The following is a 437,906-nucleotide window of genomic DNA, read 5'->3' on the forward strand; positions in this document are numbered from 1 at the left end:
CTACCTCACAGAGTCAGGGTGAGAAAATAACTTGAGATACTAAAAGCACTATATATGTGTGAGCTATTATTTCTCTAATACGACCTTTCACTCTTTTCTCTAGTGGTAAGAATTTCCTTTATTTCATATTATAGAAAAGATTTGGATTTGCCGGGGAGACTGTAACTTTCTTATATTTTCAGAGCCATTATGTATTGGAAGTAGGGTTTGAACCCAGACCTTCATGATTGACTCTCTCTGCTATGCCAGGCCACTAGTGAGCATGGTAAATGGGATTTCTTCACCAGAAGTTCCTCATACAAAAAAAATGACAGGTACATATCTCCCTTCTATCCCCACCCCTAAAGTAGGAAAGATGACAGCAAGTGATAGGGTCACTAGATTTTTAAGTTTGAAAACCACAGTATTAAAACTACAGACCAGCATCTTACACCATGTACCAAGATAGGCTCCAAATAGAGACATCACTGAAATATAGAGGATAATATAGTAAACATATTAGAGGAACAAGGAAGCAATTACCTTTCAGATCTATGGATAAGGGGAGAGTTCATGAGCAAACAAGAGATAAATAGGAATACAGGAGGCTAAATGGACAATTCTGATTAGACAAAATTTTAAAAGATTTTCCCCAAACAAACCCAACGAAGCTGAAATTAGACGTGGTTAAGTGGAAAGAAAAATTGTTGCAGCAAGTTTCTCTGAAAATGGTCTATTTCTAAGATACATAGGGAATTGATGCTAATTTATAAGATTAAATTCTCCAGTAGAAAAATGGTAAAGAGATACAAACAAGCAGTTTTCAGAGGGAGAAATCCATGCTATCAACAACCATATGAATGTTCTAAGTCACTAATCATTAGAGAAATGCAAAATAAAACAACTCTCAGGTTCTACCTTAACAACTGTCTGATTGGCAAAACTGACAAAATGAAAGTGACAAATGTTGGAGGGACTGTGGAAAAACTGGTATATTACTACACTGCTAGTAGGACTGTAAACTAATCTGGTCATTCTAGGAAGCAACTTAAAATTATGCCCGCAAGGTTACTAAAATGCACATAAGCTTTGAGCCAGCAACGTTGCTACTAGTTGCCAATGAAAATAGTGGTTAAAATTTTTAGGAAAAAAGAGTACCTGAGGCGGTTAGGTAGTCAGGAAGATCTGAGTTCAAATCTAACCTCAGACACTTGACGTTACTAGTTGTATGACCCTGGGTAAGACACTTAATCCCAATTACCTCACAAAAAAAGAAAAAGAAAAAATTACCTGAAAAATGAAAATGGAACAAAAAACAATGCAAACTGTAATGAGAGATATCCTCAAACATGTAGTAACAACACTTTTAAAGAAATTAAGCAAGAACTATCACTAGTAAGAAAATTATAAGATCAAACAGAAAAATGGAGGGGGAAATGTGCTATAAGAATTGAAGCTAGAATTTTAAAACATTTTCATTTTCTATATTAAATTGCACATTGTCCTGGGAAGGGAGGAAGGGAGGGATGGGGGAAAACTTAAAACTCAAAATCTTATGGAAGTGAATGTTGAAAACTAAAAATAAATAAATTTAAATTTTTTCTTTTTATATTTAATTTATGGAATAAAACAAGCATTTCCATAACATTGTATAATTTTTTAAAAACCTGATTGCTCATGAAACTTCAAATCTATTGTGTACAACTTCCTGTTCCTTTTAAATATATGAAAAAGTTATCATGTAAATTTCTTTTTTTCTCTTCTCCCCTTCATTCTAAAGATGGTTACCATTAGATACAAATGTATGTGTGTATGTGTATACATGTATATTTGGATGCAGATAATGTCTTCATTCATATGTCCTTTGTAGTTAATTTGGGTATTTATAACAGTCAAAATGACATTCACTCCAAGTTCCTTGAAAAAAATTATATGGCAGTTACTGTACACAATGTTCTCTTGGTTCTGCTCATGTCACTCTCTGTTATTTCTTGCAAGTCTATCCATATTTTTCTAAGATCATAAAGCTCATCATTTCTTATGGCACAAGAGTATTCCATCACAATCATATACCAACTTGTTTAGCTATTCCCAAATCAATGGGCATCCCCACAATTTCCAGTTCTTTGCCACCACAAAGAGAGCTCCTATAAATACTTTAGAACACGTAGATTCTTTTCCTTTATTCCCTAATCATCTTGGGAAATGGACCTGGTAGTGCTAAGAACATTTTTTATCAGTCAGTCAATAAGCATTTATTAAGCACTTAATGTATGTCAGTCACTGCACTAAAATCTGAGGATACAAAGAAAGGCAAAAAACAGTCCTTATTCTTAAGGAGCTCACAGTCTAACTGGGGAGACAACATATGAACAACTATGTATAATATACCTATATAGAATATACAAGATAAACTGAAGAAAATCAATATAAGGGAAGCACTAACATTAAAGAGGAATCAAAAAGGGTTCTCATCAAAAATGGAATTTATCTGAGACTTGAAGAAAGGTGGAAAGGTCATGGAAATCAGGAAGAAATAATGAAGAAATTGAGCAATTATACATGACTTTATCCTATAATCCTGAAGTATCACACACTACCTTGTATAGTGTCTTTACATAAATTTCATGTTAACATTTTAGACCAAAAATATTGTTAACATTTAAGTTGATCACAGTGTAAAGCTATGTTTAATATTTATACAGCCAAAGTCCTAGAAATCTGCTCTAACCCCCTCATTCTATTTCCTAAAACACCTTTTGGTGGTCTGTTATTTGGATAAAGGTATCAGTATTTTACTTTGTCACTGTAAATATTGCTTTGTACAACCAAAATCTTCTTATAATTCCTTAGACAGCAGTTCTTTATACATAGTAGGCACCAAAAAAAAAAAAAAAAGCAAACTTTGATGGATTTAATTGATATTGAAAAGAAAGAGATGATTCAGTTTTCCAGGGAGAATCAGAGAAAAGTTTTTTTAAAAATCTACTTTTTCTGATCAACAGTATTGCCTTTCTAAAAACAAAGTCCAATAGACAGAACAGCCTACCTCTCTGAAAACCCTTGATCAATCACTTATAGAAGGTTGGTATTTGAATTGATTGTTGCTTTGGGGGTGTGGTGGGAATTGTATTTATTTTGCTGGGGACTCTAACCTATTAAACCATTGCCATATAATTAACCAGCTAAATGCTCCAGTGGATACAGCACTGGGCTTGCTCAGTCAGGAAGACTCTTGTTCATGAGTTCAAATCAGGCTTCAGACACTTACTATGTGTGCGACCCTGGTTGCCTCCATTCCTTATCTATAAAATAAACTGGAGAATGAAATGGCAAACCACTCCCCTATCTTTGCCAAGAAAACCCTAAAATGGGTTCATGAAGAGTCAGACATGACTGAACTAACAATATAGTTAACTAGTCTGCACATTAGTAAGAGAGAAAACCCCTAAACCCCTTTTCCCTGACCCTCTGATCACTTCCACAATAAGAATTTTAATGTTTCAGTTGATCACCAAAAAATAAGCAGTGGAAACCTGATTTCATTTTCAAACCTGACCCAAGTTGGAATTAAATGGTATAAGTTGATGAAAAAAAACAACCAAACTTCTCAAAGTTGGCCAAATGATATATCAGTAAGTACCAACTATTGATAATTATCAGAAATTGTTTTCCACTAAAACACAAGTTCCTTGAGGGTGAGGGTTTTTTTTTTCATTTTTTGGTTTCATATCTCTAGGACCAAGGACAATACCTCCCACATATCAGATGCTTAATAAATGTTTGTCAAATTGAATTGCATTCTCTGCCACACACCAATTTGTCCTCAGGATCAGATTACATTTATTTTTATCTCCAGTGTGTGGTGGCATACGATATCTTTCACAATATAACACCAAAAACTTGTGGTTTGTATTTTGTCTTTGTCTCCAGTACAAGTGTTATGACAGGAGCTCAGAAATGGATTTTGTTTCTTGCACATTTGGTCATGAGACCCATTGTATGCTATAGGTCAGCTACTCAGTCTTTGATCAGAGAGACAATATGAATAAATCATATATAATTCTTCAGAGAGGAAAACTCAGTCAGTGAGTAAATATTTATTCAGCTTCTACTATGTGCCAGACGCTATGTTAGATACTCAGGATGCAAACACACACATGCATGCATAAACACACACACACACACACACACACAAATAGTCCTTCATGCATCAGAGAAATAACCCATGCATATGTAAGTAAAATATATACAAAGGATATACAAGGTAATTGGGGAAGGAACATACTGCTATCTAGAGTGGAGGGAGGTATCAAAGAAGGCCTCTGGTAGCGAGTGGCACTTGGGCTGAGCTTTGTAGAAATGTCACAATTCTGTGAGGACTTGGCAATCAGGAGGCACTCCAGTCGCATATAGACAGAGAGGGCAGATGGTGCAAAAGCAAGGACAGTTTGTGATGCCTTATCTGTTTTGGCCTATGGTCAGAACTTTTATCATTAGATACTTTCAAGCTTTGATGAATATTTAATCATTCTCATTGGAAAGGCATTTCTACTTCAGCCCTGAGAGTAAGCTCAAAAAATAGAAAAATATGCAATAACAAAACCCTAAAAACAAAATATGTATGTAATGCAATGCTGTGGCTGTTGCAAATTGACCAAAAATTCCTCTCTCAAGTCTTTGAAAGACCACTTTAACCAATTCTTTTATCATCTATATGTGTTTTTATTTATAGTTTCCTCCATATGACATCATCAAGACATTAATACTCTGGAATACTCTGTTTGTACATCCTAGACAGAGTTAGTGGTACAGACTCAGCCCTGAGTCCATTACAACTTCACCAGTGATGGGCTCCTAGGGATCACATTCAAGAGAAGCAGGATTAAATGCTTGAGAACTGACAACTGGCCTATCTATCTGCCACTATCTACCAAAGTCTGTCCAAGCTTACGTTTATTGCTTCCATGACACTATCTATCCATCTCATCCTCTGCCATCCCCTTCTTAATCTTTCCCAACATCATGGTCTTTTCCAATGAATCACATTTTCTCATTATGTGGCCAAAGTATTTAAGCTTGAGCTTCAGTATTTATCCCTCCAAGGAGTAGTCTGAATTAATTTATTTAAATATTGACTGATTGCTGACTCATGAGCTTGCATGAAATGTCTAGTGGTCTTTAGTATTATTTTCATTCACTCCCTCACCTGCTTCAGGAGGAAGCAGTGGAAAGAGGGCCAGATTCAGAGTCAAAGGATTTGGGATGGAGCCCCAGCCACTTGCTACCTGTGTGACCCTGCTTATGTCTCCTGATTTCCCTGGTTCTCATCTCCTTACTTATAGAATTAGGGGGTTGGATGAGATGACCTCTGAAGTCTCTTCCAACTCTAAATCTCTGATTCTATGAATATAGATTACTTGTACTGGGCTATAACAACTATGGTGCAAGGATGGAACATGGACAAAGCCCAGATTTTAACTACTTTTCACAAAGCCTATTGAGCTTATTACTAACAGAATTAGAATCAATTTTGGTTTCCTACTGTGATTGGTAAAGGAAATAGAGTGTTAGACTTAGGATCAGGAAGACCTGGATTCGAATTCCACCTTTGGTACCTTCTAGTTGTAAGACTCTTGGTAAGTCACTTAACCTCTTCTGTACCATTTCTTTGTCAGTAAAGTAGTGCATACGTAACAAACGAAATCATGCCTGCAAAGTACTTTGAAATATTAATGAACTATATAAATACCAGTTATTATTATCATTATTATTCATCTTCAGAATTCACAGAGCAGATAGCAACTAGGTGGCACAGTAGATAGAGCACTGGACCTGGAGTCTAGAAGACCTTTGTTTGAGTCCTGACTAGCTCTGTGACCTGTCGGTATGTCATTTAACTTCTCTTGACCTCAGTGTCCTCCTCATCTTTAAAATGAAGATAAAATTCACTTACCTCACAGGACTGTTATGAGAATCAAATCAGATAAGACTTTATGTGAAACACGTTGCAAATCTGAAAGTGCTATTTAGATGTTTGCTGTTATTGCTATTGGGCAGCTAGGTGGAGCAGTGGATAGAGTGCTTGGCCTGGAGTCAGGAAGGCTCTTCTTCCTAAGTTCGAATCTACCCTCAGGTACTAGCTGTGCGACCCTGGGCAAGTTACTTCACCGTGTTTGCTTTAGTTTCCTTATCTGTCAAATGAGCTAGAGAAGGAAATGGCAAATCACTCCAGTATCTTTGCCAAGAAAACTCCAAATGGGGTCATGAAGAGTAGAAAACAAGTGGACAACAACATTATTATATATCTAATGCACTTGTACATTACTGGGTCTAATAGTCTCTGTATTTATTTTCTCTCTCTGACAGATCTGTTAAGTTCAAGGAGGGCAGGAGTTGTATCTGGTTTTAATACGTCTTCTTTGATGGCCAGCACAGAGTAGGAATTTAGTAAAGGTTTCTTGAATTGACTTGGCTTCATGTGTAGCCTCCAACACATATAGGCTTAGGTAACTCTGGGCAATTTACTGGACTTCTCCAAGCTCTAAGCAAGACTGTAAACAGCCAAGGAGGGGCTGACCTACATTGGCAGACTCTCCTCAGCCTAGAATTCTCTATGCCTATGAAATCCCATAATCTCTATCCCCTCCTTAAATTGATAAGAACTGTAAAGAAAATTAATTTAATTAAAAATATGACTACAAAGACCACATGTTCAGATGTAATTTAAGCCTATAAACATAAATAGCGTTGAAACTAATCTACTAAATAGAAAGCAAAAGACAGACACTATTTTTTAGAACTATAAAAATCTCATTGGACTTTACATGGAGTTAGTTAGCATTGGCTGATTTGGTGATTTATGGAAATAGAACTTTTAAAAAAAAATCCAGAACTGACGAATTACTTAGTTTGGAGGGAAAGGTATTTAGACACTCTTGAGTTCAAAGACCAGTTAAGTAGGCTTCCTCAAGAAGCTATATAGGCTTGTAACACTGTACTAACCACTCTTGCTAATATACCAAATTAAGAAGACAGCAACTGTATGTTGGGATTATTTGTAATGAAAGCAAATGGTTAAACTACATGAAATAATTTCATCTAATGACAACCAATTCTCCATTTCCTACTCAGAGGGTCGTTGACACAATGACAGTGGGTAAATGCTGGTTGGGAGGGAAGGGTAAAGAATATAATATAAGTATTACTTCCATATCTGCAGTTTGCTCTACTACCCTTCTGCGGCATACAATAATAAAAATAATAATAGCTAACATTTATATAACACTTCAAAGTTTGTGAAGCACTTTACCTATATCATCTCATTTAGTCCTTGCAGGAACCCTGTGAAGTAGTTGCTATAATCTATAATTTCAGATGAAAAAGATGAGGTTGAAAGAGAACATGACTTGCCAAGGATGGCACAACTAGTAAATTTCTAAGGCAGGTTTTGAAACATTTCTTGTTTCAAAGTCCAACATATTATTTACTGAGATGTCTAGGTGTCCATGTACAAACTGTGTACCACTTCTACTTATTTATGCATACCTGAGTACCCACCTTTGACTTTTAAAGCCACTGTGTGAGGTGTAGGTAAAACCATTTTATAGATGATGCTGTCCATGTCTCACAATCAAGGCTGCTGGGCACACTACAAATTCAGTCTCTAATCTCAATTGGGCTCTCACTGCTGTACTATAATTCTTTTATTTTTCCCTAAGTGGCTTTCATGCTCCCCAGTGTAGTCATTGCATACCTTCACATCTCTCCTTAGAAGCCACATTCTCTCTATCTCAGCAGAGAATCTTCCCTCCACAGACATCAGTGATGAGTTCTGTCATCTTTCCCCACATGTCCACATTACTCCCCATCTGCAACTGGACCTGATTTCAACTCCACAGAACAACATAGCCCTCTCAGAATTCCTTCTAATCCTATCATCATACTGCTAACTCAAGTCTTGGAGACCATCACCTTCAGACTATGCTCCTCTCTGACTGGAAGGCTGGAGAGTGGAGGACCAAACTACCACCAAAGCTTTCCTTCATAGAAGACAAAAATTGGACTTCCAACTCACTGCATTCTCCATCTGCAGCTCTATCTCGCTTCAACACCACGGATACCCTATCCTTGAAAATTTTACCTTTTGTGTGTTGTCTTCCCCCACTACATTGTAAGTTCTTTCATGGCAAAGACTGACTTTCCTTGTATCCCCAGAGTTTATCATAGTGCTGGAACATAGTAGATGCCTAATAAATGGTTGTTTACTGATTGCTTCAAGTATCCTATTTCTTCACTTTCATCTCTTCAGATCTCTAGCTTCCTTCAAGACTCAGGTCAGGAGGGACTTCCTATAAGAGGCCTTTCCTGATTCCCCATTTCCTTCCAAATTATTTTGAATCTATTATCAATATTTCTATGTACATATTATTTCCACTTGCTTAATTGTAAGCTCCTTGAGAGTAGCAGCTGTTTCACTTATCTGTATCACGAGCATCTAGTCTATATCTGGTACAGAAATTCTTGTTGATTTATGTTAATTTTTTTCATATTGAGACTAGCAAAAACCAGTAATATGAGCCTTTTCAAATATAGGGGTAAACACATACATATACAAAGTAGAACAGAAAAAGCTTGAAACCATAAACCTATTATATACTATTGGCTTTACTACATATGTTTATGTGTATATGTATATATATATGTGTGTGTATATATGTATGTACATATATACATATATGTGTGTATACATATATATAATAGATTCAACATGCAACTTTCAAAGCTAGCCTCTTTGACAGTGACCTTTTCTGGCCTTCCATCTGTCTTCTTCTATGAATTTTTTAAACAAATTTTCCAAAAACCCACATTTATTTCTTAGACTATAAGTTTCTTGTGATTAAGGGTAGCTTAATAAGTATAACTTGTATCCCTAGATCTTATCACATAATAGGTCTTTAATAAATACTTATTGATTTCTTTTCTTTTTATGAATTTCCATCCCTACTTTCTACAAACATTTTTTCAAATTTTTATTTTTTATATTCTAGCAAATGCCAAATAAAACAAAAACTTCCATATGTGTGTGTGTGTGTGTGTGTGTGTGTGTGTGTGTGTGTGTGTGTGTGTGTGTGTGTATATATATATATATATATATATATATATATATATATATATATATATATATATATACATATATATATGTTGGGATTATACAGGAAACAGCAAATCATTTATAAAGAGCTTACTTTCTTAAAAAATTTATGATAAATTAAACATTTAACATTCAAAGTTTTTCTCTTATCTGTTTCTTTCTGAACTTCCTTTTTCTGTTCTCTTCTGTGGATTTAAAAAAAATGTTTCAATGATCCTCTTTTCCTTCTTTTTGACAAAGCTGTCTTTCTCAGTCCTCTATTTAAAAACAAAAAACAAAATCCTTTTAACAAATACATGCCAGGAGAAAGAGGAGAGGGACTGGCCACTCCCCACAGTAACTGTATCCTAAATGTATGTCTCATTCTTCATCTTGAGTGACCATCACTTCCCTCCCTCAAAGTGGGCTTCAGTATGATGGGGCTATGCTTGGTCATTGCATTGATGATGGTTCTCAAGTCTTTCAAAGTTGCTTTTACTTAAAATATTGCTGTTATTCTATAACTTGTCCTTTTTCCTGATCACCTGCATCAGGTCATACAAAAGTTTCTCTTTTGTCATTTCTTATGGTGCAATAATATTTCATTATGTTCATATACCATAATTTCTTCAACTATTCCCAAATTTATGGAAAACCTTTGTTTACAGTTCTTTGACACAACAAGAACAACTGCTACAAATACTTTTGTACATATGGGTCTTCTCCCTTATGTGATACCTTTGGGATATAGTTCTACTAGTGGTATTCCTGGGTTGATGTTCTTCAGTAATTTTTTCGGTGGTATCTGACTCTTCATGATCTCATTTGGGATTTTCTTGTCAAAGATACTAGAGTGATTTGCCATTTACTTCTCTAGCTCATTTTACAGATAAGGAATTGAGACAAACAGGGTTAGGTAACTTGCCCAGGGTCACACAGCTAGTAAGTGTCTGAGTCTAGATTTGAACTCATGCAGTCCTCCTAATTCCAAATCTGGTGCTCTATCCTCTGCACCATCTAGCTGCCCACTACTAGGTTACATAATAACAAATGGAGGACATAGTTCCCAAATTTCCCAGAATCGGTGTTCTATTTCACACCACTAAAAGTACATTAGAACACCTGTTTTCACTCAGCCTCTCCAATAATTGTAATTTTCCTTTTTTTCATCTTTGCTAATCTGATATGTGAGATAGGACCTCCCATATGCTTTGATCTGCATTTGTGTAGTTTTAGTGATTTGGAGTATTTTTATATGGTTGTTGATAGTTTGGATTTCTTCCTTTTAAAACCAACTGTTTTAATTTACTATTTAAATGGACTGATATATTGCCTGATCTCTTACTCTCTGGGGGAGCTGCTTTTCCTGGTGTCTCTCCCATATGACTATTTCTCAGCTTCCTTTCATTATGCTTCTCCCATTTTCATCCCACCCTACCCTTGCCAGATATAGATAGAATTGAAAGATCCCCAAGAGGTCCTTTTTTCTTACTCTACAAACTCAGTTATTTCACCCGCTCTCATGATTTCAAGTAATGTCACCATAGAAATGCCTCCAAATAAATGTTTTTCGTTGTTGTTCTTTCATTCAGTCATGTTCAACTCTTTGTGACCCCATGGACCATAGCACGTCAGGCCCTTCTATCCTCTACTATCTCCCGAAGTCTGTCCAAACTCTTGTTCATTGCTTTTATGACATTATCTATTCATTGCATCCTTTGCCATTCCACTTTCCTTTTGCCTTCAATCTTTCCCAACAGCAGGACTTTTCCACTAAGTTCCATCTTCTCATTATGTGGCTGAAGTATTTTAGTTTCAGCTTCAGTATTTGTCCTTCCAATGAATAGTCTGAATTAATGTCTTTAAGCATTAACTGGCTGGCTCTCCTTGCTGTCCAGGGGACTCTCAAAAGTCTTCTCCAACACTGCGATTTGAAAGTGTTGAAGCTTTCCTTATATTCCAACTATCACAGCCATACATTGCTATTGGAAAAAACCATAGCTTTGACTATACCAGGCATGGGGAACCTGTGGCCTCAAGGTCACCTTTAGGTCCTCAACTGTGGCCCTTTGATTGACTTCAAGTTTTACAAAACAATTCCTTTTATTCAGTGAAGCTTGGATTCATGCATATGACCTGGAGGCCACAGGTTACCCGCCCTGGACTATACAGACCTTCATCAGCAAGGTGATATTTCTGCTTCTCTAATATCTCTCTTGAACTCTTCTCCCTTATCTCCAATTACTTGCTAGACATGTCCACCCAGGTATCCTGCAAGTACCTCAAATTTAATATGTCCAAATTGAACTCATCAAGTGACTAAGTATCAATACATATGCTGATTTGGTTTGGAAAGAAACAGTCAAGTTCATCATAAAATTTTTCTCTCTCTTCAGCCTTCCTAATAGATGTGGACCCATACATTGCAATTGCTTACCTGATCTTTTTGTTTACGGTCATAAGCACTGCAAAGTCTTGATGGTCAAGTGTCCCATCAAATGGTATTCCTTGATCCCTTCAGCAAACCCCTGTCAGTCCCTTTACCTGCCTCTTAAGGAATGACAATCTGTGAACCATCCTTTCATTTCACTGTAACTTCTTTAAATTTTCTGGTTTCATTAATAGCAGGAATATCAATATTGGTATGGATCAGTTTCTCCAGTGATACGTTAATTTTTTGGCCATTGGACAAGGATCTCACATTCAGAGAACCAATCAATAAAGTAACAGATGATCTAAAAACTGCACTTCTTGTCACTTTGACTTGTCACTGCAAAAGAGAGAGGAAGTCACAGAGGATTATCTTTTTAAAAGTTAAAAATAGGGCTATTTTGTATCATTTTAATGGGTTGCATTGGCCAAAGATTTTATCATCTCACAGTCTTTTTACTTCCATATTTAGCTATACATGTGCTCAGAAAACAGATAAAGTCTTTCACTGAGACTTCACTTGGTAGAACTTGCCAGAACTTGGGCTCTGCTATCACAGTTTTCAAGCTGCCAGAGTTATCTTCACACTTTAATGAGTATAGAACTTCTAAGAAGGATGGAGTTTTATATTGCTTTTTTCTCTCTCTTGGGTCCAGAAATAAGAAAGCACAAGATTTGTAAATAGCTAGCAGAAGGATGTCTTACAACAGGCCAAGTCAGAAGTGATGTTTCTTAATTAGGATGGTGGCCATATGGTTATAGAGAAGGGGATGGGTATTTTCCTGAGAAATATCATTTGAATTTTCATAAAGATTAAAATGTTTATGCAATGCAATACATTTGCTTTGAATATGTTGGCCATGTAAATGGGAGAATTGGCTGACAGTCCCCATTTACTATGTAACTGGAGACAGTGATATAGTGGGAAGCCATATTTGAAGTCAGATCTGTTTTTTAATCCCACTTGTGTTCCTCACTACCTGTCTAATTTGGGGATAGTCATACAGCCACTGCGAGATACAGTTTTCTCATATGTAAAATAAGACATTCTAAATCTTCCAATCCTATGTTCTTTCTCCCTAGGCCCATCCTGCCCCCAAACTTCCTTATTTCTATTGATTCAATTTATCATCCTTCTCATCATGTATGTTGGAAGTCTGAGAGTTATCTCTGATTCTTCTTTCTCCTTCCCTCCATGATCAATCATCAATTCACATTAATTCTACCAGCCCAGCATTTTTCATATCCATCCCCTTCTTCACAGCCATATGGCTGCTATTCTAATTAAGAAACCTCTCTTCTGACTTGGTCTGTTGTAAAAGTCAACAGTACAAGATGTAGTGGATAGAGTACTGAACATGGAGTGAGCAAGACCTGGTTTCATATTCTGCCTCTGATGCTTGCAGTGTGCCAGTGGGCAAATTACTTAATATCTCAATTGTTCATCTGTAAAATAGGGATAATCCATTAGTATTTCAGGTTGGTTGGCCACTGGATAGCATAATGTCACAGAAATCAGCGCTCAAGTCTCTGGACCACCACTTACCAGCTGTGGGACATCAGAGAAGTCATTTTATCTCACTGAGTCTGTTTTCCCATGTATAAAATTGAGTTAATACTTGTGTCCCCTGATTCACAAGATTGGCATGAAACTCAAAGGAAATAAGATATGTGAATGCACTTTGTGACCACAAAGTGTTATATAAATATGAACGACTCTAATTACCGAGCTGCCTAAAAATTCAGCTGTCGATCTGAATACACTTGAGATGAATAAGTCAAAAGGAAGATTATGGGTAGAGGGAGTGAAACTAACTTAAGATTCCAATAGCATTACCAGATTGTAAATTCCATGAGGTCATGGACTATATCTGATCTAAACTCTGTCCCTATCCCAGTGCCTTGCAGACTGCTTTGCAAACAACAGGTGTTTAATAAATAAATTCTTTTCATGGTCTGAGCAGCTTTGAGGCCCAGCAGAGCAGAACCTTTCTCCTTCCTGAATGTGTTCTATTTTATTTTATAAAACAATAAATAATTAAGTGATTTGTGCAATGTTATGGCCCACTGATACACAAAAGATTAAGGACAAATAGTTTTATGAATTCAACCATGAAAATAAGAAGTATAAATTAAAGCTGGGCATTCTGGGATATTGAAGCAAACTTGGAAGAGAAATTTTTTCATCATGATTTCTTGATTCCACCAAACTTAGAAAAGATAACCCCAGTAATGTATATAAAATGACCACAACCAAGGCAATTTTATGCAAATTGATAAAATCCTTAAACAGTACTATTTTATTATAAAAGACTCACGTTATTTGTTGAATTTTGCACAACATTTGTTAATGTTGCCTTCCCTAGGTGGCTCTCTTCTTTCAACCATCACTAACCTGGCAACAGAAGGGGAAAAAAATCATGTTTGTAGCCTTAGATTATAGTAACATCAAAAATTACTTGAAATTCTTTTTGCTTTTTTTGCAACTCTAATAGCTATATTATAAAGGTAGTGTGACTTAATGGATAGAACTGGAAATCTCATGCTTAAGCATCACCTGAGCAGTTAAGAGGGCAAAGCTAGGATTTGGTGACAGTGGAAACTTGCTTAAATTCCTTTCCTTCTCTGGATCTCATATAGGATAATGTACAACATATATTTACTCTTGGGTGGGACAGAGGGAGAATAACAAATCTGAATTCATCAGAATTGCTCCAACTTTGTAAACAGCATCAGCTTCAATGCTTTTGAGATCCAGCACTGTGTAGCAGATATAGAGCTGGCCTTGGGTCCAAGAAGACTTGAGATCAAGTTCTACCTAGGAACCAGACTAATTATAAGAGTCAGTCACCCTCTCGGTGTTCCCAGGTAACTCCATGAGATTTTAAATGTCAGTCTGCACCAATAGAGTTTCATCAGGAATTCTCTCTGCAATAAAATCACAGGTCCATCTAATTTTTTAAAGTAGAACTTTAAGGTTGGAGATACTTTGAACCTAAAATAGGAAACTGAATATCATAATTCCAGTATTTTGTAAGGAACAATGCAGACAATAAAGGCACAGCCAAAGGTGATGTTACAGATCTGGTGCTGCAGAATTAAATCACCAGAGTCCTCAGAGCGCATCAAAGAAGAACCTTCTAAATAATGCACATTTCAATTCAAAATCTTTCATCTGGATATATTTCACCCTGAGCATAGCATTAGTACCTTAGCCCTACCTATTTAAAAAGCAGTACCCAAGGGAGTATATACACAAATATGTCTTGAAAATCTTTCTCCCAGCAACATTCACCATCTATTGGGAAACAAATAAATAATACACCACACATAGCATGAACTCCAAAGGAAAGCTTCTTTGTGCCCCTAAGTCAACTCCAATGACATCAGACCCTCCATCTGAGGATTTAACATTCATTTATAATGACCAAGCTTGTCCACAAAGAAGAGATGAAAAAAGTCACCTCCTTCTCTTCTTTTAACGATGAAAGACTATGGATGTGGAACACGGCTTATCCTGTCAGACTTGGTTTATGTTTTGCTATATGGGGTTAGTTTTGCTGAACATCTTCTCCACCTTTTTAAATTTTTGTTATACAGAATAGTTTTCTGGATAGGAGGAGAGAGAATGTATCGAGAAATAAAGTGGTAGAAGAACAAAAGATATTTTAAAAGTTGAAAGGGAGAAAAGATTTAACATTCACTTTTTGAACAAACACAAAGCTGTAAATTTCTCAAGATGCTCACTCTTTGGAAACGTCTTTTGGCAAGACCTCTCATTCGCCAGGGAACAAATGTAAGTTCTCTTCACTGGATCATTGAGAGGCTAAAATGAACACAAAAAGCAAGCTACACGCACGAGGCAGTTTAGGGTTTACAAAATGCTTTGTGTCCGTTACCTGTAGGCTAAGTTGTACAAACATTATTACCTCTGTTGAACAGAAGAGTCACTGGGATTCAGTGAGGTTGAAGGACTTGCCTACTGGGCTCAAACTATGAATAACTTAGACCCAGTACTCAAACCCAGGTCTTATAATTCCAAGTCCAGTACTCTTTCTTTTAAAAATGTTTTGTTTCATCATAAACTTAGCCATTATCAATAAACACATTTAAGTACACATAGAAAAGGGGACTAATTATATATAAAGCTGTGAATTTCTATAAGTTGTTTTTAAGTGTACATTAAATTTAACTAAGTGGAAACAAACCTGCCCCTCTGTGTCCCCTTCTGAACTTTTTGGCTTCCTTCCGGGCATACTGTAGTGTTTTATTGATGGTCTTGATTTTTCTTTCTTGAGGTTCGCATTTTTACCTATAGTCTACCATCTCTCTGCTAAGAGAGATTCTAGCACTTATCACAGAGCCAGGCACACAATAGGTGCTTAATAAATGTGTACTGATTGATTGAAGCATCAGGAAGCATGCTTCACCATTAGGATCTCCAGGGCTCTTTCCATTACATCTCAATTGCCTCCCTTTAGGAAGTTCTAAGAAAACCAACAAATTGTGTTTGTTGTAGGGCTATCTATTCTTTCCTCATTTTTTCCATTCTGTGCTTTCAAGTAAACTACTAGGGTAAGGAAGGAGGCAGGCGGAGGGTAGGAGCTGGTTTTTAGGCTGTTTAGAAGCTGATCAGCAAGCTGTGAATTCTCCATGGCCTTTGCTTCTCTTCCATTTACTTTAGACTAGCATTGTTAACACTTCCATTAAAAAGTGGTCAGAACACAGAAGTTTATTTATTTCGTTATTAATGAGCTGCTTTGCTACAAGTAGGTTTGGTCAGTAGTCTGAAGCTATCAGATAACACTGTTACAATATCATGAATCATCCCAGGCTGTGACTGCACTTAGTATCTGCTCCACAGCTAGAGGGTTAAATTAGGTGGACTGGATAAGGACCAAATGAAGCCAAAGACATCACCAGCGGCAACCAGATATTAAGTCCAGTAATAGGAACTCTCTTTGCTACTGAGATCTGCTTTCTGTTCTTACTCTGCTCCAATCTGTTTTTTGTTGTTCATGTTCAGTTGTGTTCAACTCTTAGTGTTTTGGGTTTTCTTAGCAAAGATACTGGAGCGGTTCATCATTTCCTTCTCCAGCTCATTTTATAGATGAGGAAACTCTGGGAAACACGGTTAAATGACTTAACCAGTGCCACGCAACTAGTAAGGGTCTGAGGCCAGATTTGAACTCAAGTACTCCTAACTCCAGACTGGGCACTCTTTCCACAGAGCCACCTAGCTATAACCCATATTTTACATTCACAGGATGGCAGATTAAGAGTTAGAAGGGACTTAGAGGTCATCTAGTCCAGTCTCTCTTTTTTATAGATGAAGAAACCGAGATCCAAAGAAGTTGTCATTCAAGATCACACAGTAAGTGGAAGATTGGGCATGCAAACCCAGCTTGCTTTGACTCAAAACCCAGCACTTTTCCTACTACAAAAACAGACTCCCAATTATGCTTTCTGGGTACTCTACTTTCTCCAGTTCAATCCATGGTCACACTACTTACTAGCTATGTGAACTTAAACAGATAATACCTTTTCTGAGCCTGAAGATATTTATCTGTAAAATAGGCAACACTCAATCTGCCTTCCTCACAGAGTTTTGAGAAATCAACAATCAAATCAACAGAATTTATTAAGCATCTAATCTATGCCAAGCATTGAGGACATAAATACAAAGAATGAAATAATTCCTTATCTCAAGTAGTTTACAAAGCATTTCATACGTATAAATGGCAATTATCCAGATCTCTATGATGTTCTGATGCCAGGCTGGAATACTGACCCTTATCCCTGCTTGTGGCCTTTGCCTTGATTTGATTTCAGTGTTATTGACCCCAAATATCGTCTGTTTAACCTATGATACTCAACATGTGATGGGAAGTATTGGGACAGCACTCCAAAAAACCACTTCTATGTTCTGTTATGCTAATTCAAATTTTTTTTTTAACAAAGCTATACATTTGCCAAGATATTCATTCCTGGGAATGGGGCAGCTAGGTGGTACAGTGGACAGAGCACCAGTGTAGGAGTCAGGAGGACCTGAATTCAAATCTCACCTCAGACACTTGACACTCACTAGCTTGTGACCTTGGGCAAGTCACTTAACCCCAATTGCCTCATCCTGGGTCATCTCCAGTCATCCTGATGAATATCTGGTCACTGGATTCAGATGGCTCTGGAGGAGAAGTGAGGCTGGTGACCTGCACAGCCCTCCCTCAAAACAAAGTCAAGTGGTGCAAGTCATGTCATAATTTCTCTGATGGCATGGTCTTCTTTGGCAATGAAGGACAAACACACACACATTTCTGGGAAATGTGATACTTTGAGGTGGACAGTCCAAGGTTTACTAACCCCATCATGGAGATGATGAACCTGAATTCAGAGAATTTTGTGGTTGGTCCATAGTCTGTCCCAGAGCTAATTATTGTCAGACTCTAGATTTGAGCCTAACTCTAGAATTGTTTCCACTAGGTTAAAAAAAATTTCCATAAAACTATGCCATACCATAGCGAATTAATATATAGTATGTTTTGAAACACATAAAGATTCTATGATGTAATCCCCTAAAGTACTGACTTGTATATAACGGATACATACATGACCTATCCTTTGTAGACCTGTATCTGCTCTGACTAATTCACTAAGCCTACTATTTTTGAATTCCTATTATTGACTATTTTATGCTTATGTTGGTTAGAATCAAAATTAACCATTTATTAGTCCAAGAATGTATTTTCCTCTTGTTTCAGAAGTTTTCTTTTTAACTCATAAAATTTTAATTTTAAATAAAGTCATAATGTCCTTTAATGCTGTCTCCTCAGAAATCCAGGGATTATTGTTTCTTCCTCAAAAGGTTCATTTCCTACATGTGCTTTTGATAATATGTAACAAAATAACCGAAAAACCATTTTGAAAAAGGGCTAGGCTTTCTCTAGAGTTGTACAGCATATTGAAAACTTCATAGAATCATAAACTTAGGGCTAAAAAGGCCTTAGAAGCCCCCCCATACTCCCCTTTACAGATGAGAAAGCTGAGATCTGGAAAGGTTAAGTAAACAGCCCAAGATTACAACAACAAGATATGAACCCACGTCTTCTGTCTCCAAATCCAGTACTTTTGCCATTACAACAGGATGTATCTCAGGGTGTTAGTGATGCAGGTACTGTCTTCACACTTTAAGTCATCTTCATGAGTCCTTGCAGAAGTTCTCCACTCAAATGTTTAAATTGTTCCTTAGTATATTTTGGATAACATCTAAATCTACATGCCTTAGCTCCGAACCCACAACCCATAGAACAACTACAAAGAAGTAACTCACGGCGAATTCTGCACCCAGAGGCCACAGAACATTGGAGCGAGGGAGATTTCTGTTCCGGAGAGACCTGCAAACCTCTCGTAAAAGGTCCTTCGTGCTGCGGACTGGGCGCCGGGACTGGGAGCTGAGTACAGCCCTGCCGTGGCCGCGGCACCGAGAGGAACAGATCCGAGGGGGCTTCAGGGACGGGATCTCCAGCGGCCGCACAAGTACCTCCACCCACAGGTGACGGGGGTCGGTGAGAGAGTCCCTTTGGCGGGTCGAGGGGGGAGTGGGGTGCCCCCATGGCTCGGGCCCCCTCGGGAGACAGAAGCTGAGGGGCAGCGGCAGACCAGGGCTCCCCAAGCAGGCAGGAGCCTGGATCCATTGTTGAAGGTCTGTGCATAAACTCCCTGAGGGAACTGAGCCTGAGAGGCAGCCCTGCCCTCACCTGAGCATCTGAATTTAATCTCACACTGAATAGCAGCCCTGCCCCCGCCCAAAGCCCTGAGGCTGGGAAGCAGCATTTGAATCTCAGACCCCAAACACTGGCTGGGAGGATCAGGAGGTGAGGTGGGTGTGAGGAAAATATTCAGAGGTCAAGTCACTGGCTGGGAAAATGCCCAGAAAAGGGAAAAGAAATAAGACTATAGAAGGTTACTTTCTTGGTGAACAGGCATTTCCTCCCTTCCTTTCTGATGAGGAAGAGCAATGCTTACCATCAGGCAAAGACACAGAAATCAAGGCTTCTGTATCTCAGCCCACTCAATGGGCTCAGGCCATGGAAGAGCTCAAAAAGAATTTTGAAAATCAAGTTAGAGAGGTGGAGGAAAAGCTGGGAAGAGAAATGAGAGACATGAAGTCAAAGCATGAACAGCAAATCAGCTCCCTGCTAAAGGAGACCCAAAAAAATGTTGAAGAAAATAACACCTTGAAAACTAGCCTAACTCAATTGGCAAAAGAGGTTCAAAAAGCCAATGAGGAGAAGAATGCTTTCAAAAGCAGAATTAGCCAAGTGGAAAAGGAGATTCAAAAGCTCACTGAAGAAAATAGTTCTTTCAAAATTAGAATGGCACAGATGGAGGCTAAGGACTTTATGAGAAAGCAAGAAATCACAGAACAAAGCCAGAGGAATGGAAAAATGGAAGATAATGTGAAATATCTCATTGGAAAAACAACTGACCTTGAAAATAGATCCAGGAGAGACAATTTAAAAATTATGGGACTACCTGAAAGCCATGATCAAAAGAAGAGCCTAGACATCATCTTTCATGAAATTATCAATGAAAACTGCCCTGAGATTCTAGAAGCAGAGGGCAAAATAAATATTCAAGGAATCCGCAGAACACCGCCTGAAAGAGATCCAAAAAGAGAAACTCCTAGGAACATTGTGGCCAAATTCCAGAACTCCCAGGTGAAAGAGAAAATATTGCAAGCAGCTAGAAAGAAACAATTCAAGTATTGTGGAAATACAATCAGGATAACACAAGATCTAGCAGCTTCTACATTAAGGGATCGAAGGGCATGGAATAGGATATTCCAGAAGTCAAAGGAACTAGGACTAAAACCAAGAATCACCTACCCAGCAAAACTGAGTATAATACTTCAGGGGAAAAATTGGTCTTTCAATGAAATAGAGGATTTTCAAGCATTCTTGATGAAAAGACCAGAGCTGAAAAGAAAATTTGACTGCCAAACACAAGAATGAAGAGAACCATGAAAAGGTGAACAGCAAAGAGAAGTCATAAGGGACTTACTAAAGTTGAACTGTTTACATTCCTACATGGAAAGACAATATTTGTAACTCTTGAAACATTTCAGTATCTGGGTACTGGGTGGGATTACACACACACACATGCACACACACACACACACATAGAGACAGAGTGCACAGAGTGAATTGAAGAGGATGGGATCATATCTTAAAAAAAATGAAATCAAGCATTGAGAGAGAAAGATATTGGGAGGAGAAAGGGAGAATTGAATGGGGCAAATTATCTCTCATAAAAGAGGCAAGCAAAAGACTCATTAGTGGAGGGATAAAGAGGGGAGGTGAGAGAAAAACATGAAGTCTACTCTCATCACATTCCACTAAAGGAAAGAATAAAATGCCTACTCATTTTGGTATGAAAACCTATCTTACAATACAGGAAAGTGGAGGATAAGGGGATAAGCAGAGTGGGGGGGGATGATAGAAGGGTGGGCATGGGGAGGAGAGTGCAATTTGAGGTCAACACTCATGGGGAGGGATAGGATCAAAAGAGAATAGAAGTAATGGGGGACAGGATAGGATGGAGGGAAATATAGTTAGTCCTATACAACACAACTATTATGGAAGTCATTTGCAAAACTACACAGATTTGGCCTATATTGAATTGCTTGCCTTCCAAAGGGAAGGGGTGGAGAGGGAGGGAGCTAAAGAAGTTGGAACTCAAAGTGTTAGGATCAACTGTAATGTTCTTACCACTAGGAAATAAGAAATACAGGTAAAGGGGTATAGAAAGCTATCTGGCCCTACAGGACAAAAGAGAAGACAGAGACAAGGGCAGAGAGGGATGATAGAAGAGAGAGCAGATTGGTCATAGGGGCAATTAGAATGCTTGGCGTTTGGGGGGGGAGGGGATAAAAGGGGAGAAAATTTGTAACCCAAAATTTTGTGAAAATGAATGTTAAAAGCTAAATAAAAAAAAAAAATGTCAAAAAAAAAAATGTAAATCTACATGCCTAAGAGTGCTGTATTTTGTTTTTGATTTCAATGTAGGTAATTTCATTTAGTGAAGGTTGACTTTTGTGATGTGGCCAAAGGGGCCATTTACCCCATGCAGTGTGTGGAAGGGGCCACCATTTCTCCTTTGTTCTTCATCAAAGTTCTTGAAAGAAGTTGGTCCTCAGGCCAAGAGAATTCCAAGAATGCTGTGTGGTAAAGGAGGCCTCTAGGCCCAAGTAACATGTGGCCACCACCCTCTCCACCACAGCTACAATGAAAAATGAGCCTGTGGCCAAAGCTGGCTCAACAGTGCTGGTAGTGCTTCCACTCTCCTCAGTGGCACCTGGGAATTGTAAAGAACGAGGGTGAGTGGGTCCAAATTCTACAGATGGTAATGGTGGATAGTAGGCACTGATTGATGGAGGGCAGAATGTCCATGTTATTGAGGATATCCATGCAGAAACTAAACAGAAATGAAGAGAAACATTTCAATATGAAAAACCAATAGGTACATGAGGGTTGCAATCCTGGTTTCTGTGAGAGTGTGAAACTACAAATGTCTCTTCTAAAGAAGGATCAAGAACATCTCTCAGCTCCAGAACTCTCACATCAACTCTTCCTAGACACATGATTTCTCACCTAGGCACGTGATTTCAGCCTTCCTTCCCCCAATTAGAAGAATCTCATGAAAAATGCTTCAGGATTGTGAGAAATCCAGATCACACATTTACCATGTGTTATATGTAGTATCTGGGTTTTGACCTCATAACAATGATAATTATGATGATGATAATGATGATATATTATTTTATAACATATATTATATAATATTAATAAATAATATATATAATAATAAATAGCTGGCATTCATATAGCATTATGAGGTTTAGAAAACACTTGATGTGGGCAGCTAAGTGATGCAATAGATAGAGCACCAATTCTGCAGTCAGACCCGAGTTTATATATGGCCTCAGACACTTACTGGCTATGTGACCCTGAACAAGTCACTTAACCCTGATTGCCTTCTAAAAAATAAAAAATAAAACACTTGATTAACGTATCTCAAATTCTATGAAAGCAGGTAACATTCGTTATCAAAACTTTTTATTGGTCCTGGCACCTAGCACAAAGTTCTGTACATACTAGGTAGGTAAGAAATGATGATTGAATTCAATAAATCGACATTGATTGGACTCTGACTGCTTGGGCTAGGGTATAATGCTCCCACTGATACAACTTCATACAATATGATACAATGGAAGGAGCTCTGACTCTGGAATCACAGAACTTAGTTCAAATTCCATCTGTGACATAATTCCATACCTGCATGACACTAGCAAGTCACTTAATCTTTTAGTCTTCTATTTCCAAAAATGTAAAATAAAAGGGTTGATCTAGGTGAAAAAATTATTTATTTTCAATTTATGGAATAAAACAAGCATTTCCACAACATAATATAATAACAAAGATGGCTGCCCAGGAAACTAAAAATCTATTCCTTTTAAATATATAATAAAGTTTTCATGTAAATTTCTTTTTTTTCCATTTTTTCTTCCCTTCCTCCTCCTACTCCCTCCCTTCACCCTAGCAACAGCTACCATTAGACACAAATAGGTATGTGTGTGTATATATATATATATATACATATATATACATATAAAATTATTCTATACATACTTCTATTTATCAGTTCTTTCTTTGGATATAGATAGTATCTTTCTTAATATATCCTTTATAGTTAATTTGAATGTTAATAATAATCAAAATGACTTATTTGTTCAAAGTCTAGGTGATTTCTGGGATTCTTTCTAGCTCTAGATATCTGGTCCTCTTGTAAACCCCACTGATTGCAACTTGACTATGTCACCAGTTTACAACTAACTTGATTTTAGCTTTCTGCACCCTAGTTTTTCTCAGCGTTACAGTTTTGTGAAAGCTTCTTTGAGATCTCTTTGCTTTCCTAAATGCTTGTATTTTTCCACAGTCAGTTTTCTGTCAGTCTCCACTCTGTTCTAGTTTCTAGTTGGTTAATTTTTTTTCTGGCCTGAGTGCCTTCAACTGTTCCCTCAGTCTATACTGACCATGAATTTAGTTAGAATGTTTTTTTTAATTCCTCTTCCAGTCACTAGGAGAAGGTTTCACAAAAACAAAGACTCACTGCTGACCCTTATGTGAACCCTCTGGATACTTCACATAAATCTGGTACAGCCCAGATCATTTGTAATAATGCTGTCTCCAGTCCACCACTTAGTTGTCAGTCATTTTAATTGTATCGTTGTCTAAGCCCACTTAACTTAATTTTTGTAATAGAATCTTGTGAGACATTGCATTGAACAGCTTACTAAAATTCTAACATGCACTACTTTAACTCCATCTTCCAGTTTACATAAATATGTTACTGTGTTTACCTAGCACATTTTATTTGTAAGCATTAGCTCCATCCCTTAATAGTCATTGGTTCATCTTCTATTTTTACTCCTATTAATGCTAAAAAAGTGAAAAGTTTTTGTCATGATATAATTGTATTATGATGAGTCCAACACTTGCCCCATCCTATACAACCCTGCCAATAGAAAGGAACTTTGAAGAATCTTGAAAAAGAAAAAATAAATAATTGAACAATTCAAATTTAAAAGAATTAAGGAAAAAAGAGAAGCAAAACAGATCACACTTTCAAATGATTTTCAGAAAGAGGTATTAAAAGAATCATGTTGGTGGCCTATAGGATCCTTTTAGCATTCTCATATAAATATAAGCTCTGGGATACTGTGGATTTGAGCAGCAGGGTCAGGTATATCCTGGGCACAAACCTGTCTGTCTGTGTGACTGCAGGCAAGTCATTTAGACTTTCTCAATTTCATTTTCCTCATCTTTAAAATGAGGGAACATCAAAGGTCCCCTCCAGCTCTTCACCTATAATCCTACTAAGGGATATTTTAAAGTAAGACTGATGAACTCCTATGCTAATATTAAAAAAGAGAATGCTTGCACCTCTCAAATTGAGCTATAAAAAAACTGTTAGAAAATAAGATATGTTTAGATGATCAAAATATGTGTTGTTTTGGCAGAAAAACAACATAAATATTATTTGGAAGCGAAAGAATGTTTTCATGCATTGTATATCTTTAAGGACAAGAAGTTATATAGGAATAAAAACAAAACAATAGGTTGTCTCAAGGTGGTAGGAAGTTCACTTTACACAATAAGTAAATTCTTAAAACATTTAAAATATTTTAAATTTGAAACTTAAACCCATTGCCAAACTATAGTTGAAAAGCTTGCTGTGTAATTGTCATATTATCTTTGATCTAAAGGGGAGAAACTTGAGAGGTACCCTCATTTAACAGATAAGGAAACTGAGACTCAGGAAGGTAAAGGTCATACAGGAATCATGTCCGAGGCAACATTGGGATACATGTCTTCATCCCAGAACTAATTATCTTTCTACCATATCAATTATATACCATATACCTTCAATGAATCATTTTGTAATGAAAATAGCTTAATTCATCTTTTCATAATGGTTTTTATTCAATAGGAGAATGCCTGGGCAACACAAGTAATATTTTAAATGAGGAGAAAGCATGAAGCAAGAAGAAATAAACTGACTGGCTAAAAACCAAGTTCCTTGAGGAGGATAGTTACTATCCAGGCTATTGAATATTATTACAAAGTTAAATATTATACTGCCAGACACAGGTAAATCAAGTGGACAATGCTCATCACAAATTTTAGAAATTATTAGTTTTAAGATTTAATAATAGTGCGAAGATTACTCCATTTAGACTCAGGAAAGCTTGAATTTGAACCTCCTTTCATCAATTATTCTAAGTAACTGAACCTCTCTGATACTCCATTTCTCATCTGTAAAATGGGTATAGCACTTACCTTACAAGGTTATTGTGAGGATCAAGTGACTTCATGTAAAAGCAGTATAAAAATGTAACTTAAAACACCATGTAAAACATCATATAGTATTACTTTAGTCTTTTTTATGTCCGTTATTGTATAGGAATCATAACACAATGTATTCTCAAATGTTTACTAGTCATTCAAATGACAGTAGAATTTAGAGAATCTCCAAATTCCCAACCAAGAAATCATATTACAACTCTTCATGAGCAAACTTTTCTTTTCTTTTTTTTTTTTTATTAAATTTTTAATTTTGGGTTACAAATTTTCTCCCCTTTTTTCCCCCTCCCCCCCCCCCCAGACCCAAGTTTTCTAATTGCCCCTGTGACCTATCTGCTCTCTCCTCTATCCTCCCTCCCTGCCCTTGTCTCCGTCTTCTCTTTTGTCCTGCAGGGCCAGATAGCTTTCTTGACCCCTTAACCTGTGTTTCTGGTTACCCAGTGGTAAGAACATTACATTTGGTCCTAACACTTTGAGTTCCAACTTCTTTAGCTCCCTCCCTCTCTACCCCTTCCCCTTGGAAGACAGGCAGTTCAATATAGGCCATATCTATTTAGTTTTGCAAATGATTTCCATACTAGTTGTGTTGTATAAGACTAACTATATTTCCCTCCATCCTGTCCTGTCCCCCATTACTTCTATTTTCTTATGGTCCTTTCCCTCCCCGTGAGTGTCGACCTCGTATTGCATTCTCCTCCCCATGCCCTCCCCTCTATCCTCCCCCCCTTCCTGCTTGTGCCCCTGGCCCCCACTCTCCTGTATTATGAGATAGGTTTTCCTATCAGAATGAGTGTGCATTATATTCTTTCCTTTAGTGGAATGTGATGAGAGTAGATCTCATGTTTTTCTCTTGCCTCCCCTCTTTATCCCACCACTAATAAGTCTTTTGCTTGCCTCTTTTATGAGAGATAATTTGCCCCATATAACTTCTCCCTTTCTCCTCCCAATATTTCTCTCTCACTGCTTGATTTCATTTTTTTTTTTTTAGTATATGATCCCATCCTCTTCAATTCACTCTGTGCACTCTGTCTCTATGTATGTGTACGTGTGTGCGTGTGTGTGTGTGTGTACTCCCACCCAGTGCTCAGATACTGAAATGTTTCAAGAGTTATAAATATTGTCTTTCCATGTAGGAATGTAAACAGTTCAACTTTAGTAAGTCCCTTATGATTTCTCTCCGCTGTTCGCCTTCCTATGGTTCTCTTCATTCTTGTGTTAGAAAGTCAAATTTTCTTTCCAGCTCTGGTCTTTTCATCAGGAAAATTTGAAAGTCTTCTATTTCATTGAAGGACCATTTTTTCTCCTGAAGTATTATACTCAGTTTTGCTGGGTAGGTGATTCTTGGGTTCAGTCCTAGTTCCTTTGACCTCCAGAATATCCTATTCCATTCCCTTCTATCCCTCAATGTAGAAGGTGCCAGATCCTGTACTATCATGATTGTATTTCCACAATACTTGAATTGTTTCTTTCTAGCTGCTTGCAATATCTTCTCCTTCACCTGGGAACTCTGGAATTTGGCCACAATGCTCCTAGGAGTTTCTCTTTTTGGATCTCTTTCATGCGGTGTTCTGCGGATTCCTTGAATATTTATTTTGCCTTCTGGTTCTAGAATCTCAGGGCAGTTTTCCTTGATAATTTCGTGAAGGATGATGTCTAGGCTCTTCTTTTGATCATGGTTTTCAGGTAGACCCAGAATTTTTACATTGTCTCTCCTGATTCTATTTTCCAGGTCAGTTGCTTTTCCAATAAGATATTTCACATTATCTTCCATTTTTCGAATCTGCGCGGTATGTTCTGAGATATCTGTCTTTCTCAAAAAGTCCAAAGCTTCCATCTGTACCATTCCAGATTTGAGAGATCTATTTTCTTCAGTAAGCTTTTGAATCTCCTTTTCCATTTGGTTAATTCTGCTTTTGAAAGCATTCTTCTCCTCATTGGCCCCTTGCACCTCCCTTGCCAGCTGAGTTAGGCTAGTTCTCAAGGTGCCAATTTCTTCAAGATTTTTTTGGTTCTCCTTTAGCAGGGAGCTGATCTGTTTTTCATGCTTCTCCTTTATCCCTCTCATTTCCCTTCCCAGTCTTTCCTCCACCTCTCTAACTTGATTTTCAAAATTCCTCTTGAGCTCTTCCATGGCCCGAGCCCATTGGGTGGGCTGGGGCACAGAGTCCTCGATTTCTGTGTCTTTGCCTGATGGCAAGCCTTGTTCCTCCCCATCAGAAAGGAAGGGAGGAAGTGATTTTTCTCCCATAAAGTACCCTTCAATAGTTTTATTTCTTTTCCCTTTTCTTGGCATTGTCTCCCCCTAGTGGCCTGACCTCTGAATGTTCTCCTCACATCCACCTCGCCTCCTGGTCCTCCCAGCCAGCGTTTGGGGACTGAGATTCAAATGCTGCTTCCCGCCTTAGGATTTTTGGCGGGGGCAGGGCTGTTATTCAGTGTCAAATTAGGCTCAGGTGCTGAGGTCAGGGGCAGGGTCGCCTCTCTGGCTCAATTCCCTCAGGGGGTTTATACACAGACCTTCCACAATGGATCCAGGCTCCCGCTCGTTTGGGGAGCCCCTGTCTGCAACTGCCTCTCAGCCCCCACCTCCCGGGGGGGCCTGAGCTATGAGGGCACCACGCTCCCCTCTCAACCCACCAAAGAGACTCTCTCACCTACCCCCGTCAGTCACCTGTTGGTGGGGGGCCCGTGCAGCTGCTGAAGATCCCGCCTCCAGATCCCTCTCAGAACTTTGTCTCTCGGAGCCGCGCCGCTGCAGGTCCGGGCTGGGCACCGTGTCTGCAGCGCAACGGACCTTTTGAGAGAGGTTTGCAGGTCCCTCTGTGGGTGGGGGGACCAGCGTGGCCGCTGGATCTCTTTCCCACGGTGTCGCTGCCACGGCAAGGCTGCTCTCCTCTTCCCACCCCGGCGCCCAGTCCCCGGCGCCCAGTCCCCGGCGCGAAGGTCCCCCCGCGAGAGGTTTGCAGGTCTCTCCGGAACAGAAATCTCCCTCGCTCCAATATTCCGTGGTCTCTGGGTGCAGAATTCGCCCTGGGTTAGTCCCCTCTGCCGTTCTGTGGTTTGTGTGTTCGGAGCTATGTGTATGTGCGTCTTTCTACTTCGCCATCTTGGCTCCGCCCTACCATGAGCAAACTTTTCAAGTGTAAAAAGATTTTGCCCAAAAAGGATGAGGCAGGATGATTCCAGTTCCACACAAGAACTAATACCCCAAAGGAAAGAGGAAAGAAATCCCAATATTTTGGTGAAGAAAAATCTTACACTAAAGTGAGTTTTTCACTTCAAAATTTCAAGAGGATGCATTTATAAAGTTCACAAATGAGCTGTTATATGCAAAATTGTATAGGTGTTGAAAAAACAATTTAATTTAAAATTTTCATGTATCTGTAGATAAATATTATTCTTATCCACTAAACTAGCAAAGGCTCAGTCCTAACAACCTAAGCTGTTATCTGGCTTCTGTTCAAGTTTATCATTAGCATCTATAATCTAAATAATTCAGTAAGACATTATTCATATCTCCTTGCCTCTTCCCAAAGTACCCATTCTCTGTGTGCTGTCTAATCCAGTAGCAATTAAGGGGAATTTAGTCTGTTTTCTTCCTTCCTGTTCTCAGATAAAGATCTCAGTCTCTGGTCAAGGGTGCAGTGAGGGAATAGGGAAGGGTATGAGAAGGAGGGGGGAAAATCATGTTTATTGGATACCTAAATTTAGAAACCTATTTATCTAATGAATTAAGGACCATGTGGTCTTGGATTCAGATGCAAATTCTGCTCTAATAATCCTAATGCAGAAAGCCCTCCCATCATCCCTGATACCTGATGCCTGTTTTCTCAATAACATAGACCACTGAGATGAACCCAGAGAAATTGAGTTAAAATAGCTAGTTCAGCCTAGAAGGTGCCTTTAATACTTTGCTGCTGCTAATCACAGGGGAAGAGTTTGCCAATGGTCTTCAGCTGAGACTATCCCAGCGGGGAGAGGGCCAAGGGTAAGGGGCGTTGTTTAAATCTGGAAGACAAGGTGGAAGATCCGTAACGGGAGACGGCATCAGCTTGATGAAAGCATGAGGTGGCTGTTAGGAAGCAGCTGGAGGAAGTTTGGACCTGCTGGCAGGGGGGCCTATGAATGGTTAACTAGTGAACCAAGTCTGCCACTTCTGGACACCCAGCTACAGGTTTGTACTTAATGCCTTCCCTCTCTGATGGGTTTGTGATTGTTTTTTACCAATACTGCCTCCTCCTAGTCTAGGGATTGCAGAGGCTGAATTCAAACACATAAGCATTATGATAATAATGACAGGAATGTTAATTTGCTAATGTTTGGCTTGGTAAAAATGGACATTTTTATCAGTTTGCCTCAGAGTGTACAGAGGTGTTCTAAAGTGTAAAAGAAATTTGATAAAGCTTTACTTCTTTTTGTTAAAAACTACTTTCCTACAATTTTTTCCCTTAAGGCCCTTGTTGGCCTGTGATCCAATCTGAGATTTCTAAGACTAAAAGTGAAAAGCAGCTTCTTATTTACCTGTGTAATAGACAAAAAAACTCTTTTGCTTTCTACTTTCCTAAAAACTAGGTAGAAGGTTTCCTTTCCTTCTGAAACCAAAAAGGGGCACATTGTGTACCTTAGAATGGAAAAGTTCATTTCTGAAGAATCTCTTATCTTCAGATGAAGAATTCTTGTATTAGAATAAGCATTCTAAACCTGGGGTCCAGAGACTATCAGTGTGTCCATGGATCCATCCATAAACTTGGAACTTCTAATATTTTGATAACTATATTTCAACATAATTGGTTTCCTTTGTAATCCTATGTAAAAAAAAATTTAAAAACATTATTCTGAGAAAGGTTGTATAGTTTTTACCAGATTGCCAAAAGGGATCATGACATGCAAAAAAGATTACGAATACCAGAATTAGAGAGAGACAAAAGAATATAAAGTAAATAGAAAAAAAAGACAAGCCATTTTTCTTTGCTTTTTAATGTCAATTTGAGAGATCTGGAATTAGCTAATAGTAAAAAGACCAGCCCAGTAGAGTTTAACTTACACATCGTTGGGTCATCTAATTTAATTTATTAAGATTTAATTAGGAATATGTGTGTGAAATATCCATTAATCCAAAAGTCTGAACCAAAACAGAGATCATGATGATTACAGGATATCCAAGCAAGTCTAAGAGAGAATGAACAAATTTCCCATTATCCAACATAAAAATTAAAGTAGAAAGTCATTATATATATTTTCAAAAAATAAAGCTAATTACTTTGCATGAATTTCTTAAATTAACAAAATAAGGACAAACCTTCCCCTAGCTATTTGCCTCCTAGCACTACTTGGAGAAACTAGAAGAATTATTTATATTTAATTTTTATATTTTATATTATATTATTTTATATTTATGCATTTATAAATATATGTTTATATATTTATTATATTATATTATATATTATATTTTAATGTATCTTTTTAGGTCATAACTTTTTTAAAAGCCCATCACCATTTGGATAGTTACAAGTATGTGTGCATTATAAAATTCTAACAGTTCAGTTTACCATGTGGAAATATTAAAAAGAACTATACCATTTCTTTTTTAAAAAAAAAACTTATCTTCCTGAGATTAGAGAAACATCCAACTTTCTGTGAGTGTCTGTTTTTTACATATAACAGAATACTTGAATGTTAAGCATTTGGTACCTTTTATATTGTTACTGGATATATAAAGGCCACTATAAAGTGCTTTTTTTTTTATTTTGCACATTAACAGATAGTTTAAATTTAATTATTCTTCACTACTAAGAATAAGGAATGAAATAATAAAGAGTTGTAAAATATGACTTTAAAATCATAAACATTAAATCTAAAGTATTATAATGTCTTCTATATACTTTTGTAACAGATGTCAGATATAGAGTGACATGATGCACTTTTAATATTTTGGAGTATCGAGTTAGGTGAGGGTAGGACACTGACCACAGTAGTATTTCCTGGATTCCCCATTTTGACTTCTAATTTAAACATAATTGCAGATAATTTGTTCCAGCAATTTACCTTTTCTCACAGCTTCTCTACTCAGTTAAAGCCATGGTCCATGATATCATAACATCCTCAGTCTAGAATTGATCATTTAACATAAGAATTAACTGAATTTGTAATATAAATAATCAGAAGAGAGTCAGAATCCATTTTTTAAAAGTTTTAATTGTACCAAAGGTACAACTCATAAGATGGATTTAAAAATGAAATGTTATTCTAATTTTATGAATAACTCACTTATTGATAGGATATGATTTTAGCAGTTCTGAATAGTTCAGCAGATTTTTATTCTCTTTTGGTGCTATAAATGAATTCTATACATCTGATTTAGTTTTAGCTTTGTTCTGGTCAGCATGACTTTCTGAGACTCTAAGATGATAAACAAGCTATCAATATTTATATGCTTTTATAAGGATCATTTTCTAACTCAATTTGCGTCTTAGCCAAATACCCATATATTGCTATTTGCCTAGAAGGTGAAAAACATTTGGAAGAAATAAAAGAAAATAATTCCTCTAATCTGGCTCAGAATGTCATTTATAAACTAGTGAATTAAAAAAATGGCTAAACAAAAGACTTTCAATCCAGAATCTTGGTCACAATAAAAGTATATCTTCCTATCTTGCAAAAAATAAGGAAAGAACAGAGTGACTGCAATTTTACTTGTCATATTAAACTGTATAGGACCTTAGCTCTTTCTTTTCTGACTTAGTCATGCTTACTTAAAAAAAAAATTTAGTAATTATTTGTACATATGGTTCCATTTGCTTCATTTAATGCAGAAAACAACAGTTCATTATTGTGTAATGATGTTAAAGATCTCTTTTTTTTTTTTTTTTTTACTATTAGGAAGACAATTCATTTTTCTCTAAGTACTGACTTGGTTTATTACAGTTTTATCATAACACTGGGTATAGAATATGATTCCTTCCAATAACACTTCCTAACTTTTTGTGACCACATACCATGGAACCAAAGTTACCTATGAATTTAGTTGTAGCCTTTCCTTAAAACAACAACAGAATCCAGGTAATTACAACACAAATCATATAATGAAATGAAAGCAATAAAGGTTTTTTTTCCCATTTATTAGACTCTGAATTAGTTTCTAAAATTATTTTTCAATAATAGACCTGTATGAACTGATACACAGTGAAGTAACCAGAATCAGGAAAACAACATGCACAGACTACAATAATGAATGTTGTTATAACAACATAATGATTATAAGAACAAAAGGAAGCTAAATGTTGTATATTTCTAAAGACAAATCTTGACCCTTGAGAAGAGACGAGAAAATGCACCACCCTCCATTCATTGGAGAGATCAGGGACTCTGTGTGCGTGTGTGTGTGTGTGCATACTGTCTGATGTCTATGTCTACTGGAGCCACATAACTGTTTTTCTTTGCCAAAAAGGAAAACTCCCTCGCAAGGATAGGGATATATCCAGTAATGACTGTGATGTAAAACAAAAGGCATCAATAAAAACTTTAAGACAAAAAAAGGGAAGGTATGATTGAATCTAAATATGGAAATCTCAAACAATTTCAGATATTCAGTCTCTGGGGATGATAATGGCACCTACTTCACAAGGCTGCTGTGAGGAATACATGAGATAACCTATGTAAAGCACTTGGCAAGAATGAAAGCACCGGATAGAGCACTGGCCCTGGAGTCAGGAGGACCTAAGTTCATATGTGACCTCAGACACTTACTAGCTGTGTGACCCTGGGCAAGTCACTTAACCCTGATTGCCCTCCTCCTACCTCAAAAAAATAAAAGCTCTTAATAATAATGATTATTATTTCACAATATCTCTTTTCAGGAAGTAAACAGTGAGCTACGTCTGGAGAAAAGTAATCCAAAGCAAATAATATATGCTGTAATACAAGAGTCATAACTTCATTTTGTATTGAGTATAATGGGTGGGGAGTATGGAGAGGCCTTCAGACATTCTAAAGTTATCTCAGTACTACATGCCTGCACCCTGAGTTTCTTTTATGAATTCATCCCTGCAAAGCTTATGAAATACTGAAGTCATTCATGCTTTACCAAAAGCCTTTGTTTTGTGAGTCCTAATGTCCTTGGTATATATGGAATAGTCATGCTATTCATAAAGTAAAAAAACAAGTTACATAAGAAATAATGGCAAAGGTGGGGCAGAGGAAACAGACACTTGAATGTCTTTGGTTTTGCTTTCCTCCTCTTATCCCCTCCCGTTTTTGTTCCCTAAATCTAGAGCACACATAAGATAAGCTCTACCAAAGAAGACATTGAGCCATTCCTGTGCATCATTCTTCCAGCCACCATCCTGCTTTTCTTGGCATTTTTGCTACTTTTCCTGTATCATCGCTGTAAGCACTCAAGGCCCCAGGGACAGATCTTCAGCATTGATCTTCCAGAGCACCTACCTGAGAGAGAAGTGACCGATTTCCTTTCAGTCTTACCTTGGACCACGGAGCAGACCTTCCATTATTCGACCTTGCACCCTGACGCTACCTTCCTCACAGTGTGCCTGCCACCCTCTTATGAGGAGGCCACTATGAAAACCCCTGAGGAGGAGGTCCAAAATAGGATTACCCAGGGTCTAGTACCTCTTTATGAAGAAGAGAGCACATGTAGGTTGGATGATAATAAATGATCTTCCCTTGCAAATCCCTTGCATCAATAGCTATTACCCTTTTAACTAGGAAGACCAAAAAAAAAAAATGGATTGGAGAAGGAAGTATGCTAACCCATGAAATGGGATATTCATAGACTGAACCCAAGCACTAGAGATAAAGTACAACCCTAAGAGTATAAGGGGAAAAATGCAAATTCTTCTATTTAATCCATGTATACTAGTGAATATTTTTTCTCATTCTCTAGATAATTAAGATAAAATAAATAATACTTCCAATTCTTTGTCCCAAGTGAGAAGAAAAGTTCCATGAATGTTGAAAGAATTTAGCTGAAGTTGTCAAAGCTCACTAGCTAATGAACACACCAAAGTTTCCCCAACCCCACCCCCACTCAAACAGACTTTTCTTTCCATTTTCCCTACCTCATGGACTCAGCTGAGTCTTCTATATGACTTTATTTCATCTCCTTTAAGTGTTTCAAGACTCACAGACAATCCCAGAAGTTAACAAGAGAAAGTCTTGAGAATTAACAGAGAACAAATATAACGTTTGGCAGAATGTGTCAAGAATTTTTCTATGCCTTTCAATGAGTTTGGAATCAGTTGGACAAAGGAAAAGGAAGGCTGCAGATAAGACTCTTTGAGAATAACTAGTTAAATACATCTTCACTTTTACTCGTTCTTGAAACAGATGTGCATATATACATATATGTGTGTACACATATATAGATACCGTTCAGTTTTGTTGATGTTTTGTTTTTACGCTACATACATTTATAATTTCCATGAGAGGTCTCATAGCAAAGAAAAACAGTTAATTAAAGTTAATAACATAGTGACTTCATCCAGAAGCATGTGCAACATTTCACAGCTGTAGCACATGTCCCCACCTCTCTACTGAAAAAAAATGAACAGAAATCTATTTTCTTTCCTTCCCATCTCCACTGCACTGAAGAAAAAACAAATTTCTTGTGAAAATACATGCTCAAAAAATTTTTTTACCAACATATATATACACACATATATGTACATATATATACAGATATACACTTATGTATGTATGCATATACATATACACACATATATAAACCCATATACATGTTATATATGTGTGTATACACACATATCACATATACACACACACAGAGATATGTCTTTTCCCCTGTATTCCAGTGAACATTTTAAAAGATCTTGGGAGTGAAGAATTGTGGATTTGAAGTATGAGGGATATCTAACAATTTTACCAATGAAATACTAAAAGTTTCTTTCCTTGAAATGACTTTGGATGTTACGGTATCTATATGTACATATTTCAAACATATATAATACACTGTATGTGATAAAAACTACATTCTATGGGCTAAAAGTTCTTTTAATGGGTTTTAAAATTTTTTCTTTTTTTTTCTCAAGAGAGATATCTGCCCACCATACTTTGTTCCACATATGGACCCTTTCCTTACATTTTAGCTCCTGCTCTCTTAGCTCTTTCTGCTCCCTGTTACTTTGTAATCTGACAACCCCAAACCAGTAATGATGGTAGGCATAGTTAAATGGTTCATCAACTAAGCAGTGTTGATTGTCAGAGGCCAAAGAGTTAGCTAGCAAAGAATTATGGAGATGTTATATAAGCACACTTTCTTATTACAAAACTTCTTTCATAAAAATACAATTTAAGTACTTATCTTAATATATTTCAAGGAAGCAAATAAATAGTGAATGTTTGTTTAGTGTTTACTGTATATCAGGCACCATGCTAAGTGCTTTACAATTAGCTCATTTGATTCTCATAATGACCCTAGGGTGCAGGCACTATTATTATCTCAATTTTACAGAGGAGGAAACAGAGATAGGAAACAGTTAAGTGACTTACCCAGGGTCACACATATATTAAGTGTCTGAGGTCAGATTTGAACTCAGGTATTACAGACTCCAGGTCTGACTTGCTGTGCACTACGGTCCCAACTAGCTGCCTTAGGCTCAGGATACAGAAAGAACTTAGATGATCAGCAAATAAGAAAGTTAACAGGAGAGTTCAGGCCATGGAGTCAGAAGACCTAGATTTGAGTCTAATACATAATGAGATGTTTGCTTAGGAATCAAGTCACTTAACATTTTTTTAGTTCCAGATTCCATATCTCTAAAATGGGAATAATAATCTATACAAGGTTATTGTGAGGGAAATGTTTTATGAACTACATAGCATTTTGTAAATATGAATTATTATTTAAAAGTTTCAAATACAATGCACAGCATTAGTCCTTTGCTTCATATTACAGATGCTCATGACTATAAGATCAATATTTACATGATGCTGAAAATAAGTGGAAAGGACTGATTAAAAAAAACATTTTCAATCAGTAAAATATTAGTTTTGATTTCCATTTGTGAAGTGCTTATTTTATAAAAATCTCTCTTCTCTAAAATCATATTCTATTTTTCCATGCTTTGTATGGAGTGGTGCGTGTGTGTGTATGTGTGTTCCTGTTCCACAGGCAGAAGATGCGCAACATTGGGTCTTAATTCCCTCTATATTGCATCTTAGAGACATGCATCCAGACTTGATTGTAATACCCATTACAATACACATACGTAGAGTGGAATCTTAGATGAAGAATCAAAGGATCCATTAGCATATCCAACTCTTCACCCCTTGATATGTACATATTAGCATACCTGAAGTTGATGATAAACAGACCCCTTCTCCCCTTGTTGTCTGCCAGTCTCATCATTCTCTTACCTAACTCAAGCCCCCAATAATGCTTAGATTTACAAATGGCTCTAAAATTTTACACTAGAAATACTGGAAGAGAAAAGATCAGAGTTGGTCATCTCAGCCCACCATTTTAGTTGCCATGGCAAAAATCTCTGTTCCCCCTTTTATGCCACACACACAAACATATATATGAACCAATACATATATGTGTATGTGTATATAGACACACAGATACATGGAGGAAGATATCTGTCTCCATATAAGTTATTCTCCATATTTCTACATATATGCTGGTTCTGGACATCTAGAAAAGTGATTTCTTTTTAATGATACCAAGAGTGAAGCCTATGTCTCAGTTTAAAACCTTCCTTCAAAAATGAAAATAAAAATAATTCAGTGCATGATGTCCCTACAAACAGTGACTTCTTTGGGATAATTTTTTATCTTCATCCTCCTCTCTACCATACCCTCTGCCATAAATAAGAACACTAGAAAAGTATTCAAATAATGTACATTATTCCCTTTTGCAGCTAAAATACTACTGATGTTAGATTGCAGTACTATATCTTCAAATTCCAGAGAAGTTGAAGAAGAAGGCCATTTGTAAGAAGCTTCTAAGAGGGAGACTTCCTCTCCTATCCCACAAAGGCTTCAGAACAACAGAATGTAATGATAAATACAAATATACATATATACATAATTCTAGAAATCAGCATCTCATATTTGAATTCCAATACTCCAGGGAGCTTGTTAGGATTGATAATGGCATCCAGGAGTAATTATCAATCAATTAACAAGTGCAGTATTTATAAAATGCCTACTCTGTGCCAGGAAGTATGAAGAATAAAACTGTCTCTCCTCAAAAGGAATTGACATTATCCCAGAACTATAGCCCATGATTTGCTCCAAGGAATCTGTTCCTAATTTGGGAGCTCCTACTTTGATGCTCTCAGTGCCTGAATCCCACACCTTTTCCACATACATTGTTATCACGAGAGTCATGGGATCCCTACTCCTAATGTCAGACACATGATCATGGGTACCCCAAGTCTGAATGTAAGGCTATACATGGTGACTGGGCATAGTTGAAGTATTATTTAATACCACTATGCCACACAAACCCATTATTTGTCACTCTATGGAAAACATGTTCCAAATTCAAATAATCGATTAAGTAACTTCTATAAATCCAAACTTTCCGAATTTGAACTTGCATGATATACTCCAGGTTGGCAAATGTTTTTTTTTTTCTATCAAGGGCTCACAGAAAAAAAATCAAGTGAAAAAAAGCAATTTACGTTGGTAATTTTTAAAACACAAAAGTATAAAATATAAAGTATAAAACATACATAAAAAGTGTATAAAATGCACATAAAGATAGACAGATGACAAAGAGAACATTTCACCTCTCCCTCCCTCTCTCATGCACATGCCATTGAGACAGCTAGTCACTGAGATGTAGTATGACATAGTGGAAATAATGATGGGCAAAGAGTTAGAAGAAACCTGAGTTCCAATCCCAGCTTAGAGCCTTTCTAACTCTGTCACAATGAGCAAACTGGTCAACCTCTCTAGTGTCAGTTTCTACTTCTGTAAAAAGAGATAATAATACTCACCTCATAGGATTGCTGTGAGGATCAAATGAGATAATGTATGTAAAACTTGAAGCACTAAATAAATGTCAGTTATTATTATCTGCTCAACACACAGTCTTTCAAGGTACCAACAATAAATATGTTGAAAAACATGCTACATTTTTGCAACTCCAGGATTGGTATAAGTACAGACTTCACCTTGTGCTCTAGGAGTAGGATGCTAAGCTGAAGGTCATATATGTATACTATTTGAGCCAGGTGCTCAATTAATTAATTAATTAATTGGCTATATATTGCTGGTAGGAATATAGAGCACTATAATAGCACAGAATAAATTTGAACTGACCTTTGCAGGAAGGTAAGGATTCTTAGGGGCATACATGGGAAGCAAGGGCATTCCAGGCCCAAGGAACTTGTTAAATTGTGTGTGCGTGTGTGTGTGTGTGTGCATGTGCGCATGTGTGTGTGTGTGTGTGTGTGTGTGTGTGTGTGTATTTTATATAGAATGTATCTAACCGGAACTCTCCCAGCTTCTCTGGCTACACTGCTCCCTCAGAGTTCTAGGGGTATCCCTGAAGGGGTTAGAAACATTTCTTCTCTAATGCTACTGTATTATTTCCCCTCTGCCATGTAGTCCCTTCACAGTTAACTTCTTAGTGATTAACACCCCAGTTTAATTTAACCAATTAACATCAATTAGTCTCTACCGAAGGATATTTGCCCAGAAGATAAAACAAGAACATGAATGCAAAAAATTTCCCTTTTGCAACACTCCTCTATACCACTTCAGTCTCTGAGGAGAGTGGACTCAGACATAATACAGTTTCTAGAGAGCACTCATCCCAAGTTCACAAGGGAATGAAACCCTGCTTAGGAATGAGCGCTTGTCTGAGCTACCGCTGGCCTGGGTCCTGAAGGCACTGATCTGGGTTCTAAACGCTGCTTCTCAGGGTATTAATAACCAGACTCTGCAAAACCTGAACTGGGTTACACTCTCAAACTCTTATTCCTCAGATAACTCTCTTTCCTGACCTCTCAAAGCCCACCAGTAGTCATCTCCAATCTATTTCAGGTAAAACAAAGGAACAAACACCAAGGGAAAGAAAGGATCTTGGCCCATATTCACAGGCTGAAATCACTCTGCTCAAAGCATTGTCTCTCTCCTCTCACCTGACACTGTCAGGTAGGAAAAAACCACCTCAAAGAGAGATGACGAGGCTCTGTTGGTTAATCCTTTTGAATGAGCCCCAGTTCATTACATAATTAGCAGGCTCCAAGGCATTTCCACTCTATAATATCAAGACTTCCCAGAAGCAGGCTCCTGGGTCTTTACATGTTGGATAATTACACACCTGGCACACTGCTCTTGCTTATAATGACTGTGCTCTGTGACCAGTCCCCCACTACATTGATATACTATAAATAAATAACATTTTATGTATTGTAAATACAATTTCCATGAATTGTAAATGTGACCACAAATATTGAATATATTAATCCATATAAATATTATATTTGTATATGTTAAGATAGATATATTTCCTTATCAAGAAAATCAGAGTTCAAATTCTATCTATTCTAAATTCTAGATGGATACTAACTGTGTCACCTTGGGCAAGTCACTTAAACTCCCAGTGCCCCAGGCAAATTTCTAAAACTATAAATTGTAGATGAGTTAGAATTTCTATCAGTGGAAGGAGTTTCTACACTGAGAGTTCCCTGTACTTGAAAATATATATATATATGTATACATATATACATATACATATATATATGCATATATATTTTAAATATGGTATTAGAATTCATCATGGGTTTGCTCATTGTATTTTATAAATCAATTTTAATTTTTTAATTTCTAACAATTATTTTGGCTGTTTTTATTGTTGCTAATAATGAGTATCATAAGAAGCCAGACTCCCTTGTCATACCCTATCATTTTGTCATCTTCCCAGAAGTTAAGAAAAACATAAATTTTAAATTACATTAGATTTAATAAAGAATTAACACAGCAGCCTCTATGGCTCTTGGAAATGCCCAGAAGTTCCTCCTTTAACTCTATTTTCCTCTAACTAAACCTGATTTAACTCAGATATCAGTATTCAGGATAATTTAAAAACTTGTTTTCATTCAATGTTAGTTTTCTCTCATTACTAAAATTGTAAAAGTACTGTTTTGTGGTTTTTATTGCAAGTGCATATTATTTCAGTTATATTACAAGTTAAATATAATTTTATTGGTTATACTCCAAATGAAATTGCAATGGTACAGCAGTGTTTCCAAGGTAAATGTATCTTGATTTAAAGAAAAAAACAAACAAACAAGCTTTAGAGAAACATTTGAAAGAAACTTGATTGCAAGTTGGAAGTTATTTGTGTATTAAAATGAAAGCTAAAGGCATTCCTACTAAAGTAGCACAACTACTAATATCTCTAAGAATAAGCAACCTAGGAATGATAGATTTGGAAAAGGTCTTAGAGACGATTTAGTAAAACCTCTTATAATACAGGCAAGTCTAATGGGGGTTTGGTACATGCCTAAGCTGCCTAAAATAGGGTCAGCTACATGGAAGGAGAGTCAATTAGGTGGTACAGTGAATAGAATACAGAGCCTGAAGTTGGAAAGACTCATCTCCCTGAGTTCAAATTTGACCTAAGACACTTACTAGCCATGTGACCCTGGATAAGTCACTTAACTCAGTTGTTCATCTGTAAAATGAGCTGGAGAAGGAAATGGAAAACCACTTCTGTATCTTTGCCAAGAGATCCCTAAATGGAATCACAAAGAGTCAGGTATGACTGAAATGACTGAATAACAACACATAGAAGGAGATGTTCTGTTAAACCCATGTTAAACCCATGAAACTAAACCCAACAGAAGTTAATTAATTGGCTATATGTTGTACATCTAGTTAGAAACAGAATCAAGACTAGGTTCCATGACAGCCCTACCTCTCCCCACTCTTTAATCCAAAGTCTTTTCCACACCCCTACACTGTTGTTCCCAGGAAAGAAGGAAAAATATATAGGATATTAAGACTTTTATTATACTGCTTTGAGTTTAGAAGGGTGAAACGGAGAATGGACTGGAGAAGATGATTGATTTAAGTTAATAAGACAGAGACCAAAATTATAAAAGGGGGTTTCTTTGGATTTGTAAAGAAAGCCAGAGTCTAGATTTATAAAGAGAAATTTGGAGAAGTTAGGGGAAATTAAAGAAAAATGAAACCTCAGTTGAGCTGATGAAGAAGAAGGAAGTCTTCAATTTCATGAAGAAAAAGATTAAAGAAAAGAATCTGAGTAAAGACAACCCCAAGCTAAGGTCATCCATCGGTAAGGCAAAGTGAGAAAGAAAAGGAAGGCAAAACAAATGGGTCGGATAAGCTACTAATCTAGAGACAGAAGGGAAAGAAAGTTAGATGTGGCTTTCAACTCACTGTGGGGAATGAGAGAAGTAAAGGTATAGCGGTGATAAACGGGTATGATATTTTATTGGTGGAACTGGGAATTAATCTAATCTTTCTGAGACACAATTCAGAATTCTTTGGGGGAAAAAAGAGACCCTTCATACATGCCCTTTGAATCAGATATCCCATTTATGGACATATACTACATGCATAATGATCGAAAGAAAGGTACGGGGTGTGTGTGTGTGTGTGTGTGTGTGTGTGTGTGTACACATTTTTATGTGAAATGTGTATTTTACATATATAAAACACACATATACACACCTTTATATACACATACATATGTAAAATATGTGTGTTTACACATATATGTAATATATATACCTTTATTACCCATACATATATAATATATGCGTATATATGTATACATATACAGCTCTTCTTTTAGTAGCAAAGATCGTGAAACAAAGTGGTTGTTCATTGGTTAAACAATATGCATAATGTCTAAAACAAAGTAAATGAAAAATAACAATAGAACGAAGCTAAACATTATATACTTATGTCTCCTTTCACTGGAATGGCAGAATGTTACGTAAACTGTGAGATATATTTTTGTTTTAGCCTAACCTTTTTTAAAAAATTACCAGTAGGTGGCAATACCTAGCAAGATATGGAGGTTTAAGGTAGAAGTGAAAGAAGAGGTGCTTTCTCCTGTGGCCACTACTTTTGGAATTTGGGGCATGGCTCCTCCTTCCAGATCACAGGATCCTTCTCCTAGTGGGTGGTGCTAGTGCTCATTTACCATCCTTGCTCCACTTGGCATGCTCAAGGAGAAGATAAATGGGAGAAGATAATGGTGACACACATATTTATCCCTCCCCCTACACTATCTTAGTTACTTAGCATTTAATTTTAAATTGAGAAACAGAAGAGGAACCTCAGCTCTGGTTTAAATTCTGCTTTTAGGAGACATCAAAAGTTACCGTATTTAACATCACAGAATTCTCATAGCTCAGAGCTCCCAAACTAGGATTTAAACATATAAATGAAAAACCTCTAGATATTTTCAACAGATGAGGTTCAAACCTCTACCCTACTTAGTTCTGTGAACCACAAGCCATTCACTGGCCTCCTCCATTTCTGTTCCCCTATTAACAATTAATAATAAACCTATATCATGTAGCTATATGACCAGTGGTGATTTTATGTTACAAATCATAAATTAAGGACATCTTAATGATATAGAATAATTTGGAAGCAAATCTCTGCCATCTTCAAGAGGGAGATGGAGTTAAAGCACTTCCCTGGACTTTTGAAAACCTCAGTGCGAACTGCCAGCATCTTTAGTCTGTTTCAGCCACATTCTCTGCTCCTGCATTTGAATAGGCAGAGCAGGGGAGCAGAATTTGTATTCCTGCCATGACCACAAATGCCTACTATTTATATACAAAGTTCAATGTTGAAGTGCTCAAAGACTGTCTCCCCACACTTTAGATTTTCAGAGACAATGCAGTATCCCTTCTAAAAAATGGAAATTCTTCAGTGTAAAAACTAGAAGAAAAAGAATCTAAGGAGGGGAATCCTGATTTGAATTAAGAGTTTGGAGGTAGAAGACTGTCATACAGAGGAGAGAAGGAAGAAGAAAAAATAAATACGTGGAGCTTAGAAAGAAATTTGAGGTATTTTTATGAAGAGGGGGAAGCTGGATGCTTGAGGAGGAAGCTGCTGCTGAATCTCCAAGGAATGGTGACGTGAATTGACAGGTGCTATTAAGTGGGAGAATACATATCAAAGGTCAGAGGAAAACGTGAAGAATGTTGATGGCTGGTGACTTTCTGTGAAAACTGAAGCAGCTGTCTGTCAAACTGTCAAACTGATAACAAAAATAAAGAGTTGTATTATGTGCCTGGGTCATATATCTACCACATAATAGACAAACTTCTAAGTAGTCAAACTACTGCCCTACCTAATGCCTATTACCTATTTCTGGAGAGTCATCTGGGCAGAAATGATATTGCTCTAAGGTACTGCTGAAAATTTAAAAATCTTGGGAAATTAAACTGATGTCCATGGGGACGATGGTGATGTTTTTGTCATGGCTACCCATTGAAAGCAAAAAGAAAAATATAGAAGAGAAAATCTGATTTTGGAGATGAATAACTGATTAAGATAATGTGAGAATAGGAAGTGAATATCTAGATAGGAAGATGGTATCTGAGAATTGGATCTGGATTTCTGAATAATGTAGGAATGACAGGTTCCTGGCTAGAGGTGGAGTACACCTAATACAACTTACTAGTAAGAGTGTACTTGACTGGCATTTCGAAAATCTAATGAAATGAACCCTAAACTATAAGGGATGGGAAAAGGGAGAAAATTGCCTAAGAATAAGCACTAAAATCAATGCTGGGACTACAAAGACAAAAATGGAAGCTTCTGCCTTATGGAGCTTGTATTCTATAAGAGAAATACACATTTAGACCTCTGAGTACATATAAAATTGAATGGTTGTTGTCCTTCATTCTCCACGAGGACCAAAACAACATCACAATGATAAAAGTCAAGTTTCAATGTATCCAACTGTGGTTGATCAGACCAATGTGAGCTCAGAATGCTCTACCACAGATTGGGCACAGGTAGTCCTTGTGAACATTTAGAGTAGATGCTCTAAATTTGCGCATCCTACATTTCCTTTGTGCTGTTTCTTTTTTTATTATTACTTTATTATTTTATTTTATTTATTTTCAGCGTTCCTACAATCACTACCATATAACTTAGAGCTTTCCTTTTCCTCCCCCTCTTTATCTGCTCCCTCCCACCTCCCTCCCCAAGACTGCACACAATTTTATATAGGTTCTACACATACATTCATATTAAATACATTTTCACCATAGTCATGTTGCATAGAAGAATTAAAACAACTGGAAGAAATCATAAAACAAACCAAAATGTAATACAAAAGAAAATGATCTGCTTCATTCTGCAATCGAATTCCATAGTTGTTTCTCTGGTTGTGGAAGGCATTTTGCCTTCAGAGACCATTGGGAATTATTTAAGTCTTTACATTGCAATGAAGTACTAAGTCTACCAGAAAAATTCCTCGCACTCTGTGATTGTTGCTGTATAGAAAGTTCTCCTGGTTCTGCTCCTTTCACTCAGCATTAGTTCATATAAGTCTTTCCAGTCCTCTCTGAAGTCTTCCTGTTCATCATTTCTTATAGCACAAGAGGATTCCATTACATTCATATACCACAGTTTATTTAGCCATACCCCAATTGATGGGCATCCCCTTGATTTCTAGTTTTTGGCCACCACAAACAGAGCTGCTATAAACATTTTTGTACATGTGGGACCCTTTCCCATTTTTATGATCTGTTGAGGATACAGTCCTAGAAGTGATATTGCTGAGTCAAAAGGTATGCACATTTTTGTAGCCCTTTGGGCATAGTTCCAAATTGCTCTCCTGAATGGTAGAATCAGCTTGCAGGTCCACCAACAATGAATTAGTGTTCCAACTCTCCCACATCTTCTCCAGCATTTACCATCTTCCTGTTTTGTCATGTTAGCCAATCTGATAGGTGTGATGTGGTATCTCAGAGTTGTTTTGATTTGCATCTCTCTAATCAAATTTAGAGCATTTTTTCATGTGACTGTCGATATCTTTAATTTCTTCCTCTGAAAACTGCCTGTTCATACTCTTTGACAATTTATCAACTGGGGCTTTCTACTGTTTCAATTCTGCTTTGTTCATAGAGCACAGCACCTTCTCAATGTGGGCACGCCATGCTGAGCGGTCTTGTGCCAGTATCTCCCAATCAGTTTCAAAGTTCTTGAGAGAGATCTTGAGAATGTCCTTGTATTGCTTCTTCTGACCACCATGTGATCACTTGTCCCATGACAGTTCTCCATCAAATGGTCTTTTTGGCAAGGTTATGTTTTGCATTAAAACAACGTGGTCAGCCCAGGAGAGTTGCGCTCTCTGAAGTATAGTTTGAATGCTTGGCAGTTTAGTTTGAGTAAGGACCTCAGTGTCTGGTACCTTATCCTGCCAGGTGATCTTCAAAATCTTCCTGAGATAGTTCCAATGGAAGCAATTCTATTTCCTGGCATGGCTGGTAGACTATCCTTGTTTCAGAGGCATACAACAATGAACAGCACAATGGCTCTGTAGACCTTCAGTGTGGTAGTCAGTCTAATACCTCTTCCCTCCCATACTTTTCCTTCAGAGCCTACCAAACACTAAGCTAGCTCTGGCAATGCATGTGTCAACCTCATTGTCAACGTGTACATCCCTGGAGAGTACACTACCAAGGTAAGTGAACTTATTTACAGCATTCAAAACTTCTCCATTTGTTGTAATCAGTGGTTCCACTTATGGATGGTGTGGTTGTGGCTGATAGAGCACCTAATTGAGTAGGGTACTTCTGATTCACATGAGCAGCAAGATGGTAGACTAGACATTTTCTCTGATGCCCACAACTCTCAGATATCTCTAAAACAGAAATTACGCGCCAAAGATAAAACAACTTCAGCTGTCTCCTTGGTCTAGGATATCCAGAATCCAAAAGATTTAAAAAAAGAATCCTGAGGACTGATGTTTACTGATCCTGAGCTCATTCAGCATCTCTCCCCCACCTACCATACTACTGGCAGTAAGGCTGCACTAACAGACCCAAGGATATGACACAGGCTTATATTAATAACCATCCCTGCACCCCAGTTCCTCTTTCTCTTTCTAGTGCTGTAGAGCCACAACTCCAGACTATGGAGGTTTGCTTGGAGCTTGACCACAGCCTGTGAGGAGCAAAAGCTGACTAGGGGTTACAATCCAGTGGTACCAGCACTGCAAAGTTCTGAATTATTGGTACCAGGCCAAAGAACTGAGGAACAGAGGGATTGAGACAGGTCATCAGGATAGTACACCATGTGGGGGAGGGCAGATAATGCAACACTGTACTAATCCTGAGGGAAAAAGCAGAGGCCAGTCCTGGCCACCCAAAAGTCAGTTGGGGCAGAGACCTAGGTTGGTGAATCATGGAATATCCAGAGTGGGAGGAGGCTGATGCACTTTTGAGTTCCATTCTCCAAGAAAACCATGATCAAAGGGGAGTCAGGAACTGAGTTATAAGGAAAATAAGAGGAAGGATCTGAAAGAATTGAATATTTATTAAAAAATAAATGCAAGGCAATTTTGAAGGGGAGACATTAGCTATTAGGGTGATGAGAAAAGGTTATATGTAGACATTAGCATTTGAACCGAGTGGAGGCATCTAGGAATTTCTAAAAGGCAAAAATGAAAAGGTAGTACACTGGATTTCAAAAATGTGAAAATAAAAGATGGGAGAGAGGGAAATTGGAAAGAGGAAAAGAGGGAGAGGGAAAAGGAGAGGGAGAGAGAAATTGACAGAGATCTGCCAATTAGGAAGAGGGTAAGAGATACTGAGCTCTGTTCCAGATAAATTGAGTTTAAGATATATATGGGATAGTTCCTCTAAAATGTCCAAAAGGCCATTGGTGATGAGGAACTAGAGGCAAGGAGAAGTTAAGACTATATGAATAGATGTAGGAAATTACTGAGTTTGAGTGGGTAGGGAGAGAACACAGAAGTGGAAATGGGAGCAAGGAGTATTCTGGTTCCTCTGCCTCAACCAGTAAGCTGAGGGGAGTAGGTGAAGGTGCAGCCAACATTAGCATGGGTAGTTAGGGAGTCTGTGCAATCAAGAGAGAGTCAGGTTTTAGCAACAGCTAGAAGATGGAAGCACTGGGAGAAGAAAATATTTAGGCTGAAGAAAATGAGGATGTTTAGGCTGAATAAAATAAGGTAGGGAGGTAAACTAGAGGAAGGAGAATTGACAGCTATCTTGAAATGATGCTGTGTACAAGAGGGACTATATATGGTCAGTTTGACCTTTAGGGTATAACTAGGGGCAGCAGACATGTACAAGTTTCAAAGAGACAACTTTAGGAATGCCATCAGTAAAACCTAGGCCATCAAGTGGAAGCTGGATGACAACTTTTGAAGAATATTACAAGTTAGGATTCTTTGGAAGGTATGAGTTGCACTAGATGGCTTCTGACTGCTTCTGAATCTGAAATTCTGAGTGGGAATAATAAGGAAAAATAACTTAAAAGACAATGTTATATTTTGAGGCTCTGGTATAAATCTCAAAGCATTCTTTTAAATTAAAATGTCATTGATTTAAAATTTTAAAATATACATACCAATAGTTCTACAATTGAAATGTATTTAATAATTTACAAACATATTCCAAATGTTCCCACAAAGCTAATTCCTATAGTTTTATCCTTTCAAATTTATTTTTAAAAACTATTTCAGGATCTTAGTGCTGCTCAGTCAAGTGGCCTCAGCACACTCCTCCATTAGATCAAAGGAAGAGATTCTTGAAATCAAACTACATCATTTATAATTTGAGATACCTAAAATAGATTTATCAAAATGATTAAATATTCAATCAACTACAATTATTTATAATAAAAATAAATGATATAGACAAATATCATTTGTAGATCTTTTCTAATGCAATCACCATCAATATTTACTAACTAGTCATTGTTATGATTTTGTGTTTAATGTAATGCATTTGTGATCAGTTCCATTCATTCCACCCTATATATCTTTGCTAACTATAGCCAAAGCCCCAGCCCAGTTCCTCTGGTTTTATCATCCTTTTCCTTCTTCCAGTCCCCTTAATGTTCTCATTCCTTTCCGTTTTCCAATTCCCACTCCAGAACCTAGGAGATCCACTTAAGTATGAAAATACTTTGATGGACTCCAAAAAAGTCAAGATCTCACTGATGCATTAGCATATATAAGAAGAGGGTGCTGTAGGACCCAAACACAAAGGAATGGGACACTGAAATACTAGAAATTTCTCTTTCTGAATGGAAGGTGGGAGTTGAGTTCAGATTCTTCTAATTCTATAGCTCAAAGGAGGTTTTTAAAAAATCAGAAATAAACATGACAATAACTCCATGATGCTGGTAGTAAAAACAAAGACTCTTTGAAAATATTATTGTTACCACTAAATATTAAGGAAATGATCTTCAATTAAGTAATTAAAAACTTTTCTTCAAGATACATTAAGGGTTGAGCTCAATTCCAGTATGTACTTCAGAGGTTACGTTACCTAGCTATGACACCATTTCCACTTTAAAAGCATCTAGCCTTTTAACTCTATATTATGTATATTAACATTTATACCATCTATGGTTTTCTAAACCTGACTTTTGAATGAGGGTCATATTTGTCTTCATTTATAATGGTAGCTGCTAACTGTTCTGAAAGCTAGTTTTTTTGGCTACTTCTAAAAGTAGGTCCCCAAACAATATACATGGAGGTTCTGATCTAACTTTCATTGGTATCCCTTTTGTAGGTGGTTTTATAGGATATTTCATATCTAGGTCATTGGCTGTACTTCAGGTTCAGACAGTTACAATTAAAAGCAAAGAAATAACTTACATTAATGACTAAGTACAAAGAAATAAAAACAAGCCAGTCAGCCCTTCTCCTACTTATACACAAAGCAAAATAGTTTTTGGAAGGTCTCAAATACATGCAGCTAGGTAGAGCACTGGGGCGCTAGGTGGTAGAGTAGAGAGAGTGCTGGGCCTGGAGCCCGAAAGACTCATCTTCCTGAGTTCAAATGCAGTCTCAGAAACTTACTAGCTGTGTGACCCTGGGCAAGTCATTTAACCCTTTTTGTCTCAATTTCCTCATCTGTAAAATAATCTGGAGAGGAAAATCCAGTACTTTTGCCACAAAAAAACCAAACGGGGCCATGAAGAGTCCAACACAACTGAAAAACCACTGGAAGGTAGACATAGAATCAGGAAGACCTAGATTCAATCTAACCTCAGATACTTGACTTCTGTCTACCACAATTTTCTCATCTGTAAAATGGGGATAATAATAGCTAGCACATATAATGCTTTAAGGTTTTCAAAATGCTTTACAAATATTATCTCATCAATCCTGGGAAGCACATGCTATTGTTATTCTCATTTTACAGATGAGAAAACTGAGGCAGATGGAGATTAAATGACCTGCATAGGTTCAAACAGCAAGTAAGTATCTGAAGTTGAATTTGAACTAAGTCTTCTAGATTCCAGGTCCAGTACTCAATTGTGTTCAATAAACATTTATTAAGCACCTACCCTGTGCCAGGAACTGTGCTAAATTACTGTATCCACTGCGCTACCTCCCAGTGTTGATATATAGACAAAATGAGATATTATAAATCACTTTGCAAACCTTAAAGCATCAAACACTATTATTACATACAGTTCCACTAAATAGCTATATTGAGAAGTTATAACGAAGACATTATATTTAAGTGAAGACACAAAATATCCTGAAAAGGTGACCCTCCCATGACAACGTGGGAAGGAAGCGGAGAAGAAACATCTTCTATAGGTTCTTTTTCTATGTTGTACAAGTCCCAGAGATTACAAAAAACAGAAATAAGTTTCTACAGCAAGCAAAGAAATTTACAAATCTATTAAATTAAATTCATCAGTTTGTGAACTTCCTTGTAATTTGCAAAAAAGTGGAAAGTTTTGACAAATATTTAATAATGTATGTACAATCAAGTAAAAAAGGAAGACAAATGGTAGAAAAGAGAAAGAAGAAAACAAAGGTTTCCCAATCTATTGTAGCAGAAATGACCTTGGCCTGATAAGAAGCCAGCAGAACTGATCTAGTCCTGGAACCACAATTGGGCAAGATTTTTAACCAAAACTCGTCATGTAGTACGCTGAGGACTAGAATCCAGATCTTCTGACTCCTCATCTGAGGCTCCTTCTCCTGTTTGTCTGCTGCTGCTTCTCAGAGCTACATAATCATTATTTGTAGTCCCTAAGTTGATTTCATCATCATCACCATCACCATCATCATCATCATAATGGTGAGACTCCCACCCAAGGTCTGGATGGGCTGAATGAGTGCTGTGCCCAGTATAAGGATGGAGCTGACTTTGCCAAGTGGTGTTGTGTACTGAAGACTGGGGATAGCACACCTTCTTCACTTGCCATCATGGAGAATGCCAATGTGCTGGCCCGATATGCTAGCACTTGCCAGCAGAATGGCATTGTCCCCATCATGGAGCCAAAGATCTTCCCTGATGGAGATCATCATCTGAAGTGTTGTCAGTATGTCACTGAGAAGGTCCTGGCTGCTGGGTGACCACTATATCTATCTGGAAGGGACCTTGCTGAAGCCTAACATGGTCACCCCTGGCCATGCTAGTACCCAGAAATATTCACATGAGGAGACTGCAAAGGCAACTATAACTGTCTTTTGCCAGACCGTGACTCCTGCAGTCACTGATATGTGACCCCCAGTCCTCTCTGGGAGTCAGAGTGAAGAGGATGCCTCCATCAACCTCAATGGCATCAATACCTACCCCTTGCACAAGCCATGGGCCCTGACCTTCTTTTATGGCCGAGCCCTGCAGGCATCTGCCCTCAAGACCTGGGGTGGAAAGAAGGAAAATGGCTGCCCAAAAGGAATATATTAAGCAGGCCACAGCCAACAGCCAAGCTGCTCAAGGCAAGTATACTCCAGGTGGAAAGTCAGGAGCTGCAGCCAGCTAGTCTCTCTTTATCTCTAACCATGCCTACTAACTTAAGTCAAGGCCTTCCACCTGGGTATGCCCTAACACTCCAGGCCATCCCTCACAGTCCAGGAAGAGGCTGAGATCCCAGAGCTTTGTGCTGACCTCTCCCATCACTCCTAATTTGTGTGGTATCGTTGCTCTCTGGTGAATCTAGTGACCACTCCTCAGCCCACTTTTTCCAATAAACAACTATTTAACAACAACAACAAAAAAGCTAAGGAATAGTGCAGCATAGCAACAACATGGTATAGTAAACAAAGTGCTATACTATGAGTCAGAAAAACCTAGATTTAAAAATTCTGCTTCAGACACTTTTTAGTTGTGTGACCCTTGGCTAGTCATTTGACCCCCTCTGAGCCTTTGTTTTCCTTTCTGTGAAGTGGAAATAATAGGAATTCCCTCACAGGGGTACTATGAGGACCAAACCAGACAAAATTTATAAGTTTAGCAAACTTTCAAATTCTACACTAATGTGAAGTATCATTATGCTCAATCATAAAGATCTTAGAGAGAGGGCTAAAGAACCTCAAAGGACCAACCCACTCCAATCCAACCCACTCATTTTTTACAAATGAGGCAAATGAAGCACAGGAAAGCTAAGTAATTTGCCTAAGGTAACAGAGCAGCAAAAATCAGAGATGGCACTAGATGGCAGGTCTCTAACTCCACAGACAATACTCTTTCCACTGTCCCAAACTGCTTTGCTGAAAGTCAATTTTATCTCTGCATAGTAATAGCATTGAAATTGCTTCTAAGAAACTCTTTATCTATTTAGCACACGCAAACAGATTATTTGGGAGTGGGGAAATGGAAAAACAAGGTGAAAGTACGTAGACTAGTTCTTAATTATAACTCAATAATTTTCATTCATTTGGTACTTTAAGACTTTTTTAGAGAACTTTCTTTACAATAATCCTTTGAGGCAGGTGGTTCAGGGATTATCTTCATTTTACAGATAAAGTAACTGAGGTATGGAGAAGTTAAATGACTCTCTGAGTTACATAGTTCATAAGTATCTGACGCAGGGCTCAGCCTAAAGACCTTCTCACTACCATCCCAATGTTCTTTTCATCACTAATAGGTAAACAGCAAGTCCCTATTTCTGCTCCTCAGGTGGCCATTTTAGTTTGGGGGACAAACTGGAGATTTAAGGTGAAGATGAGGATACAAATTTCATCAAGTATTCCTGAGTACACCCTAGGACAACTCCAAACCACTACGATGGTACCCAAACCAGAGGATTCCTAGAGAATATGGTTTGGTAAACAAGCATAGCTCCTGACAATATTGTCTCTTCCCTAAACCCCAAGGCCTGTCCTTCCTCTTTCAAATCTCTACTGGTGGCTATGACCTAGAGAAGACACAGGATTTATATCTACATTCACTTGGCTGCTTTGACTTTGTGCAAGTACCCAAAAATATTGTCTGAGAGCGCCATTACCCTCATAGTTTCCTGCCTGCTCGTTTCTCTTCTCCACCCCAATCCTTAAAGAAACTGCTTTCCTTTCCTCTTAAGGCATAAAGCCACATTTTTTAAAATTTCAAGATATGTAGAAAACAAATAGCAGGGGCCAGTTATTCTGCATTGTGGAAGTCTTAAGGCTATAAACTAGGTTCATATGAAATCTAGCTCCACAAACCTGTTCATCCTGCTGACCAATGAGGTAAGTCACATTTGATCAGGTCTTAGAGAAAAAAATTAATTGTTTGCATTTAGTTTTGCCATTTTGATCACCACCCCACCCCACCCCTTGCTTAAGCTAAGTACAATCTCCAGAGAAGGAAAAAAGAAAGAGAAAAAAAAATGAAGAAATCAGCACTCCAACTGATTCAAAAGAAGAGGTGATGCAGAAAAAAACCCCAATATATTCAACAGAGAACGATCTTATATATTGTCTGTGGAGTCAGCCTTGGAGTCAGGAAGGTGGGCTGGGTATCACTATGGACCTACTGACAGTGTGAAATTGGGCAAGTTGGCTAACCTTTCCTTGCCAAACAACTTTCTGATATTATAAATCATAGCCACTGAGGTGAATTGGTGTAGTAAAATTCCACCCAGGGAGTTTCCCACATGGATAAAGATAAGAATATAGTTCTAGACAAAGGTATGCACTGTACAATTCATTAGGGTGTGTACATAGGAGTTTTAAAGTGAACATTTATTTTTTCAGTCTTATCTGACTTTTCGTGACCCCATTTGGTGTTTTCTTGGCAAAAACACTGAAGTGGTTTGCCATTTCCTTCTCCAGCTCATTTTACAGATGAGGAAACTGAGGCAAGCAGAGTTAAGTGACTGGCCCAGGGTCATATAGCTAGTGTCAGAGGCCAGATTTGAATTCAGGAAGATGAGTCTTATCCACTGTACCATATAGCTGCCCTATTTAGTGAATTCCTAATTGTAAAGAATATTATTTTTATTCTTCACAGCAATTAAAATTTAATTCATAAAAATAACAAGTAAATACTTAAAATACAAACAAAAATGAGATGTGATACCATTTTTTGACATTAGGCATACTAGGTCCCATAGCTATGGCTAAACCTAGGGCTGGAAGTCATCTAGCCCAACTGCGTCATTTCACAGAACAAAAAACTGAATGGTAGAGAGGTTGTAACTTGGCCAAAGTCACACAGATAGCAAATGCCGGAAGTGGGGCTTTTAACTCAGATCCCATGACTCCATGTGTACCATGTGCATTTTCCAGGGCACCATGATGTAGGTCAAAGGCAAGAATAAAAATGAAAAGCATGTTTACTAGAATAGGGACTGAACCTCTTATTTCACTGGTACAGGGAAAGCCACTCTCCCAATACTGTTACTTCTGTTATTTCTCTGCAACTGAAAGTCCTGTTCTTAAGCTGGGGTCCAGGAACTTTAAATACATAAATACACGCGCACACGCACACACACACACACACACACACACACACACACATATATATAACTTTAACAATTGTTTTCAATTTTGACATACTTTCCTATTATTTTTCTGTCATGTTCAATAGAAGATGGTTGCCTAAACAAATAATTCCTTTCATATATTAAAATTGAAGGCCACGTTGGATCTATTACTGAGTCACCATTTCATAAGAATGTTCCATGAACCATCTTACCTTTCTCATTCTCGCCTTAAATGCAATTATGAAGTTTTGTGAAGCCGACTTGCACTGCTATGCTTAGCCCATTCATACTCCTGGATCTCATAACTACCAGGCTTAAAGGAAAGAGGGGAAAAAATATATATTCAAAAATACATAAAAATGTATTTCATTTTATGAATTAAAAAGAATTACTTTGAAAAGAGGTTTTAAACTTAACTAGTCTGCCAAAGGGGGATCCATAACACAAAAAAGGTTGAAAACTCCTTTCTTAAAGTTAAGTGCTCACTGAGACATTAAGTAACTCGTACAGGGTGACACAGCTACTAAGTGTCAGAAGTACATACTAAATCTAAATTTTAAAACTCAGATCTCCCCGGATCTGAGATGAGCTTACCCCCTACTACTCCACGCTGCTTCTTCTAACTCACATTTTCATATTCTTTTAATGTAAATGAATAAAAGTTCTGCTTAGACAGAAGGTTTGTTCCAGGTTGCATTCTAGATGTCAAATGGAAACTCACATTACTACTGGTTTTATTTTTTTATTATTTATTTTTAACACAGTTTATAACAGATAAAGCAATTCCAACTTTTGGTCAGGTGATACTTCCTTTTAAAGCATTTACAGTATGGACCACAAAAGAATTATTTTTTAAACATTACCCAGCTGAGACACAAATAATATTTATGTTGCTAACTTAACAAGCTCTTGACCTAATTGTCTCCACAGTATTACTAAGAATTAAAGGACCCTAAGTTATTGTTGTTGGCCTAAAGTCCTATGCCTAATAGCTTAATTTTAGATAACCTCAGATGTTCCCCTACCCATAATCTATAATTGAATAGATCTGGTATTAAGCTCACAAACCTTTTGACTATAAGAAATTGCCACTAATGGTAAGGACATTGCAGGGATACAGTATCCCCCCAACTTCATGTCAATTCCAGGCAGGATTAGATTATCCACTTGCATTCAGTCAGGCTTAAAGTCTGCCAGGTGGCAGTGGGTTACTACTGGTTTTAAAGTTGCAAGGTGTTTCTCTCAATAACCCTTTGATACTGGTAGAAAGCTAAACCTGCCAAACCGGCCAGCAGCCTTTCCCGATAGGCTACACCCTCGCCTCTCTTTAGTGGCCAGGCCTTGCTCCAGCTGCAGTGCGGGAAGAGATCGCAGGGATCCTCTGACTGGCAGGGCACCCAGCAGCCACCCTGCACTAGGTGAGTGCCAGCGTGGGCGGTAGCAGAGGGGTGTGAGGTCTCCGGCCTTCTAGAAGAAGCTTGGGGCTACCTGGGCGTCACCCACAGGTGAGAAGGAGGGTTTCCAAGAGGCTCAGCGTGGGGTGCGCTTAGAAGGCGCCGGATTGGCCTGATTCGTGGCGTTAGCTCGTCGGCCAGGTCCCAGCCGGGTCAGACGCTAGGGCTGGCACTGCTCCCGGGTGCGCTCTGGGCGGGCCCGCACCCCTGGGCGCACCCCCGGACCCCTACGCACTCCGCAGGACCCGCCTGGGCGGAGTCTCTGGCCGAGGTGCGTCCCCCTGGGCGCAGGGGCGGAGAAGTGGGTCAAGTTACGTGGGCCTCCCCTTCAGCCCGGCCTGGTCCCAGTTCCCTTGCATCTTTTCCTGCAAGTTACCTCCACCGCCCATGTCCGAGATGCCCGACCCAGACCCACAGGAGGAAGTTGCTGAAGACGCCTCCGCCCCCGAGACACCCAACTGGAAGGGCTTGGAGGAGGCAGCCCGGGAGGTAGTGACTTCTTCAACTTGGCAGGAAGGAGGGAGCGGCAGGGCAGAGGAAAGCAGTGACTCAGGATGCCCAGGCTCCGAGGAGGCCTGGGATGGGGAACCAGTTTCCCTCGGGGAAGTAGGTGGGATGGGGTGAAATTGAAACCCATCCTAGCTTCCTAGCTCTTGGAACACCCTGCCCAGGGGAAGGGAGGCTTATATTTCAAACCCGAGTGATGGACAGAGGAGCAAACGTTAGCATCTTGAGACTTTGGCAAGGCCTCTGGGACCAGTACTGAGAAGCAGTCACATTTTGGGGTAATTTGCAATGTAAAAACAAAAGTTCCCAGGTCTCATATAATTTTAGCCAAAAGTCACTGTAATTTTAGCAAAGAATTTATTATATAAATATAGGAGTCGTCGTTCTTCTAGGCAATAAATAATAATAACTTTATCCTGGAAATCTTGGAAATAAGTATTTCCTGCTGTAAAAATAAAATATTGCCTGTGACATAGAGGTACTTGAGGTTGCAGGCAATTGTTATATGCCTTTCAATTTATAAGGCACATGCAGAACAAGCTAGTCTCAATTTCTGCACACAAAGTGTGAATCCTAATCGGATTCAGAAGTAGGCCACCATTATTGTTAAAAATGAGTTTTTAGGGCTTCTTTCTTCTGTATTTTTTCCCTTCTTTCCTTTAAGGCTGGTAGTTACGAGATCCGGGAGTATGAACCGGCTAAATGGGTTAGTACCTCGGTTGAGTCAATGGACTGGGATGCAGCAGTGCAAGCTGGCTTCACGAAACTTCATAATTACATTCAAGGGAAGAATGAGAAAGGTAAGATGGTTCATGGAACATTCTTATGAAATGATGACTCAGTAATAGATCCAACTCGGCCTTCAATTTTACTATATGGAAGGAATTATTTGTTTAGGCAATCAACTTCTGTTGAATATGACAGAAAAATAATAAGAAAATAAGTCAGGCAAAATTGAAGGACAGACAGGAAAGACCTGGCTTCACATCTTATCTCAGACATTTATTAGCTGTGCCACCCTGGAGAAGATGTTCAACTCCCTCCCGCTTTTTTTATTGTCTCAGTTTTAACCTCTAAGATCTCTTCCAACTCTAAACATATGACCTCACAGACCATAGATGGTTGGTTCAACAAAATAAAGAATAGCTAGTATGACAGTCTTATCTTTTTCAGATTAAGAATCTAAAAAATCTGCAAATCCTCATCTGCAAATGAGAGGATTGGACCTTTCACATTTTATCCCAGCTCTAGCTCTGTGATCTTAAGCAATTTAGTACATTTTTTAAAAAATCTCCTTGTTCACTTCTTTTATTTGGTAGTGGAGGAAAGCCAGGAGTTGAAAGGAACCTTACACCAGGTGTCTCAAGAACATGGGGGGTTGGGGGAAAGGGATGGTGGTTGAGTAAAACTCTTTTAGGTGAGGTTGAGAAACATAGATGAGAACAAAGCTGGGATAATATCTTATTCCTATCACGACTATGACCATAAAATGTTTCTTCAGAGGTTTTTCTTGATGTTTTCTCTTTCTCTATTTCTGTTTAATGAATTCATTATAAACACTTCAAAATAGCCATCCGATCCGCCCTTTCCTAGTGTTTCGAGGTTATCTGATGGATTTGATAACTCCACCTGGCAATACCATTTAATATAGGAAATAGAGCAAATTAGAGCATATATGTGTGTGTCTGTGTGTCTACATACACATATTTAAGGATGGAGGTTTCTTTAAATTCAGTATATACTGAGAAATATGTAAGGTCATTCTGTAAGAAAATTATAGGCAGGTACGAAGAGAAATAACTACACAGAAGAGTAGACTATAGTTTCAGCTCATTCTTCTTTGTCCTTTCCTCCCCATTTGTAATCATGTCAGAAGTAAAGATCAAGATGACCACCCCAGTGACAAGCTACGTGGAACCAGGTTCGGGGCCATTTTGCCAGTCTACAATTACCATTTCCTTATACATCCCTGCCGAACAGCAATCTGATCCACCGAAGCCTTCGGAGTCAGACGTCTTTATTGAAGACAGAGCTGCGATGACAGTGTTTGTGCGGTAAGTGGGGGGTAGTTTAGCTCTTCAGACTGATCATTTTACTTGTGTGCTCCTACAGTTCCTACGCAACTTGAGTCTTAGGGGAAAAAAGAGGACTAATATACTTAAACAGACATTTCTTTCATGTTTAGATTCAGTTCAATTAAATATTTATTAAGCACCTACTATGAGCAAGGCACTGTGCTAGAAGTTGGAAAGAGAATAAAAAGGAATTTATATTCTGTGAAGAAATGGGAGGGTGTAACAATATGTGCACACGTCCACAATCAAAGGCAAAAAATATATGAACTAATGTCAGGAGGGAAGAGTGTGTTATAATGGGTATCAGGAAAGGTGACGTGTAGGAGTGAGCACATGAAGGATATTTCGAAGATGGGGATTCCATGAGGTAGAAGGGGAGGAAGTACATTCCACAGAGGACCACTTGTGCAAAAGAATAACTAGAGTGTGGAAGAGAGCTTGTGTGAACAGGTATACTCAGGACTGAAAAGGTACATAGACACCAGTAAGGTAAATCATGATGAATTTGTATTGTGAGAAATGAAAAGGTATGTATCAGTCACTGGTTTTCAGGGGCCACCAGTGTAGTTAGATAACCTGAGTTCAAAAATAACCGCAATACAAGGCAGTATGGGTAGAGATGAGTGCAACAGCAATTGAGAAAAGCAAAGAATCACTTCTCTCTGGCTGATGGATCAGGAAAGGCTTTATGGAAGTGAGATTTGAACAGGAAGTTTTTTTCCAAGTGCAGTTATATATCAGAATATTCTAAAAGATTCTCATTCTCTTGATTTTATATTTCAAATTTAACAATACCTAACTTTTAGTAGTTAAAGTGTGACTCTCCAACTCTCAAATGAATTCACAGGAATGAAATAGGTTAGTTGAAAACACTTTTGTTTTATCAATCCATGCTGTGTGTGTATATATATATATATGAAGTATATATAATAAAGTAACATTTTATTATATTTACCATATATGTCACCATATTATATTTTATTGTTATAAAATAATAAATATCTAATATTATACTTATGGCAGCATGTATATATTTGAAAACTTCAAACAGTTATAAAGCCATGTCCTGGTTTTTTTAGTCAAACATTTCTACATTGTATCTAAGGAGAGCTGGAAGCGGTGGGGGGGGAGGGGGGTTGAAGGGAGGGGGAAGAAAAAGCAGATCGGGCAACTGTCTCTCTCCGTACAGCTTTGGTCCTATGCATGTTGCTCCAGGATAAGATATAACTAATCATATCTCCTTTTTACTCCTAATTGGTGCTTATCTTGGCAGAGATTTTAGGCATTTCTAAGTATTCCTCTTTAACCTCAAAATCTACTACTTTCCCTGTTATGCTACAACTAGTAATTGATACAAACATATAAGGTAATAAACACTTGAGAAAATGAACTTTATTTACCCACACTTTCCCTGGTTCTTATTCCTCTTCCCCTATACATAGCATCTAAAGTATATTTACATTTTAGCAGAGGTATAGGGAGTATTAAGGGAGAACTAACACCTCTGGTGTCCAAATAGTCACCCAACTCTCATCTTTGACTCATGAGGAGTGACCACACCCCAGTGAAACCGACAGAAGAGCTAAACCAGGTTGAGGGCAGCCTGTCTGTGAATTAGGAGGATGCCTACTCCAAGCATGTGAAGACTTTGTCTGTTGGAATGGGTCACTGAGAATAATTTGTTCCATTGACCATGAAGGCAGCTGAAACAAGTACTATGGAGTGCTTAGAGCTTGGTCAGACATTGAAGACACCAAGGTCATCTACTGCATCCCCAAGTCATTGCCAGCTATCCTGACTTTTGTCTTGCCACTGGACTTCTATGACTCTGGAAGAGTGAGGTGGACGACTTTGTGCAATTCTGCCTCACTTAAATCCAGTTCATATGCAAGGCAAGACATCAGCCGGTGATATCACTGGTCCTCTTTGAAAACCAAGTACAAACGATAACATTTTCGGTGCCATTTGAGTGTAGGGAAATGATTGTGCTAGCTCAATGTGAAGATGTCTATTTCTCATGTTTCCATGTATTTTAAAACTCAAAATGTATGTTTTTCTTAAAACTTTCCTTTTATTATTTAAAACTGGAAAAGAACCACCCCCAAAAGTACTTAAACTCATTAGTGTTGGGTAAATGTGTTTCGTGGGCATATTTCTTCTCACTAGCTGTCTTCAACACATCTCTTTTGCAGAAAAGGAAAAAAAAAACTATCAAATCTCATTCCATTTTCCTACTCATTTACCCCATATCTCCTTAAGGGAAAGGCTTGAGGTAGATGACAAAAACATTTTTAAAAAAACCCGAATTGGTATTTGAAAAACATACATTCCCTTGGAGAGAGAATTATTGTCATCATATCCCTAGCACAGTGCCTGGCATATAATAGATGCTTAATAGATATTCATTTGATTTCATAGTTTCATAGTTTGAAGATATAGACATGTTAGGGGGATGGAATTATACCTACCAAAATCATTAGTACAATGCTTTTCCTGGAATCTGCCTCCATTACTAGTTTTCCTATGGCCCCTTCCTTCAGGAGGAAACAAGAGTGAATGGATAATTAACCTGGAAAAAATTACTAATTTTGAACTTTATTTTTAAATGCTTATGTTAACCCCCAAACCCAAGAGTTACTAAACTATGACTGTTGTTACTAAATAGTAGTAGTCAAATTTTATTGATATTTATTACTTTTCTTCACAGGTCTTTTGATGGATTTTCTAGTGCCCAAAAGAACCAGGAACAACTCTTGACATTAGCAAGCATTTTGAGGGAAGATGGAAAAGTCTTTGATGAAAAGGTTTACTACACTGCAGGCTATAACAGTCCCTCTCAGTTGCTTAATAGACATAATGAGGTGTGGTTGATCAAGAAAAATGAAGCTCCCAAAGAAAATGAATAAAAAAATTCTAAGGGCAAAAGTTCTACTTAACGTAGACCTCAACACTACTGTTAAGCAAATTGCTAATCTAGTCTTCTATATAAAAACACCATCAACTGAGCTTTATGTGCCTTTTCCAATGCCTTCCCTTTGCTTCAAGGATAGGGTGGCAGTTCACAATTCCAGCTGAAAATACCAAACATTTAATCTGATAAATGGTGATAGTCTTTCTCCTTTTTCACCAGAGGGTCAGAGGAAATATCCATGGATGTATCTTTCTTCTTTTCTGATATATTTTTTTTTCTATTCTTGCTTCCATGGGTAGAATATTATCCTCTCTTCCTCCAATTCTTATCTGTGGATAGAGTGCCAAGCTATCAAGCCCTGGGGATCCCAAGACACCAAACCCAAGTAGTGAATCAAGATCCTAAACTTCCCATCACTTTGGACAACAGTTCTCTATTCTATTGTTAGCTAATTTCTGTCTACCTTCTTAAAGGACCACTGGTTCATAAAAGATGCAAGAATAGGGTATCTAAGTTAGTGATTTCTAACCCTGCTTTTTGACTCAGAGGATTCTACTTCAAAGGATGCCTCAGTTATTTTTTTTAAGAATAAATCTTAATTAAATTTCAAAAAGAAATTATTAATCACTTTTAGGAGGGAATAGTATGGAATTCAAACAAATGCTACAACACTCTCCCCATGCCTGCAAGAAATTTTACTTTTTTCTAGTTTACTGTTATAAACTTCAACGTCTTCTCTATCATCCGACAAAATGAAGTGTTAATGTTTAATAGACTTAAAATCTATGTGCATTTTTACCCCATTTAACCATATAGCCTTATAGTTTTTGATCATATAGCTGCCCTTTGTTAATAAAATGGTAATTTTAAGTGTGACTTGTAGTTTTTGAGATTGATAATTTGCAGTCTGAAAACCCAGATCCTTATTTTCCAGAGGTATTCTATTTAGTTTGTAATATTTAATACTTCCTTAAAAATTTTCAATGTAAGAGAGAACTAATAAGATTCCTTTTACAATTAGCTGACACAGTGGATACCATGGTGGGCCTGGAGTCAGAAAGACTTTAGTTCAAATCCAGATTCAGAAACTTACTGGCTTATGACCCTGGGCAGCCACTTAAACTGTGTTTGCCTCAGTTTACTTCCTCATCTACAAAATGGATATCATAATAGCACTTACTTCCCAGGGTTGTTGTGAGGATCAAATGAGATAACTGTAAAAAACTCCTAGCACAGTGTTTGGCACGTAATAAGCATCACATGTTAAATGTCCAATATAATTAGTTTTATTTACTGGGAGTAGTCTGAAAGTTCCCTCCATGGTGAATAATTCCTTCTGTTGCTACCAGTGCATATATACAGGTATTACTGGGATGTGGCTAATTCTGAGAGGCAATTTGTAATACGTATGCATATACACAAGCATCTCCATATTCACACTATCCTTATTTAAAATAGTATTTATTCTCATAAACAGCAAGATCCTGTAAATTTGACATACAAGGGACCAGGGAAATATTGATTTTCTATTAACTACTTGGATTATCCAATTTAATATTGAATAGTAATGCCATCTGCTGTTTCTCAGCCTCCTCCAAATAGCATCCTGAGGAGCAAGGTTGTAAGATATACTAAAGATTTTTGGTTCCATGTCAATTGCTCCATGTTACCCAAACCTGTCACCTTTTCCCTTTTCTTATAAGACAGAGACCTACTTCTTCAGCCTATCCTGTCTGCCTCCACACCAGATAAGGAATAGATTTTTTTTCTCACTTATTTTCTCATAATTCTTTTTCCTCAAATGGGAATAAGACATGAAGAGAGAGATTATTTAGGAGTAGGTAAGCTGCCTGCAGCATAAGGTATAAGCTGAAATACCATAATTAGGAACTGCTAAAATGAGAAAAAACAAAGAGATGGGTTATGTTAGTTGCATCTTTTTGTTGACCATACTTGGTCTTCACTCCCTTTGTATAGTCTTGCTTATGAGGCAAATTATGGTATGTAGCTTGTAGCTACATTGTAGAATTGCAGAACAATTTTTTACCAGGTCGAATTCTAGATGTTAGATATGGAATCCATACTTGAACACAAATGTTGTACTTCTGTTTGGCTGTTAAGGCATTTCTAAGTATTTATCTTTAATCTCAAAATCTACTACTTTCCCTATAATCCACAACCAGTAATTGATACAAACATATAAGGTAATAAACACTTGAGAAAGTGAACTTCATTTACCCACACTTCTCCTGGTTCTTATTCCTCTTTCCCTGTACATAGCATCTAAAGTATATTTCCATATTAGCAGAGGTATTAAGGGAGGACTAGCACCTCTAGTGGGAGGGCTTGCTGAGCCCTTTTCAGGGACTGCTTATCCACTTTTGGTGTCCAATAGTCACCCAACTCTTACAATCCTTTCCTACCTCTTAAAACAGGGAAGTATTTCTGTATCTTCTGTGAAACATCTTATGAAGCCCTTGCATTTCTCATCTCTGGAGCCCCTCACCTAGGCTGGGATTATCCTTCTATCATCCAAACCATTTTCCCCTTCTGTTTAATAATGACTTCATCTTAGACTGTCTATGGATCAGAATAGGCATTTGTGTTTGCACACGTGTATGTGTGAGGTAGCTGAGAGTGAGAGAAAAAAGCACCCCCTTTGTTGCCTTTTTTCCTGCCACTGTAATTTGCTATATATCTGCTAATGCTTTTAGTCCAAATGGTTAACACAAACCCACCAAAACATTCCTGATCTAATTGAAAGATTTCAAATACTATGCTAAACCCCAAATGGCACAAGGGTAGAAGGCTGAGCTTGGATCTAGTGAAGATGTGGGAAAGAATATGACTTCTATCCCTTGCCAGAGGGTGACCACCAACAAGGCGCTGGAAGTCTTTGAACCTGTTTCCTTTGTAAAAATGAGATCAGTAGTCCCTTAAAAGGTCATCTTAAGGAGCAAAAGAGGTAACATGTTAAATGTTTGGTAAACCTTGATCTGCTATGTAAATTATTCTTTGAAAGCAGTGGTTAGGTTAGAGATCAAAGGATGTGCTACTAGGTTAGTTATTCAAATAATCATTCCTTCTCAGCTCTTCTTGGAAAATTTTCTGCTTTCTGTAGTTCAATGGCAAGGTTTCATGGCCATAGGATCAATCTGTGACTATCTAGCATTTAAAGGTCTTAATACTGGAGGAAGGGGATGTCAGATTTGTCTTCGTCCCATTTTACAGTGTCATTCGCTAAATCTAGCAAAAAAAAGTTTGGTATTCTCAAGGTATTCAAGAACGCAGGAAGCTAACAACTCAATGCTGGAGAGATGGTCTTAGAATATCTAGGACAGGGTTAAGGACCACACCTATGATTTTACAGGTATAGAGAATTCCCAGGTTAGGAAAGTATACCAAAACAGGTCAGCAGCTTCTTTGTAACTACAGTCAAAAGCTACTAAGCATGTTGAGAGGTGGGAGCCCAGGCCTTCCCAGCCCTGAAGCTAGTTCTCTTATTCATCACACCATAATGCCTTCTCATTATTACTAGAACTTTGATTAAATGCAGGTCCTTGTCCTCCTAAATTCTCTGCATACATGTAAGAAAGTTCCTCCTTCTCAGCCAAGCAGCCAGGAAGGGTTGAATGCTCCCATGTTATTTGCATTTGTTATTCAGACTACATAGAATTGTATTTGTTGTTCTTTCCCATGTGTATGGCACCTACGGGCCTAGTGTTTATGGCCATTTCTGACTTCTCACTCCTGGGCTGCCTCCTCCCACTGGAACCTTCTGGTCCCAGTTGATGTCCTCTTCTCTTTTTTTTCATTCAAGCAAAACACTTGATGAGTGTGTAAAACATAACTTGCCCCATTACCACACCATCATTGTGATCAACACACAGTAGGAAGAAAATTTTAAAATATTACTTTACTTTGTTTTTATTAAAGCAGGTTTAAATAGTGTATTTGTACAATTTTAGAAAAAATCTGATAATCTCTCAATGAGGTTTGTTATCAACTTTACCTTCAAGGTAGGTAACTTATTTATACTGAGTAGTGGGTTCCAATATTCAAACATTTTTGATCTTACAGAAGATTGCTTAAATTTTATCATACACAGGAATTGCTACTAACTTCTAAAAATTCAAATTGTAGGACCCTTATGCCTTATGAAGAAACTTCACATAGCACTTCTATTGTTGAATAATATCAGGTCCTGATGGCTTCCCAGCTTGAAAAAAAACAATTCTACAGCAGATAGAAGGATCCTTGACATATCCTCCAGGCTATTCTCAAAAATACATTGTGTTTCCTGGTATGACTATGAAGTGCCTAGGGTACAGATGTTGGATGGAGAGATGAAAAAACATTAGTGCAGATCTTAGGAAGATATTTTCATGTGAGAGACAAGATAACAACTGGCTGCCTCACTTTATTTGAGCTAAGTATCACAGCATGGTCTTCTTGGATCCCTCTGCTAAAGAAGGCATTAGTGAAGGTCCTGAATTTACATGACTAACCAAGGAGTTCAAAGGACAGGGAGGATGGAAGAGGTAGGGGTCACAAACATATTTCCCTAAAATAAATAAATCTACATGCTTTTCCCCCTACATACTAAAAATGGGTAAGTTCTAAGTTGGGGAAGATTAAAAATGTAATTAACAACCTCAGTTATTTACAGACAATATAAAAGACTGCAGAAGCCAATTAATGTAAAGTTTTTTGTTTTTCAATTTTAAAACTTCCTAGTATGACTCAAGAGTTAAGTTCAACATGCCGAATTTAGCCACTTTTTCTTTACTAAGAAGAATTATTCGGTGTTTTCTTCCAAATATCATTTTTAATATACAAGACAACTAAGATAGACTTTTCTATATTATGAAAATTTTTAAAAGAATACTGTAGGCAATTTGGAAAGAAACAGCCATAACTTATTCTTTGGTATGACCAAAAGTTACCAAATATTGACATTTCAAGTGATGAGAAACTGCCAAACAAATTAAATTCTGGCAAATAAAAGTTTTAAAAGGAAAATCTTCACCCACAGTTTTGTAGTGCAAGCTTTCAAATTTAATTTTGGAAATAATTTTATTTATAAACAGAAAATTCCAACTCTAGTAGTATGTCACTCTGATTCCTCTCTTTTATTATCACTAAAGTCTTTTTGCATATCTACAATAAGTCATTTTAGTTTTATCCAAAGTTGTTTAAATTTCTGTTCAGGGAGGAAATTCATTCAAAAATACACATACCTTCTAAAAATCAGGGTGAAGGCTGCATAAGCAGGTGTCTGTGTAGCAGTAGACACCAAGTTTTAGTGGTGCCTTTTCATACACTTTTGTCATTTTTACAAAAAAAGAAAAAAATCTTTTTTTTTCCCCAGAAAAAAGTACCTGAACCAATGACTCCAGCCCTCTCCCAGCTTCTCTGGACTAACCATGACATGCTTGAACTCAAAAGCACACATGCATATGTATTCATATGGTTCCAGAATTCACAATGCCACCACCTCTCACCAGCTATGGACCTTTTTGTGCTTAAGGAACTCACTAAACTTTATATATATATACTTCAAAAGCAACAACCATCTTGTGTCCCAGAAGCTTCTAGGTTACCTACATTGACCTCTTTGCTCCTATACTTTCTTACCAAGGAAAAACACAGGCTCCCCAAATGCACATACACCCTTATGTCCCCAACATCTAGGAAAAGCTCTCACCAGAAAGGACTTTCAGAAGTTAAGCTTCTAATTGCTTTTAAAGCCAGAGGATACAGATACCATGTTAAGTCCTATATGACCTTCCTCTACCATGTAGAGCCAGCAATGATCTGGCATGCAGCACAAACACAGAGTGTGATCAACACTCAGCAAAGTGAATGGTACCAATCTGGGATTACTCCTAGTACCCATACCTTATCCCCGGTGCATATCATCTGGAATACTAAGCTGGAAAATACATTCATCCTTGATGCCTAACTCTCTTCCCTTAAAGAACTTCTACATTGTCCTGATAGAGCCTTACTAACTGCCTTATCCATTGCATCTAAATGGTTAGGAGCCTGGGCTCCCTTGGAGCTATGCTCTTCAGAATAGTGAAGATCACCAGTGTCCATTTCAGTCCCAGTAAATCCATCTATTTCTTTCTCCCTCCCAACTCCTGAAGTCCGATGGATTCTGTTCTCTGTGGGTTCCATTGCTTCACCTTCTCCTTCAGAAATGACAGTCATGGGGCTACTTTGAATCCGGTTTCTCATGCTGTACCTGCTGCTTGCTGCAGAAGGTGGTGTCCGGCTCCGGCCATACCTAGTGCCAGAGAAAGACAGGCTCCTTGGCATCAGGCCTTCATTCTTGGCCCACTCCTCCTGGGCCCTCCTGTTCTTGTTCGGAGAACAGCTTGAGGGGCTTTCAGGTGTGTCCGGTGAGGGTTCTGATCTGGATCTTTGAAACCTTGGGTCTGTATTCTTCAGCATCTCAGCTGCTGACATTCGAGAGCTGGCATCTGTCCGGCTCCCCTTTTTCAGCAGCAGAGCTTTGAAGTTATCACTGCTAGTACTACTCTTACGAATGCTTCTCTGTATTGATCCCACTTGTTTAAGGGAAGCCAGGGTAGGGGCAGCACCAGTGGGTGTCACTGGTGGTGATGGAGAATGGTTTCGGGAATGATCATCATCGGAATCCTTCCGGCCAAGGACTTTCCGTTTAGATCTGAAATGTAAGAACAAATGTTTAAAATAAGTTATCTTACATGAGTCCATAAGGTAGCAATCAAAAACAACATACTCTCTTGCACTAAAGACTCAAGCTGTTAAATGAGTTCTTTTTTTTATAACAATAATAATAGCAGACATATATATGTAATAATGTCATGGTTCACAGTTTTCTGGTTTACAAAGTGTTTTATATATACAGGTTGTCCTAGTTTAAAAAAAAAAACTGCAATGAAACCTTTAGGATGCCCTGTATCATCTCAATTGATCCTTATCACAATCCTGTAAGGTAGGTTTTATGTATTATTATCTTTTTCTTACAGATGAGAACATTGAGACTGATTTGCCCATTTTAACAAATAAGTCGCTGTGTTGGAGTTCAAACACCGACTTCAATTCCATGTTTTTTGCACCAAAAAATTTCCTTGTAGAATTTATATGTAATTGAACCTGATGGTAATACACTACAAATCACCTCATGTAATATCAATTCTTTTCCTCTACCAGTTTTTTTCCAGTTGGTTTCCAGTCTGGACCAGGATAGACCCAGTCTGTAACCTAGTCCTGAATTACCTACCTACCAAGGACTCCTGGTAAGGCAGCTCTGCATATGAAGGTTCTCTATTAGTCACACTGCCTACTGGTAGACCTGCCTGCCACAAGTTACTCCACATTCCAGTCCATCCTCCACTCAGCTATGAAAGTGATCTTCCTAAAGTGCAGGTTTGACTTCCAATGAACCCCACCTCCAGGATCAAATAGAAAATCCTGTTTGGCATTCAAAACTTTTCATGACGTAGTCACTACACACACACACACACACACACACACACACACACACACACACACCTCACCTTTCTAGTATTTGTACAACTTATACCTCTTTCTCATATACTCTGTGATCCAGTGGCAGAGGCCCCTTGCCATTCCTTGAATAAGATTCTCCCCATCTCTAAACTCCAGTCATTTCCACTAGCTGTCCACCACACTAGGAATGCCCTTTATCTCTGCCTTTTGGCTTCTCTGGCTTCCTTCAACTCTATAAGAAGTCTTTCTTGATTCACCCTTACTTCTAGCACTTTCCCTTTGATGATTATTTTCCATTTATCCCCTGTATAGGTTCTTTGCACATGGTTGTTTGTGTGTTGTCTTTCTTAATGGACTGAGAGCTCCTTTAGAATAGGGACTGTCTTTTACCTTTTTTTGTATCCCCAGTGCCTAGCTCATAGCAAGCACTTAATGAATGTTTATTGACTAACAAAAATTGGATTAGACTTCCTGAATTATTACAACCAAACCTAAATCTCTAGGAAGACAGTTCTTAAGACTAGAGATGTGGAATTACAGGACCATACCAGAATTTAACACCTAACCTCAGAGATCTTAACTATCCTGGAGTACAGATTTGAGACATTCATTTCAAAGCTAGTTTATGGAAACTTTTTGATTTGTGCATAATCTTGTTTGGGCTTTCTCTATTACCTTGATTATTTATAAGGACATAATTTCTACTACAATTGGTAGAGAGAGACTATTAGCTGACTAAACAGAATACTGCCTTTTTGCTGTTCTTCCTTAAATGTCATTTTAACAATCCAATGCATAATTAAGTCAAGTATATTTGTGTCTCAGTTTAAGCAAACATAAGATTGTTAAATCCCTTATAAAGCTGTTCCATCCAATCTTGTTCCACACTTCCATTGTTACAGTACATTATCATCAAACTTAACTACATAAAATTTTAAAAATAACTGAAATATGTCATATTATATCGCTTAAGGTTGTGTTTTCACCAAGAAGCAATTAATAATTTTGGGTACTGACTGAATTTTTTTTTAAATACAGATTTATAAAACAGATAAATTGAGGGGGGTAGGAAATGTAATAGGATTTACTATGACATTCCTTTAAATTACATGCTCCTCTATGTTTCCAATGCCTTCAAATAAGATCCATTTTTTAAAAAGTTGTAATGTGTTTTAGTAATATATTTACTGTGTAAATTAAGGACAGCTGTAATGTAATCTTCAAATGCAAGTTTGAAAGACAGTATCAGGCAGGGAACTTAACCAGATGATCAGGAATGTCCTTTGCACCCTAAGATTCCAGAACTAGGGAATATGGACACCAATGTTATTTTGCTGCTGCATGCTCCATGGAACAGAAGGGAAGTATGTAGAATTCATTGCTAGCTACCAGGGATCTGGTGCTTACATAATATTCTCTCTAACACTGTTACCAACCAAAGAGCTGGAAAATGGGGAGAGGAAAAGTAGGTCAGTAATAATCTAAAGTTAAACAACATTGAAATGCTTCAGAACCCTGATTGATGCTACCGGTCTATTATGATTTAAGGAGACTGATGATGAAATATGTTTCCTATCTCTTAGTAGACTGGTGGTATACTACATGTATGCAATGAGGTTTATTTTCTGACAATTCTCTTTTCCAGTGTGGTTCAATGTTCAAAACCAATGTTCAATGGTTATTTGTCACAAGGTAAGGTTTTAATAGAGGAAAGAGATTTAGTCACTGGGAAGTGATAGTGATGGAAAAAAAGAGTTTTGATATAACATTTTATAAAGTGGTTTGATCAGTGGAGTAGCAATGACTTGTTAATGTAGTAGCAAGACTGGATGAAGAGTGGTCAGGGAGTGTCACCAAGAATGGACTGACGTGTCACCATTTGGAACTGCAGAAACTGATGCTAAGGTTCATTTAATTGTACTGAATAAAGCTTTGGTCTGAGGGAGTGGTAAGCTTGATCCAGGGTTCACTAACGATCTACAAGGTGATCCAAAGACCATTAGTGAACCCTGCACCAAGATTGAGGACTGCCCTCCCACCAATTCCCCCATATCAATACCTTATTTAGGACGTAAGTCCCTGGGTATGTGCATTTGTATTTAATAAATATTTTATAACTGTATTTCAGTACAAGGAGTTTATTCTGTAATCTTATGTGCTTTACTTCATGCACATTATTCTAAGAAAAGGTCTCAGGTTTTATCAGACTGCCAAAGTCACTAATGACACAAAACAATGTTAAGAACGCCTGTCTTAGGTCATTAAGGTTATAGGGCAACATCCTTCCATAAATTAATAACTCAACTACCTACTGACATACTCCTTCTTCACTGTCTCATGGAAGTGGCATTGCCCTTTGCTTTATTTCTGGTGTGCATTTGCTGTTTTCTATAAATATTAAGTGGGTATGCAGACAAAATTAGCTTGAAAATCATGGATCTCACTTTCTAGAGGCTTTTCCGTCCTGCCTCATGTACCTACCTTGTATCAAATAAGTATTCAGCAAAATCCCATCTGTCAATCAACAAATGTTTACTTAGGGCATGCCACTGATTGTTATTCTTATGCACAATTAATATGTGTATTTCAAATGATACTTTGCTATTTTTGTTGTAGATAACTTTTAAAGAAGAACACATTTCAATTTTTTTTATTCAGTTTTTAAAATACAAACTATTTCGATGTGATCTCTCTAGTTACAGCATTTCACAGTTGGCAGGAATGATTCTTATATTCTTTCCTTAAAACTGTTCTGCCAGTTAATAGTCAGCAGGACTGGACTAAATTCTCTGCTCAGATTATATAATGCCATAAAATAGAGCACAGTTATATCATATTACTTTGGGTTTTTGCTTTTAATCACTGGTTTTGATTAATGGTATAGTTGGAAACACTGGAACTGAGATACGAGATTCAGGTTTGAGTCTTGACCTTGGCATAAGATCACAACTCTGAATCTCAGTTTTCTTATCCATAGAATGGATATAATGTATGCTCAAGCTACTTCACATAGTTCTGAAGAATCCATTTTGTAAATTTTAAAGCCTTACACAAATGTGGGCTAAAAAGAACTAGGTTTTCCTAATAAAATACTTTACTTTAATAGTAGAGATTGCTTACTTCCTAGACATTAATATTGTATCAATTTTTAAAAATATAATGCAATAATAACCAATGTCTAACCATTCAAACTCAACAAAAAGATTAATACTGTATATGTGGTTTTTAAAAAACAAAATGGCTTTAAAAGCCTACTTAAACAGCTAATGCTGGCTTAGAAATTATTGGCTTCAATAAATGTGAAGAATTCACACCTCCTTGGGTGCTCTCTTTTCCATCTGGCTTTAAGTCTAAACTTGGTTGATATGCATTATGAAACTGCTGTGAAAAAGTCCGTGAACTCAGAGAATCACTCTTTCTTCTCTTTCTTCTTTCCTTTTAATATGGAGTCTGGGTCACATCATTTAGATGAATTCTTATTGTTCCTACTGATAAATCACAGCATGGATATGCTGCTCATTAAGCTGACAATATACACATATTTGATTTTTAAATCACAAACTGTATTAAGGATATATTTGTCCTTTTATTTAAGCATCTACAACATTTATACAGGATATCAAATGCATAAGGCTATTTTCACATCTTCACATGTGAATGAATCATTAAGGAGAGAAACATTCTATTTTGGTGTTTACTTAAGGACAAAGAAAAACAAATGGTAAGATCATAGATTTAGAAGCAGAACAGACTTTTTAGGTCATGTAGTTCAATTTCTTCACTTCAGAGATGAGCAAACTGAGACCCAGGATGATGAAGTGATTTGTCTGAGGTCGTATTGGTAGCAGGTGGTAGAGTTGGAACATTAACTTGGGTCCACAACAGGAAAACATGCCAGAGACTTATGCCAGCTTTGTAACATGACATTAAAGGTCAGATTTCCCCACTGAGCCCAAGCAATTTGTACTGGGTGGGGGGGGGGGGATCCAAATTAGCAGGTCAAATTGTAGTCTCTTCACTCTGCATCTAATGCTCTTTGCAAGCTTGTGGGCTGACTATTAGTGCCATTGGTTTTAGACTCAGAGCATACTTTTTTCTAGTGTCCCTGGGGTTGGGGTTTGGTAATTAAAAAGAAGAGGAATGCAATATAGATGAGACAATTTTAGCACCTATTAGAATTTGTTGCCAATGGCTGAACCTACAGGTGAGAAGCATTACTTTGAAACTGAGAAAGTCTAGGTTTGGGTTGGAATCTCTTACATGATTTTTTAAAACTATTTTATTCATTAGGTTTAATGTGTACAGAATATTATTTTGGTGTTCTCAAAAATGGCATGTGTTTATATTAAGTAAGTCATCTTGGATGTAGGCAGAACAGTACCTTTTATCCCATGCAACAGTATTCTGGGCAAGAGGCAGTTCGTGTAATGTCATTTTTCAAACAGAAAACTGAATACATGTATTTGATAAAAGTTCCTTGTTCTCAGGCATAATAAGGCAATTCATGTGGGGTTACTAAAATACTACAACTTACAAGGTCATCAGGAGGCAAGGAAAATGATATATTGAGTAAAATTTCAAGTTTAATTTGTATTTACTTCAAAAAGTATATGCAAAATGCATGCACTTAAAAAAATACCATATTATTATTAAAAAAAAAATCTCTGCAGCCAGTAGGTGGCACTAGAGTACACCTCAAAATCCACTTTTAACAAACTATGCTTTCTTTCTGCTTAAAAGGCATCTGCTTTTGTTGATACCTGCAAGTTACCAGGAAAAAAATGATTTGGCACAAAACTAAAAATACAGAACTGTAACTTGTAGATGGGAAACAAATAATATGCCAGAATACTAAGTTCATTCAAACCACAGGGCACCAAGACACTCATTCGACATCTCATCCTCGACTGGATTATGAGAATCTATAATCCAGCTCTTGTCATATATTTTGTCATATGACTGACAGTTGGTGTTACTTGCCAGTGTATGTCATGCTTGCCAGGAGGCATGTGTTGAATCTCTGTCCCAAACTGCACCATAAAAGCAGCAGAGTAAAGGAGTTGGAGGGAAAGAAGGAAATGGAAATAGAGACACAGACAAAATCAACAGTGAAGTTAGTCAGGCAAGGAATCACAAAATATACTGAAGAGAAAACCTCAAAATGTAATTTTAAAACACAGAATTTGTAGATAAATTATATTACCAAAGCAAATTTTGTTTCTTGGATCACAAGAAATAAAACATAAATTTATTATCTTGATTACCAGTAATAGAGAGATCCATCAGTCAGAAATCTCAGCAGGATTCGTGGATTTTAATTTTTTTTCCTAACAATATGCTGGGACATTTTGGGGAGCTGTCATAAGCACTTAAAAGGAAAACAGTTTTTAGATACCTGTGAATAGCTGCAAAAAGATCCTCTGTAGTCCTGGGTCTACTTGGAGTTGTCACCTCATCACCCCCATCTTCCTTAAGGCTACTGCATGGTCCAGGGGAGGTACATACCATGTCAGCTTCAAATACCCCAACTGTAGAGGAGAAGGAATGTACATATTTAACATAGGGATGATTTAGAATTTCAGTTTTTAAGCTATTAAAATAATTTTCATTGCTACTAGAAAAATGCAAAAGCTATAGGAGTACAGGCACTGTAGTTTACTACACTGTAGTATGATTTTCACTAAGAACAAAGGGAAAACAGTGAGAGTGTGCCAGTTGAGGCAATGGCGTAACAGACATTAATTCTCATGCTTTTTTTCTGTTGAATGATATAAAACTCCATGAAACTCTAATGTTTCAACTGAACCTTTTTTTTTTAAAATTCTTATAACTTTCATAGATAACCAGCACAAAAATGCTTTACCGTAGCCTCTCATTTCCTAATTGCTTTAATTGAGGTTGTTTTTAATCTACTTTTTAAAATTAGATGCCTCTGCAAGGCACTGTAGGAACTCTAAGCAAAACTACATTGAATTTGTCAATCTAATCTCACATTCCTCAGTCCTAGGTCTAAAAGTCCCAAACTCGACTAAGTTCAACTACACATTAGCAAAGAGAAGGACAAAGAAGCAAGACTTACTGTTTGTGTGCTCTCGAGAAGGGGGACTGCCCACATTACCACCACTATTTTCACAGCTCTCTATCCTGCTGCCTTCATCTGAAGTGCTTGGCTCCTCCTGCTTGGGAGCTCCTTGAGCTGGTGATGCATCAGGCTGTACCATATAGACATCCGCTTCCACTCCTGCAAGGAAGGTGGATCCTGCAGCTCCTCCCTCTGGCACCAAGCTTTCAAAGTCTGTCTCAGCAGAACCAGGTCCTGCTGCAAAACCCTCTTTTGCCTCTTTGCCATTCACATCAACTACCTGTCCCCTGGCTGGGCTGCTGATACTTTCATTCATGTCGGTTGTTTTCTCTGCTGTGAAATCTACGTGCGGAGGTGGCACGACAAGGAACAGTTTGGGTTTCTTTGAAATAGGAGGTGGTTTCCTACTGGGTGAGGAGCCATGTGTCTCTTTTGGAGAGCTGGGCTGCTTCTGGAGCAGTGCAGTCCTGAGGCCAGGAGATTCCTCATCCTGCCCAGAAGTCTGCACTCTTTCCTCAGCATTTGTTCCTGCAAAGGATGCTTCGGAGCATGGGATGGGATGAGCGGCATCTCCTTGCCTTTGAAAGGTGTCAAGCTCAGCTGCCCTGCTGCGCTGATCCCAACACGAGCCCTTAGCAGGAGTGGGAAGCGTGTTTTTAACAGGGATGTCCTGGGCTTTGCCGCTGTCCACTCCATTGATGCTCTCTCTGTGTTTCAAGGCAGAGGATGGTTTGAAAGGACCCTGTGGAACCACAGAACTATTTTCCTGAGATTCTGTTTCAGAAGCTGGCTTGCCTGGCTGTGCTCCTGATGTTCCTGGGGGCTTTTTCACAGGCCTCAATCGTACCATCTGTAATGCTTTCGTGGTTATCAGGGGCATTGGCGGTTTAGTGGTTTCTTCCTTGGTGAGAGGCTGTTTAAAGACAGCACAAGAAGAATCCTGCTGGCCACACTTTTTTAAAGAAGGCCAAGCTTCTTTCATCAACTTGGGGTCAAGAGGTGGAGCAGGTGGGGGAACTGAAGAGGGAAAGAGAGATGGAGGAGGTGGTGGTAAAGAAGCAGCTGAACCTGGCATACTGAAGGATGTGGGGGGAAGAGGAAAGCATGTATCAGTTGAAAGGAAGGAAGAAGCAAGGGCTTCTGGTGGTGGAGGAGGGAAGGTGGGGGAATGTTGTACAGTAGATGGCTCCAAGGCATGTGCTAAAGGAGGGGGAGGAGGAGGGAAAGGGGAGTGATCAAGAGTATGGACAGATGCTGGGGAAAGAGCAGGAATGGGAGGGGCACCTATGGCTGAATCTGACTTCTTCATGTTCACACTGCCTTCCGTCGAAGTACTGGAAGAAAGAGACGTCGAAGATGAAGAGATGGACACTGAAGATATCAGAGAGGATTTTCTTTCAGGCACTTTGGGCTTCAACTTTGATTTTCCATTTCCTGATGAGATGGACTTTAAAAACACAGGCACTGGGGTAAGCGCTGTAGGGGTATTTGACTGACTGGAATAGCCGCTAGAAGGGGAAGTAACCCTGTGAGACTTCTCTGGCGATGTGTTCTTTGGTTTGTCCAGTCCACTAGACACTTGTGGAAGGGGTTCCCTGGACCCATCCTGGAGATGACTGGTAGCAAAGTCACCCAAAGGGGCCACAGCACTAGATGGACATGTTCCACCGGATTTCCCTGGATCTTCCTGCATGCCAGTGTAGTCAATGTAATAACCCCAAGGATCGCCATACTCTGACTTGACACTGCTCGTGTCACTCTGAGATGGTGTGACTGTGCAGAGGGAGTATACATTTGGTGCTGTGGCTGATACCATGCTGCTGCTTGTGCTGACTGTGCTCTGGCTACGGGAACGGAGGAGCCATGGTTCCTCGTAATCACTACAGGGGCTTTGGGAAGGGGAACTACTATCTTTATGCTGCAGATTTAATTGCAGGGAATGCTGGAGGGTAGCAATCAAAGTCTCATTGAGCACCTGCCCATTGGGCTGGGTTTTTTTCTTGGGGGACCTTCGAAGGGAGTCTGTTCTGAAAGGGGGAATGGGAGGTTTCTTCGCTTTTTTTAAGGAAATGTTTCGTGGCAGAGATTTATCACAGTGTTGTGACCGGTCACCTTGATTTTTCTGGGCTTTACCATCAAAAACATTAATCACACTGTGCCTGGGGTTCCCAATGCCATCACTGCTATTGCACTGATTTCCTGATTGGAGTCCAGAGTCCATATGCATGGAAGTGTAAAAGCCATTGTGCTCCACTGAGTAGACAGAACTGGCATCCTCTTTGACTGAGGCCTGCTCTAAACTACTGCTGCTCATGTTACTTGCAGGAGTAGAGTAGCCAGGAGTAATACAAAGTGGTTTGGGTGGGGATGCCCTCTCATTACCTGAGGCTTTATACTCCCAGGGCTCTGTGCTACCATGTGCTCTATCGCCTGAGTAACTGGACTCACTCTTGCCATCACTATCCTGGGAATGGCTCAGAAAATCCAGGTTGCTTCTGCAGTTATAGGCAACATTTCGGGACCCATTCTCCATGCTTCCTGGAGTGTTCAGAGAGACATCTGAATCACAGAGGGAGGTCATCATGACCACATTGCTGGTCTGTGAATGTCGCATAGACCTATTCTCACTCCAGTTACCACTGGAAGACAGATGATCATCTTTTATGGCACTGATGGTGGCAAGATTGTCTCTGGACTTCAATATCTTTGCATAAGATGATGAGCTGGTGATTTTGCTGTCCAATTGTCCAGTGTTCTGGACTGTGTGAATAGCAATAACCTCTGATGATGAAGAAATTGTGGCATTTGCTATGAGGCTGGTAGAATAGGTTGCATGAGGAGAAACAACACAAGCTGGGCTTGTTTTTTCACTTTCATGATGCCTCAACTCCTCAGATTTGGGCCTTGACAACGTCCCAGGCCTTGAGATACATCTCACACGTTCAAGGCTCTCATCAACTTGCAGCTTACCTACCTGGTAGGAGAGAATACTAGCCAAGTTCTCCGCAGGGTCAACAACACCCTGTGATGTCTCTAGTGGCTGAAGGGGTACCCTCGTTCCAGGACGAGGAAGGCTATGGAAGCCTCCATCATTGTGGAGACGTGGAGGAAAAACAACACCTGCGGAATCACTCATCACTGACATGTTCCCTGATGAGACGGAGAGCTGGCTCATCTGGGCAGCAATTCCTTGCCCCTTTTGGGCCCTGATTCTTCTCATTGAAGGGGGCACAACTTTTACATCATCAGTCTGACAACTGGAGTCTCTGGTTTCAGAACGCTGAACAGCAGCAGATCGATAGTTGTCAAGCCTTCCTAGTGTGGAGTAGTGGTCTGGGACATACATCGAGTGACCACGGAAGTCATTCTGGCTAGTGCCAGTAGCTGGAGATAAAACAGAAAAACAGTTATTACCTGAAAACAAAATGATAATTGGATTCATCACCTGTCCCCTAGTACACATATAATACGAAAGTCATTTGCCCTGATTCTTGAGTAATTTAACAAAATACCCTCTTTTTTAATTTGATTTTTTTCTCCCCTTCCATTGACATTCAAAGCAGTTCAAATATTTGTTGGCAATTGTTGAAAGAAAAACAGCTCGTCGTGCAGTTATGTAGCTCTCTTCCTTTATTTTCACATTCTCTTGATAGACTAAGTACTATGTTCAGATCTCAGAAAGTAAAGCCCCTTAAATTCTATGAAGACAGTAAATATCTCACACATGATTTAAAAAACCTAAACCAAAAAAAAAAAAAATGAAGCCTGTTTCTAGACCTCCAGGATGGAGAACTACTCTTTGCTCCATTGCTATAAGACAGGGTGGCTACTGGTCTGTGACCTTCATTCCCAGAAGTGATTATATGTCAATGGTTGAGCCATAACTGATTACTTAGATGCCATTTTTGAAGCATATTGGCATGAATAGTGTTAATACCACTAATATTTTATGTAAGAAAAGCATTCCTGAGGAAGAGAAATGTGATTTACAGACCCATCTGTGTTTTAAACATTTTCTTCTCCATCTTAAAGCATAATCATCTGTTGGTGACATTCAAAATTTCAATAGCAATCTGTTGTGCTATGGACCGAAAGAAGTGACTTCTGGTAGGGCAGAAGGAATAGGAATTGATGAAATTTTGCCAAGCAAAGTTCTGATCCAGTGAAGAATTCTTCAAATCATCATTATTTCTTGGAGCTATACATCAAACAGAACATAAATGTATTCTACAACTAAAAACAAGGAAGGAAGCATAGAGGGTGTGAGGAAGGAGTAAGAATAAGTAGAGCTAAACATAAAGCTTTCCAGTTTCCCAGGAAAGACTAGCAGCTCAAAAAAAAGCAATTTGGGGAGTCAGGAACTTTGCCAAAGTGAAATGAAGAAGTTAAATAATGCATAGCAATCAGTAAGATAAAATAAATGGGAAGAAACTCACCACAGTAAGAAATAAACATCCCTTTCCATTTTATCTTACTGTCTGAGCAAGAATCTGGTAGAGCTGGTACCAACAGTAACCACTCTCTTGTAAGAGGTCAGTTTAAATGATGAACTATGATGAATAATCATTCACTCATTTTTCATCTCTTATTTGGAAAAGCTCAAAGTGCTCTTCTGTCATTCACATCTGTTTTTCTCCATTACCACTAGCATTGGGTGTACCCATCTTAGGTTCAGAATCCTAAAAATCTTCCCAGCTACAGAATGTATCAATACATTAATAGGAAATTTGTATCAATAGTATGCTAGACGTTGCAAGGAAAAAACTGCTTCTCACAGTACCAAGCCAGTGAGCTAAAATTCTTTTCTCCTACCGTGATACTGTGGAAAACTTCTACCTTTGGTTCTCTCCAGAGGAAGAAAAAGAACATTCATATATCCCATTGGAACTGAGATATGGTCAGAAAACATGTTATTTTCTTTACTAGGAAATGGTCAGCAGTATCCAAACAAAAGAAAAATGGCATCCATTCTTGAGAAGAGGAAATGAATGAGTGATAAGGGATCATCCATTTAAATGAAAAAATGACGGTGACAGTGATTGTATGGACTTTAAAGCTGCCTATGTTTTAACTTTCAGTCATTAAAGCAAAGTAGTACCCCATTTCCACCAAAAATTAACATTTGGAGTAGATGTTTTTCTGCTGGCATTCTGGATATCTTTGAATTGTCAACAGTAAAGTGTATACGGTATTTACCTTCAAAAACATTTAGAAATAGGGTAATAACTATTTACAAGGAGAAATAAAAGGTATTCTGTATTGTTTTAGGTCGTAATTCTAGAGCCAAACTGAACCTTAGTTTTTCAAATGGTAGTAAAATCATATAAATTTATGTAACCAAAGCTACACTTGTGATATGATGGTGTCTGGGTTAATTATTTTGTTATACCATGAATATATTCTACTCATCTGAGTATCAGGAAATAGACAAGTAAATATTTTTGGAAAATCTATGTAGGTCTTTAGAAAAGTTCTCTTACGCCAATTATAACAAATGACTCAAAATGTTCTTGAACTTTGATCTGGAGCTGCTTCTACATTATGGAGATGTATAGAGAAGGCAGAAGAAAAATGGCTCTAATTTTTGACTTGGAATAAAGACTGGACCTGTGATTTCACTGGTGAAGAAAACTTTCTCCACCCGTGCAGGTGGGCATTGACTCTGCCTAGAGTAGAGGTGTCAAGTGTTGCAGCCCACAATACTGCTGAGTGTGGCCTAAACCAGATTAAAATGTACCTAGGAAATACTTAACAAAATAAATTTAAAAAATAAAATGGAGATAACATTAATATGTGCCTTTCTAAGATAATATGAGGCTCACAGGGATCTTTATGTATTTTTTAGTGGCTCCTGTTTTACCACTGAAATGGAGCACTGAGAGGTTAAGTGATTTGTCTGGGGTCACAAGGCCAGTATATGTCAGAAGTGGGACTGGAACCCAGGTCTTCCTGGCTTTGAGGGCAACTTTTTCTCCTCCATATTACACTGCATTTTCTAATTTTAAAAAGAAAAATTAAAATATAACTTAATTTTTTAAATTCCTTAATCACCTTGTACTTGGCAGATAGCTGATATTGCATTAAAGAGGTAAAATCTTAAATGAAATAACCAAGGTTCAACTGAAATTTAATACGGTTTTAAAGATGTTAAATGGAAATAAGTCATCTTTACCCCCCTTTTTTTGTTTAGCCTTTTTTTTTAACACAAGGTAATTTGATTCACAGATGAAATAACATCAGTTCCAGATATGTTTTATGGAAAAAATTAGTAGTTATGACCTAGTTTTAAAAAGTGTGATGCCTCTTCCAAAGCTTATTTACATGATTTACAACATATTCTGACATAAAATATACTTCTTATTCCATTATGTGAGAAATTAAGGCTTTGACTCAGATTCAAAAACTTCATATCTGTCACCTTCTCGAGAAGTATTAACAAGGCACATCATTCAGATCATCAGTTTAGAGGCACTAAAATAAAGTATTTTTTTCTTAGTGACCGGCTGAAAAGTCTTTATTTACCTCAACTATTTTACTATACACCTCTTTTTCCTGTATCATATCTAGAGATCATTCTTGACTATTCAATGTGAACAAAGATATTTTATAATAATTAAATATTAATAATTTAATAATAAAATTTTGATAATAAAATTCAGAGTTTCAAAACCTAGGTGCCTATAGTCTAAACCAAAGAGAGAGAAATAAATAGCCAAAGTCAACAGGAATGGGAAACCTTTTGGTTATCTTAGGCATTGCTAAATTTTGATCTGCTAGAGAAAGAAAATTATCTAGATATATATTCCCACACTCCCAGTGTCAAACTCTCCAGTTAGCCTATTTACCCGAGGAAAGAAACTAACAGAGCAGATGTCTCTTCTATGAGAAAAGATTTTATAGTCCTAGTTGACTTGTGGCTGTTATAATGCTTCTTCTTCAGTCAGTTTCACAGTAAAGCTCAATGTTCTTGGGCATGACAATCCTCACTCCTCCTAGCAGCTGTTCACAGAATCTCAGAGTTGGAAGGAACATTAGATGCTATCTAATCCAACTCATACATGACAAGAATCTTCTCTGTAATTTATTCAATAAGTGGCTCCCCAACTTGGGCCTGAAGACATCCAGTGAAGGGGAACATACAACTTGCTGAGACAGCCCATTCCATTTTAGATGGTTCTAATTATTACAAAGGTTTTTTTCCCCTCTTATAGCAAGTCTAAATTTGCTTCTTTTCAACTTTCATCCATAACCCTTAGTACATTAAACTTGGTACTTGTCATTTAGTCCTACAAGGCTTGGTTTCAAAGAGAAATGAGCCTAGACACCTAGACACCATTACTTCATTGAAAGGACACAATGTAATTACTGGAACATAGGATACACTGTGAACTAACAATATTGTTCCATCACAGTAGCCTCACAGGACAGAAAAAAGAACTGAGCAATGATTTATGGTATTACTTGGTTAAATGCTATGTACTCAGATATTAATGTTCAACTCCATACCTCTAGAATCTGTATATATATATATATATAATGTGTGTACACACACACACACACACACACACTTAACAAAATTCTGTCTATATCTCAACCTTAATGTTTTTATGTATAATACACAGGCCACTTGGTCTCAATTGAGAAGAGCACTATATCTGGAGTCAAAAGACCTGGGCTAGATTCTCAATTTGAGATTCACTTCCTCAATGTCCCTGGAGGCAAGTGATTTAGATACTGAGCTCCAGTTTGTTCATAAGTTTCCAAAATAAACAATACTGCCCCCCTGGGGGACACTGGAATAATGGGGGGATCCAGTACCTAGTAGCCTCAGGTACAATTGGGGGGGGGGCACCGAATAAAAATAAAGTGGTGGGAGCATAAGGAAAGAAGAGACGAAAATTTTGAAAAACCATTCATACATGTTTCATATGTTGTGTAACAGAGTTAAAGTTATACTGATTATATTATTTTCCAAATAAACACACAGAATACAAGTTATAATCAATCAGTGGCCAAGTTCACTAACAGGTCCTAACAAGCAAGTATTGGCAGTAAAGTGTGCTGTGAATTGTTGACAAGTCCGGCATGTGTTGGGAGGAGTGCGTTCATGCAATGACTTGTTTCAATATGATACTGTATGCTTACATGACGTAATATTGTATCATCAAAATTTCCTGCATCAATGCAGGAAAACCCCCGCAATTTTACAATAAACTATTAAATTTAAGATGTCATTTAAAAAATTATTATATTTTTGAAATTATGCAATTAAAAAACCATTAAAGGGTTAAAGAAAGTAGATTTCCAGGGAGGCACCAAGTAATTTTTTTTAAAGGGGAAATAAGCCAAATAAGTTTGGGAACTTCTGAGCTTTATTCATCCATAAAATGGAGGGGGGGGTTGTACTGTGTGAGCTCTGAAGCTCCAGGTTTTGATTTACAATCCTATGATTTTGCATTTGGAATAAAATAGGCAGTTACATATATGGTATGACTTGATGACAAATGAAAAACCAGCTCATCCAAGAAATTCTCCCATTACTTTCCCAAAGTACCTGAATTTTCCATTGTTTACTGATTCCTACTCTGATGTTTCATCAGAGTGTAAAGGTACCATTGGGCACTTAAGGGTAAGAATACAAGCTCTGGCAGGTCCTAAACCAAGCTAGAAAAGCTTAAAGCAATAGTCCCACAAGAGATTATTTGCTGCTCACTAAACTCATAAAATAAAGCAATTGAAACCAACAAGAGCACCATTACCACCACCACCATAGGATCATCATCCTACATTATTGACTCATTCTGCATGTGATCTCCAAGGACTAAATGGTTGCTTTTTTATTAATGATTTTCTCCGCCTCCTAAGAATGTTCTTTTAAGTGTTGTCAAATGTCTTCTTGTGATGATCCAATAAATATCATTGAATATGAGTTCTCTGATGACTATCTCCTAAGGCATGGAATACCAGAAATCTGAATCAAGTGGAGGCAATGTTAGATTTGGGATAGTAGATTATAAGATCTTCTCCAGAAATCATCTGATAAAATTTAAATGCTTCTTGGAGAGTAATAAATTATCCCATTTGCATCCAGATTAGTTTGCCATTGTCTAGTAGAGAGTGAGTTCCTTAAAGAATGGGTAGATAAAATTTTGATGGGAAAGGTTACAAGTGTCTTCAAGAGGGCAAGCCTGGCAAGGGTGTTACAATAGCTACTCTAATCAGACTAAAGTCTCTAAGAGAAAAGGTAGAAAGCAATTAAGTAGACTGTGGCACACTAAAGTAGAAAGTATGATAGGAAGAAAATAGAGAAGTTAAAAATGAATATTATTCATTTCACACATTTGTAGGTAGTTGGTCCTTCTTACATATCTGAGAATTCCTTTACCTCTGTGGTGATTTTTCACCAAATAATGTGGATTTGAGTTAGTATAGCTAGGTTTTCTTGCTGTCTAGAAGAGGAAGCAGCAAAATGTATCTTTGAATGTTGCTGGGAGGTATGGGAAGGCAGAGCTTGTACATCTCAGGAATTGAAGAAAGGGTCAAATAAGAGGGCTGGAAAAGGGGCAATATCACACTGGATGTATTATTGCATTATGGTTATTTTACTTAAAATAAGACAAACTAGGGGCCAAGGCCAATTTTTTCAGACCCTCATTTTTTACTGGTGGAAACCAGTTTCATGATATAGAGAAGACATACAATGCAGTAGAACTGTTTGTTCCCAAGATATGATAAAATTGGGGATAACAGAGTACTAAGCAAATGTAGAGCAATTCTTATGAGTAATTCTTTGAATTTGAGTAGTACTTATGAATGACTAATTTTTAAGAATTTACATTTGCCTTAAAACGAAAGAAAATGATTTCCAAAGTATGAAACTCATAGAAAAAATATCCACAGGGAAAAGATTTAAGAATTAGGAAAAGTAGAACTATTCTGATATTGTTAGAGTCCCAAATAAATCACTTTCCCAGAGAGTATTACAAAAAATAAGCTCAGAGTTGTTCTAAACATGAAAGAGAAAATAAAATTCATACCCAAAACATTTTGGAAAAAATGTAGAAATAAAAAAAAGTCAAAAGCCCTCACAAAGTTTTAGTATAGGATAAAGGAGATAATGTTAGTAAAACAACAACAAAAAAAAACGACTTGTAACTATTCTAAAGGCAAACTATTAAATGTTGATAACTGTTTTCATAGATGCTGCTGCCAGCAAAGAAGTCCACTGAGGTAGTTAGTATATGAAATATAATCAATGTTCTCTAAATTATTCTCAAACTAAGTTTTGGGTATGCATTATTGGAAACAAAATTTCAACATCATGGCCAAGTTATCCAATTACCATCCTTTCTCATCTGAGGATTTGAAATTTAAATAAGAGCTTAAATCCTGAATAAGTACACCTGTGAGAATATTCAAAATCCCAGGAATACTGAGGTGATAACATACCTCATAGAATTGCCATGAGGAAAATGATTTATTACTCTTTAAAGCACCACCTGCTTTCTATATAAATTACTACAATCCTAGTTCAAATTCGAAATACTCTCCCCTCTGTCTACCACCTCCCCCAAATTCACCATCCTAGTCAGTACTCATGGATTAAGTTTGCTTCAAAGGACCTCATATAGGAAGAACCCCAGCCCACTACAATCACAACAGGCCATCAGACTGTATTGGTTTTATGAGCATGAGTAAATGGGATTAGTTTAGTAATAAGAGGCACTGTGGATGAAGAGCAATGAAATACAGTTCTGATGAGCCATACCTAGCTCCTTCTGTATGCTGTCAGGGATTCCTGTAATAGTCTTTCTCCTTCTGACTTTCTTCGGCCGTCTTACAACAGTGTCTGTGTAAATGAGAGACCGCCGAAGGCTGGCTTGGCGGTCGAAATTCTCCCCTAATGTAGAGCAGTGGAACAAGCAAAGCAAAGTTAATGTGAAGCACGCTGACACCATGCACTTTCTTCCAGCAGCTTGTTGTAGAAATGAAAAAAGGCATTAATAATGATGTTAGCTTAGTCACATGATGAGAATGGTGACTTAAGGGGAAAAGAGAAACAAAGCACACATCACACAGAGGTTGGCTCTCTCAATACCCGTGTGCTCCCCAAAGTAGCAAAACCGCAAAAGAATCTCCCAGCCCCTTTCCCAACACAGGGCAAAACAGCAGCAAATGGTTTTCTATCACATTTAAAGTTAGAAAAGGGTTACCATATTCTCTAGAAAGGGATCCCTTGTTATTGAATTGTCACTGAATTGCCTTATGTGGTTCCAATAGTCTTTATAATTATCCATTCCTTTTGTAATCTTCCAAAATTGTAATCTCCATGAAGACAGAAAGACCTTTACATCCTCCCACCATGACTAGCACACTGCCTCACACATAGTAAGTATGTCATAAATGAGTCAATGAATGTCCTAATGGATAACTGGTGTAAATAGGGCAATTTTATGATATCCAGAAACAACCGTTGAAAACAATAAAATGTTTCATAATGATAGAGTGGTTTTTCCCCATTGACACCCAGTAACACTGCTGTATGTAGGTGGATCTGAAAAAAATGAAAATAGTACAGCTATTTAGGTTCATGTCATATTCAAACTTGAAATGCTGATGGTAAACCCATGTGATTTTCTAGGGTTTAAGTTTATGCAACTGCCATACATGCCACAAAGTAAATTTAAGGAGGGAGAGGGATATATTACTATCTTATACATTTTTTGAGCTGCCAAAAATCACTCCCATTTTTTAAAAAGGACAGTTCTTTCAGAACAAATCTTTTCTATTGGTCAAATTATTTTCTTCAGAAAACTGAGCACTAGGTATAAATACATAAATATTGATATAAATATATATCCATCTACTATCATCATTATAAAGCAGAAAAATTGTGAAAATGTTCAGAACATTCAAAGCAAGTATGTTTTTTAAAAAATAGTAATAATATATAATACATATTATATAATAATGAGAAGAATAACAATAGCAAATATTTATATAGTACTTACCACATGCTAGGCACTGTGCTGAGTAAGTACCGTACAACTCTGACCTCACTGGATCCTTACAACAGCCCTGGGATGTAGGTGCTATTACTTTTTGTATTTATAGTTGAGGAACTTGAGGCAAACAGAGGTTAAGAGACTGGTCCAGGGACACACAGCTAGCAAGTATATAAGGCTGGACTTGAACTTATATCTTCCTGACTCCAGGCACTACTGTGTCACCTAACAGCAACTATAAAATCTGTAAATTTCTTATATAAAGAGATTTATGACAAATGTAAATTCAAATGATCTCATAGCTACTGAAGACCTTTTTCCCCCAGTAATTTTGTCACTAAATTTGGTCCTGGTAGAGAAAGGAAAGATGTGTTAAGAAGAGAAGGCCATGTTATATTGGAATATACCAGGACTTAAATTCATCTAAAGAAGTCACTACGATGTTACAACAGCATCAAGAAATGAGAGATGAACCATGGTTCATCAATTCACTTCAGTAAGTTAAATTGTACACATATAATAGCTAATATTTACATGTAATATATTGAGAATGACTCTAGTAGAGTAGATAGAGAACCAGACTTAGGTTGAGAAGACCTTGGTTTCAATCCTATTCATAACACACCAGTGGCTGTATGACCCTGGGCAAGTCATTTAACCTTTTAGTGTTCTAGGCATCTCTCTAAAACTATATGTGGCAGAGAACCAACCTGCATTGGAAGAGGGAGTTGCCACTTGAGAATTCCCATAACAAAGAAATCAAAGTTCCTATCGCCATGTATATGAGTGTAAATGTGTGCATGGGGCAGCTAGGTGGTGCAGTGGACAGAGCACCAGTGCAGGAGTCAGGAGGACCTGAGTTCAAATCTCACCTCAGACACTTGACACTCACTAGCTGTGTGACCTTGGGCAAGTCACTTAACTCCAACTGCCTCATCCTGAGTCATCTCCAGTCATCCTGATGAATATCAGGTCACTGGATTCAGATGACTCTGGAGGAGAAGTGAGGCTGGTGACCTGCACAGCCCTCCCTCACTCAAAACAAAGCCAAGTGCAAGTCATGTCATCATTTCTCTGATGGCATGGTCATCTTTGGCAACAAAGGATGAACGCACAAATGTGTGCATATGTGCATTTCTCCCAAAAATTCTTTGTGCACTTTTAAACTATTAAAGTTAATTTAAACTATTAAAGCTATTTAGGCTACTACAGTTTGAAACTGCATGAAGACTTTTGGGATACCCAGGATGTATAGCTTTCATCACACCATTAAAACTTAGAAAATTTGACAGAATGGCAATAGAAAGTTGCATTTCTTTTTCCTCCAACTCTTTTCCCCTTAAAAAAAAAAGATAAACCCAAAAGCTTCAAGGATATTATTAGAAGCAAAAACAATCAGAATATGAGGATCATCTTCTTTTACATTTTTACTCTAGTTAACTTTCCTTGCTCTGCCTGCCATCTGGTAGTATGAGAGCTAATAGCTCCTACTAGATCTTGGCCCATAAAGGTCAGTGTTAACGAAACAATATATATTTCTCATCCAGAAATAGCTCAAAATTCAGAACTCTGTAACATTTTACCTTTTATCATTTGCAATTTTTTATTTAATACTAATTTCTTATTTTTAAGTCATTTTGTTTGATTGCAAGTTTGATTATCCATTATCACCAGATACTTTCCTTCTAGCTAAACAAGCCACAAACCTACCCATCATGTGAATGCTATGTTCGATAAAAATAAAATATTCATTTTCACATATTCTCTCTCTCTTTCTCATTCTAGAATATGTTGAGTCCCATCTGGTTCAAGACCCAAGGGATTCAATCCATTTTTAACCCTTGGTATCTAGCTTGCTATGTTAATGCCTCATTTCTATGCCTGAAGGCTTTACTTCAGATTTAAAGTGATCAATTTTGCTGTATTCAGTCCCACTGAACAAACTACAGGGTGATTAGTCCACCCAAGTAAATGAGCACATAAAGTAATGCCTTACTAGAAGGCTGCATTGGTTAGTTCCCAAGCCCTTTCATGGTTTAATTTTTTTAATAATTTCTACCAAAACTATATGAAAACTACCTATGTAGAAAGAAAAAAATTGCTCCTTCTGTAATACAAATTAAAATTATTAAGCTAGTAAGTCATTTTTCGTAGGTAAACAGAATGTCTAAGGTGTACGGAAACTCATAGTTAAATAGAATCAAAACATAATTTTTTCTTTCAATTTTAGTAAAATAGTGAAGATCAGAAAGTTATAACTGATCAATTTGGACAACTAAATTTATTTTTAAAAATATTTTATATCCTTTAAAAAGTAGAGTATTTGTACGATCTCTCCTCTTAACCCTACACTTTATTTACACCTTATATGCTTGTACCTAATCCTTATAATTGGTTAGCATTTTAATTGCCAAAGAGAAGAGAACTCATTCTTTAAGAAGTAGTGCCGAGCTTCTTCTCTGTCAATGTTTGCGTCACCAAGTTGAAATCACATAATAAATAATCCTTCATTCTAAAAGGTCTCCTATCTTTGCTGTTTCCCATTCTCATCATAATGTAGTCTCCTAATAACACCTAATAAAATCCTGAGATTTATAGTAACATTCATCTCAGCTTGTGATTTTACATTTTCTCTGGATTTTAATTGCATGATTATATATTGATTTTATTGTGTGGTTTAGAATTATGAGATTTAATTTCCAAGACAAAAAAAGGGACAATGTATGCTATAAGACAGCTACTTACATTTATAAAAAGATAGTTATATGATAACTACAAGATATAGGAGCATCAATGGTAAAAGTTATGAATAGAACAGATGTATACAATATGATGTGCAAGTCTAAAATGAAATAAAACATATGTGGAATGAAGACTACATGCAATTTTAAATAACCAGTTTTTTGTTAGGATTTTCAAGAATTCAAATAGGGAGTGCTAAATATAATATTACCATTTCTGCTAAGTAAAAAAACAAAAAACAAAACCAACCCTTCAGCAACAAGCAAGAAAAAAAATCATTACAATTAGTCATTTCCACAGTAACCAGTGTCACTGTGCAGATGTCTCTGCTGGCAGGGAGCAGCAGCAGCTTCTTTCAAACACAGTACTGGTATTAGGGGAATTCTTTTCAATTTTATGGAAAATCTATCCCTGCTTACCATCATATTTCCTTCCAGGCTCTAAAACTACAGGACATATTTTAGATATTCTGATCTATAACGAGTATAGATGGTCTATTATGCCTGGTCTAAAATGATTGAAACTGTCGGCTCTGCATTGTTCAGGGGTGAATTATCTAGTCTATGCATTGTCCAAGTCTTTTGCCATCTCCATTTTCTGCTGGCTGCAATTAGATATTAAGAAGGAAAAGTCTCACAAGAAAGAAAATAATACACATATAAGAACCATTTCTGGACTTGGTTTATGTTTTTATTTCTATCCTAATTATGGCAGATAATTGAGAGTTGATTACTCAGAAAGAATATGGATATAAAGCTTGAAAATTAACTATCACATTCTAAATTTTCTAACTTTAAAACTAAGAGATATACATATGTGTATATGCATGGCTACATGATACGTTCATGTATGTATACACATATGTATAGATTATGCCTACATAATCATATATGCATCCATTTGTTTGTGTCAGTGTCAGAATTTGAACCAAGGCTTTTCCCCATTAAACTAGTAATTGAAACAAACAAACAAAAAAAAAAACAAGACTAGATCACAGTTCAAACTCTGACACTAACAAAAAATGTGTGACTATGGACAAGTCACGTAAACTGTTCGATACTTAGGTTCCTCGTCTGTAAAATGGACATAAATAACACCTGTACTGCCAGCTTTGCAGTGCTGGGAAAAAAGCACATCATTATCCTTAAAGTGCAAGAGAATGTGCATGTGAGTTGTTGTTTGCTATTATGATAACCACTATTAGAGAAACCACCGTACTTTTCTTGATGTGCTGAGGCCTTGATGCTTCTGTAGATATTTCTTCCTGAGACCATTAACAAAGAGTTTTCCAAAACTCAATATTGTTTCTCCCACTTAAAAAAGTTCAAGATAAGCATCAAATCTCTACTATCAAGGACTACACTTCAAAGACTCCAAGTCACATTGGGAAGAGCGAGATTCTAGCCCTAGTCCCATTCCTACCATGTGATTCTGAGCAAGTCCACATTCCTTCTCTGTTTCTCACTTTCTCTAACTGTAAAATTCAGATTTGGGGGTACAGAATCTCTAAAGGTATGCTTTACCTAAAATAATAAACTATGAATCCATGAGAATCTCTTTCACGACTGAAATCTTAAAAGATAGCAGGTATGTATGTCCATGAAAAAGATCTTTCTCAAGCTGAATGGCTGGAACATCAAGTATTACCATTACCCTTTAGAAAAATAGGCAGAAAACTTTAATTTTTAAATTAACATTTTTTTTGTTGAATTAAGTGCTGACTTGCAGATTAAAGTATTATTTATGCTCTATAGTTAAATGCAAAAGTGGTAAAATTCTTTAAGAGAAAAATAAGAATTTTAAAAGGCTCTAGCCTGTGTATGCATATGTTCCCCAGAAGCATAACTAATTTGACTGAACTATAAACGCGTACCAGTTACATTAATAGGAACCACATCTGTCTGGACTGTTTGTGCTTGCTGTCGCATCTTCTCCTCTGGTGTTGGCAGTGGAAGTGACTTGGTCCAGTTTGTCTGGGTGTTAATATCAGATAAATCATTTGAAGTTGGAGTTCTGGCTCTCCTGGTACCAATAAGTTTTTCTTCCTCTGAGGAAGAGATGGAACACTGAAAGAAAAAGAGAAGGGTATATGGCATGTAAATAGCTGAGGAATACAACTTTTAAAATTTTATTTTACTATTTTTTAACAAGGGTCTAACAAATCTAATCCAGTCAAAATAACTGGCAAGATTATACACTGAAGGTTACAAGGAAAACGTACATCTTGAACATTTACCAGTGGGTTTTGTAGTCAACACGTGGTAAACCTCAAAAGTCAGCACAGTTTCATCAAAAAATAGATCATGCCTTAATTCAACATACCTCCAACTTTTTTTTTTTAATTTTGTGCCAGAGATGTGGATAAAGGCATACTTGATTTGCTTATCAGACCTATAAGTGACACAAGACTGGGAAGGATAACTAATGCACTTGGTGACACAGTCTGGATTCAGAAAATAAAAATTAAAAGCCAGAAAACTGGACCTAATCTAAATTGTAATTTCACAGGATTAAATGTAAAGTCAGGGATTTGTAGGGTCATAGACTTAAGAGTTAGAAGGAATGTTAGAGAGCATCTGGTACAATCCCTTCATTTTACAGATAAAGAAACTGAGACCCAGAGAGGCTGCGTAGGAAATAGTAGGTTCCCCCTCACTGGGGAGTCTTTAAGCAAAGGCTTGAAGGATTTGGCCATTTGACAAATATGTCATACAAATGCTTGTTCAGACACAAGTTTGACCACGTTGGCCTCTGATATTCTTTACAGCTCAAAAATTTTGTATGATTCCTCCATGGACCTAGAGAGACAAGCTGAAGAAACAGTATTGCTTAGGGGTTATATTTTTCCATTTTAATAAATTATTCTTAAATCCAGACCAAAAAAAAAAATCTGTCCATACCAAAATTTTTAAGCCTATCTTAATTTGTTCCAGAATTTGAATCTGCAGGACAGTTCTTATAAGAAACAGTTATTGCAGACTAACCATTCCTGCTCTTCTCAAAACATAAATAAATGTATAGAAACATCAGTGTGAAATTGTTAAAGTATATCAAGCTTTAATAAAGCTTTGCTCTGAAGCTTATCAGAGCTCTGTGGGAAACATTGCTTGCTGCATCAGTTTTGATAAAGATTCACATACTAACAAAATAACCTTCAATGCCCTTCCTACAGCACCTTAAAAGGTATTTATTTAAAGGAGAGGCTTCTTTTGGCAATCCATTGATGATGAACTTAAATAAAGCCGAAGCTTAGCTTTATCCAATGACAAGAAGATGCTGCAGACTCATCAAAAATAGAAGTTACAGGGGTCAAGTTACTTTGCTTTTGTAAGAAACTATACAGTAACTGAATAGAAACTCCTCTAACAAGGAGTTTCTGCATTCTCTTTTAAAAGTCTGTCTTGATCCATTTCTAATTTCATTGTAACATTTTGTGAGGAAATATGAAATGAAAGTTGTAGAAAATTGTTATGCTATTATTATTTAAAATAGGTAGTGGTAACTGCTTGCCAACTACTAAGGTTATCTTACCATTTAAATTACTTACTCAGACAACCATAATAAAGATAAGCCCTGACATTCATAGATGAGAAAACAAGGTCAAAAAAATAAAGTGACTTGATCAAAGTCATGCAACCAGCTGAGGAATGACAGAGCAGGCTCAGATTGAGGTTATTATGGTTCCAATCCAGTATTCCACTACACCAAGACAAATCAGCTCAATACAAACAGTATGAGAAGACAGTAAGTCAGAAGATCTATGTCTCGGCTTTGTCTCTGCCAGTTGCTCTTCCTGGGGCCCTTGAGCAAGTCACTTAACTTTGCTGAGCCTCAGTTTCATTGTCTGCAAAATGGGAGTAGGAATGTTTGCCCTATTGAGCGCACTGAATTATACAACATGGGTATGTCACAATACAAACAATGTATTGCCACTATAACAGAAAACAAATTTCTGAAAAAATAGAACAGGTACAAAGGTACATAATTATGTGTATGTTCCACATATGTGTACATATTTAGTAGCTGATAGTAGCAAAGGTTTTGGGAGGAAAGGCATACTAAAATCTGAATATTCATTAGTAAATCCCAGCATAGTTGGCTCAAGTTATCCCTGTTATAAAAACTATGTTTAATAGAGTTCCAGTTTCTTTTATTTTTAAGTGGCAACAAAGTGGCATGTGATTTTTTTTAATGATATGGACAAGTGTAAAGAATAAGAACGTCAGTTTGGAAATAGGTCTCATAAATAGAATTACATTTGTTCTTTTTAAATTTGTCTGTCATTACAATTAAGCTGATTCAAATCTGATGTCATTCTAATCAAACTGTTAGAGCTGGCAATGATGACTGAAAAGCAGATGGAAACTGAAGCATAAAGATGTATGAGAGATGCCCAGCCTTTTTTTGGAGAGGACAGCCTATTGTCTGAATGTGCAAAACATTTCCACCCCTATCCACACCCTAACACTATTTAGCCCAAATAGAGAGATGTAGAGATATATGCATATAGACATATACGTGTATTCACACACTTTTATGTCCATATAAACCTTCATATATGCATATGTTTAAAAGACCCTGGGCAAGACATTCAATCCCTCGAGCTCAGATTCCATCTCTGTAAAATGAGTATATGATCTCTAAGATCCTTCCCAGTTCTACATCTGTGATTCAGTAGAGATAACTGGACTCATGTCTGTTTGTGTACCAAAACCAGGAATGGGAATGATATTTATCTGTCTCTCAAATGAATTATTTTTCAAGGTAGAGTGGGAACTTTCTAACTGTAGCTGGAAATAAGGTTAGATACTTTTATTCAACTTATCCTAAACAGTGAAGTTAAGATAACTTTACTATAGGGTCTAGTATGATGGTTTAAAAAAAAATCCAAAATACTAACAAAATAAGGTTTATTTTGTTGTTTCATTTTAAATGGAAAGAAAGCAAAGTATTCAGGTGATGAACAATCCTATTCTGTACCACACAACAGTTTCTCTTTTTTGTCCATTTTTGGTGAAACACTGTTCTGCTCATTGTATCTGTGTCAATGTTGGTGATAAGCCCCAGTAAACATTAGATTACTTTTTCCTTGATAGTGTCAAAATTAATAACTGTCACAATGAAACAATACTGTATACTTTTCTTAACTTCCATAATGTTGTTTTCTTTTGTTTCCTTCTGATTTTTCTTTGTTGAGTCATTATCTTTCTTCTACCTATTAATTGTAGGAGTCCTTTAGGGCTCTCCTAACTCTTCATTTCTCCTATGATCTTGCTAGATCCCATGCTTTCCATTATTATCTCCAGTTAGGTAACTCTGAAGTCTGAATGTCTATCTAACATTAATCTCTTGGTTCCAGTCCAGTTTAACCAATTTGCCTCCTATATATTTTAACTGATATTCCTTATTTCAAATTCACCATGCAGAAAAGGGAACTCATATTTTCCCCAAAAATCAACCTTCCTCAAAACTTCCTTATTTCTGTTGAAGGTACTACCTAGTTTTTACCTAGAATCATCCTTGACTCTCCCATCTCCCTCATCCTATATCCTAGAAGTTGCCAAGTTTTGTCAATGCTACCTCCACAATACCTCTAGTGTATCCTTTTCTCCACTCACACAGTTACTATCACATTTGAAAACCCCATAACTACTTACTTGGATTTATGCCTCCTAATTCCCTGTTTCCAATCTCTGCCCTCTACCCTCTACAGCTGCTGAACTGACATTACTAAAATATAAATTATCTTATGACCCTCTATTCAAAAATCTTTAGTGGCTCCCTCTAAGATAAAATATATCAGTGCCCCAGCTTTGCACTTAAAAGCCTTCACTATCTGGCCCCCCAAAAACCTATCCAGTCTTATTTCATATTACTCCTCCCTTTATGCACTCTGTTCTAACCAAACTGGCTTGCTACCTATTCCCCATACATTATACTACATCATTTACCTTTACACTACTGGCTCTCTACATTTTGAGTATTGTATACCTTCCCTCCACACCTCAGCCTTACAGGATCTGTAGTCAATCTCAAAACACAGAGGTCACTGCCTACACAATCCTCCAAGTTTTTAAGTGCTCTCTCTCTCTCTCTCTCTCTCTCTCTCTTTCTCTTTTTCTCCTCCTCCTCCTCCTCCTCCTCCTCCTCCTCCTCCTCCTCCTCCTCCTCCTCCTACTACTACTGCTACTACTACTACTACTGCTACTACTACTGCTACTACTTCTGGAACACTGGATTTGGTTCTAAGAACTTGAAGGACAAGGATAAATAAGCTGCTGAGTGTCCATGAGATAGCAACTAGGATTGTGAAGGGTCTCAGGATCATATCATATGCTAATTAGCTGAAGGAATAGAAAATGTTTTACTTAGAGAGGAGAAAAGATTAAGAAGGACATAAACTTTCCCTTCAAGTACATCTTGGAAAAAGTGGATTTGACATCTTCTGCTTGATCTAAGAAGGCAGAACAAGAGTAGAAGTTGAAAAAGCAATTTTAGATTAGATGTAAGGAAGATTTTCCTAACAACTAGAGCTATCTATCTTGTACATACATGTACATAGACATACATACAAAATTACTGTGAAAACTGTACTCCCTCTTTTTACCAATTCAAATACAGATATTTCATTCATTTATGTTATTGCTCTCTTCACTTTTATCATGTGTTGTAATTTTCTTACTAAGAATGTTATTATGAAAATGTACTTTTTTTTACCAGCCATTTGTTTGCTTTTTCTTTATGACAGTATTCTCAAAGCAAGTATAAGGAGGGAATCTGTGATGGATAGTGTACTACATAAAGGCAGGAGAAACCTAGGTTCATAATTTTCTCTGAAACTAACCAAGTGTGTAAGGATAGTCAAGTCACTTAACATCTGTAAATCTCAGTTTCTTCATCTGTAAAATGGGGAAAATAATATCCACATTAAAGTACAATGTGATTATGATAATCAAATTAAATATTGATATAAAGTCTTTTGCAAGCTTTTAAAGTGCTGTGTAAATATCAGTTATTAATAGTTAATATTATGTATCTTGCCTAGGGAAGAAGATGAGCAGGTACATGCTTGTTTACAATTGGATGAAGTAGGAGAAGGAAAAACAAATCAATCAAGCATCCAGAATTTATTAGGTGCCTAGTATGTGCCAGGAACTGTGCTAGGAATTAGGCATACACAGAAACCAAACAGTCCTTGCCCCCTTAAATGATGGGAGACAAAACATATACATGTTAGTAAATAAAAAGTATATGCAAGATAACTGGGGTGGGGAGGCACTAACAACTGGAGGAGAACAGGGAATCAGGGTAATTTACCACTTGGGGAGAGGTATATTAGCTCAACTTTGAAAGAAACTAAGAATTCTATGAGGAATAGGTGATGAGGAAACATATGCCAGGCATGGGGGACACCTTGTACAAAGAAAGGAAAGAGAGATGAAATGCTGTGCATGAGAAATAGAAAAAAAATCAATTTGACTGGATCATAGTATATGTGAAGAGGAGTAATGTATAATAATCCTGGAAAGATAGGCTGATGCCAGATTATGAAGGCCTTTGGATGCTAAACAGGGAAGTGTCCATACTCAAAGTAACTTAGAAGCCATTGGATTTATGGAGCAGTCAGGTGATACCGCAGAAATATCACTAACTTTCCCCATTCCTATTTGGTTACCTCCTTCCTACCTTCCTAGATCAGTACTGCAGGACTATCTGTGAAATGTGTTCTTCTCCAACACATTTTCTCCAGGAGATCAGAAAATATCGTTTGATATCTTAGTGCACCAAGGAGGAGCCACTGGAGGGTAAATCTGGTTGTTTTGGAGTTAGAGGACCTACATTTAAACCCTGGCAGAGCTTATCCTGTTTTCCCTGGGGTCAGAATAGTTAAATTCCAAATTAGAAATCTTAAAGGAAAAGAAATATGAAAAAACTATGATCAGTTTGCAAGTTTTCAAAATGCCCTCCTTTCTTGCTAAAATTTGACACATTCATGCAAACACTGTCATAAAAAAATTTCCATTGCTATTTCTTTCTTAAAGCTTCCTTACTCTTTATGATGAGCCTTTTCAGAAGTGCTACATGGGGCACAGGAAGGAATAATTGTTATATAAAATTTCCAAATAACACTTTCTCATAGAGTTAGAGTATTATGTAATTCTGACTAACAGTTATTTAACAAATGTGCCTGAGAATTTCAGAAACTAATGAAAATTCCTGGAAGTGGAATGGACCATAACCCAGATGTTTAAATAATTATGTATTTCTCTTCTCTCCATTCTCCCCCCCATTTTAGACTGAAAAATAATAGAGAAATTTTGCAAACATGATATAGTATTTTGTTGGGCTTTTTTACAACATTGACAAGTCACACTTCACATTCCTCTAAAAGCTGATTTGGGCAGTGTTTCATGTTTACCAAGAACTCTATAAGTTCTTTGAGATCAGGTAGCATAATTCCTATTTCTTAACTATGTTGTCATGTAGCATATAGTACAGTGTAACTTATGTTAAAGGCTTCTAATAAATGTTTATTAACTAGCAAAATTCTTAGTAATAAATATGACGATGGTAACTATAACTAGTATTTTTTTGATACTAGAATTTATATAGAACTTTCAGGTTTGCAAAGTTATATATTTGCTATCTCATTTGATCCTTACCCTGTGATCATTTAATCACAACCCTGTGAGGCTGGTATTATTATTACCTTCATTTTACAGACGAGGAAACTGAGGCTCAGAGAGTTTAAGTAACTTCACCAGTATCACTCAGGCAAGTGTGATATGAACTCAGGTTTTCCTAACTTCAAGTTCAGCTCTCTGTCCATTGTACTACCTAATTGCCTCAGCAAAATTTAGCCTTTACGATAACACTCTGCAATCACTGATTAGATTTTATTCTATAGCAGAGGCCAGCAAACTACAATCTGCCAATCTGGCCCAAAGCCTATTTCTGTATGATTCTCAGACCTAAAAAAAAGTAGACTTTACATTTTTTATAAAATACCATAAAAGTTTATTTAAAAACATAAAAGTCATTCTTAGCTGGGTGAGGAATGTAATTGTACAAAAATAGGGAGCAAACTGAAATATGCCGGTTGTAGTTTCCTGATCACAATTTAGAAATAAGGGGTATCAATTGTAAATGGGTTAAGGAACTTGCCCCCAGTGACAGTGCCAGTAAGTGGCATACTGGAGTGGCATACAAAACCAGGGTTTGTGATCCTACCTACTACATCTTGTTTCTTCTGCATTTTGTTACTGAAAGCAGTGAATATTGACCTCTAATTGTGTAACCTTACAAGGCAGATTCCATAGTGGAGAACATTATAACATAACATTAGTTATGAGCGAAAAAAAGGTGGAAGATGTAATAAAATGGTATCAAGCTATATGTATGGCAGCTGGTGGACAGATGGACAGGTACCTTGAAGTTCCATGGGACCAAGTCACTGCAGACGTTAACACAACACTCAAAGAGGCAGCCTAAACAACTAGACTGCTGAGTGAGAAAGGAGAGAAAAGAAAGAATAAGGAGAAATTGATTCAACAAGAACATACAATATACACTTGTATGTACAACAATCATTGTAAAGGACGAATTATGGAGAAAGCCAGGGGCATGGTTCCTGAAATTGTATATAGTCTTTGCAACTTAAAATAGAAGTCAATAATAAGGTGAGAAAATCCTTTTTTGTTGTTATTGCCTCAATTTTCATTCCCACCAGGAAAATAGGAAGCTTACACAGTAGCACATGTAAACTTGCCTCAAATCCAATAACTCTTATGAAGATGCCATCTGATATGTTTTAGTTAAGATCATGAAACTTGTTGGACCGAGGAAAAAATGTTCTAATCCTTTCTTTCTGGGGTTATCTACTATGGATTATCACTGCTTTTTAGCTTAGTTTCTTTATAATCTCATTAACTATAAAGCCCAAATAGCACTAGCTTGATCTCTGTGAGCCCAACAAATCTTCAATGGAATTATTTATTCACTGAGCTAGATTCCTTCTCCTGGATCTTTTAAGTGACATACTTTTTAGTGATATACTTTCCCACATTTTAAATGTAATCAAACAGAATTTGCACCAGATCAGGAAAGAAAATTAAAAGGGAGACCAATGAAACATCAGTTCCTGGTATAAGCAACACATTTTCTCTTCTTCATTTTTTATAACAATATTTAAGCAATACTTAATTTCAAAACTGGAGAAGGGGTACTACTTACATTGAAACAGATGACACTTTTTTTATATAATTGAGTAAGTGGTCTCTGAGAGGTGCTGGGGATGAAAAATTAATGACCTCACAACCAATCTAATCATGAGGCAGAAGAAATTAAAGTGGTATTCGGAAAAAATCAAACACTGGTTTTTCCCATTCCCCTCCTCCACAAGCTCATACTTCAGTGAAAAACATTCAAAGTCTGTAGCACGTTAAAAGGCTTATGAGGCAATTTTGCTAATGGGTAAAATCCTACTATGCCTTAAGACAGGAGTGACAGATAACAGTGGTCCATTATCAGTATTATTCAAAGCTGTCGATTTCCCATCTGCCCATCTATCTGCTTTGTACTAAACTATAGTTTGAGTAAAAAGGTATTTCAGTTTTTAAAGTATTTATTTTGCAGTAAATTGTTTTAAACTTATACTGAAAAGCTCTGAAAGTTAAGTTTACTATTATAAAATCTTTTTAAATCACAACAATTTTATTTTGTCAATATACCAATGGAAAAAAATCTGAAAATCCAAATAATATTCTTGGGCTTTTAACAGCATTAATTAAAATGATTAGTGTTTAGTTAATTGAGTTCTAAGCAGCAGTTTATCTTAAGTAACATATGGATAGTTTAAGAAATAAAATAAAGTACAGATTAATGCATAAAAGGATAGTTTTTCTACTTTTTCTTTTTACTAAAAATTGGCTTGATGAAATCATTTATGTAATAATTTCAAAGATATTTTTAATATGATTATGTTTCACAAAACGTTCTTATCACATTACCTATCACAATATTGCCACCTTGAATTTCAATAGTTTTCAAGCTTATAAAAATATTCTAATATGCTAAACATTACTCAAAAAAAAGAAGGAAGATGGAAAACATCATTAGTCAGCTTGACGGTTAAAGACACATAAAGGTGATGAAACATAGTATAGGAGGGAACTTAGAAACCCTTAAAGATTTCAGTGGGGTGACTAGGTGGCTGAGTACCAGACTCTGAAATGAAAGAGGCAGTTTGACTTCAGAACTCTCTTTCCAGGAGGACTTTCTAATCATCTAATAGATCAGATTATAGGAGCTAGAACCAGAATGAAATTCAGATGCAACAGAAAGAGCACTGCCTTTAGAACCAGAAGATACAAAACTATGTTTACTCTTACTACAGTGAGACTGTGGATAAACATTTCTGGGTCTCAGTTTACTCATCTGTAAAGAGAGGTAGTTGGACTAAATAGGCTCTAAAGTCCCTTCCAACTCTAAATCTGATATCAGAAATTATCCATTTCCAATCTCTTTACATGAAAGCTTATTAAACTAAAGTTCAGAGAGCAGTATGGCTTGTCCAAAGTCACTTACCTAGTAAGAGTCAAAGCTAGAATTAGAACCTAGGACTTTTTGTTCTAAATCTAGTGATGTTTCTACTACACATCACAAAACCCTCATTATTTAACAGATGAAACCAAAACCCTGCAGAGACTAAACAATGTATTCAAAGTCACTGAACTTGTTGGAGGGAAAAGTTGTGCTTCCCAGTGCAAGTGTTCTCTATACTATTCCATGAAGCCCTATGCTCCTATGGAACAATCATTAATGTAGAAACATCTAGGATCAACAATGACATGAGCATATGATATATAGCGGTTTTGATACACAAAGATAATAGTAGCATCTCTGATTACAGAAGCACATGGACACTGTTGTTCCTCTAGTGGTGATGGATTTGTATATCTCCATCTACCAGTTTTTCTTAAAATAGCTCACAATTAAAAGTGAGCAGTTTGGGGTTAAGGGATCTGCTCTGTGCTCGTAAAATAGAGAAAAGCTAACGGACTCAGGAAGAGACCTTCCTCTCCCATTGGTGAAGTGGCCCTCTCCTCCCACTGTTGCATTCCCCACAGAACTTTCATTTTGAGGAAGGATTGAAACCAGCCATCCCTTAGCCTTCTCCTGGTTCCACTTCTGACTATCTCAACTTTGCCACCAAGTGCCCTTCATCGTCCTCCATCTTTCAGCTCCTTTTCCTGCATTGTCTTCTTTCAATAGAATATAAGTTTGCTGAGGGATGGGACTTCTATTTGCTTGCATTTGTATCCCAGAACATAGCTTACTGTCTTGCACACAGCAAACAATAAATACTTGTTTACTTCTTGGGAAACAACTGAATCCACTAGCATCATCCTATCAGTGCAAGCACAATTATCTAAAACTTTTGAAATCATGTTCCTCTTTACCATGAGACTGCGTTTATTTGTAATATATAGGCAGTTTCTCTACACAGATGCCATCCATGTACAGTGCACCATTGATGTGGGGTGGAAATCAATCAATCCCAGTTTTCCAATTTTGGTAGAGGTGAACACAGTTCTTGGCTACAATCTACAAATTAAATCACTATGTTTTCCTTGATATCTGTACTAGATTGCAGTGTATGAAGTCTTAATATATTCTACAACCCAACAAAAGCTATTGGTTATTAGTATACCCAAGCCATGGATAAAATATCAAGATCAAAGAAAATCCTTCAAGGAAAATGAAGCATCAGAAACATAAAACTCTTATGAAAACTGACCATTTAAACAATGGTATTGAAAAACAAACAAAAACAGGTTACTAGTAAGCATATTTAACTCTGATTTTAATTATTTGGTTGTAAAAATATGACATTTCTGACATTAATGGACTCTTAGCCCAAACATCTTTATATTTATGTCTATAGCAAAATCACTTTGGCCATAGTCTCCTTAAAGCCTAAAGTTGATTTTAAACCCTGACTAAAACCACAAAAAACTAATCAAACTTTTGTTTGGGTAATTAGTGGGTTATTTAATACTACTTTAATATAAAACATTTTGAATAAGACAACATCCCCACAAACTTTCATACCTTTATCCTCATTCCAGACTTAAAAATAAACTTATGTTTACTAATAAGTAAAAATTACAGCAAGGATATTATCAGATAACAGAAATTACAAAGAAACCAAACCCCAAGCATAAAAGAGCATTAGACTACACTGTTACTCTATGCTATAGACCAGTCTAATCTTTATTCTTAGTCAATATAAAGTACATGGCCTATTTAAGATTTAAATGTGGAAAGGATATTAGAGAACCATTATTTTGCAGGTGGGAAAAATGAAGGCACTAAGATTTCCAATAATTTGCTTATATTAGACTTAGTAAATTGCAGAGCAAGGATCTGAACCCATGTTGTCTAACTTGAAAATCTAGACTTTTTTTTTTTACTATTTTACATTGTTTGGAAATAGTTCCAAGTACATAGTCAAATTTAAGATCAGGTAATGTCATTGAGATATTCACTTGGTTTATGACTTTACCTTGAGATCACTTTCTTCATCTTCGTCTTTATAGGTGTCACAGGCCAAGCTAGATTTAGAGAAAGTTGGTCCCTGAGAGTAGTACTGAGAGCTTCGATAACCATCTCTCCTCAATTTATCACATTCTGTATCAGGTAGAGAAAATGGGAAAAAAGGGAAAATATTATCATTAAAAAGAGTCTTTTTGTTTATTCACATTCTACTTGCACTCTTCTAATCATACTTTCAAAAGCAGAATAGATATAATGTTAACATCACTTTCAACTTTTATTTGAAAGCACAGAACATTTAAATCCAAAATTCCATATAAAACCTTATGCAATTCTCAAGTTCCTGCTATTTCCAATTACATTGATTTCATGTAAGTTCCAAAGTTAATTTTAATACTATAAGCATATCCAATCTGCATAGAGAGCAAAATGTAAAAGCACTTCTGTTGGTTCCACAAGAGAAAGAGATGGAGGATTGGTTGGGTTGCAACAGGAATTCACTTACTGCTTACGATTTCCATCCAACTGGGAACAGTGGAAGAAGTACGAAGTTAGAAGGATCAGGTTGGAGGAATAATATAATTTGAGTCCTCAGGAATTTTTAAATCCTTTCCAAGTATTCATGTTGACACACATTTTAAGAATATAAATGGGAGGGGTGATTTGGCTATAATTGTGGTCATATGTTATGAACTAGTCTCCTGAATGAGAGTCCCATGTTGTGAAAACTCAAGAAGTTTAGGGTTTTTTTAATTTAAAATGTTTTTTAAAATACAAAAAGACCCTAACAAATCAAGTTCTTTTCAAACTGTGGGTTAATCATGTAAAACGTCCCATTCCATCCAGAAACTACAAACCTCAAAATAGGGATAAGCTCCAAAACAGTGAGTCCTTTATGCAGCATAAGTTTAAGTTTCTATGTCATAATGCCTGTTTTAAATCATAGTGTTTCAAATGAAATAAAATGCTTGAGTTCAAGATTAAATAGCAGTATAGGTTTATGGCATCTGATCAAATTTTTGACTTCTCATATTTTTGAAATCTTGTAAACTCATCACATTACACAGCCACATATCTTGTTCCAACTCTGGAGTAAATCCAGGAAAATTTCCTTCTGTCACATTTCAACAGCTCTCTGTTTGTAAAAACATGTCTTCGTTCATTAGAAACTAAGTGTATTGTCTGCTAGATCTGACATAAGTAAATAATCCAAAATCATTGTGAATTAACAAAGCCACTTTTTCAAACATTAAACCAATAGAATCACTACTACACGGGAAAAAAAGTCAGCAGGGTGTCTATGCTGAAAGGATCCAAACATAATAATTAGCATATTAAAAAGAAATATATTTATATCTCTACACCTTTAACTCATACTCTTTGATGAGAGGCAATATGGTAAAGTAGAGGAAACACTGGACTTTCAGTCTTTATGTTCAAGTTCAAAGTTCTGGTTCTGACAACTGCAAGTAAATCTGTGAGACCAAGTTCACTTTTTTCCATCATTCCATGACGGTATAATATCTAATAATAAAATTAATATCAGTAAATTTCTCCAAAAGTCCTGCTCTCTATTTTCTTTCATATTGACATATGGCCTAACTTGAACCCTTTATGGGTGACAGAGAGGGTGTTTTGATCATGAATGTGCAAATGAGATTCAAAAAAAAAAAAACAGTTCTGAAACTGTTATGAAAAATTTATAATTACAATTCACTACTTAAATTCGAACTATTCTTAACCTTTCCCTAACTTTACTTTTCCTGTAAACTAATACAACACAAGATATTTTGCTTTCCTCTTCCAATCTTCATTTTTCAAAAGATCTATGTAACGCATCTTGGTCTATAACCACATTTGGGGTTAATTTTTGTGTTAATGCCTAAGAGGGACCTTAATGGGTCCAACGAGCACAGGAATCTGTTTCTGATAATGGTAAAAAAAATTTACTTAAAGAGCACGTCTCCTTGACCTCTGCCAGAATAGAAATTGTGCTCTAACAACAATTTAATAATATAGTAATGGAATTATCAATATTAAATTTCTCTAATCTTTTTTTTTTTAATTCATTCCTGATCTTTTTAGCTACCATAAGGTTTCAAAATTAGGAATCTCTAGGGTCAGATTACAATGGTTAGAGACAATTAAGACCTGCTGACCAATCATAACATACTTCCGATAAAAACCAAGATAAAACAGGAAAGAAGAGGCGAGTGAAGCTTGGGAATCCATTAAGTATGGGGATTCAGGGCTCCCAATGAATGCAAAAAATGTATATGGATCTAGATAACAGGGTGATCATAACTAAGATTTTTGCAGGTGGGGAAAAGAAGGCAAGGGATGTTCACCTTGTATGTATCACTGAGAAAAGACAATGTAGAATTCTGAAAGGTTTCTGTATTTCTGAAGACTTGCCTGATGTGGGTGATGATGAATTTGATAAGAATTTTGTCAGAATGTCTTCCATACTATACAAAGCAAAGAATCTCTATATTTAACTCCCATGAAATGAACTTTTTAACCCTCTCTGGAGAGGAGAAAATTCTCCATCTAAAATCCAAAAGAACCCATCTCTGATTACTACCTTTGGATTTGGGAGTCTCAGTTTCTTCTATAAAATGAAGAAGCTGGACAAGATGGCTCCGAGGTCCCTTTCAGTTCTACAGCTGTGACTCTATGATAAACACCAGCATAAGTAATCTCTTTATTTCAAAGGAAGTAAATATTATGAAAGGAGAAAGTTCTTTTCCTTTGAAGTCTTAATTATTGTGGAAGGTCTTGGTTGAATTTAAGCATATACCACTTTTTCCATTCTTATTCTTATCCTTCCTAACCTATTTTCAATCTTATATTGTGAAAAAATATTTCTTTTTGCTAAGTAGTATAGCTAAGGGGCAGCTAGGTGGTACAGTGGATAGAGGACCAGTGCAGGAGTCAGGAGGACCTGAGTTCAAATCTCACCTCAGACACTTGACACTCACTAGCTGTGTGACCTTGGGCAAGTCGCTTAACCCCAACTGCCTCATCCTGGGTCATCTGTAGTCATGCTGATGAATATCTTGTCACTGGATTCAGATGTCTCTGGAGGAGAAGTGAGGTTGGTGACCTGCACAGCCCTCCCTTACTCAAAACAAAGTCAAATGCAAGTCATGTCATTATTTCTCTGATGGTAGGGTCTTCTTCGGCAACGAAAGACAAACACAGATAGCTAAGTTTTCAGTCTTCAAGGTCTAGCTCAAATAAATGTTACATTCACTAGAAAGTATTTCCTGATTACATACTGTTTGTACAACTGATAATAAGTCCCTTAATTTCCCTGAGCCTCAGTTTACTACAACAAACATTCGGATGATAATCCAAGGTTATTGTAATGAAAATGTTTTGCCAGCCTTAAAGAAACATGAGTTGTTGTTACTTCAGGCAAAAATAATCTTTCCCTTCTCACTTCCTACAGTATTTTGTATCAATTACATAGTCTTCACCTTATATTGTGCCCTGTATCATACTTATTTATAATATATTCATTTTCTCACCTACAAGTGCCTGCCTTCAGGCAGGGAAGCCAATTTACATATGTTGGTATAACCTGAAATGCCCTGGACATACAAATCCAATAAATTTTTGCTTGATAGATGAGAGGGTAGGAGAGAAAAGAAGAAAACAAAGCAGAAGTGACCACAACCAGGTAGGTAAAATCACTAGCTATGAAATGGTACTGTAATCCTCCCCAATTCAACATAATACATTCACTTTCCATGCTTGGTTAGTATGAGCTTTTTATTTCTTAGGAAATTATTCTTATCTACTTTCTCACACACAGGATCTCTAACTAGTGTTTGGGCATCAAGACTTTGCTTTTTAATGAGGTAGCACTTAGAACAATGCTCAAATACCCGTTTCCTAAATAATCTAAGAATGGGTAGGTGTACTGTTCAGATTAAGGTGTTTTTTTAAAATGTTCACAGCATATCAATTTTATATTCTCATGAGAATGCAATCAGTAAAAATGCCCATACATTGCTATCAATTTTGGAATCATCTCTTAACACTTCTTTGGTGTGTTTTTTTAACTTATATTCTCTCTAAGGAAAATATACTATGTTCGTTAAAAGGTTTGGGTGTATTTTATATAGGTATATGTATTTTACAAAGTTTGTGGCAGTATTTCAATGAGGGGAAAATATTCAAGTTAAATTTATGGTGAGGCAGTTTCTGCCTCCTCCCCACTTTGTTTTTATTAGAAACTGGGTCATCCTATTCCACCTATGCTGGAAATATAATGGTCTTTTGTGGGCCTGATCCCATTACTGCTCCATTTTTGACCTGGGCTGGTTTACCCCCCTTTAGGTAGCTTGGTAGTTCTCCATTCCTGGGGGCTCACAGTACTGGTGCCAGATTTAATGTGGACATTCAGTGGTCTTTAACCCTACTGTATCTCAGAACGTCTGAGCTCAGGCAATTCACAAGCCTCAGCCTTCCCCAGAAGAGTAGGGATGCCAGCTGTGCCCATACTTACATGCATCTCAAAAAAGAAAACTAAATGAGCTATTATGGAAAAATTAGTAGTCAAATGCTTCTACCACAGCAAAAAAAAAAAAAAAAACTGTGAGAAGACAAGCAGCAGCCAACCAAAAACTGGCACAGGCTTACTGATTTCTGAATTAGTCTGAGAAAGGGAAGAATTAAAGACAAAAATATTTGGAAAAACTACTTATTATGTTAAAAACTGAAAGGACCAGTTATGGAGGCGCTTGTCACTTTTTTGTTTGTACTTTTTAGCATCTTGAGCAAATAGGATAGCTATAATGCCTTCAGTTCCAAAAGCACAGGTTGGATAAACCTAAAAGTGTAGGATTCTAAGGGGGGAAAATGGTTGTCTTTGGATGTGCCAGTCGTTGACCACACTTAGTTTCTCAGAATTTTTTATTCCTACTTAAGAGCATTAAAGATGCAGGAAGGGAGGGGAGAAACTACAGTGATAAAATCATTTATATGTCAAGAGTATGCCTAATGTTAGATTGGATAAAGGAAGATTCCCTAAACTGAACAAAAGACTAAGAAACTTCCCCACCATCAGCGTCATCTTTAGGTCCCTTATCTCACCATTTCTCCAAATTCAAGGGGTTCTCAACTTGGGTTCTACAAACTTGTTTCTTTAATATATTGATTACCGAACTTTAGCATAATTGGTCCTATGTATTTTATTTTATGCATTTATAAATATTATTCTGAGAAAGGGTTCATAGGCTTCACCACATTGCCAATGGGTCCCTGACATAGTGAAGATCAAAACACTTTATCTTGGTATGTACTACAACCTCACCTTCCATTTCACTGTCTCTCCTAAAAAGATTTGTTTTTCACTTCTAAAATTTCATGTGTTCTAATTAACACCTTGTGAAATGGGTAATGAGAGGTATTATTATAACCATTTTAAAGATGAAAAAACAAGCACAGGGAGGTTAAACAACTACTAACTTATTTTGATTAGGGCAGCTAGGTGGCACAGTGGACAGAGGCCTGGAGTCAGAAGATTCATCTTCCTGAGTTCATATTTGGACTCAGACACTTAGTGGCTGTGTGAACTTGGGCAAGTCACTTTAACCCACTTTGCCTCAGTTTCCTCATCTGCAAAATGAACTGGAGAAGGAAATGTCAAATCCGTCCAGTATCTTTGCCAAGAAAACCTCAAATGGGGCCACAGAGTCAGACACGACTAAAAATGATTGAACAACAACAACTTTACACAAGAATTTGTGGCATTCTTATTCCTAGGTCACAGACTATTAGAATATGAAAAACAGCTGCATCACAGACTTTCTCTTTTCTTTAAGTTTTATTGATGTGTTTTCTTTTTATATTTCGGACGTTTACAAATTATCCCTACTAGGTAAGAAGACTCTTGTAACAAAGTAAAACAATTAGATAAAAGTAATAATATAAAGACCTCATCTTAAAGTGCATGGAACATACCACATCTGTAGCACTCTTTTCCACTTCTCAGTTTTTATAAAATTAACAGAAATCCATTTTCTCCATCCTACTCTCCATTGGAAAAAAAAAGACAAATTCCTTATTAAAAAGATGCAGTCAATTATATGATCTGATGCTGAGCAAAAGGAGCAGAACTAGGAGAATTTTGTACACAGCAACAATCACAGTGTGTGAGGACTTTTTCTAGTAGACTTAGAACTTCATCGCAATGCTAGGACTTAAAAAATTCCCAATAGTCTTTTAAGGCAAAATGCCTTCCACATCCTGAGAAAGAACTATGGAATTCAATCGCAAATTGTAGCAGATCATTTTCTTTTGTATTATGTTTTGGTTTGTTATATGATTTCTCCCATTCATTTTAATTCTTCTATACAACATGACTATGGTGAAAATGTATTTAACAGGAATGTATTGTAGAACCTATATAAAATTGTATGCTGTCTTGGGGAGGAAGCAGGGAAGTAGGGGGGAAGAAAGGGAAAGTGGGGGGAAAGGAGGGGGAGGGAGAGAAAGAAAAAATCTAGGTTGTATGGTAGTGATTGCAGGACACTGAAAATAAATTAAAAATATAGTCAAGCAAACAAATTCCTTCACTGGCTGTGTGTATGTGTGCATATGTATTTACATTCTGTACCCTAAATCAGATACCATGTTTCATCATTAGTCCTCTGGAATCATGAATAGTCATTGTACTGATCATTTCTACAGTTTTCAAAGCTGCAATAAGCTTTCACTGTATATTGTTTTGTCCTAGAAAGACCGCAATCACTAAATCAAAGACAAATACTCAAAAAAGAGAAAAATTTCTTATAGTCCTCCAGATAGACCAAGTATTTCACAGGTGAGGTTCTAGTTGAATTTACAAGGTAAAATTTATGAAGTTATTACAAATTATAAATGCTATATTTTGTCAGAAATACAAGACCTATTTTCCAGTAAATTTAGGCCACAATTTTATTAAATGAACAAAAGGCAGAGAATTCCTACATCATTAGCTTATTAGATTTGCCATTATTTTTTTGGAGGGAAGAAAGGGTAGTTGGAGAAATGAGGGAAAATGACAGATTTTGTCTTGCCAAGGAATGCACAATGCATATGAATAGAAATTTAATTACTCATAAAAATCCTTCAGTACAATAAAATGAATAAATTTTAATTGTTGATATGACCTTCAAGAACTAGAAAGAACTAAAATTTAACACAGTGCAGTAAAGGTATTGATGTTCAAGTATTGTAACTTAGATACATGTATGTAATTCCTAAAAGAAAAACAGCCCAGAAGTCAGTAGGGTAGAGAAACCGTAACAATTATCAAGTCTTCCAACAATATGAGTTAAATTGTTTTTGACTGATGATTTCATTAGATCACTACAAGGAGGAATATTGATAGATTCTCTTACTAATGGTTCATTCCTATGACTCTTTTCTATTTTCATTTCCCTTTATCTTTAATGTAGTACATATAAAAGTGTATATGTACATATTTACACATATACTCTCATACAAAACTATAAAAGCTGAAGACTTGTTTAAGCTCATAATTGTTTCCCAATAAATTCAGATGTTGAGATGATTAAGACCTAATCATCACCTTAATAAGTGGATTTAAATTATCCCACTAACCTACCACTACAGGTTTAGCTTCACTATTTTGTATTAGGAGATGACTTAAGTTTACATGCCTATGTTAGAGGAGAAATAGCTCTGAAAGATTCTTTGAAGCTGGCAAAGCTGTCATCTGAGTATGACAGAGAGGCTCATCACCAGAAGACTGATTGCTGAGGATTTCTGACCCACACTAATGGCATCACTGCTTCTTTGAAGCATATCAACAGAAAAGGGTAAAGACAAAAATTATGAAGGATTAATGTTTAAATTAAAGTTTAATTTAAAATTAAAATGGCTTTTATAAGAAATCTGAACATTACCATGACCTTGGTGGTATAAGTTGGTATTTGAAAAATAAAAAAAAGTGACTGAATAAGGCAATATCAAGAACAAAATCCTCTTATTGCTGACACTATTACATAAGGCAAGAAAAGACACAAAGAAAGGTGATAATTTGAAAGATGCTAACCTCTGTTTCCCCCAAGTGAAAAAGGGAAATTTTGAAAAAGTCAAAGGGAAAATGAGAATGAATATGCCAAAGATTCTGATGAAAACTTAGAAGGAGGGGTTAAAATAGTGGTATGATCCTTTAAGTACTCACATTTATTAATTTGGAGAGAAATAAGAGCCAATTTGACTTGAATTGATGTTCAAAGTCAAGCCTTCTAATTACCAGGGCTAATGAGAAATGAGAGGATGAAGGGAGGTATAGAGGAAATCAAAAAAGTCAAGGACCTAGATTCAAATAACTTTGATGCTTACTGCTTCTAAGATCTTGGGAAAGTCATCTAATTCTTAGGACCTCAGTTACCTCAGCTATTAGACCAGGTGACCTGTTCCAATTGTAAACCTATGATTTTATAATTCATGTAATATAAATTACTAAGAACTAGGAGTAATCAAAACATAATTTAAATTTGGCACTAAAGTGTATGATGTGATTTTTTCCAGTGGATTACATTGACTTTTAAATTATTAAATTTAATTTGTATTACCTGAGCAATAACTAACTGAGAAAAGAGTAAGAAGAAGCCAAGAAGCAAATGAGGTAGGGACAAGAGAGACCAGAGTACAGTTCCCAATTCCATCAACTCTATTAAATTATTTATGTAGATCATATTTCTCTTGATTCTTGTATTTGATAATCAAATTTTCTTTTCAGCTCTGATCTTTTCATCAAGAATGCTTCAAAGTCCTCTTATTTCCAAACAAACCCAATGCAACCAAAATTAGGAGGGAAGCAGAAAACTGGGAAAGAATTTTTGCAACTAATGTCTACGATAAAGACTTCATTTCTAAAATATATAGAGAACCGAGTCAAACTTACAAAAATACAAGTCATTCCCCAATTGATACATGGTCAAAGGATATGAACAGGCAGTTTTCAGAGGAAGAAATTAAAGCTACTTATAGACATATGAAAAAATGCTCTAAATCACTACTGATTAGAGATGCAAATCAAAACAACTCTGAGGTACCACATCACACCTACCATATTGGCTAACATGACAAAACAGGAAAATGATAAATGTTGGAGAAGATGTGGGAGAGTTGGAATACTAATTCATTGTTGGTGGAGCTGTGAGCTGATCCAAACATTCTGGGGAGCAATTTCGAACTATATCCAGAGGGCTGCAAAAATGTGCACACTCTTTGACCCAGCAATATCGCTTATAGGACTGTATCCCCAAGAGATCATAAAAATGGGCAAGGGTCCCACATGTACAAAAATATTTATAGCAGCTCTCTTTGTGGTGACCCAAAACTGGAAATCAAGGAGATGCCCATCAGTTGGGGAATAGCTGAAAATTTATTCATGGTATATGAATGTAATGGAATACTATTGTGCTATAAGAAATGATGAACAAGAAGACTCCAGAGAGGCCTGGAAAGACTTATATGATCTGATGCTAAGTGAAAGGAGCAGAACCAGGAGAACTTTGTACGCAGCAACAACCACAGTGTGCAAGGAATTTTTGTGGTAAACTTAGTCCTTCACAGCAATGCAAGGACCTAAAAAATTCCCAATGCACTCTAGAGGCAAAATGCCTTCCACATCCAGAGAAAGAACTATGGAATTGGATCGCAGAAGGAAGCAGACCATTTTCTCTTGTGCTATGTTTTGTTTTGCTTTATGGTTTCTCCCATGCATTTTAATCCTTCTATGCAACATGACTAAGGTGAAAATGTATTTAACAGAAGTAGAACTTATGTAAGATTGAATGCCCTCTCAGAGAGGGAGTAGGGAGGTAGGGAGGAAAGAGAGGGAGAGAGGAAAAAATCTAAGATATGTGAAAGTGATTGTAGAAAACTGAAAACAAATAAAATAATTTAAAATAAAAAAAGAAAGTCCTCTATTTCACCGAATGTCAATTTTTTCCCCTGAAAGATTATACTCAGTTTTGTTGGGTAACTGATTCTTGGTTTTAATGTTAGCTCCTCTGACCTCTGGAATATCATATTCTAAGCCCTTTGATTCCTTAACATAGAAGCTGCTAGACCTTGTGTTATCCTGATTGTATTTCCACAACATTTGAATTGTTTCTTTCTAGATGCTTGCAATATTTTCTCCTTGACCAAGGAACTCTGGAATTTGGCTACAATATTCCTAGGAGCTTTCCTTTTAGGATCTCTTTCTGGAGGTAACTGATGGATTCTTTCAATCTCTATTTTACCCTCTGGTTCTAGAATATCAGGGCAGTTTTCTTGATAATTTCTTGAAAGATGATGTCCAGGCTCTTTTTTTTAATCATGGATTTCAGGTAGTCCAATAATTTTTAAATTACCTCTCCAGGATCTATTTTCCAGGTCAGTGGTTTTTCCAATGAGATATTTCTATTCTTTTCATTCTTCTGGTTCTGTTTTATAATTTCTTGATTTCTCATAAAGTCATCAAAATAAATAACTAATTATCCTAGTTTAATAATTAATTCAATGATTTTCTTTGTTTTAAATTTTGTAAAACTTTTCAATAACTTTCAGAATTTCTATTTGGACATTTAGATGGATTTTTTGGTGTTTATTCTAGCTATTTTGATTGCATGCCCAATTCACTGACCCTTTTTTGTTGATCAAAGCACTTAGAGACAAAAATTTTCTCTTTGGAACTGCTTTGGCTGTATCCTAAAAGTCTGGTTATATTTTCTCATTTTCTATATTTTATCTGATAAAATTATCTGTTGTTTCTATAATTTGTTATTTGACCACCAGTTCTTTAGGAGCATTTAGGCTTCATTTAAATTTAAACTCTTTCTTCAAAGGTCTTTTTACATTGAGTATAATATTATTGCCTTGTGGAAAGTAAATAAGTCACCTCTTTCTGCTTTTCTATGTTTATGAGATGTTTATGAACTAACATAGTTAATTTGTGTAAAAGTGCCAGTAAAAGAAAAAAGGTATATGTACTCCTTTCTGTTCCCATTGAATAACTGCCAGAGATCTATCACAAGTAACTTTTCTAAAGTTCTATTCAGTTGATTAACTTCTTTCTTATTAAACTTTTTGTTAATCTACATCCAAAAAGGAGATACTGAAGTTGGTAGCCATTATTATTCTGCTATCTACTTTTCCTTATAATTCAATTAACTTTTCCTCCTTGGAATGTAAAGATAGCTGTTAAAATAAAACAATATATAAAGCACTTTAAAAACATATTAGTTATCATTTATAATTATTGGTATTATTTCAATGGTTTTTTTTGCCTCTAAACATAATGTAATTTCTCTGTGTATCTCTTTTAAACTCATCTATTTTTATAGTTGTCTTATCTTAGATCATGAATAATACATTCCCTTTTCTGAGTTAACCTTAAGCATAATATGTTTTAGGGCAGCACCTTAATTTATCTCTCTTTGAAGCATATGTTTCAAAATATGTTTCTTCTAAATAACATATTGCTGACATCTGATTTTTAATTCATTCTGCTGTCCTCTCTTCTTCGTGAGTTCATCCCATTCACATTCACAGTTACAACTGCTAAATGTGAACTCCCCACTATCTTATATTTTTTCCTTTCTTTGTTCCCTGCTCCATCTTTGCAGAGAAGATGTTGGTGAAAGAAAAGGAATATGATCAAAATCAGTAATCTGTAGTTGAAGTAAGGCAGATTGGTGACATTAAATAGAATGCTAGACTTGGAAAATAGGAAGATCTAAGTTAAAATACCACCTCAAACACTCACTTAGCTGTGTGATCCTGCGAGAGTTGTTCAAACTCTCACAGCCTAAGTTTCCTCATCTATAAAATGGGGATAATAACAACACATACCTTCCAGGATTGCTGTGAGGATGAACAGAGATGATATATGTAAACACAATACGTACACATTCATATAATACGTGTATTGTTCAAAAGTAAGCAATGCCTGTATGGTGCATTGCTTACTTTTGTGAATCTTAAAGAACTACATAAGTTCTAACTATTGAGTCTCCTCCATTGGCCATCCTCTCTTCCCCCTAGCCTGACTCCAGACACTTGTTCTTACACTTTCTTTTTAATCCTTCCTTCAAGGTCTAACCTTGCGAAGTTCATTTGTGCTTGAGATTTACTTTCTCTGACATTCCCCTCCCTCTTAAACCCCTCTTTTTCTCTTCCCCTATATAATTAATTTGTTTTCCTGTTGAGTTTAATGCATTATTACAACCAACTCTGAGTATGTATATGTATGTTCAACTTTCCTTGGTCTGGATCAAATGAAAATGAGATTCATGTGATTCCTGCTCCCTATATTTCTTCTATTTTGCTATGCTCCTGTACCCCCACTTATATGACATAGTAAATCCTTTTACCTTCCTTTCTTTCATAAGGAAGTCTTAAGATCATCAAAACAGAACACAGTCACTCTCAATTACTTTGTCTAAATTCCCTATGTGACTCTTTATTTTAGTATTTTGAAGGAACATTTGTTTCTTTTCCCCTTTTTATAATATAAGCACTTTATCACCATTTAGTCAATTCTAGTTGCTCAAATAAAATAAATCTTCCTAGGTTTCTTTCACTTTCTGTGTTTATATTTCAGTTTCTATTCAGCTCTGGTATTGTCTTCAGGTATGCTTAAATGTTTACTTTTCTATGGAAGACCCATTTCCACAACCTTACACCCACAGGATTATATACAGCATTGTGTTATTCTTGGTTGTAAGCTTTTATCTTTTGCCTTCTGAAATATTATGTTCCAAGATTTTCTCTCCTTGATAGTAGTCACTACCAGACCTTGGTGATTCTGACTGATTTCTGTCTTTAAAAAAAAAATTAAAGATTGGGTCCCCTATCTCACCCAGGCTGTAAATGTAGGGGTAATTCATAGGTCTTACAGGCACAGGAGTTTTGTTTTCTTACATTTCTCATCTGGGCTGGTTTGCTCATCCTTGGGCAACCTGGTTCCTCCCCTTTCCCCTGTCCCAAAAAGTCACCATAATGGTGCAGAACTTAGTGTAGATACCCTATCTACATAATCCATTGTGGCTCAGAACTCTCAAATTCAAGAAATTCACCAGCCTCAGACTCTCTAGTAGCTGGGAATAAAGATATGTACTTTATTGTGGCTGCTTACAGCATTAAAAAAACAACAACATTTCTGGGAGCTTTTGCTTTGGGATTTTTTTCAGGAGGTAACTAATTTATTTTTATATTTTTACTTTTCCCTCTAGGTATAATAGATACTGGGCAATCTTTCTTAATTTTTCTGAAATATGATACCCAGCTTTGGAGGAGGGAGTGGCATGAATTTGGCTAGAGTATCTGATGATTTCTTAATATTTCTCCTTGACTTGTTTTCCAGGTCAGTTGATCTTTGATATCAATATTTTCTTCTATTTTTTCAATCTTTTGGTGTTTGTTATAAGATTTCTCATTATCTCAAGCAGTCTGTTTAGGGCATTCTAAACCTAGATAAAGTCTTGTATCTTCTGTTCTAAGCTTTTTTTTTTTCCTCCCATTTCTTTCTTTCATCTCTTATTTCATTCACAATTTTACTTTTTAAACTTTTGCTTAACTTCTTTTACCCTTGTATTCCTTGTAGACAAGTCATTTTTTTTTTCACCAGGGCTATTTTATAGTTGTATTGCAGTTATTCCCTTCCTCTGAGTTTTTCTCTTGAGCAATGCTGGCCTTATTTTATTTCTTTAGTGCTTGGTATCCACTTCTATTTACTCATAACTCCAGACTCAGTTCCTTTCTGGGAATTTGCTCTGTCAGACTCTTCATTCTTTGACGTGGTGGTCAGGTACTGTGTGGTTCTAACAACACTTTCTTGAGTTCCTGTCACTGACTTGGTCACTTTTCTTGATGTATCTGCATTCAAAAGGCAGAATTGCTTCACAGGCCTGGATTAGGGTTCTGAAGTTGTGTCTTTATTATTATCTCCAATTTATCTTACATATGTTTTGTTTGCATGTGGTCTCTGCCATCAAACAGTGAATTCCTTGAAAGCAGGGACTGTTTTTTGCCTTTATTATCATTATTCCCAGTGGGCATAGTAACTAGAAAACAGTAAATGCTTAATAAATACTTGCTGACTTGACTAGTCTTGGACTATTGTACTGCTATGATCTTCTCTTTTGCCTTGAGATAGTTCAGTCAGGGTGCTGGATGGTTTTCTGTTTCCCCTGGTGTTTCTCCAGTTAGGGCACTGGCATTGGTTTCCCGGTTTGGCATTGCCAGGCTTTTTGCCAATGTTCATGCTAGCTTCTCTTCCTCTCAACACGTAACCCCTTCCTCTTATCCAGAAGTCAAGTTCCATAAGTGACTCTAAAACCATGCCTTTATGATTTGTATTAAAAGTCTCTTTTTAAAAAATAATAAACATAAAATATTATATATAAAAAAATAAATTTTTTAAAATTATATTTTTAATTTAAAAAATTAAATAAAATAATACTTATTTAAAAATAAATATGAAATAATAAAATACTTCTTTAAAATAAAATAATATCTACCTAATTATATTACCACATATGCCCTACTGGCATTATTTACTCAATACTTATTGACTATGCCATTATCTACAAGTCTAGAAGAACAATATTAAATGTTACTTTGCTAAACAGTCTGCATCTACAGATACAAGATTATGGTGTGGCACCTCTCCTTCTTCAAAAAAAATTGAATTAGCTAATGATTTATTTTAATATTTTTGCAAATAGCTTCTAGTTTTGTTGACTAAATGATTGCATGTTTTCAATTTTGTTATTCTCTTCTTTGATTTTTAAATTCTCTGTCTTAATTCCCTATTCTGATACTTAATTTTTTTATTTGCTGGCTTTCTAATTATTTTACTTAGATACTTAAGTCACTGATTTCTTTTTCCTCTCGTTCATGAAAGTGTTTAAAGATATAAACTGTCCTCTTAAGACTGCTTTGGCTTCATCCCAAAAGTTTTAATTTGCTGTCATAATAATATCAATAATGATAATAATAGTAGTAGTAATAGCTAGCAATTAGTTCTTTAAGGTTTTCAAAGTGCTTTACAAATGTTATCTCATTTCATCCTCAAAATAATCCTGAGAGATTTGCTATTGCCTTCCCTATTTTACAGATGAGAAATCTGAGGTAGATAAAGGTTAAGTGATTTAACCTTTGAGTTGAACTCAGTTCTGACTGACTCCAAGTCCACTGAGCCACCTGACTGCTTCATTATCTTTAATGGAATTACTTATTTTTATTTATTTTATTTTTATTTTTGTAATCTGCTCTTTGACTCACCAATTCAATGAAATTAAATTATTAGTTTCTGATTAATATTTTGTGCAACATCTCCAAAATGGAAATTTTTATATTCAGCAACTTTTGTAGCCCAATTTTTCTCTCTGACCAAAGCGTAACATTAACCTTGGTTCATAGCTTGAACTAGACGTGGAAGGGATGGCTAATGAGGAAAGCAAAATCATAAAGAACGACTTTTATGAGGAAATCAGAGTTATTCCAAAAGCCGAATCTCAGGTTAACCTTGGCCACACTATATGCATCACAATATGAATCATCCAACAAAATAATTACTGGCTAAAAGCTAGGTATAGGGAACTAAAACGTAGTCTGATACTAGACAGGAAAAGTGTGTAATGACTACCAGCCTATTTAGTACAACCCAATAGAGGCAGCTAATTTTCCTTCATAAGCCTCTGCTGAAGCAATCATAGCTTGTGAAATTATTTTTAACACAGGATTTGCCAACTAATATTTTTCTGATAACAGATTTAAATTAATCACAGATGGGCTTAAGAAATTTGTAGGCAAGAAGATTAAACTATCATTATTAGAACTCACTTCTCTCAAGCAAATGGCTAGGCTGAAAAAATGTTACAGATGACTAAAGACATCTTGAAACCCATTGTTGGAAGAATTTGGCCAACAAAACTTGTAGGTTTTTTATTGTTTAACATATCATTATGTGTTCTCTATTGGTAAAGTTAATATCTCAAGACATCCATCAAGACTTATCGCAGGACATATAAGACAAATAAGAATGAATCTGGATGCTGTTATGTCTATATTTATTTACCACATTATAAAGGTTAATATTTTGCTATGACCAAAGGAGCCAGAAATGAGCCAATGGTAGCTAAGTTGGGAAGAAAGATATTACGTATTCTACCAAGCACCTCTGTTCAATATTAGTGGTAGTAAAGAGGAGACAATCTTTGCTCTTTGGGTCACAGTCTGCCGCAATAAAGAACTATTGTTCTACAACTATTTACCATGACAGTACCAGAGAGGGTGAGTTGTTTATAATACTCTACCAGGGATTTTTGTTTTATATCCAAAAGAATATTAATTCAAAGAGAAACTCAGAGAAACTAATAAAATCTAAAATTAAAAGCTTATTGTATCATGGTTAATTTCCAACAGTTCTGTGCTCAAACAGAACAGATGCCTGAGTGAAAATGTATCAACAGATAAAACTCCATTAGTTAGTAAAGACTGGGTAGAGAGTGTGAGTGAGAGCAATGAAAAAGTATGACAAGGAAAAGATAGGGAGGGGATGGAGACATATGACCTTTATACTAGAGATTTTTTTTTTTGCCATAGGGGAAACAAGGACAAACAACAAGCGGAAAACTGAATTCACATATCTAAAAATTATCTCAGCAAAAATTTAGGTCATAATATTTCCCAGTGTGATCAGAGTAAGAAGTTAAGCAGAGTATGAGCAAGGTGCAGAGTTCCTTGAGGGTGAGAAATATACTAATTGAAATAGTCAGTTGGATTGTCAACTTAGAACTAAATCTGCTGATCCAAGTGTTAATTCTAGCTGAGACAGGCCAGTGGGAGAAATGTGGGTCAGCTCTTATACATAGCTAGCTCTGTAACTATGTACAAGTTTTTAAACCCTCTCCGCCTGTTTCCTCATCTGTAAAATGGGGATAATACTTATGTTACCTAACTCAGGATCCTAGTTGAAGAACATCTGTAAAGCTGAAAATGTTATATGAGTAAGAGCTGTTGATGTTAGTGATTCTTCATTGTACCTATAATCATAAAGCATCATCTTTTTCTTACCTCCAAGGGTCAATACCTTTCTCCCTGATTCTAAATAATAAAATGAAATATCAACAAAAAGGGTGTGAAAATTGTGATTTTAATAAGCTTATTCCCCCAATTGTTAGTTATGAGAAAGGCTCTTTAAAATTAGTGTCAAAACAATCACCTCCCCCAAAATCTAAAACATATACAGAATGGCATGTTGACTAGAAGTCCTCTTTTTTCACAGTATGCCTGCCAGACACCAGATAGCATAGGAAGACCTAAACTCATTCAGTTACACAGAAAACCATCCTTTAAACAAACAAACTTAAGAGCATGTAAAGAATGAAATCAAGTTTAAATTCTGGCACAGAGGTTTCTGGTATCTTTTATTAACCTGAGGGAAGCTAACAGGTTGTAAGTTGCCATTGAGACACTCCAGTAGAGTGCAGTCAAATTGGAAAATATCACATTACACCTCTATATTAAAAAGCCCCTATCCTCTGCAGTAATGGAGTATCACCAAGGTTACTCAATACCAAACAGCTTGAAAAGATTCTAAAATAACAGCAGAGACTTCACTTGCATAAAGTTTGATAACGAATCTTATCCACAGTATAGGAAATAAAATATAGGGGGTCCTCTCAAGTTACTATATCAAGAATTCCCACTGATTTGTTGAAATGGCAGACTGGCTAAAACCACAAAAAAAAAAAAACCCACAAAACCAAACAAAACCCTTTTTGTTCCAAACAATCCAGAGGGCTTTGTTGCTACTGTGTCCATTTAAATGACTACCTTCAGTTTTCTATCTTTTGTCTGTCTTTAGCCACTCAAAAAAGGGGGGCATTATTTCACTTCACTTGACCAAAAATGTAAATTGTTTGCTTTTTCTTTACCATGACACCAATTTCTCTCTTGATTTTAAACTGTCCACTATTATAATGAAAGCACTTTTAATCAGAGACTTTATTCATTTACCAGACATTTTCTGAGCTTCAAAATGAGATGCAAATTTACATCCTGACTATTAATTTATATAAAAGTAGACTAAAATCCTCCTAGTCTTTTTAACATTTCTCACTCAAATTCCAGGTCTGTGGTTAGTTTGAGTTACTACTGCCAAGAAAAAGTTTTAAGTTGATCTCTACCTTCATTTTAGTCTTTTCACTATTCTATCATCAGTTATTACCCCATGCATACAACTTTCAAAAGTACCAAAACTAAAACATTAGTGTTCTCTAATGACTTAACTGGAATTTATTCAGAAGCATTTATTAAACCCAAAGTTACATCATAATAATGGGGGGGGGGGGGAATATATCCAGTACCAGTACCAGTCTTTTCAGTAATTTCAATAAAATAAAAACAAACCTCTGAGAAAGAGCAATACCTTCCTCACCACCTAGTACATCCAACCATGTATCACAGCACTTTGGCTTATCATTTCAACTTTGTCCTAAAATAAATATTCCTACCTAAACTTTCCAAAGGGTACCATTCTAAACAACCTGGATTTTTCTGAAATATGATTTTTTTCTGGATCCTAGGATGTCAGACTTAAATTTGAAAAGTAAGGTATATCTTACGCGTGATAAATTCCACTCACACTACTTACCCATCTCAATAGCATACATCTTAGGCTGCAAACATGAATGCAAGCAACTATCATTTTAGAGCTGAAAAGAAACCCCAACATCATCCAATTTATACTCTATTTACTATATATTGATGAGGAATCTGAAGATAAATGACTAAAACTCTGTTTGGCTTTTAAAGCCCTCTCACAATCTGGTTCCAACCTATCCTTCCTGGAATATAATCCATTGCCCCTTTCACACACTATCATCCAACCCCAGTGGTCCATGCGTACAACATTTCAGCTATGGTCTTTGTTTTTGCACAAGCTGTCCCCCTTTGCCTAGAATGCCTTTTTTTCTTCATCTCTGTCTTCTGGAATCTCAACTTCTTTCAGCTGACAGTTTGAGTGCTACTTTTTCTATATTAGGCCTTTCCCGAACTCCCTCAGCTGTTATCACCCATCCTATTTCCTAATTACCTTGTATATATTAGATATAAATTCATTATAGAGAGTTTTATTCTTTGTATTTCCATCCTCAGCACCTAGAATTGTGCCTGGCACATAGGAGGCACTTAATAAATACTTGTTTGCAAAATAAAATAAAATAAACAAAAAAAAGAAATACTTGCTTATTGACTGACTGATACACATTTTGCATTTACTTAGATATGTATATACTTCTTCCTATAGACTGTAGGCTCCTTGAGGGTATTAACTACTTTGCTTTTTCTTGTTTATCTACCATGCTTGGAAACGTGCTTAACAAATACTTGTTTCTTAACTGACTTAGAGTCTTACAGACAGAGTGGCAGAGTTAGGACTAGAACCTACATCGACAAGGATTAGATTGATTAATTTTATGATATGTCTAGCAATGTGCCACACCAAATAATGGTAATTCTGACACTTGAGAAACTGAGAGATTTTCTCTTGTAGCTGCTTCCTTAGAATTAACCATCACCGAGTTAGAAGGTGAGAAAGGGGTCATAGGCTGTTGGATACAAATGATCATTTTTATAACCTTTTAAAAATTATAGTACATTTTTTTCCATTACTTGTCTTTATGTGAGGATCTCTGACAATGTCATCAATCTTAAGAGCTCCCAATGGAGAAATACCATTCACCCATGTAGATCACAACTTCTCTGTGAGGTATTAAGTCCTAAGGAGCTACTTGAGATACTAACAACATGTCTGACTGAGGCTCACACAGCTGACAAGAGTGGGTCTGGGGTTTGAACCCCAGTTTTTCTGACTCTAACTCCAGCACTCAATGCCCTTTACCACACTGCCTAGCTTTTATTTGCACCTAAATACAATTTTTTAAACAACTATATTAGCAATTACAAATGTTCATTCTTCTAAAGGAATTATTTCTATAATTCCTCTTCATCTTCTGGCAACTGTGCACAGGGTCTGAATCCTACCTATAAGTGTTAAAGCATTCACATATTTAAATATTTCTATAACTTCATCTTTCACTTGCCCCTTTTAGAATCTCCTTCAAGCCTGCTCAGGCACTAACAACCTGAGTGGTTCCTCAGACAAGAAATGCACTTGGTGGCATAAAAATGAAGCAATGATTATAGATAATAATCAAATTTATGGCACATGGGAAATGTCAAATGATTCTATCTTCATTTGTCTCGAGCTTTTTTGAATTTTAATGGAGAGGAGGATGGGTGGTGATAAAATATTACAAGACATTGGTGAGTTATCAACTTTTTTTCTTCTCTTCAAATGGAGTAATGACTATTTCAGAAGTTTTGCTGCCTGAAGAATAAATGCTATTAAAGGAAACAACTGTTTTCCCTGTGTCTTTAGGCGCCCCAAACACATGGATCTCTCAAAATTTTGAAAGAAAAGGGCATCCTGAAACTCCACCACAGGGATATGTTTACCCTAGTCATTGGCTCACAAATCCTAGTCTCTATAACCTCTAAGCTAACTGATTAATTCATGAAAGAAATTGTGTATTTAAAAAAACTTATGAGGAAATATCATTGACATTGTCAGTCAACGGGTATTTATTAAGTGCTTATTATGTGCCAGAAATGGTGCTAAGTGCTTAAATACAAAGAAAGGCAAAAAACACATCTCTGCCTTTCAAGTAGTGTATATTCTAATAGGGAGAGGAAAACAATACAGAGATATAGTAGATGAAAGGTAACCTTAAAGAGAAGACACTAGCAACAAGGTAGTTATGGGAAGACCTACTCCCAAAAGATGGGATTTGAGCTAACTCTTAAAAGTATACCAGGAAAGTTAAAAGGCAAAGGTGAAGGCAAGTACTCAGGCATGGAGGAAACCAGTATGATGTCACAGAGATGACTAATAGATTGTTGTGTATGAAGAACAATAAATTCGTATAGCTTCATTGTAGAGTGAGTGAAGAGGAGTAAAGTATAAGATTAGAAAGGTAGGCAAGGACCAGGTTATCTAGGGTTTTAAATGTCAAACAGAGGATTTAAATTCAATCACAGAGGTAATCAAATGAAACTTACTGAGTAGGGAGTGGCATGGTCAGATCTGAGCTTTGTGAAATTTGTTTGATAGATGAATGAAGGACATAATAGAATGAAGAGAGAAGTCACAAGACCGATTAGAAAGCTACTGAAATAGCTCAAGTGAGAGGTGATGAGGACCTATACTAAGCAGTGGCTATAGGAATGAAGAGGAGGGGATGTACATGAAAGATGCCGTGAATTCAGAAAAGACAAGATTTTAATGTAGACTGAATATGTGGGGTGAGTAGGAGTGAGGAGTTGACTATGAAACTGAGGTTGCAAGCCTGTGTGATTGGGAGGACACTGTTGTCCTCAACAGTAATAGGAAAGTTCTGAAGAGAGGAAGACAGGGTGAAAAAGATAATGAGTTCTGTACTGGATATGTTGAATGTGAGATGCCTGTGGAACATCCAATTTGAGATGCTGAAAAGGCAGCTGGTAAGAGGAGGCTAGCACTTTGGATAAAGACTAGCTCTGTATCTGGAGACCTTGAAATGAGAATGAACCCAAAGGAGCTGAGGGGACCGCTAAATGAGTGAGCATAGAGGGAGAAAAAAGATGAGCCAGGACAGAGCTTTGAGAGATAACCATGGTCAGGGAACACGTTCTGAATAAAGATCCAGAAAAGGGGATGAGGAGTAATCAGACAGGTAGGAAAATCAAGAAAGAAAAAGTAGAGGAGAGAATGTACAAAAAGAGACAGTGATCAATAGCACCAAAGGCTGCAGAGGTCAGTAAGGGGAGGTGAGCAAAAGTTATTAGATTTGTTTAGGAAATTAAGAGATCATTAGTAAGGGCACCATTTAGAGAGGGCAGTTTTAGGTGAATGATCAAGTTGGAAGAGGGTTTACAATAAGTGAGAGGAGAGAAATGGAGGCATCACATAAAATAGCTTTCTCAAACAGCTCAGGCCAAAAGCAGAAAAGAAATACTGAAAAATAACTAGTGAGGATGGTCAGGTCAAGTGAGACTTTTAAGAACAGGGGAGACACGTGCATCTTATAGTCCTGGAAGAGAATGATCAGAATAAGTCAAATAAAAGGCTGTAGGGGATTAGGGTGGGGGAGAAGGTTTGGTGTATCTATTAACTAGACACCACACAGGTGGGGACCCCACCATCTAGGCAACAATTGCTTTATAACTATCAGCCTTGTAATGTTAAGAAAAAAGTTCAATAATACAACTAAATAACAAATAAAGAACATGTCACTATTCCCTAATGGATACATACAGTTAGATTTAGGAAACCAAACTCACAAATTAGGTTTATATATAGCCCCCAGTTTTTAATAACTCCCAGCTGTGCACAGGGATTTGGTGATAAAAGCCACTTTCTACCTAAAAGGTAAGACCAAATGACATAATATTTGTAAACTCCTTAACACAATGCCTAGCACATAGTAAGTGCTTAATAAATGCTTATTTCCTCCTTCCCCTCCTTAAAGGGTAAAGCTCATTTTTTTTTCCATTCCAGACTAGTACTATTCTACAGCAATGGTTCAATGTTAGAATGGGGGGTGGGGTGGGGGTGGGGGTAAATCACACACTATTGATATATCAATATTATTTCAATAGTCAAAAAACAGTTATTAAATGGCTACTATGTGGTAGGCACTGAGTTAAGCACTGGGGATACAAATTTGTTATTAAATCATTCAAACAACTCTTCATCACCCCATATGGAGTAAAGACACCAGAGTGGTTTGCTATTTTCTTCTCCAATGGATTAGGCAAACAGAAGTTAAGTGACTTGCCCAGGGTCACACAGGTAGTGGATATTTGAGGTCAAATTTGAATTCAGGTCTTCCTGACTCCAGGCCTAATGCTCTAGCCACTGAATCACCTTGCTGCTTCTACAATGTACAAATCTCCCTCCCCATCCAAAAATATCCACAATCCCTGTCCTCAATGAGCTTATATAAAACCAAAGGAGGAAGTCAACACACAAAAGAAAACTGAAGGAGGTAGAGGTAGGGGTGGAGGTACCTATAAAGGAGGCATGGTGGAGAAGGCAAAGAAGTTCAAAGACGCTCAAAGTGAGTGCATCCAGGTAAGAAATTAGATGTCTGATTTTGAAGCCATCAAAATGAATTACTGCCTTTATCTTTCCAATTTAGCTCATATGAGTTTAGGGAGTTCTAGATTAATATAGCAAAAATGCAAATAAAATATATAAACTTTAAAATGATGACCAGTTGGATTTTATGTGACGATCTAAAGGGAATATTCTCAGTTTTCCTAAAAACATGAATATTGGGCTAATGCAATAAAACCATTAGGAAAAGAAAATAGGAGCGATTCTCAGGCATAGTGGATAGAGTCATGAAGACCTGGGTTCAGTTCCTATCTGTGGAATACACTAGCTGTGTGACTCTCAGCAGGTCACTTAAAATATTACTGTTCCCAGTCAACTCACTAAGCCTATACTTTTTTCCCTTTGTGGAGTGAGTTTTCCTCAAAGGAAATTCCCTACACCAATGAAATCAGAGGCCCACTCTTAAAAAAAGAGCTAATAATAAAGAAGAAAATATATTTGTATTTTATTTAAAAGAGGGGAAATTAAAAATCCACTGACACAAGTAAAATTTATATTAGATTTTCATTTTACTAAGTTTCAAATCCTTTTAATGACTCATGCTTTTCCCTGAAACAAAGTTTCAATGAGAAGGTGAGGGCAGTGTACATCTGGAAACTCCTCCCAGACCCGCCCCCTTTGAGGAGGGTACCCTCAAAACTGACTTTATCGTTTCCCTTCCAGTTGCTGCTCTCCTGGATTTCATGACCTCCAGAAACTCATCATTCTACAAGATGAATTCAACTCTGTTCCCACCATAACTCTCCCAGGACTTCATCATGTTGCTGTGCTAGGTCACCATTCCCATTTTCAGGTTCTTTTTATGCATTACCTTTCTCCATCAGACTGTGATGATCTTGAGGATAGGGATTCATGCCTTTCTTTTTATTTCCAGTGCTAAGCACAATGTCTGCCGCATAGTAAACATTCAATAAATATTCTTTGACTCGACTTGACAATATTCTTCTGATGGAGTTGTATGGCCAAGAATTAAGGAACACCACACATTGCAAAGATTTCAAGTGGAGGTTCACTTTCAACTTAATGCAATGGAAAAGCATATGGTGGGTGGAGCAGTCTAACATACATGGTGTTCCAAAAGGCTTAATTCATTTATTTAAGTTGTTACAGCTGCAAAGGGCACTAAGCCTTTTGGGGGCACACTGTTTTACATATGAAGAATTGTACAGAAGAGAAGTAGGGTAAAGGATGTCATCAGAGAATCTCTAGGATCAGAAAAAAGAGGTAAGTTAGCCATATAGCAGGAGGAAGGAATGATGCTGGAAGGATAGGCTATCTGTTCCACTGTCCTCCAGGCAAAGTCATGTTATAGAACATTTTATGAAAAGACATGGGCAAGTCACTCAGGATGAGCAGGCATGGGGGTTTACAATCTATACCGTTTAAAAAAATAGAATACATTGATGAGACTGCAGCTCTGTACAAGTAAATTTAAATCCTAAAGCTTCATAGTTTCATATGATCAAAATAAACAATAATAAATACATTATTAGTATGTACATTTATTACAAAGTTCTATTTTAATGATTCCATTGCAGCATGAAGGTCATCCTGAGTCAGGTCAGGAGTGCATAAGCTCTGGAGGTCCCACAAGCTGAAAAGCTTTGAGTTAGTTTAGGTTTCACCTGGGCTTTGTTGGGAGAGATTCATCACCAAGGAGTTAACTACAAGGTGAAGATTTATTTTTTGGCGGAAGCCCGTACACAAAGGTATGGAAAAATTTGAGATCTCCATCAAGGAAGAAAGAATTAAAGATATTAAAGATATAAGATATAATATAATATAAGATATTACCTGAACTGTTGGTAACAACAGATACTTAAATTATATTAATAAGCACTAATATAGCAGCACCTTTTCATGTTACCTATTTCTAGTTTCTTAAAATACGTTGAGTTACTAGTTTTGCAAAAACTCATCTAAGATTTTACTATAGTATTGCCAGTATTGACAACAGATGCACTAAACGCTAATTTCAAAGGGTAAAATATTCTTATAACATCCTTATGAGCTTTATAGGCTGTAGAAAACTCACTTCTTGACATCCCTATAAAAACTTGGATTTCACCCTTTTGCTTTGAATCTTTTTAATAAAACTGAAAATGACTGTCAAGAGACTAAGCTTCTCAAAGAAGAATTATTCAATATTATAGCTAACCCCAACTTAGTTCACATCCATAATAATCAAGGCATAGTTATAAAAAAAGACAGAGTACTGCAGACTACTTATCTGTAAGTTCTCTCATTAGGCCAATTAAATGCTTTATAGCTAATGGTATCTGTCTTCACTGAGTATCATATTACAGCATTTACCAGATGTCTTCAACAAGATGAATCAAGTATCTAAATATCACATTTCTCAAATCATCTCAAGAGTTTGCACTGAACAGTATGAGTAGCAGTTTTGTATTCTTTACATTGTTAACAGGTATCATCACCGACTTCCCATTCATTCTCTAGTAACTACAGCCAGCAATACATATAAACCTACCGTATAAAAGTAGCAAAAATTTAAACTGATGCCTACTGAAATAAAAACACAAGAATAATACTACACAGGTAAATTAACCTGACAACATCATCAGCATAAAATACACAAATAGCTCTATACTTGGCCACAACGACAGTAATTCCTATCTGCTGGGAAGAAGGGTCCACCTACGCAGTATAGCCAAGTGAAGCATTCATCTGAAGGCAGACACTACAAAGACCCACAAGCGAAGCCCACCCACTGTTAGTGACCATTTTAATACAAAAAGTCAACTCAGCTTGCAGAGTTTATTCCATGAACTGGCAATGAATCTAGGTTGCCCTTGCACTCTGATTACCTGCCGGAACCACAGTACCTAAACACTGAAGTGGAAAGAGTGCTGGATCTAAAGTCAGAGGAACTAGATTCAAATCCTACCTCTGTCACTCAGCCATGCACTTGGGTGTAGGCAAATCATTTAATATCTCTGGGCCTCAGTTTTCACATCTGTGAAATGAGGGAGTTGGACTTGACAAGACTTTTCAAGATCTAAAGGTATGCCTCTAAACTCTGTCCCTGCAGTATGGACTGCCATGCTTTTTTCATTTGCTGGGTAAGTTTCATGTGCCTGGTTCCTAGACATAGGCTTTTGCTACTGACTCAATGTGGCACTATAGCATTTATATCCTTAGGTGGGCAGAATGCTATTTTGTGGCTCATTTGTCTAAGTGTGATTTCAGGAATTGGGGTTCCCTAAGGAGAAGTTTTCTCCTTGCAGAGCCAAGAGGAAGTCTGTGAAGAAATTTCACTTAGATTCTGGATTCATGTAGACTGAGATAACTATTTTAATTGAGACTACATAGGAATTAAATTAGCCACCACTGAAATAACTCCATAGCCCATTTCCCATATCTAGGATGTCTTCTTCCTCAAGCCTTTATAACAAAGCATACCCATTATCACCTTTAAACTATACTCAAAATAATCTTCTCTGTGAAAGCTTTGCAGAAAAAGATGGACAGTTTCCAAGTGCTGTAGACAACCCTGAAGCATTTATGCATATCACCATGTACTTGTAGTTGGTTATGGGCCTGTTGTTTCAATATGTAGTTTTATTACTGCTTGTCTTTGCCCTTGAGGAGCCATATATCTCCTTGTTCCTAGCAAATTCCCATGGTACCAAATTCACTGAGTGGACACAATAAATGATTATCATCAAACCATACCTGCAATTTATCATAAACAACAGGATTTCTTCCTATAAAAATAAATGACTGTAAGGTCACAGAGCAGAAGAGACAATAAACTGCTTGGCTAGTTCGTATTTTCCTGCCTATCTTTTTAAAAGGATGAATTTAAAGGGATAAAATTTAACCATAGTTAACGTAGGAGGATTCAGCAACTTGGTTTTTATTAGGTAATCCTTCATTATGAGGTAGTAAAAAGAGTATACTTATACTCTGCTCTTAATTTCAGGGTACAAAAATACTTTCTGAGTTAACTATAATGAGATTCATAGACATAGATCTAGAATAGATGACAGCTCTTATAATCCAATCTCTATATTTCAGGTATGAGGAAGCTTGAGGCACAAGATTACATGTCCTGTCCCAGGTCATACAAGGAGGAGGTGGCAAGGCTCAATCCTAAGGTCCTCTAACTCCAAATCCAGCCCTTTTATCACTCTACCATGCTGCTGTCCCTAAGAACTTCTACCACCTGGCACCATTCACTCTTTCTAGCCTTACTACATGGTATCTCACCAGGTACTCTTGATTTTTAGGCAAATAAGCTGCATCCAGCTTTTCTACCTGCATCTCCTTACAAACCAAGAAGTGAGAAAAAACATAGTAGTATAGCTACTACTATAGTAGTAGTAGTATAGCTACTATTCAGTTGCTATAATAAACAAGGCAAAATTTCCTAAGTTCCATAAGAAAGTGATACTTCAACAATCAAATAAAGCAAACATCAAGTGTCTACAAAAAAACTCATCTCTTCAATGAAACCTTCCCAGATGATAGCACATGCTATTCCCCAAACTTCAAATATCCTTCCTTGCTCTATCTCGCTGCGTTAAAATCTTCCTTACATCCTTGGAGATATAACTCAAATACCATCTCCATCGTGAAATCTGTCTGAGCCTTCCTCCCATTCCATTAGCAATTATCTTTTCTTCCTTAGACCTTAAATATCACGTTGTTTGTACCTCTCTTATTCTTGCATACTTTATTCTGAAAATTCTGCATTAGAGTTGCTAGTTATTATAGCAAACTCCATGAGGCTTTTATCATATTTCATACTTATATTTCAAACCTCCATACCCAGCACAGTGTCCTACATAGTGGATGATTAATAACTGACCATTGAATTGAAGTATTAAACCAAGTTTTGTAGAGGAGGAAATAAGTGAACAAACAGGGAGGAAATGGGAAGAGAAGGAAAGAGGGGAGAGAAAGAAAGACAGAGAGGGAAAAAGAAAGAATACACGCAGACACACACACTACATATATATCTATAGATAGATAGATAGATAGACAGACAGACAGACAGACAGACAGACAGACAGACAGACAGATAGATAGATAGATAGATCGATCGATCGATCTTTGGAGTCCTCCCCTAGTTTAATAACTAGTTCAATCAGTTATTTGCTGTAAAATCACAAAGCAATTTTATTTAAAACCTCTTAAGTAGTTTTAAAGTCAAATTTTTAAATGGATCTTGAGCAAGTTTTCCCCAAAACTTCTGACAAAAATATTTTCCCTTGATGTATATTTGCTTTTAGGGTTCTCTTTGAGTGAATGGCTTAAGGCATTAAAGCAATTATTGAAGCATTTGCCTTTTCAAAATAAAAATGCATGTCTAGGCAAAACCAGCAACAGAACTGTTTGGCATTGGTATACTGAAATGGCAATTTGAAAATGAAATCATGAGATTTGAATAAAAGTACTCAATATGGTTAAAAGAGCAGAAAAAACCTGCAGACTACGGACTTTGGAAAATCTATTCAATATACAGGGTGTTCTAAAAGTCTGAGGGCAGTTTTAAGCAATTGAAAACTACTAAAGCACCATGTATGTACAGATTTTCCTGAATTTTCATCAGAAAACTGATTATGGAAATTGAATTTGAATTCAATTTCACTTATCCAAATTGTTGCATTTAGAAACTCACCTTGAAAAGATGTCACTAAGGTAATTCCTTCTATCAAGTAAAACTGTGAGATGCTTTATCGTTCAAATCCCACAGAATATGAACAATTGCCAAGGCCTCAGACTTTTGTCCTGGTAATAAACTCATTTCTTATTGTTAAAGGGTAGATGGAAAAAGTGGAATTTGGGAGTATCTGTTAATGACATTTACTGAGTTACTAAGAACTCAAGGTGGTTTTAACAAATGGATTTAAGTAAACAACAGGAGAGGGGAAGCTAGACAGTGCAATGGATAGAGTGCTGGGCCTAAAGTCAAGAAGACTCATTTCCTGAGTTCAAATCTGGCCTCAGACACTTGCTAGCTGTGTGATCCTAGGCAAGTCATTTAACCCTGTGTCTCAGTTTTCTCTACTGTAAAATGAGCTGCAGAAGGAAATGGAGAAACATTCCAATATGTTTGCCAAGAAAACCCCAAATGGATCACAAAAAGTTGAACAAGACTGAAAAACAACAGCATGCAGAAGTTGGAATCAACTTTTACATAAACTTGTAGCCTATTAATTTACAAGATACTCAGAAAAATTTTAAAAAAGGGGTTAGCAACAGAGTATTTCTTTCCCAACAGTTATATGTTTAAGTCTACAGCAAAGTCTGATTAAGGTAATTTGACATTTTAAACTTTACACAAAATTGAAGGTAAGAAAGCAAAGAATAATTTCTGAAAGTATGCCAAACAATAAAATAAAGGCTGATCAATCAAATCAGGGCAACTGTTTGGCATATTTCTGCTGCAAGTACTGAATCCTCTTTTAATTCCATCAGAAGAAACATTTGTGACAAGATAAACCTTCCCTTCTGGCACAAAGTACATTCTCCTCCCCTCTGAATTCACTTTTTAACCTAGTGCCTTAGGGCATTTAGTGCTTGCTGAATTGAATTGTTTAGATGTGCCTTTCAAAGCACGCACATTTTATCTTATAAAATATCCTTATTTGTGTACATGATTTATTTTCCCACTACACTGGAAGTTCTTGGATGGGATCAATATATCTTTTTATTCTTTTTGTAGATCTGCAACTATATAACATAAATACATACATACACAGAGATAGAGCTATATAGACATTTAGATATATGTGCATTAACTTTACTTTAACAGTTAAAAACTTCATTTTTAACAAAAACAAAATAAAATTTTAAAAGACATTTAATAAATCTTTGTTAAACCTGAGAAAATGCTGCAAAAATGGTATGTACACAGAGCTTTCCAAGGGCTGTTTACTCTGTAAAACTACACAGAGGTCTTTCACGAAGGTAGCTTCTTCTAAAGCAAGATATTAGAAATTTTCTCAGGGTTACAAAAGTCTGAAGAGAACAAATTGAGAAAGAAATCCAATGTTGGAAGTCGGTGGAGAAATTCACGTGTTACTAAACAATCCCCAAACCAAAGGGTCCCTCTCTGTCCACCACAGCCCCACCCAATGGGTTTTGCTTCCCCTATTAGAATATAAGGTCATTTAGTTCAGGTATTGTCCCTGCTTTTGTATTTGTAAACTGTGTTTACCCCAGTGTTTGGCATATATTTAAAAAGTTATTTTCATTCATCCATTCATCTACTCATCCATTTATTCATTCACTGCAAGGAAAATGAAAAATCTCACTAGTGAAGAAGCCCTGTGAGAAACTGATTAATCTGTTTGGAAAGGAAAATCTGGGTCTGAAGATATTAAAAGAGGAAGAATTCAGGGTAACTATACATGAAATACTGAGGATCTTTGAATTTTCAAGTATGTCAATGACAGAACAATCTATTATATATGTGTGAACATTTTTCTGGCAAATGATAACAAAAGAAAGTATTAAGTAGCCTGTTGACTACAACTATTTGTACAGATCAGATGATCAAGTAGATAGGAAAGAAAGAAGGAAGAATAGAAGGAAGGGGGAAAGAGAGAAAGGAAGGAAGGAAGGAAGGAAGGAAGGAAGGAAGGAAGGAAGGAAGGAAGGAAGGAAGAGAGCAGGAAGGAATGCAAGAAAGAAGGAAAGAAAAAGAAAGAGAGAAACAAAGAAACAAAAAGGAAGGAAGAAAAAGAAAAAGGAAGAAAAAGAGAGTTCTGATATACTAGGAACAGCTTCTAATCTCATAAGCCTAAACTCTCATACACATCCTTTTCATGTCAATTATTAAAGTTCTTTAAAAAATTTAAAATTAAGAGTAAGAGTAATAAGCAACTCTGGGTATGTAATAACTATAAATCATATATGGATATTTTCTCATTTGCAAAAAGTTTTACTTGCTTATTTGTGAAAGATCAGCTTAGTACCTGTCCAATTTTTGGTACATCACTGACAATGACTCAGTACTAACCAAAGTGTACAGACCTTTTGAATGAGGGCTTAGAAACAGGTACAAATATCCAAGTTCCCACCAAAAGTTGGGTTAAACAGAATAAAACATTAGACAGTATTATTCAGGTTTTTAAGAACTTAAGATTCTGAAAATCATACAAGGTTTTTTTAAAAGGCACTGAAACTAGCATCCCTTGAGTTATAATTTGTTTAATCAAGTTAGAGCTAATGAACTTAACAGGTTTAAAGGGCTCTAAATGGTTCTCCCAACTCAGCAAGGCTCTTCTCTCATGACAGAACTAAGTATACATCAGTTTTTAAATATGTCTTATCATACGATGTGGATCTTTTATAGATCTTTTATATGAAATACCTTTAAGTGAAAAAATCTGTAAATAGGGGCTCTTGACCCGGGATCCACAGAACCTCAAGGAATCCACAGGGAGATTTCAAAGGGTCAGAAAAAAATTACATCTTTATTCCAATAACTAATTTTCTCAATAATCATAAATGTTTTATTTTATGTATTCAAAGAACTTATTTTGAAAAGTGGTCCATGGGCTTCACCAGACTGTTAAAGGGTTCCATCATACAAAAGAGGTTAGGAATCCCTCTTTGAAGATCTGGATGGTCCTATATGTATTTAGAGTACTTAACTCTTAACAAATCTTCTCCTACAAAATTAAAATTACTGTATGGGAAATAACCAGGACTATTATCATCATATCACTCAATAAGCAAGCAAAAAGAAAAAAAAGACTGATTTCAATTATCTTACCTCTCAGTACAGATTTCAGGTTCAACTTGGCTTGTCGATGCAAGTCTTCCACACACGGTGGCCTTGTGGTGGGTAGGAAGACGTTTTCCTGCTGGTGCCATGGTGCTGTGTAATGAACCGTCCATCTACTCTCCTCATCTAAATTGGAGACAGCTATAAAGGGAAAAAATACAACAATGAGTAAAACGATGCTTGTTCCATGATAGCTAGAATAAGATAGGGAAAGGTAGCTAGAAATTAGAAAAATAACAAGGTACTATGGAGGAGCAAATTTTGACATTTAATCTTATAAAAACTGCAATATTATTAATTTATTAATAGCTTGCAAGGAAAAACTTAAATTTTATCCCTCATTCACTACACTAATGACACTTTTCACCTGACTTTTCTCCCAGAATTTCTCCCAGAATTCAATATTCCTTTTCCATTAAAAATTATAAAATGACTGATCAAACAGGTAAAAGGTGCTTGTACCTATCCCCTAGTATAATAACTATATTGTAGCATTATATGACCATTTTATCATGAAGCTTTTGAGACCTCGTAGGAAAATAAATACCAACTAATGTTGAAAAAGAGGTAAAGTGTTTCTTTCCAAAACAATGCTTAAAAGTACTGTAATTATAAAAACTGTCACATTTTGCTTGAAAAAAGTAAGAAAAAGGCATTTAATAGCCTTAAAGAGCACTCCTAAGATTTTTTTTAGAAATTATTAATGGAATTCTTTATTTTCATGTGTTTTAGTCATTTTCCAAAATCACAAGTGAACACTAGGTAATTTGTCATGCAAAATTTCAGTAATTACCTACTCTGCCATATACTTGACTTATGAAGCTCCTTAGAACATTCTGACATGGTTCTGGGCTTCAATAGGGAAGCACTTTAACCCTCTTACTCTTTACTGCCAAGGATTGCTCCAGTCAGTCCTTCTAGTCTTTCCCCATATATCCTAAGTTGAGATGGGAGGCAACATGAAGCGGAGTACAACAAATAGCCAACTTGCAAGTACTTATTACTTGCCCTCCACTGACCTGATAGGGATGAGAGGGGGAGAAGCTGAGGGGGTGGTAAGGAAGGGATACTAATATAAAATGAAATCTGTTTTAGAGAAGGAGGAATGCTATAATAGAGATGAAAGAACAGCAGACACCAAAACTGAAGGCAAAGAAGCTGAGTCCAACCACTCAGAGTGTGTACCACTAAATACAGTTTTTACAGGTCTAACTTTTGCAATGTTAGGAGATCATAAAGCAGACCGAACAAGTGCAAATCATTGGTAGAAAACGAAAATGAAGAGGCCACATAAGTCAAGAAGTGAACTACAGGTGTTGACCTCAATACTGCATGATTTCATCCATGTAGGTACTCCCTCCACTGATTCACACAGGAACTTCTTCTGAATCCCTTGAATGAAAAATTCATCACCCTGGTGGTGAGCCACTTGGCATTTAGCTCACAATTCTATACCTCCTCAAGGTTTAAAAATTGCTCAAGGTCTTAATAGAGGCAGAATTTGAACCCCCCTTCTCTGATAATTCAATTCAGTAAACATTTATTAAGCACCTCTCACAGGCAAGGTACAGTGCTGGGTGCCAGAGAATACAAAGGCAAAAAAACAAAAAAAAGACCAAAAACAAAAAACAAATAGCCGATTTCCCCAAGAGATTTGCATCATTAAATAGAAAGTAATTTGAGGAGGCAAGGAGCACATACAAAGAGAAGGAGGAACAAGATCAGGAAGTGGCACAAAATTGAGGCCCAAAGGATTCTAAGAGGGAAAAGTGAGGAAATAATTCCAGGCATGGCAATGACCTGTGGCTCTGACACTGGGGATGGAGTGACCAGTTGAGAGCAGTTAGTACTGGAGAATCCAGAACCAAGGCTCTTTATATACCACAGCTGCCTCTATCTATTGAACTCCCACTCAGCAATCTGGACCCCCTTTTCCTCCTCTATCATACTGTGCATAACCCTTCAGACCTAATCTTAATCAATTAATCAAACTACAAGCATTTTTTAAACACCATTACATGCCAGGGGCTAGGGATACAAAGACAGAAGTAATCAGTACTTGCCCTTGAGGAGTTAGTGTTCTAAAGGGATGATGAGGGAAGAAAACATAAATGAATGAATGAACGAATGAGTAAGTAAGTAAATGAATGAGCAAACAAATATACACATATATGTATATATACATCTGTCTATGTATGCATGCATGCATGTATGTATCTATAGCTATATGTATGTAGATAGATAGATAGATAGATAGATAGATAGATAGAGGTAAAGGTCTGGGTATCTTACCTTCACTATAAACCTATCTAAAGAAAAACTAAACCTTTGTGTTAAAGTAAACATTTATACAGGATCACACAGCTGGAAGGAACTTTGAAATATGTGGTTCAAATACCTCATTTACAGATTAGGCAACTGAACATTTTTACGTCAAGCTCTGGGCAGAGGAGAGGGAGGGAAAAGGAAGGAGAGAGGGAGAGAGGGAGAGAGGGAGGGAGGGAGTGGGAGAGAGAGAGAGACAGAGACAGAGACAGAGACAGAGACAGAGACAGAGAGACAGAGAGAGAGAGAGAGAGAGAGAGAGAGAGAGAGAGAGAGAAGGCAAGAGAGGTGTAGAAAGGTTAAGTGATCTGACCAGTTACTTGATAACAGAGTTAGACTTGAACTCAGCTAGCAGTAATCTGCCTCCAAATTCAGCTCAAACTTAAAGATAGCCTTAGCTACCTTCTTTTTTCTGATCCTAATTTCCTTGCTGATTAGGTTATGTATTCATATCAATAAAATGTGTCTAAGACTAATCAGGATCCTTTTTTTTTTTTGTATTGAAATACTTAATTTAGTGTCATAGATTCCACCTCCAAATTACAGGATAATATATGCAAAGCACTTCGTAAATCTTAAATTTAAAATCGTGACTCTGCTAATTATTGTTACCACCACCAATGGCCGCTCATTGGTGATGGTATTACTAAATACCAGTGAGTTTATTATAACACTGAGTTTATAATTACAAATTACGTCCTCACTAAGAAAATGTTGAATGATTCAGGATATTTATTACAGCTGATTAAATTCAAGTAATAATCTTCAATTCTCTACCTCTTTATAATCTATATTGCTACAAAAGGAAAAAGGAAAACATCAGTTAGCTCACTATAAAGATGCAGGTGTCTCCCCACCTTGAACATGACTACCCACCCCTCCCCTTTCAGTGTAGATTCTAATCATGAAGAACAGTTGAATAAACATTCTACATAAAAAAAAAAACCTCCTCAGATGCTGCTCTTTTTTGCTACCACAAACGGTACATAGAAATTTATTATTAAGGAACATAAATAACTGACACCATGAAAGAAGAAAGAGGATGAAAGAAGCAAAGAAAGTATAAGAAAACCATCTACATATTTAGTTGTCTTTCCATATAAACAAAAATGTACCTGGATGAAATGTTTTCAACCTTCAACAAACCTCCTTTAGTGACATTTCAACAAAACTGTACTGCTCTGGTTCATGAATTTAAAATGATTCCTCTTCAATTTACATAAAATTTGGTAGGTAGTAAAGTCCTTCTGTGTTTAAACAAGTACACAGCTGGAAGCTCCTGAGGAAACTTTATAGGATTATCCCCACCTTAAATATGGAACAAATCGTACAAGAACTTCCTTACCATAATACCACTTAAAACACATACACACACACATATCCTCCAACTACATATGAAGGATAATACAAAGCAAATAAATACATTTCTTTTCCTCTTTTCAATGGTTCTACAGAGGAACAAAGAAACTTGTACAATTTGACTCCTATTTTAAAAAGGGAGGTTAAAAACAAAATGCTCTCCTTGTATTAAATTATAAGAGTTTGAACTATAACAAAAACTTGCTTGCAAACAACATATAACAAATAACATATAAATAGTGCTCCTACAAACATTATTTCATGGATTCTTTCAATACCTCTGTGTGAAATAAAAACCAGTTTATACAGACAGCCATTTGACCTCATGGCAATTATGCATTTCCACCATTTCTTTCCATTCCATCACTCAAAGGGTGAGAAAGAGACTAAGACACACACAGTAGGGGGGTGTGTGAGTGGGGAGGGGACGTCTATAGAGAGGAGTGAGAGGAAAGAAGGACAAAAGAACTACTTACTTTTCTTCTTAAACAGTTTGATTAAAGACTTGATCTTTGTATTAAAGAATATGACCATTTCCAAGGTGCCTACATGAAGTTCTGTAGTACTTTATATCCCACAACAAGTCAGAGGCAACAGCGAACACCAAGTCAAGATTCAGTCTGGACTGGCCTCAACTTCTCCTCTAACTTTCCTCCACCAATGTAGGCATCTGCCAGGGCGATGTCACTCGGAGGCTGGGCTGCCCATCCCGGTGGTTACAAACCATTAACAATCCTTGAACCTGAAAAGCTTATTCTGAAACCTAATCCTCAAGGCTGAGAGCAGCCAGTTACAACATGTGGGGGGAAGAGCGAGAAGCCAATCACTGTTCTTATTTGCATGAATCCCACATCAGACTTTCTGCCTCAGGGCTCATTCATTCAGTTCTCTCACCAACAAATCAATAGAGGCTTCTCCTCTTTCTACTCCACCACAACATGCAGATTTCACTCTATAAAATAAGGGCAAAACCCAAGGTATTTTCCATTTTCCCCTGGGCCCTTGGTAGCTTCCGGGTCCTTAGTAGCACAGTCCATAGGTCTGTGAGCAGTTCCGTGTTGATTCTTTGTCCCTCTCCTGCTAAGTCAGACTACAGGGAACTGACTTTCAACCTCAACTTGCAACTATTATTTCCCCAACACTGCTCTCCTCTGCCCCACCCCCACCTCTGACATAGGAACCATTTACAGGCAGTAAAGATTTTACAATAGAATCTCCATGGAGCTGCAAATGATGACTCTACTGCATTTTCCTGCAAATTAGAATGCCCTCATTTTCTCATTCGCTTTTTGCTCAGTCTCTGCCAAAGATCCGATAGCTGCATCTTTACAGCTCCGCCAGTGTGATTCTCATTTGCATGTGCCTTCTACCACCTTAGAGCGTCCCTCCTCCTCCCTTAAACTAGGAAAAGCAATCACCAGCCAGTCAACTAATTTAATCTTTAGGCTTAATTACCTAAATTAATATTTTTCCAAAGTAATGTGCAATTCTATCTGTTTTGTTTTTTCAGGGGTGGAGGTTTCTGGCAATCAAAGGACCAGAGAGATTTTACAACTGGAAGGGCCCTTAGACATCACCTTGTCTGACTCTCTTATTTTACAGATGAGGAAATGGAGCTTCTAACTGTAGAAATAACTTGCCTAAGATCACATAAGTAGTGAAGAACAAATCCATCATCTAAATTCCATTTCTCTGATTCAAATCAAATGTTCTTTTGATGGTCAAGCTTCCTCTCCATTAACAAACACTGAGAATCTTCTAGTGTGCAACTATTACATATTATAGTTGGCTGTTGTCTTTAATGCCAAAGAGGCCCAAAAATGATCTCACTATGTTGGGGTTAAAGTACAATGTATCTGCCTGTGGCTGATCAGACTAATAAAAGCTCAGAAGGCTCCATCATAGATGGGGAACAAATAAGTGCATGTAACTATGTGAAGCAGAGATGTCTCTAAATTTGCGTATCTCATCTGTCTTTTGAGTTACTATAATTCTGATTCCAAAGTTCTTTAGAGAAACCTTGAGCGTTTCCTTAAATTGCTGCTTCTGACCTCCATGTGAGTGCTTGCCTTGTGTGAGTTCTCTGTAAAATATTCTTCTAGGCAAACATATGTACGATGCTTGCTATGGCATACATACATATATATACATACATGTTATGTATATACACACATACATACATACACATACCCCATCCTTCACAGAGAGAGATGGGGAGCGGAATTCATAAAAACTGAGGCACTATGAGAACAGGAGAACAATGAGTAAATAAGTATAAATCAGAGAATTATATTCTAAGGGAAAGTGAATAGAAAGCGAGGTGAGGAAAGGAAAAGTAAATCAATCTGGGTGTACTGTGAAACACCTTAATGCAGTATAGAGCGGGCTAATTTTGAATTCAGGAACACCTAAGTTCAAGTTTAGGTCTCTGACACCCATTGGCTACGTAACCTTAGGGAAGTCCCTGACTTCTTTTAAGTCCCAACTAAAATCCCATATTTTACTGGAGCCTTCTCTCTTTTAATTATTTTCTATTTATTCTCTATATAGCTTGCTTCACATATATTTGTTTACATATTACCTCCCCCATTAGATTGTAAACTCCTTGAGGCAGGGGCTGGCTTTGCCTTTTTTGTATCCCCAGCACATAGCACAGAGACTGTGACATCATAGGTGCTTAATAAACATTTATTGATTGATTTAGTTGGTTGCTATCTCTGTATAAATATTGGTCTGACATTTGACTAGAAAAGATGAAGGACCCCTAAAATTTTGTTTTTCTCCTTCCAAGGGAAGTTTCTGAAATAAAACTTAAGTGAAAGTCTTGATTTATACTGATATGGGTCAAGTTCATAACTGCATGAAAAAAATGTAATAAGCTACTAATTCAAAACATTTCATTTATAATAAAAAACACTATTACTAAAGACTGAAACTTCCCCAAGAGTCTTCTTTCAGGGCAAGATTTGGAATGCACTGTCTATTCCCTCTCTCCTCAAATAGAAAAAGAAAACAAAAAAGCCCAACATGTTTTTCCCTTTAGTTTTTTTTTTTTTAGGACCAAAAAGAAAATCATAGCCCTACACAGATTTCTAGCCATTGTTCTACTGGCCTACATAAATACTGCTTTATTTAGAAGCAAACGCATTTGCTAAAAAGCAAAGTAGAAATACTGAAAATTCTGTCAAGTTACATAAATGAAAACTGTCATCACAGATCATAGGTAAGATTTAGAGCTTGAAGGAACCTCAGTCATCATCATTCTAGCCCAAACCCCTCAATTTACAAATGAAGAAAACTCATCCTAGAGAAGTTAAAAGACTAAGGTGACAGAATAAGTGGGAGAAATGGAATTTTAACTGAGGCCTGTGGACTCCAAATTTGTAGTACACCATCAGATATGTCACCTGTCTTCATTTCAATAGAGGGAAATCCAACACTAAACAGAAGCACACAATACTAATCCATAGCACACTGATCCTGTGCTCAACTTTCCCATAAAGGATGTTAGTAGAGAAGATCAATTTTTTTAAAAAACCAACTTTCAGTATTGGAGGGAAGACAGGGGAGAATAGACTTTCAATATGATCCATTCCTCAACTGTTTACAAATCTTTTGATTTAAAGAACAAATGCATCCCAAGTTATCTTGCAAAGCAAAATTCTGTAAAATGAACCCCATTTCTCAACTGGTTTTAATTTAAAGGGATTTCCTGGAGTAGTAAAAAGGAAAAAGAAGGACTGGAAAAAAGGATTGCCTCTTAGAGAGGCCAATAAGGTAAATAAACTGTCCTTCCTTGAAAATGCTGTCTAGTACCAACGGATCATACATTGGAAGCTTATCTACAAGGGTCACTGTGATAGGAATAAAATCCCAAATGGGAGGCTAGTGAAGATGAGAAGTCAACAAGCATTTATTAAGCACTTACTATGTACCAAACACTCAGGTAAGCACTGGAGATACAAATCCAAGCAAAAAGAAAGATAATTCCTGTCCTTTAGGTTAGTTTCAATGTGCATAGTATAGTGGGAATTAACACTTAACGTAGTATCATTGTTTGTTTTATAGGTGGCAGCAGTGCCACCTATAATGTATAACTTCTCTCAGTTTCTATTTCTACCTGGAAGAGTGGGGAGGTCAGGTTCTATAACAAGGTAATAAATAATTTGTTTACCAACACATATGGTTACTAGGAATATTGATGAGAAAACCAAGTAAAATCACTTTATAGTCCTATATATATGAAACATATAATGATTTAATTTACTAAGCAATAATATCCACAAAAAGATTCTCCTAAGTATGTAAAAAGTATGGTATATACTTGGAAATTTATATAAAGAAGAGTGGAAATTGTTTTTACTGTCCTTGCTATACCTGACACCAGCCCCTAAAACCAATTAGAAGCCATGAGAATATATCCACTGTCAGTTTTCTGGTCCCTGTTTTCCAGTCCCCAGGCTAGGAACCCTCAAATGCAAAGAAAGAGGGGAAAAGATTTCTATTACATACCCCAGAGGTCTCTACATGTTCTTTACATCTTAATAAAGCTACTGCAGGTGTAGAGGATAGTGATAGATGGACCACAGTGAAGAAGAATAGTAAGAATCTCCTTCTTTCTCCATTTCCCACATCACAAAAGGCTCAGAGTGACAGGAGAATATTGTCTCTCAATAGGGGAGGAGGAGTGACACTCATAAGGAAAGATAGCTTGGAAGGGCCCTTTGGAATTTTGTCTACAATATTCTGTCTTGAACACTCCATGTGGGGTAAATCGGGGCACACAGGAGAAGAAATACTCTTGGATAAGTGCCATCTATATAACACTTTAGTATTTTAAAAAATGAAAAAAGCTATAAATTTTCAAAAAAGTAACTGATACTTTAAATCTCAAATACTTCTGAGTCTTAGAAAATCTGACATCACAATTATGACCTCTCCAGAATAAGAGCTACCATTTCTATAGCACTTTAGAGTTTGCATAGTGTTTTACATACATTACCTCAGTCCGGTTTCAAAGCAACTCTTTCAAGTAAGTACCAGAAGTATTACGATACCCATTTTTCAGGTGAGGAAACTGAGGATCAGAAAGGTTAAATGATTTTTCCATAGTTAGAAAACTAGTAAACGTTAGAGGCAGAGTTCAAACCCAGGTCTATATGATCACAAGCCAGCATTCTATTCATTATGCCATGCTAACTTATAGTATTTGGCTTCATAATATCTTTAGTTATAGAGTCAAAACTTTCACGTACTCTAGTGCTCTTATTTAACAGATGAGCAAAGTGAACCTCAGAGAGGTTAAACCACCTGTGAAAGATTAAATAGCTAGTAAGTAGTAAAGCATGTAATTTAAACTTTGCTCCTTTGACTCCAAATTTGACTATTTCTGCCATATGATGCTTCTCTAGCTTACAATAGCCTTTCAATATTAAAGAAAAATGGCATATCACCTTATTTTAACTGAGAAAATAGAAATTATTGAGAAATTCTGCAACAACATACATGTTACATTAAGAATCAATCTTCATCAAATTATAATTTGTGTTATGTGATTGTGATGGAATACTACTGCCTTATAGGAAATAATGAGCAGGAGGCTCTCAGAGAAACCTGGAAGACTTACATAAACTGACGCAAAGTGAAATGTACTGTGTACAAAGTACCAGCAATATTGTAGGATGATCAGTTGTGAATGCCTTAGCTATTCTCAGCAATATGATGCTCCCAGACAACTCTGAAAGACTTATGATAAAAAATGCTATCCATTCCCAGGCAGATAACTGACAGTGTCTGAATGCAGATTGAAATATCCTTTTTTTTACTTTACTTTTCTTGTGGGTTTTTTTTTTGTTTTCTTTTACAACATGATTATTATGGAAGTATTTTGCATAACTATACATATATAACCTATTTATTTATTAACTTACCAATTACTATTTATTTAGCAATTTATCAAATTGCTTGCCTTCTCAATGAGGGGGTGGGTAGGGAAGGAGGAAGGGAAAGAATTTGTAACTCAAAATTTTAGAGATGAATATTGAAAATTGTTTTTGCACGTAACTGGGGGAAATAAAATATTAAATAAAGAATCAATGCTCATTTTAATTGGTTTGAGTTTATTCTAAGGTTTTGCCAGATCCTTTCTTTAGTGCTCCAAGTCAATCAGTCGATAAGCATTTGCCTGAGAGAAGGGACTTCAGGGTTTACATCTCCCATATAAGTGATTTTTGCCCTGGATCATGACACTCTGATCTTTTTGATTTACTAAATTTCTAAAGCCCTTGAATGTGCATATTATGCCAGCTACTTTCAATTCTTAATCATCTATTCTCCTTTCAATAGTATGATATCTGATTCCTGGCCTCAACTCTACTACAATTAAAAATAAATTACGTTAACAATGCACTTTACTGTTGGGACATTTATAACTCATGTGGTCCCTTTCCAGATACCCCGTAAGTCCCATTGCGTGAGTGCTGCCTACAGAAAGGCAGTCTGTCATAACTATTCAGTAAAGGATGAAATATCTGAATGACAGGTAGTGCTGCCTTGGGACAGTAGTCTGATGGTCTTGACAAACTGGTGCTTGTGTGGGATAGGAGATCATTTAGCCTACAGTTAGTTTACCCACACTGCTCTTCACCCCCTAGTTCGGTTGCAGTTCTTGGCCCGTTTTTGTCACAGACCTCTTTAGCAGTTTGATGAAGCCCCATGGACCCTGTCTTAGAATATTTTAAAACATTTGTAGGAAATGTTAAATTTCAGTTTGAGATTAATGAAAATAAAGATGTAATTTTGTTCCCATCCAAATTCATGAACCCCCTGAAATCTGTGTCTATAGGTCTCAAATTAAGAACCCCTGAAATAGGGGGTGAAATAAATAATATTCAAAATATCAAATTAAGACATCTATAATCTACACATAGCCCATGAATCTTTCTGGACTCTTTTATTTTAGTCAAGGCCCCCTCAGTCCATGGGTTAAGAGAGTTAGTAGACTGTGAATGAAACGTAGGGAAAACAGAAAAAAAAAAAAAATATATATATATATATATATATATGCTCCTATATGAAACTATCTGCCTCTGCCTCTTAAAATACCTCCTGCTTATACTTAAAATATTTAGGGGAAAAGAATTTCAGAACCATCTTCACCCCAAGCTTTTGGAAAGTAATGAAGGGAAGGTGTAGGTCCTGGAATCCATCTCAGGAGTACAAACTGTGGCAAGGGGGAAACCAGTAAGAGAAATGAATTACCAGTCTAACAAGAGTCACAATGCCTGCCACTCTCAAGGACACATGAGCCTCCCTAATGTGTTTCCCATCTTTAATCTCTGTCCCAGTATCTAGATTGTAGCCATGTTCCTGACCACTCCATTTGTGCACCACATTGTCTTATGAAAATCAGGACATTTCATTCTCAAAAGCAGCAGAAGAAGGAAAAGGCAGCCAACCCCAGACACCAGCATACAATTCTTGTACTTTATTATTCTGTTACATAGCTTCTTGTCTATTGGGAGAGTATGGCACTGCTCTACCGTACTTTCAGCTTACATTTTACAGCTTAAAAAAAAAAAAAACCTATAATGTGTATTGATAAGTAAAAGGCAGTAGCTTATAGATATTATCAACATCTTGGGGATTTAAAAATATTTTCATTTCAAAATACGTATTATGTTATATCATAGTCCCTATTTTCTTTTATATCTCAGGAAGCAGATCTTAACCCTTAAACATCGTATGAAATGAGTTATGATCAGAGGCAGTAAAGTAGAATGAGAAGTCCAGAGAATGTGAAATCAGGAGAAACCTCAGTTTGAATTCTGGTTCCAGGGTTCACTAGGTGTGAAACAATAAGTAAACCACTTAACTACTGTGAGCCTCAGTTTCCTCATCTGTAGAGCGAATATATAAATACTTGTAGTACATAATATGGTGAACATGAAGAAAGCATTTTTTGTGATCTTTAAAGCCATAGAAAAACCTAAGTTATCATTAGTCTGATCCAAAGACCCTAAACTATTAGCTTTCCTAAATAAATTAAATGCTTTGATAATGAATATAAATACTATTGTATAATTTTTGACAAAATAATAGTTTATAAATACTGTGCAAAATGAATATTCATTAGAAGCAATAAGCTAAAAACCAAAATGCACATCATAACTCATCTATATTTTACAGTTTTAAAAGAGTTGTATAGGATACCAAAAGGAGAGAGGAAAGGAGGCAGGAAAGGAGAAAGGGAGTGAAAGAGAGAGAAAAAAGAGAGAGGGGGGAGAGGGAGAGGTATAAAAAGAGAATTTGTTGTTGTTTCTCCTTTGTTGTTAAAGAGGACCATGACGTCAGGAAGGTGATGCCATGACTTGGAATTAAGTAATAGAGGGCTGTGTAAAGTCACAAGCCTTACCAATATGCTATGTGCTAGGGCAACAAATACAAGAAAGTAAGAAAATCCCTGGCCTCAACAAATATACATTCTAATGGAGAAAGACAGGAAGAGGCAGAGACAGAAAATACAGAGAATTTAGGTGACAGCTTGATAACACAGTATATGTCAACCCAGTGGCAGTTCAGAGTCAAGACACTGAAGACACCAAGGTCATCCACTGCATCCTGAGCCATAGCCAGCCATCTTGACTCTATCCTGCCACTGGACTATGATGACTCTGGAGGAGAGAGTGAGGCTGATGACTTTGTGCAAGTCTGCATCACTTAAATTCAATTTATGCACAAATCAAAAGACATCACCCATACCATTTCACTATTATGCCTCAAAGTCCTGTGGTGACAGGCAAGTGATGAAGTAGCAGGTGCGGATACACTGGGAGCTGTAGTCACAACCCTGCACAAAGGCAGCCCAGGCCATAGGGTTGTTTCTTACTGGAAGCAGCAGTGGGACACGGCAGCCCTCTGAGCAGCCTTTTAAGGATCACATTGCTCACCTCCTGGTGTAAGGAAGGGGGCTAGAAAAGGTGCCCTAAACATTGTCTGCTTACCCAACCCTGGTCTGATCACCACAGCAGGCAAGGAATCCCACTATGCAGTCAAAACACAAAAAAATGTACGAAATGTATGAAAATACCTGCAAAGATGATTCCACTCACCATCGGCACATGGAACATGCACAAACTAACAGACAACACAAAATCCAGTAGATCTGAAAAAAAAACTGTTCTTGTTGCAAGATCACATCCAAATAGCAGACCTGAATGAAACAAAGTTGGCAAATGACGGCCAACTTACTGAAGTGGAGTGGATACACCTTTTTCTGGAGTGGCGCAGTGAAGGGGAGCACCGTGAAGTTGGCATGGGTTTTGCAATCAAAACTAATCTAATCAGCAAGCTGGCATGCCTGCCAAAAGGAGTGAATGATAGGCTCATGACAATGTGATTGCCACTCGCAGGAAAACGCCATGCCACCATCATCAGTGCCTATGCTCCCACCATGACAAACCTCAATGAGGTCAAAGAAAAATTTTATGAAGACCTAAAGACCCTTATCATCAATGTGCCAAAAGAGGACAAGCTTATAATTCTGGGTGACTTTAATGCTAGAGTAGGCTCACACTACGAGACTTGGCATGGAGTCTGAGGGAGGAATTGAGTTGAAAACAGCAACAGCAATGGTCATTTACTGCTGAAGACTTGTGCATCACATAACCTTCTCATCACAACACTGTCTTCCATTTACCTAAATGCAATAAAACTTCATGGATGTACCTTCGCAGCAAACATTGGCATCTAATAGACTATGTGATTGTAAGGAGAAGAGACAGACAAGATGTGAGAGTGACAAAGGCAATGTGTGGTGCAGAGTGCTAGACTGATCATAGACTTATCCTTTCGAAGCTAAATATTAGCATTCACCAAAAGCACCACCCCCAAGGCAAAATGACTACTAGAAGAATTAATGTCAACAAATTAGAGCTCTTCTCTGGGTGTGAAAAGTTTGTTGCTGACTTGAAGGGAAAGTTGAGCCAACACACAGTTGGCAACACTGGAGCAGAAAAGGAGTAGGCAGCTTTCACAGATTCTGTGTACAGCACTGCATTTGCTCATCTGGGTCAGAAGACTCGAAAACACCAAGACTGGTTGAAAATGATGGGGAAATTCAGAAGCTGCTAAATGAAAAACCCCACAGGATTTACCAGCAGGATAGTTCATCCACCTCTAAGAAGGTGGATTTTAATTCCATCAAAAGCAAAGTACAAGCAAAGCTTAGAGAGATACAGGATTCTTGGCTCAGTTAAGAAGGCAGATGAAATTCAGTTTTATGCTAACAGTATCAATCTAAAGCACTTTTATGATTCCCTGAAATCTATTTATGGATCAAAAACCTATGGTGCTTCACAACTACTCAGTGCTGATGGAGCCACATTGATTAGTGATAAGGACATGATCCTAGAGAGATGGGCTGAACACTTTCATAGTATTCTCAACAGACCATCATCAATCAATGCTGAGGTCACTGACTGTTTACCTCAGGTTGAAGTCAATCCCTCCTTAGCTGAACTTCCAACTGAAGAAGAGGTTTTGAGGGCCATTGGGCTCTTTTCATGTGACAAAGCACCTGGTGCTGATTCCATTCCAGCTGAGATTTACAAGGTAGGGGGACCACTGCTCATACAAAAGCTGACTGAAATTTTCCAGGTTATATGGCAAAAGGAGGTTATCCCTCAGGAGTTCAAAGATGCCTCCACTGTCCATCTCTATGAGAGTCAAGAGAATAGATTGTCCTGCAACAATCACAGGGGGATCTCTCTCTTAGTCATTGCTGGCAAAGTTCTTGCTAGAGTCCTCCTTAACAGGCTGATGTTTCACCTGGAAGATGGTCATATACCTGAGAGTCAGTGTGGCTTCAGAAAGGGCCAAAAAACAGTCAATATGGTGTTTGCTGCCCAACAACTCCAGGAGAAATGACAGGAGCAGAACAGAAGACCTGCACATAACATTTGTAGATCTGACCAAGGCCTTTGACACTGCTAGTCATAAGGGCTTATAGAAAATTACGTCAAAATTTGGTTGCCCAGAGAAGTTTATCAATATTGTATATCAATTTCATGATGGCATGTTTGCCCAGGTTCTGGATAATGGACAATGCTCTCATGCCTTCCCATTCACCAGTGGAGTGAAACAGGGCTGTGTGTTTGCTTGATGTTTTCAGTCATGTTGACAAATGCTTTCAATGAGGATGAACACGGCATCAAGGTCAACTACCATACTGATGGCAAGTTCTTCAATTTGAAAAGGCTGCAAGCCAAGACCAAAGTGGAGGGAGTGTTGCTGCATGATTTTCTATTTGCAGATAATTGTGCACTCAATGCAGCCTCTGAAGCTGAGATGCAACAAAGTATGGATCAATTCTCTGCTGCTTGTGCTAATTTTGGCCTAATAATTAACACCAAAAAAACACAGGTGCTCCATCAGGCACCACCACACCATCCATATGTGGAACCATGAATTAAAAAATAGAGAAGTTTTGAATGCTGTGGATAAGTTCACTTACCTTGGTAGTGAACTTTCCAGGGATGTACACATTGACAATGAGGTTGATGCACACACTGCCAGAGCTAGCTCAGTGTTTGGGAGGCTCTGAAGAAAAGCTGGGAGAGAAAAGGTATTAGACTGACTACCACACTGAAGGTCTACAGAGCCATTGTGCTAACCTCATCGTTATATGCTTGTAAAACATGTACAGTCTACTAGCGCCATGCCAGGAAACTGAATCACTTCCATTTGAACTGTCTTAGGTCTGAGGATCACCTGGCATGATAAGGTACCAGACACTGAAGTCTTTGATCGAGCTGAACTGCCAAGCATTCAAACTATGCTTTAGAGAGCGCAACTCTGATGGATTGGTCACATTGTTCAAATGCAAAATATATGCTTGCCAAAAAGACTATTTTATGGAGAACTTGCATGGGGCAGGTGATCACATGGTGGTCAGAGGAAGCAATACAAGGACACTCTCAAGGTCTCTCAACAACTTTGAATTTGACTGTGCAACATAGGAGATGCTGGCACAGGACCACTCAGCATGGTGTGCCCACATCAGAAAGGGAGCTGTGCTCTTTGAGCAAAGCAGAATTGAAACAGCACAAAGTAAACACAGGATGTGCAAATTTGGGATATTCACCCCGAAAATTCACACAGACTATATGTGTCCAACCTGTGGTAGAGCATTCTGACCTTGTAGTGGTCTGATCAGCCACAGTCAGACACACTGAAATTTCACTTTATCATGATGATGTAATTTTGGTCCTCTTTGAAAACAAAGGACATTCCCAACTGATAAATGGTCAAAGGATACGAACAGGCAATTTTCAGAGGAAGAAATTAAAGATATATATATATATATGTATATATATATATAATCATATGAAAAAATGCTCTAAATCACTTTTTATTAGAGAGATGCAAATCAAAACTAACTCTGAGGTACCACATCACACCTATTAGATTGGCAAACATGACAGAACAGGAAAATGATAAATGTTGAAGAGGATGTGGGAGAGTTGGAACACTAATTCACTGGTGGAGCTGTGAGAACTCATCCAACCATTCTGGAGAGTGGTTTGGAACTATGCCCAAAGGGCTACAAAAATGTGCATACCCTTTGACCTAGAAATATCGCTACTAGGACTTTTTTTCACCAAGAGATCACAAAAATGGGAAAGGGTACTACATGTACAAAAATATTTATAGTAGCACTCTTTGTAGTTGCCAAAAACTGGAAATGAAGGGGATGCCCATCAATTGGGGAATGGCTGAATAAATTATGGTATATGAATGTAATGGAGTACTATTGCGCCATAAGAAACGATGAACAAGAAGACTTCACGGAGGCCTGGAAGGATTTATATGATCTGATGCTGAGTGAAAGGCGCAGAACCAGGAGAACTTTGTGCACAGCAACAAACACAGTGTGCGAGAGCTTTTTCTGGTATACTTGGAACTTTGTAATAATGCAAGAACTTAAAAAAAAAAATTCCCAATGGTTTTCTAAGGCAAAATGCCTTCCACACTCAGAGAAAGAACTACGGAATTCATTCGCAGAACATAGCAGATCATGTGTGTGTGTGTGTGTGTGTTTATTACGTTTTGATTTGTTATATGATTTCTTGCATTTGTTTTAGTTCATCTACATAGCATGACTACAGTGAAAACATGTTCAATAGGAAAGTATGTGTAGATCCTATAGAGAATTGTATGCCATCTTGGGGAGGGAGGAGGGTTGAGGGGGGTTAAAAATCTAAGTTTTATGGTAGTGATCGTAGAACATTAAAAAAAAATTAAAAAAAAAGAAAGAAAACAAAGGACAACAACCAACCAATGTGTCACCCTAGGTCTTCCTTTTTCTAAAACCTGCCCTTTCTCCAATTCAAAATGCTTCATATAGAAGAAATGTTTAGGCTGGTTTTTTTTTTAATAGCTCTGTGATTTCACTGGTTTTAGGCAGTGCCAGTAAGGAACCATCCTCTATGGAGTTTTTAAGTTTTGTCTGGGGCACTCAATGGTAAAGCAACTTACGCAGTCCACAAGTCAGCATGTATCAAAGGCAAGAGGAGCCTAGTTCTTCCTCAATGGCTCTTGATGCCCTACTACATCTCTAGCATGAGTTCAAAGCATTTACTACAATCTTCAGCAAAGAAAAAAAGGGAGAATATAATATGTACATAAATAAGTATAAAGAAAATTTGAAAAGAGAACTAATATATGGTTGGGGGATAGGGAAGTGGGAACTGGAAAAAGCTTTGTGGAGGAGGAGCTATAACCTGAGCTAAGTCTCAAAGAAAGATAAGGGATTCTAAGAGGTAAAGATAAGGAGTAAGTGTATTTCAGGCAAGACAGAAGGTAACTAAGCTAACCTTTGGCTTGATCACAAGGGGAGAGCAGCAGGACATAATGAGAGAAGGCAATTTTTAGACCCAAATTGTGATGGCTGTAAGTGGCAAGCTAAGGGAATTTGTATTTTACTCTAAGGCAATAGGGAACCATAGAGATTTTGAACATAATCAAATTTATGTCTCAAGAAGATTAATTTGTCAGCTTAGTGTATAATGAATTGAAAAGAGGTGAGAATTGGAAAAAGGGGAGCTAATTAAGGAGGCTATTATAGTAGTCTAAGTCTGAACTAGGATGGTGGCAGTGTGAAGGGATGAATGCAAAAAATATTACAGAGGTAGAGTCAATAAGAGTTGGGAAATGAAGAAAAAGAAGAATTGATTCCTTTAGAAGAACACAGGACATGTGGTATTTAGAAATGGTAATAATCCCTCTTGATTAACTGTTCATTCTAGGAAAATACTACTTGAATGTATCTGTTATGTCAGAAATGTAGGCAATCCATCCACCTGTGCAGATAACAAAGAATTCATACCTTCTCTTATCTCTGTTCTTCCATAAAGCATCCAAAGATATCAATTTTGTTCTTAGTCTAGGACATGATATCACCAAAACTTTTATACCTCAAAATCAAAAACATCACTATAATAAAAAAAAAAGAGGTTAAGGAGTACCAGATGAAGGCAGTAGAAAGGATATTCAAGTAGATTACCTGTATTCTTCATTTAACACTGAGGGAAACTTTATCTAATTTACATAGCGTTTTAAGGTTTGCAAGGTATTTTACAAATGTTATCTTACTTGTCTTAACAACCTGGGAGGTAAGAGTAATTATTTTTCCCATTTTGTAGATGAGAAAACTGAGGCAGGCCTAGGTTAGGTGACTTGCCCATGGTCACAGAGCTAGTAAGTACTTAAGGTCACATTTGAACTCAGGTCTTCCTAAACTCCAGACCCACCTCTCTACCATAGATTCATAGTTCTATCAAGGTGTTTTGTGCATATTTGTTCTACTATGTGCTCATCAACTAAAAATCAAAACAAACAAATAATCCCCCCACACACACATACATGCACACTTGTAACTTAATAGTTTTACTGATGACATCAGCTGAAGAAAAATCTACTGTCAAAATTTCTGTCCTTTTCCCTAAAACAAGAAATTTTACAGTGGGGTGATCAACAACAAAAAGATTGTATTTAGTGCCTGCTAAGTGCAGTACACTTAAAATCACCTTAATATTCCAAGGCCACTTTGGCATAATGATTGTTTCACCTATACATACATTTTAGCAAACCTCAAAAGTATTGCTATCATCTATCCCCTCAGACTAATAAATCTTATTTAAAAACAGATAAAATTTAAATAAACAGCTTGATCAATATCTTTCAGTGGGGGATGGAAGAGGAAAAGAGATGGGAGGACCCCAAAAATATATATTATCAATCCTTTGGAAGTAATTAAATACAGCATTCAGTTTACTTGATAATTCTGATGTTGAGAAGCACCCTTCACTCTGCATGTGTTGCATTTATGCACTTCTATCTCAAATCCTACTTAATAATTTAATCTGATACTATTGCTACCATCTGTTCAGCACTCTGCCTGGCCAGTTTCAAAACATCAACTATCACTGCCACTATTCTAGTCGGGCCATGATATTCATGGGACAAATGCTGAACAAATGAAAAGATAGGCAGGCAGATAAAAAAAGCATGTTCCAAAACAACAATGGGAGCTCATCTGAAAAAGCATTCTAAGCTCATCGCTGTTCAAACCAACAAATGGGAAGATTCTATTCCACAGGAACAGAGAGAGAAATGGGAAAGTTTACAAATTGTGTGGCCAGTTAATGACTGGGTGATGTTCTATGAACAAGTCTTCCCTGGGAGATGAGGCTTGTGTTTTGGTTTCAGGGCAGGTACACAGGAGAAGAAAAGGGAATAAGCATTTAAACAGCTTCTATGTGTCAGGAACTGTGCTAAGTACAAATATTATCTCATTTGATACTCACAACAACCCTGCAAGGTAGGTGCTATTATTAACACCATTTCACATTGAGGAAACTAAGGCAAAGAGAGGTTAAGTGATTTGCCCAGTGTTACGCTGCTATGAAGTGCCTGAACCTAGGTCTTCAGGTCTAGTTCTCTATTTATTGGGCTGCCTACCTGCTTCTGTACCTATAGCAGGGCCAACTAGAGACAGAGAAAAAGAAGGGATTTCCTAGAATGCTAGAATGGGAAGAACTTTTAGAAATTATCTAGTAATATTCTGCAGATGAAAGAGATAGCTAGTGCCTCCTGGATCAAATATAAAATTCTTTGTTTGGCTTTTATATCACTTCCTTACATGGCCGATTCTTACCCTTCCAGTCTTCTTCCATGTTACTTCCCCTTCAGGTATACTACAACTCAGTGATTGGCCTCTTTGAGGTTCTCTGCATATATTCTCTTCATCTTCCAACTCCATGCATTTTTACTGGCTCTCCCATTTTTACTGGGATATCCCTGATATCCCAGGCTATCTCTGGCTATCTTAGAATTCTTTTGCTCCTCACTTTTACCTCCTGGTTTCCTCCAAATCCTAAAAGTTCACCTTCAAGAAGTTTTTATTTGTCCCCCTTAATATCAGTACCTCTCATTTAAGACTATCTCTACCTCTTAAAGCAGCCCATTGCACTACTAGTCAACTCAATTTATCAGGAAGTTTTACCTGCCATCAAGATGAAATTTGTTTGCAGCTTCCACTGATTTTTCCTGGTCCTCTCCAAGATAAAATACAACCAAGTCTAATTGTTACTTCACATGACAGTGCTTCAAACACTGAAACACAGCATCAAGTCTCCAATGAATCTTTTCTTGAAGCTAAGGATTCCTAGTCCCTCTAAGCAATCTTCATATGACATGGATTCAAGGTCTTTACTATTCTGATTTCCTTCCTAGATACACTCCTGCTTATCATCACCTTAAAATGTTCAGTCATCTAAGATTGAATACAATGTTCCAAATATGGTCTGATTAGGGCAGGGGACAAAAGTACTACCAACTCTTTATTCCTAGAAACTATGTTTCTTTTAAAAAAGCCTAAGATCACACTGGTTTCATGCTGAGCCTGAGATTCACTAAAACTACAGATCTTTTGGAGATAGATTACTGTTTAGCCATGTCTTCCTATCTTGCACTAGCGAAATTGTTTCTCTGTACCCAAATGTAAGCCTTTACATTTATCCTGATTGAATTTGAACCTCCAAGATTCATCCTAAAGCTATAGCTCATGAAAGATCCTTTTGAACTCTAACATTCATGCAGAATGTTAGCTAAACCTCTCAACTTTATGTTATCTCCAAATTTGATAAACATTCCATTTATGACTTTCTTCAAGACAGCATAAAAATGTTCAATAGCCTAGATTCAAGTATATAGATCCCTAGTCACCCTTGTGGAAATGTCTTCCCAATAGGACATGGAGCCACCAATAACAACCATTAGATTATAAGCTCCTTGGGGGTAGGGATTGTCTTTTGCCTCTTTTAAATTCCCAGTACTTAGTACAGTGCCTTGCACATAGTAGATGCTTAATATTTATTATTTTTTGATTGATCTGTAGATTTAAATCAATCAGTTCTGAATTTATCTAATTGCGTTATTATTTAGTCCACATTTCCCCACTTTTTTGACAATAAGAGCACAGGATACTTTGATGAATGTTTTGCTGAAATCTAGGTGAACTCTATTGGACATTCATTCCATTCATCTGCTAAATATACCTGCTCAGAAAAAGGAAATGAAGTTAGTCTGACAAGACCTATTCTTAACTAGCTTATGCTGGCTCTTTGTAATCATCCCTTCCTTTTCTAGAGGTTCACTAACAATTTCTTTAATAATCCCTTCAAGAATTTCTCCAGGAAACTGAGGTCAAATCAATGATGATAGTGATGATAATGATGACAATGATGAAGATGATGGTTAGCACTTATATAATGTTTTAAGGTTTGCAGAGTGCTTTAATATGTGTTTTCTCATTTGATCTTCCATCGATAAGTGTTATTATCTTCATTTTACACATGAAGAAACTGAGGCAGATAGGAGTTAAGTGACTTTTCCACAGATGGTAAGTGTCTGAGGTGGAAAGTGAAACAAGGTTTTCCTGATTTTAAGTCAAGTACTCGATTCACTACACCCATCTAGCTGCCTATAGTTTACAAACTCTTTTATCTTCCCTTTGTTGAAAATTAGGACTTTTTCCCTTATGCATATCTTGCAATAACTCTTCTACTTTCCCCAATTCTTCAAATATTTTTGACAATGGCTGGAAAATCTCATATGCCAGGTATTTGGTTCATGTGAGTCAGATGACTTGAAGTGCCCTCTCACTATCTCCTTGGTATCAACTTCTTATTATCAATTTTTGTTGTCATTTCCAGTGCAGGAGTCATTTGATACACAAAACAAGAAAAGTAAGAATTAGGCAGTTTTGCCTTTTCTCTATTGTCAGTTACTGACAACCACTCCTCCTCAAACAGCATTTCTAGGTCTTCTTAGTTCAGTGTTCTTTCCATAACATATTGAGGCAGCTGAATATCATCTCAAAGGTCATGAGAGGGAAGTGTTCCATGGGATCACAGCAAGGTGGTTGTTGTTCAGTCATTTCAGAGTCTTCATGACCCCATTTTGGGGTTTTCCTGGCAAAGATAATGGAATGGTTTGCCATTTCCTTCTCCAGCTAAATTTATAGATGAGGAACTGAAGCTAATAGGGCTAAGTGACTTGCCCAGGGTCACACAGCTAGTAAATGTCTGAGGTCAGATTTGAACTCAAGAAGATGAGTCTTCCTGCCCTCAGGCCTGGCACTCTATCCACTGTGCCACCTAGTTGCCAAAGGCATGATCTTCTTTGAGAATGAAGGACAAACAATAACAACAAACTTAGAATGGGAGACAGTGGTAAAACTTCATAATTTGCTTTAGCTTAAATACAAAAGACATGCTGAAAAATAATTAAATAATTCATATAGAGTACAAAAACAAAAATCAGACAAGCTCAGGCAAATTCCTTTAAATTAATATCCTTCAAGTGTTTATTAAAATACTAGCTTCTAAATCTTTTATGTATTACCTTCTTTCAAACTCCAGAATTACGTTTCCTAACAAATTTTAAAATATCAAGAAATAAAAGCCATTGAATACATGAAGGAGTACTGGAATATATCAAAAGTGCAAAATGGTAACATTTCAGCATCTTAAGAAAAAAATTAGGGTTTATCACAATAAACCTCTATATCTCTGTTCTGTATTCTAACAGACATAATATTTTTACTATGCAATTTAGCCCTTATATGCTATATTGTCTACTAATCTTTGATATGCTTTAGTCTTGTCTCTTCATTTAGATTGGTGAAGTCTTTGAGGGAGATTGTATGTTATTACACATCTTGATAGCCCACAGTGCCTACTAGAGTTTCTGGCTACACAGTAGGTATACTCACATACTAACAAGTAAATGCAAGTTGATCAACTGGATAGTTAAGTTGAAGGCTACAAATAGCTTCCAAAGTACTCAAGTAAGTAACAGTGGATCATTGCTACTGTTTCATCCACCATTTTAAATACATTGAAATTTGAAGATTAGCTTAGTCCTTTATTCACAGCATCCCCTCCTCAAAAAATTAGAGCTTAAGAGTTTCATCCTAGTCTTGCATGCTACCAAGACAACTCTACCACTCTTTCCCCTATGTAACCCTGGCTACATTTAGAAATTTCCACAATATTAATTCAAAATGCTGCAGCAAACAGGTGGTTCTTCTCCTCCTTTATCTTCAATTTAAAAAGAGGAGGGGGAATTTTTGATACTTTTTCTTTTAGAAGTAAAGATAGAGGGCAAGTAATGCCTTTTAATAAAGAAAATAAATAACTTCATTAACTGCAAGTCTACTATACTAGATTTATCCTAACCCTGGCAAATAACACTAGCTAATTACAATTAAGCTTGTACAAGATTTAACTTCATCATGTTCATTTTATTGTCCCTGTGTTATGCACACAATGAAGTCTTATTCCAGGAAATAAGTAGGGCACTCTATTCCACTTAGCTTAGTTCTAATAATTTACTTACCCTTTTTAAAGAAAATGTAATGATATTCAAACACTTACAAATTCATATTTCCTTTAAAAACTTTCTTCCCCTTCAAGCCATGACAACATTTAAAAGGAAAAACTCTAAAATAATCAAAAATTTACAGTGGACAAAGTCCATCAAAAATGAAAGGTACAAAAATTTCAATTTTATGACCTTATAGATTTCCTCTTAGAAAGTTAGATAAATTTATAATAACTACTTCAAATTTTCTTTATTGGAAACTTTCCTCCTTTTAAAGTCAGATTAGATTTATGGATGGCCTACGGACTGTACTTTAGATGAAATAGCTTTTGAAGGAAACAAGCACACGTGCAACAGAGTTCTTTACCAACACCAAAAGAGTTCCACATCAAGTGAAAGGCTGCCATCTACAGGGAAATGCTTCCAAATCATGAAAACAACCACACAAAAATGAATTGTGTTGTCTCTTATAAAGAAGGAACTAGGGAAGAAAAATTCAAACTGCCAACACAGTTCCTACATTCTACTAAAAATGAAAAATGGACTGAATTTTCAAAACAGAACAATATATTCTGGAACAACAACAAATATCCAAGTGATCTTCAAGGTCTTGAAATTCTATCACAGAATGAAGAGACTGGCAGCCTCATGTAATGAAAAGAGTATTAGAACTGGAGTCAGATCCAGTTCTTGTTCTGACATTCAGAACTTGGGGCAGCTATCATTTACGTTCTCTATGTTCATCGGGCAAGTCTTGTAGTATATGTACATAATGTAAGGTTTATTATAACGGGGAAGGGTATGTAAAAATACATACTCTGTAAAGTGATGTATAAATCAAAACTATTAATGGATGATGGCTCATTCAAAGTGATGTGTGAACATCTTCCAACTGCCATCCATCTGAAACCAGTCTCATAAGATAGAATCATCTAGAATTATATCCAGTATTTATGTAACAGTAAAAAGGCAACAACATTTAATCAGGTAATTGAGAATAGGAGAATCTTGACTATATATAAATAGTCCTAAAATTTAACTATGGGGGATTGGGAAGAATGTTTTAATGTAGATAGAGGATGATTGTGAAAAACACCCTAAAATCCCCATGAAGTCATTTCACTCAAAATGCCCCCCAAAATACCAAATGTATTACTCTTCATTTGATTTTTCTGATAACACCTAAATAATATTCTAAAAAGCAAGGGGAAAAGGGAAAAAGTCAGAAAGCAGGTTCTTTTTAGAACGCTCAATCCACCATCTCCAAACTGCATTCTGACAGATAAATAAATAAAATGGTTCTTTTTTTCTACATTCTTTGTACCTCCTGTGATTTTTGAAAATGCTTCACATATGGTTAAGATGAATGCAGCAATTAATATGCAATTAATAAGCTGGTGTGATCAACTGCTTTTGTTGGAAGAGACAGCTGGTTCCCATACAAAATGATAATTAGACAAATTAAGACAGATCACTTTTGTTTGCTGATGAACTGACAGCATTGCTTGATGATAGTTAAATGTTACCAACATTATTTGGTTTTCTAACAATACTGAAGGATTGTCTAGGTGACAGAAATATTTACCATTTATGAAGGAAAGAGAAGTAGCATTTTTTTTCCCTCCCTACTATATCACTGAATGGACAGGATTGTTCCTTTTAACAAGGAAACTATGCTTCTTTACTAGGTATAGGACCTGGTAAAGACAGTGTCATTACAGTAGGCTAAAGTGACATGTGCAGAAAAATACCTGCATAAATACAATAAACATTTACAAAATATTATCTATGCACATGATGAAGGAAATAATGTGATCTTGACTCATAAATGAACATGTGGAAGGTCCTATACAGTAGAAAGATATAGTCTAAGTAGCAGCACTATTGTTAGGAAACCCTACACATTTTCAGGACTGATTTCTATACAAATGAAAATATATAGCATACTAAAGAGAAAGCAAGAAAAAATGGCCATTAATGGCTTTTCAAAAATCAAGCAAAACCCCAAGCAAGTGATGGTTAAAATATAGGTCAATATATAATTTATATAATATATATTATAATATATAAGATCTTGTCCCACAGCACTAAAGCAATCTCTTATTTCTAAAGTTGTTTCCTAGGAATGAAGCTCCACAATTTGGATTTATAAAATCCAAGACTGTCATTGTACCTGCAGCCATTAACTATAACTAGAGTATAATAAGGAAAAGGTAAAGGAAACAAACTAATTGCAAGGCCAATAATTAAGTTCATATAATAGCTGAGACAAAAGCAAACAAAACTTAAAACTCAAATCCTAATAGTGGGAAGGGTGGAAATCCATTGATTTTATCAATAAAATCCTTTTTAGTTTCCCAGTGAAAATAGCAGGTTGCTGAAGGCAAATTCAAAAAAGAAGCTGTCCAGATAGCCATAAAGTCAAACTTTGTTAAAAATGTAAAACTTTTTAAATATGTATCATAAAAAATTAAAATTTCACAACAAATGCTGAAGGGCCATGCAAATATAAGAACATCAATAACTGCTGATGAAACACTGAACTGATACAGCCAGAAACTATACCTTTTGACTCCATGATACTATTACTAGACCTATACCACAAAGAGATCAAAGAAAAAGGAAAAGGACACATGCAAATATATATATACCAGATCTCTTTTCATAGACAGAGGTACCCATCAAGTGGGGAATAGCTGAACAAATTATGACATATAAATGTATTGGAATATTGCTATGCCATAAGAAATGATAAAAAGGAAAAGGACAATTTTCAACAAATCTTGCAAAGACTTGAATGGATGATGAAGAGAGCAGAAGCCAAAGAGCTTATACAATAATCACAACACCGTAAAGACAACAACTCTTAAAGATTTAAGAATTTTGATCAATGCAATGATCAACCATGATTCCAGGGGACATTCAAGGTACAGAATGAAACATATTCTTTGGATATGACCAAGACAGGAAGTTGTTTTGCTTTTACTAAGCATTTTTGTTACAAGGCTTTAGTTTTTGTTGGGTTTTTTTTCTGATATGATGAACAGGTGAGATGCAAAAAAAAATAAATTTGTTGATTGCAATAATTAGATAAACATATAAATGCATGGAGATAGTAAAGGAATGAATAAACATTTGATGTATGAAATGTTTCTTCTAATGCGCAAATTTAATGACAGAAAAAAAAAAAACCAAATCTATTTGGCTTTACCGCAGGGACTTAGGCAGTCAGGGTCAGCCTACATCAGACTGAAAGAGAGATTTAGGGAAGAATAAACCAGATCAGATCATGCATCATAAAATAGCCTTTCTAGCAACTCTAGTAATCTAATCTCTGCAGTAGCCTGATCAACCTTTTATCGCCTTATCTGGAAACAGATGTCTCTTCCAGAGAAGCAATCTATGCAAACCATTACATGACAAAATAGGTTTAAATTAGGCTGCCATAATCAATTTTTGTTGGCAAGCAACATTCAATTAAAGCCACACTTAGGCTGACAAAGGCAGTCCTAAAATGCTTTCACTTCTCCATATTTTGTTAGATGTTTATGTTAGGAATCTACTTTTTTCACTTTTTAAAGAGAAAACTACTCACCAACTGCAGCCCACTGAATAGTGGAATCAGCTGTAGACTCCAAAGAATATATTACATTCATTATCAACATGAATCCCAGAGCACTGAATGAGAACATTTAACATCCCCATATCCCATTCTGAAATAGTCTTCCTTGTTAACTAAAAATTAATTTTTCAGATTGTTTGTATGAATCTTCCACTTGATTAAAGCAGAATACTCCAGCTCATCCAAAGATACCTCTGTACTCTTTAACTTCCCAATTCTCCAGGCTTATTTAAATTATGTTAATAAACCTTCTCTCCCCTCCCCACACCAAACTGCTTCTTCATTCTGCAGCTGCTGAGTGTCACAGATAGCTTCTTGTATGATCTGACTTAAAATGCACTCCAAACTAAATATGTAGAATGGTCAAATGAATAGACTCATTGACCAGTAAAGTATATAGGTTGTTTTAGATAACATAATTATGGTAAAGGAGTCTTTAAAAGTCCTAGTGCAGAAAATGTTAAAGAAAAAATATCTTTGTTGGGGAACTAATATAAAAAAGAACAGAAATATTTAATATACCTTGTTACTCAGGGTAAATGCGGAGGGAGGTGGGGGGGGGAATGATCCACAGCACTTTTACCCTTGTGGCTCAGTGCAAAGGGCACCAATGTTGAAGCCAGAGGACTTGAATCAAAATCTCATCTTTTCCCTATTATACATGGAACTCTGGGCAAATCAGAAGCCCTTTGGGCCTCATTTTCCTCATCTATGAGGTCTCCGTCAGCTCTAAAACTAAAACAACTCAGGAAAATACTTACCAACATACCTCATCTCAGAGAAGAATTTTGCACTGAGGACTAGAAACTACTTCTACAAAATTATATTCATTTTCAACACTGTAGAGATGGGTAAGTAACAATTATCACCAATGTTTTATAGACTGAGGTGAAGGCAATTTTGAAAATTCCGAGAAAAGAAGTTGTCCTGGACAACTCTAAGCCTCTGAGTTGCCAAACAGTTGCTGATATAAATTGGTAGAAGAATTTTCTCACTGGTAATTCCCTGTAGCAAGAAATCATAGTTTGGGGGCAAAAAAAAAAAAAAGATAACCATATATTTTAAAATACAAGATACTGTATTATATATATGCATATATATGTTATATATTTTACTATTATAAAATGAGATATATTAAAATATAAGAAAACCTCATATTTTACTGTATTACCTATGTCACATGTGTGACAATGGTGAAATCAATGCATAGAAATTACTGATTTCATGATTCCCTAGACAAGTAACTAAACCTTTCCCAGATTCAATTTCCTCATCTGTAAAATGAGGGAAATAACACAACTTCCCAGAGTGGTTAGGAGGATCAAATGACACAATTTTTGAAGTGCTTTGCAAATCTTAAGTGCTATAGAAATGTTAACTATTATTATTACTTACTCTTCATGGTCAATTAATCAACAATCATTAAGTCTTTTCTCTGTGACAGGCACTATGATGGATAAAGTAAATCACAATGCTTTGTATTTCAGTTGCTGATACAAAAGAATAATATAGCTACCATTTCATTCCCCCATCTCTTTTTCTTTCTTGAGAATTTCAAAGGGGACAAAATTTCAATTCTCTCTTGTTCTCTACTTTATCATCTAGCCTGTTTGAAAAGGTATGAAAACTAATAAAATTGACAGAATAGCAAAAACATTTTCTAAACTTAGGTAACAAAAATAGCAGCTTGGGATAGAGAATAGGGGCCTCTTCTCTTCTGACATGTTCTCTTAAGGAAATGAGCTTTAATCACATAGTACTTACTAACAGGGGCAGCTAGGTGGTACAGTGGATAAAGCACCAGTGCAGGAGTCAGGAGGACCCGAGTTCAAATCTCACCTCAGACATTTGACACTCACTAGCTGTGTGGCCTTGGGCAAGCCATTTAACCCCAATTGCCTCATCCTGGGTCATCTCCAGTCATCCTGATAAATATCTGGTCACTGGATTCAGATGGCTCCGGAGGAGAAGTGAAGCTGGTGACCTGCACAGTCCTCCCTCACTCAAAACAAAGTCAAGTGCAAGTCATGTCATCATTTCTCTGATAGCACGGTCTTCTTCGGCAATGAAGGGCAAACACATACACACACCTGCTGACCAATCCCACACAACTGCTCAACTTTGTATAAGGCACAAGACCACCACACTTTAATGAATCAGACAAAAGCAACAAAGATAAAAGTTCTTCAACATATCAAGATATTTGAGGAAAAATTGGCCAAACCTCTGATCTAAAGTCTTAAGTGAAAACAGTAACTAATATTTTCCAAAAATCAATTAGCACTTTTTAAAATTTGTATTTCAATTCTTCCTCCACTAATGTCCTACTATGAAGGCATTATTTATTAAGGCATGAAAATGTTGCTGACTTCTCAACCACTAGGCCCACAGAAGACAAGCTCTGACAGGTTCAGCCAAGCAAGAAAGGTTTTGAGAGCAGACCTGGGGATGGACAACCTGCCAGAAACCCAAGGAAGAGCAGTTAATCTTGGTGAGACTCAGTAACAGAAGGTTGAGCGCCAGGTTACTATGATTACCTTTCTTTTAGTCCCAGCAACTCATGAAAACTATCTGCATAAAAGGGCTGCCATTTTCACTGATGTAGGGAATACCTACATCCACAGATCCTTGAACATCTAAACTATTATATGCTGTATCCAAACCCCAAATACTGTATTATTTACATTAGCAGTTGTGTAACCAAAAGCTGAGGAAATTAGATAAATGCTTCAGCCAAATTGTATCAGCATCTTACAGTGACAAACATTAACCACTATTAGCACATACCAAGTAATATTTAACAGTGCTACCTGCTGAGTCTCAATTGAACATAGATAGGCTGTCTGTCACTGTTTTCTCTCCTTTCATCAGATTTTCACCAGGCACAATAGGGTTCTAAAGGAATTCACATGTTTGGACAAAGAAAAAAGACAAGAGTTGGGAGGGAAGAGGGAAAATATGCATTCTAAAATTTGTAAGTACTTCAAGCATCCCAGCTATTCTGCTTATACAAACTAAATTAATGGATTCAGTGCTATCACAATTCAGACTACTCTGAATTTAATAAAAACTGAAATGCACAGAATACATGTTCAAGTCTTTTTTCCTGAAGCAAATAATGTGTACTCATGCTGAAAATGCTGTACAGTCCAAGCAAATGACACTAAACTTCATAACTCACATAACCTAAAGATGACAATAATAATAACCTACTCAAGGTCCTAATGATATTCATTAAGATAAATCCAGTTTCACTGACCAGAGAGGTAGTTTTGTTTTTCTGAATTTGATAGTGACATGATCAGTATTTATCATATAACAAGTTAATTTGGAGGATATTTTTTCAAAGTATACATCTCATTTGAAGTCACACATTCAAGAGTAGAAATGTTTTAAATACTTTAGACAAAAACACATCTTTTAAAAATTCTAACCAATGAAAAATCCTTTTAAATGAGATGACCTTAAACGAATGCTTGTGGTTTATTAAACAATCAATATAGTTATTCCTTCCAAGTACAATATGTGGAGAATAATACATCTTTCGTGTTATATGCAGAAAGCCCAAATAAGAGAATTACAGAGATGTATAATTTAAGTTAGCACAATGTGAATGATCCTGGTACAAGATAATTTTCAATTGCTTGTGATAACTAGATAACTGATGAGAAGATCAGCATGGGAGCAAAGGGAAAAAGAAAATCAATACTCCTCTGGATGAATCAATTCGCTTCTTGCAAACAAAGCCCATCCACCAGCCTGCAGGCCTTCACAGGGTAAGGTTATTGTTTTTTTTTTTTTTGGCCTTGTGCATGTTTTTTCTCATGCTTTTTTGAAATACTACTCTACAAACAGCTGGGTGTCCCTGGGAGGGAAGATGAAGAAAAAGAAGACAAGCAGAGATGCTGACAGCTGAGTGCTTACAGTGACACTGTTTCTTACTCCTCCAAATTTCAATGTTCAGCTAGAGTTTGCATTAATTATTCTTTGCTCAACTCATTCTGAAGAAATATTCTATTTTTTTAATAGGTCCTAAGGCTCAACTCTTTGAATGTGGATAGGAAGAGAAAAAAAAACCCTGAGTTTTCACACAATAAATTAAATAGAATCTAATAATGTGGCAGTAAAAAAAAAGTCAATTATGAGACATACCTTTTTAAAATTAAAACTATAGCTGGCGCTAAAAGAATAATAATAACTATAGTCATAGCAAAGTAAATAAGTACTACCTTGGTTAAAAATAGTAACACAATCTAAAACAAGACCTTCATCCCACCACACCACATTAAATGCATTCTCTGTAAAGAAGTACACTCTCTCATTCTCATCAGATAATACCGGAACACATATTACTAACTCGGCTAATTTCAATAAAAATGACTTACCTAGCTCTCCTTTAAATAAAAGAGTTCTTCTTCTTGTCATTGGCACAAAGTTTCCTCTAGAAACAGATTCAGCATAAATAATCAATAACTTACTGTCTGATTCATCACAAAGCAAGCCAGCCACTTGAATAAGGGACTTGCTTAAAAACAAAAAAAGGTAGGGGACAACACTCTTTTAAGGCCCCCCCACACACACACAGTATTGCTCTTACTTGTCCAGCAGCAACTGTCATCCTCTGTACAACAGTCTTTTTACGAGGCACCATTGTACCTTAGAATGATTGTTTCCATAACATCCAAAAAGTGAAATAGATTCCTGCTCTTTATCCTTTAGATCCCCACTGGTCCAACCACTGGTTCCACAAAAAGGAACCAGAAACATACAGTCTTCAGGAGGGATATTTCAAAGGCATACCCTCAGCCTACATAGGGAAGAAGCAGGAGGGGCCTTTTCACAGCACTTCATGGGGCTAGAGAAAGAACATCCAGAAGGAAATAAAAATAATGAATTTCTCTTAACTCTGCCTCATGTCTTCTTCAATAAATAAAAATAAATGTTTTTATTAAGGATCTAAAAATGTACTTTTTTAAAAAGAAAAGGGAAAATATGAAACTATTTAATTAAGCTTAAAGATGACATGCAGATCTATCAGTCTGGATTTGAAAAATATTGCAGCAATGATAAGGGTCAGCAAAATACCTTTGTCTGATTCAGGTTTTCTTTACATTCTCCCTAAAGACTCCTGCTTTCCTTAAACACTATTCTGGCTTATCTGATCCTTACTTTGACATTATGATTGTTCCTGAAATATAAGCCATCAGTCAATAAGAATTTTCTAGGTACCTACTATGTGCCAAATGCTGTGCCAAGTGTTGATGATACAAAAAAAAAAGGCAAAAGATAGCCTCTGCCTTCAAGGAGGGCACAGTTTAATGGGGGGACAACAAGCAAATAAATATGTACAAACAAATAAAAATGAATAAAAAGATATGTACAAACAAATAAACAAAAAGCAAATAACTTCATACAAACAGGGTAAGTGGGAAATCATCAAAAGAGGAAAGGCTCTAGAATTAAGAAGGGTTAAGAAAGGATTTCTGTAGAAGATTGGTTTTTAGTTGGGATATGAAGGAAGTCAGGGAAACCAAGAGGTGGAAATGAGGAGGAAGAACAATCCAGCATAGCCAGAGAAGATGCTCAGAGCTTACAAATGGACTTTCGTTGAACAAGGAGAAAAGTTTCACTAGATAGAAGGGTATGTGTCAGAAAGTAAGGTGTGAGAAAACTTGAAAGGTGGGTAAGGAAGGAAATGTGATGGCTAGGTTATGAAGGGCTTTGAATACCAGAGGACTCTGTATTTTATACTACAGATAACAGGGAACGATTGCAGTTTGGGGGAAAAGAAGGGCTCCAAGAGAACTGACATAGTCAGACCTGTGTTTTAGGAAAACCACTTTGGTAGCTGAATGGAAGATGGATTGGAGTGAGAATTGACTTGTGGTAGGAAGAGCAGGCTATTGCAATAGTCCGGGTGTGTGATGATGAGGGCCTGTAGCAGAAGGACAGCAGTTTCAGAGGAGAGAAGGGGGCATAATTAAGAGATATTGCAAAGAACACTTAATTGTGTTTCAGTACAAGGTTCCACAATATTGTCAGAGTGGGAATCTCTCCATTGATTTCTTTCATTTACACTTTAGGAGAAAGTTTTGGATACTTTGAGGATAACCAGAAGGAGTTAGGTTTGAGACCTAGATGACCATCATCTCCAAAGAAGTGGTCATTGAAGCTATTGGAATGACCAAGATTACTAAGAGAGAGTGTGTGTATAGGGAGAAATGAGTCAAGGTCACACATTGAAAAGCTGGGAAGATGATGGAGATTCAGTAAAGGACACACAGGAGGGATGAGCATGGTAAGACTAGAATGTCTCAGATACCTAAGGAGAAGAAACAAGTCAGGAAAGGCAGTGGGTGAGATGGGGAACAAGAGATGAGTACTCAGAATGTCATAGCTGTAGGGAAATATAGAAAGAAGATGGGGAAAAAAGCCATTGGGTTTAGTTATTAGGAGACCACTGGTGACTTTTGAAAAGGCAGTTTTAGTAAAGTATAGAAGCAAAAGACAAACAAATTGAAGAAAGAGTAGGTAGTGAGCAAGTGAGTATATCAGGTACATTTTTAACAGAAGTTTCGCAGAAAAGAAGAATTAAACAGGATAAAGCAGTCAAGGAAAGCCTTTTCATCAGGATTGGTGAGATGGAAATATTTTTAGATGAGAGAGAGCATGCCTACTGGAACTAGATCCTAAAAGAAACCCAAGGGAATAATATCAAGGGCATACTTGGAGAAAGTGAATGATCTCTTCTCTCCTGTGATTAGATGGAAAGAGAATGTAGAGGATAATGATGATAGGGAAATTTGGGAATGGAGAAGGGGTTAGCTAAAGAGATTCACACTGAATGTGCTTAGTCTTCCTATTGAGATCAGAAGTTAAATGATCAGTTATAAATAGGTATGGAAGCTATACTACTGACGGCTAGAAAAGGGTGAAAAGGTATAGCACAATCCCGATAAAGAATGTTGTAAAGTCAACAAGGACAGAGTAAAAGGATTTCTGAGTATTAACAAGGACTCAGCTAAGGTGCATCATAAATTTGTAATGAGTGAAGTCAGTTTGATGTCATGACTTTTTCCAGTGATATTCCATAGCCCTGGAGCAAAAGCAGAAAAATCAGATCATAAAGAGTTGCTCAAGGAGGGAGACTGACAGATTAGAGACAGAGGAACAGAATAAGGATTTCTGTAGTAGTAACTAGTGATTCACTAAGGTAACAGGCCATAAGCACAAGGCTGGTTACTGAAGCAAGTGAAAGCAGAATAAAGATGGGAGAAGGATTGGTCAAAGGTTAAATAAGAGGAAGAAGCAGGCTTAAGGTGAGTAAATGAAAGAATGGGATAGGTAGAAAGACAGAAGGCTATGGTTAGAGAATTGAATTCAAGATTTCAGAACTTAGTGGTGGTAAAATCCTGAGGGATGATATGCACAAAAGTGAGATCTTTAAGTGTGGATGAAGTGAGGTGGAAGAAGACACTGAAGTATTACTAGGTCAAGGACATTCAAATGAGTAATGATGTCTCCAAGAATAATGATAGGAGACAGGATTACGGGAAAGTTGAAGACCCAAGCTGTATAAAGGTCCAAACAATTAATTTAGTCATTGAAACCGAGTTTTCCAAAAAAGGCATGTCAAAATGGAACAATTACTTCTAAAGAGTCAAAGGTTGTGCTCTTAATCATCATCTCACTCTAAGTACTTTATCTCTGACTCATGGAAATCAATACTGGGAGCTCCCATATGGGCTGATTATATGGAGTAGATGCTTGTTCCTTTGTTAGAAACTTTGGTAGCATGCTTGATCTGGCACCCTTGGCTTCCGCCAAAGGAGGTACAGTATTTCTATCACAGTAGAACAAATAGCAAGTATTTTAGTCCATCTTTGCATAGTAAATAACCTGAGTAAATGAAAATGTTTCCTTTCCTTTTTACTGTATGTATGAAATCAAAAACAAGTTATATAGTCAGTAACTTTTCAGAAAAAGATTTCAGATCTAGTCATTTTAGCAAAACTCTGGAAGAAATAAAAATAGAGTTAGAAGTTAGTGAACTAAATTAATAACTCATAATAGGACTGCTGCTCTTGAAATAAACTCCCTAAGACTAACATTTAAGGATATTCAATCTAATTTACGAATATATAATAATGCTAAATTATACCACTAGTATCAGTGATAATTTTTAAAAGCATACATGACATACGACATGAACTCATTTTTATTTTTCTTTAAAAGTTGAAACAAAATGAAATCTGTCCAAGTTATGCTCATTAGCTACTAACAAATGCAAAACCAACTATGAAGGTATGCACATGCATGTGCATAAATGTATGCGTGAGGCTTTATCTCAGTAACAACTATTTGTGAGAAATTTTCCCTGCTCAGATTCTTGTGGAGACCTTAATAAAATTGGAGGTTATATTCTAAATCATTTCACATTATATATAGCCTTTTTATATGAAAAAGTATTAATCAAAGGCTCATTATGTCCACAGACCTATACAAGGAATAACAAAAAAAAAAAAACTGCTAAGAAATGGTAGCTCTACACTGTTATTTCCACATACAAAAACACATTTACATTTCCTGTATGGCCTATAATTAAACATTTGAATTACTTGAAATGCTGGTAAAAATTCACTAAACAACCCATTATTTTTGTTCACCTTTTATGGGGTTTGATAGCAAGAATAATGAAATCAGATCAGATCTAAAATTGTCCCTTCAACCTCAATAATCTAAGGGAAATATTATATACTAAACTCTCAAAAATTCATGTTAATGAGGGGAGAACAGGCACATTTGAATAGTCATAGATTGTACTCTCTCCTGCAAAATCTTTTTACCAGAAATGAAGAGGAATAAAAATTTACTGGCCTGAGATATCAAGAAGTCTTTCAAGCTCTAATTTCTGTGACTTGGAAACATTTCCTGCCAAAGCCACCATGAAATCTGGTTCTAAAATCACTCTGAATAAGAAACCTGAACAATATGATTTGAACAAACAATATTTAAGAAATTTAGCTAATTTAGGAAATATAGCTAATTATTTTCTTAAATGAATTGTACTTACAATAGAAGAAAAGAGTTCTCCATGGTTTCTCGGCTCATAGCTCTTGGTCCATCAAGTGAAACCTTCCTTTCCCCACCCTAACCCCAATACCCTGCCCTTCCTGCCCACTGCTAAGCCTTCAGGTGTAAATATTTATGTGTTGGGAGTAGCTCATCCAGGCATACAGATGTCCATCAAGGCTACACTATTGGGCTTCACCTCTCTGGGCTTCAATTTCCTCAAGGGGGGATCTATGATTGCTATATTCTTTTCCTGCTATAAATTCTTCAATCCTATGAACTGAATGAAAATTAGGAATAAGCCACCAAGGGATTTCTCAAAGAACTTCTAACAATAGGCTGCCAATGTTGCCTTAAAAAATAAAAACTGGCAAAATCTGACACAAAGTCCAAAATGTGTCTAAAAGAGCTATAATTAAGTCATAAGCAATAATCACAAAGTGGTTGCAAGTCATAAGTGAAAGGTAAAGAGAGGATGTCTACAGGCAGGGCAGTTGATGACACAGTGAATTGAGTCCTGGATCTGGACTCAAGAAGAACTGAAGTCCAGCCTCAGACATTTACTAGGTGTGTGACAGAGGTAAAGTAACCTGTTTGCCTTGGTTTCCCCAACTATAAAATGTATAATAATAGAACCTACTTCTCTTGGTGCTGTGGTAAGGATCAAGTAATATATCTGTAGAAAGCTTAGCATAGTGCCTGGCACACAGTAGGCACTTTCACAAATTCTAATTCCTTTCCCCTTCTCTGATAGAGGGACTAGATAGCTTGACCTATTATTTTCTGTGAAATAAAGAATAGATTGAACAAATCTGTGCAGATCAGAGTCACAAAAGGTCAGTGCCACAGCCCCATACTCTTACAGTGTATATGACCTACATATGATTTAAAAAAAAACAAACAGAAACTATCACAGGCAAGCACAATTGTCCCAGGTACTATTCCGCACCAAAACCAACAATACATTTTGGTGAATTGAGAACAGAGCTGTAAAGATCATTTAAACACCAAAGACCTATTTGGGGATTGAGTAAATCAGAGGTAGTGAGGTGGTAAAGTAGATAAAGTGCCAGGCCTTGAGTCAAGAAAACTTGAGTTCAAATTCAGACTCAGATGCTAAACAGCTGACTGATGCCAGGTAAGTCACTTAACCTCTGTGTTCCCCTGTCTTCCTCGGTCTTTCTGAAATGTCAAATGGGGAGAACAACAGGACTTATTTGTGAAGAACTTTGTAAACCTTAAAATATTATGTAAATGCTCTCTCTTGTCATTATTATTATCATAAGTGTTCCAGGAAGAAACAAAAGACAAACTAATAACAATAACAACATTTGCTACCATCTATACTGCTGTGCAGTTGCTTCTCAGTCTTACCTAACTCATTATGACCCCATTTGGAATTTTCTTAGCAAAGATACTGGAGTGGTTTGCCATTTCCTTCTCTAGCTCATTTTGCAGATGAGGAAACTGAGGCAAACAAGGTTAAACGACTTGCCCAGGGTCATGGCTAGTAAGTGTTTGAAGCTAGATTTGAACTCAAAATTAGTCTTCCTAACTCCACTCTAACCACTGTGCCACCTACATGCCGTAGCATTTATACAGTACCAGCTAAAATAATCTTACAGTTAAAAGTGATAGGAATAATATTCACTGAGGTCTTCAATTATAAATTGTTCTTCAAGAGGTTCTGATGTTTGACTATATTTCTCTCATTCATGAGTTTGCTATTCCTTCTCTGGCAGGCACTACCTTGCAGGCACTAAGGGAAAATGCTTTGAGAACCTCCAGTGTCTTATATAATGATCTCCTTTCCAAGTTGACAATATTGTCCATTTCCCCCAAACTTCATATATTTAAATAGGATATATTACTGATTTCTCAGTTTAGTTTAGCCAATACATATCTATGTTGATAATTGTCTTTCAGAAATGATTTGTTACTGGGTGTGTTTTTTTTAAATCTCTATTATCCATTCTGGTTTTTTCTTTACTTTCTGTTAGATATATATTTTAAAAGGTAATAAATGCTGTCATGTATATAACATTAGTTCTTTTGTCTTTGCTTTGTAATATTTAAACAAGAAAGCAAACATAGCCAGCTGTATAAGCAGCACACAAACCCATGTAATCCCACTATAGTCTCTTTCTCTTCAGTCTTATTGACATATGGGGCCAAGACTATGCTATGAAGCTCCTTTTCATTTGGTGCAGCTCCATATCATGATTTATTGAGTAGCTGCATATTTTGGAAACTGAGTTTAAAAAAGAAAGGAGGGAAAGAGTGAAACATCAAAGCTTACACTTTTGAGTCGATATATTACTCTTGGCTGTAAAACAAAAGTATTTTATTTTAGATTTTAGAATACATTTTAAAACTTTGCTAACCAAAAACAACTCAGGAATCTGAAAACATGGAAAGAGAAATGTGCTAAGCCAAAAATAAATAAATAAAAGAGCTTTCTGGAGTGACAATGAAGTGATATAGCTAATGCAAATTCTTTTGTTGACAACTCCAAATAGTAGCTGAATTTACAGCTCCTCCTAATTGGCAATTCAGGCACAGTGGCAATAGAATTATGGCAGTGTTAGGTCATTTGTTAAATCCACTTCCACATCTAGAAAATTTATTGTTGTTCAGTCACTTTTCAGTCATGTCCTACTCTTCACGACCTTCTTCGGGGTTTTCTTTTGGAGTGGCTTGCCATTGCCTTCTCCAGCTCATTTTACAGATAAGGAAATTGAGGTAAACAGGGTAAAGTGATTTGCCCAAGGTCATACAGCTAGTAAGGTGTCTGAGGCTGGATTTGAACTCAGGAAGATGAGTCTTCTGACTCTAGGCCCAGCCTCTATGCACTACGGCTCCCCTTGTGAAAAATACTTCACTGTAAACTGTCCATTAAGTCTTCTTAGGAAATTTTAGGAATTTTTAAAATGTTACATGTTTTGACATAGTGGAAACTTTCCAACTAACACCCAAAGTCTCTTTCCAAGCATATGTCCTGAAAACTATTAAATTCTATATTCTTCTCTGAACACTAATGCCTTTTAATGGATACTCTGCAAATTCTTTGAGAAAGTTATCATGCAGTAGGCACATTATACTGTAAAAAGTCATCTTCTTTCTTTCTTTAGGTTTTTAATTTCCTAAGAAGACAGATAATAGACATTATGCACCCACCTTTAAAAGACATAAGCATTCACAGAAGAATGGGTAAATTGGAAAGTTTCCATTATGTCAAAACAATATAACATTAAAAAAAAAAGATCTAGCACTTTGAAAAAATGATTCACTCATTTGAAAAAGAAATAAGACCCTACCGATTAGAAACAAATTTGTCAGTAGTGACTTTTAGTGAAGAATAGGATTATTGTCCTAATAAAGAATGTATTATCTACTGGATGCTGGCAACATTGCAAATTTACCTATATAAGCTTATGTATGGAAGAAGTTTAAGCTTAATGATAGGTTAAGTTTTCAGGATTTTGAGAGATGCATATTAGTAAACTTTTTTATTGTTGTTTTTTCCTTTGAAAATAGTCTCCCAATTCAAAGATCCTACACTAAAGAGTAACCAAACTAAAAAGTGTTTTTGATATTTTAAAACTAATAAAATGCTTTGTTATTACTTAGGAACCACTTTAGGATAATAGAACAGTATAGCAAAAAGGGACCTTTCACTTTGCAGATGAGAGCACTGAAGTCCAGAAAGATTAAAAAATAACTTGCCCCAAATCATACAGGTAGGAAGGAGAAGAGCTAGGATTTGAACTCAAAAGTCCTCTGACTCCGAATGCATCATTTCCTTCAATACCACAATGTCTCTATGTTTACACAAAAGATACAGTCTCTGACACCTAACAATGGCATAAACCAGATGAAATGCATTGGTTGAGATGATGCTGGGGAGAAATAAAAATTCTGTGCTTTTCATGGAAACAATAAATTTTCCAAATAAACTTAAAAATTGTCACTGTCTTAAAATACAAGCTTTTCTTCTGCTTAGCTTTCTAAAATATTTCTCAACTTGAATTCGTGAATAAAAAGAAGTGAATTTCTCACTTGAATTAGTGAGCAAAAAAAATATAAATTAGAGTAGAGGAAGAAAGAAAGAAAAGGTTGGTTTGCAGGAGAGCTCAGAACTGAGATAAATAGTACAAAAAAAAAAGAAAAGTAAGATAGGCACAAAGTAGTAAGACTCAGTGACTGAGGTCACTGTCAAACTGCCAACTTATTAACACACTCTTTCAATTCTCATGCATTTACTTTTTTGGGTACAAAATTCTAAGCTAATTCAGGCTTGAGACAACCTCTGGCAAAAGATCAAGACTCTTATAAGGTCAACATTTGAAGAAAAGTGTTAAGAAAAAACAAATCTCCAATTTCACATGAAAAAGAAAAATTAGCATTAATATAAAATCATAACACAATCTTAAGATCAGACTTTGATGTAATATTACCAAAAGAAATGTTCATGTCCTAGTTAACTGATTTTATCATGATGATCTCTTTCTTGTGTGTTGTATCAGCAAATAATAACTCAGGATTCCTTTGTTTTATTTTATTTTCTATCCTAGTCCCTGGAAGTCTGAGGGAAACTCAGAAGAATGTCTTCTCTGACTTTGGTATAATATGATTGAGCTGAGGATAAAAGAAATTCAGAGACAGAAGTTTAAGATTACTGACAGCAAGCTGAGGAATGTCCACTTCATCTTTGTTCATTAAGACTCAGCTCTACATTAAAGATTAGTAACTACTATAAAGTTTCCTAGTAGCAAAATATCTTTCTATTATAAAGATGCAGACCAATAAGTGGGTTACATCCAAGAATAACTCTCACTTGGGAGGGTAGAGAACAGGAACATTCAACAGTCAAAACATATGAAATTGTGGATCTTTAAACGATAGTGGCATTTGTCTAGTGGTTGATTCTTCTGCTCATTGATCTTTGCTCATTTAATGGAGAATGCTTCCATTCTGACCTATTTGCTAGGTCAGAAAAGGAAAGTTATAGATCAGTGAACAGAAGAAACAACCACAGGACAGATGTCACTATTTTAATACTTGGGCAGACTTTTTTTCTTTTGTCTTTTGATTTGTGCGTAAATTGGATTTAAGTGAGGCAGAAGTGCATGAAGTTATCAGTCTCACTCTCTGCTCCTGAGTCACTGTATCCAGTGGCTGGACAGAGTCAGTACGGCATATATACATATATTAATATATACATGTATATATGCAGGATGCAGTGGATGACCTTGGCATCTTTGGTGTCTAAACAAGCTCTAAGAGCTCCACATCGCCTACTTCATCTGCCTTCATGGCCATTGGAACAAATTGTTCTCACCCACCCATTCCACCAGATGAAGTCTTCACATGCTTGGGATAACTCACCAATGGGTTTGAGAACCCTTGGTTACCCTCAACCTGGTTTGGCCCATCTGCAGAAACAGTTTACCAGGGTGTGGCTGCTGTGCATGCTGCAGCTTCTTGGAGTCATAGGTGAGAGTTTGGTGGAACAGGTGGACGCCAAAGGTGGAAAGAGTCCTGAAAGGGGCTTAGCAGCCATCACACCAAAGGTACTGGTCCTCCCTGAACACACCCTCCACCCTAGACTTGGGCAGACTTAGCTAAATGTGAAAAATCTGGATGTACAACGCCCAAGTCAAGGTCTTTTCATAAAACACAATAATGGTCAAACTGGATCAAATTCATGGTTCAACTGGCCCACTTTTGTTGGGCAATAACTCTCATATACCTTTTGTGGGGGAACATTGATTTCTTTCTTGGCAAAAACCTTAAAATATCCTAGACTCCTTCATCTATTGTGAAGCTGTTATGAATTTATTTATCTAAACCTTTTATTTATACTCTCCACACAATGATTGTCTTCTACATATTCTGGCTTAATCTTCTCATGAAGTCTAGATTCTGCTTTCAATGAACTAACTGGACATCTCCTGGATAATCTATTAGGATCTCAAATGTAAAAAGCTCTCATTTTCTTTCCCTATGAATCTCTCCCTCTTCCCAATTTCCATATTTCTTTTGAATTCCCTACCATCTTTCCATTTACCCAGATTTCTAATCTTAATAATCATTCTTGACTCTTCTCCCACACTTAGTCCACCTATAACAAATTTGGTGTCAAATCCTACCAACTCTACCTCCATACATTCTCATATCTGTTGCTTTCTCTACATTTACACAAGTTTCATCCTACTTTCAAGCTTTATCTTCTCTTGCTTAGACTACTATAAATACCCTCCTAATTGATCTCACAGCATCCAGTCTTTTCCCTCCAATCAATCCTCCACATAGCTGCCAAAAATAATCTTCCTAAGGAACATCTTGGAACTTTCACAGTACTCTTATAGTGTTGTATAGTATATACATTATCTTCTTTTTATCTTTTTATCTTTTCTCCTATGTGATACTGATTTTTACTTCTACTTTAACAAGTTGATAATACAGCTTTTTACAAACATCTGATTCAGAAATGATACCAATATCCATAAGCAGTCATTTCTTGTCTGTTTAGAGTCAATTTCATGTTTTGTGATGCTGTTTAGTGTTCTCCATGTCCACTGCCTTCTGATACTCTTCTGAAAAAATGTACTCATGATATACAGTATCTGAAATTTTTTTACATTTAATTCTATTCTCCCCACTTCAGTAATTTTGAACCCCTGGTGGTCATCATTCCAATTCTGTCCTCTGTCTCCCACCATCTGATCCCTTACTCCCAATTCTCTTTAACCCAACCAGTCCCCTTGTCCAATCTCTTCCACTGTGCTCTCTAAAAGGCCTTCTCCATAGGTAACAAAATTGCCTTCATCTTAAATTTTTTCCTTTTCTACTCCCTTCACTCTTCTGTCTCTCACTGAGACCTTGCTTCCTCCTGGATAACACAGCCTTTCTGGCTGCTCCTTTACAACTAGTTCAAATTTCACTCATTCCCCCAACTTACTGGTGGAGATGGGAGAGATGGAATATACCTTATTCCCCATTGCTGCTCTCAGGTTCTGTCTCTACCATTATTATTCAGTAACCTCTCCTCCTTTGGGATTCATTCAATTAATAGTTAACAACTATTGAAAATTCTGGTAGTTGTTGTCCATTGACTTCCAGATACTTCCCTTCTTTCATCAATTAATTCAGTTCTTAATTAAGTCTTTCTCTCCTGCTCAACTATGCCCTCATATTAGATTCTTACATATTCTTACATACTCAACTTACATATTAATATTATTTCAAATATTCTAACTTCATTCACATGATTTGCTTCTCCACCCCACCAAAGTCACAAAGATGGTTATATCCTAGATCTTGCCATCATCTACACATATGTCAACTTCCATGTTCATGAACTCTGAAATTCCTTCATTTGAATACAATCTGTTGTCAAAGGGTTTAGTTGCTAAAGGAAGAAGATGTATAAGATGATAGCTAGTGAGGATGCATGGATCAAGTGAGGATTTTAAAAAATTGATCAATTTACTTTTAGTTTTCAACATTCCTTTCCATAAAATTTTGAGTTTTAAATTTTCTCCCCCTCCTACCTCTTCCCCTTTCTCAAGACAGCATGCAATCTGATATAGACTCTATATATACGTTCATATTAAACATATTTTCACATTAGTCATGTTGTAAAGAAGAAATAGAACCAGTGGGAGAAATTGCAAGAAAGAAGAAACAAAAAAAAAGGAGAGAGAGCAAACAGTATGTATGATTCAATCTGCATTCAGATTCCATAGCTCTTTTTCTGAACGTGGACAGCGTTTTCCATCATAAGTCTTTTGGAGTTGTCTTAAGATACTTGCATTGCTAAGAAGAGCTAAGTCTATCAAAGTTAGCCATTACACAATGCTGCTGTTACTGTGTACAACGTTCTCCTGGTTCTGCTCCAAATGAGGGTTTTTTGAGGATGGGAGAGACACAGGGAAGCAACTAGTAGAAAAGGAAAGATTCCAGAAAATTGAGAGGACGAGCATGGTAGAGGGGGCAGTCTGCTTCAGGGTGGAATGGGAGAAGGCTCATTCTACCTAGATAAGGAGAAAGGGCACCACTACTGTCATTTCACTTTCTTTCTGCCTTGCAACCTCAAGCCATGTTCTTTTTCTTCTCCATAACCTCCAATCCCACAACCCCTCAGGTTTTTCCCCAGAGCATCACTTCTGCATTAGCTAAAATTCTCACTTCCCCATCTTCAGGACTTGAACTAGTACAACTCTACACCATTCTCTTCTCTAGGGTCCTTTATCCCAAGATCACTGATCATGCCATGTCAAACCTCAGCCTTGGATAACTCCTGTCATCCACTACATTAACTTCTACATTCATGTTGCTGCAAGAAATTGGAGAAAATCATGAAACTCTGATGACTGGGCCCACTATATATTTGTTACATAACTTCAACTGGGCCCTCATCACTACAAAGCAATCCTTTTGTACCTCCCTAATTAACCCACTATCCCACTCACCACAGCAGCTCTTCCAAATATTTTCAGTTCTCCTCAAACCTTCCATGACTCTCCCTCCTCCCACTCATATAAGTGATTGAAGCCATTTGCAGAACAGTTCCCTACTGCTCATGTCACATAGCCCAGATGCCTCCTGCCACTATTCTTTCATTCCATCTAATGTGAAGAGGTAACCTTTCCCTTTACTGAGGCAAACCCTTTGTCACGTATAAGAGATGCCATTCCATCCTGTCTTCTGCAGTAGACTGTCCCGACTACTAGGCCCACCCTCTCAATTTCCTTGAATTTCTCTGTCTCCCCACTGCTTCCCTGTTATCTGTAAACATTCTTACGTTTCTGCCACTCTCAAAAACAAAAAACAACACCTCACTTGTCCACCCTCACTAGTTATCACCCTATATCTTCTCCCTTTTTGTGGCTAAACTCTTGAAAAGGCTATCTATAATTGATTCCTCCACTCCCTTTCTAACTCCCCACACTATCTTCTGGTCTCATCATTCAAACAAAATTGCTCTCTTCAAAGTTACCAAGGCTACTTAATTGTAATCAAGGTTACAATTGTTAACCAAAGTTACTTAATTGATACCTTTCTTGAATTCTTTGTAGCCATTGACATTATTGTTCACCCCCTTTCCCTTAATATCCTCTTCTCTCTAGGTTTGACTCTCTCCTGGTTTTCCTCCTACCTCTCTGACTCCTCCTTCTCAGTCTCCTATGCTGGATCTTCACCCAGGCTCACCAACCAGGCTCACCCTGGGGGACACATACCGCAGGGCTCTGTCCTATCCTTTCTTTCTTTCTCTATGTTTCACATGATGGACTCATCAGTTCCCATGGAATCAATTATCTCCATGCTAATGATTCTCAGATCTCATCCAGCACTGACCTCTCTCAACCTCCAGACCACCATCTCCAAGTGCTTTTTAGACATCCAAAACTGAACTCATTATCTTGCCTCAAAACTCTTCTGAACTTCTTTATTACTGTTGAGTACACTACCATCTTCCCAGTCCCCTAAGCTCACAACTCATGCTCATTAACTCATTTTATTTCATGACCCACTGCTGCCAACAAGTTCTTTTGATTTGAATTTCATGACATATCTTGTATACAGCCTGTTTTCTCCTGTGATACCGCCACCACCCTGGCACAGGCCACCCCTTAACTACTGCAATAGCCTGGTTAGACTTCCTCTCTCAAGGCTCTCCCCATCTCCCTAAAGTCTATCCTCTGCTCAGCTGCTGAATTAATCTTTCTAAAGTACCTATCAGATCCAAGTGACACTCTGCACCCACATTCAATAAAGTACAATGGCTTCCTATCACCTCCAGGACGAACAAAAATGAAATACTCCATTTGGTCTTCAATGCCCTTTACAGCCTACCCCCTTCCCATTTTTGCAGTCTTCTTATACATTATTCTGGACCATGCACTCTGAAATCAGGTGTCAGTTGTTTCCTTGTTGCTTCTCACACAAGACACTCCATCTCCTGACTCTGGGCATTTTCACTGGCTATTCCCCATTCAATGAATTCTTTACCTCCTCATCAACTAGTCCTGGCTACCTTCAAGTCCAAGCTAAAATTCCATCTTTTAAAAGAAGTGTTTCCTGACTCTCATGATACTAGTTCCTTCCCTCTTTTGAGATCTCCTTGAGATCAAGTACCGTCTTTTGCCCTTCTTTGCATTCCTAGCACTTAGGACAATGCCTGGCACACAGCAGGAGCTTAATTAATGCTTATCAACTGAGTAAGTGCCTGAATGGTGAGACTCAGTGTTCTCCAAGTTCATTGCTTTCTGACTGACTTCTATGAAAGAATATCCTCATGATAAGCAGGTGGGAAGCTTCTGAGTAATCTGTAAATTATTTCTTAATTCTAAACTATCTTTTCCAATATATATTTTGCCTTCATCCCCTGTGTTCAACATCACAATGCAGTCGTTAAATATGTTTACATTGACAATGTGGGTTTCCCTGGTTTTTTCACCCTTTGTTATAGCTGTTACAATAAATTAGAATTATCTCTGTATTGTTCTTTTTGCTTCAGGTTGTCATGAGTATAGCAAGGTGAGATGAATAAGTATCCTGTGAAATGTTTTTTGTTGCTTTTGAGTACATTATGAAACTGATTTTAGACAAATCTTTTTTTCCTTCTTCAAGGACAGCCCTTGAGTCTACTTTCCATTTAGCTACAATTTCCTTTTATCCTCTGACTTCATTGAAAGCATGAAATGTCAACAGAAGGATATCATCTTGCTAGTTGTGGGGCAAAGGTTTCACATTTAGAGCATCAATGATTAAGCTGATATTTTTGTTTGACAAAAATTGTAAAATCTTATCATCTTTCAGCTGCCTTTTTTATCACTCTCCTACCATAACTACAGAAATAATTAGAAAGAGGTCTAATGGGCCTAAATGCCATTTTGGTTTTTTGGGGTTTTTTTGTTTCATAGTTTGTCACAGTCAAAGAATTCATCACCTAGTGTCCAGTTTATTGGTGATGAAATCCTCCATACTCTGACCTGGAATGCCACTAAGGTCTATATCCCAAAAAGATTTAAAACAAAAAAAAGAAGGGTGTATGTCTACAAAATTATTTATAGTCTCTCTTTTTGTTAGTGGCAAAAAAGTGGAAACTGAGGAGCAACCCATCAGTTGGAGAATGGCTGGATAAACTGTGGCATGTGACTGTGATGAAATACTATTTGCCACAAGAAATGATGAGCAGGATGGTTTCAGAAAAACCTGAGAAGACTCGTGTGAACTGATTCAAAGTGAAGTGGGCAGAACCAAGAGAACATGCTGCATAGTAACAGCAATACTCTATAATGATTAACTGTGAATGACTTAGTTATTCTCAGCAATGCAATGGTCCAAGACAACTCTGAAGGACCTATGATGAAAAATACAATCCACCTACAGAGAAAAAACTGATGAGTTTGAATGCAGATTGAAGCACACTTTTCTCACTTTAATTTTCTTGTTTTGGCAACATAGCTAATATGAAATGTTTTGCATCGTTTCACATGCATAATTGATATCATGTTTCTTGCCTTCTCAATGGGTAGGGGAGGCATAGCAGGAACAGAGAATTCAAAACTCAAAAAATTTTAAATTAATACTAAAAAATAAAGAAATAATGAATTTTTTAAGGTGAGGAATCTGAGGCTCTAAGAAAGTAAGTAGCTGCTGTGGTTATATACCTATCCAAATATCTAAGGTAGCATTCAAAACCAGGTCTGCTGACCCTAAGATTGGCCCTCTTGCTGTATCATCATGCCCTCTCTCAAAAGACACAAATGTTTTCTAAAAGTTGAATTGAAAGTCTTTTTTTTTTAAATAACTATAATAGAACTCAAATGGAAAAGGAAGATGGACTTGGAAGAAGGTAATGAAACTGCTCATTCAACCAGTATTTATTGAGCACAAACAGTACACACTGATAACAGGAACATGAGGTACAAAGTAAAAACCAGACAGTTTGTCAAGAAAGACAAATAAGATAACAGATAGAAGTATAGAATTACTACATTATAAAACTATTTTGAAAAGGCAATTTGGGTAAGAAAATTATGTAGGAAAGTGGGTGGAATAAACTAGGCAAGACAGAAAACAACTGCTGAGGTGACCTAAAGAAAAACAATTTTTATAAAGTAAAAGCAGAAATTTGAACTAGTGAAGGCAAAACAAGCAGGTTGGACTAAATAACTTCTATGTCCTTTACATTTTAAAATCCTGCCTTCCTATAAGAGAATTGTTCATTCACCGTAATTTTGCCAAGGGTATCAAAGTATATTATGAGTCACAAGGTTTATGTTCTAGTAGCAGCTTTGTCACTAATTAGCTCTGTGACCTTGAGTAAAAATCATTTAACTTCTCTGACTCTCAGTTTCTATATTTACAAAATAAGAAGTTCAACTAGATAATCCAGATGCCTTTTCTGGCTCTAAAATCCTATGTCCCTATGATTTCTATTCCAAAAACATGTAGAAAAAAAAATCCTCCAATAGTAACATCTTATTTATTATAGGAGAAACTGAGCTCTCTCACCACTCACAAAACCTCAGAGGACATTTTGATATGGTTTTGCAAAAAGCCACAGTTCAGAGAATCAAGCAAAAGTATATCATACCTGGGGGGTTGGGGAATAGGCAATGACTTGTACCCATTTAAGAACATTTTTCTTTATCAATAATTTAGATTGGCCTTACCACTGCTTTATTGTGAATTCAAATCTTTACAATTTAGATATAGGAACCAATTTTCCAAAGCTCCATTAATTCCTTGAGACAGAAAATCTCTTACTGAATTTATTTAATAAAGCCTAATAAATAAATCTCCATAGCTAAATTTAGTACCAAAGAAAGCTGTTTTTTAACAATTAAGTGAAATGGGATGAAGCTATTTTCATTCCCATCAAGGAGTGATGAACAGACTTCATTAAAAGAAAGAAAGTTAAACCTCAAGCCTATCAATAACATCAAGTAACAGAGGAATAAAATGAGAAGATCAACTGGAAGCCCACTCCTATAATGCACAGCAAAACTTTTTCTTATCTGCTGGACAAAATGATGTGACATAGAATTCTATTTCTTAGATAATATTCTTTCTCTCTTGTGTGTGTTTGCTTCAGACTATCATTAAAAACTTTGAAATTTATGGGATTGAATTATAACTAGTTCCCCCCCCCCCAAAAAAAGGTATAAAACATGAATGGAGTTTAAATGTTATTGTCTACACTGAAAATAAGCCCAGTCAATGTGTGCCTGGCAGTGTCCAACTTCCTAAAATATGGAAACACTACACTCAGGAGTCAGAACACCTTGAGAGTTCTGACTGGTACTTACTGCCCAAGCAACCTTGAGAAAGTCGGATACCTTCCCTCTGAGTCCTAATTTCCTCATATACTCCAATGAATCTGTTATATCTCATTGATTCAGGGGTTCCTATCAATTATTCAGGCATGACCCATCCGTAACTACCCATTCTAACTTACATTCCACATAGCCTGCCCAATATCTCAGAGGTGTACTTTCTTTCTCCTAACATGAGAGCCATAGTGAAGCATTCAGGCTAACCACCTGCCATTCCTCATTCTTGACACATAATCAGCCTTTCTTTGCTTCCTACCATACAATTCCCTGATGACAACCTTTACTTCTGATCTTCTTTCAATTTCCTCCTTGATTTTATGTGGCAGCCTGCTCACATACACCAAAAGACTCTCCATTGTCCTCTATATAGTATTCATTTTTAATTCCACAGACACATTAGATTTCCATGTCTCATTGTCATATAGCAACACTAGTAAAAAGTTTCAAAGATGAGTCTTTGCTTTCATGGGAAGCTTGGAGTCAGTAAATGAACTTTATAATTTTCCAAAGAAAATTAAATTCAACCTATTCTCATCTTCAACTGATTACATGGCCCATTTGGAAGGTGTGTCCCACACACACACATACTGATAGTCAAACTCTACAGGATGTCTGCCTGTAAAATGAGGGCACAAATACTTACCTCAACAGGGCTGTTCTAAAACTCCTTTCTTTACCTTAACTTACTATAGAATTAAGAATTGTCATTCAGACTCCCTCCCTTGAGACCGGCCAGGATCCAAACTAGCTTCTGAAGATGCCTCATCTTCAGATCCTTACAAGCTCCAAAATCCTAAGATTAGCATGTCTCCTGGTGTACACTGGAAAGTCAGTATACAGTACCAAAGTTGGTAAAAGGAAACTCTTTTGCTGTGAAAGTAGTAGAGTTCTCATATACTATTAGAAAGGCAAAGAAAGCACCATTCTCGCCTTTCTAGTCTTAGCCATCTGGCCTGACCAAATTTCAGATATGGCAAAGAGAAGCTAGGTGAAAATGGCAGGCAGAAAAGCAGAAGAAGGTAGATGTCTGCATACAGAAAGCATGAAGGGTCCTTTCCCCTGAAATGGAAATGGGAATGAAAGAAAAATTAATAAGGGGCAAAGACCAAAATAGTTGTCTGGTAGAAATTCTTGGTATGCAGTGAATCAAAGAAATCTCATCCTATCTACATGGGATTCAAGTTTTCCCCTTACAGGATGAATTCTTTATTTTTTACAGAGAAGCACTAATACAGTTCTAAAATGTGAGACATGAATTGCTTTGTTTTGTTTTTAAAAGTGGGGAGACAGAAGAAATTATTCCCAAAATTAAGATAAACTTTAGTTAGGAACATAATTTTATAAAGAATATAAGTAAGAAAATGCAGAAAGAAATATAAAATGAGGAAGAGCCAAAACAGGCTGCATTTTGACTCTAATCAACAACAACAATCGTTAATAAACATCTATTCTGTTCTAGACACTATGCTTAGTGCTAGACTACAACTACATGAAAATTTTTAAATAAAGAAAATAAAGCCATGATTCTTGAAATTTCAGACATACATAGAAGGTGATACAGAACACATGCATCTCTTCTTGCTGGCTCTTAAGTTGATTGGTTCTGTTTTGTAGATGCTAAGAGTTTTATGTAAGACTTCTTACTTCCTATGTTAGTGGGTGGATATTAAGTTTAAAACAGAGGAAGGGATTGGACCTTGATAAAGGGAACTCCCAGCTGAGAAAACTGCCTTCTCAAACATAGGTTGGAAACCTTCCATCACAGATCTGGCGCCATCTTGGGGCATTTCTTAGTCTTAAGAGAATTGCCAAGAGCTCTGATAGGTTGACTTGCTCAGGGTCACACAGCTAGTATAAGTCAAAGGCAAAACTCAGGTCTTCTTGGTTTCCAGCCACCTCTCTAGTCATAATTCTAAGCTATCTCTTGAAGCTTCAAATTTAAAAATTTAGGTTTACCATTAAAATAGTTAAAGGAAAAGAATTTTAGCTGATTTTTCTTCTTATATTATCAGATAAGCTTTAAATAAATGTTTTGTCATCTCTCCTATGGCTACAACTCTCCTGGGAGGCAAAAAATGCTTAAAGTTTGTACTATAGATGTTCAAAATGAATAACTGGTGGGGGAATCAGCTTGTACAGGGCTGATTTTGCAAGTCTAAGTCTTAAAGTTATAGTAAAAGTTATTGTGATGCTCTTCTAACAGTCTCCTGTGAATGGTCCTACTCTAATCATCTCCACCCCACCTGAAACTTGGTCTCCATCCCTGCCTTCATCAGCTCTCACAAACCAGCTTTTTGTCCTTTGGCAATGACCTAGACTTCCAAGAAGCCTCCCCGTCTGCATGTCCTTCCCTGAGTCCTTCCTCCTTTCCCAGGTTTTCAGCACACCCTTTTGTGTTGTCTTATTTCTCCTAGAATGTAGGCTCCTTGAGGCCAGGGACTTTTTTGACTGCTGTATTTGTGTGCCCAGAACTTAGTACAGTGACTGTATGGTAAGAACTTAGATTTTTTGTCTATCTATATTTAAAACATGCAAAGCTGTTCTTTTCCTTAAAACCTTTCAGAAGTCCTGGATGATACTCCTAGGGGAGGGATGAGGAACCTGCAGCCTCAAGGCCACATATGGCCTTCTTGACTTGGGTGCAGCCTTTTGACGAGTTCAAGTTTTACAGAACAAATTCTTTTATTCAGGGGATTTGTTTTGTGAAGTTTGGATTCAGTCAAAGGACCCCACTTGAGGGCCTAGAGGGGCCACATGTGGTCTCAAGGCCACAGGTTCTCCACCCCTGTCATAAGGTTATTTAAAACATATACCAAGCATTACTAATTAAATCTCCCCCAAATCCTTTTAGCATTTACACCCTCAAAATATTTGAGGGATGAGGAAAGAAATTTGTTCTGTTGTCATTCCTGAAAGCTTTCAGATAGTTCTTGGGAGGGGAAGAGCTGGTTGTGAAGGACTTAAGCACAAGAGATTAGGAGATCTTTGGGTCACACAAAAGTCTGGGGACACTGAGAGACAGATGGAGGAGAGCAGATACAATTTTAATGATACTGAGCATCTTCCAAATACAGATGGGGCACCAACAAATGGGGGCAGCAAGAAGCTAGAGCATGAAGACAAGCAGTTGAAGGTATCTGTTCTCTTCCTTGGTCTTCTGGGATACAGAATTCTTTGCCTTAAAGCTTTCTACTGACTCCCTATACCCAGATTTTTCACTATGCAATGATGTTTATGTTTTGTTAGGTTAATTTGTTTAAAAAAATGTTCTCCCCTGTTTTGCTGAGTTTTTTGTTTTGCTACAAGTACCTAAGTAAGCTAATGAGGGAGCAGAAAGAGGGTCAATTTTTATGAGGATTTTTAGATTTTACAGGCTATATAATTGAGGACCTGACTTGGTTGTTGAGACTGCCTGGGAAGGGGGTGAGTACTATTGTATAAGTCATTTATACTATAGGTTTCTTAGCTAAAATTGCAAGAGCAGAATTGAAAAAGTACCCGAGGCTCTCCATTTGCCTCTCATCAAGAGTTTGTCTTTCATTTCCACTGATTGTAATCACCTGGTGTGATGCTCCAAGACAACCTGGTCCACTCCAGAGAGGAAATATTTCCCCTTTATCTCATCTCATATCTCTACAGAGAGGAGGGACAAAGGGGGAAGGATTAAGAGGCAGGGACTAGAAGGGAAAATCCTGCACCACCTAGTCCAGGAGACAGATAGATACAGGGTGGTCTGCCAGATTTTCACTTCACTCCCTTCTGGCTGGGAGGGGCTGCAAGGGGGCGGGGGGGGGGGGGGGGGAAGAAACACAGAAAAACAGACAGCCAGATTCTACAGGGACACCTAGGTGCTACATATTTAATCTTTCAGGTATATTATGTTTTTTTTTAAAAATAATTTACTGTAATTTACCAGAAATTCAATGCTTTGTGTTAAGATGGTAGTATCTATCCCATACTATATTATGTCCCTGAGGTAAAAAAAATGGACAAGTCCATTTTTGATGGTATAAACTAAATGCTGAAAGTGCAAAGTTTATAATTGTTTTTCAAGACAAAGTAATAGTATTCTATTTAAAAACAAGTATCATATGCACAGATAAAAGGAGAATACTACCCATGGCCATAATATGTTTGTCTTATTCATTAATTAAAACAAACATTTTTTGACTATTTACTAGATATGCAGGACACCAAGGAGGGGATAAGAAAATAAATAAGACCCTTTCTCTACTCTGAGAGAAAGTGAAGTCTAGAAGAGATGAGCTAAACACAAATAACTAGAATGCAAAACAGAAGACAAGGAACACACAAGAAATGTAAAGTCAATCCTCAACATCCACACATTTAACTTTCTTAACTTTTAACCTTTGGGTGATTTTATTAGTAAACTTCATTTTCCCTTTGGTGTTGGCAACATGCACATCCACAGGTATGCACAGTAAGAGAAAAAAATGGGAGGTGTGATGGGTGCAAGTTTGTGGAGTGGCTGGTATCCCACTGGTCTTTTCACACTGCCATTGCAAAGTAAAGAGCTCCCTATACACTCGTATATTTTCTTTGTTTGCCTTTAAAACTCAAGTTCTGGGTTGTAATTATGCCCCTAAAGGGTAGTTCAAGTCTCTTGGCCTCTAAGCCCAGACATGCAAAATCGGTGATACAGATGAGGAAAGAAAAAAAGATGTTAGATAAACTTCATGCTTAGCCCCCATCAGCTGGGAGACCCTTAAGGATCTCAAACAGCCCACAAGCAGATGCAGCTGACGGACTACAGACAATTCTAACTTTATATAAGTGGATCATTCTATAAAGTAAATTTAAATAATACAAATTCTCCCAAATACATGAAGAAAAGAAGGGGGAAGGGAGGGGATAGGCACAGGGTTCAAGGACACATGGGAGCAAGGGACAGAGAAGCAAGAGCAGCAGGAGGAACACTGGGGTAGGGGCCAGACACTTGGGGGCCTGGCCAGAACTCAGAAGAACACTGGGTAGGGAGTGGTTGGGGGCAGACAGATGGGGACCAAATGTGGACACAGACAGGAGAGATCAACACAGGATCAGGGACACAGAAGATGGGTGCTGGACACTTGGTGGGTGGGCTAAGGGAGAGTGGCAAAGGTGACACCAAATGCCTCAAGCCAAGCCCCAATCTGGCTGAAGCAGCTCTCCACCTACCTTTTCTTCTGCTTGCAGGGGTTTTCTTTTGGTGGGAGTAGGTGGGATGGGAAGAAGTCATGGAGCACCGAATGAGGAGGAGAGAGAGACAGAGAGAGAGAGAGAAAGAGAAAGAGAGAGAGAGAGAGAGAGAGAGAGAGAGCGTAGTACTGTATAGTAAAATTAATCTAGGTGTTCTTTTGGAATGATTTCTTTCAGTATTAAAAGTACTTAAAGTCAAAAGTTTATGAAATGCAAATGCAAATTTACATAAAGTGAGAACTGTCTGTATTTCAAGCTGGTGCTTCCTTCACCAGTGCCATCCACAAATCACAAGGACAGACTGTTTGGAAGTATGTTCTTTTAGCAGCAGTAACTAAGTTCCAGAAACCTCTCTCTTGGTTTTCAGAGGGTGGCCACGGTAGAGGTTCACCGCAGTATAGTATACAGTTCTCATACTGCCATCTGACACAGTGGAGAAGATTTCAGGTTTAAAAAAAGTTTTAGTTTTAAAAATTTTATTTGCCATATAGTATTTATGGCACTGTAGATTACATGTGTTGTGAATAGTGAATATTGTCTGAAATCTTTTTTTAATTGAAATGTTAGCACAAAAGGTCAGAATTCTGGGGTATTACTAGTAAGAAAAAATTTTATTTTGTGTATTGCATTTTATGAGTTATTTCACAGTTACAATTACATAAAAAGTACATATTTTCAGAATTCATGTTTTCTTAAAAAGACTATATGCAGAAAAGTATATTTTCAATAATCTCTACTTAAAAATTATAGACATATAAATATGTCTTATAGACATTTTCAATTACAGGATTTCAGAATCACAAGAGTCACACTAAGGAGTTAATAAGATTCTACTTATAAATGGCCAGGGTCAGCCAGTGATCTGATAAAATGTTAATGTAATTTTTCAAGTTCCATTATTTAAATGGAATATGCACTGTTGAAGATAGCTCCATCTAAACATTTGGGTCAGAAATTTTATATTTCAAAAGTATTATATCACAACAAATCTAAATCACACACTATTTCAATTTAGGGAAAGATATACAAAGCTAATAGCTTTACTAGGATCTTTTTCCTGTGATTAACAGGTCCACAATAGTTCCGAATACCCAATTTAAATGCTCCAGGGAGTTTTTAATAGTGGTTACAGCTTGTTCTCTTTCCTACCTTTTGGCAAGGTTAAGGAATTTTTCCCCCTTATCTCTTCATGGTTGGCTGCCTGGGACCCTCACTTCACCCAGTCCCTCCAGTTCTAGACTCACCATAGGGTTCATGGTGATGGGTGGTGGGGAGGGACAGAGTTCAGACTGATAAAAGCAAATATGCCCAACTCTTTCCTCATCCCAGTCTTTCCACTGCCTAAAACCCAAGACTACCTGTATCCCCAGCACTCTTTATACTTCCTCACTCCTTAGTCCCAGGAAACCAGATTTTGAGTTTACTCAGAAATGCAGATGAATCTTTAGTACATTGATATATAAAAACTTATCATTAATTCCTGTAGTTCTCAACCAGTCATTAAACTGTAAAATGACCTTAAGGTAAAAAGGGGGGGAGGGGAGCCAGAGAAGCAGGTTAAATACAAAATGCTTTCACTTCATTTCACATTCCCCTATTTTGTTTTTTAGAACCCTTAAAAATTCAAAAAGATTTTCTTGTTTATATTTCACTATTTTTAATAGACAAAAGGAAGAAAGAAATCCTATTTGCAAACAATAAATGGCAGCATTGGCAAAAGTCAGTCAACAAAAATTTATTAGGTGTCTAGAATTGTGCCAAGGACTGGGGATACAAAAAAAAGTCAGCCTCTACCTTCAAGAAATTCACAGTGTAAATAGGGAGAGAAGATGAAAAGATTTATGTACATATAGGATATAAAAAAGGTAAACTGGAGGTAACCTTGAAGGATCAAGCATTAAGAGAAGTAGGTAGAGGGTTGTGGGGGGGGGGGGGGGAAGCGGAGAGAAGGGGAGAGGGGAAGTAACAGAAAAGAACTTGATCTTAAGACCACTTCAGAGGAGAAGTGACCCAAGAGAATTTTTTTAAATTGGTTTCTTATTTTTAAAGACTGGATCTCCCTATCATGTTCATGTTGGAACTACAGGGGCTACTTACTAACTAATTACAAAAATGGTAACATGGGAGCTTTGAACTGCTCTATATCTGACCTTGACCAGTTCACTCCTCCTTAGTTAAGCTTAAACCTCTTTTGGAGTTTTACCATATTAATGTCAAACTTAGTGGAGAGAGTGGGTTGTATGCAGTGTTCATGGTGGACTAGCAATTCATCTATCTTTGGTGTCCATCTTTTCACCGAAGCTGTAGCATGCACAAGGGCAACATCCCAGTAAAACTGTCTCTGCAGATGGCTAAACTAGATTGAGAGTAACCAATGAGCCTCAAAGTTGTTGGTGAGTTAGAAGGATGTCTTTCCCTGGTGGAATGGGCAACTGAGAACAATTTGTTCCAAAAGCCATGAAGTGGCTGAAGCAGGTATTAGGGAGCACTTAGAGCTTGGTCAGTAATCAAAGAACCCAAGGTCATCCACTGTATCCTAGGCCATTGTCCTTCTTAACTTCTGTCCTGCCACTGGACTTTGATAACTCAGGAAGAGAAAGTGAGGTTGACTACTTTGTGCAATACTGCCTCACTTAAATAAAATTCATGTGAAAGAACATTTCCAGTGATGTCCTCTCCAAAAATGAAGCATAAACAAAAACAAGTAGAGAGAGTAGATTGGCATAGCCCTTCTCAAAACTCCTAAACCCCAGAGATCTGTCAGCTTCAACCTGGTAGTTTGGATTACAGGTATGCACTACTATTCCTGGGAAACCCATTGAAATTTATGAAAGCAGAGGGCCACCTCAGCTCCTTTTCTTCTGAGGCTTTCAAAAATTTCTCTGAGAAACCAATCTAATTTTATCTTCAGACAAGTATTCCTCATTTAAAAATTAGTTTACTCAATTTGAAATGTAAATTACTAATCCCAACCTAAACTCCATTCATCTCTGTTTTGATTGGCTATACTAGTTTCTTCCTTTTAGATATTCTCAAAACAAATAATAATGAATGATCATTGAACATTCATTAACATTTCTCCCTCTTAGTGACTTTTCTAGTTTATCCCTATCTTTTCTCCTGTACAATCAATTACATCTGTAGTTTGGCTTCTTTTACAAAATTTAGAACCTTAATATTTGTTGGTAATTTCATATTCAATGTACAAAAGCTGTTTGTAAGCACTCAAGACATTATGAGTAGTGCAGAATGCACACCAGCATGATTTCCTCCCTGTACATCCCTCCTGATAAGAAGGCCAACAGAAATTCACTGTTGTAAAATTCATAAAATAATGTGCAATTTAGTTTAGGTTTTTTTTCAAGCAAAATAAATTCCTGTAAGTCTCTTTTATCATGAAAAGCTACTATTACTGCCAAACCATATCACCTGAGCCATTTTCAGCTCCATTTATTTTTATCATTCAAATAGAAAAATTTCCCAACATACCGTTGCCTCTGGTTGATGATAGTGACATAATGTGCTGGACAGCAAATTACCTTTATCACTCTGTTCCATCTGTCTCCATCTACTGAGTGTCACCTTTACTAATATGTGTCTGGCTACTGGTGACATCTTCACTAGCAAAACTGAGTTCAACGTAGCTTATGTGAGCTCAGTTGCCCCAATGGACAATCAATGAGTAGAAAATAACTGGCAACAGGAAAGAATGAACTATGAAAATAGGGAGAGGAGGGAAGAGAAGGAAAAGGAACAAGAGGAAAGGAAAGTGCCAAATAAATCTAACAGAAGAGACAAGTGGGAAAAAAATGTTAAGATGAAGACTATAATGAAACATTTTCAGTTCTTTTTGCAGTTCAAGTATTTTGGTTCAGTGAATTTCTTAGCTCCAACAATTACATCAGACATTATCACGCCTATATAAAGCTTATCCTGAAAAATCCTCCCACATTTTGGATACTTCAGACACTTGGGGTTTCAATCAGTTGGTCAGGCAGGGTAATTTCTAGGTTGTAATGCCTCTAAACCGATTTATATGCTAATGCAGCCAAATGAATAAATAGATAAAGCAAGATTGTGATACTTTGTGAAGGGGGTGGGGAGAGAATAAAGGAACATCAAACCGTGTTTTTTAAAAGAAGGACAAAGGAAATTTTTAAAAAGCTTGTTTTGGTTTAGTTCATTAAATTTGAAGAGCTTTGCCTAATATGAATTTGAAAATGAGTTATCTTCAACATATTTATTAAGACTGCTCTTTAAAATTATGGAATGAGCAAATTAAAATGTCCCTAGACAGCTGTACATCATGTATAACAAGTATAATGCAATTTAGAAATAGAGGGATGGGGGAGAAAGGGCAGGGAAATACATATATAGAAAGATTGTTCAGACCCCAATAACAACAAACGACAAGAGAGTTACATGCTCAGAGCAATGTAAATTCAATTAATGTTTTCAGGGCCCCTATATATCTTTATATTTAAGCCTAATTAAATTCTATTTTAATCAAATAGCAAGTCAGTATAACTACATATGTCCTACCCCTTTCTTGGTGTCTTAGCTGACCAGTCTAGAAGAAAAATACATTTCTACACAAATTATTGTTGTTTTAGCTTGAAAAATGCACTTGTTTCCACAACACACTTTAAAAAATATCTGTTTCTGATTCCAGACATTATTTGATGAAAGTTGCCAAGAAAAGAATCCAAAGAATGTTGTTACATGCACCACACATATAAGGCAACTGCTGTACAGGCCTGTGATCTTTTATGGGATGGGTAGTGGGGGGAGAAGAAAGTTGCATTTCTAACATGAACTGTCCTCCAGGGATCAAAAGCACATGCCTGAAATTTTTCATTACCAGAGTCTCCAATGTAACTCTTAACTAATAGTAAGCCAAAAGACTGCTCTCAATCTATAACTGTGATGCATAAAAGGATATACAAAATAACCTACAATATTTAACATGTAGACACCTAGTTTATAGAGTTTCACAAGTTTCCCTCATAAAAAGCTGTATTTCTGACATAAAGAAAAAAGAAAATCAGTCATTGAATTTAACAAAGAAGGCAGAGAAAAATCCTCAAAGACATCTCAAAATTAAATTTAAAGCTTAAAAATTAGGTGTTTATGGCCCCCTTTTACAGACTTCTAAAAGCAATGGCATTTGCTTAGATGTTAGATATTAAATATTAGCAATTTCTAACTACCTCTAACACTTCATGCATGCTCTGACCTTGATGGATTATGAGTTTATATTATAATGAATGCACCATAACTTTGTTAATCAAAGCAGTCTGCAGCAGACTTTCAGTAAGCAACTTCCAACAGACTGATCAGATGTTTCCCAGAGAGGATATGTTTGAATACTTTGGCTGTATGAAATCATCTGTGTGTGACTTCAACAGCAACAGCAAAGGAATATCATCTTATCTCATTTCAGAAGAGTGGTGCCCAAAAATGACATATGCACCATGCAAAAGTAGTTTCATGAAAATGAAAAAAAAGTTAGACAGATATGGTAGCCTATGAAAGAAGAGAAAGTTTGTGGGGAGAGCAATTTTGGAGCAAGAGAATTCAACAACTATATGGAAGACTTTCTGATTTCTGATGGTTTTGTGCAACATTTAAAAACCAATATACAAGAACACAATTCATACCAAGTAATGACAATTCCTTTCATCCACTGGCAATGCTGACCATAACCACAGAACAAATAACCCCCAAAAAGGACTATACCATCAAAGCTGTTAGATATGGTACATGCAAATGAAATGATCAGTTCTCCTATAACACTCTAAAGCAAAGAGAACAAAACCTTGGACTTAAAGCAATAAATAGCATCTAGTTTTTAATATCTAGCCTGTTAAATCATAGTGACCTCCACCTTATTACAGGTTTATTTCAACAGACTGTAAGTCATCTAAAAAAAAAAACAGTAGATATCAGAATTGTGCAAATCACTTAAAAAAAGATCAAAATGTCAAAGGGTTTTCAAGATCATAAAAGATAAAGGTACACTCTTCACAGAAGCAATGTAAAAATCTGAAGTTATCAACATACACTCCATGCTTGATATTTCTTAGTTTGCTCTGTTAACTGAGGAAACTGCTAAGAAGCAATGATATTCTTTAATAAAATTAACTGCTGTTGTGGGACTAGGTGGAGACATATTGAATTGCATACACATACACACACACACACCCCACCCTGTGACTATTCCACACCTGCATTCAATTAGGAAAAAAAACCCTAAAGTTTAAAAATATTATTTCATAACCACTTTAATTTAAACTGTACTGCTAAAATTTCAGTTAAATTTACAGGTAGATTCTGTGTCATTATAAGCATTTTACAATCAAAAAATTATTTTGGAAAAAGTAACAACAGAATTTACTATATTTTACACCCAAAGTTGTTTATAAGAATTCAATGAGCAAACTAAAGTTCATGAAAAACTAAGCAACTTGTCCAAAGTCACATTAATGACTGAGCAAGTGTTTGAACCTAAGCTTTCTGACTCCAAATTCTGAGCCAACATTGCTCTTCTACAGTGACTCCAACATTCTATACCTGGCTTCAGGTCACAAGCCTAAAAAGCTAGTCAGAAATCTATTGCAGCCAGACACTTGGGGTACATGGTACATAATAACCTAGTGAGGACAGATATGCTTTGAGTAGAAAAAAAAAGTAGCAAACTTGTTCATTTATCCCATGTTTAAAAATTTCATCATCAAAGCCTTTTATAGGGTTTAAAGGTGTCAATTAGGGTAAACCCATAAAGATAGAAACTAAAGACACTATATATCTCATTAACAGACTCTGAGAACAGATTAACCAATGGCAAAGGGAAAGCATATAATCATTAATACCATAAAGGAGGGGACAGGGAATCAAATATTTTACATCAGTAGAATGGAATACATAAAAGAATACACAGAATTCCCATTGCTAGGAATATAAACTCAAATTACTGCAAATCCATAATCACTATACTTGCTTAAATTAAACAAATTATCACAAAAGCCAACAAAAATAAAACAATGAAGTATGGAAGTACAAAACCCAACAAAAATCATGATTACAGGATACACATGCACACACAGTCTTTGCACTTAACCAACTACACACTATCTACTATAAATTCACTTTCTCTTCAAAGGTGTATGTTATGACAACACAATATAAGAATACTCTCTATTTTACTTCTCTCCCCACTACAGATTTTCATTGCTTACAGTTCCTTTTATGACATGTATGTTACAAAGTTCACCAAAACACCCATTTCTTCTGTACATTTAACCACCTATGTATATCGTGCCCTATAAATCACACTAACTGAGAAAGATCCATGTAGATTACAAAAGAATTCTATTATCTTGTAGCACATGGGGAGGGGGGAAGGAGGAGGTTGTTTCTGCTTGTAAGAACAACAAAAACATAAAATTTTCAATTTATCTCCTCTTTCTTTCTTATACACATACATAAACACATTCTCTCTGTCTCTCTGTCTCTCTCTCTCTCTCTCTCTCTCTCTCTCTCTCCTCTCTCTCTCTCTCCCCCCATCTCTCCCCCACCCCACCCCCTTTGGCCAGGAATGCCTCACAAACTAGCACACCCCCATCCTCTTTTTTCATCCTCTAATTGTCACCAAGCCCCTCACCTTTCAGACAGAACATTATGAAGCAGTTCCATAAAGAAGAAAGTGCTCTACTGTCCAACAGCACTACTAGCCACAGCTGTTTCCCAGTCCTCCTCTTCAGCACATTCTGCCAGAGGAACATGGCATAAGGCCAGCTCATGTTATTACAGGAAGCTGCTACCCAATCCACTTTTTTCAAAGCTCTGTTGCTGACACCTATCCCATCCCACATAATTTCTCACTACCACCTTAAAAAGAGACGGAAGAAAAGTCCCCCTGCCTCTTGTTCCATCCAGCACAACTGAAAGCCCACACTCCATTGTGCCAGTTTATCTATCAGCACTTTCCTCTGTGATAGATGCAGTATGCATCCATCACATGATCCATAAAAGAAAAATCATAGGACTCTGGATTTAGAGTTCAAAGAGAACTTCCAGCACCCTCACTTTTCAAATGAGGAAACTGAAGCCCAGAGAGGTCAAGTGTCTTGTCCAGACACACAGACAGCACGTAAAAATTATCAGTTAATTCAATTAAACTATTATGAATGATAAAATAATTCTTATGCTTTTTCTCCCATTTTCCCAATCTCTTGAAGAAAGATTACTCTGGGGGGGGGGGGGGGAAATGGATGCACGTACACACTGAAGATTACGATACTATGCCCTTCATTTCATCTCAAAATACAAATACTAGGATAGACATAATAATAATTTACTACTTATATAAGAGGCATCCACATCTTATAGGTGAATAAGGGTAATAAAAAGCAAATCTAACATCAGGCTTTATTAACCTCTAACTCAGTTGCAGCATTGGGTCAAAGTTCTGTTGTTCAATGGTTATTCATAATTTTAATTTGATAGGTTGAATAAGTGGATGAATGAGTGAATGGTTCAAGAATGGTAAGATAAAGTAGGTTAAGCCAGATCCCAAAAGAAATATTCCATTGCCTACAAATCATTTCATTCCATGTTCAAAATTATGGTATTGATGGCACTATAACCCTATTCACAAATGTGCTTCAATTGAATTCAATATCATAAAATTATAAGAGGCCAGTAGTGTCTTCACAAATCATATACGTATAGTACATTCTGCTTTTGCCTCCCTGAAATCAATACTATGTATACGCTCCTTTGCATTTGTCATATCCTTTGTTATATTCCTATTGTACTTTAATATTTTTATAAATTCTTCTTTCCCTGCCCAATAAGCTATCCCTTTGGAAAAAAGATTTTTAAAAAATTAAAAGTAGTTCAGCAAAGCCAGCACATCAACCATGTGTAACAGTATATTCAATATTCCATAATGTAGTCCTTTCACTCTCTCCAGGGCAGGAGAGGCATTTTCTCAGTTTGCCTCTGGGTCCTTGTGAGGCTGGTCATTGGTCATTATAATTACGGAGTGTTCAGTTTTATTGTATCATTCTTTCCACTTCTATTTTTGTAGTCATTTTGTATAATGGTTTCCTGGTCTTGCTTACTTAACTCTGCATTAGTTCTGATAAGTTTTCCCTTGAATTTCTGAATTCTTCATATTCAGCATTTCTTTAGACAATATTCCATTGTGTTCCTGTACCACAACTTGTCTAACTCTTCTCCAGCAGATAAGCATCTACTCTGTTTTCAATTCTTTGCTACTACAAAAAGTGCTGCTATAACCCATGACTTAGAATTATTTCCATTATACTCCATCTACTTCAGAATGTTTCGCTGTCTTCTTATAAATTTAGGAGATTTATGTAAAATCAAATGTTTATCCTTAAAGTATTAGGGTGTATTTTATTTTATTTTATATTACAAAGGAAGACAAAGTAAACACAACTTAAAGGAGTTAAAAATAAGGTCTCCAAGTAACTAGAAAGAGCAGTGGTGTCAAATGTGGGTCACATATTAAATTAGTTTTAAAATACAATATTTATCCATGTTTTCTTGAATCTTTATTATTCTGCTAAATATTTCTTGAATACATTTTAATCTGACTCACACTCAAGAGTGTTATGGGGCTGCATGTTTGACACCTCCAGTGCAGAAGGGTTTAATCATACTACTTAGGATAGCTGAAATCTGTTCAAATTATGATCATATTATGGTGTAGAAGAAAGCAAGAAACAAAGTCAGGAAATCTTGGCTCTGTGACCTTGGATAAATCTGCTAAACCCCTCTAGGTTTTGATTTCATCAACCTTTAAAATGAGGAGACTGAACCAGAACCTAAGAACTCTTGCAGCTCTATAGTTCAAGGAAAGGAATTTCAATGAATTTAGATCTTTCCCAGCTAATAAGTATCTTTTCCAATAACACCTTGTTAAGTTATACTTGCTAAGAGAGTTAAAACATAATTTCACCATAAAAGTATTTATATCCTTAAATATTTTTTTTATTTTCATAATTTTATCTTTCCTGACCTATTTAAGTGTATCCTACATTGGTATCTTCCTTCACTTTGAATGAATTCATTGCTAATAGTCCTCCTATGACTTAGCACAGAGATGTTATACACTGCTACCATGGCAAAGTATAGAGGAACCAGCTTAAAATGTAATTGGAAAAAATAAATTAAACAAAATTAAATTAAAATAAAATATAAGTAATGTTAATATGTGTTTTTTTAAGTCAATATGTGACTTGCAAGGATCCTTAAGTATAGTTTAGGGGTCCCTGTTTCTACTTCAGTTTGAAATCAATGATTTAACACATAAATTCTTAAGAGATATATAAGGGCTATGATTCTCCCATTACATCAGTCAAACTACGAGTATCATTATATAAACTATGACAGGGTTACAAGCTGGGGTAGAAAGTAGAAAAGTAGGTCCTCTTATGATAGAAAATTGTCTATTGCTCTTTCCATTCTATCACCTTCAGTACTGAGGTGTGCTTGTGAAACTTAAAATGCAAAAGCAAGTATGGGAAGGGTTCTTTTCTCCATTTAAAAACAGGTGTAAGTGGGAAATAAAAAACATCCATTCCACTTACTGTCACTAATCAGTGGTCTAGGCAAAGAAAATAAATTCCTTACAATGCTACATAAAAACAAATTTCTTCAAATGATACATAAATTCAGCATTTACATGTATGCTCTTTCTGATCATAACAAAGTCCCTCCCTTTGCAATGTATGACCTTTCTTTGTCTGCTCTGTGACATTATAACATCCAGTAACATGTTCACTTTTTAAAAATTACTGTGTCCATAACAGAATCTTTCATGCTTTCCAAATCCTAAACTGTTACTTCAAGTTGCCCTGGTTTTATCTTATTTGTGCCATGATTTTCCTTGTTTATATGAAAGACTGGGATAAATATAATAATAATATATATTATTATTATATATAATTATAATATATTAAAATAATAATAATATATATTATAGATTCACATATCACATATCACACACATATCACAATTCACATATCACAATGAGCCTACCAAACAGAAAAAGAAAAATAAATCCAACAAAGAACATAAAAATAATAGTTTTTCTCCAAAATGCTTGACTCCTACTAACTCTCAGGGTATCTGGAAAAGCTAGGTAGACATGGAAGAGCCATCCTCTACCCTAGAACAAGTTCACTTCAAGGTTTCTGCATACTTCTAACATACAAAGCTAAGCTACTCAACCACACTAATTTAGGACTTTATGCAGATATTCTGCATTAATGTGGGTCCTGAGCATATATATGTGTGTGTGTGTGTGTGTGCGTGTGTGTGTGTGTGTGTGTGTGTGCATACATATGTATGCACACACACACACACACACACACGCATGCACACACACACATTCTAGAGCACAGAGGACATAGGTAATTGGAATGAAGTCTCAGAATCCCCAAATGGAGAAGTATTCCCCGGCTGCCCAGTTTGATTATAGACCTAAACTCATTAAAGTGCCCTCATTGTTTCTTAGGATATATCTCACAATTCTAGAAAGTATTGCAGCCCATATATACATGAGGCCCTCTTGAGACTTCACTATTTACCATATTTGAGGAGGAAAGTATAAGGATTTGAACTGTAATAGAAGGCAATTTGCTGGTCACAATTTCAGGTCAAGATCTTTGTCAAGAATTCAACGTCTTCCTCTCCTATGAAATTTGCAAACTTCCCATGTGGCTACTACCACAACGCAGAGGGGAGGGAGTGTTGCTTATCACCACTTCAGTTTACAGGATAATTCCAGAATGTTCTCAGCATAGGCAGAGAAACCTATCTGGGTTTTGGGGTTTATACTACTGACTAAATAGTATATTTGTGTTGGCAAGTGAAATGTCAAAAAGTCAGCCACAGAATTTCTAAAGTTTCCAAGTATGCCTAGATAGTTAAATTATATTATTTCAAGTATACAGTCTGGCCTCCCTCTCCAAGGTTACAGTATTAGAAAGCTCTCATTTGTAGAGTGTTTTAAAGTTCATAAAGCACTTCCCTCACAAGAGACCTGTAAAAGAGAGAGTATGAAGATTTTTATCACCACTCTACTTAGGAAAGACTGTGAGACTCTCAGAGGTGGTAACCTGATCATCATTATATAGCAAATAGCTGAGAAAGGACTCAAAACCATGCCTCTTAATGTCTTCTTTCCATTCCACTGTACAAGTTTTACAGACATCTCTACTTGTTGTATAGTCAGACTTCACCAACTGTACACTGGTATGAGCCAAGGCGGCAGTGGCTAAAGCACTGGGCCTGGAATCAGGAAGATCTGAGTTCAAACCCATCTCAGACACTTACTAGCTATGTGATCTTGGGCAAGTCAATTAACACTAGGTCTGGAGTCGGGAAGATCTGAGTTCAAACTCGACCTCAGATTCTTATTAGCTAGGAGGCCCTGGGCAAGTCATGCAACCTCTGTTTGCCTTAATCCCCTGGAGAAGGAAATGACAAATTACTCCAATATCTTTCTTTTCCAAGAAAACCCTGTGGTCCATGGGTCATAAAGAGTTGAACACAACTGAACAACAACATAAACCAAAGTGGAACCACCATCTTTGTTATGGGCTATCTTTGCCATATGGTTAGGACTTTGAGTTCTAGCCATATGAAGACTGGGTCAATAAACTTGAAATGTTTATTCTAGACAAAAAAAAAAAAAAAAGAAGACTCTAGGTGGTACAGGATAACTTGTCTTCTAAGACCTTGAAAGACTGTGATAATGAAAAAGAGACTTGTACTTTTTTTGCCCCAGAGAACACAGGGGCAATAGCAATAATCAGAAGTTGCAAAGAAACACAAAGCCACAAAGAAAATCTTCCTAACAATCCAAGGTATCCAGAAGTGGAATGGGCTGCCTCAGGAGCTTCTTGTGTTCTCTCCCTTCCAGGAGACATCTTTAAACAAAGACGGAATGTCTGATCTTCACTGGATGTGCTGTAGTAGAGATTCTTTCCAGGTGTCATATGAACTAGCCAATGAGGTTCCTTCCAACTCTGAAATTCTGGGTGTCTATTTTTTTTTCATCACATGACTCTCTGATCTCTTGAAGAAAGACTCCTCTTTTTGTTCTACAATAGGCTAGAGGAGACAGGAAAGCTGGCATTTGAACTTGCCATTCATTAAAGCATGGAGAAGTGCATGAGCACAGACACACAAGGAATCAGTGGGCATGTTTGGGAACTTGAGAAAAAGGCCACTATGTTATTGTTATATTGCTAGGTTGAATTTTAAAGGAAATAGTTTCTCTAAACTAACAAACTGTATATGCACCTCCGCTACAACTGTCAAAACAAATCTTTGAAATTGGTTGTCCCCAATTTTTTTTTTTTATGCTAGACTGAAAAATGAAAAGGCAATGGGAAAGGGAAAGAAAAAGAGATTACGCTAGAAATGACCGTGCAAAGAATGTTGATGTCAGAGTCCCAGCTGGACAGAGTATACACAGAGATGTCAGGACAATTACCACAAATCCCTTCCCTTAAGGGGCTTGTAATGGAATGTCATAATGGGAGAAGAACAAACAACAAGAGCAAATTCCAACCTAAATTTGACCTACCCGGTGCCTTAACACGGTCAGCATGCCTAATTAACTACTTTATACCCTCTGTGTTCAAAGAGTTTGAATCTACACAATGCAATATACTTTATCTCCTTTTATGTTGTACACAATTCATTCTGGTAAGGGCATAAATATTCCCATGATAGTCTCTGCCTCTGCGCCTCTGTCTCTGTCTCTGTCTCTCTCTCACACACACATACCACATACACAAATAGATGACAATCTTCCTGATAAGGTAAACCAAGAGCTATCTTAAAATAAAAAAAGTCATTTGGATCATTTTCTCTTGAGCATCTGAACAATTCAAAGAAGTCAAATAACTTTCAGCTATGCAAACAGCTGAGACCCCAAAAAAGTAGTCCTTCCTAAATATTTCTAAAGGGAAACAATTCTATATATCAGAGTTGTCAAACTCAGTGTACAAGGTTCAAAACAACAGTCAATTCATCTGAATATGCATTTCATCATCATTCATCTGTTACTGGGTAAGAAAATATAGCCCAATCCCCAGAAATAGTGAGAGAAATACGATGCTTTTTGCATTATCAAATAGAAAAAAAAGATAAGCAAAATAAAATCCAAGCCAAATTTTATTTCAAAGATCCTCACCATCACCACCACACAGCATATGTGTGGTAATTTAATTCACCAGGGTGGTACGGTGGAAAGAGTGCTAATTTTGACATGAGAGGACCTGAGGCAAACTTTAATGCTATTATTTTCTACCAGTATGGCCTATGACTCAGTTTGCTCAGTTGTAAATCAAAAGAGTTAAGACAAGATGACCTTTACTGTCCCTTCAAACTCTAATTCTATAAACCCTGGAGACTTGAGGGGTCATGGTGAAGGAGAGGATGCAAAGAGAAGATAAGAACCCTGTCTCCATTGATCTCAATCTAATAAGCTACACTATACATATACAAATAACATCACTAACAAATACATTATAAATGCTTAAAAGTATAATACTGGACTACCAAGTATACCATTTTTAAGACTCAGATTATCTCTAAATTATCCTGTATATGCTTTGTTTGTTGGGTGCATATGGTCTCCTCACATTACACTGTGAGTCCCTCAAGGGTAGGGATGGTATTTGCCTATCTTTCATCCCTCCTACTTAGCACAGTGCCCCAACACTTAATAAATGTGCTTAATAAATGTTTGTTTACTTGACTTTTAAGACATTAAAATATTGTATTTTTAAGTTAGCAAACACACACAAACTTGTAAAACTAAAAGCATTGTAAATGAACCATAGAATGTCCTTCATAAATTGCTCATTTCTCCATGCTCTCCAACTTTTGCCCCACTTAAATCGGAGTGAAAATACTCAAAGGAGATAATCATTCCCCTTTCAACTGCCAATTCTCTGAGTGGTCAGAGTTTGGAACCTCAGGACTGATGAGTTGTTTCAAGACCCATAGAACTTAAAATTATAATGACAAGGAAACCACAGCACTGAAGCACCATTTAGTTTCTTCCCCCCTCAGCTTTTGAGTTTTAAGAGCTCTAAAATAAGAAAGAAAAGTCTTCAAGCTGACAATCCAATTTCCAGGGTGGAGTCTTGCCACACTACACGCTAATCACAGAGGCTAACAGAACCAGAGAGAACAGCACATCCCACAAAAGCAACATTTCAGATGCTCCTCTTTGATCATCCTTAACCAAATATAATTTGGGCCTTTCCTCATTTTTATTTTTGCTTTACTGTGACCACCTTCTATGTATCCACAGCCTTAGAAAACAATGCCCTAATAGGCTGAATATACAATCCTATTGATGGTAATTGTGGAGCTTCTTACACGGATTCTATTTTGATTTAATTCATTCCCTCAGAAACAGCTTTCTAGTTAGAGTAATTATATGACCACATAAGTTAAAAAAAAAAATAACAATATCCAGTTGGACCAAAAATAGAATCTCAAGCTAATTTTTTCAGAAGCGATGTATTCCTCTGCAGCAGGTGTACTTCTGACAGCCCCATGTAGTTATCAAAAAGCCACCAGGGAATTTAGTTTGTATAAAGAAAGGAATGCAGCCCAAAGCTCTAGGCTTTCTTCACCTCTTTGAAAGGAGAATTTATTTTTACTTTGTACAGGAGTAGTGACACTGTAACACTCTCTGATTCCATGAGTCCCCTCTCCCTTGTGTTTTTTATTTTTTTTAATTTTAAAGCTTGCTTACTTTACCCAAGGGTTGCTTTTCCAAAACACATCCATTGAATGTTTCTGTCATGGTTTGACTCAAACATAAAAGAAAGATTAGTCTAGCAGTGATCATGCAAGATGACAAGATGAATTTGTAACCTTAGAAATGACAAAGTTAAATAAGGTCCCCAAGACAAAGAACCCCTCATCTCCTTTGGTAGGCACTGAGAGCTAAGAAATATAGGGTCTTAAGACATTTTTTGAATTTCCCAATAGTGTGTACCATAGCACCTTAGACATGAAACAGGCTTTCAATGAGTGTGCACTGAATGAACGATGGTGTTGGGAAATCCCTCTCAACTTCTCTCAATTTCAATTTCCTCATGTGCAAAGCTGGAATCAGGGAGAGGGCTGAGAAGTCAATGATCTCTAAGTTATTTCTAGCTGTATATCTATGATGCTATGTTACAAGCAAGTTTTGTCACCAACTTGCTATTGGGTGAAGTATTTACTTCTCTGAACCTATATCTACTCATCTGTCAAAGAAGTTGGGTTAGAAAATCTCTGAAGTCACATTTCAGCTTTAACACTCAAGAATTCTATAAACCCACTTAAACTGCAATAATATGAGTCCTTAAAAAAAGTCCTTGCATCTTGGAGAAAATATATACAACTTATTACTAGAGTAAATTGACACTAAATACTAAAATATACTAAATACAATTAATACAAGTATTCATATTATGTGTAACATATAATTACATGCAATTCAATGATAATAAACATAATATCATAATGATTAAGTAAATTGACAATAAAAATTTCAAGCTGACATTTAAAAATGGAAAAAGGAAGACCCTGTGATACAATGTCTCTTTTTGACCAAAATTGATCATCTGATTATGCCTGGAAGAAAGATATTCCAAGATTCACACAGAAACACAAAAGTAATGATACTGCCACCTCCAAATGAAATTATATTCAGAAACATTTTTGCTAATAGTTTTGATCTTACTTTATTCAACAGATTTTATATGTAATAGCTTTAAGTTTGATAAAAAGGCTTACATATATTAGCCTTTTTGATTATTAAAATAAACTAAGAGGTAAGTAAAGCAAATATCCCCATTTTAGAGATAAGTCAGTGAGTCAATAAACATTTGTTAAGTACCTACTATATGACAGGCACTGTACTAAGAACTAAGGAAACAAAAAGAAGCAAAAGATAGTACCTGCCCTCAAGGAGCTTACATTCTAATGATAAGGAAATAGGTTAAGTGACAACTCCAAGACAACAGGGCATTCTAAGCAGTAAAGTCAGAATTCAAAATTCATTACTTTTTACTTCAATTTCTGCTATGCTACACTGCTATTTTTATATATGAATTTGAATTAAGCATTTATTTAACACCTCCTTGTTACCTACTACACAGACTCTTCTATTTTATTCTGTCTAGTAAATGACTATGTTCTTATGAGCTCTGAATAGGGATTATTTATAGTATTAATGTTTTATTAATGAATTCATTTTAAAAATAAATCAGAACATTAGGGAATGAGTTTCCTTTAATTCCACAGTGATGGGATCAATGTTTACCAGGATTCACGCCTCCTCTGTCTCAAATGGGGAAAGCTAGATTTTTGCTAAAAAGTAACAAAGTCCGAATTTAGTTGGAGGGGAAAAGGTGAGGAAGGGCACAAGGTATGCCTCTATTGGTCCAGCTTTCAGGTGGCCTCTTGCTGTGTTGAAGTGGCTTCCTGGTTATCCAAGGGTATAAAAGGTACCATGGAAGTAAGCACACCCTGCCATATGGAGACAATCTGTTCAGTAGGGTATGGTGACTTAAATTGTCTTCTAATATCTAGTCTAACCCATTTTGGGTTGGAGGGAGGGGAGAACTATGGTACATTCTGAACCTATAACACCCACTTATTAAAATAACCCAATTAAATAAACATGGTCATTTTGACCATGTAATGGTCTCTAGTAATTTTGAACTTCTAAAAGGAAGAAAATATTATCTACTCCATTAAAATTAAAGAATGTCATTTCTTGGTGCTATTGTGAGACGCAGATGTGAAGAGGGATATGAAATTCATGGAGGGAGGTTAATGCTATTCTTGTGAAAAATGATAAAATGTTACAGATGATCCAAATGTGAGGGGACAATGAGTTGAAAAGAAGACAGCAATATGCTTATATGAAAGGAAATGGGTTAATGCTAAAACACAAAAACCTAGACAGAAGTTATAACATATCTTTTTCTTGTCCTTTCTTCTTTTTCAATCCTTGTTGACAAGCTTGTCAAACAAGTCAGTGGACAGAAATATATTAGGAAAAGAGCGAAGAGCTCACAAACCTAAGAGTCATATATGGAAACTAGTTAACTTTTAGGGCAACGCGTTCATAAACCGGGCTCACAAATGTTATAATATCATTTCGGCTGATATAACCAGCTTTTCCTGGAAGTAGAATAAGTAAGAAGGGGCTCATCACTAAAAGGCAAACCACTAATGATTAATTTATTGGCCATATCCATTTATGAAAAAGAAATATGAATTGGCTTAATTTTGTGTGGTCCTCTTTAATGTTTCTGTAGTAACTGTAGCAGAGTGGCAGAAAAAGTAAGGCAGAGGGTGCTATGAATTGCTGGTTTTTACACCATCTCCAAGATTGTTACTGAATGGATCTTTGTCCATATAGACATTCTCAATAAAAATGAAACCAGGAGAAATAAACGAGTAGAACTGACACGAGCAAGACACCTCACAGGTCCTCATGTGCATAAAGGAGAACAAAATAATTATTAGTCATTAATCCTGAAAGTGTAGGCAACAAAAAATGCCATGTCCAAAGACATATATTTGTTTTCTCATGAAGAACATAAACACACTACTCAACAGATAATTTTCACCCACACACCAACTTGTTTTTTGCTTTGGAGAACAACTTGAAGCTAACCTCTAAACTAAATTAACATATATTTGATCCTTATAGATTTTGATGTGAAGGTAGGCCCAGGAAGACAGTGGAAACTGTTGGAAAATATAGCTGAGCATTAAGAAATAAGTGACCAAACAGCCTCTACTCTATATATCAGGGGGAAAAAATGGACTTAGTGAGTATCTCTCTCATTTTCCTTCCTCTCACAATGTGCACCTGCACAATTACACACAAACACTCCTTAAAGAGTTTATAGTCTAGCCTGGGGGAAGTTACACATACATACATACATACATACATACATACATACAAACACACATACACACATATATACATATATGCAAAACAGATACAAGGTGACTAGGTGAATAGTAGGGCATCATTATGGACATACATGACTACAAGTTAGTCATGCAATGAGAACAAGAACGGAGAGCCTGCAAGGTATACAGGTATCCATATACAAAAAAAAATGTTAAAAGAGACAATAAAATTCCTACTAAGAACTGCACACAGTACAGTGGGAAAGAATGCCAGAGCTTTAGTCAGAATTTGATTGGATTCTCAAATCCTTGGCTCTGCTGATTAATAGCTATATGAGCTTGGACAAATCACTTAAGCACTCTAGTCTTCAGTTTCCCCACCTGTAAAAAGAGAGTGTTGGATGAGATGACCTCCAAAGTCACTTCTCATTCTATGTCTATGATCCTAAGTCATATAACTCAATGACACCACTGGAAGCAGTCTCAACATCACTGAGATCATAGGATTAGCAAAGTAACCATTTCTGATTGAAACTTTTAGTTGCTTGGGGAGTTAGTTTAATTATTTGAAAATTTTGCTTGTGATTAAAGTCCCATAAATGCAGTGAAAGTATGCACATTTCATGGGTTACTATTTTCCATGGAAAGGAAAAAGTAACAGAGTAACAATTAGAAAAGGATCCCTACCCGCAACTGTCTTTCTAGAATCAAAGATTAGGAGAATCTCTTCTCCTTCCAACATAATAACAGGCTTTCTAGTATTGAAATGTCAAGGCACAATGTTCCTGAAGTAAAACCAAGTGGACAAAGAAGTTCAAAGATAATTTTTCCTCCATAGGGTACAGTGAGTCAGTAGGCATTCAGGAAGAGAAATCTACAGGAAGAAAATGTAAATAGGTCAGACAAATGTGATCATATGATCCCCACAGGGGATGGACAGCAGGTGCAACTAATCAGCCAAAGTACATTACTAGGTTTGCCTATGCTGTCTTCCAGCAGGGGAAACAAGGTTTAAATTGGTAATCATTAAATCATGCTTGCCAATTTCCAATGCTTCAGTGAGGTTTATAGAGGCTGGAGAAAAAACTTCCTATATAGAATGAATCCCTTACATACATGCCGGCAGCACATATAAAAGACAGGGAATAGTAGGAGCTGAAATTCAGAAATGATGATTTACTCTAAGTTGAATAACTTAAAGTATGCCCTATATATCATATCTCTGGATAGTATTCCTGGCCTTTAAGGTTTTCCTATGCCCAGTATCAAGAGGACAACATTACATTTGGCATAGTTTCACAGGTTTTCTTCTAGTAGAGGAAAGCCATCTGGTAAATGGAAGAAAAGATTGATTAAAGAAGGTACTGGAGACATACAGGAGGCCAATGATAATTAAATTTCTCAAGCATGGAAAAGAAGTCACAATATTCACATAAATTACAATGCAAAACAATTCTCCCCACCCCATATCTCCTACTTTATGTAGTGTAAGAGAAAAGATATGGATATAGTAAAATATTTTAAAATTAGCACAATTAACTCAGATGCCAAAAAAAAAGAAACTAGGAATTATTCTCTGATCAGTTGGTTCAATGCCTAGGATTTCAGTATTTTTTAGAATAATAATATCCAAAATTAAGTTAGCAAATTTCTTCAGGAAACAATTTATTCAGGAATGTAGTCCAGTTGGAAAAGGTTATAGAACTAACAGCAACAAAAAAATAAATAACCAAGTCCTGAACATCTAAGGAGAAGCAGGAAGGGATGAAGCTCCTAAGCCTTGAGCTCCTTGGGATCATGGCTATGTGAACAATAAGCAAATCAACACAATGACCACTGCCTCTGTCCATTCACCAATCTCCAACTCACTTCCCTGGGCACCACTCCCTTATTTATGCTGTGTCCTCCAATTAGAAAAGAAACTCCTTGAGCTCAGGAAACTGTCTTGCTTTTGTATTTCCAGCAATAATAGCACAATATTAAGCACATAAGACAGTAAATAAATGTTTATTAAGGGTTTTATCTATGCCAGGCATTGTGTTCAGCACTAGGAGAAGGAAGGAAGGAAGGAAGGAAGGAAGGAAGGAAGGAAGGAAGGAAGGAAGGAAGGAAGGAAGGAAGGAAGGAAGGAAGGAAGGAAGGAAGGAAGGAAGGAAGGAAGGGAGGGAGGGAGGGAGGGAGGGAGGGAGGGAGGGAGGGAGAGAGGAAGGATATTAAGCCCTTAGGGTTTTTTTATATCCTAAAGAATCTTTAGGGAAGAGATTTCATATCTACCTAGATTTATAAAATATCAGAAGAGCAACCTTCCAAATGTCTGCAAAAAAAAAAAACAAACGCACTCATTACAACTGGATCTTATTCATTTACTTTTTGCAATTTAAATCAACAAACATTTATTAAGGGCTTACTATTTTCAGAGCATTGAGCTGAGGATAAGAGAAACCAAGCAGTTCTTGCTCTCAGGGAGCTTACATTTTACAGAAAAGCGCATGATCAAATAAAAGAATTACTGGTCTATTCACAAACCAATGTCCATCAGCAATATAAACAGAGTAAACAAAATATACAATTATCATTTAATTCTGCTCTAGAGACCTAAAGAGTGTAATGAAATTCGATTTTTAACTTTTTTGTTAAAATTATAGGCTTCATGGCCTAACAGACAGAAAGCCAGCCTTGGAATAAGACTTATGTTCAGGTCCTGCAACCCTAGATATAGCATAACATATTTGAATGTGAACTTCTTGAAGGCAAAGAAGGCAAAGTTTCCTTGTGTTTGTAATCCCAGGGCTCAGCACAATACTTAGGGCATAGTAAGTATTTCATAAATATCTCCCCTTTCTCCCTCTGCCCCACTCTTTTTCTCTCTCATAGAGTCTACCTCTCTAGAAACTGGAAGAAAAGTTGGTTTTCATTGAGGATGAGTTGAACAAATTGAGAAATTAAACAAAAATATCAATGTGCTGAAAGAAATGACAAATATGAAATATTCATAGAAACTTGAGAAAATCTACAAGAACTGATAGAGACCACAGCAGAACCAAGAAAACAATTTTATGATAAAGACAATAAGGTAAAGGAAAACTACACTAAACAACTTTGGAACTCAACACAAGTGACTAATTATGAACACAGAAGACAGATGATGAAACATGTCCTGCTTCTTGGCAAGGTCCCAAAACATGGAATGATGCATGCATTTTGGGGGGATATGATTTGTTTTGCTTACATATATATTTCTTTGTTACAAGAGTGTACTATTGAGGATATGAGTCACTGGGAAGGTCTGGCAACACAGGAAGAAAAGAGCACCATGTCAAGAAAAAAATAAATAAAATCATAGACAGAGAGATAAAACTGCAAAAGTAATGACTTAATCCTAAGAAAATAGTTCTAATTAACACAGTTACAAATTTACTCTTCAGGGTAGAAATCAAAGTCCTTTTTTTGTTAAAGTACTCAAAGTTAAAGATGCTCCATGTACTTTTCGATTGATGAGGCAACATGATTTCAGAAACCATGCCAAGTCAAGCAGCAGGCATAACCACTCACCAAGGTCATTTCACAAGTTGTTTTTTGTGTGTTCTGAAAAAGAACTCCATCTAATCAAAGTTAAACAAGACAGACCTGAGCTGGGGTAGGAATTCCATCTTATCTCAAACTGTAATCCAACAAAACTACTTACTCAGCATCTACTCTAACTCCAGAGTTTCTAGTTACAAAAGTTGACAAGAATCTTAGTAAAATGTGGTGATAATGAGAAATGATGGTCATACAACAAAACCTCAAGTTTATATTTTACCTGTCAAGATAAATATTGTATTTTCAAAGAATCACATTGTTTTGAAGGTGATGATGTACTTTTCCTCTCAGTCCTGCCCAGGAATGGGGAGCTAAAGGCTCTGGAATAGTTCAAAACCAGAAACATTCCTATTGGGAGGGTCCCCATCTGGTCCTTCCTGGAGACCTCAGTAACTGGACAACAAGGTTGAGAAGGCAGGAGAAGCTTAAGGTGGTATTAGGATCAACAGAGTCAGAGGAAACAAAAGAAATAGCACCTCTGGTTAAAGATTCAGAATGTGACACCTTTGGCATAGTACTAGGCATAGAATTCTTATTTTAATATTTCAAGGATCTATAATTTTATAGGTGTGGTTATACACTCCTTTGGGTACACTGCTCTCAGAAGAATCTAGATGGTGCTGTGGATAAAGTGCAGGGCCTAGAGTCAGAAAGACCTGAGTTCAAATTCGGCCTTCAGTAGCTCTATGACCCTGGGTAACTCACTTAATTTCTGTTTGCCTCAGCTTCCTCAGCTGTGAAATGGGATAATAACAGCACCTACCTTACAGCGATGTTGTGAGGATAAAAGGAAGTAATATCTCTAAAGGGTTTAGCATAGTGCCTTCTCACCTTCCATCAAAACAGACTGCAACTTCTCTTGTGCCTTAGTATATTGTCTTGAGTTTCTATGCCAGAAAAACTTAGCACTCTGCAGCCAACCTGATAATGATCTGCTCCAAATTTAGCTAGACTGGTTCTCAAAGTATGGACATATAATCTATCACTAGCCCCATAAATGGAGTCTTTCCATCTTGATAGAACCTGCCAGATCATGTGATTCTTTGGTATAACCTTCAAGACTCAGCCTTACTTGGACAGCACAGTCAAAAAGAGAAGTAGGACTCTAGTGAGAGCATCTAGTAAGGCCTTTAAAAAAAAAAACAAAAACAGTCGGTTGAAAAATTGTATGACTCTTGTTAAGAAAAAATTTGGAGCAAACCAAAAGTCAAAGAGGCAATTATTGCAAACAGCTCCAGGCTCTCCAAATAGCAGCTTCAAACCAAAGTACATTCCTTATATATAAACATATGTAAGACACTACTGATTATACATGAGGCTTTTAAGCCCACATCCGCATAGGCAAATAGTGATCATTGTAAATGTTATCTTGAAACAGAAAGGCCAGGAATAGAAAAGACCATGGTAGTTAGTGAGCAAAATTGTGAGCCTATAAAGAGAGATAATGTGGATATATTAGGTTCCAAGAATGCTTTTCTTCAGAGGTCTTTAGACCACTGTGCCTTAAACTATCGTATTTTTCTCTGATTCTCAGCACTCTGCAACTCATATCCATCCCACAGTACTACTTCCTTAAACATTGCTTTCATTATTAATTCATCATTTATTGAACATCAACAAGACACTGTGAAATATACAAAAGAGTTATAATTAATAAACTCTATCTTCAGGGTACCTACAGTTTTATCAGGGACACTACACAAAAGTTATAATCCCAGGCAACGTATTCACTCACTCATAAAACAAACAGTAAATTGAGCACCTACCTACCTACCTACCTACAAGGTAGGTGTAAAGGCAACAAGTCATATAAGTTCTTTCATCGTGCCAAAAGCCTTCAATGATTCTATATTCCCTACTTCATCAAATCAAACTAGCTCCTACTTCCTGATGAATAGTTAAGACCTGTACATACATGAGATGAACAATGAACAGGGCCCAGAATTGAACAGGAGAAGATTTGACAAGGTTGTCTTTGAAACACTGAACAGTTCTGGGAATGATTCCCCAAGTTTCCATTTAAGGAGAGAGCTCTCTTCATTTCTCACCTGGCTGCAATACTTTCTCTGAGATTTACTGGGAAATACTGGGATTTCTCAGACTTCTCTACCATGCTCCAGGAAGCTCATCATTGTGAAAACTCCACATATGTGCCACACTAAATCATCCTCTCTTCCTACCCTCTACCCCTCTCATTGGGGGTAGGACAACAAACTCCAAAACCTTCCATCTAAGGAGACGTGCAGGATACACATCTCCTCATCTCCAATTTAGCTGCTCAGGATTTCTCTGCCTTCTCCACTGTATCCCTATTCCTTATCCTTTTCACTCCCAACCCTGTTTTTCAGCTTCCTTTGGTGTATTGTCTTCCCCCATTAGACTATAACTCCTTGAGGAGTTTGATTGTCTTTTTTTCTCCATGTTTGTATTCCTAGCACTTGGCACAGTATCTGGCACATGTTATGCAGTTTATGAATGTTTGCTATTAACCACAAGCTCCTGCTTGAAACAATATACTGATTTCTTGACATCTATATTCTTCTGGTGATGTTCTATGCCTGAATCATGGAATATCATAGTATCCTGGTGATGCTTAATGGCTTCAAATCACTTTTTAAAAGTTTTATTTTGTAGTGATTTCTCAGAAATTATGGCTCTTTAAAGGGATGTAATGTTTAACTTGCTGCTTATTTTTTTCCTCTATTTGTGACAAATATATATACACTTAAATACATATATATAGAGAGAGAGAGAGAGAGAAAGAGAGAGAGACAGAGACAGAGAGAGAGAGACAGAGAGAGAGACAGAGACAGAGAGAGACAGACAGAGAGAGAGAGAGAGAGAGAGAGAGAGAGAGAGAGAGAGAGAGAGAGAGAGAGAGAGAAGAGTCATTTCTAATTAAATTATAGACCGAGAGACTCTATTTTTTTTGATAACTACCCTACTGGAAAAGGGTTGGGAGGTGGTCTTCAAATACAGTCAGCTCTAAATTACTCAAATATTGATTATTCAATTTATGGATTATTCTTTTTACTTAATTCTTTTCTCCTCTTTCTCATTCTGGTCATTATACTTTCGTCCTTTCTGTAGCTCAAGGGTATTTTGTCCCATAATGCAGAAAAGCAAAATAAAAACTGAAACTCAAGTTGGTCAACTTTTGGAATATTAGTATTGTAGCCAAGTTTGGTGGAAAAGGAGTAGCTGCATAACATGTGTGACCAGAAAAAGAATTTCTGTCCCAAATAAGGCAGGATCTATTTTTTTAAACTATTAACTGAAGAGTTGGTTTTATGACAAACCATGACTTGCCTTTTCAGAAATCAGAGAAGTTATAATATTAGCATATCTATTTTCTTTTGACAAAAATGATGAAAGTAAATTTAGGAAGTAATAATAGCTTATATTTACATACTACAATTAAACATTTTCATATATATATTGCTGCATTTCATTCTAACAATCCTGCCAAATAGGCAGAGCAGGGATTAATATTCTTATTTCCAGATGACAAGCCTGATGGTAAAAAGTGAAATGCCTTGCAAATGATTAGAAAAGAGCAACAATCTTAGGGGTTTTTTTTCCCCCAAGGTATTGGATGGTAAGGGAGAAATCTTCATAGGAAAATGAGGACTATAAGACAATTGTTGATTTAAACATACTATCAATGTAAAAGTCATGAAGTTATCTCACACATACTACAGGTCTGACTTTTCTTGGTTTCCTTTGTTACTGAGGAAATTGCTGAGAGCTACTAACAATTTAATTTTTTTATTATTAATAATTTAATAATTAATTAAGTGATGGAGAAGAGAAATGAACTAAGGTTCTCTGACTTCTGTCAGATATTGTCTTATTTTACACATTAACGCTGCCACCTTTCTACAAGGTTTCTTTTATACTACACTCCTGCATTAGTTAATATAATCCTGGTTACAAAGAACTGATGCATAAAATAGTCACAAAATTGAATGTTAAGGGCCAGAAGAATATTACAGATTAATCCAAGATCATAGGATCATATATTTAGAGCTGAAAAGGATCACCTAATTCAACCCCCTCATTTTATAGATAAGGAAATCAGAACCCAGAACATTTAAGCATCTTCTATCACACGGAAAGTAAGGGGCCAAGTCATGGATTTGAATCTCATTCTTCCCATTCCAAATTCAGCACTCTTTCTTCTGTTGCAATCCCAAATCCTGCTCTCTTTTCCTGTTTCATGTTGCCTAAGAAAAAGTTAGTTGAAGGCATAAAGGTTTTGATTTGCAAAACACTCTCACCTATACCTCTCAGTTGATAAAATCTTACCCTGCCTTTTATTATTTTTCCTTTTTCTGTCTTATCTCCTTACAAATGTATGTTTTTTGAGGACAAGAACTGAACAACATACAGACAGTTCACAATTCTGAGAGTTTAGAACTCATTTAGATTGTCAAATGTTGTAAATTACTAATAATTGACAAAGACATATTGTAACAATCTGATTATGGCAATAGTAACACCCTAGTTCTATCCCTTGGGAACAGAAAACCATATGACGTAAGAGGGAAGAAAAGGGGGGGGGGGGGTTTCTCTGCATTTCCTGGGCATGGTCCAACTCTAGGTACAGTGTTGAAAAAGGAAAAATTTATTTTTGTCACTCACCTAGTTCTCTTTCTGCAACCATCTCCCATTTCTTATTGCCTTTCTCCTCTCTAAACATCTATTGCTACTCATAATTTTGTAACTTAAAGTGCTATCCTTCCTTTGTCTGGGGGACAGAAATGAATCAATATTCTTTACTATAATACTAACTAGTATTTATACAGTGCTTTATGGTTTGCAAAGCATTTTGTAAATATTATTTTATTCCTACAGTAACCCTAGGAGGTAGATGCTATTTTTATTATTATACCCACTTTACAGATGAGGAAACCAAGGAAGAAGTTGAAAAGCCCAAGGTTTGAGGCTGGATTCAAACTCAGCTCTTTCTGGCTCTAAGTCAGCATTCTATCCCTGGTGTTCATCTACCTCCTTATATGCTATAGAATATATGTACATATACATTTTTATATATAGCTATATCAATAAGCAAGTCTTTTTTTAGGATCTTTGTGTATAGGAAGTTTATTCCCCATCCTTAATAGAATCTAAGTGAGCATTTCTCATGTAAGACTCCCAAGGAGGGAGTGGGAGAGATAAGAAAAGCCCCCACGATGGTTAAGTTATCTCAGTTACATCTCTGAAGGAATTTTGCATGATTTTCACAAGCATTTGTTAAACACTTGCTAACGACTTGATTATGGTATATGCATGGTAGCCACTATTTTGAAGAAGAACCTCTAAGATGGAGCTTTATTCTACCAAACCTACTTATTTTTAATCACAAATAAACATTAAGCACAGTAGAATCTTAAATTCCCTACAAATTTTAATCAGAACTATAAAGACGCATGCTGCTATATATCATTTATTATAACCTTCCTAATGCTTTCTTATATCTACATCAGGGATTCCCTCAATGCACATGTAAAATATTCTCATTAAAATCTGTAGAGACAGGCATTTGGTTCAGTAGACACTAACACACTTCCAATCAATCTTTTTAATAGTAAGACATTTTCCCTCAAATTTTTGGGCTTCTATTTCAAACACCTTGGCAACTGACTCCTCAACATCCTCTAAATTGTGTGACCTCCAGGCCAAACTTCCTTTGTACATGCTAAGTCTTAGCCCAACTACTTTTCTGATCTTGTTTTCCTTAGGACTGTTTCTACTTCCTAATGCAGGACACTGAGAACTGTGATGTTAGATTCCAAGTGTAGTGGCTCTACTGTCATCGATGATATAAGAATTTGTTGTAGATATATTGCTAGGTCTTTTCCAAGTGAATTCATAATCTGAAGAGTTTCATGCAATGTAAAAAGTGGAGTCAGGCTATAATGAGGTGGGTTTAGGGGTGGGTGGGAAGGTAGTAATTATGGAAGGAAAACAAAACACTTAAGAAAATGATTTGACTTTCTTTGTGACTGTGCCCTCGTCCCACAATGCTTAACTCCTAAAATTCTTTGCTTTCTACAGCGTATTTCTTCCTCTATTTCTGAATTCAAAATCCTCTAAAAACCCTAAGTTTTTCCACAATGTAGTTAGGGAGTAGTGACCTTTTTTTATGTAAGGGAAGTTTATAAGTACAATGTTGATAGATTGGAGTTCTGTAAACTAATGAAATGTTCTGCATACCATGGCACTCAATGAATTATCTGCTGAAAGTAAGAAAGAAAAGAATAAAGGAACGAATAAATAGCCTCAGGCCAAATGCTCCAGCTTTATAAGAAACGCTTCACATTGTGTCACCTACTACGTTGTGAAACTCCACTTTCCTTCACAGAAACCTTATAAAACACCGCAAGGTGCACTGAATCTAATACTGAAGAGAGACACTGGCGTGATTCTTACTGCTAAAGCAGCTGTAACATGATGTGCTATCACACCGGAACATGTCAGTTTAAGAATCTGATGACTGATAGTTACTACTACAAAACTCATTTTTTTCTCTTCTGTTACAACATAACAAATGACAACAGCAGAACACCTAGCGACTTGGGGTGCTCTAGTGACTAATAACCAAATTTAGTAGTTAAACGTTAAGTGAGTATATCTTCTGCTTAAACTCACTTTCATGGACCTAAGAATCAATAAAACTGAACAAATATGAGTTATCAGGGCAAAAACTTATAAAAAATCTTCTACTAGAACTTATCTTTGGACAGCTAGGGTGGACAGAGTGCCAGACCTGGAGTCAGGAAGACATATCTTCTTGAGTTCAAATCTGGTCTTAGACTCTTACTAGCTATGTGACCCTAGGCAAGTCACTTAAGACTGTCTGTCTCAATTCCCTCATCTGTAAAATGAGCTGGAGAAGGAAATGGTAAATCACTCCAGTATCTTTGTCAAGAAAATCCCAAATGGGATCACAAAGAGTCAGATACTACTGAAACAACTCAACAACAAAGAGCCTATCTCAAATCTAATCTGAAACACGTATATGATGACCATCCATTTTACATTTTTATAGCAGTTTAAAGTTTACAGATTTCTTTCTTTAAAACAACTCTATGAGATGGGTAATGAAAGTATTACTCCCATTTTACAAACAATTAAACTAAGGCTCAAAGAGCCTCAGTGATTTGTTCAGTAAAGTGGCTAAGCAAAGCCTGGGACCACTATCTTCTATCTCAATGCTAATGTTCTTCCTGTCCTCATTAGATGGTCATGAGTAAATTAATTTTATTGCCGAAGTATACTTTTGTTATAAAGGAATAGAATTTCATTATAAATCAAAATTTAAAAACAGGAACATCAGTTTAGAGTTAGATGACTTGGGTTCACATTTTGCCTGTCACTACCTGTGACCTCAGACAATTCTCTGGGACTCAGTTTCCTCTTTTGTAAGATGAGGGGATGGACCAAATGGCCTCTTCAAGTCCCCTCCAAGTCTAAATCTCAGCACTTTGTAAAGCTTTGAGTGTTATATAAGTGATTATTGATAAAGAGTTTCTTTTTTTCCCTTAAATTTAATGCATTCGTAGAATGCAAGGCAAATATATCAGTCACACTATTACTGCTCATGAGCAGTAGAGATAACTATGAATTGCGGTTTGGCAACAAGCCTGGAGCTGCAGCAGTCCCTGGGCAAAGGGGGAAAAGCCAAGAGATTTGGAAGAAGGACCCCCCCCCCCCCCTTTCTCCCTCCTTTCTCTCCCCTTCAATGTACTAGGAGTCTCAGTAGAGAAGACAGCATATAAGATAATGATATAGGAAGCTACAAAGCTGTATTTTTCAGGTCGGTTTCAGGATCTAGAGTAAGTAAACAAAAGTAAACAAATATAAATTAAGGGGTAAGTCTGCATGAGCATCAGAGAGGTCACTAAAAGATTATGAAGGAAATTATGTTCTTTTGGAATGTTACTACTTTAACAGCTTCCCACTTGCAACCCCAAAACTCTACACATGGGACATTATAGCCCTCGCTGAATATCAGTTAATCAATAAATATTTATTAAGTAAATAGTATGTGCCAGGCCATATGTTAAGTGCTAGGGACACAAGGAAAGGCAAAAGACAGTCTTTACTCTCAAGGAGCTCACAATTACCTTCATTTAGTGTTGATTGCCAACTATGCCCCATCTACAATTTTTTGTAAGTTTTTTTCATTTTATGCAAGCATAAGCAAATGCCAGAACCATAGTCTTCCAAATGAACACAGAAATGCAGGACCTTTCATAGAGACAGTAAATCAAAGCTGGGAGCAGAATTTTTCACATAGAAACTTAATATGGGAGTAGTAGATATACTGAATTTTGTTCTTAGAGTCAACTTTTCAGGAAAACCTATTTCCCAATCAAAGAATGCTTGCACCTCATAATGCCTAAAGGTTTCCAGAAGCCACATAAATGTAAGCACTGAAATAAAAACTCTTTTTCTTCTTCATTCACTAAGTATACTCCCTAGCAGAAGGGATAAAGGATGCAATCTTTTGAACAGAGATGTTCAACTACACAAACAAATCCTCCCCTTTCCTGGGCTCTTTACAATGACTTCGTTATGTTTTATAAGTGAAGTGTGCAGTATTTGTTTGATTCCAAATGAAATGAACACATACCAGTCAGGCAGAATATCATTCTCCCTGGACCCATAATAAAACTCTTATAAAAATTCTAAAATATAAGTTTAAATAATTTTTGTCTTTCATTCAACAGCTACTTTAAAAAAGAAAAGACTAACAGCAACTTTCTGGAGGGAAAAATATTCAGAACTCTGCCAGTTGTATCCTCTTGCTTCCACATCACTGCTGCATACACCCACTTAACATTTTTGCTACAAAGGTTACAAACCCAACCATTACTGAGACCACTGTGGTTTATTCCTAAATTGGAAAAAGCAAAATTTCACATTCTGGCTCTTGTCAGGAAAGAAAAATGCAAATGTTATTCCACTGTCTGTCCTTTATTTTAAAGCACTTTGGAATTAGGCTTTTAATTTTAAGCTCTCGTCTACTGACCACGGTTGACTAGCCAAGTATGAAACAAAACTGACAATTTTAGAGAATACAATTAGTTTCTTGTGTGTGTTATTAAATATTAAGATCACAGTTTAATTGAAAATGGGCTAATAGTTTAATACCTATTCAGTTTCACTATACTGAGGGGCTAAATTTAAGAAGTTTGTCCTGCTCCCATCCCCCAAGCCCTAATGACACAAACATACCGAAATGAATGAAGCAAAGTTCATTTCCTCACATTTATTCATTTTGTGTCTCCAAGAGAATGAGAGAGCAGGTTACTGAAAAGTCCTGACAAGGGAGAAAATGGAAAGAATGTGATAAGCAAGGGGACACAGTCATGCGGAATGCCTGAACTAGGCTCCTTTGTCAGAGTGACACAGTGCTCTAGACCATGCAGAGCCTTACACAGAAAGGAGAGACCATTTTAGGACTTAGGCATTCAGTCCCCACCAAAAAGTCCTTAACCACAGTTGAGTCAAGTCTTTGAAATCCTAAACAACAACAACAAAATGGAGATCTTTATTAACATTGAATTATGTTCCACATTTCCAGCTAGAAGACTGCTATTTTTCTACACATTAAGGGAGATAGCATATGGTCTAAACCAGGAAAAAGAACACAAGACTGGTACCAGGAAAAGAATTTGATTCCATTCCCTTGATTCCAGTTTCCTATTGACTGAGAGACCTTAGGCCAAGTCCCTTTACCACTATGCAGCTAATTTTCCTCAGTTTAAGATACTATTACCTGTTAAATTTGTATCTGGAAGGATTGTAATAAGAACTGACGAGACTGTACGTAACTCACTAGATATCTCCTTATAAGGAAGACGCCATAATTGTACAAGGTAAGATATGATTGCCATGAATTCTCACAATGCATTATTCCAGGAAAAAGCTTTACTTCCTAAAACCAATCCTTATAAGACTCAAATAAAACTGTGGTTGTGCTGTGCTAATTAATATTCCACAAATGTAGACTTGGTGGGGAAAGCTAAAGATGAAGGAGGAGGGACAATTATAGTTTTTCTTAGGATAAGAGGTCAGGCTTGTTGGGAGAAAATTATTTCTATACATGTAAAGAAATGCCACCGAAAACCATCTTAAGAGATAGGTGAGACAAAAATTATAAAGTCAAATTATTGTCATAAACAAAAGAACTCTAAATAATCCAAATAAATCCAAAATAAAGTGGTCACCTTTTCTGTGCTGAGTTCTGTAGATCCAATTTTCATCATCTTCTACCTGCTGCCCACAAATTGATAGCTCTCCATCACTGCGAAACAACCTCTTTGTCTGCCTGGACAAGGAGGAGAAATTTATCCAGCTTACAGCACGTGAGAGAGAACCTGAGTTTGGCTTGAGTCTGAAGGAACCTGAAGCGCACTCCTTTTTCATCTTCTTTTACATCAGAATTTACCGTACACAAAAATCAGCCTAAACGAAAAGCTCTCTTTCAAAAAGTTGCTCCTGGTCCTTTAACAAAGTGCTTTCCTCATGTTCCTGCTAGTTAAGCAACATTCTGAGCAAAATCCAAAAAGGTTGTTACTTCTGGTCATTCCTTTAAAAGAATAAGAGGAGGGAGTGAGGGGCAGAGTCTGAAAGGGGTATCCAGAAAAGGGAGTAAAGAGCAACAACGTGTTTGAACTAGTCACACTTCTTTGGTACTTGGTCACTAAGTTGATAAAATCTTCCCAAGTCCTTTTCCTCAGGGATGTTTCCTCCACAGCCAAACATAACAGAAGAAAAGAAAAACAATCAAAATGAAGCAGGATCTTGGTTTCAGAAAAACTTGTTAAGACTTTGTGCAGCACAGCACCAAAGCACACCCATTTGTTCCTGGTGCACCTAGCCTCCAAGACTGTAATCTTACTCCTCTCCCAGGCATCTTTCTCCCACAGGGACTGAAATCCAGCCTGCTGTTGCATAAGGAAGTAACTCCTCTTTGCCCTGGGGAATAAAGACAGTTTTAACTTAGGGTCCCAGTTTGCCGAGCTCCCACAAAAGGCAAAGTACTTCTCCCACCCAAACAGGTTACTGGAGAAAAATCAAAGCTCTCCGTTCCTTCACACTGATGCAACTCAATCATCAACCCTCCCACTTGGCCTTTCTCCTTTTCCTCCTTCCTCTCTATGCAAAGGACTCCACAAACAATAAAACAGGCTGCGTGGCTATTGCCTGGATTACAGAGTAAGCACTAGAGTGAAATACGATAGGCTCTCTCACATGCTAAAGGCACCGCATTGGAGGTTGAAATCTCCGCCTTTCCACAGCCAATATCTCGGCTGCAGAGCAAACTTCGGAACTCCTCTCCCGGGCTGGGGAAAGTGCAAGTGTTTCTGGAAACTACCAACCCCTAAACAAGTAAATAAGAAATGAGTGGGTTTATCATCAGACTTCAGGGAATAGTTTGGATATGCAGGATCTTTATATGTAATTTTAATGATTTCTATCACAGAGAACTGTGGATTTCTGATTTTTATAAACAAATATAGTATGGCCATGTGACCCTTTGAGCTGTCATAGCATCACTTGAATGCATAAATCCAAGTGGCTGTATTTCTAATGAGGCTAATAATACAGCTATTAGACCCCATTAGGTAGTGCAGAGGCAAAGGCGCTATCATGGCCCGTCTGGCTAGCACTCCCTGTCACTAGCAGCCAGGGTGCAAAAAACATAGACCATCAACATTCTCCCATTCCTTAAGAGATAAATAAGGCAGTGGTACTTAGAACCCTGGATTACCTCTCCACTCATCTCCAGCGCCAGCCACCCAGAGTTCTAAATAGTCCTACTGCCGCAGAATTAACAACAGGTGTGTTATAATAGCAGCCCAGAACGACATCTTCCAGTTCTTCTATTCACAGTCAAATGGGCCAACATTTGTGAAAGCAGAACTGACCTGCGGCAGCAACAAATCCATGGTAAACATATAATCATTAAGAAGAGATATGAAAATATATCTCTTATATCTGTCTCTTATTTCCAGACTTGGGGGACGGTGGAAGTCAGGTTGGATTTATGTGTTGACTAGTTGAAATACCTTTTCCCCTATCTTTTTAATCCTAGTTATGATGTATGGTGCTCTCTCTCTCTCTCTCTCTCTCTCTCTCTCTCTCTCTCTCTCTCTCTCTCTCTCTCTCTCTCTCTCTTTAGGATTGGGGATGGATATATTAGTCAATGAAGATGAAGTCAAAAAAATTCAATAAGAAAAAAAGATCATGGCCTGCATATCCTTTATGCTATTAGAGCCAATAGCACTTTTCACATGCAGACCCGGTCAATGCCCCCTTTGCCTACAGAACTTTTGTGTAGTAATGTTGAAAACAAAGAGTAAAGTGAAAATAGATGTAAAAGGAAAATGTAGGTGAAAATGGAGCTGGGTAAGTAACGTTCCAAGAACAAGGCTTTGCATCGCACACGTACTCCAGTTCTGTGAGATTTTAAGCAAAAATCCTTCAGTAAACCTAGAAAATTAATCTTGAAAAGTTCATCAGCTAAGTAATCACACTAAGCAAGACTGCAGGTTGGAAAATGATTTTGAGAAAAAATATCATAACAGCTTCATTTTATCATTTTTAAGCTCTGGAACATTTTTGTATATGCACCCCTTTGACAGTCTGGTGAAACCTATAGACCCATTTCTCAGAATATTGTTTTTAAATGCATAAAATAAAATACACAGCATTACAAAGGAAACCAGTTATACTGGGGAAAATATATAATTTTTTTCTCTCCAAGTTCACTGACCCCCTGAAATCTATCAATGGAGATGGAATGGAGGCATGTTAAGAAGTCTTAACCTAATATAACCTCTTCATTTTATAGGCACAAAGAAGGAAATGATTTGTTAAGGGTCACACAGCAAATATCAGGAAAGAGAACCCAAGTCTCCTGACTCTTACTTAGGAAACCAGAACTCTTTCTAAGAATAACAAAATGCTAGAATCACATACAAAAGGTACCTTTTTAAAGGAATATCTATGATAACTAGAAGCACTAATATATAAATATATAAAAAATATTGTCTTTTATTATTAAACAAAGATAATTAGACTGATCCATCTTCAGTAGACTTTGTTTTTCCACTTGTGTGCATGTGTTTTTTCTTGATAGCATAAAACAGTTCTTGAGGACAACAGTCTTGTCTTTTTTTTAGCACTTTCCAAGTATCCAGCAGACTGATTTAATTATAGTAATAATTATAAATTATGATTATGCAATAATTATAAAGATTATAATTACATATATATAAAATGAATGCTTGGTGAAGGAACCAAAAACGGAAAAGGAATTGAAATGTTGGTTATCTCCCTCTCTCTCTCTCTCCATACACACACACACACACACACACACATACACACATACACACACACACACACACACACACATACACACATACACACACACACACACACACACACACACACACTAAGCACCTGTAAATGATATAGTCTTATCTGGGATCAACAAAAACTTTAAGAGCCATTAAGAACTACTGAAAAGTCAACAGACCTGAAAGGAACTCATCATGAGTAAACAGATATACCTGCCTTCCAATAACCCCAGTAAAGAAAATAACAGCAACTGACATAGATGTAGACTGTAAGAAATCCACTTTGATGAGTTAGTGAAATACAGAAAGTGAAATACAGAGCTACTTGAACAAAGGTTTGTTTAACTAACTTCTCTAAAGTTAGTAGTAATAATCGTAATAGCTCTAAATTGTCCTATTAATTAAACAAGGATTCATAGAGCTTTTATCTAGGTAGCTAATGTCACAAGATTATGGAATTTTTGAAGAGCCCAACCCTTACCTGAACAAGAATCCCTACTACAGCATATATGACAAGTGGTTTTCCAGTCTTTGCTTTAAAAACCTCCATTGTCACAAACTCATTATCAGCAGAGAGAATCCATTCCAATGTGGGAATAGCAATGATTACTAGGAAACTCCTTTAAATCAATACTAAATTTGCTACTTTACAATTTTCAACCACTGCTCTCAGTCCTTTCCTCTAGGTACAAAAAAGGATAAGCCCAATCCAACTTCCATGACAGCCTCTCAAATAATTAAAAGACACAAAGCATTAGACCCTTCCTCAAGTAGACTTTTGACCAATTTAACAGCACCTTCGATCAATTCCGGGACCTTTCATTATCCAAGTTACCCTCTTATTTAGGATCTCCAATTTAATCAAATGTCCTTTCTCAAACATGGTCCCTAAAATACAATGTGGTCAAAGGCAGACTGATAAGTGACATTGTCATTTCCCTAGTGCTGGACACCATGCTTCTCAATACAAGTTTAAGTTAGCTTTTTTGGCTGCCTTATCACTCTTGACTCATACAGAATTTTCAAATTTACTGAAACCCTAGGCTCAATTTCAGGTAAACTGCAATCTAGCCATACTTTCCCCCATATTCCAGAACTGAATTTTCTGACTCAAGTACAATAATTTATATTTATCCATATTAAATTTCATTTTTAAACACTTATTCCAAAACTCTAATCTATCAAGATCATTTTGCATGCTGAGCTTGTCTTTCCTAGCTTTGTGTTATCATAAATTCCATGAGCCTGCCATCTATGCCTTTATCCAAGTGATAGATAAAAATGTTAAACAGCACAGGGCTAAGCAGAGATTATCACTAGGACAGTCTACCAGGGACCACCTTCCAAGCTGATATTAAACCACTAATGATCATTCTTTGGGTCTGGCCAAAGTCAGTTTGGGTCAGCCAGTTTCATTCAAACTCATCTTACTATTTTTTAATTAGGGCAATTGTCCTTCTTCAATCCTACCATTACATTTGTCACTTTCCACACTCTTCCACAGGACCATGAGTCTAACCCCTTCATTTTATATATGAGGAAACTGAGGCACAGAGAGGTTAAATGATGTGCCCAGGATCATACAGCAGTATCTAAATTCAGATCTTCCTGAATCCAAATCCAGATCCCCATTCACAACATCTTCTTTCAAAGATCAGTGATGGTAGCTCAGGCATGATGCTCATAAATTCTTTTACCGCCCTAGGATGTAGCCTATCTGGGCCTTAAGGCAAACACCAAGGTGCTGCTGTAGAACTATTTGAGTGCCAACTCATCATTTTTTCCTTCTTCTCCCTTCCAACTTATGGTTATTTTCCTTGGTAGAAAAAACAGAAGCAAACCTCTACCCTCAACTAATCATATTATTATTGGGCAAAGAAATGTCCCAGAACAAATATTACAGTTAACGAATCTAATTCCTTCACATAGTTCTCATGAAAATTTTTTCCTAACACATACTATATATTCGTCTACCTTCTCAAACTTAGAATATTGCATTTTAATGACAGAATCATAACAAACAACTATTACTACGTGTTGTTATTGTCCAGTCTCTTTCAGATATGTCTGACTCTTCATGACCCATCTGTGGTTTTCTTGGCAGAGACACTGGAGTGGTTTGCCATTTCCTTCTCCAGATCATTTTACAGGTGAGGAAACTGAAGCAAACAACCTTATGTGACTTGCCCAGGGTCACACAGCTAGTAAGTGTCTGAAGTCGGACTTGAATTTAGGAAAATGAGTCTTCCTGACTCCAGGCCCAGCATTCTATCCATAGTACCACATAGCTGCCCAACTTTTACTATTGATATTACTGTGTGCTAATAGAATTCTATGCTAACTTTTTAGTTTTTCTTCTCTCCCTTAACTTGGCTATTAGCTATTAATTATGTAATTCTGCCTCTACTCTCCTTTTCATTCACCCACTAATTAGTTGTTCTTAATCCACTATGGTTGGGAAAACAAGTGACCAGTCTTGGTGGGGTTTTTTAATGGGGTATAAAATAAAAGCCAATAAGACTGGGCATAAGGGCCTACAGAATAAATAATTCATTTATATAGCACCTTCACCATTTGTAATGTGCGTTACCCACAAACCTGTAAGATAGATAGCTAAGTATCACTGTTCCTCCTTTTTCAGAAGAAGGAAAGAGCCTCAGGGAGGTTAAGTCACTTGTTCGTGGTTCTGTTCCTATTAGTGTTTAAAGAAGGACTCAGACACAAGTCTCCTGACTCCAAGCACTACCCTCTTTCCACCATATCACACTGAGCAAAATGTTACAAAGGCCGTAAGACAATTATTTAAGGTGTTCTTTGATCTTTTCCCCTGTCATATGGACTTGGGAACACAAGGAGGTGGGATGCTTGAAGACTGAACTCCGGATAAATGAGGCATATGTAGTTTATTTAGTTTGCTACCTGATTTTTTTAAGGCTCTTGGCAAAGAAGATTCTGTTTCCACTGACAAGAGGATAATGGAAAATTACCTTAGATGGCAGTGGGAAGCAATCAGCCAAGAGAAGAGACTAAGGTCAAGGACTAGCAGTTCCTCTGATCTCCAGGTCCACAAACAAACACAGTAACCCTTCATTTACTCCTTTTCCTTGTCCCTACTCACTTAGGCAAATTTGGAAGTGCAAACTGAATTGGGAAGTCTAAAGGTAATTATGCAGAAAAATGTGAAATGCAGAGAGGCAGAGAAAGGTGGAGAAATAAGAGAGAAAATTGTCATCCTATACTATGCCCCTGGGACTAGATAGGAAGCTGCTAGCTAAGCACTATATCAGATTACCAAATGAATCAAGGAAGCATAGCAAAGTGACCTTTGGCTCCTGGGACAGAGTACAGTAGGTTCTCCAACTGTCATCTTCTGTAAATAATTTAAGAGGTAGATTTAAATGTAAATGTCCCTGTGAGGTAACGTATACACTCCAGGAATAAGAGGCCTTTTCCAGGGTCCAAAAGTAAACAGTCGAAACCAAATATTATAAAAATTTAGAACATGAGGCATATGTTTTGCATGTACACACACACACACACACACACACACACACACACACACACAGACACTCATACCATAAGAGATTTAAGTCTAAGGTTAAAAAATCCCACATAAGGAATCTCTTCACTATCCCATCAACAAAATGAAACAAAAACACAGCCAAGTTCCTATTCTCAGGTGCTTTTCTTTTGAAATTTTAAGAAATTAAAGCATTTCCTTTTAGGCAGATATGCTTTGGGTTAAGCATTTCAGAAAATCAGGAACTCTCACTGACATTAGTAATTTTGTTTTTTTCTTCATATAAAGATCAAAAGGAAACAGTACTATAAGCATGACTATAAAACTCCTCCAATATTTTCATGTCTGGAAAATATTCTTGCACATAAATGCTGTCTTCCAAATTAGCTATATAATTGTCACAAGATACTTTGATACACAAGCAATATGGCAGTGTATTATTGCTCTCAGTCCCCAGAGGCTAAACACTGTTGTGTTCGTCCTTCACTGCTGAAGAAGACCATGCCATCAGAGAAATGATGACATGACTTTCACTTGATTGTTTTGTTTGAGTGAGAGAGGGCTGTGCAGGTCACCAGCCTCACTTCTCCTCCAGAACCATCTGAATCCAGTGACCAGATATTCATCAGGATGACTGGAGATGACCCAGGATGAGGCAATTGGGGTTAAGTGACTTGCCCAAGGTCACACAGCTAGTCAGTGTCAAGTGCCTGAGGTGAGATTTGAACTCAGATCCTCCTGACTCCTGCATTGGTGCTCTATCCACTGCACCACTTAGCTGCCCATAGAGGCTAAACATATTGTAAAGGTGAAAACAGCCAATCTCCCGTGTTAAAAACTGGTGCTGGGAGAAAAATCAAGCTCTCCTTGCTAGATAATTTGGTAAGTAATGGTTTGACAGAAATGCTAATATTATTCCAACCTTTCTAAAAACAACTTGCCATTCTTCAGGTAAGGTATCTGCAAAAAGAGGACTTTGGCATGACAACTGTACCTCCATGCATTTGTATAAACCCTTCCTTGCTCCACCACGTACAACAAGGTATCTTCTGGACTAAGTTATTTAATCTAAGTCTCAGTTTTCTCATACATAAAATGAGGACAATACTTGCAGTGCCTAACCTCAAAAGTACTGCTGTGAGGCTCAGGTGAAGTAACATTTAAACGTGCTTTATATAGTTTATCATGTATATTATATTTCATATATACATAAGGTAGTTATACTATTGTATTAGAAAGATGGTAGTTTCTTTGTGTTCCCTAAGATTACCTTCCACTTATATGGCATGTATTTTATATGTTTTGTATATAGCTAACCCTAGGATCTCAAAGTCTACATGCTGTGGCAAAGCTCAGAGAATCGGAAAGATCTGAATAGGGGCTTAAGCCTACATGTCTGTCATCCAAAGTCCAGCACAACTAAATTTGTAGAGGTTTATCACCAGAAGACTGGCCATCAGATGACAATTTTTCTTCTGACTGCATCATTATTAAAGACAATTTACTAAGACGCAAAAAAAGTTTTATAGGTGGGGGGAATACCTAGATTTGTGACAGCATGTATCCTTGAAGTAAAATGAGAAATAATTTTTCAAGCAGACACAATTCTAATATTACATACAGAACTGACAATTCTATTTGAACAGAAATAAAAGCACCAAAATTTAATAATTAGTTTGAAGGAAAAAAAGGATGACTTAATGGTAAGTGTCCAAAGTTCTGCCAGTTTGGGATCATATCTTCACTTTCCTTGACACATTTTATTTGGCAGCCAGACTGCACAATGAAGTGTTAGAAGTGAATCTAATTTCTGCTTCTGACACCTACTAGTTGTATAATGCTGGACAAGTCAGCTAACTGATCTCTGTCACAGGTTCTTTGTATGTAAAATGGGGACAATAATAGAACTTAGGTCACAGGATAAGATAATATATGTAAAATACTAGATATTAGTAATTATTACGGTCAGACATCAAAGATATCAAGGTCATCCACTGCATCTTGAGCCATCAACAGGCATCTCTGACTTTTGTCTTGCCCGTGGGTGTAGAACCTGAGACCTCAAAGCCACACGTGGCCCTCCAGGGCCTCAAGTGCAGCCCTTAGAAAATCCAAACTCCAAGAAGTTTGGATTCAAAGACCTTGAGATCACATATCCCACACCCCTCGTCTTGCCAAAGGACTCTTATGTCTCTGGAAGAGGCAGTGAGGCTGATAACTCTGCTTTACCTTATGCAATTTGTATGAGAATAAAAAGAATTTCCAATCACCTCTCCAATATCAAAAGATTTCTATTGCTCGGTTCAAACAGCAGCACACCTCAAATGGAAAAGCATCCTGTACACAGTGTAAATGATGTCTGTGGCCAACAGTTTATTTTGAGAGAATGTATTTGTCCTGAGCCTGTAAGAGTGACCACTGTTGCAAATGCTCCTTCCTTGTGGAGATTTTGCCCTGTCTGCATCTGACAGACTCTGGAAAGGTAGATTCTCTTTAGCTCCTTAGACAAGCTCTAAACAACAAGCTAATGATGTATATCTGAGTCCCAACATAAGCAATAGTTTTGGATTGTTAACTGCAAAGATTCCTGATAAATCCTAATTTTAATGCCTACTGATGTATTAAGCAAAGAGAATATAAAATCATTTGCTGACACAGTTCTCTGCCTCCTATTGGTGAGCCCCTATAATGCCTGGCACTCATATTCAATTATATCTTCCACACATTTCAACTCAGAAGACATCCCTTATTGCAAGAAAGATGGGAGTAAAATGAATGCAGTAATTTTGCAGAAATTTATCTTGGGCTAATTCATATCATGTGGAAGGGAGAAAGTGAGAACTCTTTATCAGTCAAATATTCATGGCCCATATTTTGTTTCTGGACATTCAGATACACTGAAAAGGCAAACAGAACTTGAATACTTGAACTAGATTGTTAGTCTATGCTGCTCAAATGATGACTTTAGTGAATGTTCAATGGTATTTCTGAGAAACAGTCAGAAAGTATTACCGAAGGATGCTAAACTGAATTTATATTGTAGGGTGTCTGTAATTGTGCCTCTGTATGAGCATTAGAAGTAGCATGGCATAGTTAATTCAGAAGCTATTTGAGTCTGAATTCAGGCTCTGATATCTACTTGTTGTGTGGCCCTAGAAAGGATATTTCCTCTTTTTAAGCCTCACTACTGAGGCTTAATGGTCTCACAGGTTGTTGTGAAATTAATCAAAACATGAAAAGTGTTTTATAACATAACTCTTAAAGCCTAGATAATGTAGGCATCTATAATGTTAGGTCTAGCAATGGGGATATGCTAATTAATAAAGGATCAGTATATGGATCATAGATGGATTACCAACTTTCAAAGAATTAGAATACAGTAAAATACAAGTGACATTAGAATCATACACATGTTTTTCCTTTGATGATTGAGAAGGCACTTAAGATCTTACATAACATAAATTTCCAGGAGGGACAGTAAACAGGTTACAGGTAAACACTGATAACAGATTTCCTTAGCTGCTGAATCTAAAGCAACACAGTTACCCAGAATGTGCAGAATATGTGGGTGTGTGTGAGAAAGAGAGTGGAGGTTGGGGAGGGGAAGAAGGAAAGGGAAGATTCTCCCTATAGCTACTAAAATGCATTTTTTCCAAGCCCAAATGTGACCTTTGTACTCCACTATTCAAACTCCCATGGCTTCCTACAGACTCTGGGGTCAAATATAAACTCCACTGTTAGGCTCTTCATAATCTAGCACCCAAACTACCCTTGACTTCACATCACTCCCATCAAAGCAAACTGTAGCCCGGGGCTTCTTTTCCCACTTACTATCCCCCAGTCAGCACTTCTTAAAGTAGCAGCCCCCAGCTTAAGAAGTGCTGCTCCAGATAAGCCAGACTGGCCTCTTCTTGTACAATATGCTAGGTTATCCCTGTGCCTTTGTACTGGGGCTCTTTCCTGTGCTTAGAATTCACTCCCTTCTCATCTCTGCCTTGCGGAATCTCTAGTTTCCTCAAGGTTCATCTGAAATACCACAGGAAGCCTTTCCTTATCCCCTTTTCCTCACAAATTTTCACATAATGTAACTAGAGATTTCCAAGCTATCTCAGGTAAATTGTAAGCTCCTCAACAATAGAGGTTATTTAGCATTTGTATCTGTATCTGAAGCACAAAGGCTAACACATAGTAGGTACTTAATTAATGCTTGTTGATTGATCTTGTGATCAAAAGAAGAATCATGGTCCATTTGAGCTAGGCACTAAAGGAATAGTTAAGCAGTCAATTAAGTCTCAGTGTCAAAGGGTGAAGGAGCAAGTAGAAGGAAATAAAAGGAAACAGTTGATTGAAAGTAGTCACTCTGAAATGCAAGACATAGTCAAAAAATGAACATTAGTCTAGACTGGCTGATTTATAGGGTACGTGAAGGAAGGCAGGAAATACAATCATAACTGGATCAGACTGGAACCTGATGCAGAAAGGCCTTGAACACTAAGCCAAGGAATTTGAAATGGGAGGTAGCATGGTGCTGGGCAGAGTTTGGCTTTTAATGCCCTTCATAAGCAAAGTCCTTATGATGTTTCTTACATCTTACTCTGCTCCATGTATGTTATTATCTAGTGACCCTGGTTTCCTTGCTATCCTTCTACTCTGAAGATCTTCACAGTGCCTGACACACAACCTGACCATGATCATACAGCTATACGTACCAGAGTCAAAACATAAACTCCAAAGACATCTATCTACCATGCCATGAAGCTATCCATCAAACACATACTAAGTACTTGTAAAGGTTTGCTGAACTAAATGACCTGAGAATGATTGTGTGAACCCACTATTAGACAATGTATTAACCTTCTCAAGACACCATTAATTTTTTTAAAATTGTTCTAAGATAACAAAATGTCCTTACTTCATCCCCCCAAAAAACAATTAAAGAACTAGGAGAATAAGACATATAATTCAGTCAGAAAATATTATTTAAGCAGAAACAAAGAGCTTGAAGTTTGATATTCTCTCACAGCTTTATTGGAAATGAGCAAGTTTCAATATATACCACAGGAGAAGTTTAAATTCAATACTATCAACTTATAAGCCTACTCTATGGCTGCAAAAGATGTGATTTTTGGCACCTCTCACAAGTCAATTTACTTGATCTTTCTTGAATATGAAGGATATTAGTAAATATTGCCCTCAAGGGCTCATATTTCTCAGATAATGTGCACCTTTGCATAAGGTCATGACCCTTCTCCCAGACAGACTTTATTAACTTTTTTTAATTAACACGCCACATTTCCAGATACTTTCATTTTTGTTAAAGTGTCGAAAAAAACCAAAAACCACTTCTTTAAATCCTGAGGGAGAATTTCTTTTCACAAGTTTACCACTAAGTATACTACAATCCAAAATGAAATATCTTTGTTCCAGACTAGTCCTTATCCTACCCATCTACTCTTCTGTTGAAGGAGTTTTAGTTTTATACACCACAGCTCTCTCAAGTGTCATAATCATAATCGAAATTCCCAATTACATAGTACTTTATTCACTATATAAGGATATATAGGACTTCAGTGTCTGGTACCTTATCCTGCCAGGTGATCCTCAGAATCTTCCTAAGATAGTTCAAATGGAAACGATTCAGTTTCCTGGAATAGCACTGGTAGACTGTCCATGTTTCACAAGCATATAACAATGAGGTCAGCACAATGGCCCTGTAGACCTTCAGTTGGTAGTCAGTCTAATAACTCTTCTCTCCCAAACCTTTCTTCAGAGCCTTCCAAACACTAAGCTAGCTCTGGCAATGTGTGCATCAGCCTCATTGTCAATGTGTACATCCCTGGAAAGTACACTACCAAGGTATGTGAACTTATCCACAGAATTCAAAACATCTCCATTTGTTGTAACCAATGATTCCATGTATGGATGGTGTGGTGGTGGCTGATGGAGCACCTGTGTTTTTTTGGTGTTAATTATTAGGCCAAAATTAGCACAGGCAGCAGAAAATTGATCCATTCTTTCTTATATCTCAGCTTCAGAGGCTGCATTGAGTGCACAATCATCTGCAAACAGAAAATCATGCACCAACACTCCCTCCACTTTGGTCTTGACTTGTAACCTTTTCAGATTGAAGAACTTACCAACAGTATGGTAGTTGACCTTGATGCTGTGTTCATTCTTATCGAAATCATTTGTTAATATGACTGAAAACATCAAAAAGTATAGGAGCAAGCACACTCCATTGGCAACTGGGAAGGCACAAGAGCTTTGTCCATTATCCAGGACCTGGGCCAACATGCTATCATGAAATTGATGTACCATATTGATGAACTTCTCTGGGCAACCAAATTTTGACATAATTTTCCATAAGCCCTTATGACTAAAGTGTCAAAGGCCTTGGTCAGATCCACAAATGTTGTGTACAGACCTCTGTTCTGCTCCTGGCATTTCTCCTGGAGTTGTTGGCCAGCAAACACTATATTGACTGCTCTTTGACCCTTTCTGAAGTCACACTGGCTCTCAGATATATGCCAGGTACATATCTAGGATATCATATATCTGATATGGTATATATGAGCTGTAAAGGACCTCAGAAATCCCTTCCCATTTTACACCTAGAGAAATTAAGGCCAGAATAAGTTAACTAATTATGTCACAAAATGTTAGTAAGGAGCAGAGTCAGAATGTGAACCAGGTCCTGACTCCAAATCCAGTGTACCTGCCACTTAAACAGGCAAAGGGAATATGAGCCAAGGAGGCAAAATAAGTGGAACAGACATCACAAGCACAGGTAACAATGAGTACAGCAATTTGGCTGGAGTAGAGAGGGTTCAGTTTGAGCAGGGGAGTAGTGAGAGATGTCTTATTTGCTCCACTGCTAAAAGGATGAAGATCTATGCACTGCATGTAACAACTGAAGAAAAAACATGCTAGCATAAGAGCACTTTTAATTTCTTGTTCAGCTGCTTTACACATTTTTCATCTCATAACAAAGGGAGACCACAGGACAAATAAAGGGAAGAAATCGTAGCAATTCAAAACCCGAAAACATCACTACCACAGTATGAGTACTAAGTGTTTTTAATTTTCAAATGGTAATACCAGTTCTGTAAGAAAGCTTAAAATAAATGAGTGAAGGAGGCAGAGCCAAGATGGCAGAGCAACAAGAAGCATTGTATCTGGGCTCCCGGCCACCAAACTTCTCCAAACAGACCTAGAAATGCACCAGACAGAATCCTGAAGGTCGGCATGGGGAGACAGAGAGGTCTGCTGATATTGGAGATGGGGCTCAGGCTCAAACACATCTGGTCTGAGCATTTCAGTACCCAGAGAAAGCTTATATACCAGGGCAAGAGGAGGTCCCAGACTGATACTGGGACACCCCCAGACCAATACAGGGCACCATGACAGGGACAAGTGCCAACTGGGAGCTTTACTGCCAGGGTAGGCTGAGAAAGGGCCCTATCTTTTTGGTTAGAGCAGCAGACAGCAAGATGCCCATGTAGGGATTAGGCTATGCACTGAGAAAGGAAGATCAGAAGCCAGCAGTAGTGGTTTGACTCAGATCCCAGGAGCAAAGTGGGATCCCAGTTCAAGCATCTAGCCCAGCCTGGAGAGGAATAACCAGGGAGGAATCCTGGAACACGGTGGAACCTGCAGTTCTGTCACACTGAACCAAAAGAACTTCCTAACTAGCTGAACAGAATTCTAGTGTTACTCTGGCAAAAACTAAGGTCAGGAACTTGCAGATCTCAAACCAAGTGGCTAGTGATCAAACTTCAGTCTAGATCAGAATAGTCTGAAAGTAGTGAAAGATTGCAAATCTTTGCAAAGATTACCTGTCCCTGAGAAACTGGAATAACACAACACTTCAGAAAACACCAAGAAGAGAAGGCCAGACCTTTCCTCTACAAGTGTGGCAGAATCCAGGCCTAACATCAAGTCTAAAGTCAGGAAGTAACCTGGAAGACTGAACAAACAAAAACAAAAATGAACATTGTTATGGTGGTAGGGACACTTAAGAAGAAGGAAAAATAAAAAGAATGATTTTAAAACATCTACAAGCAAAGTCTCAAAAATACACAGGTTGGGCACAAACTCAACTAGAATTCATGAACAAGATGAAGCAACAGATTTTTTTAAGGGTTTATTTATTTTGAGAGTGTTTGGTGAAAAATGAAAAAGAAATGACAACTAAGAAAGAGGGGGAAATGGAAAAAGCAATTAACATTTTGGCCCAAAAAATAACTTGTCCAAGCAAGAAAGTTCCTGAATAGAATGGACCAAATATAGAAGCCAATGACCCACACATAAGGCAAAAAAACAAAACAAAACACCATTAAAATAATGGTAAAAGATTGGAAAATGGAAAAACACAAATAGAATCTCACTCTTTAAAAAATGAGAAAAAAGTCATTGCACTATAAGAACACAATAACCAAAAAAGGACCTAGATATCATATTTCAAGAAATCAAAAGAAAATTGCCAAGATCTCTTACAACCAGGGTCAAAGTGTAAATATAAAGAATCCACTGATCATCTCCTAAAAGAAACCTAGAAATGTAAACTCCCAAGAACATCATGGCTAAAATCCAGAGCTTCCAAGTCAATATGCTGCAAGTAGCCAGAAAGAAATAACTCAAGTACTGAGGAGCCACACCCAGGATCACATATGACTTAGCAGCTACTGTGAAACAACTACTATAAAGAAGCAAAGAATTTGGAATATGATATTCCAAAAGGCAAAGGATATGGCTTGCAGCAAAAAATATCTTACCCAGCTAAACTGGGATAAAAATGGTTAAGGAGGGGAAAAAATGGATCTTTAATGAAAGAGGACTTCTAAACATTCCTGACCAAAACAATAACAAAAACTAGAGATGAATAAAAGCTTTGAAGTTCAAAGGAGATAAGAGAAATATTAAAAAGTAAGCATCAATGAAAAATTATAATTGGCTTAACCAGGATAAACTGCTTACATTCATATAGGGATAGTACTCTCATCGTCAGGGGTCATAGAGGGAGTCTAAGCAGATAAGGTCTCGGAGTGGTTCTTTTATGTTTTGATGGGCTTAAGAGAAGAATGGAAAGAGGGAGAAGACTATATACTGGGTAGAGTGTGGTAGGAAAAGGAAGGTTAGGAAAAATTCTCATATAATCAATGCGCACAAGAAGAAATCTATACAAACAAGGAGGTAGGGGAGTACCTGACACTTCAATCTCATTCTCAAGTGAATTGATTAAAAGGAATGAAGAATAGAGAAAGAAAGAGACAGAGAGACAGAAACACACAGAGACACAGAGACAGAAAGACAGAGTTGGATTTTATTCAACTAAGAAATAGGAGGGAAGGGGGTAGAAGGAATTAGAGGGAAGACATGTTAACCAATCAACCAATCAATAAACATTTAACAAGTGTCTGCATTTGGTTAAGTTCTGGGGATATAATAAGAGACAAAAGACAGTGCCTGCCCTCAGAAAAGACAACAAATAAATGAGTACAAATTAGTTATATTCAGGATAAATAGAAAATACTTAATAGAGGGAAACCCAGTATAATTAAGAGGGGTTGGGAAAGGTTTCCTGTAGGAGATGGTACTTTAGTTAGGACTTAAAGGAAGCCAGAGAAGACTGTAGGGGAAGATTAGAAGGGAGAGAATTCCAAGAATGGAAACACCTGGAGCCAAGAGATGAAGTGTCTTGTTCATAGAACAACAAGGAGGTCAGTGTCACTAGACTGAAGATTACATTATGGGGACTGAGGTGTAAGAAGAACAGAAAGCTAGAAGGGAGCTGGGTTATGAAGGGCTTTGATGCTGGAGCCAAAAGTACGGAGCCCCTGGAATGACATGGTCAGGCTTGTGCTTTAAATCCCTTTAGTGGCTGAATGGAGGATGGATTGGAGTGGAGAGAGATGAGACAGTCAGATCCATCAGCAGGCTATGTTAGTAGTCCAGGTGTGAGGTGATGAGGGCATGCACTAAAGTGGTAGCAGTGTAAGGAGCAAAAATGAAATCCATAGGCCATGGCAACAGATTAGAAAGGAGAATTTAGCAGGCAAGATGAGTTCTGTTTTGGACAAATTGAATTCAAGATGTTTACTGGACATCCAGTTTGAGATGTCTGAAAAGCAACTGAAGATCAGCACAGAAGCTAAGGTTAGGGCAAGACAGGTAGATTGGAAAACCAATCATCAGTACAGAAATGGTAATTAAATCCATGGAAACTGAAGGGATCACCAAGTGAAGGAGGAAGAGAAGAACCCTGTGGGACACCTGGATGAGGATGTAGCAAAGGAAACAGAAAGGAACTTCAGTCAGGGAGGAGAACCAGGAGAGTGGGATATCTCAAAAAGCTAAAGAGAAAAGAGGAGAAGAGCAGGTGATCAGCAATGTAAAAGGCTCAGAAATGTCAATGGGAATGAGAATTGAGAAAAGGCCATTAGATGGAGCAATTAAGATCCCTGGCAAATTCAGAGAAAGACATTTTGACAGAATGATAAGGTTAGAAACCAGAATGTAAATTTCTAAGAAGAAAGTAAGAGGAGAGAAAGCAGAGGCATTTGCTATAGAGAGCCCTTTCAAGTTGAGCCACAAAGGAGAGAAAGGATGTGGAAAGATCGTTAGCAGGGATGGAAGGATCAAGTGAGGATTTTTTTTTCAGGGTAGGGGAGACATGGGCAGGTTTGTAGGCTGTAGGAATTAAGTCAGTTAACAGGTAGAGGTTGAAAACAAGTAATACAATCAGAATGACTGAGCGGTGAGGAGTTGCCAGTCTTTTGGAGGAGATGGGATGGAATGCGATTGCTTGAGCAGTTAGAGGAGTTAGCCTAGGTAAGGAGTAAGGTCACCTCATCAAGAGAGATGAGTGAAAGAAGAGATAGTGGTAAAATGCATACGAGTGATAGGAGATAAGAGGGAAGAAGACAAAGCTCATGGCAAATGACCTCAATTTTTTTCTGTAAAATATGAGGCAAGGTTGTGAGTGGAGAAGGTGGTGGGAGAAAGAGCCATGGGAGATATGAGGAGAAAAGAAAAGATTTGAAAGAGTTATTGTGGAAAATGGGATAGTGAGTTGATAACGAATTACATTTAGGAAACTACATCTCTTCCAGAAAAGGCAAATACATCCCATAAAGCTAGTATTGTATGGCATCACAAAAAACTTATAAGAATAAGTACAGATCTTTTTAAAAAGTAACAGGATAAACAAAATCCAATTATACAATAGCTTTTTAAATTTGCCATCTATTCTCAAATGGAAGTTAAAAAAAAAAAAAAAACAAAATAAAAGTCCTGGGTTCAAGTCCTGCCTCTGACAAATATAGGCTATAAAACCGAAGGGAAACTGTCAGTGACCCAGGCAACTCTCTAGGAGGAAACGTCACAGTGCAGTAGCTAATCTACAAGTTGAAAAGGTTTGCTCAATAGCAGGTTCCCTACTTCAATGAAATCATAGGTTTGGACCCAAAACACAAACCAAAAACACCACCCTGAACTAAACAGTACCGTTTCTCTCAGCATCTATGGACTAAGGCTACATTTCGGGTTCTGATTAAAGTTTTTACTAGTTCAATCTTGCCAGTTTTTCTCAAATTACAATATTTAAAGGAATAAACAGGCAGAAACAGCACACTAGTCTCCAGGTTCCAAAGAGAAAAGACTAGAAAAATGCAGAACAGGAAATTTATTTCTCCCAGAAGAATTCAACAGAATCAAAGAATTATTGTCATACCTCTTTTTGTACCTGTGATATACCTAGCCTAAGGGTGCACAAGCAAATAAGGTTTGATTTTGTTTTTTTTTTCCTTGCAATTTCTAGAATGAATAGGAAAACAAATAAGAAGACAATTTTTTCTTTGCTTCGTATTATGAAATCCTAACATTTGAACTGGAAGGAGACCTAGGTGTATGGTTTTTAATTAACTAAATGACATTTGTGTCCCAGAATGTTTAAATGACTTGTCTAAGACCTGTCGGCTAATGAATAAATAGAAGACTTGAACCTAAAACTCTCTGATCCAGTGCTCTGGACTTAATTCTCAGACATTAACATTGAGGCTAGAAATAAGCCCCAATTTAATGGAAATTCATTTTAAGAAATTAGAAACTTGGCCAAAATCAATAATACCATTAAATGAGACTAACTTTCCAACTTTTGCCCTATCTCTGCTCTGTCAGAAACTACATTTGAAACAAAGGCAATTTCAAGGCACTCAAGCGCTGAGGATTTACTTGTAAGTGGCCACCAGATGGCAGAACAGAACAAAAAAACCACATGGACCAGCTGAAGGTTTAAAACAGGGAGCAGAGTGGTTAAAAGTCAAAACTGAATAATTCTAGGTTAGGATATAAAGATTATACATTATATATCAAAAGGAGCCCAGACAAAGTCAACATGAGGGTAGATTAAAAAGTAAACACAGGACAAAATCTTATGTGTTGTCTCTTTAAACCTGGCTAAATTTGGGGGAAGGGAGGCAGGGGGCAGGGAGATGTCCAGATCTGATTCTGTACTAAGTCTGTAGATATTCATCTGCACTTCAGTTGGGTGGAGAGTCTTGACTTGTGACTTCATTTTCAGTAATCCTGGGTGAAGAAATATCCTTTATGGACTTCACCTCTTCTGATGTTTATAGTCTTAGAAAATTGCCTGGGCAATGAAAGGTTAAATAACTTACCCAGGGTCACACAGCCAGAGGGAAGACTCACCTCAGGTGATTTTGTAACATTCACATTCAAGCAAAATACTAACAAAATGAAGAGTTTACATATTCATCAAATAGGCAAAGAATTTTAGCATAAAAATATAAATTTTGAATAATCTTATGAATTAGTTTGACATCTCTGTTTCTGAAGGAAATTATCTGTGGAACAAGTCCTTTGGTGGGAAGGGTGATGAACTCTTGATGTGAGAACTTCCTGCCTCAAAGTTCTCTGGAGGTACTGCACAATTTAGTGACTTTCTAGTCTGTGTTAGAGATAGGACTTAAACCCAGATTTCCCTGACATCAAGTCCAGCATGTAATCTACTAATCCTATTGTTTCACTTCCTCCCCTGTCTCACAACTACAGAAATTCATTATCTTGTGTAACAACTGCCATATCCACACAGGATTCATTCTTCACATACTCTAGAAGTCTAAGTGCTTAAAGGGAACTTCCTTGTTCTGAGTCAGCAGCTTTCCTTGTTTGCTGTTAGCTACTGAGTCAGCTAACCAAAATCTCTGTGATATCAGTTTGTTTTAGTGGAAGTGGAGGTATGGGGGATGGGGGAGGTTTTTAGAATTCTCCAGGAATCAAATCTAGAAGCAATTATAATATATATCTGCCGATTACTTGAGTTTAGATAAACCCACTAAGGCTCTACAATTTTATCATCACAGGGAACTTCCTCCACTTAAGCAGATCCAACTCCTCTAAGACTTAGGAGATGAGTTCTAGAGAGTTAGTTACCTAACGTACAAAAGGTCTAAGTGAATTGCCCAGGGACATGGAGCTGTAAATATCCTAAATACAATCTGAAAGCAAGGTTTCCCCAAATCTAAGTCGAGCATTCAGCCATTGTGCTTCATATTCAAGACATAAAGTAATATAATTTTAAAGGTGGACTAGGGCCTTGAAGGTCACCTAGTTAAACCCCAACTTATAATTGAGGAAACGAAGACCCCAAAATATTGGAGTTGCTCCCAAATCACAGAATGAGTTCATGGTAAACCAGGGATAGAACTTACTGCCACCTACTTTCTAATCCAGCACTCTTAATACAAAAATCATACTGCTGCTTCCTGACTCCTTTTCTGGCTGCTCATCTTCAAATGCATCCTTAAGTCATATTTTGTTCTCTTTCTCTTCCAAAGAGTTCTGACAGTATCAAATTCATTCATTAACACTGACCCTAATGTATTAATATGGTATGAATTTTAGCTTTCAAAGAAAATTTCTAAATCAGTCAAGCCATCTGAAAATTGCTAATCAAATCTAAAAATAAAAGTATATCTAACATTTTTAAACGTCTGCCATCATGGTACAAATATTTGTTTCCAATATAGTATAAAAAAATAACAGCCCGTTTAGCAGATGAAAAGTGACTCATGGTATTTTATCCAACATTCATTGTTTCCCCAGGCACAACAAACATGTTACATTTCATGGGGTCTTTTAAATATTTACTTGTAGACAATATTTTTCCTTTCAGGTCAAGGATTATGGTACCTAGCAACACAAAGAAAACAAGATGGAGATGGTTACAGGCTTACAGAGTGTTTTGTTAAAACTTCCCATTCCTCAATTTTACTCATCATAAATGGCAGCAGGAAGCAATGAAGATAAGCTCAGCAGTCAAGAATTAATATTGAGAAAATCCTACTGAATTCAAAGTTTTCAATCTATTTTACCCATCAATACTATATTATAGAGGAAAGACAAATCTGCAAATAAAACAGTACAGGACAGTTATATTTCTCAATTAGTGGGAAGAGGGATATATACTTCTTTAAAATTAACATGAAAAATAAAACATTATGAAAAATTTTAATCTATTTACAAGGACAGGATGATAGTATCTTCTTGTGTTTATGTACTGTTTCCATAGGAGACCTGAGTTCCAGTCCTAACCCCAGTTAGTCCTAATTAAACTAAGCAAGTCTCTTCACCAATGTGGGCATCAATTTCTTCATTTGTAAAATCAGGGATTTTAAAAATTAGGCGCAGCAAGGTGGGGAAGTAAATAGAGTACTGGACCTGGAGTATGGAGTTTGAACTGAGTTTGAACCTAGCCTCAGACACTTACTAGCTGTATGACCCTATTTGCCTTAGTTTCCATATCTAAGAAATTATGTGAAGAAGCAAATGACAAGAACAGTCAATATTTTTGGCAAGAAAACCCCAAAATGGACTCACAAAGAGTCAGACATGACTGAACCTACTGAACAGCAGCAAAAAAATCAGGGAGTTTGGACTATGGTCTCTTCTAGCTCTACAATTCTAAAATTCTACTAGAAAGCAATCCTCCTGGGGGCAGGAACCACATTCTCTTTATAGCCCAACATTATGCCTACTGAAATTTGGATCTGCACACGCTAATATTTCTTGATTGAAATCAATACTAAATTTTCTATTCCCTCTAAATTGCAGTAATTTTAAACAAACTGAGATGTCTCCATAACAATTCTTTAAACCACAACAAGAACTTCAGAACCACTGAGATGATATTTGAAAGACAGACCTTTCCATTACTTACGTGAAAGGTGTTTAAAGAAAGCAAGGAAAAATAAAAGAACAATGCTCAACAGATTATGTAATTATTTAGGCAAGACAAAACATGATTGTTCACAAATGAGTTTGGTGAATGGCTAACCCTAAAATGTGAAAGCATCTGCAACATCAATAAGACATTAGACAGCATTTCATTTGCTAAACTAATAATTAAAAAGGATTTTGTTTTCAGAAACTATGCTAGGGTCAAGGAAGGACTGATAGCAGACAATAAAAGAGCAACCCAAGGAATACACTATATTAACAAAGCTGCTCCCTACGGATCAACAAAACTGGGTTAGTTTATATTAGTCCCCCATTGAGATTCCAGAAAAAAAGGATAAAAGCTTCAATGAGAAAACCATCATACAAGTCTCTTGAGAGTAAGAGTATGATATAAATTAATCTTGATATTACATGAGCTTATATTGAAAGAAAAAATATCTTTATTCTCTCAAAGAAAATATCATGTTGTCAAGATTTTTCTTCTCTGGCACTTCCTTGAAAGGTTAAAAGATCTAAGTCCAAGTGCAAGAAAAATGTCTTAATAAGTACTAGGCCATAAGGTCTCAGAACATACATGCTGCAATTAATTTTTGGGTTTTTTTAAATATTACTCATCTCACAGGGCAGCTAGGTGATCTCTGGATAGAGCACTGGGCTAAGAACCAGGAAGACTCATCTTCATGAATTCAAAGCCAGCCTCAGACTTACTAGCTGTGTGACAAGTCACTTAACCGTTTGCCTCAGTTTCCTCCCTCATCTGTAAAATGAAATGCAGAACGAAATGGCAAACAACTCTAGTATCTTTACCAAGAAAATCCAAAATGGGGTCACAGATTAAGGAACAACTAAAATAATTCAACAACAACTTCTCAGTAAAGTAACGATCGCCTATTATGTATAAGGAGATATGTGCCAAGTGTATAAATCAAAATTTGAAATACTGCCTGTCCTCAAAAACTTCACATTCTATAAAACATAAAAATAAACAAATACTATGTAATATGAGGAGAAAGAGAGTAAGGGAGATAAGGAAAGTATTTCTTTAAGAGGACTCACATAAATTGAACAGGGAACAAAGATAAGGATTCTCAGAGGTGAAGAGGCTATTTTTTCTTTGTGTATGAATTTTGAATGTAAATTCAAGGACACTGAGACATTAATGCAGTTTTTAAAATATTACCAGCAATTTTCAATAATTCAACTTTATAACTATTGTAAACACACCTATTAAATTTTTCTGGACAATGCTATATATAGATTTTTCTTTTTAAAAAGTCAATTTCTTATTGACAGCAGAACAAAGTATATTTCAAGCACATGAGGAAGACTATATAACAAAAGGTGGGAGGTGTAGGTGGATTAGATAGAGGCAACCCAGTTGAAGTCTCCCAATATTCCTCTCAAAACAATTTTGAAAATACCTCAAATCAAATTTTGGAGCAGCAGAACCAAAAGATCAGGGTGAGACATTTTTCTGGCCTAAGAAAACTTAGAATGTTTGCAGGAAAAGTTCATGATACCAAGGAAGCTTGTCTGTAGTCACATGGCAACAACCAGCCAGAGCAGCACCTTCAAGAGCTCTCAGTCCAGAGGTGGAAAGGAAATAAGAAAACAAACTAGAAAGACATTACAGGGAATCTGATGTTGACAATGAGTACAACTGGCACTGATTGGCAACTCTATTGCCCATACACAGTTCTGGGTTGCAGTTCCAGAGGGAAGAACAGCATTGGGAGTTGGTCACAAGGAAGCAGAGGCCCTAGTCACAGTACCAAGGCAAAGAGGAGAGCTAGTGCCTCAGTCCAGGACAGTAGTGACCACATGTCTCCCAGTATCACACCACCTTGTATGCATCAAAAACTTGCAGACCCCCAGAATTAGCTCTGAAAACAGCAGCATGAAAAAGGCTGAAGTCTGGGACTAGATGTGCAGAGCCCAATTTTAACACAAAGTTCAAAGTCAAGAAATAGGCTGTAAAAATGAACAAATAATAACAACAACAAAGAATTTGACCATAAAAAGTTACTATATGACAATGGCAGGGCCAAGACCAAGGCACAAACTCAAAAGAAGACAATATGAAAATAGCTACCCAGAAAAAGCCTCAAAAAAATGCTAATTGGACCCAAGTCCAACAAGAATTTCTGGAAGAATTAAAGAAAGAGTAGTGGAAGAAAAATTGGGGAAAGAAATGAGAGCGGTACAAGACAATTTTGAAAAGAGAATTAACAGCTTGGTAAGGGGAACAAAAAAGTGCTGAATAAAATAACACCTTAAAAAAACAGAATTGGCCCAATGGAAAAGGAGGTACAAAAATTCACTGAAGAAAATAACTCTGTACAAATTAGAACTCGGCAAGTGGATGCTAAAAGATTACATTTAAGTATCCGTAAATGATTAAAAAAAAAAATCAAAAGAAGATGAAGAAAATATAAAATATTTCATCAGAAAAACAACTAACTTGGAAATAGATCAAGGAGCAATAATATAAAAATTATTGGATGACTTGAAAGTCATGATCAGAAAAGGGGCTTAGACATTATCTTCAAAAAATTATCACAGAAAACTGCTCTTATATCTTAGATCCAGAGAGCAAATAGAAATGAAAAAATTCACCAATCTCCTCCTGTAACACTCTCAGAAAGAGTACAGGCAAATTCCAGAGCTCCCAAGTTAAAGAGAAAATGCTTTAAGCAACCAGAAAGAAATAATTCAAATACTGCAGGGCTACAGTCAGGATCACATAAGATTTAACAGCTTCCACATTAAAGGAGAGGAGGGTTTGAAATATTCTCAGAAAGCAAAAGAACTAAGATTACAACTAAGAATAACCTACTAGCGCACTGATTATAATCTTTCAAGGGGAAAAATGAATATTTAATGAAATAGAAGTGCTTCAAGGATACCTGATGTAAAGACTCGAGCTGAATAGAAAAGCTGACATTCAAACACAAGACTGGAGAGAAACATAAAAAAGTAAACATGAAGTGTAATAATAAGGGTCTCATTAACTTCATTTTCATTTTCATTTAACTTCATTAAGTTAAATTGTTTACATTCCTCCACAGGAAGATGATACATGTTACCTTTAAGACTTTATCATTATTAGGTCAATTAAAAGGATTTTATATAGATAGAGGACATAGATGTAGGTTAATTATGTTGAAATGATGTCAAAAAAAGGAAGGAGTGATAAAGAGGAATGCACTGGGGGGGCAGAGCCAAGATGTCAGAGTAGAAAGACAGACCTGTAGAAGCTCTCCCACATACCCCACAAAATACCTGTAAAAAATAACTCTACAAATTCTAGAGTAGCAGAAGCCAAAAAATGACAGAGTGAAAGAGATTTCAAGCGCAAGGCAGCCTGGAAGACCAACAGGAAAGGTCTATTACACCTGGTGTGGAGTGCAGCGCAGCCCAGCATAGGCCGCACACTGTGGTAAGGACAGGACCCAGAACAGTCTTCAGGGAGCCACCAAGAGCAGCAGTTCCCAGACTGTTCAACCCACAAATGCCAAAGACAGCTTGAAAGATGAGTGAGAAAGCTCCATCACCCAAGAGAAGGGAATGCGATCTGGACTTCCAGCAGCAGCCACTGCAGTAGCAGCATCCATTTTTGGAGCCCTCTGCCTAAAGCCCCTGGAGGAATTGAGCAGCTGATCTGAATCTCAGCCCTGAGCCTGGCCCTGGGGTGAAGAGGAGCGCTGGCTCAGTGGAGCCGGAGGTGATTGTGGAGAGGGAATTCTATTCACAGATCCTAGGTTTGGTTGCTCCCAAACCAGTGCAGGGGTCAGAAGAGAAGTAAACTCCTCTCCCTTGATTGTGCCACCTTGGAGGAACTGTGAACCTACAGATCCCCAGAGTATGCCTTCCTCTTGAAAAAGGACTCAAAAGTCAAGTAACTGGCTAGGAAAATGCCCAAAAAAGGGAGAAAAAATAAGACTACAGAAGGTTACTTTCTTGGTGAACTGGCATTTCCTTCCATTCATTCTGATGAGGAAGAACAATGCTTACCATCAGAGGAAGTCAAGGCTTCTGCATCCAAAACCTCCAAAATAAACATGCAATAGTCTCGGGCCATGGAAGAGTTCAAAAGAGATTATGAAAATCAAGTAAGAGAGGTGGAAGAAAAATGGGGAAGAAAAATGAGAGTGATGCAAGAAAATCATGAAAAGCAAGTCAACAGATTGCTAAAGGAAACCCCTCAAAAAAATGCTGAAGAAAATAACACCTTGAAAAATAGGCTGACTCAACTGGCAAAAAAGGTCCAAAAAGCCAATGAGGAGAAGAAGGCTTTAAAAAGTAGAATTAGCCAAATGGAAAGGGAGGTTCAAAGGCTCACTGAAGAAAATAGTTCTTTAAAAATTAGAATGGAGCAGATGGAAGCCTTATGAAAAACCAAGAAATTATAAATCAAAACCAAATGAATGAAAAAATAGAAGATAATGTGAAATTTCTCATTGGAAAAACAACTGACCTGGAAAACAGATCCAGGAGAGACAATTTAAAAATTATGGGACTACTTGAAAGCCATGACCAAAAAAAAAAAAAGAGCCTAGACATCATCTTTCATGAAATTATCAAGGAAAACTGCCCTGAGATTCTAGAACCAGGGGGCAAAGAAAATATTGAAAGAATCCATTGATCACCTCCTGAAAGAGATCCTAAGAGAGAAACTCCTAGGAATATTGTAGCCAAATTCCAGAGTTCCCAGTTCAAGGAGAAAATATTGCAAGCAGCTACAAAGAAACAATTCAAGTACTGTGGAAATACAATCAGGATAACACAAGCTTCTACATTAAGGGAAAGAAGGGCATGGAATATGATATTCCAGAAGTCAAAGGAACCAGGATTAAAACCAAGAATCACCTACCCAGCAAAACTGAGTATAGTACTTCAAGGGAATAAATGGTCATTCAATGATATAGAGGACTTTCAAGCATTCTTGATGAAAAGACCAGAGCTGAAAAGAAAATTTGACTTTCAAACACAAGAATCAAGAGAAGCATGAAAAGGCAAACAGCAAAGAGAAATCATAAGGGACTTTTCTAAAGCTGAACTGTTTACATTCCTATAGGGAAAGATAATATTTGTAACTCTTGAGACTTTTCTCAGTATTTGGGTAGTTGGAGGGATTATACACATACATACATACACACACACACACACACATATTATGTATATGCACATAATATGTGTATAGACAGAGAGCACAGGGTGAGTTGAATAAGAAGGGATGATAGCTAAAAAAAAATAAAATTAAGGGGTGAGAGAGGAAAATATTGGAAGGAGAAAGGGAGAAATGGAATGGGGCAAATTATATCATAAAAGAGGCAAGAAAAAGCTTTTTCAGGGGAGGAGAAAAGGGAAGAGGTGAGAGGGAAAAAGTGAAGTTTACTCTCTTCACATTTGGCTTAAGGAGGGAATAACATGCTCATGCAATTTGGTATGAAAATCTATCTTATACTATAGAAAAGTAGGGGAGAAGGGCACAAGTGGGGTGGGGGGATGATAGAAGGGAGGGCAAATGGGAGGACAGAGTAATTAGAAGTAAACACTTTTGGGGAGGGACAAGGTCAAAAGAGAGAATAGAATAAATAGGGGGCAGGATAGGATGGAGGGAAATATAGTTAATCTTAGACAACATGACTTTTGCAAAACTACACATTACATAGCCTATAATGAATTGTTGCCTTCTTAGTGGGCATGAGTGGGGAGGGAGAAAGAGAGAGAAGTTAGAACTCAAAGTTTTAGGAACAAAGGTTGAGAATTGTTTTTGCATACAACTGGGAAATAAGAAATACAGGTAATGGGGTATAGAAATCTATCTTGCCCTACAAGAAAAGAGAGAAGATGGGGATAAGGGAAGGGAGGGGTGTGATAGAAGGGAGGGTATATTGAGGGAAGTGATACTCAGAATGCAAGGTGTTATGGGGTGGCAGGAGGTAAGAGATGGAGAGAAAATTTAAAACTCAAAATTTTGTGGAAATGAATGTCAAAAACTAAAAATAAATAAATAAACATAAAAAAAGAGGAATGCCCCAGAAGAAGTGGAAAGGGAAAGGTAGAATGGGGAAATTTTTCGCATGTAATAAAAAGTTTTTACAGTGGAAGACAAAATAGTCAGGGGGGTGGGAGTGGCCAGAAATACTTGAACTTCATTCTTACTGGAATTGGTTCAAAGAGGGAATACACACACACACACACACACACACACACACACACACACACACACACCACTCAGATATGTATAGAAATGTTGCTTACCCAATAGGGAAGTAGGAGGAAAGGGAGATAAAAGAAGGCAGGGGGGATGATAAAAGGGGATCAGATTAAGGGAAGTGGTGGCAAGAAGCAAAACAGACTTTTGAGGAGGGTCATGATAAAAATTGAGAAGGAAGAAGAAGAAACAAAAGAAAACGGGATAGTTGGGGGAAAAAACATAGTTAATGATCAAAAAGGTGAATGTAAATGGGATGAGCTCACCCACAAAACAGAAGCATAAAACTAGCAGAATGGATTAGAAACCAGAATCCAACAATATGTTGTTTATAAAAGTCACACTTGAAACAGAAAGATACCGAGAGTTAAAATAAAAGGATGGAACCAAATCTAAAATGCTCCAGCTAAATTTTTGCTTTGAAAAGCAATCAAGATCTCAGACAAAACAAAAGCAAAAATAGACCTAATTAGGAATAATTGGAGAAACTATATTTTGCTAAAAAGGCATCACAAACAATGAATGTTTCTCTGACAAAGGCCTCATCTCTCAAATATATATTGAATATAGAACTGAATCAAATTTACAAAAATAAGAGCCATTCCCCAATTGACAAATGGCCAAAGGATATAAACAGGTAATTTTCAGAAGAAACCAAAGCTATCTCTAGTCATATGAAAAAATGCTTCTAAAACATTTTTGATCACAGAAAGTCAAATTAAAATAACTCTAAGGTACCACCTCATACCTATCAGAGATGTCAAATGCTGGAGTTGATGAGGGAAAAATATAAACACTAATTAAATTAGTGGAGTAATAGACTACTCCAACCATTCTGGAAAATAATTTTGAACTAGGCCCACAGGGCAATAAAACTCTATATCCTTTGACCCAGCAATACTACTACTAGGTCTTTATCTTAAAGATATTGAAAAAGGAAAAGGACCCATATGTACAAAAATATTTATAGTAGCTCTTTTTATAGTGGCAAAGCATTGGAAATTGAAAGAATGTTCACCATTTGGGGAATAACTTAACAAGTTGTACCATATGACTGTGGGGTACTATTGTGCTGTGGGAAATGATGAGGGGTATGGTTTCGGAATAATATGGCAAGACCTATATGAAAACTGATACAAAGTGAAGTAAAAAAAAATGAGAGATCATGGTACACAGAAACAGCACTATTGTAACGATGATCAACTGGGAAAGACTTGGTTACTCTGATCCAAGACAATGTCACAGGATTCATGACGAAAAAATGTTATCCACCTCCAGAGAGAGAAGTAAGGAATTGAGTGCAAAATGAAGTATAATTTTCTTACTTTCCCTGTTTTTCTTGCTTTCTTTGAAATGACTAATATGGAAATATGTTTTGCATGATTTCACATGTTTAACTGATATCATATTGCTTGCCTTCTAAATGGGTGAGGTAGATGTGGGAGGGAGAGAATTTGGAACTCATAATTTAAAATGAAAAGAATGTTTAAAATAAATAATTGGTTTTTTTTAAGATGGGAGATAAAACAGCATATAGCACAGTTAGTCAAAATTGAAAGTTCACAAAGAATAACAATGTGATAAAAGTCTGAGAAGATAGGCTTAAATCAGACTGTGAAATTTTTTTAAAGTCAAGCTCAGGCATTTATATTTTAATTTAGAGGCAAGAGGAAGCCACTGAAGACTTGTAAGTAAGGGAGTGGCACAATTAGACCTATGCTTTAAAAAGATTATTTTGGCAGTGCTGTGTAAGACAAATTGAAAAAAGCAGATAATGGAAGCCAAAAGTTCAATTAGAAGATTATTTGCAATAATGCTTGTGAGAGTTTTGAACTAAGGTGGCAAATGTGTTTATGGTGAGAAAATGGCAATATGAGATGTTGTAGAAGAAGAATAGATAAGACGTGCAACTGGCTGTATGCGTATTTGAGGGGAAGCATGCTGCTATAAAAAAATGAAGAGTTGAAGATAACTCCAGGATGTGAAGTTGGTTGACAAGAAGGAAGACAGCAACCTAAAAAAAATAGCATTTTTAGGAGGGGTTACTTTAGAGAGAAAAATATTGAGTTCTATTTTAGACCTATTAAGGTTGAGGTGTCTATGGGACATTCAGCTGGAGATGTCCACCAGGCAAGTGGTGATGTCCCAAGAAAGGTGATACCAAGAAAGGTCTGAGGAAGACCTCAGACACTTATTAGCTGTGTATCCCTGAGCAAGTTATTTAACCTCTGTCTCAGTTTCCTCAACTGTAAAATGGGGGGATAATAGCACCTACTTTACAGGGTTGTTGTGAGAATGAAATGAAATAATATTTGTAACATGGGTGCTTGTTGTCTCGCTCAGTAGACTATGAGCTCCTTGAGGGAAGGAGGACTCTCTTTTGCCTCTTTTAGCAACCCAACCACTTAGCATAGTGCCTGGCACACAGGAAGAACTTAATAAATGCTTATTCTCTTTCCATTCCTGATGCTTGCTTGACACTCAAAAGAGAGTAAAGGGTGGCTACACAGGCATGGCAGTCATCCACACAGACATAATGGAAATCATGGAGATCTTTTAAAGTTTTAATTGGCAAAAAAAAAATTGGTAGGAATTGGCAGAGTTGTGGAATTGGGCTCAAAAGATCAGGGTTAAGTTGTGACTCTGATACTGACAACCTTTTTTGACTATCAGCAAACCATTAACTTTAGGGGAATAAGAATGACTTGCATTACTTACCTTAGATGACTATTGTAGACAAAAGACTTATGGAAAGTGTTAATTACGTGAGTAATAACTATTAGTATTATCAAAGGCTCAAAAAATATTCCAATTTCTGTTGCTTCTCCTAAATTAATGTAGTACCTGGTTATTTGTTTTGATAACATAATGAATGAAAAAGTATGTATTAAGAGCTCCCATCATGGCAAGCACTGTGGATATAAACATCTACTTTGTAGTTGTGTATTTCATACATACTTAATATGCATGTACCTCATATATATGTGTGTGCGTGTGTATGTGTGTGTGTATTTATACACACATACACAAATATGTACACGTTGTCTCCCCCCAGCTCCTTAAGTGAACTAATTCCATTTTTGCTTTGTTTTGTTTTGTAATCCCAGGGTTTTTGAACAGTAACAGGAAGATGGAAAGCATATATCATAAATCTTTGTTGACTGGCTGACTGACAGAAAATCCAGACAATCCCTGTTCCCAAGGAATTAAGATTCTAACTGGGGAAGAAGACACATATAGGAGGATTCACCTGCCAGAAAGATAGCAAAGCCCAGCAATTCTTATGATGCCTTGCTAGATCAGATGGTAATACCTAGAAGTCAAGAGAGTATAGTGAGAGCAGGTAGTAAGATCTGGTAGGCAATAGAATATTGTAGCAGGGCAGGTAATAAGATCCAGTTAGATTCAAGATGGAGAAATATCAGAACTGTATTTGTTTACTAATTCCTTCATCATTAAAGCAATGTAAGTGGCCATGTCTGCCTCATAGACATAGGACTGAGGCACCTAGCCTCACAACATTTGCTAAGCAGGGAATGGCTCTGAGTTTGAATGAAGCAGGTGAGTACCTTCCTTCAAAGGTGAATGGGGACAGGAAGGAATCAGAATCCATTTAGGAAGGGAAAAAGAGAATGAAACCCTGACAGCAAGATTAGGGCAAAGTGAGTTTCCTACAGAAGGGCTGAACTGTCTCCATGACCAAGTAAGTTTAATGTGGGAGAGGGGGTACATGTGGAAAAGTGAAAAGCTGAGATATGAATCTGGCTGACTGAAAAAGTGGTGACCTCAATAGAAACCAGGAAGTTAGAAGGAAGGGTGGGTTTGGTGGTAAAGGAGAAAACATTCAAGTACTTATACCAGGGTTCTAAAGAAACTTTAATCATAAAAATGATACTAAAGTTTACAATAACCATATCTCATGTTCTTCTAGCAGGTGGATAATGTGTACTTATATAATCTGTCCCCCTGCCCCCTGCCATCTTTTGTCCTCAGTCTTCCCCTCTGCTTTTTTTTTCTCTTCTACACTTTTTCTGCTGGCTTCAACTAATACTTCTAAGCACAGGATTCCTAAATCAACAATTCCAATTCTGATATTTATTCAAGCACCAAACTTGTATTCTTCAACTGCCTGTGAATTCTTACCAACTTTTAAGACCTTGGGTAAGTCACAGGCTCCCTGGGCTTCAGGTCCTTCAAATGAAAAATGAGGGAAGGCAAAAATTTGTTCTATTCTATTTTTTAGGAACTGAAGTGTGACTGTAAAGTGGTAAATTATGAAATTTTTCACAACATGAGGCATATACTTGTGTGGAGTTCTGAGGAAATCTGCCAGAAAGTATATGATTTCTCTACTGCCTGTGACCCAATAGCACGACTCCTGTCCTGCTATTTTCCATAAACTGTGATTTACATGAGTAACAGAAGTACATTCCTGCTGTTTGCATACATAGCAAAAAGCCCTTCAGCCTCCAGCACATATTTTAACCTTTTATTGAAAACACTTTGATTTTGGAGAAGAAAATAAGGGGTTTTTTTTAAGAATTAGATTAAAAACATCCATTTAAAATGTTTTAGTAAAACTAAGTCAGATATAAGTGTAGTTATAATAAAATAAAATAAAATATTTCTTTGAAAAATAAGGTGTTAAGACTAGAAGGTCTCCAAGTTCTCTTCTAGCCCTGTGTTTCTGACTCTATGATCTTAGGCCTATAAATGTGTCATATTCTCCTCTACTTCCCAACTAGATTCTTAGTTCCAAGAAGACTAGGATCTAGATTATCTAAACCTTGCACATAACAAATACTTAATAAAGGATCACTTGATAAACTTGTCCATTGCCAATCTCCCTCTTTGATGAGTGACAGGATAATGATCCTCAGAAACAAATTAACTTAAAATAATCACTTTCTCATCAAAATGAGTAAAAAGATTCAAACATATAAATCAATGCTATCACCCCTAGAGCTTAACCAGGTAAAAAGTATTTGAACAGTAGTAAGCTATTGGGTATAATGTCGTCCGCCTGTATTAACTGACAGCCTCAAAATTTATCTGGCAACATTTTACTTAAATTTAAAGTCATTTACTAGATTTTCTAGAGAAACATAAAGGAAGGAATATGCAATGATCTCAGGCCATGGAAGAGCTCAAAAAAGATGTTGAAAACCAAGTAAGAGAGGTGGAGGAAAACTTGGGAAGAAAAATGGGAGCAATGCAAGAAAATCATGAAAAGTGACTCAACAGTCTAAAGGAGACCCAAAAAAATGCTGAAGAAAATATCACCTTTAAAAATGGATTAACCCAAATGGCAAAATAAGGTCCAAAAAGCCCATGAGGAGAAGAAAGCTTTAAAACAGAATTAATCAAATGGAAAAGCGGGTTGAAAAGTTCACTGAAAAAATAGCTCTCTAAAAGTTAGAATGGACTAGATGGAAGCTAATGACTTTATGAGAAAACAAGAAATTATAAAACAAAACCAAAAGAATGAATAGAAGAAAATGTGAAATATCTCACTGGAAAAAAAACTCCCCTGGAAAATAGATCAGGAGAGATAATTTAAAAATTATTGGACTACCTGAAAACCATGATCAAAAATAAAAAGAGCCTAGACATCATCTTCCAAGAAATTATCAAGGAAAACCGCTCTGATATACTAGAACCAGGGGGCAAAATAAATGTTGAAAGAATCCACTGATAACCTCCTAAAAGAGATCCAAAAAGAGAAACTCCTAGGAACATTATGGCCAAGTTCCAGAGTTCCCTAGTCAAGGAGAAAATATTGCAAGCAGCTACAAAGAAACAATTCAAGTATTACAGAAATACAATCAGGATAACACAAGATCTAGCAGCTTCCATATTAAGGGATAGAAGGACCTGGAATATGATATTCCAGAAGTCAAAGGAACTAGGACTAAAACCAAGAATCATGTACCCAGCAAAACTGAGTATAATACTTCAGGGGGAAAAATGGTCTTTCAGTGAAATAGAGGACTTTCAAGCATTCTTGATGACAAGACCAGAGCTGAATAGAAAATCTGACTTTCAAACACAAGAGTGAAGAGAAGCATGAAAAGGTAAACAGGAAAGAGAAATCATAAGGGACTTTCTAAAGTTGAACTGTTTACATTCCTACATGGAAAGATAATATTTGTAACTCTTGAAACTTTTCTCAATATTTGGATAGTTGGAGAGATTACACATACATACATACACACACACACACACATACACACCACAAGAAGGGATCATATCTAAAAAAATAAAATTAAGGGGAGAAGAATATATTGGGGAAAAGGGAGAAATGGAATAGGGCAAATTATCTCTCATAAAAGAGGTAACAAAAAGCTTTTTCAATGGAAGGGAAAAGGAGAGAGGCAAAAGGGGAAAAGTGAAGCTCACTCTCATCACATTTGGCTTAAGAAAGGTAACATGCACACTCAATTTGGTATGAAAATCTATCTTACACTACAGAAATGTAGGGGAGAAGGGGATAAGCAGGGTGGGGGGGATGATGGAAGGGAGGGCAAATGGGAGGGAGCAATCAGAAGTAAACATTTTTGGGGAGGGACAAGGTCAAAAAAGAGAATAAATGGGGGCAGGATAGGATGGAGGAAAATAAAGTTAGTCTTACACAACATGACTATTATGGGAGTCTTTTGCAAAACTACACATATATAGCCTATATTGAATTGCTTGCCTTCTCAGTGGGGATGGGTGGGGAGGGAGGAAGGGAGAGATGTTGGAACTCAAAGTTTTAGGAACAAATGTTGAGAATTGTTTTTGCATACAGCTGGGAAATAAGAAATACAGGTAATGGGGTACAGAAATTTATCTTGCCCTACAAGACAAGAGAGAAGATGGGGAGATAAGGGAAGGGAGGGGTGTGATAGAAGGGAGGGCATATTGAGGAAAGGGGTAATCAGAATGCACAGCAATTTGTGGTGGGGGAAGGGGAGAGATAGGGAGAAAATTTTGAACTCAAATTTTGTGGAAATGGATGCTGAAAACCAAAAATAAATAAACATTAAAAACAACACATATAAATGAGTTACTCTTTTCTTCTTTTTTATATTACTGTTTTTCTGCTGGAGTATATGCAACAGGTATCTATTAAAATGTTGGTTTTCCTTCATGACATTATTAGAAAACAGGGAAATATTGTAGTCCTTTTGTTTCTTTTTTAAATCTCCTGTCATTTTTATTCTGTTTTTGTATCTCATTCTTTCTATTCAATGTTCAAATGATCATTTTGGCCTTTCCTCTAGTTCTCATACTGATTTATTTTCCTCTCTTCTCCACTGTACTTGCAGATATATAACAGTTATAATAAAACGTTTTTCCTGGCAATGCTGTTCTTAGACTGTCCTCCGTTGTCTAAATTCTACTTTTTATTTCCTAACATACTTTTCTTGGTCTTTTCCAAACTGCCTTCCTATGATTCTATAATTTCATTTCCTGTTTTACTTGTGTGTCCTAACCCCAGGTAAGTTTCCATTTCCAAGTATAATAGGAGTCATATGTTTTGTGCAACCATTTTCCAAATATTTCTTTTATATATTCTTATTCTGTGAATTTGGTAACTATATACATGCTTTTAAATCTCTTAAAAATAAACTGTTACTGCCTACATGCTTTTGTTGTAGAAGGATTTTCTTGAATTTAGAATAATTTCATTGTATAGAAAATTGTATGGGTAGTATTATTATAAGGTAATATTATTGAGAAGAAAGTTTGACTCAAAGTCTTTCAAAAGCTACCTTTTCTTTTTGTGCCCTTGTGAGGGTGTACTAACTCTGCTCCGGATTTTGCTCCATCAATGGTCCCATCTCTTTCTTGCCTTTCCAATTAGATATTTTAAATTTTCTTCTATCTTTTTATCCTTTAGATTTTGTTTGACTGATTCTTGATGTCTCATAGAGTCATTAGCTTCTACTTGTCCAATTCTAATTTTCAAATTGTTTTCTTCAGTTAACTTTCACACCTCCTTTTCCTTCTGTCCAATTATTCCTTTTAAGGAATTATTTTCTCCAGTTAGTTTTTGTACTTCCTTTTCCATTTGTCCAATTTTCTCAGTTAGGTTTTGTGCTTCCTTTTCCATTTGTCCAATTTTCCCAGTTAGGTTTTGTGCTTCCTTTTCCCTTTGTTCAATTTTCCTTTTTAAAGAGCTATTTTCTTCAGTGAATTCTTTTTTCACACTTTTAAAATCACTGACCATTTTTTCTTCTACTTCCTTCAGCTCTTCCCAGAGTTCTCTTTGTGCATGCAAGCAGTTCATAGTCCCTTCTGAAGTTTCAGATGGGAGCACAGTCTCAATACTGACCTCTTTGGTATTTGTGTTTTGGTCCTTGTCCCAATAGAAAGATTCCATGGTCTTTTCCTTCCTCCTTTGCTTCTTACTCATGATGGTGAGGCTTTATGTGTTGTGGTCTCTGGTTCTTTCAGTTAGAAGCTAAAGAACCTGGTGCTGAGGGGCGAAGCCAAGATGGTGGAGTAGAAAGACCCACATATACTAGCTCTCCTCCCACAGCCCATAAAGTACCTGTAAAGAAAGACTTTCAACAAATTCTAGACAGCAGAAGCCACAGAACAACAGAGTGGAGGAGAGTTCCAGCTCAGGGTGGCCTGAAAGGCAATGGGAAACGTCTGTCCCACCAGACACAGAGTGGAGCCTTGCCAGCGTCAGCCGCGCAGCACGATCTGGGAGGAGGACGAGAACAGGTCTCAGAGGGGCAGAATCTCCAGTCGAAGTAGCAGAGGTTCACAGATCCCTCAACGCATAGGCGCCAAAGGACAGTGACAGGATTTTTTCAGCTGGCTGAGAAGGGAGAAGAGCCTTCCCACAGCTCCAGCTTCAGGCAGCAGTGGGCAGCAGCAGGTTCCACAGCAGCCCCTATAGCAGCCCGCATCCATTGTTGGATCATAAAACCCCTGGGGGCTCTAAGCAGCTGATTCTTACCCCAGCCCTGTATAGTGGCCCTGCCCCCACCTAATACTCCTGGGGGATTTGAGCAGCTGATCTTTATGTCACATTGAATGGTGGCCCTGCCCCCGCAGCTTATCTGAATTTCAGCCCCCAATGCTGGTCTGGCTGAACTGGAGGAGAGGTGATTGTGAAGAAGAAACTCTATTACTCAGATTCTGGGCACAAAAATTTCTCCTTGCTCCTAGACCAGTGTACATGCTTGACTGTACTACCTTGGAGGAACTTAGATCTCCCAGAGTATACCCTACTCTTGACAAAGGACCCAAAAGTCAAGTAACAGGTTGGGAAAATGCCCAAAAAAAGGGGAAAAAAATAAGACTATAGAAGGTAACTTTCTTGGTGAACAGATATCTTCTCCCTTCCTTTCTGATGAGGAAGAACAATGCTTACCATCAGAGAAAGACATAAAAGTCAAGACTTCTGTACCCCAAACATCCAAAAGAAATATTCAATGGTCTCCGGCCATGGAAGAGGTCAAAAAGGATTTTGAAAATCAAGTTAGAGAGGTGGAGGAAAAATTGTGAAGAAAAATGAGAGATGCAAGAAAATCATGAAAAGCAAGTCAAAAGATTGCTAAAGGAAACCCCAAAAATCAATGATGAAGAAAACAACACCTTGAAAAATACGCTAACTCAACTCGCAAAAGAGGTTTCAAAAAGTCAATGAGAAGAATGCTTTAAAAAGCAGAATTAGCCAAATGGAAAAGGAGGTTCAAAAGCTCACTGAAGAAAATAGTTCTTTCAAAATTAGAATGGAACAGATGGAGGCTAATGACTTTATGAGAAAACAAAAAATCACAAAACAAAACCAAAAGAATGAAAAAATGGAAGATAATGTGAAATATCTCATTGGAAAAACAACTGACCTGGAAAATAGATCCAGGAGAGACAATTTAAAAATCATGGGACTACCTGAAAGCCATGACCAAAAAAAAGAGCCTAGACATTATCTTCCATGAAATTATCAAGGAAAACTGCCTTGATATACTAGAACCAGGGGGCAAAATAAATATTGAAAGAATCCACTGATCACCTCCTGAAAGAGATCCAAAAAGACAAACTCCTAGGAACATTGTGGCCAAATTCCAGAGTTCCCTGGTCAAGGAGAAAATATTGCAAGCAGCTACAAAGAAACAATTCAAGTACTGTGGACATACAGTCAGGATAACACAAGATCTAGAAGCTTCTACGTTAACGGATTGAAGGGTGTGGAATATGATATTCCAGAAGTCAAAGGAACTAGGACTAAAACCAAGAATCACCTACCCAGCAAAACTGAGTATAATACTTCAGGGGAAAAAATGGTCTTTCAATGAAATAGAGGACTTTCAAGCATTCTTGATGAAAAGACCAGAGCTGAAAAGAAAATTTGACTGTCAAACACAAGAATCAAGAGAAGCATGAAAAGGTAAACAGCAAAGAGAAGTCATAAGGGACTTACTAAAGTTGGACTGTTTACATTCCTACATGGAAAGACAATATTTGTAACTCTTGAAACTTTTTTCAGTATCTGGGTAGTTAGTGGGATTACACACACAGAGAGAGACAGAGACAGAGACAGAGAGCACAGAGTGACTTGAATAGGATGGGATCATATCTTAAAAAAATGAAATTAAGGGGTGAGAGAGAAATGTAATGGGAGGAGAAAGGGAGAAATGGAATGGGGCAAATTATCTCTCATAAAAGAGGCAAGTTAAAGACATTTCAGTGGAGGGAAATAGGGAGGAGGTGAGAGATAAAACATGAAGCTTACTCTCATCACATTCGACTAAAGGAAGGAATAAAATGCACACTCATATTGGGATGAAAACCTGTCTTACAATACAGGAAAGTGGGGGAGAAGGGGATAAGCAGAGTGGGGGGGGATGATAGAAGGGAGGGCAATGGGAGGAGGAAGCAATTAGAAGTCAACACTCTTGGGGAAGGACAGGGTCAAAAGAGAGAATAGAAGAAATGGGGGGCAGGATAGGATGGAGGGAAATATAGTTAGTCTTACACAACATGACTATTATGGAAATTATTTGCAAAACTACACAGATATGGCCTATACTGAATTGCTTGCCTTCCCAATGGGGATGGGTGGGGAGGGAGGAATGAAGAAAAGTTAGAACTCAAAGTTTTAGGAACAACTGTTGAGTATTGTTCTTGCATACAACTAGGAAATAAGAAATACAGGTAATGGGGTATAGAAATTTATCTTGCCCTACAGGACCAAAGAGAAGATGGGGATAAGGAAAGGGAGGGATGTTAGAAGAGAGGGCAGATTGGTGAGAGGGGTAATTAGAATGCTCGGGGTTTGGGAGTGGGGGAGGGGAGAAATGGGGAGAAAATTTGGAACTCAAAATTTTGTGGAAATGAATGTTGAAAACTTAAATAAATAAATTTAAAAAAAAAATCTAGGGGGGCGGAGCCAAGATGGCGGAGTAGAAAGACGCACATACACATAGCTCCAAACCCACAACCCACAGAACGGCTAGAGGGGACCAACCCATGGTGAATTCTGCACCCAGAGGCCATGGAATATTGGAGCGAGGGAGATTTCTGTTCCGGAGAGACCTGCAAACCTCTCGCGGGGGGTCCTTTGCGCTGTGGACTGGGCTCTGGGACTGGGAGCTGAGTGCAGCCCTGCAGCGGCCGCGACACCGTGAGGAAAAGATCCGAATGGGCTACGGGGATGAGATATCCTGCGGCCACGAGGGTCCCTCCACCCACAGAGGGACCTGTAAACCTCTCATGGAGGGTCCATCGCGCTGTGGACGCGGAGCCCAGCCCGGACCTGCGGTGGCTCCAAGAGGTACAGATCCGAGCAGGCTTTAGGGACGGGATTTCCAGCGGCGGCACAAGCCCCTCCACCCACAGGTGAGGGTCGGTGAGAGAGTCTCTTTGGCGGGTCGAGAGGGGAGTGGGGTGCCCCCATGGCTCGGGCACCCCCAGGAGATAGAAGCTGAGAGGCGGCTGCAGACAGGGGCTCCCCAAGCGGGTGGGAGCCTGGATCCATTGTGGAAGGTCTGTGCATAAACCCCCTGAGGGAACTGGGCCTGAGAGGCGGCCCTGCCCCGACCTGACCACCTGAACTTAATTCTCACACTGAATAGCAGCCCTGCCCCCGCCAAAAGCCCTAAGGCGGGAAGCAGCATTTGAATCTCAGTCCCCAAACGCTGGCTGGGAGGATCAGGAGGTGAGGTGGGTGTGAGGAGAATATTCAGAGGTCAAGCCACTGGCTGGGGAGAATGCCCAGAAAAGGGAAAAGAAATAAAACTATTGAAGGGTACTTTCTTGGAGAAAAGACACCTCCTCCCTTCCTTTCTGATGAGGAAGAACAATGCTTACCATCAGGCAAAGACACAGAAATCAAGGATTCTGTGTCCCAGCCCACCCAATGGGCTCAGGCCATGGAAGAACTCAAAAAGAATTTTGAAAATCAAGTTAGAGAGGTGGAGGAAAAACTGGGAAGAGAAATGAGAGGGATGAAAGAGAAGCATGAAAAGCAGATCAGCTCCCTGCTAAAGGAGAACCAAAAAAATGTTGAAGAAATTAACACCTTGAAAACTAGCCTAACTCAATTGGCAAAAGAGGTTCAAAAGGCCAATGAGGAGAAGAATGCTTTCAAAAGCAGAATTAGCCAAATGGAAAAGGAGATTCAAAAGCTCACTGAAGAAAATAGACCTTTCAAAACTGGAATGGTACAGATGGACGCTAAGGACTTTATGAGAAAGACAGATATCACAGAACATAGCGTGAAGATTCGAAAAATGGAAGATAATGTGAAATATCTTATTGGAAAAACAACTGACCTGGAAAATAGAATCAGGAGAGACAATGTAAAAATTCTGGGACTACCTGAAAACCATGATCAAAAAAAGAGCCTAGACATCATCTTCCATGAAATTATCAATGAAAACTGCCCTGAGATTCTAGAACCAGAGGGCAAAATAAATATTCAAGGAATCCGCAGAACACCGCATGAAAGAGATCCAAAAAGAGAAACTCCTAGGAACATTGTGGCCAAATTCCAGAACTCCCAGGTGAAAGAGAAAATATTGCAAGCAGCTAGAAAGAAACAATTCAAGTATTGTGGAAATACAATCAGGATAACACAAGATCTAGCACCCTCTACATTAAGGGATCGAAGGGAATGGAATAGGATATTCCAGAAGTCAAAGGACTAGGACTAAAACCAAGAATCACCTACCCAGCAAAACTGAGTATAATACTTCAGGAGAAAAAATGGTCTTTCAATGAAATAGAGGATTTTCAAATTTTCTTTATGAAAAGACCAGAGCTGAAAAGAAAATTTGACTTTCTAACACAAGAATGAAGAGAACCATGAAAAGGTGAACAGCAAAGAGAAGTCATAAGGGACTTACTAAAGTTGAACTGTTTACATTCCTACATGGAAAGACAATATTTGTAACTCTTGAAACATTTCAGTATCTGGGTACTGGGTGGGAGAACACACACACACACATGCACACATGCACATAGAGACAGAGTGTACAGAGTGAATTGAAGAGGATGGGATCATATCTTTAAAAAAAAAATGAAATCAAGCAGTGAGAGAGAAATATTGGGAGGAGAAAGGGAGAAGCTGAATGGGGCAAATTATCTCTCATAAAAGAGGCAAGCAAAAGACTTATTAGTGGAGGGATAAAGAGGGGAGGCAAGAGAAAAACATGAGGTCTACTCTCATCACATTCCACTAAAGGAAAGAATAAAATGCACACTCATTTTGATAGGAAAACTTATCTCATAATACAGGAGAGTGGGGGACAAGGGCACAAACAGGGTGGGGGGGAGGATGGAGGGGAGGGCATGGGGAGGAGAATGCAATCCAAGGTCGACACTCATGGGGAGGGAAAGGATCATAAGAGAATAGAAGTAATGGGGGACAGGATAGGATGGAGGGAAATATAGTTAGTCCTATACAATACAATTAGTATGGAAATCATTTGCAAAACTACACAGATTTGGCCTGTATTGAATTGCTTGCCTTCCAAAGGGAAGGGGTGGGGAGGGAGGGAGCTAAAGAAGTTGGAACTCAAAGTGTTAGGATCAAAAGTAATGTTCTTACCACTGGGAAATAAGAAATACAGGGTAAGGGGTCAAGAAAGCTATCTGGCCCTACAGGACAAAAGAGAAGACGGAGACGAGGGCAGGGAGGAAGGATAGAGGAGAGAGCAGATTGGTCACAGGGGCAATTAGAATGCTTGGGTTTGGGGGGGGGAGGGGATAAAAGGGGAGAAAATTTGTAACCCAAAATTTTGTGAAAATAAATGTTAAAAGTTAAATAAAAAAAAAACTCTAAAAAAAAAAAAAAATCTAGTGTGGAGCTGGCTGGTGTGAGACAGCAAAGGCAGGAAAAATTGTTTGTCTCTTCTTGCCTTTCCAATGGATCTTTCCCCTCTGCCTTCAAACATGTTCAGGCCCTTCTTATCCCCAAATCATCTCCTCATCAACTTTTGGACACAGTAATCTCACTTTTACTTAGGCCACTCTACTAAAGTTTCTTTCCTGAAGCAGATCCTAAGTCCTAACTTATTTCCCAAGTTTCAATTCAACATTTCCAAACACCTATTGAAATATCTCCACTTGCATATCCCAATTACATATCTAATACAATATTTCCAGAATTTATCTTTTCCCCAAAACTTATTCTTCTTCACTTTCCCTTAATCCTATTAATACCACCACATCCCTAAGAGTAAGAAATTTGAATCATTTTTTACTCCTTCATTTTTTACCTATTCTATATTAGTTGCCAGTATTAGTTTATCATCACAGCCTTTTCATTTCCCCTGCTACCTCCCAGAAAGTTGGACTATTGCAACAGCTTTCCAAATTGTCTTCCTATCTCCAGTTTCCCTTCTCTAGGCCTTTGCAGTACAGATTAAATATAACTGAAACACCTTTCTTGCTCTACCCAAAAACTTTCAACAATTCCCTATTGTCTATGAAAATAAGCCCAAATTCATTAGCTTACCATAAGATTCTTCACAATTCTTTCACAATTTATGCATTTCCAGGTTTTTCTCACATTAGTCCTCTTTGCATTACTTAACCACATCCAACTGGACTATCTCATACTCTTGAGGCCCAATGATAACCCACATCTGTACCTTTACTCACAACTACCTATACCTAAAAGGCCTGTACCTATTAAAATTCAAGTTATTCTTCAAGTTCCAGCCCAAAGCTTTCAGTGATTCCAACAAATGGAATTTCTCCCTCCTGTGAATTCCCATAACACTATTGACACTCTGTCTACACTCCCCTTATGACACTGTTGTTGTTGCTGTTGTTTAGTTGTTTCAGTTGTATTTAACTCTTTGTGACCCCATTTCGGGTTTTCTTGGCAAAAATTCTGGAATGGTTTGCCATTTCTTTCTCCAGATTATTTTACAGATGAGGAAACTGGGGCAAATAGGGTTAAGTGACTTGTTGTAAAGCCAATCACAGCAGCACACATGAAGACTGCTGCTCTGAATGATTTCAAGGGTCTAATCCCTTCAACAACAAACTAAGCACTAAAGCATAATATTCTAGATATATAAAACAATAGAAACATCCTCAATCAATACCAAACATTCAGCTAAAGTCCTTTTTCAAAATACTACACCATCCAACCTCTAGATCACAGTTAGAACAATCTTCTTAATCAACACACAATGTCAAAGTAAAGTTCTCTCTCATGTCGACTTGAGGCTGACTTCCAAACCATATGGTTACTCCTCCATGGGCCAACTGCTCCCAGCTCTTGCCTGGGTTCACAGAACTATTCCACTCCAAATTCTTCCTGCTTTTGTCTGACAGCAGGCCCCAGGGGCTCCTGTCTAGAGCTTCTGTTTCCAGGAAAACAAGGCTTAACAGGGCTATAACAATATTTATATACATTACCAGCACCATCATCTCAATTCACTCATAAAGAACAACAGGACTTCATTCTGAGAAATCAACACAGATCAACAGACAGGGCTTCTGTCTGAGGAATTACCACAGATCACCAGACAGGGTTTCTCTCTGAGAAATCAACATAGGTCAACAGACAATGCTTCTGTCTAAGGAATTAACACAGATCAAGAGACAAAGCGCTGACATCACAAACATTCTTTCTGTTAGGCCTCCCCACAAGCAAGTTCCCCTAGCCTGCTCAAGATTGTTTCTCTCTCAGCTCCAGATTCTTTCTCTTCTCTCAGCTCTGCTTCTGAATGCTGCCTCTACTGTATATATACTGTTTCTAACCAAAGACTCTTGATTGATTCCAAAGGCAAGACTCAATCAAAGGCACTTGATTTGCTAAAACTCAAACAACAAAAGATCCTACTTTATTTGCCATTACACTTGCCTAGAGTGACACAAAGTTAGTAAATGTCTCAGCCTGTATTTGAACTCAGGTCTTCCTGACTCCAGACCCAATGCCACCTAATCTGTCCCCAAAATATATCAAGTCCTGGTGCATCAGTTACGATTTTGTTATTATTCAGTCGTTTCAGTTGTCTGCCTCTTCATGACCCATGTTGAGGTTTTCTTGGTAAAAATACTGGAATGGTCTGCCATTTTCTTCTCTAGCTCATTTTACAGATAAGGAAACTGAGGTAAGCAGGGTTAAGTGACTTGCCCAGGATCATACTGCTAGGAAATGTCTGAGGTCAGATTTGACCTCATGAAGATGAGTCTTCCTGACTCTAGGCCTAGCATTCTGTCCACTACACCCTTTAGCTGCCCATAGATCATATGCTACATATATACTACCTTCAAATATATGTATGTACACACACACACACACACACAAAGAATGTGCATATATAAATGTGAGTATACATGTGTGTGTATATATATACATATATGCATAATGTGTGTGTCCATATTTCTACTATATTATAAAATAACTGAGGTAAAAAATTTGAAGTCCGTTTAATCTTTATGTCACTAGCATAGCACCTTACAAATAGTAAGCACTCAACAGATATTTGGCCTGAATACTCAGTGTCTCTATAGGGTCCTCCATTACCTTTGGATCTAGCATTTCTTCTCAGATAATTATTGTCCAAAGATATTTAACAGATTTTTCCACTTCCATTTTCTTATTCTGATCTATTACATACATTACTTCTCTTCCCTTCCTTTTCTTTTATTTCTTTGAAACTTCTATTACTTTGCTTTATGGAAAGTTTAGTTCCATTTTGTCTAACAGCATACCTGTTATTGCCCTTTGTAATTAGTCCTTTCATCTGCTATCAACAACTTCATCAATAATAGTTACCCAAGAGCACTTGTCTTAAAAATCTAAATGCTTCTTTTTATCCTTGCTGGGTTCTTTTGCAAGGTCTTCGGACTTTGTCTATAATTATCATGAAAAGAAAATGACTTAGACTATTTGAAAAGGATGTAAGAAGGGTGTCTCTCCAAAGACTGACAGTGTCACACAGGCTTACAATTGTTTTCTGGCATGTCAGTGGTATGATCCTTTTTCCCAGCACCTCTCATGTATTTAGTCTAATACTAAAACCAGGTTTAAGGTCTAACAAGAACTAAGAGCACAGGTCTTCTCCAGGTGTGATTTTTAACGTGTTCTTCATAAAATACTAAGAGATCCCATCTTGCAGATGAAATAATCACTATAGCCCTGCAATTTCAGGTTAAGGCATCTAGAAGTCCCTCAGAATCATCTCCTCTGAAATGGCTAAAAGCTCCAACTCTATTGGTTAAGAGTTTTAACACCCTTTTAGTTCATAGGAGGAAGATCGCAACTGAATATAAAAGGGAAAAAACTTCACTGACAACAAAAGCCACAGTTATTTCTTCCATATCATGGGGGTTAGGGGTGCACTGCCTCTGTGACCTGGAAAAATATGTAAAATGTTTTGGCCCTCCTCTTGTACCAGAGAAGTCTGAAGTATTATGGTATTAAAAGATAAAATATGTTGATATTATGCAATGCCATATATACACATACACACACATACATATCTTATCCATTTCTGAGTTTCTAAATTTTTTCTGTATTATCTGCTGGCCTTCATGTGCCATCTGCAACTTCTGCAAAACTCCCAAAAAATTCTCATTTAATTTCTTATATTGACCTGTGATATACTGAAACTACAATAGGAAAAGTTGAGGTGGGGAGGGTATAACTTCAGGTAAAAGTGGAATAGGATGCTCAGTGAGCTTTGAATCCTTGTTGGTCTTTAAACAGAAATTAGATGGTCATGTCTAGGATATTGTAATCGCTAACTCATGCTTGAGGTAGGAATTGGGGCAGGGGTTGGAATCTTCCAGATCCCTGATAGTTCTGAAATTTGCTAAGTCAATATTAAGATTCTGATTTTGAGTAAGAGGCAAATGCCCCTAGGAGAAATAATACTTCAAGTAAGTACCAGCAATCATTTTATACCGTATTAGGAATGAAGGAACTGACAAAAAGTTTTGATAGGTGAAAAGAAAACTAGCCCCATAGCACTGAAGAGTTAGATGAAGAGGAGAATGAGGATGCAGAATGGACAGATTGAAGATAAACCACCTCCTTCACAATTCTGCCCTGACTTGAGATATTAATATAATTGTAAATGTGTTTGTCCAGAATAAAGAGCTACTTGGCTATTCCATTAGGGCCTTTTTCATTTCATAGGTGTTTCCATAGTTCTTTAATTTATATATCTACTCAAATTTATGGAGCACTTAGTAGTTAAAAAGTGCTTGCATGTATTTTTTATCCTTATAAGAATGCTATAAAGTAGATGGTATCATCATCTACATTTGTACAAATAAGGACATTTTGAAGGACTGAGAAATTAAATGACTCAACTAGAGTAATACAGTGAGTAATAGCCAAGCTAGAAATGGAACTCAGTGCATCCCATTTAAAATTCAATGTCATTTGAGTATAATAACAGAAATAGAGTACCACCCCACTTATCTTGTGATTAAACTACCAGCAATATAACCTCTTTTACCACAGGTGGCAATCTAGGAAATGTGGAAATCCCAGAGGAGCAAGGGGAAATAGCTATTAAAGTCCAAGTACTTTATTTAGTCTTCCTCCTCCCTAATTCTAACGACTTAGTATTGCATATAAAATCAAGATTATTGATTTTTAAAACTTGATTTTCTTTTCTTCTCTGGCAACCTTTAATGATATCCTGTAATAGGGGAAAGAAAATTAAAAGGGGGCTAGTGGGAATAAGAAGGGGAAGGGAAGCACAGAGGTTATGGCTGGTGTAAAACAGAACCATTGAAAAGATTACATGACAGCAAGAAAGAAGTTGGGGGTAGGCTGGGAATGAAGAATCTGCCTTGCAGTCTGCAGTCATTTAGTTTAGAAAAAAAAATTCTCTTCGGAGTATCTGAACTCAAATCCCACCTCTGGCACTAGTTATGTGACCTTGGACAAGTCTGCTAACCTCCTGGGACCTCAGTTTCCTCATCTCTAAAGTGAATGAGTGGACTAGATGACTTCTGAGGTTCCTTCCAGCTCTAAATTTGAACGTCTCCTCACTGCCCATTTAGTATAGAAAAGAGTAATTACTAATAATGATACTGACTTCTAAAAAAGAAAAAAAGGCTAAAGTATATATAGTATATTATGTTTGCTAAAGTGGAGAATAGTTTAATATATTTTTCATAGGATCACAGATTTAGAGCAGGAAGGGACTTATTAAATCCAACCCCTTTATTTTATAGCTAAGAAAACTGAGGGTCATAGAGGTAAGTCTTGCCAATGGTCACACAAGAAATGGTTCTCCGATTCCAAATGCATCACTCACTTCATAGCCCCCTACAGCTTTATTTGTATGCTTCTGCTTTATTTCCATCAAATAGGAAGATGTAACTAAATAGCTAATCTTTAACTGTATAACAGACCTTATTCCTTAATAAGACAGCACAAATGAAGTATCACAGGATTCTTGGAACTTTAGAATTGGGGGGGGAAGGGGGGAGTTAAAGAGATTACCCTCTCTGCATTACTTCACTTCATAGATTAGGAAACAGAGTTTGCTGTAATTAAATGACATAGTCAGGATCTCATAGTAAGTATCAGAGTCAGTTTTAAATGAAAATCTTTTTGCTTCAATCTAATAGTCTCTTTACTAGAAACCACTGCCTTCATACGTTCTGGGATACTGTCTGCTATAGGGTTGACAATTATTTTGTTCTTTTGAGGGGAACACTTATGGTTTAGGGGAAACAATTTCTCGACCTACCACTACTTTGAGGAATCCTACAGATCTCTTTAAAAATACACATGCATATAGGAATAAATATAAAATTTAATGCACTCTACAAATGGTCAGTTAATTAGGATTAAAATAATTCAGGAATAATATCCTAATTGAAATAATTCAGGAATAATGCCCTAACTAATCCATGAGTTGACTATATTTCTCAAAGTCTAAATCTAAGTCTTAAAAGTGTTGTGTCCTTTATTTCTTCTTAGCAATGTAAGGTTCTAAGACAACTTCAAAGGACTCATGATGGAAAATGCTGTCCACATCCAGAAAAAGAACTATGGAGTCTGAATGCAGATCGAAACATATTATTTGCTCTTTCTCTCTTTTTTTGTTGTTTGTTTCTTCTTTCTTGCAGTTTTTTCCATTGGTTCTAATTCTTCTTTACAACATGATTAATATGAAAATGTTTAACATAAATGTATATGTAGAGCCTATATTCAATTGCAAAGTCTCTTGGGTAGAGGGAGGAGAGATGGGGAGAAAATCTGGAACTCAAAATCTTATGAAAGTGAATGAAAACTAAAAATAAATAATTTTTTAAAATAAAAAAAATTTTTTTTAAGTTATGTCCTTAAGCATCAGTATTAACGGTCAACTAAATTTCATTCTCACTATATTCAGTGTCATTTACATGCTTTAAGTTCTTTCCATTATAACTTTAAAAGACAATATTCAAAATAGAGAAGATAATATTCAACATAGAGAAATCTATTATATTTCAACAAAAAAGATTAGCAAAAATCAATAAGTATAGATTCTCCCTCCAATTCTTCCTTCCCATCATTTTACTTGCTAGGATGTCACATATCTGACCCTCCAAGATGGAAAAAAATCTATTTTTGAAAGGGTGATTTAGAAAAATGATATCATTACTTACTGTGTGGCCTTACATATTCAGGAAGGAGGGAGATTAACAATGTTTTATGGAAAGCTATAATAAGATTATAATGAAACAAGCTATAGCAAATAACTTTACTCTGATTGCACTGATAACTCTACAGTGTCCCAATTGAAAGGTTTTTGAAAAAAAAAACTATATTAATAATGTTTATATTCACTATGTTAGCCAAAATTAAGTCTGATGTAAAATTTAAAGACTCTCAATTTAAGTATCAAGGAAATTTAACATTTTAAGAAAGTATTTTTTAAAAACTAATCCAAATCTTTCACTTTTATTATAAGATAAACATCAGAACATCTTAGATTATACTATTTATGTATATCAGATTAGATTAAATTAGATTATAGGATCATAGATTTAGAACTGGAAGCAATCCAAGAGATCATCTAGTTCTACCCTATAATTTTAAAAATAAACTAAGGCTCCAAAAGGTTAAGTGAGATATACTCATTCAGAAATAAGTTAAAATTACCTAAAAGATGCTTTTAAAAACTGAATTTGGATGCCTGCCTGCCTTTACCTATTAGGTAAAGAAATATTTTCAATTATTATCTACATAAAACTATGTATAATTTAATACCACTATAAAAATTAATTTGCATCTTTCATAATTTGACAAAATTAAACATTCAGTTGGAAAACCATAAAATTTCCTTAGATTTATTCATTTTTATTTTAATTAATATTTTGCTAAATATAAACAAAATTGGCTTATGTGCAGATATTTGCTAAACAGACTAGGATAATTTTCTATTCTTCATCCTCTCTTTATCAATTCTCTATAACAGGAAAAGGGGAGAAAGTGGTGAAGCAAAATCATCATAACCCCCAAGATTATAGCATCCTTATGCCCCAAAATACAATAATGAATGGCCATCTAATATTATTTTGTGATTATGGTAAATTGTTATTTTAAATTATCTTCCCCATCATGTTTTCAATTGTTAGATTGTAAAAGAAATGAGAGAAACAATATCCTGCACAGGGAGTGCAAAGGTTCAGTTCCCAGATCTACCTCTGACTCACTGTTTTATCATCAGCAAAGCATCTAACCTCTCTGTGTCACAGTTTATCCAAGTGTAAAGCTGAACAGTGCTTGTTCTCTCCCATCGCAGAAATAGGGTAAGATTAAATGAAACAGTTTCAGTTTGGTCTAAAAGTTTCAGATAAGCATCCTTCCCAAATCTCTGCAAAACATAAGGGTATGGTAACTTGGCCACGGGGCGGGGGGGGGGGGGGAGAGGAACAAACTACTTCAGAAACAAAACCACTAAAGAAATTAGAATTGCCTTATCTTATCAGGAGTGTAACCAAGACACCCTGGAAACCTAGAATTTCTAGTTGGGCGTCTGAGATACCTTACAGTAGAATACTTTATCAAATGACATGTTCAGTTTGGTCCCATCAGATCTCAAGGTAAGACCTCAAGTTGGGTCAGTTTAGTCCTTGCATAAAAGACCAAAAAGGTACATTCAAAAATACTATAAAGGAAGCAGTCAAACTAGCAAACTCTTTCTTTACTAACAGTTCACATTAAGGCAAATCCACTGAAGACAGTTTAGAATGAACCATACTGGGTAACAAGACATGATGAAAAAGTTAACTGAAGGAGGAAGGAGAGATTTTTTCAAAAAGCTTCCAATTAATAATTCTTTAAGAAACTAACACTGCACTTTCATGGCAATGTATAAAGTCATCAGGTTGTCATAGCTCTCAAACCTAAAACAGAACACACATACTTTCTCGTTTCAATTTAACTTCTGCTTGTGCATCCAAACTAGACAGAAGAATGATTTGCAATCCATATCGCTGCAGATTCATAGAAGTTGTATCTTAATAAAGTGCTGAATATTTACTCAACTTTTTGAAAAGTATCAATTTTTTTAAGTGGGAAAAAAACCAGTCACTTCAAGAAATCCATAATTTTGATATGAAATTTCATTTGAAATGTGGCCTTAATTGAAGTTTTATAAGTATGTCAGAAATATGATGTTATCATCAGCAGTTATTCTATGATCTATAGAACAGGGAAGCTAGGTGGCACAGTGAGTAGCATCCTGGGCCCTGAAATCAAGAAGACTCATCTTTCTGGATTCTAGCTCGATGCTTAGCAAGTTATTTAATTCTGTTCATCTCAGCTTCCCCATCTGTCAAATGTAGAAGGAAACAGCAAGTCACTCCTGTATATTGCCAAGAACACCCCACATGGAGTCACAAAGAGATATACATGACTGAAACCCTGAACAGCAACAAATTCTATTATTTAAAAATTATTATGTATCTAACAGGAGAAAGAAAAATGTATACAATTCAATTATGATCATGGTAGTCTTTCAAAATACTTTAGAAAATTTTTTCCATAAAAACACTGTATACTAAAGCCATTTCACTCCTCTTGTTGCTCATTATCTGCATGGCATAATACCATTCAAAGAATGATTCAAATTTCACTTGTAATCAGAATACGATGCTCTGTTTTAAAAGGACTGGTTCTGCCTTCACTGTCATAGAAAAAACTATTTTAAAAAGTATTTAAGAGTACCCTCTCGGCTGCTGCATTTCCTCAAACTATGAGACTATTCACTTCAAGAGATGATGAAAAGTTCCATAAAAATATCATATACACCAAGATTAGAAGGCAAGCAGAAAAGTGAAAAACAATTTTTATAACCAATGTCTCTGATAAAGGCCTCATTTCTAAAATATATAGAGAACTGAGTCTAATTTATAAGAATACAGGTCATTACCCAACTGATAAATGGCCAAAGGATATGAATAGGCAGCTTTCAGAGGAAGAAATTAAAGCTATCTATAATTATATGAAAAATGTCCTAAATCCCTTGATTAGAGAAATGCAAATCAAAACAACTGTGAGGTACCACATCACACCTATCAGATTAGTTAACATGACAAAACAGGAAAATGATAAATGTTAGAGAAGATGTGGGAAAATTTGAACACTAATGCATTGTTGGTTAAGTTGTAAATTGATCCAGCCATTCTGGCCAGCAATTGGGAACTATGCACAAAAGGCTATACCCTTTGACTCAGCAATACCATTTCTAGGTCTGTATTCCAAAGAGATCATAAAAACAGGAAAAGGACCCACCTGTACAAAAATATTTATAGTAGCTCTTTTTATAGTAGCCAAGAATTGGAAATTGAGGGGATGCCCATCAATTGGGGAATGGCTGAATAAGTTACAGTACATGGATGTAATGGAATACTATTGTTCCATAAGAAATGATGAGCAGAGGGACTTCAAAAATACCTAGAAAGACTTACATGAACTGATGTTGAGTGAAGTGAGCAGAACCAGAAGAACATTTTACACAGTAACAGCAACAATGTGTGATGACTAACTTATGACTCCAAATGACTCATGATGCAAAATGCTATTCATGTCCAGAAAAAAGAACTATGAAGTCTAAATGCAGATTGATGCATACTTTTCTCTCTCTTTTTGTTTCTTCTTTCTTGTGGTTTCTCCCATTGAAAGGATGGGGAGAAAATTTGAAACTCATAATCTTTTTTTTTGTTTATTGTACATGCTTTATTAAAATGGCATTTATATTTACAACATCTGCAGAAGCAGGTCTTTCAGAGGCCCTCTCTCATGCACGCACACTCACGCATTCCCACTAAGATGGATACACCTGCAGACACCCAGCCACACAATCCCCCTGCACACTCTCACCATCAGGAGACGCAAGGGCTGGGCTTACATGGTGAGGCAGCTGCTTGGGGGATAGGAAGGAAAAGAAATCATGGAGGGTGTATTTGGCCATTGCAATGATAATTAAGTTCATGTATTAACAGATATGGCAGTAACAGTGAATATCCTTTCTATATTCTAAGCAAATAAAACTCAAAATCTCATGGAAGTGAATGGTGAAAACTAAAAGTAAATAATTTTTTTTTAAAAAAAGAAAAGAACATGTACTCTGCAGGGCTGGATACAAAGGGAAAAATGATTTGGTTCCATTATAAACTTGATCTCCTTTATTCTAAGACTTTCATTTACGGCAAACCTTACCAAAACTATTTAGTTTTTTCTAATTTTCCTCTTTTAACTTCATATTTTTCAGCAGAACAATTCTATTCTGTTACTTTTGTTGTTATATTTTGTGGGAGTGTGTGTGTGTGTGTGTGTACGTGTGCGTATGTGTCTACAAATTCCTACTTTTTTATTAAGCTAAAATCCAAATAATTAAGGAAATACAAAATATTCTTAGTCATCATTATTTGACTCATCCTTTGACTATGAGGAGAAAATGAGAAAGTAAGTGTAAAAGCTGAACACAATGCTTGCCTGAAGGAGGCTTAATCCCTTCCTTTCCCTTCCCTGTGTTACATATTCAGGCCCTGTCTCTGACACAAACTTACAGTGTGACACTAAGCAAGTTACTTAAGCTGTCCATTCTCTAAGCAATTCTTCAAAACTTTAAGCTACAGGGATCTATCTCTGGTGGTAACTGTAACTCACCTAGGGTTTACTTTTATCAACAAAATTATGGTCCTTATCCCTATTCCTCAGACAATCCTTAAAACCTTTTCTTTGGTCTAATTTTAGCTTTTTCAACTTCCTATGGAGAATCATCAAAGCTGAATTAAGGGAGGTTATTTGTCTTTTACTAACTTTGATATTTCAAAATTTTCAAGATTGCATCCAAGTAGGTTCTACTTCCACTGATACAGATCAAAACCCTTTGTAATCATTACATCCTTTTCAGTCGGTCAGTAAATCAGTCAATCAAAAAACATGTATTGCAGTGTACAGGGTGTTCAAAGGAGGACTAGTACTTCTGGTATGAGGGCTGCTAAGCCCTTTGCAGGACTACTTATCCACCTTGGGTGTCTACATGCCACCTAGTTCTCTGCGTCCAGAGCCATCCCCAGTCATCTTGACTTTTGTCTTGTCACTGAACTCCAATGATTCTGAAAGAGAGCGAAGCTGACAACTATGCACAACTCAGTCTCACCTAAATCTAATTTACACAAGTCAAAAGGCATCATCTATTACATTTTGCTAGTTTACTATTTTGCTAATTTACTATTTTACTATTCATTAATTTTACAATTTTGCTATTTTACTATTTATTACTTATTATTTTACTATGTAACCATTTTAATAACCTCAAAGTCCTGTGGTGATGGGCTACTAACAAAGCAGCAGATGTGGATACTCTGGGAGCTGTGGTCACAAACCTGAACACAGGCAGCCCAGGCCATGGGTTCCTCTTCTCACTGGGCTAAAGCAGCAGTGGGATTCAACAGTCTCCTGAGTGTCTGATCAGTCTTCTTAAAGACCACACTGCTCACTTCCTGGTGTGAGGAAGGGGCTAGAAAAGGCACTCTAACAATTGACTACTTCATGTAAGCCTGGCTTGTTTACTGTGGCAGACGGGGATTCCATCCTGCAAGCCAACCCCAAAACACATACAAAAACTTTTGTGAAGATGATTGCACTCACCATTGGTACACGGAACATGCACATGGACAAGACACTCAGTACTGAAAGACAAACAGTTTTTGTGAGAAAAGGTATCACATCCAAATAGCAGCCCTGAGTGAAACAAGGCTGGCAAATGAAGGTCAGTTTACCTAAGTTAGAGCTAGATACACATTTTTCTGGAGTGTCCACAGTGATGAGGAGCTCTGTGAAGTTGGCACAGGTTTCACAATCAAATCTAACCTAGTCAACAAGCTTGTATGCTTTCCAAAAGGAGTGAATGACAGGCTCATGACAATGCAATTGCCACTTGCAGGAAAATGCTATGCCACCATCATCAGTGTATATGCTCCCACAATGACAAACCTTAATGAGAACAAAGAAAAAATATCACCAATATGCCCAAAAGAGGACAGACTTGTAGTTCTGGGTATCTTTAATGCAAGAGTGGGCAGACCACCAGACACAACAGGGTGTTTCTGGAAGGACTGGAGTTAGAAACAGTAACAGCAAAGCTCATTTAACATTGAAGACTTGTACATCTCATGACCTCATCTCCACCACAGTCTTATTTATCTAAATGCAACAAAACTTCATGGATGTGTCATAGCAGCAAACATGGGCATTTAATAGACTATATATCATTGTAAGAAGAGACAGACAAGATGTGAGAGTAATGAAGGTGATGTGTGACACAGAGTGCTAGGCTGATCATAGACTTATTTTCTCCAAGCTAAACATTCACATTCAACAACAGCAGCAGGTCCCAAAGCATAATGACTATCAGAAGATTCTCTCTGTGTGTGAGAACAGTTTTTTACTGACTTGGCAAAAAAGCTGTTGGTAACAGTGGAACAGAAAAGGAGTGGGCAGCCTTCAGAAGTTTGGTGTACAAAACCACATTTACTCCTCTGGTCCAGAACACTAGCAAACATCAGGATTGGTTTGATGAAAATTAGGGAAAAATTTAGAAGGTACCAAATGAAAAATGAGAACTCTTAAGGCTCTACCAGCATCCATATCCTTAAAAAGGCAGCATTTGACTCCATCCAAAGTAAAGTGCAAGCAGAGCTTAGAGAAATGCAGGATTCTTGGCTCAGTAAGAAGGCAGATGAAATTTAGTTTTATGCTAATAGTAACAAGACAAACTGTTTTTATCATACCCTGAAGGCTATTTATGGGTCAAAGACCTTTGGTGCATCTCAACTACTCAGCACTCAGGGAGTCACATTATCCTGGAAAAATGGGCTGAACACTTCCATAGTGTTCTCAATAGACCATCATCCACCAAATGCTGAAGCCATTGACCACATACTTCAGGCTGAAGTCAATCCCTCTGTAGTCAAACATACATTTACCTAAAATGCTATTTTACAGAGAAATCACACAACGCAGGTGCTCACATGGTAGTCAAAAGAAGTGATACAAGGATACTCTCAAGGTCTCTCTGAAGAAATTTGGTATTAATTATGAGACATGGGAGACACTGTTACAGCATGACATGTCCACCTCAAAGAAGGTGCTGTGCCCTATGAGCAAAGCAGAATTGTAGTAGGAACAGGAGACATGTAAATTTAGAGACATCGCCCTCCCAAATAATTATACGGACTATCTGTGCCTGGCCTGTAGTAGAGCCTTCAAGCTTGTACAGTTGTGATCAGCTACAGTCAGACATGCTGTACATTGACCCCAATGTCATGTCATTTTGGTCCTCTGTGAGCATGAAAGACAATAAACATTTATTAAGTGCCTACTATGTGCTATAGGCACTGTGCATCTTTTCCAAGTTAATCATTAATCACACCTTTAATAATACATTCAAAAGAAAAAAAAGCTGTCAGGAATTAAAATCAAGCCAGTGACCTCCACTCTTTTCCCTGTTCTAATCATCAGGAAATTTGTCCTTCTCCAGTTCTGTGGGGCCACTCACATTCTTCCTGTTATTCCCAAGGTCAATGACAGTAGCTCAACAACCATATCTCCTTGGTTCCCCCACGCACTCGATATTCTAGCATGTAGTTCAATTGAGCCTTGAAATTTAAACTTATCTGGAGTATCAACTCTCAATTCAACATTTTTAATCCATCCTTTTCAGGCTCTTACCTGAAATCTTTCATTATTTCTAACTAGAAGGTCCTTTCACCTCTTCAAATGCAATGGCACAACTTAGCAACTTTCAAAATGTTCCTAAAAGCTCATTTATAGATACAAAGCAATGCGGTTCAACGTAAAAATCCAAATTGGTCTTGCTTTCCTAAGGGAAGAAAAAACCCTATACTATCATAGTAATCAAGAAAAAAATATGCATATATGGATATGACAAAAAATAAGTTTTATTGGCACTTATTTTTAAGATGTAACTAAAAAATGGCAGAGATTCTAGTAAGAGAAGTAGCCCATGTGGAGTTTTCAGTACTACTCTTCACAGAATCTCCTTTTTAGGGGTTCCTTTATTAGTGCCAAGTCACATTAACTAAAATAACAAGGCAGAAGTACAGTAGACTAGTTTAACTCAAGAGCTCAAACTGGCTATAAAATAACAAATGAATGATGCTGTATTGCTTTGATCTTTTCCCAGAAGCTTACACCTAGCCTTATTCTTCATAGCCAGCATGGAAAAGTTTGTGGAGAACTCCTGAAATCCGTTAATCACAGTATTAATCTAACTATAATCAGGCTGTTTGAGGTGTTTTTTGGGAGAGAGGCAGAGAAGAGTTGGTTAATGTTGGACTTTTGCAATCCTTGCACAAAAGTCTGTAAATTTAACTCACTGAACTCAATTCTCCAATAGGGCATATTAAACATACAGTCTTTCTTTGATAAATCTTTTTTTCCCAGTTTATTGAAAGTATGTAATATGCTTAATTACAGTTTTGCTGACACATCAACCCTTATACTTTATAGTCAAAGAAGCTAACCAAAACAAACTTACCTTTCTCCTCCAACCCTTGAGAGTCATCCATCAAGAAGAGAACAAGAGAATAGGCTTTCCATTTATGGAACAAGGCTGTAAGGAAATGCTGATCAGGCAGCAAAATGGGGAAACTTAACAGTTTCTCAGTTCTTCTAACTGTCCTAAAGTTAGGTCTTACCAATAAACAAAACTATATATTTTGTTTGAAGAAAGTTTCCAGAACTCTAGAAACATAAGTGCTACTGATAATGTTCACTAATAGTGAACATCAGTACAAAGAGGGCTTCCATAAGTCATTTTCTTCTACCAAAGGATGTTTAAAGTAAGGTTTTGGTGGTGGTGGTGGTAACAAATTCTCTACACTATCACATGGTCATTGTGTGCTGTTTGCGCTATAAGGAAGTGATCATCAACAATTATTGCCACAATGAAAACCTAAATTACCAAACTGTTCCTCCAAAATATGTAAAAATCCAGAAACTTAGAGGAGCAAAAGGAGGAGCAGTAGTGCTGATGTGTCTATGATGCCCTCCCCTTTCAATTCAATTCCATAAATATTTAACACTTTTCTTCCTAAATTCTATAGAGAATTTGCTTCATCTATAGATATAGCATGGCAATGAGTTTTACCAGTGTACTCTTTATAATACAATTCTACTACAATAAAACAGTTGGGTATTGTATATAATGGGTTTAATTTGTATAAAATCTAGGTTTAAAAAAAAATACATTCCAAAGTCAAACACAGAAAGTTTTTATATGATGTTCCTCTTTGGTTCCACTCCTCTATTCCTCATTAAATAATGAAAAATTCAGTGTTTTGGGTAATTAGATAACACTTGAGAATCGGATAACCAAGCAGCTATCAAAGCATAAGAAACAGACAAGCTTTATTCCTATTTCTCCCCTCTGTGCATAGTCAGTGTTTAATAAATTTCAATAAATTGAAATGACTATGGTAAGGTTAGATCTCAAACTACATAATCCCCCTTAAACTGTATGCGAATACATTTATGACCTACATTTTCTATATAGTATATAACCAGATTTCTTTTGGGCATTATGGTCCTTTTATCATATAGTGGAGTAATTAGTTAGGAGAGGTCAAAAGTTTTACCAAGGAGGTAAAACCAATTCACCTCATTCAAAAAGTCCATCATTCATTTCTACCACTAAATAGCTATTGGAGATGAATACTTTGATCCCTGTAACCCACTGTGCATTCTGACCACAAATATAATAAATAATGGATTCTTGTATTGAGGCCATATATCAAATACAATTATCTTATTTCTCAAAAATAGTCATTTTTGTGAAACACCTAATTGAAATGAACTTAAAACCACTATGAAAAACTAAAGTGTATAACTGGAGCATTGGATTTGGAGTCAGGAAGACCTTGTTAAAATCCCACCTCCTACACTTAACAATTTTGAGATCACAGCCAAGTTGCTGAACTTCACTAAGCCAATTTCCTCATTTGCAAAATGGTAATAGTAATACCTCAATTATCTTCCTAAGAAATGTTGTGAAGATAAAATAAGATTTGCATGTAACCAGTAGTAAAATCTATCCAAATATCAATTATTACTTTTCCTTAACTTACTGACATATTAAGGGGAAAAATCAAATAATCTACATTTCTAATAGGACTTTAAATTATGAATCACAGTAATTATTTTTTCATGAAAAAAATTAATTTGCCCAAGATTAAATCATGGATATTTTGGAATCATACTTAATAACTGTGTTGATCAAAGTTCCAAAGAATTTCAAAGTTGATTGTCTTTATAATGTTGTTGTTGGTCTCCAATTAAGTTTAATAATTTCATTATTAAATATAATTTTACTGAATTGTGATTCATGAAGCATATTAAACATTTCTCCTTTTCTGCATTTATTTTTGAGATTTTTATGTCCTAATGCATGGTCAATTTCTGTGAAGGTGCCATGCACAGCTAAGATACATGCATACTTCTTCCTGTTTCCTACTTTCAAATCAATCGTATTTAACTTTTCTAAAATTCTATTCATATTCTTCATGTCTTTTGTTGCTGTTGCTGTTAACTTTATGTAGGTCTGAGATATAGGAAAGGCAAGGGAAGAAGCAGTTGAATAATACCTACTATATATGAGGTATTGTGTTATGTGCCGAATTTTATTTCATTTGTTTTTCACAATGATCTTGGGAACACCTGCCTCCCATTTTATAATTGAGGAAACTGAGGAAAACAGAGGTTAAGTGGTTTGCCCAAAGTTACACAGCTAGTAAGCATTAAGGGCTGAATTTCATTTTAATTCAAGCCTAGTGCTCTATCCACTAAACCATTTGAGGTCCCCCATTAAACAGTTTTATTATTTCTCCCTACAACTCATTTAATATTTAAGTATTCAGATGCTATGCAATTGAATACGTTTAGTATTAATATTAACCATCTATGGTATCATTCAGCAAAACATAGGGACTTTTTTGTTTATCCCTTTTAATTAAGTCTATTTTTGCTGTTGCTTTGTCTGAGATTATGATGATTACCCTTGGCTTCTTTAATTTCAGTTGAAACACAGGATTTTGCTCCAATCCTTCTTTTTATTTTACTTCTATGATTCTGTTTCAAGTATGCTTCTTGTAAATAACATAGATTCTGGTTTTTAATCCATTCTGCTATACTCATCCATTTGATGGATAAGTTTGTTCCATTCCCATTCAGCTATGACTGTTCACTGTGAATTTGCCTTCATCTTACTCTCATACTTTCCCTTGTCTTTGTTTCCTTCCCCTTCTTTGTAAAGAAGAGGAAAGTGGTATGAGAGAAGGAATGAACTCAGCACCAGTGAATTAGGTTTGGTGTAATCTGCTTCTATTACTCTTTCCCTTTCCCAGAGCCTAATAACAAGTTATTATACCTTTTCTTTTAAGCTCCTCTCCAAAATCTTTTCTCCTTAGTTAAGTAAGTTTTGCTTAAGGTTACTTCCCCCCTTAAGCTAACCTCCCTTTTATTCCCTTCTTTTCTTTCTCCCCTTTCTCTCAGATTTCTTGGTTGAGTGAAAAATGCATTTCTATATTCAACACATTATATGTATATTCCTCCCCGCTTTGACCAGTTCAAATGACTGAGGAGGTTCAAGTATCATCCACTTCCTCCTTGTTTGTATAGACTTTTACTTGTGCACTCAAATTATATGAGATCATTTTTTCCCAATCTTCATCTCTCTTCCCCACCCCTAATTTCTTCTTCCCTTCTCTTCTTCAAGAATATCAAAACAGAACAGACCACTCCCATACCCTCTCTCTAATTAGACTTCCTCTATGACCCCAGATGATAGAGTTCTGAGTACATATTGGAATGTAAATAGTTTTATTGTTTTGTTGTTGTTCCTTATGATTTCTCCCTCATATGTATTTTTGTGTTTCAAAGATTGTACTCAGCTCCAGTCTTTTCATGAGGAATGCTTGAAAGTCTTCTATTTCATTAAGAAAATCCATTTTTCCCATTCAATTATACTCAGTATTGCTGGATAAACATATTCCTAGTTTTAAATTATGAACAAATTATTCCTAGCTTTAAGTCTATTCTGTTACCTTCTGGAATTTCATTTTACAAGCTTTTTGCTCTTTAAGGATCTGCTAAATCTTATGTGATCCTAACTGTGGTTTTTTGGTACTGAGGAGCAGCAGTCCCTGTAGCTACTTGCAGTAGTTTTTCTTTGATCTGGAAGCTCTAGATCTAGATGATCCTGGGAGTTTTCATTTGGAGACTTCTTTCAGGAGATAACAGGTGTACTCTGTTTCTACTTTGTCCTATAAAAGATCTGACCAGTTTTCTTTTATAATTTCTTGAAATACAATGTCAAGGCTCTTTTCTTAGTTATAGTTTTCAGGTAGTCCAGTGATTCTTAAAATATCTCTCTTCAATCTGTCTTTCAGATCATTTGTTGTCCCTATGAGATACTTCCTAAATTTTTTCAGTTTTTTAACTTTATTTTAATATTTCTTATCGTTCCATGGAGTTACTATCTTCTATTTGGTCCATTTTAATTTTGATGGATTATTATTACCTTATTTCAACAATGACTTATTTGGGATAAGGATTTATTGCACTGAAACACCTTCCACTGCTCCAAGCAGCACTCCACCCCGCCCCCCAAACACATCAGATGCTCTCTGCTAGGGAGGATCCATGTCTCTAATCTGGAACCTTATCTAAACCTTCCAAAGTCTGAAGGTCTCCTCAAAACAATTTGAGTACTACAGTAAGCCTGAGATTTCATTTCTGATAGGGATAGGGGTGGAAAGGGAACATGCATTTATTCAGTCCTTACTATGTGGCGGGCACCATGCTAAATGCTTTACAAATATTTCATTTAATTCTCACAACAACCTTATAAGCTAAGTATTGTTATTATTCCCACTTTTACAGGTGAATTGCCCAGGTTCACACAAGTAGTAAGTGTCCAAGGCTGAATTTGAACTCAGGCCTCCCTGACTCTAGGAGATAGCCAATTCTAGTAAAGACAGGGGGCTACCCTTGCCACATAGTGATAGATATGGAACTTTTCTTTCAAAGGTATCGATTACTACCTAGTCACTCTCCTCATCCACAGCACAAAGGTTTACAAGAGTTAGGACTTCTCACACATCTCTCCTAAAGAACTTGATCTTACTGAGTGGAACAGGGTCACTGTCTCTGGTCTTATACTCAGAAAGGCTAACTAGACTTACAAAGAGCATTTTTTTTAACCAAAAATTGGGATAAAATAGTCTGACAAAGGACTTTATTTTTCCAAAGCCTATTTCTAAGTATCCTGTATGTTCTTGAAACTGGAACTCCAAAAGATCTAGATAAGTTTTAGGCTTCTCCCTGGCATAACTATGCTTTCAACCCTTTCAACTCCATTTCCCAAAAGAAGCAACTCTGTCTTAGGATATAAAATCATCTGTAAAATCTTATAGGGAACATGAGCACTGTGCACCCATAAAAAAAAAGTAAGAAATAACAGAGAGAAAATCAGCTTCTCTGGAATCTTTGCAAGAAATTCAATAAAACCAAATGAGTCAAAGGAGCATTGGAATGACAACCAACAGACAAATCTGGAAAATAACTTCAAAATTTCTAATGTAAATTCTTTTCTCCATCAATAATAGTAGAACCACTACATTTTTCTCTACCATGAATGTGAACCAATTCAATTAGCATTAAGAATCTGCTATGTGCAAAGCATGTCCCACTGTACCACATATCAGGAAGTAAAAATGTTACCAAGGAAGATAAAGAGGAAAAGAATAACTGAACTGGCTAAGAATATATAGCTATGGTCCCTACTAGAGACAGTAGTTTTGAGAAGGTTATGGGTTCAACACAAGGTATCTAAAGGGGGGGGCGGGGTTCCTAGTATTACACTCTAATACAAAAAAAGGTATCCAAGAAAATATTGACGAATGACAATTCATATGCCTACTCACCATCTCTACAAATTTTTTATAAGAATTCTTGATGAAGTTACTATTTAAGAAAATATAGCTTTAAAGGGATATTCCGTAGCAGAATACATATTTATGGTCACAAAATTGAAAGGTATAGAGAATATAGACTCTGTGTTTATAGTTTGTTGGTTATTAAAAATAAATTTTGGTAAAGTGAAACAAAACACTTTAAAAGTTCAACTCCAAAAGGCATTTACCATGCACATAAACAAGTCATACAAAACTCCTTGAAAGAAACAAAAGAAATAACTGAGTTTGACCATCTATCTGATTAGTAACATTTCACTACAGGAATGAACAGCATTGGGAAGGGAGTGTCAAAAATATCAAGTGAAGCATAAAATAGGGAAACATTAAGGATAATTACCACCATTAGAGGATATTAAATGGAGGCTATACATTGAAGAGAGATTTCCTTGACAGTTCTCTAGAACTTTCTATTTGTACTCAATTCACAATTGTTCGAAAGTTAGCCTTACTATCCAACACAAAGAAAAACCAAGTATATTAAGACCATGAGCCAGACCCACTGAGCAAGTAAACAAGCAAACATATTACTCAACCATCACCCACTGACTTGTACCACCCAGGTCCTAGCTTCTTGTGTGTCCAGCAGCTTTAACCCTGTCATTATGAGGAAGGTATTCCAGAAGTGCTGGTTGGTTGAACTCAATCATGGGAAGATTTCTTAAACTGCAGATTTGAAACTGCAGATTTGAAATAAGCTTTGTGTGCAGAACCGTACATAATCCTTTGCTGACTAGAGTAACTCCAAGTACAAATTTAGACCCCCAAAAGTCTGTCTGTTCCTATGGTGAGGTACTATTTAATCTACTCGAAAAGATCTCCTAATACTTTTTCATATGTGAATCTGTACAGTCATTTGAGGGGCTGTGCATTATAACTATTCAAAGGAGAGATAATTCTGAAGCTTGCATAAAAACTCAGCCATAATAAAGTGTGCCAAGTTAATCATACAAATTTCTATTTTTGTTAGACTTAAACATCTACCTCCCTGAGTTTCACTGATTTCTGTTTTGGACACTGGTAGGAATACAACAGAATATTCAATTTTAAAGAAGGATTATTGGACAGTTGGAACAATGGAACATATCCATTACGACATTGTGGACAAAAAAAGTACAAATAGGCAATGAGCTGGGCCCAGGACTAAGCTAAGGAGAAGTAGGCTAAATTGCCTTTGAAAAACTATGCCATATATTTAATGATCCCAGGCTTCTCCTTGAAAAAAAGGCTAATATTTTTAATATCAATATCCTTCTGGTGATGCTAGACAGTCAGAAATTAGGGAATATCTCTGAAGAATTAAAGTTGGGGATAAACCAAAAAGCATAGAAGAGGTCAATGATAGAAAGTAGGCTACAATACATTAGCAATGAAGACTTTCTTAGGGGAAGTAGCATGAAGTATGGCATCAGAAAAAGATGTACAACACCGAAAGAGGAGTACAGTGAAAGGCAGGAGGTAGGGCAATGCTACAAACTAAGAAACAGTGTTAATATTTAGCATTTTACTCCTTGGAAGGTGGGATTTCCTCCCTGGAATAGTCAAAGAACATCAAATAACCTCCTGGACAAAAACATCTCCTCCCACTAAATTTCAGAAATCATAAAATTATTCTTCTCTGAGAAATACATACTCTCAAGGTAGAGTTAAGTATATCAGTGGCTCATACCATAGTATCAATTATTTTTTTCTGAACAACTTCAGAGTTAAGACCTCTGAGTAAATAGATTTAAGAAAAGGGGAGGGGAAGGAGAGGAATGCTAAATAAAAGGATACTATATGTCTAAACTTAGGACACTATATGGCTAGAAGGATGGAAATAGAAGAGGCCATTGTGTCTACTTTATAATTCTAAATTTTGCTTAAGGCCTTGATGAAAGTTAATGTTCCACTGAAATCTCTCATTCTTTGGCATGAGAGGGTATTAAAAACTGCCAATGCTTTAGGTGGGACAGCATGACAAATTTGGAATATCACCCCCAATCTCTATGGCTCAGGCACTTCAGTGCAAGCTAATTCTAGCTCCTGTGTTCCAGGAGAGTTCATATTTTAATAAAAGAACTTGCCTGGTTCGATCACTTACTACCTCCATGACCATAGGCAAATCACCTAACCTCACAGGGTCTCAGTTTCCTCAACTGTAAAATGACAAGGATTGGACTAGATGACTTCCAACATCCCTTCCAGCTCTAAATGTATGATGCTCCCATGAGCACCAACTACAATCATTCCAGGAAGATGAAATATCACTGAACCTTCTTTCCTGCCATTATGCTCTCTAAATTCCCAGGTCTTGCTTTTTTGCCCATCCCTGGACCCTAAAGGCCAGCATGGCATAGTGGATGGGGCACTGGATTTGGATTCAGAAAGACCTGTATTCCAATCTTGGTTTAGACTTACTATGTGACTCCAGGTGGTTCACTTAATCTCCCTGTGACTTAGCTTTCTCACGTACAAAATGAGGGGATTGAATTTACATGACCTCTAAAATCCTTTCTAGCTCTAAATTTGTGAACCTAAAGCTATAAACTGTCCCTGTGTATTTCTAATGACCCTGCCTTTTCATCAATAGACATGGTATTTGTCCCTGGTTTTTCATATCCTCTGCCAAAATCCTAATGTTAGTGCAGAAGCGTAGGCTAGAAGGGGGTCAGGCTCTGAGCTTTTACATCAAGCTGGAGAGGCTTTCAATACCGGGGCCCAACATCAGATTGAGCATCAATCTTCCTAAAACCAGCCTAGCTAAATGAGCCTAGGCTCATCATCAGGTTGCCATAGGATGACAGGTTTTTATTTTTTCTGTCACAGCTCTCAGAGACCAACTACCATTGCTCAAACCATGTCTGGAACTACTTCAGAGCCTTGTAGAGCATTCTTTTAAATAACCTTCTTGATGGCAAATCTTCATCCTTCAGGGGTGGATTTGTTTTTTTGGAAACAGCCAAAGTCATTGTGGCAGGTGATCAACCTGGATTATACCATTTCTGGCTTCCAAGAAGAAAATCAAAGAACCATAAAGTAATGAAGTGATTTTTCTAATGTATCTGTGAAGGCATTCCCAAGAAGATTTGCCTCCCCCTTAAAAAAATCCCTGTTTTGAGCCCAAAGCTGCATGACTACATCTTATCTGCAGTTTCCATTCAATGATCTTAGAAGAACAATCTAATCTTTCCTTTATAAAATAACCCTTCATAAACCTATAATTAGTTATCATGCATCTCCCCCATCCCTCTTCACTTCCAAGGCTTTCTTTTCTCCTAAATAAAGAGAAAATCCTTGCTCAGTAGTCCGGGAGAAACAATGCCTTTGACCACAATGTGCCTATTTGATTCATTTTTCTATAGTGATGGAAAATGACTTGTGAATTTTTCAGATGCTAATAAATCTCATTCAGGAAAGAAGAAAAAAGTTTTAATTGGTTGCAAATGTAACTATTTTCAAAATTTTGTCCAATATGCTATTTCATTTCTTCAATATGTTTTCTAGTGCAAGGCTAAATTCTTCCTATATATAACAATAATGCTTGAATTAGAGTAGAAGTACACAGTTGCAAGACAGAAAGAAGGGATATTCTTTTTAATTATACTATTTACTAGTGCAACTACAACAAAGGAGAAAAACTCCTTACCAAAAAATATTACTTTATTATGTATACTCTGAAATAGAATGATTAAATCACATTTATCTAAGGCTATGAAAAATACAAAGAAAAAGAAGGTAGTCATATCTAATTTCAAACTATGCATATTACTATTTTTAAAACTCACAGATTTCTGTGCATGATATTGGGAAGTAAACGCAATTTTTGATTTAAAGTTTTGTGTTCCAGATCACTACTTTATGTCTAAAACTTTGGGGAACTTTGGGAAACCAAGCTTCATTGCACTGAAACAACAACAAGAATTAAAACCAGAATGATTTTACATAAAAACCAGAACTTTTCACACCTATCACCATGGAATCTTTAGTACATATCACGCTTCTCCCTTTTAACTTAAATACTACATTGTTCCATTTCAGAAAGACACCTGTTCCCCCAGAGGTTTATACAAGAAACTCAAATGTTGTTGAAACTGCTTCAATACACACCCAGCAGAAATGAAAGAGAATAAAAAGTTTCTCAGACCTCAGATAAAAGAAACCAAATCAGTACAGTGGCCCAGCATAGTACTGTTCTAAAACACACACCTGTACCTGGGGATGTGATCTGAAGTACAGCCTCCTCTGAGACATTCTCAGAGTTAGCACCATAGTGACTCAGAATCTTAAATGAATGAAACCAAGCATCTCCAAGTGCTATAGTGAAGATCCTTCCCCCACCCCTCTTCTCCCAACTCACCTCCCTTAAAGGCAGTCAAGCAGAACATACCAGAAGCAATCCTGTAGGGAAAACAATTTTGCAAAAGCTAATCCCAGTACCCAAAATTCTAGACTATCTAGTTATCTGCTTACAAGCAGATAATTCTTAGATTTCCATCTTTCGCCTCAGTTTGTTTAAAAGAAACTAATAACATCATGTCCATCAGAAAACTGGTAAAAGTCACTTTAAATAACATGTGTTTTAATCTAGGTAACTAACAGGATAAAGAATTAAAGTTTGCAACAGCAAAGTTTAAAAACAATGTGGATATTTTAAATCTTTGACCAATAACCAAAAAAGCAATTCCTTTAATTCAATGTTTAATATTTAATTGTTTTAATTGTTTTTATTTTTAATTTTTTAATTAATTAAAATTTTAATTTAATTAATTAAATATTATTTATTATATAAAGTTTTAATTAATTGTTTAATAAAAACTCAGATACATGAAGCTGTACTCAAAAAGGTAGCTATTTTCAAATATTACCTTCCAAAACTCAGTTGCAGGGAGAAGGGAAGGAGGGAATTGGAGGAAGGGGTTGAGTTGGGAAGGAAGTGTAGTACCGCCAATATTTAAAAGTAGTTTCATCGTAACAACTGTTGAAGGATTCTAGTCTAGCCTATGCTACAAATTAGGCATAATGTTGCTGCTATTTGTCCCTTGTTCTCAAAGAGAACCATGACATTAGGAAGATGATTCCATGACACGCAAGGATTTAAGCAAAGGAGAGTTGTGCAGAGTCACCAGTGTCACTTTTTTACCTCCAGAGCCATTTGGGTCCAGTGGCAAGATATAGATCAGAATGACTGGAGATGGCCCAGGATTCAGTAGGGAAACCTTGGCCTTTTCAAGCTAAAGTCTTGAACAGTTCCCAGTATGACTGAGGCAAAACCTATTCAGTGATTTAAGGCTTATTTAAAAATGATGCAAAGAATGGCCTCTTTAAAAAAAAAAAAATAGATCTGGGAGGGAAAGATCCTCAGGGTTTTTGGCCAAAACAGAAATAATTCTATTTACATTCCTTCTGAGCCAATCAGAGCCCAGACAATGACCAAGAAGGGCTTGGCCTGGGACATATTAGCCAATCGATGAGAGCAAGAGTGATTTGGAGAACCTGAATTGATTTGGTGTCAAGGCTGGTCTTTAAATGAAAAGGAGGGGAAAAAAAGTTCCAGAGATTAAAAATTTACTTTCCCTGTGGGCAGAGCACGGGCAGGTAAAGTTGTGATACCTTATGTGGATAGAGGAAAAGAAGAAAGTGTCATAAAATAACACTTATAAAGGAAAAGATCAAATCCATAGTATAAACCATATGAGTCAGCTAACCAGGGAAGTTAGCTTCACAGTGAGTAAAATTCTGCTGTTGCCATAGACTCTTGACCCATGGCTAGTCATTTCAAAAATTCAAACTGACATGGGGAAATGCTCCAATTAAAACCAACTATCCCTTACCAGACCTGATAGAAATAGTAGAGGAAACTTGGTACTTGAGCTCTAAGAGTTTAAAATGTGTTGGGGAAAGTAAGAGGCAAGATATGGTATACTAGGAAGGTAGCGACAAAGAGTACTAAACAATAGTACCACACGAATCCAGGCCTTGCTCCATCATTATTTGTGTGACCTAAGATGAGTTTAGTTTTAGTTTCCTCATATGAAAAATGAAAAATTGCACAAGATGACAGGGAAAAGTATACCTTTGTAGCTATAACAGTCTGTGATTAGATCGACGTTTGTCATAAACTGTGATCTACAGAACAAAGCAGGTCAAGGGAAAAGAAAAAAGTTGTGACAGGAGTCCACATATTAAACATATATGCTTTGCTGTCTGAACCAGGCATGCACAAGTTATCTATTCAAGCAATTTGGGAAAATCACTGAAGATGACTGAATACACTGAATAGCATAACACACAATCAGTTAGTGTCTTTTCTCAGCAGAGCATGCCTAAAATTACTGGTGCCCATTTGTAATCTTAGGATTTTTTATTACAAATATTTTATTACAAGTATTTTGTGCCATTGCTAACTGCAGATAATTGATAAAATCGGGACATCTAAAAGCCACAAAAAAAAACAACTTTCTAATAACCAAGATACACATCTTCAAGAAAACGTTAAAAAATAAATAAGAAATGCAAATATGATCACAGCTCTCTCCACTCAGGTAGTACATAAGATTTAATTCTTAAGAAATAGTGCTTTTGATACCCACAATATATTTACCACTTTTTTAAAAAGAAAGCTTCATAGCACGGGCACAATTACGAAAGTATTACAAGCAAGACATTTTAAATCGGAAAGCAAGATGTTAAATTTTTAAAGCAAAAAGTTGAGAAAAAAAGTTTAAGCAAACAAGTCAACCAGAATATTGGTTTATTAAGCAAAGAAAAAGTGAAAATCCTCTGAAGCTGTTTACAAGGTGAATTATTCTTGCCAATATTTTTTTCCATTAAAAAGTTTCCTTTTCCATGAAGCCCTCCTTGATACTCCCAGTTTGTAGTGATCTCGCCTTATTTAGGACTCCCCTAGTACTTTATGGGTACCTCTAAGCCTCTATATTCTAATACTCCTAGTAGATCAAAGATTATAGAATCATCAACTTCTTAAAGGCAGGAATCATTTTTTATCTTTGTGTCTACCCACAGCACCTGGCACAGATCTTTACATATGATAGGTATTTAATAAGTGTTTGTTGAATGAAAGGAGAAGCAAAAAAGCTAACATTTTGACTCTGTCTAAAAGTAGGGTAAAGAAATGCTCTGCTATAAATATTTGACCATTCGGTTTCTGTCTCCTTATAGCACTCTTAATTTTAAGTTACTTTTGTTGCTAACACTAGAAGTCAAGTTTTTCTTATACGCTGTAACATTTTTCTCCGCTAGATGAGAAAATGTAAAAAAAAAAAAAAAAAATAGAACAGCACTTAGTAGATGGCCCTATACAGAAATGATTTTAAGGATGATTTAAGATATATACTAAATTAGCATCTATCCAAAAGAATTGAATAAATCATTCAAATTATAAAATAAAACATTCCCTGTGAGTCAACTCTAGTCAGAACCCACAGAATTGGGAGAAAGAGAAGAGGCAGGAGAAGAGAAAAATTGTTTTATAGAATCAAGGATCTAAAGTATTGCCTTTAGAACAAGCAGACATTGGAAACTGAATTCCTCAGTCAGGTAACTGAACCCTTATTAACTGTGCTTGAATTAGTTTTTTGTTCCACAGGAACAGCTTTGAAACAAAGTTTTGGAATCTTGGCAGCACGTGTCTCAATGGAATTTGATCTGTTTCTGTCCTTTTTCAATGGGGATTGGAACTGATTCTGGAGTGAAAACAAGACACATACAAACAAGTGTGAGAAACTGACATGAGTGTTGAATGGTTTTGTGTCTTTGAGCAGGTGGAAGAGATGAGAAAGAGGGATACCAGACAGGATACCAAGCCAAATTACAAGAGATAAAACACAAATATATACATTTGCCATTATTTCTGATCTAGGGAGAATTTGTAGAGGTCAGCATCTGCCTCCTCTCCTTCCAAAAACTCAATTCCACTTGCTGTATATTCTGCAAGCATGATGTTCAAAAGATTATCATCTAAGGTGGAAAATATTATGCCAAGTGAACCAAGTTTTCCTATACTGACAGATTCAGGCAAGACTTCCATTCAATTTCATCAGCACTCCTCATGGGAATGGAATGTCAATAAAACAATAGAAATGAATGACCCTACTTGGATCACAAAATATAAGAGTTTGAAGGGGCTTTGGAGATAACTTCCTCCTTATTTTACAAGTAAGTTAAACTGAACCCAGAAGGCTAAAGTGCATTTTCTTATGTACCATGTATATTAGGTGCAAAACCTGAAATAGAATCCAGATCTGTGCTATCCTTTCCACTACATCACATTTAATTTGTGGGAAAGCTATGCAGCAGTTAGAGAGAGAGGGTTGATCGATGTGCAATACCAGTACCTTTTATTTATATATTACTTCACTCTATCTCAAATCATTTTGGATATCCAATAGCATACTGCTTTCCCTAACTACAGACGACCAAGAGTGTCAAGACATTAGGGATCCCCTGTGGCTATGTTATAATTACTAATGATGCCAATCTCCAATTCAGCTACATTTGAGATCACTGAGAAAACTAACTCTAGAGTATGACAGCCATAGAACCAAACACACCAAACAGGTCCATAGTCACTCTATGGGATATCCTCTCTGAACTTGGATGATTTTTACTTTAGATGACCCAGAGAGTTATAAAACAACAAGATTTCAGGATGTTCCAGAAACTGTAAACCTAATCTAGATTTCCCAAATTCTTCAGGGTTATTAGAACTCTTGAATCCTGGGGCTCTCTATTCATTCCTTAATATTTCTTGAAAATGACAAAGAACTAGTGTTCCTTCTGCAAATAGCTAATTCTTGCCCCCTAAAAATATGAACTCAAAGAGTCATCCTGAGTGATTCATGAGCTATTCCAAAGTATGAATTAGGCGGGTGCCATAATTAGTCAATTCCTATTAGCAAAAAAGAATTTGGCTGTGAGTACAGCTTTCTAGTTCTTATCTACCTAAAATTGAAGTCCATTTTATCGTTGCAACCAAAGTCACTCATTTAAATTGAATTGACTTTCTCAATAAAAATATTCAAAAAGGAAGGATTGCATTCTCTTTGCTTTTCTGTCCTTTGCACCCTTTTTTTGGCTAAAAAAAAAAAAAGTATTTAGGTTAGATATGCACAGGGCCAACCAGACTAAGAAACCACTCCTTAGTATAAAAATAAACCCAGCATGTTCTCAAAAAAAGACAGACCAGTTTTTAGATAATAAATTCAACTAGTATTGATTGATATTAAGATCCAGTACACTCACTTATGCAGCAATGACTTCTATTTACAATTTTAGCAATGTCGGAAGTAATTTTTAAGCAGATTTATTACTTTTTCTAAAAAAATTTTTTACTAATTTGAAAACAAATAAACTTTATATCCAATTTAATGTTAGAAAAAGATGAATCTGTTTTGTGATTCATGTGACTTCATTGAAACATCAACAAACCAGTCCTTTTAAGTATTTGACGATTCTTTCCCAACCTTCAATGCTTTTAAAGAAAAACATACTGGATAATGAATGGCAAAGCAGACTGTCAAATTGAAAAAAATTTATATTACGAATGTACAATTGCTAATAAAAATTCAGAATTACATATATATCTGAGTTCAATGTAAGTTCAAAGTTCAGCTAGAACTAGAGTAACCTCAGTAATCCAAGGAATTAAATAATCATTTCAAGTTCTTACATGCAGGGGCAGGGAGGGAAGGAAAGACAGTGGTGCCATGGATCAATACATCAATCGTCTATCAGGAAACTTTTGAATATGAAGTGGCCTATAACAAACACAAGCACAAGATCTATGACACTGGACATTTATGTGGCTCTCAGAAACTTAAAAAGCCCTTAGTATACAACCTCTCATTTGAGCCTCACAAAATCCTATGAGGTAGATACAACTATAATTTATATACCTATATAAAATATACCTATTTTACAGATAGAGGAACAGAAGCTGAGAAAGAGTGATTTAATTAAGGTCACTGTCAGAGACAGGAGTTAAATACAAGTCTCCTTATTCTGTCCTTTCCATGACATCATGCTGCTACCACAACATTAAATTAGTATATGTAGGAAAATGTGAAATTATCACATAATTACATAAAATCAGGTGAGAACAAGGTATTTGCCAATAAATAATAAAAGTAAAGAATTCTCTAACCCAAACTTTTATGGTAGCAAAGGCTAGATAATGATCCATATTACTCTACTGCTTTTCACCATGCAATTAAGCATTATAACAAAATGAAGCCAAATAAACAGGTGTAAGTTCACCTGTTTAGAGTTGGTAGGGAACTCAAAGATCCAAACCACTTCTCCTATTTTACAGATGAAGAAACTAAGTCCAAGAGGGTCACAATAGTCAAATCCAAGTCATCTGATTCCAAATTCAGTGTCCTTGCCACTATACCTCAGTGTGTCTAGGCAATTAGTAAATAGGGCAAAAAATTATTTATTCCATTTACTTGGCTATCGTACATGATGGAAATCTGTTGCCTTAAGTATAACCTTTTCATATTCACAAAAATGTACATAGCTATTTCTTGGGATAATCATTTTTTCCCCTAGCTATCACAAATTCTACTCTTTCTCTTTCTGGGCAAGGTGGAAGACATAAATAAGCCATTAAATATTTAATGGAGAAGAGAAAATCCTGTAATTATTTCAGTCTACACTATACTAAGGGGCAGCTAGATGGCACAGTGTACAGACTGCCAAGTCTAGAGTTAAGAACATTCATCTTCCTGGGTTCAAATCTGACCTCAGACACTTAATAGCTGTATGATCCTGAGAAAGTCACTTGCCTCGGAGTCTTCATGGAAATGGTGAACCACTCCAATATTTTAGCCAAGAAAACCCCAAATGGGGTCATGAAGAGTCAGACATGAATGAAACAACTGAAGAAAACAACACTGTACATGGAATAAAATACTGAAAATGCTTACAGCTAACTAGTCCAAATGAGCAGGGAAAAATGCAAAGGTAATATTATTAACCTGTCATCAACAGATCATGAGCTTGGAAGCTTTTTTGTATTAGGATGAGTGGCACTGCCATCAATCATGCTCTTGTGAACAATGACAACTTTCATGGAATGACTTGCTATCATTCTGATAAAGCTCCATAGAGCTTTTCTGTGCACCACCAAACAGTCCAGACTTAACTTGATCCTTTACCTCAAATCCCATCCTTGTTTCACACCTTATCATAGGGCCAGCAGAGAGCTCTATTAACCATCATCTGCTTGTCAAAACTATTGAATACATTAAAAATTGGTATAGGGGCACCTAGAGGACCAGCTGAGTCATGCTAATGGTTTGATATCAATTCAAAACAAGTTCAGTCAATGGGCAAACAAAATGAGTTATGCCCACTAAAGCCTAGCTAATAACTACCAGCAGTAGGTGGCCAATATTTCAAGGTTATGTTTGCTTCCACCCCTGCCACTTTAGAGTTTGGGTAATTAGTTATGCCACACAGTGGGATTTTGCTAGGCTGCTAGTGTGGCAGATCTTAGACTAATGTCTTCCAAGAAGAAACAACCATTAGCAAAAATATTCATTGTGGTCAAGTTTACACTTTAGTTCATACAACTACACACAGATGTGTGTTAAATAAACATTGATCCACAGGGAAAAAAAGTCTTGAAGAATTTTGTTTTCAGAAAGAGAAGTTAGAAATGAGGAGTGTCCTTTCTAACTCCCCATTAGAACAAGTCCAGGTTAGAATAGCCTGTAGGGAGTCACTACACTTCAGTTAAAATTCAAGTACAGTTTACCACAAAAGGTATTTCTTTTCTAAGTGATTCACCAGGCTGGTAGCAAAGAAGGACAAATATTATCTTCTCATGTGTCTATTCACAATTTGGATCACTGAAAGGAGATTCTCATCTAACACCTAATTCTATGCAGTATGACAGGAAACAACTGGACAAAAGCAGAGCAAAAATATAATATATAATTAATTTTTAAATATAGATCATAACCATGAATTATGAAAAATAAAAGAATAAATCATACAATTGCAGCTGTCATTCTTATTTTTGCCCATATTGGCTTAACCAGCTTTTAATGAATACACTAAATACCATGTACTTTCCCTATAAATGAGCATTTATCTTGAGAAAAATTTTTCATACAAATGTTTAATCATATCACTGAAATTATTATCATTATCTTTAAATTAACCCCTGTTTATTTCTTATTCACTCTTCATTATAAAGGTAGAAGGAGATAGCAGTAAACTGCATAAGTAACTTTGGTCAAGATAAAACAAAATTATTTGCAAAAAGATAAGAAACAGTAAAATTGTAGAAGAAGAATATCAGTCCTCATGCATCTCCTATAACATTTTACATATTTGATGTTAAAAATTTGTACAAATGCTCACAAGTTGATTGTTGCAAGAGTTGCAATTCTTTTCTCCCCCAACTCATTTTTCTTTAGGAATTAAACATGTTTGTGACCAAGTACAAATATATAAGCTGTGATTAATACAGTATCTATTCATATTGCTTTTATTCAGCCCTGCACAGAGAAAGTATACAGCAGGTTCTTTTTAGATTTAAGTAGCTAAGCTCAGCAAAGAAGTAAATAAGACCCACCAATAGCCATCAACATATGGAGCCTAGAAATAGTACGGACCAACTCTTGCAAGAGACTACAATTTCACTTTTCCAAAGTCTCACTATTGATACTGATCTTCTCTTAAGTAAGGAAAAAAAACTCTAAAATATGCCTCCATTTGCTTCAAGTTTCTCACTTCTAACAACTTAGTCAAGAAATGAACAACAACAACATAGGCTGAAATGCATGTTTACATCTTAGACCCCCCCAAATTCTGGATTAATCTAATCTCCAGAAAGTTGGGGGAGTAGAAGAAAAAAAAGATATGTTACAATAGGGTACAGATTAGAAAATTCAAGTTCCTGTGAATTAATAAGACTAGAAATTAGATTTTTGTAATTGTCAAGTTTTTAAAAACATTATGACATTGTGAATTATCCTGGCAATTCACATCCAACACTACTACCAAAAAAAAAAAAAAGACTAAGATGTTATCAACTAAGGAATACAGGAATGGTTCTTAAAATCTCATGAAAGTGGAAATTTCCATTTACAACAAGTTAGCCTCTAACCACAGAGGCGCATATATATATTGCCAAATAACGGAGGTAGAGTCAATGTAGACATGTGGTATTTACAAGGTCTTGATAGTAACTGGGACTAAAGGCAGCCTTGGTGACTGCAAGCTTAATGCTTCTGGGATTTGAAAACTTTAAACAGCAAAATCCTGAATTTATGATCAAAAAGAAAACTTCTGAATCCCCATTTAGTCATTTCTAATAAAAAAAAAAAACTTTACTGTTAATACATTTCTTAATCAAAAGCTACTATAGAAAAGTATAAACTAGTTATAAGAATTATCACTGCTTCCTCAAAGTTTTGCCTTGTGTCAAGAATCAAACTGTATTAATCACAGCTTACGTGCGCCAAAGGAAAATGACTGAGTTAACTCTGCTTTCTCCACTTCCAGCACTGCCATTACCTTTACAGTGGAGAGTAAATGAAAAAGAGACAGATTCATTTTTAAAAATAACAGTATCCAATGATATATGATTAAATGTGTGTACTAAAAATTTTTCCCATATAACTGCTTATTTATAGGGAAAGTACATGGGATTTAGCATATTCATTAAAAACTGATTAAGGTAGTATGGGCAGGAATCACAGCAGCAATTACAAAAGAACCAGAAAACTGCTTCCTATGGCCATCATTCTATACAAGCTCTTACTTACATCTGCCTAGAATAGTACATATCAATGAAAGCTTAATTTCACGAATCCAAGTGCCTATCATTGTGTTGTTCACATTTATTTAGCTCTTTAAAGTTTATAAAGCACTTTCTCTTTGCGAAGCAAATAGTAGTAGCATCGTTATTCTCATTTTACACATGAGAAAACTAAGGCTCAGAGATGTTACATGGCTTGTCCATTATAGCACCCAATAGGTGGTACAGTCACAATTAATTTATGTGTTCTGATTCTAAGTCAGGCCTCTGACCACCATATCACACTGACGGGTTCTGTTTGGCTTTAGGTTGAAGCTTTTGTAAGGGCAAATACAAGGTCAAGGTCATCCCCATGTAATATACAGTCTACTCACCTATTTTTAAACATAGCAGAGAGGAGGTCAGTTATTTCAAATCATAAAATTATATCAGTTTAGTGTAAGAATGTGTGGCTTTTAATGTGTTGTTTTTATAAAATATATTTCTGTACAATCAAGATTACTCTGAAGACTGCTGAATCCACATTTTCCAGAAAATTTTCTCTAAGCAAATACCACCATAGAACTTTCTAGAACACAACATTCTGAGTTATTCTACTATGTACCACATAGATTTCATTGTGTCCCTTTTCCGTAACAAGATTACAACAAATTCAACACCTAAGCACCTATCTAGCTGCTCTATAATTCTGAAGAATTTCAGCTGAACTTATTGAGAATTATTGGGCAAGTATAAGGCTATGTTTTACTCTGAAATACATGCACTCCATGCTTACCCTAACCCAAATGAGGTAATGGGAGATGGCACATGATTCAGAGATAATTTAAAGCAGAATGCCATAGTTCATAATAACTGCTGGCATTTATATAGGGCTTCACATAAAGAGTTTACAAAGTACTTTATGATCACCATCTCATTTGATCGTCAGAATAATTGTGTGAAGTAGGTGGTACAATCATCTCCATTTTACAGAAGGGAAAACAGAGCCCCAAAGTGGTGAAATGACTTGTTTAAGAGCAAGTAAGGAACAAAAGATAAAACCAGAACTCAGGCTTTCTAACTACAAGCTCAGTACTATTTATATTATCCATAAAGGACACAAAAAGTAAATGTATGTGTGTGTGTGTGTGTGTATGTGTGTGTGTGTTTTACAACTTGTAAGGAATCTAAAAAAAGCTGTATTATCACTTCCTTTCTCCTAATTCTGCAGTATTGGTTCAATTAATCTCTTTATTAACAGCAAAGTACTAAAGCCAGGGAGGTATCCATAGTGGGTTCAAGTCCCTCCTCTGATACTGTCAGTGATTTCCTACAAGTCCTTTAACCTCTCAGTACCAGGTAACACTCTAAAACAGTTGCTACTCTGCATTGGTAGAGTGAGTTTCCTCACCAGGGACCTCCCTACATCAATGAAATCATAGATCCAAACCAACATGCTCAAATGAACTGTCATCTTTTCTTCAATAATGCATATTACAATCAATCTATTCCTATTCAACCTACATAATTTTTGCCCCATGTCCTCCCATAAGTTTGCCACAGGCAGTGAACTTGACCTATCAGTGGTCCCCTTGATGTCTCCTGATATCCTGAATATATGAATGGAACCTTCAGGTTGTCCACTTGACATCTCTCATCTTCATCACATGACCAGCTCAATGCTTTTCCCTGTCACCCATTTCTCTGATTTTAATTTTTTGGGTGTCTAGACCAAGAGAAAATTTCTAAAAATCACAATAGGTGAATCTTATTTTTTCCCCTTTCTCAAACTTATCCAAAGTAATTACTCTTCTCACTGCATTAAACTATCTTTAAATGATTATGAGATCCCTACTTTCTTACTGTGACATTTCCTACTTCATTGACCCTATGTATCTTCTGATAGTCTCCTTGATTTTCTGAAGTATCCTCACTAACTTCTTCAATGTGCTTTCATTTCCCAAGGTAATTAATGTTATTAATAAAGTTACACAAAAGAGAATTCATCACTTCCCATAAAGTTGTACCTAGAGGACTTATGATATTCCTTACCAAAAATTTCTCCTTATTTCAAGTTTTTTACCAATATAGGTGGATACTGCAAATATAATGAAGAAACTTTAAGAGTTTTTCTCTTAAAAGAGTTTTCTCTTAAAAGATCATATCTGTGATAACTATAATTAGAGAATGTCAAAATGATTTTTGCAATTTCAGTTTTCATGTTGAACACTAATTTTTTTTTACTTTGTATCCTAGCACTTAGCAGAGTACCTGATACATAGGAGGTACCTAATAAATAGTTGTCTACTTGAACAAGGATTCCTTTAAGATTCCATTGCTATTAGGTAGAATAAAACTGCAAAAACAAAACAAAACAAAACAAAACTCATGTGGTAGAATTCTAATCTAAATATGCTTAAATCTGAAAGAAGTAAATAAACTTTGGATGTAGAAGTAGCAATATCATTTTTAAATGTCTCACTAACATTTTAAAATATGGGCACTTTCCAGAGCAGATATAATACACAGCAAATTTAAAGTTAAACAGACAAGATAAACATCCAAAGGCTCTAACTCAATCTCTCATGATACTTACATAGAATAAGCAGTTATTGGATAACATAAAAGGATATTATATGTTCCTATAATAAAAATTTTAACTGAAAAAGGTCATTTCCAACACCATTACAATAGAAAGTTATAGCAAAATGCTGTTAACCAAAGCCCTTTGATCATTTAATCAACAAGCATTTCCACATTTATGTGCCAGGTCTCAGAATCAGAAAGATTTGGGTTCAGTTCCTAACTCTGACACATACTGGCTATGTGATCCTGGGTAAGTCACTTAATGTCTCAATGCACTAGGCAACTCTCTAAGACCATAAGTTACAGAGAAAGTGCTGACCTGCACTGGTAAGAAGAGTTTTCTCATCCCAGAATTCCAATAAAATCACAGGTCTAATCACTATCCTGATCCAACATGTCAGACACTGTGCTAGGTTCAAGGAATGCAAACCCAAAAATCAAATGATCTCTGTCCTCAAGGAACTTACATTCTATCAGGAGAAACAATATTTACATATAAAAGTCTATATGAGACATATACAAAGCAGTCATGAGGTAATTTTGGAAGGGAAGGCACCAAAAGTTAAGGAAACTAAGCAGGAAAGGTCTCTGGTTGAAGCTAGTGCTTGAGCTAAGTCTTGAAGGAAGCTAGAGACTGCAAGATATAGAAGTGAGAACAAAGAACATTCCAGACTAAGGGTAGGTGGAAGCTATTATAAAAACTATATAGAGAAAGTATAAAGAAGCGAGATGAAGCAACAGCAAGAAGCCTAGTATAACTAAGTTACCTGAGAGAAGAGTGGGTACAGGGATATAAAGTGTAACGAAAACAGAGAAGAAAGAGTCAGATTATGAAGAGTTTGAAATATCAAGGTTTGTATTTGACCCTAAAGGTAACAGGGAACTACTGGAATTTAATTGCATTGGGGAAAGAGTGGGGTGAAACAGGATTAGGAACCTGTACTTCAGGAAAATGCCTTTAGCATTTTGTGGAGGATGGCTTGGAGAAGGAGAGGTCTGAGGCAGGGAGATACATTACTAGGCTGTGGCAATTGGCCAGGTGAGACATGATAAGGGTCTGCATTAGAGTGGTAGCTGTGTAAGCGGAGAGAAAGAGACAGATGTAAGAGATGGCAGAGAGAATGACAAGACTTTACAACTGATTGCATATGTGGTGTGAGAATAAGGAGCCTGGAAATACGCCAAAGCTGTCAAGGTTATTAATGAATGGAAGGATGGTTGTAGCCTCAAATGTAAGAAAGGTTGGAAGAAAAAGGTAGGGAAACAATCAATCACGAATTTGAAGTATCCTACAGTCACTCTAGAAAGTACTTAAGGTACAGCAAAAATTTCCTGGTTTTGCTTTCCTGTAGAGCGCAGGACAAATATATTGTCCTTCACATATGAACATAATACTGTTGACTCAGCATCAGTAAGGTGGTCCTTCTTAATTTCTCAAGGCATTTTAATAGATTGATATAAATACACTTTTGACTGTTCTCCCTTGTAACATCAATGAGTTAGAAGGGAGGTTTCTTTTTTCAGAGTTAACTGTCCTGTACAGGATCCAACACTACCTTTTTTTAGAAAAGTGCTTTAAACAAATGAGAAAACCACCCAAGCCACAGACCACTGAATAGGAAACCACAAACTGAAGATAAATCTTAAAAGTCTTCCTTACGAAATGCATGAAAAAGTTATAGAACTTCACTTTGTAATTTATTCCGTTTTTAATGGAGTACAAAGTAATCTAGGCCCTACCCACCAGAGAGCAGTTGTAGTTTACATGACATAAGTCCAGACTGGTTGACACAGCTCAATCAATAATCACTCCTACAATATTATAATACAGAACTATAACATTCCTATAATCAATTCAATAATCATTCCATAGAAGCATGTACAAGTTCCATTCTATTTGCTAGAGTAAATAGATTAGGACAAAGTACATGCTGTATAAATAATGATGTGAGGAATACAAAATGACACAGTCCTACAAGAAAAGGGAAACCTATTTTCATATTATTCATACTATACCCAGTCCTGAGCAATCAAGATATATGGTTATGGTATGCATAATCTAGAGCTTTAAAAATATGATTTTCAAATGTATTCCACAAGGAAAGTTCCAACATAACTACTCTAAATTTAATTTTCCTAGCATCAAAACTGGAATAAGTCACTCCTTGTTCCCATTCCCTTCTCAAAGTGTGCATACTTTGAAAAGTGTGTCGAACACCAAGAACCATCTCTCAACAGATGAATTATTCGGTATTCCACAACTCTAAGGTGGGACTTGAACCCAGATCTTCTCATTACAGGTTCAGTGTATTTTTCTTTAGCACTGCAGCCATACTTTTCTTCCACCTTTCCATTTTCCCATAGCCTGTTTCAGGGTGACTTTATCAGCTCCCCCAGGCTTAATTATTATCTCTAAGTAGGTGATTCCCAGATCTATATATCCAGTTCTACTCTCTCTTCTGACTTCCTGTCCCTAACCACCAGTTGTTTCTTCAGTTGTTCATAGCTTTTAAACTAGCAATCTATAGTGACCTCATTAAACCCTGCTCCAAATCATTAATAATAAGAGGCATGCAAATTTAAAAGCTTTGAGGTTTCATCTCACATTACATAAATGTCAAAAATAACAAAAAATGGGAGTCATTAATATGGGAGAAGCTAGGAAGACTGGGATACCAATGCCTCATTTGTAGAGTGGCAAAGTGCTCCAATCATTTTGAATTTCTATTTGAAATTATGAAAAATGAATAATATATCCACAACTACTGAATAATACTAAGATTACAGTAGGCAGTTGGACAGCAAGGTAAATAAAATGCTAGCCTTGAAGTCAGGAACACCTGAGTGTAAATCCTGCCTCAGACATCAACTAAATGTATGATCCTGGTCAAGTCACTTCACTTCCTTCAGTCTCAGTTTCCTAATCTATAAAACAAGAATAATAAAAGCACCTACTCCACAGGATAAGTATAAGGATCAAATCAAATGAGGTAATATATGCAAAACACATTGTAAACTTATATACTGGTTGGCTGCAGTTATTATTGTGTACTCCAAAGAGATGAAAGACAGAAACAAACATCCAATATATGCCAAAATATTCCTGTGAGTTCTATATGTAGTAGCAAGCACTATGAAGAAAATAGGCACCTATCAATTGAGAGAACTGTTGGGGAAGTTGTAGCGTAAGAATTTAATGGAGTACTGCAGAGTAACCAAGTATAAATGTAATAAATCTCTAGAAATGTGAGAGCTACATGAAAGCAGAACAATCTAAATGAGAATAATGTAAACAATGCCTAAAGAATATAAAAGATCACTAAAAAGTTCAACTACGAACAACCGAAGAAAAATTAAGGTCCTGGCAAACAGATAATGAAATGTACTTCCATCTTCATGGGAAAAAAAGGTAATAGAGAATACCTATGGTAAAATACTGTATAGTTTTTCATATATGTGGCATCGGATATTTATACTTGATTGTTTTTATCACAAATGGGAGAATTATTGCAGAAGGCATTAAATGATTATGCTATAAAGACAAAAGAGCATCAACAAAAGCTTTTTTAAAAAAAATACTGAACTTCAAGTTTTAAATTGATTTTTTTTGCATTTTCTCTACTTATTTTTATCATCTTATTTTCAAATCTAACAATATTACTTTTCTTGGTTTGTTCACCTAATCTCTTTCATTAGGCATTCAATTTGTCATGACTCATACTTTAAGGGGGAAAAAATATTCATTTAAAAAACTAATAATCACCTAGCTAGTATTTACATAGTGCTTTAAGGTTTCTAAGACACTTTATATATATTATATGATTCTCACCAAAACCTTGTGAGGCAGGTAATATTGTTATCCCCATTTTACAGATAAGGAAGTGGGTGAATGAGGTTAAGTGACATGCCCAGGGTCATGCAGTCATCAAGTGCTTGAGGTGGGATTTGGACTCAATTCTTCTTGACTCCACTTGAAATCTTCAAATTTTATTCATTTCTACACATTCAAAAATATCTGTAGAATTTTTCCAAACAATTTACCAATTTACCATAACATGATTTGAGATAATTCTGTGCTATATAGGAATACTAAAGCAATTACAGTGAGGGGGGAAAATAACATCCACCAGTTTTAATAAAGAGGGGTAGAAAAAGAATTTTTTTTTAACCTAACTTGTAATTTCATCAGTCTAGGGAGTTTCCACTGAGGAACTTCCATCTAAGTAGATTTGTATATTTTCTGTAACTTATGGCATTGGAGAGCTGCCTAGGTCAGTAAGAAGTTAAGTGACCTGTCCAGGGTCAGAGAAGAAGTAACCATCAGAGGCAAGACCACCAATGTTTCAGTCAGTCAAGGACACCATCTGTAAGATGGCATCAAACAAAATTTTATGGGAAAACAGTTGTACTCCATGACATCATCTTCGACAGGAAATCAAATCTGCAAGTACTAAATAATCCTAAGGGGAAAAAAACTTCAATAGTCCAACAGCATTCTTTCCAACTAATATAATAAATATTTCTCAAACCAGAAATATTTTCCACTCACCTGAAAAGGAAAATGTCACAAAATTACCACAGCTTTTCTCTGTATTCTCCTCTCCTTTACCCCTGTCTATATGAAGAAACAGATAATCTTCCCCTAAATTGCATCAACATGTCAAACATATCATTACAACAGATTTTCACTGGCTACTCAAATTCATTTCTCCTTTGGAGGAATTTGCTTGATCCAAATATTGTTCAAAATAAATGAGTCATAACAGGTAGAAATCTTTTTTGTTATATTAAGATACTGATGTGATGGAATCTGTTGTAATAAGACTTTTTGGCAAAGCCGGATTCATGCTTAAACTTCGCCCAAAGATCATTGAATAAAAGAGATTATAACCATGGTGGGTAAGAGTACTGACTGAGTACAAAGGAGAGCAGGATGCTTCAGATGAATACTTGCTAGTCAGGCAGAAATCTACGTAGTACACCATCTTTAACCCAGGGGAATTTGCTTTGATCTTGTGAGTGACAGGGCCCAGAGTTCTCAATTTTCCCATCAAAGAACACTATAGTGAGGGGGAGCAAAGAAAGCCATATGGAGCTGGAGAGAGAAGCAGCACCATCATAAAGCACTGGAGCTTCCAGAGGCCCAGATGATAGGACAGATGCAAAAGAGAACAGGAAAGAGGGAGCAGGTGCTGTTCTGCTTTGGAGAGGGTTGACCAGTGCTTTACTGGAGGGCTCAGGAGGTCTATCCTGGAAAGTCTACTGTCCTATTTACTTTGTCTCCTAAAAACTAGCAATCCTGATAAACTGTTAAAGACAGCATTATTAATCTGGGAACACTTACTGGGAACTCAACTGGGAAGGAGGTTTTAGATGTGTGCATTGCATGAAAATAGGAAGTTTTGAAGCTGTGGCATTTTTGCCAATAACTGAAAAAAGTAACCCCTTTTTACATCTTCCTGTGGTACAGAAAGAATATGTATATTGGTATCCATAGTAACTAACTGGACATAACTGGGAGGGTAGTTTTGATTGGCTAGGCTAGTGCTGAGACTAGGATTTGTCATTTTTTCTGGCCTTGATTAGAGAGGAAAATGCCTCCCAGAGGAGAGGAGCTGAGGTAGTAGCTGGGAGTGTGCTGCTAACAGTTTCTCTATCACATTCTTAAGACTAGACAATCAACATTAAATCACACCCTGATTTGTAGGTTTTGGCAATTTCCAAGGTGTAAATGCTCACACTGAAATTTTAATAGAGAGCTTGGAGCCTGTATGAACACAACCAAGCTCTGTCAAGGGAGACAGTCACATAAGGAGAGTGCTCTCCAACACAGTAACACAACAATATCTAACTGCTAGATGTGACATAGATATTTCTGTGTCTACTAGAGATTAACTGGTCAAATAATTCTTTAATTTTTTTGGGGGGGGGGATTTAGAGAATGTAAAAATGTGTTTCTCAGATATATATCATTAAAAAAGCTAAATATTGTCACTATTCCAATTTTGAAAAACTAGCTTTCACAGCTAGTACTGCATATGAGAAATCAAGTTCTTAGAATAATTTAATTTTTATTATTCTAAGTAAATTACCCTTGAAACAAATAAAAATATGTAATTCCTATATGCAGATGGTTTAGGAAGATTTCTTTCTCATAAGTAAGAAAAACTGATAAATTATAAAAAGGCCAAAAAAAATTATCTTTAAAAAACTTATCTACCTTGCCAAAAAAAAAAAAAAAGAGCCACATAATAATTCTCTGTTTTAATTGGCTAAAAAGGCTTAAGAGTTCAACAAGCTAAAGAAAATGAAGAGTGGTAACAGTATTCCAAGGGACATTTGCATCTTTTCTCAGTAGGGCCATCATCTGATCTTTCATTGCCCAACTTCCAACCCTTTGATGCCTTGTCCGGCATTATAGATCAAGCTGAATATCAATGAGTAAAAGCAGCCAATGAGTACAAGTCCCAGCCAAAAATACTAGGACAGACAAGAATAGATCTATTTTCAAGAAAACATCCTTTAAGAGCTCCAGTCTCCCATAAACCAAGCCAAAAGAGGAAGGGAGAGGGGGAGGAAACTGCCTTTGGATAAGAGTAAAAGAGCTCGAGACTTGCCTAAATAGAACTGTAAAAGTCTTGGTTGTTTTGGGGTTTTCCTTTTTGTTTGGTTTGGGTTTTATTGTTATTGTTGTTATTGCTATTTCTCCATCTCTTTCAGCAAAATTAAATCTAGATGAAACTGGATAACTTGTTTTTCTTCCAAAAGCAAAAGAATTTATTAACTTGAAGGTGGAAGAAATTTATGAAAATGAAAGTTACAAAATAAGTATGAATTTTTTTATGCAGATCTCGAAATCCTCCATAATGTTAATGCTTTCCCTCTCTTGATTAGTTCTGATTCATCCTGTAAATATCTTCTTTATACCTAGGCATTTTCATATCTTCCTCTTGATTGGGCCATGAACTCCTTGAGAGAAGATATTATCTTTTGGCTTTCTTTGTATCCCCGATATTTAGCACCTGCCTGGCACATAGTAGGTGCTTAATACACATTTGTTGACTATGACTAATGAATATTCCCAGTAAGATGATTCAGAGATGAAAGCAGAAATTAATGACTCAAAATAAGACATAAATCTATCACTGACATCATAGGATTTTAAATGACCTAGACAGTAAACATAAATTCATATTGCCCTGTAAAGGAAGAAGTAAAAGAAAGTACTTTGATTCCTAGTGAACTATTAATCTTCAATAGTAATTAATGTGAACCTTGCTGGGGAACTGTATCTTTTTGCTCTGAATGGTGTCAGCTACTGGCATTTTAACTAGCACCAACCTACTTCTATCGCATCCAGCAATGGCAATTTGATCATCCACTGAATCTATTCTTCAGGCAAAAAAAAAACCTGCAAGGTATATCAAATTGTTTTAATGCTAGCATGATTTAGTAGAAAGAGAATTTTGAGTCAGAGAATCTGAACTCTGACTATGCTGCTTATTATCTCTGTGATCTCAGGCAAGTCACCAAGCCTTTATAAAACTCAGTTTTTCCCTTCTTCAAAATGAGGGGGTTGGCCTAGATGATCTTTATTCTGTCTTCTTTGTCTGAATCCTAGAGCTTTGTAATTAACACCTAACATGATTGAGACTCATCTCCAAATTCATGCTACATCAAGGCAGAAAGCCAGTCTCGGTGCTAAATTAAGGGAATACAAAAAGTAGTTCATGCTCTCAGGGAGCTCAGTCTGTCTAATGGAAGAAATAACATGGAAATGTGTACCAACAAGATCAAACATCAAACAAGATCTCATATACATGAGAAATTGGAGATAATCTTAGAGGTAAGGCACTATCAAGATTTGACTCCTTGTCCCCATTTCCAAAGTACCTTTATCTTGAGAAGTGTGTTGAACATCGAGATATCATTCAATATATAAGTGGTCAAAAACTATGAAGTTTTCAAACTAAGAATTGTAGACCATAATAACATCATGAAAACATGCTCTAAATCACTCACCAACTGTAAAAGGAATGCAAAATAAAACAATTTTGAGGTTTTGTATCACACTACTTCGTGGGTTATATCAGTATGTTTTTAACCAAATGTTTTAGCCAGATATTTTTCACCAAAAAAGCACTAAAAATATGGAGGATCTTCTCCTTAGGCTTTCCATTTGTTTAAAAATTGTACCCCAAAATAATTCACCATCTTGCAAACAAAAGCACAGATTCAAAAAAAGAAGTCAAATGTGCTTGAGGTGAGGAAAATATTTCACATGGCAGAAGACCTTTAAAACTTTATCTGATTTGTATAAAATACATATGTCCATGTCCTTCCACAGAATATTTATTTGAAAAAAATGCAGAAAGTTCCACATCTAGCTGAACTTGTTTTTTGGGTTAGCATTAAGATTTTTTAAAACCTTAGTCCTTCTTATTCCTTTTCTCCAAAATTATTCCTTTACCTCTCCAATTTAAATAACACACCAGTAAAATTCAATCCAATACCCAAATACCATGGTCTCAGATTTATGATTTCATGGTGTATTGGATAATATATTTTTAAAGTATCAAATTGCTGTATTACTTCTGAAGACTATGAATAGTCTTCAAAAGGATGAACAAAATCAACTGAAATCAGATAACATATTTAATCATTCCATAAGTAAAACATTTTTTCCACCTAGCCCCCAACAGTTCTACAAATATTCCTCAAATTTAAGGGGAAAGATTTATAATTTAAATATAGCCCCCTAAAGAAAGCAACCAAGTAATTATTCAGCACCTAATTCTACATTCAGAGCTGTTGGGGGATAGATATCAAAGAAGTCTAAGAAATGGTAACTGTCCTTAATGAACTTCTAATTAAGGGGGGAAAATAAGAAACAATAAAAGGGTAATAAAATATTAAATTGCAAGGCATTGACTATACCTAAAAAAGGAATTCTAAGGAAGAGGAAAAAGTTATAATGAAGAAATACTAATCCCTAGTACTTCAAAAGAAATTGCAATTAAAGGCTGATTATTCCTATAACCAAAGGAATTACACAAGGACCCTTTTAACTGGTGATTCTAATTCTAATACAAGTATGTGTTTGTTTATGGAAAAGTAGAAAGATTTTCAGAACAGAAACTCATGGTATTAGATCTCTGAAGTTATAATGTAAATCAACTGGAAAATATTACTTCAGTAACAAAGTTAACTAATTCACACTTTCCAGCAGAACATGTATTGCATAAAGCAAGGCAAAGCGTGCCTTGACAAGTGTTTGCCAAGACATAGGACAGAACAGGCTTATTTACAAGGGAGGAAGAGCATTGAACTATTCTCTGTTCCTTATATGTGCCCTTTGCTTTGTTTATGTCTGTGCTTTTGCTGCCATTCTGTTACCTAAACCAGAAATGCCCTCCTTCCTCTTCTTTGCCTTTTGAATTCTCATCACCCTATAAAATACAATTCAAATAAGATTGTCTATGAAGATTTCCTTAACCCCCTCATCCCTATCAGTATCTTGTACTTCTCATTATAGCACTTATTAAGTATTTGTTTAACTGAATTGAAAAAATAAAAAATTTAGAGGGCACAAGAAATTGAATCATCCAAAAACGTCCTATTCAGATGCTTCATTGGCTATGTTAGTAAAACACAAACACAAATAGTATGATTCTGCCAACAGAATCTGCATCTACTGTCCAAGGATTTGTCTCGCAGAGTGCAGAGAGGCTTATATCATCATCAAGATGCCAGAAAATTAACTGACCAATAAACAGATGATTAATTGACTCTAAAACTTCCTACATCTGAACTAATTTCTCCCTCCAACATGACTCCATGAAGAACAAGTCAAACCAGATTAATTTTCTTTTTTGACAGAACTAGAAGATCAGGGGGATACTTCAGATATATAGTTTACCACAGATAGTATACTATACTGTTATATTATCAGCACTGGCACCACAGTTTAAGAATGATATTGATTTTTTTAAAAAACAAAGAATATTGATTATCAGGAGAGCAACCAATTGGCTAATGAAATGGTAAAGATGCTTAAATTCATGTCAGATCAAAGTCAGGTAGGAAGATAGAAATCAAGTATGTATAAGATTTACAGATCATCAAATCAAGGATTTCAAGTTGTAAAGGATCTTAAAGGTCATGTAGTCCACCCAGAACCCTCACATATAGGAACATATGTGAGGAATACATAGTTAGATTTGTTTTATTTGGCCCCAGAGGGCAGAATGAAGAACAATGGGCAAATTTAATCTTGAATTTGGAGACAAACATCTGAGTAATTACAGCTATCCAAAAGTGAAATGAGCAGTGGGATCTCTTACTGAATATCTTCATTTTGGGGACATGTTAATGTGCTGTAGTGAAGCTTTTCTAAGGGGACTGAGTTGGACTAGATGACAACTGAGATCCTAACTCAGTTTTATGATTCTAGAGTTTTATGATTCTACTCAATTCTCCAGTCCTAAAACTGGCTTTCACATCCTTATTCTAATCAGTCAGGTCCTAACACAGACTCTCCTAAAATGTGTTCTCTCCATCATGATACCCTCTCTCCCCCAGGAAGCACTCTAAAGAACTGTCCTCCACTGTGTTTTCAGTTCACTGACATTGTGCCACCATCACCAATAAACATGCCAACTTCATATCTAATTTGCCTCTGGAAATCTACTCATGCCTACCAGGTGATCTCTACATTAACTAACCAGTGAATAACACATTACCACAATTTGCTACCAGTTTCAAAAATCCACCAATGTACCCCTGCCCATTTCTTCATACAAGTTCTAAAGGACTTAAAATTTTCTAACCTGTTTTTGATACATGTTTTTCACACTCTAGGTTAGGTTTATTTATGCTCAAAGTCACACAGGTAATTAAAACCAGAGCCAGCATTCAAATCCAGATCTTCTCTGACCTTAAGCCCAGCACTATGACCACAATGTCTCTCAAAATGACTCTATGCTTTATGCCTTTTTTAAAAAATCTACTGCATCCCAGTTGATATCCCAACAAAAAGTGTCACATCACCTTCTTAACTTTTGCCATGAAATAATAACTTCAACCAGTGGCATAAGTTTAAATTCTAGACCCAAAGGAAAACATCACAAAGGATTTTCTCTAGTCTGCCATCAGCCTCACAGACTCGGAAACAAACTCACCAGGAATCAGAGTAACTCCTTTCAACATCATTACAGAAGTAATTTGGGCATTATCTCTACCTAGGACTCTAGCCCAAATTTCAAACAGATCAAAGCTAATATTGTGATAGAGGTTAATCAGGTTTATGTTCATTTATTTAGGCAGCATCATAAGTTGAAAGCTAAGAGGGACTTTAGAAGTCATCGAGTCCAACAAGACCAAGCATTATGATTAATTCACTCTGCTTCATCTTTATTCTATGTCACAAACAAGTGACTTCTGAAAAGTGTTTGATTATGGGGAGAAAAAAGTTAGCCTACTCATTATTAATTACATTTACCTGATCTCAAACTACACTGGCATACAAATGAATACCTGAGGGAAAATTCAAGGTCAGCCTAAAAGCAAGTCTGGGTACAAAGAAGAGTCTTAATAGAAAATGAAAACATTTTTGCTTGTTTGTTTTTTCCCCAGTTGAATCAACTTTGTGACCCTGGCAAAAAAAAATTATAATTCATCTATATGTGCATTTTAATAGAAATAACAATTTCCTTTCAATAGATAGCAGAGTGGTTGTTTTGTTTTACAAAACATTTACTCCTTACTAATTCATTCGTTTGTCTACCCTAACAACAGCATTAAAGTATCAACCTTTGCCTTCTTTCCTTACTAATCTCTCAAGATTAGTAAATCCCTAAAGGACTAGCACAGGCTCCTAAATTGAATGTATTTTTGTTCAGCAGTTTCCTGTCCCTAGGGCACAACACACACATCCACACAAAACAGAATGATATACAGAACAAAAAAAATCAGTTTAAGGCATCATGCCAAGCAAGCAATACCAAGTTTTACACTTGAGCCAAGGGCTCCTTGGTTTCTTTTAAAAATTTTAGTCGTGACAATTATTTTGATGTTTCTTGATGAATGAGATCTGTCTGCAAAATAAAAGCCTATTTAAGGATTTTGTGTACTTTAAGGAATGCATAGTTTCAAAGCTTATTCACTTTTTTAAGAAAGCAGTTCACAGGCAGATTTAAAAGCTAATGAGCTTGTGTGAAAACATTTATAGTCAGTCAATCTGCAGGACAGTCTTACTTGAGAAACCTGCTCAAAAAGAATAAAAAAGCTGTTGCAAGAAAAATAATTTAAGGAGACTTCTAACCAAAAATCAAGTTTGATATATTCTTGCTAATGACTTTCTCCAAATTTTGCTGCTACTGCTATCAAAGCAATCACTATACAATAACGCTATTTGGGAGGGTGGGGGATTAAAATTTTAGGATAATTCATAATTCAAGTGTGTGTATGTGTATGTGTGCATGTGTGTGTGTGTGTGTATATGTGTGTGTGTATGTACACACACATAATATGTGACTCACTTTGTTTGGATTGTTTTTTTAAAGTAGTGGTCCAGACGTGAGATTATATTAGTGTAGGGAACTCCAGGAGAGAAAACTCTCCTACCATTTCAAATAGGCAACTTCATCTTCAAAAATTATCTACAGGTACTTAGAAGAGGCAGCTAGGTGGTGCAATGGATAGAGCACCAGTGCAGGAGTCAGGAGGACCTCAGTTCAAATCTCACCTCAGACACTTGACACTCACTAGCTGTGTGACCTTGGGCAAGTCACTTAACCCCAACTGCCTCATCCTGGGTCATTCCAGTCATCCTGATGAATATCTGGTCACTAGATTCAGATGGCTCTGGAGGAGAAGTGAGACTGGTGACCTACACAGCCCTCCCTCACTCAAAAAAAAAAAAAAACATCAAGTGCAAGTCATGTCATTATTTCTCTGATGGCATGGTCTTCTTCAGCAGTGAAGGACCATCATACACACACCGGAACTTAAGAGATTAAATGACACACAGCCATGGCTGGTATCAAGATCTTCCTCACTCAGAGACCAGCTCTTTATCCGCTACACTTGAGTCTAGCCTCTCTACTTTGGAACATGACTGCATCATTGATACATTTTATTTTACTAACAATTGTCTACTAATAACTATTCATGTTTAAATTTTATCATGTAGAACATATGAAAAATGCATAATAAAAATGCTAAGATTTAGTTTTCCTGTTTTGGTCATTTGTTTATGGAGTTTGATTTGTTTTTTAAGTACTCTACATTTTGGCTAGAGATTTGAAAGAAATTATGCCAAGTTAAAAGAGATCAGATTCAGAACTTTATGTTCAAACCACATCATTTTACTGCATTTCAGACTGCTGAGGCTGATTACTATAAAATAGGTGGAGTGTTAATAAAAGTTTTAAGGCATGAAGAGAAAAGGATCAGAGACTAAAAGAAGAATAAAAGAATGAAGAATCTATTAATAAGATTGATATAGTCAACTGGGAAATAATACTGTGGAGACAGGAAGAGACAAAGTGGAGAATAAAATCATAAGAACATTTCTTTGATGCTAAAACTCTGTGACCTCAGCTTATTGGATTTTGTGTTACCCTAATCCATTCATTTGACAAAATTAAGAATTAAGTAACAGAGTAATGAGCCTGTAGTCCTTAATTATTATGCTGCACACACTCCCTGAGGCCCTTAACAAGGAAACAAGGAAAAGAAAAGCTAGGTTACAGACAGGCAAGTTTTTATAGTTCAGTCTTAACAATACATGACTACTACTATCAGGCTGACTGAAAATTCAACGGAGAGATGATTAGCATGAAGCCCTGCCTTGAGCAGCAAAGTCCTCACTGTCAACTTTAGTTTCAGCAGTTTGATTTGAGAAGTTTCCTAATTCTCAGCGTAGGCAGAGAATATCCCATGCCTCCTTTTTTTTAGACAGTTTTTACACAAGATCCAATTGAGAGATTTTAAACATGGTGTTCTGTAGTTTTTCCCTTAACTAGGTCTAGAGACATTTACCCCACAATTGAAAAAAAAGCTACTTTCTCCCATAAGACAATTTGAAAAAAAAAAAAAACAGCATACTATTCTTGAAAGGCCCTTTGTAGGTCATATTTAATTAAAGCAAGTTAGATCAGGTTGTAACAAAGTCATTTTTAAAACTGTCCTTTATTTTGAAAATGTGCCATAAATTCTAAAGATGTCATCATCACACAGGTTCTAAAGAAATGAAAAATATTTAGTCAAACTTTTTTTTTGCTGTAAGTCCACAAATTTACTTAATTTTCTACAAAGTTTTGCTATCTTTCCATCTTAGAATGAGATTTAATTAAGTCGGTATACACTATTGCTTTAGAATCCCTCAAGTATACACTAGAGGGCACAAAAAAATGAATACGGCAATAATCATAAAATTAAGTTCTTCCCAGGTTAGCACATGTAGCCAACATTCAACATTCACTTTCTATTCTGTCTCTCCTACTAGTCTGACTCTTTTTCTCCAGTATTCAACCTTTTTGATCAAGAAAGTTGTTTCATTAGTCTTTCTCCATAGGAAAGGAGTAAGACATAATGTAGGTTTATAGGCACCACAACTGAAATGTAACTGAAACTCATGTGGTATCAAGCCACCTTTTTATAAAAAGTAATGGAGAAAGGGAGTTAGAAAAGAAGAAGGGATGCAGATCTATAGCTAAAACACCTTGAGTCACTTTCTGGCAAATGTGCAACCTGTCTTTCTGATGATTAACAATCTCTGAAGGCATTTGATAGAACTGTCTTTGAAAAAGCATTTAAAAGCCAATCTTCCAAGAAGATGCAAAGAAAAGTAAACCGTGTGTGTGTGTGTGTGTGTGTGTGTGTGTGTGTGTGTGTGTGTGTGTGTGTGTAAATAACTGATGGTGTAATGCTGTCTTTAAGTAGCATTTCTCTCTGAGGAGCTCACAGTAGATTCATAATTAACTCTCATTATCCCTTTTCAGTAAATGGGGAAGGTAAACCCATTTCACAGTAAGAGTCAACATTTGATGCTACCAACCTATAGATTTAGCAATGCTGGGTTACTTCTCTCACCTGTGAAATTAAGAACATAGAGAGGAAACCACTGTGCTTTTCCACAGAATGTCATTTGGAGCCCATTTCAAAGTACTGGGTTAGATAGACTAGTGCTGAAAAGGTAGCATGTTTAAAGATTGAATGAAATTTCTGTGGGACCACATTTAAACTTTATAGGGTAAAAGTGTTCTCAATTCAAGGCAGCAACAAAATATACATGTCCTAATGCCATCACCAACATTACAGTTCGTGTTAATAATATAGATTAACATTTCAAAGTAAATCTAAGAGGTACATATGATGCAAACAGTAAGCGCCTACGTGCTGTTTTCTCTATTATATGTATAAACAAGAGAGTAATTCTTTATAGAAAAGCAGAAGAATAAACTCAATTCTCTATGACTATATAATCATATACAAAACCAATATACTTCCAAGATTATTATAGATTTTATAAATCATATTACAAGGTTCAAGAAGAAAAGTTTTATACTAAAATATTTTCTTATAATCATTTTTCCTTAATGAACTTCCTCCCTTAACACTCCTAAGATACAGTTAATCAATTTTAAGTCAGGAAAGATAAAATAGGGGAGAAAGTAGACCAATAATTTAATCAATCATTTTGTAAATAGAGAAGACCATATAAATAACTCAAATCTATGCTAAAACCCTAAAAGAAGCAATGTCACTGACTGTAAAAGGTGAGGGGGAATGGAAAAGTAAAATTTCTTATAACAGAAAAGTCATTGTTTATCCATAACATTCAAGCTTTAAGAAAACTGAATACCTGCCAGATAAAGAATTACACTACACCCACATTCAAGGTGTACCACCACTTTTTAATTTTAATTACCATCATTTATTTTAATCACCAGTATGTAATTTTCCAGGCAACCAAAAATTAGCATTGGAATTGGGGTGCGTTAGGAGACTCAAGTGCCTCTTCTTGGAAATTATTTGGCACATATGCCTACGCATATGATGAAACTATTGAGTACCAAGGATTTCTTTTCCATTGTCTCTTCTGAGAAGGGTCATATCTTTTATATATACAGGTGTACAACTGCACTGACACCCAAATAATTACAATGCTCAGTTAAATGAAGTGGAATGAGGAGCTATTCTTTCTTTGAACCAACCCTGAACAGTTCTGGAAGACAACTATAAACAGGATCAACTTACAATACCAATTCTACATCAGGGCCCAAGTAGGATAAGTTCTAGCTAAATAAGCTTAGGTGGCTATAAAGTTCCTACGAAATAGAGCCAGCCTTTTATCCTTTTGGAAATGGTCAATGAACAAATTTTAATCCTATAAATGGGAAAAACAGTGGCTTCATTACCAGCTTGGATGGAAATAAATTATATCAAAGCTTATTCTCGAATTCAACCTATTAACTAAGCTTCTTTCTGTGCTATTTTTGAGCAGCAATTCATATTCCTCACTAAAAAATGATTCACAGATCACAGAGTAGAGCTACAAAAAGCCTTGTGGTCATTGCTGCCCACACTGAACATCATCATCATGCCTTTATGATGCAGGTAGAACACTAAAAGGTTAATATCAAAACACGGAAAATTTATAAGTGAGACAGTTTCCACAATATTAATGAGAAAGAGCTCTAAAGAAATTTGAGCTTGAAGAACAAGAGTATCAGATATTAGATTGCCTCACAATGTAGCTTACCAATGTAGCTTTCTTCTGCTGAAAGTTACCTTTTTGTTAAAGTTATACAGAGAATTGAGGGAAAATTCTCAATGATAAAGATTCCCAAATTTCTAAATGGATGTCTTGAAATTTGTGCTTCCCAAAATGCTTGTTAAGAAAGAGCCACATAAAAAGGTCACCCTGCTTTATACAAACAAACCTGGGGAAGTAAAAGTCATCCATCAAAGTGACCCTGGGAACTTGGAAGCTATGTCAGTGGGTGCAAGTTCTGGCAAGTCCTACCAAGCCAAAAAGCTTCAAGAAAGGACCCAGTGAGGGACTTTACATCTTCTCTCAGGATCAGCCTGGCTAAGTTCAAAGAGGCTCATTGCCAGGTTTCATCGTGAGATAAGTTTTTCAGCTACTGTAATTCTCAAAGACTATGAAATTCAAGGGGTAGGGGTTAATCTGTATTAGTGGAGAGAGCACCCACATTGATGAAATTACAGATCTTTGAAATACTGAAGTATGTAAGTAAATGTGTCCCCCCAAAAAGACCTAAGTTAGATGAATAGTTAGTTTAGCATTCTACATCTGACAGAGGATGACTCAAATGTAACTCTTGTAGGTCTCCATCCAGTGCCCTGAGCTCTGATTGGTAAGCTCAGACTCACCAAGCCCCTGCCCTGGTTACCTCCCTCCCCCATGTCTTTCCCACGATAATTCTTTGCTCAGGGTATGACAATTGCCACTTATTCTGACTTTCTTATTTAAAACACTCCTCCTTCCTAGTCACCATGGTTCTTTCAGTGTAGCATTCCCCTGTTAGAATTAAGCCCAGGAAGGGTGTCAGAGACTATCCTACTTGCTTGTATTTGTATCCTCAGTGTTTAGCACAGTGCCTAGAATAGTAATCACCTACTCATCCTTTTATTCAGTCATTCATGATGGTAAGAGGAATAGGGATACAGACTGAACCTGTGATTTCATTGATATAGGGAACTCTAAAGTGAAAAAAACTCCCTCTACCAATACAAGTCTCTGCAACTTACAGTCTAGGGAAAGTGGCCTAGAATAATGGTGTCAAATTCAAATAGGAACAGGATTGCTGCCAGCAGCATGGTGACTTACAAAACCACACATTAACATATCCTCATTCTATTTCATTTTCATTTATTTCATTATTTCCCAACTGCATTTTAATCTTGAGCACTAAGAGGTTAAGGGACTGGCCCAGGGTCAGAAAGCTATTGTGTATGTAAGTTAAGGCTTCCTGGCTTTGAGGTCAGCTCTCTACTACAACATGCGGCCTCTCTGGTCAGAGAAAGACATAAAATTAAAATTGGTCTTTCTCTCCAAATTGTGACATATTGAAATTTTTAACTTAACTGCTTTGAAAAATTAAAGACTTAAGTAGAATCAAATGAAATATTAACATTTTAATCATTAGTTATAATGTTTCAAGAGGGATAAGAATTCAATGAAATGAGTAGAATCTCAATGGATACCTATAGAAGCAATCACTTCAGTAATGCTCTAAATTAGAAATCAAATCCTATTTGAAAGATTGTAATAGGCAAGGTGTGAAAATGTTGGAATTGACATAGGTCTTAAAACAACATTAGAATGGGAAGAGAGGAAAAAATATTTAAAATTTTTATTTTGTCAATCAGTCATCAAATGAGTTTATTAGGTACATATTATATGCCAGGCACTGTATGCTAAATGCTGAGGATGAAAAGTAAAGCAAAAAATTGTCCATTATATTATAATGGGACAAACAACATGCATATAAATCAGTACAAAATTCCAAGCAAAACTTCACTGTATTATTGATGAAAATTTCTAAAAGAAGATTCCAATGAGCTTCTGCAGTGGGTAGGAGGTCCTTTATCCAAAGTGCACAAAAAGAATTTAAAACATACACAATGGGATTAAGGGGAAGTAAATTCCAATTTTAAAATTGTGATCATTTTGACTTTTTAAAAGTGACTGAAAATAAACTGTATGCCTGTATTCATAAACTCATACATGTACGTACACATGGGTATGTGTGTGTATGTGTCTCTGTGTATATGAGGCACCTGGGTGTCATAGTGGATGGAGCACTAAACTTAAGGGTCTGAAAGACCTGAGTCCAAATCTTGCCTCACATATTGGCTATGTAACCCTGAGCAAATCAATTAACCTCTCTTTACCTCCATTTCCTCATCTGTAAAGTAAGACTGATAAGAGCACCTATTTCCCAAGGTTGTTGTGAGAATAAAATGAGACACTACTTGTAAAGCACTTTGGAAGCTTATGGGCACGATTTAACGCTAGTGGCATTATTATACATTTACAAGATTGTTATGGTTTGCCCTTCATTCTCAAAGAGGACCACAACATAAGGAAAGTGATGCCATGACTTGCAAGTGAATTGGATTTAAGTGAAGGATGGCTGTTGCAAGTCACAAGCCTCACTCTCTCCTCCAGAGCCATGTGGGTCCAGTGGCAAGACACAGAGTGGAATGACAAGAGATGGCCCCAAATGCAGTGGGAGATCTTGGCCTTTTTAAGCTAAGGTCTTTCCCAGATCTCAGTTTGACTGAGGGAATGCAAGACAGGAGGAGAAAGAGGACAAGAAAGACAGAGAAAAACACATGCTCTAGTAATCCCAAGAATTATTTAAATAAAAAAAAAATAAAAAGAACTTACAACAACCACTGGTAAGGAAAAAAACAGCAAACAACACTTTTGAGTTCCAACTGTGAGGGAAGTATTCAGTTCCTTCAACATCGAACCACGGCCAAATGTACCAAAAGTTACAAAGATGTAGGTCTTCTTACATTTGACCCATTAACTCCTCAATTGCCAAGGAACCATCAGAAACACCTAATCATGTATAATTTTCATAGCACTTAGACTTAATGCCATTTACTAGCTACAATCTAACTCCAGTAATTTATATAATACAGTAATTGGGAGAAGTGGTGATTTTCCTCCAACCACACCCATTCTAAAACATACAATTCTTCTGACTCCCTCTCTTCACTCATCACTTCATAAATGACTTTGCTCACTCAGACATACTTGATATATATTAAATGTTTATATGTCTGAAGGTTCCTGAGTCCCACTGAAGTCCAGCCATAGTCAATAGGGTAGAGTGATGCACTTAGCATCAGATAACCTGGGTTGATATTCTAGCTCTGATACTTCCTGGATGTCTGATCTTAGACAAGTCATTTAACCTCTAAAACTCACCCATGAAAAGTGGCACACCAACTAGCTCAGAATTAGGAAGGGAGTACCTTGCACAGAGGCCAAGCTTGATTAAAAAAAAAACGCTAATGGAATTGAATTGAAAGGGGTTTATAAACTTCAAAGCATTAAAGAACTAAGAATTGATTATTATCTTCAGTTATAAACCTCTTAAAAAGAAAAAACCCTTAAAGAACAAGCTTGACCCCAAAAAAGAGAAATGAGAAGACACGACCCCCCACCTCACCCATCCATCTTTCTCTGCATCCACAGGTATAAAACACTGCATATAAAGTCAGTCATTTATGATTGGTTATATTGATTTTCATATCTTCCTCTTTTTCTAATATTTGTTATAAGGGAGACAGAAAGGCAGAGGAACACAAAGGAAATCTAGGCAAGGTAAAGTTAAATCGCATCAACAAAAATGTTTTTAAAGGGGCAAAGGTCATTTCTCTTTAATTCATTTAATACTTTGCATAGCATATGAGTAAAATATAATTCTTACTACTTTTTACAGTGGTATTAAGAAAAATTTCTCAATGACATCCAGTTCTCAAAATCTGTAGGAATTCAAATGCCCTTGAAAATTGCTAGCCATGCCTAAATCATCATTTCTTACGTTATTTAGTCATCATTTTTTTCTTTCGTGTTTTCAGTTTACCTTAATATCATCAATAAAGCACTACCTCAGGCAGGGATAGGGGAAAAAGGAAAATCACCTGATAGCAGATTACACTACTATTTCCACAATAAGAAGGCGCTTTATGTTGAAAAAGCTGATTAATGAACTTTCAAATACCTAAACAAGAAGCAGACTGCCTAGCTCCTACATACTCCATAAAAACACTAGAGTTGAGAGAGGGAACCAAGATGGTAGAGTAGAAGGATGGACCTGCCCATAAAATACCTGTAAAAAATGACTCTGAACAAATTCTAGAGCAGTAGAAGCCACAAAATAACACTTTTGTGAAAGAGACTTCCAGCCCAAGACAGCCTGGAAGGCAGACAGGAAAGATCTATTGCACCTGGGCTCAGAGCAGAGTACAGCCCAATCTTGGCAGCAGGGGCATGGATAGGACTGGAACAGGCTTCAGGGTGCAGAATCATGGGTAGCAGCTGTGCTTCCCAGATTTCTCAACCCACAAACACCAAAGACAGCTTCAAAGGTTAGTGAGAAAGCTCTTTCACCTGGGTGAGAGGGGAGCAAGGTCCTAGGCCTGGCCCCAGGTCAGTAGCACCACTTGCAGCAGCAGCAGCAGCAGCAGCATCCACTTTTAGAGCTCTTGGCCTAATGACCCTGGGGGAATCAAAGGGCTGATCTGGGTCTCAGTTCTGAGTGGCAGTCCTAGGGTGAGGAGGAGCACTGGTGTGGTGGAGCTGGTAGAGGCTCTGGAAAGGGAATCTTAAATAGTGCTTGTGGTTGTTTCCAGACAAGAGTGCAGGCCAGGAGAGGAGAAAAGTCCTCTCCCTTGATCCTGGAGGAACTGAGAAGTTACTGGTCCCTAGAGTATACCCTCCACTTGACAAAGGACTCAAAAGTCAAATAACTGGCTGGGAAAATGCCCAAAAAGGGAAAAAAATAAGACTCTAGAAGGTTACTTTCTTGGTAAAAAGGTATTTTCTTCCATCCTTTCAGATGAGGAAGAACAAAGCATACCATCAGAGGAAGACACAAAAGTCAGGGCTTCTATATCCAAAACCTATTTAAAAAATATGCATTGGTCTCAAGCCATGGAAGAGCTCAAAAAGGATTTTGAAAATCAAGTAAGAGAGGTGGAGGAAAAATTGGGAAGAGAAATGAGAGCACTATAAGAAAATTAGGAAAAACAGATCAACTGCTTGCTAAAAGAGACCCAAAAAAATGCTGAAGAAAATAACACCCAAATGGCAAAAGACATCCAAAAAGCTAATGAGGAAAAGAATGCTTTAACAAGCAGAATTAGCCAAATGGAAAAGCAGGTTCAAAAGTTCACTGAAGTAAAATAGTTCTTTAAAAATTAGAATGGAACAGATGGAAGTTAATGACTTTATAAGAAACCAAGAAATTATAAAGAATGAAAAAATAGAAGACAATGTAAAATATCTCATTGGAAAAACAACTGACCTGCTAAATAAATCCAGGAGAGACCATTTAAAAATTATTGGCCTACCTAAAAACCATGATCAAAAAAAGAGCCTAGACATCATCTTCCAAGAAATTATCCAGAAAAACTGCCCGGAGATTCTAGAACCAGAAGGTAAAATAGAAATGGAAAGAATTTACCAATCACCTCTTGAAAAAGACCCCAAAAGGAAAACTCCTAGGAATATTGTAGCCAAATTCCAGAGTTCCCAGGTCAAGGAAAAAATATTACAAGCAGCCAGAAAGTAATAATTCAAGTATTATGGAAATACAATCAGGATAACACAGGATTTAGCATATTCTACACTAAGGGATTGAGGGGCTTGGAATATGATATTCCAGAGGTCAAGGAGATAGGATTAAAACTAAGAATCCCCTACCCAGTAAAACTCAGTATAATACTTCCAGGGAAAAAATGGAATTTCAATGAAAAAGAGGACTTCCAAGCATTCTTATTGAAAAGACCAGAGCTGAATAGAAAATTTGACTTTCAAATACAAGAAAAGAAACATGAAAAGGTAAACAGGAAAGATACTACTTAGTGTGTGTTCATCCTTTGTTGCGGAAGAAAACCATGCTATCAGAGAAATGACGACATGACTTGCACTTGACTCTTTTTTTTGAGGGAGGGAGGGCTGTATAGGTCACCGGCCTCACTGCTATTCCAGAGCTATCTGAATCCAGTGACCACATATTCATCAGGATGACTGGAGATGATCCAGGATGAGGCAATTGGGGTTAAGTGACTTGCCCAAGGTCACACAGCCAGTGAGTATCAAGTGTCTGAGGTAAGATTTGAACTGAGGTCCTCCTGACTCCTGCACTAGTGCTCTATCCACTGCACCACCTAGCTGCCCCAAACAGGAAAGAGAAGCCTTAAGGAACTCATTAAAGTTGAACTGTTTACATCCCTACATGGAAAGATGTTATTTATAACTCATGAGACCTTTTTCAGTATGGTGGGTATGGGTATGTATGTATGTGTATGTTATATATGTGTAGGTATGTATATATACATGGGTGTATGTGTATATGTGTGTGTGTGTGTATATATGTATATATATATACATATATATACATATATATATACACACACATACACACATACACACATAGACAGAGGGCATAGGTTAAGCTCAATACAAAGGGAGAATACCTAAAAAAATAAAATAAAATTTACTGTTGAATTGAAGTAAAGGAGTAAAAGAAAGGGAGAGGTAGAATGTAGCAAATCATTGCACATAAAATAGGGAAGAAACAGCTTTTTACAATGAAGGGAAAGAGGGGGGAAATGAAAGGAAATAAGCCTTACTCTCATGGGATTTGGCTTAAGGAGGGAATAACACACACTCATTTGGATATGGAAATCTATTTTACTTTGCAGGAAGGCAAGGGGGAAGGGTATAGGAGAGGGAAGATAATAGAAGGGACAGCAAATTGGGGAAACAAACACTATTGTAGGAGGACAGGTCAAGGGAGAGAATGGAATAAATGAAGGGCAGGATAGGACAGAGGGAAATGTGACTAGTCTTTTACAAAATAACTATTATGGAAGTGTTTTGCATTGTTACACATGTATGATCTATATTGAATTGCTTGTTTTCTCATTGAGGATGGATGGGGAGCGAGGGAAAGAATCTGGAACTCAAAGCTTTAAGAATGAATGTTAAAAATTGCTTTAGCATGCACCTGGAAATTAAGCTAAACAAACAATGGAGTATAGAAAATCTATTATGCCCTACAGGAAAATAGAAAGGAAGGGAGATGGAAGAAGGGTGGGTAGTAGAAGGGAGGACATACTAGAGGAAGGGGTGCATGGGGTGCATTCTGTCCTGGGGTGGGGGGTGGGGAGAGATGAGGGGAAAATTTTGAATTGAAATTCTTGTGGAAGTGAATGTTAAGAACTGAAAAATAAATTATATATTAAAAAATTAAAAAAAAAACTTTTTAAAGCATTACAGCCCACACTGACTAAATTATAATCAATAAATTCAACAAGAAACTAAAGTAAGTGACTTCTTCTATTCCAGAACTGCACAAGAGGTTGGACAAAAGCCTGGGTTCTGCTCCTTCCCAGCAGGATCAGAGATGGCCAGGACAGGCAAAGCCTGCAAGGATCTGGGGGGATTCCCCTGAGAAAACCCTAAAATAGTCAGAAAGTCCTAGACTGGGGACCTTGGAGGTTCCAGGGAACAGAAAAGAGAAGCAACCAATGACCATAGTATTCAAACTATAATACCCTAAGCTCAAGGGCTCCTAAGTTCCCAGCACTGTATACTAAGACACCAGAGAGGGCCCTGGAGATTCAGAACACTGAATCTCAAAGATCCACAACACTGAGAGTGGAGGTCAATGAAGAAATTCAAGGAACCTAGGGAAAGAACAAGTAGGACTAATCATCTCATCCCAAAAGCACAACTATTATGGAACCTGGTCTTGACGCAAAGCCCCATTTCAAGAGCTAAAGATGGAAAGATAAGTAAATAAAAGAAAATATCAGTAAGTATCAAAAATCATTGCAAATCCAAAGATCTTTCAAAAGGAGAGAACAGTTACATTATAACTGCAAACAATGATTCAATGGAGAAAAAATGGAATTTTCCACAAGGTGTAAGCATAAGCAAAGTGGGATTTTTGTTGGGATTTAAAAGTGGGATTTCTTTTTGGAGTTCAGTCTCCCAGGTTCAGGCTAAATTTAAACATCTGAAGGATTAATCTACTTTGAACCCTGATAATTCACAACTGTGCTAAGTGTAGGTTTTTTGCCTTCTGGCACTGAGCCAATCAGGGCCCAAGTCTTTGTTATATATTCTGGGAGATTAGCATTTTGCTTTGGGGGCTCCCTCATAAGCAGGACCTTTTCATTCCCTGGCCCAGGGAATAGTCATTTATTAAGAGCCTCCCCGGCCAACTATTCAGACATTGGTGCTCCACAGTCTAGTGGTGTATGTAGGTGGTTATATTACTTTGTTCAGACTGTTGGAGCCCTGTCTGTTGAATCTATGCGCTAATTTTTCAGCTTTTATTTTCTATACTCACTTCTTTCTACTTATCTGTAATTGAAGTAAGATTGTTGACCCCTTTAAAGTTGTCTCTCCTTTAGAAAAGCAGATCAAAGAACCTGTGCTAGCAGCCTACCCTGTGTGCTAGCGTGGTTACTAATACAAGGTCAGCATGAAGATATGAAACAAGAATTAAAAATGAAATAAAAGTTCTTGGGGAAAGAACTGAAAGGAGAATAGCTTAGAAGAGAAAGTGGTAACCCCTACCCAAGTAATAGATTCTCTGAAAATCAAAATAAACCCAATAGAAATCAATGACTCCATTATATAGGAAAACCTATTTAAACTAAACTAGAAGGATTCAAAAATTAAAGAAAACATAAGATCTAACATTAAAAACTGATTTGGGGGCAGAGCCAAGATGGCAGAGTAGAAAGACGCACATACTTTAGCTCTTTCTCCACACCTCATAGAATACCTGTTAAAAAAATGACTTTCAACAAATTCTAGAGCAGCAGAAGCCACAGAAGAACAGAGTGAAAGAGGTCTCCAGTAAAAGGTAACCTGGAAGGCCAACAGGAAAGGTCTATCCCACGGGACACTGAACAGAGCAGAGCCCAGCCCTCGCCACGTGGCACCAGGAGGAACAGGACCAGAAGAGGCCTCTGGGGCAGAATCCTCAGCAGGGAGGGTCTCAGATCCCTCAACCCACAAGTGCCAAAGAAAGTTTCAATGGTCAGTGAGAGGGCTTTCCCATCTGGGCCAGAGTGGAGCAAGGTCCCCCCAAGCACGGGCCCCAGGCAGTGGCGGCTGCAGCAGGGTGGCAACACTGCTTGACAGTGGCCAAGTCAGGCAGCAGCTTCCATTGTAGGAGCAACTCAGCTTAAAGCTCCTACAGGAATTGAGCTGCTGATCTGAATCTCAGCCCTGAGCAGGGTCCTGGGGTGAGGACCCTCCTTTTGACAAAGGATTCAAAAGTCAAGTAACTGGCTGGGAAAATGCCCAGAAAGGGGGAAAAAAATAAGACCATAGAAGGTTACTTTCTTGGTGAACAGGTATTTCCTTCCATCCTTTCTGATGAGGAAGAACAAGGCATACTGTCAGAGCAAGTCAAGGCTTCTGCATCCAGTACCTCCAAAATGAATATGCAATGGGCTCAGGCCATGGAAAAGCTTGAAAAGCGAGTCAACAGTTTGCTAAAGGAGACCCAAAAAACACTGAAGAAAATAACACCTTGAAAAATAGGCTAACTCAATTGGAAAAAGAGATCCAAAAAGCCAATGAGGAGAAGAAGGCTTTAAAAAGCAGAATCAGCCAAATGGAAAAGGAGGTTCAAAAGCTCACTGAAGAAAATAGTTCTTTCAAAATGAAAGTGGAACTGAGGGAAGCTAATGACTATATGATTAAACCAAGAAATTACAAAACAAAACCAAAAGAACAAAAAAATAGAAGATAATGTGAAATATCTCATTGCAAAAACAACTGAACTGGAAAACAGATCCAGGAAAGATAATTTAAAAATTATGGGACTACCTGAAAGCCATGATCAAAAAAAGAGCCTAGACATCATCTTTCATGAAATTATCAAGGAAAACTGCTCTGATATTCTAGAACCAGAAGGCAAAATAAATATTGAGAGAATCCACCAATCACCTCCTGAAAGAGATCTGAAAAGAGAAACTCCTAGGAATATTGTGGTCAAATTTCAGAGTTCCCAAGTCAAGGAAAAAATATGCAGCTAGAAAGAAACAATTTGAGTATTGTGGAAATACAATCAGAATAACACAGAATCTGGCATCTTCTACATTAAGGGATCAAAGGGCTTAGAACAGGATATTCCAGAAGTCAAAGGAACTGGGATTAAAACAAAGAATCACCTACCCAGCAAAACTGAGTATAATACCTCAAAGGAAAAAAATGGTCATTCAATGATATAGAGGACTTTCAAGCACTCCTGATGAAAAGACCAGAACTGAAGAGAAAATTTGACTTTCAAACACAAGAATCAAGAGAAGCATGAAAAGGCAAAAAAAAACAGGAAAGAGATATCATAAAGGACTTTCTAAAGCTGAACTGTTTACATTCCTACATGGAAAGATAATATTTGTAACTCTTGAGACTCTTCTCAGTATTTGGATAGATGGAGGGATTATACACACACACACACATACACACACACACACACACACACACACACACACAGACCACAGGTTGAGTTGAATCAGAAGGGATGATATCTATAAAAAAAATAAAATTAAGGAGTAAGAGAGGAATATATTGTGAGGAGAAAGGGAGAAATGGAATGGGGCAAATTATCACTCATAAAAAGAGATAAGAAAAATCTTTTTCAATGGAGGAGAAAAGGTAGGAGGTGAGAGGGGAAAAGTAAAGCTTACTCTCCACATATGGCTTAAGGGGGGAATAATATGCTCACTAAATTTGGTATGAAAATCTATCTTACACTACAGGAAAGTAGGGGAGAAAGGGACAAATGGTATGAGGGGGATGATAAAAGGGAAGGCGAAGGTGAAGGGAGTAACCAGAAGTAAACACTTTTGGGAAGGGACATGGTCAAATGAGAGATTAGGATAAAGGGTGGACAGGGTAGGATGGAGGGAAATATAGTTAGTCTTACACAACATAACTATTATGGAAGTCTTTTGCAAAAGGACACATATATAGCCTGTATTGAATTGCTTGCCTTCTCAGTGGGGATGGGTAGGGAGGGAGGGAGAGAAGTTGGAATTCAAAGTATTAGAAATGAATGTTGAGAATTGTTCTATCTTGCCCTACAAGAAAAGAGAGAAGATGGGGATAAGGGAAGGGTGAGGTGTGATAGAAGAGAGGGCACATTGAGGGAAGGGGTAATCAGAATGCAAGGTGTTATGAGGTGGGGAGAAGGGAGAGATGGGGAGAAAAATTGGAACTCAAAATTTTGTGGAAATGAATGTTGTAATCTAAGAATGAATAAATATTTGTTTTTAGAAAACTGATTTAAAATATGTTGAAAGATAATTTAAGAATCATTAGGCTTCCTGAAAACCCACAAAAAATTCATCATATATTAATATTTACAGTACATAAGCTAAATGTGAAGAAGAGAAGCTTTCTACTTTAAAGTTTTCTGGCAGCATATTCCCAAAGAAAACTGTACCAAGGAACCCACAGCAGAAAGTTTTGCCAATTGGTTCTTAATATCTTTTTTAAAAGAAGGCAAGGAAGAAAACCAATGTTGCTTTAAAAAAAAAAGTGGCACTATTAAAACTCTAAGTTTCAGTCTCTTAGGATATAAGATTTCCACTTAATGTGATATAATTTCTCTTTCCATACTCAAAAAGAAATCAAATACAAAATATAAATAAGCCTTTGAGATTTGAGAAAGGTCGAGACAGAGAGAGGCATCCAAAATTGTGAGTGAAGATTGATCAAAACCACAAATTAAAAACTATTCAGTAAAATACTTCCCTGAAAATTGAAGATATAACAGACATCATTTTAACTTAACCTTCCTGACTTCCTTCAAGTCTCAGCTAAAATCATGCCTTCTGCAAGAAACCTTTCCCTAGTCCTTTTAATATTAATGCTTTCTCCTGGATATTACCCCTAATTTACTCTCTACCCTTCTCTTGCAGAGTTATTTACACATCGTGTCCACCACTAGAATATGAGCTCCTAGAGCATAAAAACAATTGCCTTCCTTTGTATCCCCAGCATTTAGTATAGTATCTGGTACAGAGGTAATGATAAATTCTGGTTGACTTTTCTATGAATTTTCACAATTCCAATAAACTCTCTTTTCACCCAATTCTGGAATGAGAAAGATCAATTTAGCATGTAACCCTCAAAGAGGGGCTGCACATTTCTTACCTGTCCATTGTATAAAGCTCATTGTAGCACTCAGCAGTCTGTAAGTGTCTTATAATTATGCTAACACAAGGACAATTCCCTTATGACTATAACATCACCTCCCCTTAACATTTCTGCCAAAAAAATACATTAATGCAATTACTAAGAGCCCACACAATAAGTTCCATTAGAAGAGAACTGGCCCTTCTCTCTGGGTAGTTAATATTTTAAATTCACAATTGCATCATTTCACATTAGTTACAATCTGACCACAATATATATAAAACTCATTAATGTGCAGTGCTTTGTCCTGAAGGCATATGGGTTGAAAACTTCCCACCCAATACATCTCAGATGGAAGATATTTCCAAAAATGCTCTTAGTCATGTTGACTTCCATAAACATATTCGAATTAGATGGTTCTTTTAATGCAGACTCTTATTAATCTGATTTATCTCCTCCCATTCTTTTCCATTTCAAACAAACAAGTGAGTCACAGTAGCATGCTGCAAGGCTGATTACTTATGTTTTGGGATATTCGAAGATGTTGTTCAAACAAGCATAGTTAGACACTAGTTCAGACAAAGTCATTTGCCATAGGCAGTCACTGGATGTATAGTCTAGATAAAAAATCATTTTATACCAGATATTCAGTACCTTGCAAACAAATACAGAATAGAGACCCTGGCAGAAACACATGGCATCTGTGCTTATTTATCATTTCCTAACATCGCAGCACACACCATTTTGGTCAGTCTGTAGCTGCAATAGGGCATTTGCTAGCACTGCACCAAATAGAGATTTCAGGGCCCTATCTGGCAGTTTTCCCCAGCCTAAAGCACAAGTACTTATATTGTTATATATGCTGTAACAATTTCTGGAAGTCCATTAGTATAAAATGCTTACATAAAGCATTATGTCACATTCATCTTCACTAATTCAGTATTAAAAAGGGGAGGACGTACAAAAAGTTATAGGAATCTGAGGGACAAAGCCAGTTCTCATGTAAAACTGCAGGTAAATATTTTTGTGATCTGATCTTTGTTTAGTTGGTTTTGTTTTGTTCTGGGTTTCTTTTGGGGGGGGGGGTTACAATTACAAAATTATCCTAAACAGAAATATGCAATTACATCCCAAGTTGACCACATTTTAAACTACATAAAATACAAAATTGCCTGGTCTTTATAAGCTATTATAAATTCAAGATATGACTAAAAAGTAATGACCCTAATTCCACAAGCTATGAATAAAAAATTAGCCTCATGACTTTCTAGTCACACCTAGTATCTGTGTGAGTGTATGCTATATGATCCCTAAAGCCTGGTTGCATTCTTATTACTGTACTTAAAGTAACAATTCCGGCCTCTGTCTCTGAGATTATCAATATAAACTCATCTACAGTTAGACACTGTAATTAACTGAGAGGGGATTGACTTCTTCCTAGGTTTAGTCCTTTGAGATTAGGAATGAGAAAGCCTCAGAGATACACCTTCAAGAAAATAACCTAGTCAACCTAGTCCGGTGACATTTCTGATCAAAGACTGATACCTCCACCAACCTAAGCAGGTAAAGCCAGTTCCCCAGTTCCTTCCTGATACTGGGTAGATAGCATAATGGAACACTCCTAGAGAACACAAGAACAGAAAACATCTCCTTTGTGTCATTCCAAAATTTGGATTGAGCCAGAGACATAAACTCTCCCAATAGGCCAGTAAAGGATACCAGAAACCACAAAAGGGAAATTCCCTGGTTCACAGAGTTCACAGTGAAATGTTCACAGAACATTTCAACTGGGAAACTGCCCAGTTCCTGCCTTGCAGTAATTTCTCTTAATAAATAGAGAAATGCAGTTAATCAAATCACCAGAATTTGAATTCCCTATATGGGTGCTTATAGGCCTAAGCTAACTGCATCTAATTGGGACATGAGATAAGTACATATTTCAGCTGTCCCTGGGATATTTAGGAGATTTAGGGCTAGTATTTTTTTTTCCTTAGAAGGACTATAAAATTTACTGGTTTTCCCTTGCCAAGGTAGGCCAAGAAAAATATATGAAAAGGTAAGTTTATCTTTGAGGCCTCTCCCCTTTCCCTTTCAGCAGCACCCCCCCCACCCAATTTTCAGCCCATTCCCCTTCTCTTCAGCTGTTGGGGGCCTTTTATCAGAAAGGAAACAAATCAAATTATAGTTCTGGTTTCTTTAAAGTCCACATGGCATAGCACAGTCAGTACTGCTTCTAACATACTCTGATTATACAACCACTGGCAAGTCCATTATCCTCATGATGCCCCAAGCAACTCTTTAAGACTACTAAGAAGAGTTGTCAGTCTGCACTGGCAGAGGGTCACTGAGCCTACCCTGATGAAATCCTAGCTCCAGACAAAAAGCACCCCACTACCTTATATTTATCTAGCACATGACAAGTTTTCAAAGTGTCTTCACATTTGATGCTGATAGAGCTGGTATTATCACCATGGCCTAGGATAAGGAATAAGAGAGCTAAATATCATTAGTAGGAGGGGAAGGAAATGGGCATCTACCACATGGCAGGCACTGCTCTAAGCACTTTACAAATAGTATCTCCCTTGATCTTCACCACAACCCCGCAAGATTAGTGCTGCTATTATTTTCATTTAACAACTGAGGAAACAGTGGCAAAGAGAGGTTTAAGTAATGATGCCCAGGGCCATACAGCTAGTAAGTGTTTAAGGCTGGAATTGAGGGCTTCCAGACTCTAATCACTGTGCCACCTGTCTCCTGAAATTCTCTGGTGAAGAAACTCCCTTTACCAATCCATGCTGGAACCTTCTTAGCAATTTATAATCTTAACAGTTGTCTAGGGCACTGAGAAGTGATATGACTTACCCAGAATAACATATCTGGTACGTGTCAGAGGCAGAACTTGACAGGCCCCGATATATAGATATAAAAATGAGACTGGGAAAGGTTAAATAATATATTCCAGGTCAACAGAATGTCAAAATCACCAAAATACAAAAGTCAGAGGATCACTGATTACAGCTGGAAATGACCTTAGGAAAAAACATATAGTTCTGAGGTTCTTCACCTTTTTAAGTATTTCTGTTCCATTTGGACACTGGACAAAAACTACAGACTCCTTTCTCAGAATAATGTTTTTAAATGCATAAAACACATAGGATTACAAAGAAAATCAAATATATTGAAATATAGTTGATATTTTACAAACAAGTTCACAGAACAGAGAGGGTAAATCATCTGCCCAAGGTCATAAAGAGATGGCAGTAGAGACAGCAGTAGAACTAGGGATATGAACCAAATCCTCAAATTTTTAAAAGAAAAAGGCAAATGAAAACAAGGTCATCAGTGCTGTGGCATATTACCTGTGATCAGTATATATTCAAACTTACTTTCTACATGTTCAGTCCCAGACTATCATATCTGACATTTAGACACATGACCCCAAGACACACATTTTAGTTATCAAAGATTTAGTCTTCTTCACAATACCATAATTACGAAAGCAGATAGTACAGACACATCCACTGAAGACACAGAAAAGAGAGTTATTGTCATCAAAGTCCTCCACACTGGGAAAAATGGTTCAACATCAAAAACCAATCTGAATTTATCATTGAAACTGACATTAAAGAAGAGTCATTATGATCTGCTTTGCCTTTACCCCCTAAGGACCATGAGACTTCTACTTCATACTTGCAAGTGAAACCTTCCAAATGTGCTGGTTTCTCCATTAGAATATGAGTCCCTTGAACACAAAAAATGTCTTTTCTATTTGTATCCCTAGAACTTACCATGGTGTTTTGTACAGTTAATGCTTAATAAATGCTTCATTCATCTAGAAAAAGCAGGCAAACATCTAATTTGTTTGTTATTTGTGATAATAAGTACAAGTAAAAATAATTTTCTAGTTATATCTCAGTTAACCAGAAAATTCTATTAAACTAGAATACCCCATTCCTTGAGCACTCCCACTAAAATAAACTTTTCTATCTAACCGTGCAGTCCATTCAAGTAATTGGGGCTAATACTTAATATGCTATCTTAACTTAAATACATATCCAAAAAATGAAATATTTAAAAGCTTAGAACTTATTATAACTGCTTTGACTTTATTTTATTAGTTGCAAGTTTATTTGTAAGTTGAACCTAAACATCAGCAAACATTTATAGAGAACTTATGTAAATATTAACAATGAAAAAAGATTAGATTTAAAATAAAAGCCCTGCTATTGGGGAGTATGGGGCTGGTAGATCACTCGAGTTCAAGAATTCCAAAGTGCAGTAGGGATAAAGCCTTTGGGCCACTAGCAGTAAGGATGGCACAAATATGGCACACCTCCATTAGCAGAGTGCTACAAGGCTAAGAAGGAACAAACTGGCCAGGTCATAAAAACAATAGGATAAAGCTTCCATGATGATGAGTACAGGGAGCTTATTAAAGTTTCTCTGATGGTCAGTAATGGGACCACCAATGAATGAAAGGCATACTTTCAGTTTGGGTGAGACAGAGGGGAAGGTAGAGAAGAAGGAAAGGGAAGGAGAAGGAGAAGGAAGAACAAAAAGAAATGATGAAGAAGCAGATTTAAATGGAAAGATGAGTAACTGCTTTAAAAGGAGTAAAGAAAAACAACACACTACAGTAAGCCCTGTAACACACTAACAGCCTAACAAACTGCCATTTGTAAAGATTCCCTCAGATTATTAAGGGGATTTGTTCTGTGAAGTTTGAATTCAGTCAAAGGGCTGCACTTGAGGATCCAGAGAGCTACATGTGGCCTCAAGGTCGCAGGTTCCCCAGCCCTGCTTTATACCATTGACTCATTTCCACAATTTTCCACTTCTGTGCTTTCAGGTTACATTTTTTAAGCCAATTTAAAAAAAAAATCTCAACAGACAAGTTTTATTATAATTATTTTTAAGAAATAGCTTTTTGTCTTCTCAAATGTTGGTTAGAAATATGAAAAAGGCTAACTTGAGTGCCAACTGCAAAGAAAGCCTTGCAAAGAGAAGGCACCTCCACACCCACTAAGATACTCTATCAGATGCCTTAGTCTTCTTTGTCTTCTTTGTTTTTACCAGGGGATCAGCATGTACAGTGGAAAGAACATGGACTTTGGAGTCAGAACTAGGCTCTTTCACTAGGTCTTCTAAAAATCTTGGTTACCTGTGGGCAAATCACTTAACCTGTTTAGGTCTCAGTTTTTTAATACATAAAATGAAAGGATTGGACAAGATAATCCCTAAAGTCTCTTATATTTCTAAATCCTTTGACATTTTACATTTAAAGTCCCTGGGAAAAGGGAAATCAGATAGGAAACATATCTCTTTACCACATTAAGCCTTAAAAACTACAAAATAAATCTAGGAATCCAGTTACTAATACTACTATTAGAGCAGTCCTGGTACCAAGTTTAGTTGTAAGGCAAGAATTGGCAGCAATATTTGAATTTTTAAGCCAAGAACCCTACTTTCCACATTTAATATTGTATGTTAATTAAGCATTATTTAGTAAATCCTTACTGCCTTGGACAGGAGGCAGAAGCTATTTAAGGGACTCTTTGGGAACTCAATTTTTAGCAGAGCCACTAGCTACACAGAGCACTAGGTTCACTGAAAATTCTCTAATGAGACAGTATAGTAGCAGAATAGTTGGTCAAAGTCCTACTAACAAGTCTTTTTTTTTCCCAATATTAGTACTGGCAGATGATGTATTCGGTAACTTGACTTAACAGTTACAAGTGACATGTCCAAGAGATAGTGGCCCAGGGCCAGCTGCTTTACCAGTTGTTGTTATCTTCCCTCAACACCAGAACATAGGTAAACCTGCCTATAGTGACAATTAGCTATTCCTATTATTGTATGTTATCCTTCACTTAAGGGGTATGATTTTCTGAAACAGGAAAGTCATTAGGCAATTATAGATAGCAAATTATAATTTTACATAATTAAATACTGCAGTAGGCTTGAGGGTATTGCTCCTCCTACCGATACACTATTTGATTAAAAATAAATTTTAATTGACTTTATACTGGTCTTACATTTTAACTGATCTTATTAATACAATATTTGTGCTTTCATAGATTAATCAGTGAACATTTATTAAAAATCTACTCTGTGTCAGGCATTGTGCTAATTGGTGAGGCTACAAAACAAAAATGAAAGAGTTCTTGTTCTCAAGGTGTCCAAATTCCATTGAGGAGACTGCCTGTATGTGTGTGTACACATGTACATATACATGTATATGCATACAAATGCATATGAAATAAAAATGAAACAAACTGTAATGGGAGAGGCACTAGGTCCTAGGAGAGGGAGTCAGATCAGAAAGGCTTCCAAGTAGAGTTGTATCTGAGTTGAGTTCTGAAGGAAACCAGAGACTCAAAAGGCAGAAGTGATAAGGGAGTAAATTCAGGCATGGGGAGGGAGAGGTGTAGCCAGAGTAAAGCCTCAGAGATGGAAGATAGGATGCCACAGGAGAGAAATAACAATGGCCAACTTGGCTGGACTTTCAGCGTACAGGAAATAATATGTAATGACACTGAAAAGGTAGGTTAGGAACAAGTTGGGAAGGCTTTTAAAAGCCAAGATGACACAGTAAAAGAAAGCATTAGAATCTAGCTCTCCCCACACACCTCTTCAACAAATATCTAGAGAATGAACCAGACTGAACTGCGATCTGGAAAGCCAAGATCATTTGCATTGTACATCATTTTTCTAGCTCTGGGTGGCTTAGGGAGACAGAAAGATCTGCAGACCCTAGGGAGAGAGTCTGGCCAGGAGCACAACATCGATGGCAGCGTCAGGGTACATTCCATCACTCAGGGACTAAGAGACAGCCAAGACAAGGAAAAGCAGCAAATGATCTCAGGAGATCCCTAAGTGAACAATGAGCACAAAACAGATGTTACCTGTCACCTGTCAGCTGTTACCCACCAGACTTTGTCAGATCAGAGATCCAGGATGGCAAGTAGGGGTGGTTTAGCTCTGCACTGAGCACAGAACAAGTTGCAAGAAGCAAATATTGATGGCTCTTCTCCGCATTGGCATTATTCAAAGACCATACAAGAATTATTAACCCACCAGCAGCAACAGTATGGTAAGATAGAAAATTATTTATCCTCATTAGAAGGATAAGGAAGAAATCCAAAAGATTAGTTCCTATTACCAAAACAATTTCCTCATAACTTAGAATGAGCTAACAGTTTATTGTTAATGAAAGCAGACTCTTCCGTTATTAAAATAACATTGAAATTGTAGAGAGACAAGTTCCACCTAACATTTCTGTTCCATTTTCCCTTCAGTCAGAATTTGGGATTTCACTGATATTCTTTACACGTTGTCTGAGGCACTGAGTGCTTAGGAGATTTGCCCAAGAAAACAACCAATAGATGTCAAAAGGAGAACTTGAACCCAGGTCTTCCTCATTCAAAGCCTAGATTTCTTTCCACTCTGGCATGCTACCTCTCACATCACCAGAACTTGTATTTCCTGAACACATTTGTTGGAAGTTGACTACATGGTGAATTATACTTGTCCAACTTGCTTTTCTTCTTAAGCTAGGAAATACAGAAAGGTCATTCTAATTTTTTAAAACTTAGATTCTAATTTGTTCCAGGTAAAATTATCATCTCATCTGTATACATGAGGCAAAAAACATTTCTATTCATTCTTCATCTTTTACCAAAATGGCAAGAATATAAAGGAGATAACCTTACAGAGTTATCCTTTTCTGAATCCTACTGGGTTTCCTATAAACAAACTCCACATGTTGCCAAAAGCAGACAATAAATAGCCAAGGCAGAAAACCTAACACAGATGTCCAATTGCCATTTTGGCATGGGTGTGAGGGATGGGGAGGGAAGGGAAAATTTGCTTCTTAAAAGATAAAGAGGAAAGCAGAACCAGTCAATCAACACACACACACACACACACACACTCATACGCACACACACACTGTTTCTGCAAAAACGCTCTAGGATGGAAAAGGCACACTACTTAGCTAAATTAATCGATAGGTAGATCTAGATAACTATAGCATTTTTGTTTCAATTATTTGTTAACCTACAGAGAGAGTTGTTCTCTATATATAATGTATCCTCAAAACAAAAGTACAAACTTGTGATACATTACTTTGTCTTAGAGAAAGTAAATGTAAAAAATTTTTACTTATTTCTATCACTAAAGGGCAGGGGAAAGAGGAGAGGCATAGAAATCAAAGCAAGGATTTAATTTCCCTACAAGGAAAAGATGACTTCACAAAGAATTAACATGAATGTCAACACCCAATCAGACCTATTACTAAACACTATATCATTCACATAGTATTTTTGTTCTCAGTTCATCACTAGATACTTCGTAAAGAAAAAAAATACACATTTTTCCACTAATAGGAAGCACTGTTGTAAACAGCGACATGATCCAAAAAAGTCTAGCTGTCACAGAAGTATCATGTAAGTTCTTTCATACTTAACCCTGTTTTATCAGTACATTTTGTGGCATTTTAACTAAGTCTCAAAAGGTTTCCTTTTTCAAAAAATTTACTTTTAAGTACACAAAACTTGCAGGAGATACTAGACAATTTGATGTTTAGCATCTACACTCAAGCATAATATTTTAATTACCATTTATATTTTTTCTACATTAATTCAGGTCAAAGCTCTGATCATGCAACAATTCAAAGATAAGAAAAAGGAACGATTTTAATGACCATCATTGTCTTGTTCATGTCAGACTCTCTTAGCACTGTCATAACATTAACTCCCATATCGAAAGTCACAGCAGAAATAATCAAGTCAGAGAATGAAAGTGTGTCAAGCACAAGTTATGGGGCAGATTGAAAGCATGCTGTGCAAGTTTGAGTCACTATTACTATTCTTCAGATGTCTGTCTATCCTCATACAACACCAAAAGCTTAATGTGAAACTCCTGTTGTTCAATAATCTCCCTTTATTCAATCTACAGGAAAAAAAGTCAGATCATTGGCATAATAATAATCAAATAAAAGGCACTAAAATATAGTTTTTTGTTTTTTTAATTAAAAAAACAATTTAGGACTTTTGTTATATGTATTTACTTTCTTTTCTGTTTCCATTTCCCTTCTTATAGCAATTTTAGACTATGTGCTTTTCAAGTTTTATATATTAGGAATGCTCTTGACTAAAAACACTATTGCTATTGGAAATAATATAATAAAGATTTACATAGCGCTTCATACAATTTGTAAATCACTTTACATACATCATTAGGACACTAACATATTACATTACCTTAAGGTTTTAATCATTAAAATCAAATATTTGGGAGTATAAATCAGCAAGAACCCCGGCATACAGAGGAGGGCCTGCTGTACAGGTTCTTAGATCTGCTTTTCTAAAAGGAAAGCAACTTTTGAGAGGTCAGCAATCTACTTTAATCAATCAATATATCATCCACTTAGTTCAGGGGAAAAAGTCAGCACCCTGAACTTCAGAGAAAATAGAAATAGAAATTACAAGCAGAAAGACCAACAGACAGGGCTCCAACTGTCTGACTATAGATAATATATACATCATTACCAGAGAGAGAAGCAGCAACATCTAGGTTTTCAAAGTCGGGGGGGGGGGGGGGGGGGGGCGAGGATCCGTAGCAGCTTCCCAAAGTCTCATCTGGCACACCAACCTTCTTCCAAAAAATAAGCCCCAAAGAAAAACCTCATCTCACAGTATATATACTTTTCAGGGCTAGAGGGCACAACCCTCATGAGCCTCATTAGAAATTAACAAAAGGTGGGGGTGGAGCCAAGATGGCAGAGTAGAAAGACGCACATACGCTACCTCCGAACCCACTGCCCATAAAATACCTGTAAAAAAGAAGGAACCACCAGAGAATTCTGGAGTAGCAGAAGCCACAGAGTGGAGGGGACGAGATTTCTGCTCCAGAAAGCCTGAAAACCTCTCGTGGGGGGTCCCTCGCGCCCCGGACCCGGAGCAGAGCCCAACCCTGCCTCGGATCCAAGCAGGTTTCAGGGACGGAATCTCCAGCAGCTGCGCGGGTCCCTGCACCCACAGGTGACAAGGGTCGGTGAGAGGGTCTCTTTGGCAGGTCGAGAGGGGAGTGGGGTGCCCCCATAACTCAGGCCCCCTCGGGAGGCAGCAGCAGAGGCGGGAGCAGACCAGGGCTCCCCAAGCAGGCAGGACCCCAGATCCATTGTTGAAGGTCTCTGCATAAACCCCCTGAGGGATCTGGGCCCGTGAGGTGGCCCTGCCCTGACCTGAGCACCTGAACTTAATCTCACACTGAACAGCAGCCCTGCCCCTGCCCAAAGCCCTGAGGCTGGGAAGCAGCATTTGAATCTCAGACCCCAAGTGCTGGCTGGGCAGATCTGGAGGTGAGGTGGGGGTGGAGAGGACACTCAGAAGTCAAGTCACTGGCTGGGAAAATGCCCAGAAAAGGGAAAAAAAAAATAAGACTATAGAAGGTTACTTTCTTGGTGAACAGGCATTTTCTCCCTTCCTTTCTGATGAGGAAGAACAATGCTTACCATCAGGGAAAAACGCAGAAGTGAAGGCTTCTGTATCCCAGCCCACCCAATGGGCTCAGGCCATAGAAGAGCTCAAAAAGGATTTTGAAAATCAAGTTAGAGAGGTGAAGGAAAAACTGGGAAGAGAATTGAGTGACATGCAAGCAAAGCATGAAAAACAAGTAAACACCCTGCTAAAGGAGACCCAAAAAAATGCTGAAGAAAATAACATCTTGAAAAATAGGCTAACTCAATTGGCAAAAGAGGTTCAAAAAGCCAATGAGGAGAAGAATGCTTTCAAAAGCAGAATTAGCCAAATGGAAAAGGAGGTTCAAAAGCTCACTGAAGAAAATAGTTCTTTCAAAATTAGGATGGAACAGATGGAGGCTAATGACTTTATGAGAAACCAAGAAAGCACAAAACAAAACCAAAAGAATGAAAAAATGGAAGATAATGTGAAATATCTCATTGGAAAAACAACTGACCTGGAGAATAGATCCAGGAGAGACAATTTAAAAATTATGGGCCTACCTGAAAGCTATGATCAAAAAAAGAGCCTAGACATCATCTTTCATGAAATTAGCAAGGAAAACTGCCCTGGTATTCTAGAACCAGAGGGCAAAATAAGTATTCAAGGAATCCACAGATCACCGCTTGAAAGAGATCCAAAAAGAGAAACTCCTAAGAACATTGTGGCCAAATTCCAGAGTTCCCAGGTCAAGGAGAAAATATTGCAAGCAGCTAGAAAGAAACAATTCAAGTACTGTGGAAATACAATCAGGATAACACAAGATCTAGCAGCTTCCACATTAAGGGATCGAAGGGCGTGGAATAGGATATTCCAGAAGTCAAAGGAACTAGGACTAAAACCAAGAATCACCTACCCAGCAAAACTGAGTATAATACTTCAGGGGAAAAATTGGTCTTTCAATGAAATAGAGGACTTTCAAGCATTCTTGATGAAAAGACCAGAGTTGAAAAGAAAATTTGACTTTCAAACACAAGAATGAAGAGAAGCATGAAAAGGTAAACAGCAGAGAGAAGTCATAAGGGACTTTACTAAAGTTGAAGTGTTTACATTCCTACATGGAAAGACAATATTTGTAACTCTTGAAACTATTCAGTATCTGGGTACTGGGTGGGATTACACACACACACACACGCACACACACACGCACACACACATAGAGACAGAGTGCACAGAGTGAATTGAAGGGGATGGGATCATATCTTAAAAAAATGAAATCAAGCAGTGAGAGAGAAATATATTGGGAGGAGAAAGGGAGACATGGAATGGGGCAAATTATCTCTCATAAAAGAGGCAAGCAAAAGACTTATTAGTGGAGGGATAAAGAGGGGAGGTGAGAGAAAAACATGAAGTTTACTCTCATCACATTCCACTAAAGGAAGGAATAAAATGCACACTCATTTTGGTATGAAAACCTATCTTACAATACAGGAAAGTGGGGGATAAGAGGATAAGCAGGGTGGGGGGGATGATGGATGGGAGAGCATGGGGAGGAGGGAGCAATTTGAGGTCAATACTCATGGGGAGGGACAGGATCAAAAGAGAGAAGAGAAGTAATGGGGGACAGGATAGGATGGAGGGAAATATAATTAGTTCTCACACAACACTACTATTATGGAAGTCATTTGCAAAACTACACAGATTTGGCCTATATTGAATTGCTTGCCTTCCAAAGGGAAGGGGTGGGGAGGGAGGGAGGGCAGATTGGCAGACAGGGGCAATTAGAACGCTCTGTGTTTTGGGGTGGGGGGAGGGGACAAAAGGGGAGAAAATGTGGAACCTAAAATTTTGTGAAAATGAATGTTAAAAGTTAAATTAAAAAAAAATAAATTTAAAAAAAAAAAAGAAATTAACAAAAGGTGTCTGAGGCCTATTAATGGGTGGGGAAGAGCTTTAACTTTTCCCCCCACTCACCATTAACCTTACATTAATCTTACAGATTGTACAGTCAGAAAGATATCATGCAAGGCATATGTGCAGATAAAGCAATATTCAAAAGTCTGCTATCATTCATATCACTCCATATGAGATGTTGCACATATAATCTGAATAATATGCATATTTGTTTTTTATTTCATAGCATTATCATTTTTACAGCAGATTCACCTATGTTGATATTTAAATTACCTTACATTCTATGTGTAAACATCAACAGGAGAAATTGGTGGCCTGCCTGGAATTATTTTTAATTGGCATACATAAATCACCAAGTGCTCATAAAAGCTACATATTTTAAGGACTGTCATCTTCATCATAAGACTTTAATATAAAAGAAAATTTGTTTAATCATATTTGAAATTCATTATATCCCTTGAATATGGAAATGATGCTTGTGAAGTTCATGAAGATAAAGAAAAACACCTTTGAAATGTCAAATTATATCCATTTAAGACTTATTTTAGATACTCAGAAGTATTTTATTTCAATTAACTACACATACCAAGCACATCAGTTCCTAGGCATGCTAACTTTAATATATCAAAAGGAGATGGAAAGCAACCAATTTGGTTAATTAATTCTTTCTGATTGACATTTGGATAGCAACGTGAACAGCATGAGGCATACTTGTAATGGGATGTAAAAGAATGTAACCTTGAATAGGCTGTGGTCATAACAGTAAGACTATCATTTGGAAAACCACATAGCTGAATACAGTACCTGAACAGTACTTCTCAGATTCCAGTAGAATAAGATTTTTGATCCATAGAACAGACCCTGCTTAATTGAATTTCCTAGACTACATATAAGTCTACTCCAGAAACATTTCATCCAACATCTGATTTAAAAATCTCTCATTTTATTATATCACTCAGCATTTTAATCTAACTAGATACTTCTATTCCACATCTTACTGATGAAATGTTTAATGGTGTTCACTTTGGTGAAGGAGCAAGTACAGGATCCTAAGACAGAAAGTATCCTTGCAAGAATAACCCTAATAAAGCTGTTCTGCATGGGTGGAACAACAACTGGAAACTAACTGCTAAACAAAACAGGAGATTAAGTGAAAATGGAGTTGTGCTAATGGACTGAAAATCCCATCATATCACTGTGGGGAGGCTTCCACCTGATTTCAAAAATGCTTATATTCACTTCGGAACTCAGCTTCTCAGAAAGGGTAAGATGTTATATAAATGATCCTGTTATTGTACCTCTGAGATATTTAGTTATCCAAATCATATAAGCAACTCCCAGTTTATGAATGGGTTATGGTCTTCTATGAGATTACTTCCTGTGAAACCTCTAGTCACCCAAATAATATAAGCAACCCCAAGTTTATGGGTGGGTTGTCAGTTATTTGGAATATAGATTGCTTTTGTCTATAGAGATTATATTATATTTATACCTACCATTGGTGATTAGGTGCCCAAGATAGTTCCCAGAAAGTCTATCTAAGCCATAGGTTATCATGTCAGGGACCTGCAGTTTCTTGGGTGTGGGGAAGTCATTCCACATACACAGCTTGCAACCTCTCTATAATTTACAGTCCTGAAGAGTAGACTGAAAGTCAAATGGGCATAACCCCAATGAAACTGAAATAGTACTAAGCCTTGAGCCTCATAACTTTGAGCACTAAACCCTCTTCTCTTTCCAATACCCCTAATGGAGCAGAGGAAAAGGGGGGTGTGGAGAGTAGGGATAGTCTACAACCATATTGCTATTGATAGGTTATGACCTGTTTGAAAGTTATATAAGCTACATAGCTCCTATGACACTTCCCTGATTGTTTTCCTATCCATTTTACCACAGTGGCCATTCTGAATATTTTCATTTTTTGTCAAGTTTCATGGTATCTCATCCCATCTCCCTTCAGCTGAAGCCCTTTCTTCACACTTCACCCAAAAGAATGAGATCATTCTCCAAATGCTCCCTCTTCACCTCTTTTAATCTTCCTTCACTCAGGCATCTTCCCTTCACTCTTATACCACATGATCTCCAAAATTACCAATGATCTCTTAATGACCAAATATAATAATAAGAGAGTGAAGGAGGTAGCAGTGGCTATTCATTATACTAATACTAACCCTAATAAAGCTTCCTGAGGCAATTTTACTAATAGTTTTATTAATAGTAAAAGATTACAGGAATCTCTCAAGACTTCCCCCTACCTCTGAGACTTAGATTGCTAAGCAAATATGACATGATGGAGAATACATCAGCATTACTTGGTCTCTTTACTGTATTGTATTAATCTATATTACTCCAATAAAATAAACATGTAAATGGAGTGCCATTATAAAATTTTTCAGGCATCAATTGAAATGATATGTACTATATATTAATAATATATATATGAGTATGTATATGTGTGTGTGTGTGTGTGTGTGTGTGTGTGTGTGTGTGTACAAATGATTCTTCAAAGTTATCATCCATCAAGGGTATAGGAGTTTGATTTTGTCCTGGAGCAGACTACTTTGAAAGTACTGAAAGTTTACAGGTGCCAAGCCTGTACCTGAGATCCTAGAATAACAAAGCAACCTATACCCCAAGAAAGCAGCAACAAGATCATCTCAGAACTTCCCCCAGAAGTATAGCAAAGTCCAGTTCTAACAAAGTTATGATCCATATTACAAATTATAAAAAAAATCATTCTTCTAGCTTAAAAAACTATCCACTATTGAGAAAGAATGTGCTGAATCTAGGAGACTGGTGCGGTCAAAGCACTGGAGCCAAAGTCCAGAACCTTTGGGTAAAGTAACCCTTTTCAACTCTGACACACTCTTCCCAAGGAATCTCAGCATCAGTTTGACTTATTTGCAAGAGAAGTATCATTACTTCTAAAGTAAAGTGAAACAAAGGCCTCAAAAGATTACTGCTTAAAACTAGTTTCCCATCAATCTTTTAGGTCAGTGAGTGTTTAAATGAAGTGCTGCCTTCATTAACAGAAAAACATGTGGCTGAGACCTAGGGTTCTAGGGCCTTGGCTCCACAAGAATCTCACCCAAAGGCAGCTGCTCTATTTCAGCTACTCAGGAAGAAAATTCACTTTGCTATACAAGAAGTTTACACTGCATGAAAAAACAAGCTACAAGCCAGTTATTGGATCACCAGCACCACCAACCTGGTGACCATGTTTCAAATTCTGAGTTAAAAATTGCAAAAAGTGAATAAAATTGAAAGACTAAACCACTAAACTGATGCTTCTAAAGCAGAGGTTCTTAAGTGTTTTTTGTCATAAACCCCTTTAGAAGTCTGGTAAAGTCTTATGGACTCCTCAGAATCATGTTTTATTGCCTATATTCATAATTGGAAGAAATGATAAATTTCAATTATATATTAGTGAAAACAAAGAAGCATCTTTCCCAACCAAGTTCACAAATCCACTAAATTCCCTAAGTTAAGAATCCTTGCTATAAATAAAGCTAAAACAATATCTAGTGAAGAGCCTGCTAAGAGCATGAAACATTTTAAAATAAAAGCCTTTAACATAAACTTTCCTTAATTCCAAAGTACCCTGGGAAAACACTGCCTTCATTTTGCCAAATTTTTCTGTTTCCTAAACTATCTTCAAAGATAGGGAGCTAGTAAAAGAATTCTCAGTCATTATCTAGTTTCTCTTTCTCTTCTGTTCCAGTTGTTTTTAACACTGTTACCTTGGAAACAACTGCTCATAAAAAAAAATGTTAGATTTGACCTTCAACACAGGACCAAATTAGAGTACTCCTAAACAATCAGTCACTTAAACATAAATCTGTAGGCCATAGTAAGCATTTGGGAACCATGTAGCTTTCCTAAGCCAAATGAAAATGTTTTTAGATGTTTAGAACACTGGCAACAGTGGATTTATGATTTGATCTAAATATATACTCCCGATTCTGATATAATTTTTCATAGTGGATGGAGTATGGATAAAGCACTGGACAGGAATTCAGGAAAACTGTCATAGTCCAAGCTCCCTTATTAACTGACTGTGCGACCTTGGGCAAGTCAATTCATTACTCTGTATCTAATTTCCCTTATTGGACATTTCTGTAGCACTTGAGGGTTTGCAAAACACTTTATGTATAGTATCTTTGAGCCTCACCACAACTATGAGGACATATACTGCAGGTATTATTATTTCCACTTAACACATGGGGAAACTGAGGCTCAAAGAGCTGGTATCAGAAATAAAGGGATGATCTCTAAAGTACTGTCCAATTCTTTGACTCCATGGTGTCTCCTTTACCAATCTGAACTGGTTACTAACTTCCCTAAAATGAATGGAACATTTAAACAAATCTTTTGTTCATAATACTGTCATCGCTTAAAAATAACATGTAGGATGATATGATTAGAAACAAATTATGACTATATTTAAGTACAAACAGGTGCACTGTTTCTGAAAGTCCATTCTGATTTCTCTGGAGAATAAGTTAACTTTTTTATTTTTTAAATAATGCTATTCATTTGATGTATCAAAAATGTACCTAAGTGAAAGGAGAATACTATGAACTCAAGGTGCAATGTCCAGTAAGGGTGTGATGTAGAACATGTACACACACACACACACACACACACACACACACACACACTTCTAAAGCTTGAGAAATTCTATTAGTGAATGTCTAACTTAGTATGCATTTAGCTTTTACCACATAAAATTCTGTGATAATAATCACAGAATTATGATCTAGTCTTACCTCCTAACCTCATAGATAAAGACGGAAGGGTGCTTAAATTTCCTGCCCAAGGTCACACAGCTAATTAAACAGGAGAAACCCAATTAAAACCCAGCTATTCTAACTTTATGGCTCTTTTCTCTGTGTCCTGTTGTCTCCCTACCCCACATCTTCACATATGAACAACAAAAAACACCAATCTCATTACCTTATGCTATAGTGAAATGTGATCTTTTTAAAAATCATATCTTTTTTGTAGTTTATAAGACATAAAAATAAGATAGTTAAGTCATCTCATATCTGTAAACAAATATATATTTATATAAACAATACGTGTGTGTGTGTATGTGTGTGTGTGTGTGTGTGTGTGTGTACACAGCAGAGTGAGTGTAGTATACTGACTGAGCAGGCATTTGGACTCAGTCAAGAAAATAAGGGTTTCAAGCCTTACCTCTGACCCATACTGACTATGTGACCGTGAACAAGTTGCTGAACCTCTTAGTACCTTATGCAACTCTCTAAAACTATAAATTCCAGGGCAAATGCTGATCCTTTTTGGTAAAAAGAAGTTCTTCAAGAAATTATGCCCAAGATATATAGATGCATATACCAATAATATAGATATACATATATGTATGGATGTATGAATGTAGGTATAAATATTTTTCATACTAGGAAAAAACAGAACAGTATCTCCTAGTGGCTTGACTACTAATCTCTATCTTTTGTTGGAAATAAAGAACCACATTCCTGTGGGTATTTGGCCCTTCTTGGAAATTTATTCATGTAACAGAGCTAAGATATAGTCAACAGTTAAATGTCCTGAAAGATTATGGATATCATGTACCTATAATATGCATATTATGAAAAACTGAAAATAAATTTTACCAATCTACTTTGAAAACTTTCTAGATTGAGGGGGAGAAATGTATACCATATTAAGTAAGTAGTCTGCTGTTTTCAAGAATGATCATTAAAAAGAGATAATAATCTTTCACCTTTGTTTCTTCATTAGTATAGAATATAAGCAATAGCTTTACAAAATAATGTACTTTAAAACCCATTAAGTTACATAAATAAACTTTATCAAACAATTATACTCTCTTAGATTAAAAGCTAAATTATCTAGTAGATGCATGTTAGGTATGCTTTCTTCTCCCAAGGCTTCCTACTAAGATTTCACTATGTCCTTAGCTGTATTTTGTGGCACATGTAGCCAGTGCTGTTCTGGGTCCCTGAAGAGCAGAGATCATAGTGTAGGATTTAGAGTTAGAAGGAACCTTAGAAACAATTTAGTCTAAATTCCTCTTTTTTTTAGACAAGAGAAAATTAAAAGTATTTTCATCCAGGCCTCTTTTTACTTGGCACTACTTCTAATAAGACTTAATTTTGTTGACAAAATTAAGGAAGTTTTGGCTGAAACTGGAGGTAACACACAAAATAATGATTAACAATTCAACATTATAATGTTGAAAAAGGTTTACTTTTTTCATTCATTTAGCCCAACTCCCTCATTTTATAGATGAGAAAACTCAGGTTAAGGGGATGGACCTGAAGTCATGTAAGTAGCAAGGTCAGGATTTGAACATATCTTCTACCTGTAGTGCTGGTGCTTTTGTCACTATACAATGCTGCCTCTTAATCACTGTTTTTGTCTTAAGTCATTATTTCATCTGACTAGTATTTGGGGGAAATAACATATTACCTCTTTAGAGTCTCTGTAGTTACAATTCTTGACCTCGAATATTAACAATGTCAAAAGGAATAGCATTTATTAGGTGCTTACTAAGTATCAGGCACTCAATTCCAGAAAGTTAGCCCTAGTGGCACCTTAAGAAGATATCGAAGTATATTGCAAACTTTAAAGTGTTAGTTAAGTGCTAGCAATTGTTATTATCTATTGCAATTGTTATTATCTATTAAGGTGCTGCAAATCTACTGCAATTGAGTACATGTACCAATTAAATGATTTATCCTCAAAGTAAATACAACAAAAATGATAGCTTTCTAGCTAGAGGGTTCTAAAGAATGCTTACTATAGTGAAAAGCAATATTATGATGTACAGAATATATTTTAAACTCCTACAAAGTAGAGGCTTGTCAATAATTTAAAAACCCTAGTTTTGTGTTGAAAAAAATACTGATGAGCTTCCTCTCCTCTTTTTTGGTAGACATCATCATTTCTGTTGTTGTTCAGTAGTTTCCCACTTTTCATGACTTTTCATGACCCCATTTGGGGTTTTCTTGGCAGAGATATTGAAGTTTGCCATTTCCTTCTCCAGCTCATTTTACAGTTGAAAGAACAGGCAAACAGGGTAAAGTGACTTGTCCAGGGTCACAGACAGCTAGTAAGTGTCTGAGGCTAGATTTGAACTCAGAGTCTTCCTGACTCTAGGCCTGGGACTCAATCCACAATACCACCTACCTGCCCAGTTTGTACACCATTCAGAGTTTTTGCTGCTTGCCTGCTTTTGGCCAGCAAGTCCCCTAGAAACTGGAATGAGAAGACTGAAACTCAAATCAACTTTGTAGTTTCTTAGAAGTTCTCTTTGATCTCAGAAGAACCTGAGAAGACTTGAAGGAACTGATGCAGAGTGAAATCAGCAAAACTAGAACAATTTATCCTATAACATCAACATTGTAAAAACACACAAATTTGAAAGACTTACAAATTTTTATGAATCCAGCAACTGACCACAATTGCAGAGGACTGATGATAAAGGATGCTATCTCTCTCCTAACAGTGGTGATGAGTTAATATGAAGAATGAGATGCACTTTCTTTGGCACGGCCAATGTGGTAATTTGTTTTGCATGACTAAGCTTATTTGTTCCAAGAGTTTTGCTTTTCTTTTTTTTTCAGGGGAGAAGTGGAAGGGATAAAAATGCTTAATAGCTGGAAAAAATTTAATTTAAAAAACTTCTTTTTAAAGGTTTATCTGACCAGAAAGAGATAATTAATGGTTAATGTAAGGTTTTTGACTGTTTGGAGATTTTATTTATACATTCTCCCTGTATCTCTATACTAATAAATGGTACTCTTTAAAGTCTTTACAAAAGAAAATAATATTCACACGAGGAAAGACTAAAGAAAATGTGACATTGCTATAACAGAGATAAGAAAATGTGACTTTTTCCATGGTTAACAGAGACAACGGTCACTCTACTTTTCATCTGCTTCTCTGCCTGGTTTCAATTCCATGAAACCCTCCCATATAGATATCCCCTACCTTATAGTCCCCTCTCCCCAGTTTGAAGGGAAGGGAAGTGGAGTACCAAACACCTACCACAGAGTTCTTTTTTAGAGGGCACAAATTAAACTTCCAGATCACTTGACTTTGTATCTGCAGCTCTGCCTGGTTTCAACTCCACCCAATAAGGCACTCCTGGTTGCCCCCTTTTCTAGCTTTCCAGTCTCCTTTTGCGTATTGTCTGGCCTCATTAGATAGTAAACTCTTTGAGGGTCTTTATCCCCAGCAGTTAGCATAGTGCCTAGCATATAGCAGATGCTAAATAAATGCTGTTGAGTTCGATTCAATTGAAATGTGACTATATGTATATAGACATAGATCATATAGACACATATCTATACATTCACCTAAATATGTGCATTAAAGAATGTAATAAATGCTGAGTGAGTACAATTAATTCACAAAGATTGTGTCCCTTTTAACAAGCTAAGGAGGCAAACATCATAAATTATTTGAAAAACTAATATGTATCTTGGCTAAAAGTCAACCATAGAACCTAACAAGAAAATAAAGTATATATTAGATCTAAAGACCACCAAGATAAACATCCACAGCAGGAAAGAACAAATGAGCAAATTAATTGTACTTCTCAGGAAAAAATTATGTTTGTTTAAATTCTTCTTGCTTGATCAAGATAATATTTGATGATCCAGGCTCTCAGTTATAAAATCAAAAACTTCAGATATTATTATGGAATAATATTCAGATACTTCAGATATTATTATGGAAGCTGAATAATTTTAATTTATCATAATTTAAAGACAACATTTTTGCTAGTTTTGAGAAATTCAAGTGTATATAGAGAGATGACATGAATTTGTTCCTTGACCTTTTCTACAATTGCTATTTTGGCAGCAAAAGCATGTATACGTACAAAGAGGGCAGAGAAAAGGAGGCACAAGTGAGCATGTAATGAAACCAGAAAAAGGTTCTACTACATGGAAATGTTCTTTAATACCAAAAATAGCTTTATGCAATCTACCTCATCTAATTGCATACTAAATCTGTAAATTTCACTTTATATATACATTATACCCCAGAAAAAGGCAAGCAAAAAACAGTATTAAATGTAATGACTGACGGAAGAAGGGTTCTGTATCCATGTTCACTCTACTCTCACAGGGGAATCTACTTAAGTATTTTCTGGTTTTGGTGTACTCACTAAATGGTAAGAAAGAGTTTCACCACAAGTTTTAGACAAGTTTTGACACATCACCAGCCTGATCAAAGTTTTCTAACTGTATTGGACATTCACCTTGCATTATTACACAAAGGAAAAAAGATGCACTGTAGGAAGCTACCTCACGGGTACTATGCTACTCCTAAGTATGAAGGTTTCAAGTGCAGCTATATATATAGCTTTCTATTCCACTGCAATATTTTAAGCTCAGAACTTAATTATCTTCAAATAATAACTAAAAGAAAAAGGATGTTGAAGCAACCTTGGAACCAAGATGAACTAATAGAGATTAAGAACCTGCATCTCTTAAATTTCTAAATAAATTCATCCTAATAGAAATAGTATTTCACACAGCGTCCCTGAGGCTTCCCTCTAAAAGATACATCACCGGTTCGAAGAATATCAAGAATAACATATAGAAAACACTTCCTTCTTCCCTCCTCCCCTTATCTATCAGCCTACCCACCAAAGCTACTCTTGCTTATACTCGGATTATGACGAAGAACAAGGCGGAAAAAAAGAAACACACACACACACCCCTCTGAAAGTTTCACTGCCCTGAGCCAGCAGGAAATTCCAATTGCTTCATGCAAAGGAGCCCGCTGAGCTGCTGAAATGAAATGTGATGTTTAGAGAGATCACCATGTCAAGACACAAACTTGATTTTCAGGGTTGGAAAGAGGTCAAGGAAGGAAGATGAATGAGATTTCAGGAGTTGAGTTCAAGGTCAGGGATCTATGAATTACAAACAACTGGTAGATCAATTATGGATTTACAATCTATAATACACATCTAGACAACCTTAGGGTTTCAGAGTTTAACACAGCCTTAAACGCACTTTGAGCAAGGGAGTATGATATACTTCTAAGGGGGTGGGGGTGGGGGGAATAGTTAAACTACCTGAAATCCCCAGAGAATTTTACAAATGAATTTTCTGGATGTCCAAGGAACAAAACAATAAGGGGGGCACCTCCAAGAAGTCCTTCTAGAAGTCTATTCCACCCTTTCTTCCTGTTCTACCTGGCTAGGCAGGTTCCCGTGCGCCCTGCTCTGAGCCCTTCCTCAGACCTGACTCAGCTCCCCACGGGTCTGCCTGCCTCAGTCTCCCACGCAGGCAGACGCGAGGAATGGGGCAATGGAGAAGTCCCAGCTCCCACACTCGGCTCTCACGCACACGCACTCGCACAAACCAAACAAAAGCACCCACACAAACACGAGCTTTCCGTAAGTGCCCATCTGAGAAGATAGGGGGATCACATGGGTCCGACACCTGCCAACAGTCTCCCAGTTCACGCCACTGCCTAGTGGAAATCTTTGCTCCTCTCTGGCAGTTCAAATCTGAGCTTCCAAGACGGAGCCTCCGCCGGACGCCGGCAGGGGGCAGGAGGGAGCAGGGCTCGGCGCCGACTCCACTTTCCCAGCCAGGCTTTCCCCACCCCCTCCCCCAAAGCGAGCCGAGAGCTCCAGAAGAAACTTACGGATTTGGACTTTGCGGTGGTCCAGCCTGCCGGCCGCGGCTCGTAAGGCGTCCAGGCGGCCGTGGAGCCGGGCGGCCCGGCGGCCCAGGGCAGCCGCCTGCCCCTCTATCTCGGCGAAGATGTCCCCCGCGCAACGGGAGAGGTCGGAGAGCTGCCAGAGCAGGAACACCAGGGAGTGCGCGCTGACCTGCTCCAGGGAAGCGAAGAGCGGCCCCCCAGCCCCGGGCCCGGCGCCTCCGGCCATCGCGGCTCCTCCCGCAGCGCCCGCCGACGGCTCCCCCGGCCCGGGGCCGCTTCCGCAGCTCCCGGAGACCCCGGCCGCCTCGTCCAGCCGGCACATCCTCACGGGCTCCACAGTCCTCTTGTGAAAAGGCATGGTCTGTGCGGGGCTTCCTTCCTGCGGCCGGCCGGCTGCGGCTGCGGCTGCGGCTGCTGCTGCTGCCCTCCCGCCGGTCCGGGGAGGGGGCGAGATCAAAAGCCCTTTGGCGGCCCCTCTTCTCCAGTCTGCATCCAACACAAAGAAAAATCCTGGACAGCGGGGTGGAGGGGGAAGGAAAAAGGGCTCTGGCTCCTGTCCGGGCTGGAGGGAGGGAGGGAGGGAAGGAAGGAAGGAAGGAGCGAGGGGAGGGGGGTGTTGAAGGGGCGGTGAGGGGCTCGCCCTGCCTGGGCTCCGCCGGTGTCTGTAGCGAAGGGCGCCCGGGGGGACCCGGGGCAGAGGTTCATGTGGGTCGGAGCAGCCGCTTCCCAGGAGGTCCCGGGAAATGGGGGGCGGCGTTCCCAGCCGGAGGAGGGGGCATCCCCCGGCCCGTCAGTCCCGGGAAAGAAAGTTGGAAGGGAGAGAGGGAGCTGTCGGGGAGGAGGAGCCGCGGGAGGCGCGGCGCGGCGCTCCGCAGGGAGCCCCAGCAGCGTCCCGCTGAAGTTTGCAAGGAGGCAGGAAAGAGCCCGAGTCGCCTTCCCTCCCTCCCGATTGGAGAGGGAGGAGGAAGCAGGGGGAAGTGCCGCCGACACCGCGGCCGCGGAGAGGGGGCGGAAAAAAAAAGCCAAAGAAAGAAAGGGGAGGAGAAAAGGGCCCAACGTAACAACCACCTGCGGCTCCCACCGCCGCCGCCCCGCACCCAGCCCTGCGCCCGCCCGCCGGGGGAAAGGTAGCGAGCGCCCGCTGGACTTTCTCTCCCCACCCCCACCCACCCTTTTCCGAGCTACGTGGACATGGCTCCCCAGACACTTTCTCCTCCCGCCCCCATGGCTTTCTTGTCCCTTTACGGTTCCGATCTGACCCCCTCACCTCCTCCCCCCCCCCCCCAGGTGGATGGGCTGACTCGGGAAAGGGGAGGAGCAGGACAGTTTGCTGTGGGGGAGGGAGCCCAGACAGCTCCGGGGACAGCCGGCTCCTCACCTGCAGGCTCCGGGAACCTCCCGACGCTGAGTCAGTAGCAGGACACCTTGCAGTGCCTTGCCTCTGGGGGAACCCCTGTTGCTTAAGTCTTCTCATGTCCTTTCTTGTTCATCCTATTTTTCCATGCTTAGGAAAGGGTGGACAGGAGCGGCTTCCTCTGGATATTCCTAGGGAGTTGAGGAAGGGCATCTTAAACTAACCACCAGAAGTACTTTGGCATCCCCCCTACCCTGGGGTTTGACAGACTCGGACTCCAACTCCCGCTTGAAGGGAAACCTGATGAATTACCTTTTTCAGGTGCCTGTCGGTAGCAGCTATCCAAGGAGGAGCGAAATCAAACTAGCCCTCTTCTCCGGTGGTCAGTGCTACAGAGGCTCACTCGCGTCTTTTGGCCGAAATGTGTGAAATCGAGATTTTTCCAGGCATCTGAATTTTCGGCTTAAAAAATTACAAGAGGCTACAAAAGAGCATATAAGTATTAGACATGATTTGCAGAGCTTTGTAAAGGTTTCAGCCTTGTACTGATGAGAATGTGGTCGGTAATGGGGCGCTATGTAGTCCTCTTCTAACTCAAACCTTCTGGCCAGAAGTATTTGAGGGGGCTGAGTACTATATCCTGGAGCTGAAATCCCACCGGCCTCATCGCTATGTTTGCTCAGAAAAGGAATCTTAGTTCTTTGGTTTCCGCCCCGCAAATGACCCTCATTATACTGCCTTTATTTTGCAGTTTAGGAATCAATCTCTCGTAGTTGTGCTGCATGTGCTGAAGCTCCTTCCCTCCCACTATGAATTAAACCTGGTTGATGGACTTCAGAACTACATGGTTGGGTCTACTAGCCTAAGAATATCTGCCGAGACGAATTACATCTCCTTTAGTAGACACTGTCACGTGTCAGCTTGGTACATAGTGAGCAAAGCACCTGGAATCAGGAGGCCTAAGTTTGATAGACTGGGTTCTGACACTTTGTTTTCTGTTAACTACAGACAAGTCATTTCATTTATCTGAAACTCAGTTTCCCCATCTATAAAATGCGGATAATAATAATTGTACTATCTACCTCACAGGCTGTTATGAGGAAAGCTTTTTATATATATGCCTTTTAAAGAGTTAGTTACTAACTCCCACTGAGAGTAGCATTCTGTAAAATGGGCATAGTAATTCCTGCCCTAACTACCAAAAAAATGAGATAATGTATTAAAGTACTTTGAATATTGTAAAGCATTATATATAAATAAGGGATTACTGTTCCGTTATAAAGGTTGAAAAATATTGATAAACTAAGTACATCAGTCTCTTACCACTGATTGTTTTCCTTATTTACATATGGGAGGGGGATGAATTATGTTAGCTCCAGAAATATGCCTGTTATTGAACTCTTAATATCTTCCTTGAAATGAGGTTATGTGAAGAATATGGTAAAGTTATATTGTACAAGTAACGTTCAGTTATTTCTCTGATTATATAACTTCACTTACCAGGTGTTGAACCTGAAAAGTAAACTTGTACCTCAGTGAATCTGTGATCTCCCTGATGTGGGCATTCTCTGTAGTGTTACAAGCTTCTTATCCTCTATGATTCTTATCCATACCCCTTCTGTCTTCTCATAAACCCTCCACAGAGGATTCACCTGAGGCCTTGAAGGCCTTTCTCTTTTAACAGTACAAGGATTTAAAGAGCATATGTACAAAATAGATTAAGACTATAGGTGTATTTTCCATGAACAAGGCTATCTATATGTTCAACATGAACTATTATAGCCACTGTGGGTTATATAAAAAGTAAAAGATGCTCCTTGTCTTCAGGTAGCATATAATCTAGTTGAGACAGTATTTACACATAAAGTAATACATGTGTCCATAACCGGACAGCATACACTTAAATGCTAAATTGTGTAGCATAGATACAGCTCAGGAATCAGGTTAACTGGGGTTTAGAATACGCAAAAAAGCCTTCATGAATGGGTCACATATGAGCTGGCCCTTAAAGAATACATAGTATTGAGGGAACAGGGATGGTGACTATATAGAAGGCATACAAAATCTACAAAAATACAGTACTGTATTCATAATAAATACATGTTCTTGAAATAGTAAAGAAACTTGGTTGACTCATCAGTTAGTCAATAAGCATGTTTTAAATGCTTATTTATTAAGTCTGTGTCAGGCTCTGTGCTAAATGCTAGTTATACAAAGAAAGGCAAAAGACAGTCCCTGCCCTCAATGAATTTTCAACCTAATGGGGGAGAAAAAATGCAAACAACTGTACAAACAAGCTATATACTGAATAAATAAGAAATAATTAACAGAGGGAAGGCACAGAATTAAGAGAGATTAGAAAAGACTTCCTATAGAAGGTGGGATTTTAGCTGGGACTTGAATGTCTTTTGAGAGATGCTGTCTCTCTCTAATGACAAGGGAGCTCTTTCAAGGCATGGGGGTATAAACAGTGAAAATGCCCAGAGTAGGGAGGTGGAATCACTGAAATAGAAGTTTTATACTGAGCAGTAATGGCAAATGCTTTTGGTTAGATAAGTTGGAGCTGGATATGAAAGACCTTGATAGATAGAAGGACCTTTGATAGAACAAGAAATAAGGAGCTACAGAAGGATTCTAAGCAGGGAAATAACTGATTTAAATCAGTTCACCACTTTTATTAATCATCTGCCACCTGCCAGGTATTGTGTCAGGTGTCAGGAACATAAAGACAAACACTCCAAATAGGACCACCCATTGAAAAAATGCAGTGTTGATATAAATAAGCACACACAAATAAATATAAATAAACACAAAATATATGCAAAGTAAGAGTTATTTCAGGAGAGTGTTAATAGTTAGAAAGATCAGAAAAGGATAGTTAGAAGTGCTAATAGTTAGAAGGATTATGTAAGAGGTGGCATCCGAGCCTTTTTTTTTGTAGAAAAGCTAAGATTTCTTTGTGATAAAGATGTGAAAAGAGCATTTCCAGGCATGGGGAAATTACTTAAACATAGGCACGTAGATGATAAAATGGCATGTATATGGAAGAGCTAGACTGTCCATTTGACTGGAATAGACAGATCATAAAAGAAGGGAATAAGAAATCAGATTGAAAAGCTAAGTGAGAACAAGACTGAAGAGGGCTTTTGTGCTAATCTAAGAATTTTCTATTTTATTCTCTAGGCAATAAAGAGCCTGTGAAGATTTTTGAGTAAGGGGAAAGATGGTCAGGTCTATGTTTTAGACATATCAATCTGGCAGCTGTGTGCAAGATAGACTGATAAAAGTTGTATTTAAGGAAAATGAGCAGCATATTCAGCATAGATTGAAAAATGGAAATAGTGGAGTTAGGAGAGTTAAAAGACTTGCAATTATCTAGTTTGAGGTTGATGAGAACATAGACAAAAACGATGGATGACAGTGGGAATGTAGAAGAAGGAATGGCTATAAAATATATTTTAAAGGAAAGATTCCCAGAACTTGATAATTTTATGATATTGAAGAATGATGGATCAAAAATCATCTCAGGATTTGAAACTTGGGGAACCAGTATTATTGACAAAAAAAAAAGGAAAGGAAAACTGATTTAGGAAGAAAGCTATGTTCAGTTTTGGACATGTTGAATATTAGGTGATAGTAAAATAGTTCTTCAAGGGAAAGAGTATAGAGAGAAAACACTAAAATAGCAATGTCTGAACCTTCAAGACAGTCCAGAATTAAGTGAGGAAAAGGAGAAGGAAAGGAAACAAGCAGTGGTAGATGTAGGAGATACTGTACTGTACTGATTTGAAAGCAAAAGAACATGCAGTACAGAAGTAAAGAAAAATTAATTTTGAGACAGGGCTTCTGAATTTAGCTCTCAGGTCACTGGTGACTCTTGGGATAGCACTTTTGGCAGCATGGAGGAAAGAGACCTGAAGTTAGATTGCAATGGAGGAGAAAGAGGCTGTAAAGATAGGCTTCTTGTTAGAGTAATTTGTCAATAGGAGGAAAAACTAATGAGGTAGCTAGAGAGAGCAACATGTTGTCTGCATTAAAAAAAAAAAATTTTTTTTTCAAGAAGAGAGACCTGTTTGTGAAGGCAGAGGGAAAGGAGCCAATAGAAATTGAGGAATTAAAGATGGTGGAGGTAGAAGACAGTTAATCATGTAGAAGCAAGGTACCTCATGAGTCAGTAGAAGGGATCAAGGGCCTTGAAGGTAGAGGAGAAAAGGGGCACCTCTTTTTTGGAGGTGGCTCAAAGCCTCCTCAACATATCCATGTGTGTCTTGTCAAGGGCAGGTTTACTCATGATACTTCCCCCATGAGACTTACACTACATAGGTTCTCAGTTGTCACAAATACTTAACTAACTCACTCTCTGGACTGCTCCTTCTCCTTGTTAGCAGCCTTGCTTACTTCCAGATGTCTCCACCCTGTGGCCTATTCTCCAGCTGGAACCAACATTTCATGAGAGGTGCTAGCCATGTTCACATCCAATTCAATTCACTGTCTGGATTGCTCCAGCTCCTCACTAGAAGCCTTGCCCATATGTGGATACATACCTCCTCTCTTCCCACTTTCCAATTCCCCTTTATGTTTTGTCTTCTTTTATTAGAATGTAACCTCCTTGGGAGTAGGGACCATCTTATTTTCTTGTATATATATCCCCAGACTTTAATACAGTGTTTGGTACACAGCAAGTACTTAATAAAAGCAAATATACATATGTATATGTGTATATACATGTATATGTATATGTGTATATATATATATATATATATATATATATATATATATATATATATATATATATATATATATATATATATAGTTATATTAGTTTTAGCAGTATTTAAATTACGGTATATGTCTATATACTCTGCTCTATTAGAATTTTCATTTGCCTAGTAGATACAATTATAGTATATAAATATCTCTCTCTAGAATAAATCTTCTGATTTTTCTTCCTCAGAAGTTCAAAAAGATGTTATCACACTAGTGAAAACCAGAGACAGAGTCTATGCAGGCAATTTCCAGAGCCTGATATCTCCATGATGAGGGAGTTATATTAACAGAATGCCTTGCATACAGAAAGTGCTTAATGTTTAATAAACTGAAATATGTTGGTTTGCAACATGGTATGGTAGAAAGAGCATAGTTGAAGAATCCTAGCTCTACTTTGAGCAAATGATTGAACTTCTTTCATTTTTTTCTCCTTACCTCTGTCAGTTTTATATAAAATGAACATAAAATAGCCACTCTACCTATAGACTTGTCATGAAGCTTAAATAAGGAAATGTATATAATAGCACTTTCTAAACTATAAAGCACTAAAGAAATACACAGTATTAATATTCTCATTAGGTGGAGATACAGGGAAATGTTGAAGCTCATGCTCAGTGGCCTTAGTGAAATAGGAGACAAGGTCATGCTGAGAGGGGGATAAGGAATGAGGATTTCCAGTGAATGGTCTTAAAATAGCTGCAGAGCAAAGATTTCTTAGAAAACAACAAGAAAAAACCAATAAGAATAGTAATCAAACATTGGAAAGCATCTGAATGAAGTTGGGCAGTTTTGATACTTAGTGAATGAGTGCTGTATGATATGATAAAAATGAAGAATTCAGGGAAACTTGAGAAATTTTATATTAATGCAGAGTGAATAAAGCAGAATGAAAAAAAAACATACATATACATATAATCTATGGCCTAGCAACCCAAGATCTGGACTGCACAGACAATCTAATATTAAAAGTGGCTCCCCCAAATATGCTTCAGTCCCTTGCTGATTCTCATTTAGGCAACCTTACAAAAATCTTTGGCTCCTTTTCATACTGCCCTAGGTTATCTCTCAAAGATAGTTAGAATATAACTTATAGCAAGGTCTCCACAGATGTGGACAGAAGGATTTCTTAGCTCCTATGTCAGCTTTCGAAATAACATAACAGGTAAAGGATAGCCGTTATTTCACCCCACAGAAAATTCAGAACACACATAAAATACTTTCAGAAGCCCGTAAACAATAGTGAAAATTCTGCCTCTCTGGTAAGTTCCACCTTTCCCCAAGGAAGGCAGGCCTCCAGATTCATAATGTCACCCTGTAAGTTGGACCACCCTTGGAAGGGAAATTAACTTGGGAGTTGCTAGAGAAACAACCCAACACATTCACTCTGGAGGTCTCACTTTCAGTCCAGAAATATATATATAAAACTTCAGCCTTATGGTACTATCTCAGGGGTGGGGAACCTGCAGCCTTGAGGCCACTTATGACTTTCTAGGTCCTCAAGTGTGGCCCTTTGACTGAGTCCATGTTTCACAGAACAAATCCTTTAATTAAGGAGACTTGTTCTGTGAAACTTGGACTCAAGGGCCACAAGTGGCCTTGAGGCCAAAGGTTCCCCACCCCTGTACTATCCTAACTCCCCCTGATAGGGAATGAGGTCTCAGAAGAGGCAATTTTCTGCCCACTGAACTTGTTTAAATAACTCCTAGCAATACTGGATATTATTAAGGCATCTAGATGGCTCAGTGAATAGAGTGCTGGGCCTGAAGTCAGAAAGACCTGAGTTCAAATCCAGCCTCAGGAATTTACCAGCTATATGATCCTGGGCAGATCACTTAACCTGTTTCTTTAATCCCTGGAGAAGTGCTAAGAAAACATCATGGACAGCACTGGCATGCTATGGTCCTCAGAATGTCAGAGGGTCAGATACAAAAGAACAATAGTGGAAGGTAGGTGTGAGTCTGGAGCAGCAATCTCACATCTAACTCAGAACTTTCACAGCCTGACCAGAAACCTCAATTCCCCCCAAATGGGAACTGCTATCAAGGATCAGCTAATTGTGAATGTTCTAAAAGAAGACCAGGTTCCCCATAAGAAGAGCACTGCTGGGGTTGGTGCAGTTGGCATGGCATGTGCCATCAGTATCTTAATGAAGGATCTGGCTGCTGAACTTGCCCTCGTTGATGTCGTAGAAGACAAGCTAAAGGGGAAGATGATAGATCTCCAGTATGGTAGCTTTTCCTTCAAAACACCAAAGTTTGTTTCTGGCAAAAACTACAGTGTAACTGCAAACTAAAGCTGTTTGTTGTTATGGCTGGGGTGCATCAACAGGAGGGAGAAAGTTGTCTTAATTTGGTCCAGTATAACATAAACATCTTTAATTTCATCATTCCTAACATTGTTAAATACGGCCCTAATTGCAAGCTGCTTATTTTTTCCAGTCCAGTGGATATTTTGACATATGTGGCCTGAAAGCAAAATGGCTTTCCTAAATTTTAAGTGTTTACAATCTGGATGCTGCTGGTTTCTGTTGCCTAATGGGGGAGAGATTTGATGTCCATTCTTCAATTTTTCATGGATGGATCCTTGGGGAACATAGAGACTCTAGTGTTCCTTTGTAGAGTTGTATGAATGTTGCAAGTGTCTCTCTGAAGAATCTTTATATTGCTGGTGCTGATTCGGAGAATTGGAAAGATGGTCATAAACAGGTGGTTCAAAAAGCTTATGAGGTGATCAAGCTGAAGGGCTACACTTCTGGGGCCATTGGCTTGTCTGTGACAGATCTGGCATTATGAAGAATCTTGGGAGAGGGCATCCAATTTCCACCATGATTAAGGGCCCATATGGCATTAATAATGGTGTCTTCCTTATTGTCCCATGTGCCTTGGGATAGAATGGCATTTCAGATGTGGTGAAGGTAAGCCTGAATCCAGAGGATAAGGGCTGTTTGAAGAAGAGCACATATACTTTTGAGGGAATCCAGAAGGTACCTTTTAATACTTTTAACACTTTACTGTCTAGGGAACATGACAGTGGTGAAGGGATTTTCAAATAAGTCAAATCCTTCCTCTGATTAGTGACTGAATACTAGAAATGTGAAACCTGTGAACACACATCAGTCTCTTCCTAAAGTTAAAAATGGGAACTAGTACAGTGTGAATACTATTTATTAAATTCTGTTGTTGTTTGCATGATGCTGGATGTGATTACTTGAAGTAGTTGCTGTCAAGCAGAGCCAGCACCCCACAGGTGTATAACTGCCTGCCTTGTAGGTGCTACAGGTTACTGTAGGTCCGGAAGATAACAAAATACCATGTAGAAATAATATTTTATTGATGCATTGATTACCTTTGTACTCCTCTCCTTTAGGGTGCTACAGCATGGCCCTATGTATCACCTTTTCAGAGGACCTGATTGTGTGTGTGTGTGTGTGTGTGTGTGTGTGTGTGTGTGTATGTGTGTGTGTGTGTGTGTATGTGTGTGTGTGTGTGTGTAACTAGTCCTTCCTCCTTCAGAGAGACTGAAAATATTTGGTGAAAAAATTAATAACTTGAGTTATTATTGGTCAGAATTATCCTTTTATTCTGTGCTTATAAAAAGAAAGAAGAGGATCAGTGGGGGAGTTCTATATTTCTCTCTCCTCATTCCCTTTCCTTTTCTGAGATTTTTAGAAATGCAGAGCTCTTATTTCCATATTATATAAATTTCCACATTATAGAAAAAGATCTGTATATGTATAATGATGCAACCAATTCCTCAAGTGTCTTACCCAAATACTGAATAAACAGCAAATAACTGATAAAAAAAATTAATGGGATACAAACTCAAGGTCTTTTGCTTCCTCATATGATGGCTCAGTGCCTTAGTGATTCTCCAGGTTGAAGGCTGTAAACATGATCCTCTTCTCCCCAGAAATGCTAGCTTTTTTCTCTAGAAGCCTGGATTCCAAAGTCTGGCATTATTCAGAAACTCTGCTTTCTCTCCCTAGAAAGGTGGATGCTCTTTTCAAGAAGCTGGTGCTTCCTGGGAACTTGTCATTGACTGGCAAATTTCCCATCCTCTTTCCAAGAGTCTGGGTCCCCAGAGTTCTACCACCTAGCCATGGATATCTTCTTTATTGCTACAGTTTCTCAGATTGAAATGTTGTCACTGCCTCTCTATGACTGGGGTCAAGCAGTAAGGGGTTCAAGCCACCTAGATGAAAGCAGAAGCTAATACAATATACCACTAACCCAAGACAGTCATGAGCAGATCCTGGAGGTCAGGAGGTTATGTATTTGCATAGGCTCCCCTCCCCCCAATCCAAGTACCTGTATAAGTTCACTCTTAGTTCTGCATTTCCCAAAATCTCAGAAAATGAAAAGGGAAAGAAATATAGAACTCCTCCTCTGATCTTCCTTCTTTTTGTCTTTGTTTGTCCTTGAAGAGGACCATGACATCGGGAAGGTGATAGCTTTCAAGTGAATTGGATTTAAGAGAGGAAGGCTATGCCAAGTCACCAACTCACTTTCTCCTTCGAAGCCATCTGGGTCCAGAGGCAAGTTATAGATCAGGATGACAGGAGACAAACCCCATCTTTTTATAAGCCCAGAATAAAAGGGTAGTTCTGACAATAGCAATCCAAGTTAATCATTTCTTCCCCAATGAAAGATTTTCAGTCTCTGAAGGAGGCGGGAATGGCTCTATCAAAGTATGTCCACACCCTCCATAGAAAGATATAATCAAAATCCCAAACAAAGGTTCGCTTCCCTGTAAACTCTTTAAGTTGATTGGGGAACTTTCCTGATCTATCTATAGTATACACAAAGCCTACAACCAAGTAACTGAAGGCAACGATTAACAGAGAAAACTACGATTAAATTCAATTGACAACATTAGCATCAAATCATTCAAGTCAAAGCCCATATCCTTTCTGTTAACAACCAAGAGATAGTTGATCAACCATTCATATAGGAAATCTTTCTTTACTGTTTGGGAGAATTTACTTTGTTGCAGAAGCCTGAGTTTGTTGGGATGTGTCTGCTGTCAAACAAAAATAGCAATTAAAAAAAGTATTGATCAAAGTCAGCATGTCAACTGTCATGATCACACAGTCAAGGTCAATGTCTGCATCCTCCATTAACAACAAAAACTATAAACAGTAATAATGACCTAGGGCTGGGGCAATGAAATCACTGACTGAGCTAAGCAGAGAGAATGATATGACCATGAATGCTATGACCATATTAAAAATAGAAGCAGAGGTCCTACAATGATAGAAGGGACAGATAAGAAAATGTTATGGTCAGAGAGGAAGGACAATTATGCTTGACATCTTAGAAGTAAAGCAATGCATGGTGGTTGAGGTCCACTGAAAAATATGTTTTCTCAGAAAATAAAACTTAAGTTCATAGCAATAAAATACTTTCACCAGTGTAGCTAGGTGGCACAATGGAAAGATCACTGGACCTGGAGTCAGGGAAGATCTAAGTTTAAATCAGATCTTAGATATTTACTGTCTGTGTCCCTCTAAGCAAGTCACTTCACCTCTGTCTGCCTCAGTTTCTTCATCTGTAAAATGGATAAATAATAGTACCTCCCCTCAGGGTAATGAGGATAAAAATAAATTAATATTTATAGAAGACTTAGAAACCTTAAAGTTCTATATAAATACTCACTATTGTTATTTCAGTGCAACATATTGAGTGTCTACCTGAATGATATGCACTGGAGATACAAAAACGAAAAAGAACAAATTAACCCTTTCCCTTACAAAGTTTACATTTTACTGTTAGGATAATAACATATAAGTAAATATGAAGTATATACAAGGTAACTTTAAGAGAGAGAAAGAACAGTTTGGGGAACTAAGAAAGGTCTTGAATAGGCAGCTGAACTGTACTTGAAGAAAACTAAAGCTGAGGCAGAGGTGAAGAGACAGTATGTTGCTTATGAGATCAATCACCTCTGCAAAGGCTCAGATGTGGGAGACAGGTTTATCCTGTGTGGTAAGTAGTTAGGGTAGTTAGGTTGGAGAGAAATAGGCATGAAGAAAATAACACTGTCACACTGGAGCCAGATTGAGGAGGGTCTTCAGAGTGTTATCCAGTTAATTTTAAAGATATCTTTTTCTAGCAGTAATAATCAAAAATTAAGGCAAAAATTTCAGAACTTTTACTCCCATTCAGAACAAAAAATGTCTGCAGCATTCAAAAATTATTTTAGTGTCAAAAATGTGCCTCACACTTTAAAGCATGTTAAATGTGTTCCTTGATCTCAGGGGCTTATGAGCAAAAGTAAGATAAATATATGAAGCAACAGTCTCCAAACACTATAGCAAAGAGATTGGTTAAACGAGGAAAGAAGTCAGCATGCCGTGAATACTGAAGAATGTAGCACTGTTGTGCTAATCTCCAGTTCAAATTCCTCCTGACCCAATACCTTTGAAGAAAGTATGGTACAGTGAAAAAACACTGGGACTACAGAGGACCTGCCTCTGTCCCTTATTATCTAAATGGTCAAGTCACATCATCTCTTAGGACTCACTCTCCTCATACCTAGGTAACATAAAATGAATGGTTTGGACTAGATGGCATCTAAAGAACTTTTCAGCTGCAAAACTATGATGCTATCAGCCTATGATCCCATGAATTCAGAGGGGAGAATCTAAGGAGAAGACATTGAACTCCAACTCTCTAAGTTCAAATCACACCTCTCCTGCATGACTACCACTGCCACCCCTCTTCTCCCCTCACCTCATAAACTCAGCAAGTGGTTTGGCCCAATTCCATGTGACTGTTAATCTCTGTTCAATAGTCACCAAAACCTGTAAAGAATGAAATGTGGCAGTGAGGCCCTCTGACAGATGTGTGTATGAAATCTTGTACAGTTTCCTGCCTTCATTCTATTAGGCTTGACCTAGAACGTCCAAGTCCCTTTTTTCACATTAATTCACTGAACACAGAAAGACAAAGTAAAATTCTCTTGAATTCATTAGTTGAGTGTTAAAAAGGAAATTCCAAAATGAAAGTTGTATAAGTTTATAAATTTTGGGAGTTATCCAAGGATAAATGAAAAATTAAGTGGTTGTCAAAGTTCAAAATGTCTTGCTTTTTTTTGCTATTCAATACTACCATCCTTTAGAAAAATAACCCTTTCATAGATGATACAATTTTAGTCGAGACAAAAACAGACTATCCTAAGAGTCTAGTTAATAAAAGATGTAATAGTTACAAAGTTATCAAGGGCTATTACATCGAGTAACATTTTACTCATGGAATATAGTTGTTTTGGACGGCACTTGGGGTTTCCAAGCAATGTGAAGTCAGTGAAGTGACTTAAATTTGTATTGTTTTTGCAAGCAAGTTAATCAGTACCTACTGATTGCTATATACAGAACATGCAAATAGAAATGTTACTTCAAATTACAAATGAAAAATGGCAAAGTGATTTGGTTATGGCCAATACAGAATTGTTCCCCTTCCCCTTCCCCTCCCCCAATTCTCAATAAATCCAGTGTGACCTAAGAGAATGCATACTAGAAAAGCAAGAAAACACATAGATTTACCATAGGTTCACCATCCTTTATTCCCTATCTTAGACAGAACTACTGACACCCTGAGATGGTGTGGTGGAGAGAATGCTAGATTTGGTGCCACTAAGACCTGGGTTCAAATGCTGCTTAGATATTTAAATAGCTCAGCAAGTAACTTTACTTCTCTGGCCTCAGTTTCCTTATCAGTAAAATGAAGGAGTTAGACTTAAAGACTTTCAATTTTCCTTTCAAACCTAAATCCACAAAACTATGACCCTAGTGTTTCAGTCAATATTTTTGAAATGTAAGAGAAATAATTAAAATTGAATTGTTCTTTTAACTCCTAAATAATCAAAACGTGTTTTATTGGTTGATGTAATTCATCAGTTTCTGAGGAAGAAAGAATATCAAACTACCTCCAAGAAGACTGAAAAACAAACCTCCATGTATACCAAAACATTCATAGTAAGACTTTCCATGGTAGCAAAAAATGGAAACAAAGTAAAAACCCGTTAACTAGGAAATGGAAAAATAAATTATAGCATTGTAAATGGAATGGAATATAACTGCATAGTAAGAAATGACAAATCTGAGAAATTCAAAGAAACATAGGAAGATGTACATAAACTGATATGCAGTGAAGCACACTGAACCAAAAGGACAATAAACAGGACTATTGTGATAATGTAAATCAAAAGAATACTAAAAGGAAGCGGAATTCCATGTAATTATAAGGACCAGTCCTGGTTCTGGAGAACCAATAATGAAACATACTTTCCTCCTCTTGGGAGAGAAACGGGAAACTTCAAAGGGAAGATATTACTTCTACTGTCAGATGAAGTCACTATATTATTTGTTTTTGTGAAACAACTTTTTTTAATGGGAAGATTCAACAGTGGGGAGGTGGAATACTATGTGTGACACAACATAACCATGATGTAGAAGCAAAAGGCATCTTCATACTGTCATGTTCCTCTGTTCCAGCTTCAGCTTCCAATCTGGCACTCCAAGTTCCAATACTAGGACCCTAGGCTTGTGATAGTATTCATCATTTCTTACTTCTCCCCTGTCATTTTCATGCTATGCCTGGTCCAGCTGCTTATCCCCAAACTCTTATCCAACTCTATTTCTGAGAACAGTAATCAACACTGAAAAATACTTCTTTCTGGCCACTATTGCCCTGTAAGGGCTGTCTTCCCCTATTACAATATAAGCCTGAAGTCAAGGACTGTAATTCTTACTTGGATTTGTATTCCCAAAGTTTAAAACAGTGTGTAGCACAAAGAAAACAATAAATGTGGGGTTTTTTCCATTTCATCTCATTCTATCATGACTTGTAATCACCATGTCTGAAGCTGATGCTGCTGACTAGAACTCTTTGAGATAGAGAATGGTAGTGGTCTGTATCCTAGTCAAGTTTTTGTAAGGCTAGGGTCACAAGGGGCAGTAGAGCAAAGGAAATTAGTCTCCATGACCAGAAGTCCTCAATCTAGTCCTGCATCACTAACACTGTAGCAGCGGAAAGTATCTCCTACCAGAAAGAAGAGTTCTAAAGGCTTTCCCGCTTTGTAACAGGCAAGGTGGTAGCACCCAATAATAAAAAGATTCACTCTGGCAAGAGGTTTTAGTTGTGCCCAACAGTGGGGAACTGCACAGAAGATATGACGGAGAAGGAAACCAAATGCTACCAGAGTCACTAAGAAACTGTGGGAGACAATGCCTATTGCAAATCCCACTTGGTTGTGACTTTAAGCAACTCAAATTCAATGTAAAGCACTGAGAGACAGTTGCTGATTAGAAGGTGTATTTCTTTTCCAGAAACTCTTCTTAGTTCAAATTTTTTTCTTTGACCTTTCAGTAAAACTTTTCATCAATTTTTTTAAGTGCATTGTTATAAGGCCAGTAATCACAAACTGGATAGAATCCCTAGGCTTTCTGGGTGGGGACTATAAGCCAGAGAGATAAGGAATTCCCCATAATGATTCAGTCCCTTCATTATGTGAAAAACTCTGACACAAAGTTTACATAGTCTTTAGCAAATTTGTTATATTTTTTGTGCATTTTTATGACATTATTCTACTTCACAGCAGAAAAATAAGTTTACTGGGTCATAGATTAAAGAAAATACAATGGTTTTCTATCATAGCCTAGTACCTTAAATACACTAGTCACTTGTCAATTTTATTTTAATTTGATAATATTACAAAGACCCCAAACACGTAGTCACTCTTATCAACAAATATACATTATTGACATGGTGCCTGCTTTCTAGGAGATTGATTACACAGTCATGTAAGCTCTTTCACAGCTTCATGGAAGCACAGAGATAAAGAGTCTCAGTGCATGTTGGTGAGGTCATGAGCCTGTGTTTCAGAACAATTTGGGGAATACACATCCCCATCATAAAATGACACAACATTAAGAAGCCTAATTGCATCAGTCATTTCACTCACACTTCTGATAGTGCATCTCCTGATTTTGACCATGAATGCTGGATATGGAGATGGCAGAATTTCAAACAGAGGAAGCAGCATAAGCAAAAGTAAGCATAGGAAAAAGGGCAAGGAGTATTCAGAAACTGGCAAATAATCCAGTTTGGCTAAAGAGTAGTCAGGAACACCTGAGTTCAAATGTGACCTTAGGCACTTCTCTGATGCACTGTGTGACCTTGGGCAACTAACTTAACCTCTATCTGCCCCAGTTTTCTGATCTATACATGGAGGTAATAATAATAATACCTACCTCCTAAGGTTGTTGTGAGAATTAAATGAAATAATATTTTTGAAGTATTTTGTAAACTTTAAAATTATATACACACATGTATGCTAGCTATCATCGTCACTATGTAGGGAGAATTGAAAGATGAAGCTGGAGAGGTAGGTTGGAGATAAATTATGGAGCTGAGGACTTGGAATTTTAATTTCAAGTTCAAGACTTGGTACTTTACTCAGTAAACAATCAAGGATGGGGAGAGGATTGAAGGTTTTTGAGCAAAGAAATTACCTAAATGATGCTTTAGGAAGATTAATCTGGAAGTGGTATGTAGGACACATTGATGTAGTGAAAGATAAGAAGGAAGGAAATCAATGAGATTATCACAGTTGACCAGGCATTAGGTAATTAAAAACCTGAAGTCAGATAGACTGGCATTAGAAATGGAAGAGAAGGCATCTATATAGGAAACTCTTCAAAATAAGAAGCAAAATAAGCATTTTTATTCTAAAAGAACTATCGATTTATGCTAAAAGAACAATGACAGAACCCATTCCTATGAGGAGGCAGTATCTCTGCTGAAGACTCCAATTGCCACTAGAAGTTAGAAGCATTGAAAAATCAACCTTATATACAATGGAGCTTTTCCTAGAAGAAGTCATAGGAGCAACAGAACAAAATCATGCAACAGCTATATGAGACCACACACTGTGTCCACGTCTGGAAGAGAAGAATGGAGCAGGCCTGTTGGGAATAAAGTGATTACACCACCAGAAGACACTGGCAGACTATCAGATATATCCTGGTCACAAGAGATCCCTTTGCTTTGAATTAATTATATCCTTTGGATGTCTAGAAAAAGTAAACATATGGATGGAGGCTTGTAACCTATGGTTTGGTGATGATGGGGATGGTGGTTTAAGTAGATCAAGTACCTTGAAACTCAGGTAGACTCTCTAGTGGACCCATGTGATAGTTAGGAGAGTCCCCTCAATATAAGATCATATAATTCTGGATCTATAGAAGTTCCATAGCCTCCCTCTGGCAAGCCTACAAGATAGCAAGAAGCTTTGCAACTGCCAAATAGGGGAGATGAGGTGTATGTTTGTTTTGGGTTTTACTGTTGCCAAATCAAGAAGTTAGGGGTGAGGAAGAATAATGCTCTTAGAATACCTACATGATTAACAAACCAATTGCTCCCAGAACAATAGCCTGCTCCAGAGATCCCAGCCAATAACTGAAAAACAATGTTGAGGTCAAAACCAATGTGGTACAGTAAAGAGAAATGGACTTAGAATCCAAAATCCTAGTCCCAATTCTGTCACTCAACAATGGTAGTTGTGTTACCTGGGGAATCTGCTTTATCTCTTTGGATCTCAGCTTCAGACACCAGTCCTCTCTTCTCCTCTCTTCTTGACCAACGGACACCACTCTAGACAAACTCACTGTTCTAGACTCACTGGATGCAGTCATGTGCTTCTGCTGCAAGATGTCATTGTATACTCTTACCTCAGAGCTCACTCTTGTTTTTTAAAGGCTACCAAGGGTTTAGCTGACCTTTCAGCAAGCCAATCACTAGAAGTTCCATTTGCTCTGTCAATTTCCTTCATCCAGTAGTCAACGACTTAGAGTTCCATCAGAGTGAGTAAGGAATTTCTCCAGTTTGATCAGAAGCTAACAACGAGCCATACTTTATTATGTTATCAGGTTCTTTAGCAAACTCCACTCTGCTGTAAGGCTATTTCTGTTCCAAGTTAACCTTTTCACTCTCTCATCCTCTTAACAAATCAGTTTCCAAATCATAGGTTTTACCACCATATATTTCTTACAAGTGTCCCCTTCTCTTGGTCGTACCAGAATCAAACAAATTCAGGCCTTCATCCCTGCTTTGCCTAGATCAGGGGTGGGGACCTGCAGCCAAGTTTTACGGAACAAATTTGTTCTCAGTCAAAAAGCTGTACTTAAGGACCTAGAAGGCCACATGTGGCCTCAAGGCTGCAGGTTCCCCACCCCTGGTCTAACCCTCTCTTCTCTCTAATTCATCTTCCTTACACATGCCAAGTCATTATTCCTAAAGCACAGGTGTGACCATGTCACTACTCTACTCAAGAAGCTTCAAGAAGTTTGTTTCTAGAATAAAATGCTCTGTTTAACATCTAAAGTCCTTCATAAACTAAACCCTTTCTACCTTTCCTCACTCTTTATATCTTATTTCCCTTCATGTATCATTCTATGATCTAGTGACATTGGACTTCTTGCTGTTTCTTGCAAATGATACTCCATCTCCTGACTCCCTTCCTTGTCACTCACTGTCCTCCATGCCTGGATTGCTTTCCATTCTCACTTCTATATATTGACACTTGCTGTCTCTTTTAAGACTCAGTTCAAATCTCATCTGCTGCAGGAGGACTTTCCCATAACCCTACCCCCACCTCTACTCCATCCTCCCACTGCTAGTGCCCTCCCCTGCCCTTCCTACCCCCACTCCCTACTCCCCACCCCCCGCCCCGCAAGATTACTTTCCATTTGCACTTTAGATAGCTTATTTGTTGTTATTTGTATGTTGTTTCCTCTATTAGAGCCTGAGCATCTTGAAAGCACAGGTGTGACCTGCATTTGTACCTGTCTTTGCATCCTTGGTGCTTGGCACATAGTAAACACTTAATAAATGCTTGTTGACCGACAAATGCCTTTGTTGGCATCTAGAGCCCTTCACAATTGGCTCTATCCAGTGTTTCTACATTGATCTCACAACATTCTCACCCCTTCTATACTTCAGCCAAATTGTCCCACTCCATGTATCCTGTACATGGCATTTCTTTCTTCTATTCCTGAGCCCAAAATGCTTGCCATCTTCATCTCCACCTCTTAGAATCACCAGCTCCTTTCAAGGCTTAGCTCATATGCTACTTCCCACAGTCCTTTCCTGTTCTTCCCACTGTTTGTATTCCTCAACCTCATTTAAGTTACTTTATGTTTATTTTGTATATATTGTGTAATTACCTTACCTGTTGCATGTATTATTTCCTCCAGGAGAATATGAGATTCTTGGAGTCAGGAATGTTGTTTCATTTTTGTGTTTGTATCTCTAATGTCTAGCACAGGAACTGGCACACTGGTGGTTGCTTTAAAAACACTTTTTGAATTAAACAGAATGTGGACCCAGGGAACCAGCTTAGTATTTTAAAGGCTTGTGGAAAAGAGAGAAGTATGTTTAGGTAATTGAAGATGAATACAAATTATGGCATGATCCTGAAAGAGTAATGTTAACCATGCTAACACTCAGTGTGAACTCAAGCTGGAAAAGAAAGGTATGCACAATAAAAAGAGGAGTGGAGTTTTGTTTATTTTTTAGCCATATTAGGGAAGAGAGGAGGATCAAAGAAGAGATAAAACTGCAGCTTGGTGTAAATGAGAAGGTCACAGCAGAAAACAGAGAGAAGGCAGAGCTGGACAAGTTTTATGTTATTTGTTTTCTCTTACAAAAGAATGATCTTTGCTTTGGAAAGGAAAGAACAAAAATGATTGAAAAGAGATAACAGTAATGGTAACGAAATAATTCTTACCTACTTGTTCTTGATGTGTTCAAGTCTGCAGGTCCAGATAAACTATATCATTGAGTGCTGAAACAACTGACAGATGCCATTGCTGAGACACTGTCAGTGAATTCTGAAACATGATGGAGAATAGAAGATCGACCACAGGAATAGAGGACATATGTCCTGAATCCTCCTCCCCCCCCCCCGCCCAAAAAAAGAGGGAAGGAAAGAAAGTAGAACCTGCAAGCTATAAGACAATGATCTTGACTTCAATTCCTGACAAAATTCTAGAACACATCATTAAAGATGTAGTTAGTACACTCCTAGGAGAAGAAATGATTATCAATGATTACCAAAAAGATCATGCTAAACTAAACTTACTTTGTTGTTAGTGTAATGAAACTAGCAGATCAGGAGAATACTACAGATATAATTTGCCTAGATTTTATCAAAGTATTTGACAACATTTCTCACCCTATTCTTCTGGGACAGTTAGAAATAAAAGACTCACAAGCCAAGAATGGGTTTTCAAACAAATAAAATGATTTTTAAATTTTTAAATACAGTTTTATTGTATTTTAAAATGTAAAAACCATCCTTAGCTTTCAGACCCCCAGAAACATTGTTTCCCCAGATTTGGTCCTCAAGCTGTAGTGTGCTGCCCCTTGGGGCTCAATGATAGTTCTATTAGGTGGATACAAAACTGGTTGAATGACTAAATTTGGAGATAGTAATGGTTCTGTATCAGCTTGGAAGGTATGTGTACCATCAACAGTTAAATGTCCTTGAAATGTTTTAGTTGGCCCTGGGCTGTTTATCAATGTTTCTCAAAGATTTGCATAAAAGTAAAATGATATGTTTATCAAATGTCCAGGGCAATCAGTCAATAAGAATTCACTAAACACCTACTGGGACAATACTGGGAAGGACAGTTAATACGCTGGATGATAGATTCAGAATCTAAGAAGATCTTCAAAAGCTAGAACATTGAGCTGAATCTAAAGAGATGAAATTTGATTGGGCTAAATATAAGGTCATGTCCTCTGTTAAAAAAAATCAAATTTATGAGTACCAGAAGGAAAATGAGGGTTAGACTTCAAATGTCTAATGGTTCAAAGAAGACCTGGGGTTTTTAGTGAACTCCAAGGTCAATTATAACAGTGTGATATGGAAGCTAAAATACCTGATGAGCTCCTGGGCTACCCTGAGGCACAGTTCCCTTGAATAAGGAAATAATTCCAGTGTATTCTACCCTGATTAGACCTCTTATCTGGAATATTATGGTCAATTCTGGTTGCCACAATTTAGAAAAGCCATTGACAGACTAGATCACGTCCAGAGCAGGGCAGCCAGAATGGTAAAGGGCCTTGAGTCCAAACCATATGAATATCAGTTGAAGAAAATAATTTTTAGCTTGAATTTTTAGCTCCCAGTGGGGCTGGGAGTGGGTAACTGCTATCTTCAAGGACCTGAAGAGCTGTCATATAAAAAAAAAAGGAGAGGGGTAGATTAGTCTTTTTCTGTTTGGTCCTAAAGGATAGAACAAGGAGCCAAGGATAGGGTTTGAAAAGGGGCAGAATTAGGCTTGATGTAAGGAAAAACTTCTTAATAAGAGATGCCCCAAGATGGAATGGGCTGCCTCAGAAAATGGCTGGTGCCATATTTTGGATGTAGTTAAAAAGGGGCTAGATGGCCACTTAACATGCATGCAAAAAAGAGTTCTTTTTTATATGGTTTAGACTAGTTGGGCTCAGAGGTCTCCTCCAACTCTGAAATTCTAGGATTCTGTGGTTCTTTGAACTAAAGAAGAAGGGAGAGGTCAGAGAGTACAGAACAGTTGAGAGATAGAGATAAAAGGTAAAAAGTTTATGGTCAGGTAATAAAATATCACAATTTAATTTAGAACTTATTTCTACCATTCACAGCTTCATATTTTGTTTTGTTTTATATTGATATAGATACTATTTGTTGTTGTTTCTCAGTTGTTTCAGTTGTGTCAGACTCTTCATGACATGGTGGAACTCTGTGGGGTTTTCTTGGCAAAGATAATGAAATGGTTTGCCTTTTCCTTTTCCAATGGCAAACAGAGGTTAAGTGACTTGCCCAAGGTCACACAACTAGCATCCATCTGAGGCTAGATTTGAACTCAGGTCTTCCTCACTCTAAGCACAGCACTCTATCCCCTTGTGCCAGCCTAGCTATCCATAGATATTGTTAGTGTTCAATAAATAAGTGTAGATCAAATCCTTCAATTTGAAAACTACTTCAGATTCACATCATTCTTTGAGTCAGCATCAACTCAGAAACTATTCCATGAATCCATACTGCAGTTCCTTTTGCCACACCAACCAACTAACAGCAAAAGTATTTTTACTTCAGATGTAAATATAAAAAAGAAAATTTAATAAGAAAGTATAGTAAAAACAAATGACAAGGGAAAGTTCCCCATATACATAGAAAGGCACTTCCATAGATTCCTCCTTCAAATCACCTTCCGACTTCCCTGATATGATTCCAGTTCCTCTGCTTGTCTCTTCACACTATAAGTAACTCAGGAAGTAGTTGTATTGGTATTCAAATAGCTCTTCTGTCTCTCTAACACAATGAAAGGATAGATACAGCACAATTACTCACAGTGGGAGCTAAGAAAACCTGATGAAACTTGAAGTGTGCAGGGTTAAGCATAAAAGCTACCAGAACAGATACTCTGGACAGGAACTGCCACCAAGGGGAAAAAATCTCCTATTACCACTTCTACCAGGGATACATTACATTGGCAAGACCTAGAAAGAAATAAGGGCAAAGTCTCCTGGAATGGTTGGTACTCAACATAATCTTGCTACCTAGACACCGCTGCTGCTTCTACTGCCTCTGTTAATCCCTCCAGGGCAGGGATTCTTAGATAAAAGATTGCTAGAAAGAAAGAGAAAGGAAGGAAAGAACAAAAGTATATGCAAATAAAATCTATAGATGACTATTTCAGCATAACTGGCTTCCTCTACATTTTATTTCATGTTTCAAACATTCTGAGAAGTAGTTTTACCAGATTGTACCACCACACACACACAGACACAGACACAGACACACACACACACTCACATACAGAATTAATGATCCTTGCTCTAGAGTTTGCATACAGTAGTCATAAAATTCAGTCAAAGGATGGGGGCTCTATGGCTATGGATCTCATATTTTTGATATTTGGGTAATGTTCCACTTCATGCCTTAGACAGCTACAAATCTAGCCATCCTAGATTTGAACTACTTCATGTAAGGCAACAGACTAGGCATTTGCTGACTGAATGCTCTCTGACAGGAGTATGGGGTATGATGACCTTCCTTAAGGAAGACTGTACCACACATAAACCAGAGAAGAACTGATTGCTTTCCAGTGATTCAAGGACAGTGCCACGTAGTGGGCAATGCAGTTATTATACTCTCTAAATAGAAAATGTAAATAGTGACACACTGCCATTCCACAGACTTAAGAGAGACAGTCAACAAGGTAATTTGTATTGCTTAGCACAATTTGCATGTTTACTATTATAATGCTCCAAATATCACATGGCAAACATGTTAAATATAAAAGGTGCTTGGGCTTCCTTGATGGTAACTATGTTCATTTAAGGTGTTGCCATTATCTTTCTAATTCAGGTCCAAATAATTTCTTTCTGATAATCCTAAAAATGGATAAAAAAGTAATTTCTTCATTTTTATATAATCCCTTGCATAAAAGGTTTTCCTCCTGTTTCATCAAAGGTACTGTTTCCAAATTCGGTAACTTATTTTTTAAAAATCAGTTGTTTCCAGATGTAGTTTGTTTGCTTGTTTGTTTTCACATCTGTACTAGTAAAACTCAATAAGGGAACATAGCCAAGAAAAAGTAATTCATCATCTTACACAGTTAAAGAACAAACAGTTAATTATTTGCAATATAGCCTATTTCCTAGCACCTAATTGTGAAACTAGACAGGTACTTTGTCAATCTGGAAAAATATTTGCCTTCTCAGAAATTTTCCTTCTTGTGTATCTTAGTGAAAAAGAGCTTCAGTAGTTCATTTTTCTGCAAGGTGAAAAACATGGCTTCAGCAAAACAACTCTTGTTTGAGAAAGACAGCTCTAATTACACAAATCCAAGAAAGAGAAAGTGTGCCTATTTAGGTTGTTACATTTGGTTACCATTAAAATCATTTAGCAATATGCTATGGAAGAAGAGTTATTATTGTATCTAAAGGTTAAAAATAAGTCTAATTATAATGGAGTTGAAAGGGACCTGAGAAATTATCTATCCAACACTCTCATTTTGAAAATGAGAAAAATAAAGACCAGAGAGGTTAAGACAATAGCCAAAGTCGCATAGCCAATTATTGGCAGAGCCAGGAGTAGAGCCATATCTCCTGACATTCCGTCTAGCAAATTTCATTTTTAATTTTTTAGTGGTTTATTAGTAATAGACCATATGGCCTAGTATACTTATGGAGCTGAGAAATAATTCATTCTATTAGTCAGACATAAAAGTATACAATCAGAATTTTCTTATTTTAGTTTCAGTTATGTTCTTAATGAAAAATATTATCTTTCAGTCTAAATATTCATGTAGCCACCCTTTGGATTATCCCCCTAACTTGTACTGGCAGGTTGGGTACCCTGGAAGATGACTATCCCAAGTTCAAGGCACTCTGTGGATCCACACCCTTAAAATTATAGCTTGCAATCTTCCATTGATAGGCTTCTCTTTTGATAGTGAGAGAGCACAATAAACTCAAAGAAAAGGCAGTTAGTGAAATGGCATAGTGAAAAAAATTTAGGGACAAAATATGTCCCCCATAAAGCGAGGAGACAGTCTTTCATAAATACACACAATGTCATTGGGAAGAGTGGCTGCTCATCAAATTTATGCATGGAGAAGCACATATATAGAGAATACATGTGGCTAGGGCAGTTTATATTTCTAGCATCTCTGGGCCCTCCAATGTCTTCTCTTCCTGGGTTTTGACATCTTTGCTTAGTGAGTTGTTCTATTAATCCCTATGGACACATGGCGCCAGTGCTTGCTCATGATCTCTACCATCACCAAATTCAGGCCCAGCTAAAATATTGACCTAACTATCAGTGCAACTATACTCAATCTATCAATAATCAAGTGCCTACTATATATATCAGGCACTCTGAAAGAGATAGAAATATAATGAAACAATCCCTATTTTTAAGGAGTTTATATCTTAATGAAGAATATGTGAATGTCCATATATTACACACATATGTATATATGTAACTCTCTATGCATACACACATGCAAACAAGTTCTAAGACCAGCAAAGCCATAGGTCTAAAATCTATAATCTCCAAAACAAGATACCAGTTTCAACCATTGTATTCTCCTTTCCTCTTCAGTCATCTACTTGACTGCACTCTTGCTGTATTCTGTGCTCTACTGAATACCTCCATGTGCTTCATATTTCTGCTGTAAGATGATGTCATTAGTGTTGAGGGTGGGGAAGGAGAGAAATTTTACTTTACCACCTCCTTGATGTATTTCTCTCAAAGAGGCATAAAAGAAATGGTGAAGAGTAAACTTTCTTCAGAACTCACTCATTTTTCAAAAGCTATCAGGGGCCTGGCAGATCCTTCAGCAAGTAAATTTCTAATTTCTGATTTCTTCAAAAAGTAAGCTCTCTGTGCCCTGTCAATTTCCTTCATTTAGTCATCAATGCCTTATAATTCCATCAGGGTGACTGAGGGACTTCTTTATTTTGATCAGCAACTAGCAATGAGCCACATCTTATCATGTTGTCAGGTTGTTTAGGAAACACTTTCATGCTAGTTGTTACAGCAATCCTTTATATTATTACCAGTTTGCTTAGGAAAATAGCTAAACACCTCCTTTATGCTTTTAAATGCTCAAATTTGAGTAATTTGAATATTTGCAGATTTAGACCAAAAGGTGACTATCACATACAAAATAATCTCTAATAACTGAAATACTAAAAAAGAACAACTATAACAAATCCTTTCAAATAATGTTTTATAGTTGTTTCGCAGAGTGCATCAAAGACATAGTGAACAAATGACAAATTCATGTATGATCATAAAATCATCATTCAGTCTGAAACCCCTTACAAACAATTTAGTCTAATACCCTCATTGTAGAGAGATTCCCTCCATTTAAAAAGGAAAAAATAAGTCCTGCTTTAGAATTGCTATAGATTAAATTTAGCAATTATGGACAGTTAACCTGGGTCCCAAATCACCTAGTTTTTTATAGACTATAGTCAATACTTTGAATTACATTAAGAAATAAATACATAGCCAAGGAAGAATATAAAGCATATTTTAAATACTGGTATAATTTTATTCTCTGTGGAGGCAGTGTATATTTCAGGAGGTGTAGCTTCCAGATAGTATTCTAGCATCTGTGGTAAACATCCAGCCTGCTGGATGAGACATCCAATCCATTTCCTCCAAAAGATTGTCCTTTCTTTTATCCCCACTCTCTCACTTATCATCAATCTCTCCCTGTCTACTGGCTTCTTCCCTACTACCTATAAATATACCCAAGTCTCCACCATTCTCACTTACTCCTTCTATTCCTGTTAACTATCATTCTATTTTTCTTTTGCCCCTTGTGGTTAAAAACCTTGAAAAGGCTGTTTACAATAGGTGTCTTCATTTTCCCCCCTTTCACTAACTTCTTAAGTGGTTACAATTCTGCTTTCAATGTCATTCCACCAAAACTACTCTCTCCAAAGTTACCAGTGACACCTTAATTGTTAAATCCAATGGTCTTTTCTCAGTATTCATTCTTCTTAACTTCTCTGCAGTCTTTGACCAGTTTGAGCTATTGATAACCTCTCCTTGATACTCTTTTCTCTCTAGGTTTACAGGACATGCTATCTCCTGGTCTACCTCTTACCTGTCAGACGACACCTCATCTCTTTTGCTAGGTTCCTTCTCTAAGATCATGCCCTCTAAGAATAGCTATCCCACAAGGTTCTATCCTGAGCCCTCTTCTCTTCTTCCTCTATACCACTTCATGTTATGACCTCATCGATCAGCTCTCATGGAATTATTTATCATCTCCATGCTGACAATTATCAAATCTACTTATCTTTCCCCAGTCTCTGAGCTGACCTCCAATTTCACATCTTCAACCACCTTTCAGACATCTCAAACTGGATGTCCTATAGACATCTTACATTTAACATATCTAAAACAGAACTCAGTATCTTTCCCCAAAACTCTCCCCACTCCCATCTCCCATATTACTATAGAGGGCAATACCATCTTCACAGTCTCTCAGACTCACACCTAGGAGTCGTCTTCAATTCCTTACTATCTCTCACCTCCCATATCTAACTGCTACCAAGGCCTGCCAATTTCACCTTTGCAATATCTCTGTAATATGCCCCCTTCTTTCTTCATACTGCCTCTACTCTGGTACAGGCACTCATTACCTCACTCCTTGACTATTAAAATAGTCTCTTGGTGAATCTCTCTGCTGCAAGTTTCTCCCCATTCCAATCCATCCTCCGTTCATCCACCAAAGAGATTTTTTTAACATGCAGGTCCAATTATGTCATTCTCCCATTTAATAAACTCCAGTGACACTAGTTTCCTTACTGTTCTATGGATAAGACACTCCATTTCTCAGCTCTGACATTTTCTTTGGCTATTCTCTTACATAGAATGCTCTTCCTCTTCATCTCTACCCCTTAACTTCCCTGATTTCCTTCAATTCCCAACTAAAATTTCACCTTCTACAGGAAACCTTTTCCAATCCCTCTTAATTTTAGTGCCTTCTCTCTTTCTGATTATTTTCTATTTATCCTGTATGGCTGTATGAGGTGTTTAGAGAAGATTAACACTTCTGGGGTAAGGGCTTACCAAATTCTTTTCCAGGGTGCTCATCCACTTTTGGTATCCACCTTCACCCAACTCTCACTCCAAGGAGCTGTAGCATATGCAGCAGCTGCACCCTGGTAAAAAAAAAAAAAACAAACCATCTTTGCAGACTGACTAAACAAGGTTGAGGGTAACAAACAGGCCTCAAATTGTGAGTTAGACAGATATTTGCCCTAAGCATGTGAAGACTCCCCTGGTGAAATGGGTGGATGAGAACAATTTGTGCCAGTCTCCATGAGAGAGGCTGAAGTAGGCACTGTGGAGTGCTTAGAGCTTGATCAGACATCAAAAACTCCAAGGTCATCTGCTGCATTCCAGGTCATCACCAGTCATCTTAATTTTTGTCTTGACACTGGAGTTAGATGACTCAAGAAGAGAGTGAGGTTGATAATTTTGTTCCATTATGCCTCACTTAAATCCAATTCATGAACACCTCAAGACATCACCTTCATAATGTCATTGGTCCTTTTCAAAAACAGAGGACAAAGGGGGAAGCCAGGTGGCACAGTGGATAGAGCACCATCCCTGGAGTTGAGAAGACCTGAGATATGAGTTATTTTTATCACATGTGCTCTAAGCTTAAGAACACTTTTCCCTGAACTCTGTATTACAAACTTTTGGGGAGATGTTTTGTACCAACTCTGCCACCACTGTTTCTAAAAGCTAATTAAGTCTGTCTGCCTGACATCTGAAAGTTATAGAGGGGAAGAGCCCCAGTCATGATCTACGTGGCATTAGAAAAGACACCTAAACCCTTAGGGCTACCCCTAGATCTCTGAGGAGACATGGTAAACATCGAAGACATAGCTGGGGATCTAACCTGCCAGTGTTAGAGGGAGTTGGAAGATAGCTCCAGAACATGCACACCAGGAAGGCATAAGTTCACGCCTAAGAAAGAAGCCAGAGTATATGTCTATAGGAGGCACCCAGTCTAACAAGTTGAAGTTTCCCTTGATCAACCCCATTACAATAATGTGAAGTCTGCCTTAATAAGACAATGTTGAGAAGAATTTTCCAAGGCCAATGACTGTTTTCTTAGTAACATTGGTCCTTGACAATGGCTAGATCAAATTCCATACTTCTTCCTTTTTGCTGACCATATGTGAAGTAAAGAATGAAGGAAATACAAGATATTGTTTCAATAATTGAAGACTAAAATGCAGACAAGTACTCCTTCCCACACATATACTGGGAGTTTGGGGCATTCAGAAACGTCTCTATTTAGGGTGAAGGGACAAAAGATTAGCTTAAAAAAAGGTGTCACTCTAGGGAGGGTGTGGAGAAATCTGAAGAGGTACTGGTTCACTCTCTTACCAGGAAGTATTTAAAGTGTCATTCATCTCTTGATGTTGGAGTCATAATGTTGGCATGTGCTCATCAGTATTTCCTGATATCCTGTGAAGGGAATCTTTTGAAGCAGTAGGGTGTGCATACATATTCTTGGTCACCCACTTAGAATAGGTTCCTCCCACTTTAGCTAATCTTCTCCCTATTCCCTCTTCATCCTACTCCACCCCCAGTTCTAAACCAGTTCCTTGCTATTTCATTTGCTCATTTTTAAACTTCATTTAGAAAAGTATTTACACTCTACCCTCTTCCCTCTAACAACAGCATTATCCCCTAGAATGAGTTTGGAGATGTCCAAAACTTCTATAATTCATTAGGATATGAAAACTACAAACTTTAAATACGGAGGAAATATTAGATGGGTATATTAGATATGGGACTCTTTTTTACTTTTTGGATCTTGTACTTTTAGTTGATTTAAGAAAAAGAAAAGTAGGTTCTATGGAAAAAGAATAAGTCAAAACTTTGAGGGGACCATTGGCACCCTGTTTATAACAAATATATTCTTTAGGATAAATTTTTGCCACTAATTTCCATTTTTTAAAAAGCTACATTATTTAAACATACATGAAATTAACATACTTGTGATTATGTTGGTTTATAAAATTCCTGAGTATACATGACTATATTGCTTAGGGTGCTATACCTTGATATGTTAATAAACTATCAACAAAATTACATCTGAAATGTGATATTTTTTCTTACCAATAAACATTTTCTTGTTTCTATTTCCAAATATATTTCAAAATTAGCAGGACACTGATTTTTACCAGACGGTTGCCTATACACTTTTAGAGTTGCTTGAATTTCTCCCACTAAATTCTTCCTCTGATGCCTCCTGGTGGCTTGGGGTCACTCTGGATTCTCAGTGTATACTAACAGAAGAGCAGTTATTTTGGTAGTCCTACAAGGTGGAAAGGCCACAAGTAAGGGCATGGCAATGGACCAGACATCTGTAAACAAAGGACTAGTTTGGTTCAGTGAAGGGTGACTCAATACCAGAAAATGATGGCAGACAGTAATTTTTTTGGTCCCAACATTCATGAAGGCTACTAAGGTATGGAAAGTTATAATCTGTGTTGGTGACTAGACTCATACTAATGAGACTGTCAATCTTTTGTAATTAAGTATCACTGTGGTTTTATTCTAGGCCAACCCTGACTTAGGCTGGTCCAGTTGTTTGGGCTTGGAGTTGAAATAAAATGAAATACTCATAGACCATTTAACATTTAACAAAAGAAGGTTTGCTTAACATCATGGAAAGGATACTCAGCAAGGATTCAGCGTAGGTTCCGGTGAGACGATACTGACTGGTTAAGTTGGTACAGTTTCCCTTCACTTCAATATTTGCCTTGATGGCACACCTAATCAGCACTGTGTCCATCCTGAGAATCCCCAACTCTTTATGTGTTATGCTTTTATATTTCATCAGTAAACCACAGTTCGAACTTTAATCCCTTAGATTGATTAAGTCTCAAAACAATTCCATTGCTTTCTAGGGAAAACCTATGCTATGCTACCAGCTATTTGCTGAGTGTTTTTATCAAAGACAAAGAAACAAGAATTTTTACAAACAAAAAAGTAGCAGGTATGATGAAGGGGAGAAGTCCCATGACTTCATGACATTAAGAAGTGGGGCTTACTGGAAGAAATTCCCAAGATTCCCATGAGAATTAGAGAGTCTGGGTACAGGGTGATTGTATAATGAGACAAGAATTTTGTCAGGTCTTCCTGACTTCAAGCCCAACACCCTATCCTAGCTGCCTCTCTAATGAGCTGAGATAAATGTCTGCACTGGAAAGATTTTAAGAGACTTTCCTCTGATTTCCAAGAATGAAGAGAATACTTCTGAAAATTCAGACAGGAAAAGTTTTACAGTGGAAGCTCAAAGCAGACTGCACTGAAGCTTAAATCTTTCTCCAACACCATGAGTGTCTGTGGGAGATTGTACTCATTTATGTACAGAGAGGGTTCCTTTTGCCTTACTATTCCCTCTTATTCATTTTGTAATTCTACCTGCTATTTGTAGGGAGTAACTACAATTATTTAAAATACTTTTCACTGACCCCAGGTGGCATACGAATCTAGAGCTGAGTTGTTTATATTTTACAAAAAGAAGGTTAATTAAATCATTACTTGATATCTCTTGACATTTTTACTTGACATGTAAAATAATACCAATGAAGCAAAGCAAAACATTTTAAGAAAATTTTCAAGGGGCCAATCACAGAAAACTTCTTAGCAGATTAAACCTTGAGAAAGAAAAAAAAACATGAAAAACTATTTTAAAAAGACAAATGATATCTAAACATATAAACACGTATAAGAAAATTCAATGAAACATTCAGCTCTATGTGCCAGAAAATATATTCCATAAATGGATAAAAGGAAATCTTCCATAGATATCTTAAACTCAACATGTTCACAAGTAAAGCTGTTACCTCCCACTCCTCTTCCAACTCTCCCTTCTTCCTAATTTCCCTCTTATTGTTGAAGGTACCACTATCTTCCCAGTCTCCCAGGCTTACAACCTAGGAGTCATTCTCTCACTCTCTCACATCCCCTGCCCCCTTCATATCCAATCTGTTGCTAAATCCTATGTTCTATGGTCTCTACTTCTCTCCAGCTCCTCTCCTCTGACACTTCCATCACGTTAATGCAGGTCTTCATTACCTCCTGCTTATACTATTGCAGTAGCCTTCTGGGTGGTCTCCCTGACCCAAATCTCCCCCCACTTAAGTCCATCCTCCACTCAGCTCTCATAGTGATCTTCAGAAAGTGCAGATCCAGCCATATCACCCTTCTACTCAATAAGCTACAGTCACTCACTCTTGACTCTGGAATCAAATATAAAATCATCTGTCTGACTTTTAAACTCCTTCATAACCTGATTCCTTTTTACCTTTGCAGTTGTCTTATACTTTGCTCCCCTCTATGAACTTTAGGACAATGCATTGACACCAACTGTACCATGCCTTGAACAAGACCCTCCATTTCATGGCTGCAAGTATTTTCACTGGCTGCCCTCATGCCTGGAATGCTCTTCCTCATCATCTTCACCTCTTAGTTGACTTCCTTCAAGTCTTAAAAATCCATCTTCTACAGGAAGCCTTTCCTGATCCTTAACGCCAGTGCCTCCCCTCTTTGATTATTTCCAATTTACATTGTATACACCTTACATGTATGTAATTAAGTATTGTCTCATTAATTAGAACTCCTTGAGGTCAGAGACTATTTTTACCTTTCTTTCTATCCCCCAGCACTTAGCACAGCCAAATTATTTAAGTACTTATTGACTGCCTTTATCTCCAGATTCTGCCCTGAAGTAAAATCTATGTTTGGTTCCTAGACAGAATATTTATCCCATGTTGTTGTGTTTGTCCTTCATTCTCAAAGAGGAACATGACATCAAGATGATGACATGACTTGCACTTGACTTTGATTTGAGTGAGGGAGTGTTAGGCAAGATCACCAGTCTCACTTTCTCCTCCAGATCCATCTGGGTCCAGTGTCCTGATATTTATCAGGATGACTGGAGATGACCCAGGACGCAATGTATGGTCCTGGCCATTTTAGGCTAAGGTGTTATCAGATACTCACTTTGAGTGAGATACACCATTCAATGAATAGGCCTTTTGAAGTAGTTACTCATGGGACTGCCCCTTTTAATAAAGAAAAAAAATCAAACTGGAAGGGGAAGACCCTCAGGGTATCTGGGTAATTTATCCCATAGCTGTTAGTCAAAAGTACAACCTGCCAGTTCAAATTCAAGAGACAAGTAATGTAGTAGGATTTAGCAGTTTTAGCCCTAGAGAAAATGGAATTTCCTCAAAGTATCCCACTTCAACTTCCAAGCCTGATACAGTACCTAAAAATTCACTATTGTAGATTCATTTCATAAGATTAAGAAATTATGTCCAAAAAAACATTAAAATGCAAATGTTTCTGATAAGAATAAAAAATTAATCTACTTATGGATATCTTAGTTCCTTCACAATTAATCTATTTCATGACAACTTGGTTCCTTAGTCCTACATTGATGCCTCATTGTAATATGGAAGTAACCCTGGATTCTCAAAGGCAATGTCAGTGAAATATAAATTCTGGCAAATTCTATCAATGTGGAAAAACTTCAAGTATGGTATCAATGACAGACTGAGTCTGGTGACTGGGAATTAACATAAATATAGAGAAACTCATCACTAGTAGGCTGGCCACTAAGTTGCAAATTTTTTGGCTATGGCAAACCATGAGTTAGAAGGGAAACAGGCCTTCAGTCCTGTGAGACCCCTTTTTCCTTCCATAATCACATTAATGAAGTAGCTGAAAATAAGAGGATGTGAAGAATCACAATTTTAGGCTCTCTACAAATATTAACTTTTAGTATGCAAAACGTGAGATCTTTGTCCAAAGGCCAATAAATTGACATACTCTTGTAATAACAATAATCAATCATTATAATAAAAACATTTATATAATAAAAACTTTGAAATCTTCAGTGCTTATAACGGGAAGCAAAGTAGGATCTTTTGCTGTTTGAGTTTTAGCCAATCAAGTGCCTTTGATTGAGTCTTGCCTTTGACTCAATCAAAAGTCTTTGATTAGAAACAGTATATATGTATATTTGCATATATGTATATATACACATATATAATACATATAGTCTATATACATAGAGAGAGAGAGAGAGAAGCAGAGTTGAGAGAGAAGTGACCATGAGTAGGCTAGGGAAACTTGTTTATGTGAAGGCCTAACAGAAAGAATGTTTGTAATGTCAAAGCCCTGTCTGTTGATCTGTGTTGATGTCTCAGACAGAAGCCCTGTCTATTGGTCTTAATGAATGGATTGAGATGATGGTACTGGTAATGTGTGTAAATATTGTTAAGCCCTCTTAAGCTTTGTTTTCCTGGAAACAGGGAAGAATTTGGTGTGGAACAGGCCCCATGAGTTGAGACAAGGAGCAGGAGCAGAGAGGTACCTGTGTGTGAACCCAGGCAAGAGCTGAGAGTGGTCAGCCCGTGGAGGAGGAGCCATGGGGTTTGGAAGCCAGCCTCAAGTCAAGCTGCGAGAGGACTTTACTTGAACACTGTGAATTGATTAAGAAGACTGTTCTTACTGTGACCTAGGGGTGGATGGTGTGGTATTTTGATAAAAGACTTTACTTGGATACTTGGTATTGATTAAGGATGTTGCTATGAATGTTATGCTTTACTTTACTGAACAATGCTTAGTTTCTTGCTGAATAAATAGAGTTCATTATAATGTTGACTAGACCCTCGAAATCATGCATAGCAGCAGTCCTCAGGTGTGCTTCTGGTAGTGATTGGCTTTACAGTGCTTTACTTATACTATTTCATTTGGTCCTTACAACTCTGTGGTTTAGGAGCTATTATCATTTTCCTGTTAAAAAAAATGAAGAAACTGATGACTTAGAGAAACTAAGAGATTTGCCCAGGGTTTCACAGCTAGTAATTTCTGAGGCAAGATTTGAACTCACATTTTCCTAATTCCAAGTCCAGTTCTATATCCACTACCACCTACCTGCCAAAAAACTTAATTACTTGATATTGAAATTATCCCAATAAACTAAAGAAGACCAAAAAAAGTTGCAGATAAATGTCTGTTGGGTATAAGTAGGCAATTTCCTGAGTCCTTATCACACCCACTAATAAGGATTTTGTCCTAGCATTTATTTAAATTCTCTCCCTACAAATGCTGACAAAAGTGTCATTAACCCTTTGATAAGGACTTTGTTGTATTATTAATAACATGTCCCTTAATAAGTTATGAAATTTCCTTGATCATTCCTTAATAAGGGATGAATTCCTTGCCTTGTCCTGGATTTCCCCACTTAACATCACTTGGAGGATAACTGATTGATTTACAGCCAGTTCATACACCTGACGTACACATTTGGATTTGACCTTTAAAAAGGGAGGTTAGAGAGTTGGCAAAGGAACAGAGAGAGTCCATTCAGAAACACATGGACTTGTTTCCCTGAAAAGAAGCCTATATAGGAAACAGGTATGTGCTGCTGAAGAGTCCATGGACCAAACTTTCTGAACTCACAAAAAGAATTTCTGAACCAAAACGAAGTCAGAGCAAAAGAAATGCAGGGAACAAAGTTGTAATGTAGAAGAGAAAAGTCAGACTTTGTTTCACTGTTATTTTAGGGATATGGATTATGAAGGTTGTAGACAAGGAGTTGACACTAATGACAATTTTTCTTGTCAGAGGGACTTCAATCAATGTACAGGTCTCAGGGAAGGTAAAGGCCCACTAAAGAGTATAGGAGATCCATTTTGACTATTTATGGACTTCAGTATGAGGTCATTATATTATTTTTTCAGATTAATACATGCTATACTTAGTGTTTTGTTAATCTGAATGGTTACATGGGAGCTGAGAAAGCTTTTCTTTTTTGTTGTGAAAACCTAGACATAAAACAAATTCTGATGTTCCTGGGAGAATCCCTGCTGGGGTCACAAACAAGAAAGAGATACCTGATAAGAAAGCCATCAAGATAGAATTCAATATAAATTAATTTAAAGCCTTTGTTTCTGGATCATGGGTTATAGAAAGATGGTTAAATCAAGCTATGTAAGAGCTACCAACCTCAATAAAAATTGTTTTAATTTTGTATTTAGGTTGTGTAGCCTAGTGAATGGAGAGTTTAACCTGGAGTCAAGGAAGACCTGGGTTCAGGTCCTACTTCTTACGCATACTGGTTATGTAACCCTGGGCAAGTCACATAACCTCCCAGAATTATAGACAACTCTCTAAGACTACAAGATGCAGAGATAGTATCTACTTGCTGTGGTAAATGAATTTTTCTCATTGAGAAGTTTTTTAGAATCAAGACATCCCATATCCAATCCCAGTCACTAATTCTTACTTAGCTATATATGGTTTGTTTCCCCACAGGGATTGCTTCCTTTTTGTATTTGTGTTTCTCATTCCTAGCATCAGGCACAGAATAAAGTAGGCACTTAATAAATGCTTACTTAATTGAAATGATAATCAGAACCAGCTATTTGTGCTATAAAACCATTTAATAAATAGAGCAAAGATCAAATCAAAATCAAATGGGAAGAAAAAATATGAGATGACTAAGAAGATATTACAAAATGCCAATGGCTTCTGGTCTATTTAAACAAACTACTAAACCCTGCTCCCCCCAAAGAAGAAAAGGCAAAAACCTGGAAAAAAAACCACCACCACTTCAACCAACACTTCTTAAACTCTAATGGAAGACAAGTCAATGCCCAGAGCCCAAGAGCCCCACAAGCCACCATTCTTGCTTCAAAAAAACCCTAAAGCCACCATCAAAAGGAGCAACCCCTGTTAAGACATGACAAGGCAACTGCCTCTAGAGATGCTGCAGCTTCTACCTCCTTGGCAACCACAGCTACTGAACAGATGGGCCATCTCCAGTTGACCTGATGTGTATCTGGCCACTGGAGTGAGGTGGCTGCAGAGGAGAAAGTGAGGTTGGTGATTTTGCAGAGCCCTCCCTCACTTAAATCCAATTCACTTGCATGTCATGGGATCCTTTCCATGAGGTCATGGTTCTCTTCAAGAATGAAGGACAGGGGGGAGGAGCCAAGATGGCGGAGTAGAAAGACACACATATGCTAGCTCCGAAACCCACAGCCCATAAAATACCTGTAAAGAAGAACTCCCAATAAATTCAGGAGCAGCAGATGCCACAGAACAACAGAGTGAAGGAGATTTCTGTTCCAGAAAGCCCTGAAAAACTGACACGAAAGGTCGCTCGCATACCGGACCTGGAGCAGAGTCCAGCCCTGCCTTGGCCACACAGCACTGAGAGGAGCAGATCCCAGCAGGCTTCAGGGATGGAATCTCCAGTACCCGCGCAGGTCCCTCCACCCACAGGTACTGGTGAGAGGGTCTCTTTGGCTGGTCAAGAGGGGAGTGGGGTGTCCCCATAACTCAGGCCCCCTCGGGAGGCAGCAGCGGAGGCAGCAGGGGATGGGGGCTGCCAAGGTGGGTGGGAGCTTGGATCCATTGTTGAAGGTCGCCCCATAAACCCCCTGAGGGAACTGCGCCCTGAGTGGCAGCCCTGCCCCGCCCTGCCCCAGCACCTGAACTTAATCTCACACTGAGTAGCAGCCCCGCCCCGCCAAAGCTGTAAGGCTGGGAAGCAGCATTTGAATTTCAGACCCCAAGCTCTAGCTGTGCAGATCTGGAGGTGAGGTGGGGGTGGAGAGGACACTCAGAAGTCAAGTCACTGGCTGGGAAAATGCCCAGAAAAGGGGAAAAAAATGAGACCATAGAAGGCTACTTTCTTGGTGAACAGGTATCTCCTCCCATCCTTTCTGATGAGGAAGAACAATGCTTACCATTAGGGAAAGACACAGAAGTCAAGGCTTCTGTATCCCAAATCCAGAATAAATATTTCATCGGCTCAGGCCATGGAAGAGCTCAAAAAGGATTTTGAAAATCAAACTAGAGAGGTGGAGGAAAAACTGGGAAGAGAAATGAGAGAGATGCAAGAAAAGCACGAAAAGCAGGTCAAAACCTTGCTAAAGGAGACCCCAAAAAATGCTGAAGAAAATAACACCTTGAAAAAATAGGCTAACTCAATTGGCAAAAGAGGTTCAAAAAGCCAGTGAGGAGAAGAATGCTTTCAAAAGCAGAATTAGCCAAATGGAAAAGGAGGTTCAAAAGTTCACTGAAGAAAATAGTTCTTTCAAAATTAGAATGGAACAGATGGAGGCTAATGACTTTATGAGAAAACAAAAAATCACAAAACAAAACCAAAAGAATGAAAAAATGGAAGATAATGTGAAATATCTCATTGGAAAAACAACTGACCTGGAAAATAGATTCAGGAGAGACAATTTCAAAATTATGGGCCTACCTGAAAGCCATGATCAAAAAAAGAGCCTAGACATCATCTTTCATGAAATTATCAAGGAAAACTGCCCTGAGATTCTAGAACCAGAGGGCAAAATAAGTATCCAAGGAATCCACAGAACACTGCCTGAAAGAGATCCAAAAAGAGAAATTCCTAGGAACATTGTGGCCAAATTCCAGAGTTTCCAGGTCAAGGAGAAAATATTGCAAGCAGCTAGAAAGAAACAATTCAACTATGGTGGAAATACAATCAGGATAACACAAGATCTAGCAGCTTCTACATTAAGGGATTGAAGGGCATGGAATAGGATATTCCAGAAGTCAAAGAAACTAGTACTAAAACCAAGAATCACCTACCCAGCAAAACTGAGTATAATACTTCAGGGGAAAAAATGGTCTTTCAATGAAATTGAGGACTTTCAAGCATTCTTGATGAAAAGACCAGAGCTGAAAAGAAAATTTGACTTTCAAACACAAGAGTGAAGAGAAGCATGAAAAGGTAAACAGCAAAGAGAAGTCTTAAGGGACTTTACTAAAGTTGAACTGTTTACATTCCTACATGGAAAGACAGTATTTGTAACTCTTGAAACTTTTCAGTATCTGGGTAGTTGGTAGGATTACATACACATACACATACACACACATGCACGCACGCACACACACACACACACAGAGACAGAGAGCACAGAGTGAATAGAATAGGATGGGACCATATCTTAAAAAAATGAAATTAAGCGGTGAGAGAAATATATTGGGAGGAGAAAGGGAGAAATGGAATGGGGCAAATTATCTCTCATAAAAGAGGCAAGCAAAAGACTTATTAGTGGAGGGATAAAGAGGGGAGGTGAGAGAAAAACATGAAGTTTACTCTCATCACATTCCACTAAAGGAAGGAATAAAATACACACTCATTTTGGTATGAAAACCTATCTTACAATACAGGAAAGTGGGGGATAAGGGGATAAGCAGGGTGGGGGGGATGATGGAAGGGAGGGCAATGGGAGGAGGGAGCAATTTGAAGTCAACACTCTTGGGGAGGGACAGGATCAAAAGAGAATAGAAGCAATGGGGGGCAGGATAGGATGGAGGGAAATATAGTTAGTCTTACACAACACAACTATTATGGAAGTCATTTGCAAAACTACACAGATATGGCCTATATTGAATTGCTTGCCTTCCCAAAGAGAATGGGTGGGGAGGGAGGGATGAAGAGAAGTTGGAACTCAAAGTTATAGGAACAACTGTTGAGTACTGTTCTTGCTACTAGGAAATAAGAAATGCAGGTAATGGGGTATAGAAAGTTATTTGGCCCTACAGGACAAAGGAGAAGATGGGGACAAGGGAAGGGAGGGATGATAAAAGAGATGGCAGATTGGTGATAGGGGCAATCAGAATGCTCAATGTTTTGGGGTGGGGGGAGGGGACAAATGGGGAGAAAATTTGGCACCCAAAATTTTGTGAAAATGAATGTTAAAAGTTAAATAAATAAATTAAAAAAAAAAAAAAAGAATGAAGGACAAATAACAACCCTGTGAGTAATAGGAGCTGCCCCACTGGGGACCCAACTGGAACTGGCTAGTTAGGCAATACACATCTTTTCTTTTTCATTCTTTCTTTTTTTCTATTTTCCTTCCTTCCCTCCTTCGGTGTCTGTCTGTCTGTCTGTCTCTTTCTCTGGCTGTCTCTGTTTCTCTTTTGTTCCCTTCAGAAACATGGCAAGATATCTTGGGGTTTACAGGCTAGATTTCTTTCTTAATGAAGAAATACCTTAAACCCAAATCACTCTTGCTTTCACTGATTGACCAACAATAGATTCCAGTTTGGGCCTTGATTGACTTAGAGTGAATGTAAATAGGAATTGTTTCTGTTTTGGCCAGAAACCCTGAGAGTCTGCCCCTCCTAGTTTGATTTTTTTTTCTAGATTAGGTTAAAGAAGTCATTCTTTGCCTCATTTTTTTCCCCTAGCTTTAATCAGTGAATGAATGCTTCCTCAAACAAACTGAGACCTCCTAAAGACCTTAGTTTTAAAAGACCAAGGTCTTCTACTACATCTGGAGTCATTTCCAGTCATCCTGATGTGTATCTGATCACTGGACCCAGATGGCTCTGGAGGAGAAAGTGAGATTGGTGACTTTGCACAGTTCTCTCTCACTTAAATCCAATTCATCATGACATTACTTTGATGTCATGGTTCTTTTTGAGAATGAAAGACAAACAACAACAACTGAACAGACACAGAAAAATAGCTCTCACCACCACAGTCCTTGACACTATCCAATAGCTCAATATCAGAATTAGATCTTGTCTTGTCAATGGAAATAACATTAAAGAAAATCGATTGCTCTCTGCTTCATCACCTACTCTAAGGACCACCTCTCATTTGCTCTACAACTAACCCCTCCTGTCTATGTTGTCTCCCTCTATTAGAATAGGAGCTCCTTTAAAGTAGGGACAGTCTCATTTTTTCTATTTATATCCCTAGCACTTAGCACAGTGCTTGGGAAAGAGTAAGTGCTTAATAAATGCTTTTGCATCATTCTCTTCATTCATTCAATTTATATTTACCATTAATGACAACAGAACAATCACATTCAGGTGCCAATACTTCATCCTCTGGGCTCCAGAATTCTCTCTGACTGTCTCCCATGCCTGGAACACTCTTCTCCCTCTACTCCAACCACTGACCTCCCTAACTCCCTTTAACTCTTACCTTCTGTAGGAAGCTTTCCCCTATGCCTCTTAATTCTGGTGTGTTTCCTCTGCTTATCATTTCCTATTCATTCTGCATAAAGCTTGCTTTGTACATATTTGTTTGCATGTTATCTCTGTCATTGGATTATAATCTCCTTTAGGGCAGGGACTGTCTTTTGCCTTTTTTTGTACCCCCAGTGCTTAGCACAGTACCTGGCACAAAGTAGGCATTTAATAAATATTTATGCATGGATTGATTCTCTACTGCACTGTATGAAGAAATACAAACAGCTCTTAGAAAGACAAAGTTGACAGGAATAATAACTGGACCAGACAAAGGACATATGGAAGAAATGTATGTTGTAGGTGACACAATCCCGAAAACATTGAAGGATTCTTTTACATATGATCTCAGGGAGGAAGACACCAAAAGAATAGAAAAAATAACAGATTGTATTATAATTCCTCAAAAAAAGTGATCAAGGGGACATCAGTATCTACTAACCCATATATGTTTTTCATCTTTATAAAATCTTCTTGAGAATGAGCAAAAGATCTTTGTGTAATTTGAAGCTTTAATAGCTTTAATATCTTAAAATATCACTAAAACTTTTGGAACACCTTGCATATTCAAAGTACTCTTGATAAAAATATGACAGACATAAGCAGGCTTTAAAAAAAAACTTCAATTGAATCTCTTTTTAAAATATCACTGTCACTTCCTAATGACTCCCCCCTCCTTTCCTTCCACCAAACCTTCCTTTATATTAAATGTTAAGCAAACCAAATTAATAGTGAAATCTGTGCTTTATTCTGCTGGATGGTAGGAGATATATTTTGTTATCAATTTTTCTGAAGTCAAGATAAGTTACTGTATTAATAGAAGTCTGAAGCCTTTAAGGTTGTTTTCTTTCATATTATTATGTCACATCTTGTAAATTGGTTCTTCTTCACTATGTTTTACTTCATACAAATCTTCTGACGTTTCTTTGGCTTCTTTACTTTTGTAATTTGTTATACCATAATAAATATTCCATAATGCTCAAATATCACTGTTTATTTAGCCATTCAACCAATCAATGGCTACTCACTTTCCTTCCAGTTTTTTGTTACTATGAAAAGTGTTATTATAAGCATTTTAGGGGGCTTATGGGAACTTTTCCTGTCTTTAATCTCCTTGTGGTATATCAGGAAAACTTTTGTAAATGGTTTTCTGCAGCAGACTACATCTTTAAAATTACCTAATTTCTGACTGAAAGGTGCAGAGAATACAAGATTCCAAAATTACAATTCCAAGATTACAAAAAAATTTGAGTCAACAAAATGTAGCTTAATGGCTCTCCTCCAATAAGGAGTCTCTCTTGTATATGCTAGGATCACCTAAGATTCTTTGACTAAAACAAAACAAGCAAACGAAAAAAACCTCTGACTCCCTTAATTATTACCGTCAAACAAGATATGAAACAGTAGCCTCACTTAAGCTATCTACTACTCCGAAAGATGGCTTATGCAGCGTCAAAATGAAAGAGGGATTCCCTAATCTTCCTGATACTTCTGTTGGTGCATGATAATGTGTAACTTCCATTTATATAGTGACTATTATATGCCAGGCACTGTCATAAGAGCTTTATAATTATTATCTCATTTGATTCTCAGGATAACTCTGGGAGGTAGGTGCTATTATTATTCCCATTTTACAGATAAGGAAACTAAGGCAAGCAGAGGTAAGGTGACTTGCCCAGGACTACACAGCTAATAAATGTCTGGGGCCGTAATTTAACTCGGGTCTTCTGACTTCAAGCCTAGCACTGTACTGTGCCACCTCACACTTTAGAACCTTCAGTGCCTCATAAATGAAGTGCCTGGTTACCAAAAAATAAAACCACACAAGAAAAACCAAAATGGATGAAAATTGCCTATTGTCCAAACTGTGACATGCAATTCAAAGGCTAGTCAATTACTGTACATACTCCTTGGATAAGTACTATAGATGGATAATGCTCTGTGCCCAGAAACTAATGGAAGAAAACAAGTAAGTTAGACTGGATTTGGAAAATTGCATGGGACTGGGGGCAGAGCTAAAATGACAGAGTAGAAGTATGGACCTGTTATAGCTCTTCCCCCAAACCTCTCAAAAAACCTGTAAAAAAATGACTAAACAAATTCTAGAGCAGCAGAAGCCACAAAATAACAGACTGAAGCAAATTTCTAGGCCAAGGCAATGTGGCAGGTTGACAGAAAGGGTCTATCACACTGGACTGGGAGAGGAGCGTATTGGGCATGGGCCACCCCAGCACAGAGGAATTGGAGTAGGCCTTAGGGGACTGAGTTGCTGGCAGCTGCTGTGGTTTCCAGATTTCTCAACCCCAAAACACCAAAGACAGCTTCAAAGGTCAGTGGGAAGGGTCTCTCACCTGGCTGAGAGGGAAGTGTGATCTGACCCTGGCCCCAGCACTGGCCTCAGCCCCAGGGTAGCAGCAGCCACTGCTTCTGGAACCCTCCACTTAACAAAGAGCTCAAAAGTCCAGGAACTGGCTGGGAAAATGAGCAAACAGGAAAAAGAAAGACTTACTTCCTGGGTGAAGAGGTATTTTCTTATGTCACTGGTGATGAGAAAGATCAAAACATACATCAAGAAGAAGACAGCAAAGCCAAAGCTCCTCCATCCAAAGCCTCCAAGAAAAACATGAATTGGTCTCAGCCATGAAACAGCTCAAAAAGTATTTTGAAAATCAAGTAAGAGAAGTACAGGAAAAATTAGGAAGAGAAATGAGAGTGATGCAAGAAAATCATGAAAATTAAATCAACAGCTTGCTAAAGGAGACCCCCTAAATGCTGAAGAAATTGCATGGTACTTATAATGCTTCTAAGCTGCTCTCTGACATAAAAACTCATCTTTTAAATACAACTTTCTCCTGGAGATTCTGTATATTTGTAATTCTTAGGACACCACAATCTCCAAAGAAGTAAAACTGTGGATGAGAGAATCATAGCCATGGAACTGAAAGGCATGACTTTAGTGGTCCATTTCCATCATTTGGCAGATGAGGAAAGTGAGACTTAGAGAGCTTAAGTGACTTGCCCAAAGTCACACAGGTAATAAACAGCAGAGCCATGATTCCAATCCAGTTTTTCTGACCCCAAATCCAGAAATATTTCTACTTCATTATGCTTTTGTAATGTAGGTGACCCAAAGGGCAATAGAGAGATGAATGGTGAAGGCAAGTGGGTTACAAATGATTACCAAAGATGATCCTTTTTCATGGTTTAAATTTTATTTTTAGTTATCTATTTCAATATGATTAAATAGATCACAATTCAAATTTAAGGCATAATTTGATAATTTTAGTACTATTTCAAACTTCATTAAAGTTCTTCAGACTGGGCAGTTGAGCTAAAAGAGAGCTTTACTTTGGGCAATAAAATAATCTTAACTCTCCTGTTTCCAAACCTCTGGAAAAGTTCAGTTCAGTTTCGGTAAGAATTAAAGATGAAAAATAGCACAGTTTCTATATTGCTTGTAAAACTTTTTTTGTTAACTTAATTTGGATGAAATACTTTTACAGAACTACCTGTTTCTGTGTCTGGTCTTCTTTGCTAGCAATTTTAGATCTGCAATGCATATTACAACTGTTTCCTTTTCCTAATGGACAGAGATGTATTTATTGACTCAGATGATCATATGATCTTGCTCCTTGTGTTGCATCATGTTCTTCATGATTGTCTGATAGTCCTGATGGTTCTTCACCTTGGAACATTTTGTGTAATCTTTCAAGGTAAAAGACTTCTAGGACCATGGAAGCCTCAGATCATCAGGAAAAAAAAATGAGGAAAGCCTACAGCACGTCAAGTAGATACTCTGAGGTGAACTTGTGGTAGAACATGGAAAAGAGTCATATATGGGATGGACAGGATAGATGGGCTGTGATCCGTATCACTGGATGGAATACTTGAATCAAAGAGATCACATTTCCATTTGAGTATTGAATATTTTTGTACAACCAATAATAGAAGAATCAGTCAAGCTAAGTATGATTAGAAATAAAGATAGGTAGGTCATAAAACAAAACTGAGGGATGACAAGCTATGGAGTCAGAGGAGAGAACCTGGGTTCAAATCTAAATCTGCTATTTCTTTACTACCTGTGTGAATTAGAGCAAATCACTCAACCTGCCTGGATCTCACTTTTCTCATTTGTAAAATGAGGAAGGGTTGGACAAGATGGCTTCCATGGTTTCCTTCAACTCCATGAACCTTTGAGCTTATAAAATGAATAGACAAATGTTGTAAGAAAATCTAAACAAAATTCATGAGCCTGTTCTGTAAATCATGAATTGATAATAATCTATGAAAGAACATAAAAATTAGATAGGATAAAAAGGAGTGACTGATAGCAATCTATGTTAGTGGAGGCAATGCCCACCTCTATAAGATCATAAAGCTATATAGTATACAGAGAGTATAATACCTAGAATATCATACAGATTCAGTGATTGGAAATCTTTTCACATTGGAGAGCAGAGAACAAGTTCTTGGAAAAATGGGATACTAAACAGGTAAGTCTCCACATGGACAGCAGGAGAAAAGTGGTTAGAATATGGGAAACACTCTAGGGAAAGGAGGCCTGTTGTGAATGTAGTGTTGTCGTGAAGAAAATCCCTGAGCTCTCTTAGAATTCTGTACCATTCTTGTGTATTTATCAGACTCTATTTCATGTATGTCTTTTCTCTCTCCCCACCCCAGACTGTAAGAATTTGTTGGCAAGAACCATGTTTTAGTTACTTTTGTATCTTCTTCAGTAGAAGAATGATGTGCATAGCAGAATGTTTCTTGAATTAATGAGGCACTGAGAATGATTAAACATGAGAGATGGATGAAACATTTAAGTACTTACTGTGTATCAGGCACTGCACTAATCACTAGAGAAAGAAATGGGGTAAAGCTACTGAGGTTAGAGATGGCTTTGCCTGTTTCATAATACTGCCTAGGAAAACTGCCAGGAATCATACATACAGAAACAGAGTGACAATACAAAAAGTCATTTTTGACTATACTCTGCATAAATCTACATGCTGATCCAGAAATCAGAGAATTGAGTAGATTAACTGAGACCTTTGAGAGGGTTTGCCTAGTGCATTATACATTAATTTTTTCTTATGTCGTTAATTATTACTTGTTCTTAATTAGCTGTGCTATAGTCCATTAGTTTTAACAGGGAATGCTTTATAAGGGAGAAAAATTAGAAAAAGAATTTGTAAACAAGCAAAAATAAGAACCCAAAGTGAAAGTGTCTTCTTAAACTTCTATAAGATTTTAATAACAACCCTTAGAATTCGTAAAGTTCTAATTTAGGCCAAACCTTGTTTGTGATAGATCACTATCTTTACTCCCATTTTCTAACAAGGAATATGACAGTCTAGAACTTTGCCACGGCTATAAATCAAGTGAACAAACAAAACCAGTATTAGAATATATGATTCATGATTCCAAGACTTCCTCAGACCCCAAAGATCACCCCCTAGCACTTACAGTTTCAACTTTGAGACACTGGTTTTAGTAAATCAAACCTTTATTTTAAATATAACTGCCTTAAAATACTTCAATAATGTGTTTATTGATATTTTTGCTATGTAAATTTATGAAATGCTTTTAAAATCCAGACTGAATCTGAAATATCACTGTGAAATAGAGATGACGCTAGATTCTCAAAGACTAGCCTCACAGAATACAAGTTTGCCAAGTGCTACCAAACTGGGAAGTCTTTGGGGGTGGGCCTAGTGACTATGTCTGCTGACTAAAGACCAATAGAGGTTACTCTAAGTTTCCAGAGACTCTTCCCCCGATTGACTTTGAGTTATAAAGTTTTTTAACCATGGCAACTCTGGAAGAGTCTACTAAATCATAGAGAAGTATGATCTGCATCAATGGAAAGAGTATCTGTACTAATGAAATCACAAATGCTTGATCTTTTGAGATATTTTTAAATAATTCTTGTAGGTCGAAGTATCACTAAAATTTCAAATTCAGAAATTTTTTTTTCAGTAGGCCAAGGATGGAGGTTGCAAACTGTACTAGAATGCTTTGTTATAAGATGATACCAAATTGCCTTCATCTATCAAATTGGCACTAGTTGGATAAATTTTTAAAGTAATAACCTGTTAGTGATCCTAGTAATTCCTTAAATAGAAATTTTTAACCAAAGAAAATGATGGAAAAAAGAAGTCTTGTTAAAGATAATCAATGTACTCAGCTAGAGTTCTCCAAAATACTGTAGAATACAATCATAGGATCATAGATTTAGAAATTGAAGGAACTATCTAGGTTAGCTAGTCCCACTCCCTCATTTTTATAGTTGAGGAAGCTGAAGCAAATACATCATCATTGTAACAGGCATGTAGCTTGTAAAAGCTAGATATTAATCTGTTCCTGTCAGCTATTCCGTATCTAATGACAGCTTTTTGGTTTGTTTACGAACTTTCATTCACAGGCACTCCAAAAAGGTTTATAGATTGTACATGAAAAGATCACTACAGCTCTGCAGTAATGGACTTTCAATTCTTAACAAAATGACAACAAAACCATATCTGCTAGTAAAAAAAGAAACTCTTCTGTTACCTAAATTATAAAATGAGGAGGGATTTAGGTAAACAAAACATAATTATTTGGGTTGGATTTTTTTCCAGGTTTTAAAAGGAATATATTGTGTTGGAACTTAAACCCTATTTTATTGCAAAGGTGTCCTATTTCACAATGGGATTCATGTTCAATTATTAAATACTTCCGAGAAATGAAGATTATAGCCAAACAAAAGATGTACTCAGGTCTTTGTACTACAGCTTTCGTAGCTTATTGTATTAAATTAGTAATAACATTCATTTAAAAGGTAGAAAAATACAACTACTAAGGGAAAATAACATAGTTATTAAGTTCAGAGATTCTATAACAGCAAAGAGAGAACACTGTTACAGACCTTTTTCAACCATTATTTTAAATTATTTCAAGATCCTGGGAATATTAATTTTTTTTAAATTTGAGATCATCTATTAAGATCTGCAAGTAAATTTAGAGAACATCTGATAGAGGAGGATTTTCCTGAGGATTTTCTTTTTCCTGTTAGCCCATCTCCCAGACCCACTCCTAGAATGTTAACTGTATGGTTTGCAACTCCAAGGAGTCAGGGCTTCTGGCTTCCTGCTGTGGTGTTGGTGAGATGGCCTTCAAGTACTCACAACCTGAATGTGCCTAAGGCACTGCTCTCTACACCCATTCCCTGGACTTTCTAGCAAGGGGATAAATCTTTCTTCCACAGAGGGGGAAAAATCCATCATGAAAATTATCTTTTCTTGCACATGAGGAAATTAGGCTCAGAGAAGTTAATCACAGTCACAAAGATTAGTAAAAAGTTGAGCCAGGACTTGAAGCAGGTCTTCTGGCACTGTCTACTATACTACCCAGATCTTTCACTTAATGCTTTTCTCTGTTAAAAACAACAACAACAACAACAACAAAAATTCAGCCTTGGTTTTAGTCTTGGAAAAAAATCTAGAGAAAAAGGCAAAAGCCTTTGAAAATATTTACTGTTAGACTGTGTGGGACACCACAGTGTTTGCTAAGATATTTGATATTTATCAATTAATGTAGTCTTTTTCACTAAGATTTTTATATAGTGAAATTTTCTTGGTCTTGTAATTATATTAGACACATAATTGATGGTGACTTTTGTGCCTGAATGAATGCCTGAATCTGAAGATTTTAAATCAGTGTGAAACCAGATTTTTACTCACTATGTTCATTTATTGTCTCCAGTACAGACCAATCCAACATAGAGTTAAACAGAGAACTGTCTGTCTTGTTGGATAGAGAGGAAAGGAAGGAAGGAAGGAAGGAAGGAAGGAAGGAAGGAAGGAAGGAAGGAAGGAAGGAAGGAAGGAAGGAAGGAAGGAAGAAAAGTCTGGTTGAACCTGAAGGGAATGAAATGAGACTCAATGCTCAGTCTCACTTTTACCAAATCTCTGATTTATTGGTCAACATAATCTATATATCCTTTTCATCCACAGTCAACAATAGATCAAAAACTCTTGGAGGGCAATGAATGTATTGTATACTTCTTTGTCTCTTATAGCATAATGCCTTGAAAATAGTCTGAATTCAAATATTTCTGAATGAAGGAATGAATGAGAACAATGGTAAATCATAAATTGTCTAATAACAATGAATGCCAAGGACTTTAGTGTTTGGAGATGGGTCATAAGCATGAATCATCATTATAGAAAACCATCAGTAGAGAAAAAAGATTTTTCAGGAATGTACAACAGACATGAGGGAAGAAGGTAATGGAAGAGGCAGCTAGAGAGTAATAATTTGAGATAAATAGAAGAATGGATATAACAAAAGTTTCTCACCTTATTCTTGTGGGAAAAAGTAGAAAAATATATGGGTTAGCCAATAGCAAAAAGAGATGGATTTAGAAATGGTTAAATGGTCTAATATCCATTAGTTATTTATTAGCTAGATGATCTTGAGCAAATCATTTAAACCATTCTGAGTCTCACCTAATTCTATAAAATGAGAATAACAGTACCTACAATATCTCCTTTACATTAATGTAAATGAGATGAGATTATAATGTAAAATATTTTTAAGTTCTAAAGCATATTATTATTATTATTTTTAGGTAGATCACAAAGCTGGCATAGAGATAGAATAGAGATAGAATATAGTTATGTTGGGGGGCTTCAACTATCTGCATATCTGCTAAGTTTCAGTGGCTACCAGACTGCCTCTAGAATAAAATATAAATTTCTCTGGCATGTAAATCCCTATGCTATCTGGATTCAATCTGTCTTTCCAGATTGATTTTGTATTGCACACCCTCTTGCACTCTAAACTCAATCCAAAATATATTACTTGATGATCCTTTACAAGACATTCCATTTCTTCCTCTATGTCTTCATATGCTTGGAATCGTCACCCTCCTCACTCTAATATCTTGGAATACCCAGCTACATTCAGGGCTTAAATCAAATGTCATCTCCTATGCAAGACCTTTCTTGATTCTCCCAGTTGCCTGTGCTCCCCCTGCCCACCCTCAAATTAGTTTGTATTTATGTGATAAATTTAAAATACGCTTATATGTATATATGTCCCCTTTGCCCCATACCCTTAAAAAATTGAATTGAATGGAATGAAATGAGGAAGACCCCTTCAGTTCTTCAAGTATCATGGGTCATGTAGTTCAGACTAGTATTCCAAAAAACATGTCTTTCTCCTCTAATGCATCATAGGAATATAGTGGACCTCTAAAATGACCCAGTAAAGATGCACAAAGGAAAAACATCCCACCAAAGCTTGTGTTGTTACATCAGTCACCCAGTCACTCCTAGGTGTCAGGATTCCTATATTCTGAGGGACAGGGTAGATACCATTAGAGCATTTATAAACTGGGAAATGGAGTAAATAAACTTTTTAAGATAATGAATTCAATGCTATCAATTCTAAGACAAAGTATGGGATCTGGAATCATGGTAGAGTCTCATAATTAGCTTAGTGTACTTTTGTGCCTAGAAAAAAAGAACTACAAAATACTGGACATCGTCAAAAAGAGTACTAGAAACAGAAAAGAAAATATTTTATCCTTGTATCTTACATATGTGAAATTCAGAATATACTACTTTCACTGAAGTGACATACTCTCCTTCCCCATTCTAACCAGGCTCTGAGAAATAGCCAGCCCCACATCCTTTTGGGCTGAAAAGTCATAAATGGTTTTTGCTTCCTAGTGAGATGCCTAGGCCTGTTGGAGATTTTGCCATTCTAAAAATGTTATAACCAAAAAAAAAAAAAAAGACTTTTGTACTTTATATTAAAAGGGCAATGTCAGAGCCCCCACTCCACCCACTCCCACCTTTGCCATCCATCTGTAATGACAATTTAAAGTTAATGGTGGGTGGGGGGAAGAGTTAAAGATCTTCCCTGCCTGTTAATAGGCCTCAATACCTTTTGTTAATTTCTATTGAGGCACTGGGTCAGAGGATCCTGCTCTCAGGCTCTGAGAAGTATATAAATACTCTGAGGTGAGGTTTTGTCTTGAGACTGAGTTTTTAGAAGAAGGCTTGTATGCCAGATGAGACTCTGGGAAGCTGCTTTGGTAACTATGTATGCATGGTCACATAGTTAGATCTGTCTGTTTATCTGTGATGTATGTATTGCTTATGGTCAGACAGTTGGAAGCCACGTCTGTTGATCTTTATTTCACTTTGTATTTTCTTGACGTTCAGGGTGCTGACTTTTTCCCCTAAACTAAGTGAATGATATATGTGCTTGATTAAAGTAGATTGTTGACCCATCAAAAGCTATTTTCCTTTTAGAAAAGCAGACCTATGAACCTGTACAGCAAGTCCTCTTGTGTATGTCAGGGTCCTTGCTGTTACACCATCCTTCTATGAATAATAAATAGCAACTCTCCTGAAGACTCCATTTGAAGCTAAAAGTTGAAGACATAGAGAAGCTATACAAATTCATGCTAACCCTCACTGCAGATCTGATTTTACTATATTTCTCTCCAAATCCATCTCTCTTCCAAATATCTTTGTTTCTACTGAGGGTACCACTATCCTTCCAAGAACCTAGGTTTCAAAACCTCAGTGTCATCTTCGACTCCTCATTTCCACATTGCAGAAGCTGTATCTTGTCATTTCTATCTCTACAACATCTTTTGCACCCATTTCCTTCATATGGCTACCTAATGGCTATAATGGCCACCTAAAGGTCCTAATTCAGGACCTCATCATCTCTTGCTGAGACTATTGCAGTGATCTTTTAACTGGTCTATGTGCCTCAAGTCTTTTCTCAAGTGAATTTATCCTCCACACAGCTGCCAAAATCATTTTTAAAATCTCAGATCTGACAAATGCCATCTCCCTACTCAATTAACTTCAATAGCTCCCTATTACTTCTAGAATCAAATATGAACTCCTCTATTAGAGATTTAAGATCCTTAATATCCTGGTTCTACCTTTCTTTTCTTTTTAAAAAAATTTTTAGTTTTCAACATCCACTTTCATAAGATTTTGAGTTTTAAATTTTCTCCCCTTCCCTCCAACAGAATGTAATTGAATATAGAACATACATATACAATCATATGAAACATATTTCCATATTAATCATGTTATAAAGAATTAGAATGGTTCTATCTTTCTAGTCTTATTGTAGCTTACATCCCTTCCAGCACTCGGTGGTCCAGCCAAACTGGCCCACTCACCATTCTTCATACCCTTACAAGAAGACTACTAAAATATGCATACATGAATAGAAGATTAAGATTTAATGTCATCTATTCAACATTATCATGTAAAGAAAAAAGAATGTATTTACACCCAAAACTTTTTGCTGAGTTGAAATCAGAAACAATTCACCTTTTTTCTTGTTTTTGCATTGCATATAGTGAATATCTACACACAGAAGAACATGACTTCTGCTGAAAAGCAACATAAGATTGTTGTACTTTATGTCTTTCCATTTAAAAGTAACTGAAACAGAAAGTTAGCTGCTTGGCTTGCTACATTAATCAAATTAAATGAATAATTATCATCAAACATTATACATTTACACATATACATATACTTATACACACATATATGTACATATATACATATATATACATACATACATACACATATATATATACATACATATATATATATGCCCTAATCCCTAGGATGTACTCAGGGATTTTTAAAACAAAAATAAGGACATATTCAATCACACTGCTAGCAAAAGTAAAAAGGGGTTTACATTGTTAATAATAAATTTTTAAATTTAAAAATATTGTTATTTAATATTAAAATTTCCTTTTAAAATGCCTATTTTTTGTTAATGTTTTATAATTTACAAGGAAGGGAATGGAAAGACATTTATTAAGTGCCTACTATATGCCAAGCACTGTTTTAAGTCCAAGAAAATCAAAACAGCCACCACTCTCAAGAAGCTCACATTCTCATTGTAGGAGACAACATATAAAGCAGTGTATATGTTCAGCTCCTAACAGATGGAACAGCCAGGTAGTATCTACATTCTACTGGAGAAAGTAATAGGGCAGGAAGCAAGGCCTTGAAGACCTTAGGGAGCAGTGGAAGAACAGATGGTCCCCAGGTAAGAAGATACAGGGTCAAATTATCAGAATGGATTGGAGCTATGTGATACTGCCAGCAAAAGTGGGAATACTGGAGTTAACATCCAGCTGAGTGTGGGTGTTTTGCACCTGGTGGGAACTGCAATGGAACACTAAGAACTGGGTTGGGGAAGGGAAAACATGTTATATGTTTATCAGTACAATAATACATATATATCTAATCTATAAATAAATGTTTACATAAATATAGTAAAAATATACATATATATTGGAAGTCCATACTCAAAAATTCTTTTCTGATTAGTTTGCATGGTCAAAAAAGTTTGGGAATGAGACGTCCACAGGTATGATACACAGCAGACTGTGATAGGAATAAAGGAGAGACACGAAGTAATATAAGAACTTTGAGGAGAGAATGCTTACAGCTAGGGGAGCATGAAGGCACCTAGACTGACATTATGAATACCTGTCAGTCCAGGTAAGCTGCAACAATAGTGTAGGCAAGACATGGCAACAAGTATTTCTTAGTGCTTACTATTTGCTAGGCACTATGCTAAGTCTCACAACCTAGTTATATTTCTCAACTCCTTTTTCTCTCTCTCACTACCCATATCCAAAACTCTTTTCAAGTCCTGTCATTTCTACCTTTGTAACATCTCTCATATATTTCCATTTCTCTCCTGTGACACTACCACTACACTGCCCCTGAGTATCCTCATCATGTAATAGTCATCTCTTTCCACTCCAGTACATTCTCTGGCTTCCCTAGCTTCATTCATGTTTTAGTTACAATTCTCCTTTCTGCAAGACTTTGCTGATTCCCTCTTAATACTAGTAGCTTCTCTCTGTTGATTATTTCCAGTCTATCCTATTTATATCTTGCTTGTAAATAGTTGTTTTCATACTGTATTCTTCATTAGATTGTGAGCTCCTTAAGAACAGGGATTGTTTTTTGCCCTTGTTTGCATCCCCAGTGTTTAGCACAGTGCCTGGCACAGAGTAAGAGCATAATAAGTGTTTATTAACTTATTGACCTGTCCAATAGATTACTGGGGGTCTATGATTTTGGATGAAGAAAAAGTCACATTTTTTCCAATTAATCTCTAGCTCACATTTAGTATTTCCTTTTATTATTTAAAAACATTTTTCTGAAAAGTGACCCATAGTTTTTATGATACTGCCAAAGGGGTGCATGACACAAAAAAGGTTATGATGTAGATGTAGGGAGACTAGTCAGGAAACTATTATGATAGTTGAAAAGAAAAGCAGTAAAGGCTGTGTTAATTCCATTCCATTCCACAAGCATTTATTAAGCATTTTTTATGTGGGGATACAAAGACAAAAAAGGAAATAGTTCATTCCTTTGAGTAACTCAATATTAAGCTCCTTAAGGGCAGAAATCATGACTCATTTCTTTTATGTACCCTAGAACACATAATAGAATGTTGGGTAAATAAGTCAAAAAATGCTCTTTAGGTAGCAACAGGAGTCATATGTTAAAGGCTCACACGTGGGCCCCACAGAATAACTACACATGACTATGTCAGGACACATTGTGGAGACTCAGTTCACTCCTTCAATATGGTAATACCAACAGTGGTTTCTGGGGATTTCATTTTGTTATCCTCTTTGGGCCTGCTCCCTTCATTGTGGTATCTCAACTATGTTCAGATATTGCTCTGTTTTTCCTTGCTGGTCTCTAGGAGACTAGCTTCTGAAGTCATCTATTCAAGGCCACTTTCTGGTCCTCTCTGATCCAATCTGGAATGTATACTAGGTAGACTCTGATAAAAACGGGCTAACAGCTCATTTTGTCATGTGCCCTTAATATATGTGCTCCCTTCCTATACTTGACCAATTGGTTAATTATTCTCTGTTTATATCCACTATGCCCATTAAAGGTATACGGATTTGTGATAGAGTAAGCCTCTAGTATTATAAGGTACAAGACAGAGGGAAGGAGGGAGATATTTTGTTGTAGCTTTTCCTAATATGCTACTTCATCAAGTGTTCTTGCTTCAAGTTACTTTTGTTCTTTGACTGGCTAAAGAAAACGTAAACACATTGATGGGGGCTCATGAACTATGGTTTTGAGTGGATGCAGGTCCATAGAGTACCTTCAACCTGGAATAGATATTCTGGGGATACCAAAAGGAATGGATGTATGAGGCTAGAGTGAGAGAAGGTGGAGGTTTTAAATCTTGTTAGCTGGGAGAATGAAGGTACCATTAAGAAAAATAGGGAAATAAGAGGTATTACTATGGTAGGAAGAAATTGTGGTTGTCATCATTCCTGCTTCTCAAAGAGGACCAAGATGACAACATAATATCAGGGTCAATGTAGAGTGTATCCAGAGGTGGCTGAAGGTCTGTAGAGCCATTATGCTAACATTGTTATATGCCTCTGAAATCTGCACAGTCTATCAGAACCATGCCAGAAAACTGAACTGCTTCCATTGGAATTGTCTTAGGAAGATTCTGAAGGTCCCTTAAAATAAGGTCCTAGACGCTGAGGTCCTTTCTTGAGCTAAACTGCCAAACATTCAAACTTTCCTCCAGAGAGCACAACTCTATTGGGCTGGTCACACTGTTTGAATGCCAAACATATGTTTGCCTAAAACACTATTTTATGGAGAACTCACAGAACCACACGTGGTGGTCAGAAGAAGCAGTACAAGGACACTCTCAAGGGTCTCTTTGAAGAACTCTCTGAAGAACATGTCTCAATTATGAGACATGGGAGACATGGCACAGGATTTTTCAGCATGGCATGCCCACAACAAAGAAGATGCTGTGCTCTATAAGCAAAACAGTATTGTAGTAGCTCAAAAGAAATACGAGATGTGTAAATTTAGAGACATTTCCCTCCCAAATGGTCATGTGGCCTACTTGTACACAACCTGTAGGAGAGCCTTCTGAGCTTGTTTTGGTCAAATCAGCCACATTTTGTTCCATTGTACATTAGCCCTGACATTGTGATGTCATTTTGGTCCTCTGAGCAGCAGGAATGACAACAACAACAATTTCTTCCTACCTTTAGGACTCTGGCAAGAATTTTGCTAGCAATGACTAAGAGAGAGATTGGCCCCACCACAATTCTCACAGAACAACCTATTTCCTTTTCCTTTATTAGAGATGGACAACAGAGGCTTTCCTGAACACCTGGTAGATAACCTCTGTTGCCATATAATTCATTTCATTCAGCCTTGTATGATCAGTGGACCACCTGCTTTGTAAATCTCAGCTGGGAGAGATCAGCACCAGGTGCTTTGCCACAAAAGAGAAGGCTAATGGCTTAAAACCTCTTCTTCCCTTGAAGTTTGGCTACAGATGGATTGACTTCCATGTGGTCAGTGGCTCCGGGCTTGGTGGATGATGGTCTGTTGAGAACACTATGGAAGTGTTTAGCCCATCTCTTCAGGATCATGTCCTTATCTGATCAGTGTGGTTCCACCAGTGCTAAGTAGTTAAGATGCACCAGAGGCCTTTGGCCTCAGGGCATTGTAGATGTACTTCAGATTGGCCTTCTTATTGAGTTAAGAGCTCTGCCTCTCTCCAAGCTTTGCTTGTATTTTACATTTGATGGAGTTAAATCCTTTTTTTAGAGACAGATGAACTGTTCCACTGGTATACCCTGTAGAATTCTTGTTTTTCATTTAGTAGCTTCTGAATTTTCGCATCATTTCCATCAAACCAATCTTGATGTTTATGAGTGTTCTGGCCCAGATGAGTAAATGAAGTGCTTTATAAAAAAATTTCTGAAGGCTGCCCATTCCTTTTCTGTTCCACTGTTATCAATGGTGTGTTGGCTCAGTTTTCCCTTCAAGTCAGTAACAAACTGTTCACACAAGCTAGAATCTTTGAGTCTTCTGAGAGTCATCATGCCTCGGGGCTGCCATTACTGGTGAATGTCAGGGGTGGGGAACCTTCAAGCCTCAAGGGTGACCTGAGGCCACGGCTTTCCACCCCTGGTAATTATGAATGGTTAAGCTTGGAGAAGATAAGTCTATGATCTGTCAGCACTCCTTATCACACATAACATTAGTCATTCTCACATCCCATCTGTCTCTTCTCCTTACAATGAATTAGTCTATGCTGTAAGAGTATATTCATGAAATTTTGTTGCATTTAGATAAATGGAAGACAGTGGTGGTGATGAGGTCATTAGATGCACCAGTCTTCAGTAGTAAGTGACAATTGCTGTTGCTCTTTCTGACTCCATTCCTCCCAAGGACACCCTGTCTTGTCTGGTAGTCTTTGCCTTCTCTGGTGTTAAATTTATCCAGAATTACATTGACAAGGAGGGTCTCCAGGTCTTCATAAAACTTTTCTTTGACCTCATCAGGGTTTGCCATGACGGGAGCATACACACTCAGGATTGTGGCAAGGCACTTTCCTGCAAGTGCAAATCTTATTGTCATGAGCCTGTCATTCACTCCTTTTGGGAGGCATGCAAGCTTGTTGACTAGGTTAGATTTGATTGTGAAACCTATGCCAAGTTTCATGGCGTTCCCCATCACTGTGGCCACATTAGAAAAATATCTATCTAGCTCTGGCCTTCATTTGCCAGCCTTGCTTCACTCAGGGTTGCTATTTGGATGCAATATCTGATGAGTTTTCTCACAAAAGCTATTCGTCCTTCAAGGCTACTGGGTGTCTTGTTGTCCATAAGCATGTGCACATTCCATGTGCCAGTGGTGAGTGGAATCATCTTCATAGAAGCTTTTGTATATGTTTTGGGGGTTTGATTGCAGGATGGGGTCCCTGTCTGCCATAGTGAGCAGGCCAGGATTAAAAGAAGCAGTCAATTTTTAGGGCATCTTTTCTAGTCCCTTCCTCACAACAAGAAGTGATCAATGTGGTCCTTAAGAAGGCTGCTCAGACTCTCAGGGGCCTGCTGAATCCCACTCCTCCTTCAGTCCAATAAGAAAATGACCCTATGGCCTAGGCCACTGAAGTATATAGTTGTGATTGTGGTTTCCAGTGTGTCTGCACTTGCTGCTTCATCACCACTGTCGCAGGACTTCAAGGGAGGTAAAATAGTAAGATAGTAAGATAGTAAATAATAAAATAGTTGAATAATAAAATAATAAAACTAAAATTATTTGAATGATAAGATAAAATAATGAAATAGTAAAATAGTAATGTGGTATGAGTAATACTTTTGACCTCCACATAAATTGAATTTAAGTAAGGCAGAGTTGCATGAAGTCATCAACCTCAGTCTCTCTTCATGAGTCATCAGAGCCCAGTGGCAAATTAAAAGTCAAGACAACTGGGTATGGCTTCTGGATGCAGGGGATGACCTTGGCATCTTCAGTAACTGAGCAAGTTCTGATTGCTCCACCATAGCTGCTTCCATGGCCTTAATGACTCATTGAAACAAATTATTCTCATCCACCTTTTCCAACAGGGGAAGTCTTTACATGCCTGGGGTAGACACACCACACTTCCCCCAACCCATGAACAGGTTTGAAGCCCATTAACCTGGTTTAGCCCATCTGTTGAGGAGGTTTGCTGGGCTGTGGTCACTGCACATGCCACAGCTTCTTGGAGCCACAGGTGAGAGCTGAGTAGCAGGTGGACACCAAAAATGGATAAGCAGCCCTGAAAAGACCTTGGCAAGCCCTCATACCAGAAGTACTAGTCCTCAAACACACCATACACCCAGTGGGAAGAAATTATAAATAGTATATGTGAGGTAAACATTAATTTATTCAACGACACTTTTTGTAAAATGTGCTTACCTAAATTTCCAATGGCTGTGTATTTGTCATTTATGTGCCTAAGCCTCGAATTAAATGGTAATACTAAAGTTTCATTGTTCAGAATTGTGAAAATATACTCTAGATTCCTTATCAAGTTTGATCCTCTGAGGATAGGAATAGCAGTAGAATACTAGTTGTAAATTGATTCTGACTCTTTTCTTTGTCTTTCAGTTACAATCTTGGGTGGGTAACCTTACTAATCTCCTATTTTTAACTTTCTATTTTTTACATTCTCTTCCATCTTCACATATCTATGTATTCCAGGTCTTAGGACTTAATGATTAGGTTGTTATTTCAATAAGAGACAAATTTATGTACTCACAACAATAGGAAGTTTTTTCCTGTTAAAAGTTTAAACCAATTCAGATTCTATGGAGTAAATTATACTTTTGACTATCATTGTTTATCATTGTTGCTAAAGGTTTAGCAGAAGAAATAATTGACAGATTCCACAAAGAATAATAAAATATGACATCAAATAGTGCAGGGGAAGTGGAGGTGATTACTGTATTAACTTAGTAATCAAGAAAATTATAAATTGATGTTTTTGATCAGTCTTTTTAAGCTAACACTATTCTACATACATAGAATAGCAAAAATGAAATCTCTAAAATAAATTATAAACAAAATGCAGCAATATTTAGCTTTTCTACAAAATTTTATTATGAAATTGATAATACTACACAGTATACTCTTCTTTTATTATGTAACTAAGTTGTATTAGTTTCTTCCTGATGATACCTTCAGCCATTGATGATTGACAGTAGATTTTAATTGGTTCCTAATCATGAAGCTAATTTTAATGTTGTAACACTACCATGATAATAAGATGGATATTTATTTCAGTAACTAAGGAAATGTCTCCTTTTTCTCAGTACGAATTTTTACTATAGGGTGGCTCTGAAAACAACTGAACAGCTTGATATACTTAGCAGAAAAGATGGTGCATGATATTTGTTAGTCTGGATTTCAAGAATTATAAAGGACCCTCCCAAGCCCTAGGGAGATGGCTAAGATGTTGCTGGAAGGGGATGGGAAATTGTATTCAGTGAATATACGGATGTTCTTTTTCTAATATAATTTATTTATTTTTCACTTCTTAACATTCACTTCCACAAGAATTTGAATTCAAAAATTTCTCCCCATCTCTCCCCACCCCCCACCCCAGGACAGCATGCACCCCATCCACTCCTTCCTCCAGTCTGTCCTCTCTTCTATTACCCACCCTTCCTCCATCCCCCTTCCCCTCTATTTTTCTATAGGGCAAAATAGATTTCTATACTCCATTGCCTGTATGGCTTAATATCCAATTGCATGCTAAAACAATTTTTTCTTAAAAACTTTGAGTTCCATATTGTCTCCCTCCCTCCCAACTCACCCTCATTGAGAAAATAAGCAATTCAATATGTAACAATGCAAGCATTTCCATAATAGTTATTCTGTAAAAAACTAATCACATTTCCCTCTGTCTTATCCTGGCCCTCATTTATTCCATTCTCTCCTTTGACCTGTCTTGCCACAATAATGTTTGCTTCTGATTATCCCTTTCCCCAATTTGCTGTCCCTTCTATTATCTTCCCTCTCTTATCCCCTTCCCCCTTGCCTTCCTGCAGGGTAAAATAGATTTCCATATCCAATTGAGTGTGTTATTCCCTCCTTAAGCCAAATCCCATGAGAGTAAGGCTCAATTTCCTTTCATCTCCCCACTTCTTCCCCTCCATTGTAGAAGTTCTTTCTTCCCTCTTCTATGTGAGATGATTGGCTACATTCTATTTCTCCCTTTCTCTTACTCCTAGTACATTCCATTCAACAGTAAATTTTATTTTTTTTAGGTATTCTCCCTTCATATTCAGCTCACCCTGTGCCCTCTGTCTATGCATATATATGTGTGTGTGTATATATATATATATATATATATATACACACACATATATGCATATACATGTATATACATGCATACATATACAAACACATATAAACTCATGTACATATACATACCTACACATATATAATATACACATACACACCTACATATCTATATTCCCTCTAAATACCCTAATACTGAAAAAGGTCTCATGAGTTACAAATAACATCTTTCCATGTAGGAATATAAACAGTTCAACTTTAATGAGTTCCTTAAGGTTTCTTTTCCTGTTGACCTTTTCATGTTTCCCTTGATTCTTGTATTTGAAAGTCAAATTTTTCATTCAGCTCTAGTCTTTTCAACAAGAATGCTTGGAAGTCCTCTATTTCACTGAAATTCCAGTTTTTCCCCTGAAGTATTATACTCAGTTTTGCTGGGTAGGTGATTCTTGGTTTTAATTCTATCTCCTTTGACCTCTGGAGATCCACGTCCTTTGATCCTTTAGTATAGAAGCTACTAACTCCTGTGTTATTTTCTCCTTGACCTGGGAACTCTGGAATTTGGCTACAGTATTCCCAGGAGTTTTCTTTTGGGGGATCTCTTTCAGGAGGTGATTGGTGAATTCTTTCCATTTCTATTTTACCCTCTCGTTCTAGAATATCAGAACAGTTTTCCTTCATAATTTCTTGGAAGATGATGTCTAGGCTCTTTTTTTATCAGGATTTTTAGGTAGATCAATAATTTTTAAATGATCTCTCCTGGATCTATTTTCTAGGTCAGTAGTTTTTCCAATGAGATATTTCACATTATCTTCTATTTTTTCATTCTTTTGGTTTTGTTTTATAATTTCTTGGTTTCTCATAAGGTCACCAGCTTCCATCTGCTCCATTTTAACTTTTAAAGAATTACTTTCTTTGTTGAGCTTTTGAAACTTCTCTTTCATTTGGCCCATTCTGCTTTTTAAAGCATTCTTTTCCTCATTGACTTGTTGGATCTCTTTTGCCATTTGGGTTAGTCTATTTTTAAAGGTGTTATTTTCTTCAGCATTTTGGGGTCTCCTTTAGCAAGCTGTTGACTCACTTTTCATGATTATCTTATATTGCTCTCATTTCTCTTCCCAGTTTTTCCTCCACCTCTCTTACTTGATTTTCAAAATCTTTTTTGAGTTCTTCCATGGCCTGAGATCATTGCATATTTTTTTTTTTACAGGTTTTGGATGTAGAAGCCTTGACTTTTATGTCTTCCTCTGATGGTATGCTTTGTTCTTCCTCATCTGAAAGGATGGAAGAAAATACCTTTTTACTAAGAAAGTAACCCTCTAGAGTCTTATTTTTTTCCCTTTTTTGGCCATTTTCCCAGCCAGTTATTTGACTTTTGAGTCCTTTGTCAAGTGGAGGGTATACTCTAGGGACCTATAATTTCTCAGTTCCTCCAAGGTGGCACAGTCAAGGGAGAGGACTTTTCTCCTCTCCTGGCCTACACTCTGGTCTGGAAGCAACCACAAGCACTCTTCTGCCCAGGATCTGTGAGTAGGATTCCCTTTCCAGAGCCCCCACCAGCTCCACCACACCAGCTCTCCTCCTCACCCCAGGACTGCCACTCAGAACTGAGACCCAGATTAGCCCTTTGATTCCCCCAGGGTCTTTACTCCAAAAGTGGATGCTGCTGTTGCAGGTGGTGCTACTGCCCTGGGGCTGTGCCTGGAACCTTGCTCCCCTCTCCCCCAGGTGAAAGAGCTTTCTCACTAACCTTTGAAGTTGTCTTTGGTGTTTATGGGTTGAGAAATCTGGGGAGCACAGCTGCTACCCGTGATTCTGCACCCTGAAGCCTGCTCCAGTCCTGTCCATGCCCCTGTGGCCAAGATTGAACTGCGATCTGCTCTGAGCCCAGGTGTGATAGACCTTTCTTGTGAGTCTTCCAGGCTGTCTTGGGCTGGAAATCTCTTTCACAAAACTGTCATTTTGTGACTTCTCCTGCTCTTGAATTTTTTGAGTCATTTTTATAGGTATTTTATGGACTATGGGGGCAGAGCTAGAGCAGGTTCATCTTTCTACTCTGCCATCCTGGCTCCGTCCCCATATGGATATTCTTAAAGTCATGATTTTACACTAAAGAATCTTTATATGTATAAAGCTCAAAATTGAAAAGGAAAAACCATGGAATGACATTAAAATTTTGCTTAGTTACCAGTATGTTTCTAAAGCAACATCATTTGTCCGAATGCCATTTGAATCAACCGGAAGCCAAAGTCCTTGAAATTCAGGAATTTTTTTTTAAATATAGAAAACATACATTCCTATTCTTTTTATTCAACCTCCTTTTCCACAGACACTTAACATAAAGCTTTATGTAATGGTTACTTCAAGTATGCACATAAAAATCTTTAGAGGTTATAGAACATCAGGATGGGGAGTTGCTAACACTTGTAAAATAGGATATAAATTCATAATAACTATTGGAAAAGTGCCCAAAGATTAAAAGAATAGAGTTCAACTAAAACTAAGTAGGAAAAGATAGAAAAACAAATTCCTTTCAAAAGAACTATAGAATGTATAGAATATCTAGAAGTCTACCTACCAAGACACATACAGGAATTATAGGAATATAATATGAAACATTCTTTATGGAAATAAAGACAGACTGAAATAACTGGAGAGATAGTAATTGCTCATGGTTGGGCTCTTCTAAAATAATAATAATAGTAGCTAAATGAATTAACAGATTCAATGTCATCAAAATAATAAGCCACTAAAGATTACTTCATTGAGATAGAAAAATCACAATAAAATTCATCTGGAGGAACAAAACATCAAGAAAGCAAATAAAATAATGGGGAAAAAAGAATTGGAAATAAGAGTACCATATCTCAAACTGTACTACAAAAAGGTAATCATCAAAACTATGTGGTACTGATTTTAAAAAAACAGAAAAATTAATCACTGGAACATATTATTCATGTAAGACCTCGAAGCAATTGAACAAAATAGAAAAGCCTTTGATAAACCCAAGGACTTTAACCTCTGGGGTAGGGATTCACTATTCAGTAAAAATTGATGGGAAAACTAGAAAGCAGTCTGACAAAAATTGAGTTAAAATCAACAATTCATACCATATGCCCAAAATAGGCTCCATATGGTATTCTAGATATAAAAGGGCATATCCTAAGTTAGAAAGAAAAGGTCATTCATAATTTCTGATAGGGGAAGAATTATTTGCCAAAAAAGATAAAATGAAATAAAATGGGCAATTTTGTTTACATAAATTTGAAAAATTTTTATCCAAACAAATGCCATGCAGTTCGAAAGGAAACAGTTCATTGGAAAAGAAATCCTTGAAGCAAATTGCTCTTTTGATAAAGGTCTGATACTCAAATGGATCTAGGATCTCACAGATTTGAGAGTTTTCTCCAATGATACAGATCATAACCCACCCATGCCTGCCCATCCAGTGTGACTGTTTTCCGTATTGTCCCGAAAGTTCGACCTAGAGGTCTACCCAATGATGTGGAGTCCTTTCTCACTTTTCCTCAGTATCTTGAGGGTATCAGTGAAGCCCTCTTTCCCGGTTTGCTCTTGTCACATGACCAATGCATGTCTTCTTTGTCATTAAATAATTTGCTAACTTTTCTTACTTCTTTGACTTTGAAGTTTCTCATTGGTTATATGTTGCAGTCTGCTCACATGTATCATGAGCCTTTCCATTGCCTTCTCTATGAGGCCCATCTTTAGTTATTTAATAGTGGTAGTATTCCAGTTCTGAATGTCATGAATTGTTGATAATAAGAGTTGTGAATTGATATAACCATTCTGAAAAGCAATTTGGAACTATACCCAGAAAATCACAAAACTATGCATATTCTTTGAAGTAGCAATACTGTAAGTAAGCATATATTCTAAAGAGATGAAAGAAAGAGAAGAAAGACCCATTTATGCACAAATACTTATAGCAGCAGTTTTTCTTATAACAACAAACTGAAAACAGTGCCCATCAACTAGGGAATAGATGAACAAATTTTGGTACATGAATGTAATGGAACATTATTTTATCAGAAAGGATGAAATGGAGAAATTGATACAAAATGGAGTAGAAACAGAACATTTAAAAATTACAGCATTTTAAAGGAAAACAACTGTGAAAAACTTGAGAATTATGATCAATGCAATATCTAATCATGTCTCCAGAAGGCTGAGATAAACCTGGACTAGGGGTACAGAGAGAGATATAAATTTTCAGACATGGTCGATGCATAGATTAATGTGGCTTGATTATATATTAAGTTTTGCTTGATTTGTTATAAAGGAGAGCTTTGGGGGGCATTATGGGGTGGAAAGTAATGACAGTGATAAAAAAAGAAAGAGAAAGGAATGTCAGTTAAAATGCATAGTAGAGAGAAGAAGGAAGTTCAGAAGATAAGCAGCATAGTGTTAGAACCATTATTTTAAATATAATATAAACTTAAATAATTCAAGTTATACCTAATAGAAATTCATGGTATTATATTCAATTCTCTTTTTTTGTTGTACTTTGTTTAATGAAATGTTAATGCTTATTGATGTTTGTCAAGTTCATAATAATAAAAATTAAAAGAATAATAAAGGTTTAATAGCTATAACAGAGAGAGGAAAAATAAAATGTATAAATAGATATGGACAAGATGATAAAGTAGAAAAAGGATGCTGTGCTTGGTAAAGCAGAAAAAAGTGTGTGTCAGCAGTTGCGGTTCCTAATGCCAGCTCTCCATCCAACTATTATTAGGATAGTTGAAGACAGAGATCACTTTATTATCTCTAGACTTCATTTTATAAAATAAGGGGAATAGGTAATCTCCAAGATAGCATTCAGTCCTAAAATTATGTGCCATGTGAAATATGGGACAGATATCCACAGACAGAAAAAAAAGAGTTAAAAATAAGCCAAGCATGCAAAACTTTTAAAAAAGCATTCCTGAGTAGTGTTTCAATATGTAGGAATTGTAAAATATTCTCTGTCAAATTTGGCCTTATCCATAAGTAGAATGGAGAGTACTTTGTATGGTAATTGAAAGCCTTATCTGTCCCCCAAGATCTCCCATATTGGTGTGTGAGAGCTACTTGCCCTGCTCTGTAGCCTGGAACTGAAATCATTAGAACCATTTCTTAAGATAAATAACAAAGGTAGAGATACTGCCTCCCAAAGACCATTGGTGAAATGCATATATGATGCCTGGAAGATGAAATAAAGCACTTGTAGTAATAACACAATTAATATGGATTTTTGTTTGAGATTAGCTAACCGTAGGACAAAGAAATAAGTCTGGGGGAATGATACCAGGTGAAGGTTAAAGAAGACAGAACAGTATAGAGGAAAGACATGTTTGAATCAGAGGAACTGGGTTCAAATTTTGACTGTCGAAGTTAATTTCCATATAAAATTTCCCCATCTATAAAATGAAATGGCTGAACTAGAATCAGGAGTCAGCAAACTATGCCCCATGAGCCAAATCTGGTTTGTTGCCTGTTTTTGTATGAACCATAAATTATGAATAGCTTTTACATTTTAAAATAAAGTTTTATTGAAACATAGCCACACTCATTCATTTATGTATTATCTACAGCTGCTTGTTCAGAGTTGAATAATGTGACAGAAACTAAATGTGGCATGCTTATTGCTTCATGATGCCATTGTGTGCACTACAAATTGTACTGACACTGTTATAATTTGAAAGCATTTTGAATACATTTATTCTGCCACATTTTTTTTCATTACCAGAGCATACCCATCATGTCAAAACAAGAAAAAAAGAGCAAAAAATCATTACTATTTTTTGGGCAGAGTAACAAGATTGAAATTTTTCTGAACAAGAACTACCCTCAACCACTATTATTAAACACTGAATGGCTTTGAAAATTAGCTTTAGCTGAAGACTTGATAATGTTTCTTAATGAATTCAATCAAAAATTACAAGATAAAATAGTATTTACATACAAAACTCACAATACAGTAAAGTCAATTTAATGACAAGTAGTACTGTTTGACTCACAAGCAATGTCGAGCTGCCTTTATACACTTTCTGTGCTGTCAGGTTGAAACAAGAAGATCTCTATTCCCACACAAATTTTTAGCATGTATATGTATATGTATATATATATTCTGAGCTCAAACTACAGTTCTACCAGCATTTTTTCAGATGTTAATGCAAATGCAAAATACATTTCCATATTTCAAAATCCATTTAACTGTGCAGTTGAGGACCTTTTACCTAACTTTCAATTTCAAGTGATTAATCTGAAGTGCCATGACATACAAAAAAGCAAATATCAAGATAAGAATCTACTAGGATTTTCTAAATGCCTTCTAAGCAATGAATATGCTTAATTAAAACTATAAGATAATATACTGATATCAGTATTTGACAGTACCTATCTGCACAAAAAGACATTTCCAAAGATGAAATGCATAAAATTTTATTATACATCTACATTAATAAATAAACATTCTAATCAATTTTGATGATAAGAAACACTAATTTTTAACCTTAATTAAGGAAAATGCAATTCCCACAAAGGAATTCCATGTTTCATTGGTATACCTGTATTGCAAAAACAAATATACTCAATTATTATTAGATTTTGAATTTCGTGAATAAAAAATTTGAGGAAATTTTTTTCTCTTATTATATAAGTACTTAAATAATATGCTTGATTTTTGCCTTTTGGCCCACAAAGCTTAAAATATTTACTCTCTGGCCCTTTACAGAAAAAGCTGATCTCTAGACTAGATGATCTCTAGTCTTTTCCAGCTCCATAAATTTACATTTACACCTATGGTAACTACTTCACATAAAGGTGACCCCAGCATATTGTTAAAATAGATATGTAGTCTGAGTGTTCTAGAACAGAATTATGGCAGGGATGATGAGTAGTTCTCTCAGTTTCTAGAAGCTCATGTTTAAGATTCAGTGTTTGGGACATTTCTGAAACAGAGCAAAACAGATACATTTGCCAGGGAAGGAGGGCTCATAACATCATACGACCCTGCATGCTGAGTGAGAAATGACAGTGGTGAGCGTATAGATACCAGGGGAACAGGAGACCTAGGATGATGATAGGGCACTCAGAACTAGGCATTATAGTATGGGGGTAGAAAAGGAAAGATCAAGAAGGGATATGGCAGGTAAACTACAACTTAATTTTCCTAGGATTGTCCTTGCTACATGTGAATTAATACTAACATTGTTATTTTAATAAACACTGATTAAAACCTTTACCAGGGTACTGTTGTTTGTTTAGTCATTTTCAGTCATGTCCTACTCTTTGTGGTTCTTTTGAGGGTTTTCTTGACAAAGATACTAGAGTGGTTTGCCATTTCCTTCTCCAGCTCATTTTACAGATGAGAAAACTGAGGCAAAGAGGGTTAAGTGATTTGCCCAGCTAGGAAGTGTCTGAAGTCAAATTTGAACTCAGATCTAGCTGAATCTAGGCCCAATGCTTCATCTACTGCGCCACCTAGCTGTACTAGGGTGCTACATCTAACAAATTTTAGAGGGATATGGAAATATGACATCATCAGCTGGTTACTTCCCTTGCATTTGCAGATTGGGTCCCATGAGGATGATTACACCAGTTTCAAAAGACTCTGGATCTGCATTCCTAAAGCTACAGTTCTTAAGTCCCTCCCATTGTATTTCCTTTAATACTCAGCTAGTTGAAACAATAAGCTCAAAGCAAAAGTATTTTCTCAAATGGCTTAGTAAGGTTAAAAATCTATAAATTATTTCCTACTCCTCCTTAATATGAACAGATAGCATATTTACCAGGGCTCTCACCTCGCCCCAATAACAAGGATTGGGATTTGATCAACCCCTGACTCCCTTGACAATTTACTGGTGACTTAAAGGCATTAAAACTCCTACCATGTGGAGCTGTGAGGGGATCTAACCATTCTGGAGAGCAATTTGGAACTATACCCAAAGGGCTACAAAAATGTGCATACCCAGCAACACCTGCTTGTAGGGCTGTATCCCAAAGAGATCATAAAAATGAGAAAAGGTCCCACATGTACAAAAATATTTATAGCAACTCTCTCTGTGGTGGCCAAGAACTGGAAATCGAGGGACACCCATCAATTGGGGAATGGCTGAACAAGTTGTGGTATATGAATGTAGTGGAATACTATTATGCTATAAGAACAAAAGGACTTCAAAGAGGCCTGGAAGGACTTGTATGAATTGATACTAAGTGAAATGAGCAGAACTAGGAGAACATTGTACACAGTAAAAGCCACAGTGTGCAAGGACTGTTTCTGTAGACTTAGCCTTTCACAGAAATGCGAGGACCTAAAACATTACCAAAGGACTTTTGAGGCAAAATACCATCCATATCCAGAGAAAGAACTATGGAATCGGAAAGCAGAGTGAAGCAGACTATTTTTTCTTGTGTTATGTTTTGTTTGGGTTTTTTCTCATGGTTTCTCCCATTCATTTTAATTCTTCTATGCAACATGACTAATGTGAAAATGTGTTTAATAAGAATGTATGTGTAGAACTCATATAAGATTGCATGCCATCTTGGGGAGAGAGAAGAGAGGGAAGAGGAGAAAATTTAAGACTTATGGAAGTGATTGTTGAAAACTGAAAACAAACAAATTAATTTAATAATAATATAAAAAACTACCATATGGAGGTGGGGCCCCTTCAACTGAGAGAGGTGATATCAATCAAGGCTTGAGTTAGCAGCAAGGTAATTAGATTAGAAGTAATGAGCTTAATCTGGGAGGGAGACACTTTGGCAATGAGAACATCAAAGAGTACAGAGGGAGAAGAGAATAAGACCCAGGACAGAACCTTGAGAGACAACTAGGGTAAGCAGGAATGATATGGAAAACTATGCAGCAAAGGAAACAGAAGAGGGGTCAGGTAGGATGAGAATCAGGGGAGAGTGGTGTCCTAAAAATTTAGGGAGAAGAGAGTATCAAAGAAAAAAGAGTGATAAACAGTGTCAGAAGTTGCAGAAAGGTCAAGAAGGATGAGGACTGAGAAAAGGTCATTGGATTTGGCAACTAAGAGATCATCAATAACTTTGAAAAGAACAGTTCTGATGGAATGATAAGATTGGAAACCAGATTGCAAAGGATTAAGGAGAGAGTAAGAGAAGAGAAAGTCAACTGTAGATGGCCTTTTCAGGGAGTTTAGCTACTAAGGGAAAAGAAATACAGGATGATAGTTAACAGGGACCTATTAGAGGGTTGTTTTTTGGCTTTTTGGGATGGGGGAGGAGAGATATGTGCATGTTTGTAAATAGTAGAGAATGAGCTAGTAGAAAATCAGAGACTGAAAATGAGTAAAAGAGTAATGATGACAGAGGGAAAAATGTGTTGGAGGAGATGAGATGGAAAAGGATGGGTGAACAAGTAGAGAGGTGAGCCCTGGTAAGGAGGAAGGCCACTTCATCATGTGAGACAGGGGTGAAGGAGAAAGAGGAGAGTGTGGCAGAAAGCATCTGAGTGACATGAGATGATGAAGGGAGAAGAGGGAGTTCAGGGCAAATGACCTCAAATTTTTTTTCACATTATTTATTTATTTATTTAATATTTAAATTTATTTATTTGTTTTCAACATTCATTTCCACAAAATTTTGGGTTCCAAATTTTCTCTCCTCCCTCCACCCCAAAATGCCAAGCATTCTAATTACCCCATCACCAATCTGTCCACCCTTCTAACATCCCTCCCTTCCCTTATCCCCATCTTCTCTTTTGTCCTGAAGGGGCAAGATAAATTTCTATACCCCATTACCTGTATTTCTTATTTTCTAGTTGCAAGAACAATACTCAACAGTTGTTCCTAAAACTTTGAGTTCCAGCTCCTCTTCATCCCTCCCTCCCTACCCATTCCCTTTGGGAAGGCAAGCAATCCAATATAGGCCATATCTGTGTAGTTTTGCAAATAACTTCCATAATAGTCGTGTTGTGTAAGACATCCCTCCATCCTATCCTGCCCCCCTGGTTCTTCTATTCTCTCTTTTGATCCTATCCCTCCCCAAGATTGCTCCCTCCTCCCACTGCTCTTCCTTCCATTATCCCTCCCACCCTGCTTAACCCCTTCCCCCCACTATCCTGTACTGTAAGATAGATTTTCATACCAAAATGAGTGTGCATTTTGTTCCTTCCTTTAGTCGAACGTGATGAGAGTAAGCTTCATGTTTTTTTCTCTCACCTCCCCCCTTTTTCCCTCCACTGAAAAGTCTTTTACTTGCCTTTTTTATGAGAGATAATTTGCCCCATTCCATTTCTCCCTTTCTCCTCCCAATATATTTCTCTCTCACTGCTTAATTTCATTATTTTAAGATATGATCACATCCTATTCAATTAACCCTGTGCTCTCTGTCTGTCTCTAATGTGTGTGTGTGTATGTATGTATGTATGTGTAATCCCACTAACTACCCAGATACTGAAAAAAATTTCAAGAGTTACAAATATTGTCTTTCCATGTAGGAATGTAAACATTTCAACTTTAGTAAGTCCCTTATGACTTCTCTTTGCTGTTTACCTTTTCATGCTTCTCTTCATTCCTGTGTTTGACAGTCAAATTTTCTTTTCAGCTCTGGTCTTTTCATCAAGAATGCTTGAAAGTTCTCTATTTCATTGAAAGACCATTTTTCCCCCTGAAGTATTATACTCAGTTTTGCTGGGTAGATGATTCTTGGTTTTAGTCCTAGTTCCTTTGACTTCTGGAATATCATATTCCATGCCCTTCAATCCCTTAATGTAGAAGCTGCTAGATCTTGTGTTATCCTGATTGTATTTCCACAATACTTGAATTGTTTCTTTCTAGCTGCTTGCAATATTTTCTCCTTGACCAGAGAACTCCGGAATTTGGCCACAATGTTCCTAGGAATTTCTCTTTTTGGATCTCTTTCAAGTGGTGATTGCTGGATTCTTTCAATATTTATTTTGTCCCCTGCTTCTAGAATCTCAGGGCAGTTTTCCTTGATAATTTCATGAAAGATGATGTCTAGGCTCTTTTTTGATCATGGCTTTCAGGTAGTCTCATAATTTTTAAATTGTCTCTTCTGGATCTATTTTCCAGGTCCGTTGTTTTTCCAATGAGATATTTCATATTATCTTCCATTTTTTCATTCTTTTGGTTTTGTTTTGTGATTTCTTGGTTTCTCATAAAGTCCTTAGCCTCCATCTGTGCCATTCTAATTTTGAAAGAACTATTTTCTTCAGGGAGCTTTTGAACCTCCTTTTCCATTTGGCTAATTCTACTTTTTAGAGCATTCTTCTCCTCATTGGCTTTTTGAACCTCGTTTGCCAATTGAGTTAGCCTATTTTTCAAGGTGTTATTTTCTTCAGCATATTGTTGGGTCTCCTTTAGCAAGGTGTTGACCTGCTTTTCATGCTTTTCTTGCATCTCTCTCATTTTTCTTCCCAGTTTTTCTTCCACCTCTCTTACTTGATTTTCAAAATCCTTTTTGAGCTGTTCCATGGCCTGAGTCCATTGAATATTTATTTTGGATGTTTGGGATATAGAAGCCTTGACTTTTATGTCTTTCCCTAATGGTAAGCATTGTTCTTCCTCATCAGAAAGGATGGGAGAAGATATCTGTTCACCAAGAAAGTAACCTTCTATGGTCTTAATTTTTTTCCCTTTTTTGGGCATTTTTCCCAACCTGTTACTCAACTTTTGCGTCCTTTGTCAAGAGTAGGGTATACTCTGGGAACTTGTGAGTTCTCAGTTCCTCCAATGTGGCACGATCAAGAGTGTACTGGTCTGGATGCAGAGAGGGATTTTTGTGCCCAGAATCTTAGCAGTTACCTCTCCACAGCCACCTGGCCTCCAGTTCCTCCAAGTCAGCACTGGGGGCTGATTTTCAGATAAGCTGGATGGGCAGGGCCTCCATTCAGTGTGGGACAAAGACCAGCTAGCCCAGGGCCTCCACACAGGGTGGAGGCAAGAACAGCTCTTCAATGCCCCCAGGGTTTTTACGCTCCAAAAAATATGTGCAGCTGCCGTGCCTGCAATGTAGCCTCTGAGGCAGCTGCCTGCTGCTGGAGGTATGGGAAGGCCCTTCTTCCTTCCTGGCCAGCTGATAAAACCCCGTCACTGACCTTTGGCGCCTGTGGATTGAGGGATCTTCAAACCCACTGCTGCTGGGACTGGGGATTCCACGACTGGAGATTCTGCCCCCAAGGGCTGTTGGTGAGCCACATGGCCAAGGCTGGGCTGGGCTCCGCACTCCACTCCACGTCTGGTGTAACTCACATTTCCCATGCGCCTTTCAGGTCACCCTGGGCTGGAAATCTCCTCTACTCTGTTGTTCTCCACTTCTGCTGCTCCAAAATTTGTTGAGAGTCCCTCTCTACAGGTATTTTAAGGGCTGTGGGGGGAGACCCTGTGTATGTGTGTCTTTCTACTCTGCCGTCTTGGCTCTATCCCCTCAATTTTTTTATAAAATGTGAGGGAAGGATCTTAGCTGAGAGGGTGGAGGGAGGAGGAGCCATGGAAAGTTTGAGGATGGAAGAAAATGTTGGAAGAGCTGCTGTGGAGAGTGGGAAAGTGAATTGATAAGGATGGTATAGCAAGACTGACTAGAAGAAGTAGCTGAGGTTGTATAACATAAATGATTGATTGATAAGATACATTTTTTAAAAGATTCTAGATTCCTTTATCTTAATCAACAGTGCTTTCCTACCAGTTTCCATTTTAAAATTAGAATGGAAAACATATTTTTAAAGAAAGCATACTTTAATTATAAACTAGGATCTACTTTGCATAAAGGCAGACCTAGCAAACTCTTAAAAAACATAGAAGCTGGGTATGCTGTTGTAGAATTATATGACAGATGATGTGTGAATGGTTCTAATAGGTTCTGAAATCTCATATAGACTTCTTTGGAATAAATCTAAAGCAATGCAAGGGAGATATATTGCTAAGGACAATCCTATCTTTCCTTGGATTAAACAAAAGGTGTGTCAATATAGGATTTTTGCTGTGTACTTTTAATGATTAATGATAAAATGTAAACTTATTGAATCTGAAATACTTGACTCAAAAAATTGATGTGCATAGGAAATTAACAACTACATGAGAATTTAAAATAATTGTGGCAACTTTTTATTTTTAACTCTTTTATTTTAATCAAGGAAAAGTATATGAGTTTATGAGGCATTCTATCAGGTGGTAAACTTCTCTTTCACTTAATTCACATAGTGAAAAGCACAAATACAAGTACAAAGTCACTTTTATCTACACAAACCCATATTCACATAGTCACATAAATACTAAGTATATTCATTGCTAGGTTCCTGCCTTATTATGCATTTGCCTGCACTATTTACTGTCTTTTAACTATCCTTGATGGATTAAACCAAAAGTAAGGAAATTGAATCCAAAAGCTGTAAATGTAATGGGTATACTGAATGGAACTTAAATGAGAATGAGAGAAGCAATATTCATGATAGCTTTAGAGTAAGAACTTTGAGCAAGTCAAGCAATAAGTCACTGAGGTCTCCACTTACTTAACCCTTTTCAGAACACTTACAGTTCTCCTAAAAGCATGGTAGATAGGTGGTCAGTAAAAGGGACACTGAAAATATTTCAGAATACTGTACAATAAAATGGAACTGGGAACTAGAATATCAATATGGAATTCATTTTTAAAATTTCTTACATCTTAATAAGTCCATGGGAAAATGTCTTGTGTAGAGCCAGTAGGAAATAAACAGTGTCTGGAAGGTAGCTTAAAAGTAAAATTTTGTTGATGTTTAGTCGTGTCCAACTCTTCATGAATCTTTGTGGGGTTTTCTTGGCAAAGATACTGGAGTGGTTTGCCATTTCCTTCTCTAGTGAGTTAAAGCAAACAGAAGTTAAGTAACTTGGCAAGAATCACCCAGTGAGTGTCTGAGGTTCAATTTGAACTCAAGTCTTCCTAATTCCAAGCCCAGTGCTATAAGCACTATAAATAATTGCTCATTTTAGCTAGATGTCTAAAAGTAAAATAGGCAATTTCAATTAGTAAATTATAAATAGTAAGCAAACCCTTGGCTAGCACCAATCTAACTAGAGAGTAGAAATTCAAGCATGGGGTTCAGTCTGATCCAAAGTATGCTTCCTACTACCTCTTCCCTCTCCGTTAGGGAGATCACAGATAAGTTTGCTCTCTTTTTTTTTCTGTCTTTCATAGACCTCAGTTCAATGGTTTCTGCTTCAGCCAATCTCTTTCATATATGTGTACATATACATATATACAATTTTATATATGTATATATACATAGAGGGGTGTTTGTGTGTGTGTGTGTGTGTGTGTGTGTGTGTGTATGCACAGCTTTTAAAATTCTTTTCCTCCTCTTCCCTTATTTTGCCCAGGTTCTTCAAGAAAATCTCTCACCTCCTGCATTTTTCATTACATTTTGAGCGCAAGAATTACTCTAATTCTGACATCAGGATAATGCCAATTACACTTATATTAAAGGCAAAGAAGGCTATATGCTTTGAAGTGAAATTAGACTTTAAAAAAGAACCAGTGTTTTCTATCACTAAAACTCTAGGAAGTGCCCAGAGTTCCTTTCAGAATTTTCACAGAAGTCTCTAGCTCCCTCCTAAATGTCCTCAAATTAAAGGTGATTTTCTTTAAACATCAACATTTAACATAAATTGTTTTTTAAATGATGTATGTCTTAATTGTTATATTCTTCTTGAACTTTTAAAAAAGTTATGAGCACTGCAATACTACTGGACTTTTAAAAAGTATTAATCATTGAAAATGTGCAGTAATTTTTTTTTTTTACATCATGGGTTAAATAGTATCAGCTCCAAATTTTATTGGATAGTTGGAGAACCTGACAACTTGTGAAAATGTTTCTATGGCAAAACATATTTTGAATTACAAATAGTTAATTCAAAAATCAAGAAACAACTTCCAAATATATCTTTCATTACAGCCTGATATTTTATCTAAAAATTTAACAAAAGGACACCTTTATCAAATGTTTACCATGGGATCTAGTATTTTGAGTTAGGTCAAAACTAGAACTTAAGGATAGTTGCCTAGTGCAGTCAAAATACTACTGTAATTCTATTGTAATAAGTACCAAAAATAGATCCATGTATCTTCTATTTTGCTGTTTCATTCTAAACTGTGGTCATTAGCTATAGAAAAGAACCAATTTTTTTTTACATTAGTAGATTTCTATTTCCCTGATATGATGAATAAAATAACATAATCTTAAAGTACTCTATATGAAATTACACTGCCATCTGGAGCTCAGAGACAGGTATGACTAAGGTTTTATCTTACTCTCTTCTTTGATAAGTTAAGTAGCAAAGTAATGCTTTTCTTTAGTGGGTTTTCCTTCCATCTCCTTTTCTGAGCTTATCTTTCACTTCGAAGTTTTTCTCCTCTGCCTCTAAAATACTCAGAGCCCTTATGCTCTCTGGATGTCTAAAATTCCCTAGCCAGCTCTGATCTGTTTTCCTCCAAATACTCCTCCTTTCCTCTTAATTTCTCATAACTTTTTGGATCTTTCCTTTGCCTTTATGGTCTTAGGATCATAAGATCATAGACGCAGAATTGGAGGGGACCTTAGAGGCTATCCAGCACAAACTAAGGCCCAGAAAGTTTAAGTGACTTGCCCAAAATAACACAAGTAATAACCATTCTATTATTTGAAGATAAGTTTGTCTCTGCAGAGACTATGTCTAATTTCATTTTTGTAAGCTAGTAAAGCACCTTGTGCAAAAAAAGAGAAGGTATATAATGTCTGTTGCATCAAAAAATTTAATTGAATAATGTCATGGATGCAATCAATGACCACATTCTATCATTTGTGACCTTATGAAAACATGACTCCTTCCTTTCTGTTTCCTACTCATCCACCACTTTTCTGGCTTTCTTCTTTTTCTTTCCCCTTCATGCCTTAAACTTATTAGAAAAACTCAGTGGTACTGCTTAGTTCTACAGGTGGCATCAAAGATAAAGAACTTGTTGAGCATTGACTGAGAAACAGGAGAAAAATTTGCTATTCTTAAGAATATTTCATCTTCTGTACAAAACTATAACGAGGTATTCTAGAGCCAGCTCCTAATAAGCTTGAAATTGTTACATTTTCAGTGTGAGCATTCCCATCTCAAAAGTAAATGCTACAAGATAGGGCTTGATTTATTGCTTTGTTGATTGTTTAGACTTATAGTGATGGAGAAATGTCACTAACGCAGATTAAACTTTAAAGTATGTTGTGCTCAGAAAGCTGGTTGTTAAACATTCACCAATATAACCCTGCCTATAACCTAGGTCTACCCCTCCTTAAAACAGAATAACTGTAATCAGAATTGAGAGCAAGATGAAAGAGATGGAGACACTTGACATGCTCCATCATTCCCTGATCTAATTAATCATTCTTAGTCTTAAATATGGACTTGAACCAAACTATGCACCAAAACCTGGAACAGCTTGGTTTGCTGATTCATAAACTAAAATGGACTCAGATGTCATTTTTGTATCTATCCAAATCTGTTTCTTCATTTGTAAATTTAGGGAGTTGGACTAATTTCTGAAATCCCTTCCAGAGTTAAAACTCTTATTTAAAAATGAACAAATTGAGCACGTATTATTTGCAATACATTGTACAAGGTTTTATGAGAGATACAAGTAAGCTGTAGGAAAGAAATCTGCCCTCTGAGAACTTGGATTCTACTTAAGAAGACAAGACACAAATGAAGAGATAAGTAACACCATAACAGAGTAAATAATTAAACAGTGGTGACTAGGCAAAGCTTCATATAAGCTAGCTCAAATATTTTAGATAGGAAAAGAGAAAGAATGAACTGAACCAAAGATCTGTCATGCACAAAAAAAATCTAGTAAATCAGTTTCAACTGATATGGCATACACACACACACACACACACACACACACACACACAAACACACACACACACACACACACACACTGAATTTAATGGTCTAACTGTATTATATTCCTAGCATCCTCTACTTCTCTTTCTGCCATAATCACTGAAGTATTTTTCTTCATTTAATGGATTCTCATGGCCGGAGAATTCATCATCAAGTGACCAACCTATTGATAAGCCTCTCTTAACAAGCATATGCTGGTCCTCAAAATGCATGTCATCAACATTTATATGTTGACAGGCATACACGACACTGGAAAGCAATCAATATGAAAAGGATGCCACTCAGGAGGTATCATAAGGTTGGGTTCTCTAGGCAAATAGTTCCTCAGCTGGTACTCAGTTTACCTCTTTCCAGAGGTACTGTTATCTTTGGATTAGTCAAGTGCTACACAAATCAGTGACCACTGGCTGAACAATTTGCCTGGACTGTTGTGGACCTGAGTTTCTTAGATTCCTTCTGTAAGCTGTGGCAACACGCAGTTGGTCCTTTCAAGCAATGAACTTGGTTTATTTGTTAACATAGTTCTTGTTATACTTATGGAATATTTTTAGTAAAAGGATAATATTGGTCAGTTCAACGAATGCACTTTTGATGAAATGCTTTAAATAAAAGGAAGGGGTTTATGGTGGGAGAATGCCTGGCTGGGAACTCCCCATTTATCAAGTTGAATATTTGAGTATTTGAATGTTGCAAGCAAAGCAACAATAGAATATGCAATAAGGATTGAATATATTGTATATCTGTCTAATTTATTTACCCAATACATTGAACTAAACTAGAACACCTCAATAACATTTATTATTGAAACTAGAAGGCAAAAATAAATAGACATGAAATGAAATATCTAATCTAAGATGTATATATTAATCATTTTCATCAATGATGACAGTGAATCTGCCACATTTGATTTCTTTCACATCAGTTCCTGATAACTATGGAAAGAAATATCAATGGCACTTAATAATACAAAATAGGGAAGAATGTTTGTAACTGATCACAGGAAAAAATTTGTGTTGTAGTCCTTATGATTTCTCAGGACCATAATTTTTATGATCTCTCAAAGAGGAAAATAATTCTAAAAAAAAAGATAACAAGGTGTACTTTTACCCCCCCCTCCAAAGGCATCAGCAACTTCTATTCCACATTTTTACTTATTTCTCTAAAATTTTGATGAGAATGGTTAATGAGTATATCAAGCATTGCTTTGTTGAAAAGGTGAAAAAGAAATAGACAAGGTTTTGTGGGTGATTTTAAAACATCATGAAAAACTCACTGAAAGGATGAAAATATAATATACTACCATGTTTTCTATTTATTGATTTCAAAACAGCAATTGATTCAGGAGAACAAGATGAAGTTCAAAAAGCAAAATCAAACAAGACATGAAGCAGAAAAACATACTCACTTGAGCTGTTCACTAAGAATGCTGTGGGTATCCTGTGAAGAGTTCACATTAAATGGTGATTTCCTATCCATGGTGAAATTTTCCAGAATCAGATGGCATTTTTATTGTTATATTGCGTCCTTGAGAATCAGATGGCCTCCTCAAAGGCATCCATGTTCACCCCCCAAAAAAATATTGGCCTAGCCATCTATAGTGGGGAAAAAAACCAACAACAAAAACATATTGTCAAGATGATGGTACGTATTTAGATAAGCAACCTATTGCAATAGTCCAATATGCATATCTTGTTGTAACAGACCTATAATGTGCATGCCTTGTTGTAGGTGGACAGGGAGATTAATGCAAAATTGAAGAGGAGGAAGAAATTGAGCCGGATCATATTGAGAAACTGTCCAACACTTTCAATGATCTTGAAGTACTACAAAAGTTCATTTTAAGAATAATATTTTCATAATGATGCTATATACCTGGAAATAATATAACACTATGATCTCAAAAGAACCAAAATTCAGGTCACCCAAAGGGCTATGGAAAGAAAAGGTGGGTATAAGTATGTTGATACATACTAGCACAATTTTTATTCTCCCTTTATTCAGTGAAAACACTTGGAGTTGCTAGTGATTCAAGCAACCCTCTCTGTAGAGTCCTCCAGACTTTTAGCACTACCCTGAGTCACTTCTCTCCAACCTACACCCTAACAAGGAAAAAGAAGTCAGATTGATGGTGGCCCAGAAAACCTCCCATTATTCTATTATGACCTACATAATTCCCTATGATTCACAGTACCAAGGCAGAGATTGATTTAGGTAGTCTTTCTGCATCATGGCTCTTTGCTGTGCCAAACTTTTTTCCCCTTTATATCTCTATCACTTGTTATTTCTGACTCCATTGTACTGTGGCTCCCATCTAATACTAGTTCTTCAATATACACATGATTTCTTGGAGGTGCTAGACTACTGAGGCTTCCCCTCAGGGAACTGATTGAGTGTGAGCCCTGGCTCTCTTCTGACCCCAGCCTCTCCGTTTGAATCTAGTCCTCTTTAAAGGCCAAATCCAAAGTTCTAACTTTGGTGTATAAATCTGATGCGAACTTTCTCAACAATGTGGTATTAGCAGACAACAGGTGACCATGACAAGGCAAGTTTATACATTGTCACGAGTGTTCACTTTTTCCATGGAGTTTCCTAATATAGACAGGGGAGTAGACAGGAGAGTAAGGAGGCTTATCTACTTCTCTTGAGGCAAGCCTGGGCATATCTGCCACACGTATATGTTATATTTCTCTAGTAGAGTTTAAGCTTCTGGAAAGCAAAGGCTTTTTCCTTTTCTGTCTTTGTATCCATTGCACTTAATACAATGCCTTATCTTATTTACTTAATTTTTGTTGAGGTGGCTGTTGTCAGTAGGAGTCTGCCTGTTTTCCAGAGCTAAGGTCCAGCAAGCAAGTTGGGCCCTGAGCTTGGCACAAGAGTCCTTTGCACTAACCCTCTGGCAAATCATACAGTTTTTGTTTTGCTTTGATATTACACTAACTATTTAGATTTGTTGACATTTCCTAGGGACCTGACAGCTGGTACTACAGGTGCCATGCTGCAGCAGGAAGTGATCAATCAGCAATCTCTGTGCCTATAACTGCTATGTGAACTGAACTAGGTGCTTTGCTCCAGTTCTTGCCATGCTGACTCTGGTTCTGTACTCCACTGAACAATCACAAGGCTCAACAGCCCTTAAGACCTTAGCTAATAACTCAGGACCCAAGAACGCCTGTATTGTCCCAAAAAATGCCAGTCGTGGGAACTGTTTACTCAAGACCTGAGAATGACTGCATTGGATCCTGCCTTTTTATGGTTTTCATGCTTAAAAACCCTCCTCCTGCCACAAGTAAGCAATCCCTCTTTCTCAGGAGGACTTCAGTTGGCAAACTTGTTTTCCTCACTGAAATTAAACTTCTGTTTGATTCCTAACTCTCCTGTGTTTAGCCTGCTTTGCTCAGCTCTGGCCATCCACAGGTTAAAGGCTGGTTCCAGTCTGGTTGATATTGATTGGTGTTAGCAGTGGGACTGGACACAGAATCGGGTCATTGGACTCACTGGTACCAGGGGGAACAGACTCGTTGCCACCAGAGATTTAATTCTGCAGAGTCCAACCCTTCCACCCAGTCTGGTAAGTCCTCTGCCCTTGTCCCTCCTCCAATCCTTCAAGTTCTGCCTTGGATGAGCATGGGGTTCTTTAGGAGAAAAACTCCAGGGGGAGGAGCCAAGATGGCGGAGTAGAAAGACACATATATGCTAGCTCCAAACCCGCAGCCCATAAAATACCTGTAAAGAAGAACTCCCAACAAATTCTGGAGCAGCAGAAGCCACAGTTCCAGAGGGACCTGAAAAACCAACACCAAAGGTCTGTCATGCACCAGACCCAGAGCAGAGCCCAGCCCTGCCTTGGCCGAGCTGCACTGAGAGAAGCAGATCCCAGCAGGCTTCAGGGACAGAATCTCCAGCAGCCACACAGGTCCCTCCACCCACTGGCGCTAAAGGTCAGTGAGAGAGTCTTTTTGGCTCGCCGAGAGGGGAGCGGGGTGTCTCCATAACTCAGGCCCCCTCGGGTGGCAGCAGCAGAGGCAGCAGCAGATGCAGCAACAGATAGGGGCTCCCAAAGTAGGCAAGAGCCCTGATCCATTGTTGAAGGTCTCTGCACAAACCCCCTGAGGGAACTGAGTTCCGTGTGGCAGCCCTGCCCCCACCTGAGCACCTGAACTTAATCTCACACTGAACAGCAGCCCTGCCCCACCAAAAGCCCTGAGGCTCGGAAGCAGCATTTGAATCTCAGACCCCAAGCGCTGGCTGGGTGGATCTGGAGGCAAAGTGGGTGTGAAGAGAATACTCAGAAGTCAAGTCACTGGCTGGGAAAATGCCCAGAAAAGGGAAAAAAAATAAGATCATAGACGGTTACTTTCTTGGTGAACAGATATCTCCTCCCATCCTTTCAGATGAGGAAGAACAATGCTTACCATCAGGGAAAGACACAGAAGTCAAGGCTTCTATATCCCAAACATCCAGAATAAATATTCAATGGTCTCAGGCCATGGAAGGGCTCAAGAAGGATTTTGAAAATCAAGTTAGAGAGGTGGAGGAAAAACTGGGAAGAGAAATGAGAGAGATGCAAGAAAACCATGAAAAGCAGGTCAACACCTTGCTAAAGGAGACCCAGCAAAATGCTGAAGAAAATAACACCTTGAAAAATAGGCTAACTCAATTGGCAAAAGAGGTTCAAAAAGCCAATGAGGAGAAGAATGCTTTAAAAAGCAGAATTAGCCAAATGGAAAAGGAGGTTCAAAAGCTCACTGAAGAAAATGATTCTTTCAAAATTAGAATGGAACAGATGGAGGCTAATGACTTTATGAGAAACCAAGAAATCACAAAACAAAACCAAAAGAATGAAAAAATGGAAGATAATATGAAATATCTCATTGGAAAAACAACTGACCTGGAAAATAGATCCAGGAGAGACAATTTGAAAATTATGGGACTACCTGAAAGCCATGATCAAAAAAGAGCCTAGACATCATCTTTCATGAAATTATCAAGGAAAACTGCCCTGAGATTCTAGAACCAGAGGGCAAAATAAGTATTCAAGGAATCCACTGATCACCGCCTGAAAGAGATCCAAAAAGAGAAACTCCTAGGAACATTGTGGCCAAATTCCAGAGTTCCCTGGTCAAGGAGAAAATATTGCAAGTAGCTACAAAGAAACAATTCAAGTATTGTGGAAATACAATCAGGATAACACAAGATCTAGCAGCTTCTACATTAAGGGATTGAAGGGCATGGAATAGGATATTCCAGAAGTCAAAGGAACTAGGACTAAAACCAAGAATCACCTACCCAGCAAAACTGAGTATAATACTTCAGGGGAAAAAATGGTCTTTCAGTGATACAGAGGACTTTCAAGCATTCTTGAGGAGGAAAACTCCAGGGCCTCTCCTTTGACCTAGTTCAACCCAGATCCCTCTGGTAAGGATATCCTTTCTTAACATTGCTCAAAGATGAGTTTTTTAATCCAAGTGTGGGACTTTATTAAATTTAATCTTATTAGTACAGGGCAACTGTTGTAGCGTGTCATTTTGACTCCTGTCATCCCATGTACTAGCCATCCAACCTTGCTACCTTTGGCTTATCTGGAAATTTGGTAAGCATTCACCCAAGTCACTGAAAAAAAAAATTTTGAGTCCACGGTATTAAGGACAGGTTCCTAAGAGGTTGCCAATCCAATGGTAGAATTTTGTGACAGACTATAGATACAGACAAACACTCATCCGTGTGCTTTTGGAAAAAGAGTGAGGATGAGAGAAGGTTCCATTCCAATATATTATCACCAGTTTTGAATACAAATAGCACTAGCTTATGTGATGTTTCACAATAACTGCATGATGAGGAACCCAAGCACCAATACTGAGCAGGGAAGTATACTGACTATTAAATAGCCAAAGTTTAGCTGTAGAGAGGGAGACACTTCATGCAATTCAACAAACATTTACTGATTACCTACTAAGGCACTGGGCTGGCTATTGGGGATACAAAGACAAAAAAAAAAAATTGTATAATCCCTATTCTCAAGAAGTTTAAAGTCTATTGGGGGGGTGGAGAGGGAAGATAACATTTTTTGTATTTACATAAACAAGTAAGATTTAAAAAATAAAGCAATGTCAAAAAGTTTACAATCTACTTGTAAGAGACTGAGAATAACATTTTGTGTATTTACACAAACAAGTAAATTTAAAAACAGATTAAAAA

At 37.1% G+C, this 437,906-nt stretch overlaps 2 protein-coding genes and 1 pseudogene across 9 annotated transcripts; 2 read left to right on the forward strand and 1 right to left on the reverse strand.

The window, feature by feature from the left end:
* Positions 1 to 50,749: 50,749 nt before the first annotated feature.
* Positions 50,750 to 51,644, forward strand: LOC140522942 (fructose-bisphosphate aldolase A pseudogene; annotated as a pseudogene).
* A 3,926-nt stretch (positions 51,645 to 55,570) lies between these two features.
* HEBP2 (heme binding protein 2) lies at positions 55,571 to 62,189 on the forward strand. The gene is made up of 5 exons (XM_072643464.1): positions 55,571 to 55,784; positions 56,193 to 56,309; positions 56,992 to 57,127; positions 58,201 to 58,381; positions 61,110 to 62,189. Exons 2-5 carry the CDS (start codon positions 56,208 to 56,210, stop codon positions 61,306 to 61,308), a joined length of 618 nt encoding a protein of 205 aa, XP_072499565.1. The 5' UTR covers positions 55,571 to 55,784; positions 56,193 to 56,207; the 3' UTR covers positions 61,309 to 62,189.
* Positions 62,190 to 65,214: 3,025 nt separating this feature from the next.
* Positions 65,215 to 356,112, reverse strand: NHSL1 (NHS like 1). 8 transcript variants are annotated; one of them, XM_072643441.1, is made up of 10 exons: positions 356,024 to 356,112; positions 355,736 to 355,902; positions 354,340 to 354,843; positions 135,200 to 135,352; positions 103,213 to 103,337; positions 91,519 to 91,711; positions 85,667 to 85,798; positions 74,896 to 78,282; positions 74,212 to 74,344; positions 65,215 to 68,007 (listed from the first exon to the last, which is right to left on the reverse strand). In XM_072643441.1, the coding sequence occupies exons 3-10, from the start codon at positions 354,713 to 354,715 to the stop codon at positions 67,275 to 67,277; spliced, it is 5,232 nt and encodes a 1,743-aa protein (XP_072499542.1). In that variant the 5' UTR covers positions 354,716 to 354,843; positions 355,736 to 355,902; positions 356,024 to 356,112; the 3' UTR covers positions 65,215 to 67,274. The 8 variants fall into 8 exon arrangements, with proteins under 8 accessions (XP_072499542.1, XP_072499544.1, XP_072499543.1 ...); XM_072643443.1 differs by lacking the exons at positions 85,667 to 85,798; positions 356,024 to 356,112 and having other exon boundaries at positions 355,736 to 355,871; XM_072643442.1 differs by lacking the exons at positions 355,736 to 355,902; positions 356,024 to 356,112 and having other exon boundaries at positions 354,340 to 354,859.
* Between the last annotated feature and the right edge of the window lie 81,794 nt (positions 356,113 to 437,906).

The sequence above is a fragment of the Notamacropus eugenii genome, chromosome 2 (assembly GCF_028372415.1).
Source record: "Notamacropus eugenii isolate mMacEug1 chromosome 2, mMacEug1.pri_v2, whole genome shotgun sequence".
NCBI classification, from domain to species: domain Eukaryota; kingdom Metazoa; phylum Chordata; class Mammalia; order Diprotodontia; family Macropodidae; genus Notamacropus; species Notamacropus eugenii.

Coding starts and splice junctions, on each gene's coding strand:
- HEBP2 (XM_072643464.1), top strand. CDS start 56,208: ATGTCCGAGATGCCCGACCCAGACCCACAGGAGGAAGTTGCTGAAGAC. Junction 57,128..58,200: donor TCAAGGGAAGAATGAGAAAG/GTAAGATGGTTC, acceptor TAATCATGTCAG/AAGTAAAGATCAAGATGACC. Junction 58,382..61,109: donor GCGATGACAGTGTTTGTGCG/GTAAGTGGGGGG, acceptor TTTTCTTCACAG/GTCTTTTGATGGATTTTCTA.
- NHSL1 (XM_072643441.1), bottom strand. CDS start 354,715: ATGCCTTTTCACAAGAGGACTGTGGAGCCCGTGAGGATGTGCCGGCTG. Junction 135,353..354,339: donor CCACCGCAAAGTCCAAATCC/GTAAGTTTCTTC, acceptor TTCCCTTTATAG/CTGTCTCCAATTTAGATGAG. Junction 91,712..103,212: donor ATGAAGAAAGTGATCTCAAG/GTAAAGTCATAA, acceptor TTTTTCTTTCAG/TGTTCCATCTCTTCCTCAGA.